We start from the raw sequence: 474,777 nt of genomic DNA, 5'->3' as shown, positions 1-474,777 counted from the left end.
ATTCACTGTCTGGTGAGCCTCACTTCCTGGTTCACAGGCAGCTGTCTCCTCGCTGTGTCCTCCGTGGAAGCAGAGGCAAGAGGGCTCCCTGAGGTCTTCTGTTAGAGAGGCCCTAGCTCCATTCCTCTCTCAAAGGCCCCACCTTTAAACCCATCACATCGGGAATTTGGTTCAAACATGAAGTTGGGTGGGACACAAACCTTCAGTTCATAGCGCCTACCTGAGCCCCTTCTTGCAGTCCTACTACAATTTCCTGGTAAACTCCATCTCCATTCTCCACAGTTGCCTTTTCACCCTATCTCCACTCGGCTGCTACCCTCACTCCAGAAACTGTCATTTACAGAGCACATGGGACCCACTTGCTTTATGTATGTCATCCCGTTTCATGCTCTTAAAGATCCGGTTGGGAAGGTATTTTCCCCTTCCTTTCACAGTTATTTGTTGAGTGTATCCTCAGTGCCAGGCGCCGTGCTGGGTGCTGGAGATCAAAGCATGAGAAGACATCCTGTCTGCTTCATGGAGCATAGTGGGGTAGACGCATACCAAACAAGCGAAGTAAAGAAAAGGTTATTTCCTCCATTTGGGAGACGACTTCGGACAGCTCTACTAGTCTCCTTGCTTCAAGCGGTTCAGATAGAGCCCGAATTGTGGCCCAGTTCTTTTTGATAGCAAAGCTCCTGCTCTCACCAGAACCCCCCGGTAAAGACATTGCTGCGTTTCTGATGGGCACAGAATCCCGGGCCCCACCCTTTCAAAGAGCTGCATGGCCTGGGATGGCAGCAGTGAGACAGGGCCAGAGAGCCGGCAGCTGCAGGTGGGCTCAGGCTCCAGGGGAGAAAGCTGGTGGGGGTGAAGGTTAGACTCAGCCCCATCCTGCTAGCAGTTGCAGGGGGCCCTGTTGAGATCACTGGGGGATTTGGTGGGCAGGGCTGACAAGAGAATTTAGCAAAGCTAATTTCATCTAATTTTCCAAAAGGGGAAACAGCGTCAGCATCTTGCCAGCTGCCACCAATGGAGAGCCCTGAGTTGGCCGCCCCCATGGGTCTCTTCTGGAGCTAGGGAAACCCAAGGAGGCCATTGTGGCCACTGCCTTCCCTGGGGCTAGGGCTGGGGTGGGGGCGGGGGGACACTGTGCCAAGTACCCTTCTGTGCTCTGCAGGCCAGAAGCATGGTCTCTAGCTGCACCATGTGGGTCCCTGTTCCCCACTGCCAGCCTCTGGCTTCTTGTGGGTGGTACCTGCTGGGGCGATGGTGGTGGAAGTGTTCTGCTGGTGCTCAATCCCTGACTTCCACATGGTGGCGCCATTGAGCTGCTGGTCTCAGCTCAGGCTGCTCCTTCCTGCGGGAACGGAGGAGGTAGATTGTAAAAGAAGGAAGATTGTGTTTCTAGGTGAGCTTGGGCGGCCTGGCAGGAGCGGGGCCTCCGGACACATAGAAGAAATTCATGCAAAGCACCGGCCCTTTAGAAAGGGCAAGCGCCCGGCAGGGGCCGTGGGGAGTCGCAGCCCAGGCTGGCTGGGTAGAGATGAAAATCCAGGAGACAGTGCCACAGGGAAGCCCTGCATTTTGGTCCCAACTGAAGGAGAAGCCTCTTCCCATAAATGGAGGCTGAGCAGTTATGAAACAACTAACCACACCACATCCCTGGAAGGTTCCGGAGGCTGGGCTAGTCGCAGAGGCACAGTGATTGGACTTTGCCTAGGGGGAGGGGGTGGTACAGAGGGCAGGGTCCGATGGCAGAAAGACGGCACTTACCCTCTGGCCCATTCTGAGAGGATCTGAGGATGGAGGGGAACATACTAGCTCTTGTCTGTTGTTCCAGGAGGGGTCACTCCAGTTCCCTGGGCCCTGGATATCTGAGCTCCCGCCCACCTCAGTCTCGGAAGGTGATAGCTGTACTAGGGGCCGCATGGGTGTGTTCACAATTCAGATCTAGGAGCTAGGGTCATGTAACGATGCTCCATCCTGTGACTCTATCTTGACCCGGGTGCCTCACTTGCAACCCATAGAAACTCCCTCAGAATGTGGGAACGGTATTGTGTGCGGAGGGGGGGCGGGGGGGGGGGGGGGACAGGTTTTAGAGCCAAACTACTTGGCTTCAAATCTTGGTTCTAAACTTACTGGCTGGGTGACTTTGGGAAGAGCAACAGTATGGATGTCCAGTGTTGTCCTATGGAGAGTGCTTAAACTAGCACCAGCATACAGTAAGCAACTCAATAATTGAAGCTCTTATCTCAAAGCTTCTATCTAGCACTAAAACCCCAACTCTATGCCTGGAACATGCGCATTAGCTTGGAGAGACCTGGCTGTCAACAGCTCCTTTGAGGTTGATCTGTGGGGTTCTTGCTGTGTCCCCAAAGACCATTTCCTTGCATGGGTTTCATTTCCATCTTATGGCCGGTCCTTCAGATTTTTTTGGCATACATTTCCCAGCATTTTAGTAGGCTGGGGAATATACCCTTGTGTTTCCTTAATAAGATAGCTTTACTCTGCCTACAGCTTTAGGAGCAGGTGAAATTCAGTTCACCTTAATATCTGTGCCGGTGTAACATCCTCTGTTGCTGTTATCATGAGCGTTCCCTTTTAGGGCTAATGAACAAATCACAAGTCCTAATACTGAAAAATTGCCATTTTGTTCTACAATTAGCAGGGACAAATAGCTTTAACGCTACCGCAAATCCCTGCTCGAAGGAGAACCCCAGTCCCCCAAGATCTCATCTGCTGTGCCCTCGCCTGGATGGAGAGCTTGCAGGGTCAGACTTGCGGCTCCTCTGCCTCTGAGGCCCCTCCTCGCACCAGGTGGGATGCAGACGTGTTATCCTTCACAGCGGGGATCTCGGTTGGAGCGTCAGCCACTGGATTCAGGCATGGCTGGGTATAGTGGGAAAACCTGTGTGTACCTCACGTGAAGTTTCTTTGCACGGGGTCTCCTGGCAAAGAATCGACCTGGGGCAAGAAGACAGGTCTGATGGGTTTGACCCGTGTGATGGGATGGGGCAGAGATTCTGAATGTGGCAGGGAGGCCATTACACAAACCCTCCCAGGTGAACGAGGCCTTGTGGGAGTAGGGTACAGAACTTAGCCCTTGCTGGGAGCCAGACCACACCGAAGGCAACACAAAGGGAAGGTGCCCGCCCTCCTCTCCAGGCCAACTTGGAGCCTGGCCTAGCAGCATGAAGTGGGCGTGCTTGATTGTTCCAACTCGTGCCATTATCAACACCGGTGCCGCACATCCGTGCATACACCTGTACACGCATACATACTCAGCTTTACACACATCCATGATTTTTCCCTGAGACACATGGGGTCAGAAGCAGCAGAATTCTGAAGTTGTCCCACTATTTTTTTTTTAACTCTATATGGAAAAAAAATGCATTTATAGCCAGGCCTGGTTTTTGTTTGTTTGTTTGTTTGTTTTTTCTTTTATATAAGAGAGGTTTATATACAAAACTTTTGTTGTACTAAAACTGTAGGTACATTCTAAAACCTTTCCTTTGGCCCCAGGGGAGGCCTTTTGGTTTTCATTTTTATTTTTGGCTGCACGTCTGTTTATCTGTGGCAGATACTCTCGGCTGTCTACTCCAGAGCCACGGCCAGCCCTTGCCCACGTCCAATGGGAGATGGTGGGGAAGCCGCCTCCTTGCTCTCTCAGACTCCCCCGCAGCTGGAAGTGGCTAAGTGGCCTGGTCTGGCTAATGAGACATAAAGGAATGCCTGTGGGAGCCTCACGGAGAAACACGTTTTCCTCTCTGCTAAGGGTGAGGCTTGTGAAGAGAAACTCTCTGCCAGGAGCACCCTCAGTGCCCTGCCTTCAGACAACCGCGTGCGGATGCAACCTCGGGACAGGGGCAGCCAGTTCCTGCTCATGAGGCAGCAGGCACGAGGAAGGACAAAAGAGCAAGACACTGATGAGGAAAGGGTTCAAAGGAAAAATGCCCGGGTTTTGAGGGTCCTGTTACATGGCTGGACCCGCCTTGGCACCTCCTACTCCCCATTTTCTGTTCTGTGAGACCATAAGTACCAAGATCAGCCGTTCTTATTCACGGCTTCTGTTACTTAAAACAAGGGCATCTTAATGGAAACAGCCTCTCCTTTTAAAAAAATTCCAAATGAGATTATTCCCCCCCACCCCCGCCCCCCGCCCCCATCCTGCATTCCTTAACTGTGCATGGGGGAGTTGGACACTCCCACCCTGATTACATTATTTATAAACCATTTAAAATGTAAGACACCGTGTCCATTTCCCAGCCATTCTGGCACCCGTCACAAACATTCCTGCCCACTCAGCCGGGGGTCAGCCTGGCTTTTCCAGGCTTGGGCAGAGGACACAATGTAGCCACCAGCAGGCAGCTGCCTTCCCCATGGCTCCCCCCCGCCGCTCCCTGGGTCCCCCAGCACAGCCAGGGCCTGACCTGCTGCGAGGCAGCCCTGCCTGCTTCTCCTATCAGGACTGACCCAGCACCTTCCTTCCTGAGGAGGGTCAGGGAGGGTGGGTCTCACCCCGCTGCCTTTTCGTGGAGACCAAGTTAGAAGTGCTTCATGTGAAAACCAGAACCTCTGTCCGGAAGCTAGTACATGAAGTGCTCCCGCCCGGAATACAAAGAGCCCAGCGGTTCCTCCCGATGCAGGGACAGCCGAACCCTGCTCCCTTCTGCGGGTGTGTTTGGACAGGGGAACCGTCTGATCCCGTTACTCCCGAATGGCTGGCTTCCCGCTGGGATTTAGCTCACATTCAACTTCCCTGTGACAGGAGTAAATGACAGGGCCTCTCCGGCCCCGCAGTCCACACCTTTCACCAACAGCTCAGTGGGAGACGGTGGGAACCTGTGATCACACCAAGCAGCCAGGGTGGGAAGGCGGCAGGTCAGGAATGCCCCTTCCCGGTTTGGAGCTCGATAGCTGAGCAGAGAGGGGAAGGAGGGGCAGAAGCTCAAGTGGAGGTGTTGCAGGCGCGGACCGAGGTTCCCCGTGTGCGATGCAGTGAAAACCTGAGTGCTGGGCTGGGAGTCACAGAGACCAGTAACGTGGAAAGATGCAGTGGTTCTCAACCTTCTGGCCCTTCAATACAGTTCCTCATGCTGTGACCCAACCATAACATTATTTTCGTTGCTACTTCATAACTGTCACGTTGCTACTGTGATGAATCGTCATGTAAATATCTGATATGCAGGATGGTCTTAGGCGACCCCTGTGAAAGGGTTGTTCGACCGCCAAAGGGGTCGCGACCCACAAGTTGAGAAACGCTGCTCTAGGTCCATCCATGTTGTTGCAGATGGCAAATTTCATTCTTTTCAATAGCTGAGTCATATTCTCTTGTACATATCCACTTCCTTATCCATTCATCTATTGAAAAGCTGTTCTTCCAGCCCTCACTGGACAAGTCCATTCCTCTCCACATGTCCCTGGCACCTTTCAAGCTGCTGTGAGTCTGAGGAAGTCTGTATGCAGGCCCTTTAAGAAGGTTGCCTGGGACTCCAGCAGCCTCAATCCCTGCTGGTGTTTACAGCCAGAAGTCATGGGGATTTCTCTTCCTGGCACTGGAACCCTGGGCTGTGGGGCCTGGTGTGGGGCTGGGACCCCTGTCTCCTCAGGGGGGACCTCTGCAGGGAAAATATCTGTCCCAATTTTAAAAATACTGCTTCTTTTAGAGAGAGAGAGAGAGAAAGAAAGAGAGAGAGAGAGAGAGATGCAAGAGAGAAACATTGATGGGCTGCCTCCCATATGTGTCCTGACTGGGGATTGAACCTACAACCTGGGTATATGCCCTCACCAGGAATCAAACCCACCCCTTTTCAGTGTCTGGGATGATGCTCCAATCAACTGGGGCCACACGTGGGTTTGGGACCATCCCGTTCTGCATCTCCAACCCTCCTACTAGTCTGTACTGGCTTTTTCTTTAAATCTTTAGTTGTAGGACTTATATTCAGCTAGATTTTAGGTGGTTCTGAATGGTAGTTGTTCTGTAATTTAGTTGTCATTTTAATGTGGTTGTGGGAGGTTCCGAGCAGTGTTTACCTACGTCACTATCCTGACCAAAAGCCTCAAGTTCTCTTTTTGAGAAAAAAAAAAATAAAAGGGGGGAAACAAAAATATGTGTTCCTTTAAGAAGAAAATCACTTTTAATAGGGAATCTCTGAAGAAACCACTTGAACCATTTATTCCAACAACACTTATGAATTGCTTTCTTTTCTATTTGCTGATAAGAAAAACCAAAGGATTTAATATATTTTTGACCTTCAGGAGCTAAATATTAACTCTTTAATCGGATGGAGAAAGGGTCTTAAATAAACTTGGCCTGTTCCAGGGGGTAAAGTTCTTTGCCCTTCAGTGTAAAGGAGCACGGTAAGAATGCTCTTGATGTCAAATTATTTTATTACAGGAACCTGTTTCCCCCTTCTGATATGTAAGCTTGCCAGGTGTTTGTTCCTCTCAAGAACCATGAAGTGGGATTTAGATAATTATGAGGAGTCAAAAAACATGACCAGGATAAGAAGTAATCATGGTTCCTAGACTATATTCGTTAGTCAATTCAAATATAACTGAACTTAAAATAAACTTTCGCCAGTTTTAAATTCTGTTCCTGACAAAAGCTAAGTTCCCCGTTCCAATGTTCTAAAAACCACCTTCGAATTTCTGGCCTGTAAAACGCCAGTTGCCTGTCTCCTCTTGCAGGGTGGTGAAAATAAGACCAAAGCACAAGACAAAGCTCTGTTTATACTTAGTTCTATACTCCCAGCACACTGATCCTATCACCTTTGGCAGGAAAAAATATCGTTGGGACAGAGCATTGTTAAGAAGACTGTTCCTCCTGCCACCAAACAGACCCTTAATTTATTATATTTTACTGTTTCCCTTTATAAACTTTCTCCTCTGCCTGGTCGGAACCAGTGTTTTAGAGTCAGACTCTGCTTTCTATAATGGACAGAAACTATGTCTATGATGAAACAAATGCCTTAGATTACTTTTTTAAAATTCCATGAATAGCCGCATCCTCCTAGGGTTGGGTTACGTGTCCTGTTCGGTAGACATGTACCAGATGCTGCTGAATGAGGACGTTTGACCTTAGGACCCATGTGGCCGTTTAGCAGGAAACCAGGTGTAGAGCTGGGTCTGGGTCGGACATCCCTTAGTGCATGCGTGCCTGTAACTCATGGAGGGTCGATGCCAGAAACCCTCCACCAGGAACCTCTGTCCATCTTTCAAGAGAATTGGGCTCACCTAGTGCTCCTTAGGTCTTAGACTTCCTCTGTGATGGAGGCTGAGTGGTTGTGGGTACGGTGGTGTTTCGTTCCTACTTTCTTTGAAAGTAGTAGGGTCCAGCAGGAAGGAGAGGGTGTGGGAGCTAACCATCTGGCTTGGGATCCCAGATCAACCACTTACTATGCGAGACTGAGGTTCTGATGTCACCCCTGGGCCTCCTTTCTTCGTGTGAATAAGAGAATGTGTGTAAAGTGCTGAGAACGATGCCTGGCATTACTGAGAGGGCAGCTAGTGTTTGCTCTTCCTCCCCCTGCATCTGCTTCCCTCCCCCTGTTTCTTGGCTCATGGACCTGTTACGAACGCAGATGAAAATAAAGCCCAGCACAACTCTTCCTCTTTGTTTTTTTTGTTTTGTTTTTCCTAGCATTTGTGTTCTCCCATTCATCTTTGGACCATTCTCCTCTTCCATCACTACATACCTTTGCAGAGTGATTTCCTGTGTTTCCATGGCATCAGCTGCTAATCTTATGTCGGTGACTTTTGGATCCTCTTCCTCTCGCCTGAACTCCAGACCCACATTTCCATCTGCTCACAAGATACCCTGCAGACCCGGAGGTCGTTCAAATCAAACTCATTTCTTTCCTACCACTTACACCATTATAGTAAAGTTCTTTTTGTCAGTATATCTTCCTGATTAGGCTCCCTGATCTTTTCAAGGGCTGAGACTATTTCTTATTTATTTATTATTATTATTTTAAAATATATTTTTATTGATTTCAGAGAGGAAGGCAGTGGGAGGGAGAGATAGAGAGAGAGAAACATCAATGATGAGAGAGAATCATTGATCGGCTGCCTCCTGCACACCCCCCACAGGGGATGGAGCCTGCAACCTGGGCATGTGCCCTGATTGGGAATGGAACTGTGACCTCCTTGTTTATAGATTCACCGGCTGGGCTGTTTCTTATTTATTTTTGAATCTTTAGTGTTCAGACAGATTTTAACTGAAAAAGTCTTTATTTTACTTCTATTTTTTGAAAGACAGTTTTGCTAGGCATAAAATTCTGGGTTGAGAGGTTCCCCTGCCAGTATACCACCACCACCCCTCCATATCCATTTCAAGGATCCCGGTGGATGCCTGAAACTGTAGACAGTACTAAACCCTGTATGCAGTGGATCCTTGAACACATGGGTTTGAACTGCCTGGATCCACTTACATGGAGTTTTTTCACTTGACCCATGAGTTCAAACACATGTTGTTCAAGGGTCAGCTCATGGTTGGGAATCTGTGCAGGAGGGCCTGCTGTAGTTATACCTGGACTTTTGGTGACTCAGGAGGTTGGTGCCCCTAGCAGCAGCAGGTTCAAGGATCAGCTGTATACTATGTTTTTCCCTATACATACATACCTTTTCAGTGAAAGGAAGCACTTTATGGCTTCTCTTTGGCATACACACATTGCCAGTATCTCCACTCTTATGCTTTGGGGCCCTTATGCAAGTAAAATAGTTGGATGGCAATTCAGTTTAGAAGCCAACAATTTTTGATGGATTTAAATTTGTCTTTTCCCTGAGGAAAGTTGTGAAAATCTATCCAAGGAGGAAATGCAAAATGATTGATTTCTATGGTAATTTTTCTACAACATTATTATTAGAGAGCAGATGCTTTCTCTTTTTGAATGAGGACAAAAAAAATATCATTTCAGTTCATAAAATCACAAATTTCAGAGATTTTTAAAATGAGAATGGAGGAGTTCAATCACAAAGACACTCATTTTTGTGATGCTGTGGTTGGTACTAAGTTTAATGGGAAAACAATTAGGATTGTAATACCCAAATTTTCCTGAATCCTTTTTAAATAAAGCATTCAGTCATTAATCAGTTAGTTAATGCAATTCATCACAATGTTTTTGAAATCAGAAAGCTAGAATGTGTCATCACAATATGAATCTATTTGTGAAAATAAACATTGCCTCCCCAGCCTGTGGAATGTTTCATGAATGAGCTACATTTGTACCTCTGATTTTTTTAATAGATTGGCTCATGGTGGTGATGATGAAGGTGAAAAAAGATGAAGCTGATGCTGATTGTTGATAATAACTATACCTTATTAAGGGCTTATCATATTTCAGGAATATTATCTCATTTAATCTTCATCCAACCATATGAGCAAGTGCTAATATCACCCCCACTTATAGATGAGAAATCTAAGGCTCAGACAGGTTTGGTTGTTCAAGGTCATACGGCTGGCGAATGGCAGAGACAGGATTCAGACTCGGGTGTGCTTGACTCCAAAGGCCACTAACTTTGCTAGAACAAGTCATGCAACTCTACAAGCGTGGGTTGGTTTTTGAGCTGCTCACAGGGCTGAATCTCACATCTTGATTCCAAAAAACCGCCCAGACAGGATCCCTGACAAAGACCTTTTTTATTTTCCTCTGCCATGTCAGTGTCCCCTTTCAAGCATTTCTCTGACAACTCACGATGCAGAGTTGTTGGTAACCCTGCCAAAATGCTTATGGTTTGGAGATACTCTCTTTTTACAGAAATTATTTTTCAATTGTATCTTACATTCAATATTATTTTGTATTAGATTTAGGTGTACAGCGTTGGGTTAGACCATCAAAATAAGCAGATATCGCCGTACCGGTTTGGCTCAGTGGATAGAGCGTCGGCCTGCGGACTGAGGGGTCCCGGGTTCGATTTCGGTCAAGGGCATGTACCTTGGTTGCGGGCACATCCCCAGTGGGGGGCGTGCAGGAGGCAGCTGATCGATCTCTCTCATCAATGTTTCTAGCTCTCTGTCCCTCTCCCTTCTTCTCTGTAAAAAATCAATAAAATATATTAAAAAAAAAAAAATAAGCAGATATCCTGTTTTCCCCCCCAATTATTTTTGCATTATTAGATCCTGTGGGTGATTTTCCATAATTTACATAGAAAAATGAGAAAACCTAGTTGTTTGCCCCAGAACTCCATACCTCTCCACAACTAGAAATAAATGGTCACTTTCTCTGCAGCAGAGGCCCACCAGGGAACTGTCCATGGTGTTTCCTTACAGAACTAACAAGTCATGTTAGGACCTTCCAGAGTTGGACATGGTGCTGAATTTCTAGCTCTCTCACTTCCTCCCTCCTTCCCCTTTCCTTTCTCTCTCTTTCCTCCCCCTTACATGTGTTTATGAATTACAGAGATGCTACAGGAATACAGGAAATGTATGTATATCCATATAACTTGTCCCCTTGCATTTCAGATGTCAATATTCTAATTCAGGGGTCCTCAAACTTTTTAAACATGGGGCCAGTTCACTGTCCCTCAGACCGTTGGAGGGCCAGACTATAGTTTTAAAAAAAAACTATGAACAAATTCCTATACACACTGCACATATCTTATTTTGAAGTAAAAAAACAAAACAGGAACAAATACAATATTTGTATTTGCATGTGGCCCGCGGGCCGTAGTTTGAGGACCCCTGTTCTAATTTTCTGATAATTAGAAATAGCAATATGTTTATCATGTGCTAAAACAATAAAAGAATGTTCTTTAATGAGAAAGGTCATAGGATGCCTTCCACACATCCAAAATATTTGGTGTCTTTAGATTAACTGTCTTGTATTGTTAATCTTCAAGTCGCATGAATATAAAATGCAAAGAATCTTAACTTACAGGCCTATTGGTTGAATTTCTGAGTATATAAACCACTTCTTTTTAAGAGAGGGAGGAAGGGAGAGATACAGAGAGAGAGAAACATTGATGTGAGAGAGACACATCGATCGGTTGCCTCCGGTATGTACCCCAACCGGGGATCGAACCTGAAACCCAGGCATGTGCCCAGACCAGGACTCGAACCTGTGGCCTTTCAGGCCATAAACCACTTTTTAAGGAGCAAAAGAAACCGCCTCACTGTGGTAGGCTGCATCACTGTTTCCCCATAATTTTGGTGCTTCTCTCTATGGTGTCTCTGTTTATGGGAGGATTGTACATCCCAGCCCTGCCCTGTTGAACTCCGAAGAGGCCATGTGACTTGCTCTGGCCAATATAATATGGGCCACTTCTGAGCAGAAGCCATAAGAACCAGCATGTGCGGTTCACAGGGCCACAATGCGACTTCTCCATTAGCCTGAGTCCCAATGGGAAATTAATTGGATCAGAGCAGCAGCTGACCCTCACTGGACAAGTGGAATAAAGGAGGAACAAATCTTTGTTGTAAGTCACTGAAGTACTTGAGCCATTTCTTACCACAGTATATATATAACTTACCCTTTCATGATTGACACTCCTTCCCACTCCCATTTGTCACTGCAAAGAAGAATAAATTTCTAGTGGTGGTAAACAGTAGACTTTGAATGTATGCAATAGAACCCATGTGGATTACAAAATGCTCAACCTCCTTTTCTCTCCTTTTGGCTAGAATTAAGGAGATATTCCCAATAGCCCTTCAGACCAGTTTCTGGGCACTCCCTATCAGTTTACATAGGCTGCCATGACAGAATCCCATAAATTGGGTGGCTCTTCACATGCCAAGCAGCCAGTGTGGGTGGCTGTGAGAATTCTAGTCACTATGTACAATATTTGCCTTTAAAACACAACAAAGTTGTCTAAATTCAAAATGAAAGTCTAATTGCACCCAGTACTAACCTAAAATTAAAGTAATTCCTTGCTTTCTTTTCCATTGTGTTTACTTTGTTAGAATAAATGGAAGCTTTAGATCTTGTATTGTGTTCCCTTGGAAACAGATTCTGAGACAGGGAGTTGTATGTAAAGGGATGTTTTGGGGGAGTGATATTGGAACATTGACTTCTAAGGACACAAGGAAGGCAGAATTGGTTGAAGTGAAAAGCTGTCAAACAATGTGGTAGCAACTGAGGCTTCAGCTCATCCTTTGAGGAGCCCTGGAGGTAGGAACGCCCTTCATAGTTGTCCCTCCTGGAGGCAAAGAGGTCTGGCCTTTGTCACCCTGCATCAAGCAGTCAAGGCTGTGGCTGCCCTCTGGGAAGGGGCATAGCCTCGGGCAAGGCAATGCCCTGTGGCTGAAGACAACGTTCAGCTGAGTTGTCAGTGGCTGAGATTAGCAGCTGGAGGAGTGAGTGCATTGGCTCCAAAGAGAAGATCTGGGTGGATCCATTGGAACCCACCTTCGTGCCATTCAGATGAACTCCCTTCTTATAGTAAGTTTGCCCCACCTTGGGACAGCTTTCACAGGATTCTTGTTTATCTTGTATTTTGATGAGTGAAATCCCCTGGTCTCCTGAACCCATGTATTCTACCAATCAAGACCTAGCTCCATGCAGTGGTCACTGATGTGGGATGGCACCCAACCCCTTCAGCTCAGCATCTCTGGATTGGCCCCTCAGATGTCTTTAAGAGACCATTCTACTGCTATCGGGCTGATGGCTCCCAGTGGTGTGCAACGTAACAGGACCAATGGATGCCATGACCTTGTTCTCATTGCTCCACCTTCTTTCCTGGAGGGTGTGGCTCTCATTCTGAGGCAGTGCTTTGTGGTGTTCCATGGAGGTAGACCAAACGCTCCATAAGTCTCTGGTTGGTGATTCTGGGCAAAGGCCCTGAAGAAAGAAAAGGCAAACTTCTATCCAAGGTATCTGTTGGACATCCAGCAGTGGCAGTAGCTACATCGGCTTTGAGTGGAATAAGCTCCACCCCTAGCAGTAAGGCTGTCATTCATGAGCCCAATGCAGCAGCAGTGAAATGGGCGAGGTTAGGGGCTGGCCGATGACACCTGGCCAATCATTCTGTCTACTGGGTTGTCTAGTACCTCTTCCATCGTGCATAGTCTGTGTCAGGTGTTAGCATGTGGTACATTGATATTTTTGCCCACTACCATTAGTCCAGAGGTCTTTTCCTGAGATCTTATTGACCCTTATATTTCAATTAGAGGCCCAGTGTACAAATTCGTGCATGGGTAGGGTTCCTCAGCCCAGTCCCAATTGGGGCTGATCAGGGCTGGCTGGCTGGGGGGTGAGGGGGAGGGACCACGGGAGATTGGCCGGCCATGGAAGCTCACTGACCTCCAGGGGGCAGCTCCTGCATTGAGCGTCTGCCCCCTGGTGGTCAGTGCACATCATAGCAACCAGGCAACCGGTCGTTCAGTCACTTAGACTTTTATATGTATAGATCTTTCTCTTTCCAGTTCCCTGATCAACCAGCCAAGCTATTGCCACTCCCTAGGAGTCCATGGACATTCTACCTCAGGTCACTTCTTTCCACACACACTGGGTGACTTCGGGAGGATTTCCCTGTCTTTCGGAGCCATGGCTCAGTGGTGTTGTAATCAGCAGCAGGCACATCCATATCCCCAGCTGGATTAGCCTGGGCTGCCATTACCAAATACCACAAACTGGGTGGCTTGAGTAAAAGGAGCTTAGAGTTTTGGAGGCTGGAAGTTCGAGACCAGTTTGTTAGTAACGACAGGTTCTGATGAAGGCTGTCTTCCTGGCTCGCAGATAACTACCTTCTCGCTGTGTCCTCACATGGTGGAGAGAGAGAGGAAGCAAGCTGTCTTGTATCTCTTCTTATAAAGGCACTAGTCCCATATGGGGGCCGGCCCCTCATGGTCTCATCTAAATCTAATTATGCTCTGAAGACCTCGTCTCTCAATATTATTACAACGGGGGTTAGGGCTTCAGCATATGCTATTGAGGGGGGCAAAAATCAGTCCATAGCACAAGCCATCTCATTCATGAACCAAGATCAGCCTATTTTCCTCCTCTTACAGATGGTAATAAGTCCCACCTCTCCCCCCCCCCCCCCCCATTGTAGCCATAGGTGTGAACTGAAATAGTTCTGGGCCTTCTGCTTCTGCTGCTTACGTCTGGCCCTGCTGGTGCCTGATCCTGGATCCACCACTCCACCTTCTGATGGATTGCTCACCTGTGGCAGCACCTATATCATGATGGGCAGCTTTAGCTGCATGGCCATTTGATGTTTCATGCTCCGCCTCTACTAAGATGAGACACTTCATTTCTACTAAAGCCTAGTAACACGCAAGTAGCTGCTTTTGAATTATGCATGTTGCATATATAATCATAATGATAACAAATGACTTTTTAAAATGTAACCTAATGATTTAGGAAATGGCTTCCCATTACCTTCAGGATAAAATCTATACACACTCTTTACAGAGAATCCAAGTCCCCCAAGGACCCGGTTCCTGCCAACCTTCTGTCCTCCTCACTTTCACCACGGGCACACGTAAACACCCTGTTTCAGTGCCACCGTTTTCCCATAATCCACGCACACAACCGTCAGGTCCTGGCAGGAAACAGATAATGCACACAAAAGGGCTAATTGAAGAGTTTAGTAGACTATTTACAAAGGTGTGGACAGAGTTAGGGGAAACAAGAATGGAAGGTCATTCCCACCTTTAGACCCGAAGGGGCAATGTGAGAGGGCTGTTCCCAGGACCTAGAGAGGGAAGGGTCATCCTAGGGAGCTGGGGCTGTGGTCTCCCCCTGATGGGCAGGGAGGGAGTCCGGGGGGAGGAGGGGTGGTGGTGAGGGGGGTGGAGGAGGATAATTATCTGAAATTTGTCTCCCACTTCCCTCCATTCTCCACCTGGTGTTGCCCCTTGGCTGAACCCAATGAGAAGCTGGAAGGCAAGGAGCCCCCGAGGCCCATTCAGAAGAGGCCAGCCCCAGTCACAGAGCCGGGGGGCAGGCGAGGAGAGGCAAACAGAATATGGAGCAGATACACTGCGTTCGTCCTGCCCCGCCTGTGCCTCTCCCTCCGCCCAAAATGCTCACCTAACCCCCAACCCTTTCCTTCCTGCCTTGTTCACATGATAAACTCACCCTCAACCATCAAGGCCCATGGGCGGCCTTTCCGTTTGAATAGCAGCCCATGCATGTGCCAGTGACTGCGCGGCGCACATCGCACGGTGATGGCCTGTTTGCCCGTCTGGGTCCCCAACATGGAGCTCATCCAGAGTAGGAGCTGGGCCCTTTGTCCCTGCTATTCCGAGAGCCCGGCAGCAGCCTGCACCTAGCGGGCGCACAGTAGCTATCCATTGATGAATACCTTTTTTTTTTTTCTGCAAAAAGCTCTATTGTTTCATTTGGCCCAGTGCATGGGAGAGGCCTTCAGGGCGGTTACAAGAATGGCCAGTAGTTTCAGGAAGAGGCTCAGGTAAAAGCCAGACCCCAGGGGGGGCAGAGGGGCCCCTCACCGGCCTCGGGGCTCCACGGGCTCCTGGTCCTGCTGGAGGGCGAGCCTTTGGAGAGATGCTCCCCAGCCCAGCCGGGGCGCAGCCTGGAGGGGGGCCAGGTGTCGCCCCTCTTCTTGATGAGCCTCCCTCCTGCCCGGAAGTGGTTCTGCAGGAAGTCACGGAGCCGAGGGCCTGGGGGGCAGAACCAGGGCCTGGGGCTCCCCAAGGGCCGGGGCCAGGCTCCCCTCCCAGGCGGGGGGCGGCCGGGCCCTGAGCTCCCCCTCACCCGGCGAGGCCCCGCACGTCCTGGGGGAGAAGGGCCCGCGCTGGAGGCGACTCCGGAAGATGCTCAGCGCCCTCAGCTGCTCCGCCGCCTCGGGAAGGGCCGCGCCCTCGGAGCCGCCCCGTCGCGGGGGACAGGAGCCCCGGGAAAGGTGGGTGTGGGGCCCGCGCCCTCGGAGCCGCCCCGTCGCGGGGGGACAGGAGCCCCAGGAGAGGTAGGTGTGGGGTCCGCGCCCTCGGAGCCGCCCCGTCGCGGGGGGACAGGAGCCCCAGGAGAGGTAGGTGTGGGGCCCGCGCCCTCGGAGCCGCCCCGTCGCGGGGGGACAGGAGCCCCGGGAGCGGTGGGTGTGGGGCCCGCGCCCGCGGGGCCGCCCCGGCGCGGGGGGACCGGAGCCCCGGGGGGGGGGGGTGTGGGGCCCGCGCCCTCGGAGCCGCCCCGTCGCGGGGGGACAGGAGCCCCGGGAGCGGTGGGTGTGGGGCCCGCGCCCTCGGAGCCGCCCCGTCGCGGGGGGACAGGAGCCCCGGGAGCGGTGGGTGTGGGGCCCGCGCCCTCGGAGCCGCCCCGTCGCGGGGGGACAGGAGCCCCGGGAGCGGTAGGTGTGGGGCCGCAGAGGCCGGGCGGGCGGGGGCGCAGCCTCCACCTCGGGGGGTGACTCTGGCGAAGGTGGGGCTCGGGGTTGTCGGCATCGGGGTGAAGGTGGGAAACCCGTGCGGGGGCCGGCCCGCAGGTGGGTCTGAAGGTGGAGACCGGATGGGACCAGGAGGGAGGCGGGGGCTGGAAGTGGGGGCGCCCTGGGCGGTGCCGTCCAAACGCTGTTGAACAGGAGACAGAGCCGGGCCGCCGGGGGCGCTGCCGAGTATCTTTATTTTCCTGAAAACTGAGCTCCTCTGGGGCCGGGAGCTGTTCAGTGTAAACCGGGGAAGCTCAGCTCCTTCAGAGGAACAGCATTCCCTTGGGTTCCAAGTTGCCGTAAGGCTGAAGAAGCCCCTTTCCGTTTAGGGAAGAAACCCGGCCCCCCCAGGGAAGGCCGCGGAGTGGGCAGAGCCCCGGTCTGGCGCCTCCTCACCCGCCGCGCCTGCCTCCGGCCACTGGACAGCCCCGAGGGACATAAGTGCCAGGCGGCTCTGCGGGGACAGCGCACACAGTTTCAACAGGAGGCGATCGGGGGGACATTTAAAATGAATGATAGCAAATACCTGGTTGAAGAAAATGAACCACTTAAGAAAACAAACAAAAACGCTTACTTTTTAAGAACTTTGCTGGGCCATGAAGAGTTGAAGTCCAAAAAAGGGACTGTCTAGTTAGATGGACCAGCTTCTTTTCTTTTCTTTCTTTTTCTAAAGTGAACACATGTGGCGTTCGTTGACTGACGTGTGGGCTGCCTGAGGTCAGGGACGGTTCCCGGACGTCCTTTTGCTGAGAGCCGTCGCCTGCTGTGTTTGAGGGAGGGCGTGTGGCACAAAGCCGCCGGCGGAGGGGCCCGGCCCGGCCGTGCTCAGAGCCAGCCGAGGTGCTTGCTTTGGTTCATCGCCGGGCATCCGCCTGTCCTTCCGACAAAACCAGCCAAATGCCCTCCGGGGACTTCCTCCGTCCATTCCCAGCGTTGTGGTGTGGGTGGGTGGCCTCCACTGGCTAATCAGCACGTCATGTTTTCTGGGGCTCAGTGTTTCTTTCCGGAATGAGCCAGTGACAGGGTCCCAGGGATCCTGGGAAAGTGACTCTTCCTCTCTTCTGGTAGGGAGAGAGAGAGAGAGAGAGAGAGAGAGAGAGAGAGAGAGAGAGAGAGAGAGAGAGAGAGAGAGAGAGAGAGAGAGAGAAGACAGTTGTTGGGGCTGCTGCAGCCATCACCTGGGGTCAGAGGTTGGAGCTAAGACTAAGGAAAGGGAGACAGAAATGGAGGGAATGGAAATCGTGTCCAGGTGTTTGAGTCCTGGATCAAGTTGCTCCTGAAGCCGCATGGAAGGGAGCCCCTACAGCCCTAGGCTTAACCGGGTCTGCGTTGTGCCGACCGCGGGAAATGGCTCATCCCGGGAAGCAGCGTCTGCGGGTGAGCAGGAAAGGAGCGTTTCCTGCCGCTTTGCCTGTTAAGCCAGAGAAATGGCTGGGTTGTGGCTAAAGATACAGAGGTTTTATAAAAAAAATCCTCCCCCAAGGGTATGTTTTATTGATTTTAGAGAGAGAGAAAGGGAGAGGGAGAGAAGGAGAAACATCGCTATGAGAGAGAAACACGGATCAGTTGCCTCCCATAGGCACCCCAACCAAGAATCAAATCCGCAACCTAGGCCTGACCGGGAGTCAAACCCGCAACCTTTCGGCGTACTGAATGATGCTCCAACCGCTGAACCACACAGGCCAGGGCCACCGAGGGAGCTTTTGAAACCTGGTTCTCTCCTTCTGTGTCAGGACCCATTCTAACATCACCTGGGGTGTGTGTATGTGAGAGAAACGTTTTAAAGCCCTGCCCCCGGTGATTCTGAAGCAAATCATGGGACTGATTCCGATGCTCCTACCTTGACCCTGAACAGAGCGCCTCATTAATTCGGTGGGCCTCAGCAAAGCCCCCCACTTGCTAACTTAATTCAGGGTACTGAGCACCAGCACTCTTTTAGGCCCTTAGTGTGCTCAGTTGTCAGCTGCCCATGGACTCCTGCTTCCCCCTTGTCCTCCTTCTACCCTCTCAGGACCTCGTGCAGGCTGATCTTTTAGGGCAGCGGTTCTCAACCTGTGGGTCGCGACCCCTCTGGCGGTCGAACGACCCTTTCACAGGGGTCGCCTCAGACCATCCTGCATATCAGATATTTACATTACAATTCATCACAATAGCACCATTACAGTTATGAGGTAGCAACGAAAATAATTTTATGGTTGGGTCACCACATGAGGAACTGTATTTAAAGGGCCAGGAGGTTGAGAACCACTGTTTTAGGTTCTATGAGCTCACCTAGTCACAGAACTAAGGCATTTAAGGAGCGAAGTCACAGTGCGATTCCTACTGACAAGAACTGATCACAAAGATGCGGAAACACAAAAGAATGGATATTTAAAGCGACGAGTGGGAAGTGAACACTAGGAAATAGGGCCTTTTAAGCCTGGAGGTTCGGCCCCTTCCTACCCCTTCCCACAGTGTTGCCACACCAGTCTCCCTCTTTGTCTTTCTTTCTACCGAATAATACTTGGTTAAGATTCTGTGATATAGTTTCTCATGATGCAAAGCCAGTTAATTCTTCCTGCACCGAGCTGACCCATCAGAACCAAAGCACTCTTTAAAGGAGGGGGTCGGGGAGAGTTGCAGTTGTATTTTTGTATCACAGAAGTGAAAGCTGGATGGATGAATCAGAAAACAAAATCATAGCATAGCATCCTCAATTGAAAATGCACAATTAAGGAATTAGACGGTCTCTCCATATATGGTTCCCAGGCTGCCTCCCACAAGGGAGACCTGATGGTTGCTAGCTGGCTGAAGGAGAAGGGGCGGGCACTGAGAGAGAATAGAGAAAAGTGACTACAGACCATCATTTCTCAGCTTCTCTGGAGAGAAGACTTCAGAACAGTCTCTAAGGTGACCCCCTGGAAGGATGTTGGACCAGAAGAGCTGCTGGGTGGGGGGTGATGTGCTGTGAATACCTAGGAAGGTGGAGGAGGTTCTGCCAAGCTTCACACTTTGTTCTTTGGGCTTCCCCCAGAGACTGAAGAGCATGGAGAGGGGCAACACATGTAAATAATGAGGATTGTCCTGTGATTAAAGTCAGTGGAAAACTGCAGCAACCCAGCTTAGCCTGGACTGCTAGCACCCAGGCTCTTTATGAATGAAGGCTTGGTTAAGAACCATGGTCAGCTGAGGTGCTTGCTGAGGGCAAAGAGAATATGGAATGGGAAATAGAGGTGTATATATATATATATATATATATATATATATATATATGTGTGTGTATATATATATATATATATATATATGCCTAAGTGACCAGCCAGCCGGCCGACTGTTCGACCATTAGCTATGATGCACACTGACCACCAGGGGACAGACAATGCAGGAGCAGAAATCACAAGCATGGAAACATGGAACAGACTGATGAATCTCAGAGGGAAGGGGGAAGGGGGAGGGCGAGAAATGATTAACCAAAGATCTTGTATGCATACTAGAGGCCTGGTGCACAGATTTGTGCACCGGTGGGGTCCCTCGGCCTGGCCTGTGCCCTCTCGCAATCTGGGACCCCTCAGGGGATGTCAGAGAGCTGGTTTCAGCTGGATCCCTGCAGGCCAAGCCAAGGGACCCTATCAGTGCACAAATCCATACACTGGGCCTCGAGTATATTCTATAATTTAAATGTTATATTATTATCCTATATAATAAAACCCTAATATGCAAATCAACCAAATGACAGAATGACCTGTCGCTATGACACACACTGACCACCAGGGGGCAGATACTCAATGCAAGAGTTGCCCATAGTGGTCAGTGAGCTCCCACAGGAGGAACACTGCTCAGCCAGAAGCCGGACTCATGGCTGGCAAGTGCAGCAGTGGTGGCAGGAGCCTCTCCCGCCTCCACTGCAGGTGGATGGTAAGGAGCGATGGGTCCTGGACTGTGAGAGCCCCAGACTGCAAGAGGGATGTCTGACTGCCAGCTTAGGGGGGGGATCGGGCCTAAGCTGGCAGGCGGACATACCCCGAGGGATCCTGGACTGTGAGAGGGCTCAGGTCGGGCTGAAGAACCCTCCCTCCCCCCCGAGTGCACGAATTTCGTGCACCAGGTCTCTAGTATACTTATAATTGCTATGACCAGGTGACCAGTTGCAGAAATAAGGACAAATTGTTATGAGTATGCTTTCTCTATTTTTTAATGGATATATTTGTATATACAGTAAGCAAATATTTTTATTTTCTCCCCTTTCTTATCCCCTCATCATCTAATGCAAGATGTATTGGTAAAAGTTAACTTTATGTCACAGTATTTAACTTACAGAATATCTGAGGAGAAGAGTGAACGATACCTAGAGACTACTTCCTCCCCTGGAAAAGGGTTAGCAAGATTTGGTTGTACACAGGCTAGTCGTATTATGTTACATGGAAGTATGACTTGGTATTGTCTTTGTTTGGAGATAATGATTTAAGGAGATATGTGTGGGTGCCAAGTGGACAAGGGCTGGACTATCCTGGTCTTTGTGACATGTCAACTTGTCTAGGTTAAACTTTTCAGTTATTTAATCAAAAACTAACCTAGATGTTGTTGTGGAGGTAATTCTTTAGGTCTGATTAAAATCCATGATCAGTTGGCTTTACCTAAGAGATATTACCATAATCTGGGTGGGCCTGATTCAGTTCATTGGCAGAGTGGAGGCTTCCCTGAGGAAGAAGAAATTCCATTGATGTGCAGCTGCTGTACTCTGTGTCCTGAGTTCCATGTGTCCTTCCTGATGGCCTGTCTCATTGATTTCAGACTTGTCTAGTCAGCCCCCACAATGGTGTAAATCAATTCCTTTTCATGAATCTATGGAAACATATCTCCTACTGGTCTGGTTCTCTGGTTGAACTCTGACTAAATGAACCTGGCTAAAGTGAGGTTTATAAATGTTAACAATGATTATTCCTCAGGAATAGGATCAATTTTAGGTGATGCGCTTTTTGACTTTCTTCTTGTCCTCCCCTCCTCCCCAGTGCTCAAGTGTTTTAAAAGAACATTTTAAAACAGAAATAATAGTTAAAAATCAGCATTTTAAAACCAAGTATTAGTTAAAAATCAACAATTGCACAAAATCATCTAAAGCCTAATTCTATTTGCAAAATGCTCACAGAACTCTAGCAAGTGTTTGTAAAACTTAAAGCTTCTAAAAACACAGTTAAAAAAAACCCCTTTGGTCTTTTCTACAGACTTGGACAAAATAATTAATGTAAATGATAATCTGTTGTGCCCTTTTTGCTTCTTGAATGCTTATTGAGCCCAGGGACCATATTTCACTTTTCCTTTGTTCTAGTTGCTGTGTCTTCAGGGCTGAGTACAGTGTAGGTCCCTGTCAATGTTTTTTCATTAATAAACATGTCCTAACGTCCCTTAACTCTTTTGTAGTGAGTTCCCCAAAGTATCCACTTCACCCTTTCAAACTAGGGTGTGAAGCCCTATAATTTAAAAATATACTAAGCATTAAATTGTTACATGCACATTTTCTTTATTTTATTAAAAATATATAGACAGTGTTTATTTTTATGAAGTTGAAATAGCTTTGCACTTACCATTTTGTACTTTGCTCTCTTATTAATAATATTTCAAGCCCACATAACGTTGAGTCAACACAATCCATAAACTTGTCACTTTAATGATTATAGAGCAGCCCATTGTGTAAATATGCCACAGTTTGCTCATCCATATCTCTATTTTTAGACATTTGAGTTGTTTCCAGTTTCTTCTTATTATAAATAACGTGACTGTGAAGGCTTGTTTAGACCGATAGGTTTTAAAATTATCTTTTTGGGGTCATTATCTTAGGTCGATATCCCTGAAGATGAATTGCTTGGGAAAAAAGACACGAACATTTTCTTGCCTATTCCCAGACTGCTCTCTAGAAAGACTGAAACAATTTTACAGCATTATCAACAATACGTTTCCCTGAAACCAAATCCACAGTGGATTCTTAACCTTATTATTCATTCTCTGCTAGTTCACTAGGTATACAATGGCATTAAAGTTGCTTTAAGGTGTTGTGGAATAATGGCCTTAATATCCTTAGAAACTCTATTGTTGGGGGGCCCTTAAAATGCTTAGAAGTATTTTTGTCTGGCTTAAGGATCTCTAAGGCACCAACTTAAAGCTTTCTAAGGTTTTTGCAAAAAAAAAAAAATGTAGACTTGCACCTTTGATCTAAAGTTCATATTGAAGCTATGTTTTCCTGGTGGTATCTTAGATTTCATCTTTGCCTTAAGGCCATTTTTTCACGTTGAGAACGTTTTGCTGCCTTGAAGACTTTCCTGACTCTATATGCCCTCTACATTCTGCTCAAAGAGTTCTTTATTTCGTTCCTTCCCTTCTTTTTGTATTCCATCAGTGCATATAAAGGGAAAAGAAGCCACTGGCGATGTCATTTTGTCTGGAAACCTCCTTCCAAGATCCACAAGCTTGTGGGCACCCTTTCTATTGGCGATGTCACCATAGGCAACAGTTTCAGTAAAATTTCTCCCGGTTTCTAAATTGCACCCCTTTGCCTCACCGCTCTGCCAGCCTTCACAGTAGTCTTCTGGAGAGTCTTCAGGCCTCCACGCGCCTTCTGCTCCCAAAGCCAGTCCCACACAATTTAGGTTTTTCTCACAGCAGCATCCTAAGACTAGTTGCCAGTTCCTGTTTCAGTTACCTATCACTGTGAAACCAAGTCCCCCAAACTTCATGGCTTAAGACAACCACCAGTGTGTTATTTTTGTGTAGTTTTGTTGGTTGATTGGTCTTAGGTGGGAGGTTGTTTTGTTCCTGGGCTGCAGAGTTGACACTGGGCTGGCATGTCCAAGACGGTTCATGCATATGACTGGAGGTTGGTGCTGGCTACCAGGAAGCTCAGCTGGAGCTGTCCGACGAGGACCTGGTGCCCTCCATGCAGACTCTCTGTGTGGCTTGTTTCTACAGTATGGAGACTGAGGTCTAAGAGGAAGGAAATAGAAGCTTCTAGTCTTCAGGTCTGGGCTGGGAGATCCAGGGTGCATTTCTACTATAGTCTATTGATCAGAGAAGTCCTAGGGTGTGCATCGATTTAAAGGAAGGGAAACAAACTCCACTTCTCAATGGAAGAAAGGCACAGGCATACAGGAAGGAAGGAAGTTCAGGTATCATCTTTGGAGGCTATGTATCATGTCAAGGTGGCTGGGCCATTTATTAGCTTTTCTCAGGAATACTGTGAAAGTAGAAGACACCCACTGCTCATTCATTCATTCATTCATTCACTCACTCATTTCCAGCTTTTTAGAGAGCTTCTACTGTGTGTTGAGTGCTGTTCCAGCCATTGTTGATGTAACGGTGAAAAAGACAAAGTCCCTGCTCTCGTGGAACTTATAGTCCAGTTGGGAGAAAGTCAAAGTCAGTCAACAAGAAAAATGTAGATAGTTGTTGTACGTTGAATTGTGCCCCTCCAATAACTGTTTACATGTGTCTTTCCTGATTAACATGGAATTCGTCCAGAGACCATTCATCTTCAGTATTATAGAGGCCTCCAGTTCATTGACCCACCACTATCAAACACCCACCATGACCTCACTTCTTATCCAGGTTAGACACCAAGGCCCAGCATTTTAAACATTCCTCCCTTGGCCTTTTTCTCTATTGCACTCTCCTGGAATATCCCAAACCTCATTAAATCCAACTATTTGCCTGCTTCACTCCTGAACCCAAGCATGTAACTTGCTTTGGAAAATGAAAGTGATTGGAATTGATGAGTATCATTTCTAAATAGAAGTTTTAAAAATCAATGCAAAATTCATTACCTTTCCTTCCTCCCCTCCCCTCCCCTCCCCTCCCCTCCCCTCCCCTCCCCTCCCCTCCCCTCCCCTCCCCTCCCCTCCCCTCCCCTCCCCTCCTATATATTTTCCTTTTCTTTCATTTCTGCCCAGAGCCTGTATAATTTACCTTATATTTGCTATGTCAGTAGTTGCTTGCTCTAAATGGGGGCTGCTGTAACCCTGGGTTCTGGAGTCAGGAGGAATCAGCGGAGGCAAGATAGTCATGTAGAGTAAGGGAAAAATAAACTTCTGGTTTTATGTCACTGAGAGTTTATGGTTTGCTTCTACAGTACATGTGAGTACAAGTCTGCCAGTTGGGAAAGACAGGTAAGAGCATCATGCAGAGAGAATATTGTGTAAAGGAGCACAGAGAACTCTAGGGGCATCATGGAGGGAGTGTGACATAGGCTGAGTGGAGTAAAGCTGTAAGGATGAGCCTGGAAGAGCAGGTTAGGATTCTTTCCTGAAAGGCACGTGCTGAGATGATACGTTAGTTTAACCTTTGTCATGGAAGTCATTTGGAATCCGTGTAGGTTTTTAAATAGGTTTAAGTTTATAGCAAAATTAAGGGGAAGGTACAGAGACTTCCCATATAGCCCTTCCCCTACCCATGTACAGCCCCTCCCGCCCCATATCAACACCCTCCACTGAGCAGTACATTTACTACAACTGATGGACCTACACTGACACCTTGTAATCACCCGAAGTCAATAGTTACAGTAGGGCTCACCCGTGGGGTTGTACATTCTATGAGTTGCATGTATCCACCATTGTAGTATCATACAGAATAATTTCAGTGCCCTAAAAATACTCTCTGCTCTGCCCATTCATCCATCCGCCAACTCCTGGCAACACTGAGGTTGTTACTGTTTCCATAGTTTTGCTTTTTTTCTTTTTCCCCCGAATGTCATATAATTGGAATCATATAGTATCTAGCTTTTTACATGGGCTTCTTTCACTTAGTGATATGCATTTAAGTTTCCTTCATGTTTTTTCATTTCTTTTCAGTGCTGAATACGATTCCATTGTCTGGATGTACCACCATTTCTTTACTCATTCACCTACAGCTTCACTGCTTCCAACTTTGGCAATTATGAATAAAACTGCTATAATCATCCTTGTGCAGGTTTTTGTGTGGAGATCAGTTTTGAACACCTTTGAATACATATCAAGGAGTATGATTGCCATATCATATGACAAGAATATGTTTAGTTTTATAAGAAGCCATGAAACTGTTTTCCAAAGGGGCTGTACTGCTTGGCATTTCCACTGGCAGCGAATGAGACTTCCTATCGCCCCACATCCTGGCTAGTGTCTGATATCAGGGTTCTGGATTTGGACTGTTCTAACAGGTGTGTAGTGGTATCTCATGGTTGCTTTAATTTACATTTTCCTGGTGACGTATGATGTGAAGCATCTTCTCACATGCTTTTATTTGCCATCTGTCTATCTTCTTTAGGGAGGTGCTTATTGAGGTCTTTGACTATTTTTTTTAATCAGAAAGAACCAACTTTTATGAGCCCCAGTGTCCTCACCTACAGGGGCCTACATGCTGGCACTGACTTTATCACAGGGCTATTGAGAGGTTCAAGGTGGGATGAGATATGCAAATGATACAGCTCTAATTACATAGACAGTATTATTTATGTGGTTGTCCCTTTGACTGTCCCTTCAGCATGATTCTGTTCTTTGTTGTGTTACTTCTGATATGTCACTTAAGTTCTAAGACTATCAAATTAGAGAATTAAAACCAGAAGAAAAAAATTCACAACCAAAGAGAGTAGCAGTCATCAGGCTCGGAATTCTTCAACTGCTGTGGCTCCCGTGATGAACTGACGCCTCTCCCTTCCCAGGGGCTGTGGGAGGTGGTCTTGTTCCCATCCAGATGAGGATGGGTGGGCTGGGAGGGGATGTTGCTGCCATGGAGAAGCCGACAGGGAACAAGACGAGCAGAGCTCTGCTCCCTGATGTGCCCACAGCTGGTGGCCTACCCCATGCTAACAGGAGGCATAGCTTTAAGAGAATAGACGTGTGCAGGATCTGTTCCCTAGATGTCAATGAAAGCAGTGCTAATTGAGAAAAATGCACTGCCAAATCCACATTATAATATTTGAGAATTTACTTTATATTAGCTACACCAGTAGTTGCTCACCAGGCTGGCTGCAGAAGATTCACTTGGGGGAACTTATACACAGTTTTGTTAATTTAAAAATATTTATTACTAGAGGCCTGGTGTATGAATTCATGCACCAGCAGGGTCCCTCAGCCTGGCCTGCGGAATCAGGCTGAAACTGCTCTCTGACATCCCCCGAAAGGTTCCGGATTGCCAGAGGGTGCAGGCCAGGACGAGGGACCCCACCTGTGCACTCTCGGGGCTGGGGAGCGACGCGGGAGGTTGGCTAGCTGGGGAGGGACCACGGGAAGGCTCCAGGGTGTGTCCAGCCCATCTTGCTCAGTTCTGATCGGCCGGACCCTAGCAGCAAGCTAACCTATCAGTCGGAGTGTCTGCCCCCTGGTGGTCAGTGCATGTCATAGCGAGCGGTTGAGTGGCCTTAACATATCATTAGCATATTACGCTTTGATTGGTTGAACGGCCGACCAGTCAGCTGAACACTTAGCATATTAGGCTTTTATTATATAGGATGTCTCTACCATGTACCAGTACTAACCTATACACTAGACATGGAGATAAAACAATGAACAAAACCAAGTTTTGGCTCACATGAGGGTTACATTTAGCGTGGGGAAATTAAGTGATAAACACATAAACGTATACTATGTCAGATGGTTCCCCAGGTGCTATGAAGACAAATAAAGCAGAGGGAGGGTCCCAGAGGTGATGGGGGTGGAGACATGTTATTTTAGACAGGGGGTCAGAGAAGACCTGTTCGCTAAGGTGCCATGTGAGCAGAGGCCTTGAGGAAGCGAGAGAAGAAGGCGTGTGGATATGGGGGCAAATAGCCACTATGCAGACGGAATCACAGGTGCAACGGTTCTGAGGGAGGGGCATATTTTTTCCTTCTTTAAGAAACAGCAATAAGGCCAGAAACTGAGGATGAAAAAGTAGGGGCACAAGGAGGCTTGGGAGATCAGAGCAGGAAGCTGGAAGCTTGGTATGGATTAGGAGGGACCTTCAGGCCATTGAAAGGGTTTAGAATCTTCCATTGAGTGAGATAGGAGGAACTGGATGTTCTGAGCAGATGAGTGACAGATCTGGCTTTGGTTTTGAAAGGATCCCTCTGGCTGACCTGTGGAAGAGCACAGATTATAAGACAAGGAATGGTGGGAGGCTGTCCCTGCCATATTTCAGGTGGGAGATGCCAATTGTCTGAGCATGGGGGCTAGTGGAGGAGATGATACAAATATCTGTATTTCTACTGCCTCTTCCCCCCCTCCACTTTTAATTTAGAAGATTTAGGATGGAGCTGGGATTCTATATTTTTTAAGAAGTTCTACAGGTGAATCTGAGGCATGGCCAGGTTTCAAAGCCAGTGACTCAGATGAGAAATCATACCATCCTTCCCTCTGAGTCTCCCCCTGGACTCTCTGCCTATTAGGCTTTTATTATATAGGGTGTGTCTACCGTGTTTTACCTCCTCCTCTATCCAGGGCTGCCTCAGGCTCCGCTGCCCTCACTGCTTCCTGTTCTCTGTCCTCCTGGTTATTTCCTGTGAGATTCTCAATCTGCCAACCCCCAGGTAGCTGCCCACTCATGCCTTGGAGCAGGGGTCTTCAAACTACGGCCCGCGGGCCACATGCAAATACAAATATTGTATTTGTTCCCGTTTTGTTTTTTTACTTCAAAATAAGATATGTGCAGTGTGCATAGGAATTTGTTCATAGTTTTTTTTTAAACTATAGTCCGGCCCTCCAACGGTCTGAGGGACAGTGAACTGGCCCCCTGTTTAAAACGTTTGAGGACCCCTGCCTTGGAGGGTAAACCCACACTGCAGCTTGCTTTACCTCCCCCCAGGGACCTTTCCTTTTATCTCATCCTTTCCCAGCCAGGATCTTTCTTCCGGTTCTGCTCTGGCTCCTGGATAAAGTCCAGTCCACCAGCCCCTTGCAGCCTGGTCCCAGTCGTCATCCCATCCTGTTGTGCCTGCCCAAAGCCATCCTCAGAGGGCCTAAATGGTCCATTTGCATTGCTTCAGAAACACCAGGGAAGTCCCCATTTTTGCCTCTTTCTTTGTACAATCGATTTCATTAGCATCCGGAATAACTTTCTTTTCTGTCTTACCAAATCCTGCATGTCCTTCAAAGGCTGAGCACAACTTTTTATTAGAAACGTATTTTTTAAAAATGATTGAGTAGTTAATACATGTACATGGTTCAAAGTTCAAAGAACTAGGAAAGGATGTATATTTTAAAGTGACTTTTCTGGCCCTGGCCGGTTTGGCTCAGTGGATAGAGCGCCGGCCTGCAAACTCAAGGGTTCCAGGTTCGATTCCGGTCAGGGGCATGTGCCTTGGTTGCGGGCACATCCCCAGTAGGGGGTGTGCAGGAGGCAGCTGATCGATGTTTCTCTCTCATCGGTGTTTCTAACTCTCTATCCCTCTCTCTTCCTCTCTGTAAAAAAATCAATGAAATATATTTAAAAAAAAAATAAAGTGACTTTTCTGATGCCCCCAACTGCCAGCCAGCAGGTCTGCACCCAGCGATGTGGCTCTTCCAGATGCAGGTTTTTGTACGCATATGTTCCAACTCCACTGGTTAAACACCAAGTGTGATAAAAGTATGTTTCGTTTTATAAAAAACAGCAACAACAATAACAAAAAACCCCAAACTGTCTTTCCAAAGACAGTCTCATTTTGCAATGCCAGCAGCAATGTATGAGAGATACTAAGGTGGAAACTATTTGTGCTGATATGAATTATTTTGCTGCCTGAGTAGGGTTTTCCTATTAAGGAAGGTGCTGTAGTTGAGATCATATTTTATTGTGTTTGGGAATTCCCTGGGTGATCACTGAGAACACTCCACCCTCGCTGCTCAGAGCGCTTGTCTTTCCACCATGTGAACTCTTGGGAATTCTATGTACAACTTTCTGGCCATTTCATTTTGCCCCACCTTGTGAAATTTCACTCCATACGTGCCTAACCCAGCATGCATCGAACACTCAAGTAGACGCATATGACTACTGTGGGTCTTGTCTACATAGCTCCCCCCGGGCCAGATCTTTGGCCCACAATTTTCAGCTGCCTCGATCTCCCCAAACGCTTATCTCCATGTCTTTATTTCCATGAGGCCAGCAGGCTCTGCGTGACGCCCCCTATCTGCACCTGTGACCTCCAGGCAAAAAGCTGGGCTGAGTAGAGAGCCCAGTTGTTTTTCCTGTTCTCTCGTGATCACTGCCCCGTGCTACCTGTCGTCCAAGTTCCGAAAGCAGTTGTTTCATACATTTTCTTCAGTTTCTGACCAAGGAAGGTTGAGGCCTGTCCTTCTTACTCCATCATGATTGGAAGCAGAGCTTGTTGCTTTGGATTTTAAGCTACAACTCCTTTTTTTAAAATTTTTATTGGTTGCTCTAGGGATTACACTATGCATCTTCATTTATCACTATCTTCTCAGACTTTATATTGAATTACTTCAAGAAAGATGTAGAAACTTGGTAATAGGACAGTTGCATTTCTTCATTCTCTTTGCTATTTTTATCATATATATTACATCCATATACATTTTTGAGATACAATTCACAAGCCATACTATTCACCCTTTTAAAATATGCAATTTGGTGGTTTTTAAAAATTACATTTTAAAAGCTGTGCACCCACCACTCTAATCGTTGTCATCACTTTAAAAGGAAACCCTGTACCCACCAGGAGTCAGGCTCCATTCCCCTCTCCCCAGCCCCTTAGCAACCACTTATTTACTTTTTGTCTTTATGGATTTGCCTCTTCTGGAAATTTCTTATAAATGGAATAATGTAATAGCTATATACATTTTAAGCCTAACAATACTGTGTTATGATTTTTTTCTTTAAATAGTCAAATGGCTTTCACATAAATTAAGAGAAGAAAAAGTTTTCATATTCATCCATACGCTACCATTTTTGGTGTTCCCGTGTTTTCCTGTAGATCCTGCCATATGGTATCATTTCCTTTTGTTCTGAAGAGCTCCCCTGAGCATTTCTGGTAACTTTCCCTTCCCAGTTTCAGATCTTGTGCCAAACAGGCACCAAGGAAGCACCTCTCATGTAGCAAATCCTTTACTTGATAAGTTGAGCTTGTCAAGGAATTTACCCATTTTATGGAAGCAATCGAATTTATTGGCGTGTAGTGACTGATATTATTTCCTTAATGTGCTTTTAATGTTATGTTTTCTGGAGTGGTAGCCTCTCTTTCAACCCTGATGCTGCTAATTCGTGTTTTCTCTGTTTTCCTTTGGATTAGGTAGACTAGAGGTTTATCAGTTACGATCTCTTCAAAGAATTCATTGTTGGTTTTTATTAATTTTCTGTATTGTCTTCAAAGCATCGATTTTTGGTTTTATTAACATTCTGTATAGTCTGTTTTTCTATTTTGTTGATTTTCTGTTGTACCTTTATTCTGTTCATCTTCCTACTTACCCTAGTTATAGTTGCCTATCTTTTTCTCTCCTTCAGGTTTCAAGTTATGCCATTGATTTTACACCTTCTTATTCTTTTATGTAACATTTAAGGTTTTCTGTCATTATGGCTTTAGTTGCAGCCCACACATTTTTGTACATTGTATTCTCATTATCATTCTGTTTACAATATTTTCTATTTTTTCTTGCGATTTTTTCCCCCGTGGGCTGTTTACAAGTGTAGTGTTAATTTCCAAATCTTTGGGCCTTTCTAGCTATCAAGTGAGATCTCTCTATTCAGGCATTCCCAGCTGGCTCCCCACAATAGTCATTCTCTGAAGGGCCTCTCCTGGAGGTCCTGTCTTGCAGGTGTGCAGTCCAACTATGGTGGGCTGACTTCTAAGATGGCCCTCAGTGGGCCCCCCTCCCTGATTTTCATGCCCTTATGTAATCTTCACCCCTTGAGTGAGGGGCTGGACCTAGTGACATGCCTCTAGCCAATAGGATACAGCAGAAGTAATGGCACGTCCTTTCTGTGACAGGTTACAGCGTGTCATGACTTCTGTCTTGCTTACAGACTCGCTGACTTTGATGAGCAAACTGCCATATTGGGGAGGCCCAAGAGGCAAGGAACGGAGGGGTAACTTCAGGCCATCCAGCTAACTGAACGGGACCCTCAGCCCAACAGCCCTCAGGGGACTGAATCTTGCCAACCACCAGGTAAGTGAATTTGGAAGAGGATTCTCCCCAGTTAAGCCTTCAGGCGAGACCCCCATCCCTGGCTGATTGCAGCCTTGTAAAAGTCGGGAAGGAGAGGGCCCGTGAATGGATTCCTGAGCCACAGAAACGGTAAGATGATAAAAGTGTGTTGATTTAAGGCGCTAAGTGTTGGTGCTGAGCAGCAGTAGATGACAAACACATCGACCCTTGGCCAAGGCGGTGCAGTGAGTCGGCTCAGGCTCTGGGGCCCCTCCTCTGTGCAGCTGCCTCCTCTTAGGTCCTCGGCCGGGAAATTCTGAGGCCCAGGACTGAGTTACAAACTTGTTTGTATCCTCCACGGAGCCTAACTGAGTGCCAAACGTCTCGTGCATGTTTCTATAGTATTTATTTAGTGCTGATTTATCGTGCTTTCCTACGAGGACTGCCCCTCGTGCAGCTTTGATCAGGGCCGCATCTCAGTGGGAGGTAGTGAGGGTCGTTGTGGGGCTACCCAAGGTGAAGTCTTAGGGCTTCATGGGCGCCACCCCCCACCCCCCACCCCACCACCACTGCCCCCTCCACACACACACACACACACACACACACACACACACACACACACACAGAACTCATGTGCACCCAGTCACTCTTTCACTTCCAGACCTGGATGGAACGCCACCAGGGGGCCGAGGACACAGCCTGGCAGTGCAGGGCAATCCATCTGCTCTCCACGGGTAAACTTGAATAGGAAACGGGAGAGGGAAGGGAGCTGGGCAGGTGAATTTCCTCTCCTTTCTTCTGTCTATAGACCTTCCCGAGGTACAGCTCCTCGGTGCAGCCCTTCCAAGGAAAGTCCCACAGCCCCAGATGAACCTGCGGAATAACCAGCTACATCTCTGTGACTCAGTGTAAAGGACGAGCCAGCACAGTCATGACTCACCTGGCATTGCTGTACATCTTTCTTTGTCTCACTTCTGCTTTTCTTCGCCCTCGCCTCCTCCTGGGCTTGCGCCTCTCAGATAAAATCATCCCTACCTTCATTCTTGCCTCAGGCTCATCTTCCTGGAGAACTGGGGGCTAAGAGAGAGGCCCTCGTAGCTTACCTTTGCTGGTAGTGTCCATCTCCATGAACAGTTTCTGAGTATGCTTTAGCAGAACAAACAGAACCATGACTCACCTTTGATAATTCACAGTCAGTTTCACATATTATCTTGTGTCGTGTTCTGAACATCTTCCCCCAGATCCTCACACTTTATGCGAATGGAAGTGAATGTTAATATTGGCAGATTAAGGACAGAATCAATTTGAAAGAAACTTGACTGGAAGATGGATTTGGCGGTTTGCCCCTAGATTTCATTTTGACTGGCTGGAGGGAGCTAAACATTTTTTTTTGTTTAAATGGACAATGTAAACACGTACCATTAAGGTCCAGGGAAAGATTTTGCCTGCATTCCATCTCGCCGTCCCACCATGGCTTCTTGCACTTTGTACCATCTCTCTTCAGTCCAGAGAAAATGTCTGGGGTTTTGTTCAAAGAGCAACCCACAGACAGAGAAAGGCACGGACCCTCCCTTCTCTCATCAGCTCTGATTTTCAGCAGCACAGCAGGAAGAAGGAAGAACTCAGAAATGTTAGGTTTTTTCCCCTTAAAGAAATGGGAGCAGGCCATGCCACCATTCTATTAAGCCAGCTGCCTCTGGGTGATGGGGTGCGTGGGTTTGAGGGGCAGGAATTCCCTGCTGCACGTCTTAGTGAACTGGAAACAGAAACCAAGGCATTCGAATACGAGAGGCAGCACCAGCCGGTAGAGGGTGTGCAGCCTGATGGGACAAGAGAATCTTGGAAATACCATGACCTTTAACCCTAAATTTGTATCTCTATGTCAGATCACCAGTTTCCTTCCATAACTTTTCACCAGGATATGAAAACTATTCACCAAATCCCATTGTAGCTGAACTCCAAATTATCTTGTTAAGAATGTTTTGAAATAAGTGGGCTCTTAGATGGATGAGACTTACCATCATACAGTTTTATTACTTTGGAATTTGCTGTGGCAGATAATGCCAGGTAAGGATTGATCAATAGCAGTATTCTGAATCTTTTTGGATGGAAAAGCTCTTAATGCCAGTCAAGAATGAAGTGAAATGTTTCTTGACCAGGCCATGGCAGATAAGGGTTTATGTAGGAGTGTCTTTTTATTTATTTTATTTTTTAATAATTCTTTTAAAAAATAATTCTTTATTGTTGAAAGTATGTCCCCCCCCTTTTCCCCCATTGACCCTCTCCAGCCTGCCCCCAGCCCCACCCCCCTCCTCCCCAGGCCCTCACTGCCCCATTGTCTGTGGCCATGGGCCATGCATATATATGCATACAAGGTTCTTGGTTAATTACTTCCTGCGCCCCCTTCCCTCCAAGGGGGTGTTTTTAAATGGAAATATAAGATGTAATCTATGAAGACATTGGTATTTGAGTCACAGGGTAAGAATCATTGATTCTCCTTTTGATTTGGAAACAATTACTAGCAGGATGTCAGAAGCAGAATGCAACATAAATGTCAGAGTTGATAAGTGCACTTTGAATTTTAATAATTATCTTTTTTTTTTCATTTCCCTGATGAGTAATGATATTAAGCATCTTCTCTTGAGCCTATTAACCATTTATATATCCTCTTTGGTAAAATGCCTGTTGAAATCGTTTGCCTGTTTCTTAATAGAGTTGTTTTGTTACTGGACAGGGAGCTGCCTCAGGCTGGCCTGTTGTGTGTGGGTTCTTGACTTCATACAGGAAAGGGTTCACATTACATGCCCAGGTGATTTTGAGAGGACATTTATTAAAGCTGGGGACAGAGAAACAAGGAAGGCTAAAGTAGAAGCCCTTCTCAAAAACATTATAGGAAAGTGAGCCAAGGCAGGGCTGCTGTCAGTTCACTGGAGAATCAGAGAGGAGGCGGCCTTGGGGTCAGGTTCAGGGAGTTCAGAATACTTTGAAGCTACTCCGTTTATTTCAGGTCACTCTTCAAATTTAGCACACTGTCCCAGTACCCAGAAGGCAATTTTTTCTATCAAGATATTTAAATGCATTTCCTCCATTTCCTTAAACATGTCTATGATACAGTTGTGTCTTTCAACACAATTCTACACATACTTTGCAAACATCTCTATATATGGCTCATAGAATCTATAGGAAAGAAGAGAAAATCCATATTTTAAAATATTATCTTCTTAAAAGCATGAATATTTACACTGAAAAATCTGCATATGGTATAAGTATCCAAATCTCTGAAAGTAAATTTTATTTAAGAAGAAGTAAGTTGCATATTTTCCCATGAGAATTGAAAACAAAAACAAACAAAAGGCACATAAATAAATAGTCTAATTGTCATGTAGAAAAGACAAAGAAAGAAAGATGGGATAATTTTCCCAAATAAAATCTTACTTATAAACACAAGCAGAGCCCAGCTGTGGTGGCTCAGTGGTTGAGCATCAACCTATGAACCAGGAGGTCATCGTTAGATTCCTCATCAGGGCACATGGCCAGGTTACCGGCTGATCCCCAGTGGGGCACATGCAGGAGGCAGCCAATCAATGATTCTCATCATTGACGTTTCTATCTCTCTTTCCCTTTCCTTCCTCTCTAAAAGCAATAAAAATATTTTTCAAAACAAAACAAAACAACAAAAAATACAGGCAGATAAAATAGATGAAAGCCGAGTTGATCTGGTTGACTGGGGGTGGGGGCTTGGGAGGTGAGGGAGGTGGAGAAGGTAAGCCTAAATTAACCCTCCCCCCTCCACCCCACCACCAGCCCGGCTGTGTGGGAAGGGGATTATATCGCTCAATTTTGAAATCATTGCCTTAAGAAAAGAAAAACTACAAAATGTTTCTCTTTCCAAAATCATAGGTTCTGAGTAGATGATTGAACTGATAGTGATGGGTACCTGACCGATCTTTTGGGAGCAACCTTGTTATTGCTTTCTCTGCTGTTCCCCCTCCCTCCCTCCCTCCTGCGCGCTGTTACTCTGTACCTTTCGCCTCCCAAATCCCGCCCATCCTTCAAGCTTCTGCTCAAAACGTACCTCTCCTATAAAGTCTTTTCTGATCTTTCCAGTTGGATGTAGCCAATTCTTCCTCTGAGGTCCAATAGTTGCACTTAATTTATGTTTGTGTTGCTTAATTAAACACTTGTTGTTGAATGCACAGGCACAGGGGATAGGGATTAGGAATATGGTGGTGAATGAGACATGTAAGGTCCCTGCCCTTTAGAGAGCTTTTCTCATGGCAGGTAGCAGTGGCAGAACAGACAATGAGAAAGTAAACAAATAAATGACCTAAGTACAGATGATGATAACGGCCTGAAAGAAGAAAAGTGGATGATGTGGATAAGAGCACTTGGGTCTCTGGGTGCATCTGTGTATGGGGCTTCATTAGGTGTGATGAAGGCCTGTCTGAGGGGCAGGTGCTATAGCAAGAGAAGGAGACTGATAGGGAGGGAGGTGGGGGAGGGCACACCTGGACTTGGGATAAGAGGTCCAAAGTCTGGGGAACAGAGAACAGAAGACAAGGAACACGGGTGCCAAGAGGCAGAAAAGTAAATGTTAGGTCTGATCAAATAATTGAATCGATACCCCCTCCCCTGGGAACTGGCCTTAGGCCCCTTCACAACGGACATTCCACTTGCTTAGACCACATTCCACTTGCTAAGACCATTCTCTCTCCCCTGTGGAGTTTCCCAGAATCCAGACCTGCACAGAGAATTCTCCGCCCAGAAAAAGCCTGCCTAGAGTCCTTTAAAAACCTCCGGCTCCCTGTCTTTGGGGGCTGGCGCCATTTGGGGCTCAGCCCATCTGGTATCCAGATGACCTAATAAACTCATAATTCCTCACCCTTTTTAGCCTTCAGCGACCCTAAGAGTAAAGGTGGGGTGGCAGCAGGGAACGGGGAAGACAAGCTTGGCACAGCTGTGACTGAGCTCAGGTGCCCAGGGTCCTGCTGGGAAGCCCCTCCACGTTGCCAGCTGTTCTAACGAGAGCGTCCACATTCCGATTCACCTTTGTGTCCCCACAGGACCTCGAATGGGGGTTTGCACGTTGGAGGGGCTCAGTAATTGTTAATAGAACAAGGGATAGAGGCCCAACTAACTCCTTCATGAAGACTTGTCTGATTTTAACCGAACATCCGCTTTCCTCTGAACCCAGCGCGAGCCTCTGCCCTCCAATGCAACCCGGTAGGTGCTTGTCTCCGTCATGCCATAGGTATTCGGTAGTGGAACTCTGTCTGTCCTGGGGATTTAAGGAACTGCTGAGGAGCCGGCACTTGAGCTTGGGAGGTGTATATTTCTTGGTTGTTAACTGTGCTTTCCTTTCGGTCCTCATGGCCTACAAGCTGGACGGCAGCCTCAGGTGTGGTGCTGGCTCTCAAAGGCCAGGGAGAAGGCAGTGTCTCAGAATGCACCCGGCAGCTGCGGGGCAGGAAGCAGGTGGCAAGACCTGATTTGTAGCATTTATCCATTTCTGTGGTGTACCTACTTTCAATGGGATCACAAAATTCCTGACTATGTATGTAACCGTCAGCTCTGAAGACTCCAGCGCCATCAGGATGGCCTCAGGGTTGGCTGCCTGTTAGAAGGCTCTTTCTAGTTAATTGCGCTTCATTGTGGGCGCTCCATGACAGGAGACCAGAGCTGAAGGCTGTGAGATAATCTATGAAGATGATCACATGATCAGCCGCTGGAGCTGGGGAAGCAGGCGAGAGAGAGCCTCCCTCTGCACTTGCTCTCAGGGTCTCAGCAGCTCTGCAGCCAACAGCGGACCAGCAAACATGCTCTCCTGTACCCTCTTCACTCATTTTTGGGGGAGTTCTGGCAAGGCAGACACCTGAATATGCAGGGAGAGAAGCTATTTTCTTCCTTCATTCAAGGGTGTCTAGGCTGTATTCATCCCACACAAAGCTGCTGGGGTGGGTGCGGTGGGTGCAGCAGTGATAGCCTGGCTGATGGAGATCAGCGACTGTGTCTGATGAAAATATTGCTCCTTTCTGGTCACGGCTCGGTACTTATTGTTCCCTTTGCCATTTTTGGCCATGTTGTAGAAGAACATCGGTATGTCATGAATCCTTCTGGTTTCCAGACGAATTATGGATGCTCTGAGAAATGCCAAGGGGGTAGGGAGAAAGTACAGGAGGGCCTCGTGGAGATGCGTGAGGGTTGAAGGGCTGCTGCTGCCTTTCATAGTAGATAAGAATAAGGTGAGGAATTCGGGGCCAGATATTCCAAACTGTATATGCAACAATACATGCAACAATACAAGCTTATATTTTCCTATGTTAAAACTGAGAAAGAGGCCCTGGCCAGTGTGACTCAGTTGGTTGGTTGGATGTCATCCGGCACACCAAGAAGTTTGATTCCCGATCAGTGCACATGCCTGGGTTGTGGGCTTGATCCCTAATTGGGGTGTGTAAAATCAATGTTTCTCTCTCATCAATGTTTTTCTCCCTCCTTTTCCATTCCTCTCTCTCTAAAAACAATGAAAACATTTAAAAACAACACTCAGGAAGAGGATTCTGGAGTTAAGGACTCCAGCTCTGAAATGAGAAAGACCTGGCCTTGTATTCATGTCCTAGGGCTGCTGTAACAAATTACCACCAACTGGCTTAAAACAACACACATTTATCATCTCCCAGCTCTGGAGTCAGAAGTCTGCCATGGGCTGAAATCAAGGTGCTGGCAGGGTGTTGTTGCTTTCAGGGGGCCCTACGGGAAAGTCTGTTTCCTTGTCTTTCCAGCTTCTAGAGGCCGCCACATTCCTTCACTGTGGGACCCCTTCCTTTATCCTCACGCCCCCAGTGCGGCATGCCTCTAATTTTCTGTGGCTAACATCTTTCTGTCTCTCCTTCTGCCTCCCTCTTCTACTTCTAAGCATGCCTGTGATTGCATTGGCCTACCTGGATAACCTAAAATAATCTCTTTATTTAAAGCCAATAGATTAACAATCTTACATCTCTCTGCAATTTTAACTCTTCTTTGCCATATAGGGTAACGTAGTCGTGGGTTTTGGGATTAGGATGGGGCATCTCTGAGGGGCCATTTGTATGCTTAATAACCTTCCTCTGGATTCCCACCCAGTACCTGCAGAGCTGTGTGGCCGTGGGCAAGCATTCATCTTATTAAAAACCTTGCTTTGTAATGGGGTAATAGTAGTACTTCTCCCATGGGCTTTTGGTGAAGATTAAATGTGCTAAATTTGTGCCATGTGCTTAAAAGAGTGCCCAGCACAGAGCAAACACTCAGTGGATGTTCGCTGGTTTTATTTTAGAATTTCAATAAGCTTGCTCACCTTGGGTCAGGATTAGAGACCCCTGTTCTGAACTCCACAGAAGCCTGTTCTCTGCCCAGGGCACAGCCCACATTGCAATGCCATCGTCTGTTTATGTGTGTCTTCCTCTATTCAAGAGTTCCCTGAGTAGGGGAACGAGCTGCTATGTCTTTGTAACCTCCTCATGCCTGGCACAGAAGAGGCTTCCCAATAAATGACTGGGTTGAAGTGTGTTACCATTAATAGTGAAAAATGAGTCCTTTCCTAACCATAAGAAAAACAAAAGTTAATGGACAAGGTTTTCTGAATTTCATAACTTTCTCCCATAACGTTTTCTTCAAACTTTGGGATGCCCTACCATTTGTGTTCTACAAAACCCTTTCAGATTAAACAAAATTATTATGGTTAAATGTATTAGTTGATGAAAATTATTAATTTTAGAAAATCACTATTAATACAAACATTTAGAAAATAATGGGTCACTCAGCCACCACTGTCAAATGTTATTGGTCTGCTTCTTTACATATGTGCTTCAGAGATGAAATAGTACTGTGTTAGCAGCAGGGGATAGTCCATTTTAGTAAAAATCTCCCCCACCCCAGTGATGTTGTGATTTTCGTGGGGTTTGTCAATTTATCCTTAGCTAGTGGGCATGAGTTAAAATTAAATGAAGGTATATTATTAGATGTACATGTAGGAGGAAAAACACGATCTAAATGTCGAGTGTAAAGATATGATCACTGCTGATTGGAGATGAAACAAGAGGCATTTAAAAGAAATAAGACCCTTTTTAAAAAATATGTTTTTTAAAAAGTGATTTTTAGACAGAGAGGAATGGAGAGGGAGAGAGAGAAAAACATTGAGCCCGAAATTGGGGCATGTGCCCTGACCAGGAATGAAACTGATGACCTGTTGGTGCATGGGATGATGCTCAACCAACTGAGCCATACCAGGGCAGAAATAAGACCCTTCTTTAGAGCTTGTAAGGTGAAGAGGAAAAAAGAGATCTGAGGCGAAATTAAAAAGTCCTAATTAACATGACAGGCTCAAATTATCTCAAAGGGAGTCCACAAATTCTGAGGCTCCATAACAAAGAGAAAGACTCCTTTGTTGGGCAAAATCCAGAAAAGATTGTCTTTAGGTGGTTGTGAGGATCTAAGTCACCGTGGCTTCAGTTAGAATCCAGTAGGACATTCATCCCTTCTTCAAAAATCTAGGAAATTAAGAGCAAGCAAAGCAAGTACATACCTTCAGTAGGCATTTACACTTCACTATAACACAGGCTTATGTGTGAGTCTCCCCCGTTAGACCTTAAGATTAGTGAGGGCACGGACTGAACTTCACTTTCTGTATATAGAGGGCCTAAAACTGTGACTGACATATAAGAACACTGAGTAAATATTTGTTGAGTAAAAGAGCTTGTTGAATTTAAGAGCCATTAGGGAGCAAAGAGATCTTACAGACCCACAAATCTTATCAATCTATCTGGACATTGGAATCACTTATAGAGTATGTAGTGGGTGATTTTAAAAAATATAGATTTAAAAGACATGCAGGACACAACCCTTCTTCTTCCAAGGAAGACAACCCAAAATACCGCCTATTCAGACTGAATACGTTCCCCCTAAGATTGGGAGCAAGGCAAGGACTCTTGCCACTTCCATTCAACATAGAACTGGAAGGTCTATCAAGTGCAACAAGACAAGTAAAAGAAATAAAAGGCAAAAGAAGGAATATAACTCTCTCTATTCACCAATGCCATGATTGTCTTCAAAGAAAATCCCAAGGAATCTACAAAAAAAGTTTCTAGAACTAAGTGAGTTTATCAAGGCTATAGAAGGCAAGATCAGTATACAAAAAAAAAAAAAAAAATCAAATCATATTTTTATGTACAAGTTGTAAACAGTTGAAATTTACATGTGAACATGTTAATAGAACAGGAAAAGAAATACATAGTTATAAAACTAATAAAAATGTGTAGCATCTTTATGTTCAGAACTACAACACACGGATGAAAGAAATCAAAGAAGACTTAAATAGAGGTATTTATGGATTATAAATATTTCATGGATTATAAAACTGAACATCGTTAAGCAGCTAATTATCCTCAAATTGGTCTATAGCTTCAATGCAATCACAATCATAATATCAATAGAACTTTTGTAGATATTGACAAAATATTCTAAAGTATATGCGGAAAAGCAAAGGAACTAGAATAACCAAGACAATTTTGGAAAAAAAAAAAAAAAAAAAAAAGAGCAAAGTTAGGGAACGTGCACCACCTGATTTCAAGACTTGTTAGAAACCTACCATAATCATGACAGTGGTACTGACAAAAGGACAGGCACATAGATCATTAGAATGGAATAGTGAGTCTAGAAATAAATCCACATCAATAGGGTCAACTGATTGCAAGATGATTAAATGGAGAAAAAATAGTCTTTTCAATAAAGGGCGTTGGAACAATTGGATATCCATAAGCAAAAAGATAAACCTTGATCTATACCTGGTTCCTTATGCAAAAAATTAACTCAAAATGGATCAGAGACCTAAGTATAAATGTAAAACTATAAAACTTTTAAGAGAAAAGATTTGTGATATGGGATTAGGTAAAGAGATATAACACCATAAGGATGATACATTAAAAATGTGTGAATTAGATTTCATCAAATTTAAACTTTTGCTTTGTGAAAGACCATGGTAAAAGAATAAAAAGACATGGCATGCATGGCCCGGCCGGTGTGGTTCAGTGGTTGAGCATCAACCTATGAACCAGGAGTTCACGGTTTGATTCCCGGTCAGGGTGCATGCCCATGTTGCAGGCTCAATCCTCAGTGTGGGGCTTGCAGGGAGCAGCTGATTAATGATTCTTTCTCATTGTTGATGTTTCTATCTCTCTGTCTATTCCTCTCTGAAATCAATAAAAATATATTAAAAAAAAAGATGGTGCATATTGGGAGAAAAATAGTTGCAAGTCACATAACTGACAAAGGATTTGTATCCAACACACACAAAAGACACTTAAACTCATTAATAAGCAAGCAAATGAGCTAATTAAAAAATAGGAAACATTTTGAGAAGACATCTCAATGGAATTACATAGGTGGCAAATAAACAAATGAAAGGATGCTCAACATCATTAGTTAATAGGGAAATGCAAATTGAAACCATTAACCACTATTTAATGTGACTAGAAACAAAACAACAAAAACCTGGAGGTGTCAAGTCCTGAAATGGATGCAGAACAACCGGAATGTCCAGATGTTGCTGCCAGGAATGCAATTTCAAAGCAGTTTGGCGGTTTATTTATTTTTTTATTATTTAGTTGTATTTTTTTTATTGCGGCATAATTGACGTATGACATTATATTAGTTTCAGGTGTACAACATAAGGGCAGTTTCTTAGATAGGTAAACATACACTTTCCGTGGGACCCAGCAATCCCAGTCCTATATGTTTACCCAAGTGAAATGATAACACTATTCACACAAAGTTACAGTAGCTCCATTCATAATTGCCTCCAAACAGAAATAACCTAAGTTCCCTTCAACTGGTGAATGGATCAACAACCTGGGATACATTCATACCATGAAAAGGAATAAATCAATGATGCACTCAACTGCACAGATGAATCGTACTTGCATTACGCTAAGTGAAAGAAGCCAGACTTGAAAGGCTACACACTGTACGATCCCATTGGTAAGATAATCTTGAAAAGTCAAAACTATGGAGGCAAAGAGCACATCAGTGGCTGCCAGAGTTGGGGTACAGGGAAGGGCTTGACTACAAGGGGCAGCAGCATTGTTGGAGCGCTGGCACTGTTTTGGATCTTGATGGTGGTGATGGTTACACAAATAGGCATGTATCAAAATTTGCAGAGCTGTTCCCTTAAAGAGAAAATTTTGTTGTACATAAATGTATAAAGAGCCTTCCATGACCTTGTGTTCTGAGAATAAATTCCAAATTAAAATAGGTGCTGTGTTCTTTATCCTGACTTGCAAAGCGACTCATGGTCTGGCCCTGCCGTTCTCTGGCCACATCACACTCTCCCCCTTGCCCACTGTACTGATGACACAGCACCAGTTTACTAGAAAAATCTAGCAGTGGTTTGTGGTCCTGGAGCCAGGCTGCTGCTCCTGGTGTCACACCATCTCAGACTAGGAGCTCACTGTGACCGCTGCTCCCAGTCTTTCAAGTTGCCTCACCTCCTACCACGTGCCTTTTGCCTTCCACCTTGGCACTTCCCTAGTACTTCCCAGGCACCTGCGTGATGCCCACTCTCATGCAGCCCAGGAGTGCTGATAAGTGAACATTGACCAATGGGAGGAAGGAGCCTGCAAATAAACGTTTCCTCTTCCCACCACACCAGTGCCCTTTCCCATCACCTCCGACAGATGTTGGGGGCTTCAGAGGTATGACACTGCTTCTCTGAAGACCAGAAATCGGCACTTTTCCTTGGATCCTTCTTCAGCTGAGGCCTCCAGACTGCCGTATGTAAACCCCTGGCGCTTCCTGCAGACGCTACGGACAAGGCGCTGTCACACACCTCCTTACAGAGGCTTCACCTCTTCTCCTGGCTCACCCCTCTTTTCTCTCAGGTCTTCTTCCCTGGGGTTTCACTTCCCGATAAGCTCTCAATACCCAACCTTTTGCTCCGGCTCCACTTTCTAGGGAGTTTAGCCACCCACACCCACGAAGTTCCAACCACATTAGATTTCCTTGCGTTTCCAGAACAAGCTATGCAATTTCCCCTCCAAATTAGAGCCTTGCACAGTGTTTCCTCTCCCTGGCTCTTCCCTGGCCGTCCCAGCATGCATGTAAATTTTCGATGCAATGTTTATTCATTATGTATCTTGCTCTCCATCTCCTGCCGCCCCCTCATTGAACGGGAAGCCTCACCAGAGCGTGGATCTTTGTCTGTCTTCTTTCGTGCTCTATCCTGAGAACCCAGAAGAGTTTCAAGCCCATAGGAAGCCCTCAGGGAATATTTGTGGAGTAGATGAATAAATACATGCTATCGTTGGCCTAACTACTCCATAATTTATACACTCAGCTTCCTTGACAAAACCTGCAGGTTCAGTGCCCAAAGTTGACCAAATGCTGTGGGGGGAGAGCTGTCCGGGTAAATCAGACCTGAGACTCTGACTACAAGCCTAAGGCCGGTTGTCTTGGCGTTCCCCATTTCTACTATCAAACAGTTAAGGAGGATTTTAAAAAGTAGGATCCAATATTCAGGTATAAATCGCTGTGACCTCGAATTAGGCAAAGCTTTGTAGAAACAACACCAAAAGTACAAGCAACGGAAGAACACATAGATAATTGGTGCTTCATTAACATGGAAGCTTTTGTTCTTCAAAGGATACTACCAAGAAAATGAAAAGACAACCCACAGGCGGAAATGTTTGCAAATTATATATCTGATAAGGGACTGTATTCAGAATATTTAAAGAACTCTTATACCTGAATAATAAAAAGACTAATAAAAAGACAAATAACATAGTTAAAAAATGGACCAAGGATCTGAAAAGACTTTTCTCGAAGAAGATAAACACATGAAAAGCTGATCAACATCCTTAGCCACTAGGAAAATGCAAATCAAAACCACAATGAGATAGTACTTCACACTAGGATGGAATGACTGAAAAGAATAACAAGTGTGGGTGAGGATGCGGAGAAACTGGAACGCTACACACTGCTGGTGAGAATGCAAAAAGGTGCAGCTCCTTTGGAGAACAGCGTGGCTATTTCTCAAGATGTTGAACATAGAGTTACCCTGTGGCCCAGCCATTCTACTCCTGGATAGACACTCAAGAGGAATAAAAGATACTTCCACATAGAAACTTACACTTGAGGGTCCATACCATAGTATTCACAATGGATACTACTTGTTCATAAAAAGGAAGTACTGATGACATGGATGAACCGTGAAAACATTATGCTAAGTTAAAGAAACCAGTCACAAGAGACGTCATATTGTATGAAGACTTCATTTAATGAAATGTCCAGAATAGGCAATTCTAGAGACATAGACAGTAGATTCGTGGATGCTAAGGGCTGAGGTTGGGAGAAAGAAGGGCATGAGTGCTAAGTGGATGAATTTTATGCTATATAAACTATATGTCAAGCTTTTCTTAAATATAAAAAGCAGAGATCATTGAAGCAAAATTGAAAAATAAAGAAAATGGGTTTTGAAATCACTCAGAGACACTGCCACCTTCCCACTCCTGCCTCTGACCCACCAGCTTCTTCCTGCAGTGCTTGTAGGCCACCCCAGCCCTACACTGTCCAGACCAGCTGACCAGCTCCTGATCTGGCGCTCCTTACGGCCCACCAACCTTTCTTAGCCCATAGAGCACTGAAACATTTTAAAAAATTCGTTACTCATACTTTGAGAAGAGTTCACATTTTAAATGTGGATTTCTGGCTTCTCTGAAAAAGAAAAACCAAAACCAAAACCAAAACCAAATGAAAAAACAAGAAACACCCAACTTGGTGGCCGCACTGGACTGCATTTCCCGTGTAGAAACATGAGCCTGTCCTCCTTACGGCATGAAGCCCTTCCCAGTTTGCCCCGGACACCCAGCCTCAGTCACTTCTTTGTTACGGCCTCTTAATCCCTTAGGGACATTTGAGTTGGCAACACCTGCTCAGACCTTTCCTGGCCTCAAAACTTCCTTCTTCTGTCTCCCATTGCCTCAGGTTCTGTTTGGTGATTGGCTAATTCCCAGTTTCCAACCCTGGCTGTACATCAGAATCTCCTGGGGCCCAAGGAAAAACATCCCAGGCAAGGCTACACCCTTGACCGGTTAAATCAGAATCTCTGGGGGTGAGGCCCAGGCCTCGCATTAAAAACAAAACAAAACAAAACAAAAAGCCAGCTCCCTAGGCGGTTCCAGTGTGTATGTATGGGATCCATATACAAGTTTTAGTATCCAATAGTGGTTTACTGGCCTCTCGGACAACTTAGTTTTTCAAATATTGCCTGAAGGAGTAAATGATGCAGAAATCGAAGGCAGAACTGAAGAGGGGGGTGAACCTTTTACTCGGTTGTCAAATCAGAGTTGGCAGTGTTTGGACCTACCTGTAACTGTCATTTCTATTACTAGTCATGTTAAAAAATTTGTAATCATTATAGCAAACATGGACAGGTTTTGGTGACTTTACCGCTTTACATGGTGACTTTTTGTTATTTTTAACCTGCAAACTTTTTTAAAAATGCTTTTATTGGTTTTTAGAGAGAGAGGAAGGGAGAGAGAGAGAAACATTGATGATAGAGAAACATAGATCGGCTGCCCAGCAATTTTTAAATCAATGAGTCCAAGTTGCTGCTGAGACCTGCTGTGGGTTGGAAATACCACTGGGTCTGACAAACACAAGGAGTTACAGTGGCTTTTTGACAGGTCATGAGTGGCGGACGCAGCAAGACAAAAACATGTGCTGGCAGCCACTCAATCAGTATTGGTTGAATGAACTGACAGTTACTTCGCATATCTCCCGTGGAGATGGAAGATTGGTGACATCCTGGAGTGGACACCGGCCTCCTCAGATGTCCTCCCAAGGTTTCGTTAAGCCACTCCGGACGGCTCACGAGGCCCTGACTAGAGAAAACACTGGCACTTGGGAGCATGTCCCTCCAAGGCCCCCTTGAACTTCACTGCAACCAGCAGGGACTACAGCCCGCCCCCCCCCCACCCCCCATTGGAGCCTAGAAGGTGCTGTGGGTTGAATCTGACCTCCCCACGACCACGTGACACCCCTGGCAAAGTGCCAGTGCAGCCAGAAACCTGGGCGGTGGGCGAGGACAGGGGGTACAACCCGGAGGCTGCACCGGGGCACGGTGGGGGCACCGACTGCACCTGCAAACCCCACAATTCAGCTTGGCCTCCCTGTACCTTGGGGGAGGCTACCTGCGGGCGCAGTGGGGAGGAGGGAGCTGGGGAGGGGGCGCGGCAGGCGTCGGTGCTGTCCAGGGGGGCGGGCGGAGGGAAGGCGCTGCCGCTGCCGCCGCCTCTGCCGCTGCCTCGCCCGCGGCGACACAGACGCCAGGAGCAGCCAGGGCGGTGAGTCGCAGCGCCTGCCCTCCGCTTCTCCGCTTCTCCGCTTCTCCGGAGCCGGAGCGGGTATGCGGGGAGGTTGGGGGGCGGGGGGCGCGGTGGCGCCGGGAGCGGCTGCGGCGGGGACGGGCGCACTAGGGGCGCGGAGGGCGCACGGGTGGGCACGAAGAGCGCGCAGTCCTGGGGACCTGTCCCCGCAGCCCGGCCCTGATTCAGTTCGCCCTGTCAATGCTTTTGAGAGAAAAGAAAACAAAACCCAAGACCCTGACGGTGGATGGCAGAAAGGGAGAGAGCAACTTTGGCGAGGGACGCGCAGAGGCGCGCGGGGCAGGCAGGATGGGGGCGCCGGGTCGGAAGGGGGCGTTCGTGCGCCTGGTGGCCGGCGGGGGAGGGGGGTGCCTTCTGGAGCATCCCTCCCGGACGCGGGTTGGGGTCGAGGTCGAGGACACTCGCTGCTTCCTTCCGGGACCTTCGTCGTCGGCCCTGAGCCGCCCCAGAAGGCGTGTGCGAGGGGTGGAGGCCTGGGAAGGGGACCTTGGGAGCGAGCGAAAGGCGCGAGGTGAACACAGAGGAGGCAGTGGTCGGTGTTTTGGACTCCGGACCTGAAGGATTTGCGTCTCGGGGACGCGGGAAGGGGTGTGCTGGGGAGAAGTGTCTGAGTAGTTTTCAGCGCATACCGATTTATTTTTAGCTTCAGAGAGGCAGGATGTGCAAAGGGGGTTGTATCGGCCGGGAGGGGCAGGAGGTCTCCCTGCCCGCAGGAAATACACAAGTTTCTTGCTGCAGATGCTCGCTGTAACTTGCATGGCGGAGAAAGAAAGCCAGTTGGCTCTCTAAAGATCTCCCTCCAGGAACACGTTCTTCCCGCGGGTCTGCCCGAGGCTGCAGGCCAGGCGGGCCCAGTGTGTGCACCGCTGGCCTCGAAGGGTGGGACACATTGTTCATGGGACAGCAGTGTGAAACCCAGGAGCAGGGCTGCCAGGGTCTTGCTCGCGGAGGAGGAAGCCACACCAGCTTGCTCAGAGCTTTCCCGGTTCTGTCTGATTTGAAAATAGCAGACTTAAAGAGCTAGAGTGCCAAGAGCAGGGTTCTCTGATGGGGTTCCTCAGACCATCCCAGGGCGATGCTTGTGTTTTTCACTCCAACAGAAGGAAGCCTGTGTTTTAGGGTGAAATGCAGGGTGCAAGGATTGCAGGGGAGAAGGGGGTGTGGTCTGAAGGCGGGAGTATGAGTGTATGGGGGACACCATGGGGAGCTCAACGCAGACTTGGGGAAGGGCTTCTTCAGGAAGCTGGAACCCAAATGTTCAGGTGCCCATGACAGACACCTGGAAGTTGCCTGGAGTCTCCCTCATTCCAGCCACTCAGGGCCCGTCCTAAATACGCTTAGGCATGTGCCAGGGGAGTGGGCTGGGAGGAGGGGACTGCAGCCAGACTGCTGGATTTGAGTTGGGACACGAATAGCTCCCAGACCCCGGGCTCCTTACCTTACCGTTCTGTTTCCTGATCTGTGGCATGCGGCTGATATAAAGATAAAAGGAGTTAATGCGCAGAAAGTACTTCTCACTGCGTTGTCATTATCAAGTGCTGCACACATGTGAGCTCTTTTTTGTTGTTGTCACCAGTTTGGTTCATGACCTTGTAACCTCTTGCCTGAATTGCTCCAACTGCTTTGACGCTGGGCTCCTTGCCTAGTCTCTAAGCTGCAACTAGAACACTTGTTTTGAAAATAAAAATCTAAGCCTGCCATTCTGCTTAACGTCCTTCAGAGGTTTTCTGTGGCTTTCAGGATAGGGTTCGGACTCCATGGGATTTCATGGCCCCACCCCGTCTCCTCACCAGCCTCATCTCCCACGCCTCCCAGTGGTAGCCGTGGCCCAAGCTACCGAGTCTCAGCACCCGTCACCCTCCCACCCTTCCTTGTGTGGTCAGCTCCTGCGCACTCTTCCTCCTGGACTCCAGGGACACTGCCTCCCCGCAGAGCTCTCGGCACCCCTCCCCCAGCTGCCCCTGCTTCATGCTGGCACGTCACCCTGCACGCGCCTCTCGCATCATCGTCGAGTATCAGCCTTTCCCATCTAAGTGCCTTGTGAATGTCGGTAAATGTTTGTTGAATGAATAAATGAACACCAGTCAGGCAAATCTCAGTTCTTTTCCCTAAAGGCAGAAACAAACATGGAGAATAACAGAGGGGAGGACTAAGCCAATCTTTACATCTACTGCTCCACAACAAAAACCGGGCAATATTAAGGAGTCAAAAGACATGTGACATACTGTCTTGGAACCATTTCAGAGGTATTTTTTGAAGTGTAAGGGGTCAGACTAACAATGGGGAAATGTAGTGATCTGACTCTTTCCTTCCCTCATAAAAAGGTCAGGATCTCATGTTTGGTGGCGGGGGCTGGGGGCCCAGGTCTGTGAGGGGAGTTGGTTCAGTGGATTTGGTCTGGAGGTAGAGGTGAAGGTCACCATGTGCACGGGCTTTGTGCTCTTCCCTGGGTGCTGGCTTCCCCGGAGTGTGGACTTCAGCTTGCCCTGGCATCCGTACAAGGAGAACAGGAACTCCCCCATCCTCAGAGTCCTCTGTTAGTTTTCGGGCAGTTCAGTGTGTTCTCTGTGGGGGCACCCCTGACTGAGGCAGCATTTCCTAGCGCCCCGCTACTGGGCGCCCAGGAGCCCTACAGAGGGAGATAAACCAGTGCCCGGTGCTATTGGTGCTATGGGTGCTATGGGAAAACCTCTGAGTCTGGTCAAGGCTCCCGGGCAGGGAGTTGTATCCACCTGAGAGAGCAAAAATGTGTTTTACATGTTTAAAGGGCTGTAAACAAATCAAAACACGAAGAAGAATATGTGATAGAGACCATGTGTCAAATCCTGCCTTGTTCTTTCTAGAAAAACTGCCATCTGCCATCCTGGAGCTGAGACAATTGGTTTCATTTTGCTTGTCATCTTTGATGGATTGGTAGTGGCTGCCTGGAGAGCTGGGTTGAATGTGAATCCAAGACTCAGTAGGAAAGAGTGCTGTGGTCAATTAGTGATGTCTGTCAGGGTGTGGGTTAGGAAGTGGTGGCAGACAAGCTTTGTCCTCACCATCATATCTATCTCTGTCACCGTGATAGAGAGTATCCATGAAGATCAAATTCCAGGACAGAGCAGGTGAGTTGAAAGTGATCCCTAGAAGAAGCCAGGAAATTTCTCCCACGACAATGAACTATCACCACAGTTGCCATTAGTAGCTTCCATTGATCAGGTGGGCAATATGTATGTACATGAGGATCTCATTTAATCTTTGTGATATTTTTTCAGGAGATATTTATTTTAATTAGGACTCAGTTCTGTTGCAACTGTCAAACTATGTCAAGTTAAAAAAAAAAAGGAACATTATTTTGGCTGTGATAACTCCTTAGTTCAGCCATACCTGAAGTGTGGCTGAATCCAGGACTCTGGCCTCATGACCAGGACTTGATTTCTCTCCCACATTTCTCAGTTTGCTTTCTGCAGTTGTCATCATGTTTAGGTCCCATTTTATGTTAGGATGGCTGTAAGAGCTCCAGGCCTTACATAGTCTGGGTTTTAAATCCAGCCAGAAAGAGGGAGCCTCTATGCTAGTATTGCTCACAGTGACTGGCTGTGGCCACTGGCTTTGATTGGGTCCCAGGCCTGTTACTGTGGCTGGGGTTGCACACGTTAATAAGGTGTGGGCTTGGTCACAGGTCTCCTGAGCTGTCACCGGGAGAAGGGCTAATGGGTTTTGGATTGCAAAGCAGCAGACCTCCACCGCAGTACTGTTGCACCCCCACTTCCTCGATGAGGGAAGCAGGTTCAGGGGCACGCATTGGCTTGCCCAGGGACACAGGGCTAGCAAACAGTGGAGTTCTGATTGGAAACCCACAGTTTACGTACTTAGTAAAATTATTTGTGAACAGAAGAATTTAAAGTGAGTTTTGCATGAAGCTCTATTCTTTTATTTCTGAAAATGTAGCAGACTAACTTCAAGAAGTGTTAAGTACCGACTGGCTAGATGATATGAGAAAAAAAGAAGATGCAGACTTCTTTGGCTGGGTTGTTACTCACTTATTCAGTCGATATTTTTGAGCAGTTTCCGCATGCTCAATACCATGTTCAGCTCTGGGGATATAGGATGCATAAGAACTAGTCTCTATCTTTAAGGAATTTACATTCCAGCGTGAAAGTGCAAGACACAGTTAGGGGACGGGTTGACTGGAATGAGGGCGATGTGGGAAGTGCAGGGGCAGAGCCCTCTCAGGGGGGACAATGACCTTCTAGTTTGTTTACTGACGGATCCCCAGGACAGTGCTTTGTGCGACAGTCAAGCAATACATATTTCTTGAATACGTTGTTTGTTTTTACTGTGATTAAATACACACAACATACATTTCCCATTTCAATCATACCAGTTAGCTGTGGCATTTAGTGCAGTAAGTACATTCACATCGTTGTGCGGTTGTCACCAGCCATCTCCAGAATGTCTTCATCTTTCAGAACTGAAGCTCCATCCCCATTATGCAAAACCATCCATCTCCCCTGCCTCCCAGCCTGGCAACCACCGTCCATTCTATTCCGTCCCTGTGAATTTGCCTCGTCCAGGTACATTACTACATAAGTGAAATCACACAGGATTTGTCCTTTTGTGACTGGCTTATTCCACGAATGTCTTCAAGGTTCACTCATATCCCCGCATAGGGCAGAATTTCCTTCCTTTGTAAAGCTGAATAACATTCCACCGCCTGTATATTACCCCATTTTTTTTTTTTATCCATTCGTCTGTCCATGGGCACATGAGTTGCTTCCTCCTTTTGGCTATTGTGAACATGGATGTACAAGTACAAGTATAAGTTTGAGTCTCAGCTTGCAATTCTTTTGGGTATGTATCCAGAAGGAGAATTGTTACAGCATATGCTTCATTTTTTGAGGAACTGCCACACTGTTTTCTGTCGCTGCTGCACCATTTTACAAACCCACCAGCAAAAGACAAGGATTCAATTTTTTCCACATCTTTTACAACACATGTTATTTCCAATTTTTAAAATAATAGCCATCCTAGTGGGTGTGAAATGTTGAATACATTCTATCGGGATTGAATTGTGACAATCAGTGGCAGAGTTTGAATTTCATTCAGAGAGCTGTGAGTAGCTATTGAATATTTGTTGAATGTGGCAATGGCCTGATCAGAAGGATCCTGACGTTCGAGAGAAAGGGGAGAGGAGGAAGGCAGAAGAGGAGTTAGGGGGTTATTTTAATTATCCAGATGAAAGAGAACCTAATAGTTTTCTCCACATCCATACAACTGAGGACACACACACACACACACACACACACACACACACATATACATATATACATATATATATTATCACCACACTAAATGGTATTGGACTTGGGGAGGAAAGATAAATATGGCCCTGGGCTATCTCATGGCCAAGGATTCTTTAGACTAGTTGACAGCTGTTGCTAATAATGATTGCAAATGCGTTTATGCACTTTCTCTGAATGAGTCAGTGTTCTAAATACTGAGTATTAATCCAATCAATTCTGATAAACCCTCTGAAGGGTTCACCAGTCGGGGTTCCCTAAGGAGGCAGATGACATGCTCAAAGGGCATAACTGAAGAAGGTTTGATGAAGGCACCATTCACAAAGATGCGGGCAAGGCTAAGGAGAATCATCGAGAGTGGCTAGCAATCCATGCAAGCCTCTACTCCCCCAGTCCCAGAATAGTGGTGGGAGAGGGCAGTTTCTGGAATTGCTCTTTTACGGCTACTTCCAAATTGTGCCCTGTCAGGGAGGCACCAGGTGAATGAGTCTCCGACCACTCTTTCTCCCACCTCTGGTCTCGTGCTGCTGCCTCCCAATTGGTCAAACCAACAAGAAGCCAGAGGGCAAGAAAGCTTGTGGGAGGGACTACCTGGTACAAAGAGAGCAGCCTCTCAGGCCCCAGGGCAGAGTGGAGGAGGCAGGAGGGTGCGTGTGGGGTGGCCAGCAGAGAGAACCCATTATGGGGCATGATGATAACATTTCCACATACTGGAACTGAAGCATCAAGAGGTTATCTGACCTAACCAAGGTGAGTAGCTAGCAGGTTGTGGAGCTGGGACTTGAACCCAGGAACATTTTTTTTTTTTGTATGTTTAGTAGGATCTGAAATCTTAGGATTCCCCTAAACCTGTGTGTTTTGATTCTTTGGGAATAATCTGATTTGTACTAACTTAGCTTGGCTATCAAAATGTATAAGTGACTGCTCAGAATTTCCTTTTTTTTTTTTTTTGCTAAGTCACACGTATTTCATAGGGGTGTGCTTGAAACTCATGTGAAAAAGATGTAGGTTTTGTTTTGCTTTAAGTTGAAAGTTCCAGAGGAGTTGCCAGTGTAACCTGGCTGCTTAGACATGAGTGAGACGCTGGGCTGCGCTCGACGAGCCTTCAGAGAGATGGTAGTCCCCTCTGTCCTGTCCTGGCTGCAGGGGATGCAGCAAGCAGTGGCCAGTGTGGGGGACGGAGCCCACCTCCCTGGAGGCTCGACCGAGGGGCTCTCTAGCTAGAAAAAGCTCCGTGGGAGCCAGATTATTGTGGCCTCCACACACATGAAGCACTGCATTGGGGACAAGACCTATTCTGGGGCCAGAACTCGGCCCGCTGTGAAACGGGTTGGGCTGCTTTGGGCGGCCTCATATTTTCCATTCTAGGCGGTTGTGCTGAGGCCATGGGTGAGAGATGTGGCTGAGGGCTTGTCTTCATTTCCTGTGGCCACGGTGACAAATTACAACAAACCGATGGCTTAAAATAGCAGAATTTGATTTTCTCACTGATCTGGAGGCCCGAGGTCTGAAATCAAGGTATCAGCGGGGCGACGCTTTCTCCAGAGGCTCTGGGGGCGAAGCCTGCCTGCCTCTTCCAGCTTCGGGCGGCTGTCCGCACTCTGGGCTCCAGGCTGCATCACTCCTATCTCTGCCTCCGTGGTCACGTGGCCTTCTCTGCTCTGTGAGTGTCTTCATGGTACCCGGTCATTGGCTGTAGGGCTCATCTGGATAATCCAGGTGATCTTATTTCCCAATCCTTAATTGCATCTGCAGAGACCTTTTGTCCAGGTTGCATTCGCCTGTTCCAGGGTTTAGGATGCAGACCTATCTTCTTGGGAGGAGGGGGGGCACCATTCACCCTACTACGCGGCTGAGCATTGTACACTGCAGCCCTTGGTCCTCTCATTCTGTCAGGAAGCCCCTAGACTTGATTTACCACCTGGATTCTAGGTTCTTTGGCACAGTGGAGTTTTTGTAAATACTTTCGATTTGATCCATTGAAATTTTTTTTCTGACCTTCAACAACAAAGCAAACAAAACACGTATAACCTACCCTCCCTTATTTCTGAGGTGAAGGGATGAGTCAAAAAACCAGTGTGACCCCTGTCTAGGCTGGAAGCCTCCTGTGCTTTGCTTTGCGCTGTGGCCTGGGAGGAAATGAATGGGAGAAAGGGCAGTCGCTGGCCCTGCTCTGGCTTCTCACCTGAGACTCTCCCAGCTTCTGTTAAGACTGGAATTACTCAGTGGAAGGCTAGACGTTGGAGACTTTCGGGAAAGAAAGGCAGAAGCAGTACAGGCTCAGGTTTCTAGGCTTTCCGAAAGCATTGGCTTAGAAACATGGTTCATAAATGTCTCTGGCCCATCGGGGAGCCTTTTGTGCTTGTGTTTTCAATACCGAGTCCCAGTCTGGGGCCTATGTTCACGGGGCACAAGAGGCAGGGCCAAGGGTAGCTTTGGCAATTACCTGGCTAATTTGATGGCTATGGCCCATCAAATGGGTACATCAAGAAAATCCACCCCAGGGCATAAATTATTCTGTTTGGTTGTCTGCATTGATCACATTAACTTGGTCAGAGCCAAAATCCGTTCCCTCTGTGCAACGGAGAGGCAGTTGTGATGAAGGTGCATTTCTCTCCAGGGGGCAGCTAATTCTGGTTTCCCAGCCACTTTGCAGTTTGACTTCAAAGGAGAAAAAGGAAAGAAAAAAAAGATTAAAATGTCTCGCCATTTTATTATGTTATATATCCTGCTGCATCACTGTCACTCTGGTTAATATTAACTCTGGATCTGTTGGCTTTGAATACTATACCTGGAATACTGTGATATTCACAGAATTCAGCCACACGAGCTGCAGAAAATGGTTTGCCTTGCACAAGACGGCTGCATAATTTGCGAGGCCCAATGCAAAATGAAAATGTGGAACCCTTGGTAAAACAATTATTCAGGATTTCTAGATGGTTCAGCAGAGCACAGACTACGTGTGTTGCCTTCCGAGCACAGGGCCTGTGTAACCGCACAGGTCATTGCCCGTGCACTGGCCCTGGGCCTGCATATGTGCTGAGCATGACAACGTCTCGCTTACCTTCCTGACCTCCAGGCAGCGACCAGGACAGTGACTCTGCCTCACTTGGAGCAGCAAGCAGGCTGGACATCTCTTATTGGCTCCCCCATGTCCTCGCTCTTCCTTATCTACCTGGCGGGGTGCCCTGAGAGGTTGATCTCTCCCATCGGCATCAATGGCCATCTTTGTCTTTTGATTTCTGGTCTAATTCGGCCACAGGTGGGTCCAGCCCTCCGTTGGGAGAGTGGGAGGAGCCAGGGTGTTTATTTTCCCATTCCCTCCTGCCGGGCGGCATGCGGCAGAACGGCTTCATCCGTGTGCAAAGGTCACACTCCTGCCAGATGTCCTCTCCTCACAGCCACCCTCTTTGGGCTCCTTTAGCTGCTCCCTCCCCGGGTCCACGCAGGCCTAGGGACGGTGATGACTTCCCGCCCCCTTCGTCCTGCATGATCCTTCATGGCTTTCCTAAACCCTTTCCCACGGACTTCCCAATAGCCTCATCGGTAGGACTCCTCAGCAGGATTAAACAGCATCCTGTTTCTTGCCTGGGCCCTACCTGATTCAGCAACCCTTCACCAGGGTTCGAGCACTCCTTGCACTGCCTCAGAGAAGCTGATGGCTCTGATGGCTCTCATGACACGTGATTGGTATGCTAGCTTCGGTAAGGCTGGGCGACCAGGAAGCAACGTGTCCACATCACGGTGGGGAGAACATGTGCCTGGAGTCAGGCATTGGGATTCTCTGGTATAATGTTGGGAGAGTCATGTCACCTGTAAAATGAGGATAATGATAGTCCTCTGCTACTGGGGTGGTTTTGAGCACGAAGTGAGGTCATGCTTAGCATAGTGCCTGGTCTCCAGTGAGTGCGCAAAGGGCACAGCCGACTTAACCGGGTGTGTTGATGGAGTGTCCAGTTGAGGGGAGACAGCCTACTTTGTCTCTAAGCTGAACTCAGGCACTTAGAGCCTAGGCTGCACTGATGATTCTCATGTTTTCACTGTTGTTTTGGGTGTTTTTTCTATCTTCTGAACCAGATTGTACTGTTCTGCAGATGGGGGGTTCTATCTCATAATTTTTGGGGGGGCGCTAATCTAAGTTTTCAACCGAGTAGATGAATATTGTTAAGTGATCAAGAACTATGTCTTGGCTAAATATAAGGTGACCATATAACTTATTGTTCACACGGGGGCACTTCTGGGAGTGAAAGAGGAGTATTTTTTAATAATTACATCAAATCAAGAGGCAGAAGCAGGCACTGCCCTAGGTGAACAGGGACATGTAGTCACACTAAGTGAGACTTAAGGCAGTTTTCCACACCTGTTTGAAAGTTTGCCAGCCTACCTTCTCTTATATTAGTCTGCCTTTGGTGTAGGAGATAAAAACGTGAGATTTAAAGAACATAGAAAAAAATATGTGTAACTTTTCTAATCGCTTGTGGACACGAACTTGAGGCAATGAGTAAGGGCTACTTATACAGACAGAGACCTGCTTTTATACCATATTATCCTCCTTTACTCTGGGTACCTACTTACAAAGCTTCCTTCTGTACCTACCTCCCCCCCGCCCCCCACCCGCCCCCATGTAGTATCCTGATTATTGCCCTTCTTGCAATAGTGATCATTTATGTTCAAAAGATGGCAAAAATAGATTTATATACATACATTTTCATGAACATTTCTGTATTTCGGGTTGCCTAGGTGACATTTCCAAGAGAATGCGTGCAAATCTGCTATTATTAAAGCAACAATAAGATGGAAACTATTTTTAAGCTCTTCTATACCTTTCTTCTCCACCAGACCATTTAATTGGTTTATTTTTTTTTCTGTTTCTATTGTTGGAAGGCCATGTATAACTTCCTTCCTCTAGTTCTAATTTGGGGACTGGTTAACTTTTTGAAAATACACATAGTAATTCAGTACTTACATCAGTATAATTACTGCATCTGTATTGATAATCATTTGTTTGGTTAGTTAATAGCAGTTGTTTTACTTACAGGTTGTCCAAGCCGAGCTTAGGCAAAGGTTCTTTTTGGTATAAGAAGAAAAGAATGCCTCTTATTAGCTGTGCAGTCTGCTGGAGCTTGTATCTTAAGGTGACAACTGGGCAGTAAATCATACCGGCTTCATAGGGTTGTTGTGAAGGCTGCGAAGGCTCAGTGGGCAAACACATCAGCCTGAGGTACAATGTCTTACATATAGAAGCCATGTTGCTGCTGTGGCTGCTCTTTCATATCAAAGGCACAAGTGCACCCACCACCTTTCAGAAAATAATCCCGTACACAATATGCAAGAACTTGAATTCACTAAAGACATAAATTAGGGGGATCATTATTTTCTTTAAATTTTTTTAATTTTATAAACATTTCAGAGAATTCCTTTCAATAGTGAACACCCTTGGGTGTATTCGTAGTAGTATTGAAATTAAAAATCACTAGTTGATCCCCACACATTTAGGAACATAATTATAGTGTTATCACCCATAATTCAAAGGCAGTCATTGTTAATATTTGGGACATTTTATTTCATTATGTTTGTGGGAAGATTTTTTGTAAAGATTTATGTTAAGATATATGCGATGCATATCTCTGTAGTGTTATGTGAGGGATTTTGAACATTTATCTGACCATTGTATGCACTTGAAGGGTAAATAATTAGCCTAATTAAGTGTTAGGGCTAGGGCCCAAATTACTACAGATAAGAATCTGAGATGATTAACGTGGATTCTATGGTAAGTTTGAGAGGAGAGATGGACTTGACTCTGTCCTTATTCACAATTGTTTAATATTGGATGTTGTCCTGACCAGCGTCCTCACTCTTTTGCATTATTATTCTATTTTGAGAAATAGATTTACCATTTAGATTTATCATCGGATAAATGAGGCAGATTGCAGCATCATTGCCCTGGAGATTGTCTTGCCCTTGAAACTAAAGGAAGGGGGAAGAAGCAGACGGACAGATAGACGCTTGCATGCACACACATACAAGTCTTTTTTAGACATGTGATGCAAAATTTCTAATAAGACATTTAAAGTAAGAGCTCTCTGATGGGCTTTGCTCTGTGACTTGTTGGAAGGGGAGGACTGGGAAGTGGTAAGTCCGTGATGTTGCGTTCCCACCAACTCACTCTTTGGGAGAAACGATGGCCATTTCCATGTGAGGCTGAAGAAAAGCAGTGAGAACCAGGGTTGGTTCTGGCCTCTAAGTTTCCTGGGAAGGGAATGGAAGACTGTGCTCTATATTTTTCTATCCAGTTATTTAAAGAATATGTTCTCATTTCTCGGGCACTGTTCCCTTCATGTACTCACCCCCACCATTATAAAAGGAAGACATTATCATGAAATGAAAGTTGCGCAATGTAGAAAAGTAAAAAAAAAAGAAAAGTCACTCATAGTTCAAATATTCAAAGACAGCCAGAGTCAATATTTGAAACATTGTCATTATTTTAAATTCTTTTCTTTTTTTTAAAACCTCACCCTAGGATATGTTTTCGTTTTTTTTTTATTTGTTTATTTATTTATTTATTTATTTATTTATTTATTTATTTTTAATATATTTTATTGATTTTTTACAGAGAGGAAGGGAGAGAGATAGAGAGTTAGAAACATCGATGAGAGAGAAACATCGATCAGCTGCCTCCTGCACATCTCCTACTGGGGATATGCCCGCAACCCAGGTACATGCCCTTGACCGGAATCGAACCTGGGACCTTTCAGTCCGCAGGCCAACGCTCTATCCACTGAGCCAAACCGGTTTCAGCTTCTTTTTTTTTTTTTAATTCTAGAGACAGAAGAAGGGAGAGGGGGAGAGGGAGAGAACCATTGAAGTGAGAGAGAAACATCGATCAGTTGTTTCCAGTATGTGCCCTGACTGGGGATCGAACCTGCAACCTGGGTATGTACACTGACTGGGAATCAAACCTCAGTCCTTCAGTGCACAAGATGATGCTCTAACCACCGAGATACACTGGCCAGGGCCATTTTTCATTATTTTTATATAGAGATTTTTTTTTTTATTTACACACTTTTTTTTTCATTTCCCCATATGTTCCAAACTGATATTGTGATATAATAAGACATATATATGTTTGGTCTTGTCTCCAGTCACTAGCACAGAGCTCCTAAAATCCTTGGAATTTCTGAGTGATAGGGAAAAAAAGGAACACCTTTTGTTATTCAGAATAAGCCCCTTTCAACTGTATCTGAATTTACTCGAATGAGGCGACATTTGATGGAGTTTGGTTGCCACAGGAACTATCTGTGTGATTAAATGGCTGGAACTTTTAGGTACATCTCCCCCCCTCAACCCCTCCAAACCTCCAGGGAGGGGAGAGGGGCTAGAGATTGAATTCAGTCACCAAGGGCCAACAATTTAATCAGCGGTGCCTACATAATGAAATCTCCATAAAAATTCTAAACAATGGGGTTTGGAGAGCTTCCAGGTGCTGGGAGGTTGAAGAGCAGAGAGGGCACGGAAGCGCCACGCCCCTTCCAGACCTCGTCCTGCACATCTCTTCCGTTTGGCTGATCCTGAGTTGTCTCTTGGTAGAATACAGTAGTTCCCCGCCCCGCCCGCCCCACCTACTGTTCTGCTTTCCACAGTTTCAGTTACCCATGGTCAGCCATGGTCCTAAAATACAAAATGGAACATTCCAGAAGTAAGCAATTCATATATATTTGAAATTGGGCAGCGTTCTGAGTAGCATGATGAAATCTCATGAGTCCTGCCCGGGACCTGCATCATCCCTTTGTCCAGCGTCTCCATGCTGTGTACGCTCCTTGCCCGTCACTCAGTAACCATCTCAATATTAGACTGTGTGGCATCACCGTGCTTGTGCTCAAGTAATCCTTGTGTTACTTCACGATGGTCCCAAGTCCAAGGGTAGTGATGCTGGCGACTTGGATACACCCAAGAGAAGCCGTGAAGTACTTCCTTTAAGTGACAAGTGAAAGTTCTCTACCTCATAAGGAATGAAAAAAAAAAAAAAAAAAAAGAAATCGTATGCTGAGGTTGCTAAGATCTGTGGTTAGAACGAATCTTCTCTCTGAAATTGTGGAGAGGGAATTTCACGCCAGTTTTGCTGTCTCATCACAAGAAGGGTGAGGACAGTTCAGTAAGATATTTTGAGGGACAGAGACCACATTCACATAACGTTTATTATAGCGTGTTATTATGATAGTCCTATTGTATTGTTAACCTCTTACTGTGCCTGGTTTATAAATTAAACTTTATGGTAGGTATGTTTGTGTAGAAAAAGCATAGTATACGTAGGGTGGGGGGACCATCGGCTGTTTCAGGCACCCACTGCGAGTACTGCGGACAATGGAAGGCCACTGTAAACTGGAAATCAAGGAAGTAAACAGTTTTCCTGAGTTCTGTGAGCTGTTTTCATAAGTTGTTGAACCTGAAACTGGTGTGTGAAGTGGGGGGAAGTCTTGTGGGACTGGGACCTTAATCTGTGGGGTCTGTGTTCACTCCAGGTAATTAGAACTGAGTTACAGGACACACCCAGTTGTGTGTGTCCAGCGAGGTGGAGAATTGGATGGTGTGGGAAAAACCCTACACATGAGTGTCAGAAGTGAAATTTTGAAAGTAAAAGAAAAGGCGGTTTTTACTTCTACAATATATATAATTTTACATTTGATTATATACTCTTGTAGACCGTGCTTACCTGGGCATAGAATAAATAGTCCATTGAATGGATATGCCTCCATTTACGTAGCTATTCCATTATTGGTCATTTGGTCAAAATTTCAAATGATTTTGTTTATAAGATTATATCCTAGGATATATTTCCAGTGTATGTAATAGGTTGAAGTTTTGAACATTTAAAAAATCTTCATTTTTCCATTTGCTTTGTAAATGAGTTACAGCAATTTACATTCTGTGATTGTGTAGGTCTCATCTTTTCCCTCGCATTGTATATCATCACTTTACAATACTTTTATTAACTTGGTAACGGAAAATACTTCATTTTTATTTATATCTCTTTGATTACTAGTGAGGCTGAGCATTTCTTGCTCATAGTGTAAACTAGTTGCATTTCTTCTGTTCCTGATTTTCTGTCCCATGTTCTTTGCCCTTAGACATTTTCCTCATCAGTTAAGTTTTTCATATTACATTTCAGGATAAAAATACACAAAGGAAAACCTGTCCTGGCCTGTCTCTACCCCTGGGCCTCCCAGGTAGCGAGTGCTAAAGGCTCAGGGTGTGTCTCCCCATCTTTCTCCTTGTTTGTGCATACAAACACACGACTTTTTAAAGATACAAAAGGGGTTCATTTGTACTACCAACTTGCTTTGTTTTTTACTTACAATATAGATCATGAGCATAAGATCTTTAATAACATATAATAAAATATCTTTGGTCACATTTGCTACGGTTATTTCCCCAGTGTATTGCTTGCCCGCTGACATAGTTTTAGATTATTGAGTGGGCAAATGTCTCACTATAATTTTTTCCACTGATAGGACATCCTGCTCTGTTTTTTCACAAGGTCTGATAGATACTCAGCTCCGTTTTCTACTGGCTTTGAAAAAGTTCTCAATTAAAAAAACATATTATTATTTAATCCAACTGAAAAAATTCTTAACTTAAAAAATATTATTTAATTCAACTGTAATTTATTTTGATGCGGAGTAAGGAAGAAATGAGGATCTAAACTGATTAATTTTCTTCTTTTTTTCTTTGTTAATCCTCACCTGAGGATATTTTTTCCCATTGATTTTTTTTCATTTTTAGAGAGAGTGGAAGGAAAGAAGAGAGGGAGGGAGGGAGGAAAAGAGAGGAAGAGAGAGAAAGAGAGGAAGAGAGAGAAAGAGAGAGAGACATAAATGTGAGAAAGTCAAATTGGTTGATTGCCTCCTGCACATGTCCCAACCTGGGCTGGGGATCGAACCTGCAACCCAGGTACGTGCCCGTGATAGGCAATTGAACCTGAGATTCTCCAGTGCTTAGGCAGACACTCTAACCACTGAGCCATACCAGTCAGGGCTATTTTTCTTCTTTAACTTACTAATCCATTGTTCCATCACCCTTTATTGACTGGCACTTGGAAAAAAAACCTTTCCATAAAGCAAGTGATGTCTCTTATGCATTTTTCTCCAACTATAAACCAGTGGTATTATAATGAGAAAGGTTTTTCCTAAGGAAGGGAGATTTCACATTTACCTGGAATTAGGTCACACGAAGAAAAACTTGGTCCTTCTGGGACCTAGATCTTCTCCCTGTAACTGGGCCGTCAGGCTGCTGCTCCTGGGTGTAGTCTGAGTGCAGGTCTGAGGAGGAGCGCGTCCACTCCCGCTTCCTCATCCATCTCGACGACTGCCAGGGGTGGTAGGTGAGAAGTGTCATCTCATCTTGCGGGGGAAGAAGCCAAGCAAATCTCAGTGATTCACTCAGGGTCACTCCCGCTCGCCAGTGAATTCTTTTCTATTATTCTCTCTGTTGTTCTGGTTTTCCTTCTGAGTCCCTCTGATAGAGATGCATTTATCTTTGAAACCTCAAGTTTGGCTGGCTAGCCTGATCACCATGTTGGGAATCTCAGGAAGGTCATAATGATAGTTGTGCTCAGAAAGGAGAGCTCTTCCAGGACCATTATTAGTACTGGAGGCCCAATGCACGAAATTCCTGCAAGGGGCTCGGCCCTCGCAGCCCCGGCTTTGTCCGGAAGGACGTCCGTAAGGTCGTCCGGCTGTCCGGTCTAATTAGCATATTAAGCTTTTATTATTATAGATTATTATTATTACTACTTTCAACAAACATTTATTGTATCTGCCCTCTCTGAGGCATGGTGCCAGATGGCACGGGAGAGGCAAGGTGAATAAAACACTTTTACTTTCCTCAGCGGAGTTGCACTTTTTAGCATTGTTTCAGTTGCTTTCTGAGTCCTTCACGGAAGACATCGCTATTTCGTGTTGCCCTCAGTCCACTGTCTTGCAGCCCCAAGCAGAGGCGCCGATGTTTTCCATTGAGCAAGTCTCGTGAGGAGGGTGCATTGGATGCTGTACCCTATTCAAAGCACTTCTACTACATGAGGCACTTAAAATACCCGAGGGCTTGACTGATGTATATTTTATCAGCTAAGATGAGCCTAGTCTCAATGTCTCCTGTTTCCAAACACACTTTTCGGCCCCAGCTCCTCTTCCGTGGGACATTCAGGCTACTCATTTGGTCAACTAGGATCTAAAAATAAACTTAGAAACATAGAGAGTTTTTTTTTCTTCTTGGCTGATTAATGTGTGTTTTTGTGTCTCCCAAACTGTGCTGTGTAACTATTTACTTTTGCATTATGTATAGCTCTTAGCAACCAACAGTGGAAATGAAAGCTAAGAGCACAGGCAGTCCCCTGGCCGAGCTGGGGGAACCGGCCAGCCGAAGCCTCAGAGAATTCTCGTCCCTCCCCCATCCTGAACTCGGTGGCCCTGGGTTCCGTCCTGCTGGCCTCAAGTTCCTGCTTCTTTGCCTTCTCTGCTGGCGGCCAAGTGGGGACCAGAAGGTGGGACAGAAAGGACCCATTACCCCTCTGGGTTCCCTTTGCTGGTCAGTGTGGGTGGAGTGGAAGGAGAGCAGGCTTTGGCCACCACTGATGTCTTGGCACCGGTGACGGCCCTGTAGGGTCAGAAGCACTGAGATGCTGTGTCTTATTTGGAACTCTGAATGCATTTCCATAAAGGAAGGTCACACACTGTATCTGGACTGTGCAGGACCCACAGGACAAAACTGTGATTCCTCAAGAGTTCTGGGGTTAGGACGGCTCTCTTAGGGTGATGTAAGTCAGTGCTGAGAACACGGTTGTTCAGCAAGGATATATTCTGGACTCTAAATATTCCAAGTTAGGAAAGAAGTTAGAACATGACCAGTGTGTAAGTCAAGGGACTGACTGTGAAGTCAAAAAGTGGCTGAATGCAGTCATGGGAACACGTCGTGCCTAAAACCCTGGATTGTGTCAGATGTGTCCAGGCCTTCCCTCCCGCAGCCTCTGCTGTAGCTGCAAGAATCCATCAGTTCCCTGTTTTCTAAAGTAGTAATTGTACTAAAAAATTACCTCCTGGTACTAAAACCAGGGAGGGAGCCAGGCTGGCGTGGCTCAGTTGTTGAGCGTCGACCTGTGGACCAGGAGGTCACAGTTCAATTCAGGCCGGGGCACATGCCTGGGTTGTGGGCTCGATACCCAGTGGGGGTCATGCGGGAGGCAGCCAATCAATGATTAGCTCTCATCATTGATGTTCCTCTCTCTCCCTTCCTCTCTGAAATCAATGTGACCCCTGTGAAAGGGCCGTTCGACCGCCAGAGGGGTCGCGACCCACAGGTTGAGAACCGCTGCTCTAGTTAGTTCATAAGTGTTAGGTTCAGAAGAGACGACATCAAGAGGGCATTCAGCCATCTTCTGAACTCAGTAAGTAAAGAGTCTGTCTTCATTGCACAGAGAAGGCAACCAAGGCTCAGTGAAGGGACTTATCTAAAGGCACATAGTAAGTGAGAGAAATGACCAGAACCCAGACCCTTGCTTCTAGGGCATGACCCCTCCTGCCCCAGTCTACTGCCCATTACATCACCAGCAGCGACTACTCTTCGTCGCTTCTGACCCTAACACTTATGACCTAATAAGATGACTCCCAACAAGGGTTGGGGATATTAAGGCACCAAATATTCCCACCAAGTGGAATCCAAGGGAATCTACAGGGTAGATTCTGCCCTCACTTGCCCTCCAGTTTCATGTTTGCTTTCCTTGTCGCCCTGTTTGAAATGTAAGCTAGGTTGTTTGGGTGGAGAAAGTTGTTAATGGTGGGGAAAGTAGACGGACACACTTCTTATGTATTATCCACTGTGCCCATCATAACATTGAGCCTATAGAAGGCACTTACAAAACACTTGTTAAGTTAGATAGACTATTCCTGCCTAGTAATCAATTAATTCAGATTGTGTTCTTATACAAGACACTGTTTGCTCCATCTACAGAAAAGGAATAATAAGATAAACACAAACAAAATACAGCTGGTTATTTTGGAGAGCAGAGGAGTCATTGGAAGGGCTATTAGTTCGGCTCCAGAGTTGCGTTTATCTGATAATGACTCATGTTAGTTTATGCTGAGATGTTTTAGTATTTTGAAATTATCACTGCTGCCCCCCAACTGCATGAGATAGAAAATTAAAACATTGATTTTGCTCTAAAATTCAGGCTCCCTCAGCCCCATTTTTAGGAGTTAGAAGGGTTAATACTGCTAAGTTGTCTTTCATGTGATCTGGATAATTGCTGCTCACATCTTTATCCCACCCGTTCTTCAATGGAGCATTCATTTCTGGTTGGAGACTAATGTGGGAATCTATTAAGCTGGCCAATAAATGGACAGCCTATTCTTAGATGTGTATGAATTTCAAATGTTCTCATTTTAGAATAACAAAAAGCCCAACTAAACACACATAAAAACACCCCATTTCCACTTGTTTGTAGCTTCCTAGAATAAGGTTGTGGTTGTGACACACTCTGTGTCTTCCTTCATGAATGTGTAGCCTGGCCACACAGGCCGCAAGCAGTTCCTCTGCACAAGCTGATGCTGTTCAGGACTCCGCTTGCTCCCCGGGATCATGAGGCCTTCATACAGAGAGAGAATGCTGTTAGTCCACTGTCTAAAGCGAAAGGCCTGCAGACATGCTTTATTTGACCTATGGTGTTTTTAAACTTTAAAGATTTGTGATCGCCCGGTCAGCGTGGCTCAGTGGTTGAGCCAGGAGGTCACGGTTCAATTCCCGGTCAGGGCACATGCTCAAGTTGCGGGCACGATCCCCAGTGTGGGGTGTGCAGGAGGCAGCTGATCAATGATTCTCTATCATCATTGGTGTTTCTATCTCTCTCTCCCTTCCTCTCTGAAATCAATACAAATATATTAAAAAAATAAAAATTTGTTATCAACTTAAAAAAGAAAATAGAAGATACCTCAAAAACGTGGGTTTCAGGCTTCTCTTGAAAAACCATAAAATCACAATATCATCAAACTGGGTCCAGTGCCCACATGGCAGCAATGGATGAGCTGAGCAACGCCTGTATCCTTAGGAAGGACACATGCACACTCCTTCACTGGAGTTTCTGTTCTTCCCACTATCACACCACCTGCTTCACTCACTCTGCCTGCCTGCCCCTACACATCACATAAACTTTACCATTTTAGCCATTTTAAGTGTATATTTTAATGATATTAAGTGCATTCACATTATTGTGCCACCATCACCGCCATCCATCTCCAAAACGTTTTCATCTTTCACAATCGAAACTGTACTCATTAAATAACTTCTCATTCCCACTTCCCCCAGCCCCTTGCAGTCACCATTCTACTTTCTGTCTCTATGAATTGGACTGCTGCAGGTACCTCAAGTAAGTGGAGTCATACCGTATTTGTCCTTTTATGTCTGACTTATTTCACTTAGCATATCTTCAAGGTTCATCCATATTGTAGCATGTGTCTCCGTTTTTTTTTCTGTTTTAATGTATTTTGTGTATCCATTTGTCAGTGGACATGTCGGTCGCTTCCATCTTTTGGCAGCTGCAAATAAGGCTGCTATGAACATGGGTGTACAAATCTGTGCTCGAATCCCTTAAGCATTTGTGTTTTCTTGACAGGTTTCTTGACAGTTTCCTAGCTGTGGTCTTGTAAGCAAGGCTTTCTTTCTTTCACTGGCCTCCCAAAGGCAAAGCCCTCCAGGACTGGGCTTGAGCTTAATGAACTTCTTTGGGGAGCACTGAAGAACCTTCTCAAGACATCTCATGAAAATGACAGTTCTTTAAAATTGTAAAAAATTTGTGATGATGGGATTTTCAAAACCTCCTATCTCATTAAAAACATCCGGAGGTAACATTTTGTGATTTATTCAATATTGAATTTAATCATGAAAAGCGCCTGTTTGAGAAAGATATGTGCAAGGTGTTTGGTTTTGTCGATCCGAATGAAGCTTGTTCATCTTGCTTCGGTGTGCTGTGTATGCTAATGAGATCTTTTTCTTGTAGGCGTTGATAATGGAAATATAAAAATAGTTTCAATTTTATTTCTGAACTTTTACTTTGCATTAAGTTAGGAAAAGTGTAATTTTAGAAAAATGGAGTGCTAAATGAAAAGGTTGCTTTATTGTTTTTATCACTTAGGAATTTCCAAGGGTTTTAGGAGCTCTGTGCGAGGAACTAGGAGAAAGAACAAATCTATATTTCTTCTTGCAAATCACAATATCACATGGCAGAACGAGGTAGTGGAAATAGTACAGAATGGGGAGGCCAATGTATTTAAACCATAGCCTCACTACTTATTTGAGAAGCCCTATGCAAGTCACTTACCTTTTCTGATCTGAAGTTTCCTTTTTTATAAAATGAGTACGTCTGTCATACTGAATGGCTGTGAGGTTCACATAAGATGATTTACATAAAGCATCTGGCATGGTGCCTGACACAGGCTGAGTGTTCGATTACTGTTATCTCTCACTTCCCTTTTAAACAGAGCTGACTTCATGTGAATGGATTTGCACATTTCTTCGTGATCTTTATAGAATTTAAAAGCAATAACTGTATGGCCAGTGTTGAGATTATTAGCCAATCTGAACATTACCCAAGTTTTGTATTTTAAGAATGACTCTGTGGATGTAATTGGTAATTTCAGGACTGCTGTAGGAAGTGCCTATTGTGAAAACAAGGAATGATGTGTCTTAGGTACAATGAAGTAAGTCTCTTGATCATAGAGTTAGAGAAAGTCCCTGACTGCATAGATGAGTTGAAACTTGATGGATGAGTGGGGAATACTTAGTTGGAGGGGATGTGTGGGTAAATAGCATTCCAGAAATTCCAGGCATTCCAGAAAGAGGGAACAGTCCCGAAGAAGGCCAGTGATGGGAGGGGCATCGGAAAAAGGCTAGTGTGGCCGAAGCACAAGGAGCAAGAGGAAGCACATTCGCTGCAGAGGTGGGCAGGGACTAGCCATGGGGATGTGTTAATCAGGTTAAGGATTTCAGGCTTCTTCCCAAGAGCAGTGGGAAGCCACTGAGTTTGAAAGTAGGGGAGGGGCTTAGGGGCGTGAGAAACGATCCCATTTGCTCTTTGAAAAGAGTTCTCTGACAGAGGATGGACTGGACTGGATTGAATAGAGGCAGGCAGACCAGTTAGGAATCCAGGCAGGAGATGATTGGTCCAGGATGATGGTAATTGAGGGTGTGGGGAGAAGTATGTGGAGTCAGGAGGACAAATGTAGTTCTTAACGCAACTTAACTTTTGAGGGCTGATGATGATCCGCATGTGTCTTTCTGAAGTATGGAATTTCATTTTTAATATAGAAGAGAAGGCAGTTATATTAGATTTATTGGTAGTAACAGGGTTCGGTTCTAGAGGTTTGTTTCATCTCCAGATAACCCAGGCCTCACCAGATCTGGGTTGGGGTGAGATTTGGTCCTGGTTTTGTCTTAGTGCAATATTTGTGACTTCGTATATTTTTCTAATCCTAAACCCTGGGACTTTGATAAAATGTTACTCCAAAGACCTGTATGCTTTAGTACACTCAAATCAGAGATGCTTACGTGATGTTTTCCTTGCCTCTGTATGTTTTATTAGCTTTCTTCATTTGCCACAATTTGAGAAGTAAAGAATTGAGAGGTTTCAAGTTAAACATGGTACCTAAATGCAATGCTTATTCCTTACTCTCCCCTATCCTTAACACCATGAAAGTGTCCGAAAAAGGATTAAGCAGCATTAACCCACAAGGACAAAGCGAATAGGGAAAGGGATGATTGCATAAAAGAGACGCCAACAGCATTCTGAGATATGGAAAGCAGATGGATAAATGGTAACCAAGCTGATTTGTGCCACAGAACCCAGAAAGGCTCAGAGATTGGTGGTACCAGATATCTCTCAATGTGGGACTGATGGGAGGATTAGTTTAAAAAAGGATCCCCTCCCTCCACTTGCGATGCTAGGCAAGAACACTGTCTCTACTTTGCATAAATAGTTTACTATCTATAGAGGGTAAACTGGGGATTTCCCAGACTATAGGCCAAGCCAACAGATATCTGGCAATGTTTGGGGACATTCTTTTTGTCACAACTTGGCAGCAGTTCGCTCCTGGCATCTGCTGAGATTTTGCTAAGTGTTCCACAACACACAGGACAGCTCCCACACAAAAACATTTATCTGGCCCAAAGTGTCAGTAGTGTTGAGGTTTAGAAACTTGGAGTTGGGTGAAAATCTGGTGTGAGACGCCCTGTCTCCTCTACCAATATAGACATGTGCATACACAGGCACTGCAGGAGATGGGAGAATGTCTCTATGGGGAAGTTGACTAGCGAAGTCAACTGACATCTGTAAACCCTCCAACCACAGGAAGGGTCCTTGCTGATCACCCACTCTCCCAGAACTTCCATTCTTTTTGGGACTGTCTTACATGTGGACAGAGAACCATGTCTCACCAGATAGTTGAGGAATCTCTTCATAAAAAATGAAGACAAAAATGAAGGAAAAAGGAATTTAGAAGAAAAATAAAGAATGAAAGAAAGAGAAGAAAGCATTAAAATAACTTGACTGTAATACCTCTAGAAAGATAAGAGATGCTATTGCACTCCTTAAACCGGAACAGTATACTATTAACAAGAAACAGCTATTAAGAAGACAAAATAAGTTATTAGAGATTAAGAATATGAGAGTAGACCCTGGCCAGCATGGCTTAGTGGTTGAGCATCGACCTATGAACCAGGAAAGTCACAGTTCAATTCCCGGTCAGGACATATTCCCAGTTGTGGGCTTAATCCCCAGGGGGAGTGCGCAGGAGGCAGCCGATCAGTGATTCTCTCCCATCATTGATGTTTCTACCTCTCTCCCTCTCCCTTCCTTTCCGAAATCAATAAAAATATATTTTTTAAAAAAGAATATGAGAGTAGAAATGAAAGTGAAGTGTGGAAAGTAAAGTTGAGGAACTCTTAGAAATTAGAACAGAAAGACCAAGAGATCGGAAAATAGGAGAGAAAAAGCAGTAATGTAGGAAAGTCAAAGAGGATGACATCCACCTAATAGGGATTCTAAAAAGTATGGAAGGAAGGAACTCAGAAGAGAAAATACACAAGAAAATTTCCATTGTCACTTTACAAATATAAACAATGATGCACAAAGTTACATAGATGGAACCTGTCGAGGCAGGATTTTGAACCAAGGCAATTGGGGTTTATAGTCATAACAATGTAAATAATATATTGCTTTAATCAAAATAGTGATATTACTCTATAGAGATGACAATGGGGTAGGGAAATGGGAGGAAGTAATGTAACAGCTACATTCTAATATTTGCTAGTAGGAAGTAGTAGCGAATGTCCAAATGGAAAAAGGAAATAAGACAGAGGTTATGATTATAGGAAAATAGCTAAAAGAATTGTTACTTGTGGGGGATCAGAATGGAAGATAGAGAAGGAGGCAGGTAACAGGCTGCTCTTTTTTCTTTTTAGCCTTATAGCGTGATTTGACTTTTTAAAACAGTATACATCTGCCGTTTGATTTAAAAAACAAGGTAAAAAAACCACAAAGGAACGCTTTAGCCTTACATTGATCACCCAGTTGGGATCTCAGCTAATACACAGGGAAGGGCTGCTGCCCCATCCACAGAGGCACTGCACCTTTCTTGTAGATTCATGACTGCCGCCATCATGCTGTGATTGGCTATGGGAAGGCTTACGTGGGGTTTCAGAATGGTTTATTACCAAAGATAAGCCAAAATCATGCTGAGCCAGTTTGAAATTCAGGTCTGCTATTCATGGGTTATTTAGATTGAAGGAAAGTATCTTTTTGGCTTGGGTTTGTGGATTTAATTAGACAATTTCAGAGTCAAAAATTATGAGGCCAGTTGCCATTTTAGCATTGAGCCAGAATTTATGAACCCTTCGGTGGGGAAAAAACTCAGACTGTTTTTCTCTTTTATGAGTGTTGCCTCCCACAGTCATTTTTTGTTCCTTATACACCAAAAGGAAAAAAAAATCATTGTTGATAAACACAAGGAGTGAAATACGTTGACTTTTCTTTTGCCCTTTTCGAAGTAGGGGGAAGAGGTGCTCACATCTCAGTAGTAATTCTTGTTTTTGTTCTGAGCTCTCTATTGTACTGTTCGCCCATGGACTTGAGAATGATTTGAATCAGAGTCACTGTAGGACCTAGGACCGGCCCCAGCCAGAGTTTGAAGGCATGCCAAATGCTAACAGGAATCTGCAGCCCCATTATCAGGGCGCCCTGCTGTGGGGAGCACTCCATTCCTTCTGGCCAGGAAGAGTATTTTGAACTGAATAGGCCTCTATTCAACCATTTGTTACATTGAAGACTCCTTTCTTTTTTTTTCTAAGCTGGTGATTTCTTTACGTATGCCCCCAACATAAAGAAAAATAATAATCTTAGAAATGACTGAGGGAATATTAATTTCAAATATTGAAAAACACACAGAGATACATTTTCTTTGTGGGGCATATTTAGACCATTTGCATTGCGAGTTGGGGCAGGTGGATATTCTACCTGTATTTTAGTTAGAGAGGAATTTGGGGAGAAGCTGCAATTTGAAGAGGCCTTTTAATTTGTATCAGTTCTGGCAGGGACAGAGAGCTCATGTGTCAATCATATCTCCAAAGAAAGCTTTAGTTCTCAAATAACTGCCCATCTAAAGGGCTATTATATTTGAAAATAATAAACACCAGGAGAAGGCGACTTAGGACAAATACTGACACTTTTTTTTATTCCTTTTTGGACTCTTTGAGGTAGAAAACAAGCCCGGGGACTGTGCCACAGTATAGACCCATTTTTAACAGCGTTGATGTTAAGAGCAATTTTCTATATAAAAGGGGCTTTGTTGAGACAGTGGAAACCAAATGACTCATTAGAGATTTTTAACCTCAAAAATAATGTGCTAATGCATTTGAATTCTAAGCAGACCCAGTAGTAGGCTGGTCATGAATTGTATTCATGTGATTTATTGACATTGTGGTAATCAGTACATTTTCTAACATTATTAAAAACGTGAATATTTCGTCCTTTTTTCTTGACAATATGGGACAAACCACCAAGAGAAGGGGGTCATAAAAGAGACCCTTTATTGCTTCTGTTCTTTTTAAAAAAATATATTTTATTGATTTTTTACAGAGAGGAAGGGAGAGGGATAGAGAGTTAGAAACATCGATGAGAGAGAAACATCGATCAGCTGCCTCCCACACGCCCCCTACTGGGGATGTGCCCGCAACCAAGGTACATGCCCTTGACAAGAATCAAACCTGGGACCCTTGAGTCCTCAGGCCGATGCTCTATCCACTGAGCCAAACCGGTTAGGGCTATTGCTTCTGTTCTTGAGGGAGTGGTTCTCACACTTGGGGGCGGGGTTGGGGGGGTGGGCGCGGATTATGCATGAAATATAAATAGAGGGCTGTGATTCCAAGATATTTTGATTCAGAAGATAAAGAGAGGGGCCCATGAATATGAATATTTAACAAGTGCCACAGGTAATTATGATGCAGGTGATCTGAGATTCAAACTTTGGGAGGAAAATCAAGACAAAACAAAACAAAAGAAAAAAAAAACAAACAAAACACACCTGTCCAGAACTTCTCTAACATCAAACTTAGGCCCTTCATGACCAGGGAGAGGGCTGGAGACAGATCAGCTCCAGCCCCTCAGAGCCCACTGGTAGCATATCATTTGAGAACCAGTGATTATGTAGGACACATGCCAGTCCTGTTGTCTCCTTGCAATTGCTGTTTCTGTGGGAGCCCCAAGTTCTCCATGCCCACCATCCGGGGTGGTCACAGAATTTTGGTGTCTACCAGAGGCTCTTCAGAGCCCACACTTATTTTTAAATTAAAAGAAGTATTTTTATTGATTTCATAGAGGAAGGGAGAGGGACAGATAGAAAGATCAATGATGAGAGAGCATCATTGATTGGCTACCTCTCTCATGCCCCAGACTGGGGATCGAGCCCACAACCTGGGCATGTGCCCTGACCAGGAATCGAACCATAATTTCCCAGTTCATAGGCTGATGCTCAGCCCCTGAGCCATGCTGGCCAGGCGAGCCCATGCTTTTATTTGAAGCCTTCCTTCCGACTAAAATGAAACTCTGAAGGCTTTCCCTTTGATTAGTGCGAACACCTGCTAAATCCCCCCTTAGCCAGCCTCTGACAAAAATACTTTAGTCCAGTTGGGTTGAGGTTCCCTGGAGTTCCCTGTCCAGCTCTGAAAGGAACAGAACAGTAATACATCCCAGAGCCAACCCTTAACATCCTCAGTGAAACATGGGACTCACCTCCCCCTACATTTGTGCTGTTTGAAAGAACACGGTGTGACATGGCATGTTGTTCCTGGGTAATTCTGCAGGCCAGTCTTGAAATGAATGCTAATAGGAACTTGTCAAGATGAGCCTAGTATTAGGCGGTAAAGGTCGGTTGGGGGTCATTTGAATAAAGGCATTTGCTTGGGATTGTTCTGAATAATGGCACTCTGAAGTGAAAAGTCAAAATAGCAAACACACTGCCCGCCGACAGCTCATGGTGCCATTAACCTTTCATGTGAAGTCATTTGGAGAGAGATGAATTATATTTCCTGGGTGGATTCTTTTTTTTTTTTCTGAAGGCGGGTGGCACCAGGGCCCTATTTTTATTAAAAAGGCTTGAGTGGTACAATGGAACGGCTGTGTTTGCCATCAGGTCTTTCTAATCCTTGACCAGGCATGAATAGTCGGAGGCAGTAGTCCCGCGTCACCGCTGTGCACTTTGCTGGAGGTGCTTGGTAATATTTCGACAAGTTTGCCACTATCCTTGTGTCTTCATTTCCTTAAATATGATTTTACGCCTCGTGGCGTAATGGAATTTCCTTAAATGCTGGCAGATTGCTTTTATGTTCAGATGTGCAGAGGGAAGGTAATCCAATTGGTTAATTATGTATTGCAGTTAATATTCACCGAAAGCTGTCAAGTGATTAGCTGTAGGAGGTGTGTGAGAGCAGGACCATTAAAACAGCAGCAGTTGTTGCTGTAGATGGGGCTCATTGCTGTGATGCCCATAACCATTTAAAGACATGCACAGGAGTAACGCTAAAGCCATTTTAATGAAAATTGGGTTCTGGGTGGCAGAGTTGTCTATATTCCCCCTTCTTTGGAGAGTGAGGTTAGCATGCAATGCTTCCAAAAGATTGGGTGCCATGTACTAGGTGTAGAGATCATGTTTCACAAGGGGAAGAATGACTCCGTCTGTCTTCAAATCCTGTTTCCTTGCTGGCTGTCACGAGAAAGACACGCAGATCTCTGGGCTCAGCTTCTCTCCCTGTAAAACGGAGAAATGCTGTGGTTGTGCCGAGTCCTCTTTATCCCACTCACTTCCTCAGGAGGATTTCGATTTCTAAGGATTAGAAAAGGAGCAAATGACGGGAAGCTGGTAGTTTTTCAGCCTCTGCTCTAAGCTCATACGCGGTGCCGTTTGTGTGCATGAAACCGAAGCTCACTGACACCAGCTCAGCTAGGAGGGCAGGGTGCACAGCAGATACATTCCCAAGCAGGTGCTGGAAGACAGCCAGGCTCCAGGGGAGATGCAGCGGAAAAATGACAGAAACCAAAGCTGTGGTTTCCAGTCCTCAGGCATTGTCTGGCTTCCTTCACCTTTGCTGCGGTCTTCTTGGTTTCCTCCACCAGGTGTGGCCCCAGTATACCTATGAGGTCTAGAGCTCCCCAGTGACTATCTGTAGATTCTAAGATTCATATGCATTCATTTAACAAGTATTAATGTGTGCCTACTATGTGAATGGAAGAACAATACACTTTCAAATATTGAGAATTAATAACATAAAATAAGGTGATGGGATAGAGAGTGATAGAGATGGAAGATATTGTGCCATTAAAAAAAAAAAAGTGGTCAAAGCAGCATTTGAATAGACTTGAATGATGAACTAGCAATGCAGAGATCTAGAAAAGACAATTCCAGGAAAAGGGATCAGCATGTGTGAAGGCCCGGAGTCAGGAATGAAAGTGACGGGTTGAAGGAACAGCAAGAAGTCATAGTGGCTGGAGCATAATGAATGAGGGCGAGTGGCGGGAGATGAGGTCTGAAAGCTGAGGAGTGGGCACCTACCTCACTGAGGGACTTGGAGTGTGGTCAGGAGTTTGGGCTTTTTCCAAGTGAAATGAAAAACCATTGGCAGAATCTTACTTTGGAGAGTTATACAGTCTGGTTCACATTTTAAAGAGATCACTCTGACAGCTGTGTTAAAAATAGAAAGAGGCAAGAGTGGAAGCCAGGAGACCAGGTAGGTGACAACTGCAATGATCCCTGTGACTAAGGATGTTGGCTTGGGTCAGGGTGGTGGCGGTAGAGCTGGTGAGAAGTGGCCATGCAGGGCTATGGCAGGATGTGTAGGCGAGTTGGATATGAGGTATTGAGAAAAGGATAAATCAAGATTGATGACTAAGCTTTTTTCTAGAGGAACTAGTTGCATGGAGATGCCATTTGCTGACATGGGAAGACTGGGAAAGGAACATATTCAGTTTTTAGGCATATTACGACTTGAGATGCCTACTAGACACCCCAGATGGAGATGCCAAAGAGCTATTGGTTTTTGAATCTGGAGCCTGAGAAAGGTTGGGACTGGCAGTTAGACTTTGGGAGCTCATTCTAACTAGGGCTTTAGCTAAAATCATCTAGCGAGATTGCGTTTATAGGGCAGAGAAGGAGGCCCAGGATTAACCCCGGAGGCACTTCAATATCTGGAGGAGTGAAACCAGCAAAGAAGATTGAGGAGGAAGTAAAATTCCAGAGATATTGAATTCAATTGAAATCTGGCCCACCAATGTGTAGGCCTCCATCAAGTTTGCTAAGACCCCTGGCCCAATCAGTAGTGGCCACAGTAAGTGGAATATGAAGCTTTCCATCCACTGAGTTTTGTGGGAGGATTTCCTCAGATTTCAAGGAGGAAAGGACAGGGTAGGGATTCTAAAATCTGCTTAAAAGATACTTAAAATTTTGTTGATGGACTCTTAAAGATATTATTCCTCTCTCTACTATCATGGCTTTCTTTTAGTTTGTTTCATTTTTACAAACTTTTAAAATATATTTTATGGATTTTTTACAGAGAGGAAGGGAGAGGGATAGAGAGTTAGAAATATCGATGAGAGAGAAACATTGATCAGCTGCCTCCTGCACACTCCCTACTGGGGATGTGCCCGCAACCAAGGTACATGCCTTTGACCGGAATTGAACCTGGGACCCTTGAGCCGCAGGCCGACGCTCTATCCACTGAGCCAAACCGGTTAGGGCTTTTACAAACTTTTTAATAGTTCTATCTCACTTTCTATTTTCCAAAAGATCTTCAAGGTCTTTGTTATCATCAGTAAGTATCCGGATTTCTTCCCATCTTTCTGTCTTCTTCCCTTTCTTGGCCCTGCCTCATAAAAATTCCTTTCTATGTCCACATTCATGGACACAATCCAGTGTCCACAACTCCAAGTATTTTTTTACCCTGTGGAGGAACCATAGGATGGGGCCACCATCACAGTCAACTCTTCCCCAGTCAGTGGTGAAATGATCCTCTCAATCTCATACACGTTCTGTCAGAATAAATCTCTCACCCAAGTAGTGCTGAGACATCCCAGGAGTCTAGAAGAATGGTTCCGCTCAGGGGAGAGACAGAGGGAAGGAGCAGAGAGCACTACTTAAGTTTGGGAAATGCTGTGAACAGTTTTTAAGAGACCTGACATGATTTCAAGGTGGCCCTCTAAGGGGATGGGGTTTTGGGGAAGCTGGTTTAACATTGCTTTGCTCCATTCCCTGTCCTCAGACTGAATCCTCCATCCTGGCCAGCTGGTTGCTATGTAGATGTGAGCTGTGGGTGGGCCACAGGCACAGCAGGGTGAAAAGTGTACGTGACCCTTCAAATCCACCGTCACCATTAGAGAAACAGCTCATGGCGTGTATCCTTGGAAAAGGAAGGGAAGCCATTCACTGTGTGTAATTACAGGCACCTGTCCACCAGTGTGAGAGGGGCATGATTAGAGATACAGAAAGTACTTACTCCATCTAGAAGCCTCTTAGCTGAATACAGGATTACTTTCTGTTGGTTCCCTCGATTCTTCTTGCTGTGAGAGGATGTATTCTCCCTGGCAAGTCAATTTGAGCTTCTATTTCTCACATGTCAACTGTGAGTAACACAGTTGACCTTTCGCACTCAGATTATTGGTTTTAACGTCCTTGAAATGTGGCAAATGCTACATGGCTGCTGAAATCTTATTCCATTTCTCTGCTCCCAACCTCGAGGTCTTGTTTTCAGGGGGGCATTCCGTGAGGCCCAGCAGGGTGATGCTCTGGGAGGCAGGTGGTCCAGCACCTTCCTGGGCATGAGGCGGGTGTTCCATCTGCAAACCTCTGTGGTCACTCAGCTCAGCTTGGTGACTAACGATAACTCACCAGTGTTCTCTTAGCAGAATGCGGTACTAAGATTGTGAAGACATTTCAAGAGTTGAGGAGGGAAGGCCACTCAAATCTTTCCTAATTAACACTTTTCCTTTCCTTATTCCCTTTTGGTCTTTTTACTACTTATGATTACTTTTAGAGTTTTAATGATAGCGTACACAAAACTTGCATATTCTTCTATAATTTTTTTTAATGGAATAGTTTTACTTTTCTGTAGATAAATTTCATAAATTAGAATGACCATCACTTATTTACTAGTCTCTTCTTTGAGGACATTTGCTGTTTTTACTTGTTCACTGTCCTGTCACTGAAGGGCCCCTTTCCTTTCTGTGGTGCTATTTCCTTAGGATCAAGTCCCAGGGGCGGTATAATGGGTAGGGTTGCCACATAAAACACAGCACGCACAGTTCAATTTGAATTTCAGATAAGCCATGAGAAGTTTTTGGTGTAAGTACATCCATGTATGATTTGGTACAACTTATACTAAAAAAAAAGTGTTCATTTTTATTTGAAATTCAAATTTAACTGGGTATTTGATTTGCTAAATCTGGCAACCCTAATTATGAGACAAAATGTGGGAACATTTATAGCTGAAAATTCTACTATTGATTTAAATAGGGAGGAGAAATTTTCAGAAGGGGGAAAAGGGAACCCCAAGATGTTCTATAAGTAATCATCTAGGTTCTTACACTTAATTTTTAGCAGATTTACATAATCACATAGTATTATGTAAGCATATATTATATAAATATTCATAGACAAACAACAAAAAATTTTTGGGCCGCACAGACATTGGTAACAACATGGTTGCACTTTTCTTGATGTGGAACTCGCTGTTAGTTTCCTACTTGCTGTGTGCCCCCTTCTTTCTTACCAGCAGAACCCTGGTTTGTTCAGGGCAGTCATGGGCCCACTTACAAACTCAATTTCTCAGGCTACCCTACAGCTAAAGGTGGCCATGGGCCTCAGGGAGGTAAGAAGTCCTGGCGCAGGGTCTCCCTTCCCTCCCCTCTTTGCCTGGAATACAGCTGCCATGTGTACAGGAGCAGCAGCCATCTCATCACCTGGGGAAGAAAGCCGCACATAAGAAATGATGGGTCAGTAAAATAAGACTTACAGCTGAATGTAACCATACCTCCTATACCCACAATTGATTTTTAAAACCACGTTATCTGAGCTTATTGCACACATTTTTACAAGCTTGTTCAAGTCCTTTGGAGAAAGAGGTAGGTCCAAATCTACATACACATAAATAATAAATATTCTGTGGAGGTCACTGCGCCCACAGGAAGAGCTGAGGATTTCCTGAGGAACTGGTCTGACAGTTGCTGATACAAGTTCAGTCAGGGTTGAAGGCCATGAAGCCAAATTCCTGAGACACAGGGACCCGTGAGGATGGATGCAGGTCACCAGTCCTGCTTTTGGGGCACAAGCATTAAGATCGCAGAGGAAGAACATGTGACACACAGGAAGTTAGGTCAGATTATTAGGAGTTCCGAATCAGCTGTTACACCAAGGTCAGGAACTCCTGAGGTGAAAGTTAAAGACAGATTCACAGATTAGGACAGGAATTTGGCCCGATAGGTGGAACCCCACTAGATAAGCACCCCACTGACACGGGCTGTGCTTCTGTGCCATTTCCTCCACTTGCTTTGTGCAACAGCCCATCCTCCGCCTCAGTACCTCTGTAGTCCCAGGAGTCCTAAAACATGAGGGCGATGTCAGTGAGGCCTGAACCTCCTGTTACGCCTCTGGTGGTTGAAAGATTTTCCCCCCTAGATTAGCTTCTCACTCTGTTTCTCCTCCACTGTCTATGCACTCTGGTCCTGTGCACCTTACAGCATGTTCATAGCCTCTGGCCTTGTCCATTCATTAAATGGTGCTGGCTGAGTCAACACAGTGGGTGGTAGGAACTTTCCTGGAGGCCATGTCTACCCTGGGACAGCAGCAATAACTTAACTGTGCTACTTGGAGAGGACACAGACCTCAATAACATGTCCTGTGAAGCCCCAAACTGAACGGATTCCAGCTCTACTTCCTCTTAGCCAGATCCCAAGAATGTCCAGGGCAACTCCAATGCCACCTAATGGGGGAGAGGGCAGTTTTAACCAATTGCTGTTGAAAAAGCTTATTTATGCAAAATTAAACAAACAAATGACCCCATAGGCAGATATTAGGGCCCCTCCTAGAGCTTTTGAAAGGCCCGTGTGCCCTCAGAAAGGGCCTTGAAGCTTAAGCTTCTTAAACGGTATGGTAAACCCACCTCTTGCATTCTCACACACACCCTTTGCACTGCTGCTGGACAACTTGAGAGCAATAGTGTGTTTTAAATAAATAATGTTTGTTTGGGTAATCCATATTGTTGTTAAAAACAAAAAAGATAAAAACAAAGAAAAACATGTAATCCAACTTTTGGGGATTTTGGTATGTTTCTTCAGATGTTCTTTTTACACACACACACACACACACACACACACACACACACACACAACTTCTATTTCCTCAGTAGAAATGGCCTCCAGGGGAAAACTTCTAAGTGTCATTTTAGAGATTAAATATATGGTGCTTTCTTCTATATTATTAAATATTATTTATACAAGGGTGACTTTTAAAAATAACTATAATATTTTTAAATTCCCTGTTATTGAACATTTAGGTTATTTTAATGTTTTATGTTATAAATAAGGTTGTGGTAAACATCTTTCTACATATAACTGTGCATTTTTTTTTTTACTATGCACGTAATTAATTTGTAGGATGAATTCCTAGAAGTGAAATTACTGAGTCACAAGATATGAAAAATTTAAAGGATTTTATACATACAAATAAGTTGCTCTTTAGAAGGTCTGTATGAATTTATACTTTTGAAAGAAATGCCTGAGAATGTTTTTCTAAACCCTTGCCAGAAGCATGTACTATTATTTCAAAAAATTTTTTAAAACAATATCCCTTCGTTTTAATGTTTATTTCTCTGGTTATTATGATGCTAAACATTTCTTATATGCATTGGCTTTGTGTGTCTTCTGTAAATTGTCAGTTCATGTCCTGAGGCAAGAGTTTTTAATTAGATAACTTTTAATTAAGGCAATACCTTTCCTAAATGCATAAAGCCCATGATGATTATTATTATTTATTTTGCATTTTTCTATCTGCTCTTTCTCTGGCTTTTCTTCTTCCTCTCTCTAAATAAAGGACTGTTCCAGGAGCTGCCCTTGACCCCAATTTTATTTTATTTTCATGAGCCATAGGAAACTACAGTTTTTAGAAGGTTGAACATGATCAAATACTAGCAATTTTATGTGGTTAAACCTTTGATATATTTCTTATGACAAACTGATTCAATCCATCTGTCCATCCATCCTTCATGTGTTCATCTATCCAACCCATACATATTGTTAATCAATTGCACATGTCACCCCCTAAGGCTGACTTCCTGTCTTCAGCTCTGACTTCTTTTCCTAGCCCTGGTTTCAGTATTTCTTGAACTGGCAAATCAGGTACATTCTGGCTCTATAATAGTCTTCATATCTTCTGTTCCTACTGTATCTGCCCCAGTTTAAACTCTCATTACTTCATGTGTGTCTTAGTATGTTTGGCCTGCTATAGCAAAAATACAGTAAACTGGATGGCTTGTAGACCGCAAACATTTTGTGGAAAACACAGTTCTGGAAGCTGGAAGTCCAAGATCATGGCGCCAGCAGGTTCAGTATCTGATGAGGGCCCACTTCCTCATAGATGGTGCCTTCTCATTGTGTCCTCGCGTGGTGGAAGGGGCGGCTGGCTCTCCGGGGTCTCTTATATGAACACTATTCCTGCTCATAGGCTCCGCCCTCATATCCAAGAACCTCCCCAAGGCCTCACCTCCCAGTACTCACCTTGGGGGTTAGAATTTCACCCTCTGAATTTGGGGAGAACATAAACACTCACACCATAGAAATGTGTAATGTTTTCTCTCCTGAAATGTTTTCTTCCTTCTTTCACCTTCAGCCTTCATTTCCTTAGATTCAAACCTTTTCCCTCTTTCAATTTAAATGTCATGCTTTTACTGATCACAGCCTTTCCCCCTCCCCCACTATCACCTCAGAGAGAATTTCACCATTCCAATAGCTCTTTGTATGCTCATCTTTTCTGAAACTTTTCTCTTCCTACCATCTGGTTATTTCTGTACTTTCTTTTATACTGAGATACCATTTACATATGGTAAATGCAAAATTCTTAATTGTACAACTTGATGAATTTTTACATGGGCATATTCCTGTGCAACACTCAGATCGAGACATAGAACATTTCCATCACCCCGGAAATTTCCCTTATGCTTCTTCCCGGTTAATAACCACTGCCAGCCACCAAAGGTAATGACTGTTTTGATTTCTATCACCAGAGATCAGTTTTCATATCCTTTAACTTTAAATAAATGCCATCATACAATATGTACTTGATGTGTCTGGCTACTTTTTCTCAGCATAATGTTTTTGAGTTTTATCCATGCTATTGTGTCTATCAATAGTTTTTTTTAAAGAACCATGTAGAATTCCCTTGTATGAATATATAACATTTGTTTATATGTTATTCTGTTGGTGGAAACTTGGGTCGTTTCCAGTTTTTCACAATTATGAATAAAAATGCTAAAACATTCTTGAGCAAATCCTTCTCTCTTGCATATATAACTAGAAATGGATTTCTGGGACATAGGGTAGGCATATGTTTAATATTAATAGAAACCACCAAACAGTTTTCCAAAGGGGTTATTCCATTTTACATTCTCACCAGAAATAGATGAGAGTTGATCTACATCCTCGCCATCATCTGAGAGTATACATCTTTTTCATACTGTTGTGTATATAGTGGTATCTCATTGTGATTTTAATGAGGCATGTGGTTTCAATTCCATGATGAATAATGATGTTGAGTACAATGTCATATGCTTATTGTCTATATCAGCGATTTTCAACCTTTTTCTCTCATGGCACACATAAACTAATTACTAAAATTCTGCAGCACACCAACAATATATTTTTTTGCTGCCATGACACAAAATAGTATCATTTTGATTCATTCTCTGTACAGCTATTGTTGTGTTGGTGGTTGCCATTGTTTTTATTTGACAATCTAGAAAATAAGTCAATGCCCCTGACTAACTAGTCATGTGTTGCATGTTTCAAAAATTCTTGCAGTGCCCCAGTGTGCCTGCTGCGGCATACACTGGTTGAATATCTCTGGTCTATTTGAATATCTTATCTCATAAGGTGCCTGCTCAAGTTTTTTGCCCACTGTCTTAATTACTGGAAGTTTAAGTTCTCAGGCTTTGTTTATCTTTTTCAAATTTGTTTTGGCTATTTTGGGTCCTTTACATTTCCATATAAATTTCAGAATAAGTTCGTTAATTTGTATTAAAAAAATACCTGGGATTTTGACTGGGACTTTGTTGAATCTATAGGTCAGTTTGGAAGAACTGCTATCTTAATTATCCATGCATATCATATGTCTCTCCATTTATTTAGGGTTTCTGTTATTATATCAGCAATGTGTTCAGTGTGGAGTTCTTGCACATCTTTTGTTAAATTTATTCCTATGCACCTGATATTTTGTGCTATTATATATAGTATTTTTATTTTTTGTTTATTTTTTTAAAATATATTTTTAATTGCTTTCAGAGAGGAATGGAGAGGGAGGGAGAGATAGAAACATCAATGATGAGAGAGAATCATTGATTGGCTGCCTCCTGCACGCCCCCTAGAAGGGATCGAGCCCGCAACCTGGGCATGTGCCCTTGACTGGAATCGAACCCAGGACCCTCTGTCCACAAACTGATGCTCTATCCACTGAGCCAAGCCAGCTAGGGCTATATGGTATTTTTAAAAATTTTGTTTCTGATTGTTGGTTTTAAGTTTATAGAAATACAACTGGTTTTTGTACACTGTTTGTATCTTGTGTTCCTTCTTAATTCATTTGCTTGTTTTAATTGTTTGTAGATGAGTTCCTTTGAATTTTTTAGATACATAATCATCATCTGCTAATAAAGTTTTACTTCTTCCTTTCTAATATTTATCTCCTTTCCTGCCTTATTGCACAATTTCTGTACATTTCTTTCCTCCCCACCAGACTGTGAGTGACTTGAGGCAAATGACTTTGAGGTAAAGCCCTACCATGGTGCTTTAATCATGGGAGATGTGAATTTTGGCTGACTGGATGATAGGAAAAATAAGGAAATTAAAGCTGCAATCTCCTATTCTGAATGATGGGTGAACCATTATCAGGAAAAAGGATGCCGGTTAAGACGCATTTTGTGAGTTGGTACATAATGATTTGCAAGCGTTGCTCCAGGTGCCTGGGAGACTCTCAGGGTCATTCTGCCTGGTTTGTGGGCCCCAGTTCCTGCATGATGTTGTATTAGTGTTCATTGTGTTTTATTTTCATAAGATGCTTGCTAAGCATTTTGAGACTTCCAAACTAGCAGTGCTTGCTTCTCCCCAGGATAACACGGAGCAGATGGATCCCTGGGCCTCACTGCCTTTAGTCCCAATTCCCCAAGCTGCTGTTGGTATAGAAAAAAAAAATCTGCATTTTCAATATCACTGGAGTGAAGCCTGGGAAATGTTCAGTTTCGAGCCTTTAAATTCCAGCGCGCAATGCTATTTTTAGATTTCTAGTATGCACTAGGATTTCCTGAGTGAGACTGTATTAAGCAATGAGGATGAGGGCTCACGTGAGTGGTCTTTTCCCAGTAAGCAGCTGCTCCTGCCTGTCCTGAAGATTCCTGGGACCGAGAGCAGAGATGATGCCCAGGGCAGGAGGAAGCACTGATGGAACTTTGATGCCATTTTTGCATCTTAGTTGCAACGGTCATTTCTCCTTCAAAGATTCCACTGTCCATGGGGCTGGAAGAGGAGGTTCCTTCCACTGCTTGATGAGTGTATTTCTGAGGAGGTAACGCCATTGTTTCTGCATTTCTCTGCAAGCTGCAGATATGCTCGTAGTTGTTGACACAGTAGATGGGTAAAGTATTGAAGGCAGTTCTGACTCAAGGCCACAGGGACTGTTTTTTGGGTTTCTCCCACTCTTTGGTTGACATTTTTTTTCTATTAAATTAGGCTCACACATGGATAAAGAGCTAGCATATCAATGAGATAATTATGTTTTTTGTGATTGGATAAATATGGGTCACCTTGAAAAAAATAAAAGTGACAGGAATAATAGAAAAGAGAAAACAAAAATTCATGTCCTTGTAAGTTTAGGTTAAATAATATAAATGCAGGATGATTACTTTCTTTCAAATGCCTGAATTTTTCCACTATTTCATACAGTTGGGCCTCAACCTTCTGGCCCTTTAAATACAGTTTAAATACAGTTCCTCATGTTGTGACCCAACCATAAAATTATTTTCGTTGCTACTTCATAACTGTAATGTTGCTACTGTTATGAATCGTAATGTAAATATCTGATATGCAGGATGGTCTTAGGCGACCCCTGTGAAAGGGTCGTTTGACCGCCAAAGGGGTCGCGACCCGCAGGTTGAGAACCGCTGTTTAAGCATTTATAAATTGGCATTAGAACAGGGTTCTATAAGTATTTTTGTAACCATTATTAATAGAACACTTCTCTTTGCCCCAAGCAACTGGTACCTTGCCCAGCCACCTGAATTCCTACCACCTACAAATAATTAGTCTTTGTAATCATTTATTATAAAATAATTATAATTGTTTTCCAACATTTTTTTTATGCTATAGCTGCCACATGTAAATCTACTTCCGTCTCTTAACAAACTGTGACATGGGTATATTTCCATGTCAAGAATATATAGCTGCATTATTTTAATGGCTACTTGCAATGGCATCCTTATGCATAAATCTTGTGTTATTTGATTCATTCCTTAGGGTAAATTTCTAGGAGTGGGATTTTACAACTCCAACCATGCATATTTTATCTTTTGGCTCATTTTGCCAAACTTCCTTGCAGAAAATCTGAATGATACTTATATTCTCATCAACATCAAACTGAGGGTGTTTACCTGCACCATTGCCAACACTATTTATTGTGAATCTTGACTCGCTTATATTGTTGAATTTTTGTATATCTGTCTCTTCATGGGCATTGTAAGCTAAATCACTTAGGATCCAGTCAGAAAACCCCACTCATACTGGGTATTTCAAACAGAGGTTTCATACAGGGAATTGGTTTTACACATGTTGGGAATCTAAAAGAGCAAGACTAAATGCCGAAGTCACCCAGGTGCTAACTGCAAAAAGCAGCAGCCAGGAGGTAGAATAAGAACCTAGGAGCTCTGGGGAGGGGGCCTGGCAGGGTGGGCTGGGCCTGAGGGGAGGTGCAGCCGGTTGGTGAAGCAGCGCAGCGGTTGGCATTTTGATGGCCAGGTGGGTGTGGCTCAGAGGGCAGCACATCCAAGGAGGCACAGGGTGGCTGGTGTGGGGAGTGTACAGAGAAGCTGGGACTGAAGCTGGTGTGATGCTGAGAGAAACTGGAAACCCCTTCTCTCTCTCACCTTCCATTCTCTCTCTAGTCTAGTGCCTTGTGTTGCAGAACCTTCTGGGAAGTCAGCTGACAGGGAAGTAGGTGATACCCTTTTTGCAGTTCCTGCTTCGGCCTCACAGAGCAGAGGAGAGAATGCTGGGCTTGGAGCTAAGCGGTAATAGGTAAATAACCAATTGTGCTCATCTGCTTGAGCTGCCATATAAAGTACCATGAGCTGGGTGGCTTCAGATTCCTGAAATTTACTGTCTCACAGTTCTGGAGCCTAGAAGTCAGAGGTTAAGGTGTCATTCTTTCAGTAGGGACACTAGTCATATTGAATTAGGGGCCCACCCTATTCTAGTGTGAACTCATTTAAATTTAACTAGTTAACCTGCAATGACTCTATTTCTAAATAAGGACACAGTCTGAGGAACTGGGCATTAGGCTTTAATACATGAAATTTTGGGGCACACAATTCAACTCGAAATACCAGTATAGAAACTTCTTTAGAATAGGGTCCTTTCAGCCCTAAAATGCTATACCACTTAGCATTCCTCTAGCTCTGGGTACAAAGAATGTGCTTAATCACCTATAATAATGAAAGTGTAATATGCTAATTAGACCAGATGGCCAAACAGCGGAACGACTGTCCGGACAACCTTCCAGACGGAGTCGGGGCTACGAGGGCTGCGGCAGTTGCCTTGGTTGCGAGGGCCAAGCCTCTTGCATGAATTTCATGCATTGGGCCTCTAGTTGTTAAATAAATGAATAAACACTAAATTAAATGATGCACATTCATTTTCAGGCTCTTAAGTCTAAAGTCATCATACATTTTATTTTATTTTTTTTTAAATATATTTTTACTGATTTTAGAGAGGAAAGGAGAAGGAGGGAAAGATAGAAACCTCAATGATGCGAGGGAGTCATTGATAGGCTGCCTCCTGCATGTCCCACACTGGGGATCAAGCCTGCAACTCGGGCATGTGCCCTGACCGGGAATTGACCCTGAAACCTTTTGATGTACAGGAAAATGCTCCAACCAACTGAGCCACCCAGCCAGGGTGCCAATGCTTTAATTTAATATAGATCTGTTCCTCTTGCACAAATGACTCCGGGTGCAACGTCCCTGTTGCTTTTTCAGAGAACAAAGACTGGGTGGAAGGTTCGATTTCTGACATGCCCCACCGTCAGACCTTGACCCGTGGGCACCTGCCCGCTCGCTGCTGACTTACCTCTCCTCCCTAACTGCAAGCCTTGAAAGGAAATGGTTTTCCCAAGTTGTATTCTTTTAAAACGAGATCACATGGTAATGTACTAGCTATTTGTGTAATTAATGGCTGCCTCCCAGGCCAGGCCCCAAACCTCATTGAGGCAGAACTGTCTTGTTTGTGGTGTGCCCTCCAGGCCCAGCACCAGGCCACTCACAGGATATGGGCTCAGTGACGATTCTGGAACTAGCTCTAATTAACTGCAAGGTGGTAGTGGAGATACAAACCTCTCACCCTGGGCAAGGAGCTGAAACTGGTCTTCATAGCAAAGGGCTAAGGTCCTAGGCGACATAAGCCGCATTTTAGGAAAGGTCGGTGAGGAGGGAAGTGGCCTTCTTGGGATAAGAGTTCTTTCTGGCTCGGTGCCCTCATGATAATTCTGGAACACGTGACCCGTGATGTTTCTTTGCCTGCATTTCGATCATTTCAGTGCTTACTGGCCTCCTCATCAGGGGAAAAGGGGTGTTGGGTCCAGGAAGGAGAAACTAATAGTTCCAAAGAATCCTGCTGGGTTTTCTAAAGACTTATTTGTCTTCTTGTGAATAATTGAGAGTCAGGTGTATTTATAAAATGATATGTAGTTATAAAGTTATTAAAAACTGTCAACCCCCCCCCTCCGCCCCCCCGCAAACCTATCTACATAGAAATGTGGCAGAGTGGGAATGTTCTGGATTTTTCTTTTTGAGGGAGAGCACTGTCAGTCTTTATAATATTGGTGCTCCCATAGATAACCCCTATAGCACAGGGGGAGTTTAAAATTGGGGACAAGGTCGGGGAGGGAGGAGGCAGGTGGTAGGAGCAAAAAGCTGACTTCCAAAAGGCTCAGTGCCCTTGCCCTCCGTGTTTTCCGTTTGATGCCTCTCGAGGCCTCCACTTTACATGCATTTGAAAATGGAGGAATAACCTCGCAAAGATCTAGAGCCAGCCCTCCTTGGGTTGCTGCCAGGAGCTGGGGCAGGGGCCTGAGTGGGCCCTGGAGCTGTTCACATCCTCAGCCGCCCCCATCACTTTGTCCCTGGCCCACCTGTCCCGAGGTAACGGGCAGCCTGCAGATGGGGCCTGCGTTTGGGGCGGTGGGAATACATGGACGGATATGAAAAAAAAATGCCTCACTGATTCCCATCAGGACAATGTAACGTGACTTTTCAGGTTAGCAGATTGAAATCTGTTGCAGCCACACTGGGTTACTATTTTGGGCCTGGAGAACATCTCTCCAGCTGTTTCTTTCTTCTTTTCTCCACCCTCCCTTCAGACCTCAAACCCCCTTCTGCTTTTTAGCTTTCTCATTTTCCCAGCGCTGTGGATGTGGACAGCGGTTAGCTGGCTGAGGCATATATGTATGTCCCTCCCCGCTCCCCCTCCCACACACACATTGTATTTGGCTTGAGCATCTGTGCAGGTGTTTGGCCATTTACTGGGATGGGACAGCTGGGATAAAACTCAAAGCTTGTTGAACTGCATTACATGAACAATGCAGTAAGGCTCTTACTGGTATTTCAAGTAAGGGATAAAGAAAACAATACTTAGCATAGTTTTAAATTTTGATATTTTATTTCTAGGAAACACATTTCAAAAACTCTTCATCTTTTCCTTTTATTTTGCTCTTACGGGCCAAATTTGCGAGACTGAGCTATCCTAGGATTCATGTCTTAAACATACCCATTAGTTTGTCCGGAGCACTTTTGATGTAGCTTTTCCTTTCATTGGTCAGCTACGCTCCTAGCGACAGAGTGACGTTGCTGCTTCTGTTGTAGTTCCCGTCTTCAGCCTCGATTTGTGAAAAGCCGTTTCTGAAAATCATCGTTGTCATCATCGCCGCGTAGGAGAGTGTATATATCTTTTTCCCTTTTGTCTACTTTTAGACATAACATTGAGAAATAATAAATATTTTCATGTCATCCAAAAAAGCAGTTGTTCCAAGAGTAACTTCAGCTGTGGCTTACTGTGTGTTACGTTTCATTAAGTGTCCCTCGGGGGGTGGGCTAAGAGCTGTAATGAATGGATAGAAGGTTGGAATTCAGGATACAGTATGTTTGAAATACACAGAGTAGCTGTTTTTTTCCTCCACTGTTTCTCCAGTCCTTTTGGAGCAGGTGCCCGAGGGAACGGGAGCGAACCGTGCGTGTCCTTCCTAAGCCAGGCTCAGCACCTGCTCTCTCGGGTGTGTGGGGATCAGGGCAGGATCTCTACCCTCCAGGCACTGCGGGGGCTTGGCCTGGCATACGCTGGTCCCGTGAGAGACGATGCAGTGCCGTGGCTCTGAGCAGGCACTCTGGGCCAGGCTGCCTGGGTTAGCATCCCCACTCTGCCACCTGCTACCTGGGTGACCTTGGGCCAGTGAGCAGCGCGATACTGTTTCCTCGCTTGTGAAATTGGGATGATGACTAACTATTCCGGGGCTGCTATGGAGATTGAATATTAACATGGAGATTATTAATATTATTATAATTATTAATATTATAATCTCCACAATATTAATATGGAGATTGATTCTTAGAACAGTGCCTGGCACACAGTAGGTGCCATATCAGTGTTTGCTACTATTACCGTGATGATGATGATGATGATGATGTCCCAGAAGTGACTGTGTATATCCTTGGATTGACTGAGCCATCGATTCAATCACCCAGCACAATGAGCAGGTTCACCGAGCAGGCACTGCATGTAACTACTGTGCTTCACCCTGAGCTTTTAGAGATGAATACGATTTAGTCCAGCGGTTCTCAACCTGTGGGTCGCAGCCCCTTTGGGGGTCGAACGACCCTTTCACCGGGGTCGCCTAAGACCATCGGAAAACACATATATAATTACATATTGTTTTTGTGATTAATCACTATGCTTTAATTATGTTCAATTTGTAACAATGAAAAGACATCCTGCATATCAGATATTTACATGACGATTCATAACAGTAGCAAAATTACAGTTATGAAGTAGCAACGAAAATAATTTTATGGTTGGGGGTCACCACAACATGAGGAACTGTATTAAAGGGTCGCGGCATTAGGAAGGTTGAGAACCACTGATTTGGTCCCTGTCCCCAAGGTGCTCTGTCTGTGGAATGCTGTTTGGTTTTGATTCGCATCAGTTGTAGTAGTAGGAAAGGTTCAACAAATGTGCCAGGAAAGGGGGTGGGGAGAGCAGTGTTCATACGAAGACTGAAAAAATATAGAGTATTCTTGATACTTGGACTAATTGAACCTGGTTGTGCCATGGAGGTGTAAGGAGTCATTGCTGGTTCTCCCCAAGCCCTCATCGTCCCAGTCTCGGCTGTGTGAGGGGTCTGGGATGGGTTAGAGAAGCATAAACCTGTCTTGCTCAGACCCTGACAGCGTGGGGGAGTGACCTTTGTCGGTGCTCTGGCCTCTTGGTGGGGGTTCCCAGAGCTCTGGGACCAGAGGACAGGAGAGGAAGGGTTAACTCCAGGCTGCAGCAGCTGAGTGTACAGCATAAACAGCATTTGGGGATGAGATCACTTCTGTTTTGGGAATCTAAAGGCAAACACAGTTGCATTCATTCGTGTAATCATTGCCTTGTTTGAGATTGTTTATGTTTAGAAATTCATGTTGGAATATCTATCAGTTGGTGTACAGAAACCAACTCTGGCTACTTAGACCGAAAAGAACCCATTGCAAGGCCCTGGCAGCTCCCAGAAATGGAGGAAAAGTGTGAATTCTATGTAACGTGACCCCAGAAAGGAAACTGGACATTTCCGGGATTCTCAATACTAGGGAACTAAGGGATAGTCTTTTCGGGACTAACAGCAGGATGAATTGCAACAGTCATCTTCCATCCTGGCATTCTTCCCCTGGAGATTCACATTGCTGGAAGAATGAGCGGGCTGGGTCATCCTGCCAGAAGGCTCGCTGAGGCCGCAGCAGCTGGGGAGGGTCCCAGTGGCCGCTGGCAGGGCAGACACTGACAGACGCTCACGCCTGACAGTGAAATGCTGTGTTTCTCCGGTCTCTTTCCCCCTCATCTTTCTGGCCTATTTCGTTTCAGATAGTCTATCAGGAGTACTTCGGAGCTTTTAGAGCCTGGCTTGGGATTGTAGTGGATGTGTTAGTAACCGTGAATGAGCAATAAGGAGGCAGCAGATGGAGGTGTGGATCCCAGAACATGGGGCTGCACTCACGAGTGGCTTCATGATCCAGATGGTCAGGAGGCCACACCGTGGATTGGCTGGGCTAGCTCAGCGTTTCTCAGTCTGAGGTCTGTGTTTCTCTGGGGGTTCTCGATGACAAGGGCAAAGATTTGAAGCTTCCTTTAAATAATGGTCTTAAAAATATGTCCCTTTATGTTCCTATTCTGGATCATCGGGAAATCCATAAATACGTAAGGCCACAGCACAGGTCTCTCTTCATTCGTTTTGGTGCGCTTGGATTTTTTTTTTTTTTTTTGAAGCATTGGTACTGAGTAGAAATTAATTAATTGTCATGGTCTAATGAGCAAAGAATAGAAGCAGGCTTGAAATAAAAATAATGTATTTGCATCAAGTGCAGACTAATGATCCCAGAGATTGCAGAAACAGAAAAACTGTTTTAGAAAGGTGAGGCTCCCGTAGCACGTAGCACCCCAGGCATGATGAATGCAAGGGAAACTGGGCCACCGCAGTCAGCACCACAAACTGAAAGGAACCATGTAGTGGCAGCAAAATGACATAATCCTTTACCTGGCACTAATGATGACTTGTTTTATTGGCTTTGCAGTTTTGTCTGAGTTTAATTTGTACATTTGTTTTTACAGTGGTTATGAGACTACCAGCACCAGATGTCGATAAGTCATTTTGTATATCTATATATTTAAGTGAATTATAATAAAAATAACTCTGGCCAACCCCAGAGGTACTTAAGGAATGTTTTGTTTTGTTTTTGGCTTTAAAAGGAAACTACCTTATACAAGTTTTAGCAATGCTGGTCCCTGGGAGATACTCCCTCCCTCGCCACCGGCTTCCACAGGAGTACATTCCCCCCGTCCTCAGGGGCGCTGGAGGTGGCCATGTGACTTGGCTTTTGCCAGGGGGATGTTCACAGATAAAGCAGAGGCTGTAAAGAGCTTGCGGTTTGGCTTGGGCTCTTGTACTCACTCCTCCCTTTCTCTGAGCGACCATGGCTCAGGTGCTGTTGGTCTAAAGAGGATGAGAGACACAGAGAGCTGTCCCGAACCCAGCTGAGCCCAGCCTAGATTGTCTGAACTCTAGCCAACCAACCGATGTGTGAACAAGAAGAAAAAAATCCTTTATGATGCTGAGGTTCTGTGGTGGTTGGCCACACAGTATTATTGTGGCAATAGCTGACTGGTAGGGTCTAGCACAGCCGTGGGCAAACTACGGCCCGAGGGCAGGATCCGGCCCCGTTTGAAATGAATAAAACTAAAAAAAAAAAAAAAAGACCGTACCCTTTTCTGTAATGATGTTTACTTTGAATTTATATTAGTTCACACAAACACTCCACCCATGCTTTTGTTCCGGCCCTCCGGTCCAGTTTAAGAACCCATTGTGGCCCTCGAGTCAAAAAGTTTGCCCACCCCTGGTCTAGCACATTGATTAGTTAGCCACACACTGGAGTGTGTAAACATGGATTTTATTGAGCACTTACTATGTGCCAGATATTTTTGTAGGTGTTGGGGTTACAGCAAACAACAAGACAGACCAAGTCTTAGCCCTTAGGGAGTATATATGTTCTAGTGGATGTTGAATCATTTTTGCTTGACTGTTTATGTATCTGATGAATGCTTTGTTTTTTCCCCTTTTCCAAAAGGGCAAACTAACTTTGCTCTGACCTGTTGGAAAGGGATAGTTGTCTGGAAAGATGTGATCTTGTCTACATATGGATTTCATATTGAACAAAATGTTGGGGAATAACTTGACTACTGATGTTGCCATCGTTATCATCAAAACTGCCTTCATTAAGTCATTTACTTCTCTTGACTCATGTCTAGAAATTTCTAGAAAAGACTATAAAAAGAGAGGAAAAAATAAGAATATCATCATGTTGTCTACCAATGTTGCTCTTGCTTGATTTTTCTTTATCCAGAGTTTTGACTGGGTTCCATAACTAAAAATAATCTCCCTGTGTACGTGAAATTTCACCAGTGTAAACGGCTGTGTGCGCTTATATTTATGCATGTCTGAAAATTCTGCCGGCTGTGGAGGCCCGTGGCGGCTGCTCTGGAATGAAAACAGCATCCTGGGAAAGGAATTTGAATGTAATGTTGAATACATTTAAAAATATTATTCAAATGCCTGAAAGGTTCAGTTTTATGAATTTAGGGCCATGGGGAATCAGCAGCAAAAATTCACATTTCTTGTTTCATGGAAAGCAGGGCTGGAAACACAGCTGTAAATATTCAATTCTCTAAGGCCGTTTCAGGTTGAATGCAAAGGAAGTAAGGCCTGCTTGTCCAGATTGGCGCTGGGTCGGTAAGAGCAAGTAGCAGGCAGTTTGAGAAGTAACTTACTGCACTTTGGAATACAGTGAAATTTGGACATTTTTGCTGTGATGCCCAGTTCCCTTTTTCCTAGGTTTCAACTATGTCATTGATCTAGGGTTGGCGAGGTAACCCCGCTGACACAGCCACGGAGGACTTGGCTGTCCATCAGAGGCATGAAAGATCCCATCGTCCTCCGAAGGGATCCATGGGTAAGGGCAGTCTGTGGTTCTCAGAGAGTCTGGCTTCCCTCTCTGTCCATTCTGCAGATAGTTATGCTTTGGCTAGACTTGACCCCCCCCCCCCCCATAATTGTGAGGATGAGGTCCCTTGTTTTTTCTCAGAACGTCTGCATTAACTCTCTGAGTTTTCTTTTTGGGGATGTGAGGAGGGAGCGGATTGAAAGCGTGTGGGTGTGATGTGGGGGAGGAGTTTCTGGATCATCTTGCTTTTGAAGGAGCACCGTCAATAAATGATGAGACATGTGGACTCCAGATGTAAAGAGTACTTCCAGCCCTAGCCGGTTTGGCTCAGTGGATAGAGAGTTGGACTGCGGACCCAAAGTTCCCGGGTTTGATGCTGATCAAGGGCATGTACCTTGGTTGCAGGCTCCTCCCCAGCCCAGGCCCTGGTCGGGGAGCGTGCAGGAGGCAACCAATTGATGTGTTTCTCTCACTTTGATGTTTCTCTCTGTCTTTCCCTCTCTCTTTCACTCTCTCTAAAAATCAATGGGAAATATCGTCAGGTGAGGATTAAAAAAAAAAAAAAGAAAGAAAAAGAGTATTTCCAGGCCAGGCACAACTGCGAGGGGATTTTTAGGGATATTTTGGGAAAGTTTTATTTCTAAGTAAGGAAGTTAATGGTTTTCTTTCTGATTGAGCCCAAAGTCCTCAGCACACAGGTGCCCAATTGCAGTGTGACCTTGTTGAACTGGCTTTCAACGCTGTGGACGTCCCAGCTCCCGGCAGCCCCTGCTTCCCAGGGCCTGGGTGTTGGGACCGGCCTGTTTTAATGATCAGGCTCTGGGTTTCAGTCAAGGGAGTGGCGTCACCATGTCAGTTAGGGAGGATTAAGCGCTGAGGAAGCTGAAGCTGAATTGAGGGTCTGGTTTCTTAAGAAAGACCGCTGTGCGCTTGGGGCGGGGGAGGAAGGAAATCATTGTTTACCTGGGGCCTGGGCCCATGGATGCTGGCCAGTGCGTGGTCCCTGAAGTGAAGCCTCCTTAGACCGCCTGTCCAGAGAAGCCGAGGTGGTCAGAACCAGAGGCCTGGGTGTGTTCTCTGACCAGCATCTTCCATATTGCCGGGAACCAGCTAGAAATGCAACTGCGTGGCCCTTCTCCAGACCTACCGAATTAGGTGCTCTGAGAGTATCTGACAAGTTGTTCTAACAAGCCCTTCAGGGGATCTAAGTTGGAGAACTGCAGCCCTAAAGAGAGCTGAAAGGCACCAGGCACCCCAAATCTGTCACCCAGGGCTGCAGTGGGTGGGGGTGGTGGAGTCCAGGGCTCATCATGAAAAGGACAATATTCTCTTCTCACCCAATAGGTAACCAATTTAGTAGGATGGTAATTTTATTTATTTTTTAGTTTCTTTTTTTAAATTTTTTTTTATTGATTTCAGAGAGGAAGGGAGAGGGACAGAGAGATAGAAACATCAATAATGTGAGAAAATCATTGATCAGCTGCCCCCTGCACGCCCCACACTGGGAATCGAGCCTGCAACCTGGGCATGTGCCCTTGACCTGTTACATCTGCAAAGTCCCTTTGCCATGTGATGTAACATAGTCACATGTTCTGAAGATTAGATAATCTTCAGGGGCCATTATTCTGCCTACCACGGGGACTGCATGGGTGCCTGAGAGTATGGAGCCTGTTTTAGAAATAATAATAAGGCCCAGTGTAGCCGCACTGCGGCCAAGCGTGAGGGAGAACGTGCTACTGGGAAATGGGGATGGGTGGATGGCCAAATGGAGCAGAGATGCTTCCAGCAGAGGCCCAGATTGTAACAATTTTAGTGGCTGAGTTAATCAGTTGACTGTTTTAGAAATGCAACTCCTCTGTTTTGCAGGGGATACAATGGATATTGGCCTTGGTGACAGGTGTAGGTGGGTAGAGAATTCTGTTTCTTCTTTTTCCAGTTTTTCTTTATCTTTCTCATCCACTAATTCAGAGATATATTGGGTAAGCTGCTGTGAATCACAGGCGTTTTGGTACAAGAGACTTGCTTTTCAATAAAAACTAGTATTGCACTGCTGTAACAAAGCACTTTATAAGCACAGTGTCCGAGGGGTGCATCAGGACGGACACAGCGTTCCTTTACAGCGAAATAACAGCAAATCTTGCTCACCTGCCTTTCTAACAACATGGTGTGATCCGAGTCCTCCTTTGAGCTGCTTTCCCAGTTAAAGATGGCACATCATAAAAGTAGATCTTGCTGGCTGCTTTAAAGTCCCTACCACTGAAGTCTCTCGCCTGGGAAATCATCTTCCTTTGTTCTAGAATGCATTTTCAAATGGCCATCAGACAATTTATGGACTACTTATCATGAACAACCATGGACTTTAAATTGGCCCTAAACTACACGTCCTTTTCTGATTCAATTTTCGCCAATGTTTCATGCTGCAAACTACCTGAATGTAAGTGGGTTATCATTATTAAAAAGTCTTTTTCTCTTAGTACTTCACCGCTGGGAAGGGATGAGAGAGAAGATAGACAATGACTGTTAGATGGATTTGAGAAATAAATGTAGAGGCCATGGAGTCAAAGGAAGTAATTTTAACCTAAACTGGAGATCAGGGTATGGAGTTCAGGGTATGGAGAGACTTATGGAGACATAGGAGGAGAGCATGGGTGTGGGAGGCATCCTGGCTCGAACTCAAATCCTACCTCATGAACACAGGTGGAAATGTCAAATGAAACAGTTAATTTTTAGGAGTGGCTGGAGTTTGACAACTTGAGCAAGACATGTTTTTAATAGGAAAACCATAAAATATAGTCACATATACAGAAATAACTTCTATTAAATATATAATTGTGTATTCTTGTAAACCTTCAGTATACTCACAGATGTTGAGGTCAGAAGTTGAGGGATTCTATAAATAACTCTCTTCTTTCCTGCTTGAGTTTAGAACTAATTAGGAAAGAGACACAGGAGCCAGACAGATGCAAAAAAATTTTTTTTTTTTAAAAAAGTTTGCACACCCACTGAACCTCACATTTAAAGACGAATTTCTTCAACTCGCTTTTATCAAGCCCCAATCGCGAGGGTAAGTGGGTCTGCCGGTTCCTTCCCCTGTATCAGCCATCAGCAATGGTAGAGTGAGATGTGCCCACCCGCAAGGCAGGGAGGGGAGAAGACTGGGGAACACACACTCTCTGTGGACTAGCAGGTCTTCAGAGAAGAGAAGGCAGAGCATGCTGGGCCACCAGCTGTCAATCAGATGATGCGTTGCTTCTCTCAGCCTAGAGTAACCCACACAGCCCCCGGCTGGGCGCATGCCCCCATGAAGCTAGACTTAGCACTTCTTTGCATTCCCTCCACAGAATCCATACAGATTTTATTAAAGATTTCATAATAGAGTTGGGGTGGGATTGGAAGTTGCATTATGTACCCTATAGGTTGTTTCCACCCGTAAAAACCCCCATTAGATATTTCACTCAAGTCTCTGATTTTAGCTTATCAGTGACTGGTTCTCTTCCCATTTCTTTCACGATCCTGCTCTCCCCTTCCAGATCTTTCTGTCTCTCAATCTTTCCCTTTTCTATGCAAAGTGGGTTTGCTTGGTCCAACTGCTTTATACTTGTAAGCCCATTCTCTTTGCTCTGTTTAGAAGACAAGGGACCTTTTAGGGGTCAAGACTCATTGAAGATCATTTACATGTAGTAGGAATTTATAAATGAATTTTTTCATATATAGGATTGGAAGATGTTACATTTTTAAGGGGAAAGCATAAAACAAAAGCTTCTCAAGCTTACTCTTCTTTTTTCACTTTGCTATGGTTTGGATAAAATTTCTAAAGTAGTCACAAAGTTCTATAAACGCCAGAGTTGCCCAGCACCACAGTTTCTTAAAAAAAAAAAAAAAAAAAAAAAAAGTATCTCACAGGTCTTGACTTGATGGCAGACACTACATCCTAGAGTGCCTTAAATATTGCCCAAGCTATGCCTCATGTCAAACAGTCCTTATTATTTCTTATTTTAAGTGTAACAAGGAGAGATGGCTGCGATATAATGTTTTGAAAGGAGAACTTGATATACTAGGGCTGGCATGTTGTACCAAGAAGCTTCTAATGAGGCCTTTTCCACCCATCAATGTTTTTTTTTTGTTTTTTGTTTTTTAAAGATAATATTGGCAGATAACATTGTGTGTTGGACCTTGTTGTTCCTTCCTTTTTGAGGCTGGGAGATTCCTATGTCCCCCCGAGACAGCGAAGGTCTGGGAGCTCTCATGTGCTGTTCTTTCTCTTGTCCTACTCATAGCAGGCACCGTTCATTCATTCCGACAAGTATTTCACTTCAGTCAGCACTTAGAGAGGACCGACCCTATGCAGGCACCGTGCGAGGCATTGGGGGTCCGACGTGACCCAGCCTTGGTCACTTCTCAGCTGGCTATTGCCACAGCCTCCTAAGGGTCTGCCCATCTCCCCTCCGGCCTTCTTCCGAGCTGTCCCCGGCATTGCAGCTGGGGTGGCTGCTTCAAACCACAAGTAGGACCTTGTCACCCTTTCAGCTGCACCCTTGCCTCCGCTTCCACTGCTTTTAGGGGCGAGTTAGGCTCCTGAGCATGGCCTGCAGGGGGACAACGCATGGTTGGCTTCTTCTGCTTCTTCCCGCCTCTTCCTCCTCGGGGCTCCTCACCCTGGACTTCAGGGCTCTCTCCCACCGGCCTCCTTTCAGTTTGCCAAACACAGCTTTTTCCTTCCCATTCGAGAACTTGGAGTGTGTGGTTTCCTCTGCTGGAGGGTCCCTGCTTCTCCCTTTCCCCTGGGTGACCGCTGCGGCAACCCCTCCAGCCTCATTCTAAGTGACTCCCTCTCAGGAAGTCGTCTTTGCCCTTCCCGACCGAATGAAATGCTTCCCAAAGTCCCTGTGTATGCAGCGCTTTGCCGTTGCAATTTCATATTCATTTGATGGATGCCTGTCTCGCCCACTCGACTGTAAACTGCCCAAGGATGGAGTCTTGTCTATTTATGTTTGTCGTTGTAGTTCCAGTGCCCAGTACAGTGGAAGCTCTTAATAAACATCTGCCAAGTGGATGAATGAGCGTAGACAGGTTCTTGCCCTCCAGGAATTTAGAGTCTAGTGGGAGGAAAAATGACTCTTACGCAGCAAATTAAAATACGACGTGGTAAGTGCTATCTATCATAGCATCTGGCACATAGACAAGGTTCTCATCCCAGACTTGGGGGCGGTAAGGAGGAAGTGAAAACAGTATATACTGCAGTGGTTCAATAGCAGTGGCCCTGGACTCAGGCACAACTATGTTCAAATCCTGGTTTAACCCCTCCTTACTTGGGAAAGTCCCTTAACCTCTTTGTAAATGGATCCGATAATGTACACTGAAGTATGAAGCCTTGTTCTGCTTGGAATGTGTCTCCATTATTTATTACTGTGTAACAAATGACAACAAAAGTTAGAAGCTTAATGCAGTGAACATTTGTCTGAGCGGGTCAGGAATCCCGGGATTGGGTGGTTCTGACTCAGGGTTGCTCATGAGGTTGCAGGTAAGCTGTTGGCTGGGGCTGCAGGATCCCCTTTCAAGTTCACTTCCACACTGTTGGCAGGGGTTCTCAGCTCCTTACCTGATGAGCCTCTCCATACGGCTGCCCATGATATGGCTTCCTCCAGAATGAAGGACCAAGAGGAGACAGCCCCAGATGGAGGACATCCTTTATAATCCAACTAGGGGCTCAGTGCGCAAAATCGCGCAAGACCCAGGACCAAGAGTCCTGCAGCTCGGTGGGACCCAGAGACCCACCCGCGCCTCAGGTCAAGTCCTCCAGAGTCAAGTCCCCGCCCACCCGCGTGCACCTGCCATGCATGCAGACTCCTGCTGATCAGTTGTTACTGCATGATGGCGTGACAACCACAGGCTTTTTCGATAATAGATCTCAGGAGGGACATAGCATTACTTCTGTCACATCCTATTGGTCACAGAGACAAATGGTGAACAACCCTGAACCAATGTGGGAGAAAATGACGCAAAGTTGTGAATCCTAGGAGATGGGGGGCTTTGGGGGCCATCTTGAATGCTGGTTACCTAAGTGGTCAGATCTCAAGGACACCTGAGACTGGTCTTGGATTTGACATGCTAAGGTTGCTCTGAAATGTGCTTGTCAGGTTCAAGCTCACTGGTGAATATTTTCAAGATGGTGCACTTATACTCTGATAGTGTTGATTTAGAGTTTGTACCTGGCTACACTAGATCAGAGGGAATAGTGGGAATTGTCACAAAGGTACACACACTTCTTTTTTTTTAAAATATATTTTATTGATTTTTTACAGAGAGGAAGGGAGAGGGATAGTTAGAAACATCAATGAGAGAGAAACATCGATCAGCTGCCTCTTGCACATCTCCCACTGGGGATGTGCCCGCAACCCAGGTACATGCCCTTGACCGGAATCGAACCTGGGACCTTTCAATCCGCAGGCCGACGCTCTATCCACTGAGCCAAACCGGTTTCGGCATACACACTTTTTTTAAAGGAAGTTTTCAGGTAGAAAAACTGGAGAAACCAGATGGGATCCTTATTACTGTCTGGTGGTATCAAGTGTGGGCGTGTAGCTTCCTGGGCCCTTAGTGGTCAGGTGGCATGTTGCTGAGACTGCTGCTCTGCAAACCACATCTTCATGCATGTAAGTGATATGTTCTTTCCCTTACCAGCAGTGACTTGTATCTCCTGCCTGTGGATGATGATAACTCTCTGTGAGTTTCATCTCTGCCAACCCCATGAGAGCCACAGCCACCTCTTAAGCTTGTTGTGAGAAGTCAATGGGGTAATGTAGTCCCCAGCAACATCAGTACTGACAACTAGAATAAGGAACTGAAGAGCCAGGGGTAGCTAGGACCTGAAAGTAGGAACTAGCCAAGTAGGAGGGAGAATGTTCAGGCAGAAGGAAAAGCATGTGCAAAGGCCCAGTGGCCAGAGGGAGGAGGGAGAGATAGAAGAATCGAGGCTTTTTTATTTATACTTGCTTTTACTTCCCTTGCCTTTCGGGTCAAGTCCACAAAGACCCCTCTGAGACCAAAGTCCGTAAGTTTAGTGCCTATGTTTTCTTTTGTATATCATGTTGTTTCAGGCCTTATATTTAAGTCTTTAATCTACTTTGAGTTATTTTTTTTTGAGTATGGTATCAGCAGTCTAGTTTAATTCTTTTACATGTGGCTTTCTTGTTTTGCCATTGTATGTTTTATTCTTTTTCATGTGGCTTTCCACTTTTATCCATTGAATGTTTTTGGGTCCTTTGTAGAAAATTAATTGCCCATATATGTGTGGGTTTATCTCTGGGTTTCCAATTCTGTTCCATTGGTCTGTGTGCCTGTTTTTCTGTCAATACCATACTGTTTTGATTAATGTAGCTTTGTAATATAGTTTGAAGTCAGGGAGTATAAAACCTCAAGCTTTGTTCTTTTTTCTCAGGATTGCTTTGGCTATTCAGGGTTTTTTTGTGGTTCCATAAAATTTGAGGGTTTTTTTTTTTTGGTCCTATTTTTGTGAGAAAAATGCCATTGGGATTTTGATATAAATTATATTAAATATGTATATTGCTTTAGGTAAAATGGCCCTTTTTAACTATGTTAGTTCCAGTCCATGAACTTAGAATATCTTTCAATTTCTTTGTCTTTTTCAAATTTTTTCAACAATGTCTTATAGTTTTCAATGTATAGGTCCTTCATCTCTTTAGTTAAGTTTATTGATAGGAATTTTACTCTTTTTGTTCTGATTATAAATGGAATTGTTTTCTTCATTTCTCTTTCTGATATTTTGTTGTTAGTACATAGGAATGCAACAGGTTTTTTAAAAGTATATTTTTATTGATTTCGGATAGGAAGGGAGAGGGAAGAGAGAGATAGAAACATCAATGATGTGAGAGAATCATTGATTGGCTGCCTCCTGCACGCTCCCTACTGGGGGTTGAGCCCAGAACCTTGGCATGTGAAGGGTCAAACCCGGGACCCTTCAGTCCGCAGGCCAGCACTCCATCCACTGAGCCAAAACCAGCTAGGGCTGCAATGGGTTTGTATGTTGATTTCGTATCCTGCAATCCTGCAGCTTTACTGAATTTTTAAAATTAGTTCTAGAATAATTAGTATTTTTGTGGAGTCTTTAGGACTTTCTATATATAAAATCATATCATCTGAAAATAATGATAGTTCTACTTCTTCATTCCCAATTTGGATGCCTTTAATTTTTTTTTCTTACCTAGTTGCCCTGGCTAGGACTTCAAGTACTATTAACATACCACTTTTAATAAGGAGTTAAGAATAGAGATAATAGTTTTAAAAATCCAAAATTTAAATATTTAAATGTTATATTTAAAGTGATATATTCATATTTCATATTAGCATTTAAATACTTAATATTTAAAATTTCCCCAAATTTTGAGAGGATGCATTACATTAGATTTTAAAGATTTCAAGATTTTTTTTCGTTGTGTTTGAATTTCCATAGCCCATATGAAATGAGTTTACAACACATATGATGACTTTTAAAACATATGTACCAAAAATTTCCTGGGCATACTGTTCTTTATATTTATAAGTTAGAAGCTTGTCTCCTTATAGGATTCTACAGATCATTATAATAAAAGAGTCTGACTGCTTTTTTTTTTTTTTTTTTTTTTTTTTTAAATATATTTTATTGATTTTTTACAGAGAGGAAGGGAGAGAGATAGAGAGTTAGAAACATCGATGAGAGAGAAACATCGATCAGCTGCCTCCTGCACATCTCCTACTGGAGATGTGCCCGAAACCCAGGTACATGCCCTTGACCGGAATCGAACCTGGGACCTTTCAGTCCACAGGCCGACGCTCTATCCACTGAGCCAAACCGGTTCCGGCACCTAATGCTTTTTTTTGTATGGCCCTTGAGCAGGAGAGTGGTTTGTTGTTGTTGTTTTTTTTTAATGGTTGAAAAATCAAAAGGATAATGTTTTGTAACATGTGAAAATCGTATGACACTTAAAGTTCAGTGTCCATCAGTCAAGTTTGGAACGTCAGCAGCCATGCTAATTCCTTTTTCTGTCTTGTCTCTGGCTGCTTTCATGCTGCAGCTGCAGAGCTGAGTAGTTGCGATAGAAACTCATGGCCCTCAAAGCCCGAAATATTAACTGTCTGGCCCATGGGAAGAGTTTGCCTACACCTGCTAGCTTCAAATGTGGTAAAACATTTGGTGAGGCTCAGCTGTGTCTATTTTGGAACCAGTTAGCAGGTGAGGGCAGAGACAGAAGCCTTTAAGTAAAATAAAGTTCCTGGATTATATGTGGATTCAGTCACTTCAAATCTTCCTTATTTTCCAGGGGAACGCAAGTGAGAACACTCACAGGCAGCGACGCACTGTGGGAGAGAAAAGGAATGCTTTCAAAGTTGCTCTCAAAAGGTTGTCGTGACAGGTGGGCCTGCTACTTAGGCAGTCAGGAAGGAGACTGTGAATAGAAGTCTGTAATCTGTAATTTTTTAGGCCCAAATGCATTAGATAAAAAAGGGCATAACCCAGTGGGAGTGTTTTTCTTTTTCTTTTTTGATATTCTTAGGCTGTAATCTTCTCAACTGCTTCACCAGGATTCATCTGCTGTAATTACTGAGATCCGTGGTACATGTTATCAACAAGTCAGAAGAACTAAGAACCCTTTTCCTTAATAAAATATTATCTTAAGCTGCCAACCATGAAATGCTTAAAAAATAGTTCTTTATATGACTTCATAAAATGCTTCTGAGAGATTCTTCCTGTTTACCTTGCTGCTGATAAAAACCCAAAGAACATTAAATCCGTTTCTTTCTAGATAGAAAAGTTCTGGTGGATAGAATTATCTGGCAAGTTGCAGTTTAGAAATGCTTGGTCATTTGAAGACCTAATTATTGAAATTTTTGTTGAAATTTCTTTTTCTTTTCTTTTTTTATATAACTCCTCATTGTTTGGAATGAAAACCCTAGAGAAATAATACCTCCCAGAAGTCTCATGTTTAAAAAATATTGAAATAATGGAACATAGTGCTAACCTGATATGCTGGTTTTGATTCCTCATGCACACGTGGTTTCTGGTATTTGTGTTTTGGTTGTGGGCTGAGACTGTTCAAGACTTCATTGAGGTGGTTCCATAATTCCTTCCATTTGTCCTTTCCTTATTGCCCCTGGGACTACAGTGCTGTTGAATAAAAGCGTTAGCCCAGATGTCAACATAGAGCTGAGCCGCATTGAAAAAGCAGCAGCAGTTGAGTTAAAGGACCCAGTTGACAAAAGGAAGAGAACTATAGAATAGGGAAGGAGACTTTGTGGTTTTAAAACGATGAAAAACAACAACAAAAAACAAAACAAAACAAAACAAAACACAAACACAAACTAGCACGTGTTCTTAGAACTCAACAATAAAAAAACAATTTAAAAATGGGCAAAAGGCCTACTAGACACTTCACCAACGATGACATACAGATGGTAAATGCGCATATGAAAGTATGCTCCTATGTCGTTAGGGGTTGTAAGTTAAAACAACCAGGTGCCATTACACTACTAAAATCCCAAACACGGACAACACCAAATGCAGGCAAGAATGTGGGGCAACAGGAACTCTATTCATTGTTGTGGGAATGCAAATTGGTACAGCCACTTGGGAAGACAGTTTGGCAGTTCCTTACAACACTAAATATACTCTTTTTAAAAATATATTTTATTGATTTTTTACAGAGAGGAAGGGAGAGGGATAGAGAGTTAGAAACATCGATGAGAGAGAAACATCGATCAGCTGCCTCCTGCACACCCGCTACTGGGGATGTGCCCGCAACCAAGGTACATGCCCCTGACCGGAATCAAACCTGGGACCTTTCAGTCTGCAGGCCAACGCTCTATCCACTGAGCCAAACGGGTTAGGGCTAAATATATTCTTATCATACAACCCAGCAATCACATTCCTTGATATTTACCCAAAAGAACTGAAAACATGTGTTCACCCTAAAATTTGCAGGTAAATATTTATAGCAGCTTTATTTATAATTGCCCAAACTTGGAAGCAACCAAGATGCCCTTCAATATGTGAATGGATTAACCGTGTACATCTGTACAATGGTATGGTCTTCTGTAATATAAAAAAAATGAGCTATTAAACCACAAAAAGACACAGAGAAGCCTTAAATACATATTGCTAAATGAGAAGAAGGCTACATTATGTGTGATTCCAACTACTTGGCATCCTGGAGAAGGGCAAACCATAGAGACAGTAAAAATATCAGTGGTTGCCAGGGGTGAGGGGAGGGGAGGGATGACTAGGCAGAGCACAGGATTTTCAGGAAGTGAAACTCTTCCGTATGGTACTGTGATGATAGACACATGTCATTATACATTTGTCCAAACCCATAGAAGGTACAACACAAAGGGACAACCCTAATGGAGACTATGAGCTTCTCCATCTTCTCAATGCCTCTTCTCTCTCTCTTCTAACGTCTTATCAGACTTAACTGGCCGGACGTAAATTCTTAAAAAAAGAATTGCTTTTAGATAACTCATGTAGCAATTTTCCATATGCTGTTTAAAATGCTCTGCATAAAAGGAAAGCTGGCCGCAAGTAAGTGAAAGTATGCTGAAATCCCAAGTGTTGGTGCTCAGAGCCGCTGGTAACATTTTAATTCCAGTCATTTTCGAATGAATCTTTGAATAAGTGCGTGGATTATTTTTCTTCCCAGTAGAGAGTTGCCACCAGATGTTTTCTCTCTGGCCTGGCCTTTACTTTAGGTAGGAACAGGCCAAGAAAATGAATAGTTTTGAAATGTTCTCCTCCCAGCCCTTCCTTCTAATTCCAGCCTGACTTAGTACAACACATGTAACTTTTTCTTTTTCTTCCTGCCCCCCCATTTTTTTTTGTCTATAATGGAGATGGAGAACAGCTGCTTGCTAACCTCCCCCTCCCCCCCCCCCGTCTCCCCCCGACTTGCCACCCTAATGATGAGACCCTTTCAGCTGTGGTTCTCTTGATGCAGGTGATGTACTCTCTCCTCTGGCTCTTCTTGTGCTCCTTCTTCATCCCCAAGACTCTGGTAGTCACCCCCAGCTTTCAGTTGCTGAGGTCTCATAAAGCACCTAAAGGACCCTGAAAGTCAGGACCCGACATGACCTCACACCAGCTCTCTGTGAGTGGTTCTCGCTTGCCATGGGAAACATGCATCTGTCCTTCGTGTTGGATGAGCGCAGGCCCATCCAGAGTCCCCCACGGTCTCCTTTCCTTGAGCGCCTGTCCTCAGCGCAAGTCCACCTCCCGGCCCGCCCCGTGGGATTGCAGCCCGCGGTGACTTCCCTCATGCAGGAGCCACATGCTAAGCTCTCCGGCGTCCCTCCTCACAAATTCTTTTCTCGGTTGCTTTACTCTCATCTCTGACTTTGATATTCTTGTTGTAGGGGTGCAATCTGAGTCCCCTGCCTGGTTTTGGACGCTAACTTTGAAAGTCTACTTTGGGGTCTATTACTGCTAAGCTGAGAGGAAACTTCCATTCCGACTTCCCATTATATGTGCAATAAGTAGACCAAACTCTTTTAGGCCTGGACCACGCTTTGCTAGAGCAAACTGTGCTCTCAGGCGATCGTAGCAGGGAATTTCTCCCAGGGAAAAGCCCCCCTTACAGACCTTCCACTCAATAGGAAATGCCCTGATTGGCGGAGCTTGCTGCTGAATGCTTTGAAACCCACCCATAGAAGGTGATTGGATTTTTTTATTAGAAAGAGGAAACAGTTCTCTTTGATCAAAATATCAAGGGCAATTGGGTGCCAGCAGCTGAGGCATTTCCTCTTGATTGCAGCCTTTGTGTGTGGCTGGTGCGCTACTTCAGCCTTCCTTGGGACTTGCAGGCCAAGCCACCTGGAGAATTCTGAGCTCACAAATCAGTGAGGCTGACAATTTTCAGCAAATTTTCTTTTGAAAGAACCCACTTGTGCCTTGTTCGCATCTCTAATCAGAATTCTGTTAGAACCAGGGTTCTATTTACAAGGCCACCGAAGGAAGCCTTCTCACTCCTGCGCACCCTGGACCTGTGGTCCTTTCGGAGTTATGCAGAAAGTTGATTCAGTCTTGCCTGTGTTCCTCCCACTCGATTCAAGACCACAGCTAGAGGGTGGGGCCAGTTCTTTCCCCACTGCAGGTTTCCTTTCTTCAGGATAATGCCCACGCTCAGTTTCCAGAGCCTGTTAAAACCTTAGATGGTGATGCTTGCAACATGTTGTAGCAGGAAGTGAACAAAGCTAACTTTACTTTCTTAGTGTGTTCAGATACTAGCAATGGTAAATGTTTGCTTTCTTCCAGGCCAAGGGGGCGGAGGGTGTCCTTCTGATTTCCCATCTCTCTATACTTGGCAAGGATGGAGTGACTCTCTCATCATCATTAGCCATGTCATGTAATCTAATCAAGGAAGTGACATCCCATCATATTCACAGGTTCCACCCACAGTCAAGGGGAAGGTGATGGGGAAAATGAGACATTTTTGGGGGGCTAGCAATCTGACTCTGTGCCATTAACCTAATGCACATTCTTGTTAGCCTATAGTCTAGCCACTGCCCCTTTAATTGTCTGGTCCTGCAAGACCTGTTTACTCCCATTTTAGAGAGCCCATAAACCAGTGGTTCTCAACCTTCCTAATGCCGCGACCCTTTAATACAGTTCCTCATGTTGTGGTGACCCCCAATTTCATTGTTACAAATTGAACATAATTAAAGCATAGTGATTAATCACAAAAACAATATGTAATTATATATGTGTTTTCCGATGGTCTTAGGCGACCCCTGTGAAAGGGTCGTTCGACCCCCAGGTTGAGAACCGCTGCCATAAACCATCCCCAGACGAAGTTATCAGCGCTGGCGCCAGGCCAGGCCTTAAGATATGGTCTCACTGCCTCCATTCGGAGCACATGGGGCTTTTTGCAAAGCCTGCGAAAGGTCCGGAGGTAATCCATATTTGGGGGACAAAGAAACCAAAGGGGTATAAAGGGAAAGCTTTCTCCATATTGGTTTACTCAGGATTTGAAAGAAACAGTCTCCCCTGAGTCCTGTACCGGTACATGTGAAATGTCTGGAATAAATGGTGTTTTTTTTTCTCCTGTGCCTCCGGTACTCCTGTATTTTTCGGTTGCCTAGCAAATTCTGTGACAAAGGGACTACACAGGGTTGGTACACCTGAGGGTGGAAATCGTGGGGGGGTCATCTTAGATTTTCCTCCCTACAGTCATTGTGGTTTTGGAGCCCATGGGAGTCTCAGCAACCCTGCTAAAGTGAATTGTGAGAAATTGTGAAATGGGTCACTAATGAATAGATACACCACCAATACATAGTTATGTGCTATTCTGGTTAATGCGGCAGAACAGGAAGCCCTTCTACTCAGTGCTCCTCGGGGCTTTGCTGCAGGAAGAGTAATCCAGGCCGCCAGTGGCAGGTGGAGAAATTGCCCAGGCAGTTTACGGAGCTGATCCTGATGAGGTTGATGCAGCCTCCTTTGCAGGCTCGCCGGCTCGCAGGCTCTCCCTGACACAGACTCTGCCAGCTCCATGCGGGCACTGGGAGGGAAACATTTCCTTCCCAGAGCAGAGACTGTTCTTTGAGAGAATGTAATCATTGCCTCTGTCCCGCTGGCCCCCGGGCAATTGCTTTCTTTCCGCTGGTGTAGGCAGTGGGTGTAGGTAGGTGCTGTGTAGGTAGGTGCTCCTTTAAATTCTAAATTCTGTCACATTTCGATTGCCCTTTTCCTGGGGGCAAGTTAAATGTCAAGATCGATTCAGTCAGGGAATTGGGAATTACCGTGGGGGAGCTCCAGGGCAGGAGGACAAAGGTGTCACGGGACATAAGGCCCTGTAATAGGCAGCACTACCCTCACCAGGCTGGGCGTTTTGTGAAGTTAAATATCTGTGCTCTGCCTAGTCATCCCTCCCCTCCCCTAACCCCCGACCGCACTCAGATGACTTGGGGATGGAGGCAGGGAATAAAGAGACTTTATTTGGACACAGGCTGAGTTCTTTGAAACGTCAGGTGTTGAAATGATTTTAAAAATCTTTTATTGATGTAAGTTGTTTTAATTTGCAAAGTGCTATCAGTTAGGCCAGGAGCCTTTGCTCTTTTGTTTTCATGAAGATTTAAAAACAACAGTGGAAGGTCATGGCCCACAAGGAGGTAAATGGCTGTGAAACACTCAGTTGGTCCCTATAGTTATGTTAAAAATTGGGTCCTCTCAGGTTCTAGAACAGCCGTGGGCAAACTATGGCCCGCTGGCCGGATCCGGCCAGTTCGGCTGTTCTATCCTCCGCTCCTTCACCAGCAGCAGTGTTAACATGTATTAGTTCACACAAACACTCCATCCATGCTTTTGTTCCGGCCTCCGGTCCAGTTTAAGAACCCATTGTGGCCCTCGAGTCAAAAAGTTTGCCCACCCCTGTTCTAGAATCTAGGCTCAGGGGTGTGGCCTGTCAGGAATATGATGGTGCTGAGAGCATTCGTGTATACGTATGCTTAAATTAGAACTGTAGTACATGTCAATTGTAAAATAAAATTGGAAAAACAGAAAAAAAAGTAAAGAAAAAATTCCTTGAGCAAATTCCTTAACTTCTATGTCTTAGTTTTCTCTATAAAAAATGGGTACAATAGGGAGACATCTGTAATAGTATCAACAATAAAAAATATATTAAAAAATAGCAAGATGTAAAAAATGGGTACAATAAATTGCATTTACTTCATAGGAATATAGTAAAGATTAAGTGAGTTACTATATTTATAAGATGCTTAGAATATACTAGTAATTTTTTTTCAATTTTTTGTTATTACAGATTATGAAACTCTTTTACACACTTTTTTTGTGTGCCTATTTTTTTTCATCATTTCTTTAGGCTACATTCCAGGAAATAATGTTTCTGAACCAAATATATAAATATCTTTAAGATTTCTAGTATTCATTGACAAGCTAATCTTTTGGAAGGTTGTGCCAATGTCCACTTCCACCTGCAGTACTGACAGCATCTGTTTCCTCACATCCTCCGTTGCTGAGACAGAAGCGCTAGGCTGTTTTCATTTGATTCCTTTGATTACACGGCAGACGGTTATTTTGTCATATGTTTGTGTGCAAATGACATTTATTATTTATAAATTGTTGCTTCCAGGCCTTTGCTTACGTTTACATTTCTTTCCTTAAGTGACAGGAAGTGCTGCTTTTATATCAAAAACACATTGCCCTGGCCGGTGTGGCTCAGTTGGTTGAGCATTGCCCCAAGCACCGAGAGGTTTCCATTTCGATTCCTGGTCAGGGCACTTGCCCATGTTTTGGGCTAGATCGCTGGTAGGGGACATGCAGGTGGCAGCCCATTATGTTACTCTCTCATCAATGTATCTCCTCTCTCTCCCTCTCCCTTCCTCTCTCTCTAAAAAAAAAAAAAATCAATAGAAACATCATTAAAAGCAAAGCAAAACAAAAAATACATTGAGTGCATTTAATAATGATGAAGAAGATGAAGAGGACAGTTGCCCAAGGCACATCTCACATACCACAGAGACAGCAGCCCCGTGGAGTCGAGTTCTCATGCGTGGCTGGTCTAGCCTCCGATCTTCCATCAGGGAGGTTTTGTCATAGCTTCTGTGTCCTACAAATTCTTTATTATTTTTTTGGTTATGTTTCTATAGCAACAGTATAAATAGCTTCATGCAGTTATTTGGGGAAGGGGTTGCCATGAAAGCTGCTAGGAACACTGCTAGAAATGCTGCAAGAGCAAGCCCATATCCTGCCTCTGTATCTTCAGGAATCATTGCAAATTGATAAGCTTTTGTGAATGAAATTTCATTAGTGACAATCTTTGCATCGTGGTAAATATTGTGACTACCTGGGAGAGAATCTTTTGGTTTATTAAAGAGCTAAGTAGTTACCTAATGAGAAACTGTCAGTCATCTTGTGAACATGTGGTAGAATATTTATTTTTAAAGGCCTGGAGGTGCAACAGTCTCAGGAGCAAGTGCTGGTGCACTGTTTTAATTAGTTCCTGGGCTCTGCTGGCTTCCCCGTGGGTATAGAGGCCTCTGGCTACTTGCTATATTGTGGCTGAATATTGAATATCAAAAAGCAGATCTTTTCTACCCAGTGGTGTGGCTCAGTGGTTGAGCATTGACCTATGAACCAGGTCAGGGTTCAATTCCTGGTCAGGGCACATGCCCCGGTTTTGGGCTCGATCCCCAGTAGGGGTTGTGCAGGAGGCAGCCAATCAGTGATTCTCTCTGGTCATTGATGTTTCTGTCTCTCCCTCTCCCTTCCTCTCTGAAATCAATAAAAAAATATTTTTTAAAAAGCAGATCTTCTCATGGCACAAAACATGTGAACTTTGGAAGCTGAAGGGAATGTGTTCTGTTCTGGAAATAGACCAAGATCAATGGGTAGAAGTTCAACATTTTAGATAAAGGTAAGGAAGAAGTTCTTTTTTTTTCTTCACAAGAAGTGTCCACCAAATCACATGGCTCAACTTGTTGACGTAGTCATTGTGATTCTTCCAGCAGAGATCAGGTGATCAAAAACTGAACATAAAATTAAAAGGTGGCACTCCAGCACAGGTAAGACCTGTACTAGATTACTTCTAAGATATTCTTTTCAACTCTGAGATTCTACAGTTATGTAAATTTAAAAAAAATTGTGTGCTTACTTATCTAAAGTAGTCAAATTCATAGAAACAGAAAGTTGGATGATAGTTACCAGGGCCTGGGAGGAAGAGAAAAAGGAATTGTTGTTGTTTAGTGGTTATCGAATTTTGGATTTGCAAGGTGAAAAAGTTCTGTAGATCTGTTTAACAACAATGTGAATCTGTTTAACACTACCATACTGTATACTTTACAAATGGTTAAGATGGTAAATGTCCTTTGGCATTTTTTACCGAAAACAAAACAAAAACAACCTTGTGTACAATGAGTTTTGCCCTAGGCCAGGCACATTAGTATAAGACAGTCCCTGCTTTTGGCTGGTTCACAGTCCACTTCTGCTATTAGAACCAAGGTGCCTGAGCATGAGCCCACGGCCCACCTCAGCCAGCCATGACGTCACTGCCACGGCCACTGCCACTGCCACTGCCACTGCCACTACAGGCACTGCCAGAATCCTAAAGAATGAAAATGATCTCCATTCTTCTTGTCTTTCCATCTCCTGTTAGTGCCACAATGGATAGAACCCAATAGGAAGCCAACTGGTGAGTTAGCCTGATAAATGTGCTGTGCCGTCAGAGGCAGCTACATAGAAGAGTGAATATGCAATTGAATGAGAGCAGGCATCCATACACAGCTTTCTGCCCACAAATAAACTTGATAAAACAACAGAAGCATTTGAATGCAGCTAACCCCTTCACAAAGGAAGGCATTCTCACCATTTTCCTGATGAGGGAGATACAAAGCTCCATCAGTCTAAGGGGTTAACACCCAAAATGTATAAAGAACTTATAAAACTCAACACCAAAGAAACAAAAATTAAAAAATGGTCAAAGGACCTGAATAGACACTTCTCCAAAGAGGAGTGGTTGATAGACATATGAAAAGATGCTCAAAGTCATTAATCATCAGAGAAATGAAAATTAAAATCACAATGAGATGTCACCTCACAGTGGTCAGAATGGCTACCATCAGTAAATCAACAAACAGCAAGTACTGGTGAGGATGTGGAGAAAAGGGAAGCTTAGTACACTGTTGGTGGGAGTGCAGACTGGTGTAGCCACTGTGGAAAGCAATATAGAGTTACCTCAAAAAATTAAAAACGAAACTGGCTTATGACCCAGCGATTCCACTTCTGGGGATATATCTGAAGAAACCCAAAACATTTCAAAAGAATATGTGCACCCCTCTATGGCAGGGTTATTTTCAATATTCATCTAGTGCCCATCAGTAGGTGAACAGATAAAAAAAGCTGTGGTACATTTACACAATGGAATACTACTTGGCAATAAAAAAAGAAGGAAATATTATATTTTGTGACAATATGATTGGACCTAGAGAGTAATATGCTAAGTGAAATAAGCCAGTCAGAGAAAGACAAGTACCATATGATTTCACTTATAAGTGGAATCTAATGAACAAAATAAACTAACAAACAAAATAGAAACAGACTCATAGACACAGAGAACAAGCTGTCTGAGGGGCGGGAGTGGGGTGCTGGGTGAGAAGGGTAAGGGATTATGCAGGAAAACCCCACAAAACTCATGGCCACAGGAAAAAAATGACAACAAAGTTCTATCAGTCAATGCATCCATATTTGGATGATATAAGTTTCTTTTATAGGTTAGTCATAATCTTTTTTCTTTTATGACCCAAATAACTAAATTGTAAAGTTAGTTATCATTTGAAATATAGGGGAAAGAAAAAGAGAGAAAATAATTTCTATATACATATATGTGCATAAAAAACCACAAAGTTGCTAGTCTTCATTTATCTAACTGATCACAGGGCCATAATCTCTCTCTTCCCAGCCCCTCCCCCCAGCTACTTAGCTATAGCTATAGATGTAAGTATAGATATAGTACCTACATATATAGATCTTTATCTGAAGTTTTAAATTTTGCTTCTTCCCTTATCCACTTCCATGTTTCTTTTTCCTTTAACTAGCCCTTTGGTTTGTAAGGATTCTTTCTTATGACTGACACAAATCTTCATTCTTGAAGCATCTGTTCTTAGTCACACCTCCTTTATTGGTCTGGTAAAGTCTTCGATTACCTTTACAACTTTACATGGATGTAGTTGGAACCTCGGGCAATCCTCTGGATCACAGACATCCTCCTTCATGCCTCCATTGTTCAGCAGCGATCTTATTTCATCTTCATAATTGGGGCCTGCCACTTTAGAATGTAAAGTAAAACTTCTCTTTGCCCATATTGGTTCAATGGCACAAGGAGTCTAATTAAATGACCAAAGATAAGTCTCGAATTTTAGTCCAGTGGAACCATTCTTGTGCCCACAATGAAAATGTTTTCTCTTGGGAACTAATAACTCTAAACCAGCAGAACTCCAAATCTCAGGGACATGAAGCAAGATTTTTGTGATTAGGTTGTTAGGCATAATAATAAGAGCAGATCCTCCAAATTTAACCACTGGTTCCCAGTCCTGTGTAGCCTCGTTATGGAAGAAATAGCCCCCCAAAGGATTGTTGGTTCAAAGCATATATTGCATCTTGTACTATTGTGCCAGAAACTTTCAAGGTATTATAGCTCAGTTGGTGACTCTCTTCAGTAGGTGATTGCACCATTCTGTCACTTCAGGGGCTTCTGGATGATGGAGTATGTGGCAAGACCAGAGAATTTCATGGTCATAAGACAGTCGCTACACTTCTCTTGCTGAGAAATTATTGCCTTGGTCAGAAGAAATGTTGTAAGGGATACGCTGATGATAAGTAAGGCATTGCCTAAGTATGTGGATGGTGCTGCTTGCAAATCCACATCCAGAATGTATTCCAGTGAGGACACATTGCCCCCTCCATGATGAAGGGAACCAATGTAATCAACCCCCATCAGGTAGCCAGCTGGCCCACTGGGGCTCATTGTTGGCTCCTGCTGATGGGAGGTTGAGCTCTAAGTAGTGCAGCCAGACTTGCCTGGGTGAGTCTATCTCTGGAGGTAAAGTTAATAGAAGATTTTATCAGGCCAATACAAGAGGATATTCACTCATACATAGAACTTCATTGATTTTGCTGATCGCATACAAATGATACATTTTACTGCATTCCTCTGTCTCCTGTAGTTCCTACAATATGGCAGCTGGATTCAGAGGTGCCACCAGACTCAGTCCTTTGGCAACACTATAGGAGTGTCTTCCATCAGGAAGCACATATTTGAAATGTTAACCATTGGTGCTCAGTGCTTAGCTTCATTTATTTATTGGAGTTGTTAAAATGGTAATATTTTAGTTTAGACTATTTTTTTTCCCCACTTACTAGGTGGAATATTTTTATAAAAAAATTGCTTCCCCTCATTTACTTTTTGGTCACCCAGTGGTACGGTTCATATAGGAGATAATGATTCCTCTCCTTTATTTACCAGGTTTCAAAATAATGAACTGGTTCCCTTTCATCCTCCAAAGGTGTAGATATAGGCAGGACCTTCTGGATTCAAGCAAATTTGATGGGTTCCATTTAATTGCAATTATCTCTTTGAAAGCTCAAAGCCCAGCGGAAACCTCTGAAAGTTGGCTCCTGTTTATTTTTCCTGGATGTCCTTTGCCGATGTGAAAACCCATAGATTGAAAACCCAAGGATGACCTTTCTAGATCAGCCTTGTCTCCTATTCATTTATGGCCTTAACTGACCAGCGGTTATATTTTGAAGAGCAGGGCACACCCTCTACACAAAGGGAGTATGTGATCTCTGTTTACAAATATTCCTGGCTTTGTATTGAGAGACCAGAGAGCGCTGGCTTCCTGTTGGGCCATTCTCCTCTGGAAATGAGATTGCTTCGCCAGTGTTTTGCCCCTTTTCTGGAAAGATTTGATGCTAATAATTTTCTCTAGAATGACATTCTTCTATAAGGCTTGTGCTCTTGTCTAGTCAAATATGTGGGATAAAACTGAAAACGGTTGAAATATTTTCTCTTAACCCCGCCCCCCCCATTGAAATTCTCTATGTAATCTATTAAAAGTCTGTAAATTAACTTTTGGGGAAAACGAATTAATCTTATTAAATGTGACATTGCCTCAGGCTCTTTTGTGGGGGATAGAAGGACTTGAATTAACATGGGCTGTGCCTTCAAAATGTAATTTCCCATCAAAGGAAACTTACCCCATCCCTCCCCTCTGGCTAACCTGTTTTTCCTTTACCTCAAATGCTGTGTTTTCTGTTTTTATCTTCTTGAGCTTGGATAATTCTGAACATTTAATTCTCTCATTTCTGTTTCTGTGACAGTCACTCTCTAGCAATACAGCTCCTGTAAAAATGGTCATGATGAGAAATTGACAGAAGAAGTAATACTCGACCCAGCACATAAAACAGAACCACCCACTAGAGAGAATAAAAGAGGTTTGAGACGCTTGTGACATCAATGTCTGTAACAGTTTTCTTTTGGTTTATATCATCTGTGTTTATAAAAGTTATGTCTGATTCTCTGGCCTGCCTTTAGCCTGGTATTCAAAGCCCTCCACAGTCTTATTACCATCCTTCCCTGAGCCCTCAGTGACTCTCTATCACCTGGCGGACTGAGTATGCACTTCTCACTGTGATTCCAATGTACCCGCCCAGTTCTTCTCCTCGTCTTTCCTAATGGGCACCCCTTCACATCATTACAATAGACTAGAGGCCCAGTGCATGAAAATTCATGCACTCGGGCGGGGGTGGGGTGAGGGTTGGTCCCTTAGCCCGACCTGTGCCCTCTCACAGTCTGGGACCCCTTGGGGGATGTTCACCTGCCGGCTTAGGCCCACTTCCTGGGGGATCGGGTTTAAGCTGGCAGTCCAACATCCCTCTTGTAGTCCAGGATCGCTTGGGGGATGTCCACCTGCCAGCCTAGGCCTGCTCCCCAGGCCTAAGCCATTAGTCAGACATCCTTAGTGCTCCCGCCACCGCCGCTGCATTGGCCAGCCATGAGCCGGCTTCTGGATGAGTGGTGCTCTCCCTGTGGAAGTGCACTGACCACAAGGGGGCACCTCCTGCATTGAACGTCTGTCCCCTGGTGGTCAGTGCGCATCATAGCGACTGGTCGTTCCACCGTTAGGGTCAATTTGCCTATTTCCCTCTTATTATATAGGATAGATTGCTTCCATTTCCCTGGCATATGCCATACTTCCCTACTTTGGCTTTTGCTCTCACAATGCCTTCTATTTGGAGCAACCTTTCCTTCCACATCTCCCTGTAGAAATCCTGCTATTTTATGGTGACGATCTCAAGGCTGCTATTATTTTCAGACCAATTTGAAATCCCCTCTCCTCCATGAATTTCTTTCTGATTTCCTCCAAAGGAATCACCTTGTCCCTCCTTTGAACTCCCAAGCAATTTGTTGATGGTTAATGATTGCCCGTGGCTATTGTTTCGTTATATGGTTAATGATTACTGTTGCTATCATTTGTGTATTTGTCTAATACACCCACTCATGGGGGATAAGTAGGATGGCCAGATAGCCAGGTGTTCCTGGGATAGTCCTAGTTGACTGCTTGTCCCAGCACCCTGTCTAGTTAGCACCCCTTTGTACTCTGAAGTATCTTAATGTGAACAATAAATTAAGGGGTCACCCTTGGAATATGCGGCTGGAGGATCAGGGCTGTGTCATACCGATGGTGGGCAAAGAAGTTCGCAGGGAGGAGCTGCCTGGTGCTGGGCAGGGACCCTGGCTGAGGCCATGGGGGATGCTGAAGAGATTTGTTTAGGTTCCTCCCAGAGCTAGTCCTCCTGAGGGCCATCCCGAAGCTATGACTTTCCCGTTAGAAAGCTGGTTCCCTGAGGATTTAATACACACACCCTCCCAGCGCAAAGGGCCGTGAGCATTGTTTCCACACCCCGGGTCAGGCCGTTAAAGCTTCCAAGGAAGATGCCAGGGCATTGTGGGGACTATTTAGTACACACGTGAAAGGGACTCTATTTATTATTTATTGTTCATCCCTCTTTATTTTGAAAATTAACCCACAGAAAAGTTGTCAGAAGAATACATAGTCCCTTCACTTTGTTACATGCGCTTTCTCTCTCATGTTCCTGCCACATACAGGGTGGGGCAAAAGGAGGTGTACAGGGGGAAACAGTTTACCCTTGTAATAGTGTTTATTAATTATTGTATTATTTTCCATCTGAACAACTGTAAACCCAATTCTGCCCCACCCTGTCTATGCACAAGGGATTAAGTTTGTGTTTCGGTAAGATTTGTGGATAAATGTTCACATTTTTTTTTTCCAAACCACTTGAATATAAGTTGAGGACATCATCATACTGCATCCCTAAATATTCTAAGAATAGCAACAGTCTTCTACACAAACACAATATCATCATTACATCCAAGACAATGAACAGTAATTCCACAAAGTCATCTAATACACAGTTCATAGTCAGATGTCCTCAGACAGGCTTTGTGAGCCAGACTCCATTCCATCCAGCATGTCTCTTTCATCTCTTGTAAACGTGCACAGTCACTCTGCATGTTTTGGGGATGTGTGTCTATGTACAGGTGTGTCTGTATGTGCAACACATAGTATTAAAACGCAGCATTTGAAATTCTTCCCCATCTCCCTATCAAGGAATTTTGCCTGTATCCACTCAGCTCCCTCCCCTTCCTCTTCCTCTAAAGCAGTGGTTTTCACCCTTCCTAATACACACACTGCGACCCTTTAATACAGTTCCTCATGTTGTGGTGACCCCCAACCATAAAATTATTTTCGTTGCTACTTCATCACTGTAATTTTGCTACTGTTATGAATCGTCATGTAAATATCTGATATGCAGGATGTATTTTCATTGTTACAAATTGAACATAATTAAAGCATCGTGATTAATCACAAAAACAATATGTAATTATATATGTGTTTTCCGATGGTCTTAGGCGACCCCCGTGAAAGGGTCGTTCGACCCCCAAAGGGGTCGCGACCCACGGGTTGAGAACCGCTGCTCTAAAGTAAGTCCCATCTTTGCCGGGTCTGCTCCCTGCTTTTTATAATGCAGTGACGAAGATTCTGGAGGTGGGTTAAGGGGCTGGTGTAGAGGAGAAGTGAGAGGAGAGGTGTGTGCTCTGGGAGTTGATCATGGAGCTTTAGAAAGGCCAAGGTCTCCCTCTGGCCCACCCCTCAAGGAGGGCTCCCATGTGGGGCTCACTGAGGAGTGGAAGGAGCTTTGAGGACATACTGCTCTGAGTTATGCATCATTTTCTCTTCGTTATTATTACTTTTTTAGCCTCACCCAAGGGATCTGGTTATTGATGGGAGGAGAAGAGGAGGACTGTTAAATGGTGTTCAGGTTCCTGGCTTGTGTGCCGAGTGGAAAGGGCGAGCAAGAGGAGGGGTCAGTTTGGGGAAGAGGTTTATACCTGATCAGGGCCAAGTGCTCGAGGGAGATCTAGGCTGATCTTACCTACGTGACTGACTGCTTGATGACGTTCCCCCTGAATATGTTTGATAGGTTGACTTGGTATTTACTGAGAGAGCTGGAAGCATTCAAACTACTTATGAAGGAGTACTTGCATTTTACCACGGCAGCTTGCTGCATTCTCAGTTTCTCACGACAGGCTGCTTTTTTGTGTTTGAGGGACGTTTGACTTGGTCACAGCTCTGAAAATACGTTGTTTCTGATATGTGTAGACGGTGGGTTTTCAAAAACAGTTCAATATTACACCTAGGCTTGCTGCGTTCTCTTTTTTTCCATTTGGTTTCCCCTTAGATAGACAAGCTAACACCTGGCACTCTGCTTTGGACGGAGTCTGGATCAGACTTAGCGCTCACAGATCCTCCAGTTGTAATATTTTCAGCCAGAGTTGAGTCGGAAGCAGACTAAAGTGGCCACGTCAGGGGCGCACTGTGCAATGTTACAGAGGGGCCATTTGATACATATATATATGGTGATTTTAGAGAGTGAGGAAGGGAGAGAGACAGAGAGATAGAAACATTGATGAGAGAGAAACATTGATCAGCTGCCTCCTGCATGCTCCCTACCAGGGATCGAGCCCACAACCCAGGCATGTATCCTGACCAGAAACCGAACTGGTGACCTCTTGGTTCAACCACTGAGCCACACCAGCTGGGCAAAAGTCATATATTTTTAGAATGGGAAGGGGCCTTGACAGTTATCTTAATCCAGACTCCTGGCGTTTTTGCTGACGAGGGAAGCAAGAAGCAGAGAGGTTGAGAGGTTGGGTCGCCCTGAACCTTAGGCCCAGGTGGCCTCCTCTTCAGAATGGGCAGGAGGGGAGCCTCCTTCCTCCTTCTAGTTAGTTCTTTGCCAGAAGTTAGGGAGTCTTCCTCCACTTTCTAAAGCCTTTTGGAAAGAACCAATCTCCTTTGAAAGAACAGACATATTTTACTTGGAAAACTTGGTTTTTCCCAGACAGGTTTTGGTGCTAACCCAGGTGGCCCCCGGCTGTCCTGAGAGAGCTTTCACAGCCCAGGGGCCGCCGAGCTGGACGTGTGTGTGACAGTCACAGCAAAGCCCACGTGCCCTGGAGCGTGGCGTCGCCTCTCATTCAGGGAAGGGCAGATGCTGGACCTGGGCAGCACGTGGCCTGGGTCTTTAGGGCCATCGATCCTAGGAACTCCCTGAGAAGCAACCACATGTCAAAGTGGAACTTTCAACTTGATTCTGGAAATTAAAAATCTCACACGTCTGTCCTGGGTCTGAGCTCCCCTGTGACTCCTGAGCCCCGGGGGCCTCGCTGCCCCTGGAGGCCGGGCGTGTGGTGGATGAGGCGGCACTGGGAGCGCGGCCCAGCCCAGGGAAGCCATGGGAGCTTTGAAAGTGACATGTGTGGGAAGAGGAAAAGGACTCGGGGGCTCAGCAGCGGCTCAGGCACCACACGTCTGCTCGGTCCCTGCCTGCTCTCCACACTCTCCCCAACACAAATCCCCTTGCGGGTCTGGTGCGGGTGGCAGGGGGGAACGAAGCATTGCTCTGGCTTGTCCCCTTGTCTGTGCTCTGAGGCTCCGAGCGCTGGTTGAAAAGCCCTGTCTCTGCCCCTGCTGTACCTCTTCTGTGAGACGGAGCCTCCTTCAGGAAGAACAGGATCTCAGGGGAGAAGATGAGGAGGAGAAACATCAGTTACTGGCTCAGAACCGAATCGCACCCCACTTGTAAGAGCTCAGTGAGAGAAAACCAGGGGCTGTTGAGTGAGATATCCTGTCTGAGCTGTTTCTGAGAGCAGCAAGCACATGTCACTGTTGGAGCTAAGCTCAGGGAAGGATGAGAAACTGTGTCCTGGTGGATTTTCTGCAAATCTTTGGTGTAAACAGATTTATTTTTCCCTTGCTGTAGCCAAGCTCAATTTTGTACCAAAATGGTCATGGAATATTGGAGCTCGATGGCGCTCAGGAGTGATCTGTGCTGGGTGTTCGCTGTCCTTCCAGATCCGTTCTCTCCCCTTCTCTGCACTGTCCTGGGTCCTGGGAGGCTAGTTTCCATGGACCAACCACACCCATGGGCTTATCTGCCCTCTGGCTTCTGTTTGGATTTGGCCAATGGGAGGCATCCATTTCACCATCGTTTGGTGGTTTCCTTAAGCTGGTCCATGCTTTGTAACAATCCCCTTATAAAAGCTCCCATTTGAGTGTCTCATCTCTTTCCTACTGAGACCTTGAACTGATACGTCATCTAATCCAATATGACCACTTTGTAGATGAGGAAACTGAGGCCCAGAGAGGCCACTGGCTTTTCCAGTGGGGTCCCTCTCCTCCCCCTTTTTCCAGCCACAGCTGAGTCGCACAGAGGAGACCCTGTGACCCGAACACTTGTCCGGGGAGGAGGAAACCTCTGGCACTATAGTCCGCTCTGGTCTAGCCTGATGGCATGTTTCTGAAAGACATACATTTATTTGAAAAGTTGTTCCTTAAGGATGGTGTTTTAGCTGTGGTTGCCCACACCTCCCGCTGCCATCTTGCCCCTGGTCTGGGGGCTCCCTAGTCCCCCCAGAGCATCTCACCCCCACCCTCATGTCCAGGGTGAATGTGGGCATGCAGGTGGCAAGGGCTCTGCCCCTACCCCTCCAGCCCACTCAGCAATTGCCCCCTTCTTGCCCTGGGGGCCCAGAATGTAGATATTGTACAAAGGTTTCTAAATCCCTTCTTTTCTATGCACTTTTTTAAGAGGTGGGATCCCAGGTGGGAACCTCCCCAATAAAGTCTGTCAATGTTTGGGAAAAAAAAAAAAAAGGATGGTGTTTTATGTGGTATATACATACCATGGAACATTTTTCAGCCTAAAATGAAGGTAACCCTGACATATGCAACAGCGTGGGTGAGCCCTGCGGTTGTTATGCTAGGTGAAATGAGCCAGTCCTGCATGATTCCACGTACATGAGGCGTCTAAAGTAGTCAGGCTCCTAGAAGCAGAGACTGGTCGCCAGGGCTGGGAGGAGGGAGTAAGGGGAGTGCTATTCAATGGCTGTAAAGTTTCAGTTCTGCAAGATGAAGTCAGCCCTAGAGACCTGCTGTCCAACACTGGGACAGCAGTTAACAGCACTGCTACACAGTTAAAAATGGGTGAAGAAGGCAGGGTTGTGTTATTTTTTAACCACACAAAAGAAGCAAGACGTCTTTTAATAGGTCAGAAGAGTAGTTAGGCGTCTCCTCTGGGAGGACTGCTCAAGGGGCATGGCTGGGCCAGCGGAAGTCAGGAAATGCCCCCTTCCTCCAGAGTGGAAGCACCTGTGCCTGGGCTTAGCTGCAGGAGTGCGAGCTGATGGCCCCCATCTTCTCTCAGCCCAGCGCCTGTGCGCTCATCTCCCCCCTCCAACATGCGAGGAGCCAGAATTTCTGGTCATGCCTCTGACCAGGTGTAAGTGAATGAGTGTGTGTGTGTGTGTGTGTGTGTGTGAGAGAGAGAGAGAGAGAGAATGAGAATATTTCATGACCATTTCCTTAAGGCTTTGTTAGGGCAGTGACTATATCAGTGATGGTGAACCTATGACACGCGTGTCAGAGGTGACACGCGAACTCATTTTTTTGGTTGATTTTTCTTTGTTAAATGGCATTTAAGTATATAAAATAAATATCAAAAATATAAGTCTTTGTTTTACTATGATTGCAAATATCAAAAAATTTCTATATGTGACACAGCACCAGAGTTAAGTTAGGGTTTTTTATTTATTTATTTATTTATTTATTTTTAAAATTTATTTTATTTTATTTTTTTTATTGCTTAAAGTATTACAAAGGGTATTACATATGTGTCCATTTTTCCTCCCCGCCCCCCCCGCCCTTGACAGTCCCCTAGCCTCCCCTATAAGTTAGGGTTTTTTAAAATGCTGACACGCCGAGCTCAAAAGGTTCGCCATCACTGGACTATATGGTAAATTAAATCAGCAAAGGTTATTGGTAGAGGATAATGATCTAATGTGTTATGCTTCTTCATTGGGATATTTTCATTTTCAAAGAATATCTCTAAAGATACATGGCTTTATTTCCAGAAGAATGGTTCTGTAGTGGGAGTTTTTCAGACACTGTGACAAGCCACTTGAAGAGACATTTTTGGACAATGGTTGCTGTGATGTCTTTCATATGATGCTTTTAAAGAAACTGCCTGTTGCACACAAATAGGTTCTGCTTTGCTAAGTAAAGAGAAGTGTATTAGTACTGTCTTAACTGGGTTACTTCTCTGGGCAATTGTTAGGAATACAACTGAGAACAGAAACAGTAAAGAATCATAATGTAGAGAGCAGATGTCATAAAGCCCCCGCACTTTTCTCACAGGTGAAATCCTCAGGTGCAATTACTGACTTATTTTAGACGTAGCTCGTACAATTCTGTATTAGTTATTTATTGTTGCAAAACAATACTATCACTAAGTTAGCACTTAAACCACACACATCTTTATCACCCAGTTTCTGTGGCATCAGAGTCTGGGCATGGCTTAGCCGAGTCTTCTGTTTAAAGTCTTATGAGGCTGCAGTGAAGGGGTGGGCCAGGGATGCAGTCTTATGTGAGACCTCGAATGGGCAAAGGTCAACTTCTAAGTTCATTCGAGGTCGTGCCTCATTCGGTCCCTTGTGGTTATAGGCGTGAGGGCTTCAGTTTCATTCTGGTTGTGGCGTAGAATCGACCCTCAGCTGCCACGGGTTGCCCACAAGTTCTTGGTCATGTGGAGCTCCCACCGAGACTCACTTCCTGGCTCCAGTGAAGGGAGGGCGGAGTGAACCAGAGCCTGTGAGGAGAGACTGGGCCCTGGGCTCCAGGGAGACAGCTGAAGGGACAGCACCAGGATCCCCACAGACACTACCTCTCCTGGGTTGAGCACTCCGTTTTTCTCACATTTTAATAGTCTGATACCAAATGTGTGGTACAACCCAAAGCATTTTTTATTGTAATTGGTCAGATGTCGTTGTGCTGTAGTTGCATTGCCTACACATGTTTGAACTTGAACTTGGTAGTTCATACATGGAACTTGGTCGCGAGACAACTGAGACCCCTTATGGTTTCAGTCAGAGATCCATTTGATGACGATCGGAGGAAGGAATGTGAGTCCTAAGTTTTGACTGAAATCTTCCGTTGACACCTAGTAAGATTTTCGTGCCAACATCAAGACTTGTGGAAAGGTGTCAGAAGCTTAGAAGAAAATCCCAAGTATAATACTTGAGCACTCTTTTAAGTAATGTCGCGTCACTAAAGTTCTTGGTGGCATAGTGGGTAATATTGTGTAGAAAAACACAGTTGTTGAAACTTGTGTCAAAAGTGACTTAGGAAAGTGGGTTCGGAATGTGATACGTAAACCAAATTAAACTGAAGTACCTAATTAATTTATTGCATTTTTTTCTTTTTAATGCACACACTAAAATCCATGTCTAAATAATCCTACCAGAGCTCTTTCAGTACATATAAAATAAAAGTTCTAACCTTAGTGTTGTATGACTGTTTAATTTGCAGCCATTTTTTTTTCTTTCTGAATGTCATATAAAATAGCATTGTCTCTTACAATAGGTGAATCTGATCACCAGTGAAATCTGATAGTGAAGTAGGAAGCCTATTAGATTACTAGTATGAATTAAAAGATGAGTTGGAAAGCTAAGGACTGAAGAATGAGTTTGCTAATTATTTTACTCAATAAATATTTATTAGGCATCTACTGTGAGACCAATGCTGAGCTAGGCATGAGGATATAGATGTGAACAAAACAGACATGATCCCTGGGCTTACAGGGAAGACAAGCTATATTGATGTATGATGTGACAGAAGAAGTTGTGTTGGCATCTTTGGAAGTATAAATAGGGGAGCTTACGGTGGTCAAGGGAGCAGACAGCCTCACTGAGGGAGTTACTTTTAGGAGGAAAGTGGAAGGATAAGTAGGAGTTGGTCGGAGGGAGGTGAGTGGGGAAGGGGGAAGGCAGTCCTGGCAGGAGGAGCAGTGTGTATGAAAGCTGGGAGGTGGCAGGGAGTGATGAGCTGAAGGAAGTCCAGTGTAGCTGGAGCTCACACAGTGGTGCAGAGATGAGAGACAAGGCTGGAGAAGTTGGTGGGCATCAGATGGTCAAGGGCCTTCAAAGTCATGGCAAGGCTGGCCTTTCTCCCAAGGGTAAGGGGAAGTTGCGGGAGGGGTTTTGGGAGGGGTGTGGCGTGCCATGCTCATCTTTTAGCGTCATCGCCCTGGCCACGCGCTGTAGAGCAGGGGCACACAGAGGGAGCATGGCAGTAACCCTTCCTGACCGACTAGAGGGATGGAAGCTGGGACGGGCAGAGGATATCAAGTGATCCAAAGGAATCCTGGAGCAAGTTAATAGTCCTCGTCTCTGATTGCTTCCCGCGATATTATATCCATAGTTTCTGATCACCTAAGACAATAACTGCCTTTATTTTTGACAGAGTGACCTCTTCTGACTGGAGCCTTCAAGTGCTTTGAGAGATCTACTACCAGGTAAATACAGAAAGTGTTTTCCTCAGATTTATAAACACTGCTTTTCTCCCAAGACTTGCTATGACCTCACCCATCATTTTATTTAATCCTTGCAATAGCCCTGGGAGTTAATGCGCTATTTTATTTTCATCTCATACATGAGGAAATGGAGACACAGAGAGGTTAGGCAGTTTGACCAACATGCACAGAGATGTTCCTCACAGCGTAAATTGTAATAGCCAGACACAGCAAAGAGGAGAGAATCTAAATATCCACTGGCGGGCGAATTATATCAAATCAATTATGGTACATCATTTGATGAAGGTGCTTTCATAATAATCTATTACTCTATATAAGATTAAGATGTTTCTCTTCTATTTCTAGTTTGTAAAAATAAATCAGCTCACTTGATGTTAATTTTATTGAATGCTTTCTAATCTACTGATATGATCAAATAACTTTTATCCGTTATCTGTTCATGGTAATTTGCATTAATTGATTTTCTAATGTTAAGCTACCTTGCATTGCTGACATAAAATCATGATGGATTATCTTTTCTAAACTCAGCTAGACTTAGCTTGCTAAGTTTTAGTCCTGAGGTTGGATAAAATGTTTCTCTTTGGTATTCTCCTTGTCAGGAACAGTTTTCAAAATATTGGAATTACTTGCTACTTAAATGTATAGTTAATGAGAGGAAAACAGTTTGGGCCTGGTGTTTTCTTTGAAGGAAGATTTTTTTTTTTTTTACCAACTGATTTAATTTGTGATTTGTTTAGGTTTTCTGTCTATTTTTGAGTCAGCTTGGTGAGTTTTATTTTTGGTGGTACACACATATTTCTGATGGATACGCACGTAGGGTGGGATTTTTTTGGGGTTATGGGATAGGTACATGTTCAGCTTCAGCAGATACTCTCAAACACTTTTCCAAAAAGGTGTTATTCACTTAAAAATTTACATGCCAACCAGGAGTGTATAAGGGTTCTGATTTCTCATGTCCTTTCCAATATAAGACATTTTTCTGCGTTTGTTTGCTTGATTTTTCCTTTAAGCTCTAGTGGTGGGTGTGCAGTAGTATCATATTGTAGTTTTAACTAGTACTCCCTGTAGATTAATAAAGTTGGGTATTTTTTCACATGTTAATTGACCATTTGGGGATCTTATTTTGTGAAAAGCCCTTTTAAGCCGTAAAAAAATGAAGTGTTTATTCAAGTCTTTTGAAAAAAAATTGAGTTCCCTTGTTGAAATGTCTTTCTCAATGAATTATAGATATTTTAAAATAATATGTATTTTGAATTTGAGGCCTTGGTGGGGATTCCTTTGCACTTGAATCTTTGAGAAGTAATGTTTTATAGAAGCAGTGTTTCTTTTTCTTCTTTTTTAGTTAACTGTGCTTTTAATAATGAGATTGGAATCTTTCAAAGTCAAAATATTGTGAAGGTAACCCTACTTTAAGAATAAATTAGGATATAGTGCACAAAATGAAGGCAGTTAAATGCATTTTTAGTTAAATTATTGAATTGAATTCAACAGTTATCATTGATGTGCATATTTAAAGCTTCTTATTTTCAAATTCTTCTTTGACCTTTGCATTCCTAGGACTCAAAAACCTCAACTCTTTCTCATAGCACTAATTTTTCGGTTGCTTCTTCTTCTGAGGAATTTCTTAGACCCGTGAAGCCTGCCTCCCAGGTGCAGTTTCGTCTTCCTCTCCCCCTTGTTTTCAGCTCCAGCAGCAGGCTCCTCACCGCGGCTTCTATGGATGCCTCAGATCCTGGCCCAAAGGGTTCTGATGAGTGCCCAGTCCTCTGTCAAGGTTCTTGCCAGGAAACCCTCCACTTTTGAATCTTACCAACTTTGGGAATTCTAGTTTTCTCCATTTTTCTCTCAACTTTCAATAAAGGTTAAGTTCACGTTTATCCCAATTCATACCCTTTCCTCTTTCCTTTGATACCATAAAGAGAATGCCAGGCACGATGGCTGGAGTACAGAGCCTGCTTTCTTCTTGTCTTTCCTTTTGCTTTTGTGCCCAAGTGTTTTGAGTCTCACCCAACCACCCCCGTTAGTGAGAGACATAAAAAGCAGAGTTCTGGCAATATCATTAAATTGTTCTAACATACCTTGTTCAACGTGGGACCTTCATGCTTATGTTCTGAGCAGGTAGACAGAGAAGGGCACAAGGTCATGTCTCCCACCCGAGTCAGTCCAGGTAGAGTTATCCTGGTTGCCTGGCGCCAGTGACTCCTGCCTTAATTTTAATGGTCACTGTTAGCTGCAAAGGCGGCTTGGAAATGTGTCTTTGAGTTGAGCCTACTGCTGCTGCAAAAGAGATCAGGGCTGGGTTTGCTCTGGATGGAGCACTAAATGCAGACGTCAGACAGATAGGGAGCTAAGTATCAGCTTTATTCCCAGTGACCCTGAATGAGAGAATGAGCTCAAATTATGGACAGGATCAGCTATAATCAGGTCTTCTGTTATACTTATTGCTGAAATCTTCTTTCATGGAAAAGAAAAAGACATGCTACTGAGGCCAGAAATAGAGAAAAGGGAGGGTTCCTAGACCTACCTCCATGCATTTCCCTTTACTTAGTCTAAACAATTCATGAAGTTACTCCCTTGAGGAGGAGTGAAGGGCTGTAGGGGCAGGTAGAAGTCACCTTCCAATAGTTTAAAGAGATAAACAGTTTTGTTTTATGTGCCAGGAAGGAATGCTGGGATGGAGAGACGAACGCTCCTCCCAATAATTGTTACACACACACACACACACACACACACACACACACACACACTCACAGTTCTTATTATATACTAGAGGCCTGATGCACAAAATTCGTGCAAGTGTAGGCCCTCGCAGCCCCAGCTGCCTCATGGCCCTGCGGCCTCACCACCGCACCCTCTTTACCCCTGCCCACTAGTCATTCTAGAAGGTCTTCTGTCTAATTAGCATATTAGCTCTTTACTATATAAGATTATTCCATATTGTGACAATTGTGTTATTTTGCTTCTTCGTATATTTTCTCCAACTCCTGCTGTTAATGACCTTGGAGTAGATATGGTAATCTGATCTGGGAACTGAGACAAGGGAGAATTCACATGTTGAAGTTGTGAAGCCCTCCAACTTAATGGAGATGAACTGCTTATAGATTTTAAAGAGTGCATAGATTGTTCCAGGTGGAGAAGAAGGGTGAGTTGGGTGAATAAACAAACAGCATGGGCTGCAGTCTGACATCCAGCTGCTTGTTGCAGGATTCTTCACGGGGTCTCCCTGAATTTCTGCGCGCGCGCGCACACACAGACACACACACACACACACAAACACACCGGCAGCTCTCCTCACCGGAGGGGCTGGTGCCATTGGCCTGCAGGGGGCTCTGGCTTCTCTGCTCAGCTTGTTATCCTTGACTCCTACTGTCACGGTGATTTGGAACCCAGTGACAACCATCCCTGCTCCCTACACAGGCTCAGCTCCGGACTGTGAGTTGACAGCTAATTGTTGCTGCTGATTGCTTTGCTGACAGTGTTTTGTGCTATTTTGGTTTTCTCGAGTGTTCCCTAATTAGAGGAAATGACACTGTGTGCTGTCCAATCAGCCTCTTGTCAGACATTATTACATTTGTAGGAGAATCAGGCGGCATTTGGGTTTGTTCCTGGGACACTGGTGTGAGGATCACAGCCTGAGCTGTGGCCCCCCTCAGTGCTGAGACGGGTGTGCCACTGGTGTGAGGAAGGGCATTCTCCACCCCTAGGTCCCTGATCAGGCAGCAAGGCCCCCTGAAAGTTCACACCTCACAGGGGCGTTGCCCTGACAGGGTGCTCTCTTCTCTCTGAAGCAAGGTGTTTCAGGATTCCTTTGGTATTTGCCTTTCTGGTTCACACAGAGAGAGAGCCTTGCATTTTCCCTTGGAAAAAATACAGCTGTGACTTGAGGCTGGCTCCGATTTGGTGATGTTTTAGGGGTGGTATAGTAAGTGAGATCTTACTACATTGCTTGAATTAACAGGAAGAACGAACTTAAGTTATAAAATATTCTGAATTATAAAATAACTTTGAAGAGCTTTACAACTCTGGAGGCCACAGAATCACTTTTACCAGCTATTTTTTAAAACATATTTTATTGATTGTTTTACAGAGAGGAAGTGAGAGGGATAGAGAGTTAGAAACATCAATGATGAGAGAGAAACATTGATCAGCTGCCTCCTGCACACCCCCTACTGGGGATGTGCCCACAACCAAGGTACATGCCCTTGACCAGAATCGAACCTGGGACCCTTCAGTCCGCAGGCTGACGCTCTATCCACTGAGCCAAACCGGTTAGGGCTTTTACCAGCTATTTTTAAGGGGCATTTCTTTCCAAGGCTACTTTTTGGAATGCTTTGCTTAGAATGGCTGTGATTATTTGCACATAAACAATGTGTGGAATTTTCAAAGATCAGTTTATTTGTGGAATGAGTCTATCTTTTCTAATTTCTTGTTTTTGGTATGAATTCATTGCTAACGGGATTTATTGAGCCTGCTAGGGTGCCTCAGGCTTTACAAAGCAAAGTCCTTGCCGTTGAGGAACTTACATTGGAATTGGGAAATCAGCATTCTCCAGTGGTCCTTTCCTCAGGCCTCCTTAAAGTCACCTATGTGCTTTCATGGCTCTTCTCCAGGTGTGTGCAGTGTTGGAGCAGAGAACACAGAATACAGGATTATCTAGGGTTGGAAAGACAAGAGGACAAAGATATCGAGGGCTTTTTGGAGAGGCCGTAAGTGTCTCAGAAGGAAGGGAGGCCAAGGTGTGTGTGTGTGTGTGTGTGTGTGTGTGTGTGTGTGTGTGTGTCTGTGTGTGTGAGAGAGAGTTTGAATCTTGAAGATGGAGAAAATGCTTACAGGACATGGTGGGTAGGTGGAGGCCAAAGACTGGAGATCTCCATGAAGTCATTGAAGAAACGAAGAGGGAGTAAGAGGCGAGATATACAGATTGACTTTTCCTGTCGGGTCTGTCTTATCTCTTCAGTGAAAATGTAAAAAAGGACCCGGCACGACATTTCCTTTGTGTTTCTTTCAGCTCCTGGTTCAGATGCTCATAGCACGTGCTCCCTAAATATTTCCTGAAGAAAGTCAGCTCACCTGTGGGCTTGGTGAAGATCATTTGGGGTCAATGATCAAATTTTTTTCATGTATATAGAAATAATTGAGGCATTCATTGGTTCATGCTATAATCTAGTGGTGGTGTGAACACACACACACACATGCACAATGATGAAAAGGAAGTCTCACCATTTGACATTTGTTCTTTACTTTCAGGTGAAGGGAAAGTATTATCTCAGAGAGACAGCCTGGGGAGACAGCTTGGGGAGTCTTCAGAATCCCACACTCTGGATGTGGTTTAAAGCCAAAAATAATGTTCCTTCCCATAGACCAATAGTTCTCCTTTCACTCTTCATGATTTTTCAGGCTAAGTGCATTTAAAGGCCCAAATGAGCAACTTATTCTTTCTGATCCTACTACTGCTCTTCTGCTCAACATTCAACTTTTTCTCATGTTTATATTTAGCTTTAAAAAAAAATCACTAAAGGCTTCCACAGTCGAAGTCACAGCAAAAACGAGAGAATAAAAATTTTAATTTTGGAGTGAAAGCTAAAACTTTATGATATCATTTCTATATATTCTTGTATATTTTGTAATTAGCTTGCTGCTGCCTGGGCACCACCGTGGTGAGTTCTTTGCAATGGTGTCTTACATTCTCCTGGTTACCCAAGCGCTGGCCCAGGGCTGGGACACAGTAGAGGCTTAGAGGTATATGTGCACCTGATGTGAATATGTCGTACATACCAGCAGTGCCTCTAATGCATGCTTTCTTAGGTAACATCTTCCTTAAGCTGTGCCCCAGACACAACAGACCTGACCAGAATCATGCGGTTACCATGGCATCCAAAGAGGGCCCTTAGCTCATCGAGTTCTCCAGACAGAAAGATGGGAAACTGCTCTGATAGAACATTTTCTACTTTAGAAGCTGAGAATAGACACTGCATTTATCTGAAACAGCAAATGTGATTTTCAAAACTTCTCCAAAGCATTATCTTTTTAAGATATTTGCTGAAAGCTGCTCACTGGTTTATATGCCGCGGCACTGACTCGCAGCAGCTCTCCTTTCATCTCCGATCTGGAAGCTTCCTTTGTGTATAAAATAGAAATGTGAATGGCGCTAGCTAAGAAATTGCTTTGAATTTCACAGAAGAGTTGAAGTAACTGAGCTCTTCTGTATTCAGGGAGAGGGGAGAGAAAATGGGTGCACCTTGAATAAAATGGCAGGCCTGCTTTCTTCCTATGCACCTTCTCCCAAACAGTTCTTTGATGTTAATCTAATTCGCAGCAATCACTAACTCCAAAGCAACAGAGCTTAGATCTTTGAAAGGATTGCTTTTTATGAAGTCTTATTGTCTGAAATTTCTGCTTAATGGCAAGGCCCCTGAACCACTCACTTTTAGCTTTAGAGTTAGTAGGCAGGGACTATTTAAGGCATTCATTTCTATTGCTTGACATATGGACACGGTGGGGCAAAAGTAAGTTTAGAGTTGTGAGCACACGAAACACAGAGTTTATTCTTGCATTATTATTTATGAAATACTAGAGGCCTGGTGCATGAATTCATGCCTAGGTGTGGTCCCTCGGCCTAGCTGGTGATTGGGGCCAATCGGGGCCGGGGTGGGGTGGGGGGGTGGGGGGGGGGGGAGGGACCACGGGAAGTTGGCCGGTCATGGGAGGTTGGCTGTGGGAGTGCACTGATCACCAGGGGGCAGCTTCTGCATTGAGCTTCTGCTCCCTGGTGGTCAGTGCATATCATAGCAACTGGTTGACTGGTCTTTCGGTCGTTTTGCTCGTTTGGTCACTTAGGCTTTTATATATAGAGATTGTGTTATTTTCCATACAGACAACTGTAAACCTACTTTTGCCCCACCCTGTATACACTTTGCAGGGTTCAAAGCATTTTTGCATCCATTTTTGTAACAACTGCCTTAAGGCAGAGAGATGAATTGTTTTTAATACCCATTTTTTTTTTAATGAGGGGATTGAGGGTCAGAAAAATTATGCCTCCTTTAAAACAAGTTCTTACCAGGAAGTGGGCCTGGAATTAGTGCCTACTTTTCTTGTTCTGGACTCAGAGTCGAGTTGCTCTGTCACGATGGACAGTGTGAGGGTGGTAAGGGAGAATCTATAGATGGTTTGGTAATTAGCTGCTTAATCGTCTGTCTCCTGCTTTGACTCTAAGCTCCCCGAAGGCATTTACTCATCATTATAGCCCCAGTGCCTAGAATGCATAGTAGCTGCTCAGTTAACATTTTTGTTAATAAATGAGCAATACTAATGCCAACATATCTACCTACCCCCTTCTTTCGCATTCCAGTGGCAGAGAAAATGTTGAACATAAGAATGATATTTACAATAAACAGGCAAAGATATGGGCAGAGTGAAGAGCGCAGGTTGTCCTCCATCAAAGTAAAGGGTGAACAACCCTGAACTGAGCTGTTGAAAAATACAGACGAGGTGGAAAATAGAGCTCCTGCTTTCTGGGAGCTTAAATTCAGCATAGAGAGACAGAACACCCCCCCATGGCTGAGAAAATCACTGTCCAGAGGTCAGCTTGGCCCCGCCTTCTTAGAAACTCAGAGTTAGGGGAAAGGAAAGACACACATTGCAGAAACCTTGGTTTCAGAGGGAGGAGGACGTGGAAGAACTGTCACTCCTTTGTTTGATACTATAATTACCTGCACCTCGTCAAGGTTTTTATGCAAAAAACTAAATGCAGCGACTGGTCTGTTCAAGGGATGAATCATTCTAATTAACTAGAATAGAAGGTGAACTTTGACAAAGCTTCAATCAGTTCCTTTCTTTAAAGTGAAGTAATTATGCTGTAATTTAGCATCAGCGAATAATTATTTCCATCCTTATCTCAACCAGAACCAATAGTTTCCAAATCCTAGGGGCTTCTCAAGGTTTAGTTCTCAAACCACGTGCTTGAGTATCCATTGATGAAATTCTGATTCTTGGGGGAAAGGGGAGAGGGCCTTATGCAGGGTCTGGGAATCTGCTTTTTTTAAAAATAAATAAATAAATAAATAAACATTTTATTTTAAAAAAAATAAATAAACATTTTATTTTGCAGTCCTATATAATAAAAGCCTAATATGCAAATTGTCCCCTTGACCGGGAGTTCGACCAGGGGGTGGAACCAGCTGGCCAACTGCAGGAAGGGAGGCCCCGGCCAGCAGCTGGTAGTCACTAGGGACCCCACCTGTGCACAAATTTCGTGCACTGGGCCTATAGTAAATTTTTTTTTTTGCCTCTAGTAATTTTATAATTACAGAAAAGTTGCAAAGATAGTATAGAAAGTTCCAATATTCCCTTCACCTAGCTTCCCCTAGTATTAATTTCTTATATAACCAGAATATATTTGTCAAAATTAATATCAGTGCGTAATATTAAGCTACAGACTTCATTCGAATTTCACAAGTGTTACACTAACATCCTTTTCCTGCTCAATCCAGAACATCACTTTACATTTTGTCATCATGACCCCTTAGTCTCCTTGGACCTATGATAGTTTCTTAGTCTTGCCTTGAATCTCCCCAGGTGGTTCTCAGACACTAGAATTCTACACCCATCACTCTTCCAAAGGCAGGAACAGACCCTGGGCACACCTGTCCAGGGCTAAAAAGCATGTGCTGGAGGATCGCCCCTTGCCTGAGTGGTGCCTTGTGTTTGTCATCCCACATCATGCTCTGATCAGTCAGGGACAGCAGGAAACAGAAGGCACACTCTAAAGGAGTCAGAGAGAATTTAGAAAAAGGGCTATTTACAGAGGTGTAGGCAGGGTGAAAGGAACAAATAAGGGATATTAAGGCAGCCAGGAATTTGCAGAACTGAAAAGCTTTCACTGTTTGGGACAGGGCGAGAAGAGCAGGAGTCAGCCAGCCAGGGGAGCAGTAGTGAGGGAAGTGTAGTTGGAGATCCAGCCACTGCCAGAACTTCCAAGAATCCCCAGGTGCAGGGGATGTGGAGGAAGTCAGGCTAGGGTCTTCATCTCCTCTTCCTCGAGTCTCCTGCTAGCGCCTCCCATTGGTGGAACTGAGGGCACAGAGGAGGGAGAGAAGAGTGGAGAGAGGATCTGGAGACTGGATTAAGGGAGGGATTGAGGTGAGAATAACCAGCACCCTGTTAAAGCACAAAGCAGGAGAGAGAGCCTGATGCATTCATTGTGCCCAGGTTAAAACGTGTGCTCTGCTTATGAATTCATAGCTACTGTGTTATTAGGGGGCCATGGTTTAATGAAAAAGGGGGGAGTCCAATGAAAACATTACATGTAGCCTTGGAAACTGTACAATTAGTCAACTTGTTGCAAATCCAACAAATATCCTTTGGTGGGTTAATGATATAAAGAGAACTGTGGCCTCCAGCCAAATAAATAGATATCCAGATTGAAGAACAAAAAGGACCATCTGAGATATAGTCTCAGAGTGATAACGGGTTTTAAGAGTGTCATATACCACCTTGTATGACTTGGATAAAACTGTGCTTTTTTGTTTATTTTGTTATTTAACTGTAGTTTTTGAAAGACGACAGATATCTTTATCTTTCCTGCAGTATCACGAATTAAATTCTGGGTGCCAGAGAAGAAAATTTAGAAAATGTTCCCTTTCTTTTTGTACTTGCAAAAGAATGAGAATGGAAAAAAGCTCATTTATTCTCAAGCATCCATATGACTTAAGAAGAATCACTAGTCTTTAGAACTGGGCTTTCCTGGGTTTTATCCAATGGTTGTTTTTGTTTTAATATATTTTTATTGATTTCATAGAGGAAGGGAGAGGGAGAGAAATATCAATGATGAGAGTGAATCATTGATTGGCTGCCTCCTGCACACCCCCTACTGGGGATTAAGCCCACAACTCAGGCATGTATCCTGACCAGGGATTAAACCATGACCTCCTGGTTCATTGGTTGACACTCAACCACAGAACCACACTGGCCTGGTTGGTTTTTGTTTATTTGTTTGTTTGTTTGTTTTGATGGTGAGGAAGAAGTGAGTGAGATTTTTTTCTCCCTCCTTTCAAAAAAGAAGGAGGTGTTAGAAGGAGGAATATGAGCTGTGTTTTGCTATTTTTTATATTAAGTTTTACATTAAATATGTTGTTTGCCAAAACAGAAAGCTTGGTGGAGGTTTGCTGTGTTCGGGCATGTTTTTCATAGATGCTGGTCTTTTGTGTTTGCTCACTGTCCTCAGCCAGGAAGCAAGCACTTCTATATTTATTTTGCAAAGCGGTTGCATTGGGATCTTGGCAGGAAACGGAATTGACCTCTGAGGGTTTGAAAGAAGAGAATTTAATGAGGGGGACCATTGCTGCACCTGTGGGCAGGGTTAAGGAACAAGCAAGGGACGGTCCAGTATCCAGGACTAGCGGCAAAGGGAAGCCATTGCCATCCCCAGGCCAAAGGGGCAAGAGTAGCAAATGGTGGGGTGCAGTGGGCGCTGTGATCATGGAGGAAGGGCCACTTGACAGAAGCCAGCGCTGGGAAGGGACATAGCTGTTTTCAGACACTGCAGTGAAACAGGGAGACCTAGGGGAAACAGCACCCCATCTTTGGCTGGGGCCCCCCATTAGTCAAACCCAACAGGAAGCTAGAGTATAGATGACATGGGGGCAGGGGAGGGTGGAGTATGGTTGGGAGTGTTGTTGATGGTGAATAATCAGCAAAATGGTCCGTTGCTGTGAAGCTCCCCAAATAATTACTTGTGACATTAAGCTTGGAGGAAATGCAAACCGCTGCATTACATTAACGAGAGCATCCATTTTTAAAGGACCAGTTTTACTGTTTTTAAAAACTGACTATTCCCCTAGCTTGTTCTGAAGTTTTAGTGCATAAAGACCTTGTTATCTTGAGTTTTCTTATCCTCACGGTATCGGAAGAAATGTGTTGACCTTCAACCTAATGCAAAGCCTGAATTTAACCTCCAGGGGCCCTGAGGGAGGGGGACCAGCATAGCTGGTGTTATTGGTTGCCCCAATTGGCATTTTCAGAGTTAAAAATGGCCATCATAACATGTATGCTCTGATTTTCTTAATGGCTTGTTTCTGTTGGAGCTAAATGTAATTACTAAATAATCATTTTCAGTTGTGCATTGATTATTTGTGCATGAATTACTTAATGAAAATAGACCCAGATAACCAGGTGGTAGTAAGGTTCACTTCTGGGAAAACATCCACTCTAGTCCACACCCCCTGTTGAAAAATAAAAGCAAAACAATCTTGCACGCTCTCGCTACTTTAACCAAACCTGACCCCAGGATCATGTAAGAATTTTTGCTGGGCGGCTCAGAGAAGTGGAGCTGAAAATAGACTGGCTATAGCAATTCCAGTGAAGGCACCTGAAAATGGTCTCTTTAGCCAGGGCTTCTTAGAAAGTGACAAATTCACAGTGGCTGGAAGACTGCATTCTTGGAGGGGAAATTAATATTCGATTTCCCTTGTCCTAGTGGACTCTCTGAAATACTTTCCATCCAGTATTTAAATATGATGCAGTGGGAGCTTATCAGTCTCATTTTTGCTGTGATATTTTTGTCCTAGTTAAGCCCCCTTTCCTTTTCATATTTGTGATGGATTCTTGGGCAAAGCTACCTTCATCATGCTCTTTAAAAGTATGACATTTATTTATTTGCATCTGTTAGTTAGTTTGCACTGTTATTAATCTTGACTGTGTTGCCTTTTTCCTAGCTTAGACAATGTCCAGCCTGGCTTGGTCTTCCGCCATATTGGCTGATCTCTTTATATCATGAAAAATGTTAAGTAGAAAGGTCAAAAATTGGTCAGAAACTATTCATTCTTGTGGTCAGTTGGTTTAAAGTTCAAGGATCTTTGACTCTCATAGCATAAATGAGTTAAATTGCAATTTTGAGCAAAGCTAAAGAAGAACAATCTGTCAATCATGCTTTATGAAGAGAATATCATCTCTTTGAATAGCTAGAATCAATAATCTGCGATAGTTAATTACTCTAAGTGAATACAAAGACCTTTTTGTCATGATTGATTTGACTGGTACAAGATATTAGAGCAGGAACCTTACGTAGTGATTAATGCAATGTCATGCTAGCTTGCTTTAACCTAAGTTAAAAACCCATGATAATAGGCACTAGCATTAATGTAAAGATAGTCTCTATCCTTCAAAGCTATGCTATCAGTGTCAAGATCGTTTTCCAAATTACTGTGGTGGCAAACATGGATGCATCTTTAACTCTGCTGCCTTCCATGCTCCCTCAATTCAGTTAATCCCCATGGTGGCTAGCCTTGCAAGGTAGAGTTATTTCCTTTTCCATTTTTACCTTCATGGGCAATGGCCTGGTTATCGAGATAACCTTCTGCAAAGCTGTCTGCTCATAGTATTTCCTTGTGCTCAGAAAGTAAGTTTCCTAGACCATAATATTTATCAGAATCTGCCTCTGCTTAGAAACCCTCAGCCAGTTATTATGTACAGAGTAAACTCCCTGTCCGTAACCAATGAAGGCATTTCTGTGAGCAACTGCTAGGGGCAGGGCTCTGCTAGGTGCTGTGGGAACACAGACCACGTCCACTTGCTTGTTCATTGGTGTCCTCAATTAATCAGTTCCTATAGAGCAGGGACTATACTTGAGGCGTATAAGTGCACAGCACTAAGACTGGCTTTTAATCAGCATTCATGATTACATATTGTCAGTTGTGGATGGTTTTTTAAAGTATGTTTCAGAAAATTATGTACCTAGGCCCCTTGAGGCACTTGATGTGGCCCCTAATATTTTTTTGAAACTCTCTTTTTAGAATTATCTTTAGAACTCATACATTACAAAAGCAAGAGTCTCGTTACTCTATTCTTTTGTTCAAGATACAATTTATCCCAAGGCTGTGGGTTTGATCTCCAGTCAGAAGCAACCAATAAATGAATAAATAGAATAACAAATTGGTCGGTCTCTCTCTCTCTCTCTCTCTCTCTCTCTCTCTCTCTCCCTCTCTCCTCCCTCCCCTCCCTCCCTCCCCTCTCTCTCCCTCTCCCTCTCCCTCTCCCTCTCCCTCTCCCTCTCCCTCTCCCTCTCCCTCTCCCTCTCTCTCCCTCCCTTTCTCTCAAATAAAAAGTTATAACTTAACGAATGCCTGCTTAGTCCCAGGTGTTGTGCCACGTCCTTGGCATGCTAAGATGTGTTAAAACCCACCAAAGACTACCAGGGACACACCATAGCTAATAAACTCAGGTTTGATAGCTTTCTGCAGCGAGGGAGAGCACACACTATGGAAAACTGTAGGGCATTTCAACAGGTGAAAAATAGTGAAGAATATCTCTTGAGTTTGCAGGACTGGAGTTTGTAATAGGATGGTCTTGGCTAGCGATTGGTCACACTTTATCAAGGAGGAAGTTGCTAAAACAATCAGTGGTCTTATCTTTAGGACTCATGACTTGGTGCGGAATCATTGTTAGATTAGTTGGTTTGTGGTCTTACTTAGAACACCATGAGTCTGAATGAACTTGGGGTAAGAGTCTGAATTTAGTTTGTCTTGCATGTCATGATTTCATAGAATTTTTCTATTTTTGTGAGTCATAATACAGTCTGCAAGTTGTGGTTTCTGTTTCAATTTCCAGCCCCCCCCCCCCCCACACACACACACAGGCATCCTCGTTGCCAGCTGAACTGCCTTTCCCTTTATCAGAAGAATAATGACAAAGTTCCTGTCCTCAAGGAGTTCCAAACCTAGACTATTATAATATCATTTAATATGTGCCATAATGGATATATAAATAAGGTATTACAGAGTTTAGAGGAAACAACTTTTTAAACTACCACTTCGTTGAAATCCTATCATATACAAAGCTCTATATACATTATGTACTAGGCAAGTTACATTGTTTTATTTAGTCCCCAAGAATTGTATGAAGTTGGTGCTATTTTTCTTATCCTCATTTTAGAGTCAAGAAATCGAGATACAAAGAGGTTAAGTAACCTACTCAAGGTTACCCAGCTAAGAGATGATAGACCTAGGACTTCATTAAACACACATTTGCTGGGCACTGTTCTAGGTGCTTTATATGGTCTCCATAATATTGATCAGAACCTGCCTCTGCTCAGAAACTCTCAGCCAGTTATTATGTACAGAGTAAATTCCCTGTTCATAACTAATGAAGGAATTTCTGTGAGGGAAAGAGAGAGAGAGTTAGAGAGAGAGACCACTGAACATTTGAATAATACTACCAATTCTACCCGCCCCTCCATCAGGACAGGTCACCAGCCTGTGCTCTGGCCCAGATGGCTTCAGTTTTCACATGACCTCCATGGTGTGAGCATCTGACCACATGCATGGAGCGTTAATAATGTGCTTTCATACAGCATGGCTCGTAGAGGAAGCTCAAACTCAGAGGCAGGTGCTCGGCCCCAGAGGCAGGGATTCCTATCAGCGCCGGACTGGCTGAGCTGGAATTGCTGGCAAGCGGCATGGCAAGGCCACTGACTCACCTTCCTGAGAGTTTTCAAAGGGCTGCCTCTTCGGAGACCCCTTTACCCAGGATGGTGGGCTGTGCGTGGCCAGGGGGAGCCTGGCAAGGGCTTTGATTATATTGACTGTGCTCTCTGAAAGGGTTCTGGCCCCCCAGGGCTCCTACCTTGTTCACAGACACCCTACAAAAGCACCTCCAGATCTGTCCCGTCATCCTTTGCTTTTCCCTACTCTCTACTGCACCTCCCTCTTTCCCTAGCGCCTCTGTATTCGCTGGTGTGCTGAACTCTCTCTTTCCCTACATCCTGAACCCTGTCTTACTCTATTGACATCAGAACCTCTTCCCTTCTTGACCCTCCCCGAACTTCCTTACTCCCACTTGCCTGTTGGGAGAACAGAGGCCCATAAGTTAGTACTACTTGTTTCAAGTGGATCCCCACTGCAGACCTCTGCCTGTTTCAAAATTATCTTTTCTCACAAAATTTTATTGAAGATTTTAAGGTTAGGGTTTTGGTACTAGAGGTATTACAATGGAAATAGATCAGTGTTGGCTCCCGTTCTTCTCAAATGTCCTGTGCAAAGCTGTAAGGGTCTCAGCCTGGTGGGAGCAGGTAGCATTGGCAGTTTTCCCGTGAGAGGTGAGGGCACCTGATCATGCACAGCGGTTGGGACAAGGCTGTGTCAGTGTGTGGTCTGTCTGACTTGTCCCACGGAGGCTACTCAGGACGCCATCAGAATTGGGGAAGATGAATATTTCTGTAAAAATAGTGTGTTGACTATGCGATGCCAGGCAAGAGAAGATGATTCAGTGTGCCCTTTGCTACCCTTAGAAAAATAACAAAATATGTCTTCTTTTCTACTTAAAACCAAAATAAACCACTTCCTACTACTGTCATTCACAGAGCTAAATTAAAACCAAACTGAGATGGAGAGAGGATATTTTCATTTAGGACAGAGAAAATCAAACTGGTAAGACAAGCAGGGGTTGGTATGAGGGCCTGGCCTGCAGTGGTCATTCAGAGATTGTCAGTTCATTCACTATTTGCTGAGGGGAGTTTGTTCCACAAACTACTTTTGTGGTGTCTATTATTAAAATGATGGTTGGAAGTTGGGTTTAGGAGAATGTCACTTGCCCAGTGCCCTGACAGTCTGAGAGAATATGGCTTAGAAACAAGAATACAGAGTGGGACATTTCCTAAAACCTCCCCCAGGTTTCTTTCTACAGAGTTGATTTGCATTCATTGAGATTAAATGAAAGCAGGATGTTTTGTCCTCTTCCCTGCCTTCCTCAAAGCTGGGTTAATCGTGCCTCCTCCATCGCCCCCTGCTTTCTCTGGCAAGGCACTCATCACATTTTATAAGAACTGCCTTCGCCGTGCATTTTTTGTTGTAATCTGTATCCCAAATCGTGTCTGGCACATAGTTGGAGCTCATTTGTGGAATGAATGAATGAATGAATGAGTGAGTGAATGAATGAGTGGGGTTAAGGTGTTATGTTTCTCTCCTCTTCTGCAAGTTTATGAAATAAAAAACCAGGTTTAATTCTATAGACGATCACACAGGCTCTCAACAAAAGCACTGGCACTTTCCGTGTTGTCCCAGACATGCTGGGACTGGTATTGAAAGAAATGTGTTGTGAAAGGCTTTATTAGCCCTCTGAACCCAGTTGTCAGAGAACGTTGAACTTGTCAAGCTTCAGAACCAGAAGCATAAGTGCAAATGCTTTTCCTTGGTATTCCTGTACCAGAATTAAGGAGAATGAGAGAGGCCAAGCCCAGATCTCAGTAAACTGGGGGGTGGAGGGAGGTGGGTGCATTGAAGATACTAGTCTAGTTGGATGAGGGTTAATCTCATAAAGTCATTTCATCTGAGCAAAGTAAAGGAGCTTGAGAGTTTGGAGAAGCAAGTGGCTTAGCCAGGGATGCATCAGTAAGCATAGCCCACTACTCTATGGGCAGTGATGTTTTCTGTGTCCTTAAGCTGGATGTGGACAGCTTCAGAATTAGTATCAGTACTCTGGGCTCTTATCATTCAATATTATTCCCTAAAGTTCCCCCCAAATTTCATCATTATCATTTTAAACAAAGTCATTTTATTCTCTTAAATCAACATGCTCTATTTTGGTTGTTTGGAGGTTGTTTCCATTATTTTTTACCATTATATATAATGTTGCCATGAGCATCTTCTTATGTATAGTTTCTTTTTTTTTTCTTTAGTGTAAATTAGCACCACATTAAAGGGAATAAACTTTTTTAAGGCTCTGGAGAGCTGTTGTGAAAATATTTTTTTTAAAAGGCTGTAGTGCATCACTTAGGGAATGTATTTTAGTTCTTTTTGAAAGCTGTGTGCTCTGCTCAGTGACATTTACCACTCTGTGATCATTTGTTCTGTTATAAATCTGAAAATGTGTGCTCCAGATTGCTGTCTCCATAGAACTTGCTGTGAAATCCCTATAAAATCTAGGGTCCCATGAGGCTCCGTCTTAGTACAGCATCACATTCAAGGAAAGGGATGTCCAACAATCAAAAGCAATTACAAAATTTAATTCTAGTCTTTATTCCATCTCTCAAAGAACATTAAATGGAAGTTCTTCAAACTACCCTTTCCCTGCTTTTCCATTCTGTCACTGCAGTTGCTCGACGCCTGTCCTCTCTTCATGCTGCAATCCATTTCTAAATGGCTGTGCTTTTGCTTGCTGCGGACAGACTGTCCAGCTCACACATTCAGTCATCTTCTCCAAAGCCCACACACCCTACACACAACTCTTTGTGACATAGACCCTCCCCTGAGAAATATCGTCTGAATGTTCCCTGGTGGATGCTCTCACACCCAGAAGACTCAAACTCTCCACGAGAAAACCCTGCAGCCAACCCAACAAGCAAGAACATCTCCTCCTTAGAAGTAGGTGGGGCCTGGGGAAGACGGTGCAGTCATGGTTTCATAATTATGTCCCTGTCATGGATAATAACAGTAAACATTTATGAGTTTTCTCCAGGCCAGGCACTGTTCTGTGTACCTTACATATACTGTCACTGCATCCTCAGAACAACCTTATGAATTAACTAATATTCTCCATTCCATGTTTGAGATGGAGACACTGAACCAGAAAATGTTTTAAGCAACTTTCTCAATGTCACACAGTAAGTGACAGAGCTCGGATTTGAACTAGGTGGCCTGGCTTTAGAGTATGAGTTCTTAACTGCAGTACTATACTTCTTAATTTCTATTTTAACACATCTGATAGTTATTGCACACACACATTAGCTACATTGATATATAAATACATCATTTTTTTTCTTATTTTATCAAAATATAGAGCAAGAATTTGAAAACAAAGTACAGTATTCATTGCTCGAGTTACTTTTTAAAAATCACCTGGGGACTTGGTGCTACTGTGTCAGTCTTCTGGCCACGGAGCTGCTTTTATTACTTCTTGTTAGGAGGAAGGCCTATTTTGACAAGGTCAGTGGAAAAATAGAAACCATCCTAAAATCTGGAACATAACTCTAGTGAAAAAGGATTTATTTGCTAGTACACTGACAGGGAGCAGTCGCTGAGCCTCTTAAAAGAAAAGGGTTGGTAATTTAAATAGCTTTTTATCAATTTCTCAAGTAAATGCATGCATCTTGCCTATGCTCTGGGTTTGTTTTTAATGCACTAGCTTTCATCTTTGAAATTTTTCTTTCAGATATGCCAATTACTTGGTCTGGCTCCTTGCTTTCAGCCCAGAGACAGTGCATGATGCAATGCTCTGATAAGAATCCCCTTCTCCTTTGGAAAAATTGCTTGCAAGCTAGACACATGGACACATCTTTTCTAGTCCGAGGCAAACAAAGGATTATTGTTTGTTTGTTTTGCCCGAGAAGAAAATGTCTAGCAATTTAGCTCACTCTTCACAGTATAAATTTACTTTAAAAACATTCAGGTTCAGTTTGAAACCCTGCCTATCGTCTGCTCTTCAAAGAGGAGTGCTGATTGGGAAATGGCAGCAGCCCTCCAGTTTGTTGTGGTTGTGGAAAGAACGCCGGGAAAGGAGTCCCGGGACCTGAGGTCAAGGTCATTTCTGCTGATAACCAGCTGCTTTGGGCTCATTATTTATCCTCTCTGAGTTTTACTATCTTCATCTACAAAATGAAGGTTTACACTAAAAAGTTTTTATGCCTTTCTCCATATGTAATAAGCACTAGAGGAATATCTATGCTAGATAATCTTCTAGATCCTGCCCATTCTGGGATGGGAGGAGTCAAGGGGCCCCTGGGAAGGTCTAATAAGGCATAGGTGGCTACCCCCCTGTCTGGAGTATCCCTCACTCCCCCCACTACTTACTAATTCCAGCTGTCTGGCTCGGGCTCAAAATCGCCCAATTAAAGATTCACGTCTTAAGATTAGGCAGCGCTTAAAATAAAAATATCACTAGAATAAACTTTGTAAGCTATTTGCCATATTTTTTTAGTTTATTTAACTAATCCAATAAGCAATAATTTAGCACATAAAATATTTAAGATACTGAGTGGGGCTCCAGGCGTGCTTGGAGTGCTGGGGAGGAATGGGAAGATGAAGCAGATATGGGCCTGCACTTGAAGGATCTATAATGTGGTGGAGAATGGGCAAATCTGCATCAATGTCGGATGTGCACTGCCCAGTGTGAGTGCTGTAAGAGTTCAAATGGAAAGCAGGATTGCTGTCAGCTGCAGTGGTTGGGGAAAAAATTTTTTTTTTAAATTGAGATCAGGTTCAAAGATGGCTTTGACATGAAGGGCAATGACTTGGCATGAATCAAAGCTTAGAGGTGGGAATTTGCAGGGCAGGTTGGGAAATATAGTTCAGTATATAAGTTGAAGCCATGGTACTGTAAAAGGCAGACAAAGGAAATGGAATTTAATACAGTCAGTTAAAGGGAGTGAGCATTCGTTCTTGAACAAGAGGGTGAGATGCTGATGGTGAGTTTCAGGAACTGCGCCCGGCAGGGTGTGGAGCATGGTTGGCAGCCCTGTGTCTTCAGAGCTTCAATCCTCACCACTTGAATGTTATTGAATGTTTTTGGGATTTGATCTGATGTCTTTCTAGGAAGAAGGGTTGACTATAAATAATCTCGTCAGCAAAAATAAGCAACTTGGGAGGAAAAAGGAAATATTTAAGGAATCTTAAAGTGAAGAGACAGGGATTGGCATGTAGGACTCTAGGCCCACCATCAGCATTCACCCCCCTTCCCTCCTCCAATTTTTCTAGCCCTTAAAAGGGAGTAAAATGACAAACTGTAAAAGGTCACAGGGTTTGGGGGGGTTATATTTAGGTTCTCATCATTTAAAAAAATATGAAAGCTATAGAATCTGCCTTATTCCTCATTTCTCTGTCCTCTCATTAGAGGAGGACCTTCTCAACAGGTTACATATTGGAATTATGGTACAAGTTTCTGAGTCTGGCTATCTATTGCTGCATAACAAATCACCCCAAAACCTAGGGGGTTAACACAACAATCATTTATTTGCCTCATGAATCTCCAGTCTGAGCTGGGTTTGGTGGGAAGGCTCATCTTTGCTCCACATGGCATCAGCTGGGACAGGTCAACTGCAGGCTGGAGGGCCCACTGCCAAGATGGTGCCCCCACATGGCTAGTAAGTTGGATCCTATTGTTAGCTGGGAGCTCAGGGTGGGGGAATTGCTAGAAGGTTGGGCAAGGAAATATGGTTCCTGTTCACATGGCTTGGCTTCCATGTGGCATGATGGATGAGTTCCCAAAATGAACATCCTGAACGAGAAAAAGAGAGAGGAAGAAAAAGAATAAGCAAACAAGCCAGGCAGAAGCTGTATCGCTCTTTTGACCTACATTTGCACGTCACCAGAAAATAATTTCAACCACATGTAGAAGTGAGTAACTTAAGTCCTCCTCTATTTAAGAGGAGGGGAATTCAACTCCACCTCTAGATGTGAGAAATGTCACAGAATTTGCCAACGTGTTTTAAAGCCACCACAGCATCCGTACGATTCTCTCTTCCCCTCCCAGTTCCTCTTTCCCTCTCTTTAAGTGTATCTTTAAATGTTCATAGGAGTGAACGTAGAATGTCACCTAGTACAGGGTCATGTGTAGCTGAGTGAAGCTGCCTTTGGGGGACAGTGACATAAAGGAGAGAACTTGCCCCCACAAAGCAGATATATCCAGCCTCCCAAAACACCAGGCTGGAACTTCAGGCTGGATGGAGAAGCAAGTGGTAATGTCATCACTGCCCCATTTGACTCCTTTTGTTGTTATCCAGTTAGTCTCCTTGACTATTTTTTAAGGGCAGGATAGCTGATGAAATAATCTGTATAGGCCAGAAATGGAAAAATGCTTTTAGAGGATGGCCTTCATCTTTGAAGCTGGTGTTGAAATGACAGTTGGACTAAGGGGAGGATGGGATATTCTTTAGAGGTACTTTATACTCTAATAAAGTAGATAATCTGTGGATAGGCCCTTCAGCTACATAGTTCCATAACATCCATGTCTCTGACCCTGGTGTCTGCTGTCACCGGTTACTTGGAGGGCTGGTATCTGTAAGAGGATTCTGGCCCCCACATCATGTGGGATGCCTGAGCTCCCGGCAGAGATGAGAAGCTGAGCTGCAAAGATATGATCTGAGATGATGGCAGAAGTTCCCTGGGTAGACCTGTCTCAGAGTCACAGAGTCAGTCATAAAAGGCCTTCTCTGTGATTCGAAAGGCAAGTGCTGGTTTCTCAGCACTTCTTTAACCTTGCTCTGAGGGAAACTTAATCAAGAGAATGTTACTGTACTCTGTTTTCTTCTGATGGGTTCTGCATGGCTGCAGTTCCACTTGATAGCTCCTGGCTTGTCTTTAATTCCAAGTACAAGGGAGAGAGGATGTTATTTGGAGAGTCCTTTAAGCCCTTTGCACTGATGGGAAGAACATGCTTCAGTGCTTGCTGATTTCCCAGGTTCCTGAGAGTTGATTTTGAGTCATTTAGAAATAGCTGAATGATTTCTGCAATAAATTCCAAACTTCTTTCACTTAAGAGCTTCAACATTTATTCGTCAACTGTCTTATCAAGGAGGTGTTTTACTTCATTCTTAAAGGCTTAGGCTATTTTTTCTATAAATTGTACTATCAATGTTAGGATGATCTATATAATTACACTGATATTTATTGAAACTATGTCATGAAACCACACCCTGGATGGAAGCTACGTCTCTCCCATTGGTCTTGAAAGCAGGAGCTTGTTCTACTGGATGCAGAGCCTGGCACTGTTTTATATAATGTTTTAATTAGGCAGAGATTTCTTTTTTTCTGCATTAAAACTTTAGAAAGGTTAAAGAATTAGAAGCAGAGGAGAACTGTCCAGGGAACGAGGAATGAGTCATTTTTATAAGCATTGCATTACTAGTTGGGTCCTTTCCTTTCATCTGGTTCCTTCGGTGCTCATGGCCTGTAGAAACCTCAGGTGGAGGCATTTTGGGAGAATGCTAGATTAAAATAACATTGCCGAGTCCAGGCTGGAAACCGAAGGCACACTCAGGAGAGTTTAAGGAGCGACCTATTTACAAAAGTGTAGGCATGGCTAAGGGAAACCAACAAAGGACAATGAAAACACTGTGGAGATTTCGGCAGGTGAGGGCGGAGGGGTTCTATTCCTATCCCTGGACTTAAAGAGACAAGAGGAGGAACAGATGTGGATGTAGGAGAGGCTACTGGATGGGGTCGGTGCTTTTGGCAGAAGAAGTTATCCACCTACTAGGACAGTGGCTGAGAGAATCAACCCTCTTCCCCTTCCTTCTCATCACCTGCCGAAGTCTTCCACTGGCCCACCTAACCTAAGCCCAGTCAGAGGGCAGGAAACCCATCGCTACATAAAAGCTGGTGTTCTGGGGTACCGAGCAGGGTGGATTTGAAGGGGCCCATGGGAAATAGCTGTCGCAGCAGATAAACACAACCCTACAGTTTTGGTTTTAGTTAGTTGTTTTTCTCACAAAGACGAGCTCATCAATTAGGATGGGGCCTAATTGCATGATGAATTTAACATAAATTTCTCTCTAATAGGATAAGGATAAAAACTCAGATTGCATAAAATCTTTTCCCCATCCCTCCCCCAAGTTCATTAGCTCATGACAAAGGGAATAGAAGACTTCATAGTTCTGGCTTTCCTCAAGCCATCGTGTGGGGACAGAGTTCTGAGGTTAAATAGCAGAGGCAGTTGGAACTAACCTTTCCTAAAGGAAAGGAGATCCTGTACCAGGGGAAAAAAATCCCGGTCAGAGCACTGGACAGAGCCAGGGATGGAGACAAGGAGGAACATACCCATCGACCCGGATTGCAGCACCCTCAGTGCCTGGGGCAGAGGGACGGAGCCTCAGAGGCAGGTGGGCTCCCGCGATCAATGTGCTCCAAAGAGAGAACAAGTCTGAGACGTGTTCAACCTGTATCTCAGGAGGATAGCTATCGGTGGACTCTGCATACTGAGGGTTTAGAACTGTTTCCACCGAGGTTTATTTCTCCTTTATAAATGGAATCGCCTGTACTCTACATGCCCAGCGGGTGGGGTCACACAGGCTGCCTTTTAGTGAGGAAGCAACCCAAGATAGACGGGAAGAGCATGTGTCTACCGAGCCCTTTACAGTTTCCAGTGTAAGCTAATTTATGTGACGCCATGAGAAATACATTTCATGGAAACAGTATGTGAAATTTTAAAAATATGTATTTTTATTGATCTCAGAGAGGTAGGGAGAGGGAGAGAGAGATAGAAACATCAGTGATGACAGAGAATCATTGATTGGCTGCCTCCTGCCTGCCCCCCACTGGGGATCGAGCTTGCAACCCAGGCATCAAACCTGGGACCCTGCAGCCTGCAGACCAGTCCTCTATCCACTGAGCCAAACCAGCTAGGGCAGTCTGTAAAATTTTTGATGTATACCAGTAAGAAACCATAGGGATTTTCAAAGCTATAACCTGTTATAAGAAGCCTCACTATACGCACAGTGGCTTTCAACATAAAAAGTGGGGCTGTTGTTTCCCATTCAGCCTGCCTCAATCTCCAAGTACCAAGGGGACTTGCTATATGGCGAGCTCCTGGTGCCTGTTCAAAGGCAGTGCCTTTGGGCAATGCCAGGATCCTGGCCTTTGGAATGAAGTTGGCTTCTTCTCCAAAGAATAAGGATGTTTACTGGGAATACATACACATCAAAAGCTGTGTTTAGAAAAATAAGTGTTTACATAAACAGGTTATGGCCCCTGAAGGAATCGTGTTCTGCCACTGTAACCATGAAAAGACCCAAAGGAGCTGAAAAGTTCCTTATGGTCATTCAGTTTGAAAATTACCTTAATTTGTCATTGGCCTTGAACTCAAATATCCACAAAGGCAGCCTCTGTGTGGGAGAGTAAATCAGAAGTGTTAATTGCACTTGTTTAATTCAACCATGAGAAAAATTAATCCTTTCACAAATGGTTGGCTTTCTGGATGACATTTTCTGCTGCGGAACCATTCCTTTTTATTTTGTGATGGGAAGAAAGGTTAGAAGTGTTTTTTAATAAAGAGTTTCAACCTTTTCTCCCCTATTCTAAAAATATGCTGTGGAAGAATACTATTTTAATTGGAAGAGATATTTAGCTCAATAAAACTAGAATATATAATTGAGTATAATCAGGAGATGAAATTATCAGGATCAGACATCTGAAAGAGCCCACAAGTTTCCTTGTATGCCTGTGCCCCAGAAATGTATACTGAGACCTATAGTTTTACAGGGTAGGCACCTAGGAGTCTTGGAGAAAGACCAACATGTTAGGCATTTGCTATGTATAATGCCCAGGGCTAGTTTTAAGAAATATAGGATGAAGTTATTGTTTTCAAGAAGCTATTGTCTGAAAAGTAATTGATATATAAGAAATAAATAACCGTTCAATGGAAGCAGTGCCACAGAGCTGGGTATGCTTATCTCTCAGAGAGATGGTACAGGTAACCAGGTGCTTTATTTAGAGACGGAGAGAGGATTATGGAAAGCTGTGGAGCGACTTGGAGGGAGAACTTGGGTTGGGTTTTTCAGAATGGGCACGCACTTGGATAGACTGCGAAGGGCCTTGGGCATTGCAGGAGGAAATAAAGAAATAATGGAGCTTAAAATGGACAGGGATCTTCATGGCCACGTAATCTGGACACTAACTTGAATACCACCGATGAGTCACAGCCTTCACAAGTAACCGGCTCTATTTTTGCTCAGCATTAGTCATTAGAAAGATCTTTTGTTTGGTCTCCAGGTGAAATCTAGATTCTCTCCCCACGGTACCCCTTTAACTTCCATTCCAGTTCTTCCCTTGTAGGGAAATTCGAATCCCTCTTCCCTATGTGAGCCCAGAAAGTATTTGAAGAGAATTATTTTATTCCCCTAAGTCTTCCCCCCATGCCCCCACCTCTTTCATCTGTTCCTCATTTTTCATCATTTCTAGATACTTTGCCATCGAGGTTGTTTTTCTCTAAGCGTGTCAAGACCCTTCCTCCACCAATATATCTTTCTCTCATAAAACATGGATCTGATCAATTCACCTTGGAAGACCTTTAGCAGCTCACCAGTGCCCACAGAATACATGCAGCCCCTGGTTTATCCAGCAGCTGTGACATAGTTCCCTCCTGGGAACCAAAAATGTTTACGCCATGCCTCCCCCTCCACCCCCTCCCACTCCCCCCCCACCCCCGCCCTTCTGTAAATGCCACCTGAATCAGAAGGCACAGTATTGTCCTAATGCGGCATCTGATGTGTCTCTACCTGCACTTTTCCTGGGAGTGAATCTGGCTAAGCCAGACCCAGGTCCTTTCTTGGTGGGGAAGGGGCCCGGGTGGGGGGTGGGTTGTGGTTGTGCTATTTTCCCTTTGGTGAGGAAGTGGGGCCCTGCCTGAGCGCTGTAAGCGCTGCACTTTTGCCATCTGGGCCACTGCGTGGTGGCTTTCCGCGACGCCAGGGCAGACATTGGAATTGCCAGGCTTCCCCCTGCTCTGGCCTCAGCCTCCTGCTGTGTCTTGCTCCTCACAGCTGCCAGGCCTTTGACCAAGGCAGTGCCATCCCGCCCTGAGTGTGAGCTCATGGGGCCTCAGGCCTGGATGTAACACAAAGGCCATGCTGGCTGAGTTGCTGATTTTTACCACTTCTTGAAGCTAACAGGGTCTTCTGAGGCATCCAGACTGTCTGGGAAAACAGATTAGTTCCCGGAAAGATAGATGGCCAGAGCCTATAGAATCCATCCTGAGCGCCAGAGAGAGTTTCAGTCACGTGTTTCTGCTGCTGACCTCCTCTGTCTCAAAGGGTTTGAGCTGTTATAACCCAACCCCGCACACTGATCTCAGCCTTCCGAGAGGGGCGGGCTGTCCGTTCAGGGAGGGAGAACAGATTGTAGCTTTTGGCTTTACCAAGGAAATGCAGAATGACTTGCAGTTTTCATTCTGCATCATTTGAGAAGCTGGTAGATGGGGTCTCTGCAGAGCCCTTCCCCCATCTGATATTTCTCATATTTAGTTGTGGATTTGCTGTAGGAGCCATGGAAGCTCCCCGGACCCCGCTCCAGCTCTCTGCCCAGCACTTCTCACTTACTGGTATTTCTCTGGTTTACGTGCCGATGTATTGTAAACTGCAGGAGAGGGGAAATGCTGTCTTTGCTCACTGCTCCTTCCCTCACATCGGCACCTGGCAGCCATGCAGTGAGCGTCTGTGCAGTGAGTGGGGCACCCGTCCTGGCGTGCAGCACATTCTTCCCCACACTCAGGGTTGGGGTGGCCTTCTGGGCCCTGTTTGGTTTTAGCAAAAAAAAAAAAAAAAAAGAAAAATTTCCAGAATTAGTGCTCTCTGAAAGATGCCCTCCTGGGCGCTCACTAGTCCCTTATGGTTGCTTCCAGTGTCCCGCTACCACTGGTCACCTGCCCACCCCCCTCCTGGACTCTTCTGGGATAAAAAACTGCCCACTGCATTATCCTTCCCTGGGGTTTTGCTCTCTGAGTGGTTTTGGCCTGTTTGTGTGTGTCTTGAACAGACTGGTCTGAGGACCCTTTTTTTTTTACCATATGACAAATACTTGCTCCTCTATCTCCCTGGACAACTGACAAATGCGGTGGCCTCCTTATCTCTTAAGGGGGCACAGCATTCACATCTAGGAATTGAACTTTAGACAGTTGTACATTTCTATCTGCTTCTTTACCTAACATTCTGTGTTCTTTTGAAAGCCTCCCTCCCTCCCTCCCTCCCTCCTTCCCTCCCTCCCTCCCTCCCTCCCTCCCTCCCTCCCTCTGTCCCTCCCTCCCTCCCTCCCTCCCTCCTCCCTCCCTCCCTCCTTCCCTCCCTTCCTCTGTCCCTCCCTCCCTCCTTCCCTCCCTCCCTCTGTCCCTCCCTTCTTTTCTACAATAGGCATTTGTTGAACACCTACTATGTACCAAGTCCCATGCTAAGTTCTGGGGACACCATGGTGAATAACACAAGCAGGAGGCCAACCCTCTCAGAGCTTACAAGTATGAATGTGTATTAGAGACTATTATGAAAAAAATGCCATTCCCCCCTACCCCCCAGACATGCTTCAGCAGAAGGGTTAAGATTTATTTGAACAAATACTGCCTTGGTATAGAGACTTTACCCTCACCTACCTCCCCTCACCCCCCTTCGCCTGGTAATCACCATAATGTTGTCTGTGAATTTTTGTGTGTTTTTTTTTTTTGCTTAATCCCTCACCTTCTTCATCCGGTCCCCCAACCTCTCTCCCGCTAACAGCTGTCAGTCTGTTCTCTGTATCTTTGAGTCTGTTTCTGTTTTGGTAGTTTATTTTGTTCATTAAATTCCACACATAAGTGACATCATATGGTGCTTGTCTTTCTCTGACTGGCTTATTTCACTTAGCATAATGCTCTGCAGGCCCATCCATGCTGCCGCAAAAGGTAAGATTTCCTTCTTTTTAATGGCTGAGTGGTATTCCATTGTGTAAATGTGCCACAGCTTTTTTACCCACTCAGCTATGAATGGGCACTTGGGCGGCTTCCTAATCTTGGCTATTGTAAATAACGCTGCAGTGAACATAGGGGATCATGCATTCTTTTGAGTTAGTGTTTTGGGTTTCTTCGGATATATTCCCAGAAGTGGAATCGCTGGGTCATAAGGCAGTTCCATTTGTAATTTTTTGAGGAAACTCCAAACCGCTTTCCACAGTGGCTGCACCAGTCTGCATCCCCACCAGCAGTGCAGGAGGGCTCCCTTTTCTCCACATCCTCAAGGACCTGACTCTTAATAAATGTTGGTGATGAGAATGAGGGTGGTGATACTAGCTGGGAGCATGGATGGAGTGTTCAGAAATTATTTGGCCTTGGTTATAATACATGTGCTCTTTATCTCCACTTGCTTGACCACAGAATAATAGGATCTATTTAAATTAATAAAGGGAGGGAAAGAGGTAAACATATTGCAATAAACATGGGTACAGTACCATATTTTCTGAACTTAAAAAATCAGCCCGTGGAGTATGACAAGCATGCATATGCACTTACCTGAACCACTGGTCGCTGCGTATGTGGGCCCCACAGCTCCTATAACAAAAAGGCTACTGAGAGAAGACAAGGGCTTGCTGGGGAGGGGGGAGCATGGAGAGAGGACCAAGAGAAAAGACCAAGCCCCCGGGCTTTCTCGTCCCTTGCTCTGTTGACCACGGCTTGCTTATAGCTTTTCTAAGCCTGTCTTGAAATACCTGAAGACATCTTAGCTACCAGGACCTTCCGTAAATGACACGGAAGTGAGTCATATGCCCTAATGCCTACGTTGACCTTGGATGAACATCCCGTGTGTCGCCCTCTGGGAGGACTGCTGTGTGACATGGAGAGGGAGGTCATCGCTGAAACAGGAGGGCAGGCACCTGTGTGCACTGGGGCCGGGGTCTGCCTGGGGGAAGACACACTCAGGGCAGATGCTGCCCCTGGAAGGGCAGGGATTGCTGCCTGTGAGTGCTCACCCGTGTGGCCTTTAATGGGGCGTCCCTTTGAAACCGTTAACAGAGCAGTTACATGTCTAAGGGGTGGCATTGAAATTCCCTCATTAACACCAAATTTGTTGCTTGAAAAATTCAGCTTATTTGAAAATTAGTTCATTTTTAATGCCTTTTAAGCAATTTGAGCACTTAAAATGATTCTTTGGGAAACTTAATAAAAATTCCAGTAAAAATGGCCTACAGGGAAGAAAACAGTCTTCTGATTCTTTTAGAATATTTTTCATGTTTCAGCAGAACTATCCCAACTTAGCAGAGTGTGAATATTGAATAAAAATAGTTTAGGACAAAAATAGAAAATTGGACTTGTTCTCTTGGTGTGAAAACGTGTAACAATCATGATATTTTTCTTTCTTTTTTTAACCTTAATCATTTCTTAATAATGTCTCATGCTGGGCAAATAGTTGTTTCTCCTGTCCATTATCTAATTCCTTCCTTCAATTTTTTCAAAGAACTTCTATTTCTATGTGTCTCTGTTTCTTCTTTAAATTTGAATTTCTTCTTTAAATTTAAATTAGGAAAAGATTCAGAAAAGACCATAGTGAGATGAAGTAAGCCCATGTAAACCTATTGTCAGGCTGCCCTCCCCCAACTTCCCAGCACTCCACCCCTTCGCCCACCTCTATCCCGCCCCCTACTCCACTGCCCGCCCCTTATTATAATGCCCCGCCCACTACTCCACTGCCCCTCCTCCTAGTCCACTGCCCTACCCACTACTCTACTGCCCCTCCTTCTAGTCCACTGCCCTTCCCACTACTCTACTGCCCAGCTCTTGTCCTGCCCCTTTGCCTTGAGTACTTTTAGCATTGGTCTTTCCCCTGCATAGCACTTATCATAGTAATTTATGAGTAAATTTTGTAATTCATTTTTTAATAGACCCCTCCTTTGTATAGTACAGTGGGCCTGGTCCAGAGCCTGGCACATCATAGGAGCTCAGTTTATATTGTCAAGCAGTAGCTAACATGTACCGAATGACAGGCATCCAGCTAATGAAAGAATCAGCCTCCACAATACTTGCAAACAATCGAATAAACTGCAAATAAGAAAGTCCATGTGTGAGATTTGTCTTGTAGATAGCTTTGAATTTTCAAACCATGCCATATATCAAATGATGCACTTAAGCTGGATACGAACATTCGAGTTTCTGGAAGTGTGAGTTAACTTCAAATAAATTATTTATCTTCTCATCATGAGATAGGGAAGGGGTGGGAAGTTTTACTAAATTGGAACTAGCATAGGGAGAATAAATTATTGGTGGGGGTGGGTCCCCAAGTCCAGGTCTCTTTGAGAACAGTCAAAGAGACAGGGTCCTAGCAGGAGTGGAAGCCACCTTCAACTGGCAGGCGATTGGAGGAGACTTTAACAAAAGGATGACTTACAAAAGTCAGGGAAGGGTTTATAGAAACTATTAAGAGAGAGTGCAGTACGCCAGGGAGAGCTGGGAGTCAGGAGATAGAGAGTTACCAGAACCCACAGAGGGTGTGCCCTTTGGTAGCAGCACAGCCAACCGGTAGCATCTTGGCCTGGAGGAGGGTGGGGGAATGCAAACCGCACCCTCACTCTTCTCCCACCTCCTCACCTCCAGCCAGCGCCTTCTGTTGGTTCAACCCAACCAGGGTCAGGAAAGAGGGCGCCCACTAATCAGTCCATAAGGCTCAGCCTGGCTCAGAGCAAGGTGGGCAGGTTGGATGTAAGGTATGAGGAGACGGTGTGAGGTAAGAGAAGATAGCTTCCATCCTCCTCACTGAAACCGAAGAGGACGCAGAAAGCCTGGAAAGTGAAAATCCCATAATGGGATAAGGGTATTCGGGGGGGGCGGGGCTTGGAAGGTCACCTGGGCAATGTACCCATGAAAAGAGGTGTTACACCCAAAGTCATGGAGCTGCTCGGTGGCAGCAGCTCACCCCAAACCCTAGAGGCCTCACTAACTGAACGTGTGTTCAGCACCGCGATGTGCTGGCGCCCGAGCCTTGTCAGGGGGACGGTGGTGCCCTCACTTTCCACTAGTGCCAGGCTCTATCTGTAGGCTGTCTTTTAGGGCAGGCACTCAAGAGGAGGTCCCCAGACCACCACCACCACCAGCAGCAGCAGCAGCAGCAGCCTTGGGACCTGGTTAGAAAGGCCAGTCCATGACCACACCCTGACCTTCTGAATCAGCGTCTGTGGGGTGAGGCTCAGAAATCTGTGTTGCAGCAGCTCTCCAGGTGATTCCTAGGCAGGCTCTAGCTTGAGGAGCTTTAGCAGAGATAGCAAACACTTACACATGAAGAAATAAGCTCAGGGCTGTGAGTCTCTCTCACACACACATTCACACTCACACTCACACAAACACTCACACACACATACACACAAACAACACACACACTCACATACACACACACACACACACACTCTCACACACACATACTCACACACACACTCTCACACACACTCACATACACACAAACAACACACACACACTCACATACCCACACACACACACTCACATACACACAAAACCACACACTCACTCTCTCACTCACACACACACTCACACACACACGACACTATGCAGCTCACACAATTTTATCTTAGTCTTGGCGTATTTTCAAATAGTTCTCTAAAATAAGGAAATTGGATTAAAGAAGTGGTTTTCAAACAGTGTTTATCTGATCCTCGTCAGAGCTAAGGAGGTCACTGGGCTGACCCACTCAACTAAAATAATAAACGTATCTTTATAACATTTCATTTGACCACAGGGTCTAGAGCTTAATATGCATTTGAAAGCCCCTGTCTGAGATGGCTCCCTCTTGTTCAAATGTCCCGTGGTGCCGTGCACGTGTGCCAATTGCATTGGCTCAGTATGTGTGGAATCTGTATTTGTAGCTTACATAGATGCATATTTGGTTTTATTTAAAAATCTTAGCACTGCCTTGTCCCAGAGGTGCCATTTTTCCGTTTCCTATCCTTTGTGGTACAGCTAAAGGAGTGTGCCCATGCACCTACGTGCATGTGCGATTTCCACCGTGGGGGCTACTCCCGGGCAATATGTCCTTTGCTCTTTTATCTCCCATTGCTATTTTGAACACAAAGAATTTGCAGGAAGTGTCATTGCCTTTCTGCTCACATGGACTCGTGTGTCTAAAGCTGCTCGTGTATGCATTAGGCTTGTTAAATATTTAAGAAGGGAGAGTGGTATGGTTCAGCAGGCAGGCTCAGAGTTGTTCCAATCCTGGTTCTGTATTTGACTTATAGATTCAAAAGCAACCACTATCATTTTTGTGCTTGTCTTGTCTTACTTGTCAGAAAGCCACAATAATATATTGACTACCATGTCACATGTGGTGGCTCTAGAATTTCTGTGTAGAAGAAGGTTGGGGCCTGTCATCTCGCTGCTGGGGGTGGGACATGGGATAGGGACTTACTCATCTTGAAGGTAAATTTGTAAAGCAAGCACACATGGTTTTTCTTAGTTTGTATATAAAAATCCATAAAATCAGAAAGGTCTTCCCAAAGGCTTTATACTATGTGCATCCCCCCCTCCCCCACAAGGGATTGAACCTGCAACCCAGGCACGTGCCCTGACGGAGAATCTAACCAACAACCTTTGTGTGCATGGGACGATGCCCAACCAACTGAGCCCCCTTGCTCTTCTTTTAAGACTTTTTCTCAATATTAATTGTATGAGTTCCTCTCATCCCCCTCAAAGTTAACACTTAAATGTTTCTAAAGCGTGGAAGCGGGGTGGGAAAAAGTAACTTGCAATGCAGTGCCAGACACTTAAAAATGTGCTTTGGCCCTGACCGGTTTGGCTCAGTGGATAGAGGGTTGGCCTGCGGACTGAAGGGTCCCAGGTTCGATTCCAGTCAAGGGCATGTACCTGGGTTGCGGGCACATCCCCAGTAGGAGGTGTGCAGGAGGCAGCTGATTGATGTTTCTCTCTCATCGATGTTTTTGTTTTTTTAAAAATATATATTTTATTGATTTTTTACAGAGAGGAAGGGAGAGGGATAGAGAGTTAGAAACATCGATGAGAGAGAAACATCGATCAGCTGCCTTATGCACACCTCCTTCTGGGGATGTGCCCGCAACCAAGGTACATGCCCTTGACCGGAATCGAGCCTGGGACCTCTCAGTCCGCAGGCCGATGCTCTATCCACTGAGCCAAACTGGTCAGAGCTCTCATCGATGTTTTTAACTCTCTATCCCACTCCCTTCCTCTCTGTAAAAAAATAATAAAATATATTTTAAAAAATGTGCTTTGTGATGAGCACTCTGGAGATAAGTTGAGTTCACGGGTAGAAGGTTCCAGATGTCACCGTCCCTACAGAACTCCTCTGCAGGCTGCAGCGTGGGTTTTGATCCGTGTTGTTCTTATGCAGACCATCCTAAGAGAAAGAAGGGGGAGGGGGAGAAAAGGGAAAAGGTGTTCATTCACACACTACTGGGTCTGTTCATAGACCATCTCATCTAATCCCTACAACATTTTGAATTAGATATTTGTGTCCCAGATTTGGACAAGGAGGAGTCGGAGGTGAAGGGACCTGTGTGTGGTGGTGCAGCCCCGTGTGGAGCCAGCACTGCCTGACCGGAAGCTGCACCCAGTCCTGGGGCTGCCTCCGCCCCCGCCCCCAGCTGGCCTGCAGCTTGCCACTGGCAGCACTAGGTTTTCTCTAGGTCCTTGGCATTTGCTTTTATGTGTTGCCAGTGCTTTCCAGAGGCAGAAGTTTGAATCTGTACATTGGTTCTCATCCCTCTCAGCAATTTCATTCTCCTCCTCCTCTTCCTCCTCCTCCTCCTCCTCCTCCTCCTCCTCCTCCTCCTCCTCCTCCTCCTCCTCCTCCACCTCTTCCTCACATACCTCTAGTGACCTCGTTGATTCCTGACAGAGATTTTGTGAGAACACATGGAAAGGCTACATATTTGGGTCTGGTTCTCTTCACACCCAAGACAAGTCTGTTGGCCCACTCTCCCAGGGCAGAGCATGGCTTTCTTCTGATCCATTACATCCTTTTCCATGACTTTCCCAGCTTTCTCATAATGCTGGTTATGAGATGAGGGGGAGAGGGCCCTAATCGGGGTCCAGTGGGCAACCAAGTGGAGAAAATAGTCAGGAGTCCAGGGCAAGCCTGCGGGCTCCGTTTTTTCTTGAGACTTTTCAGGAAACAATGGAAGTAAGACTTTGATTGGTGCCCTCCTGGATCCAGTTCCGCTTGGCGCCATCACTTGACCTCTGGACCCCGAGGGAAGGGGTGATACTGCAAAGACAGCAGAAGTAAAGTTGAAGATAGTTAAGTTGATAGATACTGACACTTTATGCTTTGTATCTTTAGAACCTTCCAGGGAAATGCCCTCAGTGGAGGAGAGCTTTAAACAGCCTCGTAACAGGCACCATTGACACAACTTGGTGGGTTTATGGTAAAATCAATTTTAATACAACAGCAGTAGGAGTAGAATTCTCGCCTTTTTAAGCACAGCCTAGTTTTTGTTACACCACATGTCAAGTTTGAGCCCTGAAACTTAACAGCTAAGTAGAGTGACGTGCTGCTAGAATATGGTGATCCCACACAGCTGGTAAAATTATTTGGGGGCAGATAAAGCTTTGTTGGTTGGGGCTACAAAAACTCAGCAAAATGCTTCGTCTCTCTGAATGATCGTCATCTGCCCTCCAGGAGGGGGCAGGTGGTAGCAGTGGTGGGAAATGTGCATGGAAAGATTTTGTTATCACAACACGATTACGGTGCAATACATAATGCAATTCAAGTATCCACGTGGCTGAAAAGAGGTTGGAAGGAAAGGTAGACATCAGCAGGAGCAGTTCAAATAAATGAACAAGCCTCCACAATGTCCTTGTTAAGAATGAGAACTAAAAGGCACGCAGGGGGCTGTTATTATTTGCATTCTGAGTATCTGCAGCGTCCAGGATGAAATAAATAGGGGCCTGAGCTTGGAACTGGTTTGTGTCAGCTAAATTACTGCAGAGGTCAGCCACTGACTGGAAAAATAAAGTTAATAAGAGTCAAGTTAGAGGCAAGGTACTTAATGTTTACAGTTTCTTTCTTCTCATTTATTTACTTATTGTTCTGAGAGCACTGTGGGGATTGTACCTAAGTGGCTAAGCCATTTATGCTTTATTACCTATAAACACACACATGTAATTAGATTTTTTTCCTCTGCTTTTTACATTTCCCAGACCTGAAATAAATCTGAGAGCTTGGACCTATTTATTCTACCGAAGGTTGGAAGTTATAAAGTATTAGGTCGAATCATATGAAATTGTTGTTTTTATAAGTCAAAACCAGCCAAATAGCAGTAATTTCATTTAAAAAGAATATTTTTTTTATTGACTTCAGAGAGGAAGGGAGAGGGAGAAGAGAGATAGAAACATCAATGATGAGAGAGAATCATTGATCGGCTGCCTCCTGCACACCCCACACTGGGGATTGAGCCCACAGCTCCAGCATGTGCCCTGACTGGGAATTGAACTGTGATCTCCTGGTTCATAGGTCGGTGCTCAACCACTGAGCCATACCAGCCTGGCTTTAGCAGTAATTTCATATGCTTCTATCAAATATATGAAAGGCTTGGTAAATTCTAGCTGTATCACAAAATATATGAAATGTCACCCATTACCTGGTGGTAGTTATCAAGGATGCAGCTTTATATTGGAAGAAATGAAAAACGTCTGGGGTTTGTCCTGAAGCCTCAGTTTTTCACCAGGCGGAGCCGTCCTGTGCTCTCACGGCCCATGGGCCCACCTAGGAGTCGGGCTCTACTTATGTCTGTTTTAGAAGAGATGATCAATAATGTAATTGATACCTTCCCCCAACCTGTGTCTTGTAGTCAGATGAAATAAGTGTTGAAGGGCCCTGAAGAGGTAAAAATGATGTTGGGTCACACAGTGCCATCCTGGTGACTAAGCGGGGGTAAATTCTGTGGAGACTGTTGAGACAGGAGGGCGCACTCTTGAATGAGACGCCACCCAGACCTCTCTGTCCTTTGGGGCAGTATATCCACCAGCTCAAGCAGGCCGATTTCTCCTTAGAATGTGAGAACAGGCTGCAGAGCTTGGTTTAGATGAAAACGGAGACATCATTTGGATAACACCTTATTTTTTTTAAAAAAATTAAAAATATCTTTGTGCTGAGAACAGCAAGGAACAAATGGTTCTGTATGTCTCCAGATCGGTGGAGACAGGTGGTGCGCCCAGCTTCGCCCTGGGTGCTTTTCTCACACGGAGAGAACGCCCATGTCCCCACATTTCCAGGTGGAACAACCGAGTCCCTGGAAGCTCCCACCTGCCTTTCCTCCTGTGCACACGGCAGGATGCGACCTCAGCCCACACGGGACTGTGTTCCAAGGCATCCTGGGTCCACAGAGATGCTTGGGCTGCATTCTGCCAGCAGGTATTTTTCACCAGGCAGTGAGCTGCGAGCAGGCTGCCTCAGGAACGTGTTCATCCCTTCTCTCTGTTCACATCTGGGGGTTTTGCTGAGATTTTATTTGAGGGGCCAAGAATCGCGGTTAGAGTTTGAAGAGCACAATGTAGGAAGCACATAAATAAGCACATGCCATTTGGACTAGCCCTTCGTTTTCGAGTTTTGTTTATTGTTTGTTTTATATAAAAAGGGCATGGAGAGTTTGGGGGTGAGTTAGAGAGTGGGGAAGGAAACAGAACACTTTCCTTGTGCCAGATTATCCTGAATGCATTATGTCATGTGTCCCAGACACAGAGCATCTATTATATCACACAGTCCTCGCAGCCTCCTGCTGCGCAGTCAGCGTGATGACCTGTAGATACAAAGACTGAGCTACAACAGCAAAGCATTAGAGGCAGTGCCTGGGTCTCAACCACTGACCTTGAAGAGATGACCTTTGTTTACCATGACTTAGTCCTAGAGCAGTGGTTCTCAACTTTCTGGCCCTTTAAATAAAGTTCCTCATGTTGTGACCCAACCATAAAATTATTTTCGTTGCTACTTCATAACTGTAATGTTGCTACTGTTATGAATCGTAATGTAAATATCTGATATGCAGGATGGTCTTAGGCGACCCCTGTGAAAGGGTCATTCGACCGCCAAAGGGGTCGCGACCCACAGGTTGAGAACCTCTGTCCTAGATGGTTAAAACTAGTCTGGAAAAAAATCTATTTGTCACAACAATTATGTATTGATCCATTTGGACCTAGAAAAGTTGCTCTAAGCTACGGGGCGGGGTGGGGGGGGGGGGCTGGTGAATTGGAACGTAAATCTACTATTCTTTCCCTTTCAAGCAAGACAAATTATCCTTTAAGGTTGTTGGCTATTTCTGTTTCCAGCTTTTGTGATTTTTTTCACCTGGGAAGAAAACTTGTTTATTCTGGGAAGACGCCCATGAATAGTTCCCTTTAGTTAGGTAGATATAAAGCCAACACCCACCCACTCACTATTCTGAGACTATAACCTGAGAGTTTGGGGCTTGGAGAAACACAGAGCTCCTGCATGGAGAGCAGTGTGTGTTTAGTTCTCCAAAATTCATGATCGTACAGAGCTGAGAGGTTCCTGGGCAGAGCGAGGGGGCAGATTTGCATAAGGCCCTGAAAGGCACTGCTCCTTATTCTATTCCCGTGGGTTCTCAACCCGTGGGTTGCAACCCCTTTGGCGGTCGAACGACCCTTTCACAGGGGTCGCCTAAGACCATCCTGCATATCAGATATTTACGTTACGATTCATAACAGTAGCAACATTACAGTTATGAAGTAGCAACGAAAATAATGTTATGGTTGGGTCACAACATGAGGAACTGTATTTAAGGGGCCAGAAGGTTGAGAACCACTGTTTCCTTTTTGAACTCCGGCCTGTCCACCTGGCTGGTGATCTGGATTCCATGCTACTCCAGAGGTGTTGGAAGGGAGGTTATGTGCTAGGACTCCTCTGGTGAACCTGCCCTGGCGGAGGGGTCTGGCCTGCAGATGACTCTGTGTGTGTGTGTGTGTGTGTGTGTGTGTGTGTGTGTATGTGTATATGTGTGTTTAAATTGCAAGAGCTGAATCAACAAGCAGCTCTAATGCTGGGAACAGGAACACAGGTCTGCTTTGGAGTGGAGTGCCCAAGAAGTGAGGCTGGGAAAAAATCCTCACCCTCAGCGGTCTTACTGGGTGGGCCTCAGTTTCCATGATTCCTAGGAGCATTGATAAGCCCTGAGGCCCTGGGGTTCTGGGTCACCAACTAGTTGGCAGGCCCTGGTGCTGGAGTGTTAGATTGCACTGTTGGTGTCACTAAGGATTGTCTATGGTGGCAGTAAAGGGGGCATGTCAGTCAATTGATCTGGCTCTCTACCTCTTTTTGCAGAGGGATAGTAACCATGTCTGAGTGTTTGGATGGAATAGGAGACCCTAGGATTCTTGTCCCTTCCTGACAGGAGTTCCCCAGGAAGAAAGGCCTGGCCACCGAGAGAGAAAGTGATCCTGGGGGCATATTGTCTTCACACCAAAATGTGGTGACGAAGCACTTAGGTGTCCCCTGCTGAACGTCTCTGAATTTCTGGGTGCTTGCTGCTCCCCTCCTCCTACAGAAACGGGAATTCAGCACACTTCCTTAATAGCAGCCTCTGCGGTGGCTTATTACACTGCTCATGGGCCAGACGCAAAGCTTATGATTTTAAGTTCACATCATAGTAACCAACCTGTGATCCCCCACAGATAGGTAAGAAGTGGAAATAATTAGAATTTAGTTTGCGCCAGGAACTTTCAGCAGCTGTCTTGAGAGCTTTGGTTCTTTTCTTCATCAAGCATTCCAACTACCTGTTATCATAGAGGTTATCATATACTACTCACATATATATTCCGTAGAATTAGGACCGGGGGGTATGCATTATTTTATTTCCTAATTTTTATCCCCACATAACCTGGTTTCATGTTACTGAGTATTTCTCAAAGGTATGACTTCTATAGGTGTATTGTATTCTTTAGTATAGATGCACCATAGTTTACTTAAACACCTTTTAGACACATTGGGTATTTTCATTTTCACCTTTAAAAATAGTGCTGGCATGAACATCTTTGCATGGGAATTTCTGTGGCCTTCTCAGATTAGTTCTTTAAGGTAGATTCCCAAATATGAAATTTCTGGATCAGAAAGCAATTTTAAGCTTCTTCATCCCTATGTCAAACAGCTCTAGATGAGAATGCTAGGTTTGGCACATTCTTGTCAACATGGATACTAATCTTTAAAAACAGGTTTACCAACTTGATTGGTAAACAGTGGGTAACTTTTTTGCCGTGTTTGCTATTGAGTCAAACGACCTTACTATACAGATCATGTGTATTTTGTGAATTGTCTAATCATGCCACTTGATTTTTCCCATCAGAGTATTTATTTTCCATTATTTCATTATTTGCAAAATTCTTTATTTTATGGATATTAACTCTTTGTCAGAATAATTGCAAATAGTTTCCTAATTTTTATACAGTTTATTGACATACAAAAGCTTTAATTTTCACATAGTCTAATTTATCAATTTACCCTTTATCATCTATTTCATTGTATTTATTTATTTATTTATTTTTACTTACTTAATCTTCACTTGAGGATATACTTTCATTGATTGGAGAGAGAGCGAGAGAGAGAGAAACACACACACACACACACACACACACACACACACGGATTGGTTGCCTCCCGTAAGCACCCCTCCTGGGGATCAAACCCATTACTTACGTATGTACTCTGACTGGGAATCAAACCCACAACCTCCAACCAACTGAGCCACCCAGCCAGGGCTGTTTCATTTTATTAAATAACTAGAGGCCCAATGCATGAAATTCGTGCAAGAGTAGGCCTTTCCTTCCCCCCCCACCCCTGGCTGCTGGCACCAGCTTCCCTCTGGCACCCGGGACCTAGGCTTCCCTCGCAGCCCCAGCTTCGTCTGGAAGGTTGTTCAGAAGGATGTCTGGTCTAATTAGCATATTATGCTTTTATTATTATAGATGAATAAATACTAATAATGTGAGAATAACACTGCGGCATTGCTGGTTTTTTTTTTTTACAGCTAATTTAGGCAACAGAAAATCTTTTCTAAAAATGGTTTTTTTCTTTTGACCTACTATTGCTTTTTTATTATGTTTAGAGGAAATGAGTTTTCCTAATACACTCTTTGGGAAACCTTTTGGAAGTATTCTTATTCAGATGTTTCCCATTTCACACCAAAGTATTTTCTATTTCCATGAAGTATAAAGAATGAGTTGCAGGAGAAAAGGGTGAGGGTGAGACTGTTATCATACAACAGAAGTGTTAGATCACAGGGGTCTTTTCTCTTGGTGACATTTTTCCATGTTGACAGGGAGCCATCCTTTTCATGTCTGACCGGTTAGGGAAACTGACTGAATAAGTTAATTAAATGGAAGGAGATTTTCCAGGTATTCACCAGGGAACCAGACTGTAGGAAGCACTAAAAGTGACTTGTTTGAAGCTAGTTACCAAGCAGACCAGCAGGCAAATTGGCTTGATTGGAGCAATCAAACCAAGCAATGAGCCAGCTGAGTGGAAAGATATGTTTCTCCTTCTTTTGTATTTATTTATCGTGTAGGTTGGTCGTATGTTCTCTTGGAGTATCAAGGTAAAAAGACAAATGCAGGCTGCCAACTGGAGTGTGGCAGACTCTGCCACAACACAGATTTGTCTGTGAGACATATTGCTTTGTTTCCAACCTGTTGCCCAGGAATTAGTTCTCAGAGATGGATGATTGCTAAGCCATGGAGCTCTGTGTCACTGAGGAGAGGGTCATGGGCTTTTATGTGGATGGTGTAGGTCTTCTGTATTCTTTCTTGGAAATAAAGTGAATGATACCCAGTTTGGTTCTTAATTTTAATAATGTTTCTAGGAATTGTCTCTTTGGAGATGAACCGATTTATCCAGGGTGGTAGATTTTTATTCTGGGCCCAGAAATTCCACTAAGAATATCTGAGTGAAACGCCAACCTTTACTGCTTTTTCTGAAATTTTCCTAGGTTTGTTTTGATAAGTATTTCACTATAGCCCAGACCAGATGACTGTTAAGCTAAAGTCAGCCTCTGTTTTGTGTCTGGAAATTAGGGAAGGGGGAAGAGTCGAGGTGCAGTGGAAAATGCAAGAACTCTGCAAAGTTGCCTGGAAACCCCTTTGTAAACTTGAACTAAAAGTATAGTGAGCAATGGAAACTTGAATACTTAAGCAGTACCACAATTAGCCTTTTTGAGATGCTGTTAGGCAACAGAAGTTCAGTTTTTACCAACTAAGAATTACCATTGTGCAAGACTGGAAACTTTGACCATGAGATATGCAAAGTCATTGAACTTAAATCCTGGGTTAGATGCTCTAACCCACCCCATGGGTTTATAGAGAAACTAAGATTCAGGTCTCTCATCAGAATATATGACTTGCCCCAAATCACCCTGTTAGGTGAAGAACCAAGACTAGAACTCAGGTATCCTGATATTTTTACTTATCACATGTGACATTTTTTTTTATACCACAGATGTTGATTTACAACCTACCAGATGCTATGATAAATATCCTGTTTAATAAAAGGCTAATATGCAAATTGTCCCCTTGGGAGTTCAGCTGGGAGACCAGGAGTTCAATCACTCGCTATGATATGCGCTGACCACCAGGAGGTGGCGTGGAACATGGCGGGCCACCAGAGGTGGTGGTGGGGTGCTGAGGGAGCGAGGGAAGGAGGAGGTGGGGAGGCCAGGAGGTGGGGAACCTGATTGACCCTGATCGCCGGCCAGGCCTAGGGACCCTACCCGTGCACGAATTTTGTGCACCGGGCCTCTAGTTTTAGTTATATTATCTCATTTATTACTCACAAATTCATATAAAACTATTATTCATTCTCTTATGCCATTCATACTTATTACACACCTATTAATGTATCCAGCCATTTTCGTAGGTGCTGGGAATAAAACCAGAGCCACATTACTTGTATTTTTATATTCTAGTGGGAACAATAGATAATGACCAAATAAACGAACAATATGATCATTTCAGACAGCGATGAGTGCTTTGGTTAAAATAAAACAGGCTAGTATAATGGAGGGTGCCTGAGATGGGAGAGGACGGCTTTTAATTGAGGAGGTGGCATTTGGGCTGAGACCTGAGTGACCAGAAGGGTGTTTTAGAGAAAATAGCAAATGCAAAGCTCCCAAAGGGAAGGAGCGTGGTGTGTTCAAAGACTAGGAATCAAATCAGGCTGACAGACTATATTGGTGAGGGTAAAAGTGAAATAAGATAAGAGTCAGGAAGGATTTTCAAGGTCAATGTGAAGAGTTTGTAAAAGTGGAAAGTCTCTGGGGGTTTTAAAAGCAGGGAAGTGAAATGATCCAATTTATGATGATTATTGTTACTTTTATATCACTTTCATTTTACAAATGAGAAGCCAAGGTACCCAGAGGTCCTGTGACTTTCCCAAGGTAATTCAGCCATTGAGTAGCATAAGTGGCATCAGCTCTGAATTGAACAATTCCATGTCCCATGCTGTGCTGTTTCTTCCCCACACCCTGGACTCACACTGTTCCTACATGTAAAACAGATATACTAGTAAAAAATAATTTTTTTCTTTTTACTCTACATGCTTGAGCTAATATTTTCTCCCTGGAAATGGGTCAAGAGCAGTGCGCTTCATTGCATTCTGCTCTTCAAAGAATGGAGGAGCTCTGATTCTGCCGTTTTAAGGTCTTCAACTTCAATGAGTTTTGTTCTGTCTAGTGTTGCCATTATCTTTTGGACACTCGCCATGCTATTGTAGAGAATGGTATGGTGGGCAATGATGCATCTTAAATGGAAATGTACAGGAAGTGGAAATTAATAATGCGGGAGCTCGTTAGTGTTCCTTTCTGTGAACCTGAATCTTCCTCTGTCCTTCCTGAACAATCTGGTCCAAAAGCCATTAGATAGGGCTGAGCGAGGGAGGTGTTCACTTAGTATGCATGGGAGGTAGGCATCATGGGAATAGAGGAAGGATGCTTAGGTAGCTCAGGCAGGATGTTGGAGCCCAAGTGGAGTAAGGAGGGTGTCCATAGTCATGGGGTATTGAAGCCAGACTGGGGTGAAGGGAACGTCTGTACTGGGGGTGGGAGGGCAATGGTAGCAGTGAGCAATAGCTATGTGCACACCCAGTGCCCAGATATTGGTTTCTAAATACCATTTTCCACTGAAAGAAACCAGGGCTCCTTGGGGAACTGGCTGGGAGAGCTAGAGCAGGGAAAGTACACAATGAACATGGACCATCATGTTGTGTCAGAAATTAAGAAGTAACAAAGTGAGAAGATACTCAAAGAATGATGGTGAGCATAGAAGCCAGCTTGAAGGGTCTCCCCCTGACTAAATCAGGGATACTTTGAGCATTAAAAAAATGATAACATTGCAACCCAATGAATAAAACAGGAGTCCATGAGACCTTATTAATATAAATACATAACTTAAACATTTCTTGAGGAATGGGACACTTATAGCCCCCACATACTTTCTGATGAAATACTTACAAATAACATAGGAAAAATGAGTAGCAAATGCACTGGCAGTGACTACACCTGGCTTGCCAGGTTTCTCCAGTGAACATCACCAATAGTGGAACACATCAAAATTAGGTGTCACCTGCTAAGTGCAGTGCGAAGGACACTTCTGTGGTCTTCTTGCCAAAGATGCCAAACCCGAATCTCATCATGAGGATACCTCACAAAAACTCACATCAAGAGCCAGTCTTCAACATAACTAGCCAGTAGTTTTCACAACATGCCAAGGTCATGGAAGGCAAGGAATGATCCAGAAGTGGCTGCAGATTGCAGGAGAAGAAATAGCGATGGCAAGCAAATGCAAGCCAGGATTCTGAACTGGCTCCTTTTGTAGAAGAGCCATTAGGGAGACAAGTGGGTGAACCTAGATGGGGTCTAAGGATGAGATGACAGCAATGCTTTGAGGTTAAATTCCAGACCTTGGTGGTGGTTTGATGGTTGCAGCATAAATACACTGAGGCATTCTTGGAGGTGATGAGGCAGAATGCTAGCAACTTACTTTCAAATGGTTCACGTGTACTTTTTTTGTAACTTCGCTATCTGCTTGAAATTGCTTCCAAATAAAAAGTTAGAAGAATGAAATAAAAGCAGGCTGGAAGGTCCAGGGCCTGGTGTTTCTCATTGGCCGCACCACTGTGTTTACAATGAAACCTGTTTGACTTGTGCTGGCTCTGAAACCAGGTTGCCAGGGGCTGACTGTCCTTGGGTGAATTATTATTATTTTTTAAAAATATTTTTATTGATTTCAAAGAGGAAGGGAGAGGGAGAGATAGAAACATCAATGATGAAAGAGAATCATTGATCGGCCGCCTCCTGCATGCTCCCCACTAGGGATAGAGCCTGCAACCCGGGCATGTGCCCCTGACCAGAATCGAACCTGTGACCCCTCAGTCTACGCTCTATCCACTGAGCCAAACCGGCAAGGGCTTGGGTGAATTATTTATCCACTCTGTGCCCCTCTTCCTCATCTGTTTGAACACATGAGGGACACTCATCCAGTTCTTGTGTAGCAGGCCCGAGAGGAGATTTTTTTATTTTTTATTTTTTTAAAATATATTTTACTGATTTTTTACAGAGAGGAAGGGAGAGGAATAGAGAGCTAGAAACATCGATGAGAGAGAAATATCGATCAACTGCCTCCTGCACACCCCCTACTGGGGATGTGCCCGCAATCAAGGTACATGCCCTTGACTGGAATTGAACCTGGGACCCTTGAGTCCGCAGGCCGGCGCTCTATCCACTGAGCCAAACCGGTTAGGGCAAGGAGATTTTTAGTGAGATAGTTATGTGAAGATTCTAGAATAGGTCCTGGGATATGTTAAACAGTCAATAAATATTCACTCTTATCCTTATTACTCCTTAAACTGATAAAACATCTATGCAATCTATCCTCTTCAGTCTTTTCATGACAAGGCTTCCTTGAATGAACTCTAAGGAGGTCCCTTCTTGTCCCGGGCTGCTCTCGAAGCTCCAGTTTCTATGACCAATTATGCTCCAAAAGTAAGCTCCCACAAGCATTCTGAGGTGGCGGTGACAGGGCCACAGACTTCTGAGAGTCGTTGGAGAGGCCATCAGTCCATCTTTGGCTAACTGGTCCCAGTTGTGAGATTTGGCCAGATAAAAGCATCTTGATTGCTAGCACCCACAGCCAAGACTGTGGGAGGCCCAAAGTTAATGTCTCTAGTTTGGAATCCAGAATTCGCTCATTGTCATTCCATTTTTAGGACTGGGAAGGACCTTGGAGATCAGGGTCCAGCTGTCTCATTTTATAGGTGAGGGGACTGAGGCCCAGGGGTGTAACAGATGCCCCAGGTACGATCTTACCTCTGGCGTTTGGAGGTATCCCGACACAGAGGTAACACAGTTTGGGCAATGCTGAGGTCTCGTGACAGAAGGAGGACAGTGTTTCTGGTGGAGCAATGCACGTTTTGGGGGGGATAGTAAAGGAATTTACCAGATTCTACCTGGGGTCTTCTGCTGTGAGGTACCCTGACCTACTGCATTTTAGCCTGGGGGCTCCATTTCTACAGCCTGGCAAGGTCTCAGCTCTAGACTCCCCCCCCCCCACCTCTGTGCCCTTCCCCCGCCCCCCCCCCCCCCCGCCCCGTTTTTCTCAGGCGATCCTTATAATGTCTCGCATGCCACAGAGTGCCGCCTAATCCTCTGGTTGCCATCACTGTGTGCCAGCAGTTCTTGTGTAGCAGGACAAGGTGTCAGGCCCTGGCCTTGAGCTCTTCACTGACCTTCCTGACCATGATTGAGTAGAAAATTCCTCAAGTGCTCTGATCACTTTATGTCCATTCCACCATTTAGGAGACTCCAGCTGTTTTTGGTACAAAAATAAATATCCTCCAGGCTGCCCGTGAGTTTGCCAAGACACATCCCGATTCATTGTGCAACCACCAAGATATCAAGCCCTATAAATAGAGCACTTGCTTTAATATTCCATTTGGCATCAGGATGCTAAGTTCATACTCCCTGCAGTCAGTATTTTAGACTGGTTTTATTTGATTTCCTGGGTATTATGCTCTTTGGCTGTGGAGGGCAACTTCTTGTTTATCTTCATCTCTGCTTGGCTTGAGATTAAGGCTTTGTGCTTTGAAAAACCCCCACAACTTTTCCTTTCACTGCCCATCTGTTTAATAGTTATTTTCCCTTTTTAACTCACTTGTTATGCTAACATGACTGTGTCTAAATAGGGTGTCTATATTTGATTGCATTGTTCATTTTAAAACTTTTTTTTCCTTCAACTAGGATTTAGAATATACCAGAACTAGATCTCTTTCAATCATGCAAGAGTCAAAATTACTTTCATAAATCCCAGCGAGTTAACTATCATAATGTCTGTGTTTATCTCTGAGACCCATTAAGGAAGAAAACTTTCTTGTTTTCATTTATTTCTTGGGGGGGGCGGGTAGGGGAAGGCATACATTTTTATTAAATATGGCTTGTTCAGAATTTAACTTTTCCCCAGTTGGTATTTCTGTATTTTATTAAGCTGCACAAGGTACTTTGAGAATGAAAGTGAAGTGTAATTGTTGCATGATTATATCCTTCCCGCTGGGCATAATGGTATAGGTTAGGTAAAAGGATTTTCAGCTTCATAGAGCGTGTTCCTTTTAAGATCATTTTCCTTGCCCAGTCCTGTGAGATTAAGTAGGGGGCTAGAGTTTAACTGATTATCCACATTGTTTCTTGACTGTCATGCAAGTAAGCACTCTCTTACAATGCATAGTAAATGTCCTTCTTTTTCTCCTATAGCTTGAGAATTAGAACAAATATCCATCGTGGAGACTTAACATGGGAAGAAACCAAGGAAACTGAAGTCAGGGGGTTAAGTGGCTTAAGATCATTTATTTATTCAAGAAGCGTTTTCTGGGTTCCAGGCAGCACCGGGAAGAATGTGAAGATAGGATATGAATACAATGTTTTAGGAGGCTCAGCTTTGGTCACGCCCACCAGCAGGCACAGGAGCCTTTTAAAACTCAGACGCCTCCAAATGAAGGTGGAAAACATCACAAAAGCCCCCGTGGAAGGAATGGGAAGTTGGGGTCTGTGCTCAGTCTCATGCCCAGAGTCCAGCCTCCCTCCGTCCACGTGTGCCGTCTCCCACACATCCACAGAGCATGGACTCCCCTCTGAATTCTTGCCTGTGTGCCCTTTATATGCTTTTGGCCTCAGATTGCTGAGGACGCCCCTGTCACCTCTGGGAGCATGCTGCCTGGAAACCTCCTTGCCCAAGGTATTCTTTCTATCTTCCAATAGGTAGCAATTATACCAAATGATTTGGCATTACATAACATAGGGCATCCACCATCTTTTCAGCTCCTATAATAGTTTCCTAATCATTTTTAGCCTCTCCTCTCTCTCTCTCTCTCTCTCTCTCTCTCTCTCTCTCTCTCTATATATATATATATATATATATATATATATACTGTATATATCTCACCACCTGTGACCTGTTCCCAAACCCAGTACTACATACCTTATTTCATTACAACAGCATCCCACTAGTACAAACCTATCGACATCTCAGCTAACTATGCCGTAGAACAAATAACTGTAAGATGATGGGGGCATAGTCCAACATTACACACAACCACAAGCCCTTGTTTCTAGCTCAGGTGACTGCAGGTCAGCGGGCCCTGGCTGGGCTTGGATTCAGGCCATGGTCTTCGGTCAGGTCTGTTCCTCATGCCTTTCATTCTTCTTGGCTCAGTGGGCTCCAGGCCAGATCAGAGCTGCAGCAGGACAAGTGGAGACACACAATGTCTGCCCATATCCCACCAGCCTAACACAGTGTCAGTGAGCGGGGAGATATTTTCTGTGTCTAGGGTTAGCAACGACAAAACCATTTGGCAAAGGGAGGGGTAAAGAATTGAGAAGATGGTGCATTCTTCCCCCATGACCCAGTGGCATAGGAAGGCTATCTGGGGACCTGACAGTGTCTTAAGAAGACTCTCGATTAATCCTCTTGCTTTTAGCCCCAACATTAACTTCTGCTCCCAGAGACTCCTGGTCCTGCCCATTCCTGAGCCATTTGTGGTTATGCAATGTACATCTAACGGCTTCTTGCCTCTCCTTCTACCGCCTTGGGATTAACATTTTCAGGCTTGTTGAGTTAGTTACCATTTGCCCATCTGCTCTCCAGCTTCCAAAATTTCATTGCTGTTGTCTCTTTTCACGTTTTCTTTGTCCTTGTGTATTTATGTCTGTAATAACATCCTTTTACTGTCATTTTCATGAGGTTTGGGGAGAGAGTGAGGCTAAATGCATGTTTTCAACCCATCATCATTCCCACCTGGCCCTTTCTTGACACCGTAATGAGCAGCCTTCTTTCCCTCTCTAGCTCCTCTGGCTTTAATTACGTGATGCTCAGAGCCCCTGTTGCCCGGAGACAACTCAGTGGAGAAACTCTGATGAAGTGCCTGACAAGGTGGTGACTCACATCGCAGTCTGGCTGGTTGTTGGAACACAGTGTTATCTGGCCCACAGCCCTTCTAACAGCACTGGGTACATATAGCGACAGTAGCAGAAGGAGTAATCGCAAAGAAAACCATCTCCAAACTGAAAGGAAACATTTGGAGTGCTACCTGGACAGGGACCCACAAACCTTATTTCCAAGCCGGGGAAGAAAGGAGAATGGCCTGTAGTGATTAGTGAACCTTGAACCTTGAACTGAGGTTCAAATCCTGATTCTGCTTCTTACATTCTGTATCCCTGGAGTAATTTTCTTGATCTCTTGGATGAGAAAACAAGTCTCCTTACTCACAGAGTTGTTGGGAAAATGAAAGAAAACAATAAAAGCTCTTGGTTAGATACAAGTTCTATTCAAGCAGAAGTGCTATTTGGGGGTCGTTATGAACATAGGTAGTTTACACAAGGTGGGTAGGTGGTAAGAAATCCATTTCTATAAACCTTCCATGACTTGGAGCACATTCATCCTGGTAAACCGAATGAGGTACAGTTAATGATCATTTATACCCAGTGGGCACTGGTAAGTGCCAGGCCCTCTTCTAAGCACTTTGCACATGTTAAGGCATCTATTCCCCAGAACAGCTCTATGAAGTGGGTTCTAGTGATGTGATAACCACTATGTTATAATGAGGGCAACTGAGATGTGAGAACTTAAGTAAGTTGCTTACGATCGTGCGCATGTAGTGGTGGAGTCAGCAGGACCACCCACAGGCAGCCGGCCCCAAGTCTGCAGGTGAGGGCTGCACTGTGCTCAGTTCCCTCCCTTCCTCTCCAGCCCTCCCTTCTGGGCTCTTCCTCATCTGGGGGCCATACATGTTCTTCCGGGGTCTCTCTCAGGCTTTTTGTCATCTCACTTACTGCCCTTCCCTTGAACAATTGCTAGGTCTCCATGGCTTTCGCTCCCATGGACATGTTATAGACTTCAGTCCCTTGATCTCACCAGATCTCTCTCTTGGTGCCCACGAGGTTTATTTAACTGTCAAAAATCTGTCTCTTTTCAATAGCAGAAGATGCATTGTTGTAGGTGACATGGCTTCACTGTGTCAGCCCAGGCATTTCTACCTGAACATGTTTATCTCATATTCTTCTCTATATTCCCTGTGGTTTTAATTTCCTTTTTACCCATCTCTTCCTTCATAAGTTGCATAGCTTGGCCAATAACAGCTCCAGTTGTTAAACAGAGTTGATGTTATAAGTGAGACCTCCTATTATTCTCTTAGCTCCTTCCTATTTTCATTCAAATCACTTGTCATGTTTTGTAATTATAGTCTAAGCTTATTTGCATGATTATTTCTTTGCTGCCTGCTCTATTCCCTACTTCAACCCCTGTCTCCTCCTGCCCCCAACCATTGTAAGGTCCATGAGGGCAAAGACTGTGTTTATTCTGTTTGCCACTTGACCCCCAGTGCCTAGCATGATGCCTGGCACATAGTAGGGGTTCAATAAATGCTTGTGCAAATAAAACCACAACCAAACACTGGTTGAGTGAACATCATAATGAGGACAGCATGTAGGTGACTCCCTGACCTCTCCCACAGATTATTCGGAGAGTCCTGCTCAGGTATCTCAGGTGAAAAGATGTATCATAACAGAGGCGTAAGGAAGAGTGAAATGGCCTCCTTGTAGACCTCATGGAGAACATGACCACTACTTGGATAGTCCATTAGTCACTCCATTCACTTTTGTCTCAGTTGCTCTCTATCTTCTGTTCTTCCACACACCAACCCCAGTGGAAAGAAAGGGGTTTGAGAGATAATTTAATGAAGGGGTTGTTTATACAGCTGCTGGCAGGAGCAGGGGATTCCAAGGGGCTTTGGAAGCATCCAGGGATCAGCAAGAGTGGGAAGCTGTTACCACTCTGAGGCCTGCAGCTGGAGCCTGGGGAGAAGTGGATGTGTGGGAAGGGCCACCACAAGGGCACACATGGAAAGGGACACAGTCACTGTCAGGGGCACGATGTGAGGCAGGGTGGGAAAAGGGAAGACATAACCCCCACTCTCTCCTCCTGCCCTTTGATCTCGTGCTAGTTCTCCAGTTGGCACAGCCAGATGGGAAGCCGGAGAGGAAAGGCTCTCAGGTGTAGAGTCAGCCTCCTGGGGCACAGAAGGTGGGGGATGGACCTGGGGGTGGGAAAAGCTGCCGTGTGCCATTGTTGTTCGTGAGTGTCTCTCTCTTTAACTAGAGAGACGGACTGGTTGTCTGCTTCATCGTGCCCATCTTCACCCCCATCGATCATGGCACCTGCCATCTCTTGACTTTAATTGACTGGATTTCTTGTTTTGCTTCTCTGCTACTCTCCTGTCTACTGTTCTTTATGTGTATTGCATGTAATCTCTTCCAGAGACAGTCCGATGGCGTCACCCTGCAGTACTAGACAGGTACTCACAGGACAGCCTGTAAACACTGCCTTTGGGTCACATACCTATCTCTGGTCCAATTCGCTACAAAGCTCCTTGGCCTCTGATGAGTAATCTCTCAAAAGGGCATGTAGCAGACTCCTCAGGGAAACAGTCTAACTGGAAATCACCTCGCGTGTCCAGTACATTGTCATCCCCACATCTACCTCCAGGATGACGATGTCAGTGTTAGGCTGCCAGGAGGAACTAGCAGATGTTCACCATGAGAACCTGCCAGCACAGGACAGGTTGCATCTGGCAGGTGGACTCGCCCCGTGTGCCCAGCATCGGTGCCTCCTCTTGTGTGGTGCATCTCCAGCCTCCTCCCCAGCTCTGGTTCCTGAGTCAAGAGTCTGGTTCCTGAGCTGATGTTGTTCTGCTTCTAATCAGAATAACCATATTCATTTGTCTTCATAAAAAATAAATGACTCTGTCAATGAGGTTCCTGATAAAAGGAACAGGGCACGATGCTTTTTAGTCACAATCAGCTCTGCAAAGCCTCCTGCAAATAGGAAATGAGTGTTTTCTGGCATTTGGCTTATGTTGAAAGTTGGATTTACAAAAGATGACAGCAACTGGTTGTTGGTAAGGTTCCAGGGTGGCAGCCTTGATTGATTGATGGCTGGGATGCTTCTCTCTCTCTCTCTCTCTCTCTCTCTCTCTCTCTCTCTCTCTCTCTCTCAAATCCTCATGGGAAGATATGTTTTTCTATTCATTGTAGAGAGAAAGAAAGGGGTGGGGGGGGGCTCTGCGGTCAGATCACTTGCCCTTTGTATCTCGTCCATCCTCTCATTGGCTGGGCCTGGATTTCTCCATTTGTAAACATGGAGTGGGATCAGGTTATTACAGTGGTCAGGCATGTAGGCCTCAGAGCCAGATTGTCTGGTGTTGAATGCTGGTTTGACTACCTACTGGCTCTGTGACCTTGAGAAAGCGAATCAACTTCTCAGTGCCTCAGTTTCTCCATCTGTAAGATGGAGGTGATGATATCTGTATAGATCTGCTGTGAGGATTAAATGAACTCTAACGAAAAAGCCCGTAGAACAATGACTCACCCTCGGTAACCTTTGATGAATGTTGTGCTTTATTTTCTGTCGCTGAGTTGTAAGGATCACGCGAGGAAACACATGTAAAACATTGGAATCACGCCTGACCCTGGGTCAGTTCTCAATAAATGATGGTGGCAGTCTTTATATCGCATTTTTCTTATTATCCTCCAGCATGTCAGGAAATGGTTGTCCGTCCCCTGTGCTTTTTAGTATGTTATCACACTTCTAATAGCCATTTCTCACACTGTCATGGTTTGAATTCTGTCTTCCATATTGGACTGTGAGGTCCTCACAGGCAAGAGTAGGTATCACATATACCAGTATGTCTGATTTTGGTTAAAATGAAAAGTTGCCATAATTTGGCAAGGGTTTTTTTTGTTTTTTTGTTTTTGTTTTTTGCCTCAAGACTGATGTTGATAACTTGTCAGTGAAATGTTTTGTCCAGCACGAGGCCAGCCGCACATGAGTTAAGACCTCTGTTCTGGGCGCATCTGCCTCTCCCAGGGTTTACCAAGTGAGAGTCGGATCAGGAGTTCTAGGGCCCAGGCTGGGGCTCTCCCATCTTTCCGTAGCTGTATACAGTGTCTGAAATGAAGGGGGTTAAGGGAGACTTGGGGCCTCTCCTTTTCGCTCCCTTTTTGGAAAAACGTTTGCTTAGTTTCAAATGTAGGTTTCATACCCTTGACTCAAACTGGAGTTCTACCACCACGATGAGTTTGCTGAGGTGACTCATTCAGCGATGGCTAACTATATCTCCTTTTCAAACACACCAACTGAGATGTTTGGGGGGTAAAAGAAAAAGAAGATAAATAATGGCTTATCACTTCCTGTTTTTGTTTTTCCTTATGCAAAAAGCAATATATCTCTAACTTGAAACTATTTGGCCTGTGTCAGTGATATAGTAATGACTGTAAAAGAATTGACGTCATCCAATGACTTAACTTCAGAAATTGCTGCAGTTAAGGCTGAGAGGTGCATTAGTCAACCTTCCATCCCTACTCCCTCGTCAACATCTTTGTAGGTGCATACACGTGACAAGTGCACCATACAGGGGCCCAGTGTGAGCTCTGGTTTGTCATATTGGTTGGAAAGATGCACAGATTTTTGCAATCTGGTTCATTAAGCTTATGTCATAGATCAGAATAATCATAACCATCCCCTTAGTTTATGTAGATAGTGAATGAATGAGTGATAGGTTTCCAGTAAGAGAGCACAGACGACTTTTGAGACTTAACATGTATTATAACCGAGACGCCAGAGAGAAACTCATCAAATGGAATGTCTCCTTTCTATTTATTTCAGACAAGATTCAAATCTGGAATGCGCTGGCCTTGTTTGTTGGCAAAAAGTTGGGATTTCCCCCTCTTCTTAAAAAACACCCTTAATTTTACCTTAAAATATTTTATAGTTCTGGTGGCGGGTTCTGTTCAGAAGCCCCTGGATCCCCCCAGGTCTGTTCTCTGTAGCAAAGGCGGATTTGGCTGTCTCGTGTGATGTGCCTTTAACTCAAAGACAATTCAGCTTGGTTCTCTGTTTTCCATTCAGCAGCTGACCACATAGGTTCTGTGTAGCTAAACCAATATGCTGTGATGCTTTACAATATCTTCTGGCCAAACCTAGAGCTTGTCTCATCTGGGGTTTGGATTGTCTGTTGGCTTAAGGGCTGTGCTCATTGTGCTCGCTGTGTTTGCTCTCTGAATTTCGCCAACCCAGCTGTGCCGACTGCTGCTTGCACAGGCTCAGTGGGAGAAAAGTCTGTCACATTGAAGGTTAAATGGGTGCTGGGCCCTATCCAGATTCAGATATCTAGTGCTTTTTAGTGTATCTGTGCATGCTTTATATTTTTTATTTTCTATATGTTATGATGTTTTGACATCTTAAAGACCTTTCTGGCTGGGGAGAGACTGCCGCTCCCTGGGCTAGCCAATTCCTAGAGAGAGCAGAGGGCTCAGGGGGAGCAGGCCTTGATAGGAAAACTAACCGATGAGGCATACCTCCTCCATCTGGCGTATTCATATGGAGCCCATGCTGTCCCCGTCCCTCCACCCCTGCCCCATCTGCAATCATCCCAGGACCCATACCAGGCAACTAGAGGCCACCTCTACAGCCAAAGCCCACATGGCAGGAATTTTTTAAACTAGCCAATCTTAAAACCATTTACTGTGTCTGGCCTTGCCTTTCCCGCGAAAATGCCAATGAGGGCTCTGGCCTAGACCTCTCCCTCGCTCTTGCCTCCTGACCTTAGACAGGCCGAGGCTTCCCACGTTGTCTGCGTGGCCAAGGTGGCATGCCTCCTGTTTCTATAAGGAACTTCCTTTCCTGAAGTTCACCGGTTTCTCTTCTCTGGCTGCACCTGACAGACATGTCATAAAAGAATACAAGATGATGTGTGCTTTACCTGTGTCAACATTTGATGGGGATGTGTTGGGGCCATTGAAAATGAACCAAACCTTTCCTTCCACACACATGTCCCCTGACAGATGATGGGCTACTGATTGTTATGTATCCTCATCCAAGCATGTCACTGCATTTCCTTAGCTCCCTTCAGTGCTTATCTTGTCTTATCGTCTGGAAGTTCCCCTTGCTATCTAACCCGGTTCCTTCTTATTACTACCCAAGGCAACCAATGTTCCCTGGATATCTGCCTTCATAATCCATTTTCTGAAAGTATTTGAAATTCATGTCAGCATGCCAAGTCCAGGTTCTTCTGTATGCCTCCTCTCAAAATTGCAAACGGAACAAAATCTGCTGGGTTTGAGATGTGGATATGTGTTCAAACAGAGCAATGGCAAGCTTGAAAAGAACATTAAGTGATAAAAAGAATGGCAATAAATGCATGCTGACTGCCAGTCTCCTCAAAGCTCCTCGGATGCACTGAGTCACCTCCCAGTGAACCAGGTCTTTTTCTTCTTCTTACAATCTGATGGGGCAAGCGCCCACAGGCTTTAGGTGAGACTCACCGGGGATCACACTGGCCGCTGCCACTTACTCGCTGTCTGGGCTTGACACCGTGATTTTACTTCTCTGAATCTTAGTTTGAGTGTCCGTAAAATGGGGAATATAGTGGCTGTCTCGTGGAATCGTGAGGATCAAGTGACATTATCCAATGGAAAGCACCTCGCCAATGATGGGCACCCCACCATGTCAGTTTCTCTCTGCCAGGCTTGTTAACGGTCTAGGTTGATAAGTACACTACATTTAATTATTACAAAACTCATTAATTAAATCAGGACTTGTAGCTGTTTAGGCAGGGTTGAGCAGAAGCTAATTGTTTATTTTTGCACTGAGAAGAAAGGATTTGCTAAGCAAATATCTCCATCAACCAGAATGGTGATAAGGAGAAAAGTCAAGCTACTTACAGCTTTTAGAAACTCCTATTGGCAAATAAAGAGAAAGGATTAATTAAAAGCAATCATTATCTAAATCACTGAAAGGATGGAGGGGACCACCCAATTAGTAGTTCTTGCCACTGGTCCGGGTGCAATTGGTTTCTGTGTGATTTGCAGAGGCGTGCCTCATTAAAACGGGTCTGTATTTCAGCCATCTCACTAATTAAAATATGCTTTCCTCTCAATTAAGCTGGACCCCTGAATCTCTAACACAGAAAAAATGGAACATTCAATCAAGGTAAAGTGCTGTCAATCATCACCAAAACCGTGGGAAAGTCCTCCATTCACGTATACTAATTTGCACTCTCATAAGGGCTCCCGTTTCCCATCTCTTCATTAATTCATTGAACATTTATTGACAGCCAGTCCATGATCTGGCACTCAGTTATGGTAGAAGAGGTTTCCTTCTGGCATCAAGGAACTGAGATAAAGCCTCCCTTCTCTGATAATGCTTCTCCCTCTGCCTGGGAATCCCAATCAGACCCTACACCGATAGACACCGTTTAATAAGGTTGTTAATAATGACATCACAGGGACAAGGCAAGAGGTGATTAGTTGCCTTCCAGTAGTGAATACCAGGGGGTGACGCCTCCCTGTGGCAGGGCCAGCAGACACTGGTGATCACAGTAAGGACCAGGGGTCTGTGGGGCCATAGGCCTGTGCTCAGCTTCAGGCCTGAGGATACAACTGAGGCCACTGCCATGATTAACACATTTTCAGGGACACACTTACGTGGATGTTTTTATTGCCACCTGCACATTTTTACCATTATTTCTTCGCTTGTTCAGCATTTACTAAGATTTGATTAGAAATGACAAGAGTGAGTTGGGTCATGCTGTTTGCCTGCCTGTCCAGATGCTACAATTTTGATCTTTTCTTCACATTATCAAAATATGTGTAACCTGAAAGCTATGGCAGTACTGTTACTAGGCGCCGTAGAACATAATTGTTAGGAGCTCTGGCTCTGAGTCATCTGTCTGGGTTCCAACCTCATGACTGCACTGAAGCATGGGGGAGTTCACTGCCCCCCCCCCCCACCCGAGCTTGGCTCCCCTGCTCTTAATACCTCAGAAACGTATTATAAAGGTTAAATGCAGCAGCAAACAAAGTATTTAATATGGGCCTTCAAATACATATTTATACATTGTGTTTATCTGGATTATTTGAATATATACATTATGCAAAATAACATGATTTTGTATTTATATACAAATACCCTATATAATAAAAAGGTAATATGCAAATTGACCCCAACGGCAGAACGACCAGGGAACAACTGGTCACTATAACGTGCACTGACCATGAGGGGGCAGATGCTTAACGCAGGAGCCGCCCCCTGGGGGTCAGTGCGTTTCCACAGGGGGAGTGCCACTCAGCTAGAAACCGGCTCATGGCTGGCCAGTGCAGCAGTGGTGGTGGGAGCCTCTCCTGCCTGCCTCCATGGCAGCACTAAGGATGTCCGACTAACGGCTTAGGCCTGCGCCCCCTGGGGAGCGGGCCTAAGCTGTTAGTCAGACATCCCCCGAGGGCTCCCGGGCGCCAGAAGGATGTCTGACTGCCAGCTTACGCCCGATCCCCCTGGGGAGTGGGCCTAAGCCAGCAGGTGGACATCCCTGAGGGGTTCTGGACTGTGAGAGGGTGCAGGCTGGGCTGAGGGACCCCCCAAGTGCATGAATTTTTGTGCACTGGGCCTCTAGTATATAATAAGTGACTATATATGTATGACTATGTTACATATATAATAAATGACTATATATATGACTATAAATAATACAAAATAAGTAGTACAAATTTATCATTACTGCCCAAAGTCTCATGAGCCAATTGTTCTGATGTTCAAACAGGAAAATGATAGATTCTTGAAACAACTGCTCATTGAGTTCAATAAACTCTAGGATGGATTATTAAGCAGAAGGTTTATGGGCATTTTAGGAAAAGTTGCAGAGCATAACAAGTTGTGTCAACGGTTAGAGCAGGAAGATGCATAAGACTTGGGTCTATGGATTTCAGAAACTTTCTTTTAAGTCTTTCATAATGTTCTCCTGGAGAACTGAGAATTTGGGGGCCAATGTTTGGCTTGGAAGACCATATCTCCAGTTATCTTTCCCAACATTTGCTATCTCAACATTTGTTTGTTTTTCTTTATCACACTTACCACATACTTAGTTATTTTTCTGATTCATCCATTTATTTACTATTTCTCCCCTGAAAGGAAAGTAAGCTCCCTCAGGTCAGGATGTCTGTCTTGATCACATTTGCAACCCCATGAACTGATACAGGACCTAGCCCCTAGTAGGCAATCATTAAACGTTTGGGGGATGAATAAAAATGAAAGAATTCTTTGCCTGTGACAAAGGTGTGACTTAGAGTACTGGATTCTTAAAGGATCCAGAATGTCACAGAGCGTGCATTGGAGTTCTCATTAGAATGTCACAGAACTTGCCTTGGTTACATTCATTTAATAGTTTAATAATTTACAGGCAGACACTCATTAATCATAGATGTTGGAAGATATAGCTAATATGTCAAAACAAAATTTATCTTGATAAGCTAAAATCTGAGTCAATAAGATTAGATGAATGAAGATGAAAAAAATTAATATACTTAAATTTAGATTAATAAATTCAGTTTCCCAGGCAGGATACAAGGAGCACTGAAATAGAGACAAGTTTCTATGGCAGGTCGTATGGAAGAGATGTGGAGTTTTAGCTGACTTGTTGCTAATCTGAGTCATAAACACTATGTCATGGTAGATTTTTAAGGTAAACTTACCCTAGACCATGGTTGTCGACCTCAGCTGCCTGTTAGAATCTCCTGGGGAACTGGTTAACAAAGAAACAGATAAAAGCATACTAATGTCCAGGCCACACCTAAGAGATTTTGATTCAATTTGTTTTGAGAAAGACCTAAGTATAGTTTTGTTTCATTTTGCTTTTGTTTTTTTGTCCCCAAGAAATTCTAACTTATAGGCAAGGTTATCTTATAGGCAAGAACCTCTACTCTGGACTTGGTCCTTACTACTAACAACATACCTTCTGTAATTGTTTTTAGCATTCTACTTTCTGACCATTATCTTCTCTATTTCTAAATTATCCCCTGAAAGCCCCACTGCCGCATTTTTGCTCACTAAGACTTCTGATCCACTGACTTGACCAACTTTCAGCTGCTCCTCATGCCCATCATTTCCTCTCTCCCATCCATTGACCACTCTAGTAACCCTTACTTTGCATGTTCCTTTAAACCCTTCACATATTTCACTCTACAAGGCCCAACCCTGGTTCAACCTAAGAGAGGCTGGCAGTGGCTGGAGAAAACCATGCAACCATGCTGAGTGGTCTTGCTGAAAATCACGACTGAGACCCTAACTAGAAAGTGTCTGGGAATCCTACCACTTACCCTCGTCATTTCATCTCTCATTCTCCTAGATTATTATTTTTTTTTACCCCTTTTTCTTTTTTCTTTTTCAAACCTCAAAACAACCCTCACTGCACTCTCAACTGATGAGCCTGCTTCCCTCACTGAGATAAGGCAAGTGATCAGAAAAGACTAACTATAGATTCCTATTACAAAATCTCGTTACCTACTCGACGCAGGACCTATGCACTCTTCCTTCCCTCTTGTGAGCTGGGATGAATGACCTATCCCTGCTCCTAATTAAAGCCAGCACTCCCATGCCCTGCATCCCATATTCTTTCTTGCTCAAGACTGGGCTCCTGCTATGGACCCCTAATTCCTCCTGCTTCATCCATTTTCCTCTCTTTTCTGTATCATTTCCATCACCTTGCAAACATAGTATAATAACTTTCATCTTAGGGAAAAGGAGTCTTGTGATTCTACGAGCTATAGCCCAGTTTCTCTATTCAAAAGAGGTATCTGGATCTCCTCTCTACTTCCTCCCCTCCTCTCAGAATTTCATCCTCACTACTCCTCCAAATCCAAGCTCTCCAGTGATATTTGTGCTGCTAACTCCGGAGATCAGTCCTCATTTATTAGAGGGTTTTTTAAAAAGAGCATTGGACACCACTAATCATTCCTTCCTGTATGTTATTTTCCTTTGCTATTTTAGTCACATATTATCTGCTGTGGACTTCAAACTCTCTTAATTTTATACTAGATATTATCTGGCTGCTTAATTTCATGAAAAGAACATTTTAGTGTCATACTTAAACTCAATTTTAATTTTTGTGTTTCTTGATATTAAGTTATGCTATTATGTCATCGTAATCCTGTCCCCCTAGGTCAGTGCTTGGGGAATGTTTGCTAAATTTAGGGGTTACCATGGAAACTGGGTTTTTATAACATTGTTCTGTCGCCTGTGTCATCATTATATCTTAGTTGTCTGAAATTCTTTACTTCTATTTTTTAACCTTGTAGTTTTCACAACATTTTGTCTAATTACTAGTATTATTATTATTATTCCTTTTGTCTCTTGGATGTAGAATTCACTCCTTTGTCTTAAGCTTCCTTAACTATCCCCACTTACATCTCTAGTCCATCTGCTTCCAGGTCTCCTTTCCTCTTTTGGGATCTTTAATTCGAAACTTCTTTGACAGGCTTCTAGGTAATAGAAAACGAATAATGCCAAATGATGGCTCTGCCTCTGGTAGGTTGGGAGCTTTGGACATGTTGTTTACCATCTGTAAGCCTTGATGTGACAGGCATTCATGGAGATGCCTCTAATGATTGAATTGGATAACTCCACACACAGGTTAGCTCGGTACCTGCACATGGTTAATGTTCAATAAAAACTTTTTATTGTACTTCCAAGCTGCATTCATCTTTTAATCAGCCCCTGTGGTCATAGAGAGCTTTGGATGTAATCAAAAGAAATAAACGGAGACTTCTGGAGCCAGAAACAAATGTTTATTGGAAGGATATTAATAGCTTGAAGAACTGAGGGAAGAGCTGGCCAGACAGGACTTGGGGAAGATGGGAATCAGGACAATTAGGGGGTCTCAGAGACAAGAACGTGTGAACCATCCTTCTGGATAGCACAGTGGCTTGGGTTTAAATGTTGGGGGGGGGGTGAGAATCAGCTAACCCAGCTTGGGTTTGGGCCCTGCCCGCGGGTCAGGGGAGCAGATTCTGGGATTGGCTGCCTCACCAAAGCCACCTAGAGCCAGTTGCATGAGGACAGGATGCTAAGCAGACAAAACTACCTGTACGTCACAGACCTAATGCTAGATACTCCTGAGGACCTGCCAGAAAATGACCCTCGACTGACTCTTCAACGACTTCATCAAAATTTAATTGCCTTTTGTAATAACCCAACATCATTTTCCCCTATCTTTTGAGATAATCATTCCGTTTATGAAGTGACTTCTATAATGTTTATTGACTCATACATCCAATCAGCAAATATTTATTGAGCAGCTACTAGATGTGATGTTCTGTTCTGGGGGAGGTTGACCTCTGTGAACCAAAGAAACCCCATGTCTTTAAGCACTTACTTTCTACGGAGAGGGACAGGCAACCAAACATAAACAAATATATGACATCAAGTGGCACTAGTTTTCATGAGCAAGCGCTCATGAGGAAAACCATGAGACAGGGACAAGGAAAGAATGAGCAGGATGGGAGTATATTGGTCGGATTGGATATTTATGGTTACATGAGTCTAGGTTTCTGTTCCCATCCTTTAAAAATGTACTTTTAATTATAATTGAAATACCATTTTATATTAGTTTCAGGAATACACCGTAGTGTTTTAATATCGATGTGCCTTATAAAGTGGTCGCTGCCATTAGTCTAGTAACCATCTGTCACCCTGCATAATGATTACAACGTTATTGACTCGCTTCCCTGTGCTGTATATTACGTCCCTGAGTAAACTGTTCATGTTTGATGACTTTTCTTGTTTATTTGTCTCTCATAAATGACTAGCTGGCTTCCTTCTCGTCTCCAGGAGTGAGCACCTTAAAGGTGAATCATGTCATTCATTTCTGGTCCCCCCCTGCCTCATGGTGGATGCCGAATAAACGTTTGTTGAATGAATGAATAAACACACTCCTTATGGTATGGCCATTGGATGACTGTATTTGTCTGCTTCCGAGCCAGGCAGCCATTCTCCCAAGTGGGACATTGCAGGCGGCCTGGACAGAGGGGAGAATTCCGTGTGGGCTCTGCCCTTGTGGATTCCTCTGTCAATGTCGTTGACTGACCAATAGGCTAAGTAAGACATTTATATAACGCCTATTTAGCCAGTTTCTCTTCCCTGCAATCAGGTTGGTTTCTTTGTGTTATTGTTGTGTTTATTTTGTCATAACATGCTTTCTGCATTTAAGACCAGCTCTGAGAGAAAGACATGAGGGAAACATCCATTCCTCTCCACTTGAATCATGGCCACAGACAGAACGAATCATAGCCTCTGAAGGAAGCTCGGAACAGCACCAGCCCAAGGGAGGTTGGGCTATGAGTAACAGGGCCAATAACAAACGGTCCCTTCAGAGAAGCTGGAATCCTAGTGAATCTGCTCCCTCCATACCTACTGCCCGTATTTACTTATTAAATCAAATTAAAATGAAATGTAGAGAGCTATCGAGTTCTTGCTCAGTGAAAATGCCAAGTGGAGAGAACTACATGGATCCTCATTCAAGTACCGAACTGGAAACTAGAAAACAGGACCACAGAATGCTTTTGTTTTTTTTTTTATTAAATATTTGTGTGAGTTGGAGCAGTGTTGATTGCGTGATGTTCAGACATGACCTCCACCCTACCTTCTTCATTCATGACTTTCACTGCAGACCAATGAGTGGGCTGCCCTCAGTGCAGCTCTATGGTTGCTGAGGGAGCTGTGTTTATAAATGGTCAGCTGTGTTGTGAGTATATTTAGCTTATGCTAAATGCCCCTGAGAGGATGAATATCATCTGTTTCCAGTTTAATTGTGTTTTTGGAGCATGGTACATTCTCCCCCCCCCACACCCCCCCCCCCCACCCCCGGCCCAGATGAATAAATATTCGGCCTTTTCCCCTTCTGAGGAAAGTTGGGGTTGGATTCTGGAATTCAAATGGCCAGACTTATTAAATTAAAATGAAATGTGAAGTGCTATAGAGTTCTTGTCAGAATGTGCTGCTCGGTGAAAATGCTAAGTTTGGGATAAAATAATAGAGACCAGAAACCATTTCATTCATTATTGGCATGAAGGGATCGTGTGGCTGACTGATAGAATAATTACAAATAGTGGTGAAATGGTATTGGTAACTATACGGTATCTTTATATAACATTTAAAACTTTTTAAAGCAGTTTTTATCCAACGTTTTTAGACTTTCATACCATAAACCTTAAAATTTGTATATGCAAACCAAAATAATTTATAGTAGCTATTTTAAGTACTGTCACCCTTAAAAGGGGGTTCACTTTAGGCTTCTGAAAAAGCAAATTTGACCAGTTGTATTTTTTATTTGTTCAAAATCATGAACTTCTTGATAAAGATTGTCCAGAAAAAGTAAGGGCTTTTAGGGTGAGGACCCACCCCATCTGTGTGTAGAGACTTAGTGATGTAAAGTGACTGCTCCAACGCCAGTCCACGCTACCTAATGGCTGAGCTCAGATGAGACCCAGAACTCCTCAAGCCCACTCCTGTGTTCTTTCTACTGTATCCTTTGTCTCCCGGAAATGATTATTTAAATTATCAAGAGACGAACAAAAATCTACAAAACTTCTCTTATGCATATGTTTCAATGCATGCAGCTATTATATGGGGTGTGCTAAAGTAGGCTTCCAGTTGTACAAATACATAATACACTAATACATAAATAGTAATACAAGAATAAACTCTGTGTCTTGTGTACTCACAACTACAAACCTACGTTTGCCCACCCTGAATAAACAGCAGAATATACACTGTCGATTATTTATACCTGCATTCCCACATGTCCGTGCCTCTCCCACCCCACCGCCATCATTGTGTAATCAATCTCTGAGAAAAAAGTAGCTAAGATAGGTTGTGTTTCAATGTACTTCTGTGAGCAGATCCATGAAACTTGCCCAGTGGCACAGAGAACTGACAGAGCTTTAGTATTTCCCACGTGATGTCTTCTCCTGGTCTCACCCAGCTGACTTAGATGCCGTCTAGCCAGCTTGGTCTCCCATGGCCTGTCCACTCAGATACTAGAGCAAGCCTCTGGGGTCCTGTGTCAGGTCAGCTCTAGTAACTGCTCATTTATTCGACTTGCCATGTTAACCAAGCACCTGCTTGCTTGTTTTTTCTTTCCAATAAAACCTGAAAGCCCGAAGCAGAATTACTGGTAAATATACTTTAAAATGTAAAACACTTTGAATTCGCTTTGACTTGATTCCCTATATTAACAATGAAAAGCCCTAAAATATCACATTTCAAGTTGTGATATGTTTGTTTTTCAACATACAGTAACTATGAGATAAAGGAAAATATGTAAAAATCCTTTCACAGATTTTTTTTTCCAGCTAAAAATCATGCTTGGAAAGATTACATTTTATTAAGCCAAAATCTTTTCTAAATATCTATGTTATAAAAATGTACAGGTTATTATGAGTAGCTCCTAGTTCTATTCAATTCTCCATTAAATGCTTAGAGGAATATAAATCCTTGATGTATGGACTAAGATGCATTTTGCAGTGACTGGTCCATCTTCAAGTACCCAGAAATCAGTAGAATATTACCTTTATTTCCTAACATGTCAGTTGGAATACCTTTTCTTCTTGAATTACTACAATTGACTTTTGTTAATAAAAAGGGAGGGTAAACAATTGCACATTCCTTGAAATTTTCTAATAAAGGTGACACTCTGATATTTAAGAATTCAATGATATGAGTTGAGATTGTTTTTTTTAAACAGGTTTTCCAAGAGGGCTTTGACCCTGCTGATAGTTTTTAAACTGTATTAGATAAGCTGATTAGATTGTCTAGACTGGTGCTCCCAGCGGCACCAAAATGTTCTTCTCTCAAAGAGCCGTTATAAATGCCAGAAGCAGAATCTAAGACCATCCCCCTCCCACATCCATTGATGTTGCCATTGAATAGATGACCCGTCCCCCACTTCCTGGAAGCCTTCTCAGTTATACATGCTGGGCGAGGCTCCTCACAGACCAACCCCTTTATCATCTCTTTCTTCTGACCTATGAATCAAACCAATACACTACTCCCATTCACTGACCTATGTCATTGTGGTTTCTTATTGTTGCATTAAGGCACTTGGTCTGCTAATTCCTTTTGGAATGTCCTTTAGCTTTGGCACATCTTGAAGGCAGCTCGTTTGGTGCTCGCTCTGCACTGACAAATGAAGGCCCACGTTCCTGACTGTATCCTCTTCCAAGGAGTTTATAAATACCAGCAAGAAGTCAATAAGTATAGTCGGGTTTCATAAGTACATAAAAAAGTCTTCCTTCTTTTTCTAGGTGAGTCCTTTCTACAGAGCCCCATCTCCACCCCACCTGCACGCTCTTTCCCTGAGGTGTTGTTGACAACTACACCCAAGTCATAGGAAGTGGCGCTCTGCCACTAAAAGAAGTGGGGATGAGGGCCTCACAAACCGCCCATTCACATATTTGCATTCAGTGGGGTTGTTTTGCCTGTTTTCTTTTAGATCATCTCAACTTTGGTCTCTTGGAACCATCCACTTGTGACAGTCAAAAGTAAGTGTACATTTTAATTTTTCTTTCAATTAGTTGTGAACGGAACTCGCAGTTTCGTTCAGTGGTTTTCACAAGAGAGAATTTCATTCAAATATTTGCATAATGAATGGGAGTTTCATAGATGGGAAAGATAGGAAAGCCCCTCTTTAATTTTTGTGGAAAGGATAATGGGCAGAAATGAAATAAATAAGGCACCGCCCGTCACCCTTGAATATAACAAAGTATATTTGCAGCCACTGAATGGAATGGTTTCTATTTTTAATTTTGTTAATTTAATTTTTGTTTAAGTATACTTAGCACACAATCTTATATTGGTTCTATTAGTTTCAGGTGCATGATATAGTGATTCGACATTTTTATACTTTACAGTGTGAGCACCCTACTAATCCTAGGCATCATCTGTCATCACATATATACCAGCTTCATCCTAGGCAGCTTCCAGAGTCCTCTCAAGAGTCCTCTTCCTTTATTTTAAATTGGGCCACAGCCCAAGAAGTACCTTAAATGACATCAATTTTATGCTCTGTGAGGTCCTCACCACTGTGAGGCAATGTGGTATAATGGTTAGTGCCCCAAATCTGGAGATGCTTGGGACCAATTCCTGGCCTTCCACTTACTAGCTGCATGATTTGGGGCACGTCAAAACCTCTCAGTGCCTCTGTTTTTCTGTCTATAAAATGGGGCTAATAATGGTTGTTATGGTTATTACAAGGATTAGATGAGTTAATATTTTCAAAATGTTAATACTTGGCACATAATGAGGTCTGTAAAAATGTTTGTTGAATAAGTGAAAATAAATTAAGCATACAGGGATACTCCAACGTCTCATATTAGGAGACTGAAAAACTGGTTTGGTGTAGAAACAATGACACTCCAGTAGCAATAAACACACCTACCACCCAAATATTGGCTCCCAATGACTATTTCCTAATAAAAGGAACCAGAACTCTTTGGAGATCTGGTTGATTCAGGTGTGTGTGTGGGGGGGGGGGGGGGGGGGAGGGCTATGCTCTAACCATTGAACACCACGACCAGGGCAACACAAAACTTTTTTGCAGGAATAATTGTTCTTGGAGTGCAAAGTGGATGATGATATGTGCATTAGTTATATATTACAGCATAACAAATTCCCATGAATTGAGTGGCTTGAAAGAGCAGGTAATTATTAATCCGCAGTTCCTGTGGACCAGGAATCTGGGTGCAGCCTAGCTGGAGCCTCTCCTTAGGATCGCAGAGATGTAGTCAAGATTTTGTCTGGGCTGTGTTCCTCCTTGAAGCTTGGGCTGCTTTTCTTCCAAGAGCATGTGGTTGTGGGCAGAATTAAGGCGGGGTTGTACGACTGAGGTCCCCTGCTTTTTTGCTGGCCGTCTCCTGGTGCTCTCTCATCTCCTAGATCAGTGGTTCTCAACCTGTGGGTCGCGACCCCTTTGGTGGTCGAACGACCCTTTCACAGGGGTCGCCTAAGAACCATCGGAAAACACATATAATTACATATTGTTTTGTGATTAATCACTACACTTTCATTATGTTCAATTTGTAACAATGAAAATACATCCTGCATATCAGATATTTACATGACGATTCATAACAGTAGCAAAATTACAGTGACGAAGTAGCAACGAAAATAATTTTATGGGTGGGGGTCACCACAACATGAGGAACTGTATTAAAGGGTCGGGGCATTAGGAAGGTTGAGAACCGCTGTCCTAGAGAGTGTTCACACTGCTTTCCATGTGGCCACTTGCTTCTCACAGGCCCCGCCACAGCGTGGCAGAGTCAAGCCAGCAGGAGACTCTCTGACTCCAGGCTGCTCAGATGGAGTCTCACAGAATGTAACCTAGTCCAGGGCTCTCTGGCCTTTCACCATGGCTGTATTCCAGTGGCTAGACACAAGCCAGGGGCTGTGCCTGTCTCAAGGGAGGGTATTATATGAGGGTGTGACTGGCGGGGGATCCCCTTAGGCTGTGCCCACTACAACAGGAGAGGTTTAAACAGATACAGGCAGCTGGGTATCGGGATCTCAACCATACTAGTATGTGAGCAAACTAGAGAGGAGGAGGACAAATAGAACATGCTTGCTTCTTGCCTTCAGTAAGACTAGAGCTTGAGGTAAATAAAGTGATTTAATTTCCCCTCCTTCCTCCCTCCCCCGACACAAAATTATACTCCTCAAAGCTTAAAACTACTCCTCCTCAAAGTTATCAAATGAGAGCTCTGGTTATTTGCAGATGAAGAAATCGGAGAAAAATATTTGGAGGTAGCTCATAAACACATCCCCTGACTACGGCCTTTTCCTGAGTATAGCCTTTTCCTGACTAGGGCCTTTTCTTTTCAGCAGCGAAAAAATTTGCACAGAAATGTGTTCTCAATTCAGTGGCAACAAAGTTTATGCGCTTTAAGAAACCTCCACAAAAGTTCAGATAAAACGGTCTGCTTCTCAACTTTTCATGACAATTTTTTTCATTTTTGAGATTGTTGAATTTTTTAATACTTGGGTTTTAAAATTCTGTCTACTAATAATTAGTAGTAGTATGATAATATTTAGGTTGTATTTCTTGCATTTTACATGATGTTGCTAAATTTGTATATTTTAAGTGTCTTAAATATTCATCTTCACCGATTTCTTTTTATGGATTCTGAATCCTTATATTGAATGCAAAAATGCTGGTACTGTCATTTTGCTCCAGTATTGGAATTGCCTCCCAGATTCATATGAGTTCAATTTTTTTTCCTTCCTGATTGCTTCTTTGAACACCAGAATGTCCCGGAAATCCTGACACTTAGGCGTTGGATCTCCGTTAGCCAAGTTGCTGTGTGCATCTGGAAGCAAAGCACAAGCATCCTTTGTTAGACAAAGTCTGTGCCTAATTGTGGGCTTGGATAATGCGATCACTGTCCCTGTGCGTCTCCATGGAGGTTACTACAAACCTATTAGCAGACCAAACCGCAGGCCTTTGCCGTTCACGTCTCAGATGCGCAGCCACCTGGGAGAAAGCAGGCGACTTGTGGAAACGTAACTCATTAGCAGCCAAAAGTTGAGATGAACTATATGCTGGAAAGATAATTCAATTAAGAAAAGAGGAGGAAGGATTTCTTGTGGATCCTCCTCCTCGCCCTTCACCTCTCTTTCAAGTCTCTTCCTACACTGGTTTTCTTCTTTCTGCTCACTCATGACTAAGCCCGAGGCTGTAGTCCTTGGTTTCTCTTGTGCCAACGGGTACAAAGGGCGGTTATTGGGAATGGTGAGACATAATCACCTGTAGCCAGTGGTGAAATAACTCATTTAGCAAATAAAGGTCAGCGCTTGCTTGCTTCCTTCCTTTCTTCCTTGCAGTTGTTTTCTTTGTGAGAATGAAATAAAGGGACCTTTTATAAAAATACAAAATAAGTTAGAGCAAATAGGAGTAACCTTTGCTGCTGGAGAAGGGAGGATTAAGCGAAAGCCCGGAAGAGGAGCATTTGTCTCTGGTTGGAAGGCCACAGGATAAAGCGATTCTTTATCAGAACTGAATCCAGTGGCAAGTCTTGGACTTTTCCAAGGTTGCTGGCCCAGGCTAGTCATCAGATCTCTTTCCCACAGAGATAACTGAGGGGTTTACATTTGCCTAATTGGCTTCATCGAGTCTACTTGCCATGTGTCTTAATAGATACATCTGGTACTTCCACCCATTACTGAAATTCTGAGCTTATTACTGCATGCATTTGTTTCTGCACCATCCTAGCGTCATTTTGCATCATGCTGATTAAATCTAAATGTGGGTTTCCTCGTTTGGGGGTGCTTTGGTAGCAATAGGTTGTAGTCATGTGGGTCTTCCCTTGGCATGGCAGGCATTCACCAGCCTCCTCATTCCATCTCTCTCTTTGGTACTGTTCTTGGGGTCGCGTGTCCCCAGGGAAGCGACACCACCTCCTGCCTCCCCCACGGAGCTCTCCTGTCCCTGGGTTTCTGTTATACCTGTGTTCTGTGCGTGGTCATTCCTGTCTTATCTTACGCACCCGTTGTTTGCTGGGGATATTTTCTCTCTTCAGAGAGGCGATTAGCTCTTTGAGGGCAAGGGTTCTGTCTTTGGTCGTTTGTGGCCTCACAGTGCTCATGGCCCTCAGCACGTGAAGCCCACCTGCCACCACCCTCCAGGCCTCCAACTCTCATCCCGATCAAAACAGCATTTTCTCAAATCAAGAGAATTATGTACCTTCCCTTTGCCTCACCCTGAGCTGGGGCCACAGAGGTGGGGCCAGCCAAACAGAATGTTCACCCCTGTTTTCAGAACCTCCCACCCTCCTCTCCGCACCTCCTGCCCATCCCCAGAGCTCCCAGGCTCCTTCCAGGCATCTCTCCTGGGACTCATTCTCTAAGCCCTGACCCTCGCAGAGGTCTCAGCTGAGGCTGGCTCCTCCCAGGGCAATCGTGTTCTAATGGCCAGAAAGACCCCAAGGCCCAAAGTAATGCACTTCTGATAAAGGAATTCCAGGCACCGTGATAGGCAGTGGGGGAGGTCTGTTTAACCCATCCTGGTCCGGTTTTCCTTAAATCACAACACACTGGTAGATGCCTACTCTGCTTGCTCACAGGTCCACCCTGCCCTCGGGTTATGAAAAGGATGCAAATGTTGATCTCTGTTCTTACAGCGGGAGCGAATCACCCACACGTGTCTCCAGAGGCGGACTAATGTAGTCTTTACGAACTTTTCTTACCACACATCCTGGGTGCCAGTCTCAGTGTTTCTACTTAGCAGCTGTGTGGCCGTGCACACATTTCTAATTTTTATTTTGAGGGTCCTTGTCTTCATTTATAACACCAGGATAGCAAAGCCCATTTCAAAGATGTTATAAAGATTCAATGAACTAAAGCATGGACCATTCTTGGCACATAATAAGTATATATGACATGGGTGCCATTAATAATAACAAGTAGAGCTAGGAAGGATTGTAAATCCAAGCAAGGCAGTTTGGAGGATAAGGCTGAGAACAGTTATGTAGAGCAAGGCAATGATGGAGATGGACAAGGACGCAGGAGACCTTGTTAGAAGCCGACTTCCTCCCCTCATAGGAGAGCATGTGTGCTGTCCAATGTCTGTGCTGGCTTAGCCACAGGGACCTAGTCCCCTGACCACGTGCCCTGCAGAGGCATTGTTGGTGTGGAAGCAGCCTGCTTGCCCATTGTCACCACAGGGCAGGGGGTAAAGGTGGCTTCACCTGTTCTCATAACTGTTTCCAAGTCTCTCTCTTCTGCTTGGACTGTGCAGTCCTCAAAGCCAAGATCTGCAGTTTGTTCCTATATCCCAGACCACGGTGGAGGGTACATGCTCATGCTCAATTACTGGCAGACTGATCGGAGGGGTAAGCAATGCTGGAATTTTGCTGCATTGCATCTTCTACAACACTTTACACGATCGATCATGTAAAGGATTAACAAAGACTCAATACGAATATGTGGACGCATTTTCCCTGCATTCAAGAACATGATTCAACCCAGTGAAAGATGGAGATAGTGTGGTTGTGGTTCTCTGGAGCAACATTGTTTGTGGGGGCACGGAGGAAAAAAAGATGTGACTTAGGAAAGTTGCAACAGCCTTGAAAATACTGGCTGTGCTGCATGAAAGGAAAAACCAACAGACAAATTAAAAAGCCCCAACCATACAGCACTGGAAGAGAAGTCTGTAAAATCAAGCCTGATGCCAAAAGGGACGAGTTGGCAGCCTGGAATGGGTCATTGCAAATCCGTTTGGCTCGTGATTTCACACTTCTCTGAGCTGCTGCTGTTCCATGATATTCAGAGGTGAATGTGTTCCCATCTTATTGGCCTCCTCCAAAGCAATGATTTATTAAAGGCTGCAGGCCCAGCCGGCGTGGCTCAGCGGTTGAGCATCGACCTATAAACCAGGAGGTCACAGTTCAATTCCCAGTCAGGGCACATGACCGGGTTGCGGGCTTGATCCCCAGTGTTGGTTGTGCAGGAGGCAGCCAATCAATGATTCTCTCTCTTCATTGATGTTCCAACCTCTTTTTCTCTCTCCCTTCCTTTCTGTAATCAATAAAAATATTAAAATAATTAATAATAAAACAAATTTTAGAAGGCTGCATGTTTCCTTTCTATTCTTGTTTACACCTTGCCATCCTGCTGTTTACAGGATTGGCCTCTCACGCTCTGCCTGGGGTGGTTTCTATTCCTGTGTGGTTACAGTTGCCAGAGGAGTCTTTGAGCTGCTCGGTTTTGAAGAGGGGGAAGCCTCACAGCCTGTGGAATCCCGGCGTGGCACGCATCTCCACCGTGAAAGAGGCGTGGAGCGTTTATGAACTTGTGTGCAGCTGTGAAACTGCACGTTCAAGTATATGCAATGCTTGAAAGTGCCCGCTGTGCATCTCATTACGGATATAATACCAGGCGTGATTTCTCATATGAGCTGATGTCTCCTTGGAAGTCGCCTAGAGTCACATGAAATGTGATTTCTTTCCAAAGGGGAGTGCTTGCCGTGTTTCTCCAGAAGTGGATGGAGCATTGGCCCTTGGACTGAAGGGTCCCAGGTTCAATTTCAATCAAGGGCAAGTACCTTGGTTGCAAGTTTGATCCCCAGCCCTGGTCAGGGTGCGTGTGAGAGGCAACCAGTCTCTCTCTCTCTCTCTCTCTCTCTCTCTCTCTCTCTCTCTCTCTCTCTCTCTTTCTCTCTATCTCCCCCTCCCACTCTCTCTAAAAAAAAAAATCAATGGTAAAATATCCTCAGGTGAGGATTAACACACACAGAGATGAGTTGCAACGTGGAATCTAAAAAATAAAATATAAAAAATAAGACAACAAAGGGGAGTGCTTGCTGTATTTCTCCAGCACTGGCTTGGAAATGGTGTCCTAATGCCTCCGGTCCCAACACCCGTCTTCCCCCCACGCCCCCCACCCTTGCCCAGCTCCTGCCTCCTGTCCTCACTTTGGTCTGATCTTTCTTTCCATCTGTATGGTCTCCTCTGGGCTTTGTGTTCAGGTGATGCACCTCCTGATCACAGAATCATGGCGGTACCTGGGACAAGTGGGAACTGGAAATTGGAAATAGTTCCTTAGCTCTTGAAGCAAGGGATCCAGAAAGGTTGGGGGTGTTGAGCAGCAGTTGCTTTCATTACAATTGTTTTAGTGATGATTACCATGGCTCCTGGCACCAAGAGGAATGGCCCTGGGCAGAGTGGTAAGGAGGGCCAAGACTGGCCTTCCCTTCTGGGCCTCTTCAAGGCTTCATCCTTCTAGGGGCTCTTAACCCCTCCCACCCCCTAACCTGCTGGTAACACCCTTTCTGCTTCTGATGCTCGTTTCCTCAGACACTTCAGGCTCCTTCGCTTGGGTACTCATTTCTCCCAGCAAAACTTCCAGTCCAGAGAACATTCCTTTGGGTGCTCACTGTGATATGCACATGGAAGGTCTTGGTCTAGTCTAGTGCCTGTCCTATTTTCCGTAATCTCAGTTTGTGAGCCTCTGTTTCTCATCCATACAAGAGAACGTAGTCAAACCTCACGGGACTGTCATGAGCATTAAGTTAAATGATGGATATGAAGTCCCTTAAGTTCCTTCCCACCTTAACATGCCTCTTAAGAAGTGACTCTAGAGAAAAGGGAATCCTTGTGCATTGTTGAAGGGAATGCAAATGGGCATAGCCACTACTGGAAAATAGTATGGAGGTTCCTCAAAAATTAAAAATGGAACTGCCTTATGACCAAGCAATTCCATTTCTGAGTATATATTTGAAGAAACCCAAAACACTAATTCAAAAGAATATATGCACCCCTATGTGTATTGCAGTGTTATTTGCAATAGCCAAGCTATGGGAGCAGCCCGGTGCCCATCAGTACACAAGTGGATAAAAAGTGGTGGGACATATATACAGTGGAATATTACTCAGCCAGAAAACGAAGGAAATCTTACCATTTGCCACAACATGGATGGGCCTAGAGCAGTGATGGCGAACCTTTTGAGCTCAGTGTGTCAGCATTTTGAAAATCCCTAACTTAACTCTGGTGTCGTGTCACATATAGAATTTTTTTGATATTTGCAACCATAGTAAAACAAAGACTTATATTTTTGATATTTATTTTATATATTTAAATGCCATTTAACAAAGAAAAATCAACCAAAAAAATGAGTTCGCATGTCACCTCTGACACGTGTGTCGTAGGTTCGCCATCACTGGCCTAGAGGGTATTAGACTCAGTGAAATAAGTCAGTCAGAGGAAGACAAATGTCATATGATTTCACTTATATGTGGAATCTAAAGAACAATATAGATGAACAAGCAAAAAAGAAACAGATCTTAGATACAGGGAACAGATGGATGGTTGCTAGAGGGGAGGGTGGTTGGGAATTGGGTACAAAGGGCGAAGGGATTGAGAAGTGCTACCAATCTTGGTAGTTACCACATAGTCATGGGATGTAAAGGACAGCATAGGAAATCTAATCAATAATATTATCATAACTATGTATGGTGCCAGGTGAGCTCTCATATGGAGCTTCTACCTGCTTCAGATCCACCTGTGTCTGAGGCAGACCCAGAAACTGAAATGGAATCTCAGCAGCCAAGAGGAACGATCTGTCCAAAGGTTACAGGGATGGAATTGATGACATGATCTCTGAACTGGGATGGAGGCTGGCAATGCAGAGCAGACAGGAGGCTGGTTCTAAGGGGAAGGGAGGGAGGGGAGTAGGGTGCTCACTTTGGCACAAAATTAAAGAGGGTACAATACAACTCCATAATTGAAATAAGGAATATCGACTGCAATATCTTTTAAACATAAAAATTAATGCAAAAAAATCATAATGAACAAAATATCAGCATTTGAAATAAAGGCAGGATTCATAACAGTGATGAGCCCACAGCAAAAGATAAAATCAGCAATAGCGATCCTGTCCCCGCCCTGGGATGATGTCCACTGGGCTGGGAGGAAAGGCCTGGAGAGGGCTTCAAGTCCCTACCCCTGGCCTCCCCTCACGCACTCTTGGATCCTGAGTTTGGCTGAAGTATAATTTGTGACAAAAGAAAAGACTGCATCAGATGAAATTCAGATGTTGTTTCCAGTGAAGTGACTATAATGAAATTTAGTTTGGAAAGAACACATGAAACAAATGGTTCATCAGACCCTGGATTTAGGTTGGGAGTCGGCAAATGGTGACCCGCAGGCCAGCTGTGTGTTTCTTAGGTAAAGTGTTATTGGCACACAGGCCCACTTGTTTGTTTTTGTATCATCTTTTGTGACATAATTGAGTACTTGCAACAGAGACCATATGTTCTGCAAAGCCAAAAATATCCGCTATCTCGCCTGATGCAGCCCCCGATAGAGATGATTAAAGCACTCAGATGTTTTTGGATCAGCGTATGAGACTGGCCACAGTGTAGAATATACAACAGAGCATCCGAGGACATTTACAGAGACTATCATAACCTTCCATGTGTAAGAAGTCGGAGAAATGGGGAAGAGATCAGGGTTCAGAAAGTAAATGGAGAGGCAGCAGCAAGTGGGTGGGGTCTGTGTGTGCCTGGGCCCCTCGGAGTCCTTATCAGAGTTCAGCTGTGACTTGATATCACAGGCCCTGACACGCTTCTGAGAGCTTGACAGCACCCGTAATTGGCAGAAAGCAACCATGGGTTTGTGAAAAAGTACGATCCTTTGCATTATCACATCAATGATTTGTGGATTTAATTACTTTATCTTGTTAATGTGGATAATTTAGCACTGACTTCATCAACTCAGAAGGCATTTTGTGGGCATCTATTTGTGCAGAAACGGCAAGAGTTGCCCTCAAAGTCGTGTACTTGTGAGCATGAGTGGGAGCAAACAGAGGTAGGAAAGCCTGGACAATGTGTTCTGATGTGCCTCGAGCTTCCGGTGCATAGAGGAGAGACCACAGGGAGATAAGAGGAGCAACATCAACTCATGGAAGGCCCTAATGCTGTCTAGGGAGTTTGAACTTTTACCAGGAGCCAGTAGGAAACTTCTTGATCAAGGAGATGGCATATCCATACTTGTGCTTCAATTAGGGTGTTAATTGAGTGTGCGGTGGTGGAAGGTGGATGAGAGTAGAAGTCGGGGGATTAGTCAGTAGGCAATTTCAATAGCCTGGGATGGTTTGTAGTCCTACAGAGATGACGTGGGCCTTGGGTGAGCAGTATCAATGGAAATGGGGAGAAAGACATTTAAAAGTGACGGTGAGGGTAAAATCAACCAAGATTCTGCCACTTGATTAGTAAGGGCTCCTAGATTGGAGTTGAGGTGATTGGGAGGCTGGAGAAGGTATTAATCATATTAATAGAAATAGAGAAGCCAGGGAGAGAAGTAGGTTTGAGGGTCAAAAATAATAAGATGAGTTTTCTATGAAATGAATTGAAGACACTATAAAATACCTGGGTGGTAGGGGGAGGGGAAGGAAGAGAGAGAAAGAGAGAGAGGGAGAGATAAAGGAGTTGGTGCTAGAAATGAAGATTTAGGAATTATCTGAGAAAAGATAATTATTGAGGCTGTGGGCATAGATAAAATACAAGATGCTCAGTTAAAATTGAACTTCAGAACCAGCAAAGAATCATGTTTGAGGCTAAGAATGTCCCACATAATATTTAGGACATCCTTATGCTAAAAAGTTATTCATTGTTGATCTGAAATTCAAATTTAACTGGGCATTCTGTATTTTTATTTGCTAGATCTGGGCAACCCTAGACTGTGGGGATTGTCCATAATTATGATATGGTCAGAAGAAGAGAAGATAGTGAAAGATCCTGGACTGGAGAGATAGGTCGTAGGAAAGCTAGGATGCTGTACCATCATGGAATCAAAGGGCAGAGTGGGTTTCAGGAGGGTTGAGCAGAAAGGTCAAGGTCATTGCATCTGGCCACTTGGGAGTCATTAGGGACCTTGGAGAAAGCAGATAGAGGTCTGGTTACAACGGGTTAAGGAGTAAATAAAATAAGGGAGATGGAAATAATTAGTGTAGACTCTTTTAGGAAGTATGATGGAGAAGAGAAGAAGAGAGATGGGATGGTAAACGGTAACAAAACAGAAGGCAGGTTTGCAGGATTAGAGAGACCAAGCCTACTTTCCAGCTTTGGAGAAGGAGCCTGGAGAAGTGGCATCCTGAAGATGTAAGAGGAATAATGGGGACAGGGATGGAGTGAGCTATGGGTGATGGTGGGAGGGGGGATCGGGACATAAATGGAGGCATTCGCCTTTGCCTGGAGGATGCTCCCTCTTCCTCTGGAAGGAAGGAAAGGGGGTGGGGGGGGATGTGGAGGCTTCCACAGTAGGGAGAGCAAGGAAGGCTTTTTATTTTTTCCTTGCTGTCTGACCATGATATTGAGAGTGTATTATGGAGGGAGGATTGGAGAAGACTCAGACTCAAAATATTCCGTTTGCTGATTGCACAGGACTGATCTGAGAAGAGCTCAAAGGGTGCCTATAATCCACCCACGTGGGAACCATTCAGGTCCCTCTGTTGTATCTTCCTCCAGCTCTAGGGATCTGTATCGATTCATCACATAATTAAATTGCTCACTGGGGAAGAGAAAATGACAGAAACATAACTGAACCGACTAACACTCCTCCATTTTGTTAAAGCAGGAGACTCAGGCCACACAAGGATCAGGGCCATTTATCTGTGTCTCTAATTCTAGAGGGGGTACCGGGGTACCCAGCAGACAGCATTTGGAAGAACATGTGGAACTCCTAGCCTGTGAGTTCCTGTCTATACGATGCAGACAGTGAGTGTCACGTGGCGTTAATGGCTCTGCTATGTCACACCCACATACCAGGGACTCACAGATGTACAGGCGACACACGCTGATCCCAGCCACGGTCCCTCGGCTCTCCGGGAGCTCAGGTCAGAGGACTATTTTGCAGAGGGAGAGGATGAGGTTGAGGAGCAAAGCAGCCTGCAGTCTCTTAGCTGCTTTTTCTCATTTGCAGCACGGGGAGGGAGCCCTTTACCAAGCAGCAGAAGCCTGAGAAAGAGAGTTATTTCGGGGAGTGGGTGGGGAGGGGCCGTCTGCCTGGGAAAGATCTTAGTGCCTCCACCTCCAGAGAACATTAGCACATCCTGCCCCTTCTCCACCGTCCTCTCTCTCTCCCTCCTCCTCGCCCCCAACACAAAGACACAAATGAAATTCCTAAAAGTAGACTACTTCTGCTTAGTTATTTTTAGTATTGGCTGTTAGTATTTATCAAGCTTTTCCGTGATCATTTGTCCTCCCACCCACTTCTCTTCCTGCCTCTGTGTGCTGGGCTTGGGATGGAGGGGGCATGTAGCACGAACAGCTGGTGGCCTCATAGAAACATCGCCTGGAGAGAGGAGACTGCGGGCCTTTCAAATCAATCGCCCCACACTCAGCTGGAAGAGAAGAAAGATCTGCATTCCATTAGCTTTGGAGGGCAAGGGACGCCTTGGTGAAGGTGAGCCCTTTAAAATGCCTACGTGCTAGATGGTGCTTCATGAGGTCAAGGGCCCTGGTCAAGGAGCTGGGTTAGAGAACCCACACATGCACAGAGGTCATCATACAGGCAGAATGGGTGGGAGGCCAAGCAAAGAAGCAGAAAGACAGAGGAAGCAGATACCGGAGGAGAGAAAAGAATAAAAACCCATGCACGACTCAGGGATCTGAGCGAGCTGAAGGGCTGAAGTGACGCGAGGTGGGTGGGGTTGCAAAGGCCAGAGGAGGAAAGCTCTGTGGCACCGCAGTAAGTTATGGCTTAATGCTGAACGCTGCTGGTTCCGTCCCCAGCCTGTCCTGTCCCCTGGAGGCGATGCCCAGAGCAGCCACATTGCTCTGGGGAGAAGCTCCCAGACAGGACAGGGTCTAACAAAGGGGTGCTGAATGGAAGGAGGCCAGTCCAAATTGAGTCGCGGTAGCTGCATGGCCACTACACCCCTTGCCTGCTCTATCCACTGAGCCAAACTGGTTTACGCCTGCTTATTTTTTTAAATATATTTTATTGATTTTTTTACAGAGAGGAAGGGAGAGGGATAGAGAGTCTGAAACATTGATGAGAGAGAAACATCGATCAGCTGCCTCTTGCACACCCCCTCCTGGGGATGTGCCCGCAACCAAGGTACATGCCCTTGACCAGAATCGAACCTGGGACCCTTAAGTCCGCAGGCCGATGCTCTATCCACTGAGCCAAACCGGTTAGAGCCCTTGCCTGCTTATTAATGCATCCGTGTATGAGAAAGCAGAAGAGAGTTGTTCCTTTTTTAAAAAAGAATATGTTTTTATTGATTTCAGAGAGGAAGGGAGAGTGAGAGAGAGAAACATCAATGATGAGAGAGAATCATGGATTGGCTCTCTCCTGCATGCCCGCTACTGGGGATCGAGCCCACAGCCTGGGCATGTGCCCTTGGCCGGAATTGAACCCGGGACCCTTCAGTTCGCACGCTGATGCTCTATCCACTGAGCAAAAGCAGCTAGGGCGAGTTGTTTCCTTTTGCATCTTAAAAAAAAAAGTTTTGGCTTGATTTTTGTGTTATTTTTAAGTTTTATTATCTTTTTCAGTTTCCTAGAAATGGAAAAATACAGTAAATGAAATAAAAAAAAATTCAATGAATGGGCTTAACCCATGGAGGGAATAGAGAAAAAAATCAGTGAACTTGTAGATAAAATAATAGAAATGGCCCAATTCAATCAACAGAGAAAATAAACTGAAATGGGAAAATATTAAAAGAACAGGGCTTCAGGGGACTTATGGGGATATAAAAATTGTCTAGAATGTGTATCATCAACATCCTAGAAGGAGAGAGTGAGAGATAGAGAGAGAGAGAGATAGAGAGAGAGAGAGAGAGAGAGAGGAGGCTGAAAAAATATTTGAAGAAACAATGGCTGAAAGTTTTTCAAATTTGACAAAAGACAGACTTATAGTGTCAAGAAGTTCAGTGAAAACCCAAATAGGATTAACCCAAAGACATCCACACTAAGACCCATAATAGTCAAACTTCTAAAAACTAAAGAAAAGACTTTAAAAACAACAAGAGAAAAATTAGACCTTATCTATTGGGGGTAAACAATTAGAATGAGAATGGATTTCTCATCAGAAAGCATGGAGGCCAGAGGAAGTGGCAGAATATTTTTTACTAGTAAATGCTGAAAAAAGGAACTGTCAAACCAGAATCCTAAATCCAGTGAAGATATCCTTCAGGAAAGAAAAAGAAAACATGACATTTTCAGCTGAGGGAAACCTAGACATTTGTCACCAGCAGACTTATGTTAAAGAAATATCTGAAGAAAGTTCTCTAAAGAAAGAAGTGATAAAAGAGGGAATCTTGGGACATCAGGAGGAAGAATGAATAATACAAAGAGTAAAAAATGGGAGTAAATACAATAAACTTTCCTTCTCCTGTTTTCTAAATTATGTGTGATGATTGCAGCAAAAATTATAACAGTGTCTGATGTGACTGTCAATATATGCAGAGAAAATATATTTTTTTAAAATATATTTTATTGATTTTTTACAGAGAGGAAGGGAGAGAGAGAGTTAGAAACATCGATGAGAGAGAAACATCGATCAGCTGCCTCCTGCACATCTCCTACTGGGGATATGCGCGCAACCCAGGTACATGCCCTTGACCGGAATCAAACCTGGGACCTTTCAGTCCGCAGGCCGACGCTCTATCCACTGAGCCAAACCGGTTTCGGCCAGAGGAAATATTTAAGAAAATTATATTATAAATGAGGGAGAGTAAAGGGATCTAAAGTGAGGTAAGGATTTTACTTTAGGTGGTATAATATCAACAATAATACACTCTTGTAAGTTATGTATATTTAAGGTAATGTGGAAAGCAAACATTAACAAAACTATATAAACAGTTATAATAAAAAGTACTAAATAAATAAAAATGGAATTCTAAAAAATGTTCAGGAGTCCACAGTGAGGTTAGAAAATGAAAATAAAGAAGGAGAAAATAGAGAATAAACAGGAAATAAGTAAAATGTCAGGCTTCAGCCCAAATAGATCAACAATTACATTATAATGTAAATGGCCTAAGCATATAGAATACGAGACAGAGATTGGCACATTGGATTTAAAAAATTGATTCAACCACATGCTATCTACAGAAAAACTACCTTAAAATATAATAATATAGAAGAGTGAAAATAAAAATATGGAAAAAGATGTACCAGATAAACATTGATGAAAAGTAAGAAGGAGTGGCTAAATTAAAGTCAGATAAAGACTCCAGAGCAGTGGTTCTCAACCCTCCTACTGCCGCAACCCTTTAATACAGTTCCTCCGGTTGTGGTGACCTCCCCAACCATAAAATTATTTTCGTTGCTACTTCATAACTGTAATTTTGCTACTGTTCTGAATCGTAATGTAAATATCTGATATGCTATATGTGTTTTCTGATGGTCGTGACCCACAGGTTGAGAACCGCTGCTCGAGAGTGAAGAAAATGACCAGGGCCATAGAAAGTCATTATATAATGACAAAAGGCTCAATCCATGGAAATGACATAGCAAATATACATATTTTGCATGCAAATTCTAAATATATACCAAACAGCAGAGAAAAATATGTGGAACAAAAACTGATAAAATTGAAGGAATAGACGAATTCACAATTAGAGTTGGAAACTTCAGCAAAGCTCTCTCAATCATTAGTAGAACAACTAGACAGAAAACCAACAAGTACGAAGAGCAACACAATAACACTATCAATCAACCAGATCTAATTTAATTTATAGAACCCACCCAGCAACAATAGAAAAGACATTATTTTCAAGCACCATAAAATATGTATACACACACTTTGAATAGTTATAAAGGCAGTGTTTATTAAAATACATTTCATTTTCAAAATGGAGCTATCAGCTGCTAACATGTGTATACATTTTTTGGGACACCCTGTATATGCCAAGATAAACCAAAAACCAAACCTCAACAATTTTAAAAAAATTCTTCACTTGAGGATATGTTTAGAAAGAGGAAATGGGGTGTTGGGGGAGAGAGAGAGAGAAACATCGATCAGTTGCCCCCTGTACTCGTGCCCCAACTGCGGGGGTTGAACCCATAACCTAGGTATGTGCTTTGGCCAGGAATTGAATCTGCAACCTTATGGTGTATGGGACGACGCTCTCACCCACTGAGACACCCAGCGAGGGCCAAAACTCAATAAATTTAAAAGAATTGAAACTGAGAGAAAATTTTAATACTAAATATTTAGATTACAAAAGTGGAGAAGTCTCAAATCAATCATCTAAGCTCTCTTCTCCAGAAACTAGTTTTTCAAGAAACTAGAGAAAAAGCGCAAAATGAATACAAAGCACATATAAAGAAGGACATAATAAACATCAGAGATCAATAAAATGAAAAGAGCAAAGCAATAGAGAAAAAAGATCCAACAAAAAACAAAACTGGCTCTTTGTCAAGATCAACAATTAATAAACCTCCAGCAACACTGACCAAAAGAGAGAGAGAGAGAGAGAGAGAGAGAGAGAGAGAGAGAGAGAGAGAGAGAGAGAAGAGAGAGCACAAATTACCAATATCTGGAATCAAAAATGCAACATCACTATACACTGGCAGACATCAAGAGAATAACAAGGGAATACTTATAAACAATTCTACCCAACAAAGTTTCACAACTTATATGAAATGCAACAATTTCCCAAAAAGAAATGCCACAACCCACACAATATAAAATAGATTTTTTGGGGGTAGCCTTATAACGAAGGAAATTGAATTAATAATTTAGAAATTCTCCAAAGAGAAAATTGCAGACCCAGAGAGTTTCACTGGAAAATTCTACCAAATATTTAAAGAAGAATTAACATTAATTTTATAAATCTCTCCCAGAAAATAGAAGAGAATGGAATACTTCCCAATTCATTTTATAAAGCTATTCTGACACCAAAACAAGAAAAAGACAATACAACATGAGATAGCTAGAGACTAATGACTCTCCTGAAGAGAGATGCAAAATTCCTTAACAAAACATTCGGCAGTACATACAAATAATTATGTACCATAACAAAATGGGCTTTATTCTAGCGATTCAAAGCTCATTCAATATGAAAAGCAATCAGTATAATCCACCATATAAACAAGACTAAAAAATTGCAATTGCACTAATCAAATCAGAAAAATCATTTGAAAAAATTCAACACTCATTCATGGTAAAAAAAAAAAAACAACAACAAAAAAAACAAAACAAAAAAACAAAACAAACAAAAACACCTCTCAGAAAAATAGAAATAGAGAGAAACTTACTAAAATTGATAAAGAATACATACAAAACACGTGCATCTGTCAACATACTTTAGAGCAAAAAAGTGAATCCTTTTCTCATAAGATCAGGAGCAAGGCAAGACTGTCCTCTTTCACCACTTATACTCAGCATAGTACTAGACATTCTACATAGTGCAATAAAGTAAAAAGAGAAAATAGAAGGCATTCAGATCAGAAAGGAAGAAATAAAACTGCTCTTCTTTTCAGTGACATGATGGTCTACTAGAAAAATCCAATGGAATTTACAAAAACAAAACAAAGCAAAACACTTTCCTAGAACTGATAGGTGAGTTCAGCTAGGTTGCAAAATATAAAATGAACATAGAAAAATGTATGTATTTCTATATACTAGCAATGTATACATGGATATTGAAATACGGCCCTAGCCAGTTTGGCTCAGTGGATAGAGCATTAGCTTGCGGACTGAAGGGTCCCAGGTTTGATTCCGGCCAATGGCACATGCCCAGGTAGCGGGCTAGATCCACAGTACAGGGTGTGCAGGAGGCATTTGATCAAAGATTCTCTTTCATCATTGATGTTTCTCTCTCCCTCCCTCTCCCTTCCTCTCTGAAATCAATAAAAATATATTAAAAAATATATATATACGGTATCATTTATAATTGCACAAGATATGAAATACTTATGTGTAAATCTAACAAAACATATACAGATTTGTGGTTTGAAAACAAAAAAATGCCTATGAAAGGAATCAAAGAAGATCTAAATAAATAGAAAGACATACTATGTTCATAAATTGGAAGATTCAACATAGTAAAGGCCTCAATTCTCCCCAAATTGATATTCAGGTTTAATGTAATTATTAAAAAAATTCCAGCAAAGAATTTTATAGTTCTCAACAAGATTATTGTAAAAATTTATATGAAAAGGGAAGAAGCTAGAATATCTAACACAATTGTTAAAAAGAAGAAAAACTGGGAGGAATCATTCTACCTGATTTTAAGAGATATTATGAGGCTACAATAATCAAGACTGTGTGGAATTAGCAGAGGGATAGATACAAAGATCAATGGAACAAAATAGAGAAACTGGAAATAGCCGCATATAAGTTAGTCAACTGATTTTTGGCGACTATCTAAAAGCAATTCAATGGAGGAAATACTTTTTTTTCCTTCAGAAAATGGTGCTGAAATAATTGGGTAACCATAGGCAAAATCAAACAAAAAACACCTTATACAACTCCAAATGGATTGTAAATTTAGATATAAAACATAAAACTATAAAACTTTGAGGAGAAAATATTCAGGATCTGTGGCTGCATGAAGAGTTCTTAAAACATAATACCAAGGCATGACCTCTAAAAGAAAACATAAATCAATCAGACTTGATCCAAATTAAAAATATTTGCTCTAAGAAGGACTCTGTGAAGAGGATGAAAAGCTAAGTTATAGACTGATGGAAAATATTTGCAAAACACATACCTGACAAAGGACTTATAGCTACACTGTGTAAAGAACCTAAAACTCAACAGTTAAAAAAGAAACAATTCTATTTGAGAATAAACAAAATAATTAAAAGAGACATTCTACTGAAAAGGATATAGCTGTCAAATAAGCACATGAAAAGACATTTAACACCACAAGCTATTAGGAAAGTGCAAATGAAGATCGCAATGAGCTATCTCTATCTCAAAATACCCACTAGAACAACTAAAATTGAAAATAGCAATAATGCCATATGCTGACAAGAATGCAGAAAAACAGAACCTCTCATACATTGCTGGTTAAAATGGTACAGCTACTCTGGGCAGTAATTAGGCAATTTTTAAAATATGGCTCAGCAATCACTCTCCTATGATTTATCCCAGAGAAATAAAAAACTACATCTCCACAAAAGCCAATATTCAATTTCTCCTTGAAGCTTTATTTGTAACTAGAGGCCTGGTGCACAGATTCGTGCGCATTGAATGAAAATTATAGAGGCCAGGGGTGGTGGGCGGGGGACTGTGGGAGGTTGGCTCCAGGGCAAGTCCGGCCCATCTCACCCACTCCTGATTGGCCAGACCCCAGCAGCAAGCTAACCTACCAGTTGGAGTACCTGCCCCTGGTGGTCAGCGCACGTCAGTGCAGTCGAACGGTCGGACACTTGGCTGGCTTTTATATATATATAGACTAGTAGGTCTGTGCATGAATCTGTGTGCCAGTAGCTCTCTGCAGGGCCTGGCCACTCCGCACCCGCTGCCTAGAGGCTCTCTGTGGCCCAGAGGCCCATCCGCAGCCGGGCGCGGAATGTTTGCCTAATCACCGGGGCAACGATGCAAGTGTTCCTCCCCCCGGCCGCTCCATGCCTGCTGCCCAGAGGCCCTCCGCGGCCACAGTGGAACGCTTGCCTTGTCGCCACGGCAACAAAGCAAACATTCCGCCAGGCCGCTCACGCTGCCCGCTCTCAGCGGCCGCCCCGGGACTGATGGACTCTGGCAGGGCTGAGAGGACTGAGTGCCACCATCTTGTGATGGAGTGATGGTTAATTTGCATATTACCCTTTTATTAGATAAGGTAGCCCCAAAACAACTAAAATGTCCTATGAGTGGTCAAACAAACTGTGGTACATTCAAACCATGGAATACTATTCAATAAAATTGATGGACGAAACAACTCTGATGGATCTCAAGAGCATTATGCTGAGTAAAAACAAAGCAAAACAAAAAACACAAAAGAACCCCCACCAATATAAAAAGGTCACATATGGTATGTGTCAGGGCCAGCCTGACAGGTTGAGCCGGGCTGAGGTAGGGAGGTGGGAATTGAGAAAAGAAAGAAAGACAGGAGAGTGGGATCGGGAGGACTGCAGCTCAATCGAGGAACTGCAGCAAGTTTATTAACCACGCAATCGTATTTATACACAACACACTGAATAGGAGGTCTGTCAAGAGGAATGTATTCTTTGTTCCTCTTAGTCTCTAAGGGAGGGACAGAGCAGAAGGACAAATTCTCGGTACAGCAAATCTCAGTAAATAGTTACAGACTTCTTGGTAAGCCATGAAAGGCTGTTCTCATTCTACAAAGGTTGCTCTCATTCTACTGCTAACTGCCATCCAAACAAGTCTGGGAAAACTGTGTGGATAAGGGTCCCAGCCTTGCTAGCCCCTTCAGGTTCAAGGACCATGTCAGCTTACACCTGGTCTCCAACAGGTATGGTTTAATTGATAAACATTCTAGAAATGACAAAATTGTAAAGATGGAGAACAGTATAGTGGTTTCTTGTATAAGGGGTGAGGGCAGAGAGGATGGGTGTGACTATAAAATAGTAGCAGGAAGGAGTTTTATGTGGTGAGGAACAGTTCTGTGTCTTGATTATAGTGGTGACTACACGAATCTTCATATGTGATAAAATGTAGAACTGTAAAAAAATGTATTACATGTAGGTTTACTGAAACAAAACCATTCTTAGCTTTTGCTGTTCTTGAGCTTTATGTATTAAAAAATGTTATCATTTGTATGTAATTACCTGATACTTGCTTTTTTTCATTCATTATTTTCCTAAGGTTCACCTACGTTGTTGCATGCAGCTGTGATGTATTGATTTCCCCTGTTGTCTAATATTTTATTGTATGCATATGACTCAATTTATTGGCTCTCCTGTTGGTGGACATTTGTGCTCAATGTAGCTTCTTGCTGTTTTGAATAAAGCTGTTATAAACACTTTGTGCATATCTCCCAGTGCAAATATACAAGGGTTTCTCTAGAGAATAGAGGTAGGTGTGGATTTGTTCAATTGGAGGATATGGGAACATTCAACTTGGTAAGATTCATAAAATAAGGTTAAATTGTTCCCAAGTGTTTACATCAATTTATACTCCTCCCACTATCAATTTAACGTCCACTTTCCTGATTACAAATGTGGTTGTTCATATTTTCATATGCTCACCCATCATTTATATTTTTCTCTTCTGTGACAGTGTGTCACATCTGTTGCTCATTTTTCTATCGTGTTGTCTTTTTCTTAATGATTTGTAACATTTCTTTATAAAATCTGAATACTGCTCTCTTGTTGATTTTGCATGTTGCAAAACTGTCTCAGATATTGGCATACCTTTTGTTCTCTTTATTGCATGTTTGTAGCAGATCTTAATAGTACAGTAGGAAAATTTATCGGTCTTTCCTTTTATGATGAACACTTCTGTGCCTTAAGAATTCCTTTCCCATTTGGAGGTCAACAAAGATGTTTCATATTTTCTTCTTCAAGTTTTAACATTTTGCTTTTCACAGCTAAGTCCTTAATCCCTCTGGAATTGATTTTTGGCTATGACTCCTCATTGATTTTTGGCTCAGTAAATTACTCTAGCCATCATGGGAGTTCTGTTGTCTTTTAATTCCAGCTTCCCTGCCATGTATGGTTCTATGCTTGCTCTGTCTCTTCAAATTGTGTTTTTCGCCTTTTGGTATGCCCGGTCATTTTTTCTTGATAGCCAGACATGCTGTACCGGGTAAAAGGAATTGCTGTAAATAGATCTTCAGTGGTGGCGGATAACAAAATGGAAGGTCAAATGAAAGGGCACTTTATACACTTGGAAATATATTTCATAAACAGTGTGTAAGAATTCTGAACTATTTTCCAAGAGGGCAAATCCAATGTTAATAGGAAGTTTGACTAAATGTAGAGACTTGGCTAACCAGTATCTCTTGAACCTCAGCTCATTCATTCTCTTTCAGACATCTTCAAATAACCACAGAGCCAGTGTTTTCCTCGATATACACCCCCAAACACCAATATTCAGATTCCGATTCTTGCCAAACATTGTTGTTGTGGACATTTGTTGATTTTCTCCCCAGTCTCCCCTCCCCCCTTTTCCCTTCCTCACAGGATCTGGAATATCTTTCCATGTGATTTTTCTTTGGAATGATTCTCCCCTCATTTCCAGGGAATAACCTTACTTAATTTAAAGTCATTCAGCCAAGTATGGTGACTGGTTCAGCAATGGGCAGTCTGAGTGACCTCGGTCAGAACTGGGGCAGCCAGCATGCTCACCCTGTCCCCTTGGAAGATGGATGCGTGGTCTTCAACTGCTGCTGCTGTTGGTTTTGTACCATGAGAGGAAGGCAGCCGGAAGTTCGAGTCAATCTACAGAGAACACCTGTGCCCAGAGAATGGCAGAGACTCAAATGATAGGATGAACTCTGGTTTCCCAAAACTAATCCTCCATCTGTTCCCCCTCACCCCCCCCCCCCCCACAGTTCAAGGAACCAAAATATTTTTTTTTGTTATTTATTTGTATGAGTGAGTTTGAGTTGGGTTTTCTGTTATTTACATCAAAAAGATGACTGAAGGATAGTTTCTATCTGTATTGTAGGGAAAAAATATATATATATTATTTTAACATGTTATTTATTATTTTAATAACATATATACTAAGAATAACATATTACTTATATAGTCACATATTTATCACATACATATGTGTATATACACATGAATTTGGTCTAAAGTTTATGGTCCTTCCAGGATTAAAGCCATAGGCCTGAATGTTACTAAGAGTGCCTGTTTCTCCCCATTAAAAGTTGCCTAAATAGCATCTATCCAAAGGACTTTAGACTGTGAAATGCTAGGACATGAATCCTACTCTTTTGGGGACTGTACCTCCTACCCCCTGTGATACAAGACTCACTCTGAGCACTCTGAGCCACAAAGACCAATTAGGCTGAAATATGTCAGTGTTCTTGTAGGTGTGTTTCCTGTTTCCTGTTGGCAAAGCAACTTCAGAGGAATTAAAAGTAACAGCCTTACATAAACTGCTTTACTGAACGGTCAAACCTTCAAGTGAAATATTCGTTAATTATGCGCGATCTCGGTTGCAGGGCCACAGAGCTGCTGGTCATAGGCTCAGCCGTGAACCCAGGAGGCTCCGGGACCCAGGCTCTGCGCGGCTGCGTACTGTGAGTGACTTTGTTAACCTCGCCGAAGGCCTGAGTTTCCATTGTGCTGATTAAGATTCAGAATGCAAAGTTATTGCGTCCTAGTCGGGTTGCTGTGTGTTTATATGTTTTGGTGTTTGGTAAAAGGAAAATGCTAGCTTATGTGTGTCATTAAAGCTTCATCATGAGGTATACATTTCCATTTTTAACTCTTGATAAATTTATGTTACTGGAAAGAAAACTATGTACCCATTCTAATTTTTAAAAAAAATTCAATTCTCTTCTATGGTGACTCTGGTTAAATAGAAACATTATTGAAGTGTAAGAAATCTACTTAGAAACAAAACAGGATAGCTGGTAATGAAGTAAAAACCTGTCTTGCTTCCTGGAAAAAAAGGCAATATGCATGGGCCCTTCCTTACTTTCCCAGGGTGCTCACTGGGCCTGGGACATGTAAGAGGATCCTGGGCAGCAAGCAGGTGGGATGTTTTCTCATTCAGAAAACGTTCTTCTGAAATTCTACTCCGGTACAATTAGGAAAGCAGCAACCACAATAGTGAATTTCCTGTTAAGACAAGAACAGTATTACTTTCCTAATGTGTGGATGTGGGTCTCAGAAGCCAACTCATTGAATGTTTAGGAAATTGGCTTTTCAGAGAGGGAAATCTGGTAGATGAATTTTGTGGATATTTTTTCAAAATATGCTTGTGGCCGCAGATGGGAACCAGCCAAGATATGTAAGCAAGGTAGTATGGCTTAGGCCCTGGTAACATGTTTTGTGGCTGTTGGTAAATGAGGCATGGATAGTAATCGAATATTTACTTGGCCAAATAGTTTTATATGAGGAGTAAATGACAAAAATAAAATAAATGCGGGCAAGAACCAAACCTCATTTTGTATTTTACTGCTATTATAGGGGAGGGAGAGAAGTAGATGTAAAATGAATGTACAAGTACTTGACTCAGCCCACTTCCTTTATCCCCATCAAGCTCCTGGTTTATTAAGCACTAGAGGCCTCATGCACGAAATTCGTGCAAGGGGCTCGGCCCTCGCAGCCCCGGCTTCATCTGGACGGTCGTCCAAAAGGATGTCTGGAAGGACGTCCGGAAGGTCGTTCGGCTGTCCGGTCTAATTAGTATATTACACTTTTATTATTATAGGTTAGGGGAGCAACATGGCTGGTCTGAAGGACACCAGAAAGTGAAAGTACAAAGTCTTTATTCCAAATTTGGTAGGCCAGTCCTCTTCATGAGATCTATGGGACAGTAAAGAAATATCTGAAGTTATGCTAAGCAAAATCTAAACTTTTGTTGTTTTCTCTCTCCTCGTGACATTGAGAAGTAAGTCTCAACCCCAAAGCATGTCTCCTGGAAGCCAAGAGAGAATTGTACATCAAGTTGGTAGGGATCCGGCAGCTTGAGCGGTTGTTTCTTCTTGTCATAATTCTCTGGTCGAACTACATGTGGATAGCACAACCCTACCAATAGATATGATAGTAGCCATTGCATTAGTTCCTTGGATCTTTCTAACATCACACTAAAGAATTACAAGAAAATGCCGGGAGACAGTAAAGCCTGAGTATGATTCAACGTAAGAACCTCTCCTGGGACCTGGAGGTGGAGAGAACCGGCGTCTGCTCTGGGCCTCTGGGCCTTGCTGCTGCTCCTCAAGCATCCAGGTCTCTCCTCTGTGTCTGTGATCTCAGGGGCAGGGGATTCGTCACTGGAGATCCCCGTCTCGAGTGAGCCCCAAATATAAGCTCTCTTTCATCCCTGTTGTATGTGGAACAAGGAGAGGCTGCAGGAGTTCATGCTGCAGATTTGAGGCATCTGCCAGGCCCACAGGAGGACAGTTGGGATGAGAAATGGACAGCAAAGCTCCAGGCAGTGAATGAGCAGCTCCCCTTTGGGCTACTGCTGGCCCGTGATAGTAGTGAACAAGGCAGCGGGCAGGGGACCTCTTTAAGGAGGCTAACCTTCCTCGCGGGGCTCTCCAGGAGGGTGGCCTAGGTTAGCAAACCCTGCCCCCACTTCCGGGGAGTTCAGGAACCCTGTTTAAGAGTTCCATACACTCAAATAAAAATGGGCCAGCGACAGGGATCCTGATAACAACCGGTAGGGAAGATATATGCAACGAAACTATTTTCAAGTGAAGTACATAAATAAGTTTCTGGTTTACAGTTATTTCTGATTTCCGGTGGTTTAGTTGTCTTTCTTTAGCTCCTTTAGGCTAGAACCCTTTTGTCTGGATCCCCAAGAATTCCATACCCTTCCCCAAGGCTTCCTGTGTGACTAGCTTCTTAGTTACATGATATTACACGGAATCCTATTTTTCTGCAGTTCTCTGCACTGAAGACCTCTTCCTTGCTCCTCCTGTTGAAGAGAATACTATCTGAATCCTCTTGCCCCCCAAGTTCACTACCCTTTTTCAACGTCCCATAAGATCCCCTCTATCAGAAAACCCCTATTTTGTCAACAGAGTATCTTTCTTGCGGGGACAGTAATGGGAAGAGATTATTTCAGAGGCTGAGAGCACAAGACACCAAATATCTAGAGGGTAATTAAAATACGCTTCCAGATGTTTTCAAATGCAGGCATAGAAACAAATACTCATTATCCAAGCAATTGATTTCCTGACCACCATTTTCCACCCAGTTATGTTCTTAATGCCCACACAGATAATCAATTAAGTGGGGAGTGGGGGTGGGGGGAGGAAGCACATTACTTTTTTATTAGTATGTAGAAAAAGAATAAAAAGCAGTTGATTTTTCAGTAATTTTGCAACAAGCTCTTTTAATGTTGTAGACTTCAGAGAGTGATGATTTCTCTGGACCAAAAAGTATCAATTAAGCCCCCAACTTGAGTCCAAAGAAGAATGATACAGTAGAACATGGACTCATATATTTGGTAGCAGATTATAGTCCTAGAAAAATAATTCATTTATTCATTCAATAAATATTGGTTGAGCGCTTGCTATCTGACAGGCACGGTGCTAGATGAGGGGATATTAATGGGAAATGAGGCAGACATGGCTTCTGCCTACAGTTGAGTGGTATGAGGTGGGAAGAGACATTAGTCAAATAACTAGACAAATTATATTTTACAAATGCGGTAAGTACTATGATGAAAACCGAACCAAACACGAGAAACTATGAAACTATAAAATACAGGCACTGCACCTAGTGGAGCGGTGATCAGGAAGGCCTTCCGGAAGGAAGCTGGAGGGCTGGGGGTGGAGGGGAGTGTGCTGGGCAGAGGCTCTGAGACAGAAGAGAGCGTGGAGCGTGCTGGGAACTGAACCATGGCCAGTTCAGTGGGGAGCAATGGGGGCATGACGTGAGGGAAGCTGGGAAGGTGGCAGGGGCAGGCATGGGAGGCTCAGAAGAGAATGGCTGAGTGAACATGTGCAGTTAATAACATGCAGTGAGTCCTATTGCCTCCTGTCACATGTGTGAAATAAAAGACACCTGCAATTGTATAATGACTCTGCTATTTGGGAGAAGATTTCATTCATTCATTCACTCACTCTTTCATTTAAACACAGATAAAATCCTTGTTCACATGGATCTTCACTTCCGGTGGAGCAAGCAGATAAGATGCAATAAGCAAATATATAGCTGGTACGCTTTTGTTGATGCCTAAGTGGTATAGGTTGATTATTAGATGGAATTTAAAAAATAATTTTAAATATGCATTGCATCTAAGCATGTAGTTATGTGAAGTTATATTCTCTAGCAGTGCGTGTTCTTCACAGTATCAGTTTGCAGTCAAAGGCCTTGGAGAAATCCCAGGAGAGGAAATTAGAGGCAACCTATGAGATTGGTATCTGTTCTTGTTGCTGAGGATCTAGTGGTGGTACCGCTAACCAACCCTTCATCTTACCACCTCTTCCTGGCGCGGTGGCGGAAGGTTGAGGGGACAATGTAAAAGCAAGTGAAAATAACTAAGATTAACACTGATTGAGCAGGATCTAAGGCAGTGATGGCGAACCTATGACACACGTGTCAGAGGTGACACGCGAAATCATTTTTGGGGTTGATTTTTCTTTGTTAAATGGCATTTAAATATATAAAATAAATATCAAAAATATAAATCTTTGTTTTACTATGGTTGTAAATATCAAAAAATTTCTATATGTGACCTGGCACCAGAGTTAAGTTAGGGTTTTTCACAATGCTGACACGCCGAGCTCAAAAGGTTCGCCATCACTGATCTAAGGGGTAGTGTTTCAGTCTTCCCATTTTTTACAAAAAGAGCTCAGTATATCTTCTCATACACTTCATATACTTTACACATTTTGCATATCTACTGTCTCTAAAAATAATGTTCGCATTTTACAATCAAGGGACACATTTAAGTGGAAGTATTTCCTTGCCACGTTCTCAAAAGCTGTTCTTTAATTGATGGTGCATCTTAAAATCATCATGACTTACAACTCAGCAGATAAGACATGTCTGGAACCTTGTTTGAGTCTCCAGTCATGCCTGTCTTTTCTGAAGCTCTGCTTGAAGATGCCCTGATGACAGTGTTTGCATATCTGTACATAAAGCATTTCCACGGATGGGGTTAAACCAGGGCTCCTGTGAGGGTCACCTTCAGGTCTCACTTGCAAAAATCGGGGGGAAGAGGGGGCGGTAGTTCATCGTATCAAAAGGAGGCATAGATCCTTTCTGATTGGTGTTTCTAGTTTCTTGGGATATATTCCTAGAAGTGGGATCACTGTGTCAAATGGGAGTTCCATTTTTAGTGTTTTGAGGAAACTCCATACCGTTCTCCACAGTGGCTGCACCAGTCTGCATTCCCACCGGCAGTGCACGAGGGTTCCTTCCAGGAACTTCCTTGTTCCTGATGTTCAGATTATATGAATCAACGTTGTTTTCATATATGCCTAGAGGAATGATGGGAATGTGTTAGTATGATCCTTGACTTCAGGGTTTCTCAACTGCAACCCGTTGGACCAGATCATTCTGGTGTGAGGGTGACTACTGTATGACACCATCAAAATAGCCTTTTAAAAATGTCCTATGCAGTGCAGAAGGGTCAGTGCCAGCAGTACCCCCACATCCATCTCTAAGCATTGTCCCCTGTTTCCTGGGAGAGGCACAGTCACTCTCCGTGGAGAACCACTGCTTTAGCACATCACGATCAGCGAGTGACTCACAACACCGTGTTTTAGCTTCGCACTGTAGTCACAGCATTGCAAACACGGCCAATTCTAAACGCACAGCTTTCAGCTTCATAGGATGGTATCTTTATAACTCTCTAGTTCTTACATCACGATTTCAAAAAGTATGAAACCAGAATTAGAAGACTGAGTAATTAGATTTTTATGGAGCAAATGTGTGCATTACTAACGTGGTAATATTTTTCCCCTGTGGGGGAGAGAGCAGACCATTGTAGAGCCTTCTTTTATTTGTTAAAGCTACATTAAATTTTACCCTCAAAATTGAAAACTTACTTAGTAGCTTATCTATTTTTTTAAAGGTACACTTGTGGGAATCTTAATGCTGCCGAACACTCCAAGTCAGTCAGTTGCAAGAATTAATAGCCTTTTGATGACACACAGGAACTTAAAATGAAGCACATTGAATGAGTTCAAGTCTAGTTTATAGGGAGCTGAGAACAACAGAGAGAGAGAAAAATGCCACTCCTGTGTCCTTTGGTGATGGTACTTGACATTGTAGTGTAAGCTTCTGTAATGGTATGTTACTTTAATGTTCCGTAATCTCTGTGGTTTAACCAGAGTCTCTGAAAACAGGAAGAGTGTGCGTCCTCCCGTCACTGTTAAGCTAAGAAATGGCATTTCCAAGTCGCTGTCATCACCCAGGATTGGACCTTTTCAAGTGGCATTTGCTATGCTGTGGAGCCCGGGCAGACTTAAGATTTACACAAGTTTACTTAGACATATGACTATACTGTATGACACCATTATAATAACTTTTTAAAAGTTCATTTTTACTATTATTATTTACTTCACGTAAAGACATCCTGCCTCAAGTGATGCCTATAGAGACCAATATACTAATGAGACCAATAGTGTTTGGTAAAATGGAGCTTTCTTTCGCATCACTGTCACATTCAGGAATATTTGGTAACTTCCAATTGTAAATGAAGTTCTAATTCTCTTCCGTGGCATTCGAAGCCCTCTACTAACTGGCTGCAACTGACCTTTTCACATTTATCTCCTTGTTTCCATTTGCCCCATCCCCATATCACACTCGAACTGCAATGAACCAGGTGGCCCAGGACATCCCTGCACTCCTTCACCTTCATACCTCTTCTCATGCTGTTATCGCTAGCCCTTCCATTCCAATCCACCCTTAAAAATCACTTCTTCTCTGTATTGTTCCAATTTGAGTGTATGTGCAGAATATATGCACCCTATGTTCATTGTGGTGCTATTTACAGTAGCTAAGATTTGGCAGCAACCCATGTGCCCATCAGTAGATGAGTGGATACAAAAGCTTCCCAAACTATCTATTGGAAGGAGTAGATTTTTTTAAAAAAAGTTTCAATTCATCACAGACCAATATGTGTCCTCCTGCCCGTGACCAGTGCTGAGATCCTGCCATGGGAAAATCGTTTTGCAAGTTTTGCAATCATTCAGTGAGGCGAGGTGTGTCCACTTGACCACACATTCCACTTAGTCACACATTGGGTGTTGCAACAATGCCCAACTGCTGTAACTGTGTCAAACCAATTACTTGAAATATCTGTACTTATCCTGTTGCAGTCTGATAAGGTATAGTTCATGGGGTAGTGCTGGTCCACAGACCACACTAACCAGCCCTATCCCAGACTCTCAGCTCCATGAGGACAGGACCTAGGTCTGCTGTTTTCATCATTATAATCCCAGCACCTGGCATTGCCTGTGGCATCGTCAGCACACTGATAACATGTAGTACCATCACACTACAGAGGGCAGCACTGTCTCCAAAGTAGCTTGGATCCGACCTTGATCCCTTTTGAGCGCCCACAGGATCATCATGCCTTATCGGCATCAGGAAATAGAAATGAATGAGAATATCAGACTGATGTATTCTTGAAATACATGCTCTTGAGTATAAAATGTACTGAAAGAAAACGTACCTTCAGCCTCCTACTGTTGGTATGGCCTTTATAAACGAAGCTCACTTGATCAATAATTAATTTTCTTTCACTAGATAGTTGCAAAAATTCACTTCAGTCACATTTAAGTGATATAAAGGGGAATTTTTAAAAATCTAAAACATGGAGCCTGTTAAATAGCAACATTGAGAAATGGTCTCAGAGAATGTGTTCCTAGTAGGAAAAAAAAAAAAGCAACCCACACAAAAAGGCTATATTTAAACCTGAAATGAATTTTTTTTTAATGCAACTCAAGGGGATACATTGTCACTCTTAAGCAGTCCAAAATTGTGTTTCTGAAAATGAGAATCACATGGAGTTAGTTTAACATCTTCCACGGTAATATCTACTGGGGGAACAAACACCTGAGACCCGAGTAACATTTTTCAAAGTTTCAAATGTGGCAGATTCAAAAGAAATTCCTTGACAATGCGATTTGAACACAGCTCCCAAACATTTCAGTGCTTCGAGCGTCTTTCTGAAGGGTAGAAGTAGCTGCAGTTGAATGGTCATATTTTTTCATTGCATATTTCATTGTATGAAAGTTAGCAGCCAAGAAAAACAAGGACATTTACTATATATGTTTTTCCTACCCTTATTAGCCAATTACTTTTCCATGGAACATTTGTTATTTCTGGGAAACATATGGCATATGACCAGAACCATAATTAGTAACAGTTTGATGTTATAGGAATTCGAAATTTGGCTATTTCTAGCTTCATTAGATCAGGGGCTCCCTCTGAAATATAAAAGCAGTGCATACAGATCCTAGGGGTGCATTCTGGAGTTGGCTGTTTCTCCCTTCATAAACCGAGGTGTTTGCTTATTTTAATTGAAAGGAGAGGTGGTTGAAGACTCTGGCAAATACTTCTATAGCTCTGCCCCAGAGCCAGAGGTGCCAGAAGGAGTCACTGTGTAACTAAGCATGTTACATACATCAACTTATTTAACCATTGCAACAGCAGGTGAGACGCAGAGGCACGGAGACATTCATTTGCCCCAAGTCATCTCAATGGGAAATAGTGTTATTGAGATTCACCTACGGAGTCTGACTCCATCCAGACGCTATGCTCTGACTGATATACAGCATTGCTTATCTGAAGAGTTGAAAAGTTCCGGAGTTCCATTGGTGGAATCCTGCTGAAAGGTTATTTCTTTATTGCAAATTACTTATGCATAATTCTTACTTAGTAGCTTGGAAATACTGAGTTAGTGGGGAATACTGGGTACCGTGAATTCTGGGCAACTGAGAATTTGGGGTAACCAGGGAATGCTGGGAAAAAGAAGCAAGAAGCCATTACTTGGCAGCTAAATCTGAGCAACTTCTAGTATCTATAAACCAAAGGATTGTTGTCATCAGTGCGGGATCTGGGACTGGCCTGCAGAGCAGCCACCCTCACACAGGATCCCCCAAACCAGGGTTATCTTTGGATCAGGAAGATAAACATGTGTAGAATCATTTTACTCCAAATGTTGAAGTGTATTTAAAATTCACAATTTTCTAGCACTTGTTACATAGACAAACACAAGGCTGGGGAGGAGACATTTCATGGAAAGAATGTGTGCTTACTTATGAATTCATCTATTTTTTAAGGCTTGAGGGCGCTGTGGGGGCGTGGGTTAGCAGAGCGCCCACGGATTCCCACAGGACATTCATCGCTGAGTTCTAATCCGCATCCCCGCTGGGCACACAGGATAATCACTTCTGCTCCATGTTGGAAGCCGTAGTTGCCGAGGCTGATTATTCACAGAAATAAGAAAGCATCTCATGATTCTCCCAGTGGAGTGCGTCCCATCCTGTGTTGCTAATGGACTTATGAAGGGCTGGAAATGCAACATCGCTTAGCAACATGCATCAGAGCATTTACTCTTTTGAGCAGCAGTAGCAATGAGTGTGTCTTAGAAATGTCCTGGTGGGTACCTTCATTTTCCTTTCCTTTTCAGCTGCCATTGCTTGTTTCCATTGCCATGGGAATAAGCAGAGTGCTTAGACTGTGGTGTGGTGGGTGGGTTTAGCCATGCCCCCTGAAGTATAGAGATCAGCCCTGAGAGCTGGCATTCGTCCACCCAAGAACCAAAAGGAAATTAGGCTGTAGGTAAGGAAACGCAGTGAAAGAGTCCTTCAACTCTCTTGTTCTATGTAGGGCTCTAATTTTCACCCCTGGCAAGTATGTGATGGTGGGGATGTCACCCCCATGCGATGTGGGAACCTGCTGGCATCCTCGCCAGGCTTCTCATTTTGCTGGCCTGGCCTTTCGGGCAGTGACTAGAGTCCCTAATAACCAAAAGCGAATGTTATTTCTATTTCCTCCTAATGACAAGGCAACGCTTCCACTAATCACAGTGCCCACACTCCCCTGTCATTTACACTTCACCACGGGCGTTGGAGAACAAGTTGATGTTGCGGGTGGATTTGATTGGATGGACTTCTACCCAAGCCCTCCTAGCTTCTCCACCTTGGAATCGTAGCTGTGCCTCTGGGAATCCTGGCGTTCTACCGTCTCCCCTCTCTGCCTCCACAGTCACCCTGGGTCGGTCTCTTAAATCCTGGTGTCCTAACCTGACTTCTGCTTTCATGAAAAGCAAGAAATCCCAGGGGCTGGGGCCATCTTGCAGGAAAGGCTGATTCTAAAAGGCTCGAACAATCATGGAGGGACAGAGAGGCCAGGGTTCCCCACATGAAAGCAATGGGAAAGGATGGGTTCACCACTAGAACAGAGGCAGCCACTCATCCTGGAGCGGGAGATGTGCCGCTTGCGACCGCCACCCATGATTGATGTCTGCTCAACCCCAAGACCGTGGAGGAGCTTTGGGGATTTGAATTAGTCAGCGGAGTGTTGGGTTCTTTGTCCCTCCCGAGGAAGGTCCTAGAATGTGCGCCTCTTCCTCCTGCAGGGTCCGTTTTCTGGTCTTTTCACATCCTTGGCTTTGCTTTTACTTTGTTGTGTCCTGGATCACTAATTACTTATGGATCCAGTCCCTTCTGTGCCCTTGCTAATTGCATGTTTTGGAAAATTGCGCCATGCTGGCTTAAATAATGAGGAGAGAATGAAAAGGCTGAGAGGTGCTAGGAAAGATAGAGAGACTTTGACCATTGGGAATCCAGCAAATATCACTCACATATCTGTTTACCTTCGTAACCAGGGGATACAGACCACTGGGGTCAGAGGTCGAGAAAAGATACAATGAAGTGATAAAAGGGACAGGGTCAGCAAGAAGGCCTGTTGCTGTGGGAGGAAATCCTGTCTGAATGCTGTACAGGCTGGGCAGCCCCAGCCAGCTGGGGCCTCCTTTCGGGGAAGGGGATTCCCTGAAAACAAGGGGAAGGGCCAGGACTTTGAGTCCACACCACGAACATCTGTGTCTGGACTCTGTTATTTACTAACTGTGGGACTTGGAGCAAATGCCGGCCTCTGTGAGCACCCGGCTCTTCACCTGTGGGAGGAAAAACAATAGTACTCGGCTCCCAGAACTGTGGTGAGGAGCAACTGGGGTCAAGTGGTGTCTGGACCACTTCCTGGAAGGTCACCCTCTGAGGACTGGCTAGCCATTATGATTATGCAGTTATGTTGTCAACTTAATGACGTAATAATAATAAAGCTATCAGCAAAGGCAAGGTACTTACCCTGACACGGCCCAGGAAGGGCTGGCTTTTAAGTATGCTGTGGGAGAATCATTATTCCCATTCCTTCCTTTCTACTTTTTTTCCTGGCTCATTTGTTTCCCCCCCCCCAACCCCCCACAGCCTTACCCCTCTCTCGCCTTCACTCTTCCTCGCAGGAAGGGAAGAGGAATTTAAAAATTGGATAAGAAAAGTACAGCTGTTCCGCTGGGGCCTTTGGTTGTTGGGCAGGAGGCCCCAAGACCACAGCTGGCCAAACAGACAAACAAACAAACAAAAAAACCACCCTGGAAACCGTTCCCAAAGTGCATCCTATCATCCCGTACCACCACTTATCATTTAGACATTGGCGATTTGCAATGGAAGATTCTAGATTTTTCTTCCCCATTAGAATGTAAGCTCCTAGATACAAAGATTTTTGTGCCTTTTGTTTACTGCTAATTCTCTAGTTTCTAGAACTATGCTATGCATGTAGTATGTGTCCAGTGAGTGAATATTGGTTGGGGGGAGGGTGGGGTTTGGAGGGAGGAGGGAAGGAAGGAAGAAAGGGAGGGAGAGAGGCGAAGAGTAAGGGAAGGAGGGAGGAACAGAAGAAGGGAGGACTTTACCCAACAGACTTGAGGCAATAAATAAATAAATGTATTAGAAGAGAGATCATCTTGTCTCATCTAAGGGGTTGACAGAGGAAGCCTGAAGGTATTCAAGGCAGTGAACGTTAGTGAGCACCTCCTCTGTATCTGGCACTGCACCAAGTGGTAGGGATGTAATAGAAAAGAAGTGCTCTCCCAGCCTGTGTGGCTCAGTGGTTGAGCATTGACCCAGGAACCAAGAGGTCGCTGGTTTGATTGCTGGTCAGGGCACAGGCTTGGGTTCTGGGCTCAATCCCCAGTGGGGGGCATGTAGGAGGCAGCCTGTCAGTGATGTTCCTCTCTCATTGATGTTTCTATCTCTCTATCCCTCTCCCTTCCTCTCTCTCTCTAAAAAAATCATTAAAAACATTTTTTTTTTTAAAGTGATTGCCTTTGCTACCAAGGACAGAGGTCTAGGAGAGATGGAGACAGTCTTAAATGTGTTATAACTGAGGTGGCCTTTGAAGTGAAGTGGATAATGTGTGTATTGTCAGATATACACAGATAGAAAATAGTGTCGAATATATAGTGCTGTGTTGAGTTCCTAGGGCTGCCTTGACAAAGTAAAGAATCATAACGGGGAGCACTAGACAACAGGAAGCTATTTGCTCACAGTTCTGGGGGCTGGAAGTCTGCAGCCAAGAGGGTGACAGGGCCATGCTGCTCTGCAGGCTCTGGGGAAGAGTCCTCGTCTCTTCCAGCTTCTGGTGGCCCCCGTTGCTCCTGGTTGGTGGCAGCATAACTCCAACCTCTACTTCTGTCTTCACATGTCCATCTTCCTTTTCTGTCTTCTCTTCTTTTAAGGACACAGTCATATTGGACTAAGGCTCCACCCTACGCCAGTGTGACCTCATCTTGATCACTGTCCATCTTCAACCACTGTATTTTCAAATAAGATCATTCTGAGATACTGGGGGTTGGGACTTTAACATATCTTTTTGGACATCAGCCCATAAGAGCTACTGATATAGGATTTTAATTGCAAGGTGGAGCCTTTAAGATAATACTGGCAATGAGTACTAGGCCAGTAAAATAAAAGCAGGCCCAAGGATATTAGTATAATCTTATGTTTCTACTTACACACACACACACACACACACACACACACACACACACTCTCATATGTGTGTGTGTGTACAGATACATAAGTATATATATGTATATATCACACATGTATAGTCACTTGTTTACACACATATATGTACATTTATGTATGTGCAGATAGATAGATACAGAAATTAATATAGATGTGTGTGCATACATGGGGTCATATATATACATAGATTTTCTAGCTCTGTCCATTGAGAGAACCTTGAAGCAATGACACCAGATATCAATGAACATACCCAGCTTCAACATCTTTGTTTCTAAATACCATCCTCCTAGCAAAGAAATCAGGGACTCTTGGAGGAATGACTGATTCTAGAACTGAGGCATGAAAAATACAAGATGAATTTGGAGCACCTTGAGTGGTAGAAAGTTTGAAAGCACTAAAAACACTGTTTCTACAGGATAGAGCATGTCAAAAGGATACGGGGGTCAACCTGAAAGTTTTCTATAGCCAACGTTGGAATAATTTGAACCCCCCAAAATAAGTAATGATATTATTAGGCTATAACCGATATTCTGAAATAAATATTGACGCGTTCATACTTATATAAATAACTAATAGAACAAATAAATCAGTAAACAAATAAATAAGATGAGAGAAGGGGCAGATATTATACAAGATTTGCAAACTATAAATGTAGAAGAAATAGGGCGATGGAATATCACCACTAGAACATCACAGTAATAATTACTGCAGAGAAGATGAGATCCACTGGTGAATCCTAAGATTAGTGGGCAACCTTTAAGGAGAAAAAAAAAGATATTTGCATAATCTCAAAGCATCTCTCCCAAAATAATTACTAATTACTCCCCAAATATGTAGTTTTCACTACACATTTCAGTTCTTCATCCAGGAGATAAAGCTCACTTTTCTTTGGGTGTAGGCTGGACTCACATGTGTGTAACAAATAGAGTATGAAAATAAAGGAACTTTTTAGTTGATCAACCTTACAGACACTGCCTTCAACAAGGGATAAAGGTTAATATAACTACTGAGAAGTCAAATTGAGAGCATCTGTCCCCTGATAGGATGCAATGAGAAGGGCTATTCACCTGGTGGTATTCTTCTTCCCCAAATCCCGAATCTCAATCTAATCATGAGAAAGTATCAGACAAACCCAAATTAGAGGCTTTTTAGCCTCTAAACTGGGTTTTGCCAGAGTGCTTCTAACTACAGATTCAATGGCAAGGTTATCCTTGGTTATAGCAGGACATGAATTTGATTTATTTCTTGAGAAGCATTTCTACGTATTTTGGTCCCTGGTGTGAAATTGTGAATCTCAGCCTGTGTAACAGCTGCATTCCCACCCTCGGCCCTAAGTTCAGGGCTTTGCAAGTATGGCCAGAAGCTGACATCATGTCCCATTCATTCTTCCTAGTTCCAGTCATTTCCATCAAGTGGTGTTTCCCAAGCGTTAGTCATTCATGACCCATCTTCCTGATTTCTACCACATTCACATTCTATCTACTGTTTTTTACTTAATATCTTTCTTTAAACGATTCCCTCTTTATATTTTCACTCGAAGCAGTACTAGCTGTGAAATTGCAGATTTGGTGTGCCAGCTATATATTTTTTCTAATGCACATTTCAATCAATACACAACCCAAGTCCACCATAATTGTGCACTACCTAAACTTGTCTCCAGGAACACCCGTGGTGTGCCCGCATGCTTTGAGGAACACCTCTGTGAAGGTCAGGGGCAGTGCCCTGCACATTTCACTTTCATCTGTGTCCCTCACCCAGGGATCTTAGAGCTTGGGAAGAAATAAAAAGCCTTCCTCTCAATGAGAATACTGGGGATCCCCTTCTAAGGCATGGGGGATTGTTCACTTTATTTGGTTTGGAATGAAGTACAGAAATATCTAAGCCTTCCTTGGAGGGAAAGGCCCGAAGGGAGATGGAAAGAGCTGGCTTAAAAAAAAACAGGCATCAACAGCAGAGGAAAGGGCTGGAAAGAAAGAGCAATTAACTGGAGTAAGAAAACGTAGCAGGAAAACATGGGGGGTGGTAGGGAGAAATACTGGAGGGAAACACAGTTGCCCCAAGAAACAGCATTAAATGAAAGGTAAGAGACTTTGTAGTTATTTCCTCCTCTTTTTTGACTTTTGGGTTCTCATTCATGGTGTGAGAACTGATTGGATACACCCGAGGGTCAAAGGGATGGTACTCTCCAATAAACTTCCTGCTGTAAACAGGTTAGCTTCTCCATGACATCCAGCTTTGGCATGAAAGATGGATTTAATAGTATCAGACAGGAGTTAGGAAAGCATTTAGATTTTCTCCAGCATCTTTTCACACTTAATAAAGAAAGAGAATGGCTTCACCCTTTATTATAATGCAGATCTGATTGATTCAAACCCGCATATGTGTAAGGGTCAGTCACATTTTTAAAAAAATCTGAATTCCAGAGGGTTAAAATATATCTGTGTAGGAACATCTCCCCTGGCAGACAGCTGAGGCAAAGGCCTGCAGATGGTCCTGCATGCAGTGCGCTAGCCTTCTGTAGAAGTTGATGAGTTCAAATACCATCACATTGTGCTTGGGATGGGGGCGGGGGGGTGATATTAGGAGCCAAGTTAGCTGCACAGAGGCCAATCAGGAAAAATTTCCATGTGGTTTTGTATTTTTCTAGATCTTTCTATTTCTATATAGATCTTTCTATTTCCATCCTTTCCTAATGAGGACAGGAACTGGGAGGCTCTGAGAAGACTGGGAGTGGCCCATACGTCCAAGAGCATAGATTCAGCCAAAAGACAAGAAGCTCTTTGTCAAGATGGGCCAAGAATGCCATTGATACCCTTTCCTGAGATGAATTTAGGAAAACCCCAAGAATTAAATTGCACTCAAAGCACATGAAATGCAGTCTCATCATCTACTGTTTTTCCAAAACCTCAGCTAGGATATTTATAATAAGGTTTGGGTTTCTTTCCAAATGGAAGAGAACACTCATTTGAAATTACATTTTTGGGTCAATTTCTACCAGATGTTCTTTAGATAACTTAAGAAAACTTTTTTTTTTTCCTCTTCTTTTTTTCCTTTTTGATCAGAGAGCATTGTCCCTTGGAGATCACCTTACTGCTTTCCCTATTTATTTTCTCCTCTCTACTTTAGCTCCCTTTAGAGGCAGATCCATGGACAAAATCTTATTTATCCAAGTCGAGGGAGAGAGAGAGAGAGAGAGAGAGAGAGAGAATGAATATCTTTTGCACATGTCTTGACTTTTTAGAATTTTCAAGACTATGTCAAGATCTTTGTGCAGAGTCCATGAGTGTCAGCAGCAGCCATGGTTACATGGCCTCCCCTGGAAGAGCAGTCACCACAGGTCTTGGGCCGCTGAGTTCATGTGCGTCCAACAGCTCAGCTCGCGTCCTTGGCTGGTGATTTTGATTCTAGTTTTTTTTTCATATGAACTTTATGTGAACAAAATGACTTGTAGTAAGTATATATATATATATATACAACCAATTCAAAATGTAAGAAAATCCCCCAGGGTAAAATAGGAACCGTAGGAAAATATTTTCTTATTAAGCATTTCTTCTCCCTGTCCTCCAAAACACTCAGTTTTAGCACTGTTTTCTAGTTGGGAAGAGAGTCATTGTTCTATAGATCTAAACCATTGAACCAATCATGTTTCTGATGGGGAAATTTTTTTCTAAGTATATGAATTAGGGGTTGAAAGGCGGAGCCTGAGTTGAAAATATCAAGATGTTTAATTGGTCCTCCCATATTCTGGTGGATTAGCAGTGTGCCCATACCAACAGCCTGGCGTATTTTCTGTTTTTAATTTCCTCAGTTTTTGAACTGTAGAATAACATATTATGATGTCTGTTTCCTGGGAACATAAGACACAAGTAAATATTTAAGAAATTTGATACAGGGAAATTTGGTTTGAAGCTTATCAAAAGAGATGCATGGCATCGAGCCCCAGTAAAATGCTGTTCTTCCTTACATCTGGTCTATCATGATTTGATGAAACCATCTTTGGGGCCCGCTCCTGAATCACTTGGTAACTAACATCTAAGTGGGTGGATTTCTTAACATTTTGCAGGCGGATCACGAGCATTCTCGTGTTTTCATATTACACAGTGTTTTACATAAATGTTAAAGGTGCACCTTAAAATTAAATACCCATTGCATTTTGAAGTTATTTATTACATGTTCTTATAAGCTAATATCTTTTTAAGGTATGATACTTCGTAAAACGTTTTTTTTGTACTCATTCAATAGAAACTTATCTGGCCATTGGGTAAAGCTAGCAATAAAACCACTGGTGCGCAATGTGTTAAATACCGTTGTGCTCACAACCTGGCCTTTTGATCACTGCACAGACATGATATATAAAAATTAAAATGTTTGTGTAAACTTTGGCTTAAGCCTTTCATTGAGACACTACCTTTTGAGCCTGTGTGGTTATGAATTAATATTTGAGGCTGCCCCAAACAAGCACATAGATGGGAGCCCTAGCATGCAGCCCCTCACCTTCTCTTGCCCTCCTATCCCTGGCTCCTCCCTGGAGGCCTCCCATCTAAGCAAGTTGTTTTTGTTTCCTTAGCTGCTATAACAAATCATCACAAACTTAATGGCTTAAAACAATGCCCACTTGTTGTCTTGCCATTCTGAAAGTCAGAGTGTAAAGTCCAGGTCTCAGCAGGACTGCATTCCTTCTGGAGGTCCTAAGGAGAGGATTCATTCATTCCCTTGCCTTTTTTAGCTTCTAGAGCAGCGGTTCTCAACCTGTGGGTCGCGACCCCTTTGGCGGTCGAAGGACCCTTTCACAGGGGTCGCCTAAGACCATCCTGCATATCAGATATTTACATGATGATTCATCACAGTAGCAACATTACAGTTATGAAGTAGAAACGGAAATAATGTTATGGTTGGGTCACAACATGAGGAACTGTATTTAAAGGGCAAGAAGGTTGACAACCACTGTTCTAGAGGCTGCCTGTGTTCCTTGGCTCATGGCCCCTTTCTCTCATTGATCCAACCTCTTGTTTTCAGCATCACATTTCCTACTACTGACTCTGATCCTCCTGCCTCCCTCTTATAAAGCTCTTGTGATTACATTGGTCCCACCCAGATAGTCTGGGCTAACCTTTCCATCCTAAAATCCTTAACTTCATCATTTCTGTTAAGACTCCTGTACCATGTGGACATCTTTGGGAGGCCTACCATATATGTGAACTGTCTAATTCAAACTCCACCCTCTACACGTGCCCTCTCTGTCCCCTCCCCTGCAACCTACACACAAACACACACACACACACACACACACACACACACACACAGCCTTCTAGAACAGTAGCGACACTGCATGTCTGCCCTTGGAAGGGCCACCCCAGATAGATGAGGGCTCACACGGGTCCTGGAAGTGGCTAGAACTCATTGGACAGGACATTTCACAATCTTGGGCACCAGAAACGTAGTCTAAGTTTAGGAAAAGGTCAGTGCAAGCTCGATGCGGACCTGTGCCTTTGGTTCTTGGAGACCCATGAGGAGGAGAACAGCCAAAAGAAGGCCAGAGGAGGGTGTGCTAAGGCTAGAGGCTCAGAGCAGAAGCCAGTTGCTCACATCTACAAGACGTATTGCCTCCCAAAGCCAGACAGGTGACAATCGGATGCATGGAGGTGGACTGTGGGAAAATGGAGACCCATCTGTCCCTTCTAAAGGAGGTTGCAGGTCTAATCTCAGGGGGAGGAGCACAGTGTTGCTACTTCTCTCTCTCTCTCTCTCTCTCTCTCTCTCTCTCTCTCTCCCCTCCTCTCTCTCTCTCTCTCTCTCTCTCTCTTCTAAACAAAACTAGAAATTTTCTTTTGTATTAAACATTATGCAAGAAAAACAAGTACATAAAGGGGACTGTTTAGCCCTCCAGTTTGCAAGTGACCTCTGGTTTAAGGGGATAAGCACAGAATCCCTAGAAATAGATAACACAAATGAATGAGGGAACAATGAATGTCAATGTTAACTTCAGAGATGTTGCATTAATCAAATTGCCCAAAGCTGAAAATTCATTCCTAATCATGCCACATTCTCCAATAGGCTGATCTGATATTTGGCAGGAAGATTAAATGATAATATTAAGATAAATATTAATGAAAGCCAACAATATAGCAATGCCTTCAATTTGATGTAAACTTTTTCCCATTATAAATTTCACACAGAGAAAGTAAAGTCTATAAATTAAAACTTCAAAGTTAAAGCCCAATAGAATTCAGGTCCAAAATCAAAAGCCCTTGACCTTGTGTGTTAAATCTGAAGGAATCAAAGGCGAAGTTCAAAATTACATCAGAAATTTCTAAGAAATTACTTTATATCATCTAGTCACTCAACAAATAATTATTAAGCTTCTACTATATTCCAGGCACACGAATATTCCCCAAACCAAGCATTTAATATTGCCAAATACCATAGCAGAAATTCAATGGCACTGAGTGAAGGGGGGTAGCTGGGGAAAATCTGGATTTCTGTTTCACTGGAGTCCAGTATGTCTGCCATATTGGAGATGATGATCAATGAATTCATACTTAATGGGATAAATATCACATACACACATAACCCATAACCACCATCACCAGAAAGAGAGGAGAGAGAGAGCGAGAGCGAGAGCGAGAGCGAGAGCGAGAGCGAGAGCGAGAGAGAGAGAGAGAGAGAAGTCTCCTACTCTATAGGGATTAAGCCTGCTCTAAGCATATGCTGAGAGCATATAAGAGTTCATGCTTCCTGCAGGCAGTTAATACCCCAAAAAGAAAAAAAAGGAGGAGGAAGTGATGAGGCTGCAATGAGCACATGCCTAGCTCCTATCCCCAAAGCACTGATTCAAGAAAACACTACTTCTCCCCTCGGTCAGTGAAGAAGGGAGGAGAGAGGCTAGAAATATCCCCCTCCAACCCTCCAGGAATGCTCACAAGCACACAAGTCAGAGGGAAAGGATTTGAATTCCACATCACAAGCCCCAACACACACAACAGGGAAGGAAATTCAAACTATTTTATTTGGTTGATTCTTGGGTATAAATTTGTTGGGCAACGATGATAAAATTTCATTGGTTACAATGAAACGAGGAACAAGTGAGTTTTCATTATTTGAAATCTCTCTTATTCCGGAAAATCAAGAACTGGGTGTGCACAATTGTAGATGTACCAATATGCAGATCAGCCACTGATCAGGGAGAAGGGAGAAGCCTCTGACTTCTTGTTCTGAGTCCCACCGACATTGGCTTCTATCACGCTAACCAATCTTGGTGATTAAGCCATTAACGATTCTATTTTGAGTCTTGCATTCAAGGTAAAGATTGCAAGTATTCTTTGTCCTTCTAGGTCAGGAAGTTAGAACAATCCTATCAAGTAATCCACAATGTAGCTTTCTTGTCAAATCTTTACATAGGGGCTGTTTCTTGTCACCTTAAAATGCCTACCTTACTCCTGTTGCCTGGTTGCCCCCTTTTTCTCTATCAGTGTTTGAGAGTCCAGTGTTCCATGCAAATGTTCTAATTAATCCCACTGACCCTAGTCCAGGGGTGGGCAACCTCTGGCACACGTGCCAAACATGGCACGCCAGTAACTTTTGCTTGCACGTGAAACCCCTCTCTTATAATCTTCCATTTACAATTTTTTTCTTAATATTGAGTTTTTTATTTTTCAGATAAATTCATTGTAGGTGCATCTTAGATAAATAAATAAGTTTACATAACAAGTTATCTTAAAGACCATAGACATGGATTGACAAGAGAGGGGAAGAGCAATTTCTATGCCTCTGCCTTAACTCTCCCTGCCTTCCTAGATCCGACCAGTGTTTTAGTTTCATTCACATACGCTTGTGAATCTTTGTTCTCAGTGATGAATTTTGTTAAGTCTTGTAATAGGAGTAGCCTGACGGATGAAAGTAGTAGCTCGTGCATATCTCTGAAGGTCACGAAATATAAACCTGATGTAAAATCTCTGTCATCAGTGATGCAGCAGCAGAAGTCCCACTGATAATATCAAATGGAGTCATAAAGTTTTCTGTCGGACTATCAGTGTACGTGTATACATTAAAAAATAAATGTATTTTTCATCGTCATATACTGTGTTTTTGTCGCTCGAATGAATTTTATTATTTCTTCAAGGTTCTTCACATACGTACACCTTAAGAGATATCAAGTAGGCGTAACATGTTCTCAAAAAATTAGGGTTGGCACGCAGAAGAATTTTGAGTCAGAGATTTTGCTGGTTTTGGCACGCACTCACAAAAAGGTTGCCCACCCCTGGCCTCGTCAGTACTGCCATCCCCGTACTCGGACATGCACAGGGCTCTTCTTGGTCATAGTCTTCGATTCTCGTTGGTTGTTGATATTCATGAATAGTGAAAAGATGCCTCTTCACTCACTGTGTTTTCCTCTAGAAAGAGACTGGAGCTTAGAGTTGCCTTCACAGGTGACGTGAAGCAAAAAGCTTCTTGAAACTGTTTTCAGAACCGCCACGTGGCAGTAAGTAGACTTGCCTCGTGTGTTTTATAAACTTGATTGAAGTTAACTGAGATGATATACCATATGGGGAAAAGCTTTCAAAAGTATATAATCTGATGATAAGGCGCGATCAGTATAGTTCAGCTGTCTGGCCTGGTGAACCTTAGCGTCACCTCTGTCATCTCAGCATGCGTTTGTGCTTCCCAGAGCACTTACTGGCCACCTGACATATTAATATACACAGAATGATAAGGAATTGAATTTTCCACGGAGGAATGGGGACCTGTCCTCTCAAGGCAGCATCCCTCAATTTGCAATCCCTTATTATTTCAAGAATAACCAGCACAGAAAGAAATGCCAGCCTAACTCCTCCTGGCTGGTGAGCAAAAGCATCTGATAGAGGAAGCCTGGTTTTCTCTCTCTCTCTCTTTTTTTTCTTTTAAGTGAGAAACATGGTTTTAAAGACATTCCAAAAAGAGAGGGGAAGAGATCCAATCTTTTTAAAAACTGAAAGCAAGTCTTTGGCAGAGGCCACGCTGACAAACAGGAAGAATCCTCACTCTGCAGTCCCAGAGCCACTATCCAGACTGAGTGAATAAGCCTGGTTGGTCAGAGAAAACCTCAGAGTTGAGAAAAAGTAGTCACGAGTGATAAATGTGCTCCGTTGTTCTCCCATGCCCCCCGATGGAAGGCTCTGGAGTGAGTGGGGTGTGGGGAGCTGGGTGGGGTTCTGAGGAGGCAGGCACGGGAGGGTGGAGAAGGAGGCTCCTGGGTCAGCCAGCTGGGACGTGACCTCTGACCGGCCCTGAGCAGCCGTGAGGACTGGCAGACGTGGCTTCCTTCCTGGGCCTTCACTTTCCCCCGTTTGTGTGAGAAGAGCAGGAGCGCCCGCCTCATTGAGTTGTTGTGAAGATTAAAGAAAATTGCATGGAAAAGTCTGTGGCAGAGTACCTGAGACCGAGCAAATGCTTAATAACCATCTGTTCTTCTTCATCCCTTCTTTAAAGTATAAACTGCCAGAGAACGTGAGAAAACGTTTGGCGTTAGTCACATGGCCTTCGTCTCAGGGAGCCTGGAGCAAGGCATGTGACCAGAGCTTGACTCTTCCCAAAATGCTTAGAGGTTTTCTGTTTGTCCCTGTTAGAGAAACCGAGTGTTAGATTAAATACCAAGTGATAGGGCCCTGACCGGATTGGCTCAGTGGATAGAGCGTCGGCCTGCGGACTGAAGGGTCCCAGGTTTGATTCCGGTCAAGGGCATGTACCTTGGTTGTGGGCACTTCCCCAGTAGGGGGTGTGCAGGAGGCAGCTGATTGATGTTTCTAACTATCCCTCTCTCTTCCTTCCTGTAAAAAATCAATAAAATATATTAAAAACAAAACAAAACAAGTGATAGGAACCAAATTAATGAGAAATGTACAAAGCTGGACTTGGGTATTTGTCATTTTTCAAAAATGTTCATCAAAATTGTGTTCCTTCTTTATTTTGCTATTAGAAATTAACCACTAGTTCATGTTTGCTTGAAATTTGAAGAGTTTACTTTTAGAAAAAGCATAGCCAAGTGAAGCACATGCTAAACATTTTCAAACTTTTGTCTTAGACTTAGAAGATCAAACCTAAAAAAGGCTTCTTGGGTCATAATTAAGAAAACACTATTCATTTGAAACCTCAGAGAATAATGTGGTTAGGGGAAATTCACTGAGTACCAGGAAATGTCACAATTAATTACTGTATAGCTATAGTCTCATTTATAATTACTATATAAATATGCTTTATAATATACCAGAGTATATAATTACTTTCTATAATTACTTATAGATATACTCTAATTTATAATTACTATAGATATACTCTAATTTATAATTACTATATAAATATGCTTTGTAATATAACATAGTATATACTAGTAATTAATTATAGATATACTTTAATTATGGTATACTTTAATTTATATAATAACTGTGTTCCTGACCCATTGTGCCTAAAACAAATTTTTATAATTTGATTCATTTCCCCCATTAACTTACAGTATAACATCAATAACACATCATCTTTGTTTCTGTTTGCTTTTAATGTATAGTCACTTCCAATTCTTTGTCAAATGCGGTAGTTTGAAACCTGTAAATGATGACTGGGTGTTATCAGGAAATGTAACAGTCTTGTTTACTATTTCAGAACAGCCGGGTCATGAATCCTTTTGCCAATTTAAGGCTTATTTTTGTAATGACAGTCACACGATTATTAGATCATAAGTGATTATAAATTCTTTGAGGGCAAGGATTATATCTTCTACCACGGCACCTTGCAGGGAATAAATGAAGAATGCCTGGACATAAAGCCAAGATCTGGGTACACATATAGCCTTGGCAGCTAACGTGTGGATAAGGCACCTACTTTAGGTGAACACTCATTTTTTTTGTCTCCCTTCCTACCCCACACTGCCAGAGTCTCTAATGGAACCATACATGGGGGAAATACAATCGAATATATGAGGACACAATAGGAATCGAAGGTTGAGTTTATGGCAGATACTTAACACAAAATTGTCTCATGATTCATTACCATGTAATGTATTTGTTCATTTAGGTTGCAATTTTCATCTGTTTATTTTCCTTGAAGTAGGTCACATATACTTTGGTTAGTTTTTTTGTTTGTTTTTTAATATCACATGTGTGCTCTTAAAATCCTTATTTTGGTTTGTTCAGGCTATGTCTTTGAGTTTCTTCATGAGTTCTTTGTTAGCGTTGCTTCTCCCCTGCATGTGTTCAACTCTGCGTTAGCATCTGTATATTTGTGCTCTGACAGCAAGAACCACAGTGGGGGCTGACCACCCAGTGACCCAGGGGGTGGCAAGAGTTTAGAGAGTGCCATTCACTGCACAGTGACCATCTTCTGGGGGCAAGGATGTCCCAGTATTGCCCCCCGCCCCCACCCCCAAGCCTAGCTAACTAACTCAAGCCAAGAGGTGCAAAGCCTCCTGTACTAGTTTCCTTGGGCTGCTGAAACAATTTGCCACCAACTTAATGACTTACAATTATTCAGTTTTATTACCTTATAGTTCTGGAGGTCAGAAGTCCAACATGGGTCTCACTGGGCTAAAATCAAAGGTGTAGGCAAGGGTGATTCCCTTAGGGGGCTCTAGGGGAGAATCCATTGCCTTGCTTTAGCACTTTTAGAAGGTCACCCATAGTCTGTGTCTCCTGGCTCCCTTCAACCACCTTCAAAGCCAACAACAGTGAGTGGAGTCATTCTCGTGCTCCAACCAGACCCAGGAACTGGGAGATCTTGCAACAAGCCATGTGCACATCTTCTCCGTCACTTTGCAACGCCTCTTCTCTCTATTAGGGATGCCATTCCCTCTGGCTTTGCCTGACACTCATCCTTCATGCCCAGCTTGAGCATCATCTCTAGGTGCCTTGTCTGCCTGCTCCCCCTCAGCCCCAGCAACCTCATTAGGAGGCTGTGATCCCTGCTTCCAGGGCATTGCGCTCATCAGTACTCACCCAGCCCTGTTCTCACTGCCTTGCTTGTTTGGCCCATGCCAATCTCCCGGTTGTACCACTCAGTGACTGTATTACTGATCTCAGTATCCCCGGGACTAATAGTGCTCGGCACAGGTAGGTACCCATTACAGTTTGCTGTAAAAAGTGAACAAATGAATGCTGTAAATTCATAAAAGAGTGACTCATGCGCCCAGGCTTAACCTATATCCTATGAAATTAACACAAAAGCCTTGTGATGTTCTATCAAAATGTGTTGTTATCGTCCAGGACAATAGCTGTGCTAGCCCTGCACTTAGGCATAAACTATTGTTCAGTTGCTGGTCTCATGTTATAAGGAGTGAAGCATCCTGAAGAAGAAAACATTTACTGCAGAGACTGGGAGATCAGAAAATGGCAAAATGAGATGCAGGATATGAGGGGCGTGGGAAGGCAGTGAGCGGGAGAGAGGAGGCATCTGGGCAGTAGGAAGGTGGGTGTAGGAGCTTCCGGTCTCCTCCACTTCAGAGTTCCAACTCTCCCCCAAAACACTGCCCCTTGTCCTAGGTTGCAAGTAACCAAGTTGTTTGAAAACATACTGGAAGTAGAGAGTCTCCAGCATTGTCAGCACGAGAATCATCTGATCTGTTTTAAAAAGGCTGCTCGTCTTGAGGCACCAACAGTCGCCCCAGTAGCTGGGGTCCACTCCATATCTAGACCCTCAGAGGGGCCGCGAGCCCTGCCCGCTACCCTATTTCAAATCACACGGACAGACTTCTTTCCTCTTTGGCACAGGGAATGCTTTCATCTATCTGACTAAACAGCATGTAGAATTGAAGCTTTTATTTTCTAATGCCCTTTATATCCCTCATCTTATGGGGCTCAAGCTGGCTCTTGGGCCAGCGCAGGAGTTAAGTCTCTGACTCATGGTCCTAGAAGCAGCAGTTGTTCCTAAAAGTCCCTCTTTGCGTCATTGTGTCTCCTGTGGTGACCGTAGGTCAACCAGGCTCTCCCGGGCCTTCTGATGTGTAAAGGCTTGGGTTTCAAATGGGTTTTGGTTTTCTTAACTTCACGCTGGGTTGGTGGAAAGGAGGTTAAATGGGACGCCGGGGGCCCCTGGGGAGCTTTAAACAGATGGAAGTTAATTGTCTGTGGAGAAGAGAGGAGTCTATTGAGCTTTCATGCTGCAAGCAGGGGCTCCTTTTCCGCCTGTGAGCAGAGAACACGCGCAAACGCCCGGCATTGCGCCTAACTTTTCACTGTGCCCCATCAGAGACCTACAGGTCAACTTAGGTCAGTCCAAATTCGAGAATTAAACAATTATTTGTTTTTCCTCTGTATAGAAAGAACTACTTTTTCTTTTGCAAAATTGCCCAGGTCTTGTAGAGGGTTATTTAGAGTAGAAAGAACTACTTTCTAATTGTCTCACATCTCCTTTCCATGGAAAACTATCAGATTTGAGTGCTGGGATATGGAAGTCCCTCTGTCTTTTAGGCTCTGACACCAAAACTGTCATCCTAAAGTTTGCTCATTTTCCCCACCTATTTTTGTGGAATCTTTTATTGTAAAAGATCATTCCATCCTGGTTAGCTACAGCCCAAGTGAGAAGTTTTAACCCACCTGCCATCCAGGAAGAATAGAGGTATAAAGCTGGCCTGGACACAGGTATTCTTGGGATTATGTGATTTTATGTTTTAAAATAAGCACTTACTTAGCACTTAACTGATTCTGTTGAAAGCGCTTTGTGAATGTTAATTCTTTAATGCTCGCCAACCCTACTAGTAGGTACTAATGTTACCTTCATTCTACATGTGAGGAAACTGTGGCCAAGAGAGGTTACAGGACAGCTAGTGAGTGACGGGCCCGGGATCTGCACGTGAGTGACCTGGCTTGGAAGTTCATGTTCTTCACTACTGTGCTATGCTGCCTCAGGCAACGTATTTACTTTCCTAATTCATATTCTACATCCGAGGATGTAGACTGACCTACAGATAAATTTCACACGGGCCATTCACAAACCAACATTTGAGAAGATTTACATAGAAATCTGGATTCTTCTGACTTTTGAGAATGGGGATACCAGGCATTATTAGATTTGCATTCCCAACTCAGCAGCAAAAGCTGTTTGGACAAGGCACGAGCTGCAGTATGAATGGACCCTGCTCCATACAGCAAGGGCCAGCTCCAAAATGTGTTTCTCGATCTTCTAAACACCTCATTTCCTCACTTCTTCTTGAAACTGGGTTTCTGATAAGCTGTAATGGTTGATTAGCTTCAAAGGTAAAGACTGAATGGGAGGGATCATTGTTCTGGAGAAGATGCTAGCCAAGTGGCTGATGTTGTGTGTTGGTTCCCAGAATGAGCTGGATCCTAAGACAAGCCACACCTGCATCCACTAGTGAAAGGGAAGGTTTCTAGGTCAATACCAGCCCTACTAGAGGTCCCAGGGCATCACAGAGGCCAGATGTTTAGAGTTGATCACAGAAAGAGTTAGGAGAGTGAGGAAATAAAAAGGACACAATATGACGCAGTGTTAGAGGCGAACTCAGGTGTTACTTAACCTCTGCTGAGCCTGCACGTCCTCATCCATGTCATGAAACCAATGCGGCAGCCTCAGCGTTGCTGTGGGGATTCCGTGAGACAATGTGCTGAGTGCCTGGCATGACCCATGTAACCCAGAGCACCCAGGAGGTCCTGAGTGACCCCTGAGAATACTAACGGCTGTTCGCAGTTTGCCCGTGTGGAGGGGGGCTGGGTGTGGGTGGGTCCAATCAGTTCACAGAGGCAAATCCAAGACTGAGTCTTCGAAACCTTAACATTGTGTTGTTATCACTTATTTTTAGTGTATTTGTTTATATGTATATTTATTTTCAAAAGTAAATGGGACAGAAGTGAGAGTTAGAGTAGACCTGTGGGTGACGGTGCTAAGTGTTTTTAAGCACACAATGCAATATACAGATTAATAATCACAGAACTGTACATTTGAAGCCTATATAATCTTATTAATCAGTGTCACCCACTGATTTAATAAAAGTAAAAGGAGGAAGAGCATGTCTTTTACCCTCTGCTTCACACACATGGGAAGGTAGAAGGTTACACAGTGAGAAAGCTCATGTACAACACACATAAGAGCTGTTCTAAGCCTGTTGGCAATTTATCTTATCCTATAATGGCTCAAGATACTGTTTTGTTTTATTTTTTTGTCAAAACATCCAGGGCCCTCCAATAACCCATAGATTTGCTTATTCCTCTTCTTCCCCAAGTAGCCTTGCATTTAGGGGAAACATTACTGTGCTGGGTGCTGGGGACACAGTGGGCAACAGGACAGTCTGTGAGGATATTGTCATCAGATGGTAGCATCCAGTAGGGAAGCATGTGCATGGAAGTACTTTATAAACCTAATTTATGCTTAAGAATCGGGTGGTATTCAATTGCCTCTGGATATGGAATAAAAGCTGCAAAGAGAACAAGCACGCCGAACAGTATTGTCAGAATTAGAACTCCCTGCTCCCCCGCATCCGTGCCATTAGCTGAATTTGCTTCATTCTGTTTTCTCCCCGTGCTGGGTTTCATGTGAAAGAACATCGTCCTTGAACTTTAGAAGAGGAAAAGACTTTAAAGTTACATTCTGAGCGAGGAGCATGTGATGTTGACACTTCAGTCCACTCCCCACCTTCCTCCTGGGTGTCTGAACGTAAAGCCAATCTCAGCATCTAGCATTGGAACCTAAGTGAAGGGGTAACGACCTTCCGATGATGAAAACTGCTATTCACTGGGACCCAGGGGGACCGCCAGTGAGGGCATGCGCTTCCATCCCGTGCTCGCGGTCTCTTAGCCCCGAGATTTAGGAAGCAGCAGGGAAAGGTCAGCGTGTTGAGAAACAGACGAGCTGTCAGAGAGGGTTGGAAGGATGGGGGAGAACAGCGCGGGGCCTGGCAACTTTAAAAAGATGTGCAAGCTACTCTGCAAATGTTAACACTTGTTCAATCCTAAGCCTGTGTCCTTGGGCGTCTTATAGCTTTCTCTATCCTTTATGTTTTCATATTTCTTAGTTTAACACTTAAGAAATTTAAACAAGAACCTTAGAATATTGTCTTCGGATGATCAAGATAACACAGAAGAGCAATTGCAGTGGGTAAAATAATCATGGCCCTAAAAATGATGGACAGAGATTGCTTAGGGGTGTGTGTGTGTGTGTGTGTGTGTGTGTGTGTGTGTGTGTACACATTAGAATTTGAGACGCACTTGTCTAGTCCAGCTTGTTCACCTGACACAGGAGGAAGTGGAGGCCCAGGCAGTGCTCAGAGAGGGGCCCTGGCTCAGGAAGAAGGGCTGTGCGTGATAGGCGACTTGCCTCGACCTCCCAGTCTGCCCAGATGCAGGCTCAGCAGGTGCTGGAACTGTGGTGTCTGCTTCTGACCACCCTTAAACCTGACCACTAGGTGAGAGGATGTTCTAGGGCTGCTTCCACGGTGGGCACTTGTCTAAATGTAACTGAAAGGCTGTCCCCGGTGGGACAGGCACGGGCTGACATGCCGGCTCAGACCTGGAGGGTAAAGAATGACACACCGGCTGTGAACGGCTTCTCAGGGGTGGCGGGAGCACAGTTGTTTGCTCTACGAGGAAGCTGGAGGTCAGAACCCACAATATTTATGTTGGAGTTTTCACTTGTTGATATGAGGAAACGTCCTCATTCATCCCAAACATGTCTGTTATTGAGGAGGTCCCTGAAATCAGGTGTTCCTTTAAAGCAATAAACATAACCTATTTTTCATGTTTTGGGTTTGATGCAATTACTGCCTAAGGCAGCCTAGTTCTTTGGGGCTATGTTAGTTTTTATTTCTGCTTTAAGTGGGACTATAAATTCAATAGAATTGGTCACCCATGTATAGAGTCTAAGATTTTACTGTTATGGAGAAGAAATCATTTCTGATTGTCAAACCTTGCTATGTGCTGGCAAAAATGAAAACAATTATTTTAGAAGCCGAGAGGGAAAGAATAAAGTGCCATGTGTTTCTGATGGCAGAGGAGGAAATTAAAGGGCCTGGTCATGTGTATGGGTCAAAACTCTCAACCTTGGGCACAGATCCGGTGTTAGAGCCTGAAATAAGAGGTCCCAGGGATTTGTGGCCTGGAGAGAGGAGAGAAGGAGAGGGGGAAGAGAGAGGGAGAGAAGGAGAGAAGGAGAGATGGGAAGGAGAGGGAGAGAAGGAGAGAGGAAGAGGAGGAGAGGAGTGGGCCCCCCTGGAGGCGGCAGAGAAAGAGGATTTGCATTCCTTTGTTACGGAGGCCGGCTGCATGTAAATGGCATCTAACATACCTTCAGAGCAGACCAGCCCACAGAAGCCTGGCCCAGGAGCCATTCAGCGTGTGCGCCCTTCTCCCTCTCCTGTCTCTTTCCTGTGGGAAAACACGCACTGGACACAGTCCCGGCAAAACCCAGAGGGCGGCTGGGCGTGCCCAGGAGGACTCACCTGTATGTACGTAAAGGAGACTGTGTCTGTGTTGCTCAGAGAAGCCCCTCATGGGTCAGGCTGCTCCGTGAGGACCGTGGCAGCAGGTGCAGAGCCCCATGCTCTGGGGTCACGGGAAATGCGCATTTCCTGACAAGAGCTCGGCGCCTGTGGGTTCACCTTGAAACGTTGAGCTCCACGCGGAGCCCCCAATGTTCTACGGTTGGCCATCTGGATCTGGAAGATTGTGCATGAGGTCCGAGGGGTCCACAGCAGCTGGTCTGAGGCTCTCAGGGCAGAAGGTGCTGGGGCTCAGGCAGCGCGCCCTCAGGAGGCATCCTCAGGGTTCATGGGGAGGCAGTAGTGAGCCCACAAAGCAAACAGCCTGTAAGGGGAAAGCAAGTCTGCCCATAGCACCCGTTCCTCTTTAAAGGGAAATGTCCCCCCCATGTGGGGCGGGGGACAGAGGGGCTATGGTCTACTTAGCATTTCAAATACTCGTTGGTAGGCTTCACCTATCAGATCATGACCCTCTGATTTGCCACGGAACTGGAGGCGGATCTGAGAGTGGGCACATGCAAGGTTAATCCTCTGGGCAGGTAGATCTTCTTGAGCAGTGAGTCACTTCTTATGCTGGTGTGGCTTTTCAGTTTATACACGGTGCTCATTTGGTCCTCAGGGTGATCTTATGAGGAACTTACCTCACCGGACCAGGGGGCCCTGAAAATGGACAGCCCACCGCGCCTGGAGGGTAAAACCAGAACATCCATTGCTTGCAAAAAAGAAACTAGATGTTAGAGTTTTGATTTTTTTTCCTTTTTTTAAAAACAAGGAAGCCACTATGCCTTGCCGATATTGAAAATATTGACTGAATCAGACACATAGAGTTTGTCCATCAGACATCACAATGCCAGGGAGGTCTCCTGAGGATCCAGAGACTTCCCACATCCAAGGGTCAGAGGGAGCTCCCCCTCTCCCCGCCACTGGCCTGTTCACTGTCAAGCCCATTGCTTCATGTTTCCTTTTACTCAGCTCTAGTGAAGTGAATGTATAGATTTCGTTGTCTTCCTTCCTCTGACAGCGCGGACAAGCAACTTAATGTGATTCTTGCAAAGAAACCATGAAGGGGGTGCAAGCATAAGCCAAACCCAGAAAACAGCAGAGCCAGCCTTTCTGCTATTCCTGGGCTGTGCTCCTTGTCAGACATATTGTGATACTGGAAACGACGACAGTCCCACCCAAGTGATCAAGTTGCCGAAATCCTTCCAAGAAGACGATTTGAAATGTGAACTATGGTCACTGTCCTGGATGAGGAATGTATCCATTGTACCTTGAAATATAAGCTCAAGGACATCAGGAAGCCATCGCGGTGAGCCATTTATTTGCAAACTAAGTATCCAGGACAGGAAGAGGAACCTCTGCGGTCACCCCCAGCAGGGTGGCTAAAGACATGCAATTCTCAGCAGCACTTTAAAAATGTGCTGATAGATGTTTAAAAGCCCCTTTTCAGAGGCAGAAATCTCACTTAGCAAAAAAACCCACATGTGATTGGGTCAATACTTTTTCTTCCTGAAGTTGTTAAAGATGGTTGAAATAAAGCTAAAAATATACAGTGACAAACAAAATGCCTTTCTTTGTTAGCTAATACTGTTGGAAATACAAACTAGAAATAGAAAATAGCGCTGCATGTCTGAAGGAGCAAGGATGAGAGCAGATGCGGCCGTGTAGAATGCCTGCTGCTTAGTTATGTAAAAGCATGTATGTTGTCAATATGTTTCAGCTTAGAGGGTCTGCTGGAGTCTGTTTCACTAATTCAGAACCTCAGAACGACTTTAAATGTGTGTGTGTGTGTGTGCACACATCTGGGACAATGTACAGAAAATGATATATGTTCAACAATTAAATAACTTCAATTAAAATATGTTTTCTGGAAAACAAAGGTAAATATGACCACTGAGGCAGAAATAGGGCCAGGTGGAAGTCATTCCCCCAGTCATACACAGGAAAGCTATTAAAACAAAGTAGTTCATGCCAGAAGAGCCACAATGTGTTACAGGCTGTCATCCCTACCGGTTAAGGTTAAAAACCAAGACCTTTAGTGGAGTCTTTGTAACACTGGGAAACAAGATGGCTGGGGACCCTGAAAATCTTTTGTGATACCTAGAGGTTCCTTCTAAGTTTTCTCCTGTCAAAATATTAAAGGAAGTGTTAAGCTTAAGATGAGTTATTCATTTTTCTTTCATAAAAAGATGAGACCTAAATATGCTAATCTTTCCCGTAATGACAATTACTACCTAGAAAAGAGGGCTTTGGGGGGCAATTTGCATTGTAAAACTATCATGTAGGATGAGGTGGGAAGGAGACATATCCATTGTGTAATTGACTCCTGAAAGGTGTGAGCAGGTGAATAGAGCTGTTTGCCTTCCCACAGCCCATCAGGCCAGGCCAGGCCCAGTGCCTTCTTCCTCTCTGCACTCCTATTCTACTTGTGTACACATCCACCCCTCCACCATCTCACCCGTCCACCCGTCTGTCCATCTACCCATCCATCTGTCCATCCGTGCATCCATCCATCCATCCTACAAATACATATTGATCACTTAAAAGATACCAGGGTTCATCCATCCATCTTACAAATAAGTATTGATCACTTACTAGACACCAGGATTCTAGATGGTAGATATACAAAACAGACAGTAATAATCTTATTAGCAAAGCCTTCAATAATCCCAGTTCTCATGCAATTTAATTCTAAGGAGGGGAAACAGATCACTTGAAAAATGAATAACATCTATAATAAGTTAGATGGTAATAAATGTTGTGGGGGAAAATAAAGGAGAGAAGGAAATTAGGTTGTGCCAGGGACTACATTGCAATTATTAATTTAATAATCAGAGAAAGGACCCTTGAGCATACGATGTTTGAGTCGAGCCCCAAAGGACAGTTGTCTGCGCAGAGGGAACAGGGAGGACAGAAACCCTGAGGAAGGATTGTGCTTCCGGTGTTAGTTGGAGATGAATGAGTGAGGGGAAGAGGAAGCCGCAGAGGTGGGCTCCAGGGGACGGTGCATTAACAGACTGTGCAGAGTCCTGGGGGCCTTGCAAAGATTTGGCTTTTAGTCCCAGTGAGATGGGAAGTCCCCAGAGGTTTCTGTGCAGAGGACATGACTTAGTCTGACTTATGTTTTCACGGGATTGTTTTGGCTGTGTTATAAAGAATAGACTGAATGAAGGTGTCTTAATCTGTTCAGGCCGCTATAACAAAGTCCCAGAGGCTGGTGTCTTATAAACAATGGAAAGTTATTTCTCACAGCTCTGAAGGCTGGAAATCCTAGCTCCGGTCGCCGGCGTGGTCCAGGGCTGGTGAGTCACTTTTCCAGGTTGCAGACTGCCCACGCCATGCTGTGTCCTCGCATGGCAGAGAGCAGAGAGAAGCTGGCTCTCTTCAACTCTTACCAGGACACTAATCCCAGCATGAGGGCACCACCCCCAGGACCTCACTGAATCCTTCTTACCTCCAAAGCCCCCACCTCCTAATAACATCGCATTAGACGGTAGGTTTCAACAAATCAACTTAAGGCAGTGGGGCCTATGCAGCCCTTATCATGGGGCAAGAGCAGAAGTTGAGACCTTGTAGGAGGCCTTGGAGTCATCAAGGTGAGAGCCATCTGAGGTGGCTTGGTCCACCATGCAGGTGGTGAGAGGTGGTTGAATTATCCATCACCATGTTATACTGAAATTATCTACTTTTTTCGTCCCCTCCACCTGTATCATGTGTTCCCAACACCTACCACAATGCCTCCCTCACAACAATCACAAACTATCTCCTTCTTTGGAAATGAACTGTGCTTATTTCAAGGAATATCTAGAGAGCTAATTGCCTCGAGTTGTGGATAAGAGGTGGTTAAAGTGAAAAAGTAATTTATTGAAAAATTAAAGGAAAAATGATGGTTGATTGTGGGCTATTATGAGAAAGAGGATGGTTGGGGGAGTATATTCTTCTTGGTCACAGAAGCTGTTTTTAAGAAAGCCCGTCCTTTCCCAGTGCAGCGCTGGGCGTTCAGCTCAGATATAAAACTGTTTGGATCTGATGTCATACTCAGAACCGCTGGGTGCACATTTCCAGGATGGGCCTTTCCTACAGCATGCAGCACGGGCCCTTGAAGGGGTTCAGTGGGGCGATGATGTGTGGATATGTAGCTATCTATATCTTTGGGAAGTCTAGCCATTGTGGGTGTGTGTGTGTTACAGTTTGACATAATTACAGGAACAAAGCATCCTAATCATCTTAATACTATTATCTTAAATACTATTTGTTGAGGGACCTAGTTATTTGGATAATTATAGTAAACTAGAGGCCCAGTGCACAAAATTCGTGCATGGGGGCGTGGGGGTCCCCCTCAGCCCAGCCTGCACCCTCTTGCAATCTGGGACCCCTTGGGGGATGTCCAACTGCAGGTTTAGGCCCAATCCTGCAGGAATTCCTCTGGGTCAGGCCTAAACCTGCAGTTGGACATCCCTCTCCCAATCCGGGACTGCTGGCTCCTAACCACTGGTCTGCTCACCTGCCTGATAGCCCCTAACCACTCGCCTGCCTGCCTGATCGCCCCTAACCACTTCTGCCTCAGCCCCTACCGCTGCGGCTTACTCCGGAAGGACATCTGGAAGGTGGTTTGGCTGTCCAATCTAATTATCACATTATGCTTTTATTATTATAGATTAGATAATGGCTCCTAAAAATGTCAGGTGCTCACTGTGGAACCTGTAAATATTACTGTACGGTACAGGGGAAAGGGTCTTCGCAGATGTGATTAAGTTAAGGATCCTGAGATGGGGACATTATTCCAGAATGCCCTGAGTCACCTATGTCCCCATAAGAAAAAGTTAGGGGAAAATTGGACAGAGACAGAAGAGGAGGAGGCAAGGTGACACAGAAATGCTGACAGCCACCAGAGCTGGGCGAGGCAAGGAGCGGAATCTCCCCTGGAGCTTTTGGAAGGAACATGGTCCTGCCAACACCTTAATTTTGGCCCAACAACACATCTTTCAGTCTTCTAGCCTCCAGAACTATATGAGAATTAATTTCTGTTGTTTTAAGCCACCAAGTCTGTGATAATATTGTTACAACAGCCACAGGAAATTAATACACTAATATTAAATGAAGCTTTCATCTATTTCTTTTTAAAAAATATATATTTATTGATTTCAGAGAGGAGGGGAGAGGGAGAAAGAAATAGAAACATAGTAACATCAATGATGAGAGAGAGTCATCAACTGGCTGTCTCCTGAATGCCCCCAACCTGGGCATATGCCCTGATCAGGAATTGAACCCCAACCATGTTCAACCACTGAGCCATGCCGACTGGGCCCATCTATTCTTAGATGGTCATTTATCTTCCAGAAGAGCAATTGAATTGTGTCTTTAAATTTCTCTGTGAATATTTCCATAATGACTCCATGCACAAGTATGATTTTACAGCTGAGGCAAAATGGTTAAAGAACCCTTTGGTATGGAGTATCCTGATATCTGCTCAATTGTTAAACCAAGAGCCTTGTAAATTAGGCTGTGAATAAGTTCATTAGCATTTTTATAAATAGTCAATAGTTGCTGAAACAAAAGTATACTACTGAACCATCTTGCTTTACGATTTTATTTACATTAGGGTTAAAATTTGATCTATCCAAAGATTTTATAGCCCCTACACACATAGACAACTTTTTCCCCTGAGAGGATTTAAAGCATTTACACAATGGAATACTTCTCAGCCATAAAAAAAGGAGGAAATCTTACTTTTCATGACAGCATGGGTAGACCTAAAGGGTATTACGCTAAGTGAAATAAGCCAGTCAGAGAAGGACAGATACCATATGATTTCACTTACATGTGGATTCTGATGAGCAAAATAGAAACAAACTCATAGATACAGAGAACAGATTGACCGCTGTCAGAGGAGAAGGAGGTTAGGGAGCTGAGTGAAATAGGTGAAGGGATTAAACAACAAACAAACAAATGAACTCATAGTCATAGGCAACAGTAGGGTGATTACCAGAGGGAAAGGGGGTGGGAGCAGGCAGAAGAGGGTAAACGGGATAAATGGTGATGGGAGGAGACTAGACTTTTGATGGTGAACACACAATACAATATACAATGATGTGTTCTAGAATTGTACCCTAAAACCGATATAATTTTATTAGGCAATGTAACCCCAATAAATTCAGTTTTTAAAAAGTAAGTAAGCTTCTACCTGGAGTAATTTGCAGATGATTTTACACCACACTTGATGAAGATATCTAGTTAACTATGACTTCAATCTCAGTTATACTGGAGCTTTCTTCATCCTGGTCCCTCACTACCCTCCAACCCAGGAATCATGGGAAGATCCTAAAAGCCTTTTGCAGAGCAAAACATGGGATGGTGACGTGGTCTTAGCTGAAATACTTGTTACCAAAGACCCTACAGTCTCCCTGAAGTGATTCTTAGCCATCATGCCCAATTTAGACATGGAACTTGTTAGTTGGACCATGAAGGTATTTCTCTTTGGGGTTCTGCCATCTCCTCGTTTATTCTGAATGCTGGGGGGAGAGCGGGGCTGGTCCCAGCTACTTATGGAACCCTCTGAATCTTGGGAATATTTTATTAGTGTAACTCAATGCTTTTCTCTGACTTCCAAAGGCCCTCAACTTTCTCCCCTTCTCTGAACATCTTCAGTGAACTTCCATTTCTGGAAACAGTAGCCACAAGGGAGACAGTCTTCAGTTAACATCCTTCAGCCTTGATGTCTAAATCCTCTAAGTCAGGAGTCAGAAAAATATGACTGGTTACCAAATTCAGCCTGCCTACCATTTGTTGGTTTTTGAAATAAAATTGTATTGGAACATAGCCATGACCATTTATTTATTGTCTAAGGCTGGGTTGTTTCTGTTTGTTTTGCCATAACAATAGAGCGAAATATTTTTGTTTTGTTTTTTTGTTTTTTAATATATTTTATTGATTTTTTACAGAGAGGAAGGGAGAGGGATAGAGAGTTAGAAATATAGATGAGAGAGAAACATCGATCAGCTGCCTCCTGCGCACCTCCTACTGGGGATGTGCCCGCCACCAAGGTACATGCCCTTGACTGGAATCGAACCTGAGCCCTTTTAGTCCGCAGGCCGATGCTCTATCCACTGAGCCAAACTGGTTAGGGCTAGAGTGAAATATTTGGAACAGAGATAATTTAACCTGCAAAGCCTGAAATATTACTATCTGGCCCTGTACAGAAAAATATGTTTAGACCCATGCTCTAAGTCAAGAGTCAAGGAAACTCAGTCTGTCTTTTCACAGAGGCGGGAAAGTGGAGAGGACAGAACCAAAATGAATGACTTGGCACATTGTCCTGCCACAGGATATACAGCCACTTAGTTCCAGAGGTTCCTGGGAGTCTGAATTAGCCCGGAGGCCCTAGCATGATTTGGGTCTGGTTCAGACTGACCTTAGCCTCTTTCTTGAGCTATTGCACAGGTGCTAGAAACACATATCCCAAGGATTGTCTTAGCCTCCATTTATCTGAGTCTAAGGCGGCCCAGATCCAGTGAGATTTCTCAAGGACCTTTCAGTTGAGGCTGCCCCACTCTGTCTTTATAGGTTTTCTCACACTTCCTTAAGCCCTCAGTGTGGATGAGCTAGACTGATATAGGACAATGATCGCTGGCATCGTGTGCTGATTTAATAGGGAGACCTAGCCTTCCACTCAAAGGATGACAACGGATGCATACAGGTGGTCTTAAACTTGCCATTTAAGACAGTGGTGACCTTGAGGTCTGGAAGAACGAACCCCTGCAGACAGGACATGACTATCAGGTTCCAAAAGCTGGCTCAGTTGTGGGTGTATCCACACTGGGATACTTCACAAAGAAAGGAGAGGGGAGGAAGTGATACCTATATAATTGCCCCATGGTAAAAATTTTCTATCACATTTCAGACACAAAATCCACTATATAATGACTCTGGCAGATAAGAACATGCAGGGTCCTCTTCATTGTCCTTTGATTTATTATTTGTTTGTGCAGAATGATGATAGTCATGTTTTTTGGGCACACTCACAAAAACTTCTGAGTTCAAAATATCAGGCTCTTCTTAGTCTACTTTTTCCACTTGAGTCAGTTTGATTACCTTCAGTTTTATTACCTGTAAGATGGGGATAATTCTTTTGACTTGCAGCTTTCACGTCAGGATTAAGTAAAAGAGTTTATATAAAAGACTTCCGTACTGTTGGGCAAATAGTAATCACTCTATTCTCTGCCCTTTTCAACTGATTTTCTTGTTGAGTTAATAAAATTCACAGGTGAGTCCTACATTTAATGAGGTGGTAGGAGCAGTGATTCAGGCAAAAAAATTAAATTATAGGGTTTGAAGTACGAGATAGACCCTGGGAAAGCAGGGTCTGTGCATAGTTGCAAGCCAGAATGGTGCTTTCATTTGCAATTTGGATGCTGTTGTCACCCTGTGAGAACAGCAACAATAATGTTTTGTTTATGGATACAGCTTTGGGCCCCATCAGGACCGAGGTACAGAAGGCCAGTGGAAACAGAGGGCTCAATACATAGGGAGGTTGGCGCTGAGCAGTAACAAATACTGCCAGTAATAATAACATATTCCAGCTTCTACACAGAGGTTGGGAATGGGCCAAGATGACAGTTAGAATAGAGCATTGGTTCCATGCTCTACTTACAGAAAGTTTTTTTTTTTTTCCTGCCCTTATTCTTTGAGATCAGAACAAAGGAACAATTGACTGGATGTAGAAATTTTGTGATAATTAAATGACATTTTGTTCAGGATAATTGTAGGATTTACATTGTTTCCCTTTGACGGTTGAGCAAAAGGAAACGAAAATTTGTAAGGCAAACTGCCCCCATGCAGATCAATAATAAGCTGCTACATTTAATTTTCTTCCTAGAACTTTGGAAAGCAAACTGAGGATTTTGTTTTCCTTGACTCAGTTGGTGCTGCCATATATAATCCCTTCACTGGCACAGCCAGTGGGTGGTCATCTTCCAAATACTAAGAGGGTTTTATAGCTTCTCTCTAGGACTTTTCTCCATTGTGATATTAAACACCAGTTAAAGAACAACACTTTCTAAGAGCAGTATTGCATTTTTCAGTATTTCAAGAACCCATCAATTCACTTGAGGAACCCTTTCCACACAGAGCCAGCAGGCGAGTGCCATATTTGAGACTCCATCAACCTGACTTAGACTGTTCACCCCTTCCTGATGATTCCCTGAGACCCCCACCCCTGCCCCACCCAAATTTCAGGCCCAGCCAGGCTGTTTCCAGTGGCTTTTCCATAGAAATGGCCACTCTTGGCTCAGACTCTAGATTATCCTAAAAATCTCTCAAGCAAGCAGCACCGTCACCTCCTGATAAGTGGCCCCAGGCCCAGCACTAGCGCTAGCTGGACTTGGTTCGCAACTTGACCTCTCTTGGGCACCTGCAAGCCCAGCTCACGTAGCAGCCATCGACAGATCGTTTTGCAGCTCATGCTGGGTGGCCCTGGGCAGAACACAGGTGGGTAGCTGACATTGGCCTGCACCTCCCAGAAGGAGCCAGTGTACTAACAACGCTACTGAAGTAAGTCATGCTGTGTGGGGTGGGCCCCCACAAGGGCTGATCCTCCATAGTAATTGGAGGTTGGTGGTTGGTGTTCATAGCCAGTCCTTGCAGCCAATCAACATGGGGGGTAAATCCCTCACACTGATATGCCAACAGCAATCAAGGCTCAACTACAACAGTAGGGTGTACACAGCCCATATGGGGGATGCCCCTGGAGTGCCCAGTTTGGGTGATCAGAGAGGCTGTGCCATTGGACCCTACAGAACACCTACTATATTAGGCCACGCTACCAAGCCTGGGCGATGTAGCAACTCTACCTAATACACAGAAACAAACACAGGGAGGCTGCCAAAAGGAGGAGTCAAAGAAACATGTCCCAAATGAAAAATACAGAACAAAACTCCAGAAAAAGAACTACACAAAATGGCGACAAGCCATCTACTAGAGGCAGAGCTCAAAACACTGGTCATAAGGGTGCCCAGTGAGCTTAGTGAGAACCTCAGCAGCATAGAAAAGACCAGCCAGAAGTGAAGGTGCACTAACTGAAATGAAGAATAATTTACAGGGAATCAGTAGTAGAGTAGATGAAGCCAAGAACCAAATCAGGGATTTGTAATATAAAGAAGCGAAAAACACCCAATCAGAACAGCAAAAAGAAAAAAGAATCCAAAAAAAATAAGGAGCCTCTGGGACAACTTCAAGTGTACCAACAATCATATCATGGGGCTGCCAGAAGGAGGAAAGAACAAGAAATTGAAAACCTATTTGAAAATATAATGATAGAAAACTTCCCTTACCTGATGAAGGACATAGACATGCAAGTCCAGGAAGCGCAGAGTCCCAAACAAGATGAATCCAAAGAGGCCCACACCAAGACATCATAATTAAAATGCAAAAGTTTAACGACAAAGAGAGAATCTTAAAACAGTAAGAGAAAAGCAGTTAGTTACCTACAAGGGCACTCCCATAGACTGTCAGCTGATTTCTCAACAGAAACTTTGCAGGTCAGAAGGGATTAGCAAAAAATATTCAAAGTGATGAAAGGCAAGGACCTACAATCAAGATTACTCTAACCAACAAAGCTGTCATTTAGAATTGAAGGACATATATAAAGAGACAAGAAAAAGTTAAAGGAATTCATCACCACCAAACCAGTATTATATGAAATGAAAAAGGGTATTCTTTAAGAAGAAGAAAAAAGAAAGATAAAAAACATGAGCAATAAAATCGTAATAAATGCATATCTATCAACAATTGAATCTAAAAAAAACAAACTAAATGAATAAGCCGAACAGCAACAGACTCAGATACAGAGAACATTTTGACAGTTTGCCAGATGGGAGTGGGGTTGGGAGGATGGGTGAAAAAGGTGAAGAGATTGAAAATTGGTTGTTACAGAATAGTCATGGGGATATAAAGTAGAGCATAGAGAATATAATCAATAATATTTTAATAACTATGTATGGTGTCAGAAGGGTCCCAGATTTGTCAGGATGATTACTTAGTAAGTTATGTAATGCCCAGTCACAGGGGTGTACATCTGAAACTAACACAATAATATATGCCAACTGTAATTCAAAATAAAAATAATTCAAAAATGAAAAACAAAACACACACCTGTCTGTCTGTCTGTCTCCTTCCCTCTTTCTAGAAATGATCCCCCCAACCCCCATGATGTTGACTTTAAGAAACTCATAGAATGATAATCTTTTCTTGAGGATTGGCCAAAATTATTGTTTTAATACCTTTGTCCTAAAGAGCTCTGTGAAATTCCAAGGCAGGCCAAAGTCAAGTTGTTGGTTGGAGTGATGTTCACCAATGGGGAGACCTTATGGATGGAAACTTAGACCTGGAGGGAAAACACTGAAGGATCCTTATCTCTCATGTGTGTGCCCCTTAGAATTGCAGCCTTTTCAACAGAGGTTCCAGGACCCTAGTGTTTTAGCCAGTTCTAATATCTTTCTTTGTCTTCTCTTTTGATTAAGTGGAAAATTTTATGGCTTTGCTAACCACAGGAGGGGAAATTCACCTTCTACATATGACTATATTTTTAATTTCCTAAAACTATAACTACTTGCCAAAATGATTCTGGCATTCTATGAGGAGCATCCATTTGTCATCAGAAAACTCTTGAACTCTGCAAAATATCAAAGGGCCGTTTTATATCCTCAAAAGACTTGTAAAAGCAATTAGACTGCATTTTATGGGCTTTGTTTTAGTTGAATATAATCCTGGTCATCAGAAAGGGACTTGTCATTTTTTTTTAAATTAATTATATCAGTGAAGGTTTAATCAGGAAAACAGAAAACAGGTTAGATGTGAAACAAAGGACTGAAGAAACAAAAGGGAAGGTGGGGTAACTCAGATCAGACTGTAAAGCTGCTGCTTCTAGGAGAACAGCAGGACAGAGGGGAAGCCCAGTGCAAGGCGTGCGCTCACCGGAACCATCGGAGGCTGCATCTTCTCTCAACCTCCTGATGCCACTGCTGGAACTGCAGAAGCTACTGGAGCCCAGAGCCGCCTGCTGCCACCCCTGCCAGAATTGATTGCCATTGACTGACGCACAGCAGGAAGCAGAGAGAGGAAGAAAATGGATTCTCTCCTCCTCCCACCTTCCAGAAGCACGCCAGTATCTCCCACTGCTTGGGTCCAATTGGAAGTCAGTTGGCAGGATTCTGGAGAAGGCAGCTTGCAGGGTACAGCTCCCTGCAAAACAGAGCTAAGCATGGACGGGAAGGAATTGAATTGAGAGCAAGCAGGCAAATGACCAGCTCACTTCTCTCCTTCATAGACAGGTGAAATGTGTTCTACATGAGCCCGATGTGGAACAATGCAATGCGTCACACCCCCTCTCCAGCTTCATGAATGAGTAAATGCTCACGTGGCTTCCTCTTCATTTTCCAAAATATTTTCAATTTTAAGTAGCTTTCATTTCTTTGATACTTAAGGATGAATTATGATTGGGAAAAAAAAATCAAGCAACACATTCTCTAGTTTATCTTTTGTAATTTGTTTCTTTTGAAAGTTTTGGAGGAAGTCAACTGACATGGACTTATGCTTTTACACAGACAGGCAACATACAAATATTTCTCATTTAATACTTACAGCAACTTTATGAGATAGGGAATACTTTTATTTCCCCAGAAAGCAGTATCTCAGCAAAGGCTTCATAGCTCTTCATTTCCAGAGCAGGGACAAGAACTCTGCTTAACGTTTTCCAGCCAACACGTGGTGGCTTTATAGTCTGAAAAAAAATTGCAATTTTTTTCTTGCAGACCAAGAAATTATTGGTTATGGGAAGAATAAGAATAGGTTGCCAGGGTATTTTTTTTCCATTGTAATGCTGCTATGAGCTCAAAGAAATGATGCACACTGCAGTGCATAGAGGTGCCCATCTTGAACTTCTAGAGCTCTTTGCTTGAATCTTCTCATAGCACAGGTTTCAGAGTATCTTTTATAGTATTCATTTGCTTCTCTGTCATTTCCTCCCAATAGATTGTAAGCACTTGGAGGACGGCAGTGGTGGTCTTCTTCATCTCTGGACCCCACACAGGGTCTGGCAGGGGGCTAGCATTTAGGAGGGGCTCAAGAAATGTGTGGTCATTGAATTGCTGGTGTTGAAAGGCCCTGCCTCCCTCATGGGCCACACAGGACCAGAGCACAGGAACCATGATTTTCAGGGACAACTCGGCTCAAATTCTGTCTTCACTACTTACTGGCTGTATGACATTGGGAAGTTATTAATTTTTCTGTAATATAGTCCATAAAGTGAAGATAATACCTAACCCTCCAGGGTCATTGTAAAAATACATTGGTTAATGTACATTAAGTTCTCGGCACTGTAGCTAGAATACGCTAAGTGCTTAATCGATATTATTTTATGTTATATCATTTTTCCTGAAGTACCAAACATAAAAATCAATTTGATCAGGAGTCAATAAACAATGTGTTAAATGGTTTAAAAAGATTTGTAAGTGAGAAATCATATTCATATATACAAGATTTACCTCTTTTATATGTTGAGTATCTAGAAGCTTTCTGGGGGTGGGATATGGGGGAAAGAAGCAACTGGTTGAATTTGAAATGATCTGAGTTTTCAAGTGCAAACGTAGGTGTCTTTATTTGGGCTGCCATAGCAGAATACCACGCTGGGTGACTTACAGCCTGGGAAGTCCAGGGTCAAGGTGCTGGCAGATTCAGTGTCTGGAGAGGGCCCGGTTCCTGGTTCATAGATGGTGTTTTCTTTCCATGCCCTCACACGGTGGAAGGAGTGAGGGAGCTATTTGGGGCCTCTTTTATTAGGGCTCTAGTTCCACTCATGAAGTCTCTGTCCTTATGACCTATTCACCCCCAAAGGCCCCACCTCCAACTACCATCCCACTGGAGGTTAGAATTTCAACATAGTATGAATTTTGAGGGAACACAAACATTCTGCCTAGAGTAGTGGATAAATGAAATCATGTGTATGTGTGTGTGTGCACACACTTGCACACATGGCAGTCATGGTATTCACTTCCTCTGCAAAACCATTCTTTGGCATTTCACATGCAGATTTATTTACCATGAGTTTTTTTATATACTTGATAAAAATGTCCCCATGTGGTCTTGCTCCCCGGTTACTTTGCCAGTTGCTGGTAATTTGCCATTTCCTGCTGTAAAGCACTAGAAGGCTGGTGCCAGTGTAGATAACTCAGATATTGGCTGCCTATTTTCAAGTGTATTGTTTTGAAGAAGTTGAGGGTCAAGGGTCAAAGGTCAGCATATCCTGACATTTATAGCTTTGGTTTAACAGAGAAAGGCTAATTTAACATTAGCCTTTTTATGCATCATGACATAACCAGAATGCCTTCAGAGCCCATCCCATTCTTCAGCAGAGATTCCTTGTTCTCCAGGGCATATCTTGCTTTGGCAAAAGCTGTAGAAACTGCATATCAATTTTCAGAAAATTTTAAATGACTGATTTTCCTCTGTTTTTCACATTCTTAACCCTAGTTCAAGTTGAAGAAAGCACACATGAGTTAGTTATCTAAATTTATATCATCTCTCTCTCTCTCTCTCTCTCTCTCTCTCTCTTTTGGGGGAGTTTTGATGTGTTTCCAGTTGGGACGTGGGTTCATTCATTTATCTATTCATTCATTCATTGAACAAATACATTTTAAGCACTTACCATATGGCAGGTACTGTTCAATGCTGTGAATACAGAGTGCACAGAATAGTCATAGTCCCTGGTTTTAAAATGTTAAAGCTAGGTAATCCCTAACTTCTTAATACCTCAAAAGCACCTTATGTTTTGATGCCATCTTTTCCTTAAAGCAGGATTACAGTGATCCCTGTACCAATCCCTGAAGTCAGCAGGAGGAGGGCAGAGGATGGCTGTGCCAATTGTAGATAACTCAGATATTGGCTGCCTATTTTCAGCTTCGTACTTGAAGTCCCAATAAGAATAAATCCAAGTATTTATCCTCATAGTTATAAAGTGGATCCTTCTACATCAGTTAGAATGCTTTGGATGGCTAGTAACAGAACCTAATTCAAAATGGTCTAGACCAGTGGTCGGCAAACTGCAGCTCGCAAGCCACATGCGGCTCTTTGGCCCCTTGAGTGTGGCCACGAAGTTTCAATCGCACTGTACGTGCGTGCCCGCACGTGGTATTTTGTGGAAGAGCCACACTCAAGGGGCCGCAGTTTGCCGACCACTGGTCTAGACAAGAAAGAGAGTTTCACAGGAGCAAAAAGTCAAGAGGAGGGGTGACTTTTGACACTGTTTCACGTACAGGTTTATAGGTCATGGGGCCTCAGCCCTATTTTCCTGAAATTCTCGTGGGACATCATCGGAGTCATTCAGCTTCTCCCTCGCTGTGATGTGTTTCCAGTTGGGACGTGGGTTCTCTCTTCTCCTCTCCACTTGGTGAAAAGTATACTGCGTTTACCTCACCGGCTGTGACTCCTGGGAAGCATTAGGACCATGTAAACTACAGACGAGGTCCTTCCTTCTCTAAGAGCCCAAATCCTTTCAAGAACATAACAGAAGTGCATGAGTAACAACAAGTGTCACAATGGCCTGGCACTGCCATAAACTTTTCTGTCATGTTGCAGAAGACCAAAGAAAAACCAAGTGACGCTTTAAAGAAAAGGAGAGACACTGTTTAATACGCCGGCAGACTCAGGGAATACCTTTCCAAATCTGAGTAAAGAAACATGCAGGGGGCTTCTCTTTATATCTCCCTGTGGTCTTTGTCCCGCAAATATGGATTATGCTTCCTGTCCTTTTCACAGGCCTTGCAAGAAGGCCCCCAGGTGTTGGGGGTCTCCAGGCCATATCTGATGGTTTGGCCTGGCGCCAACGTTAATAACCCTCCCTCCGGGGCAGTGCACTGTTCACAGTTTGATGGCTTCTGTAACAGGCTCTGCAAGACCAGTATCTAGGAAGGAGGTAGTGACTTAATTATAGGGTATCAAGAATCTACACTGAGCTTGCTGGCATGGATTGCGATTGCTAGCCCCCCAAATATCAGGGTTACATTGGAATTAGCTTTTTAGCCTCCTCAGTCAAAGCCCACGGGATGGGCAGGGAGTGTGCATAGAGGTGACATCACCATCCCCCTCTCACTGTGGAGACTGGGACACGGGGAGAGAAAGAGAACAGGCTGGACTTGTGCAAAGCTTTATCAGGTGAGGATCGAAATCTGGGTCTCAACGAATAAAGGAGCAGAGGTCCTAAATACCCTTTACAGACAAGGAAATAAAAAGCAAACAAATATATGACATAATGTTCAACCTCTCCAGTAGGTCAAGAAATAAAAATCCAAGTGATGACAGTGTTTTTTGGCACTTGTTAAACTAAGCAATGAATGAAGAATACATATGGTTACTATGATTATAAATATGCATATACACATAAATATCTGATGCAGCACTGACATGCCCGTGGGGAATAATAATTCCTTCAATTCTTGCCAGTGGCAATAAAAAAGTTTCAGTTTATTTAGAAGTCTGAAGAGAAGTAGTACCAACAGGCACAATAATTTTCATACTTATGACTTACGAATCACTCTCATTAGCCTTTTCCCCCAGGAAATAACAAAAAACAAGTAAATGTATAAAAGATGTTTATAAGTTGATAGTTTCTGAGCAGATTAAATAGACCAGGGCAGATTAAATAGTAGTTCATTGGCACTTATGTAGCAACGGAAAAGAATAAATATGGAGGCTTTGAACACTTAGAGAAGGCATTCATTAGCTCACATTCAGTGGGGAAAAGGGACAATCTTTGGCTTCTAAAATCTTTGGCCTCTGATTTGATGCCAGCTCTTGCATGAACTATCTAGCTTCACAAATTAAGTCAGGCGTCTCAGACAAGCGATGGCCGCTCTCCTGGAACCCAGTGTTCTCATGTCTCTAGTAATGTTATTTACCATCTGGGGCTATTGTGAAGATCAAATGAGATAATTCACACAAAGCAGTCAGCCCCGGGCCCAGGGACAAAACAAGCCCCAAAAGAATCATATCAAATATGATTACTGTAACTATATTATTTTTTCTCTCAAATTAAAATTTAAAAGACAGCGTGAGAAAAAAAATGCGGAGGGGGGGGAGGTTTTGTGCAGGAAAAGGGGGACTGGGTGAATATTTTTTTTTTCTGAGCATTCCACTTTACGATGTTTCATATGTGGACATTTTAAAGAATATAATTCCAAAGGCTCCCAGGGCAGAATCCTCATATCAGAACCCCTCCCCTTTCTAGCAGCTGGGGGCGGGCTCTGCATCCCTGCCACAGCTCTCAGAATGCAGGCGTTGAGCTGGGGGCGGTCCAGGGTACAGATTTTAAATGGACCGATTGTATCTTTATCCTTTCCGCAGCTGTTTTCGGAGAAGCTTGGATGCTTGGATGCTTCATTATCTCACACCTGTAACGCTCCCTGAGAACTAAATCACGTTTGAAATTTCTGGTGTGAGGGGCTGTTTTAAAAAACGGATGGCTTAGCACATCCTCAGAATGCTGCATTCACGGAGGGGTCTTCCCCTGATCTGCGGGAACAATGCGTCTTTCAAGCTGCCCGCGCTGTGAATGGGATGCTCTGACCGTCCTCTGTTTCGGGTTATTATTCTGAAATCCTCTTTGTCGGCAATGTCTCTTGGCAGCTGGACAGTAAAATGCATCTTTCTATCACTTCAGCCTCTTTCCTTTGCGGGGGGAGAGGGGGGACGTGGGACAGGGGGAGGTAGCTGATCGGCTAAGGAAGCAAAGCCCGTGGAGCTGCATTTTATTTCTGTGCACCTGCCTTTTTTATGCTGTCAGAAACCCGAGGAAAGGGGCTGGAACAGTGATTATTATTAGGCTCGGGTACTGCAGGGACAGGCAAAAGAGACTTTCTTTTATGTGGGTGGCAGGAAAATAAGATGACAATCCGGAAAGAACCAATTCTAAGGCATCAACTCTTAAAAAAACGGTCTGCCAATCAACTATGAAGGGGATGGCATTTTCATCGGGCGCTGTGTCTGCTGCCAGGAGTCCCAGGACCGTCTGCTGGCCACAGCCAGACGAGGAGGGGAAAGCGGGTTCCCTTAGGCCTGCAGCGCCTGCCCAGGGGGAAGGAGGGGGGTTGGGGGGACAGGGCCCGCCTTCCCCTCTGGCTCAGGCCTCCTGATCAGAGTGCCCAGGCTGGGCTGGACCAAGGGCTGGATCTGCCAGCCGCCGTGTGGAGAGAGGCAGCGACATCCTAAATGGCTTCTGTGGTTGACGACAAAAACCATCTTCTGGTTTTAAAATGGTTAGAAACCTTCTGAAGACCAAGCCACAAAGAGCCCAGGGGAGGGGCAGATAGGATTTTTCAGAGATGCTGTTCTGAGTATAATCACGAGATGATCTTCGAGTCGCCAGTTTTATGCAGTAAAAACAGGCAAGCAGTTGACATATGGGGAAGGGTGTGGGGTGCTTTCTGCAACAGGCAGATTTTCCGTGAACCCTAATCCTGGGACTTTTTCTAATGGCCCAATCTGGACAAATCCTATAATGAAAGGCATTCTGGGAGAATGGATTTGCTGAGGGTGATCACGTGATGCTGCACAACACACCTGGGGCCATTTGCCTAGTCATCTTGGTGCCAAAGAAGATGTGTTCGCTCTATAATCGACTTGTGTTACCTCTAGAATCAGAAAAGGAGTTCTAAGAGAACATTGCTTTTAAAATATTAATTGGTCTTTACGTTCGAGCTCAGATGAGCGAGGGTCCAATCTGCCACCTGCCAGCTGTATGGTCTTAAGCAAGTGGCTTGGCTCCCTTGTTATTCAGGTTTACAAAACCCTCCACAAGCTGCCCCGCTGTCGCCTCGTGCTTCATGCGCCACCTCTGCTTCTTCGGGTTCTGCCATCCTGGCCTCTTTCTCAACTCCTCTCACGGGCCATGCTGCTTCTCCTCGCTGAGGGTTTAAACCCACTGTTTTCCCTCTTCAATGCATTTCCCACCTCCTCTGCTGGCTCACTCCTCCTCTCTCTTCTTCACTCAAGGGTCATGTCCCCAGGGAGCTTTGCATGAAATCCCAGATTGGGTTAGTTCCTCCTGGGCTGACACCAGGCAGCGCTCCTTGATACCACTTCTTATTTATTAAACGTTGTAATTTTTCAATAACTGCAAACTCCATGAGGCCCGCCTCTAAATGTTTCTTATTCACTAAACCCTCTTCTCCCCACCCCCCGCCCCCCCAAGCCTGGCACAGTGCCTGACACACACAGAAAGTACTCATTGAATAGTTTTAAGTGAATAAATGAAATGAATGGATGGATGAATGAATGAACGGACTAAGCGAGGCAATCTCCAAGGTCTTTTTCCATCTTAAGAAATCAATGCCACTAATTTAGGGAAGCACAGAGATGTGCTGATGGTGTTTGTCTTAGAGTTCATTTGCTTTCAGATGAGGGAAAACCCACTCAAGCTGGTTAGGCAAAAAGAGAAGTTATTGATAACACTGCCTCTTCAGAGAGAAAGTACATTTTGTTTTCTTTGGTTGATACCAATATAAAAAATATTGTGACTTTCCACAGATAAGATTACAGGAAATTAAAAAGCCCGGAGGCAGGTTGGACAGGAAATCCCCTCCAGCATACCTTTGGAGATGAACCACCTCCTCCGGCCAGTCTGAGAACACACCCTTTCCTGCAGCGCTGGGTCAGATCTTAATTGTAGATGATCGCAAGAGAGCGCCATGGTCTCCGACCTGGGCCGTAATCTGGCCATTGACAATATTGTTACTGCAATTGAAATCGTTTTGTGGATAGAAATTCCAGAATCAGAGAACTTGAGAGAACTGCCCAAGGTCCGTCAGGGCAATGCTTTGCCTTCTAGGAGGCCCGCTGTGAAGACACTGCAGTAGGTTTTTTAATAGTGGGCTTGCTCCCAGTCGGGAGGGACGCCCCGCCGGAGGCTCTGTCACACTTCGCTGTGCTTCTCCAGGGACCATCCCAATCAATCTCGTACCCATCTGACACCCTACATAGATATTAGAATATGTTTTAGATTGAACTGCTGATAGATGTGCGTTTGTTGCCATTTTATTGTTCATATTTTTCTTTCTTTCTTTTCTTCTTCTTCTTAAAGAAGACCCTTTAACATTTCATGTAGTACTGTTTGGGGTGTTTTTTGCTTCCTTATATTCCAAATCGCTGTCAGGAATATGGCTGTCTCTTCCAGGCAAATGTCTTTCTGAAAAGCTACAATAAATCTTTTTTATTTTTTTTTTGGTAATTTAAATTGTATTTTATATTCATTACAGGAGGTGGTTGTACTTTAAATGTCCTAAATAATTTTCTTTTGCTACATTGGATTTATATACATTTGATTTTATCAAAGCAAGATGTACATCCTTGACAGTGTTAGAACATATGCTTTATATAAATCTGTGAAAGGGTTATTATGGAAAAGGTTTTGCATTAAAAATAACTGGGCATTTGCTCAGCTGGCATGGCTCAATGGTTCAGTAGGTCACAGTTTGATTTCTGGTCAGGGCACATGCCCAGATTGCAGGCTCGATCCCTAGTTGGGGGGTGTGCAGGAGGCAGCAGATGGATGATTCCCTCTCATCACTGATGTTTCCATCTCTCTCTCCCTCTCTGAAATCAATAAAAATATTTTAAAAAAATAACAGGGCATTTGCAGTTCATAGAGTATGTGGCGCTTTTTTAGGGATGGATTTTTTAGAAGAGAAGCTAGTATCAGCAAATTAATAAACTAATGTTCTATTTCTCTGTCTTATCAAGAATAAATAATTTAATAGGCTAAGTAGAATTCTATGCTGTGTTTTTAACTGTTATTAAATGGAAATATAGCCAAAGAAAATATAAATTTATAGTTCTGATAAAAAGAACAATTATAATTTACTAAGGAATACAATGAAAACAGAAAATTTGGAAAGCATACATTTAGGATAAACTGGACTCTAATTAGCACATTTCTGAATTATTCTTCCTAATTATGAAGCTTAATTTTGTCTCTTTAACTGTACCAGATGCGGTACTAAATTGAGCATCACTCTTTATAACCACCCTGCAAGGTAATAAAATCAAGGCTCAGAGAGATGAAATAAACTGTCCAAAGTCACAGAGATAAAAAGTCATTTTTGGGGGAGCCCACATCTAAACCTGCGTGTACCTGACTCCGAAGTTTATATTCTTTACATTATAACACAGCAAGAATCTTTGATGCCAACCTTTAATGCCAACACTCAACAAAGTGTATGACTTTGAGCTGGGGACGAATTTCAGGATTGACTCTATGCTTGTTGACAGGAGTTGCACTTTTAATAGGGGCTCAAGGAAAGCACCAGCTTCTTCATGCTTTCTGGGCCTATTTCCGGGGGCCGTAGGAAGGGGTAGAATCCTTGAAGATCAGTAAAAGTTGGGTTTATACATATGCAACAGGGGCGGCCTGGCAGCAGAGACAGCTCCGGTTCTCAAACAGTCTTTTACCAAAAAGCAAAAACAAAGATCCTATTACCAAATTTGCTCTGATTATACTGGATGTTGCTGATGGAAAAGTGACATTTTGCACCTTTCCTTTTGTATGGGAGATTAAATATAAAGAGAGATGATTCACGGACCGTGTTCCTACAAAGCAACATCCTTAGATGCATGTGGGAAATTCTCTCTCTTTGAGGAAAGGATTTATTCCTCTCATTCAATCTATGAAAGGCAGGCAGGGTGAAAGGAGAGGCCATTTTTATTCCTTGAGTGATTTTGTTGTCTCTCCTCTCCTTTTTCTTTATCTTCTGTGCCTGTGACTCCTCAGTGTCCAGAAAGGCTTTAAAGAGTCTTTGAATATTTGCCAAGTATTAGTTAAAGGTTACTCACTTAATTACTCGGAGATGGGAGGAGCTGCTCTCTAATATTTCTTGTGCAATGCTTTTGAGTGTAGTGAATTCTATTTTCTGCTCCAGGGATTCCTGGGAATTTCATGGAATTCTATAAGCTTATTTAACACTAGTGCCCTGGTACACGGATTCGTGCACATTGAAAGGAAATTAATTACAAGGTGGCTGGCGGGACAGGACTGGGCGAGAAGGGCCAGACACGCCCTGGAGCCAACCTCTCACGGTCCCTCCCTGGCCGGCCACACCTGGGGCAGCACCATGGCTCCAAGGGCATCTGCTGGGTGAGCGGGGTCCCTCCAGCAGGTGGGGTCCCTCGGCCTGGTCTGTGGGATCGGGCCGAAACTGGCTCTCCGACATCCCCTGAGGGGTCCCGGATTGTGAGAGGGCAGTTCTCGGGTGATGCACCCTGGAATCAGGCTTTCTCCTCTCTGGTTTCGGAAACCGCGGTAGCCAAGTCACCGCAGCTCAGCAGCTCCTGCGTTGAGCGTCTGCCCCCTGATGGTCAGTGTGCATCATACCTATGGACTGGTCGGACGGTCGGATGGTCGCTTAGCCTTTTATATATATAAATGTGATATCTCACTTATATAAAGTTCCCAATTTGCAATGCTGGAAACTTTAACAGTTGGGATTAGATTTAACATATAATAATTGTGCCTTAAATAAGATTGGGCTCTCTCTTTTTCCTGGTGGCTATACTCACCAGGGATTTAATAGCAGGACTTGAGAAAGGCTGATGGCTTGCATTTCCCAGTGAAATACTGTAGCCTTTGACTGAGGGTTAAGGGAGAAGGAGCCCAATCTTATTGGTCAAACCTTTCCAAAATGAAACTTTTATGAACTGAGCTGAAAGTTTGGGGAGGAAGTGGATCAAGATTCAGGTACCACAGACTCTCAAACTTCTTAGCAAGTTTTAGTATTTTTAAAAAATAAATGTTTCTTCATTGGCTGTATGCCCTAAGGATGATTTCCAGAGACTTTATATGATATTTTAAAATATTTTTCATCAGTTATGCTTGTTTCTCTGGGGAACAGGTCCATGGAATTCTTCAAAGGGCCATGCCAAATGTGGAACCTCAGTGTTTGTTGTTGTTTTTTAACATATATGTGCATGTTCATTAGCCTGGCAGGCGTAGCTCAGTGGTTGAGCATCGACCTATGAACCAGGAGGTCATAGTTCGATTTCTGGTCGAGGCACATGTTCAGCATGTAGGCTTGATCCCCAGTGGGGGGGCTTTGGGAGGCAGCCGATCAATGATTCTCTCTCATCACTGATGTTTCTATCTCTTTCTCCCTCACCCTTCCTCTCTCTGAAATCAATAAAAAAACTGTGTAAAAAATAGTGTTTCAGATGCATGTAAGTTTTGATACATTATATTTTTGGTGTTCAGTTCAGATATTTCTGAGTTGCAATGTAAATCTTTTTAATCCATAGATTATCTAGAAATGGATTGCTTAGTTTCCATTTAGGGACTTTTCTTTGTCTTTTTCATATTGATTTCTAGCTTTGTTCTGCATTGTGCAAAGAGCATATTTGTGATTTCAGTTACTTATAATGTGTTGAGACATTCCTATGGCCCAGCAGCTAGTCAGAATTATTAAATACATTTAAGAAAAAAATTGCCTTTTGTGATTGTTTATATCATCATTCTTCATGTGGTGACTAAATCAGGTTGGTTAATTTTGCCACTGAAATATTCTATATCCCTACCTTTTTTTTTTTTTTTTTTTTTTTGCTATTTGTTCTATAAGTTACAGAGAAATATATGTTAAATCAATGCTATTATTGTGGATTTTTTTATTTATCTTGATGATATTTTATTAGGTACTTGCATATTTAGAAGTGATTTGATAAGTCTTCCTCTGTATCCCTAGTAGTATTTTTTGCTTACCTTGCTATCAAATACCCCCCACTTCCCTCCCTCCCTCCCTCCCTTCCTTCCTTCCTTCCTTCCTTCCTTCCTTCCTTCCTTCCTTCCTTCCTTCCTTTCCTTCTTTTTTTGCTAATCCTCACCTGAGGATATTTTCCCATTGATTTTTAGAGAGAGTGGAAGGGAAGGGGAGAAGCAGAGAGAGAGAAGTATCAATTCGAGAGAGACACATCAATTAGTTGCCTCCCGCATGCACCCCGACCAGGGCCTGGATCGAGCTTGCAACCGAGGTACGTACCTTTGCCCAGAATCGAACCTGGGACCCTTCAGCAGGCCGACGCTCTATCCACTGAGCCAACTGTCTCAGGCTCAAATAGTATTTCTCCATAGTCATATTGTTACCCCAGCTTTCGCTTGGTAGTTTGTATATCACTTTCCATCTTTTTACTTTTAGCCTTTCTGTGTCCCTATTTTCAAAGTATATCTCTTGTATGCAGCTCCTCCTTAATCCCTGCTGACCACCGACCTGTTTTTCATTTCTTAATTCTGTCATATCGATAATGTTATATAAATGGAATTGTACAGTATGTGACCTTTTAAAGACTGGCTTTGCACTCAGCAGAATTCTTTGGATATTCAGGCATCAGTAGCTTTTTTCCATTTTAGTACTGTGCAGTATTCCATGGGATGGATCTACTAAAATGTGTTTGCCCATTCACTCAGTGAAAGCACCTGAGTTATTTCCATTTATTGGCCATTACAATGAGAGCAGCTGCGAGCATTTGTGTACAAGCTTTTGTGTTTGCATTCCTCTGCAATACCCAGAAACGCAATTGTTGAGTCATATGATAGTTGCATTTTCTTTTTTAAAAAGAACTGGCACACTGGTTTCCACAGTGGCGGCACCATTTTACATTCCCACCAGCAATGTGTGAGTGACTCAGTGTCCGCATCCTTGCCAGCATTTAGTGTTGTGAGTATTTTCTATTTTTGATAGGTATGTAGTGCTATCTCATCATGTTTTAACTTGCATTTCCCTAATGGCTAATGATTTTGGAAAAATGGTTTCTGTGCTTAGTAGTCATCTGTATATATTTTGGGTGGAAATATCTCTTCCTGTCTTTTGCTGGTTTTCTAATGGAATAGTTTATTTGTTTGTTTTACGGTTAAAAAGTCTTTGGTTGCTCCTTTAAAGTTAATATGATTTTTTTTTGTCTTGCTGCTTTAAGATTTGTCTCTGTCTTTCGTTTTCAGCAGTTTGGTCATAATGAGTCTGTGTGATTTTCTTTGTTACCCTGTGTGGGGTCGACGGGGCTCCTTAATTCTGTTGTTTTGTATTTCTCAGCCAGTTCCTTCAAATATGGCTTCTGCCCTATCTCTTTATTCTCTTCTTCTTTCCCAAATGCATTGCCGGGAGCCGGTCCATCCTTGCTGTTTCAAGGGACCCGGCATATATGGCATACTGTTCTTAATATGTTTGCTCACCTTCTTGGCACTATGTGTTTTAACCAAGGTCTCCTCTCTGAGAAAGGTTGTTTCCCCAGGTAGGGATTTTCCCCTGAAGTTAGGGAGGGAATAAAACCTCTTAACTAAGTGCCAGGCGGGTAATTAATCACTTTAACTATGAACAATCATGCTTAAGCTACATAATCTTTACTCCCTGGAATGGGGATAAGAAACGCCCTAACCTTTGTAATAGAGATTGATAGGATTGAATCAACTGGTATAAATACAGATTTAACAAGACAGCGAGAGACAGAACTTAGAACACAGAACTTAGGACACAGAACTTAGAAGACAGAACTTAGAAGACAGAACCTACACAGAACCTAGAGACAGAAGAACTTCGCTGGAGAGAACATGGCAAAAGATCCTGGACTGAACCTGACTACAGAAATTGGCAAGAGAACCTGACTAGAACCTGGTGACTGAACCTGGCTGGAGAACCTGGAGAACCTAGCAAGAGAACATGGACACAGAACCTGGCTGGAGTTCCTAACCAGAACTTCGCTGGAGATCCAGAGCAGAACCTCTCTGGAGATCCAGACCAGAACTTGGCTGGAGAACCTGGCTGGAGAACCTAGCAAGAGAACATGGACACAGAACTTCGCTGGAGATCCAGACCAGAACTTGGCTGGAGATCCTGGTTAGAGATCCTGGCTAGGCTGCTGATCAACTGAACGCTGTCTCTGTGTCATTCCTTCTTCGCCGACTCCGTCCACACCTTTGGGGACCCCTGGACCTGCTGGGGTTGGACCCCGGCAATGCATCATGTCCCAAATGTCTCTTACATTCTCTTCTGTATTTTTCGTTCTTCTTATACTTCCGTCTGGATATTGTCTGCTGACCTATTTTTAATTTCACTAATTTTCTCTTCTCCAACCCACCTCTTGTGTTTTTAAATTGTTGTATTTTTCAGTTCTTTTCATCCTAATATGCTCCTTTTTGTAGGTTTTATTTTTTACATGTGAAACTCTCTATCTTGCCATCTATTCCCTTGAACATATTAATGATAGTTATTTTAAAATCCCTGTCTTATGATAACTACAGAAGATGAATCACCTGTGGGTCTATGTCTATTGCCTATTTTTTCCTCTTTGATTTTGGGCTGTTAGACCTGACTCCTGGCATGAGTCATGATTTTGGATTGAGTTAGAAGTGATGTGTGAAAAATAGTAAGGGCTCTGGGTGATGTCATATTCTTTTAGAGAGGGTTCATTTTCTCTGGAGTGTAGTTACAACAGGAGCAAATTGCCTTGATCCGATTAGGTATTTGAATGCTTCCAGGATGGAAACTGGCTTTTGGTGAGGGTGTATCTATTTCTTGTTTTCCATTACTTCCAGGGCTTTGCCTTTTAGTTATGAGACCTGAAGACTTAGGGTGTTTACCAACTCAAACTCCTTGGAGGAGCCTGCACTGCAGTTTTTGTCTCCCAAGGACTGTAAGGCTGCTAAGCCCTCCCTTTATGTTTTTATCCTCTTAGATGTATTTTTATGCTCTACTTCTTACTCTCTTATATAACACCATTTAGGAGCTGGCAAATGCTCCAAGAGAAACACTCTTCAGAATGTTGCGATCACTTCTTCTCTGTGATTCCCTTTTTAAAAATAGAATTTTTATCCCTACCGTCCTGGATGCTTGGAATATTTTTACTCCAACTTTTTGTCTCTCCAGTCTCTGAGAATGCCAACACCACTTAAGAATTATCCAGTAGCCCTGGCTGGTTTGGCTCATTGGATAGAGCATTGGCCTGTGGACTGAAGGGTCCTGGGTTTGACTCCAGTAGGGGGCACATGCCCAGGTTGCAGACTCAATTTCCAGTAGGGGGCGTGCAGGAGGCAACCGATCAATGATTCTCTGACATCATTGATGTTTCTATCTCTCTCTCCCTCTCCCTTCCTCTCTGAAATATATATATATATATATATTTTTTTTTAAAAGAATTGTTCAATAATTGGAGGAGAAAAGCAGAGATAATGTGAGGAGTATTGGGCTAACATCAATAGATTTTTCTGCCTTTGCTGCCCTTTGAAGCCTTCCAACCATTTCTTTTTAAAAAAACCCAGCTATTATTATCTCAGTGAGAGTATTGGTTTGAAAACATGAAACTCCATCATAGTGGAAAACAAAAGCTACCCAAGCCTGTGCAATCCAAATATTTGCTTCAGTGAAGACTATAATAATTTGGGCACCATTTTATTCAGGATATTTTCACTATTTTATTTTGCCCATTTTCCTTGATTCAAATTGTCCTGATTAGTTTTTTCTTGCCCTATCACCCCTTAGGCCTAAGCTAGATTAAGGATCATTGCTCAGAAAAGATAAGTCAGCTTTCTCCTCCTCGTAAGAAATTAAAACTCAAGTGTAAAATAAGCATAATAAATAATTCAAGTCTTTCTAAGCATATATAAAGCATAAATTACTTCCAAAAATCTACAGGGCCAGGTTTCTGGGATGTAGATCCTACTCTACCAGGTACAACAAGGTGGGCAAGTTACTTAGTCTTTATGTGCTGACGTTTCTTCAGTTGTGAAATGTGAAAAAGGCTGGTACCTTCTTCATAAAGCATTACAGTAAATGATTTCATATATTTGCAGTATTTAGGACAAAATTTCACATATAGTAAGTGCTCAATTAATGTGAAAGATGGTACAATATCTATAGCAGTAGCCATAAAATACATCTGCATATAACTTACGTACAGTCATAATAACTATTTATGGTTCAGTAGAGATAAGTTTGATTTCCTTGGTAAAGTGACTTGAGCCCATCCATTGCTAGAAAATTTTGTGATAAATCAAATTTTTTTTTCTCTTTTCTTTTGCGTTTTTTGCAGGGGCCAGAGGTGGGGTGGGGTGGGGGTGAGAGAATGCTTTCTATTCTCTGTTAGTGGGAAGACACAGGAACCATTTCTTTCTATTGCACAGCATTTATTTCCCAATATTTGAGTCACTCAACATTTATTGAGCATGTATTATGTTTCAGGCCGTGTACTAACTGTAGAGTTGTAGAGATGAATCAAACCCCATACTTTCCCTGGAGGTCTTTTAAGACTTACCAGAGTCAGACATATAAGCAAGAAATGACACACCTAGAGCCGTCCACCCTGTGGCAGGGTGTGAGAATTCTAGAATACATTAACTTTATCATCCTCACAACAACCCTGGGAGCTAGGCACTGAACCTCAGAAGACTCAAGTCATTTGCCCAGAGGAGATTTGAACCCAGTGCCTCCAAAAAATATGTCCATGTCCTTCCCACCGATGCTAGGGCAGTGACACAGAAACGTCTGTACCTGGAAACATCAAATAAAAGGCTGGTTATCCTCACCTGTCATTCCCACCTGCTCATTCAGGCGTGTGAACCCGAGTCAGACTGGCTTAGTGGCGTTTCCCAGTTACTTCCGGCCCAGTGGTCAGACTAATAATACGCAGCCTTGACGCTCACACGGCAAGTCTAAACTCCAGTGCAGACGTATTTTTGAATGGATATTTTTAAATTCAGTCAGCCACGTTCACCTAAAAAGTGAGTTGTCATTTAAAAAAGTAAAGTGGCACATATTCCTTCAACGCGTGGGCTGCAATTGGAAAAGGCCCTCGTGTGTGTGTTTCCTGTGATATTTCCAAGCTACATTTGGATTAATGAGCCACAATGATATCAGTCTGAGCTCCAACGAGATCCTCATCACGATTTCAACCCTGAGGGGACCGGTAGCTTCCTTAGCTGTAAGAGGCGGATCTGATCCTCGGTAGTTTGCAAAGGGGAATAAGTAATGGCAGGTTGGAAGCATGCGTCCACTGTACGTATGGAAGGCCAGTCCGCTGATTGCTTTAACCTACAATGAGTTAAGATCAGGTCAATAAATAGTTAAATATATTTAGTCTTGCCAAAACCGGTTTGGCTCAGTGGATAGAGCATCGGCCTGCGGACTGAAAGGTCCCAGGTTTGATTCCGGTCAAGGGCATGTACCTGGGTTGCGGGCACATCCCCAAGTAGGAGATGTGCAGGAGGCGGCTGATCGATGTTTCTCTCATCGATGTTTCTAACTCTCTCTCTCTCTCTCTCCTTTCCTCTCTGTAAAAAAATCAATAAAAATATATTAAAAATAAATAAATAAATATATTTAGTCTTCAAAGTAATAGAAAATTTTGAGAAGTGTTCGTTTCTGCTAAATTTTAAACTCAAGAAAGCCATGACTTTCAGGAATTTTTAGAACCTAGAGCTTCTGGTTTCAGAGGACACCCCCTATTGGCAAAGCGTGGTACTGCAGTTTTACTCTTCGATGCTGGATCTGTGAGAGACGATAAGGCAGGCAGCTCAGGGCCCTGGGCCCTGAAAGTCTAGAAGGATACGCTTTCTCCCCTCTCTTCGCATCCCCCTCATTGCTAGGATTGCATTTCGGAACAGAGAATCAGAACTGGACAAATGGCAAATTTGTAAATTGTGACTGTTACTGAAACCTGCCCCCAGTGACACATCCTGACCCATTTAGATAGGCGTGGGATTCAATGAGCCAATTGTCCCTGTGCAAACAGGTAAATTCCTGCTGTCATTCACCTGAAATTAAAGGGGAAGCATTACGGCTTGGTTTTACTTTAGCAGTGCTCCAGCTAATAACATCAGGAAAATAGCTTTTCAAATGAAAACACTTTTATTTTTGTCCTCCCCACTGGAGCTGGGACAGAGGTCAAGAGAGAGGAAGATGGAATAGGAAGATTCCATGCCAAACAGCTTGGACATTAGTCTTATTGTTCAAGAAGCAATGAATGACTCTGAAGAAATGGCATTCTTTTAGAGTGACAAAAATGTAATCTGCCCAGCTGGCTGGGTTTCCATTGAGATTTTGCAACACCCCAGAGCTGCCCATTTATTTAAAACGACGCCAGAGCCCTAACCGGTTTGGCTCAGTGGATAGAGCGTCACCCTGCGGACTAAAGGGTCCCAGGTTCGATTCCGGTCAAGGGCGTGTACCTTGGTTGCAGGCACATCCCCAGTAGGGAGTGTGCAGTAGGCAGCTGATCGATGTTTCTCTCTCATTGATGTTTCTAACTCTCTATTCCTCTCGCTTCCTCTCTGTAAAAAAATCAATAAAATATATTTTTTAAAAATAAAATAAAATAAAAGGACGCCAGAATAGGAATTCTGATAATACTAACTTCGGGTTTTCAGAGCAGTCTCTTCCCCCTGCCTTTTCTCCCCTGTGCCCTCTGAAGGAATATATGTTTTTGTATGTATTTTTCAGAGCACCTTCCTGTAGATTTTATTTCATTTTGTGTAATTGGCTTTCTGTTATATAGAGGGAGAATAAACTGGGAAATAAGCATGTGTGTGGTGTTAGAAGTAAGCTAGCTCGTCCTAGAGGAAATGAAGCTGAAGTTAGAAAGCAGACAGGACTGTTTTTATTCTGCCACTCTGGGCTTCGCTGAACTTGGCATTGGCAGGACACTCACCCACTGACTCCACACTGAGCCCCAAGAGGGATGGACCGGAGCATTTAGGAGGAGGGGATTTGGCACCTGTATGGTGACCCCAAAGTAAAGGTCCAAAATAATTACAAAGGTTTTCTTAAAGCAGCACGGGTTTGAAACTCTTTTGGCCATCATCCTTGCATAGGCATTTTGCGATGCAGGAATTCTGAATTCATCTCACCCATTTCCCCATCATAGGTGGTGTCGGGATTATTAGATTTCCTCATCCGACTGTGGGCCAGTACCCCTGCTTCTTGTTTTTCTTTCCATCGCTAGCACAGCTCAGTCCATTGATTGGGTTCTTACATAGTGTTAAAATTGCCTTTTCTGCCCTGACTGGTTTGGCTCAGTGGATAGAGTGTCGGCCTGCGGACTGAAGGGTCCTGGGTTCGATTCCGGTCAAGGGCATGTATCTTGGTTGCGGGTACATCCCCCGTAGGGAATGTGCAGGAGGCAGCTGATCAATATTTCTCTCTCATCGATGTTTCTATCCCTCTCCCTTACTCCCTGTAAAAAATCAATAAAATATATTTAAAAAAACAAAACCTAAAAATGCCTTTTCTTCCAACTCCCCTTAGAGCTTCTGATTTTATCCATTTGCTTACAAATAGATTTAATTAGCTCAGAAAACTACCTCCAGGATTTTTCAGTTTCTTTCCTTCTGTTCTATAGAGACACATGCTTCATGCTGGTAAAGCGAGACCGATGGGAACTTCTGAGTGGCATGCATTTTCCTGCAAACACAGTTAAGAACAGACACCCAAGTCCTAAAGAGGAAAGTTGGAGGCACTCTTGAGTCACCACTTGGGGGGTTGAGGGAGCTGTCCGTGATGGTTACAGGGTGTGTGTGTGTGTTTGTGTGTGTGTGTGTGTATGTACACACACACACACACATCACAGTGACAGATGACCTATTGAAATAATTTCAGAGCTGTTCTGTGGTTGCTACGACAACCAATGCTCTCTTGGCTTTCATCTGGCCATGTGACAGGGACTTTGACGTCAGCTGGAGGCAGAGTCTGTGGCTGAGTCCACACAGTCAAAGGCCTGTGAGAATCTGGTGGATGCTGGCTGCTGCCGCCTCTGCTGCTGCTGCTGCTCCCACCGCCGCTCCCACCGCCGCTGCCGCTGCCCAGGGCTGCGGAGCATGGACTGTTAAATCTTGCACTTCTTCCGTGTGAGGTAATTCGTTTCCTTTCTGCACAAACGGCTAGATGTTTTATAGATCATTGTGGTTTCCCCTCTCTCTTACCTCCCACAAGTGTGTCTTCACAAGCAATTATTGTTGTACCAGGGAAAACCATGAAGCGGCTTCTGGTTGCTAATTTTGTGCAGCCTCTGGAATTTGGTTAAATTTGGGTTAATGTTCTGGAAGTAGGTTAAAATGTAAGCGTCTTTCTTGCTCAGCACTTGCTAACATGGCATTATTTAGAGATACGGATTTGGCAGCTTGAGCCAAATAAGCCCCATCCAATTCCAGGAATCCTCCCCTCATTGTTTTGGGTTTCAAGACTCCAGCATAGCGTTGCAATATGTTGCTAACTTTGCTGTTTTCACAATTGCTTCCCTATTCTGAATCATCCCGGAATAGTTTGGAATTTGGTTTCTATCTCGTTTGCAGCGTTCAGACTTAGCAACAATAGGCACAGCGGGAAAGGACATTAGACTTTGAAACAGAAGTTGGGGCTTTGCTTGTAAATCGGGGATTCTGAAATGACCAGGGAAAACTGTCAACAGCTTCCTGTTTAGAACAAAATAATCTGGACTATGCCAGGGAAGTCGGGCTGGAAGCTCTCCATGTGCGCCTGCCGTGGCTCTTTGGTTGTTAGAGCAAAGTGCACATTTTCAGCATCTTCCTCTGAAAATTCCGCGGTGAAGAGAATAACATTGGAGGGTCTTTCCTGAGGAGTCCTATCATCTGTTTTTATGTTTAAAAATTGAACTAATTCCTTTAGGGGAAAACAGCAGCCCTGAAACTGAATTGCCATTGGTAGATCTGCTTTAATTGAAGCACAATATAATCACTGAAAATTTGCTCCAGGTCTTGAATGAATAATCTGATAACTGATTAGGAAGGCCTTTTATTTCTTTATTTCTATAACACCATAAAATGCGAATGGGTTTGTTTGCCTTATTGTAGTTCATTTTCTTCCCAAGTTTAGTCATCATGAATTTTCTATCATTGTAAATTAGTTGGATCATTTTGTGGCTTATAATCCAAGGAAAACCTCTGGTATTGAAGTTAATCAAAGCCTCGATGTCTAATCGGTTTCTAAATCTCACAAGTTTTACAGGAAAAAAATAGCGCAGGTTTAAGAGCAGCACATGTAATACACCTACTATTTTGATGAACAGAAAATAGTGGTTTAACTATGTGTATGAAAAAAATATATTTTATGATATGTGAACTATATCTGAAGTTAATGCAAGACTATGTTGTTCTTATTTTTGATGTTCTTTATTAGTTTCTGAATTCTGATTGTGTTTACTTTACTCTGGAGATGAGCATTTTGAACAGTATTTAACTTCAGTGATAAGTGAGTAACTGTGGGTGCATCAGTGATTTCTCAATAGCTTTCAATGAGTGAATATTCATTTAACTTGCTGGCATTAGATATGACTATTTTTGGTCGGAGTCTCCATGGAGCATTTTCTAAAAAGTGTACTAAGGCAAATCTATTGAGACATCATCTCATTTAATTTATCTCGTAATTATAACTCAGAGGTCACAGTCTTAATATCCACAGAAATATGCTAATTGCTTTGCAATTCAAATGAGCATGGATAGGACCGGGCTCTCTGTTATTTAAAAGCACAGTCTTTGGTGGGGGAACTTTGATGTTTATTTTATTTATTTATTTATTTATTTTTACTCAAAATAAGGAATTCTCATTATACTTTCCCAAGTAGCTTTCTTGATGCTCTTTCTATGATGTTTTAAATTAAGGTTATAAAGTGACCGTATTCAATGCTCTTATAAAATAGACTGGATTCCAGCAGTATGAGAGATAAGAGCAAAGTATCAATGATCAAGTTCATCATTAGAAGAAAACAACCTATGCTACAATAGCAGAGATGCTTTAGAATCCACAGGTCTTTTCTTAAGGCAAAATACGCGGGGAAATGGCTCTCATCAGAATCATCTACTTACAACAAGGAGACTGTGTGACTTCAAGGTCAAGTTTGTTTCAGCTTCAAAAAATACTAGCAAGGAATGATTTACTCTAGGAACTTGGCTGTTGCATTATCCACTGTTTTGTGTGTAGTTTCAGGGATTTTAATCTTTTGGGTGTCATGAGCCTCTTTGGCAGCGTGGTGAAGCCCATAGACTCTTCTCGGAATGCTGTTTTTTAAATACATGAGATAAGGTCTGCAAGATTACAAAGGAAACCACTCTTATTGAAATATGTTTACCAATTTTTTAAAAATTGTGAATTGTGCTCTATTAAATTATACCATCATTTGAAGTAGTGATGAGAGTAAAAGGAATTTCGAGATAACTATAATGATATGATATGAGAATATCAGCCATTTTCCTTGGCAACAAAATCACAGGTACTGTGGTTTGTGACGTCCATTTTAATGACAATAAATACTAAATTTCAGTTTGAGATTAGTGAAACTAAAGATGTAGTATTTTTTCCATCCAAGTTCCTGGATCCCCTTACATTCTCTCTACCCCTGAGTTTAATGATATGTGATCTAATGATGCCAAAAGGTCATAGGACAGCATCAAACAAAATCCACATTGTCATTTCCACATTCAATTTCACCACATCTGATTTTATTCTCTGAAAGGGTGAGTTTCCCAGAGTATTCTGATTTCTGTGTGAAAAGGAATGAAATGTCCTTATAGCTACCAAGCTGTAATTTTCTCTTTTTTTTCTCCTTGAAATCCATAAGTAATCTTACGTGACTTGGACTAAGGAATTCTTACCTGGTTAGATAGGGGTTAAAAGGAAAAATGCATAGTGTTAATGCAAGTTATGCAAGTTAAAACCATGGACCACAGAAGACTATAGGTACTGACGAAGGGACTTGTATCCACTCAGAGAAAATAAGCAAGTAGTACTTAGATGAAGAATGCAGAATGCTATATGAGATCATAGCTGAAGGAATACTCTAGAAGGTACTTTGTGCACAATATTTGAAATGTGCATTAAAGAACTTATGTAACTTCCAAGTTTAGTGTAAAGCACATGTGTGAATTGATAAATTGTCATGTTCATTCCAGTCAGTCAGGATAGAGCCTGTAGGTTTATCTGCCAGAGGGCCCCAGGCCAAAACACATTCAAAATGATATGGGGAATGGAGACACTTCCCAGGTACTTTGAACTCAGACTCTTACTTGACTTACTGGATATTTAAGAACAAGAAAGGAGCCCTAGCCAGTATGCCTCAGTGGTTGGAGCATCAGTCCACAGACTGAAGGGTCCCGGGTTCGATTCCAGTCAAGAGCATGTACCTTGGTTGCAAGCTCAATCCCTGCCCCAGCAACCAATTGATGTCTTTCTTTCTCTCTCTCTCTCTCATCAATGTTTCTCTCTTTCTGTCTCTCCCCCTCCCTTCCACTCTCTCTAAAAATCAATGGGGAAAAATATCCTCAGATGAGGATTAACAACAACAAAAAAGAGCAGTAAATGAGGTATTAATATTATTGTTTAGTGGGAGTATGTAAGTCATTGCCTCACTCTCCGTGTCACGTTGAATTTGCAGAAGATACTGCCTCCGTTCTCTCTCCAGCCAGTCGGGTTACGCTGCAGTTGGTTGGCCGATGTCCCGTAGCATTGTCTTCCTAACCTGCGTTTGAGTGTCCAAAGCCACCCTTTCTCCGCGTGAGAGAATAGGAGCTATGCCGTCTCACACAAGCTGTTGTTTAAACTCGATCCAAATCCCTAACATCGGAAATGAAAGCTTCGCGATTTTTTTCACGCGTTCGCTGGGAAATTACGAAAAAGGATTTTCTCAAACGCTTCTTCTTCTTTGGACTCGAAAGGAACACCTGCTTTGGAGGCTTTTATGAAGAAATGGAAAAAGCCTAAAAACAGCTCTGACTCCCGGCTGCACTGTTTGATGGCAGGTGTTTGAAATTTCAATTCAGAAAGGAACATGCCATTATTTTTTTTCATGGAATCAACTGTTATTTAAAGGCACCCTGTGATGGAATGCTAACTAGAGTTAGCATTCCAAAATATGGCATTGTTTATTGTTTCCAGAAGTGATGCCATAAAAGTTAGTGCTCATTAAAACTCGGATATAAGAATTATATGATAAATATTTAAATGCAGTGGAGCCACATTCTCCATACTAAAGACAGTGTGTCCTTTTTATCTGCCGTGAGCTTTCGGGTTTTTGGGACATCTTTCTATAATTGCCTTCAATTGGAGACACAGCATCCTTTTCAAATTTAGTTTACACTAATGTGAAGCATAGTATACTCAGCTAACATTAAAGTCCTAGATTTGATTTTCAGGAAAGAAATCTCTAGTCTGAGAGCTATTCCAGCTGCTGCTTGTCCTAATGGAAGGATTGTCCATATTTCCTGAATTCTGTCCCAATGACTGTAGGAAAACCAAAGGCAGCATACGGCTGTTAAGAAAGATGAGTTTTCAAAAGGATGATCCTATATTGTCTTTACTTTGATGATTTTAAACCTCATCCATTAGAAATAAATGTCAAGAAGAGTGTTCTAATATTTGGCTGTCTGCTCAGCTGCCTCCCACTGACTTCCATGTGATTCAGACATCTGAAACCACGACCAATTGTGTGATGGCCATATTTGCAACATCTTTGGCGATGAAATAAAAAATAGCATCCCACAAGTTACCCCATCCCACGCCTTCCCACGTCTCACCAAAAATCAGGTGCAGCATGAGGTAACATCATCCAAACCGCAAGTATTTATTAACTGGCTACTGCACCCACAGTATTGGAGTCGGCTTTTTGGTTCCCTCCCTCAGCTGGTGCTTGAGTGGTCTATCTCAATGGACTTCTGAGATTTGTTTGCCTGCCCTTCAGTGCAAACATTCAGTCTTCCATGTGTTCAACAAGTTCTGAGCACCTACCAGACACTAGGGATGCTGTGGTGAACAAGACAGACGAGGTCCCCTACCATCATGGAACTTGCAGTCTAACTATATAGGCAACCTGCCCAGAGATCTATGTGTATCGGCAGCCAAGGTTTCTCCCCTACAGCTGTGCTGGCCAGTGCAATAAAAAAAGAGAATCCTCACTAAAAGGAAAAACTAACTAATTAACATCAAAACAAAAGAGACAAGCAAACAACCTGGGAACTACTAGATTTTACACCAGAATCAAACCTTAGAAGAGACATTATTCAGCTGGTGAATAGCCAGCCTAATGTGCGAGTCATCTGCTCAGATCAGTGGCAAGGATTCCAGATCAGTATGCCCAGCCCTACTGCCAGTGGGCCAAAGGCTGTCTATCTGTCCTCCAGTTCAGAGAAAATGAGACTTGCAGGCACAGACCTACAGACTGATTTTTTAATGCAAATACTCTGTCTTATGAAATAGCGAGAGCCATCCATTTTATGAAAGGAATTCTTAAGTTAGTAGTGCCTAAGTATATCCGTACCATCTTCCCTGTACTAACCCAGTCAAGATTGGCTCACTGCTGTACTAAATTGCCCCATATCCCAGTGGCATACTACAGCACTGTTCACTTCCTGCTCACCCACAAATCGGATTTGGGAGAAGCTCTCTGCTCCACCAGTTACCCGGGGATTCAGGCTCTTCTATCTAGTATAACTGGGGACAAATCCTGTCCGGAACCACCTGCAGGTATTCCTTCAGGCAAGTTCCCTAGGTCACAGTTTTCTTACCTGGATCATGTTAGTATCTGCCTTATGGATTTTTAAGTGAACTTACTTGGCAATGTCCTGTGATCATTAATTTTCTACCTCTGGCAGGGCTGCCACCACCACCACCATCCCCCTAGGAACCAGGAGGTACTGCTGTCCTAGCTGGAGGAGGTATGTCCCTGGTGTTATGAAAACAGCTAACATTTAGAGAGTCTTATAAGCTCTTTTCAAAATAACTTTTTTCTTCCCTTCACAACATCTGTTTTTATAAATGAGGAAACTGAGGCACAGAGAGCTTAAGCAAATTGCCCGGTGTCACATGGTACATGATGGGGCTCTACGTGCTTGGCTCTTGACTCCTGGTGCTTTTATTCACTTTGTTATACTGCCTGTCAAGCTGGAATAGATCGTGGTTTTCCTAGAAGTAACGTTGTATGTGGTGGCCACATAATTATATCTACGTCCACATGCTCCTCTAGGCTCTCGACACTCTCCATCAAGAGGTGGAGTCTACTGTCCTCCTCTTGAATCCACACGCGCTGTGATTGGTTGGCACCAGGCAGAGTGCCGTGGGAGCAATGCTAGGTGACTTCCAAGGCTGGATCATAGAAAGAATACAGTTTCTTTTTCTCGCAGCTATTTTTTCTATTTCTCTTACACACGACACTTGCCCTTGGAAACCAGCTTCCATACTATGAGGAAGCCCATACCATGTAGAGAAAGCATGTCAAATTCAAAGGCTAACACAGGCCAAATAAAGGAGGCATGCAGCCTGCAGGCCACGAGTTTGACATGCTTGATGTAGAGTGACCACATGTTGGAGTTAAAGCCAACACTTCCCGTGAAGGTCTCAACCAACAGCCAGCATCAACTGTCAGGCGTGTGAGGGGGCAATCCAGGCCCCAGCCACCACAGCCCCCTTAAGCCCTCCTGATGCCAAGGAGACCAGAGATGAGCCATTTCTGCCCAGCCAGCCCTCAATTGCAGATTCATGAACAAAATAAAAATTGTTGTTGTTTTAAGTCCATAAGTTTTAGAGTTATTTCTTAGGCAACTAGAATAACTAGAACATATGGGGTAATTAGAGATGACTGGAATACTGTATAGAGGAATAAGCTTTAAGTATATACAGATCAAATAATATTTTGTGATTTGGCATAAATAGCTAATCTAATTAAAATTATTTCTGAAGGAAACTGAGCCTTCCGGGACTCCTGCCCCTAATCAATGCACACCAGGGCTTGGAGGGTCTAGGGGGGTGGAGGCTAGAGAAGCCCTTGTTTCAGGCCTCACTGCCCCTCTCCCGGAATCAGTGCCAAATGAGAAGGAACAAGTAAAGTTAAAAAGAAGAAAGAAAAGACATTTCAGCTACCAATCAAAGTATAAACAGCTTAGGCCCACACCTGTTTATGAATTTGGGACAGTGTCTTACATATTAATGCTGTTGCTGGTCTAGAAGATTGGGGCTCCACTGAAACTGGCCTCCATGCTTTAGTAAAACCTCCCTCATTGCCCCCTGCTGCTGGGACCCTCTCTGCAGGACAGTCCAGTGTCCATGGCAGTTCCTATACCATTTTCCCTTGGTCACTGCTTAGTCCTCCTTCTCTGCCTAATCTGCTGCCTCGTTTTCTATTGTTGGATCCTGCAATCTCCTTGACACTCTCTTCTGTCCCGTTTCCAGTGCTTCAAGGCCAGGGGATTCCTCTCGGTCAGGTAAGATTTAGCTCCTTCAGCAAAGCCTTTTTCCTCTTGACAAAGCTGCCAACATGGCAGCTGTCCAGCTGGCTTGTGGCTCCATATGTTGGTCAAACCTAGCACGTGGAGTCCCCAGAAATATCGTCCTTGTGCCCTCACTCAAGGAGGCATCTCTGTCTCTCCTGCAGGGGAGACACCAATACCTCCGACTCTCTTCTCACTTACTTAAATGTCACCCCCTCCTGATGGGCTTCCCGCCTTCCCTTTAGAAAGCTCATTGGTTTGTTTGATCAGTCACATATTATTTCAATGTTTATTAACCTCACATGGTGAGCCCTGAAGTTAAGCACTTACAAAAAGATTTCTTTGGTATCCAAGGACGGGTAAAGTTCCTCCAGCTGCCTCTTATTTGCTTACTATAGACACCAGGCAGATGTGGTCCAGTCATCCAGACCTTTCAGTCTAGCACATGACCCACCTCATCCAAGATATTCCAGCGAAGTAGGATACTGCAAGGGTAGTAGGTCCAGCCAGTCTTTGAAAAGGTTACAGCCCTGCTGGGGAGGCTGGGTAACACAGGCAGCTGGGGTCCAGAGCTATGCTTTATTGGTTACGATCTCTCATAAGGCCTAGAGTAGTGCTGGACACATAGTACTCACTGATTAAAATCTCTGGTAAATGATTAATGAATAGATTGACTACAGGAGGATATGTGGCCGTGAGACAACTGTATAGAAGAAGTGAGTGATGAAGAACATTTGGAATGACCTACAGGAGTGAAAGGATTGTCCATGAGTAAGAGACATCTTAAATATGTCCTGGCAACAGAAATAGGACACCCTATATGGGATCAAGAAACTGGTTGGGGGGAAAAAATCCTTACAGTCCACAAAATTGGTCTATGGAGGATCTAGAATTGGTCAATTTAAGATAGGCTGGATTTGATCTGATAGACAGCAGGAAGCTAGGAAAAGGCTAAGAGCTAGTGAGAGATGTATGTATGAAACAGTGTAATAATACTTTAATCACTCTTTTTCCTTTTGCTGTAGACAATTTACTTTTAAAATCCTGAATATTTATTGTGTTTCCTTTTCTTCTATTTTTCTCATAGAAAAGTTCTAACTTTAAATTTAAAAACATGAATTCTTCTTTTGCCCTCAGTACTGTCTGAGTGGCCTTTGTAACTGTAGCTTGGAGATATCTGTAGGGAGAGCTGTGTCTTTTTTTTTTTTTTTTTTTTTTTATAGTATAAGTGTGTCCCATGAAATATTTGGGACATATACTAAAGCATTGTTGGTAGTTTAACTAAAATTCAGATTTAACTGGGTGTCCTCTATTTCATCTGGCAGCCCTACCGCTAATCCTAGTCGTGGACACTTTCTAGAAGCTCCGGGCTGTCAAATTTGGATATCTGGCCACCATAAATGGACAAGAATAGAGGGCAGGGGGTGTGCCTTATTATCCTCACTTTCCTTCGAAAGTCTAGCGCAGCACTCAGCTTATAACGGATGTGTTGGAGTCAGTATTACACAGTTCTTACTCAAAGGAGACTAACCTTGGTGCTGTCCACATGGGAGTTGAAGGAGGGGAGAGCCTGGGCAGCAGAACTGACATGCCCTGGGTAGATCTCCTCGAACCCATGGCAATGAGTCATCCATGCTGACTCACTGCCCATGGTCTCCATCACCTGTGACATCGATGGTGATGTCAGGGGCTGGAAACTGTATCTCACAACCTACATATGTCTCTGTCTTTCTCTTCTTTCTAGCTTCATGGGCGCAAACCTCACTTCAAATATCATGAGTTACTGTGAAGATTTTTTAAATTAAATCACATTTCCCCGCTGGTTAATGCGATCATTTCAGAGTTACATATCCATTGTGGGTTGATTTTTTTCTTCCCAAAGGTAATAAGTTAATGAATTATGCACAAGGGAAGTTTCTACTTCAAGGAAGCTTGTAAAATGAAAGAACACTTTGGTTCTTTCATTGTAGGTCCCCATTTTTTTAAAGTCAGGGCACACCTGTTTCCAGGAAATGGTTTGTTAATAACATAGCTTGGGCTTTGTGGGAGTGTGCCAAAGAATCTTTAAGATGTTGTGTTCTTTTCTTTTTATTTATTTTCCCAAATTGCTATCTGAGGAAAGACATTAATGGGAGGAAAGCGCAGCAGCCATCTATTGGTAATTAGTGCGTCTATAGCGTCTGCTTCATTGCATTCCACTCTGGCTCATTACTGATAATTACTGGGGCTTTCTTGGCAATGTTTAAGAGGCAGATCACTCAAATCCCCTTGCTTGTCATGGAAGCATTTTAACTTCGCCTAACTAATATCCCATGGCCGTCGGGATTAGTCATTTCCCATTACCCACCTTTGAGGTACGTTAGTATTAATCCCTCATTACTGGGTGAGAAAACCAAACCCCCAAGAAGCTGATTTCTGGCCCAAGAACATGTGGTAATCAGTCAGGTCCATAACTACTAAATCTCTTTCCTCCGCTTGTCATCTTTCACCGTCTTCTTGGGTGTCTGAAGACCAAAATTTAGAAAAGGTGTTTCCATTTGCATAGCTAGCCCTATGTTTAGGAAACGAGCATTCATCTCTACTCTCATGTAAGAATTGCCAAGCGCTTTAATAGCATGCCAGTGGTGTGGTCTCTTTCCCCGGCATTCTGAGTCATTTACTTTGGGGTGCAGCAATGGCATAGGGTTTTTGTTTAATAGTAATAATCTTCCATGATGCTACGTGCAAGGAGCGCTGAGAGTGCAGGCCCAGGCAAAGTAAGTAGAGGTTCATGGGATGCTGAAGTTCCAAATCCGACTCAACAGCCTCCTCCCACAGGTCTTCACCATCCCACCAGTAGAGCCCCTGCATATGGAGCCTCTGGAGACATATACATGTAGCCTGGGTGAGAGCATTGTGTTACCAGAAAGGACACATTAGCACAGAGTGGTTTACCAGTTAATCCCAGCAGAAGGGCATCACTCTGATGAAGGGACAGGGAGAGAACAAACCTAGGGTATGATGTATTGACCAGACGGTAAAGGAGGGGTAGAGGAGGGAACCCTGGGCTGCCCCAGGGTCATGACCACGTAGAAGTGCCATGTCCCTGGGCAGTGGTGTCAGCAAATGAATAGGTAAGGGTTGGGGGAGGGAATCAAGGGAGGCGTATTGGGTCAGAGCGGCATGCACTCTGAGGTCAGACTGACTATTATTTAAGCTCTGTGACCTTGGGCAGGTTATTACTTCTTAAATGATCAGTTTCCTAATTTGGAAAACAGGTAAAAATTGCAGCCAGCTCTTCTTTGGTTGGGACCTGGAACAAGATACTGTATGATATAATGCATCGGTGTGCACTGGCCTTCTCAGAGTCACTGGATCTCTGTTAAGTTTTCTTGATTAAAATGGGAATGGACCATTACCCTCTCCCTGGTAACTAATTCTCACAAGGAAATACAGCTTAGATGTAAGGTGGCGAGCCATATGTGGACACGGAAGCAAGAGTGGATAAAACCTTAGAAGGGAATCCCTTGACCTCAGAGTTGTAGGGTGAAGCTGGGAAGCCCAGGATCAGACTATGCCCGTGGACCGAAGGATGAGGACAGGCACCAGGAAGCTAAATGAAGTTAGGACAAGGCTTAGCTCAAAGAGCATAGAGAGCTACCAAAGTCAGAGGCTATGGAGCCACATCCCAAGAAAATCCATGACCCAGAAACAAGGAAAGGTGCCCAAAGTTGGAAGAATTGGTTTCAGGAATAGCCTTCTAGAGCTCGCTGCTCAGAACCAGCCGGATTCTTTGTTCTCTGTCTCCTTGGAGAGTGGCTTAAGCCAAGGAGGTCCCAGAAGCGAGTATCTTAGCAGTCATACTGACAAGCTGTGTGCTGCTAGGGAAATGCTCTTTCTAAATCAGAGCCCCTGACTCTACTCTAAGATGATGGACCTCGCAGCACAGCGGGACCCACAGAAAGCTGGGTCCATGGGATGTTCCGTGGTTAACATATTTATTTGCTGAGCAAATGAAATTTAATGCATTTCTCTATTGGAGGACTTTTCAGTGCTTTTAATTTTCTTGAAAATGTCTAAGAGGAGGATATGGTGATATGTGTTTTTAATTTTGTAATATTTTTATTGATTTCAGAGAGGAAGGGGGAGGGAGAGAGAGATAGGAAATAGACCCATCTATTGGCATTCTGTGAGGCCTGTTTGTATCCAGTCTGAAAATCTTGGCATATGGCAGTAAAGCTGCCCAAGGTGTGTTTTGTAATCACAGACTTGCAAGTTTAAGTGGAGGAGAGAGGTGGAACACGAATGGGCAATTTTCTTCGACTCTTTTATTGTGGGTAGTGTTTATTTTAAGCAGTTTCCCAAATAACTAAAGCCTTTCCTCTATGTTTGTGCTATTGCATTCTTGCAATGATGCATTTTTTATATTTTTTAATATACATTTTTATTGATTTCAGAGAGGAAGGGGGAGAGAGTGAGGAATAGAAACATTAATGATGGGATAGAATCATCGATCGGCTGCCTCCTGCACAGCCCACACTGGGGATCGAGCCTGCAACCTGGGCATGTGCCCTGACCAGGAATTGAACTGTGATCTCCTGGTTCATAGATCAATGCTCAAACACTGAGTCATGCCGGCTGGGCGGAATGATGCATTTTAGGGAGAGTTTCACCCACCTCGCCTCATCCCTCCCCTGAACTTGCTGATGTGAGGTACCGTGATGCCAGCTAGCGTGGTCCCTGCAGAGGGTCCCCCAGACCCTGCTCAACCAAAGAGCTGCCTCGAATGGCAGCCAGGACTTGTTACTGCCTGTGGGTTCCATCCGTCTGCACCCACCCCACAGCTATTCACATGATATTTTTATTTTCTGGAGGGGTCAGTGGAAGGAGAAGCAGCAACTTTGGCGAGGAGGGGGAGGAAATGAGCTCAGATCCACAGCTATAATGAGTAAGAGAGAGCTCATTGGTCTGAACTCTGTGCATCCTAAGTTATGATTGATTTCGGGGATTAAATGTAAACCTTATTAATGACACTTGATAATATGTAAACGTTTAGTGACCATATTTTCTTCACCCGGAATTATAACATAGTCTAAAGATTTTATCTATTTTTCAAACATTGATATGAACAGTCTTCAACCAGCATAAGGATTAAGCCACATGTAGTGTTAGATTAGACAAATCACTATGTTGAAAATAAAACTATTTGAAATCAGGACTTGAGGGAAATCTGGACTGTGGCTGACTGCCCTGTGCCCTGGGGAAGACAAAGAAACTTGGAAGTTCATGCCATTTGCCAAGTGGGTCGAGAGTCCCTGTTGTCCCCAATGACAGTGGCACGCACAGACAGGCCACTCACTCTAACTGTCTTTAGTAAAGAAATAGCAACTATTTGCTATCCTCCTTCTCTGCAGGAAGGCAACAAGGCATTTACCTAGGGAATCTGACTTTATTTTTCTTTTCTAAATATGTTTTCATTGATTTCAGAGAGGAAAGGAGAGGGAGAGATAGAAACATCAATCATGAGAGAGAATCATCGACCTGGTGCCGCCTGCATGCCCCCCACTGAGGATCAAGCCCAAAACCCGGCCATGTGCCCCCACCGGGTGTCAAACCATGACCTCCGGGTTCATGGGTTGATGCTCAACCGCTGAGCCACACCAGCCGGGTGGGGATCTGGCATATTAAATCATTTTTTTCTATGTAAATTGTTCCTATCAGAGAATAAGAAGCAGCTTATTTACAAAGATATTGTTGGTGAGGGAGAAGATCCATAAAAAAGATCATTACAATATTTCTGGCTAATGGTTATAATGCCAGCTCTAGATGAGATGTTTTTAAGGGATTTAGTCTAGAAAGCCAGACAGGGTCAGCTGTTTGGGGCTCTCGACTGGAGAGACGATGAGTAAAAGAGAACCAACTGATGGCCCTTGGCTATTCCAAAGCTGTCCAGCATCTGCACAAGAAACGTGGGTGATCGCAGTGTCCAGTTGAAGGGCGCAGGGACGCATAGCAAGTTTCCCGAAAACCAATGCTTTCTCTCTGAAATGTATGGCCACGAAGGATGCATTTCTGGGATCTGGTGTTTCCTGGCTTATTCAAATAACAATGATAATGTTAGGAACCTTCCAACTACAGGATTCTTCTGCATTCTCGATGACAAGAACGGCCAAAGCCTCGTCCATCTGCTCATGATCTTCGCTCCCGTTGCTTGAATCCTATTCCTGGGCTGCTGGGTCTTCCATCCGTGCTCGACAGCGCCCCCTTCAGTCCACTGGCCAGCATTATCCTGTGAATGTAAGTGGCTCCGCCCGGGTTAATGAGCTTATCTGATATTTTCCCCCCTCTGTGGTGGCTAATTTTGTTTGAGATTTCACAGTGCTTCTACATTTATATATGTAAACAGAGGCACGTTTTCCTCCATGTCCGCAAGTGTCTCAGCAAAAAAGAGAGTTTGCATTCACCTCCCATCATGCCTGCCTGTTTCGGATTTGAAAAGCTGTGGGTCAGTGTGTGAATGTGTGTCAATTAGATGATCCTACATTAGTTCCCAAAGGAAAGGAAATGGCTGTTCTCGCTTAGGTTTTGGAAATATCCAGAGTGTGCAGGGCAATCTCCACGTAAAACAGCGGTTCTCAACCTGTGGGTCGCGACCCTTTCACAGGGGTCACCTACGACCATGGTAAAACACATATATAATTACATATTGTTTTTGTGATTAATCACTATGCTTTAATTATGTTCAATTTGTAAAAATGAAATTGGGGGTCACCACAACATGAGGAACTGTATTAAAGGTTCGCGGCATTAGGAAGGTTGAGAACCACTGAAAGCTCATAGGTATATTTTAATTCATTTTCTTTATGAAGAGGGAGAACCAGGCCCATCAGCACGTCACTAATGGACTGTTAGAAATACAATAGACATGAGCCTTAGGATTTAGATAAGTTGGGCTTAGGACTTCAAGTTTAATATGAACAGGGTTCTTATAAGATACTTGGGATGTGGACATTGGTTTGGGTTCCTGTGGCTGCTCTTACAAGTTGCCGCACCTTTAGTGCCTGAAACAACAAATTGATTCTCCTACAGTTTTGGAGGTCAGAGCCTGAAGTCGGTCAGTAGGACAGAGTTCCTTTCCGGAGACGCTGGGGAGGAATCTGTTTCCTTGCCTTTTCCAGCTTCTGGGTTCCCGCATCACCAACCTCTGCTTCTGTAGCCACATCTTCTCCCCTGTCGCGAGCGCTCCTGCCTCCCGCTTATCGGGCCCCTTGTGATAACACTGCCCGCCTGCAAAATCCAGGCGAGCCTCCTGTCTCCAGACTCTTTGCCACATGAGGTAACACGCTCACAGGTTTCAGGACGTGGACGTCTTCGCGGCCCATTATTCGGCCATGACAGATAACGTCACTTCCCCTTTCTGATCACTTTTCTCACTGGTCTCCCCCAAAAGCTGAAGGAGTTCAGCCCAGCTCTGACTGGCAGGTGTAGACTGTGAAGGCGAACGTGCCAACCTGCAGAAACACCCCCTATGAGGAGGCCTCCATCCCAGGGAAACTTCCAGTGGGCACCACATTGACGTTTTCTCCCTTTCCCGCCAGAGTCTTGCAGGTGTAACCTGTGGCCCACCGCACAGAAGCAAGAGCGGTGGAGGTAGCATTCATGAGCTCCAGGGCTCCGGAATAAAGAGATTCAGACTCCCAGCCTGTCCCTTCCTGAGTCTGTAATCTTGCACACGTTCCTTATTTAATCAAACCTCGAGTTGGGTATCTGCAAAACAGAGATAATGTCCATAATTGCTGTGAGATTATAAAAATAAAGCGTGCAAAATGCTTAGCACATGCCTGGAGGTCAGTTATTGCCCAGTGAGTGGTGGTCACGGCAGGGATGCTCTTGCTCCGGGCTGCCCAGGACGCCAGAGGTGAAGAGTGGACACAGCAGGGCAGAGGGCACTGGGAGTGGAGAGAGCTGCAGGTCTAGCTAAAGGCCAAAGCCATCTCTGTGTTAATAAACGAGGCAGACCTCCAGCATCGTGCAAAAGAAATGGAATTCCGTGCTTACATTGAACTTGCAGCTTTTGTATATGCAAAGTCTGAGAATGAAATAATAAGACCCGGAATGGGAAGGCCAACCCCAGCGTGACCTTCTCAATATCCTAAGAGAGGAGTCCTGATTAGCTCAGTCCATGGCAACTGCCTTAGGCTGGTTAAGACTGACACCTGATTCTTTGTAACATTTATAGCTATGTGAATCATTTGTTTGCTGGCTTCTTCTTTTTTTTTTTATTGATTTTTTTACAGAGAGGAAGGGAGAGGGATAGAGAGTTAGAAACATCGATGAGAGAGAAACATCGATCAGCTGCCTCCTGGGTATGTGCCCACAACCAAGGTACATGCCCTTGACTGGAATTGAACCTGGGACCCTTGAGTCTGCAGGCCAGCACTCTTTCCACAGAGCCAAACTGGTTAGGGTGTGCTGGCTTATTCTTAAGTAATGGGTAATACTATTTTATCCCAGAGTGTGGTTTCAGCTTTATTCTCAATAAACCACTTTATTGTCATTCTAAATCCTGATTTTAAAATCCTTCTCCAGATGTTATATGTGTGATGTTGGACCAAGCGAATTCGGCCTACAAAAGCATTAGTGTTCATTAAATATTCTCTCTAAGCCAGTTATTGCTTGTGCCAACTGCCTAAACTACACTTTACTATTTATTCCTTGCCATCATTCGATTATAATTCTAATTGACTCTACAGATGACAAACTGAGACTTCAAAAGTCCGAGGAGTAACTTGCCAGTCTTACAGCTCTTGTAAGTGGTTCAGCCCAGAGTCCAATCCAGATCTTTCTGTCTCCACGCCCCAGTTTCTGGCACTTCCAGGGAGAAAAACTAAGAGATAAAAAATATCAGGAACAACAAAAATTACTTCTGAAATGGAAAAATATGTCCATAAATGGAAGAAAATGAATTTCAGAATTACATGTCGATTATGATTAGATTTTTGTAAACTAAATAGGAATTACATATAGTTATATATGTTATACTTTATGTTATATTACAAATATAGTAATATATATTTTAAAACTTTTTTGAAAACTGATGAAAGCTATGGGTCACTTTTCCTTTCAAATGCATATGCAGCCCTAGCTGGTTTGGCTCAGTGGATAGAGCGTCGACCTGTGGACTCAAGGGTCCCGGGTTCAATTCCAGTCAAGGGCACATGCCCGGGTTGCGGGCTCAATCCCCAGTGCGGGGAATGCAGGAGGCAGCCAATCAATGATTCTCGTTCATCACTGATGTTTCTATCTCTCTCTCCCTTTCCCTTCCTCTCTGAAATCAATAAAACTATAAAAATATAAATAAAATGCATATGCATACATGCACACAAAACTTCACACACAACTTCAAGCGGTTCATGTTAGGGATCTCGAATACATATATATTACATATACAGAAAAGTCTGGAAGAATATACAGCAAATTGTTAATTACACTCTTTGAGGAATAGGATTGTAAGATATTTTTCACGTTATCCTTTATGTTATTCTGTTTTGGTTGAATTTATTTCCAATGAGCATGTATTATTTCTGTAACTAAGAAAAATTTAAGATTATAAATGGAGTCCAAGTGTTTCCCATTTAAAATGGGATTTACTGTTTATTTTATTTTTTCTGATGACCAGGCTTCTAGTGTTTTCTTAAGTCATAACTCAGAGAGGATGGATAGACCTCTGAAAAAATGTAAAGAATGCCTTTGTGAATGCACTCCATAGAGGCTATATAATGGAAAAAGGAACTTTCCCTACAAGTTAAGATTAACTGAAAAATAGGCATGTTGGAGATAGGGCTGCAGGGCCCTTCCAATAGCATTTTCCGAAAGTGTTATCAGTGTTCTCGGCTGTGAAGGCGGCGTGTGCAGGGGACTTTCAGAGTTCTTTAGTGAGAACTGAAAGGACCTTATGACAGGTTATACGTGCTCTGTAGTAACTGAACGTAAACGAGGTGAATGCTACGTTGCAGTGGGAAAAAGCCGAGTCAGTTACAGGAGAGGTCCGTGTGCTAAGCGAATTATCCTTGGGCTATCCTGTAAAATGCTTCTTAAGCCTCATTTCCAGTCGGTCTGGCACTAACTGAAGGGGCTGTTTCCAGGGCGCCCTGTTCTTGACTGAGGGAGTTTCCTTCCGCTCCCACCTGCTCTCTTTCTCTGTCCCTGGGTTGCGGTGTCAGGGTGATCATCTTACAGAGTAACGGGTCTGGAAGACACTTTCTCCCCCCACTCCCACCCCTCCCCCATACACACATCCCTGTCTCTCGTGCAGGGACTTCCCATCCAGCTTTATAACGAAATCCGATTCTGAGTGAAAACCAAGATTCCGGGCACCACTTACTTTTTTCATTGAGAAAAAAAAAAATCATGCATTTAAAAAAAGGAATCTGTAATATTGCAGCCTGATTTAATCTTGGTAGATTAGTTTCTGTGTCAGTTGGGTGTTCTTTTGTTTATTTGTTTCTAAATTTATTTTAATATTAGTTTTGTTTTTTGTTTTTTTAAAAAGGTATAAATGTACAGTGAAAAGTAAGTCATTTCCTACCCCAGGCCATTAGATCCCGAAACCTGTTGGGGTTTGACAATAGCTGGAGACCCCAGGAACTCACTCAAGGATTGTAGTGAGCATCTTCCCACCGCAGCACATCTCCAGAACAGACCCCCTCCCCCACGCCAGTTTCATGTGGCAACTGCAGGAGCAGCAAGTATTTAGGAAACCCTTTGGGCCCGCGCCAGTGTGGTAGGTAACAAAGGGCAGGACTTCTCTCCCCTGCCCTGGCCAATCTGAAACTGGAAGCTGCACACTGCTGTTGGTTCTTCTCGCTGGCCGCGATGGGAGTGCTGTTGGCATGGAGTGTGTGTGTAGAAGTGCCTGTAAGGACGTTGTATCACACACCCTTCCCAGAGGCTGGGGCCAGAGAAGGACGCAGAGCCCTTTGCACACTGCGCTGCAGGATTAGGAGCTCCCTGCGCCCTGGGACGAGGAGCCCGACAGCTAACTTTTGCCGGCGCCATCGCAGGTCAGAGCTCCCTGCGGGAGGCAGTCCTAGGAGTAGCAGGCCCTTTAGAGGCAAGGAATACACTGTTGGAGTCAAGAGTCTCTGCTTCCAATTTATAACAGCCTGGTTTCCGTCCTGGCACAGCCACGTACTGATTTTGTTCGGTAAATTTTCTCGCGATCTCTTAACATCTGTTCCCTTGCCTGGAAGATAGAGGTAATAGCATTTGCCTTGTAAAACCATTAGGAGGATTAAATGGGTGTGACATGTAAAGCACCTCCCACCGCAGTGAGGTGCTCCGTAAATGGCAGCGGATGACATGGGTAGCATGAAAAGTCTTTCTTTTGACCCCCCTTTCTCTGCCAGCTGCTGTCCTTCCTTCCTACACCCCTTTTAAACAAAGCTCTTCCAAAGAAAGCCCCAACTCCCCATCTCCTACTTCCCTCCTTGCCTTAGCTCCTAACCCCACTCCCAGGGGCGTTGGCCTCACCTCTCCCATGCTACTTTTTTTTTTTTTATTTTGGTCAAGGTCGCCAGTGGCCATTGCATGGCAGAATGCAATGACATGTACCAGTGGCAGCAATCAATCAGCAGCATTTGATAGATAAGATTCCCCCTTCCTTCTTGGTATGATTTCCGCTTGGCTTAATCTTATCTCTATGCCTTTCAGGCATCTGATAAGATCCCCTGGTTTTGAAATAATTTCACTTTTCAGAAATGAATGGACTAATGTGATGTCCCCCTTGACTTTTTTTAAGCTCATTAGAAGCCAAACCAGTTATCACTTTGGAGCTTTACTTATAAGTTAATCCTTTGATCGTCTTATAATATGTATAATGGTATTAAATTATAGGAGAAAAGGGGATTTTTACTAACTATATCTTTGTATATCCATCCACAAATATGAGATGAGCACTTACTCGGTGTGGGCTTGGTGATAGGTTGGGGGTAATAAAGAGGCTTCTAGAAACTTCTGGTCTAATAGGGAAGTGTGTATATATTAGCTAGGATATTACTTCAGCTACTTTAACAGAGACTAAATAACAGTGCCTAAAACAAAATAGAAGGCTTCTCCCTCTCTCTCTCTCTCTCACTCTCTCTCTCTTTTTCTCTCAGAGACTGTCCCCTAAGATCCTCTGGGGCTCCACTCCTTCCAAAAATTGGACTCTTGATCTTTTGGACAAAAGTTACTCTACCTACAACTTCCCCTGTCATTGGTTGGCAATGGATTCTTCTAGGTTGGCTCAAGCCAAAGACCTTGAAGTCATCCTTAACTCATCTCTTCCTCTCACATCTCACATACAACCTGTCAGAAAATCCTGTTTATTCTACCTTCAAAACATCCCCTATTGTGTTATTTTCATGATGGCTGAATTGGCTCACACTCCCACATGCACATTCTGGGCCCTGGGAAGAGGGAGGAAGAAAAGTGAGCAAGTGGCTTCCTTTGAAGGAGAGGACCCAGAAGTTGCACATCTCAGTTTTACTCAGATCCCTTTGGGCAGAACTTAGTCACATGACCATACTCAAGCCAAGAAACTTAGTGTGAAAAAAAGAGAGAAACTTAGAGGGTAGGGTAGCCACATGCCCAGCTTGGGGACCTGTGTTACTAAAAGGAAGGAGTGATTGACTGTGGGAGACAAATAAAAGTCCCTGCTCAGCCACATCTGCAAATATTTCTGCTGCTCCAATGAGGAAGGTCTTCACGGACATGGCTGCACCTCACCTTCTCAACACGTTGCACATTGCGCGTGGCCAATAAATATTGGTTGATTGGGTGATTGGATTAATGTACTTTCATCCAAGAGATTTTGTGGAGGGATTTTATTATAATGCCTCAAACAAATACTGTTCAATCCCACGGTAAATACTTCAGAAAAAAATAAATGGCAAAGGATCCATGGTCACAGATGGGTTCTCTGTATACTTACCCACCCCTTCATGCTAACCTTGGGAGCCCGCCATAGTAAAACAGGTGCAAACGATAGACTCGGGCTAAATGGTTTGTGTTGCAGTGGGTCAGCCGCTTCATTGATGCTCCCAGAGATTAAGCTACCTCCCGGCACATCTGCAGACCTCCATTCTGGGAACTAAACGCCAGAGGTTAGTGTGGTTGCGTGGCGTACAGACTGCTTTCCTTTCCGAATTCATCCTGCTACACGGGACCGGGTTCCCAGCCTTCCCCTCACCCCCACCCCTCCACCCCCACCAGGTGGCAGTCAGGCTGGTAGAATTGTTGTCTCTAGTCCATGAGGAAATGAAAACGGACGCTGCTGGAGGAAGTAAATAGAGCAGCAGTAAAGCGTCCCTGCCCTGATCTGAACATCTGTTCAAACTGTTCGCAGCTCCCATGAGAAGGGTGTGGGACGCAGGCTTGGATCTATAAAGGAAAACCCCCATCCACTGCACTCTGCTCACTGCCAATTTGTGATCATTTGACCTCAAGCGGCCCTTATGATGCCTTTGAAGGGAAGCCAAGCTGGCTCAATAAATATGGTAAAACAAGAGGAGAAAGGCTGTTTGTCATATTCATGGGCGTGAACCTTTGCAGAACCTGGCGTCATGAGCTACTGAATTTAAATGACTGCTGCTTATGCCAAATGAGATAAGGGTTCAGTATAGAGGGCGCAACCGCCCCACAGTTTGAAACCTCAGGTTAAGGTAAGGTTGAGCTGCTCTGTACACTTGAAAGAAACAGCCTCTGCTCTATGGTGTTGGGATTGCGCCGGTGCACACCGGCCTTTCTTCACGTGTCTGAACGAGCAAGGAGTCTGCTGAATCGTTAAGACCGCCAGACGCTCTCCTGGAACTTGGCTACCGCAATCCAGATGTCAGTTTGCATTTGCTTTAGGGTGAACATTTGGCAGTATGGCCTTGGGCCAACCCTTTTCTCAGTGTGGAAGGCTCCGAGGAGCTGAATGCTCAGCTGGGCTCCCCACCGGCTCTTGTCTCCAGCTGCTTCGGGGCGCATTGGCCCAGAGGTAATGGGGCAGCGATAAGCATGATGAAAATAAAGTTCGTTGCTCGTCAGGCCAGCCAAGCCCCGGCTCTGTGTTCTTGGCATGACACATGGTTGGTATATGAGTTGTCCCACTGGGAGAAAAGGGATGAGATTTCTCTAACCAGGTCTAATCTGTGGATTGTCAATCATTAGCTCATGGAGAATCATGTCAGAACCAGGCTAATGGATGGGAGCCATGACCTTGGGTCAGCCTGTTTACTGACCCCATCTTGACTAAGCTTTTGGGGTCTGGTACACCCTTGGAAACACAGCATCAGAATGCAGGACTGGCTGCTTTTTATTGAATTATTAAGGGGGAGGAAGTGGTGGGCATCGTTAAATCAGGGGCCAGGTTGGCGTCTCCTCCGGTGTGCCCTCCCAGCGATACACTCTGAGCCTTAGACGTTGCTGCCTAAGGCAAGCTTCAGGGGCAGCTGCACGGTTCCCCATTTTTTTTCACACAAGGGGAGGAAATAATAGTGGCTACAGCTCCCGAAAATTCAGCCTGATAACCTGAAACTGTGACAACCCTTTTCTCATCTTATTTGGGGATTAATGTCTAGCTTTATGGCTCCCTGCTTCTTATTCTCCAGAACTCGTTGTTGTGTAGCTGAACTGAAGAGTAAGAAGGAAAACATTGCTCTCCGGGCCCTGAGAGCCGACTGGTCCCTAGGATATTCTCAAGACCTACCTGGAAGTCAGATGCTTTATTTCACTGCTTGCAATTTCCCCTGCATACCAGGGAATTAAAGGCAGTCTCTCCCCCTCTTCCCCTCACACTCCCTCCCCATCCTCTCTCCCTCAGTTTTCCTGTCTTTAAAGATGCAGACAACCTCTCTGGCATGTTGCCCAGGCTTAGGAGAGAGAATCTCTGTAAACATTTCTTCTAGCCATTGGCATAGAGGCCCTGTATAAATCAACAAGACACTTTGTTGTAGAACTTCCTCATTATCAACATTCACTACTGTTTCGTATTATGAATGCTTCTTTGTCTTCAAAACGCATTTCAGATTAAGCAATACTGTTATTGAAAATGCAGGAGGCACCTGCTGTGGGCTTGGCTGGTGGAATTGCAGATGGTTGCCATGAATATTACAAAGCCAGGTTCCTGCAAGTGAGTTAAAAATAGTAATTTATGGATCACGTCGGAGGTGGAAGTAGAGATTCAGCTTCCTTGCTATCCATTTGAGTCTCCGGATTTATCCTTTCTAGGGAAAAGAGCTTTGAGATCTACGTGTGGCTCACCTACCCGATTCAGTTGGGATTGAGTTTTTTCTTAGTATTGGATGCATAGATTAAAATTTAATTACAAAATAAAAGTGTTCTGCATACGCTGTGTGCCAGAGCTATGCTGTGTACTGGAGATACTCACATATATAAGAACCAGCCTTGCTATCGAGGTGTTCATAGCCCCTCCAGGGAACTTTTATCTGTCGACAACAACTCTCTTGTAATGCAGTGAGCACTATAATGAAGATGTACGCTAGAGACACAGGGTGGGGGTGGGGTGGGATGTGGAATATATGGTGGGTAAGGGCACCTGGTCTTCAATGGCAGATGTATCAGGTTAAATCTGGACCTGCCATTATTAATTGGGATTAAAATAAATACTGGGGTGACGAAGAAGTGCTAAAGACAGGGTCTGACACCTGGAACATGCTCAGTGGATGATCATTTGCAACTAATGAGTAAGCAGTTGATCAAGGTTTATTTGGTAGAAGTCTGGGCAGCAGGAGGAAGCGTCGTGGAAGCTGAGACCACAGCAGGGGACACGTGTGAAGGGGCGAGAGCTCACGGCTGGTTAAGAAGAGCCTGCCCCTCATGTGGTTGGGGCAGGAGTGGGTGGAAAGAGGGTCAAGAACTTTAGAAAAGACAAGGGCCAGATTGAGAATCAATTCGTAATGTCAGACTGAGAGAACAGACTTGATATTGACGACAGTGGGGGTGTTATTGGCGTTTGCAAGCAAGAAAGTGGCACAGAGAGATGTGAGTTTTAAAAAATAGCCTTTCTCATAGCTGAGTGTGAAACTGTCTGGAGGGGAGAGTCGTCAGAAAACGAGGACCCTAGTGCCAGCAAGAAGTTATGTTCACATTCACTCCATCGGTATTTGGTGAAGGCCTATTGTTGGCATTTTGCTAAGAACAAATAAAGACAGAATGTGGGCAAGGGATGGAGAGAGGGAAAACAACATGTTTCCCTGGGATATAATTGATCAGAACTGGAGACTGTCTGGAAGCAGGGGTGATGAAGGACAAGAGAAAAATAATTTCAAGGGAAAATGAGATATTTTGCACCACTGGAATTCAAAATACTCCATCAGAGCTAGGAAAGAAAGACACTTACTTTTCTTTTTGCCTTTCTCCTCCCCCTCCTTCTTGGGAAAGAAATCTCGGGGGCTAGTGATAGCCAGCTCTCTGAGCAGTTGGTCCACGGCCTTCTGAGGTCAGGTCAGGCTCTGCATTAGCTTCCAGAGAGATAATGAAGATTGAGTGGGCAGTGAGAAATTAACAAACAGCTTTGGACAATATTCTCGTGGCTCACCAGGGCCCCTTGAATGCTCAACTAATCTTTTTAAAAGAGAAATATCAGTTGACTTTGGAAAGTTACTTTCCTGTCAAAGTGGAAATGTTATGAGAGGCGATATTAAATAATGGAAAATGTGAGGTTATTGGATGAGAGGTCGGGGACGGGATCTAAGGCCATCTTAGGTTAACAGTCGAGTGAGTGGTGATGTGTAAATATTGACATGGAACCCAAGAGGAAATAAGGAGAGGAAGAAGGGTGACAGCCTGACATGGTTTTGCTGATTGGAAGGACGTTCATGGTTTTGCTGATTGGAAGGACGTTGAGGGAATAATAACATCTTTTTAAAAAGACAGGGATATAGGAGACTGAGGAGGGAGCCACTCTATCTTTGACTATATTTGTCCTTCCAAAAGTTATCAGCCACACCCTTATTGGAAAGATGGCATAATTTATTGCCAAGGTTGAATAAGAGTCAATAACATATATTGCATTGTACAGAAAAGACACATACACAAAGAAATTGCCAGGAACCATTCAGGGTAGTATCTAACCAAGTGCCAAATAAATGTCAGTCGTGGATTGTCAAATATACCTCAATAAAGCTGGAAATGTCATAGAATATGGTAGGAAGGGCAGTAGCCTTGGCGTTAGGAGACCTGTGTCAGGTCATGAATCTGTCTTCAGCTGGGTGACCTTATGCAAGGTACTTCATCTCTTTGAGCAGCCATTTACTTGTTCATTAGATTCATGCATTCACTCAGGAAACACATGGACTTGCTCTGTGCCATGTGGCTGTGGTGGTAAAGAATATAACCTATCCAGAGAGACATACCGGGGTCAAGTTGCAGCTACGTCACTCACTTTGAGACCTTGAATTTATTTAACCCCTCTGAGCTTCCGTTTCCTCATCTGTCAAATAGTGATAATAAATCCCAACTCATAGAGCAGTTGCAAGCTATTGTAAATGAGGAAATAAAGTGAGATTGTGTATATAAAACATTGCACTCCTCCTGACACATAGAAAAAGCTTAAGAAATGATAGCCATGATCATTACTCTGGGTACTGTACCAGTTGCTGGAAATGCAAGGAGAGTGGGGGAGAGGGACACTGTGCAGGAAAAAGCAGACAATAGTGTCAGCCTGAACACCTCCCTGGACTGTTGGGAGGGTCCCTGAGGACATTAAGTAAAGAGCTTCACATGCCAATAACAGGCTGAACAAAGGAAAGATGGTATGGCTATTACCAATGGTTGGGGCAGACTCTAGAGTCTTCCCTTTTCCTGTTAGGATGGAAATTAGAGATAACCCCATGTGTCTTAAATAATCTGCACATGCATTCTCTCACAAAACAAGAAGTCCAGAGGTGAAATGTTTCCAGGGTTGTTTATTTCTATGGTTTAATGATGTCATCAAGAGTCCATGTTTCCACTGCCATTCTCAGATGTTGGTTGACATTGGCTGCAGCAGCTGTGGACATTACCTCCTCAGCACACCACACCAAGGCAGATATCTCCTCCTTGCATCTTAAGATCTAAGAAGCCCTTCTCAGAATCCCATCCCACCCTTGTACACTAGCCTGTAAGTCTCACTGGGCAAAATTGGATTCCATTTCTTTTCCTAAGCCAGTCAGTGATAAGATAAAGCTACTATAATTGGTTTATGTTAACCAAGATCCACCCCCCTGGGGCTGGGAATTCTTTCATTTCCTCCCAAACCAAGGCATTGCAGAGGACGCAGACCACCTGAGCAAAGTCAGGTTTCTGTTAACAGGGAAGGAAAGAGAAATGGTTGCTGGGTACTCACCTTCAGTGTCTTCTGCAGGCCCTATCGCTAGTGAGTCTCTGTATCTCCCAAGTCCACCTCCAAAACATCTTAGATTCACCCTGCTCTTTGCCCAGGTTCCCGACATCTCTCGCCTGGACTCTTGATTCCTTTTATCTCCTTCCCAACCACCCGATCTTCCCTTCAGCCTCAGTCAGCTCTTTATATAATGCAAGTCTGAATATACCATGTCCTAAATTAAAGACTCCTAAAACTCAATTCAGATGCAACCACCTCTTTGAAGATGCCCCTGATGTTTTATTATGGCTCTTTGATAGCCCTGATAAGGGACAGTTTTGCTTTTGAGCTATTTGCTATGCCTCCTACTGTCTTCTTGGTCCAATATGGTGACATTGGCTACATGTGGCTATTGAACACCTGCAACATGGCTGGCCCAAACTGAGATGTGTTTTAACTAAAAAAAAAAAAAAAAAAAAAAAAAGACATTTTGACTTTCAAAGATTTAGAACAACAAAACAAGAGGAATTTAAATTTTTCCATTAATAATTTTAGAATTGATCATACGTTGAAACGATACTGTTTTGAATATATTGTGGTTAAATGTAATATCTTATTAAAATTCATTCCCCTGTTTCTTTTTAATTATTAATGTGATGACTGTTTATAGTTACCTACATAGCTCACATTTGCAGCTCACACCGTTGGCTGGGCACCAGGTTGCTCACTCTGACAGAGCTGGGGCCGTATCTTATTTGCTCATTATTCGTTATGGAGCGCCCTTTCCTCCCCTCACGTCCATCAGAGTTGGAACCCACTCAAAACACTGTCGTTGGAGTGGGGTTTTTGTGTTTCTTTTTTTTCTCCCAGCGTTCTAACTGAGCTTCTTTTTAAGTTCGCCACATTTGGAAATTACTCTTCATTGTGGTTACTTCCAGGCACGAAGTTGTTATGAAACAATCCAACTGAAAGAGGAAAAACTAGAATTTAAAGATTTCGATTAAGTTTGCTTGTCTCTGTTAGTTTTCATTCTGGTTTAGCAGACATTCCTCAACAAATTATATCTTACACTTAAAAGGTAGTGGTGTCTCCATGACTACAGCCCCCAGAATTTTTAGTTATTTTTACAATTGCTATTAGGAATAAAGCAGTAGATGTAAATTATGTTCTTTCTATTCAATTCCACGAATTAAAGCCGGCAGTTACTTCTTTTATTCGTGGATAAAATAATTACATATAGACATTTAAAAACCATTTATTGTATTCTTAGGCAGGATCATTTAGAAGACCCAGGATTAGTTCTGTATTGTGGAAGACATTTAGGAGGAAATCTGTTTATAATGGCATAATCAAATAAAAAAAAATTTATATTTCATGCGCAAACACGAAGGAATTAAGTTTTATTACAGTAGCCAAAAAAATGCCGTTGGAGGGAAATCATTTTTCCCCCCAGAAATGTCTTTAGAATTATAGTTTGAATTTGGAAATAAACCATATCCGTGGCCATAAATCATGTGCCAGGGACTACAACAGGCTCGTCTGGTTGCCTTCTGGCCAAAGGGCTGAGCGGCCTTTGCAAGCAGAGTGCTCCCGGCGCGGGGCAGGCTGTTCCCCTGGATGAACAGAAGCAAGCATGGAGTCCGTTATTTTGTCGGTGGGGCTGCTCGGTAAGGCTCTTTGCCAGGTCTGGGGAAGAGCATTGTTTCCTGCAGCTCTGATCTTTTCCCACTCAGAAAAGCTCTGTCCCCGTGACATGTGGAAGCCGGAAGCCGGGTGGAATTCAGGGACCCTCTCCACTCATGGAGTCCCTATCCCGGGACAGCTGGGTAGTCCTTCCTCTCTTTTTAAAAAAATTACGGTAAAATATACATAACCATCTATAGACCGTTTTGCTTACCCATTGATCTGTTGCAGGACATTTGCATTGCTTTGGCTGTGTGTGGTTTGCAGTAGAGCATGAAAATACTAGTATGTGATGACACGCTGGTCGTTTCTACATTTGGATCTATGTCTGATGAATAAAAAAGAAACCCAGATGTTATCACCCTAAGAAAAGTCTGGCTTCCCTGCTGGAGAGAGCCTGCTGTGGCAGGACGTCATCAAGTGGAGACCTCCTTACAATTCATAACTCCCGGGGCCAACTCCAAACGCCTGGCAGGAGGGGCACCTGCCTCCTCGCCTAGCAGAGCTGCCGTGCAGGGTGCTCATGGCCCACCACCCTGTCCTCGGCAGGGGGGCTCCGGAGGGTCTGGCAGAAAGCTCCAGCCACGTGCTGTCTGGTTGCTAGTGCAGGAAAGGGAATTTTTAAAAGGAGGCAACCAATCCATGTGTTTCTCTCACATTGATGTTTCTCTCTGTTTTCCCCTTTCTCTTCCACTCTCTCTAAAAATCAATGGAAAAGTATCCTCAGGTGAGGATTAACAAAACCAAACAAAACAAAAAAAAGGAGAGTGGAATGACCCTGTCATTAGAATTGAAGCTACTTAGAGGAGGATTGCATATAGTCTTTGCTTAGGAAACGAGGCTTCTTTCGGTGTGTGCTGGCTACCATTTTATTCCGTGAGGTGGTGTTAGTGGTGTTACAGCCAAAGACCTGGAACTATACAAATCCTGTTCCTTCAACCCCTACTCCTCCCCATGGGGTTTCCTTGGGAGCTATAAATACACAGACCTTGGGCATGCAAGTGCCTCCTGTCATTAATCAGGCAACCTGGCTTGACCTGATTGGTGGAGGGAATGGGTGAGGCTCCATCCTCAACTCAAATCTCAGTGCTTCCACTACTTAGCTGCTAAGCTGTGAGGGACAGAGTCACAGTACTATATCCTATTTAATAAAGAGCTAATGTGCAAATGGTCGTCACACCCTTGTGCCGGGGCTGGGGGACCTGAGGCTGCACCCCCTGCCCTGCAGGGCTTGATGGGGGTGGGGCCGGCCGGGTCTGGGTCTCATGCGATTTCAAGGCGTGTGCCGGTTGGGCAAGGACTCGACTCTGGGCCCGCTGCATGCCCCAGACTCTGACAGGAGGGAGATTTTCATATACATTTTACTAATTTTCTTTCATTTCTGACACTTCTATTATAGAGAAAGGGCAAATAGCAATATTAAAATACTTCCTCTAATTAATTCCCTTTTAATGTGCACTAATTTCGTGCACCGAGCCACTAGTATATATAGGGATGAGAGAGAAAGTGCCAGAGATTTCTGCTTATGTCTGGAGCCAGGTGAAAGCAAGAGGCAGAGGGAACGTATTGGACTTGAACAAAGTGTAGTCTTTGCTTTGGCACATGAGTCTGCAGACTCACCCGGTGACAACAGTGCTTCTGAACAGAGGCAGAGGGAAGGGCAGAGGTCCTCCTTCCTGTGTATATGTACAGGCATTTCATGTCTGTTTCTCTCTGACAGCCACGTATCCCACACACTAGAGTCCCTGTTCTGCAAGTGACAATACCAAGGCTCTGAGAGCGTGCGTGAGTAGCCTGCATACACGTGAGTGGTGGAACGGGACTTAGACCCAGAGCTGTTGGGCACCATCGTCTGTGATCTAAGGGTCATTCTGTAATATTCCTATTGTCAGACTTGGTGCCAGAAACAGATCCGCAGGCCTCCATGTACTTGGCCTGTCGGCCCTCTTTCTAATTCTGTCCGGCGGGTGGAGTGGGAATTCTGTGCCAGGTGAGTTCTGACTGTGATGCTTTGCGTCTTTTGTGATCATTCCTGAGCATGGAGGCATCTGTTCTGCGGAGCCTTTGATGAGGCTGAATTTAGAAACAATTGAAGTGATTATCATATGAAAATTGTTTTAAAAAAAAGAAAGAAAGAAAAGAAAAATGACCTTAATTCCAGAATATCATCATTATTTCGAGGGCTTCTTTCTAATCAGCCTTCAAAGCCTGGTTAGAAATAAGTGTTAGAGAGCAAAGCAGTGGCTTTGACATTTTTCTAAAGGGATTGTAAAAGCACCAAGAGGCAAACCCAACCCCACCGCTGAGAAGATGCTGCCGCCAATGACCAGAAAAAGGCAAGCAAGGAAGGCTGTCCAGCCATTACACAGGCCGCAAGCACCTGAGCGGGGAGAGCGGCTCTGTGCTGACTACCTATTGGTGTTATTTTGTGTTTCATGTGTGATTTGGCATGATTTTGTAGGTTATTTTTGGTGGGCAGTCTAGGGATGCTTACAAATGTTTCTGTGCAAATTAATGGTAGATGCTTCTTTGCTTTACATCATTTCAGCTTATGAAAAGCTTCATGGGAATGCTCTGTTTTCAGATAGCAAAAACCTGCAATTGTATTGCACTGGGTAATTTACACAATACTTTCTCACACAGTACCTAATTGGATCCGTACCTTTTTTTATTATTATTATTGTTTAAAGTATTACAAAGAGTAGTACATGTGTCTCCTTTTCCTCCCATTGACCTCTCCTACCTCCTGGCACATGCCCTTGCACCCCCACCCCCACCCCCAGTGCCTGTGTCTATTGATTATCCTTATATGTATGCACACAAGTCCTTTGGTTGATCTCTTACCACCACCCCCAGCCCTCCCCTGCCTTCCCACTGTAGTTTGGCAGTCTGTTCAATGCTTCTTTGTCTCTGTATTTCTGTTCATCAGATTATGATGTTCATTATATTCCATAAATGAGTGAGCTCATGTGATATTTATCTTTCTCTGTTGCGTAATGCTCTCCAGTTCCATCCATGCTGTTGCAAATGGTAAAAAACCCTTCTTTTTTACAGCAGCATAGTATTGCATTGTGTAGATGTACCACAGTTTTCTAATCCACTGTGCAGACTGGTGCTGCCACTGTGGAAAACAGTACGGCATTTCCTCAAAAAACTAAAAATGGAACTGCCATTTGACCCAGTAATACCACTTCTAGGGATATATCCCAAGAAAACAGAAACACCCATCAGAAAGGATATATGCACCCCTATGTTCATAGCAGCACAATTTATAATAGCTAAGATTTGGAAACAGCCTAAATGGATCCACACCTTTTAAGGTATGATTGGCATGCCCATTTTACACATGCAGAACTGAGGCAGGACAGGTGAAATGACTTGCTCAGGGTCATTTAACTAGTAAGTGACAGAACAGGAACTCAAATTCAAACCTTTGACCTCAAAGTCCACATTCATTTCTTATCATCGTGCACCTCATTGCATGGCGGTGCTTCTGAGTTTCATCTTTACATCAGCGATCTGGAGCTTCTCTGAATTGTTTGCTCAATGACTTTCCCTCTCGGAACCTTAATTTCCTTACTGTAAAGTAGGGATAACTAGTGCAAAGGTTATTGTGTAAAGCTAAGTAAGGTCATGGGTGTGAATGTGCTTGTAAAACTGTGAAGTGTTAGACTAGTGCAATGGTCGGCAAACTCATTAGTCAACAGAGCCAAATATCAACAGTACAACGATTGAAATTTCTTTTGAGAGCCACATTTTTTAAACTTAAACTATATAGGTAGGTACATTGTTATTAACTTAATTAGGGTACTCCTAAGGCTTAGGAAGAACCACACTCAAGGGGCCAAAGAGCCGCAGTTTGCCGACCACAGGACTAGTGGGTCTTCATTTTCAACCCCCTTCCTTTCCTTAAACGTGATACTGAGCTGCGTGATGATAGCAGGTCCTTGGAGTCTGGTGCAGCTGGACTCAAAACTGGCTCCTCCCCTTGACTATCTGTCTGATCTCAGAGAAATTATTTAATCTCCCTAAACCTCAGTGCCCTCATCTGCCAAATGGGTGAATTGTACTTCCCTCACAGGGTTGCTACAGGGATGAAGTGAGATAATGTATGGAAAGCATTTAGCACATTGCGGGCGTGTGACCAGTAATGAAGTGGGAGTGATCATGGGGCCTGGGGACAGAGAGGCCCTGATGAGCTGGAGACATCAAGTAGCAGGTGATTGTGATAAATGCCAAATAGTGGGGGGAAGATCAGACTTGTGGAAGCACACCTACTCACTCACTCCCTTGTCATGTCACGTGGTAATGAAACCTTCCCTCCCACTTCCACAGCGACGGGTCTGCAGCTGTTCACGGTGGCCGTTGTGGCATTCCTCTGTGGGAAAGAAATTGTTACACGATTACACACCTCTGTCTCTGCAAAACAGAGAGTGGGTATCTGTGTGACAAACACAAGAAAAAATCTTTCCCCCAAAAAGAATTGTTTGACTGAGTCCTATCGAGAGAAAAGATGATAATTAGAAAGACAGCTGGGCTGTATGCCCTCGTTCAGCGTCTCCGATTTTGTATGTTGAAAGAAAATTTGAGTGTATCAGTGAGGCTGTGAGATGAAAAGAAAATATTTTGTTGACTGATTTCCTTACCCTGCATGTCAGTGACCAAGTCTCAAAGCTTATTTCTACATAATTGAAACTGTTTGCTAGAGCAGGACAATGGGTGAGCATCACAAGTCGGATTCCTGTGCATTTCAGGTCGTGAGAGATGAGCAGGTAAAATGGTGAGTGGAGATCATCGAAAGCAGAGCAATGAGTGATTCTGAATCAGTGGTGTGGCATTCATAATAGAGTGGGGAGATGTCCTCTTTTCTACGATTGCTACATTTTATTTTGCTCATTTAAGTCAGAGTCCTCAGCCCAGGTGCGGGGCCTGTCGGTGAGTTGCGACTGGGGTGGTATGGGTCCCCGGGCCTTGCCGGCGACGACCACTCGGGCCTCCTGGAGCCTTCAGCACTCTCACCCACCCACCCAGGTGCTGCCTGGGTAGTGTCGCCTTCCGCGTGTGCTGAGAGGCACACAGGGCCAGGCAGCACTGCCGTGTCCTGCTGCTGCCGTGGGAACACACGGTCAGTAGAAATTCTCACGGGTTATTTCCTGACTAAGCTTAGTCTTGACAGTGAAGGCAGGGGGTAGGTAAGCCAGAGGTGAGACCGGGTCCCTATCCCGCCTGAAACTCCAATCCTGAGTTTTTTAAAACTTGACAGGGAGAAACGTTTTGGGTTTGTTTTTTTTTTAAAGTGCTGCAAGCTGCATCTGTCTCGCTAGGGATGGAGACTTCCCTACCACGTTGGGGCTGTTTCCTTGACGATGAAAACCACACACTGTAAAGCCAGGATTCTCCTTGGAAACGGAAATGTCTACAATGCTCTAGTTCCAAGTTACATTTTTTTTGTTTTGTTTTGGGAAGAGGTGCTGTTGAGGGGTATCCAGCTGGCACGGCAGAGATGGGGTTCCAATCTAGGTCTGTATCCTGGGGGACGTTTTTCTTCCTCTTAGCCGCTGATCCTGACTATACCACCATCAAAAAAATAAATAAATAAATAAATAATCCTGAGGCTACTTTCAGTTTTCTAGGAAAAACAATATAAGAAGAAAACCAGTACTAATACCATTACTGGTAACCTTTGACCTGAGAAAAAAGAAAAATCTCAGCTCCCCAGATATTGTTAGGAGAAGGAAAACTCACTTAAAAGTCCACAGACATGAACTTTGGTTACAACCAACGGAACAATTGCCGACTAACACCAGTAGGTATAAATGTTCTAGTGCCTTCTGCTTAACAGAATTCTGGAAAGTGACACAGCAATGTCTCACCCTCCATGGTCCTTAGGAAATAGGCTCGACAGAATGGAGCCATGGTTTCTTAAGCATCTACCACATGCCGGCATCTTCCTCTGAGCCACAGAGAGAAGCAGCAATAAAACTCTGGAGATATGCTTACTGGTCGCTTGGAAAAGGAAGGACAGAGGGATGGAGAAAGTAACAACCTCCACCTGAACAGCAAGTAAGATTTCAGCAGGTAGAGAAGAAGAGAGGCGTCGTTCTAATGCTGACTAATGGGAGCCACTTCCCTGTTTACAATGGGTTTTATGTTTAGCTCTCATGAGCTTCATCCACTAGACCACTGTGAGGATGGGGGTGACAGTAAAAGTGCTGGGGCAGCCCTGGCAAGTGTGGCTCAGTTGGTTGAGCATCCTCCCATGCACCAAAGGGTTGCCAGTTTGATTCCCGGTCAGGGCCCATGCCCAGGTATCAGGTTTCGGGCTAGATCCCCAGTCGGAGGACGTGGGAGGCAGCTGATCAATGGTTCATTCTCACATCAATGTTTTTTCTTTCTCCCTCTCCCTTCCTCTCTCTCTAAGCATAAATATATATATATTTTAAAAGTGGTTGTGCAAGTTCAGGATAGAGTAAGGTATTTGGTGATTTCGATGAGTTTGGGGTGTGACCTTGAAGGGCCCTGGCTACCAGGCCATAGGGTTTAGCCTTTAATCTGCCATCAGCAAGGAACATGGAAGATCTCTGAGAAATAACATGGTATGATCAGATAGAGAGTCTTAAACTTGGAGAGCGGTTAATATTTCTGAGTGTAGGTGCGAGATAATGAAGGCCTAGAATAAGGAATGGTGGCAGTAATCTATACTAATAATAGAGGAATGTGCAAATTGTGTCCAGGATGCCGTCACAGTAATAGTAACGACCAAACAGCAGGCTGCATGGGATGACAAGGCTGGTAGGGGGGTTAGTGAGGGACGATCAAATGACTGAACAACAGGCTGTGTGGGGCAACCAGGCTGGTGGGGAGGGGGGCAGTTGGTGGTGACCAGGCCAGCAGGGGGGACAGTTGGGGGTGACCAAGCTGGCAGGAGGGGCAATTGGGGGAAACCAGGCTGGCAGGGGCAGTTGGGGGCAACCAGGCCAGCAGAGGGGGGCAGTTAGGGGCAACCAGGCTGGTGGTGGGGGGGGGACAGTTAGGAGTGATCAGGCAGGCAGGCAGGTGAGCAGTTAGGAGCCAGCGGTCCCAGATTGTGAGAGGGATGTCCAACTGCCAGTTTGGCCCGATCCCCAGGATCAGGCCTAAACCGGCAATTGGACATCCCCCAAGGGGTCCCAGATTGGAGAGGGTGCAGGCTGAGTTGAGGGGACCCCTGTGCATGAATTTCGTGCACCGGGCCTCTAGTTAGAAATAAAGTTGAGAGACAAGGATTCTCGTATGGTTATTTTTGTCTTTTTTTCCCCACTAATAAGTAGAATTTTGTTTTTCTTTTTCATAAAGTTCATTCCTTTTTTCACCTCTGACCTTCTTATGAAAAGCTGGTTAACAACAAACAAACAAACAATAAAACAACTAAGAACCATTTTTCCCCCAAGTAAGGAGGGGTTCAGTTAATTATTTATATCCCACATCTGTTGATGGCATCCAGTTTGTTCCTAACATACCATTCTTGTCCTGCCAGACCCTGGGAATGGGTTACAAGCCCTCCTTTTTGGGGCTGGATGGCTCATGGGTCATGGGGTTTCTTTGAGACGGTTCTGATTCTGCCCAGTCCCATGTAGCCCCACCCCACCCCCCAACCCAGCCTCAGGAGAGAAGACCAGAGAAAAAATACAATATCCTACTCTCCATCAGCTGCTTCTCTAACAGAACGAATTTGCTTAATTTCAGGTTAGAATAATGACTTCTGTGCAGGGAAAACTCAGCCAGGGTCTGGCAGGAGTCCTTTCTGGGTGCAAACACACAAATGCTTTAGCATCTGGCAGGTGACCCCAAGGAGGCAGTCAGACTCAGTTCCTTCCTTCTTTCCTTCCTTCCTTCCTTCCTTCCTTCCTTCCTTCCTTCCTTCCTTCCTTCTTTCCTTCCTTCTTTCCTTCCTTCCTTCCTTCCTTCCTTCCTTCCTTCCTTCCTTCCTTCCTTCTTTCCTTCCTTCCTTCCTTCCTTCCTTCCTTCCTTCCTTCCTTCCTTCCTTCCTTCTTTCCTTCCTTCCTTCCTTCCTTCCTTCCTTCCTTCCTTCCTTCCTTCCTTCCTTCCTTCCTTCCTCTGTCACTCTCTTGCTCTTGTTCTTTCTAATTCCCCATTAAAGCAAGGGGGAGAGTTCTCTCAAATCACCAAGGCTCATCTTGTAAACAACCCACTAAACTAAACCCTATCTCGTTCAGATTAACAGTCGATATTTATTGACCACCTGCTAGATGCCAGACACAATATTGAACTCCTCCCATTCATTGGGATCCCTTTTTCTCACTTAGTCCTTCCAACAGCCCTATGAGAAAGGTATTATTATGCCAATGTTACTGTAGAAGAATGAGACAGAGGGTCAAATGACATTCCCAAGGTCACATAACACGGTATATAATAAGAACTTCAACTTAGTTCTTCTGCTACCAAGACCAATTCTCTTTCCACAGTCTTTCCCTGGAGGACACAAAAGGTGCAAGAGGTTAAAAGAAATAACTTGATAGTCTCTTCTTGTTAGCCAGTTAGTGGACTTCTACTGTACACACAGCTGATGAACAAACACGAATATTTCAGCCACATTGGCCAGGATAGGGACTGATCGCTCAATACATTCCCACAGAAGCAGCCATTCCAACTCCCAGAGTGACTGAGCCCAAGATAAGGAGGGTGTGGGAGTGGGGAGGGTGTCCCGATCCTGCTCCCCTGGGACCACAAGTGACGTGGCTTTGTCATGGCCATCAGCTTCTCTAAGCGCCTCATCCTTGGAATAAAGCAAAGATGTAATATCCCTCTTCCAACTGTACAGTGAAATTATGAGAATAAAATGTTATTGAAAATGCTCTGAGCTGCCACCAGAGCCAGATTCCCTTCTCCCCCTATCCTGTGTAGGAGACTATTTTTATAAGCATAGTCATTCCAAGCCAGGAAACAGTAGATGTTAAACACATGTTTGCTGAGTAAATAAAAAAATGATGAACTATTCTTAGACTGTATGGAGGGGCTTGGATCAATTAACTGAATGCATTTGTGGCCCCTAGAGGATGTCTAAAAATGGGGACTTGAGCTGCTCATGTACCTCTGGCTGCTAGTTCAGTGAGGAGGCCTGGATGCCCACAGCTGATCTATTTGCCCTTCTCAGTCTGTGACAGCTCACTGTTCTGCTTTAGGGTTTTATCGTAACCCAAAGTGATAATTCCTGTCTTTTCAATAAGAGAATATTTAGTACCTTTAGCTAAACAGACACATATTGCAATTGGATTTTCACAGGAGTCAGCCAACTTAGGTAGGGTCTCAGCCTGTGGCTGCCCTGGGAGACTGTGGAGGGCCCCAGTACCCCCAGTCTTTCCCTCCCTGCAGCCAGCACCGACCTGGCATCTGTCCCCGACGCCCAGACAAGCGCGTATGCAGTGGTCTGATGGCCAGGAGTTCTGATAGCGGGGGGACACGTGCTCCTCATCTGGAGCCCTGACTTGAGACCTCCAATGATTTCTTCCTTTGGGACAGCTTTGTCGTTTCTACAGATCCGGAAGGTGGCCATTTGGTATGGCCCTGTGTGCTCACTTAGGGATAGTGTGAGCATGCGATTGATATCAGTTCACCTCCAGTTGCTGGCACTGTGGGAGGATTTGGTGGGGGAGTCAGCCATCAGGTAGACTTGAAGTAGCAGCGAGAGGTGTGGGCATGAAAGTTCAGGAGGAGTGGAGGCTGAGAAGGGAGAGGGGGGCATTTGTGTGCTGACAATAGTTGCACTCATAAAAGAGCAAGGTGGGTGCGCCCTCCTAGGTGCAAGAGGGAGCAAATGGCAAGCTTGCAGGTGTATATGCCTGTGGCACAGGCAGGCCAGAGGGGATGGGGTGGAATTCCAAATCCAATTTCAATTCCAGTTCAATACTAATCTTAGCTGGTGTGCAAACTCTTGAAAAATGCATGGTTAGGATGTAAAGGCGCAAGAGGAAAATGGCTTTTTGGAGAATTTATAAGGGAGGGTCTGGAGACCATAACAATAATCTCTTTGCTATAAATACTCCCCAAAGAATCTGGGAGCCAGGATTGAACTGAATGCCAAGGGAACAAAAGAAAAGTAGAAGCAACCTGGTGTCCAACAAGGGAGAGTCATTAAGTACATTTCAAGCAATGGAATATGAAAGGGCTGTAAGCCTCATGTTACCAGTTACCTACCCAATGCAGTGCTTGGCACTACGTCCGTGCTCAATACTGTTTGTTGAATCAATGAAAATCCTGCAATTTAAAATGATGAGACACATCCATAGGTAGAACACCCACAGTATACTTTCAAGTGAAATGAAGATTACAGAATAGTGTAGTATGATCCCATTTATGGTCAGAGTGAACAAATTTCGTATCTCTGCATTTAGATGTCTAAGAAGATGTAGACAAAGAAAACTATTAATAGTGCTTATCTTCTGTGGAGTGCTGTTGGATCAGAGCAAGAGTGTTCATGTTCTAATTTCCACATCCTCTTGTTACTTACACTTTTTGCAATAATGATGCAATGCTTTGGTAATCAACAAAACCAAAAATGATATTTCCATTTTGAGGGGAGAGGCAAAGGGCGGTTGTTAGATAATATTCTATTCAGATTCTTAACAGAAATATATGTTCTGTGGGCAGTTATGTGGTTGCACTTTATTTTTATGAAAAATAAAACATTGGAAAGCAGACCAACACCAGGCCCCTTGCACACTGAAATGCAGGTTCTGGAGACAAGGCCCCAGGTGAGCCCTGCTCACCTGAGAAGAGCAGGTGGGTTTCCTGGGCTTTATCTCAGCACGGGGGAGGCGGAAGGACTTGTTTCCCCTGAGCCTCCTGCTCACTATGTATTTTGTACCAGTTCAGTTCTCATCTCAAACTCTGTCACCTCTCTGCCAGGTGTGTGACCCAGCGTCACAGGTGTGCCACTCACTCTGGAGGTGTCGGTCCCCATTCTCACTGGGAAGAAGGCCTCCCTGCAAGCAGTGGCTTCGTGACAAACCTCTGGCAGTCCCAGCAAAGCCATTTTGTGATCCAGTTGAGGTTGTGGGAAATATAGGTCTGGTTTCCTTATAACGTTTGTTCTTACCAGAGGCTTTGGTCAAGATAAAATTCAGCAAGGGATTGTTATATAACTTCACTTGTCCCTCTTTAATATTTTAATTTTTCCCTTCAGGCACCGCTGTGTTTTATGTCTTAATTTGCCCATTATATATAAATATGTCAGTTCATATATATGGCTTCCTTTCAAACTTCCACTGAGGGGCAAGTTCCATTGAAGAGAAATTTCTGAAGCAGTGTGATCTTCAGACTTTTGTTTAGTCTCCCCACCCACCCACCAGTGAGAATCAAAGATAAATGACCTAGAAATAAAGTTGCCGGATTTTAGCCACCTGTAAAATAAATTCAGATGGTTAAAGGACCTGAGGTCTAAGTCATTATAAATGAATGCTTGCTCCCATCCATCTATAACTCATCATTTCTTCCCTACATTTTAGGAACTTTTTTCTAGGTATGTTTTCATAATTTAGACATTCCATTGGTTGAAAATTAGAGGACAAGGTTACATGCCCCAAACAGGCAAACATTTTTAACTGGAGGCCCAATGCACAAAATTTGTGCAAGGGGCTCGGCCCTCGCAGCCCTGGCTTCGTTGAGAAGGTCATCCGGAAGGACGTCCAGAAGGTCATTCGGCTGTCTGGTCTAATTAGCATACTACACTTTTATTATTAAAGATTGTCCTGATCTCTTCCTTAAACCACTGTGGGTTTTGTGTTCTTTGTTGTAGCTGAGCTTGACTTTAGCTGCTCGCATCTTGTAAATTCCATTTTAGGAGACCTCAGAGCAGATGGCACTGAGATTTTTCCTAACCAGGGTGTCCAGGATGAGCTGTGGACTTTTCCCTGGAGAACCTAACGCTGGGCCCTTAGGAGTTAACTCCCAGAGTTTTTCGAACCTGATGAGGAACTGCAGGAATGAAATGCTGCGATCTTTCTCTCCACAGAGACAAAAAGAACAACGAAGAAGGGCGCACACGCATTCTTCAGGCTGCCCGCCAGTCGCCATTTCCTTTCCCTGTGGCATCACTTTTAGGAGCTGTGCTTTTTTTTCTTCATCTTAAATAGAAAGTTAACTTCATATTTTAGATTCCTGGTCATGGTTCTCTGTTGGTGGTTTGATGTCTTCTCTTTTTGTATATTTTCCTTTTTCATCTGTGGTCAATATTAACCCCAGATTTATTGTTTGGGAGACTGGATGTGACCCAAAATAGGCTGGGCAGTTCCACATTACCCTTGTCAGAGTGAGTTACTGAATAACAGAATGCGGATGGCAACAGAATCGATGTGCATTGCACTTAAAGGTAGCACAGATTCAGCAAAAATTAACAGATATATGTTATATATACTACATACATCAATGATGGTGAACCTTTTGAGCTCGGCGTGTCAGCATTTTGAAAAGCCCTAACTTAACTCTGGTGCCGTGTCACATATAGAAATTTTTGATATTTGCAACCATAGTAAAACAAAGACTTATATTTTTGATATTTATTTTATATATTTAAATGCCATTTAACAAAGAAAAATCAACCAAAAAAATGAGTTCGCCTGTCACCTCTGACACGCATGCCATAGGTTCACCATCACTGACATGCATTATATGGGATGTACATTAGGCATCTCAGAATTAACATGTGCACAACTAAGCACAGATACCCATGCCCTGCCTCACCCATATGCCCCGCTTCTCCTGCCCTTTTCCCATTTCAGCAAGTTTCAACTTCACCCTGATAGTCGCTTAGGGCAACACCTTGGAGTTAAGCTGGACTGCTCCCTTTTTTCGCACCCTACATTATCCAATTCTGTTAACTCCTAAAAGATTTGTCCAATTGTCACCTCCTCTGCCACTACCACCGGCTCCAGCGACCCTCATCTCTTGCCTGGATCGCTGCAGTGGCCGCCAAGCTGGTCTCCCCACCTCTGCCCTCACCCTTCCTTAGCTTACTCTCAGCACCTGGTAGAATATAAATCACTCCTATCACCTCTCTGCTAGAGTCGTGCAGGGACTCCGTCTCACTCAGAGTGGAAGCCCAAGTCCTTCCGGTCACTCCAGGTCTCACGTCATCTGGCTCTTGTCACGATTCTGATCTCACCTCCTTCACTTTCTCCTGCCCTCCCCTCCCCCATATCCTGGAGCATGCTAAGCATGTTCCTCTTGTAGACCCTTCTCGTTTGCTGTTTTCTCTGCCTGGAATAGTTTTTCCCTGATATCTCCATGGCTACCACCTTCACTTCCTCTGGCCTTTTTCAAATATCACTTTCTTAGTGGGGCCTTCCCTGGCTTCTTATTTAAAACTAGAGGCCCAATGCATGAAATTTGTGCCCGGGTACGGTCCCTAGGTCTGGCCTGCGATCAGAGCCATCTTCCCCGGCTGCTGGCAGCCGGCCTCACCCCCTGCCGCCACCTACCCCCGGCTCCCCATTCGCATCAGGCGATCAGAGCCCACTGACCCAGGGGAGGGACCAAGAGGTCGGCCATTCTCCCCGCTCAGGTGTGGGGTGACCGGCGGGGCGAGGGCCTTGGCCTGGCACCACCTGGGTCCCTCACCATCCACCCCCAGCTTCCCATTTGCCATCGGGCGATGGGAGCCTGCCGGCCGGGGAAAGAACCAAGAGGTGGTCAGCGTGCCTCATAGTGACTGGTCGAGCGGTCGTTCTGGTCGTTCCACCTTAGGGTCAATTTGCATATTGCCCTTTTATTATGTAACTAGAGGCCTGTTGCACGAAAAGATTTGTGCAATAGGCTTTCCCTTCCCCTGGCTGCCGGCACCGGTTTTCCTCCGGCACCCGGGACCCAGGCCTTCGCTCCAGCCGGAGCCGCCTTCAAGCCTTTGCTTCCCTGCCCAGCCGCCCTGGGCCGGGTCGCACACGGGGCACCCGGGCAGGCCTTCAGATCGCTGCTGCCCCACCCGGCCACCCCGGGTCGGGTCGCACACAGTATGCCCACCACCCCAGGTCGCAGATAGCAGGCCAGGATGGCGGCAGGGCAGGCAGGATGGCGCTGTCCCGCCCCACCACCCCAGATGGCAAATAGCAGGCCCACATGGCGGCGGGATGGCGTTGTCCCACCCTGCCTGCAGTATGCAAATTAGCCATCATCTTTGTTGGTGGTTAATTTGCATATTGCGCTGATTAGCCGATGGGAGGCATAGCAAAGGTACAGTCAATTACCATGTTTGTCTATTATTAGATAGGATAAACAACCATCCACCCACCTTGGTATTCCCTGACCCCCTTTCTTCTTCACTTTTCTCTGTGGCACACCTCCATCTAGCATTCCACTTATTTATCCAATTTATTGTATGTCTCCTGCACTAACTCCATGAGAACAGGGTTTTGGCCTGTTGGCTTCCTGCTGAGCCCCCAATGCCTAGACCTGTGTCTCGCTCCCAGCAGACACTCAGCACATATGTGTGGAATAAATGAGTGCCAGTAGGAAGCTATCTCCTCTCTCCTCACTGCTTCTTTCTGACTTTTTTAGGGGACTGTTGTCTTAATTTCTGTGTCCTTTGTTCCTGGAGCTAGTCTGGCATAGTAGGAAAAAACCAGTGGACAGCCACGTACAACTCTAACTTACCATTTGGCTCTCTCATTCACAAGCTGTGTGACTTGGGACAAGTCACTTAACCTCTCTGAGTTTTCATTTCTTTGCTTATAAAATATGGAAAGCCTTTCTGCCTCCCACTCAGGATTGCTGGAAAGGTTCAATAGAATCCTACATGAAGGGCCGTCAAGGATAAGACGCTGTTTTCATTTTGCATGGTGTGTGGCCTGGCTGAATGCTGGAGCTTTACATATATGACTGTCTCATTTAATTCTCACATCACATCAGTGAGATACGAAGTCATACTACTGGATCCATTGTAAAGATGAGAAAACTGAGGTGACCAAGAAGTTCAGTGAATTACCCAAGAGTCTAGGCAACAACGGAGCCAGGCTTTGGACCCAAGCATTTTTATTCAATGGCCTGAGATTCCCCCCATTATGTTCTATTGGCACAAAATAAGTATTCTGATGACTGTGTGGAGTAATGAAAAAGGTTTCACTTGAGGTGCAACTTTTGTCTGCAGACTATTTTTCTCTTGACTGCTAATTAATGTGGCGTTTCCCTGACGTGATTTTTCCCCCCCTCTTCAACTCTAACAGGCAGAAATTCCCGTCTTTCAAAAGAAAAAAAGTATTGTCAGGCATGCCTCCTTCTTTCCTCTCCTCCCTTGAGAAGGCAACTCTATCACATGTCCCCTGAGGTTTTTGTCCTTCAGACTAACTAAGTCCAGATGGTTTTCGCAAGTTCAGACATCATGGGTCGCAAAGCGTTTGTAGTTATCTACTGAGACACGTTCTGGACTAAATCGTAAACACCCACTCCCCAAAGAACTCCCCGCACACTCTTCTCCCTTGTTTCTGCGATGGCCTGTCTGTGCTAATGAACTTGTAAATGTGGTTTAATTACTGTTTACCGAAAAATAGCTGCACACACATCAGTCTCAGTGGGAGACGTAGCCCAGATGTTGAGGCCATTTGTTTCTGGTGCAAAACAGCTAATAAAGGAGAAGAGCTTTTTTTAAACATTGGGAAAGGAACTTGTGTTTGGTTTTGTTTTATATATTTGGGGAAGTAGATCATTTCTTAAGAGAGTGGATTTAAATATTGGAACGGCACTCCCCGCCACCCCCTCCCCGCTCCCCCCCCCCCCGAGGCCAGGCACACGGTGATGTGCACAGAACCACAGTGTCATAAAAAGCATAATAATGGTGATTGGATGGAACACCACACCAAAGAGCTATATTCCGAAGAACTCCCCAAAAGGAAAACTCAGAATTGCTTGTAAATTCCGGCAAATGTTTCAGAGCTCTGTAAACCCATGTATTATGTATTACCTCATGTTTCTGAATTCTTGCCTCGGGCAAATTGCCAACTTAGCAACTAAATGACAGTTTGACAATTCTAATAAAAACCAGCCTCTCTATCTTTGCTTGTATTCCTTCAGGAAAAAGAAGAAGAAGAAAAAAAAGAACATGAGAGGGGAGTGAAAGTGATTGGAAGCTTCAATTTATGAATTCTGTTTGTGCTCCAGTGGAGTTGGAGTTGAGTTTTATGCATAATAAAATTCAACTCTTGCATAATAAGATGCTTGCCTGCTCTGTTCTCCCTGCCCCTCCGAGAAGCCGGCCTGGGAGCCGGAGCGGGGCTAGGTCTGCCTCCAGTGCAGACCTCGGAAAACCAAAGTCACCAGGACAATTACTAAGGGTTGCTTGTCACGTCCTGAACTGTGGCTGTTATGAAAGGAGTCTGAGCAGTGTGAGATGCAAACACTGCCCTCCAGGAATTTATTTTAGAGGGAGCAATAGTCAGGTACACAGACAATTCAATATAAGAGACCCCAAGGTTGGGAGGTGGAGGCAGTGGGTGAAGGTGGTCAAAGGGTGCAAACTTCCAGTTGTAAGTTCTGGGATATAATGCATGGTGACTAGTTAACAATACCGCCTTGTATACTTGAAAGTTGCTAAGAGGGCAGATCTTAAAAGTTTCTATCACAAGAAAAAAATTGTAACTATGTGTGGTGGTTGGCATTAACCAAACCTATTGTGATGATCGTTTCAGAGTATATACATATTATTGGGTTATTATGTTGTACTAGAGGCCCGCTGCATGAAATTCATGCAAGAGTAGGCGTTCCTTCCCCCGGCTGCCAGCACTGGCTTCCCTCTGGCACCTGGGACCCGGGCTTCCCTCTAGCACCCAGGAACCGGGCTTCCCTCCAGCCGCCGGCAGGCACCCAGGACCCAGGCTTCCCTCGCAACCCTGGCTTTGTCCGGAAGGTGGTCCGGAAGGACGTCTGGTCTAATTGGCATGTTACACTTTTATTGTTATATACTAGGGCCCAGTGTACAAATTCGTGCATCTTGAAAGAAACTGTGGGCTACGAGGCTGCAGTGGGTACAGGAATGGGTCTCGGCCCATCCTCCTCGCCCCTGCCTGGCCCCTCCTACCGCGGCCCCCGGTCCCTTGTCTTCCGGCAGCCCCGCTCCTGCTGCTGCCACTCCCACACGCTGACTGCACCAGCCCTGTTCACACCTGCTGACAGTGCAGAGCGAGTAGGGCCAGCACCAGCAGTGGGTGCGAACGGGGCCAGCTCTGTCAGCAGGTGTGAGTGGCAGCTGCTGCCCCAATCGCCCCTCAGGAGCAGGGGGAGGTGGAGAAGCCCTCAGGGCGATCAAGGCCGACAGCTGCTGCTTGCACCCACTGATGGTGCCAAGTGATCGGGAACAGCGCCAGGTGCCGGCAGTGGGTGTGAGCCGTGGTTCTGGCATTGGCAGCAGGTGTGAGCAGGGCCGTCGCTGACAGCAGGTGCGAGAGGTGGCTGCCAGCCCCAATCGTCCCTCAGGAGCAGGGGGAGGTGGAGAAGCTCTGAGGGCCAATCGGGGCCAGCAGTCGCTGCTTGCACCTGCTGACAGTGCTGAGCAATCAGGGCCTGCGTCAGGCACCGGCAGCGGGTCCGAGTGGGGCCAGCACTGGCAGCAGGTGCAGGCGCCGACAGCAGGTGCAAGTGCTCGGTGGGACTGTGGCGCATGGGAGCAAAGAATTTTCAGTAACCACCAGAGGTTCACCCTGATGACAGCTACCGGTGCCCGCCTTGGTCTGGCATCCCCACTCACTTGCTCCACCATCCCACTGCAGCTGATGCCTGCCATGTTCCACGCTCTGCTGCCTGCTGCTGTCACAGCCATATTCTGCGTGCACCCCCTGGTGGTCAGCACATGTCATAGCAACCGGTTGTTCAGTTGTTCCGCTATTTGGTCTATTTGCATATTAGGGTTTTGTATATATAGATACCTGAAACTTACACAATTATGTCTCAATAAACCTGGGGCGGGAGAAGAGATCCCAAGACCAAGTCTTAACTACCAGATAGCTTTTTTTATCTTTTAGTGTGTGTTTTTTTTTAATTTTAATTTTTCCATTATGGTTTACTTTTAATATTATTTTGTATTGGTTTCAGGTATACAAGATAGTGGTTAGAAAACAACCTATACTAATAAAAGGGTAATATGCAAATTGGTCAGGATGCCCTCACAATAACGACCTAACAGCAGGCTGCGTGGGGCAACCAGACTGGCAGGGAGGTAGTGAGGGACGACCAAATGACTGAACAGCAGGCTGCATGGGGCAATGAGGCCGGCTGGGGGGTTAGTGAGGGATGACCAAACAGCAGGCTGTGTGGGGCGACCAGGCTAACAGGGGAGGCAGTGAGGGGCGACCAGGCTGGCGGGGGTGGGGGGGTGGGTGGCTGTTGGGGGTGACCAGGCCAGCAGGGGGGGAAGTTGTGAGTGACCAGGCCGGCAGTGGGGGGGAAGTTGGGGGCGACCAGGCCAGTGGGGGGGGGGGGGGGGAGACAGTTTTCTTTGATTACAAAATCCTCATTATTAACCAGTGCGGATTGGCTGTCAACCTGTTAAAAATGTGGATTGGCTGTCAACCAGTTAAAGATGCGGATTTTGTAATCAAAGATAACACGATAATTTCAAGAGAAACATCAAAAGTGCTTTATTCAAAGTAATGTCCATCGCTAGCTACACATTTCCCCCATCTTTCAGGTAATTTGTGAATACCATCCCAATAGAACTTTTCTTGTTTTGAGGCAGACCATTCAGAGACCCAGTTTTCCACCTCTTTGTACATTTTGAAGTGCTGCACAGAAAATGCATGTGCCATCGATCGGAATTACGTGGTAATCTGAAGGAGCAAGGTCTGGTGAATATGGCTGGTGGGTTAATACCTCTCAGGCAAGATCTTTTAGCATGTCTTTAACTGGTTTTGAAGTGTGTGATGGTGCGTCATCATGAAGCAAAATTACTTTGTCATGTCTTCTGGCCCATTCTGGTGGTTTTAGGATCAAAGCATTCAAATTTATTATTTGTTGTCTGTAGCAATCAGTATTAATCGTTTCACCTGGTTTTAGAAGCTCAGAATATACCACACCTTCCTGATCCCACCAAACACAGAGCATTGTCTTCTTTCCGAAGTGATTTGGCCTTGCAGTTGATGTTGATGGTTGACCTGGATCAACCCATGATTTTGTGCATTTGGGATTCTCAAAATAAGTCCACTTTTCATTACCAGTCACAATTCCATGCATAAAGGACTTTTTTTCATGTTGAAGCAACATTTTTACTGATGACTTTTCGGTTTTCCATTTGTCTTTCATTCAGTTGACGTGGCACCCATTTTCCCTCCTTTTAAATCTTTCCCATTGCTTGTAAATTATCTTAAAGTGTTTGCTGAGCAATGTTTAATCTTTCTGCAAGTTGTTTTTGAGTTTGACATGCATCTTCATCCAATAATGCTTGTAATTGTTGGTCTTCAAACTTTTTCGGTTGACCTGGATGTTCTTTGTCTTTCACATTGAAATCATCACTTTTAAAGCATTGAAACCAGCGTTCACAAGTATCTTGAGATGGAACATGTTCACCATAAGCTTCCCGAAGCATACGATAATTTTCAGCAGCACTTTTCTTCCAGATAAAGTAATGAATTAAAACTTCCCGCAAATGCTCTTTTTTTGGCACAAAATTCGACATTTTTAAGCGTAAAAATATCTATGATGTTAACACCTTCAGTAAATTTGACATATGAAGTTTTTGAAGCTTGTTGTCAATACAACAAAATAGCATACATAACAAATCACATATATATCAATATATGTGTAACTCCATCTATTGAAAAATATCTGCATTATTAACCGGTACACCTAGTACACAACTGGGTGTCCTTTACAGAGGAGGGGACATGTCTTACTTTTCTTTGCATCTACAGTGCCAGAAACATATCTGGTATATTGCGCTCAATAAACATTGAATGGCTACTAGTATGTGAATTGGAAAGACAGTAATTACTGGTATTTTCCCATCTAATAAAAGTTGCCTTTATTCTTCATACCATACTATTTTTAGTTTAAAAATATGTAACTAAAAGGTGTAATATATATATATATATATATATATTCTTGTTTTTTTAAATGTAAATGCATTAAAACATTTGTTAATAGCATAGTTAGATAAGTATGCATTCAAAAAATCTGGAAGGACACCCCCCAAATGCCAGCAGTGGTTACCTCTAAGTATTTAGATGTGAAATGTGATGAATGAAATGAAATGAAAGGAGATGTGACCTTCTCCTTTATGCACTCCCGAGTTGTTTTGCTATCTTACTGGGGAGGTGTGCTGCCGTTAGGCTAAGAAGATATGAAGTAATATGTATTTTAGAAAGGAAAGTTTGGCCTATCCCATGAACCACAATCATTAGGCATAAAAAAACAAACAAACAATGAAGCATGATCTTTTACATCTAAACCCTGTGTTGACAGTGACTTGACTTCGTGAACTTAAATAGTTGACTTAGCTTGGTAGCTTTAATGGTATTAGGCAGGTTTCTGTTTTCCTTGCTCATGTCTGTGTTTATACTATTCAGCAGGTATGCAAGCAGCACTTTACTTGTAAATGTTCTAGCAATTACATGATCGCTTTTGCTCTCTCTCTTCCTCTCCTTTAATTCTCCCTTCTCATACTTGGACTCAGTGTTAGAACCTATATTTTTTTAAAGCCATCCATGGCCTCTCCCAAATAGATAAGGCAGAATTAAGTAGCCAGTGTGCCTCTCTCTCTCTCTCTCTCTCTCTCTCTCTCTCTCTCTCTCTCTCTCTCACACACACACACACACACACACACACACACACACACACCCATACACCCATACACCCATTCTCTCTCCTTTCATTATGCATCTCTTGTTTTCCGGTTGGCTCTGTATAAAAGAAATAACCGTGTCTGATCCGTGATATTTTTGCTCCTCATCGTTTGCCTGCTTGTCTTTCTATTGTTTTGTTTGGCTGACTACGGTGTTGGAAAACCTAGACAATGTTATTAGACTAAAATAGAGTTTCTTTCTTTTCCCCAAAGAAACATTCGCAGATGATAAAATGTGCCTCTAAAGAGCAAGTCTAAACTGATGTCTATTCTTTTCCAGCTCCAGCTGAACCCTCGCCGCCAGGATGGGGAAACAGAACAGCAAGCTGCGCCCAGAGGTCATGCAGGACTTGCTGGAGAGCACGGACTTCACGGAGCACGAGATCCAGGAGTGGTACAAAGGCTTCTTGAGAGACTGCCCCAGCGGACATTTGTCGATGGAAGAGTTTAAGAAAATCTACGGGAACTTTTTCCCTTACGGGGATGCTTCCAAATTTGCAGAGCACGTCTTCCGCACCTTCGATGCCAATGGAGATGGGACAATAGACTTCAGAGAATTCATCATAGCCCTGAGTGTGACATCGAGGGGCAAGCTGGAGCAGAAGCTGAAATGGGCCTTCAGCATGTATGACCTGGATGGAAACGGTTACATCAGCAAGGCAGAAATGCTAGAGATTGTGCAGGTATGTAGCCCACTAAAAGGTATTTATTATATATTATATATTATATATTATATATTATATATTATATATTATACATTATACATTATACATTATACATTATACATTATACATTATACATTATATATTATATATTATATATTATATATTATATATTATATATTATATATATATTCATTCAAAGAGAAGAACATGAGCGACAAGTTAGAATTGAAAGGTGCACAGTGGGGCTCAGTGCATATTTGGCTACCCGTGTTTTTGAGAATATTGAACCCGTGTTACTAACCAGGGAGGATGCACATAAAAATGCAGATGGGTTGGCATCTCTTGAAAACTCAGGAGGTCTGGCAATGCTGGGCTCCCATTCTCGCCGGTGTAAGTCACCTGGGGCTTTGCGGTGACTGCCACCCTACAGACAGACTTGCAGTCTGCAGTTGGTCATGCTCATTATGGCACCTCTAGCCCTTCATTGCAATGACCTGCCTTTTGAGGGTATATCTCCTGCAGTGGTCATTTAATGATCAAACTGTGGCCTGGGTTCACATCTTGTCTCTTTCAGTCACTACCTCTGTGACTTTGACCTCGTTCATCTACGTGAGCTTCGTTGGCCTCATCTGTAACATGGAACTGCCAACAGAGCCCACCCATGTTGTGGGGTTATTTTAAGATTACATGTGACTCTCCAGGTTCATTGCTTAGCACAGTACCAGCCATGGGTAAAGCTCACCATCACCATCTTCATTTATATCTTTATTAGACTCTTGAGTAAAAGCAGGGATCTCTAGCCTCGGTTCTGTCTGGTCAGAGATACACACGTAGAATGGGGCCTCCATCATTTCAGCAGGAGGCACTCCATTTTCTTTCCCCAAGTCACTCACCCAGAGTAAACTTCCTGTGCAGAACAGAAGGGACCCTGGTGTTGGCCACATTCTCCTCGTGGGAAGGGTGGGAAAGGAACAAAGAAGCTATGGTCACGGCAAGGTCAATGTGATCAGCAGTGAGTGGGACCCAGAGACAAACCTAAGGCAACCTGGACGCGGAGAGGATCAGAAGAGCCCCAGCCGCAGGCAATCAGAAGGGCCAGGTGGGTGGTGGCACCAGGGCGGGCTGGCGGATGCTCACTGTCTTGGCAGACGCGTGGGCACAATAGGGAAACACCTGGCTGCAGACAGCAGGTCCAAGAGAGTGGGCATTTGGCTTCCTGGAGAGCTCGTCACAGAGGCCAGCACTCGTGCCAGGACATCTGGGTTCAGAGGTAGAGCTGCAGCCCCTGGGATAACGGGGTGGAGGGTGGGGAGGCGGCAGAAAGACTCTGGAAGGAATGGGGGTGGATGTAACAGGAGGAGACAGAAAGGCTCCCGCTGCTGGCGACGAAGAGGGTGGAGGTGTGGCTCTTGCTTTCCAGGAACCAAGGAGACCTGCTCACGGAAACGAAGGGCAGAGCCAGAGGACTGACTTGTTAGTGAGCCTGTGGCCAAGGCCTGGGGTCTGCCCCTGGCCAGTGGGACGGAACCCACACGGCAGGTAGAGTGACAACTGCACACAGTGCAGGGATGTGGGAGCAGGAATCCAGGTGATTGCCCTGTATTAGGAAACTCTACAAGATCCGCCACTGGTTCTTTCTGCTTAGGCCACCAGTGGCTCTTCCTTCATCCTGAGCAGTAACTATCTGAATAAATTGTGTTAAATTGATCCCTCAGAGACAGGGATCTTAAACAAAAATAAAGGATTTCTCCCCTGCCCCAAGGATAAATGTATAAAAAATATAATGTCTACTGTAAAAATATGGGCAGTATAGAAAAATATAAGAGTATTATTGCTAATCATTTTCTAATATATCCTCCTACTCCTATTTCCACACATTTAAAAATATCAATTTCATAATGTACATAAAATTTTGTATCTTGCCATTTTCACTTAACATAATAACACAAACATTTCTCATGTTATAAAAACTTTTCATAAAAATATTTTAAAGGCGCATAAGAATCATATACTATAATATACTTGATTTTCCCTTATTGTTGGATATTTAGGTTGTTTCCAGTTTTCATTACTGCACGTAGTGTTGTAACTTTTAAAAATAAAGTAACGAATAATTCTTGTGCATGAAACATTTTCTATATTTAGGATTATTCCCTTAGAATAAATTCCCAGCAGTGCACTTACTGGGCCGAAGGGAATGAGCATTTATCTCTTCGGCTTGGATACCCTCTGCCAGATTGTTTTTTCCAAATGTTCTCCCAAAGTGAGGGAAGGGTGCCCCGTATGGTTTCACTTTTCCCATTTTTTCTTAATCTTTGCTAATTGAACAAAAATTAAAATGTAAAAGGCGAGTCATTCTAGTAGCTTTATCTTGTCTCTCCTTTTTATCTGGGAGAGCTGTGTCCCCCGGGGTTCCCTGCCTCACTGCAGGGAGCGGGACAAGGACATTCTCCTCCCGGAGAGAATTGCTTTCCTGATTGGGACCTAAGAAAAAGGCGCGGCCACTGTGTCCTCTTCTGTTCAGCATTTGCGCCCATTTCTCCTGGCCGTCCTGGCCAGTGGTTTGGTGGCCAGTACTGATGAAGAGGAAGACCCTCCAGGCCACACGGGCTTTTAGAAAGCAATGCGTTCACACGTCCATTCCGCACCTGGGATGGAGGACCTACTAAGTGGCTGGCACTGGGCATCAGCAGTACCAGGTATAGGGAGGGATATAGGCTCTCCCTGTGCTGTGGAGTCCAGCTGCGAGGGAGAGCGGGAACTCTGCAGAGAATGTGCAGGAGGGGCCAGTAAGCACTTCCTCCCTGTCCAACACGGAATGTAAAAAGTGATCATAAGTCGAAGGAGCGTTCAGCCTGACAAGGCATCTTCTTCTCTGTGAAGTAGCTCAGGGCACTCGCAGGCCCACAGTAAGTCTCCAGGTCACAACTGGGAGGGCACAGATTCCTTAGTAAACACACATATATACATACCCAGAGTCTTTATGAAGCCTGCAAATGGAAAGCTCAAATTTCCTCAATTGTTCCCTGCAGCACTGCACCCCGATGATTAATATTCATGACGGTAGAGAGATAATACTGCAGCATTGTGATGTGACTTCCAAATTGCCAGTAAAATTAAATTAAATTTAGAACCATTTTCCTATTAAGGGCTGTGCTATTCTATTCTGCTACTTTGCAAACTCACTATTCATGTATTCTGACTCATTCTTATGTTAATTCCCAGTTTTCAGTGATTCTGAATTGGCATTTACTCTAGGATATTCCCAAACTTCATACTTTATTCCCAACCCCTCACCCCACCCTCACCCTTTGAAATCCCACACTCCATAAATTTTCTAGTTTTCCTTTCTTGATGTTGCTTCCTATAGTTTAGCATTGGTATCTACAGAACATTTCGTATGTCAGCAAGCTGAAATCTTTTGTACTTCCCAACATTGGTAGGAAGGACTCTAGTGTGGACTCTGTCATACTGAACTACACTGTATTAGTTTCCACTTGCTGCTGTAACAAATTACCATTAACTTAGCCGCTTAAAACAACACAAAGTGATTATCTTACAGTTTCGAGGTCAGAGGTCTGAAATCAATTTCAGTGGCCTAAAACTCAAGGTGTCCACAGGTTGTGTTCCTTCTGGAGGTTTTAGGAGAGAGTCTGTTTTCTTGCTTTTCCTAGTTTCTGGAATATTCCTTGGCTTGTGGCCCTTTTCATCCATCCTTACAGCAAGCAACAGTGGATGGACTGAGTCCTTCTCACACTGCCATTCCTGTGGGTATCTCCTCTGCTTCCCTCTTCCATTCAGTTCTCCTGACAGTCCTGGTCAGTAGTCTGGTGGCTAGTAAGATAATTCAGAATAATCTCTACATGTCAAGATCATTAATTTAATCACATCTGCAAAATCCCTTTTACTATGCAAGTACTGAATATTCATAGGTTCCAGGGATTAGGATGTACACATTTGGGGGGACCATTATTCAGTCTACCACATATGCCAAAACACAGTTATGTTCCTTTTTAAAAAAATAATTTTGTGCTTTATGAACATCTGGATGAATAAGAAAAACCATATGCAGATTTATTTTTAGAGTCTTAGATGGACATTTTTACATTCACGTGTTTGTTTGTGTAAGTGACAAATTTAGGAACACGATTTATTCCCAGTATTTTATTATTTCATTAAAATCACCTCTCAGGAGTCTTTAGCCAGATAACAACTCTGACCTTTTCCCATGTTACAGCAGATCCTCCCTTCCCGGTGGGGTCAGCTCACTGCTGCAAGCAGATGGAGACTCCTTTCTGCCCTACACAGTTCTCTGTCCCCCAGCCCAGCCAGAGGCAGGTCTGAGTACGCACACCCATCACAGTGCAGGCTGTGTCTGAGGAAGGGCCGAGGAGCACATGAGTGGCATTGCCTATTGGACCATGAATGCTTAGATCAGTGGTTCTCAACCTGCTGGCCCTTTAAATACAGTTCCTCATGTTGTGACCCAACCATAACATTATTTTCGTTGCTACTTCATGACTGTAATGTTGCTACTGTTATGAATCGTCATGTAAATATCTGATATGCAGGATGGTCTTAGGCGACCCCTGTGAAAGGGTCGTTCGACCGCCAAAGGGTTCGCGACCCACAGGTTGAGAACCACTGGATTAGATGTTCTCTGTGATCTTGGAGGTGAGGGAACACTGAATTTAGAGACCCATCAATGGGACCACAGCACTTCCGGGGAGAGAATGTAGGAAGGACATGGAGGTCAACTGTTCCCCTTTCTGTTCTCAGAAAGTAACGGAGACTCTTGAAATAATGATAGGATTGCCATTGGTTAGGAATGATCAGTGTATCCAAAATGAAGATGAAGTGGGAACCAAGAGAAGAATTGGCATGTGAGAGTTGACATCTTGGTTAATCTTACCATGCCTCTCTCTTTTTCAATCTCCCTTTTCCTTCACTTTCTTGAGCAAGTTACTTAATCTTCCTGTTCATTGTTTTCATAATTTGTGAACTGAAACTAATTATAGCACCGGACTCACAGGTCATTGTAAGGGATAATTAGTTATTACAAGTAGAGCTCCTAGAACATTGTCATGGATTATTACTCAATAAATGTTGGCTGCTATTATTCTATAGAAGTTCCCAGAGCTTCTACAGGAAGTTCCTTATAAAATAAAAGGAGGTCATTTCTCATTTATAGATCAAGGCAGTAGAGAATTTTCCACTAAGTTTTAAGTTAAATTTACCTAGACATAAAATGTATGTTCACAACGAAAAAGGAGGTAACCCAACTAAATCTCCAATTGGTGAGACTCACAGAAGTTCTTGGGTTCCTGGCCTTCTTCACTTGTTGTCTTTCCTGCTAAATACCAGCCTATCTGGGAAGAAGCTAAAGTTTGTGGCAACTCTGATGTTCACAGGACTCAGATAAAAGATCATCTTTCTGGGAGAGAATGTGGTTGAAGCCAGGAGTTCCCCAAATCTGAACTGTGGACTTGAGCCCACAGGAGCACTTCATGCAGTGGGACTGTTTGGGGAAGGTCTGTCTGTATTTGTTCTCAAGTTCAAATCAGAGACTTTCTGAAGGGACTATATAGTCTGACATCATATAGAGTCTAACCATAGCAGTTCCCAGGGAATTTACTTTAAAGACCATGTTAGAATAATTTTTAATTAGCATATTTGTTATTCAGATGTTGGTTGCTTTAAAAAAATACTTGGTGTTCAAATAACTGTTGTCTCAGAATCAGACTTTCCCTCCTAGTTGTAATTCCGGATTAATTGGCAATTTTGATGAAGACAGAGTGAACATCAGGATACCTTTTCTTTACCTCTTCACACCTTTTGTAGGAAAGAGGTTGGGTGTATACTGGCAGCCCAACACAGATTTCATTTTTGTTTCTTTTAGCTGTAGGGGGGAAATAACTACTCTTCTGACTCACTCATGTGATGAATAAGGCATATAATTACAGCAACCAGATGAGGAGGAAGCGAGGCAATGGTGGTGGCCATGCAAAGGTTTGCCCTCCAGGAGCACCAAACAAACTCACCAATTAACCCCACCTGGTCGCAAGAGCCCCAACTGCGACCATTTCAGACAACCAGCTTGTGAATATTTGTGCCACAGAGAACCAAAGTAAGGACCAGGCAGTTCTGCACATCCTTCTTAGAACCACTTCTGAGTGCCATGTGAATTTTTTCTCCCAATAATCCTTTAAAATTGGCATCATAGATGCTATAATCCTTGGGGACCTGAAACACTGTGCTCTTCTGATTCTGGAGAAAGAAATTGGGGTGGGAAGAGCTTCTAGTCCATTGTGATATGCCCCTGGGAATTCAGCTCCACACTCTCGCCTAATTCTCAGTTATGAATGTGGACCACAGATGTCACTGTGGAATGCAACTTAGATTTCTTTCCTGTAGGAAACGCTTGAAAGCAATCACTTATATTAGTGACTTTCTCTTAGAGCTAACTTTGGTGCTTGCTATTCGTTGTGTTTGGTCTTTCCTTTTCTTATTAGGGGATTGATGTTATCATGACAAGCACACTATAGTAGTTTGTAATTCTTAGCATCGACTATGCCATCTGCAACGTGAGTGTTGTCTACTTCCCAAAGGCACCCCCTCTGGCTGTTCCCTCCTGGTCTCCTCTGTGGACTCCTATTCTGTTTCCTGTGCCCTCTAAACATGGATATTCCCAAGCCGAGTTCCAGCCACAGCACTGTTCTTTCATTCCCTTCAGGAAGTCTCATCTTCTCAGTGCATGTTATGGGCTAGGCATAGTCATAAGTGCTCTCCATGCTGTATTCATTTCCTATGGTGGTTGTGACAAATTACAATAAGCTGGGTGGCTTAGAACAACAGAAATGTATCCTGTCACAGTTGTGGAGGCCAGAAGTCCAAAATCAAGGTGTGGTTTAGGTTGGTCCCTTCTGGAGAAACCTGAGGGATATCTGTCCCATGCCTCTTTCCTAGCTTCTGGTGGTGGCTGGCAATCTTTGGCGATTTTTGGCTTGCAGGTGCATCCTCCCATCTCTGCCTCCATGGCATTCTCTCTGTATGTCGTGTCTAAATTTTCTTCTTTTAAGGACGCCAGTCATCGAATTGATGGGGGCCTGCCCTAATCCAGTATGATCTTATTTTAACCTGATTATATCTTCAAAGACCCATTTCCAAATGAGGTCACATTCACAGGTTGTGGGTAGACAGGGATTTTTGCAGGACACTAGTCACCCAAGTACACATGCATGATCTCATTTCATCCTCACAACAACCTAGGCCCCATTATGGATGAAGAAACAGATTCCACCTAAATCTTCACCTGTACTATGTCTGTTAATGGACATCATAAAATGTTAACCAGTGCTTCAAGGTGCACATTCCAAAAACACTCATTGGCTTCTCCCCATATGTGAAGGCCTATGACACAACTCCAGAATGTCTGTTTAGGACAGGAAAAGGGTTATTTGGAAGAGGCTGTTCGAAGCTGCCTTTGTATAACACTTTACTAGGTGTACCGGTTAATAATGCAAATTTTTTTCAATAGATGGAGTTACACATATGTTGACATATATGCGATTTGATATGTATGCTGTTTTGTTGTACAGTGGGGCCTTGACTTACGAGTTTAATTCGTTCCGAGACTGAGCTCATTAAGGAGCTCATTAACTAAAATTACTCTGTCAACTCAATGCAAAAAATCGGCCAAGAGACAGCTGGTATCTCAAAAAACTCGTTAGTCGGGACACTCGTAAGTCAAGGCCCCACTGTTTTGGCAACAAGCTTCAAACTTCATATGTAAAATTTTCTGAAGGTGTTAACATGATAGATATTTTTACGCTTAAAAATGTCAAATATTAGGAAAGCTAATTATTTAACATATTCTTATAGTTCTAAATAAGAAAAGACTTACACCATTCAGATATGTAGATCTTCACCCGATTTTAAAAGTGTTTCCAAGAAAAACCCTCGTGGCCTCCTTTCCTGGTATGTAATAGCCTTCGAAGCAGGATGCTGACCTTTACCTGTAATCCAAGAACAGCCCTGCACTGCTTAACTTCTCTTGCCCTCAGTTGGTTGGTGTGGGGCCTTGGATGTCCCTCCTGTTAGGAGACCCTGCATCTGAGAAGTCAGTCTGGTTTTCTTCAGAGAGAGGGTTGAGCCTTAACTCCTGGAATCGTGCCTGCCCCCCAACAGAATTTATGGATTAGGGTGTGAGTCCTTCCTTCCCAACATTCCAAGAGGGAAAGGGAAGAAAAATATAGGCCATGAGGAAGCTGGTAAGACCCCTGGCTTCGGGGCCTTCGAGGGACAGAGCCAGAGCTGGGCCCCAGAGCTCTGCATTTACCCAGAGACAAGAATAGGATTCTTCAAGTTTAATTAAAAACAGGATGTCCCTGCTGGGCCTCTCATCGATGTTGCTAAAAATAAAGTAGGGAAGTAGCCTGGCTTCTTCTGGTTTAATCCCATTAAATTTGGGGGTGGGGGTGGAATTGGAGCTAATAAAAGACATGATTTGTTACAGATTGCTGTCTGGAGTTGTGTCTTTTCCCTCCTTGTGCTGTGGAGTCCTGGATTTGGAAGTTCTAATGCAATCAGCTCTGGGTTGTTGATGCCGTGGGAAGGGAGCAAAGGAACAGACAATTCCCTAAATGTGATTTTGCCAGGCTGTCATCTACTTACTCACTCTGGGGACCACTGGGTCTCGTCACCTCAGCTCTTTGCTCACTACTCTAGTACCACCCACGTCATAGACCTGGTTTTATGTAATTCCTAGCTGTGAGTTGATGCACATTAAAAACAAACAAAAACCAGCAACACCTAGTCTGAGGGCTATGAGAGCCATCTGTAAATGTGAGCCTCTTAAAGGAGCCCTCACTTCCTCCTCAACCCCACAGTGTACTCCGACATTAGCTTCTTGCTCCATTCCAGAGCCCCATTTGCAAATATATTCATGGAAGAGCATCCTGACTTTCTTTGTGTTTTTTTGTTTTGTTTTGTATTAACTTGTCCCTATTTCTCTGTCCCAACCCAACTCCTTTTGCCTAATAGCTAAGGACTAAAATTCTTGGAGACCTGCTATTGAGTGTGAGAGCCTCATTCTCTAATACAAATTCATTTGTTTCTTTGGTCTTTCATTCATTTGTTCAATCAAGAGTTCTAGGGAATAATCTCTAGATTATTACCCAGTTGACTTCCCATCAAATCCCACCATGATAATTTTATGAGTCCAACTCTTAGAGGCTTACAGTTACAAGAAATGCTTCAGACGAGTGGGTTTTACTGCCCACCATGGGACCCAGACAGTGTAGGTGAGGACTTTCATAACAATTATTAAGGCATTACTAGAATCACAATATCCGTCTCAATGGTGGTCATAAAAATGAAAGCTTTTGGTCTTCAATATGATGTCTCCCAAGCCTGTGCCAGAGGATTGGTGATATGTAAAATGAGAAAGAGCATATTCGTCTTGTTGATGATTAACTCCTCATCCCCTGTACATAGTAGATACTCAACAAATGTTAAACCTAAATAATCAATTTTAATTCTTTCAACACTATTGCTTGCAAATAAGGAATAGAGGTGGTTTGGGGAAGTAAGTGTAGATAAAAATTTCAAATTTATTGGCAGTTCCATCTTTTGGTTGCTCATTGGGGAAATACAGAGACTTTCACGTGGTCTGTGAGGTCCCAGTGGTCTGTTTCTCCCCGCTCTGGAGCCACATCTCCAGCCACACTCCCCACACACTTGGCCTTCTTTCCATTCCTCTCACCTCAGGTGTCTACACCTGTGTTTCCCTCTTCCTTTACCTCTCTAAGCTCTGTGTCTTCTACCATCTTTTTGCTCAGCCATCATGCCTTGGGGCAGCCTATTCTCCTGACAAGGTTTAATTTCCCCAATATGTCGGCTCATAAAACCACACATCTTCCTTTGTATCACTGCTTTCAAAAATAGTTGTACATTCATTTCTTTATTTTGGTAATGTTGGTCTGCCTTATTTAAAAGTAAAACCATGATGGCAAGGATGGGGTAGATGATAAGGCCTGGTATATAATAATTGATCTCTAAATATTTGATGGATGACCGAGTGAATGGATGAATGACTGAGTATGGGGTGGGAGAGTAAATGAAGAGCATGCATTTTCTTAACCTGGGGTCTGTGGACGGGGGCCTGAATCCACGAGCCCTGAGGTTGCTCATCCATGCTCTTCCCACATCACAGATTGCTCTTTTAAAGAGGTTGTACTTACATGATCTAGTGTGATACTGGCTTCTAGATCCTGTTTGTTGTTGTTTTAAGATTTCTGGGCTTGTGGATTTACAGCACATTTATATTCTGTAAGTTTGCAGTTCTTGTGAGATGTGTGTGTGTGTGTGTGTGTGTGTGTGTGTGTGTGTGTGTGTGTGCTCATCAATTGGTGCCCCTGACTGCCTATAAACTGGGTCAAGAGTTACAGAAAAGCTTCCATGTAGAAGAAATGAAGCTAAAAGCTAAGGAAAGGGTGCTAGACCTCAAGGCATCCCTGGTGTGGAAAGACTTCTGCTCTCCACTTCTGTTACTAAATATTTACCTGGCCTGTGAACGCTCAGTATCTCTTTCTCCCATTTGTAAAAATAGCTCTAGCTCTATAGCCTTTCCTAGTTCCCCCAAGGAGTCAGGTATCCCACGGCTGGGCACGTGGCACTGTAACCCCAGGAGATGGAGGTGTAGACCTGGGCTGAGGGGATGGCAAGCAGGGGTCCAGGAGGAAGGCAGAGGCTGGCTCCCCTGTTGCTCCAGGGCACACTTCAGTGAACGTTTCTTGGGAAAGCTGACTGTGGCCAAGTTTATCCCTATGGCACCCATAATCCCAGACAAGGCCATAGCTGTGAGCTTGATCTTTCTTCCAGAGGGAGTCGCTGTGGAGGCAGCTCTGGAGTTCATCGAGGGCTTTGATGGGTTCAAGACAGACTCAAGAAGCCTGGCCTGGGGGTCCCTAGGGGCAGGAGGGGGGAGAACGGGGGGGGGGGGGGGATCAGCCCCAGGGTCAGCACCCTGGATGAGTCCATTTTTCACTCTTATTTTACCACCAGGGTTAGAATATTTACCCTCCTTTCTCCAGAACATTTTAGGGACGTGGGGCAGGTTGATCCTAAACAAGACTAAAGATAAGTTCAGCCTTTAGTATCAGTTTTGCTCCCACATTTCCCATCTGGATGCTTCCTGCCCTCAGCTGCCTTCCTTTCTCTCCTCCCTCCAGCTGTTCCACTGCCCCCAGAGTTCCAGAACTTTCCAGATTTTTGTGCCCATCCCGGGGCAAAACCTACTTTTTCTAAAACTCCTTTCAGGCACTTAAATTCCCATACTGAGTACCAAGGGAGGGGGAGTCCCCAAGTGGTGGGGGAGATAGCATCAGCACTTCTTACAAAACTCTTCCAGTAGAACCCTCCTTTGCTCAGCAGATTTCAGATGCACCCAGTTTATCCCCAGCCTGAGACTGCATAACTATTAATCCCAAACTTGGATGACAGATTGTTCCCACTGGGGGATGGTTGGGAGCTCGCTGAGAAGGAATGCCAGACGATTGCCATACAAAGGAAGAGCATTGGATGGAGGGGGATGCCTGTGAGGGAGAAGACCGGGCTCGCACTTGCAGACGGTCAAGTGTTTGCCCCCCTGAAGGACCTGACTGGAGGCCACAGCAGACACCAGCCCGTCGCTCTGGCCTGAGGAATGCCATCTGCGGCCTTCTAGAAGCGCGGGCCTCAGAGGGCAGCACCAGCATCACACGGGAGCTTGTTAGCGATGCGGGAGCTCAGACCCCCAGCCCACACTCCTGAATCAGACCCCGCATGGTCACGATTCCCAGGGTACCCATATGTACCCTGACGTGTGACACCCAGGGGCCCGGGGGTCTCCCCGCCAGCTGTCCCTCCTGAAGGCTCTTCAGTGCTGGTGAGAGCTCTGCGGCCTGGCTTCTCCCATCCCATCGGTGACTGTGCCTCTGTTTTCCACAGCAGATCAGCAGGGACAGGGCTAGCTCCCCGTGTGAAGCGAGGACAGTCCCTTCACCTCACCCATGCGTTTGGCAGGTTTAATGATAGGGCTACCGTGGGCCCCTCCAGGCTACGTTTCTGACCTCCCACGCTGTGGTTTCTGCCTCCAGGCGATCTACAAGATGGTTTCCTCCGTAATGAAGATGCCTGAAGATGAGTCAACCCCAGAGAAAAGGACGGAAAAGATCTTCCGCCAGATGGACACCAACAGAGATGGTAGGAGGCCCAGGCCGCTTTGCTTTGCTCAGGGTGGGGGCTGCTGGAGCGGCTGGGGCGTTCAGGCAGGGACATGCCGCTCAAGGACAAGGTATTGGCCACAAGGGCCTGGCTCACGGCCCTTTCTGTGTAAAAGCAGCTCATGCTGCCTACTCCCTGGTGGTGTAGTTCAGAGGAGGATCAGGGTGGGGACAAGCCCAGTCCACAGCAGGCTGGGTCCTTGCAGGACAGCTCATCAGAAAGTGGGGAGGGGCTTGTCATTCTAGCCAGAGCCCCGGAGCTTTCATTTCAGCTGGCCAGGGGTTAGCGGACTCTCCTGCGCATGCTCTGTGTCGGGTTTCCTGGAGCCCAGTGGGTTCTCACAGCCGTCGGGGGAGTGGAGGTGGGAGCGGGGTGAGGTGGACATCAGGTTCCTCCCTGAAGGTGACCCCCACACTTCAGACCCAGCAAGGGGCTGCAAAGCAAACCAAAGCGAAAGGAAGGTTGGAGTTCAAGCTCCAGAGCAGAGGAAGCTGACACTGTTTCAACCACTGTGCGAGTCCGGGTGTAGCTCACATAATGGGGCCAGACACAAGGCTTAGAGGGCACCTGCTCTACAGATTGAAAGTAAATCTAATAATAGGATAATATGCAAATGGTCGGGATGCCTTCACGTAATGACCAATCAGCAGGCCGCATCCCTGCCCCTGCGCCGGCCTGGAGACATGACGCTCACATCCCTGACCTCAGCAACCGGCCCCAGGACGTGAGGCGCGCATTCCTGCCCTCGGCAACGGGCCCGGGATGTGAGGCTCATGTCCCCGCCCCCTGTGCTGGCCCAGGGGTCCAGAGGCATGGAGAGGCCCCTCCACAGCAGGCTCCAGTCTACCTCTTTGGGGCAATCCATCGAGGAGCCCCAGATGGGTGGCCAGGGCCTACCTCTTTGGGGCGATGGATCGTGGGGCTCCTGCACTGTGACAGGGCACAGGCCATGCTGAGGGATCCCCCCTCCCCGAGTGCATGAATTTTGTGCACCAGACCACTAGTAGATAGTTAAATCCCCGCCTTTCTCCTTCATGTGAAAAAAGGTGAATTTGGTTAACCAAGAGCTAGGACCTGGGGAAGGGCTGTGGCTAAGGGGAAGACATATTTAGTTGGGGGAGAGAGAGGGTGAGGGCTCCAATAGATGGCACCCCTCCTGCCTGGAGTTGGAATTAGGTGGCAGATAGAGCAATAATAGAGGCCAGAGGACTGAGCTTCATTGAAGGGTGCAGCTCTGTGGACATGGGGACCAAACCCACAGCAGCAGTGAGCAGGGCAGCCTGGCACTGATCCTTGGAGGACTGAGGGGAGCAAGTCCTCCCTGTGGCAGCTCCTGCCAAGAGGAAGAAGAGGGCAAAGCTAAGGAGAAAGGCCCAGCAGCTCCTCCCAAGGAGCCCGCACCCCCCCTCCCCCGCACTGGAAGCACCGGGAATAGGGGAGAAGCTTTGCCTCCCTCCTGGAAGGGACACTGTAGGAGTGGGCCCCAAGTGGCTGAGTCCTTCTCTCCCAGCCAGCCAAGGTAGGAGGAAAGCACCCTGATTGACGGGAGGGTTCCAGGGGGCACCCCCTGCCTTGCACACACACCCCTTTATTTTCCTTACCTCAGTGGAGGTACAGCTGTCATAGAGGGGCCCTCCCTCAGATATCAGCATCTCCCTCCCCCCCCACCCCCATCTCATGCAGCAAACCCAAGTAACCCAGGTGACCTGAAGGAGCCCAGAGGCTCCTCGTGACATGGTGGGAAGGAACGGCCTTGGTGCTGGGAGAGCCCAGCTCGGTCTCATAGAGGCTGAGGGGACATTCCTTCCACAAATACGAAGTGAGCCTGTCCAGGGCACGTGCAGCTGGAGAAGCCAGGAGGGCAGGGCTCAGGGCAGGGCCACCTGCCAGGGCAGGCACACTGGGGGCTCCCAGGAAGAAGTGTGCCCGCCAGGGGCGGGGCTGGCTCTCCAGTCCTGAACAAGAGCTGCCCCCTGGGCCTCACATCAGGAGGGAGGAGAGTGTGGGCCTCACGGCAGGTGTTGGATGGCAGGGACCAGGGGAGCCATCACTGCCTCCAGGATGCGATGGGATGAGTGTGAGTTCTCCGGCTGCCACCTGCCGCCACTCACCTGTGCTCCATCCTCTTGCTTTCCAGGCAAACTCTCCCTGGAAGAGTTCATCCGAGGGGCCAAGAGCGACCCGTCCATCGTGCGCCTCCTGCAGTGCGACCCCAGCAGCGCCGGCCAGTTCTGAGCCTGCACCCACGAATCCTAGAGCTGCTTGTGTTGTTCCCTTTTGATTTTTCTTTTTAACAATTTTTTATTTTATTTTATTTTTTTGCCAAACAACATTGACGGTGATGCTGTTCCCCCCGCAGTCAGATGCTCCTTCCTCCCAGCCGCCTTCAGCTTCTTTTGTCGTGGACGCTTCGTGGGAATGCCCAGAGCCCCAACGCCTCGTGGAGCGCATGGACCGTGCTGTCGTGCACAGACTTTGTGGTGTTCATTGTTCTGACGATTTTCATCATCATTATTATTATTTTCTCTTGATTCTAATGTCTCTGTTCTAAAACCGAAGACGCGGGGAGGCAAGAGAAGGGACCAATCCGGCACAGTGATGCTACTGCAAGCTTTGAGGGGCTTGTTTGAAAAACAAACTCCCCCCCCACCCCCCCCAACCCCCCACCCCCCCCAACCCCCCACCCCCGGTCTGTTGTCACACATGCCCCAAGGGTGACGGACCAGATGTGGGATTCCCAGCCTGAGAATAAGGAACCTTCTAGGGCCAGGCTGGTAAAGGGGCCTGGGGAATTCCCCTCGCAGGCCTGCCCCACCCCCTTCCCAGCAGGCTGTAGTTTCTAAGCTGTGAACATTTCAAGATAAAGTAATAGTGGAGAGAAAAAGATGGCTCAGCTATTTTTTCACAGGTTTACACTAGTTGAGCTAAGATGAGTTTCTTTGGAAAGTGATCACAAATGGTAACTTTAATTCCAAGAACAGACCCATCTTGTTGCTTCTTGTGATTTAAAAAAAAAGAAAAAAAAAAAAGAATGCTGTATATAAAATATTGGGTATTGCAGACCAAATTAAGTGTTTCGCCTTGTTCAAATGAAATGCATGTTTAGTGAGCACTAATCCAATCTTATTACAAAAGACTGTTTCTGGTAGCTTATTGTGAAGTAAGCCAATTATAATGAATGTCTATGTCTTGTTTTAAAGTCATATCTGTCTTTGCACAAATGCACCAATCAGCAGGTATATTTTATATATTCCAGAAAAGTACCAAGTCATCCTGACTAGCCCAAACTTCATGTTGAATGTTTTTCCAGAGTAGCAGTGCCTGGATAATAGAAGCAGGGCAGGCCGAAGTGGGAACCAGCAAATGGAGCACCAGTCGTATGAGAGATGTGAGGTGATGGGTGGCCCCCCAGCTAGTTGGTGGTATTACATTGGAGGTGTCTGAGCAGATCGACATTCTGTAGACCTGGGAAAAATATAGCATAAATTCTCAGGACTTCCCAATGGTTTGGTCCACATGAATGGTTAGGGAGTCGTATCTGGGAGGATGACTTTCCATGCCCCAACTGGCCCTACGGAGTCAGGGGTTGGACAATCATCTGATTCATAATGAAGAAGGCTTGGGCGAGTGCATCTGTGATTTTCAAGGCCCACTATGGAGAATCCAAAGGTGTTTTCCATCACCATGTTCTTTGACTGAAGATTTCTATTTCCAGAAGTGACAGCACAAATTTGAGCTGCTGTTTGGTCTGGTGACCTCAGACACGCTCATTTGAATTGAAAACTTGCTGGTTACAGGGGAGCCATATTCCAATAAGCAGTAGGCATGAGGAAACCCCAACACTCAAGGGTGTAGATGGGGAGAACCTACCCCAAGCAAAGGACCGCAGTGAGTCTGTCTCCTGCCACACTACTTCCTGTAGACCAACGACCACAGGAAGGCAGACATCATAACCACGAGGAAGATGATGCTGAGCCCACTCTAACCTCCAGATTCTTGTGTATTACTTGAATCCACTTTCACGGGTAGCAAAAATCCAAATTTGTGTGGTTGACCAACATGAACCCATTCTGCAGGATGAAATTTGAGACCTGGACTCCGTAAAATAATTTTAATCCTCCTCTGAGTGTCAGTTTCTCACCATTGTTTTACACTGATACCTGCCAAGTTCCTCCATGGCCCCGGTGGGAAAATCTAGTTTTGAAAATTAGGGAATTAACCTAAGACATGGGGGGCAGAGTGAGCGAGGGGACCAAGCACCTCTATCGATAGTGTCTCCCCATCTTGACTGCAGACCTAAACACTCCCTTTAGTTCTCCTTAGATGGTGGAGTGAGTTAATGTCTGGGAAACCCACCTGGGCTCTGCCCTTGGTCGTGATATCTTGCTGAACCAAACTCACTTTGTTTCCTAGAACCTAAAGCTGAAATGAGGAGCAGGGAAGAGGGTCTCCAGCTGTTTAGGAAAGAAAGCAAGAGCCAGACGCATGGCTAATGAACGCCGACACGCTGGGATATACGGAAATAGCCCTCATCCTGGCCTGCCATTGACCCTGTCTGTATTTTCTCGAGGGTTGTTTTGCTTCTCCTCCTTCCTGGGAAGGCCTTTGTAGGACTAATGCAATGCACTCATTTTGGCCAAGGGACTCTGCAGCACACAGAAAGCTGGATGCCTAAAAGTTTATGTCACTCCTGTGCTGGGCTGTTCATTGTCATTGCTGTGTTAAGGGATGGATTCTGCTCTGTCTGAAATCAAGCCAGCCTGTGATGTTCAAGGGACTGGAATAAAGTGGTTTATAAATTGAAAGATGCTACAGAGTGGTTGACTCTCCATTTCCCTGTTTAGGGTAGGGAAGAGGTGCCAAGGGTGCTGTCCCACCCATCTATAGCAGGTGCTTCGTGGGCCAACTACACGTCACGTTAGAGTTGAGTTGGCCTGGAGTAGAGTATTTTCCTATTTTACACATTTTCTCCTTATGGCCCAGCAATGGCCCTGAAACACACAACTATTCAGCATGATTCACAGCATGTCATTCGTGACAGTGATGATGAGAAGGTGGTGGGAGCTTCCAACCTGATTAGGAACCTGCAGTCCCACGCTTATGGTGAGCCAACCCGGAAATTTCCAGCAAATTTCCAAACCTGAGTCTCCTATTTACAGGGCATTGTCCCAACACCCCGACCCAACTGGACCCCCTCCTAGCCTAGCTCAGGCATGGAGGGTACACTTCCGTTGAGGAGGAGACGGCGTGTTCGCAGTCAGCGTGGGGAGATCAGGAAAACTGTCTTTGGGAGAAATGGAGATGCTTTGTGCTTGCCTCTCCTGTCTTCGTCAGAAAATGCTCGGCACTCTCCCAAAATGTTCTGTTTTTCAAGGTGGCTGAAGAAGCAAGAGGAAGCAGTGGAGCCCTGTATTTTCTAAGGCAGTAGGATACCAGTCAAATCCACCTAAAATAGAAAGATTGCTGCAGAGTGAAAAGATGTTCAAGCCTAGGGTATAACCAATGGTATATTCATTTCTCTGTTCTTGTACACCAACCACGTGTCAGGACGTAGGTAAGTCCTGGGCACTTGCTGTCCTGGGTATTCGTGTGCCAGGCTGGTCCCAGGCATCCCTGGGGTTGCAAACAATGATCACTCGGAGTGATAACTCCCTAGGGCAGCTCAGAGAGGGGTCAGGGCTTTGTGGAGGCTTACTTCATGACTTCTTTTCTCCACACTATTCCAGGAAGTGGGTGGCATTTAAACCACTCCCCAGAAGAGATAGTGAAACTACTTCAAAATTCTGGACAGCTCAGCTTGCCAATCCTATTAAATACTCATAGCTCTGCCATCAGTGTATCACACACATGTAGATAGACAGACTCTCTCTCAAAATGTACCTTTCCGCCGAAACCGGTTTGGCTCAGTGGATAGAGCGTCGGCCTGCGGACTGAAAGGTCCCAGGTTCGATTCCGGTCAAGGGCATGTCCCTGGGTTGCGGGCACATCCCCAGTAGGAGGTGTGCAGGAGGCAGCTGATCGATGTTTCTCTCTCATCGATGTTTCTAACTCTTCTATCTCTCTCCCTTTCTCTCTGTAAAAAATCAATAAAATATATGGGGAAAAAATGTACCTTTCCAATATCAGTATTTAATCACTTTACTGGTCTCACATGGAGTGTTCAATGCTGGCCCCATACAGAACCATGCACTATAGACTTGGAGTTGTATATGTGTGTGGAGTTGGGGAGGGGATAGGAGTTTTTAGCAAAGAAGTTCACAGCTCGCGGGTAAGTCCTGTCCAGCACCTTAAAAATGGTTATGAAGTATCTTACACCTATGGCAAAGCAGAAGTCAAGTTCTTTATTGAGTGGTGCGTGAGAGAAGTGTTTGCTACCCAAGAAACAGTTGGGTGATATTTGCCATTAGTACCTTTTTTATCATGGCATTTTTATCATGGGAGTTACTATGAAGAGGTGATACAGCGTAGTGATTAAGTGCACGGTTCCAGATTCAGGCTGTTTCAGTTTAAATCCAGGTTTTGCCTTTACAGGCTTTGTGACTGAGGGCAAGTCGCTTACACCCTCTCCAACTTCTATTTCTAGTCGGCAAAATGGGGCAAATACTTGACTCTACTTCTTTAGGTTGCTGTAAAGATTAAATGCAAATATTACATGCAAGCATTTAGTATCTTATACACAAGAGCCGTTCAAGTTTATACGGTTTGAGTGAAATTTTTGGATAAATCAGTTATGTGTATGTATTCTTTCTCTACAAAGGAATTGTGGGTTTATAGTGCCATCTTAAGGATAAAGCAACCATATAATCTTAGCCTCTGATCAATTTTTTCTTATTACCAGCCATACACAGCCCATTTTAATCAGCACCTGGGCAACACCTTCCCCTTTGTTCTTCCTAATCCAGCCACTATTAATGCTTCTTCTGTGATACTTACCATATATATAATTATTATTTTATTTTTTGTATTATTTTTATTTTATTTTATTTTTATTTTATTTTTATATTATTTTTTATTTTATTTATTTTATTTTATTTTCATTTTATTTTTTTATTTTTATTTTATTTTCTATTTTATTTTTATTTTATTTTTATTTTATTTTATTTTTTATTTTATTTATTTTATTTTATTTTATTTTCATTTTATTTTCTATTTTATTTTTATTTTATTTTATTTATTTTATTTTCATTTTATTTTCTATTTTATTTTTATTTAATTTTATTTTATTTTTATATTATTTTTATTTTATTTATTTTATTTTCATTGTATTTTTATTTTATTTTATTTTTTATTTTATTTTATTTATTTTTATTTTATTTTTATTTTATTTTTTATTTTATTTTATTTTTTATTTTATTTTTATTATTTATTATTTAATAAAATTATTTAATAAAATAAAAAATAAAATAAAAATAAAAAATAAAAAAAATAAAATATAAAAACAAAATAAAAAATAAAAATAATAAAATTAAAATTAAAAATAAAATAAAATAAAAATAAAAAATGAAATAAAATAAAATAAAATAAAAAACAAAATAAAATAAAATAAAAAATAAAGTAAAATAAAAAATAAAGTAAAATAAAAAATAAAATAAAAATAAAATAAAAAATAAAAATAAAATTAAAATAAAATTAAAAATAAAATTAAAATAAAATAAAAAATAAAAACAAAATAAAAAATAAAATAAAATAAAATAAACAAAAAATAAAATAAAAATAAAATTAAAAATAAAATTAAAATAAAATAAAAAATTAAAAATAAAATACAAAATAAAAATAAAATAAAATAAAATATTTTTTTTATTTGTGTGTTTGGTTTTTTGTGTGTTCTCAAATTATCTGCATTTACCTCTGGCAGGTTGGTCAATGGTTAGAGCATCAGCCTGCAAACCCAAAGGGTCCTGGATTTGACCCTCTCAAGGGCGGGTACTTCGGTTGCAAGTTCCCCAACCTGGGTTGTGCAGAAGGCAACCAATCGATATGTCTCTCTCATGTCACTTTAATGTTTCTCTCTCTCCCCCCACTCCTCCCTCACTTCCACTCTCTCTAGAAAGCAATGGGAAAAATATCCTCAGTGAGGATTTAAAAAAAAAATTACTGCATTTAGCATATGTTGCTTTTATAATTAGAAGCAAAATTTTCCTTTTTAAAGGATGATGGCAGAGTATAACTGTCTGGCTGATTAAACAAGAACTCATGGTATATGTGCACTTGTGGGGTCATCACAAGTTCAGGGGCTCAGTCTTAAATTTCAAGTTATAGGTATGACTTGATTCACTATAGAAATGATTATGGTACAACAACGATCAGACTGGTTCTCTTCCCTCAATTCTCATTACCACTGTCTATATTATTTTCCCATCATGATAGATTCCCCCAGATGTAATCATTTCTTCAAAGAATTTGACTCTCCTAAGGCCCTTGAAGCAGGGTAACACATTATTTAAAATTTTTATTTTTTATTTTTTGGTATTAGCAATGTAAGGAATGATAGTGCTACTGAACTCAAGGGGTTCCCTGGCTGGGATAGTCTATTCAAGAACAAGATGTGGTTGTCCTCAGGTAGTTTTATTTATTTGCAACAAGTAAAGGAGACAGGGGAATTCATATCCAAAGTTCTGAACAGAGGTTTAGCCATTGCTGTTACGCACTATTTAATTAATGACGTTTTCTTCTTTGCAGCTGGCTAAACTTCAGGTCAAGCTCACCAAGTTGCAGCTGAGGCTTCAAAATACTGTGCTACCTTTAGCATTTAGCAACGTAGCATTTAGTAAAAACTGCCCAGACCCTGAGACCTTTGTTTTATCTAACAACAGTATAAGCACTGAGTGTTTTTATTGTTTTCTGCCATTTGACAGTTTTCAAATTATTCTTTAATTTGCTTTTTAAAAAATGTTTAGTAACCATGACAAGTTCACATGCTTTTTACTCATTCTTTTTTCTTCGGTTATAACTTGGAAGAGAGTGCAGATTCTGTGTGCATGAGGGGAGAAAGCAGAGACAGGGGAAAGGACCATTGGGGTTCTACTGCAATCGCTTTCTATTTTATTTATTTAAGTACTGTTCATCTTCACCCAAGAATATTTATCCATTGATTTAAAAAAATTTTTTTTTTTTTTAGAAAGAGTGGAAGGGAGGGAGAGAGACAAAGAGAGAGAGACGAGGATGTGAGAGAGACACATATCCATTGGTTGCCCTCTGCAAACGCCCCTTGGTCCGGGCCTCCAGCCTGCAACCAATTAGCAGGCCCTTGACGGAATCCAACCTGGGACCCTCCGGTCCGCTGGCCGAAGCTGTGACTACTGAGCCAAAGCGGCTCGGGCCGCAAGAGCTTTTTAAATCGCCTACCCACCGCTACCCTGGACCGCCTCCAAACAGCAACCAGGTAAGTCATTTAAAACGTTAACCAAATCCTGTCCCTCTCCTGCTTAAAACCATCCCGTGGCTTCCCGTGGCTTTTCAAGTAGAACTCAGCTGTGCCATGGCGGCCCCGTTGAGCTGTGCAAGCTTGCTGACTGCACCGCAGCCTCGCCGGCCTCTGTTCCTCAAACGCCCGCCTGCTTGCACGTCAGCCCGGCCTGGCCTGTGACAGCCTTTGCTCACGCAGGCGCTTGGCTCCTTCTCCGCGGCTTTTCGCGCAGACAGCACCTCCTCCCACCGGCCTTCCGCGCCTGTCCCATCACATTCATCCTTTCCGCTTCTCGCAGCACCTCCCGCAGCCTGAAATTATCCTCCGTGTCTGTTGGTTCGCTGGTTCTCTCTCGCTCTCCCAGCCACCAAGTCCGGTAGGAGGCAGGCAGCCCACGCCTCTCGACGACACATGGTGACACATGGTTAGTCGGGGGACGATCGCGGTGCCCCCCGTCTTCAATGAAGGGGTTAACTGGGCGAACGAGCAGGTGTAAGTGGACGCACCCTCCAAAGGAAGCCAGGGCATTCTCGTTCCTGAGATCCTAGAAGCCTCGGGAGGAGGGAGTCTTAATAAGGACCCGGGAGCGAGCGCAGGGAATACATGGGAAGAACCTGGGCGACGCAGTCTTCACCCGCTCGGAGGGAGCCGCTGGGCACAGGGCCATTCGGAAGTTTTCTTTTTTTAAGACGCCGGGACCTGACGGAAAGCCGACGGAACACACCGAGACCAGGAAGAGCCGAAGACCTGCGCGTCCCGGCGCACCTGGCGGAATCCACGCAAGACCCAGGACCCCCTGCAAACGCCTCCCCGGTCCCCTCGCGGGTCGGCTTCCTCCGAGCGCTGAAAGGGCTTTCAAAATACTAAATGAAGTGGGCATCTTTTTTCCAAATTAAGAAAGTAACAATAACCACCATCTGAAAATGGCAAGAATGTACAGAGAAGAAAGTCTGGAAGCCGAATTCCGCTCATCTCCCAGGCCCGCCCCACGGACCCCCACCTTAGGCCTCCCAGGGGGCGGGGCGTGCCCACGGACACCACCCGGCTGGGGCCACTCAGGGAATGTTTAGATGTAAAAGTAGAGCCCCATGAATCTCTGTTAGAGGCCTTTGTAGAAGGAATTGGCAGTGGTGTCTACAGAGGTGCCCGTTCAGATCTGCTGCTGCAAGAACCTGCTTCTGGAAGCACAGCTCATTAACAGGCCCCAGCTGCAACTTTTGGCGCCACCTGTGTTCACTCTGAGCCACACTCTTCCCAGGCTGCTTCCCATTAATGATGGCCCATGATGGGCTTATTAGAAACAGGCCAAGTTTACCCCAAATGGGATTCTTCCCACCAGCGACCTTTGCTCAGGGACTCTCCGCCGGCCTGGCCGACGCAGTCTGAGGCTTGGGACCAAGCTTCCTTCCTTTCCTCTCTCCTTCACAGGGGTTCAGTCTGCATGCTGTCCCTCTCTCCTCCTGTTCGTGTCCCTTTATCCTTTACATGAGTTCCCACCGATAAATCTCCTGAACATCTAATCCCCTCTTAGCTTCTGCTTCTTGGAGGACCTGGACTGTTGACACAGTGACTCTCCCCTTCACCACTGCTACTGACCCTCCGAAACATAGGGCTCAGCCTCTGTGTCCCCAGAATGGGGCACAGCACCTGGTCCGCAGTAACTGAATTGGTAGAGTGGAAGGCAAGAGGTGGAATGGGGCCCCGTGGCCTTGGCAACTGGTCATCCTTGCCTCGTGGGAGAGGGGGTGGCACACATGGTGAGCAAAGTTCACTGAACAGCAGGACAAAGACTGCCACGGGCCAAGGGAGGGACTGCCTTGGGGGAGACCAGCTGCATCCTCAGTGGGACCTACGTTGACCAGTGGGGAAGGATTCAGACCCCCTACTTAGACCATGTAACCTGGATCTCGGCAACAAGGCCTCGTGGCCCGTTTCTAATCCCATGATCTCTCCAGCAACCTCCACAAGCACTTCTCTGAACCTCCCTTGCCCTGCCCACTGGTCCAGACATAGAGGCTGCTGGGGATGCCACTGGGATTAAGTCAGAGAAGGTTTTCTGAAGGCAAGTTGTTAGCAAAGATTTGAAAGCTGTGGACAAGGATAGAGAGAGAAGGTAGGATACAGAAGAACACAGAAGTGCCACTTGTTTGGCACAGAGAGGCTCTCAAGGGAGAATCAGGAATGACAGCAGAAGGAGTGTGGGTGGCTCAGCGGGTGGGTGTTCATTGAGGAAACACCAATAAATACCGACATAGTGGATAGAGGGGTTTACATTTGAGCTGACAGATACTAGCAAGCCTGTGGGTTCCAGGACAAGAGATTGTCATGATGAATTTGACATTTCAGCACGTGGTTTTGGCTTCTCTGTAGAGGTTGGTGCAGATGAATGAAGGAACCAGAAAGCTCTGTGCTCATTCAAGTTGGGAGAGAGGAAGGTCAAAGTGAATGGGCAGAACCGGCTCTGCCCTGAGGAACTGGTCAATAATAACTACCCTGATGGCTTGTCTCTGCCACACTGAAGGCCTCTGGTGAAGCAGGGGGTCCCTCGGGGGTGAGGACGACGGAGCCCCAACGCGCTAGGGCGTCTGCATGCACGACTCCGGGGACCAGGTTCATTGACGCAGATCATTTTATTGTGGAACTACAGGGGTATATATAGCATGAGGGGACCAATCAGAGGGAGACACGTTGCTATAGGCGACCAATCAGAGGGAGACACGTTGCTATAGGCGACCAATCAGAGGGAGACACATTGCTATAGGCGACCAATGGCTGAAAGGCTGGGGTACTATGCACGTGGCTCTAGGAGTTAGTTCAGGCGGGCATTGCTACTTCGTGGTGTGCCGAGGAAGCATGTCATGGTGGAGTGTGCTCACACCATTGCATCAGCCGCAGCGCTGAGACATACTTCCCGAGCTCTACTACATCTCCCCCTTCCTTTCTAATTAGCGCCAAAGCAAAGGAGTTATCACTACTCAGAAGGAGATAGAAGGGTGGCCCTATAGACGGGTAAAGGGAGTAGCAGAGGCACGTGCCACTGGAAACTGGGAACACCAACTGGCATGAGAACGCCAGGGTGAGGTATCACAGCCCACAGTCCTTATCTGTGTGCCCCCGTGCTATTAGCGGTGATGATAGCACACATTAATAAGAATAACGTTCCTGCCAACGGGTTCCCCTCTGGCGCCATGCGCGCGGCTTGGTCTTGTAGAGCCTTGATGTCACCCCAGGTGATGGGGTGAGCTCGTCGGTGTCTAGGTCGTCTCCGTCGTCGGGGCTGGTTCTCTTCTATGGTCAGGTCCTCCATTTCCTCCACGGGGGGCGATGGTGGTGATCTACGGCTCATCGTTGATGGTGTAGGGTTTGACGTCACGAGCAGGGATCCACGCGGGACTTTTGTCGCCTTCTGGAAAAATACAAGCAAACCCTCTCCCCTGGGTTAAGAGCGGGTCGGGGCCTTTCCAGGCTCCAGTGAGTGGGTCTCTCCACCGGACCAAAGGAAGAGGTGTTGGTATGTCCTGGAGTCCTCCCCAATGTTTATACATAGGGGTTAATCCATGCTCATCAAAATGAAAATAATTGAGGGTAGTTAAGGCTTGGGTTAGCAGTGTATGAGGATTTCTCCCTATCACTCCCCCTTTTTCTTTAATCAGTTGGGCCTTGAGTTCCCTGTGTAGTCTTTCAATAATTGCCTGTCCCTGGGGGTTATAGGGGATGCCATGGTATGCTTGATGTCGTGTGATTTTAAGAAGTCTTGAAATAGGGTGCTGGTATAGCATGGTCCATTGTCTGTTTTTACCTCCCACGGGAATCCAAGGATGAGAAAGGCAGCCTTGAAGGTGGCAATGCTATGTTTGGCTTTTTCCCCCGTTTGGGCCTGTGCGAACGTAGCTCCTGAGCAAGTATCTATGACTGTGTGGACATATTTCAATTTTCCAAATGCTGGGACATGCGTGACATCTGCTTGCCATATGGCATTGGGCTGTAGTCCTCGGGGATTGGCCCCTCTGGGTTGTAAAGGCCCGAGGGGTAGTAGAGGGCCGCAGGATCGGCAAGCACGTATGAGGTGCTTGCACTGAGCCAGAGGCAGATGGGGGAAGAGCTTATGGAGAGAGGAGGCTGACATATGAAATTTGGTGTGTAGGAGTCTGGCCTCTTCTATGGGTTGTAGGGTAAGAGCTAGCTTGTCCGCTTCTGCGTTGCCTAGGGAGAGTGGGCCTGGTAGGCCAGTATGAGGCCGTAAGTGTTGGCTATACCAGGGCTGTTTACGGTTCTCTAGGATGTCCTTTAGGAGTTGGAGGCTCTGATCTAGCGGGGTATCTTTAGCTCTTAAGGTGGAATACCCTAGATTTTTTGCCGTATGCACCGTGTAAGCACTATCTGAGAATAAGTTGACTGGACTATTTTGACATTAGAGAAGGGCGTATATTATAGCTCTGAGTTCTCCTCCTTGTGCTGAGCCTTGATAAGTATATCTAAGATAAGTGGGGTTGGTAGACGTTTTAGGGGACTTTATTATTGCTGCACAGTAATGCTTCCCCGAGTCAGTGAAGGCACTGGGTGCCCTTTGAGGGAGCCGTTGACAGTTGGAGGTGGAGTGCAGGAGCTGGTGCCCTTTGCAGCAGCTGTTGACAGTTGACGGTGGAATGGAGGAGTTGGCGGTGCCTTTTGCGAATCCTACCGACAGTAACAAAACCATGATGGTTTGGGAGCTGAGCCCAGGGTGGAGGGAGGGATGGAGACACGGCTTCCGGGCGACGGGGCCGGAATGTCAGAGAAGGGGGTAACGGTTTTTCCTCGTGGACCTCAGCGGGTCGAATCCTTTTCAAGACCTTCTCCCAAGTGGAGGTGTCCCAAATGGGGGCCTTGATTAACCACAGATTGGACTGTAATAGATACTCCCAATGAGTTTGGAGTTCCTTTTCAGAGACCTTAACTCGCCTGCTTGGCAGTAAGGCGTGGAGCGCGCGCTTGTGGCGCTCTCGCCGAAGGGGGAAAGTTTCCCATTTTACTGTAGAGGGTCGCTCACCCGACCAGCCATTCCGGGGGGCCCCATGTTCGGGCGCCAGATGAAGCAGGGGGTCCCTCCGGGGTGAGGACGACGGAGCCCCAACGCGCTAGGGCGTCTGCATGCACGACTCCGGGGACCAGGCTCATTGACGCAGATCTGTTTTATTGTGGAACTACAGGGGTATATATAGCATGAGGGGACCAATCAGAGGGAGACACGTTGCTATAGGCGACCAATCAGAGGGAGACACGTTGCTATAGGCGACCAATCAGAGGGAGACACATTGCTATAGGCGACCAATGGCTGAAAGGCTGGGGTACTATGCATGTGGCTCTAGGAGTTAGTTCAGGCGGGCGTTGCTACTTCGTGGTGTGCCGAGGAAGCATGTCATGGTGGAGTGTGCTCACACCATTGCATCAGCCGCAGCGCTGAGACATACTTCCCGAGCTCTACTACACTCTGGCTTCATTCAGCTTTCTTCTCACTTGACCTTGACATAAGAAGGCGACCAGAGGAAATGCCCACAGCGGTGAAGCCCAGGACTGGAAGGTGCCAAGGGGAACCTAGCATCTTCCCAGCTCACACAGAGGTTTCTTTCCGATCAGACAGAGAACCACACCACCAACCTCACGAAAAGTACCAGACACCGTGATTTACTCTTACTTTATGAATATTTATTTTTTCTTCTTAAAAATGTACAAAAAATAAAATAACTGTATTTATAGTTTATAGATTCCCCCTCTCCCATTTACAAAACTATTAAGTTACATTTGCCTTTTTTTTTTTTAAAACACAAGAGCAAATTGTCCATCTATCAATCTCCCTTGCTTGTCTTTAAGAAAGGGCTGTTCATAGAATTTGGCACAAACCCTCTGTTTTCGTTGCATTTCATGATTTTAAATAAGAAGGAAAATAAATGTTCACTTCATTCCATGCTTCCTATGCTTGTGGCATGGGACGGGCCTTGGTCTTTTAGGGTCCAATTCCAAGATGACAACTGACTGCATTTTTCTGTTGGTCCCAATTTCCAAACACCTGTACAGTTTAAGCAATTTGGGTCTGTACTTAAAACACTTGTTTCACATGTCCCTCCTTGTACATGGATTTAAAAAAAAAAAAAAAAAAAAGCTTATTTATTTGACTGTGATTAACTTAGGGGACAACAAAAGAAGAGGAGGCAACATTTCCTATTTTTCTGGAGTGTTTTTACTCAGGAAATTTTCCTTGTCAGAGCTCTGCTACCTTCCATAGTGAAGAACAAATCATAGCTAAGCCATGGGCACGCTGAGAACGCAGAGGGAACCTGGTAAACATGAGGGACAGATCGGATGGCAGGTGGCACTCGGCACCATCCTTTGGTGGCACTGACCGCATATTCTTTGTTCTGGCAGTGGCCACCACAATGATTGCTCAGTGACCGGGGACAAAGGCAAAAGCATTTCTGATTTATTCTCTGCCTAGGGCAGGACCAGCAAACATTTTCTCCACAGAGTCCAGAGAGAAGGGTAGGTAGCCTGTGTCAAATTGCCAATATTTTAACATCTTTTCCCTCACCTGGAGTCCTATGCCCTAGTCCAATAGTATTTGCCATTGTGTCCACCAATCATGTTTGAAACCACCCCTAAGGCAAGGAGCATGGGAAGTGCATCGTATATCAGGTATTTCCAACACTGAGTGTGTCCATCTTAGAACAGAGCCCCATCAGGACCCAGGAGGGTCCTGCAGCTGCTAGTCCAGGACTCGACAGTCACAGAGTGGAGAAGGAGGGGACAGACAGGAGCAGAGCTGAACCCAGGATGCGAACCTTTGGCACCATGGGAAGGGTGGGGGATGAGTTGTCCAGAAGACACACAAGAAGGTGCCCCCTTTCTGCCACCCAGAGGTCTTCCTAAGCATGGCACCTGCCCTCCATTCCATTCAAATCCTCTGTAGTGTCAATGAGAAACAGCTGGGCTGGAGGCAGCCTGTCCATCCTGCTAGGGGCCCCACAGGCAGGTGGCTGGGAGGGCAGGGAGCCCTCGGAGAGAAAGATAAGACATCAAAGTGCTTTACAAACAAATCTGGGCCCTTACATAAAACCTGTCCTGGATCTCGGACCTTGGATGGGGGATGTGTCTGGCTACCAAAAAGTTGGTTCTTCCACCCACGCAGGTGAATGCAAACCCCTGGACCACCTACCTGTTCCCTCAAAGAGAGAAGTGGCCCAGGACGGTTCAAGCTTTTGCAATTGTTTAGGGAAGTGTGTTTTCTCGTCATCTCTCAGGACCTGTAGCAGGAGGTGGAGTTCTTCTCTGCAGGCTGGTTTCAGAAGAGCCAGGGCTCTTCGGGCACTTTCCCTCCTTCCCAACCCAGCAGCCAGGAGCAGAGGCAACTGGTCCCTCCCACTCCAGCACTGAGGCCCAGGAGGCCGCCCTGGCCTGTCTGTTCAGACATGAACTGCTGGCACCGCTCTCAGCACTGCAGTCGGGCGTTAAGGGGGCCACTTGAGATGAAGGACATGCTCGTAAACTGCGCGGAATGCACAGTGGCCAGGATCCTCATGACAAGCTCAGGCAGTGCCAGCACCAAAGCTGGAGGAGCTGGGGCCTCAGGCTCTCTGACCTTTCCCACAAGGCAGCTCAGAGGAGACCCAAGCAAAGCACATCACCGTGAGACAGAGGCGGCTCCAGAGTAGGCGTGCCCATGGGAGAGGACGGGGCTCCCTCTGTGGACAGGACTGAGTTTCTGGCCGTGCCCCCTGGAGCTTGTCTTGGCACCCACCATAGTCACCTACACCCTGGAGGCCACCTCCCTAGCCCAGTGTGTCTCCCACACAGCAAAGAGGCAGAAACCTCTTGTAGAAAGCAGTGCCTCCCCTAGGCCAGTGGCAGTAAACATGCCCACATACCACAGGCAAAATATATTATCGCAATATTATAAACACTATGTACATGAGAGCCAGCATGCCTTCTGTGTCACCCACTAAGTACATGGCAGCTGAATGTCTTCCTGCACAAGGCCCGATGGCCACTTGCTGGGGACCCGGGAGGTATCTAGCAAGATGACCTTCCCCGGTCAACCTGAAGGGTTGACCAGCAAGGGGACCTCCACCTCTTACCCCACCTCTGACCAGTGCACCCAGGAGCAGCTCATTTTGTCCAGCCACGCGGGAGAAGTGAAGAGGTGAGACAGATGAGACCAGACCTTCTCAGGCTCTTCGAGATGAATGGGTTGGCGGGGCTGCCCTTGAAGGCTCTTGATGGCGTCATCTGGAGCCAGTGGTGACTTGCAGAGTCCTGGCAGGCCTGGTCCTGGGCTCCAGAAAAAGGTGGGCAATAAATAAGGGTCTGACAGACGCAAGGTCCCTTCCCGAGGGGCTCCGGCCTCAGCTCCAGAGCAGGAGCTGGTGGACGGGCCAGACGCACTGACAAGGAGTGGGGCTGTATGCCTTGCCCCGCCTCCAGCACGGTCGTGTAACAGCAGTTGTGAGATGGGTGAGGTGGGTCTGCGGGTTCCGGGGCTGGGCTCCTCCTTTCCCAGGGAGGAGTGCACGGAGGGGTCCTGCGAGGGCAAGCCAACCAGGCTCAGATCTCCATGAGTGTGATCTTGAAACCTTCCACCATGCTCTCCATGTTGAGGATGAAGGTGTCCTCATTTGAGTAGTGCTCAATGATGTTGTCATCCATGTTCACCAAGATGCTGGGGAGGGGGCGGGGGAGAGACAAAGGTGCCATGAACAATGTGCTCGGGCAAGGATGGACCACAGGCTGGGGGTTCCCTTTGCCATTCTTTTGCAAGGGAGGCCAGGAGGGGTGGAGGAGAGAGGCGACAAAGCAAGGGAAGAACACACGCACTCTACTGTCTTTCTACAGAAACAAGTTGCAGGAAAGCAAAGCCTCAATTTCTCAGAACTAACCTCCTGATTCCTTATTAAACAGGACTTCAGAGATCATTCAACTCAACCCTCTAGATATAGATGGGTAAACTGAGGCCCAGAGGAGTTAACAGAGGCTAAACTCACAGACTTGGTTATTGACATACGGACAGAGCCAGGACCTGAACAGGTAGGTGCCCCATTTTCATGGCCTCTTGAAGTTGTATTGTAAAAAGTACCCTGCACTAGGAGGAAGAGGAAAATAAACCAGAACTGCAGCCAGCCTCCGCTGAGCATGTCCTGTGTTCCAGGGTGACAGAGACCTTGCACTTCATCCTCACAGCGACCTTGCAGGTAGGTGTGATTGGTGCCATTTTGCAAAAGAGAAAACTGAGCTCAGTGAGGTTAAATCACTCCCCAAGTTCATGGCTGAGCAGGGTTTTGAAACTAGCTTTGCCTCCCTCTGAAGTTCATCCTTTACCCCATGTGACCTACTCCTTGGTTAACGATCCCCAGTGGATTTAGTTGTAAGAAAGTCAATGACTTTCAGGGTCTGTCCATGACTTCGAAGTTCTGGAGTCAATCCCCTCCATCGAAGTCAAACAGATCGTACTCTGAGAATGAAAAACTGACTATCGTTTTACAGCCATGTGTCATCAGGCAAGTTGTTTAGACTTTCAGAGCTTCAGTTTATTCTTCTGCAAGAATAAGAATAACAACCCTGCTTTAAAGGCTTGTTGTTAGGATTAAAGTGTTTAGCCCAGGGCCTGGCGCAGTGCTCAATGAAAGTGAAATGTTATCATCATCGGCAGGGACTTCGCGCTGAGGGTTTGTGCTCAGCAGCGAGATCTCGAGACACCACTCATCTCACGATCAGGGGTAAACCCAGACTATGGCGTTGACCTTGGGAAGAATTGCAAAACGCATTTTAGTGAGCTTCCAGCAAAGGCTCAAGTGGAAAGTGTTTCTTGCTTGACTCCCCATCAACCAAGAGACCTCATGACTGAGAAAGGCTGAGCGACCCAGATGATCAGTTTCCTTTATGACAGTCCCGGAGAAAAGCTTCAAGACCCATCTTCTGCTTTTCATAGGAAAATGGCCCCAGAAGCTGCCTTCATAAAGACCCTCTGGCTCTAGACTCAGCTCCTGCAGCCTCTACTCTTAGAGCCTCAGAGGAAGCCCCAGGGGCCTGGAGGTGGCAGAGAGCAGAATGAGCAGCTAAGCACTTGAGCTCTGGGGCCACAGGCCTGGGTTCAAACCTGTGTCCCACCTGCTGACCATGAGCCCTCAGGCAAGAGGCTGAACCTCCATGCGGCTCACTTTCCTCATCAGTAAAGGAGGGGTAAGAGTCTCTCTGACAGAGTGGGGAGGAACAGAGCAGCGCATAGCAAACAGGGGACCCAGAACCCACCGAACACCCACTAATGAGAGCTGCTGTCCTTAACACTGAGAACAAGCAGGTCCAGCGATCATTTAGAGCATTTTGCTAATAGTCACTTGGGAAGAAGGAATTCTTTCTGTTCCCGCTGTGTAGCCTGGAAGCCAGCTCCAAGAGCAGCATGGGATTCACTAAACACTCCACTCTACAGAGGGGTGACATGGCCACTCTCCCACTTCTAGACCCCTCTATTCCACCCACTAATCCTGTCACCGGGATGACAATGCCCCCCCCCCCCCCCCCATTAAAGGGCCTTGAAATGCACTGCACTTGGAAGAATGACACACAATTTTATAAAAGGTGGACAACGGAACCTAGCAAAAGAGAGGCACCATCTTTTTTTTAAGGCACTATGTTGACTTATCTGATTTGAAAGTTAATTTAAGTTCAATTTTTTTCTTACCCTTTTTTGCTTTTCTTGTAAAGCTTTGTTATCTTCTCTACGGGCAGCCCGTATTTCTCGGATATCTGTAACACCAACGACAAAAAGGCAGGTGAGCAGAGGGAAGTCCAAGCAGAAGCACGAGAGGAGTTCTGACTTAATTCTCCTGGAGGTTTTCTGGGGAGCCAGTGCCCTTCACTCACGAGTCAAACTCTCAAAACACCTCATTTGCAAGGCTTACTTCTCCCTTTGGACAAACCTTCCATCATTCACCAACATTTCCAGCCTCATGGGAACGTAATCTATGATAAAGGTGTCATTCCAGATTAGTCAGGAAAGGTGGACCCTTATCATGATGTGAATTAAGTAGGCGCCATATAGGAAAAACTTAACAAGTTAAACTGGATCTCTTCTCTCAGTCCTACATCAAAATAATCTGATCCAAGGTTTCCATACAAGAAGATGAAACCATACAAGAAGAAACCAATGGGTCAATTCTTTGTATGGATATCATCTTCAAGTAAGGAAGATCTTTCCAAGCAAGATATGAAACCTGAAGAAAAAAAGATCAAAGGTTGATAAAACAACACAGAATTAAAAGTACTGATATAGCAAAAGCCACCATAAAAAGCTGAGGCCAAATAATACACCGGGAAACATTTTGGCAGCACGAATGACAGATATGGAACTAATTTCCTTAAGTTAGAAAGAATCCCTGCAAATCAAAACAAATACAAAAAAAATCTGACAATTCAAGGGAAAAGGAAAACAACAACATGAAGCAGTAATTCGCAGAAAAAAAGACAATAGGACAATAGGCATATGAAAAAAACGAACCATCTCATACATAATTTAAAAGTTCAAATTAAAGCAACAAAATACTACTTTTAATCCACCAGACTAACAAAAGCTAAAAAAACAAACAAACTTAGAATACAGTGTCAGAGTATGAGAGACAGCAACTCTTATGTTCTATAGATGGGAGAGCGACAAGCTCAGTCGTTTAGGAGGGAGATTTGGCACATGTTGTTGAAATTAAAAATCCATATCTCCTTTGACCCACATATTTCACATCTAGTCGTCTGGTCTACAGAAATACACTCAGATGTATGCAAAGCTCTTCAAAGAATCACTTTTCATAATACAGACACTGTGGATCATAAACATCCATTAAGCACATTTTGATATTTTCACAGTTGAAAACCAGGCATTCATTAGGTTGTTAAAAAAAAAATTGAGACGCATATACTAACATAGTACTAACATACTAAGTCTTAACCAAAAGAGGTCATATTTGTATTTTGGATTACACTATCACAGCTAGCAAGACACTTCCTAATTGCCCTAACCCAGTGGTCGGCAAACTCATTTGTCAACAGAGTCAAATATCAACAGTACAACGATTGAAATTTCTTTTTAGAGCCAAATTTTTTAAACTTAAACTATACAGGTAGGTACATTGTTATTAACTTAATTAGGGTACTCCTAAGACTTAGGAAGAGCCACACTCAAGGGGCCAAAGAGCCGCATGTGGCTCGCGAGCCTCAATTTGCTGACCACGGCCCTAACCGGTTTGGCTCAGCGGATAGAGTGTCAGCCTGCGGACTCAAGGGTTCCAGGTTCGATTCCGGTCAAGGGCATGTGCCTTGGTTGTGGGCACATCCCCAGTAGGGAGTGTGCGGGAGGCAGCTGATCGATGTTTCTCTCTCATCAATGTTTCGAACTCTCTATCCCTCTCCCTTCCTCTCTGTAAAAAATCAACAAAATATATTTTTTTAAAAAGACACTTCCTAATTGTTCCTGTTCTGTGCATATTTGGAAGTTAAACATATCTAATTCGGTGTAATGCAAAGAGTCAAATGGAAACTCACAGTTTAAAAAAAAACAAGAGAGGCACTCACAGTCTAACCTTTCTCCATGACCTCTTACTCTGATCAGCCTTAAACTGACAGGGAATTGGCAGTTTTTCAACGTTTCCTTCTCTTAAAGTGCTAAGAAGCCCTGACAGTATGGAAACCAGTGTCTCCATAAATCTCCGCTTTTTCTTCTTCTTTGTAAAGCTCACTCCAGAGCCATCTCAAGGCTGCATTTTAATGAAGGGATTCCAGCTCAGGAGAACACAAGCAGGTTTCCTGGGAGCAGTTGGGGTGGGGGTGGGGGGGCGGGGGGGACGGGGGGAGGAGGTTCATGGCTTACCGCTTCCATCAGGCCCTTCACGGTGGGAGATTTCAACATCAAGGCATCGAACACATCATCAGTCTCCTTCCTCACGTACAAAAGCACTGGAAGAGCAAGGGAGGAAAGGGTTAATGAGGAGCCCACACAACCCCTGCAGCCACCACAGGAGACTGCTTCCTGTCACTCAGGCCTGGGACCCTGATGTTATCTACCCTCCGGCCCCTGAGCCACACCCGGGTGAGGAGGCAGCTCCCTGGGCTACCTGTGGCAGGGACTGTTAGGGAGCAACGCGATGACATTTGGGTACCAACTGGCAATTGGGTACCAACACCCAGCAAGCTGTTTCACACATTGTTCACATGCTGCGAATTTCTCACGGGTGCATACGTGATCTCTTTGGGAGGTCTCTTTCTGAGACCTCTGTCTTCTATTTATTTGTTTGATCGTTCAACAACTATTGCTGAAGTCCCACTGGGGCCCCTGGGGCCCAGACTGTGTGCGAGGAGCTGAGGTCACAGCCATGAGTGGAGACGCAGCCTGCCCTTAAGCTCTCAGTCCACTTGGAAAGGCGGGCATTCCTCAGAAGCAGACAACTAGACAGAGTCCTAGGAGCCATGAAGGAAAAAGACAGGAGAAAGTGCTTACCGGGGCCTGAGCTTTCCAGAAAGTTACCTTGTAGGAGTTCTGAGTTACGAAGGGTGTATAGGCATCAACACAGGCGAGGGGTGGCGGGGTGTGGGGGGGCAGGGAGAGAAAGAGGACATGAGAGCAAACATGAGCACAAACTCCAGCAGACACAGTGACATGTGCCACGGCCCGGGAGGGAGGCGGTGCATTTCAGAAGCAAGTGGGTAAGAGTCCGACAGTCCTGGCTTTGACCCCAGTTCAGCCTGCGGTGGGGCCTGGTCATGTAACCTCTCCAAGCTTTGTGTTTTGTTTTGTTTTCCTGTAAAACAGGGATGATGATAATATCTACCTCATAAGCGTGCCTTGGGGGTTAAGTGAAATGACCGCCACGTGGGACGCTGGGCGCACAGCAAGCACCCATTCCTCAGTGAAGGCTGTTATGGAGCAATCGCCGCGGCTCCCTGCCCTCAGTGAGCGTGAGGGCAGCCTTCTGTTCATTTCTCTGTCGCAAAACCTTCTGAATTCGACAATGCACAGGCAATGAGAGATGACAGGGACCCAGGTGTCATCAAAGAGGCCGAGACCCTTCACCACTGCATCCCTTTCCGACAGCAACTGCACCTGCCATTCAGATGCGGCCCTGCAGCCCCGCAAGCTGACTGCCCTTCCTCAGCCCCAGGGACAGGGCTTCTGGTTCCTGCTTCTGAGAGAAGGGAGAGGCCGAGGCTGAAGCCCAGTGCACCGGCCACTGAGCAGCACGCACAGGAAAACAGCCCTGCTGAGCCTGGGTCCCGACTACAGTCAGATACCCACTGAGCTACGCTCACCGCCAACCCGAAGGCATGAAGTTGGCCTGGAAATGAAATCAGCTCGAACCCAGACTCCCACATCTCTCCCGTCCCCGTCCCCGAGGACTTCACTGCAGAAGCTGCTTCTAAAGGCAGAGTCTACACGTCACATGGGTTCTGCCGGGACGTCCTGCAGCCGGCAGATGGTCAGTTGTGTATGAAAACAAAACAAAACAAACCACCTGATGCACGGCAGCTTCTTGTCTTTGCCCCGGATAGAAGCCAGACGCCAAGTAAAGGGAGTGAATGTGCCTCCAGAGAGTTCCCAGTTCCATCCTTTGGAAGGAATGTTTTATAGCCTCCGTTCCAGCTCAAATGACCTAGTGGCAGACCGTCAAACCTCAGAGGGAAGGCACGGGAGGGTGGGGGTGAGGGGGCGAGATCAACCAAAGGACTTGTATGCATGCAGATAAGCATAACCAATGGACACAAAGACCAGGGGGTGAGGGCATGAGTGGAGGGGGGGAGACAACGGAGGGATAAGAACACATATGTAATATCTTAATCAATAAAGAAAACAAAATAATTAAAATAAAATAAAATACAATACAATAAAATAAAATGATCTAGTGGCATCACAAGAGGACCCAGAGTCAGCAGTACAACAAGGAACAATTAGACCATGGTACCTCAACTACCCCTAGATGAGAAAAATTAAAGGAAAAATAACTAATGAAATAAAACAAAACAGAAACAATAACAGCTCTCACTAGTGGCTGTTCCAGGTGAGCCTTCTGTAGCTTCTTCCCACAGCCTCCAGCAGAAAAATGTAATCTCCAGTCTGAGTCTCAGTAAACCCCAACCATGTTCTATTCAAATGGATTTACAAATCTTCTTTTACAATTATTGTCCTTGAAATCAGATGGCTTGGGGGAGGGTGAAAGGTGGTATAGGGGCATGTTGACCGGCTGCGGGACCCCCTCCAAGGGCAGTGCCCATTCTCCTGCCGGGCTCAGCACGCCCCCGGGTGCCCAGGGAGCTGGCTCTCCTGAACTGTGTGTCCCTGGCAAAGCTCTCTAAGAACCCCTGCTGCCGATGCAATCGCGACCATCGCCCATCTCAGACACTGGCAAAGGCAGCGGCCACAGGAGCAGCCCCCAGGGGCTCCAGACACAGCCACCCTAAGGAGTGGCCAGAAAGGCAGAACAAAAAATGACATTTATGCTCCTTTTCTCTCCCGGAGAACTTCTAACGAATCAACAAAGGAAGTGGATGGCACTGACGCCGATTCCCTGTGCTGGTCAGAGAGGCTCAGACTGGGAGCTCCAGGCGAGGGCTCAGTAGCACCAGCATCCTTTTCCAAAGGAGAGCTGCACCTGGAGAACACTTTCTCCATGGCTGGCAGGTTGCAGCGCCCCCATGTGTCCGTATGATGATGTTTCAAAGGCCAGATACTTGCTTTTCATCATACTAGTAGCCCAATACAATTCAATTCCTAGCAGCACATTTTTGTCCTGACTTCAAAATCTCCTGACTTCAAAATCTCAAAATAATGAGAAGCACTTCTTTGGACTAGCCAGCAGATACTACATATGGATGCAAGCCAGACTAATTGTGCCTGTGTGATTCTTTGATTTCCATCCAGCTCTGTCCTCATTCTAGTGTGAGATAAGAAGGCAGGCAGAATGGAGCTCAACATGCACTCAAACATTTGAGGGTGAGCCTGTGATGTCAGAAAATCTTTTACAGGTTTAAATGTTGCTAATGTAACTAACACCATCCAGACATGTATGATCTTCCACTTGAAATGCTAATTACTTATTCACAATGACAATAAGATAGCTTAAGTAGGGCCAGGCCTAATCATAAAACACAAGTGGATCAGGCACTTGAGTTACGTGTTTTACATACATTCATTCACACAACGGTCCTCACAGCAACTCTATGAAGTAGGTGCTCTTGTCATCCCCATTGTACAGATGAGGACTCTGACGGAGCAGAAGACCGTTCCAAGGTCACACAACTCTACGGGCTGGGGAGGCTACAGTCTGCTCTTGATCACAGTGTAGGTCCCATGTCAACAAATGGGGGGAGGGAGAGAACATTTCTCAACAAAACACTCAAGCCTGTGTGGATGGTGACGTGTGGCTATATTTATCATGGTAATCTGACACATTAGAAGTTGAAGGTCTTTGGAAGCTAACGGAATTAGCTACAGCAAGATATGGGGTGACTGGGCCCCCCCCCCCCCCCACACACACACACTTTCCTCTTATTCTGAGGAAGGACAGTGTGTCTTGAACAGCATCAAATGTTGAGCAAGACATTGACAAGCCTGTGCTTCATTTCTTACTTTCTTTCTTTTTTTTTTTTTTAAAATGTATTTTATTGATTTTTTACAGAGAGAAAGGGAGAGAGATAGAGAGTTAGAAACATTGATGAGAGAGAAACATCGATCAGCTGCCTCCTGCACATCTCCTACTGGGGATGTGCCCGCAACCCAGGTACATGCCCTTGACCGGAATCGAACCTGGGACCTTTCAGTCCGCAGGCCGACGCTCTATCCACTGAGCCAAACCGGTTTCGGCTTCTTACTTTCTTGGTGAAGTCGAATAAGACCCTTGACTGAGAGAAAATGAGTAAATGGTGATGTCACAGAAAACAGGTTCATTTGCTTGTGTGGGATTAATTGTGCCTCTATTGAACAATTCTCATGGCTGGTGCTTCTGCTGTTGTCACACACACAGCAAGCATTTCTTTTTAACCTTATATCTCACTGCATGATGAGTCAGTATGTTCATTACATTTCTTCCGAAGCAAAGGCAAGAACCAGTGCCCAGAAAGAATACACATGTGCTTACAGTGCTTCAAAAGACAGGCTTTAAAGCAAAGAAGACTGTGACCTTCCTGTGTCGGTAACAATCATAACAATCCCAAGGCCCGCACTGAACCATAAGGGTGTGGACGGGGCTATGTGTTCTTGGTCAACCACCCGCTCCCACTCATCATGGGAGGATCGGTCTTTCAGTAATGCCGAAAGGGGAGAGATACCTCGCTTCATCCCTTCTTCTTTTATCTGCTTGGAAGGTGTTGGGCCAAAGTCCTCTTCCATGGGCCTGAACATCCGTTTAACAAGGACACTGCTGCTAGAAAAGATGAGCAGAAAGTATTCAGTAAAGCAGACAGGGTACTAGCACAAAGGTTCATGTGTGGCAGTCCCTATGTTTTCCCTTTGTTTATACCATCCCTAGTTCTCCACAACCTCCTTCTTCCCCCTGCAGGTCCCAAGTCATCCCTGTTTGAGGCAGAACCCCCTCACCCCCACTATCTTTAGGACATGGATCAAAGACATACTTCTCATTATTGAATAAGGATCTACAAAGGTGAGACCTCTGGGTTTCACTCACTCTGTCCTGCACTGAACCCCTGCTCAGATCAGGGCTGGGGAGTAGTAGGAGTGAGTCCTGGTGAACACTTATTCTTGTGGCCTCCAAGTTACACCAGCCCCCTCTGAACTAGCTAGGGCCTGGGAGTCCTACACTGTCCTGCCAGCCCCCTGCGGGCACAGAGGGACCTGTGGAAATGGTGCAGGCCTACCTCACTGGTTCTCAGTTATAAGGTTGCCCTCACTTCCTGCTGTTCTATGCCTCCATCTGGTTGGAGCCAATGAGCCTGCAGTGATGGAAGTTCCCTAGAGACCCAGACCTCAGCTGCCCAGCTCTTCCTCCCCCTTGCGAGAGGGTTTCAGTCCCCCTTCCTGAGAGCTCATGGTGTGGTGGCCCTGCATGTCCCCAACTGGGCCAGGTCTGATAGCTCTGCATTTCCTGCCGAAGTTCCTGCTCTTTCTGGGCACTCTAAGGGGGGGGGGGGGGGGGGGCGGTCTGGGAGGAATGCAAATTGGAAAAATAGGCTGTTTGAAGGGAAAGCATTGATGCTATGGACCCTGTGAGCCAGCCAGGGCAAGCACCAAGCTCATCCCTATGTCAGTGACTATCAAACTAATGCTTAGTGTGTTACGTGTCATATGCAGGGTGACGTAGATGATAAGTGAAATGCCGGGAGCCGGTCCATGCTTGCTGTTTCAAGGGACCTGGCATATATGGCATACTGTTCTTAATATGTTTGCTCACCTTCTTGGCACTATGTGTTTTAACCAAGGTCTCTGAGAAAGGTTGTTTCCCCAGGTAGGGATTTTCCCCTGAAGTTAGGGAGGGAATAAAACCTCTTAACTAAGTGCCAGGCGGGTAATTAATCACTTTAACTATGAACAATCATGCTTAAGCTACATAATCTTTACTCCCTGGAATGGAGATAAGAAACGCCCTAACCTTTGGAATAGAGATTGATAGGATTGGAATCAACTGGTATAAATACAGATGTAAGAAGACAGAACTTAGAACACAGAACTTAGATTGAGAGAACATGGCAAAAGATCCTGGACTGAACCTGACTATAGAAATTGGCAAGAGAACCTGACTAGAACCTGGTGACTGAACCTGGCTGGAGAACCTGGACAGAACCTGGCTGGAGAACCTAGCGAGGGAACATGGCTACAGAACCTGGCTGGAGAACCTAGCAAGAGAACATGGACACAGAACCTGGCTGGAGATCCTAACCAGAACCTCACTGGAGATCCTGATCAGAACGTGGCTAGAGAACCTTGCTATGATGATCATCTGAACGCCCTCTCCGTGTCATTCCTTCTTCACTAACTCCGTCCACACCTTTGGGGACCCCTGGACCCGCTGGGGCTGGACCCTGGCAGTGAAAAGAACTGAACTCACTCCTACTACTCCCCAGCCCTGATCTGAGCAGGGGTTCAGTGCAGGGGTTCAGTGCTGTTCAGAGAACCCAGCTTTGAGGGACAACCTCATGCTAAAGGTACTCATGAAACCGGAGATGATGAGTGAGGGTATAAGAAATGAAATTGAGAGTCAGCATTCTCTTATTGTATTCCCCACTAAGTCAAACTGTGGAAATAGCCAGAAGGAAATCTCAAACCCAAGTCCCAGGTAAAGGTGGTAATGAGTTTTTAGAGCCCTGATCCCTCTGTCTTCCCCTCACTACCTTTTCGTAAAAGTAGGTCATGTCATTCTGTCATGTCTTGGAACCGGATGGCCATGACCTCAGGAGCTGAAGGTTAGAAATCTGTTCGCACAGCTGTCGGTGACCAGGAGGGTAAAAATGGGTAAATAGCCTGAAATGTCACCAGACTGTGAAATATCACTCTGCCATGCTGTGCGAAGGTTCCTAAGCCAGTGATTTTCTTTTTCTCGCCAAGCAAGATTTATTTGTATTTTTCCAGTTCTGCTGACTTTTGATAATGCCCCGATCTGAGCTGTGCGTGACAAACTGCCATTAAAATAACATCTTGGGTCAACCACCTTTCCCCTGGGAGTTAAAAAATGCTTTTTCACACGTTCAAATCTACAAACCCAGTATGGTGTCAATATGTTTGTGTGGTCTGAATTCAACTGTTACATTTATTTTCAAAACAAGGCAAGAAAGGAGGGGCAGATATGACTGCCCCATTTGACAGATGGAAAGAGCATGATGCCTGTCCTATTATACTGGATTGCACCCCTAAAGGACTGGAGAACAAGGAAAAGGTGCTTCCTCTAATAGCAGTCTCCATCCCACTGGCACATGTGTGAGAAGATGTGAGTGACTTCAGGTCACGTGGCACATGAAGCCATTATCTTGAGGGATCAACCTCAGGGGAAGCAAATGCTTGAAGTATAGCCGTTCCCGGTTTGGCTCAGTGGATAGAGTGTTGGCCTGTGGACTGAAGGGTCCCAGGTTCGATTCCGGCCAAGGGCACATGCCCGGGTTGTGGGCTTGATCCCCCCAGTAGGGGGCGTGCAGGAGGCAGCCGATCAATAATTCTCTCTCATCATTGATGTTTCTATCTCTCTTCTTCTCTGAAATCAGTAAAAAAAAAATATATATATATATATCTTTAAAAAAAAATTTTAACTGTTGGAAGTTGCCCTAACCGGTTTGGCTCAGTGGATAGAGCATTGGCCTGCGGACTGAAGGGTCCCAGGTTTGATTCTGGTCAAGGGCATGTACCTTGGTTGTGGGCATATCCCCAGTGGGGAGTGTGCAGGAGGCAGCTGATCGATGTTTCTCTCTCATTGATGTTTCTAACTCTCTATCCCTCTCCCTTCCTCTCTGTAAAAAATCAATAAAATATATTTTTTAAAAAATGCTGGAAGTATAAACAAAGTTTCATCAGAAAAAAAATAAATGGGAAGATGTTCAGGATTGAAGTGTGGGTCTCTGGCTCTGTCGGGGAAAGGCAATGCTGCACCCTGCCTGCTGGGCTGGACCACACGAGGCATTGCTGCGTAGTGAGGAGATGCCCAGTTCAGTGAGGAAAGAAGCTGCAGGCACCACACCTCTCACAACTCGGCTTGCGGCCTGTGAGGGCTGATTAGCATGTATGCCCTAAATAAATTCATCTCGATTAATTTATTTCCAACAAAAATTACTCTTTGGGGAAGAACCCATCATCCCATGACTTTTATCAATGGAGGATCCAAGATGGTGGCAGATAGGTAGAAGTTACATTCACCTCTTCCCAGGTCCAAACTGGAATTACAACTAAGTTATAGCACAATCAACCTGAATAACCAACTCTAGACTAGCTGAACAGAGTCTTATAACCAAGGATTCACAGAAGAAGCCACATCGAGACTGATAGGAAGTAAGGGGATGGGAAAAGGGCTAACCCCATACCCATGGGCTGTGGCTGAGAATCAGGAGGGATATCTCAGCCTGAGGAGACTGAGGTGTGAACCCCATACTGGGCTCCCCAGCCTAGAGCACCCCAGAGCAGGGAAGAGGAGCCCACATAACATATGGCTATAAAAACCAGTGGAAATTCTGTTTCCCAGGGAGAGGCAGGAGTCTGCTAGAAACTCAAGTGCCCTCTAAAAGGGCCAGTGCACAAAATCTCATTTGGGGCCACTCTGGCAGAGAGAGGGCAGGTGGGAGCAGACTGGAGTCGTGTGAAGACAGTCTGGGTTGTGTGGCTCTGGGAATAAAGTTTAATGAAAAACACAATTTTAAGTCTAGCTGGCATGGTTCAATGGTTGAGCATTAAACTATGAATTAGGAGGTCCCGTTTCAATTCCCGGTCAGGGCACATGCTCAGGTTGTGGGCTCGATTCCAAGTGTGGGGTGTGCAGGGGGCAACTGATCAATGATTCTCTCTCAACATGGATGTTTCTATCTCTCCCCCTCTCACTTGCTCTCTGAAATAAAAATATACATATTAAAAAAGAACCCACAATTTTTTAATGGAGGCAATATTGTGGCTGTCACATAATTATTCTAATGTTATGAGAATCAATATTTGTGGCTTGAAATAAAATTTCTGATGATAATTTTATGCATGTGGATTTAAAAAGTGCTATATCTCAACTTTGATGGTAATGAAGAATTGTCCTAATAAACAGAGATGACAAAAAGTAACTCTAGTGATAAGAAAGACACTGGTGTCAAAGATGAATTGTGAATAATCTAAATAGAAATGTTTTAAAAAATGACAGGTGTTTATAAATCATATAATGTTATTCTTTAAATGTATGTGTGATTAAATTAACAAAACAAGTATCAGTAGATCATTGACATTTTGGGCTATATTCACAAAGATTTACCTATTTAAGTTGGCCTAAAAGCTTTAATTTTTATTTTCATCTTCTCCTTGGAAAACTGCCTTATTTGTAATCACCTTATGTATATATAGCAAAACACATGGAAATTTTGGGAGAAGTCAATGAAATAATGCATATAAAGCACTTGGTACAGTGTCTAGCCAAGGTACCTAATGAATGCTATTCCTTTTGCATATAACAAGAGCCAAGAGCCTACAATAGATTATCACTGAGGCTGCCCATATTGCTCAGATGACCTCTAATTAGAAGGTGTGTAAAAGAGACTCGGGCCTTGGGCATTAAGATTATAACAGAGGGTAATTCTTACAGAGGCTAAGCCAAAAGAGTTAGGTCCACTGGCCACCTAAATGCTGCCAACTTGCAAGGAAGGACAATTTAGGCTGAGGTAGGTTAAGCGAGGTGTGCACATGGAGCAGCATTCAGGTCTCAGGCCCTTCTCACTCAGATGCTAAGGTTTCCTGGGAGAATAATAGAATGCTAGTGCTAGACGGGATCTTAGAGATCATCGTATTCTACAAAATCCTCATTTACAATTGAGGGACCCAAAGCTCAGAGGTCAAGGAGCCGACCCCAGGCTTCCATTAGTGAGCTGCAGTCTGGGAGCAGAACACGGACTTCCTAAGCGCAGAGTCAACGTTCTTTCCATGACGCCACGCTGTCCCTTGTAAAATATGTGAATAACAGATTAGAATTGATAGCGCTAATCACTTCTGTTCATTCTAGCCTCTGGAAATATGTTATCCATGCGCCAAGATAAAAAGAACAATTAATTAAGCATTTAGAAAATTTAGAACTCAGAGTTTAGAGGTCAAATTCTAGACAAGGTTCTGCTTCTAACCAGCTGGGGAATGTTTGACTCCTTTGAGAGTCGCTATCCTTCAGGACAGAAGGTGGCACCCTTTTTCTGTGAAGGGCAGACTAGTCAGCACTTGGGCTTTCTAGGCTCTCTGGACTTCGCTGCAACCACTGAACTGAGCTGTGGTCCCACCAATGTAGCCATAGATAAGACACAAGGAATTAACATGGCTGTGTTCTAGTGAAATTTTATGTATGGACCTGAATTCCATAGAATTTTCAAGAGTTAGGCAGTATTCTGGATGTTTTCAACCACTTAAAAATGTTTGTGAACAATACGAAAGCAAGTGGTGGGTCCTCAGGCTGTAGCTTGCCCAGCTCTGCTCTGGGAAGTGAGTTCAGCAATATCTGCTATAGTTACTTCACTTGAAATGTTTCAGAAGTATATGTGTTAATGATATAAGAATACGGAAGCCCTGGTTTGACTACAATTTGAAAATAAGTGATCTAGAGATTTTTAGTTATATCCGTGTAGTGCAAACCAAGATCTTATGTACACATGTAGTGTAACGTGGATACTGAAAAATGAATGTAGTTTTAAATGTTTTTAAGAGAAAAATAGCATCCAGATCATATGAAGAACTACAGCCAATGAGCAGAAGTCAAAAGAAGGTAGACATCAGTTCCACAAACTACCTTCTGGAGGGTTGGAGTCACCCAACAGTAATGGTCTACCTCACACACAGTGAGAACATTCAGAATATTTCCATCATTTCTCAAGAATGTGGTATAAGATAGCACATTGCCTAGGAGAGAGAGGGTCAGCTGAATGACCTTGAAGGATCCTTTTTAGCTCTAAAACCCTAGGAGTCCATACAGTGAGTTGTGGATAGCAAGCAGTAGGCAGTCTTGTCGTGCAACAAACACACTGGGAGCCTTGGGTGACCCTATAATCCTAAGGACCGTGAAAAGGCTCTCAGCTTTCCCAGCTCCCACTCCCACCAGCCTCACCCTAGCCTTCCCAGAGTGAGTATGTGCAGGAAGTACTGGCAGGCGACCCAGGTAACACCGAAAGTAGGCAGGCTGGCTCCTTGGCCCTTGCCTCAACTCAGCTTGTTCTTCCACCAAAAATTATTTCAGTAACTGGATTATCGGTAGAAAGGTGGAATCGAGGAGATGTATCATTTAGAAAAATAGCTGGTTATTCAAAGGCAGATCAGAGGAAGGAGAAAAGGGGAGAGATTTAGAAGGAAAATGGTATTCCCCCAGCCTTCCTCTCAGTGCCCAGAAGCAAGCATTTCTCAGCTCTGAGTCTGAAGGTGAGAAGACGGTCCCACCCATGCTCGCAGTTACTGCCTGAAGAGCCATTTCTACTGAAATGAACTGACTCTGGGTGTTTAAGTGAAAGAACTGAGTGTCTTACCCTTCTCGTTCATCATCCGTGTTGTAATACACCTGCGGAACAAAACAATAGGCTTACTGTAGGTCAGAGACAGAAGTGGAAATATATTATGCGATGCAGAGACTTTCCTAAGGCATTACACTGTCTCGTAAAAAAGACAAATCTGTTTAATGATGCTATCTGTGCATGTGTGTGTCAAAGGAAATACAAATTTAACCTCATGTTCTCCATAATGTCAATTCTTATACTTCAATGAGATAAAATTGGAAATGTGGTTATTTCCAGCTAAGGCAGTCTGATCAGGTTACCTATAGCCCTATTGCTTTGGACAATAAGAAAAATATTTCAGCAGAATCTAAGAAGCTTTGTGTAGAAGGGCTCCAGGGCGGGGCCAGTGAGTAAGCAATCCCATTGGTCCACGGGTGAGCTGACCCTGGACACTGTGCTTAGATGTCGGGAAGGGAACAAGAGGCTCCCATGGCAGTGTGGCAGCAACTCAGGCCTCTGTGTGCTCCTCAGAGGGCCCGAGTTCCCTGCATCCTCCAACCACAGAAATTTAGGAGTCACCTGTCTTCAAGCTGGAAAAGGTCATTTAGCTCTTGAAGGCATTTGTGGCCAGAGAGATCTTCAAGAAAAGACTCATGCCCTAGCCAGTTTAGTTCAGTGGATAGAACATAGGCCTGCAGACTGAAGGGTCCTGAGGTCGATTCTGGTCAAGAGGACATGCCCAGGTTGTGGGCTCCATCCCCAGTAGGGGGCATGCAGGAGGCAGCTGATCAATGAATCTCTCTCATCATTGATGTTTCTATCTCTCTCTCCTTCTCCCTTCCTCTCTGAAATCAATAAAAAAAAAAAAACTATTTAGAAAAGACTCATTTAGTTGGTCATCATGGCGGTAAGCAGAATCAGAATTAACGTGATTATGAAGCATCCTTCTCATCTTATGAAGCAACAGGGAAACTCCAGAGGGGATCTGCAATGTACATAGGTTCCCTTGACCCAATTATTTATAAAAATTCATTGTGGACCTTTCATGTGCTTTATCTGTGTGCTTCAAGACCATTTTTGCTTGGGTGAAGAACAATACCCAAGTTGGTATCAGACACACATGTTAACTACAAAAGTCCCCCCTAATGCTTGTACATTTTGTCACTGTCCCTGCCCCAGATGCCTGGGAGAGAAATACCTGTGCCTGGATGGACACCCTCCCTATAAACTTTCTCAAAGGCTCTGGGCAGTTCCTGGGTCCCTGCCACGTCCGGGCGTAGATGTATAACAGAACTGGTTACCTGGAACTCTTCGGGAATGAGTCACCTCGTCATTAGCTCAGATTTCCACGAGGAACTTTTCCCTCTTAAACTTCTTATGTCTATTGTTGTATTATATAACTTTGTTTCTTCTTAAACAGAAAACAAAGAAGCTAAGATCTTTCTAGCACTGGCCATACAACTGGGTTTTTTGTAAAAAGTTCCTGATGTTGAACTGTGTTTTGCAGGATTCTTTCAATGTGGCATAAAGCAACCGCCCTGCCTGGCTACAGGGCAGGGTAATGGACAGCTCTTTTCACAGCTGGTTGATGACTCAGCGATGGAGCAGCCTTCTCTTATGTTCTGGCCTCCTGAATGGCTTCTGCTACCCTGTCCCTGTCACCATCCTGGCGTTGTCATTTCTCCTCTTGCACAATGGCCTGCTGTTTCTCCCTTGTCGGTTGTAGGACTTATTCCGCTAATTTAATTTTTATGGTGTTTCTCAAACTTTGAAGTGCATAAAAAATCATCTGGAGACCTTGTCATAAACGCAAATTCCTGGAACCCCCTTTGGAGAGTTTAACTGAAATGACCTAGAAAGGAACGTTGGAACCTGAGGCTTCTTTGGTGTTGGGGAAGATTGCTTACAAACCACAACTGGGGTGGGAGGGAGGCGCAGTGTCCTCCTTGGGTTCTAGTGCTTTAAGGAAGGCTGATACCTGCAGAGTATACAGCACGTAGGAAGGTGATGCCCTGCATCCCGCAGTTTCTCCCAAGCTCCCTTATCACTTGTTTTTAAAGGCATTCCAGACCAAAGCTGCAGCGGATACCAGCACTACCGTGAGGAGAGGGAGACTGGGGGTCTCCATGGCGCTTACATGGTGGGTTCATTCCTCACATTAGTTTTTGATAATCTGGTAAACATTCCAACCCACGTGCGAATCAGTGAGATCACAGGGGAGGAGAGTACGGGTGGGCTGACAGTGAAATCCTCACTCTCCAGTCCGTGTCCTTGGGCGACTAGGAATCGCTGCACCACGGTTGACGTTCCTTTAAAGTGTCTCTCAGGAGTGTCTCACTGACTGAACGAGAGGTGGGCAGAGCTGCGATGTGCCTGGTTCTAAAAGGCTCCCGCCCAGTGGTTACTGAGCTGCACACTGTCGCTTGCCCCCTTCCCCCTCCTTCCCCGCACAGCGCCTGGTAAAACTGGCCCATATTTTCACCTGCCACTGCTGGCTCTTGTTCTGCGTATGGAAATCTACTTCTAGCCCTAAGGAACTGCTGTCTTCCCTGCTGTTTCCGGACCCACCCCAAGCTTCTCGCTCGTCTAAGAAAAGGCAGCCTTTAGAGTCCCAACCAGCCACAGTAGGCACTCCTTTCCTTGGCCAAGCAAGTTGACCAAGCACAGAATATGCCCGCATTGTGTCGGAGCACAGCGGGGTGTTCCTTAGTGACCCAGAGCTCAGGCAGGCTCCCTCACCGGCCCCTTCCCGCTCATGCCAAGGGCAGAGGGAAAGCCTGCGGGCTCTGCGAGGTGAACCACAGATAGCAGGGTTTACCTCCACCGATGGCACGGGCGGACACTGTTTGCTGAAACCAACAAAGTTTACGAGGCTACACTTGCCTTTGGACTCAGCCACAGGCCAGGAGCCCAGCTCGGGACACAGAGGTGGCAAGTGAGGCCAGGAGACTGACAGTCCTGGGAAGCCAGGTTGGGTCACTTTTTCTCTTAAGAATGACTTACAGTTTTTTATATTTCAGAGAAATGTTGCCAAGAGAATAGGTCAGGCTGTCAGCTTTGACATGGAGCTGAAACCAGAATCATGACCGTAAACGAAAAGAACAATTTAACTCAATTCTCCCTCTTCCGGAAGCTGTGGGAACCTAGCCTCATAAAATCCCAGGCAGCAAAGACTGTAAACTACACAAGTCACCACCATGTTCTTGGGAATTAAAGAATAAAATAAAATTGGGTGCTGGCCCTCATATCTTGATCAATCATAACACTCTCCCTTTTCCTTTTGTGTCCTTGTTTCTATCAAACAAGACACGACGAGATGTTAAATTAGTCTTCAGTGAAATTTGCTCTAAGAAAAGCCATGGGTATTTTGTTCCCACGCTGTGGGATAGCTATCAAACACAACGCCAAGGGACAAATATTTTCAAAAAGAGAAAGTGACACTAATAATGACTTCTCTCCCCAAACGATGGTCAAGTTCAATGGGTCTAAACACTGAGAATGGAGGAAACACTTGAGTGAGTCAGTATCACCTAGTTCTCAAAACAGAACTTTCCTCAAAGGACTTTGGGTTTAAAGAACATTAACCAATGCAACTTTCACTAAAACTCAATGGGTGTAGTGAAAGGCAATTCTGGTGAATACGAGGGAGGTAATTATTTTCTTCCCTTCACACATCTTTAATTTATCACATAAAATAAATAATAGTAAAGGTATTACAGAAACAAAAAATCAGCCATATATCACCACTCTTTTATCAAGTGTTATAACTGTCCTTGTTCCCCTTAAGTTCAGATACATATTTGGAATCACTGTAAAGAACAAAAGGTATTCTACTTTTTTTTCACTGAACATTATCATAACTAGTTCCCATTTTGCTACAGTTTCTATCATCATAACTTTAGTGACCACATAATATTCCATCAACCTGAACTACCATAATGAATTAGTTATTAGATGTTTATGTTATTTTAATATTAGTTCTTTCGTTTCACTTGTAGCTATACCTAGAAGACAGGAATTGCTTTTTCAAAGGCTTGTCTACAATACCATTTTTCTTTGGGTGTAAAATGATTTAGCTATTTAATGGAAACTGTTAATTTACTAAGGGGAAAATTGTTGATAGGGTTTTGTTTAAATACAGAATTTTGCAAATTGATGAAGTTATAGGCACAGTTCAATCTCCCACCATTAGGTGGGGCTCTACTGCATCAGGCCAATCCCATGTGAGGAAACTAACAAAACTTCTTACAGGTTATCAGCCTTCTTCTAACTTTCTTCCTTCCGTTGCTTTGCCAACACTTTGCCATATCAGCTCATTCTCTTCTTCCCCTTAGTAATTGGTTTCCTCCCTTGAGACATTCCTTTGTACGAAAATCCATTTCCAGGAGGAATTGACGGACTGCCGAATGCACAGTGTCTGTTTTATTTTCAAGGTCAACGCTGTCTGAAGTGATTCTATCTTAAGGCTCTACCAGCCCCGCGGATGGGTGGCAAGTAGACGGATAGCAAGTAGACATTAGCAGGTGGCTCATACCTGTCCTGTCCTCTGCAGGTTTGCAAAGTGAACATCAGGGATGAAGAGGACCGGCTGCGAGTGCAGATCAGGCATCGTTTTGAAATAGGTGATGTCACTCTTCTTTTGTAAAGGTATCGCTGCCAACTTTCCATCAGAGGCTGGATGTGTTAGAAAACCCAAAATTCAGAGGGTTACACATGACTAAGAACTCTCAAATGTAAGCTCTAGTCTTAGCTACATTTCATGACTTTCTCCTACGAAGCTTTCCAAGTGCCAATAATGACCCCCACCCCCTTTCCCACTGCCAAACCAACAGAAGGAGCTCAAACTTCGAGTGAGCACTCCTGGGGTGGACTGCTGTTCCCCTCCTGCCCGCCCCCCCACCCCCCCCCCCCGTCCCTCTATGTGTCCTAGGTTTATTTTTAAAAATTCTTATTGACTTTATTGGGCTGACACAGGTTAATAACATTATATAGGTGTCAAGTGTACAATTGTATAATGCACCACCTGTATATTGTATTGTGTGTTCACCACCCAAAGTCAAGTCTCCTTCCATCACCATTGATCGCCTCTCTACCCTCTTTTAACCCCATCCCCTTTTCCCTCTAGTAATCACCATACTGTTGTCTATGTCTATGAGTTTTTTATTTGTTTGCTTGTTTATTTAATCCCTTTTCCTTTTTCACCCAGCTCCCCATCCCTCTCTGTGTCCTAAGATTTCTTGTCTGTAAACGGAAAGTGTTGGTCTCAATGATATTACAAAGTCCCTCCTAGCGCAAACACTCTGTGATCATTGATTCTATTTGCTTTTCGCAGGGACAATTGACTCTAGGGAAAGCAAGTAATCCCTTGCATGTCTGTAGTTTCGCCCGCAGCCCACTTCTTTCCACCTGCTCCCTAGTGGGCCCAGGGGAGTCCATCCCTTTTCAGTGACACTCACAATTGTTGCACTGGGTTTGGGAGGCCTGGCCTTTCCCCTTCTTCCTGTTCTGCTTCCTCTCTTCGTCTCGGATTTTTCTTTCTGCTCCCTGAGAGGGGAAGACAAATACAGACAATGCCAGGGATGTTATCACAGCACACAAAAACACATCTATCATGATACTGCATGCAAATCATAGGGACAAGAGACAAAACAAGGGAAGAATGAGAGCAAGCAGTCCCGTTTCCATCCCTCCAGTGAAGTCAGGCTCAGTTCTGAAGGCTGAGGGATCTCACTTCCCCTAGATTTTTCTCTTTTTTGGTATCTTGACTATCTACACAACTTCAGCTTTGAATCCCTACAGAAAGACCAGACCCTGTTCCCTGTCCCAGTGAAGTCACGTAAATAACTTACTAATTATAATAAATGTCCTAAGATGAAGCCTTGGCCCATTACCTTCATTCCTAGACACAGAGAGGGCATTAAAGTTATTGTGAGCTCCCTATAAAATTTTTCCTTTGCTTGCTGTGGTCATACAGCAATGGAAATGTGTGTGATTATGCTTTTTAAAATCATACAGTAATGGAAATGGGGGAGGGCATAAGGAAACTTGACAGGCTATAAGATTACTTTGTACATACAATACAATTTTATGTTTTTTTTTGATATGTTCGTATGGTCTTGGAGATGGTGCTCATTGAACCAAATAGAAAAAAGTTTGGTCTAGCCCTGGCTGGTATGGCTCAGTTGATTGGAGCATCATCCCATACACCAAAAGGTGGTAGGTTCAATTCCTGGTCAGGTTGCAGGTTCGATCCCCCGTCTGGACAACCAATGTTTCTCACATCGATCTTTTTCTTCCTTCTTTCCTTCCTTCCTTCCTTCCTTCCTTCCTTCCTTCCTTCCTTCCTTCCTTCCTTCCTTTCTCTCTCTCTCTCTCTCTCTCTCTCTCTCTCTCTCTCTCTCTCTCTCTCTCTCTCTCTCATTTTTTTAAAGTTTGGTTTATTCTCTTCCTTTTGCTCCTCTGTTCCTTGTAACCTGATTTTTTCATTGGTGTCTCTTCCAAATCACCTTTTATCTCTTTCCTTTTGGCTTTTGAGGATTCCCTGATCATCCTCTCATCTCTTTCAATTTTCTATGTCAGCTTTACTAACTCAGTTTCCACTTCTCAACCCGAAATACCAATGTTTCAAAAGTTTCCTTTTCCTTTCTCTCTCTTCATTTTTGATGCAGAAGAATTCGTCTGCACTCATGTTTTCATGATACTCTAAACAGGTGAAAACCAGATAGACATCCTCATACTACATTTCAGTTTCGCATTTACAGTCCCTCCCCTGTGTGGCAGCATATTCAAGGAGCACTGAAGCGTGAACTGGCCAGCATCCTCTAACCTTTTAGAAACTGACCCCCAAATCACCACACACAAAAGACAGATTTGGTAGTGTTAAAATTATCCTACTATTATGCAAAAATAAATTATTTCAAAGCCAAGGGACAGATTGGTGAAAATACTTGCAATATAAAGTGTTGAATCCTTAATCTACAATGATTCAAGTACAAAAAGTGATGTCTGTGCATTTAACAGTTAATTAACTTTATAATATTCTGAAAATATTATGTTATCTAAACATCAAAACTCTACAAAACCTTGATATATCTTGAAGAGACCTCCTAAGCAAATATTTCTATATTTTTAGTCTCCTCTTGCTATAAATTTCTGTGGTTTATGTATATCAATGACAACTCAAAACTTAAAAGTAAAGCACTGTAAAATAATTATATTTTTATAAGAATGAATAGTAAGTTTTTTTTAACATAAAATGCATATTTAAAATATCTGGTTAAAATATTATAACTTTTAAATTTTAAATCTTATGTACATAAAACTCTCAGAACTCACGTGGCATAGAATAAGTGCCATGTAAGCATTAGCCCCAAAGCTACTCCTTTATACCCTCATTGACCACAAATTCCAATTGTGTCATGGCCTTACTTTGGCCAGAATTGGGAATCTGCTTTTTTAAAAGCCAATGTGATCAGCAAAAAAATACATCTCCTTGTTTTCATTCAAACCATTTGTGTGTTTTTTTATGATTGCCTATGTCATGACCCTCGTCCATTTTTTCCTTGGTATGTTAGGGGGTTCTTCTCATCGACACAACCATTTCTATTACTTCACTGGCCTCTGTGTCATGGAGGCAACTCACTGTCCCTGGGAGTGACGGCTGGATGATGGGCACTCACCAAAATCGTCACAACCTGAAAGGCTATTAGATATTTTAGATATTGCCACTAGATTTTTTATATTTACCACTGTGCTGCCTGCCCACAAACCCAGTGCAGTTCTAGTTCATGTATTTCTTCCTCTCTTCTTGTGACTATCTCCACTCTCTGCTCCCAGAAACCCACTTCTCCGTACACTCTATCACTGGTAAACCAGGACTTTCAGACATTTTAATGGCACGGTAGACCTCAGATGCCCCACCTCACTCTCCAGCGAGTACCTTGGGTCACTTCTGTAGGTGTCCTGGTCTTTGACAATCAAGTGGCCCCTTTGCTTTCCCTGTGGATGCTGATATCACACAAGTCTTGAAATTGTTCATGCCACTCATATTTGGGATGTGTACAGACCTCTTGTCACATAACCATGGGATTTTAATCTTAGCTATTCTAATTGCTTTGTCTCTTATGGGATTCAGGGAGATTCAAAAACAATGTCTCCTCCTGAGTGCATGTTTACTAATGAACTTATTTTATAGAAGCCATCTCTGTTCCAAAAACCTCTAAACAAGATTCCACTAACCCCAAAGAATAACAAAGGTTACATTGATATGTTCTAAGACAGGACCTACATCCACTAAAAACTACTAATCTATGATAAGTGAATCAGACTCAGCACAATAGTGTCAATTAGTCATTAAATGAGTGGTAAAAATGACTGACTAAAAATAGAGTTGGTTGATGACTCCCTAGATATCTAATAGGAATTGAGAATGAAAGATTACCACTCCCACTATGATTGATAAGGTGATTATTCTGACACCACTAGACAAGAAAAGGTGACAAGGGAAAAATGTCATTAAAAGTAATATCTAATAACAAAGATACCTTTATGACAAACTGTCATCTTTACTCACTTTGTCGCAGAAGACCTTGATCTGGCAATAAGCTCTATGAATGGGTTTATTACTACGATTATTATAACTGTATGTATCAATCTGAATCATCAAAGGAAGTCCTTTCACCCCTTTTTGGGAAGAGAAATCTGTACTCAGGCAATTCACAGTGATGAAGATCTAAGGGAGGAAGAAAGAAAAAATAAGTTCATAAATCACCATAAGAAAGGTCTATTAAAAAATACGTAAGTCTTAGACTGGAAATCAAAATACTAAATGCATATATAAGGATAACTGAAGAATAGTTGGATAGTATGACATAAGAACAGGTTGAGCATATAAAACATGATAGAGTGCATAATTTATAAATATATAAAAGTTTTTGCTTTCATATTTGATATAAAACAGACCATTAAAATTACTTTCCTTAGAGTATATCAGCAAGATCTTACTTATTTTTCAAACATGCATACATTAGCTGGGTAAAACATTACTTCCTTAACATGTTAAAGCTGTAACTTCTAATAGTTATATCAATTTCTCTAATGTATGATCAATGGAATACAAAAACACACAACCCAAACCCAAACTAGATAACAGCTTCCCTGGAGCATTATTATAATGAAATGTAGTTATTTGTTTACATATCTAGTCTTCCTACTTGACTATTAAGTATAAGATTTGAGACCATTTCTTATCATTTTGGTATTACTGGTACCTAATATAGTACATGGAGGAGAATGGGCAGTCAACAAACATTTGATGAGCTTATCTGTAAAAAGTCCACTAGATTGGGAGTCAACCCCCCAGGTTTTAATCCCAGCTCTAACCAGCTAAGAAACCTCAGGCAAGTCCCTTAATGTCTTTGGTTTTCAATTTTCCTTTTAAATCAGAATGTAAATACTATTATAGAAGAAGTGAAAAGATAAAAGAGGAGCTGGAGAAGGTAAGACACGAAACAGGAAGAAAGAAATGTAGTAAAGGCACCAGCATCTTCAGTTTACAACACAGGGCATCAAGAAACAGAACAGAAATTATATAAATTAAAAAAAAGAAAAGGAAACTCAAGCCGAAACCGGTTTGGCTCAGTGGATAGAGCGTCGGCCTGCGAACCCAAGGGTCCCGGGTTCGATTCCGGTCAAGGGCATGTACCTGGGTTGCGGGCACATCCCCAGTGGGAGATGTGCAGGAGGCAGCTGATCGATGTTTCTCTCTCATCGATGTTTCTAACTCTCTATCTCTCTCCCTTTTTCTCTGTAAAAAATCAATAAAATATATTTTAAAAAAAAGAAACAGAACAGAAATTATATAAATTAAAAAAAAGAAAAGGAAACTCAAGTAAATTCTTAAAGAGTACAGTACTGACCAACAGAAGAACTAAAAATATAACTTTATTATAAAATACTGGGAGCAATAGAGGGAGGAGTGTAGGTAGATGTCAATACATGTCATTTAAAGTTGATTTATCATAGAATAGAGGTATGAGTACAGTACCTAGATTTATGTGGTAACTATATAAATAGTAAGAGTTGTCTCTGGGAAAAACTGGGTATGCGTATTATATACTCTTGGTACTGTTTTTCCTTTAATACCACATGTATTATTTTTACTTAACATAAAACTTTAAATCACTCATTGTTTTAAAGTTATACATTTCTTTATTCTGAGAGCCATTTCATCAAATGTATTATCTGACCCAAACTGCATTTTAAATGCCATTCAAATTTTTGATTTAACTACCAGGTCTGATGTAATTAATTTCAAGTTCAATGCCTGTAGGCTTTTGGAAACTTATACAACCAGATATCTAATTTTTAGTGCTATGTCTACGTAAGGATCATTTTTCATTTTATTTTTAAGCTCCTTACTTGGCAATAAGAAACACACTAGCGAGGCACCACACACCAATAGCAGGCAAGGCCAGGTGACAGGTCTTAATAACATGCTAATTACAACAACCTTGTGCCTTGTGCCACAGGCTCTCACTCTTCTAGCCAACATCTGAAAACAAGTGCCTAGAGATGACTTAACCATTCATTTCATTTCATTCATTCCTGTTATTGGTTCACTCATTCATTTATCCTATAAACATCAACACACACCCACAGTGGGTCAAACACAATGTTAGACACTGCGGATAGAGAAGGAATCCAGACCCCTGCCTCACGGAGCTGACAGTCCAAAGGGAAAACAGGTGAGGAATCCAGCTATGACCACAAAGGGTGGTCAAGGCACTCCAAAGAGAGACGTATACAGAGACTCTGAGAACACAGGACAGAACGCTGACCCCGAGGACACGAGTAAAATACAAAACCCACACAGCACTGGGATAAGACCAGGAATTCCACAAATGCTTGTTTATTTGGGAATGGTAGAGAAAACCAGTGATTAAGAATGCAGATGCCAAGTGATTCAGGGGACTGAGTGATAAAGACTACTAAGAAGAGTATGTATGCCATGCCTGATTCTCCTATTGAACGTCCCTGGCGAAAGTAGACAGAAACGTCTTTCTATTGCTCCTGGAGATGCCTTAACTGCAGAAGAACATTCATTCATGGCACAAAATTATTTTTAAATACCTACCATGTCCCTGAGGCTGTGCAAAGTACTAGCATAAATGCACTGATTATGACCCGGGCAAACAGAGAAGTCAGAGGCTAGATGGAGAGAGGGATGATGGTGCTCCAGAGATTATAACTTCATCACATGCTGATCTTTAGGTCAAAAAATAAAAGCATACTTTCCTAGGAACACTTGCCTTTGTAAAACTATTATTACTGGCAATGGGATTACCTTGGCCCGAATGTGTAAACATAACTTTATGTCAGCAAATCAAATGATCACTCTAGTGAACAATGCAGTTGTCCTTAATTTTGACCACGTATTTCATATACAAATCCCCCAGCTGGTGTTGTAATCTACTGGGGCCTCGAACCACACTGGCTATTGTTCCACTCCTCAGAAAGCCCGCCTTGTAGTGCAGAAGCCAGAGGAGAAAGGTGTTCTGATGAATATTTCCTAAGCTATTCGGACTCACGGTTGGCTCACTGATTTATCCATATATCACTCAACAGGCAGGAAACACTATTCATTGTGGCCTTGTCAGCTCCACCTCTCAACTGAGAGAGCTGGGCTGATGGAATGTGTATACTTACAAAGGCCTCTTCGGCAGGACGGAGCCGCTGAAATAACAGATGCTTACTGGCAACACACTACAACAAATAGACTAAATCCTTCTTGGAGGAGCAATAACAATCAGCCACCCAGTAGAGAAGGTCTTTAAAGGTCAAATGAGCTATCATACACTAGACTTTACCGGGAGACACTTAGACTGGGTCCTCTTAATAGCGAGAGGTCCTGAGTAGAAGGTCCAATGGGCTTGCTTTGACTCATGCCATCCTGATTCTATAAAAAGTAAACAACACAAGAATCGGTCTCCTTTGCTAAATGGTGTGGGCCTCCCAGAGCCATCCTTAGAGGCAGGAATATATAACAGGATTGGCACCGTTTTCCTCTTGCCTGGCTGCCTGACCCAATAGCAAAGCAGTTTCAGTACCCGATGGTATCAATCGTAGTCTCGCTGTGGTGCACTCAAAACCCAAATAGTTGAACTTTAACTGCAGTTGGGGCAGGGGGTGGGGGTGGGAAGGCACGGCAGCACATTAACTAAAACCTTGGCTGGGGAACTGATAAGCATTCATTTGTTTCATCTTGCAAACCCAACCATGTCCCAGCTCCAGGCACAGCAGGCAAATGTGAGATCAAATTTCTTGGAAGTTTATCTACAAAGCACTGTTTGTAAATGTGTATTACAGAAACTTAGCGAAAGGTATGCTTTCCCCCACCAGATGTTCATCCAAATGCCAAGCACGGAAAATTCTGTTTAGCTTCATAGGAGCCCTGATTATGTAAAGAGCATATAAATGCCATGAACAATTGGTCTGTCACCCGAGAGTTATGAATGTTATGTATGTTCCTACGATATTTTCAAAACCTCCGTTATTTGTTCTCCTATAATTCTGACAGTACATAGTTTTTAGAAAAATATTCATGAAAACAGGTGTATGCGAGCAGATAACAGATGCAATTTTAATTTTGTCACTGGATCAAGGATTGAGTCAGGTAGAAAAATTGTTTCAAGATGTACCAAGACCTTTCCAGAAATAGGGGCAGTCTCATGACAATTGACATTTTAAAAATAAAATCGTTTTTTACACGTGAATTACAATTCCCATTTGGTGGCTTCTACACAAGATCAGTGTCTTTGCCCAGGTTATAATACCTCTCGGTTGTGCACTACATGTAGTAAGATTTATTAAAATAAACACAGGTCAATGATGAGCTTTAGAATTGCTACATTAAGTTGATTATTAACACCCAAGATTTTTCTGAGAGCTTGCCATTAAAAGAAATGGGCTGATCTTTGATTTACAAAGCAATTTGAAATTTCAAATATCATAACATCCATGAGTTGATGGAAAGTATTTTTCTCTTTAAACAAGTGCATCTTGCATTTTCAAGAAGACCTCTTTGATCAAAGACTATGAAAGCTCTTTATTTCCTAAGGTTGAGACTCTTTTCCAAGAAGTGGCACGTGCATTAGCTCCAAATTACAGGGTCATAAAATCAGCATTTCCACTCTAAAACACAATATATAAACACATCAGTGTGCTCTTGCCAATATCCTTACTCTCTTTTCTCCTTGGTTCTTAGCATTATCAAAGGCCTTCAAGACGGTTTTCTTGCATTTTCAGCATTTTTCTTCTATTTTATACAATTGTATTTGGGTGCAGATGCAATGCCAAATAAGACAGAGAGACAGACTAAAGGTAGATAATGTTAACAAGTGAAATCTCAGTCTTGGGCATTCATTTGTTTCTTCTTGCATTAATTCACCAATTATTTATCAAGGGCCTGACATTATGCTAGGAAGTGGGAACAAGAATGGCAGGCCAGATTAGATCCCCTGCCCTCAGAGAGCTTGCAATTTTGTTGAGGATCTAAGAATCTCCTAGATTCCCTGACGCCTCCATTTATATGGCACTTTTAGGAAATGATTTAAAACCTGATAGTGTATTTCTCTATTTTCTCCTATAGACACTTCAGGAGAAAAGCATACACATACACATACACATGTGGCTTACTCACATAGCCTACCAGCTATCTATATTCTTTTAGTACCCAATTTTTTCCACTTCCAGTACATGCGAAGCGTGTTCCCAATTGACAGCCTTTGCCATTTGTTCCGCCCTCTGCCTCCAGTGCTGTCCCCACATATCATCACATTGCCACTCTTCCTCATTCAGATTTCAGTCCAATCTCAGTTCTTCCTTGACCGCCCTAGCTGGAGTTGTCTTCTGCCTCCTCCTCCCATCCGCCCACGACCAGTAACACACTCCGTCAACCTGCTCTGTTCTATTTTCTTCATAGCACTTAACACTATTTGGATTTAGTTTGTTGTTTATCTGTCTAGTGCTTAATTATCTGTCTGCTCCACGAGGCTATAGCCCATAAGAAGAGGGCCCTTGTCTACCCCAAACTCAATCTAGTCCCAGTACCAGGCCCACAGTAGATACTCAACAAATATTTGTCCAATGAGGTAAGATAACATTACTTTTCTAAATACGCATTTCCCTCTTTATCTATGCTCTTGCTTTCCTAAGCAAAACCTCTTAGGAGTTGAAATTGCTTGTAATGGCTGTATCTGTCAAGATAATAAGCAGGGTTAGCTGTGCTGGCCAGATTTATACTCAAAAAATATTACCTGTCTGTTTATCAACAAACCTAAATTGAGCACCAAATACACACACACACACACACACACACACACACACACACACACACAAACACACACTATGGAAGATACTATAGACAGAGATGCTATGGGAGATACAGAAGTCTATGGTAGGGCCCTGCCCTTAAAGAAAAGGAGGGGTATACAGTTTTCACTGTTGAATAATGTACATACTCACTATACATGCTGTAAGCACATGATGAAAAGGGGAATGCTCAATGAGTCAGCCAGGGGAGATGTCCCGTAGGAGCCCTGAGCTGGAATAAGGAGACAGCCTCATGGGAGAGTGGGGGTTTGGGTTGGGGAAGTTAAGAGCAGCCTGAAATAGGCTGGTGAGGGAAGAAGCCAACCAAAATACTTGTGTCATGGTTGTCAAATAATGGACATTTGATGAGGTCGGGTGTGTACCACTGAAGCCAAGAACTATGGCCACAGTATCCGACATCCAAGTTACAGAGGACCAGGGGAGTGAGGGCTGAGAAAAGGCCACCAACTTCAGAAGTAAAAAGGGTCTGTGCCCTTCCCAAGGCCAGACTAATGGAGGGAAAGATGGGAAACTAGATTTCTGGGGCAAGTGAGACAGGACATGAGGATGGAGAGGAAGCATCTCAGCTGGGAAGTTGGCAGAGGAAGGAGGGATGGCCAGGAACATGGACAGCGGGCAGCAGGGCCCAGCAGAGGTGTTCTTCACAGATGGAAGAGATACTCACAGAGTGAGAGAGGACGAATGTAAGAGGCTCCAAATAGGAGGGGTTATGGGAGCTCAGAGCTTCGGAGGCAGGGATTAAATGATATCAACTCACACGTGAAGTTTTATAAGAAGAAAGACAGAGTTTTCTCTGAAGCAGGAAGGCAAAATGAGAGGAAAGCACAGCAAGAAAAAAGAAGTACAAGGGGCTCAGAGAAGGTCTGTAGCCAGTGCAAATCCTGGCACTATCGCCTGGGACTAGTTATTTAACTAGTCCTCATTTTTTTATTTTTTTATTTTTTATTTATTTATTTTTTAAAAAATATATTTTATTGATTTTTTACAGAGAGGAAGGGAGAGAGAGAGAGTCAGAAACATCGATGAGAGAGAAATATCGATTAGCTGCCTCCTGCACATCTCCTACTGGGGATGTGCCCGCAACCCAAGTACATGCCCTTCACCGGAATCGAACCTGGGACCTTTCAGTCCGCAGGCCGACGCCCTATCCACTGAGCCAAACCAGTTTCGGCTAGTCCTCATTTTTTAAATAGCTATAACTATCCTTACCTTAGTATTGTGACACTTTAAAATGAGCTCATGTTTTTGCCCTGGCTGGGTGGCTCAATTGGTTGGAGCATCGTTCCATACACCAAAAGGTTTTGGATTTCATTCCCAGTCAGGGCACAGAATTAGGTTGTAGGTTTGATCCCAGGTCAAAGGCATAAAGCTTTGAGGGAATGGTTGCCCTTTTGCCAGAAATAATGCAGAAGACATTACTATTAGATCCTCCCACTACAAAAGGCATTGTAGAAAGAACATGTTCCCCTGACAGCCCAGGATGCTATGCGGTAGCTGGCAACCTCAGGTAAGCTTGCTCACCTCTCTGAGCTTCACATTCTTCATTATTCCCATGAAAAATTATATCCACTTAAAAATATAAATGCTGCATAATGTATAAAAAGCACCTGGCAGAGTGCCTGGTATATGGTAATCACTAAACAAATATTAACCATGGTGCACGCGCGTGCACACAAACACACACACACCAGTCTATGAAATCCAAGTCTGTAATCTAATTCTCTACACACACACAACAGTTTATGCATGTACGTTATAGAGCCCTACGCAGGATTCGGGTCAGAAACCACGGGTACTCTACATTCTAACAGAAGATCAAGCTGTTGATATCTTCAGTGAGATGCTTTGCAAAGATTACTCCTTCTATATATGAATTGACTCCAGCTTTATCCATTGCCTTATAAAACTAAAACAAAGGCATGGCTTTGTTTAAGTTCAATACCAAAGACTCCAGCAAATGTTTACCTTTCCCTTATAAAGCTTCCATCACCTACACCACGCCCCAGCAAACACATAAAAATGCCATTTGCCCTGCTTCACAGTGTGTGTCCTGACCTTTTAAGACCCCTCCCAGGAGCCTGCCCCAGCCTCTTCTTTACTCTTGAGACTATGGAAGATGCCCTGTAATATCCTCTAACCATCCATATATCTTCTTCAGACTAAAGAACCCATTTTCTCAGGCACTGTGCTTGGCAGACAGTGGGAGCCCAATAAACACAGATTAAATATTTTAGACCAAAAAAAACCCAAAAAACAACAATGCTGAGAGGGAGGGAGGGAGGGAGAGAGAGAGAGAGAGAGAGAGAGAGAGAGAGAGAGAGAGAGAGAGAGAGAAGGAGGGAATGAAATAATACATTTGGAACAATTTAATGGATCTGCCATGAATTGGTACTGAATTTCAAGTCAGCCTTTCAATCAGCATAACCTTATTTTCCACCCTGAGAGACTCAACAGTTCACGGTGTATGAGAAGGTTAGAACACCTACATTTTCTCCAATTTACCACCTTTCATAGGCCATAATCAAAGGACTGCCATTTCCACCCTCCCGTCTTTTGAGTGACTAAAATTGAGGTAATGAGGACAGAGAGGCTGTGTTTTCTATTCATTAGCAGATGAGGGAGCAAAAAGCTCATCTGACTTGCTGGCCACTGGTTGCACCTTGAAAAGACAGCCCTGGGAAGAGAAAGGATTGGCCATACGGTGAGAAAAGAAAGGAAACCTGCCAGGGGCGGAGGGTGGACTAGAAGGGGTCAATGGGGGAAAGAAGAGGGACATAGGTAACACTTTCAACAATAAAGATTTTTAAAAATAATAGAAAGAAAGAAAGAAACCTGGACTCCATGTGGAAAAAGTAAGCAATCCTACACGGTAGCGCTAGTTCCGTCTCACAGCACCAAGGAGGTCATGATGTGAGCCCATCCAACGCCCTGTGACACGTGGCCACGGGCACTGTGAGGCATCACGTCCACTTCATTTGCTTCCTTCGGGATGAATTTGCTTCCATAGAAGTGAGGTTTGTAGTCCCAACTTCCACTTTTATCTTCCTGCTCCTCCAGTTGACTCCTCTTAGCACATCCATGTTCGCATCCTTACACTGGGTCTCAGATGGTTTATGCTATCTCCCTCAGTACTAGAGCAAAATCAGACCCAAAGGCAATAAAAAAGGCAAAAATTTAAGGAAAATACGGCCCAGAGGTAATATCAGCATGTGTCCCCTTACCTTGCATTTCCTCACAATGTCAAAACTTACATGAAATCTCCTTTGTCGATCCAATTCATTGAAAGCATCTAAAGTAGCGGTTCTCAACCTGTGGGTCACGACCCCTTTGGCGGTCAAACGACCCTTTCACAGGGGTCGCCTAAGACCATCCTGCATATCAGATATTTACATTACGATTCATAACAGTAGCAACATTACAGTTATGAAGTAGCAACGAAAATAATTTTATGGTTGGGTCACAACATGAGGAACTGTATTTAAAGGGCCAGAACAGCCGTGGGCAAACTACGGCCCGCGGGCCGGATCTGGCCCGTTCGGCTGTTCTATCTGGCCCGCGGAGCCGAAAGAGCGGAGGGTTCTCTTGTTCTCCCCTCCACTCCTTCACCAGCAGCAGTGTTAACATGGCAACGTCGGGAAACACGGCCACAGATCCTTCTTCTGAGTCCAGTTTAAGAATCCATTGTGGGCCTCAAGTCAAACAGTTTGCCCACCCCTGGGCCAGAAGGTTGAGAACCACTGATCTAAAGGAACCCAAAGTTAGAGGAATCTACATATAAACATTGCTTATCCTATATATTAAAAGGCTAATATGCAAATTGTCCCCTCGGGAGTTCAACTGCTTGCTATGATGTGTGCTGACCACCAGGGGGCGGTGCAGAATCAAGGAAGTCCCTGGCCGGCAGCTGGCAGCCAGGGGAAGGCCCTGATTGGCCCTAATTGCCAGCTAGGCCTAGGGACCCTACTCGTGCACAAATTCGTGCACTGGGCCTCTAGTATATAAATATTTATTTTCAATTTACCAGCTTGGTGAATGTGGGTTTTGTTTATTGGATTTCTTAAGTTGCAAACATAAAACAGATAGTCATTGTGTGCCCTCTGCAACCTTCATTTTCTCTGATAACAATCACTGTTCTTGCTTTGAAGTTTTTTATGCTGTGCTTCCTGCACAGTATTGCAAAAAAAAAAAAAAAAGAGTAAGGAATAGTCTTCCCTGTTCATAGCAGGAAAAACATAAAAGAAAAGTATATGGAAATACACTTAAAAGTAAAAATCTGGACACTAGAGAAAGGAGCTAGCGATAAGTGGGGGAAATGCAGAATAAATGTGTTAAGGTTTGGAGAAAAAACACTGATATGTGTCAATATGAGAAAGCATGCACTGATATTCAATTAATACAAAGAGTATTAATTGCAGTAATTCTGCAAATGAGATCATTAATGTTAGGCTAACACACACACACACACACACACACACACACACACTCAGTTGAAGATGGCAAGGAATCCTAATAGTCCTCACTCCCAAATCCACTCTGGTCAATAATATGTACTAGTATGATATTGACAGGTAATGTAATAGGGCAACCAAAGACATGGATGGGGAGAGGCGTGTGTGCTAGAGGTGTTGGACCAGCAAGGCCATCTTAGTGGGCAGGGGACCGACAGAGGGTAGCAAAAGCCGGGTGACTTGATTGAACTGCTTTGCTAAAGAAAATGGTGCTGTTCATTTGTTTTCTTTCTTTCAGGAACTACATACATTGTACCCTATAGATTTCTTTGAGAAAGCACATCATAGCATGCTTTGGCCTAAAAAGATTGCGGATTACCCTCTATTGGGACGGTTAAGAGCATGGACTCTGGACTCAGAGGGACGTGGGTTCAAAGCCCACTTTTGCACTTGCCAATCGCGCAGCGCCTGGTATGTAGAAAGTTGATACTTAGTGGAATGAGAATCTGAGATGCACAGGAAAACGATTTACGACATGGCTCAGCCTCTCTGCTCCCCACCCCATCCCATCCAGGTCTATCTTGCCTATCTCCAATCTTACCACAAAAATTTGTTAACAGGAATGAAAATATATATATATCTTAGCTGTGTCCTTGGCCCCCCTAAAATTGCAACAACTTCCTGTCTGAGAGTTCTCCCAACCCTCCAAATGCAGGAAGAACTTTTACCACTGATCTTGCAGAGCAGAGGGCTGGACTAGCCAACCCCCAAAGCCCCTCCTACAACTTAACACGGAGCATGGAGGACGGAAGGAGGGCAGGATAGGCCTCACCCCAGACGGTAATGGCTCTCCTGCAGGCAGAGGTGCTAGGCTATAAGGCAGCAAGGGATACCCCAGGGGAGAAAAATTTTCATATTACTGAATTATAATAGATTTTAAAAAAAATCTTAGAGACAGGGGGATGGGCCAGTCGTGGATTTCTTTGTTTGCTTGATGAGTTAGCGGAGCTGGTATAAGGGAGGAGGAGCATTTTCACTGACTCCAGAGCATCCCAAAAGGCTGGGTGCAGAGGGACTAGAAAGGGGTTCATGGAAAGAAGTCTCCTTCTTGGGCAGTTCATAAACCATGGGAGGGGTGAAGTGTAGAGAGGGGGAAATGGGTATGGTGTTCCAGCGAAAAGGCACAAAAAGGAAGCTTGTTCCTCAAAGCACTAGTGAGCATCTCAGTGCTCCAGGAATTCTCTGTGGTCACAGGAGAGAGGCCTGCCCAGCACAGGGAGGTTCGCTTAAGCTTGAATTCATTGTGAACAGAGAAAATGCACTGGACACAAAGAAGGGGCCCGGTTTCAAGAATCTGCTTGGAAATGTGGGAGAAGGGGGAGCCCGCTGTGCTCCTGCTCTGGGGGATGATGTCATCGCAAAGAGAAAGCGGCACTCGATGCCAGGAACCTGAGCTCACCGCTCTTCAGTAACCCAATGGAGTCTCCCGTGGGAATTCCTCAACCTGGGGATTAGCGACCAATCGATCTACTTTGTAGGTGCCAGTGTTTGGCGAAGGGAAGAAAGAAAGTCTGCAATAACCCTGGGAATGGGAGTCATGTGAAAGAAGGTACCACAGCAGGGCTCCTGTTAGAAGCATATGGATGGAACCTTAATAACCTGTTGATGTCAATAATCTATTTTTTAAAATATATTTTATTGATTTTTTTACAGAGAGGAAGAGAGAGGAATAGAATTAGAAACATCGATGAGAGAGAAACATCAATCAGCTGCCTCCTGCACACCCCCTACTGAGGCTGTGCCCGCAACCAAGGTACATGCCCTTGACCGGAATCGAACCTGGGACCCTTCAGTCCGCAGGCCGCCGCTCTATCCACTGAGCCAAACCGGTTAGGGCTCAATAATCTATTCTGATAATCCCTGCTTCCCTTCCAGCTGAGGAGAGTGAGGCTCAGCAGGGAGAAGTCACAAAGCCAGCTCTTCCGGTGCCAAGATGAGCATCCAGGTGCCTTCTCCTCTGTCACCTGCTGCTGCCCATCCCCCATCAATTTCCAAGCTGTAACAGGGTGGACTGGGGCTCCCAACCTTACCCACCCTAGATGTCACCTGAGTCACTGCCCGGGACCCAGGGACACCTGTTACACTACAGCAGCGTCCAGACCCTGCGGGAAATGTCCTGCTGGAGACTATTGCTGCTGCTCCTGTCATTTGTGCAGGAAGACGGTGGCACAGCCAGCAGAACCGGTTCTGGGTGGAAGAACTCGGGGATAGTTCTGCCAGATTCACGCGGCCATTGATACCAGAAATCAGTTCATTCCAAACCTCGTTCTAATTAATAGTTTTAACACCTTCCCAGGTCAAACTTTTTCCTTAGATAAACTACACGATTAGAATTTCACATCCTTTCTTCTGTTCATGCTAAACGAGAGGTGAAAGTAAAATGTAGGTCGGCAGGAAAAGGAACACGTGGGAAGGTGCTCTGGAAAAATCAGTGAGCTCTTGATGATGCATATGTGGTAAGAAAACCACATACTGGCTGTTGTTTGTTTTTTAAATAAATGCACCAAAACTTAAATATCCAAATAAAAACTATCCTTTCGCACAGTCATCTTGGGAAGATATTTGGTTTCTCAAATGACGCTGCTGTGGCTCAAATTTTATGTCGTGTCTCTTCTGACACTGCCTTCTTCAAAGCCGGTCTTGTAGAAAAGTAATCTCATTCTTTAAATTAAATGTATTAGGGGGGCATTGGCTAATAGGATCATGTAAGTTTCAAGTGTACAAAGAAATCCCATTTTTAACCCTAAGGTGGTAATGTCCAACTGGTTGATGTGTATTTATATTTGGACCCAAGTGATTTCTGATGATTTTTAAAACATCTTCAAAGATCAAGATTGGACGCCATTATGGGCATTCAAAAGTATGTCACAGCCCCTCTCTTTCACAGTGCCAACCCAAGTCACACTCTGGCCTGCTGCCAAAGGCCTGGCCAAAGGAACCAGGGAATGCTGGCGGGGATCCTGGTCCTGTTTCTCTCAGCTCTACTCTGTCAACCTCCATGTGTCACCACATTCCCCAACACAGAAAACCAGTGAAGATGTAAACTGCATATTCGGCTGTCTGAGGGGGTAGGATTGAGGCCTGGAAACTCAAATGTCCACCAGGGCCAAGCAGAGAAAGTTCCAGAATGGTGAAGGCTAGAGAAAGCATTAAAGAGAATAGCCAGTACCTCACAAGAACCACTCGTGGCCTTGCAAACACTTGGGCTTATGGTTGCCATATTCTTTAATCACCCCAAAGAATCTAGAAACCTAGATTAAAGTAACCTCCTGATTATTAAATGTGGGCAAAAAAATTAAATTTTTGAAATAAAATATGTAAATGTATGTTACATATACCTATATGTTCTGTGGACCATATGAAGGCTGCAAGCCACAATTTGTGTCCTCTGGTCACATAAACCAAAGCATCACATGACACTCTATGGGGCCCCAGCCCTGAAGCCTACAAGAAATTTCTGTGTAGATGCTGCCAATAGGAACTTGAAAGTAAATTCAACTGCTCCTGAGAAGTCCATGATATGAAAATCACAAACAATTCCACTGTGGGAGAGATATCTTTTACTTCTTGTTTTGTTAAAAAACTTTTTTACTCAACCACATGCTTTGTTTTATGCAGTCTGCTTATTATAAAACTAGAGGCCCAGTGCACGAAAATTCATGCATTCAGAGGGGTTCCTGAGCCTGGTCAGGGGACCAAGCCTAAGCTGGCAGTCAGACATCCCTCTGGCAGCCTGAGAGTCCTCAGGGGATGTCCGACTGACGGCTTATGTCCGGGCCTAAGCTGCAGTCAGACATCCTTAGCATTGCTGAGGAGAGTGTCCTGCCACCGCTACTGCGCTCGCAGCCGTCAGTCCGGCTTGTGGCTGAGCGGAGCTCCCCCTGTGGGAGCACACTGACCACCATGGGGCAGCTCCTGCATTGAGCATCTGCCCCCTAGTGGTCAGTGTGCATCATAGTGACTGGTCGTTCCCTGTCATTCTGCCATTAGGGTCAATTTGCATATTACCCTTTTATTATATAGGATCAATAATACTTTATTTTATTTTTTACAGATTTTCTTAATTGATTTTTAGAGAGAGAGGTAGGGAGAAACAATGATATGAAAGCAAAACATTGATGGGCTGCCTCCTGCAGCGTCCCCTGTGGGCAATCCAGCCTGCCGCCCAGGCATGTGCCATGACAGGGAATGGAACCCGGGAACTTCATGGTGCACAGAATGATGCCCAACCAACTGAGTCACGGCGGCCAGGGCTAAAATCAGTAACATTTTAAAGAAATTCCTTAGGCTCTGAGTTGATGAAAAAAATCTTCTTGGCCTCACTAATGAAACAGACTTGATTTTTATGGTTTTTCTTTAAAAGCCTTTCCAGTCCTTTGGGGGAAATTATTAGAAACTATTTTTTTTATTACTTATTGGTTAACCCAGACTGCATACAATTGCAATAACCAAGTATTAGTAACTAAAATATATAGATTAAAGAAACAAGCAAATGTTGCTACAAGAAGCTTCTGTGAGCTAAACCTGTGATGCTGGAACAGCACACATGCTCCAACGTGTTCGAACAAGAGACGCGAGCTCCTGCCTCTGGGTGCGGCATGGAATTGTCTTAATGAGGCTGAAAGAAGGGTCAACTCCACCCAAATTCACTGCCTCGCTGTGGCACCTCAGCGCCTCCATCACTCAAGCTGTCCCTTCGGTTTTGGCATTTTCTTTAAAGGGTCCCTGGGGGCACATAACCATTAAGGCATTCACCCACCAGCACTCGTTAGCACAGGCTACATGGTAATGAATGTTAGGGCTGCGATTACAGCTCACATTTGTAGGTCCTTTACACTGACTGGCAAGGCGCTTCCGAGGATAGGACGCCAGTGTCTCCCCCGTGACTGTGAAGGGCCTGCCCCTCGCGCCCCACACGTGCTGTGTGGTTATTGGTTCCCCTGCCCTCCCCCAGAGCTCTGGATCTTCACACATCACACACCAGACTTGGCACGGCAGAGTTTATTTGGAAAAGTTTGTTTTAATTTTTTTTTTTTTTTAATTAAAGGAGCTGAGTGAGGCCCAGAGAGGTAAGATGACTTGCTAAGGGTTCTAACCCCAGCCCGGCTGTGCCTTGCACGAAGTCTTTTCTTTGTCTAGCCCAGTACCCCAGCCTCTGAGAGAAGAGGACGAAGGGAAAGTCTGGGGCTTGAACAAGAAACTTGTTTTTAAAATATATTTTTATTGATTTCAGAGAGGAAGGGAGAGGGAGATAAAGGTAGAAACATCAGTGATGAGAGAGAATCATTGATCGGCTGCCTCCTGCATACCTCACACTGGGCCTGCAACCCAGGCATGTGCCCTGACCAGGAATAGAACTGTGACCTCCTGGTTCTTAAGTCAATGCTCAACCACTGAGCCACACCGGCCGGCCCTGGACAAGGAGCTTTATGAGACTGACGCGCTACCTACTGCGCTAACGAGGCACCTAATGGACAAGGAGCTTTAAATGGAGGTGAACGGACCCTAGAAGAAGCTTCCCTACAGCTCTGCATTTGACCGACTCCCCGCTGCTCTGAGGCCCCCTTCCTTCTAGCTCCCTGGCACGTTCGCTGCTTGCCCATTTAAGTCACCTTTCTTGGGCCGAAAGCCAGTTTCATTTACATTGTTTTATACGTGAGTGGAATGAGACACTGAGCAATTCATCTTCTTCCATAAGTCCTGCCCGCAAACTCAAATCCAGTTTCCTCTCTCACCCAGCCTTCCCCGCTTGCAGACAATAAAGCATTGAAGGGAGTTGTTTACACTGACCTTTTCATTAGTTTCAAGACAAAGTTGTGTAACGCCCTCCTAGATGGTACATAACTGAAGTACAAAACAAACTTAGGTTTCATCTGGAAACTTCTCTTTAGTGCAAAAGAAGGATCAAGAGTCAGAAGCTATCCAACACAGAAAAAAAGAGTGCAGACAGAAGTTTGGAGTTTTCATGCACTCAGAGACTCACGGCCCGTAAGCAAACAGGAGTACCGGCGAGTCTCACTTGTTCACCTGTCAACGGCGCAACCTCCCCGAGCACACCTTGCTGGAGGCCTGACTCTTGCCCTTTTAAGCCATGCTGGCACCAGAGAGAGAGCGAGAAAGCTTAAGCAGTCAACAAGGAAAAAAACGGCTCAAGGTCACAGCGGTGGGGAACCTCGGGGAGTGAGTTCAGAGGCCTGTGGCCCTGCTTCCTGCCCCCTCCCTCCAGCAGGTTACACACTTGGGAGGAATCATGGGGTCAGGAGACATTCCCAGGCACGTACCTGTGAAACATGAGCTCTGAACCCCTTCTCCCTGAAGAAGGCTGCAGTGAGAAGGGGTTCAGGAGAATCTACAGTGCAGGTTGGAAAGGTTTTGTGGCCACTCTTTGCCAGGCCCAAGGGCTAAAATGGAGCCTGGAGGCTTTGGAGGCATCCCTCAGGAGGCCACAGAGGCACAGGTACCTGTCCCTTTCTCCCCCCCACCCCCCAAAAAAGGCAATTTTGCTCCACAGAATTGCATGTGTATGACTTCTAGAGAAAGATAATGGGTTCACTTCCTTTTGCTCTGGCTCAAGTTAACAGATCTTTCCCTACCTATAAAGCCTGTTGTAAAAAAAAAAAAAAAAAATCACCTGCAGAGAAAGGGCACATTACTTAGAAGTCTGAACAATGAATCCGTGCTCCTTTTTCACTCACCTTGGCCTCCTCATTCACGTCCCAGGTGAAGGAAACCGCATTATATGCAATCTCTTCAATGTTTCCAATTGTATTAAAGCTCTCCTTGTAATCCGCTGCAACGTTAGAAAAGAAAATGGTTTTAAGAATTAGAGTTACCCAGTGACATGGCTAGAACTGTCATTTTTCCAATGGGGAAACTGAAACTTTGCCTCTTCTTCTAGCCGTTTCTATGGCAACAGCTACAGATTTATACTTGCTGATAAGTCTTTCACTAATATTTATAAGAATGTAACCATGTTCCTCTATTAAAAGAGTAAATCTTAGGTGAAGCAATGTGCCTGACTGATTTGCTCATTAGTGTCATTTTTTATTAGGTTTATAAAATTATGCTTTCCCTCCTGAGTCTCTTGTCTCCTACCCATTCCTTCTCCTACTCACTTTCCTGCCACTTAAGTTTTCTGGGAATGCCAGGGTATTCCATAGGGATTGTTTCGTAGAACAGAATATTCTGTTCATCAGCCAGGCAGTGTCATCAGGACTTCCGGAGGAAATTCCGGGAGAGGTTGAGGGAATCATACTCACCTCAGTATCACCAAGGCCCTCTATTCTTTTATTTGTGTAGTACTTATTTATTTCTTTAATCCCTATTATCCACCCCACAAACACTAGCTATTAATAGCTATTAATGTATTCTTTGCTTTTTAAATTTTTTAAATTGATTTTTTAAAGGGAGAGGGGGAGAGAGAGAGAAAGAGAGGAAGAAAGAGAGAGAGAGAGAGAGATGAATGGGTCACCTCCTGCACTTGCCTAGACCAGTGATGGAATCTGCCACCCTTTGGTATATTGGACGACACTCCAACCAACTGAGCCACATCGGCCAGGGCATCTATATATATAAAAGCCTAATATGCAAAGTGTCCCCTCGGGAGTTCAACCAACCAGGAGTTCAATCGTTCTCTGTGACGTGCGCTCACCAACAGGGGGTGGCATGGAATGAAGGAAGGCCCCGGCCAGCAGCCAGCAGCTGGTAGGGACCCTACCTGTGCAAGAAGTTCTTGCACTGGGCCTCTAGTATTCTTATAAGTTGTGTTGATTTGCCTGCATACATAGCTTTCATTTTCACAAATTATACTGGGCTATGAGTAGGGTTGCCAGAATTAGCAAGTATTTGGGATATACTTACCCCAAAAAAGTATTTGTTCTTCATCAAAAATTCAAATTTAACTGGGCACCCTGTATTTTATCTGGCAAGCCTCACTCCAGACCTTCCCAATCTAACTGCAGCTACATAGAATTCCATGGGGACCATCAGTCACAATTCATTCCCTCTCCTCAGAGATGGGCCCTTTGGTAGTCTAGCTCTCTGGTACCACAAACACACCTTTGATAAAAATCTTCATTGCTCACTGTCTCCACGGTCACGGCCTCAGTTGGCCTGCAGGTCTGGACATGATATTCCCAGTGTTACTGCTCACTACTTCCTGTGGTTTCTAGCTTATGGCTGCCATCTGAGGTCTTTTCCCTCCCTACTCTTGACCTCCTTAGAAATGACATCCTACCTTAATTCTGTCCCTTGGGCACTACATAAACATTCGTCACATCCTGCTTGGCTGGCTGGCATCATGATACAACCCTTCTGCTTTTCTTCGAGGCCAGGTTTATTCACAAACTGATCACCTAATCACCCATGTTCTTCCTCTCTAAGCCTCCACGATAACTTTTCTAAAATGAAATGATGACCATGAGCTTTTCATAATTTTTCCTAAGGCTAAATCTTTCACCATGACCTACCAATCCTTCTCGATTAGGCCCCGTACACTTAATCTGTGGAGTCACAGCCCACCCCACAGGGGGTCAGAGGAAGACTCAATTATGATGATATTTATAAAACAAATAATCCTCTTACAATTTCCCTTCTGAGTTAAGAGTTAGTTACTACAGCTGACTTCCAGGGTGTACAAAGTGTTCATTGTCTACAGAATCTGCCATGTTTCTGGTCAGATGGTTGTTTCCTCATCCCCTGTCCTGTGACATTGCCAGAACACTCCAGGGTGGTGGTGTTCCGAGTTCCCTATGCTAACGCTTTAAAATTTTGTAGTCTGTTTCCCTAAAGTTCACATATGTAATCATTTTAACTGTTTACTCCTCACTTGTCACAAAACCTAAATTCACGTCATCCTTCACCAAAACTGTAATTACTTTCTCATGAATACAACTCATTCTGTTTTGTGAATTAGGCTGAGAGTAGTACTCCTATTTGCTTTTTCTATCCATAATTCAAATAATAAGAAAAGAAAGTCCATAAAACCAACAAGCTGAAAATAATCCAGAATAGAACAAAGGCAGTTTGATTTTGTGTTTTGTTTTGTTTTAAATAAAACTCCTTATTCCTGGACCCCTATTGATGGTAAATCACAGAAAAACCTACATTGATGTGCTCTCCAGAATGGCCCTCCAGACTCACTCCCTAGAATGGCTCATGTCAGTCGAGACTCCAACAAGAATTCTATTTCCCCTATTTCTCACCAGATTTCTACTTTTGGGGCCAATCCCATGGGTACAAAGTGGTATCCTAATGATGTTATATTTGCATTTCTTCTACCAGTTACTTTTTTGTGTGCCGCAGAACTTTAGTCATTAGTGTATGCGTGTCATGAGATGAAAAAGGTTGAAAAATCACTGCTGTAAGCCATTCACCTACTACTTTGTGTCTGTCAAGGTTTTCTAACTGGCTGAACACTGCATGCGCACTGATGGTGCTTTGCCCACTTGCACATTTGTCCAGTGAATGAAATGCTAATGGATGCATCTCCTGCTCTGAAAACTGTGTTAATGTGTCCTTTGATGAGAGTTGCTTGCTTAAAGGTGTATGACTTATGGTATTAAAAACAGAAATTCAGCAACTTGGTGTTAAGCCTTCCTTAACTTAGTTCCTTAGGAAAGTTTCTCAAACCCAGGTTTTGTAAATGTTGGCAGCTACAACCAGTAGAAGCTATTTGTAATGAGCCGGTGCAATGAGCTGGGCTTCCTAGAGTTGCCATAACACATTACCACAAGCCTGGAGGTTTAGAACAATAGAAGTTTATTCTCTCACAGTTCTGGAGGCCAGAAGTTCCAAATCAAGGTGTTAGCAGGGTTGGCTCTTTCTGGAGGCTCTGAAAATTAATGGGCCCCACACTTCTCTCCTGGCTTCTGGTGGTTGCTGGCAATCCTTGTGTCCCCTGACTTGGAGATGCGTCCCTCTAATGCTACTGCTGTTCTCATGCTCTTCTCTCCTGTGCCTTTGGGTCTATGTCTCCCTTCTCTTCTAAAAACTTGCCACTGAATTCAGAGTCCATCCTCATCAGGACAATCTCATCTTGAGATCTGTAACTTAATTACATCTTTAAAGACCTTTTTTCCTAAATAAGATCGTATGTACAGGTTCCAGAAGTTAGAACACGAACATATCATTTTTGAGGGTCACCGTTCAATCCCCTCCATCTGAGATTCCCTCTAATCATCGGGAAGTCATGTGATTTTAGTGAGTGACTTTTTTTGCATGCGAGCCACTATCGCTGAAAAATAATCACCCCACTTGAAAAGCATTATACAGCACATAACTGTGACCATATCACATTTGGGATGGACTTGCTTTTCCTAAAAATAAGTGATGATGCAATATAAAAACTACATGTTTTGTAGACCGGTTTGTAAATATCTATATAATACTAACATCTACTTGGTGAAGATGGGGATATACATAGGAAAATGGCTGAGAGGTTTCTACAGTAAAAACCAGCATGATGGAGCAAAATTATAATCGGTTGAAATGGGTCTCTAAAAAAAACAATGCATGCTAATTGAATCTGAGTTAAAAGGTAGTTTTTATTAACCTTAGTAATTTGCACACAAAGGGACAACCCAACAATGCATGACTAGCTTGAGTTATCAAAACGAATAAAGCCATGGGAAGAAGAAATGGGAGTTTGTCTAATGAAATAAAAATGAAGTCGATCTCATTGTTAAGTCACGTTGCGAGTGCTAGAGTTAAGCTTTCCAGAGTCCTCTATGGTTGTGTGTGTCCTTGGAATGTCAGAGCAAGGAGTAAGGGAATCCACGGCCATGTACATTCTCTGGGGCCTGTTAGGGTGCCTCCCAAAGACATAGGATGAGTCTGGATGCCTGTACCTTATAGGCTTGAGTAGATGTTCTATAACGGTGCTTCTCAAATGTTGGGGTACGTCAGATTCACCTGTAGGGCTTTGGAAAAATGCAGTTGTCTGGGCCCATTCCCAAAGATTCAATATGTCTGGGATGTGGCAAAGAATTGGCCTTTCTCACAAGCTCCCAGGTGGGCAGATGCTGCCAGTCTGGCGTCAGACCACACTTTGAGTAGCACAGTTCCAGGGCAAATTAAAATCACTGAATTGTTTGGGTGCATCCCATGGTCTTTTCTAAATCTGTCATGGAGGTCCTATACAAACCATCCATGAAGTCTATGTGACAGATTATTCTTCTCGATCCTTTCCCTCTGGGGTGGACACAAACACCCCATCTGGGAAGATGAGGCAGTTAACTATGTGATAGACTTGCATACCACCTGCTCCAAAAAGTCCACTTGTTCTCAAGCCTGCAGTCTCATTCTAAAACACTCGTTCCTTTCGTAAGGGCATTGTCATCTCCTGACATTAAAATGCAAATATGCTTGGGATAATAAAAACTGCCACAAACTGAGAACTCACGGAATGTCAAGGCTGGGTCGAGCCTTTTACCAACGTGACCTGGCCTGATCCTTACAGCCCACCGTGCGGTGGGTATTAGCACCCTCCTCCAGCAGAGAAGTTGCTGCTTGCAGAAAACCGCGTGGCTGGTAGCAGGCCAACCTGTGAGATTTGAATCCGGGTCTGTTTGCTGCCAAAGGCCAAACTTTTAACCACTGCCTATATTTATCTTGCAAATCAAACAATACATCGTCACCAGATATTAACACCTTGTAGAGAAAAATCACAGCACAGCCTCCACGGCAACTAGCTGGTAGAGAAATGCTGTGGAAAGTTCGATGGGACAGAGAGACATTTTTGGATGATTGCAAATTCCTTCACAAAGAAGACTAGGTTGGGGTGCTGCACTGGAGAGAAGCAGAGAAAGCACCTCCATATCCTGCAGGCACCACGAAGACCCAAAGAAAAGTTCAAAAGTCAGCCCTTTGGGAAAAACAATGGGTGTTTCAGCAAAGGGCACTGAGCGTGGGTGAATGCGCAATGCTTTCATGTATGTTTCTGGCAAGTTACATTCTACACAGAATTATAGGATTGGGTTCCTTTTTAACTGTTACGGGCAGCATGATGGTAAATCATTTTGCTATCTTTTATTTTTTCACTTTTTTGCATATGACCAGTGGTGTATGTGTGTGATTCTGGAATGCCGTCAAAGGAATTTTTAATGCTTTCCCCTTAATTAAGTTTCACATGCTGGGTAAATTATAACTACCCCTTTTAATTATTTTTGTATATATTTCTGGAGATTAAAAGGAACGGTGTAATTAATATAAAAATTGCTTCTCTCCTGAAAGATGTGGATTCTGTCTGGACTAGTGAAATAATGAAGCTGGAATGCTTCAACTCAGGGCACTACTGCCAATTCAGTGTGCACACACTGAAGCCGAAAAAGATTTTTTTTAAAGCCAAGAACTCGGGGTGGTTTATATGTTTGAGAACTGGATATACAAGGAATCCATGTAGGGCGGCACCCAAAGCACAGGAAGAAAGGACGCTGGAGGGGAAGACAAACGGACCTGGATTTAATTTCTGTCCTCCTCTCACCAAGCCCTGCAGCCTTCAATGAGTTATGAACCTCTGAACTTGTATTTCCTCATCACCAAAAGCAAGACAGTATCTAAGACAACAGACCCCACTAGTACCGTGGTGGGTGACGGTCCTACTTTGCCCATCTGACCTGACCTCAACCATTTGGTCCTCTTTGTCTGTGAAGGTCACATGGGATCAGCTCAAACTCAGGAAACAGTGGAGGGTCATTCTAGGAGGATTCGCTCAGATTGAAACTAAGGTGGAATAAATAAACCTTAACCCAAGTAGGTTCTGAGATGTTTTTCAAACTCAAAAAAGCAGCTCCTTAACACCTGAATGACTCACAAGAAGTCTAATGAGTTACTTCCTTTAGAATGCTTTTCCCAAGCCAGAGGTCAATGTGCTTCCTTAAGTGTGTGGACACTTGCGCTGGGTTTTAGAGGCATTAAATGTATTTCCATCATTTGGTCCTGGCCCCTGAGCAAATAACAGGAACAGCACCAGTTTGTGCTGAATGTATATACAGTGGGACCTTGACTTACGAGTTTAATTCGTTCCGTGACGGAGCTTGTAACTCAAATTACTCATATGTCAAATCAAAAAGTGAACGAGTGAGACACGTGATGCTGGGCTGATGTTGTGGCATTCACTGTGGCGTTCACTGTGACGTTCGCTGCGCCAACTAGCGGTGGGGTATCTGAAGCTCGTTCGTAACCCAAATTTTCGCTCGCAACTCAAAGCAAAAAATCGGCCGAGAGACAGCTCGGCTCCTATCTCAAAAAACTCATTAGTCGGGACACTCGTAAGTCAAGGCCCCACTGTACTTCACAAACATTCGCTTGGACAATTCAGGTCAGTAGCTTTTTAAATTATTGCTACTTTGTGGAGTAGGAAACATGTACCTTCCCTCCTAATTAATGGTCACTTAGTCTTAAGGGGCCAACCTCGGAGTGGAACCTAAGTTCTGTCTACATATGAAGCCAGAGCCCTTTGATTTCCACGATAATACAACCTTACAAATGAGCACTTTTCCATACACAATCCGGAACTCTGATGGCAGAAATTATATGAAGACATAATCTGTGACTCATAGAATGTGACTGGAAAAAGAGTGACTCTTGATATTAAAGTAGGAGTTGATAATCTTACTACTAATGACTATCATATCCTCACAGATATCATTTAAGATGCAACCTGTTTCGGAATTTTCCCTTTAGGCTAAACCTAGTATTTTATTTGGGTTTGATGCACCTGTTTCTAAAGAAGGAATTGTATGGGCCAATGTTACATCAATGTTGTATTAGTCATAATTTTAGAGTAAGATAAGCATTGTACATGGTAGCCCAGCACTGTGTTCCATGTACATTAGTATTTTTATTCTATTTCATTTCATTTTTCAAAGAATGCTGATCCTGACTTGATTTCAAACTGACCAAAGGTCATTTCCTATGTGCAGACACATGTATCTATATGTGCACTGTGGCTTCTAACGCTGAACTTAAATCAACGTGGATGGGCTTAAAACTAAGCTCTTTTTATTCGTCTGTGTTACTCAATGATATTTAACTTCATTCAAACCATTTTGTCTCTTCAAACTCTTTTGTCGCTTACAAATCATGCCTGATGCTTTCTGGTAGTCTGCTGAATGCATGAAGACATGGACAGTGCTTTGGTAACGAACTTATTCTTGTACACGGCATGAACTGGTCGTGTTTTATTTCAGTTTTCCATTCTCGTTTCACTAGTTGTATAGTAACACCCTCAGGGACTGGTGTGGGACAAGAAGTTACAGGCACAGGAGCAGAAGTTACTGCCCGAAGTGGCAATCAGCCATCCTCTCAGACCTACACACGGGCTCCCTCCCTCTAGCACAATAGTGCCCAACCTCTTTCCACCCCAAATGGTATTTCCAGAAACTGTAATACTCCCCAGTTAAAGCAACACTAATTCATAGAAGAAAATTGAGTTCTTTCTCAAACGATGGTACTTTATTAGTAATAAGAGTCTTGAAAATTGCCATTCTATGATAAGACACTCGATTGCCTCTCAAAGACCAATTCTAGTGTCTGGCAGCCCTCCGTGTCAGCAATAATTTTGAAACACATAAAGTTGTACTTTTGAGATGCAGGCAGAACAGATTTAAACAAAAGAAATGGCTTTTAGGTAACGGGTGGGGCAGGACACAGACACGTGACAAGAACTGTAAACCCTCACATGGATTATCTTTCACTAAATTTGAACCACAGACTCAATCCCTTCAGCTGCTCAAGTTCCATTCAGATGAACCTCCACTTCCCATCGCCTCAATTACCCCGGGCCGCCCAAGCACTAGGCCACACTGGGAACAGACATGGGTAGTGAGTCTGTTATGTGTGTGACGGGAGTGGGGTGTGGGAGGCGAGACTGCACTGGCTATTCTAGTTTGTTACATGAGTGCTTTTTGCAATACCTGCTATTTGAATTACTCATGTTGCTATTCCTGTTTATTTCCCATTCATTATTAGAGGGTGGCAATATTATTTCAAAATTGAAATTCTAATTTTCTTAGATAGATTTCTTCAAGAAGATAACTTTGGCCTGGCCGGTGTGGCTCAGTCAGTGGTTGAGCATCGACCTATGAACCAGGAGGTCGTGGTTCGATTCCGGGTCAGGGCACATGCCTGGGTTGTGAGTTCAATCCCCAATGTGGGGCGTGCAGAAGGCAGCCGATCAATGATTCTCTCTCATCATTGATGTTCCATCTCTCTCCCTCTCCCTTCCCCCCCAAATCAATTATATATATGGAAAATAACTTTGTCCTTCAAGGGAGGAAGCTGTTGCCGCTGTCAGGATTTTCCTTCGTAATGTTGACTGACCACAGCATCTGGGGGCTGTCAGTGTGAGAGCAACCCAATCAGCAGCCACCTCAGAAAAGCCGCAGCACCTCTCTAAGCTGGGGTGCTTCCCGATCTGCGAGGTGGAGATGGTACCAGCACCCACCTCGGGGCTCGCTGAACAATGAGGAGCCGCTCATTTACTGAGCGCTCAGTTCTTCCCAGACCCCGTCTCTTCGGAGAAACCGGTGGCGGGCTCCGCATTCCTGGAGCCCCTTCAAAGAACTTTTTCCAGATTGGCTTCACCTTATTTTGGCTTCCGTATCTCCAAGGGCTTAATTTAATTTGGGGAAAACTTTCTCTTGGCAAGTTTGAGATTTTGTAAACACAAAGGAAAAACTTTAGGTTTGCCTGTGTTCACACTTGGGGGGGGGGGGGGGGTTGCGAAGACATAAAGCTTGTTCCTGTTGAAAGGGGCAGTGAGAGAGGGCCCCGGATAAATGCTGGAGGGCCGCCGAGACCACCAGCTCTGCGGTTCTGTTCAGTAAACAGATGAGTCTCATGAAACCATCAGATTCTGCCTCCAGGTACCATTTGTAATTTTTCAAGCCAACCGAATAGTACTAAAAAATGTGAGATCGCCCTAACCGGTTTGGCTCAGTGGATAGAGCGTCGGCCTGCCGACTGAAGGGTCCCAGGTTTGATTCCGGTCAAGGGCATGTACCTTGGTTCTGGGCACATCCCCAGTAGGGGGTGTGCAGGAAGCAGCTGATTGATGTTTCTCTCTCATCCATGTTTCTAACTCTCTATCCCTCTCCCTTCCTCTCTGTAAAAAAATCAATAACATATTTTTTTTAAAAAATGTGAGATCATCAGGTTATCTGTTGTTTCATTAAAATGAATCAACGAAGAAGGAAAATAATTGGGCCCCAAGCAAAACACATAAAATCAAATGAAAGCCTAGGTTATGTGTTTGAGATGAAAGCATGATCTTATATAGCTAACGAGAAAGGAAAAGTCCCACCAATTAGGGGGGAAAGAATGTGGTGTCCAGTAAATGTGAAAAAAGGGATGGAAGACAGGAATAAATATTTTACAGTTTTAAATACGGTGGATCTATGAAGTGGTTTTAGGGGTGTGTGTGTGTGTGTGTGTGTGTGTGAATTTTGAAAGCTCATATTCAAAACCAGTATCTCTTTAAGGGACTATTTCACCCTCTCATTAAAACAGATTCTCGCCTTAACTGGTTTGGCTCAGTGGATAGAGTGTCGGCCTATGGACTGAAAGGTCCCAGGTTCGATTCCAGTCAAGGGCATGTACCTTGGTTGTGGGCACATCCCCAGTGGGGGCTGTGCGGGAGGCAGCTAATCGATGTTTCTCTCTCATCGATGTTTCTAACTCTCTATCCCTTTCCCTTCCTCTCTGTAAAAAAATCAATAAAATATATTTTAAAAAAAAACAAAAACAGATTCTCAGAGGGGCCTCCCACCATCTCTCTGGAACATTACTTCTGTTGAACTATTCAGGGTTTTTAAATCATCAGCAGAAAGGAAATCATTTAGCAGAAAAGGTTTATTAAATAATAATGTCCTGGAACCAGATAAACACACTTCCCAGGAGCAGTAAGAAAAATGGTAAGTGAGCACATTCATTGCAATATTTAATTTCTAAATCTAGCTAAAAACTTTATTTTTTTGATAATTTGCTTTTAAATAATTTCTACTGTTTGGGAAACAATAATAATTTCTAGTTATGTTAAAAAGGAGTAATTTCACCCTGGCCGGTTGGCTTATTTGGACTCAGTCACCCTGTGCATTGAAAGGTCACTGGTTTTGATTCCCAGTAAGGGCACAGGCATGGGTTGCAGCTCGATCCCTGATCCCCAGTAGGGGAGTGTGGGAGGCAGTGGATCACATCAATGTTTCTCTTTCTCTTTCAAAAAATCAATACAAAATATTTTTTTTAAAGTCCTTGGTTTATTAGTGTATGTATAGCATTTCTATGCTAGCAATTAAGTCTTGAGTTATTAAAGAAGTTTCATCCTAAGGGCTATAGGATAATAAAATAATATTTTAAATATAAGAAATTAAAGTATCAAATACATATTTAGCCCCCCTCCCACCCCACCCCCCACCCTCACCCTGGCATCTAGAAAACTACAATCAAAATTGATTCTTTCAGAAAGGCACAGGAGCGAGCGTGACCCAGCCTGATTTCCCAGCTAGCTAGGCGCGTGCCTGCTACCACAGTGCTACCTACATACACAAAACCACACGTGGTGTTCATCAGCCAGTCAACACTGGTTGAGCATCTGTTCTGTGCCAGGCTCTCCAGCAGGTGTTGGGTATGCACAGCTAAAAAAATAAAAATCCTCTCTCAGTCAAGAAGCTCAGCATCTAGTGTGATGGACAGAATGTAAAATGTTAAACCAAGTGAAACATGGCCAAGCGCTACCGTCTAGATCAGCCGTGGCAAACTATGGCCCGCGGGCCGGATCCGGCCTGTTTGAAATGAATAAAACTAAAAAAAGAGAAGACCGCACCCTTTTATGTAATGATGTTTACTTTGAATTTATATTAGTTCACACAAACACTCCATCCATGCTTTTGTTCCGGCCCTCCGGTCCAGTTTAAGAACCCATTGTGGCCCTCGAGTCAAAAAGTTTGCCCACCCCTGGATAGAAACCAAAACCCTGCAGGGAGTGGATACCTCTGCCTGGAAGATCAGGAAGATCTCCCCCAGTGGGGACAGGGGAACGAGTTCTGAAGGGGTAAACGACCTACCAGGTCAAGAAGGAGGGGGGAGGGCTAGTCTAGGCAAGGGCAGCCTCGAAGGAGGAACAAAGGAGAGATAGGAAGTAACTAGAAAATCTGGCGAGGGGCAAAATAGGCCTATAGGTTTGGCGTTCAGAAATTTTAATAAAAAATATGTTACACTGGATTGAGACATGAGTAATAGTTAGGGTGTAGGGGAGGAAGTGGGCTCCTCTCGTAAGAAACACAAAGTGGAAGAAAGAGGAAGACCCAGCAATAGCTTGAAAGGAAGTCTGCAAAGATCAGGACCTGGGCGGATGGGCTGTTGGTGAACCATGGCGTTGTCCTGGACCCTTTCCAGAGTATCTAGAAAATTCTATCAGGACACCCCGATCCCCCAGGCACACCTGCTGAGGAGGAAGTGACCCCCACATCCCCCCCCAAAAAGCTGTTGTCTCCAACAAGATGAGCTTTTAGGACTCACACAGAAACGTGCATGTAATAACTAAAAACCCACCATGGCTCAAACATTGAAAATCTGCCTGACCTAAGACTAAACTTTTAAAAATACTTGCACTTTATGTTTTAAAATATATAACCTAAATAGCCCACCGTACTTTTATCACCTAAATGTTTTCTAACTGAAGTTGAAGACGAAAAGGAATGTCCTGTAGCTGTGGCTCTGGCACATGTCTATAAAACAGAGGGTGCCTCAGGCCAGGCGAGCTTGTGCCCACACTGAGAGCCGAGGACAGACAGCGGGACCCGGGCCCACACAGTGCCTGCTGCACGCCCGGCTCTTCCCTGCAGTGGAGGAGGCGGGACCAAGGTCCTGTCCTAATTTAGCTCTCACTCTGCCTGGACTCTCACCAGCCCTGAGGGTTTGGTGGTGGTTGTTATTTTTAAGTCGGCAGTTCTCAAGGGGTTTTGTTTTGAGTTGAATTTACGTTTTACTTTTCATATCTGCTTGGAAGTGTGGAGACAGTCTAGGAAAACATCAGAAATCACAATTCCATTTACTGGGGCTCTTGGTAAAGGAAGGTCGCCGGCCCTTACCCACCTGCAGGGACAGAGCAGGTTTGTACAATCCTGGGGGAGGAGAGGCCTCCAAGGACCAACACTGAAAGGCAGGGTGGGGAACCTCGGTGAAGAGAGGTGAGTTGCAGGGCACTCTTGTCTCCTAGGCCCATCTGGACCATGAGTTCATGCTGACTCCCTGGCTACCTGACTTTCTGGAAGATGGCAGCTGCCTGCCCAGTCCGCCTCCCCAGTCTGCCTCCCCAATCTCCACCCTCCCACTTTCTGCACAGCTCTGACCAGCCCAGCCCAGATTTAGCTATGAAAACTGCAAGAAAGCTCACTGGTAGGACACAGCCAGAGCCGGGGGGGGGGGGGGGGGGGGGGGGGGAGGGGACAGGGGGACACGACGTGTTACTTAATTGTAATCACAACTTGTATGTGAAAGTGGAGTATGACTCCAGACGACAGAGCTCCTCCCCCTGGACAGATCCGCCGGCTGAGTAATCCCCAGTGGTCAGCGTACCTGTCTTCTCACAGGCTTTTATTTGAACTCTCAGAGAAAACTATTTAGAAAGAGACTTGAAGAAATGTGTCGATTTAGTTGGAACTGATGTTTTCATGGAAAGCTTTAACTTAATATAGTAAAACTTCTATCAACAGGGCACAATTTAAAAACTGGCTCTTAAGAAATAGATCTGTAAGAGGGCACAGATGAAAATCCCATAATCACATGTTAATAGCCAAAGATGTGCTATAATTGCCTGCTAATTACCGTGGAAAAATTATAGGATTAATATTAACAATGTAACTCGTACATTCTGATGTATTATCATCACCTACAGGGAGAGGTTACTGAGAACCCAAATGAAAGAGAGTTTGACTGAAGAGGCACAGGGTTGATTTCACAATTTAACTACAAAATTATATCATTAATGGCTACACTGCATGTGACCCTCAAGTAATAATGCTTATTTGTATATGCTTGTGGAATCCGTCTGCGTACCTTACAATCCAGACCACCCATTCTGAAGATGCAAAAGCAGCCACCTCCATTCTTTCAGAACATCTACGTGGCAAAGCAGTAAAGTAACTCTTAATTGCATTCACCAGAAGGAAAGTCCAGGTGAATGTGCCTCCGTTTATCTGTTGTGGCTTCTGGCTTTCCTTCTATGAAGTTAATATTAATTATCGAACGTCTAATTTTCCTTCTCTGCTTGAAAGGGAATAAATAGAAAAATGCGCCTGCCCCTGAAAGTGGTTTGGGAATGATCCACTGTTTGGGTAGCCTTGATCGGTAGTCCAGTTCATTCTGTGACTTGTCTCGTTTCAGATATTTTTCCCAGTGGCTCACACTGTGCTAAACGAGGTCACTCCACTTGTCATTCACCCAGTGGGTGCGCATGAGCGTGTGTGTGTGTGTGTGTGTGTGTGTGTGTGTGTGTAGGATGATATGAGAGAAAAGTCTGAAGGCAGGCAGGAGGCAATAAAGAAGAGAGCTAAGATCTGAAGTCCTATGGGAGCTGAGGAATCATTCTGGTCTAAGAAAAGTAAACCTTGTAATAATATCAAAGTTGAAAAAACAGGTATGCCGGTCACACGCTTTTATTATTTGCCTTATTTGGACTTAGGCCACATTTCTATTTAATTGCTCCTCTCATTTTCTTGGGTAATAATTATAAGGCTAACTTTTCAAATAAAATAAAATTGTTCCTCTGCACCATGCAGATTGGCTACCAAGCAGGTTAAGGCAAGTATCTTCAAACCCTTGTCCTAGTCAGTCCGTCTTGGAGGTTTGGTGTATGACCTGGGGGAACAAGACAGTTCTTATCTCAGCTCTCGCACTAATTAATGGGGACAAGTCACCTAGGATGGTAGGTCAACAGGCCTCTCTAGGCTCAGTTTCCTTGTTTATTAGATAAAGATGTGGGACTCGTTAATAGAAGATACATGTTTGTGGGTGTGTGCACTTTGTGTGTGTGTGTGTGTGTGTGTGGTGTGAGGTAAAGAGTGGCGTAGACGTTTTGCAGGATAAACCAGTAATTAGTTTTAATATGCTCTACAATGAGTCTCTCACCCTAACCTAGTCACTAACCTCTCTGCCATTGATCATAGGGTTCTAGCAAGGAGAAGGTAGAATGTGTGCAAACATCCTTCTAATGTAATTGCTCAGGAATACTTTCTGGTACTCGACACAATGAGAACCTCCACTTTCTCTGCATTCGTTGGGACTGCAGCCTCTTGGTCAGCAGAACGGAGTAATAAAGCCTACACATGAGAAATTACTTATTGCTTGTGGAAACAGCATGGAACATGCTAAAAATTACTTCCAGACACATATATTACTGCCTGTGTTTTTAAGTAATTCCTAGAAACGGTAAGATCCAATCCTGACTTCCCTGCTTTACTCTGGGTCTCAGAGGCTGATTCTGAAACTGCCTTTGTTGGGAAGCACTTGTGGGAGATCAGGAGGCAGAGAGCGCTGGGCACGCCTTCGCCTCCCTGATCTTGGCACTGAGAGGAGTCTTTGCAGAAACTCCCCTGGAGTTCTACCTCCTTTTGGAAAGCAGGTCCCTCTGTGGCCACGGCTCCTGTGAGGCAGCCCCCATCATAGTCCCAGTTCTTTCTGGGTGGCACCTCTAACACCCACCACCTCCTCCTTTTGATCCTCAACCCTACAGGTAAGAGCAGCAGATTCCTGCAGCTGCTCATCTCTGGATTGCCTCATGGTGCCTCCAGCCCTTCCAACCTTTGCAACAAATTCCCTCCACGGCTCCACTTGGCATGGGCTCTGCTCCCCTGCCTGGACCCTGAGTCTCGTCGAGGGACCACAGGTCTCTAGGGAACAGACATTGTGCTTAGGACTATACGGACTCCAGAAGATGTACTGGGCACATTCAGTACTTCTTAATGGCAGGGAAGGTCTCTCGAAGGTTTCACTGCCTGACCACGCAGTACTATTAGCACGAGACATGTGTTAGAGTGAAGCAACACTGGATGGAGAATTAGAGATCTGGAACTCACTATCCAGGCATGTACCCTACAGCCAACCGAGCCTGGTCGTTCACCTCACAGAGGGATCAGAGTTCACATCACCTGCTTAGAAATGGACACGGTTCTTGCACATCTAATATATTACTATTATTGATGGGACACAGTTGACTTTCATAAATTGAAAGTGCTTTGCACTCAGCCCAATTTCTATTTCTCAGCCTGATTTTCACTAAATGGACCCACTAAGGAAAAGTGCCTAGTCTGGTGCCTGGCACATCATGAGAGCTGTGTGGGTCCTGGCTGTGACTTCCGTGCTGGGGACCTCCTGTGCATCATGACAACTTGTCGGTTCACCACAGACCGCGCAGGGAGGCCGAGGCCAACTCACCGATGTCGAGGACCCTCTGCTTCGCCGTGTGCTGCCGGGAGTGCCAGTATTTCCAGTACTTCAGCTGCTCGTCGCGGTTTTTGTCTTCACTGAAGACCACCATCACCACGCTCTGCAGAGGCGAGAAAAACGGAACTTACTTTTTGTTCTGGGCCTCGGTTGCTGCTTGCACGGTCTCCATTCGGAAAGTCCTACCAGAGGTGCATTTCTGAAATGCGGCTTTTCTCGCTTTACAAAAGCCCAGACATGCTCAGTTACATGGTTTTGTTTTAAAATGAGCCAACTTAAAAAAATGATTGGAGCTCGGCCAGCGTGGCTCAGTGGTTGAGCATCAACCTATGAACCAGGAGGTCATGGTCTGATTCCCCTCAGGGCTCATGCCCAGGTTGCAGGCTCGATCCCCAGTATGGGACATGGAGGAGGCAGCCGATCAATGATTCTCTGTCATCATTGATGTTTCTATCTCTCTCTCCCTCTCCCTTCCTCTCTGAAATCAATAAAAAATATGTTTAAAAAAATGATTGGAAATGAGAACAGCACATAGAAAAAAAAATCCTACATCATTTTTACCCTGAGTCATAAACAACCAGATAAACCAATTACCAGAAAATTTAATATTTTGTGAGGTAAGTAGAAATACAAAAAATAAATTTTTCTTGTACTAAAAAGAAGCATATTTTTGAAATTTCTTATCTTAAATATAGAATCTGGCACCATTTATAAAGGCGGAAGTATCAGTTTCCGGCCTAATTAAGTGCCTGAGGCTGGAATACTGGATTAATGAGAGAAATGCTAAAGTAATGAGAAGAACAGTAAAAGATGAGTTCATATTGATGAATACAGATGTACATCACAGATTATTTCATAGACCAAAAGATGCAAGATCCACTATGTTTTTTATTTCAATACAATGTGTGATGTGCTTTAAAAATGAGCTTGAGAAACTAATCATCCAAAAACTCCTTTCGGTTCTCAATGATAAACAGCCTCATTAAGCTAAATACTGTCTGTGATAATTCGCTGTCATTTAGACAATGAAGAAGGCACCAAAACCAAACAAATAAACAAGACCAAAGAACCCCTAATTACAGTCTCAGGGATATGACTCTCCCTTCTCACTCCATATCCAAAATACTTCCTAGTGGACATTTCCCCACCACTCCACAAGAATATTTCATTGATTTATATTCCTTCATAATTTCTCCTCCGTAGCATTTTACACACTGGCAGCACAAATCATTTTACAACAGGGCGGGAGAGTCCTGCAACCTCTTTTCAGAGCTCTGCTATTCTTTTCCTTTTCAGTAGAGAAGGATTACCAGTTCCCTCCCTCTCTTGGTAGGAGCGAGAGTGCCAGAAGCTGGCAGGCTTCCAGGGCACTTTCATTTCCCACAAATAGGACTAACACTCACGAACGTGAACATTCCTCCATGTCACTCCTGGGAGGGGTCATAGCATGCCTCGCCCCTTGGCTCCTGAGGAAGCACTGGGCTGCGAGGGCTTTTAACCAAAAGGCTCCAGGGACACAGATGAACTGCATCCTCCTTTACAGAAAAGAAAGCAGCAGCAAATATTGAGAAAAATGTTCTGACTTACGGCTACTCACTGGAAAAATTAAAACCAACTGATTGCAAACAACAGCAGCAGCAGCAGCGAGGTAGCACACAGGCCATGAATGAAGCTGGGAAAATTCCTTGGATACGTTCGGAAAGCATGTTCCAACCGCCTCCCTTGCCCGGGGCTTATTGGTTACTGATTAAAATGATAAACTGCGAGCCAATCAGTTCTCTTGCCCCAACTCTCTAACATTTGTTCTGGAGTTATTTATTTTAGAATTGTTTTCCACACCCTTCCCACAAGGCCCTGAGGTAGAAACTGCATTCCTCGGATCCCTCTGATTTCCTGGAGAAACGCGGCCCGTACCCTGACTTTGCTGATGGGGTGTCGGAAGCATTTGTTGTCGCCCGTCTCGCTGAGCGTTATGGCATAGAACTGTCCCTTGTTGAGGTAGGTCATGGGGCCCTCCCCCTGCTTCTGGCGGAGAGACTTGGTGGCCTCCAGGGTGTACTGAAACGTGCCGCTGTTGAACAGAAAACAAGCAGTGGTCAGAGTCACTCACTTGAACACTACTGATCAATTTCACATTGATTATCACTTGGTATGAATATTAACCAATATTTACTCTGTTTCAGAGACAAAACACAACAGATGGCAAAAGAGATGAGGCCAGACCAAAGGTCACTGCTAACACAATGTATACAGACAACATTTTTAATAGGGGCTCATAAACCAGGCGGGGAGGAAGTCCATGACGTGCCTGGCCAATGGTGCGAGGCCGTGCTAGGAAAACCTCTGTTGGGCCTTAGCTGGCAATACACAATGCCTGAAGTTGAAGAACTTATAGAGCTTGCCACTTTTATCCTAGTCACAAACCAGATGTGTGAATGCTTTTGTTCAATTCACATACATGTAAATCGCCGTCTGTTTGTCTCACCAAGATATTGCAAATATATTCTACTTTTAAAAACTTCAAAATGTGAAAACCAAAACTCAAAACTACTAAACATTCATTACTAAACATCTAGTTCCATAACAGGGAGTATTTTTTTTTATTTTTGTGTTTTGTTTCCTAAGCCTGCAAAAGCACTCATGACAGGTATATGTGAACAATGGTCCATGGGCCAAATCCAGCTCATTGACTGTTTTTGTAAATAAAGTTTTATTGGAACACAGCTACATTCCTTTGTTTAGTGAATGTGGATGGTGCTTCTCCATGGCTGCTTTCACACTGCATAGTGGCTGTGACTGCAAGCCACCAAATCTAAAATATTTACTAGATAGCCATTACAGAAAATGGTTGCAAATGATCGCTCTAAATGATTTCCCTAATATTTTAAAAATATGGTTTAACTTAAAAAACAAAAACACTCATTTTCCCAACTTGGAAGAAAAAATCAATTGTTTAAAATGAGCAGCAGGTATGAATCATAATCTCTTTAAACATGCTCATTCAGAAATATTTATTGCTGCTACACCACAGGATGGCAAACATTGATGACACAATAACAAAAACTGTATTTTCTGAATCATCAGAATCTCTTCATTGAGTCTAACTATTTTTTAGCCCTTAAAATGGCTTACAAGATTATTGGCAACTCTTGCTTCCTATGTTGAACATTTTTGCAATGTCTAATTTTTATAATGAGAAACAATTTGAAGGACAGAATAATATTCCTCTTACATGATAAAAATCATAGGTTTAAGCTGATAAACTAAAAACATTCCAGAATATGTCTTAGACCAAGGTGGGAAATAAATCATTCAAGACAGAATCAATTCCACTGTCATTTTGTATAAGCAATTCCATATAGCCACTGAATCATAAAATTCGTGGCCTGGACAGGATATTCAGGACTGCCTACACCAGTAGCTTGCACCTTGTCGAGGGCACAGGCTGTTTGAAAATGAGAAGAAAGCTGTGAGCCCTCTTCCCAGAAAAAAGCACATATGAACATAAATGGTTCTGAATATAATTTCAGGGATCTCTCTAGCCCTCTCCCTTCCTCTCTCAAATCAATAAAAATATATATATATATATATTTTTAAAAGATTAGAAAGTATAACTTGGGGTACATTTACTTTCTTTTTTTTAAAATATATTTTTATTGATTTCAGAGAGGAAGGGGGAGACAGAGGTATATAGAAACATCAAAACATCAATGATGAGAGAGAATCATTTATTGGCTGCCTCTCACACACTCCCTACTGGGGATTGGGCCCACAACCCGGGCATGTACTATTATATGCCCTTGGCCGGAATCAGACCTGGGACCCTTCAATCCGCAGGCTGACGCTCTAGCCTAGTGGTTCTCAACCTTCCTAATGCCGCGACCCTTTAATACAGTTCCTCATGTTGTGGTGACCCCCAATTTCATTGTTACAAATTGAACATAATTAAAGCATAGTGATTAATCACAAAAACAATATGTAATTATATATGTGTTTTCCAATGGTCTTAGGTGACCTCTGTGAAAGGGTCGTTCAATCCCCAAAGGGGTCGCGACCCACTGAGCCAAACCAGCTAGGGCTTGGGGGTACATTTAAAGGCTCATCCATTCATCAGTTTGCAGGGGCATCTCCTGGCAACCTACCTTGATGTCTGGTCATACATGTATTCCTCGGCCCCGACTGAAGCACTCCGAAATTTCTACAAAATATCCAAGTTATAGAAATTAAAACCAAGAAGTGAGTCATTATTACACATTTTAAAAAGTGATAAACGTATCCAAACTGTTTTGTCCTCACCTTAGAAAGGACAATTACATATTTTGGGTATTACATTTCCAGCTGTAGCGAAAAGGGCTGCCATTTGTGCGCAAAACCCACACATCGCCCGCACGATGGGAACTGCCCTCAACAAAAAGCATTTGTACTTTGTGTATTATTCATGTGTCTGCAGGTGTTCTTAAAGTGTTTGCAGGTTCTGGAAACTGTTTCCTCAAACATATAAAACATCTCTTCCACTTTCTATTACCTCTAATGCTTATTCCAAGTCAGAGAATCTGAGTTACTGGAACAGGAATTATACACATCATAGTCCAAGCATTATAGTAGAGTGGTTTGGAGCATAGTTTCTAGAGCAGGACTGTGTAGGGTCAAGTTCTAGCTCTCTTGCCTGCTGGCTGTGTGAACTGAAGCAAGGGCCATACTTTCTCCACCTGAAAAATGCCTGCTTATAGTGATTAGAAGGGCTAAATATGCGAATGAAGTATAAGAACAGTAAGCGTTATACAGTGGAACCTCGATTTTTTTAACTTAATTTGTTCCGGGAGGCTATTTGAGAAGCCATGTGTTCATGACAGAGAATCAAAGATTCAGATTTAAGCTTCTTTTATAATCAATCAATCAATCAGCAAAGCATTTAATGGGAATTTTTTGAGGCTTTATCATCTTGGTGCCAGGAGAAATATAGAAAAACTATACAGCACTGTCCTTGGAGAGATAAAAATTGGTGGGTAAATTCACATGAAAAACAACAAAAGAACAAAAGTACAGCAAATGACTATGTTGAATCATTCACTTATTCATGCAGGTGTCCTGACTGGAAAAGCACAGAATGGGCATTGCCAGGAAAGGAAAACCAGCAATATTAGAAGATTTCATGGAGACTGTGAACTTTGCTCCGACCCTTGGAGCCAAAGAGAACCCTTTACTGAAGAAATTAAAAGAAAGTAATCCGGGTGAGAGAGGACCACCATGATTCAAGACAAAATGATAGGTACAAATGTGGTACATAGATGGAGTCAAGGACATAGGCCTGCCCTGGTTATGAAGGAAGGACCTGAAAGTCTACACTAGCCACTAGTCAAACGTGAAGTTGATTAGAATTAAATAAAGTTAAACATTCAGTTCCTCAGTCGACCAAATACTACACTGACACATGGAAGTAGTGGCTACCATCTGGGACAGCATAAAAGACAATTTCCATCGTTGCAGAAAGTTCTATTGGACAGGACGAATTTATGAAAAGGTATTTATACTTAGTTCAGTTAAGAATTAGGAAAATTGGAGTATGAGGATAGCATGATAAAAAATATATTTAAGGAAGTATTTTAGAGATAGAGGGGATGCATTTCTAAAGTCTTTGCAGGAATATGTAATAACCTGCAACAACACAGGGTGAACCAGAATTAATAAACATGGCCTTGAATAAATTTATTGTCCATGCCATAGAGCTCTGCAGCCTGAGGATAGGCTACCCTACTAAAACATATTGGACTTGTAACGTCTATGATTCTAATCCCCGGGTGATATGAAAAGGTGTGATATACTACAACTGTTCAGACTCAAAGAGATTTGTCTATATGCTGACTGAAATGAAGAATCGCTCCAATAACTATTAGTGCATGTGAACAAGAACTATGAAAAAAAAGTTTATATGTTTTAGACACAGAATTACTATTCTCAAGTTTAAATTTTTTCCCTTAATTCTGTTACACTGTCTTTCAAATTTAAAAAAAATTAAATGTAGAGTCCACTTGGGATCTATCACCATCCTTTATGAGACATGCTCACACTAATGGGTCACATGGCCCTAAATGATTTAGTATGAAGAATTAGAACCAAAATGTTAGGCCATTCTGGCTACAGTTACCAAGTTTTCACAACTGTTTGGAAATCTTTCGATATAATTTGTAGGATGCCTAAAGGCAAGCAGACAGCCAACGTCGCCATTGATGTAGCGCATCTATATATTTCTTAATTATTTAGGCCAAACTACTCCCTTCCTGATACCACTATACACACACACACACACACACACACACACACACACACACGAGTCAGTCTCTACTAGCGAACGAAACCTGCTCATTCAACAAGGGTCTTAGACATTTTAATAATATTCCTAAAGGAATACTAGATTTTAGACGAATTTTCCTTAGTGAAATTTACTTGGTGAGGTTACTGAGCTCACCTAATCTATAGCCTGTTGGCAACGCCACAGCTCAAGATCATAATAGAGCATTCCATTTAATTCACATCAGATTGAAATACAATATGCAAGGTAAACACCGATTTCCAAGACCAGGAGAGTAGTTCAAATATTCCAAATATTCCAAATACAGTGGGAATAATCTTCATATATAGTTTCTGGTAAGTTACTTTCTCATGCACCTAAAAATAAAACCCCAAATACAATAGCTTCCTTTCACCAGCCTCTTTATCTACAACACAAACACAACTGATAACACATCCCCCAAATAGCATGATGGTTCGTTGACATTGGACAACATCCACGGACTCTTCTGTGACTAATGGAATATTTCTACACCATGTAAGAAAAACATCAGGGCAGCCCTTCAGTGAAAAAGCATGTACCTCACATTCCCATGTGGAGTGATTTTTAAACAAACAAGCAAGCAGAGATCACTGTTTCTGTAAACTCTATGGGCACAGGAGAAGAATAGGTACAAAGTACATATACACACACTTGATTATTGAAAATACAAATTCTTTCTTGAATATTCAATCAGACAAGGTCGAAAAAAGTTATATTGTTTTTTAAAAGCATAGGCAGACAACTTTAGCTACCCTTTGGGAAGGTTACAAACTAGAAGAGGTCAAGGCAAACACTTTAAAAAATAGGAAGTTTCCACACAAAAATTTCTTCATTCCTTATAAATATTTAATTTTTAAGATCAAAACTAAAACAAAGGAATCTGTCAGCTAAGCGTCAAAAAAAAAATATTCCTCCTCCACATACCTAGACCAATGGTTTATTAAAACCTGCTCCTAATAAAAGACACAAACACATTTTTAAAAATAGCCGTCAACTCACAGTTCAATTCATTTATCCCACTTTAAAAGGAAATAGAGAACAAAAGTTAGCTGAGGGGCCCAGCCGGTTTGGCTCAGTGGGTGAGCGTTGGACCCCTGAACCAAGAGGTTACTGGTTCGATTCCCAGTGGGGACCCTTTCCTGGGATGCCTGGTGGCGGCTGTGGCTTGATCCCCAGTGGGGGACAGCCGATGGATGTGTTTCTCTCTCATCGATGTTTCTCTCTCTATCCCTCTCCCTTCCTCACTCTCTAAAATCAATAAAAACATTTTTAAGAAATAAAAAAATTCAACAGATCTTAAATAAAATTTGTTTCTAAATTTAAAATGAACTTAGCTGGGGGTTCTGGATTTGGGTTCTTGCTACTAACGAGAGCGCGGGGACTTACCTCGGAGGTTCCGTCCTTGAAGCTCTCGCTGTAGGTGCTGTCCGGGGTGCTGCGCTGGTCATCCTTGAGGTAGGTGTGGCTGGCCATGGCGGGCGCGCCGTACGGAGTCTGTTCAAAGATCACCACGCGCTGCTCCTCCCCGTCTCCCCGCGGATAGTGCACGGGCGGGGCCATGAACACTGGCGTGAAATCTTCGGCTTTCACCACCGTGATCCCCGACACGGGGATGATGGCCGGGCTCTCGGGGACGCTGGCGCTGTACTGCTCCCGCTTGGAATTCTCCAGGTGGTCTTGGTTTAGGGACAGGTTCACGGGGACAGTCTTTAGGACCTGGACTCGGTTCTCTCCTCCGCTCAAGTTACTCTGGGCTTCGCTGGTGCCAAGACAGTTTCTGTGTGTTGAAACCCACCCCAAAATAGGATAGAGTTAGAGAGCTCGCCGTTTTGCAACCCTTGATAAAATAACGGCTGCAGGCGATGATCAGTGGGTATGAACGTATCATCATCAGAGGAAAGGCTGACGGCGAACTTCACAATGGGATCCAAAGGCTCTCTGCATCCCTAGGAGGACAACTACACGTGTGTGCCTCTTGCAATCAGCCCCACCTAGCAAGTGCTACTACTTTAAAAAAAAATAAAAGAAGTTGACCTTAATTCTAAGCAAGCCTTTACATCTAACTTCCAGCTCTCGGGCAACACAGGAGCTGGAAGAAAGACTTAGCCAACATCATAAAGAAGCGATCAGACAAACCAGAATGCCGCACGCACGTCCTACTGACCTGGTTTCTTCAGTAAGTCAGAGGCACGAAAAAGGGAGAAGGATGGGGGGCTTACTCTAGACTTGCAGAAATGTAAAAAGGCATAACAATCAAATATGATGAGAGGGTCTTGTTTGGATCTCGCTCTGAACAAACCAAAGAGGCATTTATGAGGCAACAGGATTTTTGAGGCAATTGGATATGGACTGGGCGTTAGGTGATATTAAGGAAATATGTTAATTTAGTTAGGGGTGGTAAGGATTTTGAGATTATGTAATGAAGTGTCCTGGGTTTTTTTAGATATACAAATCAGAAGGAGTTGCGGTAAAATGACATGACTTATTTTAAATTCTATTGCCATCGGAAAAAGAAAAGGAAGGGAAGAGAAAAGGTAGAGATTAAGCAAGTGTAACAAACGTTATCACTGCTGAATCAAGAGGATCAGATGGGCATTTGGGGGTCACTACATGGTCCTCTTTACTTCTGCAGATGTTTAAAAACTTTCAAAAGAAAACATTTTAAAATAGTTTTATTAAAAAAGGCAGGAGAACTAATATGGTCATTTGAGGGCGGGTGAGAAGGATATTTTCCACTTCCCTATGGACTACACTAAAATTTAGAAATTGTAGGAAAAGTAAGAAGTGAGACTTTATCACTTAAATATTTTCACTAAATGAAGGAGTAACATGAGCTCACTCATAGCCTTAGCACTGAATTACATTCGGGGCTTAAGGAAGTGGTGTAACTGTAAAAGAAGATCTCTCAGATCTCAGACCTCCTGGCTGGTACAAAGAGAAAAGAGGATTTAGAAAATTAATTCTTGCCAGGCTAGAATAAAGTATTTTCATTTATACTAAAGAATTCTGGGAGAGAGCAGAAGCAGAGAGAGACTGGTTAATGGAAGATTATTATTGGTAACAAAATGATTTTACTAGCAAAGTGTCTGTGGTCAGTAAAATCTGAGGCCACCTCTCACTTATTTATTGATTACTCTGATGGATATCCAGAGAAAATACATGTCTTGCATGGAGCCCTGTCCCCGATGTCTGCTTTATTTAAACTAGCATGTTCCTTGTAGGGCTTCCCAGCATCTCTCACAGAGAGATATTCTAATAAAATTGGTTCTCCCAAGAGTTGAGCTCTCTTGGCTCCTCTCTATAAAGGAAGCCCATTCGCTTCTGAGCTTGCCTAACTCTCAAGCAGGACTTGGTATTTCAGCTTTGATTTTTCAGATAAAACTTCAAAGTGAAGCTGGAGGAAAGAATAGCTCTGCATGAACACAGCCAACAGAAAAAATATCTACACTTCTCTGAGTCTGTCACAGATCTGTACAAATCATTCTAGAAAATAACCCTTTAAAGAATAAAATCGCAAGCCTACAAACATTCTGGCTTTAAGTAATAACCTGCTTTCGTGGCCAAATCAAGCGCTGAATCTGTATAGAGGACACAGTGAAAATTAAGAAATTATGTTTAATCTGAATCCAGTTAGCTGGAGGATGCCAAAACCCAGACCACCCATTTATATCAGCATTTCCTAAGCCCCATTATTTAGAACATGTGCATGGAATGTTAATAGATGTTCCTCAAAGAAAGGAGTCCATGATAAAATCAGCATTAAAACAAAACAAAAAAACTCTTTGCCATAACAAGACCACCCTGGTGGGTCACAAACACCACGAACAAGGTAAAGGCCCCCCAGGCGTTCCTTCACCTGTTTAATTGTAACCCAGAATTTCTGAAAGCCATTTTACCCCAGACCTTTTTGTGGAGGATTAACTATTAATACTGGTGGGTAATGTCCTGCAAGTTGAGTGTAGAAGTGTTGGTCTACATTTATTAGCTACCAAAGCAATTACCCAGTTTCCACTCCTCTGGGCTTGGAACTAGTGTAGTCTTAATGGCTTTGCCAAAATATGACAAGTTAACCAACTCCTCTATAGGTAAAGAGTTCATTTTCGTCCACATTTCTTAATTCTTTTTTTTTTAAATATATATTTTATTGATTTTTTACAGAGAGGAAGGGAGAGAGATAGAGAGTTAGAAACATCGATGAGAGAGAAACATCGATCAGCTGCCTCCTGCACATCTCCTACTGGGGATGTGGCCGCAACCCAGGTACATGCCCTTCACCGGAATCGAACCTGGGACCCCTCAGTCCGCAGGCCGATGCTCTATCCACTGAGCCAAGCCGGTTTCGGCCATTTCTTAATTCTTTAAATCATATAAAATGCCGGAATTCTAAACAAAAACGTAAGTCAGGAGATCTTTGGTGTTCTTAGAGATGAGCAAACGATGGAGTTGTATAAACCTAGCTGAGTCATTATTATAGGATGAGGAGATAGCAGGCTCAGCAGCATTCTTTAACGTGCAGGTGGGCCTCTGTAGAACAGCATTGCCTTTCAAAGCTGATGCAGGAGAACGTCTAGAACAGCGGTTCTCAACCTGTGGGTCGCGACCCCTCTGGGGGTCAAACGGCACTTTCACAGGGGTCGCCTAAGACCATCGGAAAACACATATATAATTACATATTGTTTTTGTGATTAATCACTATGCTTTAATTATGTTCAATTTGTAAAAATTAAAAATCATCCTGCAGATCAGATATTTACATTATGATTCATAACAGTAGCAACATTACAGTGATGAAGTAGCAACGAAAATAATTTTATGGTTGGGGGTCACCACAACATGAGGAACTGTATTAAAGGGTCGTGGCATTAGGAAGGTTGAGAACCACTGTTCTAGAAAAACATCCCAAAAATGGATGATTAAAACAAAGTAAGAATTATTGTGAGATACCGACTCACCTGCAATATAATTTAAAACTGAACCAAATATTATAAAAGGAGAAAAATGCAATGCTAAGAGTGGTGCATTCAAAATACTTTTAAAAGTAATTTTGGATTATGTCATTGAAAGTCTGTTTTCCAAAGAAGCAACTTCTGTACGCAGTTGTAATGATATCATGTTAGCACGCGGCACCTTAATTCATGAATGCACCGCCGATCAAATGATATCCTCCCAAATTCCATTCAGCCAGCGTCTACTAAGTCACAATTAGTCTATACAAGGTGGTTTTGTGCATTCCTCACTGCCAGCTTTCTTAAAGGTATTCCATTAAAATCACAAAAATAACCATTAAAATACAATGAGCGCCTGTCACTTGAAAGGTGTTCTGAAAAATGCTTTCCTAAAACATGGTTCTTTTGTCTATTATGATGCAGACAGAGTACACATCTGAGACTCATTTGCACCCCCATCCCTCTATGATTGCTGATATGGGACCTTGCAGACAGCATAGTCTTCACTTAATAAATAGTGGCTAGATGGAGGAAAAGCTACAGGGCCTAAAGAGTGGCAGCCTCCTATTCCCTGTCATCACTACTGCCAACCGGGACCCAGGGCCCACGGCAGCATGGGGCATCAGCAGGTCCCTGCGGATCTGCAAATCAGATGCAGCTAGTCATAATCATCTGCTGGGGCACACCTTGGAGATGATGCCATAGCTTGGGGCTGCTAGTTGGTGGGGTGCCCCCACTGCTAGTCATATAATAAGATCATAATGTCACAAGCAGTCCCTATCAAGGCCAGGTAAGAGTCTGACTTAAGTGCCAGCAGGGGATTTCATTTCTCCTGGCTTCATATTTCCATTTGAAAAAACCTGCAGTTGAGAAATACTGTGGGGGCTCCCTCCCTTCTGCCGTGGAAGAGATGTATTTGGCCGCTTAGGCAGAAGTAGCTGAGCAGGATGGTTCAGTCCCTTCTAGTTTCCTCCTTATGTCTGGATCATCTTGGTCAAAAAGAGGTGACACGCCAGTCACCACAGACCGGATGAGTAAGCGTACCTAAGGCAAGACTGAAATGATACAAATTGCAGGAAAGGAGTATTATGTAATGATCTCCCTGACATCTGTCCTGTGCCTCCTCCCTGACAGTGTCCACTGCTACCCAGAGCCTCTTCCTCTACCTTATCAAAAGCAAGCTCCAAGTGTCTGACCCCCTCAGGAGCCTGATCACAGTGACACAGCCATGGGAGTGGCAGAAACCTCACCTCGGCAGTGGGCTATCTAACTATGGGGACTTTCAGCCTCCCCGGAAGTGGGTAGGTATATCAAGAGCCTGCCGGTGACCCTTCGGATGCACAATCAAAAAAATGCAATTTTCTCTCCCTACTGAGAGATCGGGTTTGGGCCCAGACTCCCAAAGACAGTTAGAGGAGGCTATGACCCTATCTCCTATAGGTTAGTGCTGTTTGAAAAACAAAAAACAAGCAAACAAGAACATAGAACAAGAGATTTTTGGAAGCCAGGCATCTTCCTTTAACTAACACGGTACCTTTTGTCCTGATCTTCTTGGTTGTCACTTGCTTTGCTCACAGACAGCAGCCTCTTGTCCCGAGGAACCTGGGAACGTCAGAAACCATCAGTGAGACTTACATAGATGCAGCTGTGACCATGTGCAGAGCTAGAAACCAATAGGAACAGAAAAACTGAAACGGGACACTCTCCAGAGGAAGGCAGCAGATTTGCTATAGCCAGGAGCTGGTTAAAGGTGGAGTAGGTGCGACGACAGTGGACCAGACACAAAGGGGTGATGCTAAATGGAGGGCCACACAAGCATGATTCTGCTGTGCACTGCTGACACAGACAACCGTCCTGAACCTGAGCCACTCCTCAGCCCTCCCCACCTTGGGAGGGGATGGGGGAAAGGAATATAATAAATGAAGGATGGATCTGGACATCTGTGCCCTACAGCAGACAGGAACCATCTTGGAGTTACAACAAGCATCCTATTATGGAACAGGGACTGACCCTCTACTCTGATGAGGGGCTGCAGGTGCTGACATGAAGGGGAGCAAACTGGGCAGGGACTGCACTGTTCAGTGAGGGAGCAGCATCTGATATTCCTGGACCACCCTTTACCATCCTCTCTACATAGTTCAGGGACCTGCTTCCACAGTTTTTTCTTCTAACACACTTTTATTGTCTACACAATGCCGATACACTGCCTGAAACATGATTGGAAAGTACTACTTGGGAGAGGCGCATCCCACCAGCAGTTTCTGATCACCATCTAATCACCCTACTGCAGCTCAGATTGTTTGCATATCTCCGCCATAGTTTTCACACATGGAAATCGCAGGTTTGGATTTGGTTGGTTGGATAGTTTGGGGGGGGCAGGCGGGTGTTTTACTTTGTTCTTTCTAGATCTTCCTTCTAGCCAAACTCCTCTGCATCTAAAATGCAGTCCTCACTATTTTGACATAAAAGAGCATTTATGAGAAGTGTTTCTCTTCTGAATTCCCCTAGCAATTCTTACAATTTCCACTCACCTGGATTATATGCCAGCCCAGTCAACTGGACTGAGGAGACATCATAGCAGGGTGGCTAAGGGTTAAGACCTACTCTGGGTTCAAATCTCCAGCTCTACCACTAAATAAACTCTGCCTCACTTTCCTTATCTATAAAACAGGCTTTATGGTAGTTTTAGACCTCACAGTTTTCAGTAAAATTAGATGAGTTAATTTTTTAGAAGCATTTAGATTGTATGATACAAGTATCCTATATAATAAAAGGCTAATATGCAAATAGACCGAACTGCAGAACAACCGAACAACCAGTCGCTATGACATGTGCTGACCACCAGGGGGCGCGCATGGAACATGGCAGGCATTGGCCACAACAGGATGGTGGAGTGGGTGAGTGGGGGCACCAGACCAAGATGGGGCGCCAGTTTCTGTCATCGGTGGCGAGCCTCTGGTGGTTACTAAAAATTCGTTGCTCCCGCGTGCTGCAGTCCGGCCCAGCGCTTGCACCTTCTGCTGGCACTGGTTCTGCTCGCACCCGCTGCCAGCGCCCAGCACTGGCCCTAATCGCTCAGTGCCATCAGCAGGTGTGAGCAGCGGCTGCCGGCTCCGATCACTCCTGAGGGCTTTTACATCTCCCCCTGCTCCTGAGGGGTGATCGGGGCCAGCAGCCGCCACTCACACCCACTAGTGGTGCTGAACGATTGGGGCTGGCGCCAGTAGTGGGTGCGAGCGGAGCCGATGCCGTCAGCTCCTGGGAGCAGTGGTGGGAGCAGGGCTGCCAGCAGACAGAGGACTGGGAACTGTGGTGGGAGGGGCCAGCTGAGGGCCCGGAGGATGGGCCGAGACCCGCCCCTGTGCCCCCCGCAGCCTCACAGCCCAAAGTTCCTTTCAAGGTGCATGAATTCATGCACTGGGCCCCTAGTTTCTTAAATAAAAATAAAATAAATCAACTATAAGTTCTTCATTCACATGTCAATGTTGAGAGTCTACATGCAACACTCCTGACATTGCTAAATGCTGGGTAGAAATGAGATTAATAAAACCTTGTTCCTATCATCTACTAAAGATAATATATAAACATAAAAATTCAATACACAGCACAACCATGTTCATAGCAGCATTACTCACAATAGCCAAAAGGTGGAAACCTCAATGTCCATGTATAGATAAATGGATAAACAAAATGTGGTATATACATACAATGGAATATTATTCAGCCTCAACAATGAAATTCTGATACCTGCTATAATAAAAACAAACGTTAAAGACATTACAAGCCCGGTTGGAGTGGCTGAGGGGTTGAGCTCGACCTATGAATACGGAGGTCAGGGATCGATTCCCAGTGCGGGCATGTGCCCCGGTTGCAGGCTCAATCCCCACTGGGGGATGTGCAGGAGGCAACCAATCAATGATTCTCTCTCCTCATTGATGTTTCTATCTCTCTCTCCCTCTCCTTTCCTCTCTGAAATAAATAAAAATATATTTTTAAAAACTTTAAAAAATAGATAAAGACCTTACAATAAATCCCATGGGACTTAAATCCACGTACTTCCCTCTGAATGCCTGCTTCCTGGTTCAGCCACCAACAGCCCTACTTTCTTATTCTTCTTAAAGAAGACCCTTTAACATTTCATGTAATATTGGTTTGGTGGTGACGAACTCCTTTAGCTTATTCTTGTCTGGGAAGTTCTTTATCTGTCCTTTGATTCTAAATAATAGCTTTGCTGGGTAGAGTAATCTTGGTTGTAGGTCCTTGCTTTTTATCTCTTTGAATATTTCTTATCAATCCCTTCTGGCCTGCAAAGTTTCTGTTGAGAAATCAGTTGACATTCTTATGGGAGCTCCTTTGTAGAAAGTAACTGACTGCTTTCCCCTTACTGCTTTTTAAGATTCTCCCTTTGTCTTTAACTTTTTACATTTTAATTATGATTGTATTTTGGTGTGGGCCTCTTTGTGTTCATCTTGTTTGGGACCTTTTGTACTTTCTGGACTTGTATGACTACTTCCTTCACCAGGTTAGGGAAGTTTTCTGTCATTTTTTTCAAATATGCTCTCTGTCTCTCTCTCTCTCTCTCTCTCTCTCTCTCTCTCTCTCACTCTCTCTCTCCCTCCCTCCCTCCCTCTCCCTCTCTCTTCTCCTTCCAGCATCCCCATGATGCAAATGTTGGTATGTTTGTAGTTGCCCCAGATGCTCCTTCTACTATTTTCATTTTTTATTCTTTTTCCTTTTTGCTGTTCTGGTTGGATGTTTTTTGCTTACTTATAGTCCAAATTACTGATTTGGTTCTTGGCTTCATCTACTCTACTATTGATTCCCTGTAAATTACTCTTCATTTCAGTTAGTGCGCCTTCACTTCTGGCTGGTCCTTTTCTATGCTGTTGCGGTTTTCACTTAGTTCATTGAGCTCTGCCTCTAGTAGATGGCTTGTCTCCATTTTGTGTAGTCCTTTTTCTGAAGTTTTGTTCTCTTCTTTCATTTGGGACGTGTTTCTTTGTCTCCTCATTTTGGCAGCCTCCCTGTGTTGCTTCTATATATTAAGCAGAGCTGCTGTCTCCCAGGCTTGGTAGACTGGCCTAGTGCAGCAGGTGTTCTGAGTCCACTGGCACAGCCTCTCTGATCACCCAAGCTGGGCACTTGAGGTGTGCCCCATGTGGGCTATGTATATCCTCCTCATGTAGTTGAGCCTTGATTATTGTTGGCACATCAATGGGAGGGATTTATTCCCAGGCTGATCAGCTGTAAGGGCTGGCTATGACCACCAACCACTGGCCACTGATCTCCGACCACAGTGGATCACCACCCCACAGAGCAGGACTTATTCAGTAGGGCTCTGGTGCCTGAGGAGTCCAGCCCTTGAGTGTGTCACATGTGGAGGTTGCTGGGTGGCAATACTTTGACATGATCTGAAGCTGTCCACTGTGTACGCTGGCTCTGGGCCTCCCCTGAGGTGCAGGCCAGGGCTAACTGCCACCTGTGTTCTGCCCAGGGCCACATGGCATGAGCTACAAAGTGATCTGCAGATAGCTGCTACTTGTGGTGGGCTTGGAGGTGCCCAGGTGAGGCAAAGCTGCAAACCAAAGCCAGCTGCTGCTAGTGCAGGACTGAGCCACTTAGCAAGAGGGGGCATGCTGAGGCCAGATGCTACTTGTTTGAGAGATTTTAGGAAAATCTGAAGCATGAGCCACTGGAAACTGCTTGGGTGAGCCTGAAAGTTGGGTGGGGCAGGACCTCAGTGAATCACCAGGGCGGGGCAAACAGTGATAGCCAGTGATGGAGTGTCAGATATGGTGCCCGGCTGATGGCTCTGTGTGGAGGAAGGGCTCATCAAAGGAACAATGGCCTCTGCTAGCACTTCTGTACGGGAGAAAGCCACCCTCCCAGCTCTCTTACCCTGTGCTGAACAATTCAGTTCCTCCCTCTATGTTTCTGGTGCCTTTCAAGCTGCTGCCCCAGCACTGGAGCTCAGAGGGAGTGAGTCTGAGTTAAGTTGGTGCATTTGGGGCCCTTTAAGAAGAACTGCCTGGGACTCCAGCAGCATCAATCTCCCTCAACCTCAATCCCTTCTGGATTTTACAGCCAGAAGTTATGGGGACGTCTCTTCCTGGCACTGGAACCCTGGGCTGAGGGGCCTGGTGTGTGGCTTCTGCAGCTGAGATGTCCCTACCTTTTTTTTTTAATCTTTTTTTTTGTCTTCACCCATGGATATTTTTCCCATTGTGTTGTAGAGAGAGTAGGAGAGAGGGAGGGAGGGAGGTGAAAGAGAGAGAATGATCGATGTGAGAGAGATACATCAATTGGTTTCCTTCAGCACCACGAGCCCTGACCAGATGGAGGATTGAACCTGCAACTCAGGTACGCATGCCTTTGAGTGGGAATCAAACCCGCGACCCTTCAGTGCATGGGTTGACAGGACTGGCCAGTGCTCCCTCCTGATTTTTCTCTGCCACACTTGGGTGTGGGATCAGGCTTTTCCATGTCTCCCCACTCCTACCAGTCTTAATGCAGCTTCTTTTTTAATTTCTTAGTTGTCGGACTACTATTCAGCCAGATTTCAGGCAGTTCTGAATGATGGCTGTTGTGTAGTATAGTTGTAATTTTTTTATTTTTAAATACTAAATGCAATTTTCCTCATTAGAAAACATTTCTTGGTGATAGATATCTTCACACTGTGTGGTGTTCATACAAAATTTTTCAGTTTAAAGGTGGTTTTTCTTTTTCTTTTTTTTTTAACATATTTTATTGATTTTTTTACAGAGAGGAAGGGAGAGAGATAGGGAGTTAGAAACATCGATGAGAGAGAAACATCGATCAGCTGCCTCCTGCACATCTCCTACTGGGGATGTGCCCGCAACCCAGGTACATGCCCTTGACCGGAATCGAACCTGGGACCCCTCAGTCCGCAGGCCGATGCTCTATCCACTGAGCCAAACCGGTTTCGGCAATATAGTTGTAATTTTGATGTGGTTGTGGGAGGAGGAAAGTACTGCATATACCACCATCTTGCCCGGAAGTCCAAAAAAAATTTTTTTATGGTGAACACTGAATTGTGTATTCCCTAAGTTCATAAGTTGATGCCCTAAACCCAAATGTGACTATATTTGGAAATAGGGACTTCAAGGAGGTAATTAAGGTTAAGTGAAGGCTTAAGCCCAGTAGGGCTGATGTCCTTATAAGAAAAGGAAAAGACACCAGGGTACACACACAGAGAAAAAGTCATGTCAGGACACAGCAAGAAGATGGCCATCTGCAAGCAAGAAATAAAGAGCGGTCTCACTAGAAATCAACCCTGCCAGCACTGTGGTCTCAGACTTCCAGCCTCCAGAACTCTGAGAGAGAAAAAAAAATCCGTTGTTTAAGCCACCCAGTTGTGGCAATTTGTTATGGCAGCCTGAGCAAACTAAAACTGTATAATGGAATAGATGTTAAGAAATGTACAGAATTGACCTGTGACCTTGAGTAAATCCCACTTAGTTGCCTGAACTATAAACCATAAAACAGGATAGGGTTCCCTGCTGTGATCCTGTGGTAACAGTTTAAAAATGTAGGTGAAAAGACTTCCATTTCTTCTCCAAGGAAACACAGATGGCAGATGATGCAGGTGATGCAGAAGGGCCTGGGGCCCAGGGCCCTGGAATGGGAGGCTGCAGTGGTTGGGTGCATGATGTGGCAGTGGCATCCAGGCCTGGGTCACTGGTCATGGTCAGGGCCAGGACTGGGGCCGCAGAGCTCCCAGAGGCAAGGCCAGGGACAAAGACATGAAGATCAAATCCCTGGAGGAGATCTATCTCTTCTCCTTGCCCATCAAGGGATCTGAGATCATTGACTTTTTCCTGGAGGCAACGCTCAAGGAAGAGGTTTTGAACATGAAGCCGGTACAAAAGCAGACCCATGCTGGTCAAAGGCATTTGTTGCCAGTGGGGGACTACAATGGACATGTCAGTCTAGATGCTAAGTGCCCTGAGGAAGTAACCACTATCATCTGTGAAGCCATCATCCTAGCCAAGTTCTTTACTGTCCCGTGCAGCGAGGCTACTAGGGGAACAAGATTGGCAAGCCCCCCACTGGCTTGTAAGGTGAGCACCGCTGTGGCTCTGTGATGGTGCCCCCAGGGACACGGGCCTCATCTCAGCCTCCCCCGCCACACACACACACCCACCCCTGCCCAAGAGGCTGCTGCTGATGGCTGGTATCCATGACTGCTACACCTCAGCCAGGGGCTGTACTGCCATCGGGGCAACTTCACCAAGGCCACCTCTAAGACCTACAGCTATCTCACCCCCAAGCTCTGGAAAGAGACTGTGCGCCACGCCTCCCTATCAGGAATTCACTGACCACCTTGTAAAGACCCACACCGGAGTTTCTGTGCAGAGGATCCAGGTACCAGCTGTGACCCACCACATAATTCCATACAAGAAAAATAAATAAATAAAGTGAATTAAGCATGTTTTTAAAAAAAAGACTTTAAAATGTATACAGTATAATACTGTGATATGCCGATGCCAGCTTCTAAGGACAGGGACCACCATTTCCTGAGTGCCTACTGTGGTCACACACACGCCTCTCTGACAAAGCCCACCACTGTCCCCTAAGGGATAAGGCACTCCAGCCTGAGGAGTAAGGAAAAATGGTGCCGATCACAGAAAGAATCAGAGAGCATTCTAAAGAGGTAGTAAAAGTGTATAAAATTTAAATAATAATGTGGAGAGAATTATTACAATGACTTCCCAACGTTTTTCCTCAAAAACTAAACTCTTTTTAATAACATTTTTCTTTACTACAGAAGAGTCTATCCTCAATGTAGATTAAACTCTGTTATAACTTTAACATCAGCATATATAAACAGGAACATCCAAAGGGCTTAGGTGTGAAAATGATCATTTGGACACAAAATTTTTGGAAACAAGACTAACCCTTTAATGTTTTTAATGTTCCAAGCAAATATAGTGAAGCTTATATAAAATAAACAAAGCCATGTTATTATATTAATCTACAAAGGCTTAGGAAATACTTTATTTAAATATTTTATATCCTAAATTAGTAAATTAATCGTGGAAAATAATCATTCAACAGAAAGAGTTACAGACTTGGCTACAAATGGAGTTTTATGTAAAGTCTCCACTCTGCATCTCAAAATATTTACAAAAAGCAATATTTCACCTTCTTTAAATATTAAAAACGTACAACAGGAGAGGTAATCCAGATGACATATTTACTAATAATTATTCTCTGGGAAATAAAATACATTGTTTTCATTAATTACTAATGATTTTTGTTTTGATCTGTTTTTCTTTTTCATTAATACAAAACAATAACCCTCTAGTAAAGATATATGAAATATGACCATTTCACAGTAATGGAATAAAACCTACTTTAAAAATGGAGCAATATATTTCTTCAAAATATATTTAATATATTTCCTCCTAGCCTCATGAAACTATTAACAACATTATTTTAATATAGTTATAAAAGTTGCAAAAAGAAGTTGTAATGACCCAAGTAATTAAATCAGGGTCTCTTTAATGATGTGTTACTAGATTTTAAAAATTGATGAAACTATCAAGTTTTGACTATTTCTTTTTATCATGAAGGAAACGGTTTGTGATTTCTTTCTAAGGATGAGACCTTTTCGGAACATTATGTATTACCACAAATGTCCAATAAAGCTGAACCTTCAAGGACTGGCCTAGTACATGAGTCTAACTGATAAGTTCTGTGTTATGGGACCACCCTCAATAAATTTTGAAATTTTTACTCCAAAACATGTAGAATTCATCCTTGTATTTTTTCAAATGAGCTCCTCAGTCAAAAAAGAATTAAAAGTATAAAACAACCACAAACAAAGAAAAGGAGAAAGAAAAGCCTACCATGAAACCATCTTTGTTTTTCAGGCTCTTTTTTTTTTTTCCTCCAGGTGCTGCCTGTTCACTGGCGGAAACTGCCCTATTTACATGAAATGTAGTTTAGGCTCTAACACATCCTTTCATCTCAGGTCCAAGCCCCGCGAAATTAAAATCCCTTCTTGCTATGTCAGCAGCCACGGTAGGAGTTCTATACCTTCCCAGCATGACTGTCAAAATCTGCCAACTCCACTCTCTTGGTAAGGGGGGGAAATCAGCATAGATGGGCAAGGGTACCAGTGGAAAATCCTTCATATATAGGGCATCTCAAAAAAATGTATACACACACTTTGAATAATTATAAAGGCAGTGTTTATTAAAATACATTTCATTTTCAAAATTGAGCTATCAGCTGTTAAAGTGTGTATACAATTTTTGTGTATACATTTTGAAAAGATTCGTTTATTTGAGTTAATAATATCCTCATTCAATATCCCTTCAATGGCCTGACCTGTCAGTTACTCATATCTTGTCTTGCATCTTAGATAAGGCCAACGTGGCTTGGCTCTCATTCATCTCCCCACAGAGGAGCCTCCTGTGTGTTTTAATGGGGAAAATGGGAAGAAGCTGGAAGAGCAGGCCCAGAGTTGGTGGTGTGTGTGTGTGTGTGTGTGTGTGTGTGTAGGGGGGGCAGGGGGCAGATCTTTGGAAAGCATGAAAACTCTGGTTTAGGAGAGGAACAGGGACAACTCAACTTGCAAAAGTAGAGGCAGCTGAAAGGAAACAGGAAGTGGTAAGCAGGAAGGAAATAGGAAACCAAGACCAAAACTTACTAAAAGGAAAATGGTTTCTCTTAGGTTATTTTCTCATGATAGAGAGAGGGGGGGATGTGGGCAGTCAGTTCTTATTCTCAAATAAGAAGTTCACTGTGCCCAACCAGCCAAATAAACACCACCATTCTCACCTTTGAGCCAAATCCCAGCATTAGCCAATGCTGTTTACAATCAAAGCAGCAATAAATCTCATTCAGTAAATACTTGATTTTTTTTACACTTCACTGGTTCTAAGGGAGCAGGTCATACCAGATATATAGTCTTTTATAGTTGAGACAGATCGCTGTTTGTTTGATTTCTTGAAATACTCCTATTTTGAAGGTATCTTATGGCAGGTATTTTTGTCATATAAGTGTATTACACTTATTTTATTTTAAGGGTCCTTCAAAATATTTAGTACCCACCAAAACAAATGGAAACAGAATTGTAACAAAATTTAGGTTCTGAAATGGCTACAAAGGTCTACCCCAAAAGCATTCATTGAAATATTCCTTATAAACCTGAAAAGTCTAAAACCCCTGAATGTTCTTTATAAAATAGAAATCTAAAAGCAGCCTAAATGACCAACAACTGAGCAATCACTAAATTAATATAATTAATATTACTACACAATGTAATATTCTTAATCACTAAAAATAATAATCAAGTTAAAGTGTTTGCAATATGACACGGAGTAGGAATTCTATGTAAATAAGATGTTTGCATGTGAACAGAGAACACAGAAGTAATTATCCCAATGAAAACTGCCTCTGGTGGGCGGGAAGCTGTGCTTCATCAATGGGAAATCAGTGAGGCAATGAGAACAGGAAGAGGCTGAATTCCATAGAAGTGTGGAAATACTACCTGTTCTCTGGCCTGGGATAAAGGCTCTGTCCTTCTTCTCACACTGAGGGGAGGCCCTGGGGGCTGAAGAGGAGGGAGGTGGGGCTGCAGGATCTACCTTGTAGTAGTCATACAGCAGGCCAAGGGCGGCAGCGCTGTCCTCATCACCATTAATGCTCATCATCGCCTTGGTGGCTGCTGTCAGGGGATTCTCCAAATATGACTTCCAGGCTTCATCCTCACTAGTGTAGGCTCTTCGGGTGTTGAACGGAGGGTCAGTGGGCATGGGCACTAAGGCCACCAGTCGTTTATTACTGTAAAAGAAAAAATAAAATAACATAAAATGAGGTTCATTATCAGAGAAATATTCCTATCCCACTAAGACTATACACATTCTATGGTTAATTTGTACTTCCCCAGAATGGAGGGCAAATGAAGATTAAAACCAAAGTGACTGCCTGCCACATGGCATTGATAAAGTCCCTGGTTTATATTGTCACTGTCTGTGAGAAGTAATAATGGTCTTTGAAAGGTTGTATAAGTAGAGGAAGTTCATTCCCCTCACACTTGGTTTTTCCATATCCAATTATTCTAGGAGCCAAATCATTTAATTTGATTATTCTTCATTAATGACTATTAGAGTGAAACCCTGTGAGGAAGCAGGTTTCATTTCGTTCTGAGTTCTAATTAGAAATATCTGCAATACATAAATGTAATCACACATTAATGATTACTAAAAATTGTCTCATCTAGTTTAATCTACACGAGAAATTGCTAGGGAATTAGAGGCTACTGCAAGTCTCTTAATTAAAAAGCCTATGTAAGCTACTCTGCAAATAAGACCCATAGATATGCTGCATAATGAGAATAAGAAGCAAGATGATGAGACAGTGCTGCCTCAGAATCCTACCATACAGTAAATGACAGAGAAGCTACAGGATACAAAAATCATCAACGGAGAGTGAGGAGTGTGTCTAGAGAACTTGCAGTAGAGATTTCAGTAGAGAACTGACAGAAAGGGGCTGGGGTAAGCGTTTATTAACCCTGACCAAGCCAAACTTGGGTAAAGCAGCAATTGACAAGCAAGGCAATTTCTTAAAGAGGATGTGACAGTGGCTCAAGTGTCCAAAGACCATGACAGTCCTCAGCAGCTCCCCGGTCAGGGCCCCAGCTGTCAAGTAAAGGAGCCTAGAGAGGCGCTGGCACTCATCTGCTGGCCCTCTTTCACTTGTTCATGGAAATGGAAACAAAATGGAACAATGAGGCACTGTATTTCAGTAACTCCTACACCCACTCACTGTGACAGGACAGGACAGGTGAAGGCCATCACTGTACTAATCAATGGAAATTAAGCCACCAAGGGCCTCTGATGGTCGGTCATTCAGTTCTAAAGGAGGTCCCTTTTCGCTGACGTTCCTACAGGACCTTGCAGGGATAGATGGTCTCTCAGCTCACTTTGTGATGGAGAACTGGTGTGAACCCACAACAGTGTGTGGCGGGTCTTTTAGGTGCTGGCCCGGTGCCATGCCCTGGTGTAAGGCCAGAAAACAACAGTGACTTTGGTAAGATGTATTTGGGGTGGGGGTAGGAAATTCACAACTAGCAGGATGGAATCTATGCAACATGGTCTTTAGGCCCCTGATTTGCACTCTTTGTGCCAGTGGTTTGGTAGAACTGATTTGGGACCAGAGAGAGGATATTAACCCAATTGCAAATGAATTGGATTAAAAGGATATAATCAAGTTTCTGGAAGGCAGTGAGAAAACCCCTGGTGGAAGGGTTTATCCGCCATTATGGGAATGGCATAGACCAGTGATGGCGAACCTATGACATGCGTGTCAGAGGTGACACGCGAACTCATTTTTTTGGTTGATTTTTCTTTTTTAAATGACATTTAAATATATAAAATAAATATCAAAAATATAAGTCTTTGTTTTACTATGGTTGCAAATATCAAAAAAATTTCTATATGTGACATGGCACCAAAGTTAAGTTAGGGTTTTTCAAAATGCTAACACGCCGAGCTCAAAAGGTTCATCAATGGCCCTAGAGTAGACCCTGAAAGTGAGCCCTTGCTCACCCCTTAAGGTGGCGGAAAACTGCCTGAGCTTCAGCTTCTTTGGGCCTCAAGTCAGAATAGCAATGCCCACCCTACTGACCTCATAATGTGATTGTCAGGATAAAAAAAAAATGGATAAGACAGAGTTTTCTAAACTGCACAAGCTATGCAAGTAACAGGTATTACTGTCACTGCACAGTTCTGTGTTCCTGTAAAGTGTGTGGGTATACCAATTTTTGGTAACATTGATTATAATTTTAAAGTGCTAATGAGAATCATTAATTAAAGGGAAAATGAAGTTGTCATTTAGCAATAGCCCATAAGTATTTATTAAGAGCCCAATAGGTATCGGACATCATGCTACTTATAGAGGAGACAGTGGTGAATGAGATAGGCAGTAGCCCATGTAGCCTGCTGTCCAGTGGGGCAGAGCTGGTACCACAGAGGGATGAATGTGAGAAGGGAAATGGATGGTGTCGTGAGGGTATGTGATAGAGGGGACTAACCTAATCAGAGAATCTAGGAGGAATGGAAGTGTCTACAAAGACCTGAAGGATAGGTAGCAATGTGCTGGTCCCTGCTGAAATGGGCAGATGTGGGGAATATTTCTCAAGGCGAAGAATATGTTGGCAATGCAGAATACTAGAATTCTCTGACAAAAGGAGCACATTTGTATTATCTGCATGCTTTGATCTAACAGTAAAATAATAGCATTTCCATGTTGTAAAAATTGTTAATCATTTAGGATGAGGTTGGACTTGGAGACAGAAATGTTGGTGGGCTGGACCTGGAGAGTATGATGCTAAGAGAAATAAGCCAGTCAGAGAAAGACAAGTATCCCATGATCTCACTTATATGTGGAATCTAATGAACAAAATAAACTGACGAACAAAATAGATCCAGAGACATGGAAGCATGCAAGATACTGACGAATCTCAGAGGGAAGGGGTGGGGGTGGGAGGCGGCTCAGGAAGAGATTAACCAAAGAACTTGTGTGCATATAAGCATAACCCATGGACACAGGCAATATTGCAGTGAAGGCCTGGGGAGGGGGCGGGAGCTAGATGGAATGGGTCAATGGTGGGAGGGTGGGGGGGACGGAATGGGACATCTGTAATACTTTCAACAATAAAACTAAATTTTACAAATAAATTAAATAAATGAAAGTCTACAGAGAGAAAAAATTACGGCAATGTCACCACCTCCCCTTCCACAGTTGTGTAGCTGGGGCCACCCTGGGTTCCTGGTCTGCAGCCTTTACCTAAAAGGTGAAATAGAGGATTCGGAACCCTAACCATTGCCCATGAGAGCCCAGGCATCACGCACAACTTCCTAAAAATGCTCGGTTCTACAGGAAGGAAGGAAGGGCTTCATGTGACTCGCAGTTACCTCACTATCGAAAAAGAGGAGGATTTTATTCTGTTTCATGCCTACGAGAAGCAGTCGTTGCTGGGGGAGGGGAGTGTTAATGACAACACTGGCTGATTTCCAAAAGTTCAGCAGGAAGTGCCAGAGGGAGGGAAAAGAGCCAGCTCTTGAGCTACACTGAGTAGTGTCCTGATTCACTGGAGAGATTTTCCCTTGAGTCTTCCTTCTTCAAGCCCCTGCTCCCTCCTGCTGAGCTTCCTGGATTGCTGATTTCATCTGTTCCCAGCACAAATGTTCCCTCATAAACTTAGATTCATCAGCCTTTCCCCTATGATGAAATGGTTGATGAGTCCTTGCCTGGTCAATGGAAAGAAAGAGTCTGGGAAAGCACAACTTGACTCATTTCTTTTCATATTTCTGATGGCCGAAGGAGCCTTTTATGCTCTTCCCTTTAACTGGAAATGACTTCAGTATTTTTTTCTTCACAGATTAGAATCTCTCTGGTACAAAGCACTGTGGAATAAAGGTTGGTTTTATAACAACAGAATAAGCTCTCTGGTATAGTGAGCAAAAGTCCTGTTAAAAAAGGAACGTTTCACAGAGCAGCTTGTACCAAAGTTTGGGACAATTTCTGGAGTTGGTTTCATCATTGTGCTAGCACTGCTGTGATCAACTTTTTCCAATATCTTTTGTGTAGCTTTAGGCATGTTAGGTTCTGGGTAGCCTCAAACACAGAACTGTAAAGAGCAGCTATAGGCCTTGTTGCTGTGGCTCAGTGCGCTGAGCATTGTCCCATGCACCAAAAGGTCACTGGTTCAGTTCCTGGTCTGGACACACGCTAGGGTTGCAGGCTCCATCCTTGGTAGGGGGTGTGCAGGAGGCAGCCAACTGATATTTCTCTCTCACACTGATGTTTCTCTTTCTCCCCCTCTTCCTTCTTCTCTCTCTAGAATCAACACAAACTTTTTTTTTTTTTTAAGAGCAACTATAAACTTGATCTCTGATCCTTCTCTGGAGAAAAGTCTAGATCAGCGATTCTCAACCTGTGGGTCGCGACCCCTTTGGTGGTAGAACGACCCTTTCACAGGGGTCGCCTAAGACCATCCTGCAGATCGGATATTTACATGACGATTCATCACAGTAGCAACATGACAGTGATGAAGTAGCAACGAAAATAACGTTATGGTTGGGTCACCACAGGAGGAACTGTATTTAAAGGGCCGGAAGGTGAGAACCACTGGCTAGAGATGAATCCGGAGTGCTCATAGCAAGGCTAAGGCTGTATTAGCTCATACATAAAACTTTTCTCTCATTTGTTTTCTTTAATCCAATGCTTCATTTTGTGGATGTTGAGAAAACAGTTGAGAGGTGAGTCATCAGCTTTAGTAGTGAAAGAGGTGGATGGAGCAGGCATGTGGCTGGGACCATAACCAACAAGTCAAGAAAAGCGCCAGATGACTCGGTCAGAGACAATCTACCATCCCCCACCCCTGGGCATTGATAACAGTCTAATGCAGGAATGCTTTGCTGGAGAGAAGTATATGAAACGTAGCATACAGCGTCCTTATCTCCTAAAAATATGTATGGGAATAGTCGACAAATCCAGAGATATATCCATTTTACTTGGAATCACAAAATAAAAATGAGGAGAGTGAATTGTTCACACAAATTATCCCTTTCAAGTCATTTCTCATCATCCATTTCTTTCATAATTCCTAGGAGGGAGTGGTTTGGGAGTTTTTGTTTATTTTTTGGTGTATTTTTTCTTAATCTAGGGGGAGGGTGGTTTTGGAGTTGAGTAAACCTCAGTTTTAATCTTGGTTGTGTCCCAGTGATACCTCGTAGAGTTTCCCTCCCACAGTTTTCCAGAATTGCCTTATATGGCCAATAGCATATGGCAAAAGTGGATAGCATGGCACTTCTGGAATTAGATAATAAAGTCTGCAGTTTCCATTTTGGTAAATCTCAATCTCTCTCTATCTCCACCTCTGCCCTCCACCTCTACCTCTATCTCTCTTTCTCCAGGAAAAGCAAACTGACCCATTGTGGGGAGGAACTGAAGCCTTGGCCTGAGAACGGCCAACAACCATCTGAATGAGCTCAGTAGATTCTCCAGAGTAAGGCTTACATCAATCATAGTCCCAGATGGGAACTTGACTACATTTGAGAGACCCTGAGCCAGAACCAATCAGCTAAACTGCTCTCAGCTTCCTATCAGAAACTGAGAGATAATACATATTTGCTGTTTATGTTGCTCAGTTTTGAGATATATTACACAGTAGTAGATCATTAATAGCCTCCTAGAAATTTTCCCTGCTTTTACCATCCTTCCCTCCAATCTATTTTCAACAATACTGCATCTAGAGAAATATCATTAAAACACAAGTCACATCACGTCACTCCATGCTCAATTCTGTAGTGACCCCCCATTTCCCTCAGAATAGAAGTTAAAGTCCTTCCAATGGTCTACGAGGCCCTACAGGATCTCACCTCTCTTACTTCTCTGACCTCCTCTCCTAATACTTACCTTGTTACTCATTCTGATCCTGCTACACTGATTACCACATCTCTACCTGAGGGCCTTGGCTCCAGCTGTTTCACCTTCTTGGAATGTGCTTCCCCACAAATACCTATGGCTAACTCCTATTTCCTCTAACACAAACCTCACCTCACTGAGACTCATCGTGGCCGCCCTATTTAATGGAGTGACCTCTCCACCTATCTTAGAATTTCCAATCCCTCTAGAACAGTGGTTCTCAACCTGTGGGTCTCGACCCCTTTGGGGGTCGAATGACCCTTTCACAGAGGTGGCCTAAGACCATCGGAAAACATATATAATTACATATTGTTTTTGTGATTAATCACTATGATTTAATTATGTTCAATTTGTAACAATGAAATTGGGGGTCACCACAACATGAGGAACTGTATTAAAGGGTCGCGGCATTAGGAAGGTTGAGAACCACTGCTCTAGAACTTCCTATCTCTATGGTCTAGCTCTCTAATCTTTCTTTCTTCCCTAGCAGTTGCCATCTTCTAACATTCAATGTAGCTTCCTTATTTATTGTGTTTGGTGCTTATTGTTTGTCTACCCTCATGAGAAAGTACTCTACACAAGAGCTGGGATTCTTTATTTTGTTCATGGCTATATCACACTTCGAACTGTGCCTGCCACATATGTGGTACTCAATTAACATTTGTTGAATGAGTGAATAAAGGTTCACTGAGGAATTTAAGTAAAAGTTGGGGTTCCAAGTACTATGAAAGAAATGGGGGAGCTATATTTTTCATGTTTTGATAAAATCAATTTACAGAATATTTGTAAAGTTGGTTGTGAGCTATAAAGTACTATGCAAACAAGTTGCCTTAATTTTAGGAAGTATAACTATAAATTTACCTCACCAACCATTGATCCTATTTAAATTTTGTCTCAAGTCCTAATGATCGCCTTCAAATTAAATAAATGATATTTCATTTTTCTATTCTCCATAAATGTGAGCTACAGTACTAGAAAACCAAGCAAATTTACATGCAAACCAAAGGAAAGCAAGAGGGAAAACTGAATCCAACCAGCAAAGGTCTGCTATTCATGACTCTTCCTCCCACCTGTTGTCCATTATTCCCAACATTGACTTGAGTTAGGGGAAAAAGGACAAGCCACTTCCCTCTCTTTAAGTGAAACCTTTACATAATTTTCGCTCAGGATTTTCGCTATGTCCTCTACCTCAATCTCCTCCTTCCTCCCCCTGCCCCCACATCTTGTTCTCTCTCTCTCTCTCTCTCAGCCTTTATCTTGATGTACAAATTTGCTCTCCAAATAGATTATCTTATCTTTTTTTAACAAGGAAAATATTCTAATTTATTTCAAAACTAATATCTCAGGTCAATAGAATATCTTATACTCTGAATTTTCAGCACTTGGGTTTAGTCTTCATCCACTTCAGTTGCTTGAGACTGAATCTACTGTAGCTGATTACTGAAATATAATCATTTCAGTTCCTCAGCAAAAGGGGGAGGGGGGAGAGAAAGAGAGACCATATTCAAAAACTAAAATTAATAGGAAAGTTTCAAAGAAGTGATTATTCTTTTCTTTTCTTTTTTTAATCTTAGCATTTTGTCTATTAACAGAATAAGATTTTCAAATGGAAACTACTGAACCAATCATCCTATTTAGGGTTAATGTCACAATTTAAATGTCAATGTTGTTAGTCATTTCACTGCTGACTATCTTTAGTAATAGCCCTCCTTTTGGTGCTTGCTAGAGGCAAATCACAAGAGATAACAGATACTTTCCATGCAAGAACAATGGTTGAAATTTATTAGGAACTTTCTACACTGAGCATTTATCCTTAATGACTCTAACCTTTTGCCACTGAAAAAAATCCATCCTTGTAGATTCAAGGGAAATGAAATGAATCCATAAGCCTGGGATGATATTGATGCTCTTCATGTTGAAAATATTTTGATACTCTCCATCCACCACGTAAAAGGCATAGTTTTTTAAAAATTATGAATTATAACACAAAACTTAGATGTATAGGAATTAAGATAGTTCCCTTTTCAGATACACTAATGAATAAAATAGTCTGGTCCACTGATTGAAGCATATCTATGACACATGCTCTTTTCTCTCATTGTTGCCCTAGCTTTTCTAGTACACTAAGCATGATCATAGTCACCTGATGAAGTAATCCAGAACTGAGACTGAATTCAGAATCTTCAGGAAACTCACATCAAGTAGTAGAAACCACCATAAGGAGAAGGATGTCACAGTGAAAAGTGAAGAGGGCAAGGAAATAATTTTTAAAATGTAGAGAATTTCGCCATGGCCAGGTGGCTCCCTTGGTTGGAGCACCATCCCGTACACCAAACAGTTGTAGGTCCAACCCCCGGTCAAGGCACATACGTAGGTTGCGGGTTGGATCTCAGGTTGGAATGCATGCAAGAGGCAACCGATTGATGTTTCTCGTTCTCTCTCCCTTCCTCTCTCTCTCCTAAAATCAATTTTTAAAATTCAGAGAATTTCTAGAGACCGCAATCTATGGAATAACTAAAATGTGTGTACATGTGTGTATAAATCTAAGTTCAAAATATTTACAATTATAGGTGAATTTTTATTTTCAACTTTTCAAATAGTCTTCAATAATAAGAAGTCACACATACTTATTGAGCACCCACCATATGCCAGATAGTGTTCTAAGCCCCTGACATGGGTTATAAAATCCTTAAAGTCAGGTATAGCCAACATGCCCTTTACACAGATGAGGACATTGAACAGCCAGTGCTAAGTAACTTGTCCAGGATCACGTAACACTCAGCTTAGACCAGGACTGCATACCAGAGATCTTAAGCACCCTGTCTATTGCCAATTCTTAAGCATGCTCAATTTTCATAATCAGAATGGGGAAAAAGGGCACTTGAAAAGAGAGAACTAAAAACAGACTGAATACAAGAAACCAAGGTAACAGTGAATTTCTTACATGCAAGTAAATGAGAGGATTTCCAAATTCAGAGTTCTGGAGAAAATGTGCAAAGGGGAACTCTATCAACTCCTTGAAGAGAAGACAATGTGTTTAGGTTATTTGTAGAATTCCAAGGTGCTGTGCTGAAACATCCTGCGGGGTCTGCGCTATATCAGGCAACACAAATGAGTCACTTGGGGTGAGGGATAGCAACTCCTCATTATTCACCTTTAGTCTGACATAGCTAGAGGTCATCTTTTCCAAATGCCCTGTGGAAAAATGTTATACAATTGACATGAGAGAAATAGAATTTAAATAATTAGAAACTATTGGAAACATTCTGTTTCGATACTGACAAAAAATAGAGTTTTTAAAGGAGTCATTTTAAAAGCAAATCAGTTCTTAAAATTAAAAAGAAAATCTGTTCTTCAGAGGAACTTATTGTGCTCAAATCTCTAGCAGAAAAAAAACAAAAACCCGCACAAAAGTCTCTTAAAAAGCTGCAGGAGTGCACGCTCCCTCCCGGAAGCATCTGCCTTTCCCCTCCTCTGGCCTCCCCCAGGCGAATTACCTTTGCCTTTCTCTCTCCTAAGCAGGGCCTTCCTTTTGCCTCTGGAGCCTTTTTCTTACCAAGGCCCTCCTTTTGCCTCTGTAATTTGCCAGACAAACTTTCTCTTATAGTTTGAGAAAAGCAAAAGGCTTCAGGACAGACTTCCATCTCAAGACCATTTCAAATCTGAAACATTTCCCTGAAGTGAGAAATAATCATGTGTGTAGTCCATGTGGAAAGAGAAATTGGTCCAATTCTAGAAGATAGAAAGCAGAAGAGATTGAAACAGAGGAGAAGCCCAAGTCAGGGCGACACCCCAGCTCCGGCGCAGGAGGGGATATTGCATACATGAGCACCAGTTTTCCCACTAAGTCTGGAAACGTCTGAGTCTTCAGGGTCTATGACCAGGCCAGTCATACACTGTTGCTTCTGTTCTTTCCATACAGTGTGCCCAAAGGAACTAGCTACAGCATTCACTTCTTACGTACAGAATGATTTGGCTTTTGGGGGGCCCTAGGACTAGAGAGAGAAATAACTTCGTAAGATGCCTAGAGTAAATTTAAACAATCGAATGGAAATCAAGGAAAAAATTCAGCTTAAAACAACAGGAAAACCTCCCAATGTGTCCAACCCCCTTGGACCTCTCATCTGTACACATGCAAAGGAATCTTCCAGGAACCCTCAGTGCCTGTGGTCACTCCTTCACATAAGAGAACAGTCTGCTCTGGAAATAGTGAACTCTATTCTGCTAACAAACTCTGCCAGCTTGAAAGGTGATCACACTCTTCACTTTTAATAGAAGAACCAAGAATCACCAGATATTTAAGGAAACATAGCAAGAATGAAAGAGAAACTCCATGAATATCGAAACAGCTTATTGATGAGGAAGATAATGTTGGGTAGAGAAAATAATGTTTAAAAGAAGATACTGCATGTACAAGGCAAGTTCAGGTTTCTATGAAAAAGAAATAACAAAACAAGATACATAATTTCTAAAATAAAAAAATAAAATTTTGTATGAGGTTTGAACTGAAACGATCAAAAATATGTCATCATCTGGGAGATCTAAGCAAGAAAATTTTCTCAATTTTTAGAGAAAAAAAAATTAAGAGAGAAAGTTTAAAAAGCATGCAAGAATAGATTCAGAAATATAATGTTCAACTAACAAGCGTTACAGAAGAAAGCAATGAAAAAGGTGAAAGGGGAAAATAAATAATCAAAGAACTAATAGAAGAAAATGTCCTCCAGCTGAAAAGAAACTTGAGTCTTAAGAATAAAGGGCTCCAAAACTGTGAAAAGAATAATGAAAAGAAATATGTGGAGCCATATCCTGTGAAATTTCTATGTTAAAGATTAAACAGAAAATACTAGCCCCAAAAAGATACTTGAAAAAGAACTAAGCAACTTTCAACAAAACAAGTCAGCCAGTAAACTTCTCACCTGCGTCACTAAATGCTGGAAGACGAGAAAAGAGATTTGAACATGGAATTCTGAAGACAGCAAAAGATCAACTAGTGTGATGGCAAAATAAAGGCATGTTTGGTCATGAATGGATTCAAAAGCTATTCCCCTCATATATACCTTTGGAAATAATCATTCCACAATTCAAAGTGAAAAAAGACATTCATGCCCTGGCTGGTTTGGCTCAGTGGATAGAGTGTCGGCCTGGGGACTGAGGGGTCCCAGGTTCAATTCTGGTCAGGGCCATATGCCCAGGTTGTGGACTCGGTGTGGCCGATCAAAGAGTCTCTCTTATCATTGATGTTTCTATCTCTCTTTCTCCCCCTTCCTCTCTGAAATCAATAAAAATATATTTAAAAAAGAAAAGAAAAAAGACATTCATGGGTAGAGAAGAAAAGTGATACAGCAATCAGAGTATCAAATATGCCAGTAAAATATCAAATTAGTATTAAATTAGAAAATATTAAATTAACTAACTACCGATGATGAAAATAAAATTATACCACTAAGAAAGGATTCTTAAAGATAATACCAAACTAGGATGAAATATTTGAGTGGTTGTAAGAGAGTAGTTGTTTAAAAAGTATACTGAAGATTTTGCTTTGCTTTCTCCTAAAGAGTGATGGATAATGATTAACTCCTGGTGGTGATAAAAAAAAAAAAATGTTTAAATGTGTTTATTAACAATTCAGTGACAGTAACTGCTATGATAAAGACAGGATATAGAAATTTTAGAGCAGCAATTCTCATATGTCTCTCAGATATTTTCAGAAGTCTGTACGGTCAAAACTATATTCACAATAATACTAAAACATTATTTACATTATTCTGTATGTGGACATTTGCACTGGTGGTGCAAAATTAATGGTGGGTAAAAGTTTCAGTTCTTGACATAAATCAAGGTAGTGACATCAAACTGTCCCTGAGTCAGTATATTCTTATTGACACACAATAAAAACAAAGCAAGCAAACAAAAGATGTTAATTTCACGTGAGAATATCCTTGATGAAGTAGTATAAAACACTCATTTTAATCTCAAACTTCAGGTAGGCATCTTTCTAATATTCTGTGTGAAAAAGTGAGCAGCACATATAAAGCACTTCTACTACATACTGAGGTACAATGCTTGCCTGGAGGAAAAAGCACTTGTTTTTGTAACTCACTTTAAGAATTTTAAAGTTTATTCTAAATGCATGCGGTAGGTATTCAGGATCTTTAGCAACAAAGAACTTGATCAATATGTGTTTTAAAAACATCACCCTGGCTGCAGTAAATGATTAAAAAGAAAACAGGTGCTAGAAGACCAAGAAAGAGGCTATTGAAATGGTCCAGGAAAGAGATAAATTAAGGATTATTTTCTACCTAATAAAAAAAATAATGTTCATAAGGTCTCCCGCCTCCCCCCCCCCCCCATTTTTTTTTTAAAAACTCAAGGCATTCAACATTTTATGCCTTATTCTTTATTTAGGTACAAGTCTTAACTTTTACTGTCTTTGTGCAAGTGGGTATTATATCTTATTCAATTTGTAATTTCACATAGTATGTGAATTAGTCTATATTCTCCAAAATTAACAGAAAATATTCAATGGTAAAAACATTAGAATCTACTTCCAGCTTTAACAGATAAGAAAATAGATTAGCGACCCAAAAAGATTACACAAGGAACTAATGGAAAAGCCCATACAAAATCCACATTAAACAACATTGATTACACAAAATGTCTCTTCTATAAAATTAAATTGGGCAAATAAATGGGCTTTATTATACAATAAACTTTACCTAAAACAAATAATGCTGGACATAATAAAAACCAGATAATTCTACTTTGCCTTATTAGAATTTAGATGGGTTTCTGAGAACACTATGAGGAAAATAAAAATGAATCACTTGTTTTTCCTCTTCTGGACAATAATCGAAAGCACTTGAAGATATTCCTCTGGCCTTAGATCTGTGCTTGAAGTTAAAAATTAATTTCAAAACTGCACATGTTATGTGAATGTATAGGAATATGCATAGGTATATATTCATATATTTTTTCTATATGCATACTTAGGGTTGGAGTGTGTGTGTGATGCAGATGAAGGGGAGTAGTCTAGAGAGAAGAAGCAAAAAAGGAAAGGAATGCACAAAAAATATACTGTGTATAATATGATCACATTTATGCATTAAGGGAAAGAGGGCTGGAGGGAAGAAGGAAATTGAAAGAACTTCCATACAGATTGATGGTTGCCAGAGGGGAGGTGGTTTGGGGAACTGGGTGAAAAGGTGAAAGGATTGGTAGTTACAAAATAGTCATGGGAAGGTAAAATACAGCATAGGAAATATAGTCAATAATAGTGTAATAACTATATATGGTGCCAGGTGGGTACTGGAAATATCAGGGGGATCACTTTGTAAAATATATGATTGTCTAACCACTGAAATTAAAACAACATACTATTGAATGTAAACTGTAATTGAAAAAAACTTAAAAAAAAAAAACCCAAAACCCTACCTAACTTAAAAAAAAGAGAGAAAAAAAAAAGAATTTCTTCTCCAATAAATGATGATGGGGCAAGTAGTTGAGGGGTTTTATTTTATTTGTGTGTTTACTTATTTAAATTAGACCCTTACTTGAAACCATTACAATAAATTCTAGGCAATTTTTTAGTTACATTTAGTATTTAATCACACACACACACAAAATAGAAGAATACATACATGAATCTTTAATTTGCTCTTGAGTTTGGAAAGGGCTTGTTAAGCATAAAAACAAGAATTTATGAAAAAATAGATAACTGATCATTTTAAAGATTAAAAATGTGTAGGAATTTCAGGTTAAAGACATCAGAATGAAATTGCATTACAGACTCACACAAGACCTAACAAAAATGAATAAAAAATAGTGTGTGTGTATCTGAAAAAATTATCAGCTGCACATATCATACAGTTTATCAGATAGTACCAAAGGGAAGGAACAGAAGGTTCCTTACCCAAAGAAGTACAGGAGACAGAAGTTAAATCAACAAACTATGGAGCATTCTCACTAAAATCTCTCCAATATGGAGAGGAACCCAAAGACAGGCGCGTAACAGCTGGGGAAAACCCTTTGAGATAAATCACTTCCTCCACCATCACACTTTGGCACAGATGAAAAGAACTCGGTTCTTTCTAGTTTGAGAGGAAAGAGGAAGAGAAATGCAGAATGACCTCAACCAACTATAGGTAACTCTTATTGGCTAAGAGTGAATCATTCTGTACTGAAGGGACATTGATTTAGCACATCGAAAGGTAACTTGCTTCAGTGACTAGCAGAGATGTCTAAGATAAGGGCCAGGAGCTTACAGAATGGTCATGTTTTACGATCAAACACACAAGGAGAAACCAAAACTCCTGAAGAGTGAAGAGGAGACTCTGTGTGGGCACCACTCCCTGGTGCCCTAGCAATCGGTGCCTTTCCCGCTATTAATGGTTTTATAATGGGAAAAGTCACTCATAGGTAAAATAAGTGACATTAGGAGCAGGGCAATATGTGCTGTGGGTGTCTCCACCTTGGGAAAAGATGTGCAGGAGAGTTTGCAAAGGGCATGCTATACTTTCGTGGACAAAGCCCAGAAGCACGGCGGATGGTAAGCCCACGTTATGAATGAAGAGGACCACCTTGAGCCTGGAAGATCTAGTCTGTCTGAGACTCTGCAGACACATCGCCTCTCCAGCTGGCCCTGTGACAGATCAGGGTGAATAAGCAAGTTGGTGGTGAAGAGGTGTCACCTTGCCTCTCCTGCCTGGCATCGCCACTGCATGAAAATGTGCACTGCTAGGTCCCTCAACCTCAGTCATATCAAGCGGATGCTCGCCACACTTCGTTAAGCTGTTCGAAAAGGGGTAGGGTTGCAAGAGACACAAAGCTTCCCAGGAACTATAGCTGCTTAATTACAATGCTGGGGATGCTTGTATCAGACGACTTCAAACACACATCTATATAGATAAAAGGCTAAAATGCAAAGTGTCCCTCGGGAGTTCGACCGGGAGACCAGGAGTTCGATCGCACTCTATGATGTGCGCTAAGCACCAGGGGGTGGCGCAGAATGAAGGAAGGCCCCAGCCGGCAGCCGGCAGTCAGGAAAGGGAGGCCCCAGAGAGCAGCCAGAAGGCCCCCATTGGCCCTGATCACTGGCCAGACCTAGGGACCCTGCCCGTGCATGAATTTCATGCACCGGGCCTTTAGTGGAAGTATAAATAAAAGATAATATCAGTGTTGTACTTTTATATTATTTAACTCTCTATGTTAACCTCATCTTGCCTGCCTTGCCTCTGAGGAAAGTGACATTTTAAAAAATTACCCAGACTCCCCAACAAATGTTAGAATATGTTCCAATCAAAGTGTCCTGCAGAGTGCAATCAAATACAGTGAACAGACTGATTTCTTTCACAGCAAAAGGTCAATGGAGTTACAGTCAGCATAGCCCAGGGGTGGGCAAACTTTTTGACTCGAGGGCCACAATGGGTTCTTAAACTGGACTGGAGGGCCGGAACAAAAGCATGGATGGAGTGTTTGTGTGAACTAATATAAATTCAAAGTAAACGTCATTACATAAAAGGGTATGGTCTTTTTTTTTTTTAGTTTTATTCATTTCAAACGGGCCGTAGTTTGCCCATGGCTGGCATAGCCCTTTGTCCCAGTGGAGTTATTGGGGCAGTTGTTTGGACACTTACTCTGCCCTCTTTGTTGTCCTGGGGGCTCTGGTCCAGCCACAGAGATTAGGCTGAGTGGAAGGAACTAGCACTAAATAACCTCAGTGGTGAAGAGGAATTTAGCAGGACTGGAAAGAAAATGGTGGATAAATGTGGTAAGACCCTTTAAAAGAGGGGAGACCGGGAAAGGGTTAGAGAGAAGACAGTTGAAAGCTTCAGATGAAGTTGCACGACAACTTTCCCCTGCAAACTGTTAACAATGGCACCATCACTCACAGGCGCCCTTTTCTTTTAACCCTAGTGATGAGCGGGAGCAAGAATGGAAATGAGAGGTGACCAAGCAAGACGACTGTCCCCAGCAGAAACAGAGGCCCCAGTACTTGAGGGTCCAGGAGGGGAGTGGACAGACCTAAAACCCAAAGGCGCCTGTACGCACACAGGAAGAGGATGCCTTCTGCAGGTGGCGAGTGAACTCAATAGGGGACACCTAGCCAAGTCACTCACAGGCTCCACAGGCCACGCTGAGCTTTCCCACCCTGTCCCACCTTCAAGCGTCCAGGCTCTAAGCGGGCCTAGAAAGGGCACGCAAACATGTCTCAGGTGGCGGAAATCAGTAAAGAAATAATTCATTTTGACTAGATCGTAACCAAAAACATTTTTTTGAAAAGAACATGTCAAGCATGAACAAGTCAAAAAGAAATGGCCTAGCAATCGGGCCAAAAATACTACAGGAAATCAGACACACGATGAAAGCGCATAGCATGCAAAAGAAAACAGAACTAACTCCTCCCTGCAAAAAAAGGAATAAAATTCCCAGATATTACGTTATACTATAAAACATAATAAGAATATGAATTCAATAAAACAGAAGTGCAAAATTGATGGCAAAATGGTAAAAGGGGAACTTGCAGGGCGAAGAAAAAGAGAAGACCAAAATGATACCTTATAGAGCAAATAATTCCAAGGGAACTGAAAATGGAATTAATTAACAACAAAGGAAAAGCTTGAGATAATCATAGTGAATGCAGAAGGGAAATAGAAATTACAGTCATTAGAAATTAATAATCAGGGACCGACAAAAAAGAACAAGTATGGAGATAATATAAACGTTCCAGAAGCAGAACAGCAAACAAAGAAAAGAGAAACAATATTCAAAGTTCTAGAGCAGCGGTTCTCAACCTGTGGGTCGCAACCCCTTTGGCAGTCGAACAACCCTTTCACAGGGGTCACCTAAGACCATCCTGCATATCAGATATTTACATTACGATTCATAACAGTAGCAACATTACAGTTATGAAGTAGCAACAAAAATAATTTTATGGTTGGGTCACAACATGAGGAACTGTATTTAAAGGTCCAGAAGGTTGAGAACCACTGTTCTAGAGGCTTCTATATGGCAGGTTGAACATATTATGGAAACCCCATTAAAATGATAGTTAAAGAGATCAAATGACTGAGACAGGAGGAAGAGGCCTCTATCAAACATATCAATTAAATAGGGGAGATGGCCGAAACCGGTTTGGCTCAGTGGATAGAGCGTCAGCCTGTGGACTGAAGGGTCCCAGGTTCGATTCCGGTCAGGGGCATGTACCTTGGTTGCGGGCACATCCCCAGTAGGAGATGTGCAGGAGGCGGCTGATCGATGTTTCTCTCTCATCGATGTTTCTAACTCTCTATCTCTCTCCCTTCCTCTCTGTAAAAAATCAATAAAATATATTTTTAAAATAAATAAATAAATAAATAAATAAATAAATAAATAAATAAATAGGGGAGATGTAAATTAGAAGAGCAGCAACTGCCTCAGCAGAGTGGAGTGGAGTAAGGTGAAGCTTAACTACACACAGAGGGATACATAAGAAGAGAGCCCCAAAGTACCATAGGATGTGAAAGTCTAAGGAAGGAATTGGAGGCAAGAGAATCTTGGAACGTGGGGAGTGGCTGAAACCAGGATTGGTTAAAAGTACATAAAAGAATAAATACCCCCAGATCTCTCCAGATCTCTTTCCCACCTCAAACTACCAGACACCTACATCCCAGCATGAATGGAAGGTTGAATCTCTGGTGATACGGAGCCCAAAAGGCAGGTGATTTGGAAGCACCAAGCACAGGAGAAGGAAAAGGCAGAGCCCCTGACTGGAAACAGAGGGATTGTAAGGAAGCTTTTACTCTGCGGCCATCCCTGGAGTGCGCCTTGCAGTCTTCCGGAAGCAGGGAGGAAACCAACAAGGGCCCAGCTGCCTCTGAAGGCTGAAGCTGGGCCTCTCCCCGACCACCCCAGTCAATGACTGAATTCCTCTGAGGACACAAATTAAAAGCTTCCTGAGGCTCGGAAGAAGCTTCCTTAGGCTACTGGGCATGCAGGGGGGGTGAGGGTGGGGGACTTCCCCATAATCTCCCCCTCCTCTCTCCTGCACTCAGGGTCAGACTGGCCTCAGGGTCTGGCCTCCTCCCCTTACCCACCCCCACCCCTCCACACCGGAACCCCCTTAATAATATTCTTGCTTGTTTAATTCTATCTTAGTGACTGCTTCTTGGAAGATTCGAACTAACATATAATCTTATATATCTTTTACCTAAACTAAGACAAAATCTCGTTTTTAAATACTGGTCTCAGTTCTATGCACAGGAATCACTGCAAAATTCTATTCTACTGTGACACCAATTTTGCTAGTCAAATATCCATAAAGGCAGTGATGAGCTGTCCTGTGGTGTCTGTGTGTGTGTGGTAGGGTGGGGTTTAAAGGAGTGAAGGTGAAGGTAGGAGAGGTAAAATCTGATGAAGAAATGTTGAGACAACATATCCACTGATACAAAGGAGATCTGAAAGTAACTATTTCCTGGAAAATATAAATGCTGAAACTTGGCCTCAAGTAGAAAGCCTGAATAGACAAAGGAAGTATGGAAGACATTGAAAGGTTAACCAAGGACCTTCACCAGGCCCTGGCAACCTTCAAGGAATAGATCATTCCAACACTGAATTATTTCAGAGACTAATAAGACATGGAAAGTTTCCCAACTCATTCTAATCAGTTAGCATAACATGGATATCAAAATACAACAAAGATAGCATTCACCCATTTAGACTTACAGACACACACACACACACACACGCACACACACACACACACAAGAGACCAGCAATAATGACAGTATTTATAATAATAATATACTTATGATGACAATAATATGACAGCTAAAATTTATTAAGTGTTTACTATGTACCATGGACTATTCTAAAGGTTACATACCTCAACCCAATGTTGGGAGGCAAGATCTCTTACTATTAATCTGTTTTATAGTGGAGAACTGGAGGCACAGAGAGATTAAATAACTTAGCCCAGGTCACAGCACTAGTAAGCAGCAGGACTGAGATGAATATAGATATGAAATCTCCAAATAAGTTTTTATATCATAACACACGAGGCTTATCCCAGGAATACAAGACTGCTCAAAAAAGAATTATGATATTTATTTATGGATATCACTACATTAAGAGAATAACCAAGAACCTACAGTACCATTATGCTTAACAATGAGACATTAAAACCCCTTTCTTTACAGACCTCCTCTGTCATCCCACTGTTCAAAATTGTACTTGACATCCTGAGCAATGTAATAAAAGTAAAATTTCAGCCGAAACCGGTTTGGCTCAGTGGATAGAGCGTCAGCCTGTGGACTGAAGGGTCCCAGGTTCGATTCCGGTCAGGGGCATGTACCTTGGTTGCGGGCACATCCCCAGTGGGAGATGTGCAGGAGGCAGCTGATCGATGTTTCTCTCTCATCGATGTTTCTAACTCTCTATCTCTCTCCCTTCCTCTCTGTAAAAAATCAATAAAATATAAAAAAAAAAAAAAGTAAAATTTCAGAAATCTAAATTCTGGAAAGGATAAAAAAAATAATCATTATTTATAAATAACAATTATTTAATGGACAATTTGCGATTCAGTAAAAGAGAGGGGAAAGGAAGATGGATACATAGATAGGTATTAGACTAGAGCAGTGATTTTCAACCAGTGTGCCACAAGAATTTTTAAACCATGCAATACCTGATTATTTAGTCAGGAGCACTGCCCTCTTTTCCTTTAGATTGTCAAATAAAAAATGACAGCATCGCCCTAGCCGGTTTGACTCAATGGATAGAGCCTCAGCCAGCAGAACTAAGGGTCCCAGGTTCGATTCTGATCAAGGGCACGTACCTTGGTTGCAGACCCCTTCCTGGCCCAGGCCCTGGTCAGGGCTCATGCAGGAGGCAACCAATCAATGTGTTTCTCTCATATCAATGTTTCTCTCTTTCTCTCCCTTCCTCTCTCTCTCAAAAATAATAAAAACCATATCCTTGGGTGAGAATTTAAAAAAAAAAAAGTATGATTTTTTATGATAGTGAAAACTATGGCAACAACCTCTATGTAACCTAAATGGTAAGTTGATGATAGTAATTCCTCAGCATAATGCTCTGCGGGCATTAAAATGTTTAGAAAAAACAAAACAAACTTGTATTATAAAGTTGAAAAAAAAGAGAGAAAATATGCAATATGACCAGTTTAAAGATTGCCCTTCATTGGCACAGTGCTCTGTAGGTTTCATGGGGAAGGCCATTACCTGTACTTTGGACATGCTAGACTTCCTAATCAAACAACCCCTTACATTTACAGCGTTGCGAACATTTGTGTGTGTGTGTGTGTGTGTGTGTGTGGAGAGAGAGAGAGAGAGAGAGAGAGAGAGAGAGAGAGAGAGAGAGAGAGAGAGAACATAGCATGCATCACATGAAATCCTAATCAAAGAATGTATTTAAAATAACAAGTTCAACCTTCTACTGGAATGAAATATTTTTCTCCTTAATCAGTAGCCAAACAAAGTAAGCTGAATTTTCCTTCTCATGGCCTCACTCTTAGATCTTCAGGGAGGAAAAAAAAAAATTATAGATCCAAAAGGTTAACCCTAAGAGGGAGATCGAAGAAAACAGCCTCGATATGTCATAGACCGGACAGCGAGTTCCTGATTAATGCAGCGGGCTCTCCTGCCACCAACACTTAAAAAATAAACTCCTAACTGTCCTAGATGCTTTTTGTGTTGTATCTCAGATTAGAAAAGCACCTCATGACTTCCATAAATTGTCAGTTTCCACAGATGTTACCACGAACACTGTAAGAAACATGCATAAGACAGAGAACACAAAGAGATGTTGTAACCCACAGCTCTAGAGAAGTTCTCTAATACAAAGTTTAATTACACTTCCGCAACAGCAGCCATTGAGGAGCAGCAGCCATGGCTCTGAGCTACCCCATGGCCAAGAGCTTAACAAGGGCCACAGGGTGACCCGGCTAGACTGTGAGCACACACCGGCCCAGCCATGCAGGCACCTCACCAAGCACACCAAGTTCAAGTTCGTGCGGGGCATGATCCGAGAGGTGTATGGCTTTGCCCCAGTTGAGTGGTCCCATGGAGCTGTTCAAGGTCTCTAAGGACAAGAGGGCCCTGCAATTCATCAAGAAAAGGGTGAGGAGCCCTAACCGGTTTGGCTCAGTGGATAGAACATCGGCCTGCGGACTGAAGGGTCCCAGGTTCGATTCTGGTCAAGGGCATGTACCTTGGTTGCGGGCACATCCCCAGTAGGGGGTGTGCAGGAGGCAGCTGATCGATGTTTCTCTCTCATCGATGTTTCACACTCTCTATCCCTCTCCCTTCCTCTCTGTAAAAAATCAATAAAATATATTTTTTTAAAAAAAGAAAAGGGTGGGGACACACATTTGTGCTGAGAGAGAGAGAGGGGATGAACAATGTCCTTGCGGCCATGAGGAAGGCAGCAGCCAAGGACTGAGCGCCGTCCCCTCCGTGTGTAATAAAACCTGTTCAGAAACTTGAGGGGGCGAGGGAATAAGTAGAGAATCCTAGAGATTTATCTTTGAAAAAATGGCCCTGCTACTGAGATAAACAACCAAAGTGTTTCTTAACTGCTAATAATAGACCAAAATAAAGTGAATGGATGACAGCCTGACCAAACCAGAGGAATAAAAAAAAATAGGGCAGGTCTTTTCAAATCAAAACAAAACAGAAAATTTGAAGACTCGCACTATTTTGTCTTATTTTGGACCTGCCTGCCTCCACTTTTCCCACAACTAATTACCTCAAGAATGAAAAGTAAAGGTGCATGTTTTTCTAAATTATGTTTTTTCCCCCTAATTATATTGTTTAAGGTTCTTAGGCTCAGAAACTAGTCGTCTGTCTCATCTTTGCGGTCTCAGTGCCTGGCACGGTGCCCAGCTGTGTGCCTGGCCTGGAGGCACTCGATAAATCACCGAATGGAAGAGGTGTAGTGACTGCTCCCTTGTTGTTGTTTGGGGTGTTCATCCTGAGCTCAATACCATCAGCCAGCGTGGGGAAATGGGCTTCCCATCCCGTGCCTGAGTTCCCTGAACCTGTGGGTTCTGATTAGGGAACCTGAGTGCAGACCTGGGTCGTTGCTTTCATTGGCAAAGGATGGGGGCTCTGAATTAGGGACTGTCCCCAAACCCAATGACTTCTACCGGGAGAACAGACTGTGGCTGGACCTTCTGCTAATAAACTCTTTTTACTGATGCTGAACTCTCTAAAAAACCCTCAAAAGGGCTTTTAAGATATCAAAATACTGTATATATTAAAAACAAACATAAAGCTCTCCTGAGATAGAAAATATAATTTGCATTAATGGAAAGAAATGCAATTCAGCCCTGGCTGGGGGGCTCAGTTGATTAGAGCATCATCCAGAAGTGCCAAGGTTGAGGGTTCGATCTCGGGTCAGGGCACATACAGGAATCAACCAATGAATGCGTAAATGGGTGAAACAATGAATATCTCTCTCTCTCTCTCTCTCTCTCTCTCTCTCTCTCTCTCTCTCTTCCCCTCCTTTCTCTCTCAAATCAATTTTTTTAAATCTTAAAAAAAAGAAAGAAATGCAATTCAAAACAAGTTACCATTTTTACCCTACCAAATTGGCAAACTAAAAAAAGGATAATATGCATTGTTGAGGAAAGAACATGGACTCCTTCTCCCACAGATACACTGTTGGTGGGAGTGTTAATGAGAAGGTATCTGGGTAGCAATTTGGAAATATGAAAAAATGTTTTTCAAAAGAGCACACATTTAGATCAGGAATGTCTATTCAATGAAGTCAATTTCAAGGAAATAACTAAAAATGTGTGTGAAGATTTGGCCATGAGAATAATTTTTCAAATGCTGATTCTAACAATAAAAAAAAAAAAAAAATGAGAGAACAAATCTAAATGTACAACAACAGGGACTGGTTAAACTGATCTGAACATTTCCATTCAATGTAAAACTATAGGGCCATTAAAAATATTTATCATCATGAAAAGCAGTGATCAAGATTGATTTAAAAATAAGTTACTAAACATTATATAAATTACTATCTTATCTCTGTATACATTTGTATGTAGTTGCATAGAAGAGAGTAAAAATATAGATGTCAAAGTGTTAGCATTGTTAGCAGCATTAACATCTCTGAGTGGTAGTTTTAGAGCAGGGGTCCTCAAACTACGGCCCGCGGGCCACATGCAAATACAATATTGTGTTTGTTCCGTTTTGTTTTTTTACTTCAAAATAAGATATGTGCAGTGTGCATAGGAATTTGTTCATAGTTTTTTTTAAACTATAGTCCGGCCCTCCAACGGTCTGAGGGACAGTGAACTGGCCCCCTGTTTAAAAAGTTTGAGGACCCCTGTTTTAGAGTAACTATATTTCTTAATGTGTTTTCAATTAAGTCTGAATTAATTATCTTTCAATGGGTCTTTTAAATAACCTTAAAAATAAGGCTAAAATAAAGGAAAATGTTTTCATGAGTTAAGTCCATAAAGGTTGATCTCAAACTTTCCACATTTGAAAACAATGAAAGTACTTACACGCACAAGAGGAATATATTTGATATAAAAAAATGTAAAGCTCTAAATATTTTTTTAATCATGAAATCAAATGATAAACAAGAAGTTAGGAACATGATCGCCAGAATTTTGACACAAGGATTAATAACTGTAGGTGTGTAAAGAGCTCTCACAAATCAATCATAAAAATATCAGCATTCCAATTTTCTTAAGTTTGAGTGAAAAATAAGAACAGGCCACAGCTATCCCACGTGGTGCATTGGTACAGATGTTCAAAGGTGCCCTTTTCCCTGGGCAGAGGCCAGAGGGAGCAGAGCTGGAGCTCAGCCCCAAGGTCCCTTCGCCCAGGACACAGTGACACAGCCATATGTAGTAGCTCAGACAAGAGCAAGTTCTTCAATAAAAAGAAATATAAACGGCCAATAAATATCAGAGAAAATGCCTGACCTCATTAATTATCAAGCTGCAAAATAAAACAAAATATAGGCGTTTGTATTTCAAATTGACAAAAAAAAATTATAACTGTCATTTACTGATGACACAGTATGAGAAAGACACTCCCTCCCAAACACTATTTGGAGAAAACATCAAATTTTACAATCTTTCTAGAAATCATTTTCAAGTTTTGAATCAAGAACCTAAAAATACTTGTTTTTTATTCTTGTACTTCCAGAAACCTATTCTAAAGTAATAATAGATTTATTATTACAAAAATGTATGCACACATTGAGAACCTTAAACAATTAGGAAAAAAACACATAATTTATAATAAAGAAAAAGCAAAACAACCTAAATATAAAAAGTAGAAGATGGTAGATATTATCATTAAATGCTATGTAGAAGAATACTAGTCAGTAAAATGATGGTAATATAACATTAAATGGAAAATGCAGAATGACATGACTCATGTAAAAAATGGGGGGGGTCATAATTTGTATACTCTTTTATAACCACATTGACATGTATGTACACATTAGAAACTGTATGAGAATATATCAATGTTAGGGTCCTGGAATTATGAGTGTTTTTTCTTCTACATGCTTTTCTCCAGTTTTCATTTTTACCTCAAGCGCATATATTTTCTTCGAAATTAGAAAAAAGCCTCCCCTTGATACAGCGCTTAAAAAGGAAAACATGCAAATGTAAAACTGTGTGACAAAACAGTCACAATAGAAGTCAGCCTGCTCTGTTGCAGTGAAAGCAGTGGGGATTCAGAAATGCTTCAACACAGCGATGTTACCAAATAATCCATCGACACAATAAAAATCTCAGAATCGTAAAAACATTGTCAATTTCTTCCAGATTCCAGGAATAGTTGGTACAACAACAAAATCTGGTTAGTCCTGAAAGCTCTGAATAATACATTCAACTTGGTTCCCTTGGCCACGCGTGGGTATGCTGCAGGAGAAAACTCAGCAACTTGTAATTAAATGTTTCCGGGGCACCGAGCACATGGGTATTTCATTGTTTAGGGAGGATCAGGAAGACAGAGCAGGTGGGTCTTTTAAATGAGGAAAGAGAAGAGAATGAGGAAAGGAAAGAGAAGCCATGCTATCATGGCTACCCCAGTTCATTGCAACGTCAGGATACTAAAAGAGATCAGTGAATTGTGTACCAAAATCTGAGAGCACATTTGTGGCTTTGTGTGGCTGAATAGAACACAAACCACAGTTGTTGGGTTGTTTACTAAAACTGACGGTACACACAGGAGAAAAAGACAAGACATAGCCCTTCCCTCATCTTCTTCCACCAGCCCTATCACGATCTGCGTCTTTATTTATACTTCGAACATCCAAAGAAGATAATGGTTTTTGAAAATGTGAGCTACAGTATTTGTGACCTGGTGAATTCCTGCACAGTGAGAATTAAAGTGTTCAGGAGGGGGTGCCAGATGAGTGTGGGAGAGAGAGGGGGCAATTGCCAATTTCACTTTTGCGTCCACAACCAAAAGGCAGACCTAATGCTTCTCTGTTTCACAAACTGTATTAACTCCCGCAGCCAAACACCGCTCTGGCTTTGCTCACATTTACAAAGTTCATTTCCATTTCTTTTGAAACCTCCCTTTTTTAATTTTTTTTCCCCCCTGACATGATTTGGCAACGACAGGATCCCATGAGGCCATTTTCTCCCTCCAAGTCACATCGTGTACTTTTTGTTCCCTGCTGTGGATGCTCCTTGGATGTGTTGATAAGCAAATCAACTCACATTTGCGACAAAGCCTCCATTAAAGACTGCCTGCGGGACATCCAGTGATGCAATCTCCTCCAGCTTAACTAACAGACTCCAGCCCAAGTCTGGCATGATCTATGAACCAGCTTGTAGAAGCAGGTTGATGAGTCACACACTTGGCCCTCCGGGGGAAAGCAAGCCTACACTATGGAAAAAATAAATTGTTGTTTAAAAAAAATAATAATAATAAAAACTCACCTTTGCCTACAACTACTTTTTGTTTTTACAGAAAGTCATATTCCAGGCTCTCCCTATGCCTCCAAAAGAGTAAACACCACGTGGACCCACCACCGAGTCTCTCCCAGGAACATTTAGGTGGTATCTGGAAGGTAACCTCCCTGCAGAGAACTTTCTCCAAGGGTCGCTAGACAGCCACATGGAGCCTCCTGGGGAGAAGAAACGGGGTTTCTCTCCTTAGTCATGCCTCAGCTTCGAGTTACACAAAGGTGGGACACTACCCACACCTGTTTTGTGCTATACTGAAAAATAGTTGGGTTGGATAATTGGGCAAATCCGGAAAGACAAGGTTGTTGAGATACAAACCAAACTAATCTGCAGGTGAGTGAGGCACAGTGCAGAAGGCACAGCGTGCCATGGCTGGGTCAGGAGGGAGGCAGGCAGGGACCACTGCAGGCACCAGACCCATCCCACCCAAAGCTAGCAGGCAGGCTTTCCCACTTTATTTAGGGTACGTGTGTGTTATTTCTAAATGTCTCCGGGGCAGAATGACTACTTTAAGAAACAACCTTTAGCCCTAGCCGGTTTGGCTCGGTGTATAAGAGTGTTGGCCCATGGACTGAAAGGTCCCAGGTTCAATGCCGGTCAAGGGCACATACCTCAGTTGCAGGCTTGATCCCTGGCCCTGGTGGGGTGCATGCAGGAGGCAACTAATTGATGTGTCTCTCTCACATCGACGTTTCTCTCTCTGTGTCTCTCCCTTCCCTTCCGCCATGTCTTAAAATTAATGAAAAAATATCTTCGGGTGAGGATTAACCAAAAAATAAACAACAAAACAAAAAACCTTTACATTTTTCTCCTTATAATTTCTCTATGAAGAACAAACTACTTTTGACCTACTGTGGTTTTATTCTTTATGTTGAATGCCTATAAGCATTCTAATGAATGTCATAAACCCTTCCTCCTGTCATTTTCCTATAATCCTTTCAAATAAGCTGGGCACTTGTTGTTTTACTGATTTTTCACTATCAAAAATAATGCTACAATTAATAGCCTGATTAACAGATAAATCCTTAAAACTGGAATTCAGGTGTCAACAGGTTGGCCCATTTCAAGCAGTTTTGCCAAACTGCTTTCCACAAAGTTTGTAATAATTTATGAGCCTCCTAGAAATGTGTTTTCTTCAAATCCGGTTTTGTTAATCGTGGCCACTTTGAGAGGGAAACTTGAAACTTCCCTGCTCTGTAATCTGTATTTCCTGGATTATTAATAAAGCTAAATATTCTTTCATATGTTTATTAACCACTTTTATAGCTCTTGTGAATTGTCTACATGTATTATTTAACCATATGTCTATTGAGGCATTTGTCCTTTTTAATGTTTTCAAAAGGTGTGAGACATACATATTTTCCCCAAGACTACAAAGCAGATAAAAAAATCATGGTTTGCAGAGGAAGCATAAATATACTTAAGAGGTCTTATAACCTATCAGAAGTCCTTCAAAAGGAGAGCTTCCCAGGGGCTCCAGTCTCTTTTGTCCTGGAACTGCAGAGAAAATCAAATTCAGAAACTTTTAAACCCTACACACAATAGGGTACCAGAGAAGATTTTATTCCTGACCTAAATACATGGCTACTGTGTGCTCTGATGTGAAATAATATATTACTGCGTAACTGAAGTGACACTGCCGATGCTACTCTGATCTTTATATCATTTAACACCTCTGAACACTTACTAAACTACTGGCTTGGCACTATTGTCTGGCCGTGGGTGTCGCTAAATTAGGTTTTATTAAGAGGAGGAGAAGGAGAAGAAAAGTGGGAAGGGAGGAGAAGAAGAGGAGGAGGAGGGGGCAAGGAGGAGCAAGGGGAGAGGAAAGGGAGGAGGAGGGGGGTGAAGGGGGCGGGAGAAGCCAAGTTGTCCGTTTGCCTAAGGTTCGGGCTTACTAAACGTCATTCCATGTTCCATCCGTTCTGCTATCGCCTCACTCTCACTCATGAGCCTGCCTCGCATGGGCTTCCTGGACTCTGGCCAGAGGAGAGTTCTCAGAGTACCTGCCAGGCCTTTCTATGTACTTTGCTTTTGTGCCCTTTATCTACCAACCCAGTGAGGCTGTGCAGGGATCCTCTGCGACAAGTAAAACCTTGATTTCACCACCTCACTGTCCACCTTCTGAAATCCATGTGGCCTCTGAAATCGTCCCACTGCCAGAAGCCTGTTTGTCATCTTCGTCAGACCACCTTTTATTTTGGTAAAGGGGCGTGGGGGCGTGTGGGCAGAAGAGGCCCCACTGTGCCCTGTGCTCTCCCACCTTGCTAACATCCGTCCCTCTCTGTGAGCCCTCAGCCCCCCTCCCCGTGCCCACTGCCCCGGCCCAGACCCCTCTGGAGGGAGAACAAGAATCACCGAAGGTTGGAGCGGGTGATTCCCCTCAGAGATCATTTAGTTCGACTTCATTTTACAGGTGAAAAATAATGAAAGAAGACTCCTCTGATCTTATTGGCAATACAGGAAAGAGGCAAAAGCTACCTGTGTTGCCTGCTTGTTTGAAAAGTTAGATCCAAGAAGTACAGAAATTATTTTATGGGCTCACTTAACTGGGGACTAAAAACACCGATTTGGGGTGAGCACGGGAAGGAAAGTCCACACTAACTCACATTAATCTGATCAGAATCTTAAACGGGTATTTCATATCCTCATGTTCATATTTTAAGAAGGAAATAGGCAATGTGTCCCCTGTTTTCAATCTCCCTACAAAAAAGAAAACAGCATATTTTTTTCTAATTCGTCAGAACTTCAGATTTTCAACTCATCCTTACAACCCCAACATGCAACACAGAAGAAAGAATGTAAGGCGCTTTTCTCAAGTCAAACGTTTACCTCTAATTCCGACGCTTGGTTACTCACATGCCCGCCCTCTGGGACCTCCTAGATCTAGGGTTCTAGGCTTCAAGTTAGAAGCAGTTCCCCAGGAGGACAAACAGCCACATGCCTCCCGACCCACCCCAGAACCCAGCCTGAGCACGGTGACTCTCCTACTGCGGAAGCAGGGGCCACCCACCAGCGGCTAAGCCACTTCTTCCTGCTCCCTCTCTTCCTCTCCTTTCTCCAGTCTTCCCTTCCCTTCCACCTTCCCCTTTTCTAAAACCCCAATCTAAAGCCAGGGGCCTTTAAAAACAAAAGGCCCTGGCCCTGGGGGATTAGCTGTGCTTGTACATTCAGCGCTCATGTGAAAGGTGGGCACCAAAATAAGAAGCAGCAACGAGAACCTTGCTTTCCTTCTCTGCTCTGATGGTGTCTGCATTCACACTGGTTAAAGGAAGCATTTCCTTAGAAGTGAAAGGGAAGTCAGCTCACTTGAAAAGTGCTCCCCACAAAGTTCATTGCCATGTTCATTATAAAGTAAAATAAGTGATTGCTTTCTGGACCCTCTCCCCGCGCCCCCCCCCCCCCGCCCCCCACCCATTCAAATGCACAATCTCCATAACCCAACTTACTGTCAAAATGTACACTGAAATCCCCTGAAATGAACCAGTTTTTCTAGTATTTTCCATAGAACTCCAAAAATGTGTACTTGATTGGTATTGTGTATGACACATCAAAATATATTGTTTTTAGAAATATGGCTCTAAGCCTGTTAGTCTCCAAAACACTTCTTAACCCTCTTACTAATAAAATGGCGGGGGAGAGGGGAAATAGATCCCCAAAGACACTTTCTTGCTTCTATCCCATTTAACCCGTTATAGTTCAGTCCTTCTTACCATTAGCCATTAAGTGACTTATATTAGAAAATGTAATTTCCTGGTAATGGATGATGGATAGATGGGTAGGTAGGTAACTTGACCCATCTATCTGAACCAAGGAGCTGGGACATCTCTAAAGCATGTGGATCTGATGTTAGGTAGTCAGTCAGTGAACTTAGCACTTACATGATCAGCAATTTTAGTAATTGGCTTGTGTGCCATGAGGTGGAAAAGATCGAAATCTCATGGCACACAAGCTAATTAGCAAAATTCTGCAGCACACCAAAAAATATATTTTTGCCAATTTGACCAAAACAAATAGGTATCGTTTTGATTCATTCATACCAGACAGCTATTGTGTTGGCTGTAGTCATTTATTTGACAATCTAAGGGAAAGAAGGTCAGTGCCCCCCTGACTTAAATAGCCATGTACTGCATGTTCTAAAATTTTTAGTGGCACACTGGTTGCAAATCGCTGCTCTAAAGGCAGGGCAGGTGCAGTGCAGGGTGAATCCGAATTCTGGGTGCTTAAATATGAAGAGTTGTGAAGCTGTCTGAGGGACTCCCAGGTACAAGCTGTCATTACTAAGCAACCCATTAGTCCTCCTGAGCCAAAGCAAAAACTCCTATTCAGCCTGTTGCTGCTCGCTAAGGAATTTTTCCTGGACATGTTTGCCAAACCAATCACTACTCGATCGCAGCTTAGGCCTAGTTTTTAATAATTGAGCAGGAATCTTTGAATACCTTTTGAAAGGGAAAAGAGTGCCCACACCCCAACGTGAGCGCCAAGTGTCATGAGTGAGAGCTGTAATTGACTTAGGATGAGGCTTTCCTTAAATTAAGAAGAACTTAAACATTTTCCAAGCTTAAACTTAGTTGACGTAAATTAGATGGGGCAACATCATCTGCTGCCATCATCTTCATTCCTGGCTTGGGTAATAAGGACGGGTTGCTGATCATGTAAATACTGAGGTCACTGACCAACCACCTCACATCAGATTCACATTGACCTCTATGCATAGAAGCTGTGCATGTGTCGATCCCCACTAAGTAATACAGGAGGGAAGTCAGGAAAGCGTCATCAGCAAACAGACAAAAGAAAGGAAGGAAAGGAGGAAGACAATGTTGGTTCAAACTAGGAAGGAAGAGATTGAGAATACTATTTAACAAAATTGTTCATTTTTCAACCAGATGTATGCCTCGCTATAGAGGAACCGAAGCATTTGCTTGAATTATCTAAGACTTTCTAAAAAGATTTAATAACCTAACCTCAAAATAATAATTTTGTTTAAATTATCTATAGATTTCAAACAAATACTTATTGGGTATGGTTGTTGTTTAAATGTTTCTACGTATGTCTGACTTACCTGGCTACTTGTTTCAATTCTCCTTTTGACTCTGGGGAGTCTAGTAGAAATGGTTAGATATGGCTCCTCAGGGGCTGCTCTAGCACTTATTCTTAATCCTCCTTAAGTCACATGGCACAGGGCCCATTGGAGTGGCCTGATCTCCACAGTCAGTTTCAAAGAGGACCTAATTATAGACCAACAGAAGGCCTCCTACCATCTTATCAGGGCAATACTTAAAGCTACCATTAGCTCTAGAAATGAAATTGCAACCAACATCCCATGAAATCATTTCACCAGGGACCAACATCAGATCAGACATTGTTATCTTTGTCTTTGTGTTATAAAGTAGAATCTAAATTCAATGAAAGGATTGTCCTGGCCTTCTAACTCCATTCCAGCTCCCTGGTGAGTGGGATCCAGCCTAAAATCTGCGTTTAGCTATGTGTCTAGCAGAGGCCCACCTGGGTGACATCACTCCAAATCAAGTCTTTTCGAAGCTCTGGAAATACTGACCTGTCAAGGTGACCCCATGCTTCCAGAAGGGGCAGTTCACCAAGCAATGAAAGAAAATGACATTGAGAGGAGACCTAAGAATTCATAAACCCAAGTTATTTTATCAGAAGCCACTCATCCAGAAGCATCATAATAAATCTATAATAATAAAAGCACGCCGAAACCGGTTTGGCTCAGTGGATAGAGCGTCGGCCTGCGGACTGAAAGGTCCCGGGTTCGATTCCGGTCAAGGGCATGTACCTGGGTTGTGGGCACTTCCCCAGTGGGGGATGTGCAGGAGGCAGCTGATCGATGTTTCTCTCTCATCGATGTTTCTAACTCTCTATCTCTCTCTCTTCCTCTCTGTAAAAAATCAGTAAAATATATTTTTTAAAAAATATTAAAAAAAAATAATAATAATAAAAGCATAATATGCTAATTAGACCGGACGTCCTTCCAGACAAAGCCAGGGCAGCGAGGGAAGCCCAGGTCCTGGGTGCTGGAGGAAAGCCGGAGGAAGGAAGGCCTACTCTTGCACAAATTTCCTGCATCGAGCCTCTAGTATAAAATAAAGCCACCAAGTTTTGTTTCATTTACACACCAATATACACTTGAGAAATTGCATATAAATTGAATATATCATGTGAAGTAATGTTAAGTACTCACTTAAAGCATTATTTGGCTAACTACCCCAATCATAAAAGGTACCAGGACTTTGTTTAAATGCAGATGCCCTGTTCCCTCTCTGGAGAATCTGATTCCACAGTTCTGGGGTAGGGTCTCGGTGCTTGTAGTTTTACCAAGCGCCTCCGGTGATATTTTTGTAACGAGATGAATTTGGGAGGCAGTCATTTAAATTATTCCTATGGAGATTTCTATTATTGAGCACATACGTAATTGTCTTCAATTTTAAAAAACTCATCCAGATTTTTATGTTGTTCTCTAGCATTTTCGTATTTTTCGGATCGGTTGACTGCCTGTATATTAGTTTACTAAAGATGAGAAACTAACCAAAGCACACTGTTTGAAAAGTCTCAGCTTCAAACAATGGGCAAACTTGTGTTTTCTGATAGATACAAGTTGGCAGAAGTTGACTGTGGTCAAGAGGAAGGCATGAAAGGCAGACCTTATTTTTGTTGGAGGCGAATGTTAAAGGATTAAGATAGTCCCGGAAGAGTGATAAGTTAAACTCAGAGTTTTAGGGAAGCAGGACTGTCAGGATAAACACCATCTGTACTTGGTCCCTCTTCTCCAGTTCTGATTCCCAGGAGTCTTCTGGAATGGCTTCATTTATTCGTCTCTAAATTAAGGAGCGTGCGGAATTTAATCTATTGAAAGGAAGAGAACACTAGACCCTAACCATTAAATTGAGGAAACTCTGGGAAACACAAAACTGACGTTATTAGCTGATTATTTACTTCTTGACTGCCAGGACCATTTATAAATATAATTTTTTCCTCCTTTTCACTAGCACATAGAGAACTGATTCTGTTAGTTTACTCAATGAGACCATCGCCTCTCTACCTCTCTGCTTCACCCACACTGGGCCCCTTCCTGACGCTAGAGCTTGCTATGCGCTCTCCCAGCTCAGGGCCTGTGCACTTGCTCTTCCATCTGCCTCTACAAAACACTCGTATTCCAGGTATCTTCAGTGCTTCGTCCCTCAATTCCTTCAGGTCTCTGCTCAAAGGTCCTCTCATCAGAGACGCCATCCCTGACCACTTTCTATAAAACAGATCCCTATTATGATCAATTCCTCTGACCTGCTTTGCTTTCCTTCCAAGCACTTATCACCATCTAAGTCAGCGGTTTTCAACCTGTGGGCGCGCGACCCCTTTGGCGGTCGAACGACCCTTTCACAGGGGTCGCCTAAGACCGTCCTGCATATCAGATATTTACATGATGATTCATCACAGTAGCAACAGTACAGTTATGAAGTAGCAACGACAATAATTTTATGGTTGGGTCACAACATGAGGAACTGTATTTAAAGGGCCAGAAGGTTGAGAACCACTGATCTAAGTTATTATGTCCTTCCTGATTGATTTATTGTTTGTTTTCCCGAACTAGGAATGCAAGCAGGACCAGGGTGGGGACTTTGTTCTATTCAATAGTGAATCTCAATGTGAGGATCAAAGCCTGGTATATAGTGCCACTTAAGACATCTTGGTTGAATGAATGAGTGTGTATTTTTAGTGGCTTAAGAAAAGATCTGACTAAATCTTAATATTTGTGATCTTAAAAGACATTTTATATAGCCAAGTGGAAACAAACATATGCATTTATAAAACTAAAGAGTAAAAGTTTAATTTCAGAGTTTCACCCCATCATTTAAGAGGTTATTCACATGAGATGCCTATATTAGGTGTTTTCTGTTTCCTTTCTAGAATAATGGCCAGATTCCTTAAGAAAAAGCACACAAAATGACTAAAAGTAATTGTCCTTGGCAAAAGTAGGGGTGGGTAAAGAGAAGGGGGCTTGATATACCATGACCTGATAAATATACTAGTGTACTTTCTTTTAGTAACTTACCAGGTATTGCCTTATTTAAAACTATGTCTGTTGAGTTCAACATCACTAATCATTGGAAAAATGCAAATTAAAACCACAATGAGGTATGACCTCACACCTGTCAGAATAGCTATCATTAATAAATCAACAAACAACAAGTGTTGGTAAGGATGTGGAGAAAAGGGAATTCCTGCACTGTTGGTGGGATTGTAAATTGGTTTATCCACTATGGAAAAGAATTCGGAGGTTCCTCAAAAAAATTAAAAATAGAACTACCATATGACCCTTCAATTCCACTTCTGGTCCTTTATCCAAAGAAACCCAAAACACTAATTTGAAAAGACATATGCACTTCCTATGTTTTGTTGCAATGAAATATTATTCAGCCACAAAAAAAGAATGAAATCTTGCCAAGTACAACAGCATGGATGGACCTAGAGGGAATTATGCTAATAAAATAAGTCAGACAGAGAAAGAAAAATACCAAACAATTTCACTTATATGTGGAATCTACAAAACAAAATAAACAAACAAAACAGAAATAGACTCATAGATACAGAGAACAAACAGATGGAAGGGAGTTTGGAGGATGGGTGAAAAAGGGAAGGGATTAAGATGTGCAAATTGCCAGTTATAAAAATAGTCATGGGGATATAAAGTAGAGCATGGAGAATATAGTCAGTAATATTATAATAAGTATGTATGGTGTCAGGTGAGTACTGGACTTACTGGGGTGATCACTTTGTAAGTTACATAAATATCTGATCGCTATGTTGTATACCTGAAACTAAAATATTGTATGTCAACTATAATTAAAAATTCAAAAAAATTTTTTAAAAATTATGTTTGTCCATGTCTCACTTTCTACCGTATAAGCTTCTTATGTATATGGCCCATCTTACACATCTTTTTATTCTCCTATAATTTCTATCTGAATGTGTTGCAAATAGTAGATAATCAGAAAACATTTATGTAATGAAAAATAGCTATAGGTATCAAATTATATATATGTGTGTGCATATATATATATATATATATATATGCACACACACACACACACATACATACTCTCTGATTATATATCTTATATATGGTAGTGAAATAAGTTTCTAAATTATCATTGCCTTGCTAGAACACACTTGTTGACAAAAGTGATAAATCTTCATAAAATCTAAGAAAGGGGAACAGAGAATTTTGAAATATGTCCCAAGACAAACTGTGCTAAAAAGACTTTACTTTAATTAGCGACAGCTTCATTGCAGGACATGAAAAGCAGGACCTTTCCATCTGAAAAGTCCACAACTGTAAAAAAAAAATAAAAATGATGCAACTACTTCAATCTAGACGTGCCAACTGAAATGATCTTCGTACGCTATCCAAAAAATTACCTATACTCTGATAGGTTTATGGAAAAATATCCAGTGTGTACTCCTTTAGGTTACTTTCAGAAAAGACAGACAGGCCTCCTAGGCAGATGTACCAGGAAGCTGACAAAGAGCAAGCTTCCAACCCTCCCTTGCCAGGAGAAAGACCCAGCAACAGCTCAAGGATTCTTCTCCTTAAGAGTCCACACCCCACCCCGCCTGACATCCACAGCTGCATAAGCTTCAGGTACATAAAACCTGGACCCATGCCTGCCAGTCCTCCATTAGATTATGAATATTAAGAAAACTAGGCTATCGTTTGCAAAAAGGAACCAAAATTCATTTACTAATTTCCAGCATCTCTCTCAATAGTCCCAGCAGAGTGAGGCAAGTGGGGGTCTAAAGGTGCTTCTCTTTGCAGCAATCAATTGCGATTTTGTTTTTCCCACCCAGGATGCAAAGTTGACTCTTGGAAACCATAAATAGATAAAAGATAAATAGATTTTCATTAAATGTGTACATATGTAATCCTCGGTAGTTATTACTCATAAAAATCAAGTAATGCATGGTAGTGAAACCAGACCGCTAGCGTTTAGAACTTAATTTCAATACTAACCAAAGTGTCCTTCGTGGTGCTAAGTGTAACAGGTGACAATAAATCCCACCCGTCTTCATTCCTAAGTCGTCCCAGTGGTGGTGTATCACAAAACTAAGCGGTGCAACCAGAAGTTAATTGTGTGATTTAATCAAGGAATTACAATAAGTCGTATCCGGTATTCCCTAGATTAGGAACCATTTTTGACACAAAGATCAAACCAAACCAAAAACCCTGCTGTCATCTCGGCATTTGGCTACTGACGTTTTCAAAATCGAGTACGTAGTGATTTCTTAAAAGCCACAGAGAGAATTTGGGGTGTACGGGAGGGTATCCATACAATCATAGCCCTTCCTATCCCCACCCCTCCGTGTAGGACGCACTAAACTTTTCGTTGGTAGATAAAGTGGTACCAATACCTGGTAAATTTTTTAAGTATGGCAGCATGTGTTATTAGCTGTGCTTACTCTACCAATGGCTTTGCTTTGAAATGCCCTCCCCCCCATCTCCACCAAAGGCGTCCTGACGTGGGGGCGCGATGGGGGACAGACAAGTTGCAGACGACCCATTCCCTCTGCCCGCCCCGAGTCCCTCCATCTGGGAATGGTCCCCGGCCACTTCTCCAAGGAGGGGCGCCGGCGGCCCGCGGCCTGCCCTTCCCTGGAGGAGACACCCTTCGTCAGGTTTCCTTGGGGGAACCGGGCCATCGGGGTAAAGCCACGATGGGAAGCAAAAATGTGGCCACTGCGCACTTGCACTAAGATGCAGCCGGTGCCCAGCCCTGGACGGGCCCCAGCGGAGGGGGAAGGGAGCGTCGCCACCGAATCCCAAGAAAGGCCGCGGGACCCACCTCCGGCTCCCTCCCGCTCCCGCCCTCGGCCCCACCCCCCTTCCAGCACAAAGCCGCCCCGAAGGCAGGGGCCCGGCCTGCTGGGAGGCCGCCTGGACGCGGCTGGACTCGGCAACCCGCGTCTCGGGCCGCGCAGGCCGCCGATCGCCGGCGAGGCTAGAGTTCCCGGCCCGGACGTGAGGGACGCGCTCCCCGGATCGCCCTCCGAGGCGCGGGAAACCGGCCCCGCGGCCCAGGCCCCCAGCCTTTCCGTCCGCGAGGCCCCGGGAAGGCCCGGCGCAGCCCACGCATCCCGCTAGCCACGCCCGAGGTGGCGGCCTCCAGCGTGGAGAGCCGGGCCGGCCGGTGGCGGCGGGGTCGCGGGCCGCAGGGGCGCGCCAAAGGACGTGGGGGCGCGGGGGTTGGGTGGGGAGGGATCGACAAGTTGCAGGCGACCCTTTGCGTCCCCCCCGAGATGCCTCAAATCAGTTCCCCTCGTTTCCCAAAGGCCCTGTCCTCGCACACCTTCCTGAACTCGCCAAACAATACGGGGGCGCCCGGGGAGGGGCTGGGCAGGGCGCAGGGACGGCGCCGCGCTGCCCCCGGGACCCTGGGCGCCCCCTCGCCTAGCCGCCCGTCGGGGGCGCGCACACGCACACCCTCGGCCCCAGTGCGGGAAGGGGAAGATGGCCGTTTCTGCTTCAGTATAAAGGCTCTTTGTTGCGCTCACACAAAAGCCGCCAAGACCCGCTTTTGCAGCAGGCCCTTGGGGCGAATCGAAGGAACCCAGCTGAGGTTCCAAATGGCCGGAGAAGCCTGCAGCGGTGGGAGCAACTCAGGAGAGGGGAAGAGCAGGCCTCCCGCCCTCGGCTACCCCAACCTCTGTCACTACCCAAGTGCTCGTCGGGGAGCCGGGGGTGGAGGTCCTTCGTCAGGGAGGAAGGGAGGAAAGAAGAAAACCTACTTTCACCATCAAGGCCCAAAGCGGGTATTAAACATTCACATTCTTGTAGGGTTTCTCCCCTTAACCAGGGTAGAAACTTAATCTGAAAAAAAAAAAAAAAAAAGGTCTGGACACACCAAAAAGAAAAAAAAGAAAGAAAAAAAAAATACCAACAATAGCAACTTAAAAAAAAAAAAAAAAGCAAAAACATAACAAACCAGTTGCCATCAGCCCAAAGTGGTAGTAGCAGCAGCCGGCGCGTGTGATCCACTTACTTGTCCGACTCTTGTGACATGTTTGATCCAATGAACTCGCTCCCCTTTTCCTGGAGCCTCAGCCTCTGGTGAAACTGGACTTTCAAGTCTGTGCAGGTGAAGGTGTGTGAGAGCGCCCGAGATGGCAGAACAAGAGCTACAGGTAATTCTGCTTTTCCGTCCCCCCGCACCACGCTCGCTCGCTCGCCCGCTCGCGCCCTCACCTAGCCGGAAAGGTGGGATAAGGGGGGGCCCCTCACATGGGGCCCGCGCTCGGAGGCGGCCGGGCGGCGCGGGGTCCTCCGGGATCGTGGCAATGGGCAGTCACCGAGCCGAAAGTGGCGGACCGGGTCGGCCACAGGTAACTTTCTCGCAAGGAGCTGAATTCTTTTACTAAAGGGTACAAGCCCGAGGGACGAGCTGCGCGGTGATTGGCTGCGGGGCGGCCTCAGGTGAGCTGCCATTGGCAGAGGCGCGCTCAGGTAAGGCCCTTCTCCAAGTGCAGGTAACTCACTCCGAAGTTTACCCGAGTGGAGCGGCGGCACGTTCGCGGCGCGGCGGCAGCCCGTGGGAGCCGAGGGTCAGTGCTTCGTGTAGACATCACGCTACGTTTTCCTCCTTCCCGCGGGCCGGCCGGGGGTGTGGCGGGGGCGGGGGCCGGGATGGGGCGGGGGGGAGGCTTGGAGAAGAGAAGGAACTAGGAAAAAAAAAAAAAGCAACACCTGCAACCACTAGGGATTATGGGTGGAACGGAAGGACTAAGGAGAGCTGAACTCGGGATCCCCAGCCAACCGGAATCCAAGGCGCAGCGCAACCACCGGCCTTTTTCGGGCCCACAATTGAGAGGACTGTTCGACGGTTTCCGAAGAGTTTGAAGTTTACTTTGCTTTGCTCAGAGGAGGGGAAAACACAACGATTGCCGGGTTTGTTGCGTGATTTCATTTGTAACATACCCACAACCAGCACTTTTCGTGCCCCAATTTGGTGTAAAATATGCCCAGTAGATTACAGCTTTTCTAAGAGGTGAGCATCCTTTCGTGAGCTGGGCAGATAGATGATCTCGGTGGGGTGAGGAGATTTGGTTGAACAGACCATAAATTGGCCCCTGGCGCACCTTTTTTCATCTCACCTCTGCAGCTTGGGATTCCAGAGCTGCAAACAACCACTGTTCCATAAGCCTGTTGTCTTTTGACGTTTCCAGGCAGACATCAACATTGACATTGTAATTCAATAGAAGCTGTGACTACAAAGGTGCTTTATCCTTCCAGGTTAATATGGTTGCTACGGAAACAATTCAGGATGAAGCTGACTTTTTTTTTTTGTGGTTCTGCTTCACTTGGTTGGAAACAACTCCAACTAGCAAAGGTGCAATTCATTTATAATCACTGCTCCCAAAGTGTGTTTGTGAAAGTTTTTTATAGGGATCTAGCCCATACTTATGAATTGTGGAACTGAAGGGGGATGTGAAAAGCTTACCATATTTTATTCCATGTTACATTGCGAGAGTTTCATACAACTTTTATTTTAATCTTTATGGATCAGATGTTTTCTAAAAATTGCATTGTGAAACAATGTTTGGTTGTTCCGTGTTTTCACCTATGGCAAATGAATTTCAAAAGTTTATGCTTACTTTTTAAAGACATTAGAAGTACACACAGTTTTTAAAGATTATATAATATTTTAAGGTTATATACATTACCCACTTCTTCTTTACCTTCTTAATCACCTTCTGAGAGGCAACCACATTCCACTTGTATCTGTCTCTTTTGTCATTTACCTCCAGACTTATCAATAAATGTCATGGTTATCTCTTGATTGATCTGTTTAGATGTCCCACGTTGACTACCTGTTGCCTCAGATAGAGATGCAGCTTTTTCACACCCACCCAGCTTCCCCTTCTGCCATTCTTCCCACACAGCCCTTTCACAGTTTAGAGGTAGTAAGTAGTTGGTGACTGTGGATACCAGTCAGCGGAGCCAACTGGTGAACTATGGTTGTTTTCCTTCTTATAAAATCTTTTATATATTTACTTTGTTATGCACCCACCTGATATTTTTTCCTACAACATGTTGATCAAATAACTATCAATTTTATTTTCCAAATGATCAAACAATCAATTTTATTCCCCAGCCCCCCACCCCCACAACATCCCTCCAAGTCTTCTGTCCTCCTGTCCAATGGAGATGAGGTTTCTAAATTGAAATTGTTCATTTATAAGTTTGTAGAAATTGCTCTTTTATCTTCTAGCATCCAATGTTGCTGTTGAGAATTTCAATGCTACCCTTATTCCATTCTTTTGTGACCTGCAGTTTTTCTTTCTGGAAACTTTTAGAAGAATTCCTTTAACTCTTATATTCTGAAATTTCATAATTGTGTACTGGGTCAATGGCAAGGATTTGCCTAAGTTCAAATCATGCCTCTACTACATGACCTTGGGCAAGACACTTATTCTTGCTATGCTTCAGTTTCCTAATTTATAACAATAGAATATATATATGTATTTTTACATATATTATAATGGAGGTAATAACAGTAATTTCCTCACTGATATATCTCAGCCACTTAGAATAGTGCCGAAACACATAGTGCGTTCCTTGATTATTGTCCACACATTTCTTTTTTTGAAACTCTTAGTTGGATATTGAATCTTCCAGATTAATTTTAGAATTTTTTCCCTTTCCTTTGGACATCTCTTCATCTTTTGTTCTATTTGGGGGAATAGTTCCTTACTTTACTTTCTAGTGATTATTTTATCTCAGCTAGTCTAAGAACTCTTTTCATGTTTTATGTTATTTTTTAATGTTTTTATTGATTTTTAGAGAGAGAGTAGGGGAGAGAAAGAGAGAGAGAAACAATGTGAGAGAGAAATATTCAATCAGCTGCCTCCTGCACATCCCCCACTGGGGATGGAGCCTGCAACCGGGGCATGTGCCCTGACCCAGAATCGAACCAACAACCTTTTGGTGCACGGAACAATGCCCAACCAACTGAGCCACACCAGCCAGGGTGTTTTATGTTATTTTTAAAATAGATTTCTATGAACATGTTACGGTTGGAATAATTTCTTCTCTCTTTTGAGGACAGTTACTATAGGGTTTTCTGCTTCTTGCCTTCTCTCTGCTTCCTTTTTTCCCCATGTATTTGTTTTTAGTCCCATCATGTTAGAGGCTTTCCTCAAATGCCTGCAAACCTTTGACTATTCATACTTAAGAAGAAAGTCATAAAACCCACCAGAGACTCTATCTATAGGGGGTGAGAAGGAGTGTACCTGCATGTCAGTAGGTTTGACGTATGGTGATCAGGTGAAAGCTGGTCCTTCCATAGGAAGAGCCCCCAAATGTCAGAAATGAGAGGTCTGAACTTTTGGGCTTTTCAATTTCTCA

The 474,777-nt window shown here is 43.9% G+C and overlaps 2 protein-coding genes, 2 long non-coding RNA genes, 1 other non-coding gene and 1 pseudogene across 18 annotated transcripts; 5 read left to right on the top strand and 1 right to left on the bottom strand.

The window, feature by feature from the left end:
• The first annotated feature begins 46,669 nt into the window (after positions 1–46,669).
• Positions 46,670–338,325, top strand: NCALD (neurocalcin delta). Of its 7 annotated transcripts, XM_036337945.1 has the most exons (8): positions 46,671–46,783; positions 125,329–125,380; positions 189,720–189,768; positions 212,813–212,890; positions 288,160–288,318; positions 323,146–323,548; positions 335,668–335,773; positions 337,932–338,067. In XM_036337945.1, exons 6-8 carry the CDS (start codon positions 323,171–323,173, stop codon positions 338,027–338,029), a joined length of 582 nt encoding a protein of 193 aa, XP_036193838.1. In that variant the 5' UTR covers positions 46,671–46,783; positions 125,329–125,380; positions 189,720–189,768; positions 212,813–212,890; positions 288,160–288,318; positions 323,146–323,170; the 3' UTR covers positions 338,030–338,067. The 7 variants fall into 7 exon arrangements, with proteins under 7 accessions (XP_036193841.1, XP_036193842.1, XP_036193838.1 ...); XM_036337948.1 differs by lacking the exon at positions 288,160–288,318 and having other exon boundaries at positions 46,670–46,783; XM_036337946.1 differs by lacking the exon at positions 189,720–189,768.
• On the top strand, positions 306,381–306,511 carry LOC118671032. The gene has a single exon (XR_004972565.1). It is a non-coding gene; the product is annotated as a small nucleolar RNA SNORA41 (small nucleolar RNA).
• Positions 338,326–350,863: 12,538 nt separating the features above from the next.
• Positions 350,864–471,787, bottom strand: GRHL2 (grainyhead like transcription factor 2). Of its 8 annotated transcripts, XM_036337933.1 has the most exons (18): positions 471,619–471,787; positions 471,416–471,503; positions 433,579–433,774; positions 423,495–423,562; positions 418,401–418,791; positions 414,826–414,881; positions 412,523–412,754; positions 410,675–410,786; positions 394,939–395,033; positions 377,917–378,075; positions 374,801–374,888; positions 373,879–374,018; positions 369,378–369,409; positions 362,529–362,623; positions 358,708–358,746; positions 358,081–358,166; positions 355,906–355,970; positions 350,864–353,889 (listed from the first exon to the last, which is right to left on the bottom strand). In XM_036337933.1, the coding sequence occupies exons 2-18, from the start codon at positions 471,433–471,435 to the stop codon at positions 353,775–353,777; spliced, it is 1,989 nt and encodes a 662-aa protein (XP_036193826.1). In that variant the 5' UTR covers positions 471,436–471,503; positions 471,619–471,787; the 3' UTR covers positions 350,864–353,774. The 8 variants fall into 8 exon arrangements, 6 of the variants coding, with proteins under 6 accessions (XP_036193826.1, XP_036193827.1, XP_036193825.1 ...); XM_036337934.1 differs by lacking the exons at positions 358,708–358,746; positions 471,619–471,787 and having other exon boundaries at positions 362,529–362,620; positions 471,416–471,530; XM_036337932.1 differs by lacking the exons at positions 358,708–358,746; positions 471,619–471,787 and having other exon boundaries at positions 412,598–412,754.
• Positions 412,515–416,383, top strand: LOC118670696. Its single transcript, XR_004972448.1, has 2 exons — positions 412,515–412,681; positions 415,767–416,383. It is a non-coding gene; the product is annotated as an uncharacterized LOC118670696 (long non-coding RNA).
• On the top strand, positions 454,300–454,852 carry LOC118670744 (annotated as a pseudogene).
• On the top strand, positions 471,417–473,209 carry LOC118670694. The gene is made up of 4 exons (XR_004972443.1): positions 471,417–471,557; positions 471,794–471,974; positions 472,130–472,417; positions 472,532–473,209. It is a non-coding gene; the product is annotated as an uncharacterized LOC118670694 (long non-coding RNA).
• Positions 473,210–474,777: the final 1,568 nt, after the last annotated feature.

Source organism: Myotis myotis, unplaced genomic scaffold, assembly GCF_014108235.1.
Source record: "Myotis myotis isolate mMyoMyo1 unplaced genomic scaffold, mMyoMyo1.p scaffold_m19_p_16, whole genome shotgun sequence".
Classification (NCBI taxonomy): domain Eukaryota; kingdom Metazoa; phylum Chordata; class Mammalia; order Chiroptera; family Vespertilionidae; genus Myotis; species Myotis myotis.
This window is presented reverse-complemented; position numbering and strand designations above follow the sequence as displayed.

What these genes read in the sequence shown, in the direction of transcription:
- NCALD (XM_036337951.1), top strand. Translation starts at nt 323,171, where the DNA reads ATGGGGAAACAGAACAGCAAGCTGCGCCCAGAGGTCATGCAGGACTTG. An exon ending in AAATGCTAGAGATTGTGCAG is followed by an intron (nt 323,549 to 335,667) that starts GTATGTAGCCCA and finishes TTCTGCCTCCAG; the next exon opens with GCGATCTACAAGATGGTTTC. An exon ending in GATGGACACCAACAGAGATG is followed by an intron (nt 335,774 to 337,931) that starts GTAGGAGGCCCA and finishes CTTGCTTTCCAG; the next exon opens with GCAAACTCTCCCTGGAAGAG.
- GRHL2 (XM_036337933.1), bottom strand. Translation starts at nt 471,435, where the DNA reads ATGTCACAAGAGTCGGACAA. An exon ending in CAAGAAGATCAGGACAAAAG is followed by an intron (nt 418,792 to 423,494) that starts GTACCGTGTTAG and finishes TTCAACACACAG; the next exon opens with AAACTGTCTTGGCACCAGCG. An exon ending in AGAAGAAGGGATGAAGCGAG is followed by an intron (nt 358,747 to 362,528) that starts GTATCTCTCCCC and finishes TTCGTAACTCAG; the next exon opens with AACTCCTACAAGGTAACTTT.